Source organism: Colletotrichum jinshuiense, chromosome 2 (genome assembly GCF_051148585.1).
Source record: "Colletotrichum jinshuiense chromosome 2, complete sequence".
Lineage (NCBI taxonomy): Eukaryota > Fungi > Ascomycota > Sordariomycetes > Glomerellales > Glomerellaceae > Colletotrichum > Colletotrichum jinshuiense.
In genome coordinates, this window is record NC_139309.1 from 1653771 (window position 1) to 2197027 (window position 543257).

The following is a 543257-nucleotide window of genomic DNA, read 5'->3' on the forward strand; positions in this document are numbered from 1 at the left end:
TGATTGCCAGTTTTGCTCTGGGTTTCTTGTAGGTCATTCTCTAATCCCTTCTCATATATCCTGCATCCTGCGGCACAAAGTAGACCATAAGTTCGATCGTCAAGCTAAAACCGGTCCCATATTAGCACCTGTGCGATATCCATCATCCGAATCTCCCAGCTCCCAGCCTCTTTTGACACAATCGATCAGACCTATAAAGGTATCCCCAGCATTCTGTGGACCATGGCTGAGGTCTCTAGCGCAGTCATCTGCTGCTGCATCCCAACCCTGCGTCCCTTGATCCAGCGATCCAACTACCTGCCCGGCGGGAACTCCTTTTCTGGAAGCAACTATAGCAGCCCCCATCATCGACCTATTATGCAAAGCAACAACGATAGGCTATCTTCGTCCATAAGCTGTGCATCAGAAACCCCCACGAAGAAGCGCCACTCCAGCTTCTTTTGGAATCGTAGTCGCCAACGGAGCGAGCCCTCAACCATCGGCGGACCCGATGACATTGAAACAGTGCCGGTGTCGCCAATGTCGACGCCGAAGTCGATGCGAAAGTCGATGCGGTTGTCTATGCGTTTGTCTCTGCCGATGCGGTTGTCTTTGCCAATGTCGATGCGAACGTCGATACCGCTATCGATGGCGGAGCCGGAGCCGAAGCCAGAACCGGAACCGGAGCTAGAGCTAGAGCCGGAGACAGAGCTAGAATTGGAGCCAGAGATAGTGCTGGATCCAGCGTCGGAGTCAGAACAGGAACCGAAGCAAGAGCCGGAGCCGGAGCCGCCTTTCATGGCCACGCCGCTACCAGCTGTGGAGGTGGTCGAAAGTCGGAGGGAAAGCTCTGGTACTGTGGAGAGTGGAATTTTCCAGCGCCATAGAAACAGTTTCAGGAGCAGTGTATGCAGCAATGGAAGTCTTGGGATTGGAAGCATAGCGCTGGGTAGGAGGTTGAGTAGCCGGGGACGCATGAGCCTAGCTCTGACAGAGAGGGATTCCGACGACGATGCCTCCTACTTTGGAGTCAGCGAGGAGGTTATTGACATGGACTGTCCGACGCCGCTCAGCCCGCCGCCAAAATACCGAGAATCAATGGGGTTCTCATAGCATATTTATTTTCTATAGACACTTCCCTCCTATTGGTATAACCTACTCGGGAATAATACTAGTTGTAATGATCCACACCGTTGGCGGCCACGATATATGAAGTGCAAACACATTTTGACGTCTCGAAATCAACCTGTGGTCAATGCCATGGGCCCAGCCGAGGCAAGACTCACGAGGAAAGACTTGAATGGCATATATGAACGGCAGTGAACTCAACACAGCTACTACTTGAACGGCCTCAAGAGTCTTAGCACCAATCCTCCATAGTATTTGTTGAATCTCCGCTGTTATTCAAACGGATGCATACCCGGAGAATCTCGATCATTTTGATGAGCGGAAACCTAGGACTGTTTTGCAGTGTTGTATAGAATGATTCCGATATAGATCATGTACCCTATCAACTATATCTCAAAACGTTTTAATGTTATCCAGCTCTTACTCCACTCGGAGCCCGGCATCTTTCAACAGCGGCAGAATCTTCTGGCCAAAATATTCCAGATCCGGAGCAAAGTCATAAAAGTTGATCTGAACGCCATCAATGCCGATCTTGTGCAAGGCGTCCAGCTGCTCAACCACCTGCTCCGGCGACCCAATGATTTCAATGTTGCCGCCGAGGTTCAACCCCTTCTTCTCCTTCGCATCCTTGCGCCCGCGCCAGGCATGAGCATCACTGTCGTAGGCCCCGTTTGCTGTGCCAAACTTTTTGGTCCCCGCCTGGATCCTGCTCCCCTCTGAGATGCTCTGTGCGTATGACCAGGCCTCTTCGGGTGTGTCTCGAGAGACGATGATTGGGTTGATGATGATCTTAACCGTGCGGCCCTTGGCTCTGACGACCTCCCGGATTGTGGCGATGTGGTCTGGTAGCGTCTCCAGCGCGCTCTCAATGTTTGCTGTACCAGGTGAGGTGATGAAGATCAGATCAGAATATTGCGCCGCAAACTCGATACCGGCAGGCGAGCCAGTGGCGTTGACGAGTATGGGTCTGCCGTACTGCGGCTTGGGCGTGATCCAGGCATTCTCCAGTTGCCATGGCGACACTTTGCCCTTGTAGGAGATATTCTCAGTCTCACCCCAGAGGCTATTAACCACATCGAATAGCTCGCCGGCCATTTGATACCGCTTGTCATGCTCGATGCGCTGCCAGCCGAACATCTCGTGTTCTATGGCCCTGTGTCCTGTGACGACGTTGATGCCCCATCGGCCCTTGGCGATATGGTCCAACGTAGCGCCGTATTTTGCGATATGAAGAGGATGAAGCGGGCCGTAGAGGACATGCATTGTCGATATGAGGAGAATGGACTTGGTGACTGCGGCCATAGCACCGAGCGCGACGAAAGCATCAAGAGAGGCTTCGCCGTCGTAGCCGCCCTTTGGCAGCCATTGGGTGCGGCTGAAAGCAAGCTCGAAGCCTAGCTCCTCGGCCCTGCGGACAAGCTCAACATTGTAGTCGAACGTCCAGCTGTTTGTTGTAGGCTGAGTGGAGAAGTTGATATCCTGGAGATTGAGGAACAGGCCAAGGAGCAACGGCTGGCGTGACGCCCGGCTCAGCGGGCTGTCTTCAAAGTCAAATGGCCCCTTGAGGGTTGGACCGCCTTCACGTACAGAAGTAGCAGACATGATGAGGGAATTTGGCGCGTTTCTTCAAGTTAGAAAACGGCCTCCAAAGTGAGGTGCGGGGTTCCCATGATATTTGGATTTACATGAGATGCGCAGGTTATGTAAGTCGCAGATGACGCGCAATTGAGGAGCAATGTCGAGATCGCACCCTGCAGCTGTTGGTGTGTCTTATCAAAACCGATTATCTCCGCCATCGGCTGACATTTAGCACGCCATCGGCAGTTGTACCTGTTACAAAACTCCGAGACAACCTTCTTTGGTTTTGGAGTACAATATCAGGTAATATTGTGCCCAATTGCGTCAAATCACTATGTTATCTATTAGGCAATTCGTTTGACCTGCGACAAGTGGAAACCATGTCAACTAGCTGCGAAACAGCTAACATTGTCAATACGATGAGAGTAGTGTGTCTATCCAAACTTATCGCCTACATAGCTCTGACAATTGATGTATTTAGAAATCAAAGTCAAGTTGAATTTCTCAAAGTCAACTAGCAATGTTTACATATTCTAAAGCTCCATCTCTTTCATTCACCTTCTATCTGGGCCATAATACAACGACATCCTGTAAAGAGAATAAAAAGAAACAGGGTTTCACCAGTGACTGATATGCTCCTCGTGGTGTGTTAAAGCGATCAGACACCTCCCCAAAAGAACGTCTCTGGTAGCTCGAAGCTGGCTCTGAGAATCTCATCCTGTGGTTTGGAGCTCGAGGCAACAATGACGACATACTCTCCCGCCTCTGCTATCCATTGCGACCTTTCTTGCGACCAGTATGAGAGCGAGTACTTGTCAAGGACTAATTCCACCGTCTTGGTTTCGCCGACAGCCAGGAAGACTTTGGTAAACGCCTTCAACTCTCTAATTGGTCTTTGAAGGGTACTCTCCGGATCGTGAACATATACTTGAATGACCTCTGCACCATCATACGGGCCCTTATTCTCCAGGTTGACTGATATTTCCATCTTGTGTTCTGCGGATGATTGGAAAACTCTAGGCACCTGGAGTTGCGAATATTCGAAAGTCGAATAGGAGAGGCCTTGCCCGAAGTAAAAAAGCGGATCCCGATCCACAGACTCGTAGTACCGGTGGCCGATAAAGACTCCCTCGCCGTACACAATGTCGTAATCGGCTTTCGAGAAGTTTAGATACGCGGGTGTATGCTTGATGGACTTGGGGAACGTTTGTGACAATCTGCCAGATGGGTTTGCCTTGCCAAAGAGAACGTCCGCGAGGCCATGCCCAACTTCCTGTCCGCCAAACCAAGCGTGGACCAAAGTGGCAGCCTTTGATTCCCAAGGCATCTCGATCGGACAACCTGATTGGGTGACAATAACCTATTGAGTTGTCCCGTCAGTAATTCGGTCTCTGAACGGTGTAGCTTACGCTGGCAAAAGGGACAGAAGCACTTACGGCATTTGGATTCGCTTCGAGAACAGCTTGAATCAAGTCATCGACACGGCCGGGGAGTCTCAGATGCTTACGATCGGCTCCCTCGTATTCAAAATCCGAGGAAAGGCCGGTGACAACAATAGGAACATCGACACTCTTCGCTAGCTGTGCGGCTTCTTTGATGGCCAAGTCTTCGTCGATGATCTCAAAACCGCCCACGCGCCCGGCAAGTGTCAAAGCGGTTCCGACTCCTCCAGAAAGGTCTTCATTAACCTGGACAACTTCAAGGTTGATTGGTTGACCCTCAGTGAGCTCCGTGTCACAGAACTTCTCCATGGACAGCCTGTTGAAACATGGCGTAGGTCCTGTTTTCACCGGTTGCTCGGTCCACAAGTCGACTACTTCTTCTCCGTTAATCTTCAGTTTACCTTTTCCTGACGTGCTGAAGCCAAATCGGAAGGGGCCTGAAGTCGATGGCGTGTAGGTTGCCCGAGCTCTGGCGTAGAACTTCTTCGGTAGTGATGCATGGAAGCTCTCGGGCACGTCGATCAACTCTTTCTCGGCGTGTGCTGTGACTAAGACTTCGGTTTCGGGGTTTTCGTCTGGGTTCTCTCCAAAAATCTCAACAGACCATCCGAAGCCTTCATGTTGTGGATTCAGTGGCGCCAGGTTTTTCAGAAGCGGACTAAACCTGAAAGCTGCGATTGAGGTCAGCGGGCTGAACATAGGATAGTTCTCCAGGGTGGATAAGCTTACAATGGCATCCAAGAGCGTAAGATATGTTTTCTTTTCCAACTTCTTCAACGATAGCATCGTAGGGAGTCACCGAATAGTACGGTTCAACTTCTGCACTGCCACCGCCGCTCAATGCTGGGTTTTTGACATGATCTCCAATCAGACCGATTCGCTTCTGTTCGGTTTTCTTTATAGGGAGCGTCTTTCGATCATTCTTCAGCAACACAATACTTTCCGACACCAACCTTCGAATCAACGCCTGTTGCTCTGCAGTATTGGAAGCTGAGAAGTAGCCGGGTGACTGAGTGTCCGTGACTTTGTTCACAAGGTTCAAGACATTTCTGACAGCCTCGTCAATTGTCGTGCGCGGAACCTTTCGACTATTGACTGCCAAACTTAGGCATTTGCCTCTCCATTGTGTGGGCCCGGGCATCTCCAAGTCCAAGCCGGCGTTTATGGCTTCAGAAGTGCTGTAGGTGCCGAACCAATCGCTCATGACAAGTCCCTTGAATCCCCATTCGTCGCGTAAAACCTGTTTCAGCAGTAAAGGGTCTTCACTAACGTGTACTCCGTTGATCTTGTTGTAGGACGTCATAAAGGTCCAGGGGTCCGAGTCGCGCATGACGAGTTGAAAGGGCAGAAGATGAACTTCACGTAGAGTACGCTGCGTCATGCAGACGTTATCTTCAATGGAATTATCCGACTGATCGTGCGCGGCATAATGTTTTACGCTGGTCGCAATTCCTCGTTCCTGCACGCCATTGATGTAAGCTGCTCCAAGAATACCGCTCAGATACGGATCTTCAGCAAAAGCCTCAAATCCTCGACCGAATAGCGGCGAACGTTGAAGGCAAATCGTAGGAGCTAGCAAAACATGCACTCCTCTGGCTCTTGCCTCTTCTCCAAGCAGGTTGCCGACCTTGTGGATCAGCTCAGCGTTAAATGTTGCTCCCATGCCGGTGGCGGATGGCAGCATGGGGCTCGGGTTCTAGATCCAGCTGCTGTCAGCATCGGACCGCCGGGGAATACGAGATCTGAACAGCAACTATCGCTAGCCGGCCACTACCGCTTATGAATGCGATATCAATAGAATCTACTCACCCTCGAAAATGATCGGCGGCCGCGAATGCCATGTGGACCGTCCGAGGTCTGGATGCAAGATCAGTCGAATGCACTACTTGCCTAAGTCAAATGTCACTTACAATGAGATCGGGTATGCCTCGGTGAGGTAGACCTGTGGTACGAAAAGAGCCTTGACCGGCGAGCAGATCAATTTTCTCATCCCAGCTAAGCCGTTGAATTAACGCTTCGACGTCAAGAGGGGGGTTTCCAGTCGCCATCTTGAAGTTGGTGGATCCGAACAGCTTGCCAGGGCGGGGTGAACCTCGAGGACAAAGGAAGTTAAAATAGATAAAAATGGTTTCAATATGCAAACCCGCGATTGCCGCTCCGGTATCTTTATGCAATTGATTTCGCACTAGATCCGTCTCCCGCAAAGTCGGTCGTGATTCGGAGCGCCGGTCTGGCTGTTCCGTCGATGGACGAACGGCCCGATTCGGAGTATCATCGGTAAACGAGACGGAACTGCACATGGTGTAGTAGTCACGCGTAAGCAAAAACCTGACACGGTTTACTCTATCAGCCCGGTTTTGGGATTTAGGCTAAACTCAAAACACCCGGAACCCTGGGCGGAGGGTTCCGGAGCCCACGGGGACCCCATAAATTCCACGTCCGCTCCAGTCCGGGGACCAGTCGTTGGCTTGACACGGCAAATGCCAATGCCGCTGACTCCATTCGGTTAGACCCCCGGCGCAAAACTAAGGCCCTCTCGACGGGAATTCAAATTGCCGTGAGAGCGGGGGAAGTTGAGACTTTATCATGTTACACAACGAGTATGTTACCACAACGACGGAATTGAAATGGCTGTTTAACATGCGCGGTAAGAGTTCAGCGCCTGTTGCAACTATGCAACTGACATTGGGCCCATCTCCCCATCCAGACTTTGGCTGTTATGAAACTGACAGCCTTTCCAGACCATATCTCTTGATTGCCCTCAATAACGCCAATTTTGTTAGACACGTCGTCCTTTTATCAGCCTGGTCGCAAAGCCTTGTCTATAAAACCACTCCAAAATTCTAGTATGAGGCCGCTTTGCACGTACCAAGAAATATGAAAACGCATTGTTGCACCCTGCTCATAGGCAACTCAAGCAGTATCCTCCTTGTAAACATCATACTTGTAAGTGCTACCAAGATGCTCAGGAGCAAGCGACGCCTGGCCCTTTCCAAAAACGCGTTCTCTAGCTGTTAGTGGCTCTTCATCATCATCCGACGGTTCGGGATACAGCCCTCTTCTACGAAGCTCAGGAACAAGCAACTCAACCACATCCTCAAAGCTTTGGGGGGTCACCACGGAAACAATGTTGAATCCGTCGACGCCTGCTTCATCAATCCAGCGCTCCATCTCGTCAGCCACAGTCTTTGGACTTCCGACAGAGAATGGAGCGAGACCCCCAATTGAAGCAAATTCTGCAACGCGTCGGGCCGTCCAGCTCTCGCCTTCCGTATTGTCTGTGAAAGATTCCAAGTGGCTTCGAATCTTGGATTGGCCACTGTCCGCGGCGCTCAGCTCATGGTCCAGGGGCACTTTGGATAGGTCAATGCCTGTAACGCCGCTTACTTGTACAAGTCCGCCGATAACGCTGGCGTACTTTTTGTACTCCGTAAGCTTGTTTTGGGCCTCCTCGTCTGTTTTCCCAAGAATGGGACAGAAACTGATGAAGATTTTGAAGTTCTGCGCATCCCGCCCCTTTTCGGCCAAGGCTGCGCGGAGCTTGGTCACCTTTGAAGCAGTCTGTGCAGGTGTCGTCCCTCCGACAAAAGCAGCTTCCGCATGAGTGGAAGCGAAGTGGATACCGGCTTCTGAAGTGCCGGCCTGAAACAAGAACGGAGTTCGCTGAGGCGAGGGTGGTACAATGTGCTTGCTGTTGACCTTGTAAAACTTTCCATCATGCTTGATAGTCCGTACCCGGTCCGGATTTGCGTAAGTATCGGTTTCTATGTCTTGTACCACAGCATCATTTGCCCACGAGCCTTCCCAAAGCCTAAATCGTTTATAATTAGCCACTTTGGAATCTTTGACCTTGACCCAGAACGCCTTACTTGTAGAGTAGTCGGAGATACTCATCAGCCCTTTCATATCGCTGATCATGCTCAATTGCATCGTCTAACCCAATTGCCTGGAAAGCAGACTTTTTCCATCCAGTGACAATGTTCCATCCGAAACGACCATTAGTGATGTGATCCAGAGTTGAGAACCGTCGAGCCAAGAGAAAGGGTGTCTCGTGAGAAGTTGAGCTCGTGATAGCAAATGCAAGGTTCTTGGTGACAGATGCCATTGCTGAAATGGGCTATACGTATACAAATGGTTATCAACCGAAGGACTCACGAGTGAGTTTCGAATTGGTGCTTACAATAGTTGGATCCAACGCGGGATATTGTGTAGCTCTTCTGATAGTTTCGTCTATACTTCCGCCGTACGTGTCATACCCGCCTGGGAAGTAATTAGAATTTGTAGTCCGATACACTTTATAAACTTCAAGAGTTGAGGCTAAATACCAAGAGTATCCGCAAGGAAAAGTGCAAAAAACCCTCCTCGCTCCAGGAGCCTAGCATACTCAATCCAAAATGAGATGTCGAACTTTTGTAGTCCTTTGTCTGCAGGGTTCTAATTTCCCCCGTCGTCAGTTATCAATCACGGACGGGGCGAGTTCGTTTTCCTACCTTCCATTGACCAGGCGAGAGCATGCCTGGCCCAAAAAAGTCGAATGCATTAAGAAATATGGTTCTTTTCGGCTTGCGTAAAGGACTCGGATCAGCAGAAGCGACTTGCTCCGTATTAGTTGAGGACGAAGACATTTTTCAAGAGTTGTTGGCGGAATTTTCGAAAATCTGCCGAGTTCAAACACCAAATGATACAGATATACATAGAAATATCTAAACTACACGATGCCGGCCGGGTATAATGCATGATTCACTCAAACGATACCACCCGATGGCGTAATTGTGGACGCCCATTGTGCAAGAGTCTTCATGCGGAACATCATTCCAGCTCAATGGTCAAGACCCAATTGTGACCCAGCAAACCCATAAGTTTCTTCTTATCTACGGACTTAGGTACGGGTATATAACTCGTACTAGATCTAAAATCCTACAGCTCCCCTTACCCCCCTCTTGCACCATACCCCCGGTTTTTTTTATCTCTTTTCGCCATGCGACACATGCAAAATAGAGACTTGGGTACCAACCCAGCGATCTGACTGGCTCCCAAAGGCTCCGACTGGAAGAGGGGGACAGCATTGGGTCAACTAAATTGAGCCATAGGATTGGTATGTATGGCTTGCTCAAGTGGCCCCTCCTTCTCAGCTGCATATGCAAGGATCTGGCAATAAACCGGATCGGCGGGCGCCCGAAAGCCTAGCACAATCCTGCACAGGCAAGGAAATGCAGAATTACAGTATCGGCATTTCTCCGAACATGTGGTCGGGTCATAGACTTCGTATTGGAGATTCTGGTAGTTGGTTCCGAGGCCGGCTAGCCAAGCTTCCCGCCATATTAGAACTTGTTGACGTGATTACTGGGTAACAGTGGTGCCATTGAAAGATCGGTAAATCTACGGTTTTACCGCCCACTGCCGCCATCTATTAAAAGTCGATTCAGACGGCCGAGAGAGTACGGCTAGCTATTCTTAGTCTTGCAAACACTTTTTGTCAACGCAGTGTCGAAAATGGCTTCAGACAAAGAAATATCAGCTGCGTCGTTGGAACCAGAAGACACGCCACAAGAGAGTGAACACGGAGACCCACCAGCGGTTAAGGATAACTTATGGATTAAGTTTATGACTCTGGTGGGATGGTATCCTTCGGATATGCCAAGTTCGGAGAAACTTGTGGTGTTGAAACTTGACCTCAGTATCCTTGTCTTCGGTTGCCTGTCGTTTTTCACCAAGTATCTGGACCAGCAGTCTCTTACCAACGCCTACGTGAGGTGAGCATAGCGCAAAGGACATCTGGTAAAGTCAACAATGGATATCTAACTCTCGCTGATTTAGTGGGATGAGGGAAGAGATTGGTATGTGGGGAGACGAGCTCAACTACATCACCGCTACATTCTGGGCGTCCTACTGTGGCGCCATGATCCCGGCTTGCTATTTCTTGACCAGATACCCTGCAAACATCGTGCTTCCCTCCCTTGAGCTTGGCTGGGGTTTAGCAACATTAGGGCTTGCATTCGTCCGGAACGTCGAGGCTATTTACGCCATGCGGTTCTTCGTCGGACTCTTTGAGTGTTGTTCTTTCACCGGTACCATCTACGTTATTGGTTCTTGGTATAAGCCAACTGAAGTTGCAAGACGAGTTGCCCTCTTCTTTATTTCGAGCCCGGCAGGTACAATGTTTGCTGGCTATCTCCAGGCGGCTGCATACACTAATCTGAGTGGCGTCCATGGCATGTCCGGATGGAGGTCAGTGTACTAACTTGTTTCGCAAAGTTCAAATGACTGACACTTATCTTAGATGGCTTTTCATCATCGACGGAATCATTACGATCGGCATCGCCTTTTTGTAAGTTCACTACTCTATCACTATTAGAATGCATGACTAACCTTTAAATTAGCGGCTATACTTTCTTCCCCGATATTCCATCCCGCAAGAAGCCCTGGGCCCTTAGCGAAAACGAGCATGCTATCGCTCGGAGGCGAGTTGAAGGTTTGAGTGCACCTCCTCAACTTCAGCTATCAACAAGCATATTCAGGCGCGTGCTGGGTCGTTGGCACTTCTATGCTTTTGTTGTTCTCTGGACAATATTGGACTTGAATATTCTTCCTGGAGGCCAACCCTTTTCACTTTATCTGCGAGCAAATAGCCCCAAACTCTATTCTATCGTTCAGGTTAACACCTTACCAACAATCACCTCGGCAATCATGATTGTGAGCGCCTTGGTTGCTGGAGTGACGGCAGACAAACTAGGAGAATTCTGGATTCCGGCGTTCCTAACGACAATACCTGTTTTCATTGGTATGATCTTGCTAAATGTATGGAACGTTGGCGAAAGTGGTCGGTTGGCGGCTTTCATGCTGCAAGGATTCATGGCTCGTGAGTCTTTCTAGCGCCCCTTATCACACTGGCTTCTAACCCTGCCGACTCAGCAATGTCTCCAATGTCAATGGGCTGGGCGACCGTTATCATGGCAAATGATGCGGAAGAGCGAGCTGTCGTCACGGCAAGCATGAATGCCATCGGCCAAGGTATAATGGCAGGGGCCCAGGTCGGGCTTTTCCCTGCTACCGGTGCGCCAAGATGGATTGTCGGGTTCAAGAGCAGTCTTGCAACGACTGTTTTGCAGTTCTTCGTTATCTTCCTAATTCTCTTTCTGAGCAGAAGAGAGGCGAAAGGCCGTCATCCCAAAAGCGACACTGAAGCGGCGGGTATGGGTAGCGGAGCCACTCGACAGGTGATATGAAGCGTTTGACCTGCGGTAGAGAAATGGTCTTTGATCACTTGCATTTGATGTAGTGTTAGATCAATTTCTTTGATACGATACATGCATATTACTAGTATATGATGAGGTGGAACACAAATGGCGAAGTTTCCCGCTCTACGACATTGGAGCGTTCGTTGATCGAGCGGAGTCGGCGATATGGAATGTATGCCTTGTTGATCACCTGTTGTTCATAAAATCTAGCTTGTCCTGGGCCTGCCTTACTAGCACCACGAGCGGTCTTGATATTAAGTCACAGACGGATTTATATACTTTCATATGTACCTATAATATACAAAGAAATTTTACATAATGGCTGATTCAACCATTCCTGTCTCGTCTTAACAATTGGTCTGAATGCCACTGGAGTACATGGCGAAGGTGTCAGCGTTGTTAAGTGCCTGCGCAGTGGTGAGGCTGTCAACACATCCCTCATAACCGTAGCACACATCATCAGTGTTACCGATTCCAGTCAAGTGGCTGGACTCGTGGACCAGGACGTAGGGCTGGTCGGTTTCGTGGCAGCTGCTGGTAGAGGCGGGGAACTGGAAGAAGTAGTCGCAGACGACGATGTATTCATCACTGCCAGGCTGGGCGTATGCAACGACACCATCGCTGCAGAAGTTGCCGACGTCAGAGCAGTAAAGAGGAACTCCGCTCGTCGTGCTGCCGAAGAGAGTGGCAGCCTTGCCGAATACACCGGCGACAGTGCTCTTGGTGCTCGCCGAGGATGATTTGAAGTACTGCGAAACGCGAGTGCCAGCATTGGCGGCGGTCTGAGCAGCGGTGGCGTAGCTCTTGGCCTTGGCGAGGGCGGCGGTAACGGCGGTCTTCTTGGTTCCGGTGCAGTCGCTCTTGATGGTCGCGCGCTTCTCGGCCAGGCCCTGGTGGAAGGCAGCGTGGACGGAAGCGGCCTGGACACCGTCGATCTCGGCTTCGAGGACGCCGGAGTCAAAGACGACCTGACCGACGATCTTGTTGCTTCCCTCCTCGGCATAGCGGAGGGATCCAGTGCTGGAGATGTTGTAGTTGCCACCGCTGCTGAGGTCGTGGACCGTGGCGGCGTCCCACTGGACCTCGACAACCTCGCCGGCAGCGATGGTCTGGAAAGCGGTATCGGGAAGATTGGCATCGTGGACGTAGACGCGGACACCGGTGAAGGCGACCTTGCTGACTATTCAGTTTGTTAGATAATGTTTAGACGATATCAAAAGCGCTCCGTTTCACTTACCGCCATCTACCGAAGCCGTGGAGAACTGGGCTTTCTCAACGGGCGATCCGTCAAGAATAGAACCAGCCTTGAGCACCCTCAGCGGCGTGCTGCCAGTGTTGGTAATGCTGGCCTTCAACTCGCTGTTGCCGACCTGCTCGACCTTGACATCGAGGGGTCCAGCCCGCTTGCCAAGGTTGATGGCGGCACCGTTGGCGAGAGCCGCAAGGCAGGAGACGACGGTGGCAGCCTTCATTGTGAATACGGAATGCAAAAGAATGAATGTAGTTGGAGTGGAAAGAATGGAAGTTGATGGGTTCACGATATGAGCTATGGAAGGTTCATTCGGTGAGGGCAACCTTCGCCTATAAAAGTAGCAATATTTGCGTAACGATACGAAAATCAAGAAACCAAGTCTAGGCCAGGCCCATTTTTGCAACGGAGAATTAACTAGTTTGTCAAAATGGGGGTGTGAAGCCGAGACCGAGAATCGAGAAAGGCAGGGAACTGGAAACCATCCACCAAACAGAGACCAGATCTTCACCAAGGCGGGTCATGTTACGGATCCCAGAGCACTCTAATTGAGGCTATTACCACCTCCCTCTTTTGAAATGGAACGATTATCCCGTAGTGTTCCCCTGACTGTCGTAATTGGCACGACATATAGGGTCGGGGGTGTTAGGTTCGGAATTTAGAATAAATAGAGTAGTGGGCCGTTTCGGCTCCTGGTTCGCTGATTATTTTCACTGCCGTCTACCACCAACCACAATGCCGTGCTCCAGGCTTGGCAGGCTTAGCCGGCTTGGCAACGCCACGTTTTGATTAAGGGCGATTCTAGCCACCCCATCATCAGCATTAGCTAATCTCGGCACTACAATTCTCATACATAGCGTCCGTGTTCCCCGCCCACATCACGCCCCGTCCAGATTAATGTTCAACAAACCTTCGTTACCTAATTAGTCTGCCACCTGCCTAAACCAGCACCAAAGTTCACGATAATCAATTCAGAAGTTGCGAGCTTTTTAATAGGAATACACACGTGCGTCAAAACCCTCGTATTTCTCTTGGATACGAGCATCTCCCGTCGTTCTGCCGGCAAACACGAACACCACTACCACCACGCCATTGAAGACTTGATCGCTGCAGAGGGATTCTCATACATTTGTTGTTGCCGGCAGTCAGTCGAATTTGTTCAGATTCAATCGTCATACATGATTCCTCAGCGTCGTAACCGTGGTCCTCTCACATCCCCGGTCACCCTGATACTAGGTGCCGTCATTCTAGTCACACTCTACTTCCATTTCCCTCTTGAGGTTTTGACAATGGCCGACTCGTCGTCGTTCCTCACCAACCTGGAGTTGAGCGTGTCTCAATCCGTCTCTTCTCCACCAAGCGTGACGGTATCCGTCAAAAACACGCATCCTGACACCCCTGTAACAATTGTCAAATGGAACTCTCCTCTTGACCCAATCGTCCTCGGCCTAGGCCAGGTGTCCATCACGCCGGCTGGAGCCTCCGAGCCTATTCACATCGACGCCATCAAGGTCGGCCGCAAGATGCCGCCTGGCCCCGAGTCGCTGGTCACCCTGCAGCCTGGCGAAAGCGCCGAGAACGTCGTCGAACTGCGCGAGCCAAGGGTGCCGGAGGATGTATGGAAGGCGGGCAAGGCGAAGGTGGCGCTGAAGGGAAGATGGATGGCTGTGTGGCCAGGGCTAACTACAGAGGAGCTGTTGCAAAAGCCCGAGAAGCTGCAATCCATCGGAGCTGGTCCAGGATCATTGCAGGGAGATTGGGAAACCGAGACTATTGAAGTTGGAAATTGAAGGGTTATCTATTTGGCAATGCCTTAGTCAAGAGGTTCACGTAAGGGGGAAGTTCTGCCCAGTCTAGTGCTGTGTTACTTTAGCGTAAGGTAAAGACTTCTGGTTTCCCACCAAAATGGTGATCAATCGTTGATGCAAAATAATGGTCAGTGTTGGTGATTGCCACAGGAGGAACTTCAACTTTGCGAGGGTAGCTCAGCCCTAATCAAGGCATGTTCGCAGAATTTGTCTTCGAGATGACAATGCCACATCATCACGGAGTTGCAGAAAAATTGCATGGGGTCTGCCTTGGAAGAGCTACACGGAAGTACCCATTCTGCTGTACTTCAACTGATCCATCGTTAAAACGAGTTGCTGTTGAACATCCGATTCGGAATGAAAGAACATCGGATCGAAACCCCGTTACGGGCGTACCCCCTGTACCAGGATCCATTTATGTACCTGCAATTTCTTGGTAGCACTGGACGTTTTGTACTTTCAGGATTAAGATAAAGTACCCATATCTCATCGTCTGCTTAACGACGTCAGCACAAATACGCGTAAAGAAATGTCATTCTCTGGCTTTATCCAATATTGAAAAATCCATAAGAGCCAGATTTGGAGAGTTTGCAGGTCAATTATGTACCAACATCGTTCAGCAGGCGACGAGGTGTGTAGACAAGCACCTGGTGCCCTGCCCATAAGTCTCAATGTTCAACGTGAATCCTGAGAGTATGTATGGGTAATCAATCCATCGCTTCAATTCAACTCTTAAATCATGCACATGTTGAAAAATTACATGTTGCACAAATGTTCCCTCGAATTCCCGATGCTGCTGTCTCCGCTGCTCTCGGGGCTGTTTTGTGATACACAGGCGCTGAAACCGCAACGCTAGAAAAAGAAAAAGAAAAAGAATTTGAGCGGCTTCTCTGGCTACGAAGATCATTTTGCCGCATTAACACATCATTGGTCGTTATGACAACCTTGCTTCAGCATATGGGCGGGCTTTTGCATAATGCTGCCCTAGAAACGCTGGATGTTACATTCGCCCACAGGCTTCTTGATGGATCCCGAAAAGGCGCCATGCCTGGGAGCGTATTCTTCCCTCAGCTCGAGTGGGCCTACATACACGCTACATGAGACCAGCAACAAACCGACATTCGAAAAGAAACTGTGGAATGGTCTGCTGGTTGGGGCACTGCGCCGGGTGCCACTGCCGTTAGCTAGATCACTAACCGCTCAGAAAGGCCCACATTAACAATGCCGAGAATGGCCATGTTGTTATCAACACTCTTGTGAGAGCGCGCGTGGCCGTCAGCCACCTCACCCTGTCTACGGCCAGCACCGCTGACTTGAACCTCGCTTTTGTCAGCGGAATAAATTCTTTCCTGTCTTAAATGCTTAATGTAACAGGAAAAATTTGTGCAATTGGCGTAATGCGCGTAGCGTGGCCATGTGGTCCCTTATGAACAATGTTGACAGCATCGCCGGCATACTTATCTGCACTGGCGGATTTTTTTAGATTCTTTAACTTTAATATCGTACAAGACGATTATGTTGTGTTTACTAAGTAGACTATATATATATTGATGTTTTGAACACTACGGTAGTATCATTATATCACTTTGCTAACTACTTTCCTTCATCTCCACTAAGTAGCAAAGACTAATTGCTACCTACCGAATTTTAATCGGCTATTTCCAACAGTTGTCACAACATTTTACACATCGTCCGCAATAATTGCAAACCACAAAATGTCTTCGGCAATCATCGCAATGACTGCTCTTACAGTGAGACAGACAGAGGTTGCCACACCAAGTGGTACTGACATGTTTGTCGCAAGATTTAGCTACACAGTGAGTTTTGTTGCAGTGTGACTTGCAAACAAAGCCGCAGTGCGCCCCGACAGCCCCCTCGCAGTTACTTTTGGTGCATTTAGCCATCCTTGTAGTTCTCTATACTGATATATAAGTTTAAGGCTCAAGGGAAGCTCTAGGAAATACATACATTGGCGATAATTAGGCTAGCCTCTGATAAAGTCTCTGAAACGGGTTGGGTATAAACAGTATGTGAAATATCGAGGATTTTCTTTATGATGTTGGAAGCTGTTCCTTTTCTCTCTGAGAGCGAGTGGTTTTCAAGAAGTTATTTGAAAGCTCTTGCAAAATAGGCAGCATTAATGCGGGACAAGGGAAATGGAAATTTGTTGTCGAGGTGGCAACGGTAAAATCAGGTTCCATACCGCTTAGGTCTTAAGAGACTGCCGAGGGTGGCGTTTTTATATTCATTCACAGAGACAGAGTTTGATTTCTTGCCTGCCTAAATTAATTCATAAAAGTTACACAAGAGGGGGTGGGAAGCAAGGATTATTATGTAGAGGCAGGCTGGCAGATGACCTCTCACCTACTAGGCTGCTACGCCACGAGCCTTACATTTTGCTCCCAGCTTCATTAAGTACAGATGAGCCCGATTCTTTGCCAAAACCTGAAACAACTATTCTCACTGTAAAAACGCCGTTATACTAGCATTTAATTGAACAAATATTTTGAGGCACTCTTAGGCAATCCGTCTATTTGGCTCTACTCTGCCGTTGGCGAGAATAAGGTTCTGTTGCACTCAATAGGATAGCAATGTTTGTGGCTTGCGTTAGAGAAGGATATTCTCTTGCGAGACATATTTAGCGTTGGAACGAAATCAGGAAATGGCCTGCGTGATCTTTGATGAAGTTTCTGGCAACCAATGGCGACGGGTGAAGACAAGGTCAAGGTGTATTGAGTGTGGTGTACCGATTTGTACCTCAAAATATACCTGTCTGGTTGGCTTACAACCCCGCTTACCCCGCACTGAGGTCCAGCAGCACTCGATGGGATATACATGAGTCAATTGGTTGCGTCCTACAGCTAAGGTTGAGTCTGGGGCTCTAGTAAAAGCATTAGCCGCCGTGCCTTCTCTGCATCCTGCCTTACGTCCGCATCTGTCTCTTGGCCACCTGCAATTTCTTGAAGCTTTCCGGCCCATAGCTGCCATTTCCCCAGACCCCATCGTCGCTTTTCAGAGCCATCAGGGTGCCTACTGATGAACTCGCTGTGCAACTTCTCACCCGCCAGGAGCAGATATTGTAGTGCTGCAAGTAGAAGGTATTTCCTTCTGGGCCCTTGATCATGATTCTCTTCGAGCCCTTTGGGAATGTCAACTCCAGGGTACTTGGACCAGTTTTCAAAAGAATCATTCCGGCCAGACTGAATGCATCGAGCAAGGAACGCCGAGAGATTCAGCCATTCCTTATATGATTCCGCAGCAGCCGGATCATCAGAGGCAATGCTATCGCTTGCTATGAGATGAATAAGTAACAGCACAGCGGCATCAACGGGAGATTTCTCAGTAGCTTACGATAACGAGCGTTCCAGTTCTCTTCCATAACAGAACCAAAAATCGGCTCCTTTGTATATACTAGACACTCCTCCTATGATATTGCATCAGCAAACGATGTGTCGGCGGCAGTTAAGCAAAGAAGCACTAACATTCCATATTTTGACTTTCTTCGCCGGCAACTTCACGAGTTCGATAACGAAGTTGACCAAGAGTTGCTGCAGATCATGATTGTAAGGTACAAGACACGCCAGCTCGAACACCAGTCCGTATAACGTGTTCAGAAAGGCCTCCATGCCCTTATCGTCTTCCAACTTCAACAAAGGATCAGAGGGCAGATAGTGGTCGCAGTAGTATTCATCAACTTGTTGGGCCGCATCCGTAGCTGCCGAATCATTCGTCGACAGAACGAGACGTCGAAGAATTAGGCAAAGCCCATTCCCAAGCACATCAGGCTGTGATTGTGATAGCTCCTCATCCAGGTGTTGGATCCATGGAGCTACAGGAGCAATGGACTCCGCGGTATGGTCGGTGGTATTCGTCATGATGATGGTGCAGGGCGCAATTCTTTGCAGTTGGTATGTTTTATTTCTGGAGAATGAATCACAGGGATCTGGCTCTTTATTATTGATAAAATGAATGATGAGTGAGAAAACATCGAAATGGAGATGTGGATTCAAGGCAGAGTGGAAAAGCCGAACGAAGGCGAAGTTGGTCCTGACGAATGCAGGAGCCAGGCTGCTGACACAAGCGCTTAAAGTACATGAACAAGGCGCAAGACACTATTGGCTCTAGAATGCGACATCCTGGTTCGGACGTCTTGGCGCGCCCGCCTTCTTCCCGGACAGACACACCACCAGTCTTTACCCGACCAATACAAATGCCTACTTTTCGGTTTGCTCTGGTGCACCTTTCTGTTGGGCTTACTGTGGCGTCTTTATGTAGGTGTGAAGAAATGATATGTCAAGGAAGCAAGTGACACCATGATACAAAACAAGGCTTCATGGGTTGTCACCTGGGCCTATGCATGAGAATAGAACGGCCCAAACTGCATTTTCAGGCATAACGCTGACAGTTTTTTGACCTAATTCGATGCGATTGGCAAGCCTTGCGTCCAAAAGTATTCATTCGAATGGTAACTGATAATACTTTCTTGTCTTGGCGAGTGCATGCGTCCACGGTCACCGGCGGACGCCTTTCGTGCTCGTATTTCCTGCTACTTAAGCTATGAACCACCCATTCTGCTGCCCCAAAGTGAATCCAAGAAAAAGCTCGAAGAGTGCTCATCCTAAAGTGCGTTTTGGAGTTACCTGACAGTAAACTTTCAATATGAACTGCCTCGGCGTATTGAACCCGCTAATCGTCAAAGTCTAGATTAAAATTCGTTCGGCAGCTATACCTTAGCCACCCCGCATTACTAGGAACAATGCCGGACCAGAATTTCAGAAGGGCCAATACAGACGCTCCTGCAAGCAGCTTGGTACGTGCAAAAGAAATGCCCCTGTTTTGTCATTTCGCTGTGCCTTGAACCGTTTTTGTATCCGGAATAAAAGCTAAAAGGAATGTGTATATAGCAGTTCAACACCCCGAGAGGAAACATACCATTCACAGTAGCCCAAGCAGTAGTTCGTTCGGCGCAACCTATGGTCCCACAACCAAAGTCCCAATACCCAAGGCAATACCGAAACCAGGAGGGTAGCGCAGAAAGTCCTCGACAGAACTTCCAAGCATGGGAAACGCACAGTGGTCAATCAGGCGCTGCGAGCTATGCAGAGTACCCCGTTACCCCAAACGGGGTACAGAGTTTCGATTACAACAGGAAAACTGCTACAGCGCGTCAAATCGACCGTCCTATCCACAAGAACGATCGCGGTCGAGTCGTTCAGACACCACTTAACAATGCAGGTCCGATACGGGCGATCGCGGAACATAAAGATGGAAAGGCCGTTGGGGATCCCGTTGGAGTTCTCTACCATCCCCAAGGCAACGTTCTGGGATATCAAAGAGGTACTCTGCAAAAGCTTGATCAAGGTGGTCGGGCGACAGTACGGGAGCAAAGGGAGTACGAGCTTCGCAAAGTTCGAACTTTAAAGTAGCAGTTTATCTCGTATTATATGTGTGGAGGACTTGTTGCCATGACATTTTACTCTTTCGGCATTTGAATTATAGCAGCCAATATGGACACGTTACTGTCTCTGACTTTTATTGTCTATTGCTTCCTATTAGTTCAATGCTCTACAATCCACTGTTACAGAATGATTAAGACGGTAGAAGCGGCTGCCATAACATGTGATGGAACAGTCGGACAACTGGCGTAAGCCGCGTAATGTGGTCTATGTGGTCCGTTATAAGCAACGTTGACAGCAGCGCCGGTGTATTTACCTGCACTAGCGGATCTTTTGATTTATTATCACTGATGCTATGGCAGCTCAGAATAGACTGCCAAGGCGGCCAAGGTGCTCGAAACCATATTTAAAAGAATCAAGCGCTCCAACCCCATGTCAGAAAGTGTAGCAGGCACGAGGAATAATCTAAGGTCCAGGTTTCTGGCTTCTAGCACCTTCAGGACCTTGTCGTCAAGTTCGGATGTATCACCGAACTTCCACAAAGGCGAGTTCGATATCATCGACGCTGGATCTTCCTTCCCGGTCTTTACGAATCTTGAGGAAGACGGAGACTACTTTGCGAACTTCAACTGGGTGAGTGTATTAATGAGGTATGACTGTTGACAACTTCTCATCGCATTCTAGATTGATTTGAAACCTACACTCAGACAGAAAACTAGGGGGTTCACGACAGCTTTCAGTTGTTTCCCGGGCCACGAGATGCCGATATTTGACGGATATGGTGACTGAAGCATAAGGCAGGCACGCAATGGTCTGAGTCATTATGGGAAAATCTTCAAGGCGGAAGCCATCCGCAACCTTTCCTGCTTCAGTTCAGTACTTGTTGAATTTTATAGCACACTTTCTCTGAACATCACGCATCTTAAGGAAATAATAAGTAACTCATGTTCGGAGGAGCACCTTGGCAATTGCACAACTGCAAAGCCACTGTGTCGTTGTCGTATTCGGGTGAGTGGGGCGACAGAGAGTGACATGCAAATTGTCCGTCGTTCTCGTTCTCGTTTAACACATCTCCATCGCGCAATTGGCACTTTGCCCATAATAATGGTTGCGACCAGAAGAAGATGGCAACTCAAAAGCTATACTTAGTACTAAACTAATGGGTAGTTGACTGACACTGCCCGCCTCGGAAACTCTCGCAAATTTTAGGCTCGTACGGTTTAAATTGCTACCACGTATCTACCGAGGCGGTGCATGTCTTTAAGTCTTAGGGAATATGCTGTGCCAAGAGGAAAACCATGGACGAAGGTTAGCTAGTCATCAAGCCGGGCAATGTTACGGGAACTCGTGTCTGTGAGTGAAAACAAATTTCTTATAAAGCCGAGATGAAAACAAGTCAAGATATTCTGCTTCTCATCCACTTCATCATTAGTCCGACTTCGACATCCATATTCACCATGCGCAGCATTCATTCGAATCTAACGACCGCTGCTTTTGCAGTAGTTGTTTGCATCTCTTCCGTTCATGCAGCGCTGTGCCGAAACCTACCCGTTGATGAGGGTTGGCCTTCGAAGCTAGCGTGGAACACATTCAACGATACCGTTGGTGGGCGTCTGATTGAGACGGTTCCTCTTGGGTCCGTCTGCCACGACCCAAATTACGACGAAGCTGCTTGCCAAACTCTGCGTGAACAATGGCGGAATGGAAATACACAGTAAGATAAAATCCCATCTCCTTGTCAGGCTTAACCTGCTAATTTCCATCAGCATCGAGTCTTCTTCGTCTACATTGAATCAGTTCTTTGCGAATCGAAGCTGTGACCCGTTTACTGATAGAACGCAACCTTGCATTGTTGGCACTTACATTAGTTACGCTGTCAATGTTTCTTCTGCCACCGACATCGCTGCAACCATCAAATTTGCCGAAGAGCAAAACATTCGCTTCGTCGTTCGCAACACCGGCCATGAGTACGTTGCTCCAAAGATTCCAAAGGTGTGATCGCTGGCTTACTTCTAGCAACAACAGCCAGCTGGGTCGCTCGACTGGTCAAGGTGCACTCGCCGCATGGACTCATCACATGAAGAATGCGGAGGTCGTCGACTGGGCAGACGATGGATATACAGGCCCGGCTGTCAAATTCGGTGCCGGAATTCAAGGTGGAGAGGCCGTAAAGTTTGCGGCATCTCATGGCCTTGTCATCGTTGGCGGCGGTTGTCCGACTGTTGGATTCGCAGGCGGATATGTCCAAGGCAGCGGACACTCGCCTATTGATTCCACTTATGGCATGGCAGCCGATCAAACTCTCGAGTTCGAGGTTGTCACCGCCTCTGGAGATATCGTCATTGCCAACGCCAAGGAGAATCCCGATCTGTACTGGGCGTTGAGCGGAGGTGGCCCTGGCACCTACGGTGTTGTCACCGCCGTAACAGTCCGAGCATACCCGGATGCCAAAACCTCGGGTGCATCGTTATTCATAAACACCACCAATGTTCCTGAGAGTTCTGTCTACGGATTTGTTGAGTCATACTATGCGGCGCTGCCTATGTGGACCGATGCTCGACTGCACGGTGGCTTTGCTGTTTCCTCCTCCTTCTTCAGCTTAACAGTCACCGCTTACAACCAGACATCTGAGCAGATCAACGCAACTATGACGCCTTTTATCGAAATTCTGGACGATTACAACGTCACGTACAGCCTTGTCTTCAACCAGGAGGACAACTACCACGATCAGTGGAGATCGAGAGATTCGAATGCCATCGGAACACACTGGGGCACAGGCGGTCGTCTGATTCCTCGCGCAATCCTGGAAGAGCCCAGAAGCTTAAAAGCGTTCATGGGAGTTGTCAAGTCCCAGATCAGCGATGGAGCGATTGTTGGAGGAACCTTTCTGAATGGGACCAGTAGGACTGGCGTTTCCAACGCCGTAAATCCGGCATGGCGCCAGACCACCGTGCTCTCCTTAACCCTCACAGAGTGGGACTTCTCGGCAACAGATGAGGCTTGGGGGAAAATGTTGAATAACTCAAAGATTGCAACGGAGGTGTGGGACCCCATGTGGGATGCTGTCACCCCGGGTGGCGGTAACTATGCCAACGAGGCCGACTTTGCAAGGTCGGACTGGAAGCAGGCTTTCTATGGCTCTCACTACGAATCTCTCCTGAGTATTAAGAAGAAGTGGGATCCAAAGGGTATCTTCTACGGCAATCGCAACGTGGGCAGCGACGAATGGATGGTAAATGGAGAAGGACGACTCTGCAAAGCGGCCATCTAGCGACATAACTTCAGTGGCGCTGCCGACAGCTAAGACGGTATCCAGGCGCTGAGGGGATCATGTCATATTACACAGCTCGACTATTTTGTGTGGATTAAATTTGAAATTTGATTCATCTCAGGCAGGGACGGCAAGTCAAGTTTTGAATGTTAAGGTTCCGCGACGCTGTTGAAATTTACTATAGTCGCTTTCTCCTCACACGTGATGGAAGAAAAAACATGTCTCACCAAAACCTCTTGATGCTTTCGTTTTCATTTTTTGAGATTAATGAGTCGATTGGCCTGTCCATTTGAGCTTGGTCTCCCTCCAGACTGGCTGCCTAGTGTCTACTACCCTTTCGATCACCAGATTATTATAGGGATAGTGCGTATTGCCGTGAAACTGACTGTATGTATGTATGTTATTTAATGTAACAAATTTGTAAACAGTAGAAATTTGATACATCATCAGCTTCGTAACTTCTTGTTTATCATGTGGCATCACGCTAATATTTCTGCCCTGAGGTCACGAAATATGCACACATAACTACGTCTCTTACATATGATCTCTTTTATTTAAGAAAGTATTTTTGAGCCGAAGTTCACTCTGTAGATAGTTCCCAGAAGATAAGCCACTCTTAACCTTTTCTTAATGTTTTCTGCGCCGCCTCCACCGCACTATCATAGCTGATGCCGGCAATGAGATGAAAGGTCTTGCCTTATTTCCCACTGGGCAAGATATGAGAGTGGAGGCAAGTGATTGGTTGGCCGATGAGACAAAGAAGTGGTTGATTTCGCAAGAGCCTAGCATATTGTACTCATGATCGGTTCAAGGTTTGTAGCACAGGAGGGGAAAAGAAGTGTTCTGTTACGGGAGGCCGGGTCCCTACGTCAGTATCGAGGAGGAAGCTTTGATGAGATCCGCCTATTCGTAAGTGGTCGATTTGATCGTCAAATCCTTTTACCATCCGTAAATATTTATAATGTCACTGAATTCATACAGCCTGCCAGAGTGGTGGCGTGCCTCGAGATTTGTGGAAGTTTCCAAATGGCTGGTAACTCTTGGGCCGTAAGCAGATACGGCGCGAAACGGCCGGGCATGGCTCGGCTGACTGCAGAAGCCATATCCCGTGAAAAAACGGAGCCCACATTTCTCGGTAGTTTTGCGCGGTGCGACTTGAAAACATTCCTTCCCTATAATGGCTTATCCATGGAAGAGCGGCCGGGACCCCGAGTTTTCCAATGGGTATGATCGCATGTGAAGCTTTGTTCGGATCAAGATGTTGATGGAGGTTTGTTTTGTTGGAGGTGGTGAGACTTGACGAGTACGTAACCAAGCAGAAGACGCAACAATGGAGTCTGGCAATGTGGTAAATTTTCAGTAGGCCTTGCCGGACCCAGTTTTCTGACTCTTCCCATGAAATTTGCAAAGCCGAATAAGCCAAGAGCGTCAGAAACCCGCAGTTGATCTGCCATGAAGATGGCTGGTGTCACAAGACGACGTTCAACGTGCCGTTCCTGAACAGGTGAGACAAGCTGATCCTTGTCGCTGCAGTGCGTTGTCCCGTCGTGCCGGGCCAGCACTTGGGCTCCAACACGGATCTAAACTCGCGACTTTGCTCGGGCTGAGGCGGTTACTGCGCGGTATAAATTATGTCGCGGCTGATCGGGGGCGCAAGGAGAATTTCCTACTTGTCTTTGTCGCTTCAGACGCAGTGAAATCTCTCTCGTCTCGCGCGTCATGTCGAATGAGATCGTCCTCTCGATCGGGACTTTTTCTAGGTTGGGCCCCTAAAATCAGTCCTATTAATAGGCGCATCAACCCCTCATTCAGCTGATGGCACAGCGGCTACACCCGCACCCCCAAGGTTGTTAGTTCAGGGTCGAAGGCCACGGCCTCTCATCGCAGCCGTTTTCGTGATCAGTCCTTCAAGAAAGACAGGTTAAGCAGGTCCGCGACATTCGCACGCATGGCTGGGCCCGGAGAGATAAGGTGAAGAATAATGATTGATCAGCACCCGGAATGCCGGCGAATGTTCCGTGCCGAAATGGCGGTGACGGGTCCCCCCGACCTGCGCTGGGACTCCAAGCAAGCCCTGGGAGCCTGGGACAACTCACGTCTGGTTGGAATGGCGGCGGGTGGGGTCAGCAACCTCACCGCGGCCATTGACATCGCGGCCGACGCATGGCGGTGGAGGTTGGGCATCATACACCGCGCATGATCCATTTTAGCGACGTGGCGGAAAAAAGAGCAACTGGCTGCCAACGGGCCGCAGATTGACGAGACCGCCCTTCATTGACCCCTTGCCCTCTTGTTCGCCCTGCCTCTCCATTCAATCAGTCCAGTCAGCCCCGGGTTTTGTTTGTGGCTCTCGTGGTTGGGCTACACTACTGCATCCGACCGCTCATCACACCCCCTAGTCCGCCATGTTGCAATGATCCATCATCCTTTCTCAACTTTTCCCCGCCAGAGCTATTGAACCTTTAAACCGGCCCTTTGAATCTCTCCTTTCTTTCCTCCTCTTTCCTGTTTCTGGGATGTGTGGCAAGAGATGGTGATCGGGAACCGAGATTTTTCGACTTTCAGGAGTAAGAGTACCAAGAGCACCAAGAGTGACTCGGGGAACGGGGACGATGCGTCCATAGGCACGCACGACAGCTCGTACGAGCACCCTCTGGGTGAGTCCAAACCGACAAAACGGCGGATAGCTGGAATGAGAGACAGGCAACGTCTTTGTGCCGGCCTTCTTTTGCCCAGCTCTCACCGCGCGGCGAATGGAGCCCCTGTTTTTGCTAACATCTGAGACAATACAGCTCGCAAAGGCTACGACATTGGCCCCGCGTCGAGGTTGGAGGTGGGAGACGTCTTCGAGTTTCTCTGGGCCGACTCGCACGAGTTTGAATGGGAGTGGAAATGCCTTGGCTACACTCGCTTCATCGTGCTTCGACACAGCGACACTTTTCCGCATTACTGCGTGTGTGTGTAAGTTTTCTGTCTCTCCTGGGCTCTCCATGGCATGGAAGCTCGCTACTCTTGCATTTTTACCCCTCCTTGTCGGCAAAACGTCGCTAACCTCCGATCGTCGACACCCAGTCCCATCTCCACCCCCACCAAAAACGACTTCCAGAAGCCCGGAATCGACTCGAGCCAGCAGGGCTACGTCTTCGACGAAAATGACCGCACCCCGCCCTTCGACAAGCTCCCCTTCTCGCCGGTCGGCATGCAGCTGCGCCCGGGCAAGTTCCGCGTCAAGGAGAACTCGCGCGCAAACTACGCCGACGTGCTCGAGATCGACCACGACTCGCAGGTCATGGTCGTGGGCGACGTGACGAGGTACTTTGACCGGGTGCGGAGGAACGTCAACAAGGCCGTGATGCGCAATGTTCTGAAGAGGGCGTTGGAGCAATACCGCCAGGGGAAGCTGGTCAGCAAGAAGGGCGCGAAGCTCGAGGCGAGCGTTGTGAATGGCGGCAGCCAGGACGACGACGACCTCGAGGGCGAGAGCGAGGGCGATCACAACGAGGTCTTGCTGATGCCTGACGACTCCGTCGTCACGGACAAGCGACGAGACTCCCTTGTCAGCACGGATATGCCGCCCCCGCCGCCCCCGCCCCCGCCAGCGCCGCCGCTGCCACCCATGGACATGCCGCTGCAGCAGCCTTCGCCGCCGCGAGACGATGCGGCTTCGATCCGGTCCCACGCTTCCCACGCTTCTCGAGAGAGAAGGAGTTCCCGCAAGGAGGCGCCGCCGCCGAGGGGCGAGGACATGCCAAGAAAGATGCCCGACCATCACATCGACGGCGCGTCGAGGCCCTACAGGCAACGCATCGATCTCCCGCGGTCCCGCAGTCATCGTCAGTCCGATCACGAGCCGGGGTCCATGTACGACGTTGCTATCGCCAGGACGGATTGAGGGGAGAGCACATTAGACGGGTTGTTTTTTTTTCAGGAGGCTAAACTTCGTTGGTCTAGGGTCGGGCGCGCGTGAGGGGCGGCTCCAATGTTTCTTTATGACACCTATCATGATTGCATGCATCAAATGTTTCCACTGCGACTACAACTTCAACAAAATAACGAGAATCCGCCAGCATTCACGGAGTACAATTAGATTTGTTTCTTTGCTTTTTTTTTCATCTCTTTTTTTTTCACCCTCTTTCCCCTCCTCCGATTTCCGACGATACATTACCAAAAAAAAAAGATTCTGTACAAAAATGATAATCAGACCACACACGAATGGATTTCTCATCTCTTAATTCAAGTTTCAGTAGTGAGTCGATCGAGCCGATGCAGAATGTGAGCGATAAGCGTGCATCTGAGGACATGGTTGCTTGGGTAGCAACTTGGGCAGCAAATTTCCCGTCCCGAAGCGCTAACTGCGGCTGTCCGCATCGTCATGCAGGGTGATACGCGATCCTTCACCAACTGGCCGGGCCAAAGGTTTCATTCTCCCCCACTGTCTTAAGAATGGCGCCATACGTGGAGTCCTGATGGCGAGACACGGTCAGTTGGAACAGTTCGGAATTGGAAGGTTGACAACAGTGCAGTCATGCGCTGCTGAAGTACGTGTCCGGCGCGGGTTCACTCACCAAGGTGTTATAGACGTCGACGTTTCCCCACCATTGCGGGATCGTGACGTCGGGGAACGTGATAGCGAAGAAGATGACAATGGTGCTAATGATGAGCCCCGCGTCTAGCGCAGCGGCTGTGATGTAATTGTACGTCGTCCACCACCCGCGGAACCTCTTGCGGATGCCATGGTTGAAGATGAGCCCAACGATGGCCCAGCTGGAGAAGCTAAGAGGTGTCGCTGGCGGCAGCCAGCCCATGGCGCCCAGCATGACTGGCGCGTGGAGCGCCTTGGCAAAGTTAAGCTTGAGGACCTTGGCAAGGATGTAGAAGACGACAGGCAAGCAGGCGCCGATGAGCCAGAAGAAGTTGAAGTTTTGGTAGATGGAGCCGGCGCCGAACATGCGTTGAGGGCCGATCACACCCCAGACAATGGAGGAGGAGAAGAAGGCTCTTCCGTTAGGGCACGTGAAGTGGGCGTGTTGCGTACTGCGAAAAGGATCAGTTTTGAAGCGCTAAAGGGTGAACCTGGATGGCAACTCACAGTGCACAGGCATCCTCAATGTTGCCCAGCGTCCAGTTCATCACTGCAATCTGCACAAAGACTGCCCATATGGTGGCCACCACCTGGCACCAGAAAGTGATGCGAGGCGGGATCTTCATGTAATGGGCCATCTTGAGATCGCCAGAGTACGTCTGCGCCTGGCCCAGGGTGATCGTGCTGTACACCTTGAAGATCATGACGCCGATGGGCTTTCCGGGGATCATGAAGCCGGCCAAGAAGGGCGACAGCACATTCAACGCCAGACCCAGGTTAGATATGGCCAGAATCGTGCAGGTGGGAATGACGAAGACCATGGCCAGGAAGTTCGCGACGAAAAAGGCCCACCACGGGAGTTGGGAGTCGAACCCCTCCGCAGTCGCGAGCCCGAGCCCGATGGCAATGACGAGAAGCACAACATACCACCACTCTGGCGCATCACGGTACTTCCTCATCAGCTTGAGGTGGATGTCGGCTTCCTGGTTGCGGGCGGCCTTCAGACGATACCAGATCTCCTTGCCGTGGAAGAGCGTGCAGTGCACGATTGCCGCAGTGAGGGCAGCAAACGAGAGTCCGTAGTTGAGGGCGAACGTGGGCGCCAAGAAAAGGGGCGAGTACTCCTTGTACTTTTCGACGTCGAATGTGTATCCCGGGCCCAGGATCTTGCTGACGTTGTACTTGCTCTGCGTGTTATCATATGTCTGCGAAGTGTTGATGGGCAGGTACTCTGCGAAGATGGCACCCGAATACGCAATGCCGATCGTCGGGATGATGACGAAGGTGAAGAGTCCGATCAGGACGTTGATGTGGGTGTGCGTGGGCGAAAGCAGAGGGTCTCCGAGATACGCGGAGACGTAAGTCCAGTCGAACGTGATCGGGATCAGCGAAAGGCCGGTGAAGCCTCCGAACAGCTGGTTGAGGACGACATTGTTGGGCCGGATCCAGGTGATGAATGCAAACACCGACAGGCCCTGCCAGATCACGCCGGGGATCCAGTAGTAGCAGAACATGGCCGCGAGGACGTAGAAGAAGTATCGGTAACGGCTGATGACCCAGCCGTTGCTATGCGAGCCGTCGCTCTTGCTCTTGTCGTGGAGGGCGTAGAACAGAGACGTGTTGGCAAACTGACTAGGCCAGATCATGGCAGACGGCCACACGAGGAATCTCCGGCACAGACCGGCAAGGCCGATGCCGATGAGCTGAGAGCTTAGGGTGAAAAGCAGCTGGAAGCCCCATCCCATATTGATATCGTAGAATGGCTTGCCCTGCAGCGCGAGGAGGGCGTCTGTGCTGTAGGCGTAGCCGATGGAGACATTGGACATGAGAGTGATAACGACGTGCTCCTTGATGGTGAAAGGTCCGGTGTTGAAGGTCCATTGAAGACCGAATGTGTTGAACACCCTCATTGGCATGACTTTGGCCCAGAGACAGCCGATTGGGTAGACCAGCAACTGGACGATGATGGATGGGAAGTTGATCGCAGGGCTCCTGTAGAGGGCAAATCAGTCAGGAAATGAGTTCTCTCGACAGCTCGACCCGTCACTTGTTGCATACCTCATACTGAGAAACATGTTGAGACCACTTCCAATGGTCACGAAGATCATGCCCAGAATCCATGCACGAACGGTGTTTGCAACCTCTTCGCCGTCGGTGTTTCGCACGGCAGCACGCACTTCCTCGTAAGGCGAATCTTCCGTGAAGATGGCGTCCACGGCGATGATCTCCTCCGAGTCGCCATCTTGGAGGGCGTTCTTGACCATGTCAGCCTTTTCCTGGGAAAGGTTGGGGTCCCATTGGTGATCGAGCTGGAACTTTTTGAGGTCTGTCGTGGCCTCGGAGACGTCCACGCCATGGTGCTTGTCGTCTGCCGCGGCAGCGGCGGTCTGTGTTGGTTCTCCAGACGTCATTGTGATAGCTGCAGTAGTGGTTTCTGGGTTCAATGGGCATGCAATGGTTCACCAGGCTTGAGATCAAACAGAGCCCATTGGCTCGACTTGTTGGATTCACACAAGTCACAAGAAGATGGCGGCCGGCGGGGTGAAGAAGAGGATAAATGTACAACGGCTTTATGCGTCCCTCATATAAGCTAATTGGTCAATTGAACCCTATCCATGGAGCCCCCCAAGAGGGAAGTTGACTAGGCCACGCATTGTCCAGATAACGGTCACCCACTCAACCCACCGTAACGTGCCACGAGAGATCGCTATCAAGAGCAATCGGACCTTCTCCATCTCAAAAGGGCGGGATTGCGCTCATAGTTCGTGTTATCTTGGCCGAGGCTGGGGGCGGGGTGGCCGCCGTTTTCCCCGGAAGGAGGGGGGCGATGCGTTCCCGCTTATCGTCTTGACAAGTCTTGTCCCGGCATGGCAATGCTTGTCCAATGAACGCCAAACTTAAACTCACCGTTAGGATCCCATGACAAGGCCGGCACGTTGCAGCCGCGTGACAGCCAATTCTAACGAGTCCCCCATTACCCCGCTGGAAGATAAGGTAACATTATTTGAAGGGGAGCGACAAGCCCCCTCCCTCAATACTTTGCAGACGGAAGATATTTGGCCACGGATGATACGGATCTTCCTGATAAGTCGGGAGGGTTCCCGCGGGGTGTCTTCCGATGACAGGGATGTTCGGAGTTGAGCCCCGGGCTTTACCGGGAATATGGATTGAGTTGGGAATTCGACAACTTGTATTGTCCCAAACATAGGTATATATTGGTGTGCTGAAAGGTGTATCGGCACAATGACCAACTATTGGGGGCCTGAACACGACACGAGTCGAGGTTTCGGGGTTTCTGCCGCTGCCAAGTGGTTTGCGAGAACATTGGATTGGCTTATTCCAGACTCACAGCATCTACTCGCGAGGAATTCAATATCCGAGGACTAGTGTCAATCAGGCTGACCCCCGGCTAAATAACTCGTGCCTGAGATAGCTAATCGACGTTATCAAGCCATTTGCTAATTTCTTGCCTGGCTTCTAGGTTTCATTGATTCCGAGTGTCATAGAACATCAGCAATCTTCTTAAAAGCAATGCATTTCTTTTCTTCATGGAAAAGACAATTTTAAGAAAGGCCTGACCAAGAAGAGCGAGGATCGCAAAGATCTTGTGTCGTAGCCAGCGGGGGCTGCATATCGTAGAGACATACGAGATAACCAAGAAGAGAATCCCACGCAGCCCACCGCATCTAGATATCTCGATTCTCTCGTCAACTACTCCGAGGACTGGTTCCTTCGACATTCATTCTGCACGTCCAAAACCTTCTTCAGTGCTGCATCTCGTTCTCGGAATTGGCTAGTATTGGGCAGCCCGTACGCCTCGATTGTCTGCTTCACAACCTTGGCCTCCCAGTTTTCGTCCCCATCCTCCCCAGCACCCTGTGGCGGCTTTGCCGCCGCCTTTTCAAAACTCACGGGGTCGGAGCTGTCCCATATGCCCTGGATTGTGCCGGAGAGGTTGTTCAGGAACGCCTGGATCCCAGCAACGCCCCCGCCCATGTTGTACGACTTGAAGATGCCCTGGACCGCCCATCGGGGCCCGAGGCTTGCCTCCATTATCACATCAATGTCCTGCGCGCTAACCACGTCCTGCTCGACCAGCGAGCACGCCTCCCGGAAAACGGCAAAGGCCAGGCGGTTCCCCACAAACCCCGGCAGTTCCTTGTGGATCACCACGGGACGGTGGCCGGAGCCCAGCCGCTCGAAGAAGTCCTTGGAAAACGCGACCTCGTCAGGGCGCGTGTCGGGAGAGGGGACGATCTCTATCAGGGGCAAGATGTGCGGCGGGTTGAACGGGTGGACGACCAGCAGACGGGTCTTGTCGGCCATGTCCTGGCTCTGCAGAGAAGCGGCGATGCCCGAGGTCGAGCTCCAGAAGTGGGCGCCGGCGGGCGCGAAGCCCTCGATCTGGGGCCAGATGGAACGCTTGAAGTCCAGGTTCTCCGGGCCTTGCTCCTGGACGATGGTGGCACCGCGGCAAGCCTCTTCCAGAGAGGAGCAGATGACCAGACGCCCGGATTCGCGGAGGTGTGATATCTCCAGCAGCGGGTCGTCCGAGTCTATGTACGCGGGCAAAACGGAAGATAGATGCTCCTCCAAATCGGCGCGGGTGTCGAAGACACTGACGCAGCCCTTCGTGTGTCGGAGATAGAGAGCAGCAAATGAGATGCCGATTGCGCCCAGTCCCACCAGGGCAACCTTGTCCGTGGGATCAGTTGACATGACTCTGCGACCTTGGGCCTTACTCGGCGGCAAGTGTTGATGAAAGGGCTTTTGAAATGATACTTTAGGGAGATTGGCACGTCATTGGGCCCAAGGGAAGGGTGGTGAGGTTGGCGGAGATGTGACTAATGAGAGGCTACCGCTTCAGCCCCTACAGAGACGCTCTAGCCCCGCATGGCGCCCGTTGCAATGCAGGCACCACGGAAGCTAGAGATCTGCTCCGCAGTGTACCAATAAGCCCTGTTTCCCCCATCCCTTGCCGCTCAGAGAAAATGGAGGTACGGGCGCAGCACTGCGTGCGTGGCTTTCCGCAGCATGGGCAATTGGCGCTGGCCATTTCATGGCATGGATAGGGGTAATTTCATTCCGAAATACTACCGAGTCTGCTTGTGTACAGTGTTCAATATCCTCAGTTATAACTACTAAACAGCCTAAAATCAATGGTATCTATGCCTGTCGTGCGCCAACAAATATCCCAAATCCTGGCGTTAAATCAAACTCAAACCGCCATATCAAACAGAACGCTCAGTCCCTCCATATCACATACTCATAATGTAAGCAAACATATCCTCGCCCCTCTCGTTTGTTGAACCTCCGGTCCCCCTTAGCAAATGGTCGTTCACGGCCTTTGGCTGCGTCCAGCAGGGCTCGCCACCATTCGCGGTGTCATATTCAAACAGAGGCACCTCCGCCTCCTCCTCGATCATCTGAGATCCGAACGAAGCTGTCGTCATGTTGGAATAGCCATCGGTGAGCGATGGTATTTCCGACGAAGCAGTCGACTGGGTGACGGATCTGGAGTTTTGGAACTCGTGCACCAGGTTGAGACACGTTTGCACCTCCAGTTGGATTCGATGGCTCGTGATGTGTTGCATTCGGGACTTTAAAAAGTTGCAGAAGCCGTCTAGCGCAGAGTCTTGCTCGTCGCGGTCTGTCGAATCAGTCAGCCCAGCCCCAAGTGTCACGGTTGAGTCCCGTGGTCTCGAGGGAAAATCCAGAAACTTACATGGAGATGGAATAGCACACAAGGCGATAGGTCCGAATATCGCCTTGTAGATCTCGTTCCACTTGTAAGCGTATGACTTTCCACGCAATCTGCTTTGGCACGCGCCCCACTGCAAATCATCCATGATACCGTCGGTTTCATCGGTCCGGTTCAGACACTGGATATCATCGCGCTGATGCTGAATTAGTTCTGCCGGCGTCTCCCATCGGACAAGGCATCGGTTGCACTTGTAGCCGGGTTTGTAATGCTGGCGATGGAGATGTTCCCTAGCACCAAAATGTTGGCTCAAATTCGATAACATGCTTCTGGGGTGAAAAGGGCAGAAAGCTTACTTGAGTCTTGAGATGGTCCAGCCCGGGCCTCCGCACGAGTTCCATCTCTTGGTCCCGTACTTCTCTCGGTCGTGCTTGAAGTACGGGCATGCAAACAGTCGATCTGAAGAAGACCCGGCTACGGATTTGAGACTTCGATCCTCACCCTCGTCTGAGTCTTGTGACGTTGTGACATGTTGTGCTGTTGACGCATTCGCTTTGCGCCGCTTGCTTCTCTTTTTGAGACCGTCGTCGCTAGCTCGTTGCCGTTTGTTGGACGTAGGAGCAACAATCGCCGGTTGGTGGTAACTTGGCATTGGGATAGATTCGGAGGGAGACAAGGCATAAGTCATGTCTCCGAAAGGGTTGCTGACTTCTTCGCCTATGGTGCTGCAAGACAACTGGTAGGGAGCATTTGCTGTCCCTTGAAATGACCAAGGCATCGTCGAACTCCTTGTCTCTGCACCTACCCCCGATGCAGGGGCCGCATCGTAGTACTCGAGGGGTCCAGGCCACGTACGACTCTGCTGGGCCTGGTTCGGAAGTCGGACCATGTTAACACTAATCGATCGATAACACTGCAACGCCGCTTCCGAAGAGCCCATGGTCCGGGGGCTTGACCTCGAAGTCTTTCGGCGAGGGGCAGGCTGTGCATAGTTGGGGTCCTCGGAGCATTTTGAGTGCATCATCTCCAACTTTGACACAAGCTGAGCACTCGTGATTCTCTTTGCCCCATCGACGTCCAGCATGTCATGCTGAACCAGGTCCAGCAAGTCGTGCACGAAAGGGCTTGCGTTCGAGGCGCTATGGAGCCTGTTCATCCACTGGTATTCACCGAGTCAGCTTTGCACACTGAAAATGTCACTCGGTATGGAATGAATGCAAAACTCACATGAGAAACGGCAGACTTGAGTTTGACTCGGGTCTTCTCTCCTTGGTCTTTAGACACGTCAAAGAAGGAGTCGTCAACCCGTCCAGCTGTTTTGGTCGCGCGCTTTTCTCTGAACGCCTTGATCCCCTTGCGACCCATAGTGATCCACGTGGCCGCCACGCTCATGACGCAGCCCAGGGACCAGATATCTGCTTGCTGTCCGTTGAAGACGCCCACGTCATGTTCCGGCGCGCGATAGGTTGGCGAAAAGCCCAAAGGCCTGTCGTCCGACCGGGTGTCCTCCAGGCGGCGGACCTGGGAGAAGCCAAAGTCCGCCAGCTTCCATTGCCCGTCAACAACAAGAATGTTTTCCGGCTTGATGTCCCCGTGGTGGCCCTTCTTGAAGCTGCAAGACGGGTCCTGGTTTTCGTTGGACAGCTTCTTCAGCCTGCAATAGTGAATCGCTTTCAAGGCCTCGGCAACACCAAGCATTTGCTTCACAGTTAACTCCGCCTGGTTCTTGTTGACGGGAAACGGCCCGTGCAGCGGCTCCGGGTGTTTGGACCAAAAGGCCTGGAGGTCCGAATCGGCCCACGGGAATACGAGGTAGTAGGTGTTGCCGTGCTTGAAGGTCGCGAGAAGGTCGATGATGTGGGAATGATCTTGGCCCTGGAATCTCTTGAGGGCCTCGACTTCGCGGTCAAACGCCTTGGTGTCTGTCGAATGCAGCCGTTTGATGGCGACCCTAGACATGCTGAAGTCGTGGTGCCCATGGTGGATGTTTGCCTGGTACACGCGAGAGAATCCGCCGCTCTGGCTAAAGGGCTGTCCCGCGTTTGTTGGGGTGGACGAGACGAAGGGCAGGATCGTCTTCTCTGGGAACCCGTACGGTTCTCCGTCCATGTCCACCTGCTTGAAGGAGGGGGCGAGCAACTTCCACTGGACCTCTTCGAACTTGACTGCATCTTGATGATCCAGCCCCGCCAATGACAGGTCAAAACAGAATGGCGTTGTAAGTGATCGAACCAACGTGGTCTCCGCCCCGGACTCGGAGCTGAGTGCCAACGGCAGGTGCTTATCACTGATTGAATTCCGCATGAACTTGTGGAGAAGTTCGGTCTTGTCAATCAAGACAAGGGTCGCGAATACTTTTAGATATTTGTCTGATCCGCTGAAGATGGTGGAGGCGTAGATGCTGCACATGAAACCTGGAGAGAGTGAAGCGGACTGTCGCATGGCCCTGAGGGCCGAGTCGGAGGTGACCAGTCGATCGAGCTCGTTGTTCGGGAGGAACCACTTGGGTTCGTCCCCATTGAGGCTGATGGACTGGCACATGGCAGCCTCCAGCTGCTCTTTCAATGGCTTATCGGAGAGCATGTTGGCCGGTTCTAGGCTTGGCGTCGACACGGCAGTGGTTTCATTTTCCGAAGCGATATTGATCATGCTCAAGAAACAGATAATGTTACGGTTCGTTAAGTAGATGGATCGAAAATCAATGATAGATTAGACAGGAAATAGCGGGTGCGCAACATGAGAGCTCCAAACCCCGAGCGCAAGAACCGTCTTATACGAGCTGTGAATCGGGAGGCCTGGGGAGGCAACCAGGCAGGACATTTTGGCAATCATCACTCAAAACAAGGCAACGAGTAGCATGGCGATGATTTCGGTGAAGCAGTACTGCAGAATTGATATTGCGCAGCTGCGAGTTTGACGAAGGATGCGGAGTGTGGCTTATCGGCCCCGCGGACGGCTTTCCGGATTCCTAGATTGGCTGGTTCGACGCGGTGTTACCAGGGCGTCGATACACAGCCTCATTTACACTTCCACCGTGCATCATAATGTGCCAGACACCCCGCTCGAACTGCTCGAATCCAGTATCCAGCCCGAACTCGAACGATGTCATTGACGGTGAGAAGAGGCACAGAAGGGTGTCGTTCGTTCGTTTCGATGAAGCCCAATGTTTGGGGTGTTTGGGTGGTGGTGGTGGGCAGGGATTGGGACTCAGACCATGCATGACGAGGTGATTAAGCTTATCCGGGTTTAATCTTCGGGCGTAAACCGTGGCGCTAGTCATCCGTTCATCCAATGGCTGGTTTTTTTTGGGCGGCCAGTCCTAAACTAAACGAAGGCTTTCTGTCCATTAACCAAAAGTCGCCATTACTGTATCATAGAAAGCCGTCATTGTTGATGAAACTCTTAGATGGGACTTTTATCAGCCCGTTTTATCAACACTTTCCGCTCCTCTCCATCCTTACAGGGTCGTCTACAACAATGCCAATCTACCTCTCTACCCGTCCCACGCAGATCAACTTCACATCCTTCCGAGCACGGAGACGCAGAGGACATTAGATAAGCCAGACGACAATCGGTGAGAACGCCAAGCCCTCTGCCAAGGAAAATCAACCTGTGGTCGCCTATCATTTTGCACCACGCGACCCTCCCGCTCCCCCCGATTTCACTATTTTGCTCGTTGATGTAATCTTGCCAGTCCCCGTGTGTGTACCTGTCTCTGCCCCCGCTCTCCCAAAAATCACCATTCTTCTCGCTGGCAGAAAAAAAAAACCTCCTTCTTGGGGCCATGATGCGAGCCGCGATATTGTTGGCGAACCCTCTTCCCTAACAAGCAATCCCTTTGCTACGTCGTTATCCCCCCCCTTCCCGAGACCGTCCGTCCTATGGTTGGCTGCCCCCGGTAGAAGCCTCCAGTGAGCGCTTCCCATTCCATCCCATCCAAGCCCACACCCCGCCCGCGGCCACACGGCGCGCCGAGACCAAAAACCTCACCCGACGTTGCCGTACTTCCGGGCAAACGTCCCAACCCCAGCGCGCCGCGGCGCCGCGACCAGCGCGCCAACTGCCCTTTTTCGGCTCCCCCTTCCGGCTTCTGGCCCTTGGCCGGCTCTCTGCCCCCCCGCCGCGCGTGCCCTTGTTTTCCCTGACGTAACGCCATGAGACTCACCTCCCTGAGTCTTATGGGTTCGTCCCTTCTCACGGGGCCCGCCCTCGCTACCGTCCCCATACTCACCGAGGTCTCCCTCAAGGGCTGCGCCGACGTCTCCTGCCCGGCCGGCACCGTCGACGACCTGGTCGGCGAGTCCAACTGCACCCTCGGCGGCTCCGTCCTCCGCCGCGTCGGCATCGCCCCCGAGGTCCTCGACATCCCCATCGACGACAACAACACCACCGACATCCGCAAGCTCTCCCTCACCGTCGCCACACTGGCCAACACGCCCTCACAATCGTCCCCCAACTGGATAAAGAAGCAGCTCTACACCCAATCATATTACCTGGGCGCCCCGGCGGGCCTCAACCTGTCGTCCGAACGGTACCCCAAGGGCTGCGCCCTCATCTTCCAGCACCTGTTCCAGACCCTGCCCATCGCCCACGAGGTCCCCGACCTCGACACCACCGACTGCAGCTCGTGGCTGCAGCAGTCGTGCATGGACGAGATCACGGGCTACGTCGACGACTTCCGCGCCGACCACGCCAAGAACGAGACCCTGCCGCGCTGCCAGGAGCTGGCCATGTACCTCGAGGAGCGCACGCGCAAGGACAAGAACTTCCACTGCAACCTCATCGCCGGCGCCGTCAACATCACCGGCGCCGAGATCATCGGCCCCGACGCCCCGACGCTGGTCGCCCAGGACGCCGGCGACAACGACTGCCACCCGACGCTGCCGCAGTCGTACGACATGCTGAAGCTGGCCGACGTCGAGCTCATCCTCGACGAGGAGGGGAGCACGAGGAAGCCCACGGGCGGCCTCAACGGCTACACGCCCGTCATGAGCGTGCTGTTCGACAAGCTCCTGTATTCGCAGTGGATCTGCATGAAGACCATGAGCGAGTTCGACCAGGAGAACGCGAGTGCGAGGACGGGGTCGCCGCTGGTGGCGGGCCTGGCCATGGCGTTGGCGACCCTGCTCGCGGTCCTCATGATGTGAGGGGGTCACGGCGGAAGAAGAAGAAGACGAGAATCACTAAAAGAGGGAAAACAGGACTGGCCCGGATTATTGATGACTTTATGCGATATATACCCAAAAGAAATCACGGCGATAGATTTGACACGCCTTACCCAAAAATCATGTCCCTACTCCAAACTCCGATGCGTATGGTATGCTTGGTCTGTTGGTCTAGATAACAATGCCTCGCTGCGCCCACCCGTTCTTGCCCTTCCAAGCATATACAATCATGCCGCAAGCCACCCACACAGTGACGGCCATGGCCCAGAATGTCGGCGCGTAGCACTGCTGGCCGTAGCAAAAGACGTCGCCGCCCTCTCCTGACTGGGGCGACTTTTCGGCCCCGGACTGGTAGATTGCCGAATACACCAGCCCCCAAAAGGTGGACCCCAGGGCGGGAAACATGGCGACGATGCCCCAGTTTGTCGCAAAGTTTTCGACGCCCCAGATGACCGTGATGATGATGGGGGTGAGACTGAAGACGGCACCGTAGCCGGAGCCGATGAGGCCGGACACAATCCAGAAACGCTCGCCGTGCTCCTGGATGTAGCCAGAGGCCAGTGCGACCAGGCCCAAGGATAGAACGATGGCGAAGAAGAGAAGGAAAGCGACGCGAGAGATGGCAGGTCTGCCGCGAATGAACGGCGGTCTCGAAGAGACTTGCAGGTGCTGCGTCAGCGGCGACGGGGCCAGAAGATCCGTCAGGGTTCCGGTCGCCAGGCGCGCTATCGTGCTGGTTATGCCGACGATAGACACGTGCGTCGCAGCCGACGTCGGGGGTCCGACGTAGTGTTGCGTGGGAGGATACAGCGTCCCAATCACCGTGCCGAGGTTGTTGATGAAAGCCTCACCGGGTCCAATCATTAGCAGGAATCCCAAGGCAAAGCACCACATGGTGCGGTCCTTGAGGAAGCTTCTCGTTTCGGCGTTGAGGACAAGCTTCTTCCTGAGCTTGGCATCATCTTCCGCCTCGTCATCCTCGTCGTCGATCTGTCCGATTGCGCCATATCCTCTGCTACGGTCGAGGCTGCGAGCGCTGAATGAGGTGCTGCGCTCCAACAGACCGCTCCTTTCGAGCTCTTCCACGGCCTCCTCGAATATCTCTTCTTCGTCAACAACCTTCAGCGTGAAGGCGCCAACCAGTCCGACGACTAGCAGTAGAACGGCGAGGAAGATGAAGAAGTGGAAGACGTCCAAATCTCCAGCCGAACCATCCGGCAGCCGCTCGTAAAAGACATGGCTGCCAAGCTGGCTAAGCCACATGCCGCTCAATCCAAAAGCAGCAATAGGCACAGCGAGAGCCAGTCCGCGATGTTTTCCCTTGCCAAAGTTCTTCGCGCACGTCGCAACGGCCGCCAGGTACATGGAGCAGGTGCCGACGCCGACGCAAATGAATGCGAAGATCATCAGCGGGTAGGTCCAGTCGGTACCGCCAGCGATGCGCCTTCCAGCATAGTCGCGCAGGCCACCCAGATTTTCAGCCTCCAACTTCCGGTATGTGCCTGCGGCCAGGCCATAGCCGCCGCCGAAGAGTATAGCCGCCAAGAAGGAGAGAGGCGGGGTGCCGATGCGGTCGCAGATGTAGCCGAGGAAAGAGACGGGGAGGTAGAGGGCGACGGAGCTGCTAATGGCAAGACCATTGACCTGGAACTGGGTATAGTGTAGGCGTTCCTGGAAGATGTGGCCGTACATAGAAAAGACGGTGATCGAGCCCGCGCAGAGGGCGGAGACTAGGGCGGCGACGAAGGAGATGGCTCGCCAGGTGTTGGCCGCACGGCGGCTTTGACGCCTCCGGCTCGAAGGTCTCTGAGAGTCGAAGGAGGATCGCGAACTAAATCGGCTGATGGTAGAGGAGGCGTCGTCGTCGTGGAAGGTTTCGACGGCCGTCCGGCCATCGGACGGTGTTGACGGGGTCGGCGCCCGTGTCATGGTGACAAACTTCGGATGTGGGAGGAATGCGATTGGAAATGCGCCGGGCCGGCGGTGAGGAATCCGGGAAGAAACTAGACAGAAGAAAGAGGGGAGTCGCAGCTCATGATCCCCCAGGAAAGCAGACGACGAGTTCAATTTACAGAAGAACAAGTAGAGAACTGGACATGACGTGGACCGAGAAGGAGAAGTCTCGGGATACGGATAGACGGACTGGGGGGATGACCGAGATGGTGGGAGGAGCCGCGTCGGGGGGTCAGAGTCACGGTTTCGCACGTCAGCAGGTCACCATCTGTCACCTAATGATGTCGTGCTGCGTTCCGGTGGGCCTGTTAGGCTGTTTTAAGACGCTGGACTTTTGTCCGGCGGGAACTGACACAGCGCTGAGCACAGAACCTAGGCGGCACTGTGGAACCCGACTCAGCGGGTGGCTGGCAACTCAAAGTTGAGTCAGCCAGGCACGGGTCGGCAAACGGGGTTGTTTAGCCGACCCGGGCTCGCTTGCGAGATCGGAGCCTGGTTAAATCAAAATCGCAGGACCGTCGATTGGCTCGGTGAGTTAGCCTCGGTGAGTGCTTCTTCGGTGTAGACGCGGTGAGCCGGTCACGTGCAAATCTTACTGGCTTCACCTTTCCCCTGCCCCCTGCCGTTTTCCACTCTTCTGCCCTCCCCCTCCCCCCCGTTCATCATTCAGAACCAGAGGTGTGAAAAGTATTGAAAACTCGTGGGGAAGAAATGGCGGGCCAATCTTGTGGCGACCGCGAAAAAGAACGTCGAGGAGCTGAATACAGTATAGCCGAACGTTTCACTGAGCTAAACTACGACGATGGATCGCCCAACGTCGCTCTTCGTCAGGCGAATATGCGTGGCCTAGTTAATAGCCTCTCCCCGTGGGAACTGATCTACCTGAGGGGACTGATCCGGGAGAAGTCGCCGGTCCTTGCAAAAATGTCCAATCTTCCCGATGAGGTGGTCGTCATGATATCTCACCATCTCGACTTCAGGGACGCCATCAATTGCGCACAAGTTTCTAGAGCTTGGCGAATGATCTGGACTTCCCACATTATCGCCAAAGATGTTTCGCAAGCCCACTTTCCTGGTCTGGTTGAATTGTCACTTGGAGTATCGCCATGGCGTCTTCTTCAGCGCGCTACAAGAAAATATATTGCTCGTTCGAGGGGTGATTACATATCGTCTCTCACGGTTGCAACCGCCGGGTCCCCTCATGTCGACTCTACCACGTTCAAACTCGACGATCGCTGCATTCAACATATCAAAGCCAATCCCCGCCCAAGGGAACCAATCGCTGGAGGTCTACATGAGCGTGAGCTTGACTCTTACAGGGCCTACGCTTATTGCGATGGAAGAGTGGCCTGGCAAAAGGATGCTTACAGCATCTTCATTGATGACATACGATCCATGACTAGAAAATTTGCGTCACCACCAGATCTCGTCGTCAAGGGTGAGAGAAACTTCGTTGTGTCGGCAATGTCAGACAAGCTTCTTGTTCTCGCCAATTGCATAAGTAAAAGGGCCTTGTAAGTCATCAAAAACACATGCTTATATACCTGATCCACCCGCTTCATCTCTCTTGACTTATCACTACATACTCGATCGCGACTGCTGCTAACCGAGCCAGGATTGTATATCACATGGACAAAAGTCAATATCGACGTGTCACCCTTCCATCTCGCATGCATGAAATCCGAGTCTTTGGAGAGACCTTTGTTGTTACTTTTGAGGACTCGGTCACTGAAGCGAACCCACACGTCTGGCGCTGGGAGGGCGGTCTTATCAAATTGAAGCTTCCCGATTTTCTGGGGGAACCGAAGGAACTCGAGATGATAATGCGCCTCAGGGACAATCAAGACGGCTCGGATTACGACTCCCGTTTCATTTTTCACCCAACGGCGGCTCACCTGCTCTACTTTGTTACCGCTTATATCGGCCGCCCACGTAGGTCAACCATCTGCTCTTTCTTCTCTGAAATAAGTCTTCAAAATCGATGTCTGACATTACAACACAGCTGCCGATGCAATTGTACAGTCAGACGCTTTCCATGAGCACATTCAAGTCATTGTACAGGTTCACAAATTCGACAGTATGAAATACGTTCAGTCATTTAGTTACCAGACCAGCTTGTTCGACTCAGCATATGGTCTTCGCTTGTCTCTTCGCTGTCGCCCAATGAACTGCCACGGCCTCAATAACCTGTGCTTCATACACGAACACGACCCCGTCGAAATTGATGACACCGTGATTTCACCTGATGGGCATGTAAGGACGGCAGGCTTAAACCTTTACCAAATCAACTTCAACACAGTGACCGAGACCTTTTCGCAAGACTGCCGGAATTTGAACGGCATGCGCCGGCCACTTTGGGACGTAGCAGGAGTGGAGCCAGAGCAGTTCAGCTGTGTAGCTTGGAACGACTTGTTTTACTATACGCAAAGGTACTCTATTGTAGGGTTATACGAACAAAGTTTGCGCTGGAGAAACCGCAAGAAGCTCAGGGGCATCAGAGCAATCTGCGTTGCCGACAAGTCGTCAACCTTGGTCATCAATGAAAACGAAGGCTGGTTTTGTGAATCCGAGGGTTCTCGGACTTTAGAAGTGGACGATGATTTCGTGGTTGCCCTCTCGGGGACAGGGTATTGTGTGTATAATTTTGGGGAATTTGGTTTGACAGACGCACCGTGGGTAAGGAAGCCCGAGGTTTCTCGGTGGAGGCGCTACACGGTCGAGGACACCGACTGTCCCGTCAGTGGCTGCGGAGGAGCGGCGAGGAGTGACGACTGCGAAATCTGCGGCGGTGGTACAAACAGTTATGACCCCGACGACGAGTCGGAACTAGACGAATCGCAACGCTCGCAAGCATCGAGAGAGATGTCTCTGAATAGACACTAGGTACGAACCCGCTGAGTTAACGGGCTGCACGCTAACCCGAATGGCTTTGACTGTGGTGTGGGGTTAATGGTTATCAGTTATCAGCTATATGGGGGTTTTTTACAAGACCGCTTTTCCAAGGTTCATCAATTTTGTCAATGTCATGAGCTCTAACAATGGGCAAGTCTACCTAGGTGTGTATAAAAATCCTGACGACGGTGGTGGTTTGACAGGACTCTACAGTACGAGCATCTCATCACAGGTGCCGCCAGCTGGCCTGTCAAATTCCGAGTTCCAGTGAACTAAGAGTGTCACCATTTTTTTGGTGGTTAAAGTAGGTTACATCTCAGCCGCAGCGGTCTCTGACCGACAAACCAGCACTGCCCCGCTTGGCAACTTCCTCACGCAACGCCACAGGCCATTCTCTTGCTTCACCGACTGGGAGATGAGCGGTCCGCGATCCCAACCCGAGCCCTTCGCAGCGGAACTACATCTTGCCCTCGGTAGCGGCGATGCGCCTCATCAACACCAACACACTGGCTCTGGGCGAGTTTTTTGGTGATGACATCCCGCGCTATGCCATCGTCTCCCACACCTGGGGCCCCGAGGAGGTCACTCTCCAGGATTGGAATGACCTCGCTGTCGCCAGGGAAAGGGAGGGCTTCCAGAAGATTGAACTTGCGAGGGCGCAGGCGATCCGAGATGGGATCCCGTATTTGTGGATCGACACTTGCTGCATCAACAAGGAGAGCTCTGCCGAGCTGTCAGAGGCCATCAACTCCATGTTCGCATGGTACGAGTGCTCCGTTGTCTGCTACGCATACATCTCTGATATAGAAGGCTCGGGGGACTTGGACGGGAGCACCAACGGAGGCGACAGTTATGAGCAACTCGCTAAGAGTCGTTGGTTCACTCGCGGGTGGACCCTGCAGGAGCTCCTGGCTCCGCGACAGGTTCTCTTCTTCTCGAAAGACTGGGGCCAGCTCGGCAACCGCAAGTCGCTTGCCGATGTAATCCAAAAAATCACAAATATCGACTGCCAATACCTGCACAGGATGAACAGGAGGCCGCTAAGGGGGGCGAGCGTCGCCGAGCGCATGTCGTGGCTGTCATGCCGAAAGACCACGCGGGTTGAGGACATGGCGTATTGCATGCTTGGCATCTTCGACATCAACATGCCCCTTCTCTACGGCGAAGGGGCGAAGGCCTTCACGCGCCTCCAGGAGGAAATATTGAAAACCTCGACGGACCAGACGCTCTTCTGCTGGTCGTGGACCGAGAAGGACCCTGCCTCCTGGGTAAGCATGCTGGCGCCGTCGCCTCGTAATTTCAGGAACGCCCAGGAGTACCAGCCTGCGAACGATGCTACTAGTAGGCCGGTGCCCTACTCAATGACGAACTTTGGGCTCTCGATACAACTCACCATGATTCAGCCAGCTACCATCCGCATATCGAGCTTCGGCTATAGGCCGGCCGAGTACATTGGCGTATTGGCAGCAAGCAACAAATCGGGGTGCCTCATTGGGGTTCCCCTGGAGCGGGCTGGGGTCACGGACACTTACAGGGTCTTGTATGGCTTTCCTCGCCCTATTACGCTGCAATGGAATAGTCTCCGCGCTCTAAGGGCGGAGGATCTGAAAGTAGAAGTGCAAGACATTTTTGTTCCGTCAAAGGCCTCTGGCAGACACCTCGACGTTGTGCAAGTCAAGCCCTACAACTCGAGCTTCCACATAGGAGAATACGCCGTCATGCTTCTCATCATCAACAGCAAGGGCTCCGGGGCTGAAACCTTCACCCGTGTTGAGGCGATCCCAAGGTACACCGACTCGGTGGCGGGATTCATCACGTTGAAAAAGTTTAAACTCCCCCGGACTTCGAATGCAAGCCCCTCCACAGCGCGATCATCCTTCCTGCCCACCGAAGCGCACGGCGCCCTCGTGCGCCTCCATTCCAACTCCCTAAGCCAGAGAGACGGGGCTCTGTGCCTGCTGTTCGGGGTGTTGGTCAACGAGCAGAAGCAAACCATGTGGTTCTCCAGGTACCTGGACGGTCTCGCAGAGTCGGAGACTGCTTTCAGCGCGGCCAGCTTGGAAAAGCTGTTGAAGGGCGCGGCTAAGGACTGGCAGTCGTCGGCCGAATCGGGGTCGAGGTTTCTGCCCGCCCAAACGTCCGAAAGGAGGCGGGTGACGAAACGCGACTGTATCACGACAACCCTGGGGCCGGAATTCCGGGCCGAGGTCAATGACCGGAAGACCGTCGCGAAGGCTGCGCATGTTATCGTTTCCAACTTTTCAACTGGGCTCAAAACGGCAGAATCAATGTAAGTTGAATGTAAACCCTGGGCCTTTCGTATCAGGGTTTGCTACGGGTTTCGTTCTTTTCGAGACCCTGGTAGATTAATTGTCTATTGGCTTTGCAGCTATCAGTATGCAAAGGGATGAAAAAGGTTATGTCGAGTTGGAGGCTTGTGGATGCTCAAGAGATTTTTCAAATTGTTTTTAATACCCAGTTTCCTAAGAGATGAGAAATATAGGTGTGAATTACCATGCTTTGCAATGTCAAATTTTGATTTGACACCCTCCACCACACGGACTAGGAGTCCGCAGCTAAGGATACTTTCTCGGTGTCCAAACACGTCAGTGAGTGAGTCCCCAGGTAATCATCCTTACAACTTTGTCCACAGCATGAAAGTGCGTCAACCATATTCTTGCCGGCACATCATCCAAATGTCGAAAACGGTGCTTGATCACTTATGCAACCCGCAGTGATTCATGGGTCTCCTGGGTTGCCCGAGAAGCGGAAATACTACTGGCCATTGCGGTTGATCGTCAACACCTAATTCTTTTTCAAGGTAGTACTCGATGAATTCTGTTTTATAGCAATACGTAGTTTGTCTTTCCTTTTGCAAAGAAGATGTCTGCATAGAGCTTCTAGAGCCGTATCAGAACAGACCTCAGGGGGCCCGAAACTCGCCTGGCCCGCCCTACTCACCTGATTCGCGCGGCCCTTTGCGTGGTGCGATTTAGCTGCAGCTGAGCCAAATGCAGCGCGGCACAGCACAGCTGCGAGACTGAGATGGCACCCGCGCCCCAAGTCAGCCTGGCCTGTATATGCACAAGGTAAGCAGTGCATATTAGGGCTCGCCTCCACAAACCCCTCGAAACACCTTGCGTGCCTGCCGGCCGTCGTTCTTGCTCTTGTCTGTAACTTAAGAACTTTTCAAAAACGCCAACCATATGCCCGACCATCTCTGGGCAAGTCAGCAACTAGAGTGGTGTCAGGGGTTCGGATGAAATACGAGCTGCATCCCGGCTGCATATCTTCCGCCACTTAGCCCGTTATTGTTCCCATAAGCCGCTTGAGGGTCGCATTGCAGGCAAGCAGGCTGTAGCGAAGGATTTGTCTATTACAAGTCGAGATCTCCGGGCTGCACATGAGGGACTTGAGCGCGTATAAAGAAAACTGGTTCCCCAGAATGTAGTAACTGAGGCACAGGCAAGGCAGTCAGTCCTCAAAGGGAAAAAGGAAGAAAGCCTCCTCCACATCTCCACCATCTTCCGATCATCAAAATGTTCCCTTTGAAACCCCTTCCCTTCCTCGCCACCTTGGCTCTCGCAACCAGCGCCGCCGCAAGCTGGCCCCCGGAAGCCCCCATCAACGCAACCTGCACCGTCGAGGGCGGCATCAAGCCCGCCTACGGCTGGTACGGCGTCGGCGGGGGCATGGAAAACGCATACCAATGCTGGGAACTGTGCACCGACGCACGCAGACCGCCCCGCTGCCGGTCGTTCTCATGGCAGCCGAGCGAGCAGCGGTGTGAGCTGTTTGACGTCTCAGTGTTGGAGGGGGTCGATGAGGAAGATGGGACGGGAGTGTTCTTCTTTAATAGGGACTGTTTTGTGTATACGCCACGGCCTGGTGTAAATACCAAGGAGTGAGCAGAGGCTACTATTCACCCGTTGCCTAGCTATAGAGGGCTTGTTGGCATGTATGTCTGCCATCAGCTTGCTGTTCTAAAACTATTCGATGACTGAGCATTACGTTCTCTGTTGTATCAACCCCTCTGAACCTATATTTCATTTCTTCGGCCCTCGAAATGTGTGGTCTTGACTTGTTTCGTAAATGTTCTAACTAGCTCGGTGTGTTGTCTCCCGTAAGCTCTGGCTGGGAGAGCTGTATATGAAGAAGCCGGGCAGCAAAAACATCCTCAAGCACAGAAGACGAGCGCCCCAGCGCAATCTCACACAGGTTCTCCGCTCAGCGGTAGGTTCCTTAATGTGACCATATTCAAATAATGTGGGGAAGTCATGATAACTACCGCCTGCGAGAGCTTCGCCGCTCAGTCCTTTTCTTCACAGGCTGTCTAAAACGACAATGCTAAAGACGGTATAAATTAAAGATATAAAATGGAATTCGTTGGTCTCTAGGATCACATCCCGCATTAAGAGGTACTGAATGTCTTTCTACAAGTAGCAACCCCATCGTTCAAGTAAACAAAATACAAACAAACTTGAGCGTCTAGCTGACAACACAACCTAAAGGCTTCGACCCCGAGCAACGCAGTCGTCAAACACCTTTTGCGTAAACCTCCACACGACCTCGGGAACACCCCGCTCCCTCATATCGGCCAGCACCGCCTCATTATCCGTGCTCTCCCCCAGCGGGTTGATCAGAAAGATGCCGCCGCCCGACCTCCGCACAGGCTCCAGCCCCTCGGGCGCGGCGACGAGGCCCCCCTCCCCCCCGTCGGCGGCGTACCGGTCGCTCGTCGCCAGGAACAGCGCCCGCGCCCCGGCCTCGTCCTGGCTCATCTGGTCCGGGAACCTGAGGCCGGCCCTCTCGATCCTGGCCATGCCGGGCGTGGAGACGGGGCCGGGCAGCCAGTGGACGACGCTCAGCCGCGGGTTCGCGGCCGCGAGCCGCTCGAGCGCCAGCGTGCCCATGGTGTTGGCGTGCTCCGACGCGGGCCAGAAGGCCCAGCTGCCCGGCTCGCGGAGGTCGAGGTCGTCCTCCCTGATGGGCTTCTCCAGCCCGGCCGCCAGCACCGAGACGACACGCGGGCGCGCGGCGGCGTTGAGGAGCGGGAGCAGCCTCTGCACGGCGCGGAGGCGCGTGTAGTACCGCGTCGTCATGGACGGGTCGAGCCCCTCGACGGTGTCCACGCGGCCCTCGAAGGCGATGAAGCCGGCGGATAGGAACAAGAGGTCGAGCTTCGTCTCCTTCTGGATCACGGCGTCGACGGCCTTGTCGATGTCGGAGACTAGGGCGTGGTCGGCGGTGATGAGGGTGATGCTGGCGCCCGGGTTGGACTGGCGCAGCGGCGACAGGAAGGCCTCGTGGGAGGCTGCTGTCTGGGGGCGGGCGACGGTATAGATCCGTGGGGATCGGGCGTGCTTGACGAAATGCTCGAGGGCGCTCTGGCCGATGCCCGACGTTGCCCCGATGAAGAGTGCCACTAGGCCCTGCGGCAGGTTTGCAACGCGGGAGTTGGATTCGAGGATTGTTTTGAGCGAGACCATTTTGACGATGTCTTTGCGGAATACAGTCAAGAATTATGTGTAAGCGATACAAGTTGGGTTTGCAACGTTAGAAACGCTGAAAAATTCTGATTGACTCCATGAACTGCAAAGAGACGGTTCGCAGCTCACATATATATCCGTGCTGTCAGAGGAGACAAATTGCATCAGATGCTGTGGAACTCGACCACCAATAACCATCATCTTCACCTGTTGGGTCAAAGTCGGTGCAAGAATGGTGATCCTCCAAATCACGGGTTGGGCCATTGGTGCGCCGGCGCGGACGCCGAGCCCCTCCGTCGCTTCGTCAGCAATAATGTACAACTCGGTCCGATAGCTTCAGTTTAAAGACCGATTAGTCCGACCAGCAAGACAATACAGTCTCATCAGCAAATCTGTCCCGATTGGGATTTACTGACAAAGTCTGAAGCTTGGTAAGCCTCATAATAGAGGAATTGCTATGGGGGATGAGCTTTATCCGCATAAACCGTCACTTCATTGGAAGTGGCGCGAATATTTCCGGCATTTGGTCATGGTTTCTTCAGGGACGAGGGGATGACGTGGGATGATTTGAAATGGTGTTAGAATTAAACTTAGAATTACTCCGTACATCAACCTATCGTTACAGACAAAGGAAATCTATGGTATCGACTAAGGTCCTCCCTGGTATCATCAAAGCCATGAAACAAGAAAAGACATCGACGCCGATATGAATCAACTGCTTTAAAAGAATGTGTGCAATATCCCCTGGCCCGCTTACTTGGCGCCGTTGACCTCCTTCGACTTCTCGCCCTGCATGGCCTCCATGCCGGCATTGAGCTTGCCGAACTGCCACTCGGGGAGGGTGATGCCGGTCTGCTCGTTGATGGTGGTCATCAGGGGAGGGAGCATCTGGTAGACGTTGCGCATGGTATCGACGCCGGAGTTGGAGCCCTCGCCGCCCTGGCTGCCCGTGTTCCACACGCTGATCTTGGGCTGCAGGCCGCGGATGGCCTCGGCGTTGGCCTTGGCCAGCTCGACGTAGGTGCCCTTCTCGACCATCAGGTACTGCAGCAGGCCGGAGGGGCCGCCAAAGGCGGTGGACATCTTGCCGTAAGCGTCGGCCATGGCGGACATGCCCTCGGCCTTCTTCAGCATCAGGGTGAGGTCGGCCTCGGCGGCCAGCTGGGCCGAGTACTGGTGTGCCTCGGCGTCCTGGCGGGTCTTGTAGGCGTTACCGTCGGCCGTCTTGGTGGTGCGGTTGAACTCGGCCGCCGTGTGCGCGTCGGCGTCCTTCTGGGTCTTGTAGGCCTTGGCCTCGGTCTCGCGCTGGCTCTTCTCGAAGTTGGCCTTGGCGTCGGCCTCGATGGCGTACGCCTCGGCGTCGGCCTGCTGCTGGCGGGCCTCGCGCTCAATGGTGGCCTTGACGACATCGGTGGCACGCAGGCGCTCAATCTCGGCGGCGGCGCGCTTGAGCTCGACCTCGCGCTTCAGGTCCTCGTCCTTGGACTCAAGGGCGCGGCGGGCCTGGACGCGGGCGATCTCGACGTCCCTGCTCAGGGACGCCTGGCGGGTGTCGAGGTTCGCCTCGGCGGTGGCGCGCTCGATGTCGCGCTCCGTCTTCTGAACGGCGGTCTCGGCGTTGATCTTTGCAATCTCACGCTCCTGCTCACCCTTGCGCTTCGACTCGCCGACGTTACCGCGCAGCTGGGCCTCGGCGACGTCGATCCTGGCCTGGTTGCTGGCGCCCTCGTGGGCCTTGCGGGAGAGGGACTCGAAGTAGTTGGAGGTGGGGGCGTCCTTGAGCTCCTTGACGTTGGCGTTGTAGATCTTGAGGCCGAACTGGTCGAGCTCGGATTGGATGTTCCTGAAGATGCGGCGCTTGAAGACCTCGCGCTCGGTGAAGATCTCCTCCATGGTCATGCTCGAGACCAGGACACGGACCTCACCCTCGATGATGCCCTTGACGATGTTCTCGAGGTGGAGCATGGAGCCGCTCTTCTTGTCGGCGGACTCTGCGAGCAGCATGGCATACTTCATGAGGGAGTCGCCGCGGTCCTCGCGGCGGTTGGAGGGGACGTGGTCTTCCTCGTCATCGTGCTGGCTGGAGCCAATGGAGCGACCGGAGGCGTGAGCGGCATTGGCGCCGCGCTGGTTGACGTCCGGACCGACAGTGAAGACGACTGGGAGCAGGAACTGGAGCTTCTCCTTGGTCATGGCCTGCAGGTTCATCGCATAGTCGTGGGGCTGGACGCTGAAGCGCATGCAGCGCTGGAAAGGCCATACCCAAGCGGCCTTTGTGATTTTCACCGTCTTCACGGACATACCCGTGATGGCGAGGTATTCATCGGGGGCGGCGACTCTGTACGACATTTTGGCGGTGTTGTTGTTGTGGTGGTGAAGGTGCGAAGAGAGAGACGCTAGTAAGGAGCAAGTAGATGGCTCCTGCTTTCTTGATTATATTAAGAGGGCGAAGCTGCTCGATTAGAGAGTCGAATTGCTCAAAGCGTGTATGCTTTGTGTGATGCCTGGGGACGAGTTGAATGTGTGCGGCGTGATGCTGTGCAGGCAGCTTTGATGAGTCTGAGTCAAAGGTTGCAATGGGAAGCAGCCTTGGAGAGAGAGGGTATGCTCGGTGTGTCTCCGAATATTTACACTTGTATGACGAGAATACACACAATGTTGGGGAACCACAGTCATCTTTATAAGCGCGACACAAACGGGTGCCTCGACGTGATGCAAGACTCACACTCGTCCCGTGCGGAGAACGCCCAGCCGGTGGGCGGCATTCGCCAGGATCTTGACCAGGCATTCTTCTCGGCAGGACATGAAGGGTGGCAGCCTATCAATTGCGCCTCAAGCCATAGCTAGCATGAGAGGAAATGAGAGCCAATGTGCGGCGCGCGTGGAGAGCTGCAGTCAGAGCACCAGATTGCTGGTCCGTCTTTTGCGAGGTGGCTATGCAGCTGAGACCTGGACTGGTTTGCTTAATGCCCGGTAAGGCATGGCATGGTTCCGGTATAGTAGCACAGTTCATCCCCCACGTGATCCATCTGGCGCGCAGTTTGGCCAATCGCTGCCTGCTAGAACCCCTGGCAATTCGCCTGCCTGCATCAGATGATGAGACCTCGAGGCGCTAGAATCGTTCTCGAAAGCTTCCCTAAGCAGCTGCCTAGTGTGCACCCGCCCAGGATATTCTGTAATGTGGCTTTATTGTGGGGAAATAAAGGGTGTCGATCGTGCCTGGGCATTGACTATCTGAGGCCCGCCACAACACCCACAGCCCGATTGCATATCCCATCATGTCATAGTCAGGCCTGCATCAGCGGCGGGCGAATGCTGGTCCCGGAGTCAATATTGTCTGTTTTCGCCCTGCAAACATGCAAACAAGGAAATTTGGCGAGTACAGAGCATCCGCGGCTGCAACCTCACTCTGCTTGAACCTGGCTCCCGGCCCAGCAATCCACTATCGGGCACCGGGGATGCCGTCAAAACCGGCATAGACTGTCTTTCCGACATGGCAGGCACCGTTTAATCCCCTCACCGAAGGCCAGCCTCGTGACCGCAGGTCCCAATGTGGTCCGTCGCGATACGCGATACTCGAGGGGAACAGCCTTGTCGCCGGGCTGCTCTATGCAACTATGCAAGCGATGCCACCATTGGCCCCCCGCCCCCTTCGTCTCGAACCGGCGACCGAAGTCCCGGGCCCGAGGCCCCCCCTTGTGGAGACCGACGAACGCTGTTCAGAGCAGACGAAGGGCCTCAATTTGTCGGTCGCCTATTCCGGAATGCCGGGGCGGCAAGACGCTAAGCAAAGCTCGGCGCAGCGCAGCACAGCACAGCACTTTAGTCGGGCGCATCGTCCCCTCACCTCAAAAAACAACCTTACAAAACGCCTGCCTCCCAAGTTTCCCCTTCGTGGATTCCCCATTCCTCACTACAGAATAAATTTGATAATCGCGCCTGCTAGCGCCCAACAGCGCCTCCCCCCTGCTTCGCCCAACCAGCCGCCCGAACCGTTGCAGTGTCCTGAATCCTTCGCCCAAGAGAGTGATCAACGGAAACTCAGCCTCAGCCCATTCCCGGGTAATTTCCCTGCATCCCCGGGCTACCTGTCGAAAGGAACTCGCGCGAACGGCCCCCATAAAAAAAGGTGACCCGAGGCTGAAAAGGGCTCGTGATGTCTCATAGTCGCAGTCCGCCGCCAACCCCCAAGATGCTAAGCTTCAATTAAAAGCATTCCCACCAGGCCACCCTCCAAAATTCAGCCTTGCGCACATCTCCGTCGTCGGGCGCCGGCCGAAAGCGACACTCGTAGCCAGGCCCCAACTTGAACCTTGCAGCAGTCAGACAGTCAGTCAATCACCTGACCATCTCCGGGGGGCGAAATACGCCCCTTCCGTCACTGTCATCGTCTCGGCGCCGAGCCCCCCCCCCGTTGTCTGTTCATTCGGGATGTTCTCTGCGTGACCTGTGTTCTCGCCCCCAAACCGACCGAGACCTCGCCAAACACGTCAGTTGAGGCCATTTTCCCGCCCAAGAGGCTGGCTCTCGCTTGTTTCCACCCAGCACACCACCCGACTAAACCATCGCTCACAAACGCCGGCCAACTATCGCACCTCCCACTCTTGTTCACCATTAGCCCCCGTCAGGAACCGGGCCCGCCCTGAACAACCAGTCCCTTGCCTTCTCGCTCACAGCATCAAAAAAAACATGTCCAAGAATCCAGACTGGGACGGGGACGGCGACCTGCCCCCGTCCTACAACGAGGCAACAGCCCCTGCCCCGCCATCGTCGTCGTCCGCCTTCCACCCCGGGTCGTCGGTCTCGGCCACCCTCACGGACCTCTCCTCCCTCCTCCGCGAGACGCAGGCCCAGCAGACGGCCCGCGACACCGTCACCGTCACAACCCTCCTCCCGCTGCTCACCCCGCACCTGACCTCCCTCCTGACCCGCCTCGGCACGACGCCCCACCCGCCCGCACTGGCTGAGCTCTACCTCGTCCCCGGGGCCGCCGTCGGCCCGGAGTGGAGCATCGCCTCGGACGCGGACAGGAGGGCGGGAGAGTCCGTGCACGTCGTCCGCGTGGAGCGGGAAGCCGACCCCGAGCTGAAGGGCGCCGGCGACAGCAAACGCGCCAGTTCGGGCGCGGGGGCGGCGTCGGCGGCGGGGCCCAGCTCGTCGTACGAATTCGACGAATGGGGCCGCTGGGACGACGGCCCGGACGCGGCCTCGGCGCCCAAGGCGGGCGAGTGGTGGTGGTGGAACGACGAGCTGCTGGCCCACCGCCTCGCGAGGCGGCTGCAGCCCGAGCCCAAGCTCGACCGGACCGTCGTGCGCGCCGCGGTGGAGCAGGCGAAGGAGGAGAAGAAGGCTGGCCGCTGGGGGCTCTTCAAGTCGGGCGGCGAACCGTCGTCGTCGTCGTCGTCGTCGGCCTCCGCCCCGCCTCCCCGGCTGTTTTCAAAGTCTGCACCGGCGAGGCCGGAGGAAGACGTCAGCATGACGGTGCGCGCGGAGGAGGTCACGTTCCGCAGGGAGAACGAGATGGGTATATGGGAGAGCATGCGCGGGTACGGCATCGTCGCCAGAGTGCGGATCAGGAAACCGTAGGGTCATTATGGAGAATGGGCCATTGTTTTTTTCAACTTTTTCTTTTCTTTTTCAATCTTCCACTGATGGATGGGGCCCGTAACTGTATATATATCTATGCATCCTAGCCCCGGAGCGGCAGGCACACTGAATAACCTAACCCCCCATCCGACAAAGGTATGTCTCCCCTCGGGGAGCCGGCAACGAACACTGTGATCCGTAGTGCCTTGTTTAATCAAACGCTCGCCAGCGCAGCATCCAGAAAATTCTGTCTAGTCTCCAGCCACACGCCATACTCTAGGTGGAAACTCTGCGCGCTGAGGGAATAATGAAGCCGGCACGATAGTAACCGCGGCTGAGAATGACACGCCGTCCTTTGTATAGAGCATCCTTTCCCGCGGCTTCTGAACTGCGCCAACATGTCGAGGGCAAAGCGATTGGTGCTCTTGATGCGCTCTCGCGGCGACATGCCCGCATGCTGTCTCACTCTCTCAGTGATCTACAAACGCCAGGGGCCCATATGATCTCGTATGGTCTTCTCTTGATGTGGCACTCAAGGGCTGTTCGGATCTCGGGAATATAGCGGTGCCCCCAGCGACGTTGCTAGCAACATCAACGCAGACATTCAACGGCGATGCCGCCCCGGCCTCCCCCCCCCGTCCGCAATGCGTAGGCCACTGTCAGTAGCACACTCTGTCGCGAATTACGACGGTAGCAGCTATTTCCGAGATACTTACGTTGTCGATATTCTACTGGACGACAAAAACAGGAGTTGAAAACTCCGAGCCAGCATTCACCGAGCGTTGGTGGAAAAAGTAAAAAGAAAGTATTTCATCTTCCGCAGGTCTCTATCAAGTTCACGTGCGGTTTCGGGCTCGACAAACGACAAAAGCACGTGGCTTGAAAGACTGTTACACATTGGTTCGACTTGGTGCATTCATTCATCTCCCGTCTGCGAGTAGGCCCCAAACTCCGAGTTGGCGGTACCGCATAAACCTGGTAGGAGCTTGTAATTATTTTAAATACCTAACGCGTGCTGAGTTTTGTGGAGGAGCTATATTACATCTAGCAAGACGATAGAAACCCGCCAACGCCTAAACTGCTCGCTCATCCTTGACTAAACTCAATTCTCCTCCTGTCGCCTTTTTCTTCTAGGTGGGGGAAACCGATCCGGGTCCTAGCCAAATCGAATACCCGAGCCGGGATCCCAAGTCCCGCTCTGCGACGGCTTGTTCGCAGTACCCTGTGCTTGTTGTCCCTGCGCGCTGGCCGCCGCCGGAGCGCCAGCCGCTCCACCGAACTTGATGCCCATGTCCGGCTGCCACATACTCGAAATTGCCGGCGCGGGTCTCGGGTGTTGAGGCTCGACGGTCGAGCCCGCCCACGACTGGATGTGGGCCTGTGCGGGAGAGTGCACCTCGTGTCTCGGAGGGGGTTGCTGTTGCGGTTGCTGCTGCGGTTGCTGCTGCGCCGTGCCCGGAACGACGCTTGCATTGAAGTAGGAGTTGGAGCGCGGGTCATAGCTTGAGCCAGACGGCGATTGGACAGGCGACCGGTTGATATTGAGAGATCCAAGAGGCGGCATGAGAACCTCCCTATAATAGAGTTAGCATATGCGTCCACCGCAACCAAAGATGAAACTTACTCTTCAAGACTCTTGGCGTCTATCCGCCGCTCTGCAGCCCAAGCCTTGACCGGGTCACGGAAGTTCTGGCCAACCACCTTGCTCAGGTCGTTGTAGAACTTGCGTCCAACGTCGACATTATTGACAATCTCCTTGTACTTGTAGTAGGCGTTGTCAAGCTTCTGCAACGCTTGCTCGCGCTCTCGGCTGCCACTTGTTAGGTTTCTCTTCTGGCTTTCGAACTCGCGGTTGACTCTTTGAACTTCGGTCATGAGTCGCTCCTGCTCGTCTTCCTCCTTTGCGACAGCCTCTATCTCGGAATCGTACAGTTTGTCAAGCCGCTTCTCAAAAAAGTCCTCAAAGTGAGCAGGGACGATGGCTGTTGTTGGGTATGTCCTCTCGAGCCGTGCTGCTTCCTTCAGGATATCTGGCTTGATATCATCCGTTCTGGCTTTCTCCCGCAGCGCTTCTGCCTTCTTTCTCCTCTTGGACTCGAGGCGTAGGACATCATTGTAGGCGCCGCGAAGCCTTCCTATGACCGGCTTCAGGGGCTCTGGGATGTCCATCCGTCGGCTGGAAGGCACATAGTCCATGAGAGCCCGATCCGATCCAGACAGCATTTCAAGCAGGTCTTGGACTTCTCTGAATTTGTCCCGCACCACCGCATCGCTGCTCGTGCTGCTCGCAAAGTAACCTTCAATCTCAGCAACCTGCCCCCAGAAGCGGCCACCCTGCGGGTCGCTCCGGCTGTCCGGCCTTGACCATCTGTCGGTTCCATACTTCCGTCGCATTCGATTGTCCTCTTCCTCCTCCGCCGCGAGAATCGCCTTGCCTTCGTTGAACACCGCGAGGTCGGCAGTTCTCAGCTTGTCGATATCTGAGAACGCCCGTTGAACTCGCCCAAGAGCATCGGCTTGTCGAAGTTCTTCGGCATGGTGCACTAAGCTGTGGGGCAGGCCCAGGGGCTTTTCAAGAGCCTGCAATGAACCAGGTAAGTTGATGGAGCTCAGCATCACATGTAGCTTTTCTGTTTGCGTTTCCATCTGTCCAATGATATTTTCGTTTACGATACGATCGCGAAGCTGTTCGTAGATGGTGATGGCAGCGTGAACGGAGAACGGCACCAGTTTCGTAAAGAGCGCTGGTCCAAACTCGGCCTGGTCGCCGACGTAATCGAACGGGTTGGCCACCTGCGGAGGCACCTTGGCGACAGCCATATTGGCTCTTTCAAGAATCTTGAGCTCTGATTTAGGCGGAACGGGTTCTTACGTAGTCAGCACGAGTATCCGGTTTCTTCCTGAGCATTGCCAACTTACGGAGGTAGATTACGTCGTTGTCCTTTTCTGCTCGCTTCAGGTCTTCTTCTACCTTGCGCTTAAGGCCGTTCAGATCATCGAGCACTGCCTTGTTAAGGTAGCCGCCCCGGCTTTCCTTCAAGCCCTCGCTCACGCAGCTTACTGCATCCTGAAGGCGAGCAACCTCCTCGCCATATCTCCTCTTCTCGAGGCAGTCGCACGCAGCGCGATACTGTGCAGCACCTGCAAAGTGATGGTGCTTCGCACTCATGTGGTGAATCCAGGCTGAGCTGATTGCCTCGCTCTTCATGGCAGCCTCCCCTGCGATGTTGTACAAGTCGGACACGCGGGCGGCCAGTCGGGCGATGATGGCGTCCTTGTAGCCGTCCATAACGGCCTTTTGCCAGAAACACTCCTGAGACTGAGCCAGCAGCAGTTGTGACAAAGACTCGAGTGTGTTGGCGTCCATGTCTTCAGGCGGGTCGGACATCCGCAGCTCGGGTAGGATCTCCTTCTGCATGTGCTCCAGGACTCCAGACGCCGACGCGAAGTACCCGGCGGCAGTTTTGAGGCCTTCCGTGCCTGTTCTGGACTGCGCAACGGCGAGCTGGGAGTAGAGGGACGCGAGGTTGTAGAGGATGTTCATGAGCTCGTACTTGAGGTTGTTTCGCACCATCGGGCGTTCGGTATTGTAGCCCAGCGCAGGGTACCAGGTAAACTCGGCGCCTATCTAATATTCAACATTGTCAGCACCCCAGAAACTACATGGTGCCAGGCACGAATGCTAGGAAAAAGAGAGGAAACGTACGTCAATTGGGAACTTGCCCCCGATCCACACTAGCTGTCCAGCATACGCCTGAAGCTTCTTGATACCGCTGGGGTGCGGCTCCCTCACGTTGACCGCATCCCGTCGCAGGGCATCGATGACCTCGAGGTCTTGACGGAACATATCGGGGTGTTGGTCATATTTCGTGTTGATATACTGCCGTATCGTCGAGGAGAGGGAGAGTTGGGTAGATTTGCGGAAAGGCAGCGACAGAATGTTGGAGATGCTAGCGGTGACGAAGAAGTCAGTAAACATGCAAAATCTACGCCCAGGTGGGTGGGTGCCCAAGGCCACTCACGTCGCCATCTTGAAAGACGCCTCGCGGTGCTGAGAAGAGGACGTTGGGAGAGCTTCTAGCTATACCAGAGGCCTCATGACTTCATTTCTCCAAACATGGAAGGAGACAGCACGAGGGGGGACTGACGTTGGCGGGGCACGGCTGCAGAGTGGCTTAGACTTGCCTCGAGTGGGGGTGGGGCGTGGCTGAGACAGGCTGAGATGCATGCCTGACGAATGTTGGTCTTTCGGCCTGAATACTGAGGCGGCTTACGTTCGTCCCATCTTGCAGCATCGCCAGGCGCAACCTCGTCCTTTTTATACCACGTCCATATCAACTAGGTTTTCATGGGGCATGGAGCTTGACTTTGAACGTTTTGTAACATTGGTGTACACCTGTTCTAAACTCTAAAGGGCATATTTGAATGCCTTTCCCTGCACCTTAAATCAAACCAGGTAGGCAGGTTTGTTGACCTCCAGTTAAAAATATAAAAAAGACGCCCAACGTCCTTATCACGACTCCAAACGTCCGGCCTGTCACAGGTCTATGTACCAATTGCAAGATCCGTCCAAGCAATCCATCTATGTGCAATGCAATGCAGCAGAAAAGAAAAGAAAAAAATGGGTAGCGTTTGCCAGCATGCTGTCAATAGTAAAACACCCCGTAGGATTCTCAAACGCCGAAGCTCTGAACGAGCTGTATGCCGAAGTCGAGATGAGTTGAATGGAAGAATTTGTTTTGATGAAATGAGGGTATAGAGGTCAGCGGATTATAATTATGATCTTGTCCAGGGTTGTTGTCGTGGTGTCCGGAATGGGTGAGCCGTTTTCACCCTGGACATGGCCAATCTTTGCTTTCGCCAGATTGGCCTTTCTGCTGCCGTCTGAATCGAAACGGGCCCGTACCATATCCGCCGAAGGCCAGCTGTCGAAACAGGCCAGGATGTCCTGGGTTGGTGGCGATGCCTGATGAGCTGCAAGGGATGCTTATTTTTTGTTTATCCGTTGGCCCCTAGCAATGCCAGAATCATCCGACCCGTCATGTCATGAGGCAAGAAGCTGCGAAATGGCCTCTGCCTGTGTCGTATCGTCGTGCTCGGCAGATCCGAGGTCCCCTCATGTGGAAGGGATCCAGACAAGCTCAATGATGCCATCAATCTTACTCATCGGCTCGCCATCCTCCTCGACCCACCGCTCGTCGTCTTTCCTCCTGGTGTAAACCTGAAGGACGGAGCCGTCCTCTTGCACATGGGCCTCCTGGAGCTCCCAGGCAATCTTTCGGCCGGTTTTGTGCAAAGACCTGCGCTGAGGACCGAACATGTAGTCGAGGTTCCAGCCAATGTCATCGGGGGCGGGGGTGAAAGTCCGTTCCATCTGGTCCAGGTTGAAGTCGATGCCTTGCGGGTAGTGCGCGATGCTGAAGCCGTTGGCGATGATAAAGTCGTCGGCGGTGATGAATCGTTGGAGCGTGCAATCCTCGCCACAGGCGTGGGAGACCTTGCTTGACTGGAAAGGCTTCGCGAAGTGCCATCCGCCGCCCTTGTAGTGGTGCAAGCTCAAGGGCTTGATGCCACTCTCGTAGAAACCAGCCGGGTCGCCGTACAAGTCGAGTTGCCATAGCTCCCACAAGTTGGTAAGACGGACTTCGGTGTTTTCGTAGATACACTTGCGGAGAAGAATGTCGCCTTGAGGTCCCCAGCCCGAGTTGGCCTCCTTAACCTTTTGCTCCGTCTTGCAAGACTCGTACAACTGGTTGATGGCAGCGGCCAGGGGAACGCTCAAGAAAACACCAGCACCACCGAAAGCCTGGGATCCGTGTCTGTGAATGGCGTTGACATCCTCGGAGAGGGTTCCAACGTAGAGGGGATCAAGATGGTCGAAGGTGGCGAACTTGTCGATGAGACCGTGCATGCTGGGGAAATAGGTATCATCGTCACAGGTAACCAGCCACTTTCTCGTCTTCCGCTCGGGATGGTTGTACAGGTAGGGGACCAGAGTCAGGTAACGCACAGCCATCTCCATGGTAGGGTCGGAATGCGCGACATCGGCATCAATGCCTACCCTCTTGAGCCTGTCGCTGGCGTCCTTGAGCTCGGCGTCACTCGCGTCGAGAAGCAGAAGCAGCAGCTTGCCGCCGTTGGACTTGCCGTTGCTGTCGGTAAGCCAGTGGGACCATTCCTTGATAGGGCTGGTCTTCGGGTCGTTGAAGCGCTTGTATGTGGTGGAAACGGCGAACATGAAGTCGGACGCGTTCACAGTGGCGGGGTAGGGAGACTGCGTGACGGGAACATCCAGAGGGGCGTGGCACTCCTCGGGAGCGTAAGACTTGCCGATATCAACAGTCTTGAACTTCTTGGGAAGAAAGTCCTGATCCAGGACAGTGTAACCCTTGCGCTGGATGGCCTTGCGGGTAAACCTGACGTAGCGCTTGAAGTAGTGGATCTTGTCCCCGAGGCCGTACTTGTCCTTGAGCGTCTTGAGGTGGTCGGTGTTCACATCGCAGTTCATAACATGGGTCGATGAGGGAGCGGGCTCCGCGGGAATCTTGTCGGATAGTGATGAGGAGGCGTGGGACTTGACGGCGTCCAGGGGTTGCTGGTGGGTGATGGACGACTTTACGCCAGCACCTGTCTTCATAATACGACCACGAACATCAATGGAGTCGTTTCTGAGGGTGAGGGCCATGATGACCAGGACGACGACTGCAAAAAGCAGCGTTCTCGTGAGTGGGTTACGCATGCTGCAGACGCGATGCGGACCGGGCAGCTTAGCTCCCATTGTCCGAATAAAAACGTCTAGTTGTTTCTCGTCCAGCTTGACGGTTGTGAGCGGGGGCCGGCTTTGAAACGAGGGAGGTGAGCAATACGTAGTTGTCGGCCAGTACCGTCGGAGCCTTTTGTGTTCTTGGTGATGCTAATACAATGGTGGTTCCGGGGGAAAGCTGTACAGGAGGAAACCGTAAATGGACAAGATGCAGGTACTAAAGATAGTAGCTAGCAGTATGGTTGAGCGAGTGACACGATCATAGGACCGGCAAGTGATCGGGAAAAGGGATGGATCTCTGCCGCTAGGAAACGAAGACGCAGACAGAGACTGGCGATCCAAATTCGTCGTGAACTTGAGAGACGAAGGAGGAAAGGAGCAGGAGCGGGAGGGTGGGAGACGAGGGAAGTAGAGGTAGAAGAGGTCTGGAAGAATGAAAAAGAGGGTCTTGGCGGCTAGGTGCCATGTATGGAATGGGCGTGTGTAAAGCATACGTACGGGGAGGCTTGGACGATTCGATTAGGAGAGATAGGTCCCGGTTTGCAAGGACTTCGAAGACGGCGCGAGGAGGAGACTCCGTACGGCGTAAAGTGACGGACTGGGATTGCGACTTGGGGGGCGTTCAAGGGCAGGGGGGGTGAGGTGGGCAGAAAAACAGGGGAGTGGGGGGATATGTGGGAGCGGGAGTGGGAAGAAGAAAGAGGGAATGGACAGGGCAGGATTGAACAAGTCTTGCTCTGAAATGGACTGGACTGGAAAGACAGGCCGAGCGAGCGAGCCTGGTTGGCGTGGCCGCGAATCGATGAGCGAACGACGTGGGAGCGGGTGGGTGGGCGATTGGGATAAAATTGGACGTACAGGGGTGGCCTGCCATGCTGAAGAAATAGTCCGTCGCTCTTTCTGCCGTTTGGGAAGTTACCTAGCATAGTAGGGAAACGACTAGAAGGAGGAAATAGGGGACAGACGGTGTCAACAAACCGCCCAGGAAACAGTCTACGCCATCGCCGCCGCCGCTCGCCGCCAACCGTCCGTGGCTGACGGATACTAGCCAAGGTGACGAGTTGCACACGTACCATGGCACTAGGAAGGCAGTGCGCGAGCGAGTGAGTGACAATGGCAGACGGCGGGCCAAGGCCGTAGCCAGAGCCAGACAGAGCCAGACATAGAAACATGCCCTACAGGCTACAAAAAGAAGGAGAGAGAGATAGGGAGAGAGTGCAAGAAAGACACGCCAAGCAGAGGCGAGGTGCAGGGGAACCTGGGACGGTACCTTGGCGGGAACGGGACCTGCAGCTTGCGTCTTGCATAGAAATTGGTAACCGAGTTGGAAGTTGACAAGGCGAATGTATTGAATGTACCGTGTGGTATTGATCTTTGCCATGGTCGTGGTGCCTGACTTCAGCTCACCCACTGCACACCATACTGCCATCGTAGCACACTGCTTAGTATGCTCGAGTCCTCTCGGTCTGCAACTTGCCTCAATGCCGGGTGCACACGCGGCAAACATGGAACAGACAGAAGCAACGCGAGCTCAGTCCCATGTTGCTGCCGCAGTTGTTGCTTCTCCCCATGGCACAAGCACAAGCGGCCACGCTCGTCATCTCATCTCACGTCCGAGACTCATCTCAATCATCTCCGCCAACCCCGGGGTTTCGCAGTATTAGCGTACTGTATCCGTACGGAGACTGATAGCGATAGAAGGCGTGAGTGGGCGAGTGGGTGCATGTGTGGTGCGTACTATGTATCCGTAGTGTATTAGTGTGTGGTGTGTGGTGTGGCACTGTGAGGAGGGATGCATGTGGAAGATGGATGGATCATGGACGTGATGGATCAATGGAATGGGGATGGAATGGGATGGGATGGGATGGGAGGGGGGAAGGGGGAAGGGGGGACAGAGGTCCAGCCCGCGCGACCAGGATGGGGAAAGATTGAGCAGATTGAGTGGTCAGTACCGGGGTGCAAAGGGGCGTGGGACAATACTGGTGGGGGGCTTAAAGTGGATATGCGCCGGGATATCTGGGATGCTGCGGCAAAGGCCCCGTCCACGGATTCCCCGGTGCTTCGTCCCAGCCCTCAGTTACCGCTCAGCTTGACGGTTTTCAGCGTACGGACGACGGAGCACTCTGTAATGTACGTACGGACAGCTAGGGCCATGGGGGCCATTCACTGTGCTTCCGGGCGTTACGCGCCCGGCACGGTGATGGGAAGAGCTCATCTGTCACTGCCATGCCCTGTCTTGGTTTCGCGGGACTGGACTGGGCACGGCAGGTCGCGCGGGGTGACGACCATGGTATGCCGAGAGCGCCGGGCGCCGAGATGCATCGTGGATATGTGACGGTACGGCACGGTAAGCTGACTAGACTGAAATATCAATCGATAGATGCCCTTCCATACACAAGGCTGGCTGGCCATGGACCCGGCAGTTGCTGTCTGGACTTCTGTCCGTCTGGTCAGCCTCAAATGGGCACAGGGCAGTGGCCGGTAGCTTGAGGCGCCATCGGGCGTGCCAGAACTGGCCCATCTACGCTTTGGCTGACATTCCCGCCAGGACGGCGCGTCGACGGCTTCTGTCCCTGACTTGTGTCCTGTGTCCGGCTCGAGCCAAAAGCGCCCATCGAGTTTTGCTGGGAACCAGCGCCGAGTCCCCTGTGGATGAGCGCTAATTAATGCCCAAGACTCCAGATTACAGAGTTGGGCTAGGGCAGATTTGGTGGATTCGCCAGAAATGGGTGTTTTTGTGGTTGTTTGTATGAGGTACGTAAGTTGCGTGCTTTGGCGACATGTGCACCAAGCCGATTGCTCGATTGCAAGGTCCCGTTATCAGTGCTCATCAGACGAGATGAAGACCGTGTGAGTGTGTCAATGCATCGCATTGGCGTGGGATCTGGAGGGATGAGGGATGAAGAAGCGACCGAGTCTTCGTCCGTATCAGAGTTCGCAAATAACGGAAGAGAGGGGGGTCCATGACTATGTGTGATCCGTGTCGCCTCATTGGCCCCGCGGGACAAGCAGATGCAGTTGCCATTTCACAGTTCTGCAAACGTGCTCGAGGAAGGAGCACACCATTGGGAGGCGCACAGGTGCTTGCCCTGTAGTGTGGAATTGGCAGCGACAACAGCCCGAAGAGAAAAAAAAAGACCGAAAAAAAAAAAGGAAGGGAACCCTCCCCAACTGGGAATGACGAAAATGATTGGCTCTTGCGCACCGTTTTCCAGGGGTTCTCTGCGACTTCGCGGCCAGGGGTCGTGATAGCCGCTTCCTTGCCACACCCTCTTCCTCCTTCCTCCCTTCAGTCTGTCCGTCCCACTGGGAAGGGACCAATGTCAGGAAAGGCCAAGAAACCCCAAAGCTACCTGTCACCCGGCCGAAATTACCGCTTCTCGCCAAGTACCGCTCCCGTACCCGCGAGCCACCTGCAATCTCTCTTTTCCCCCCCATGTGCCGAGGGACCCCAATCTTACTTTTTCGGCAACCCCAAGCCCGTTCGCGCTTTCATCAATTTGCTGCTGCCATCGCATCCCCTTCCAGGACCCCTGTCTCTGTTTCTCGTTCATATGGAATCGTATCGCGAGCAGCCCGGCGCCCCAATCAGGTTGGTTGGAATTAAACTGTCCATGGCATCATCGCACGCGTCCTTTCCATACCCATCCTCCAACGGAAGCGCATCTCAATCGCATACGAACTACGCTCCATGCCATATCTCCAACTCCTTCCTAGACCCCGCTAGTTGTACGGACGACAGTGCTGTGTACTCTCTACAAGTACTCGCTCCTCAATCGATACACGAATGCTACGCCGCTGATCATTGTCTATTCGTCTCAATCCCAGACGCCCTCCGTTTCCCACTTTTCGTTAAGCGCGAGAAAACCTGCAGCCTCACTGGGGGCCTGAATCGCCATTGTAGTTCCCTGTCCAGCAGCGAGTGGTCTTCATTCTACGGATGCTCCTCCGTCCAGCTGGCCCTGCATCCCCGCCGAATCGCCGCCCTGCCATCTGCCCATGGCTCTGATTCAGTCGCCCATCGCCACCGTTTAACCTCACCCCGTCCGCCACTACAGGGCAATCTACACGAGCTACGCTGCCCTACAGGTGCTACCGACTCGCTACAGGGAACCTCGCATGCTCTCGTACCCGCTATACACAAGCACAGCCTGCCCTAGTGCCACCGTTCCTGTTGCCAGCCCTCCTATTGTCCGGATGAAACCCTCTGTTAGACAGAAACCAAGATGCATATGACAGACATGTTGCTATTTTTTGCAGCGCAAAAAAATGGGCCGAGTTACGCGTCGTCATCATCCAGATGATGCAGGTGTCTACCACGGCCTCCACCGGGTGGCCAAATCCTGCGTACCCAGCCAAACGCCAACACGATGATGCACCACGAGCGTCGAACGCAGGCCTCAAGACGGAACACGGATACGTGCCGAGCTTTTATCAGAATGCCATCGCCCCCAAGAGGCTCGGATCTTCAGCCGCCGTAGCCCCCTCCCCTCGTAACCTTCACCTCACCCAACCCCTTCTCAACCTTCAACGGCACGAACGGCCACTAGGCTATTATAACGCTGCCGGAGCCAACCAACCATATGTTCCATTGCAGCGAGATCGACACCAACGAAAGAAGAGCGGTGCTGCTGCTCACTTCCAACTAGCCGGATGCTTGTCTGCCCCTGCAACGAGACGGTCCCAAAATGGAAGAAGGGCTTGTTGCGACCAGGCCCACCGTCAATGGATGCCAAATTCACCTCTTGTGGCCGGACATCCTGGACACCCAACCGATACTGACTCTCAATTCAGGGATTGTACCGGCACCGCTTGGTTCCTTTCTCCTTGGACGAAACATGACGCGGATCCTGCTGCGAACAGCAGTCGATCGGTATTTCTCAGACAAGACACTCAACTCTCTCTACTCCCCTTTCAAGCCGAGGTGGTGAAGCTCAACTGCCCAGCCACCCTACCCAAAACAATAGCGTGTGCTTGGAGCAGCTGCTGGTCCAGCAGCCAGGGCAGGCTTTTCGGGTCGGTTCCGTGAGCTTAACCAGCGCCTGCTAAACCTTCTGCCGCGTGCCCCGGGACACGGGACACGGGAGACTCAGCGTTGACAAAGTCAATCTGTGCCAGCTCTACCCGTCAAGTCACTGCAAACGTCGGACTTGGCAATGAACTTAATCGTCCAAAATCTCAAATGATGAGATGACGTCTGCACCAGTGAACTGGCTGTCACCGTGTGCAAATCGTGCGACGAAAGACACAGTACATACATAGTACACTAAACCCCCCAGAATAGAGGGGGAAACCGGCAGCATTAACTGGACCCAGTCGATCAGCCTGCCCATCTGCCCACTGTCAGAGACCTTTTAATGGACCTGACACGACCTGGCGGGATCAGTCTCCAGTTGTTCACGGCTCCAGCAACCACTGCCAGTTCCAGTGACCGCTTCCTTGACGTTAGGATGTCAGATGAAGAAGGGGCTGTGGGCAAATGGAGTTTGGAGAGGCAAGGAAATAAGGGGAGGGGAGCCCGAGCCGCCGGTGAAAGGCCGAAGGGAGCACGGGAGCAACGTCGAGACCACCCAAGAAGGCCAATGCTTCACATCCCGGACGTCTCATCACCGTGGAGTCGATGACGTCCTCAGCACAACCTTGCACGCTGAATCCAGTCCTTAGGTCTGTCCATCCGCCCACCCACCACGGCTCTGATTGGAATTTCGATGCTCAGCTTACCCGGAAAATCAGGCCAGGGCACACGATGCCTGCCCCCTCCGGATTCCGAAGCTGGGGCATGAGCAAGACCAGTAAGGTCCAGACAATCGTCATGGATGCGACTTACCGCCTCGTTGGTCACGAATTTGCATGAGTGAATTCAGTCCAGCAATCCACTGCCGGCGGGGAAACCATAGACAATGATATACCGGTACTACAAAGCCAAGCTCATGAGCCCAGCCACCGGGCGTCTAGCCTTGTGACCGTAAATCATTGCTGTCTTGAAACCAAGACGACCGCTCGATGATCGTCATCCAAATGTTGCCCACCTCACCCTTGAACCCCTGTGGATCACCAAAAGATCCGTTTCAAAGCACTTGATAATCAGCCTGCCCTATAATACTATTCATCTCTATGGGATTTTCACCCAATGGTGGACGGCAGTCCCGGATTAATTGAGATTGATTCTAGATATTTTTACCTCTAACCACGCGGGGGAGCGGACGGCGACCGGCCGGCACTTGGATCCAGTCATGGTCCTCCAAGTTTGCGCCGCACCCCGACCCCGACTTAACCGAGTCCAAGTGGCGGATATCACGATCGGCTGGCTTCCATCCGCTTATCTTGTTCGGTCCAGTCGCCAGATGCCCGGACGCTCTAGGATGCTACCCCCAATCAATCAAATCCGCACTGTTTTGCGCGTCATTGTTGGGCGCCCTTCAGATGGTTGTTTGGTTGCACTAGAATCGGTTCTGTTGATCGGTGAGTTCGTATGACTGGGCCTGCTAGCCCCGGCAGTTTGTCCGCTTGTATGGTGTTGTGGCCACCCCGTTTGTGAAAGGGCTTGATATGAGGACTCTTGGCAGCAGGCCGTTTTTTTCTTCTTTTTCCCGCGGGCTTCTCCCCAATCTCTCCATAAACGATACGTGCATTGGAACCACTGGGCTACGGTTGAAACATGGCAGTTGAACGGGTCTGCTAGCGCGAACCACGCGAACAGCCAGATCGACGCCAATATCTGTGAAGCATGTCTGGAACAATGGCGCAGCGTGCTAGGCAAAGCCACCAGCTCACTTAGATTCCCGGGTAATTTACAAAGCCCAGTCAAAATCTTTACTCTGCCCGCCTCTATCAACTCGATACCACCACCCCGTTCGTTGCATGCTTATAGGTAGTCCACACGACACGGGATCAAGAGGCACCGACCCGTTGTCGACCACCGAAGGGGGGGGAGTCGTGATGGAGGTGTTGATTGCCTCTTATTTCCCCTTACATAGAACAGAAGCAAGAAGCAAACATAAACGCCCGATGTCCCGACGGCTACCGTCCTCCTCGAGGCTGCAGCGATCCTCCCCGTTGCCACAATCCCACCCGTTATGCGCCCGTTGTGTCTTGCGTTTGCACAACGCCGGAGGGTGTGTGGCCGAGATGTCAAGCTGCAGTGGCGCGATGTCTCGGCCACCTGCATGTCACCATGCCCTACCAAGTCGGCGCCGGCGCACTGCGCACCTCGGCCACCCGGATCTTGGATTACATGCCGCAGGAAGGAATGTGGTAAGCCTAGCCGGGTGCTAATATGATTCACATGTTGGTCACAAATGGAGGGGGGGGGTCCATGGAGTGTACAGAGGAGTGAGAGATTCATCAGGAAATTTCCTACTTGAGGCTATCTAAGCTAATTGCAACGCGCCACAACGCCACGGGATATCTTCAACCGAACACAGTTCTCATCCTAAAGTCGAATTATGATACACTCTCGATGTCTACTGGTAGTGACCCTTCTGGTCACCGACGCCGGGCCGCGCCACGCCGTCGTCGACGTATCCCGGGAGCTGTTCCTCGCGGCCCAGGGCTCCCGAGGCAACGGGGCCGGAGCTCGGTGGTGGGTGTGACCCCAACGGCCCACCCTCTGGATGGGTGTAAAAGGATTGCTGGTTGGGCGGCCCAGGAATGGCACCGCCGTATTGAGGCTGTTGAGGAGCTGCGCCAGTCGCCGGGATGGGAGCTGGCGGAGGTAGGTTGGCTTCGGGAAGGGGCTGCTGCGCCTCGGCGGTGCGGAGTGCCTCGTAGAGCGCACCCGCGCCCGCCGGCCACATGCCGCTGGGTCCTTGGGGAGGCACTTGGCCCTTGACGATCTGGTCAACGGTAACCTTCTGTCCGTAGAAGAGGGCGTTGGCATCCTTTCTCTCGGTGACGACGGTGCCGTCAACTTGCACACCGGCGTAGAAGCCGCGAGACTTGACGTACGAGAAGACGGGCTTCAGGGAGGTGCTGCTGCTTCTGCGCTTCTGCTTCTCTTCGGGCTTGAGCTTGCCGTCGTCGACGGGCTTGACGTCGGCGGGGTTGGCCGCCTGCTCGGCGGTCTTCTTGTCCTCCGCGTTCTTTCCACCGAAGGAGGCGCCGAGGTCGAGAACACCGCCGGCGCCGTAGGGGCCAGCGACAACGGCGACGTCGGGGCCCAAGCTCACACGGGTGCTCATGAAGGCAGCCAGAGCCTCACGGCTGTTGATGACGCACACGCAGTCGTAAATGTCAACGCCGATCATGAAACCGGCGCCGAGCGCGTGCACCTGAATGCCTGACGGCGGGCTCCACGACCCGTCGGGGAGACGGGCGATGAGCACGCCGGAGCCGGTGGCGCCGGAGAACTGGAAGCCCACTCTGGCGGTAGTGAAGATGGCCAGGCCCACGGCCTTGTTGATGACCTTGGAGGGGATCTTGACGATGGCCTTCTGCTCCTTGCGGACCTTCTCCTTGTTCGGCGTCACGGGGCGCGACCCGTGGCCCTCGACGGGCTTTGTGGGTTCAAGGTGCTCGGAGGGCTGGGCCTGCGGGGGCACGTCGGAAGTGATGCCCTCCTCTGTTTACGGTGTTAGCGATGATCATGCCATGGTGAGAGCGGGGGGGAAGAAGACTTACTGCAGAAGCTCTTGAGGATCTTTGCTGCCTTCTCGCACTCCTTGTCCATGGTCGTGGGCAGGAAGCTCTGCGACCCCATCTTGTTCGCGAGCGCGTTGATGGGCACGGCGGCCTTCATGCCGATCTGGGAGAGACGCTCGCCCCATCCGCGGTGCGCCTTTTGGCCTGCGGGGTCCGTCGCGACGGGAGCCGTGTAAGCGGCGTGCGCCGCCGCGGGGTCCGCGTAGGCGCCCGAAGCGTTTGGGGCGGAGCCCGGGGGGCCATCGTACTGCTGCTGGTAGTGGTGGCCCGCGCCGTACTGGGAGGGGTTGTAGTCCGGCAGAGGCTTCTCGTTGGTGTGCTGGGCGGGCGCATTCTGGCCCAGGGGGGGCTGGGCGAACTGCGGCTGCTGATATTGTTGTTGGGCGTCGCCATAGTGCTGTTGCGACTGAGGGGCGTGGGTGAACTGCGGCTGGTTCGCGGGCGGAGGGCCGGGAGGCGGCGGGGGGAAGTGCTGGTCCTGGCCCTGGAGCTCACTCTTCTCGTTGGAAGAGTACTGGGGCGGGTGTTGCTGCTGGTTGTCCCCGGTGGGAGGGGGAGGGTAGAGCTGCTGCTCCTGGGGGATGGGAGGCTTCTCCGGATTGGTGCCCGACATTATTCGAGATGTTTCCGTTGGTGGCCTGTTTCGTTGCGGGGGGCCGGGGGAGGGGGAGGGGGGTATCAAGAAAGCAAAAAGCTCGGATGATGTGAAGTTGAGATATTAGTCAGATTGAGGGTGAGATCCAAGAATGGGCCGATGCTGAGAAGAGCACCGCGGGCGTGTGTTCTTTTGTAGGATGCGGGATGTAGCTTCTGGGACTTTGGTGTCTGTCTGCGGGCAAGCCGATGAGGTGTGGTGAACTCAGTTGAGTCTGGTGTGGCGCAGAGAGTGTCGTCAACGTGGAGATCGTTAGGCTTGCGAGGCTTAGAGAAGTTTGGAAAGCTGTCGTTAAACCCTGGCAGTTTTCAGAGAGGCCTCTCGGTTACGAGACATGTCATCGCGACGCATCCACTGCAGCTGCCAGCTCAGAGCCAGAGAGGGGAAGGTGGAGGGACACCCACAACGTCATGGTGTGGCTGGCGCTGGCGAATGTGGGGGCGAATGGGGCATGTGCGTGTGGCTGAGCAGCAGAAGACACGGATTTGGAGGACCGCAATAAAATCCCCCCAACATAATTATTGCCAAGCTCTCGCCCCCTCCGCCGCCCGCTTTCACCTGAGATTCTGATAGACCTCGCTATCGCAATCACGTCTAGACCTACTCTTCGCGTCTTGTTTTACGCGCCGCCGCTCCTGGTCAACTGTCATGTGACAAACTGACAGACGGCTGGCGTCACTGCAGATTTGCTGATGAAGACGACGGGTTAAATCGACCCGAACTAGTGTCCGATCCTGACCGGACTTGGCAAAAATGAGCGACGCTGTCGGGGATCATCATTTCGGTGGTCGGAGCCCGACTCCTTGCCGCCGCTTTCCCGAATTCTGCGCTTTCTGCAGCGGCAGTCGAGCTTCCAGTCCAGACCAGACTTGAAGTTTATTCGACAAGGTTGGGCAATCAACCCCTTTTTGAACATTCGTCGCTAGTGCTATTACGTGCGTGGTGACAGCGGTGTTGGTCTCGGACCGGACTCCAGCCAAGAATAGCAAGCCCGGACGTCTCCCAAGTGTCCGCAACGAGGGCGCCTGAGACGTGCAAACTCACCGAGGTCGTACATACCACCCACCATCCTCTCGACCGGCGTTTGCGAAGGGGGGGAGGGGCGTTTCCCCCTCCAACTCCGAACCACATACCACATTCGGCAAGCCAGGCTTTGCGAGTGCTTCCCCTCGTCCCTTGTCCTTGTGCATCTGATCTTCGGTGTTGCTGCAGCAGTTTGCTCGACCGTCTCGCCGGGTCTTGTAGCGTGGTTTTATCTTGACCGAGCCTGCGATACGAACTGTCCCGTGCTGTCGCGATTGATGGGAGATGTTGAGAGTGGGTTCGGGCTCAGAGAGGGAATCGTTGCTCGGGCGGAGATGCCATCCACTCACCAAAAAACGCTCCCCGCCCTACGATCGCCCATCTGCCCCATCGTGCGCGCGGCCCTTCCCCAATGGCCTCAAGGGGAGAAAGGGGGGACGACTTGAGTCGCACCGACGAATGTGTCGCTGATGGACCCGGTCAAGCCATGCTCTGACCTCGCTGGACTTTTTTTTCTCCGTTTCGGTTGCTTCTTTTGGGTGGGGGGTCAGCAAACAAAGTGAGCGGCGCCAACCTCTGTCGGAGCTCCGGCCGGTGAGCGACGGACAATGGAATCCATCGCCCCACATTGGCGCTCAGTTTGCTGCCCTTGCGCAGCTCCCCCAGCAGCCGTGAACGAGCGAGCGCAGGGTAGCAACCAACGAACATTTTCCTTCTGATTAGGGACGAGCTGGCCATAATATTGTTCTTCTGCCGTCTTCCTCGCGTCTTCCTCGCTCTTTCCTCTCTCCTTAAGCACCCGAATATCTACTCTTCGGTCCCGAACATCTCTTGTCTTCCCCTTGCATCCGACACCAAACCAAACATCTCGCTCTCTCGCTTCATCACCGAACAAGCGACCTACATACATACTCAGACAGAATGCCAAGCGCAACATCGCTCCCACCGGGCCCTGACCCCACCCTACCGCTCCCGCGCATCCTGTGCCTCCACGGCGGCGGTGTCAACGCATCCGTCTTCAAGGTCCAGTGCCGCGCGCTCATCTCCCGCCTCAAGAACCACTTCCGCCTCGTATTTGTCGATGGGCCCTTCTTCTGCGCCCCGCACCACGACATCGTCTCCGTTTACGGAGACTACGGCCCCTTCCGCCGCTGGCTGCGCTGGCTCCCCGAGCACCAGTATGTTGACGCCGAGACGGCCTCCGCAGAGATCCATTTCCAGCTGCGCATGGCCATGGACGACGACGACGCGCTGGGCGCCACAGGCGAGTGGGTTGGCCTCATGGGCTTCAGTCAGGGTGCCAAGATCAGCGCCAGCTTGATGTACACGCAACAGATGCTCCAGCAAAAGTATGGCAAGCGGATCGCGTCGGCGGGTGGGTCGGCGAACTGGAAGTTCGGGGTGCTGCTTGCCGGTCGGGCGCCGTTGATTGTGCTCGACGACCGGTTAGAGATGCCGCAAGGCGTCGGCGACGCGGCGGAGGCGAGTGTGGAATTCCGGGACTGGCCGAACGGGTCCAGCACAGATCACGTCCTGAGGCTACCGACAATCCATGTCCACGGCCTGAAGGACCCCGGGCTGGACCATCACAGGCGGTTGCTGAAGCAGTACTGCCAGCCCGGCACAACGCGGCTGGTGGAGTGGGACGGCAACCATCGCGTCCCGATTAAGACCTGGGACGTCGAGGCGGTTGCGTCCCAGATTCTGGAGCTGGGGCAGAAACTTGGAATTGTTCAGGACATTGAATAGCGACTCATTGGCGGATTGTCTGACTACCCATTTGACTTTTTTTTTCCCGTTGGGATATTACTTTTTATTTATCACACACCCATAGACTTCAAATACCAGATCTGTAATCTTGTCTTCCACTACTGGGGGTTTTCTTTTTGGTGCAAATCGCACATGTTCACCGTGTGGTGTATACACCCGTCGACACGGCGTGATAGCCCTTCCTGCCGACCAAGTCCGTCAGCTCGCTCCTCCACGCCTCTCCCTTCCCGAGCCTCTCGACGACCTTCTCGAGCGTCCACTCGGGCCTCCACCCGAGCTCCCTGACGGCCCGTGAAGAATCGTACACGCGGTCCAGCCGCGCCAGAAATACCCATCCCAGCTTCTCAAACACGGCCTCGCACCCGGGCAGGACCTCCCGCAGGACGGCGCCCGCGTCGGCGTCCAAGCGCCGCAGAGTCTCGGCGTCGGCCCGCGGGAACGGCGGCGGGGCGGAGATGACGTACTTGCCCCATCCCAGCGCGGCGGCCCTGCCCATGGCGCACGCGACGGCGGAGACGACGTCGGCGATGTCGGCCCTGCGGTAGGCGAGCTCACAGACCTTGAGGTTGGCGTCGGACATGGCGGCGCGGCGGTCCTCGTCGTCGTCGGGCTCCGGGAAGAAGCGGCTCGTCCTGAGGACGAGCACGGGGAGGCCGGTCTGGCGGTGGACCAGGCCGCAGACGTCCTCGGCCGCGCACTTTGTCACGCCGTAGATGTTCTTGGGGATCGGGACGACGGACTCGTCGATCCACGCCGCCGGCTGCCCCGGCTTCGGGGAGAGGGCCATGCCAAAGGTCGACGTCGTGGAGATGAAGACGAAGGACCGGATCCGCGGCAGGTGGCGCGCGGCCTCCTCGAGCAGGACCAGGGTGCCGGTGATGTTGGTTTCGACGAAGGCGGACTTGGGGTGCGAGCCGACGTGGGGCTTGTGGAGGGTTGCTGCGTGGACGACGTGGGATATCGCTGGGTTGTCGGCCAGGATAGAGGCGACGAGATCGCGGTCCGTGATGGAGCCGACCGTCGTTGTCGTCTCCGAAGGGAGGATGTCGATGCCGAGAGGCGTGTGACCCAGGGAGGGGAGCGTGAGCATGAGGGCGGCCCCAAGGTGGCCGGAGGAGCCGGTGACGAGGACGGTGTAGGGTGGTGAAGCCATGGTTGTGAGAGACCGCCAAAGCGAGTGGTAAGAAATGAGTAAAATTTCTTTGAGTTTAGAGGTATTTGGAACGAGGCCGTGAATTGAGGTAGGTGGTGATGTGTAGGTTTGAGCTGTTGTTAGCCGGCGGCGTGACTCATTGGCCCCTTGCAACACTAATTGAGAAAAGGCGCACGACTAGCATCGATGTTTCTCCCCTGATTCGTCGCGTCAGATAAATCGAACCATGATTTAATTTGACATCTAAATCCCACTTGCAGCACGCTGGATGCCCGGATATTACTCAAGATGTCAAAACTTGAACATTCTTACACACACGATAGCTAGGTTAGGCGCAAAGCGTACGTATGTTGCAAAACTTCTGGTATGTCGTCCGCACGCTGGCAGCTCTCTGCACACTGTTGTCTCAACAAAGTTTTTGATGCTATAGAAATTTGATTCCTCTAGATTGACCTCAAGGTTACTATATGATCGATGTGTTTTGGCGGCTTCCTTCCGTCAATGATGCATAGGCTCTATGATAGCAACTAGCCATCCCATCTGCTCAAATGTTATTATATTCCTTTTGGAGTCTCAAGCTTGAAATGTTCCCCTTGGGTTTCAAGAGAACATTATGTGACCGAGACGTGAGAATCAATAGGAGTGAGCGCCGGGCTGGCGCCTGCGTCCGGCTCGCGCGATAACCCCAGTGAATGCCACAAGTATGTGAGAGTCTGTAATACCGTAAATCTGGACGCCAATAACTAGACTAACATTGTTCAATTGAACTTTTATATTTGTTTATACTCCTTATTCCTTTCAACATAGTCATTAATTCGGTTTCCTAGGAAGTTGTGGTCCCCCAATTCCTCTTTGCCCTTGGGACCGAGCAGCATGATTGTCTCAGATAATGACTATGTGCACTACGCTGTTGAGATTCAGTGAAGCCTAGGTTTCAGATATGATTAACAACAGTGTTTAGGCTTATCAATCGATGATTAGGCCAAGCTCTAAACTTCCGGGCCAGGTTTGTGTGAGACATAGCCAGTGTAGTCTCTGCTCGGACTCTAAGAAACCTTTCAGATTGCATATACTAAATTTTTTTAAATCAAGTCTCCCCCTGTTCAACTGCAATCTTCAAACAACAAACCCGGTTGCAGTCTTACCAAGTCCAAATTTTTTTTTTAGCAGTCGCCTGCATGACTCTGAGCATGGTCACATCGAATCTTCCGCAAATACCGCGCTGCAGTTAGAAGAGACATGCAAAACGCCGCGAACATCACTGCTTGATTTTGGGCTACGCAAGCAATGGTTGCACGAAATCAGAACCAATCAGGTGTTGTGGGCTAAGCCCAGACGCTACTGCTGCACAGACTTGCTCAAACCAAACATGTCCTACCAACCTTAGTTGCTGTTGCCGACAAGAACATGAGATGAGAATCTCACTTCTGGAAAATGCCCCGTAGAGTGAAGCCCAAGGTGGTTTTCTCGGTTTGATAGATAACTTGACTCTGTGTTGAGAAACACAAAAGGAGAGAGAAAAATAAAAAGTAGAAAAAAAAAATCTCTGTCTTTATTTCACTCATGAAACTGCGGCAAGAAGGTATTGCCCAAGTGGACCACAACGACTTGGTCGTGGGTTTGAGTGAAGACTTTTTCGAGTCATTGCTTTTGTACCTTGGGTGCCGCGTTGCCTTGGTTAACAATGAATTGCCTTGGTCCACGTTTCACAGGCCCTTCTAGAACATGGGTCACCCTATCGGGTGGGGCCTGTTGCTGGAGGTATGATGTAATTTGGTCCTTCAGAGAGGTTCGCCAAGTGTTGTTTTTTTTTCCCATCGCGTGGCTCGCCACTAATGTCCCCAGGATAGGAAAAGCTCGTAGAGAGTCCTGCCCCAAACGCACCCGAGGATCCACGAAGACCGCCCCCATCTTCTCGGGCGTCACCGTTCCCGAGAGAAAACAAGCAACAAGCCCGACTTGCGAGGTTGACGGCACACGAGCCGCTGCCGCCTTCAACACCACGCCCCGGAGCCGGGTTTTGCATAGCTCACACGTCACTCACCCTCTTACATCCCCTGTACGCGCATCCATCCGATGTCCGAAGCGCAGCGTGAGCGAGAGGTGCAGCGATATCTCCAGAGCTGGCAGGTTGCTCAGGGGTCGTCACTCAATGTCGCCCTCAATGTCGACAGCATCGCCGCGCACGACTTGCAAAACTCGGGCTACAAGCCCAAGGCGTCGTCCGATAAGGCGCTCACGGCCTTTGCCCAGCTGGCTGTCCTGCGGCTAAATGTCAAGCGTGCTATGGTGTCACTGATTGATTCCACCACCCAAACCATCCTTGCCGAGGCTACCCGTAATGTTCAACTCGCAGACCTTGATGATCTTGCAGTGGACCCCCAGAGCAGTGTCGCGCATAACGAAGCCATGTACCGCGACAAGGCTGGCAATACCAACGGTGATTTGTGGCGTATGTAGCCTCTATCCAGAACACCACACTGCCCCGGCTGCTCCAGGAGCGCCGCCGCCGCCGGGTCGACTATAGCACGTTGGCTTCGGTTCTCTCTCATGTGTAATCTCACTCTCGGAGATACAAAAGGGAGCCTTCATCTTTGGGGCTGATGTGCTGACATTGGGATTTTACTAGTGGGCGCCACCATACTTTCACGTCCGGATGCTGTCTGCGAGCACTCTCTTGTGAACACCTGCACCGGCCACGAGCTAGATGGCCAGCCGTACACGGCTACCGGCCTCATAGTTAGTGACTGTCGCCTCGACTCTCGCTTCAGCAACCGTCCCTATGTTCTGTCGGAGCCTGGGGTTCGCTTCTATGCCGGCGTGCCCATCATCTCACGCAGCGGGCACAAGATCGGCTCCTTTGCTGTCTCCGACGAGCAGCCACACGATGGGCTGACGGCGGACGAGATTCGTTTCATGCAGGGCATCGCCCAGACAGCCATGGAACACCTGGAGTGGGCGCGTGATCGCGTCGATCGGTTCAAGGGTGAGCGCATCGTGCGAGGGCTGGCGACCTTTATCGAAGGCTGTTCTGCACTGAACGAAGACCCGACGTCAACCAAGGATGAGATCCCAAGAAGCCCTTCCACAGTACGCCCGCCAGAAATGCCTCTCGCCTCGACAAGACGTCCCCTGCCACGGTCAAACTCTTATTTCCGCAATGCCGAAGTAGAGTCCCGCATATCGTCGGCCTCGCGTCAGCCAGACGAGGCGACCGGCTCCGTCCCTCAATCGTCGCCATTGACTAAGAAGTTGCCCTTATCTAAGCCCGACGGTTTATCGAAACTCTTCACACGGGCAGCCGACGTCCTTCGCCACTCGACGCTCGCCGACGGCGTTGCGCTCTTCGGTGCCACAGCAACGTCCCCCGGGCCGGCGACCCGTTCCAAGCCTGGCAGAAACCAGTCTTCAGACGAGGAGGATGCTGCCCGTCCTACAACATCGGGCTCTGAGGGTCTCGGCCTTGACAGTTCCGACTCCGATACGTCACCATCGGCGAGGCCCTGCAAAATATTGAGCTTCTCTGTTGCCGACGAACGGGCGCGCGCCCGCATCGAGCAAGGCCCCGCGCTGTCGCTTGGTATCCTTGAGAAATACTTCTCCATGTTTCCCATGGGCAAGACCTTTTCATTCACCGAGGCCGGCGTCGGGGTCTCTTCCGGAGACGACAGTGCGAGCGACAAGGAGCCCATGGGCGTTGATGGGGCCGCTCCCGTTGACAAAGCAGAAGGCAGGCGCCGAAAGGTCAGGATGGTTCACGAAGAGCTTCTGAAGAAGATACCGGGAGCAAAGACTGTCGTGTTCGTGCCCCTGTTCGATTACGGCGAAGACAAGCTCGCCGGTGGATGTTTCCTGTGGACCTCAGTCACGGGTCGTATGATGAACCTCGACCAGGACCTGTCGTATCTCCGCGCCTTCAGCAATAGCATCATGACGCAAGTCGGACGCATAAACAGCCAGAAGAACGAGGCTGCGAAGACCACCTTTATTGCGAGCATGAGCCACGAGCTGCGCAGTCCGCTGCACGGGATACTGGGCTCCGCCGAGCTTCTCCAAGACACCAGCACTGATGCCTACCAGTCGGGTCTTATCAGTTCCATAGCCACCTGCGGAAAGACACTGCTCGACACTTTGAATCATGTGCTCGATTACAGCAAGATCAACAGGCTGGGTCGAGCACAGATGAGAAAGCGTGCGAAACAGAATCTAAACAGACCCGTCGCCATCACCTCGGATTCTATGGAAAGCCTGAGTATGACGTCTGTGGTGGACCTCGCCGTCTTGGTTGAAGAAGTGGTCGACGCTATTGCGGCCGGCCATGCTTTTAAGAAGCTCGTCGGAGCAGGTCCTTTCGATACACCAAGGCCCAGTATCAGCGTCAACGAGTCAAACAATATCAGACCAGTCGCCAATTTCCAAGCTCCTGGGGCGAAGGGCCTGGTGTCAGTCTTGCTGGATATTGATCCAAAAACACCTTGGCTGGTAAAGACACAACCCGGCGCCCTCCGAAGGATTATTATGAATCTTTTCGGAAACGCGCTGAAGTATACGTCGTCAGGTTTCGTCCTCGTATCCCTTAGCGGCCAGGCAAGATCCGAGGGCTCAAAGATTGACGCTTTGATACGCGTGGCGGATTCCGGCAAGGGCATGTCGGAAGAATTCCAGCAAACCCGACTCTTCCTGCCCTTCAGCCAAGAAGATTCGTTCCAGCCTGGCACTGGACTGGGACTGAGCATTGTCAAACAAATCGTTGACTCTCTGCGAGGAAGCCTCGACGTCAGATCTGAGCAACAAAAGGGCACCGAGATTGACGTACACCTCAGCTTTTCCTCCGTTCCCGACGAAGCATCTCGTGAACCTGACGAGATAATGCGTCAGACTGTCGAAAAAACCAGAGGACTGAACGTGATGCTACTGGAGGAGGAGAACAGTTCCGAGTCGCAGCTGATGACTAGACAAGCCGCCAAGCTGAGCGAAATCCTTAGTGAGACTTGTTCACAATGGTTCCAAATGAAAGTCACGAAAGAAGACCCAAACAACCCCTCGGAAGCCGATATTTATCTGTACCCCGAACCGCCGTCTGTGGAATTGTTGGAGAAACGGTTCAAGAGGAATTCAGAGAGACCCTCAAATCGGCGAAAGACCCCCTTCGTCATCATCAGCCCGAATGCAGAAGAGGCGGTGCGTATTCTGCAGGAGCATAGTAAGCTTCTGATGGACTTTTCGGAAGTCGTGGAAGTAATTCCACAGCCGTGAGTGTAACCACAATTAAAGGGGCCAACGCCAGTGCTTTTACCAACATGCTAACACAATTCCTAGTTGCGGCCCAAGAAAACTGGCCAAAGTCTTTAGTCACTGCCTCAAACGGGCGGAGGATTTAGAGAAAGCCGATGGGAAACCGCGCATCTCACCCGGGTCCTTGGCCGCCGAGCAACCACCTGCAGACGAGGAAACTCCCGATGACAAGGTTCGGACGGTTGAAAGGGTTGGCACTCCTCTCCATCAGGACGCCAAGGCTCACCAACTGGAACCGGCCATGTCGGCCCAACCACTCATAAAGCCTCTGGGCGCTCTAGCGCTTTCGCCGGCTCTGAATGGCGGGCAACCGGTCATCGTGGAGCAGAAGAACGTTACGCTTCACGTCCTGCTCGTCGACGACAACCAAATCAATCTCAAACTTCTCGTCATGTTCATGAAGAAGTGCGGCTTCTCATACGAACAAGCCGAAAACGGGCAGGAGGCGTTGGACAAGTTCATCGCCGCCTCGAGCGCCTCGGCCGAGACGACTGCCAGCAAGCGTCGGCGGTTCGACTTTGTCCTTATGGATATCAGCATGCCTGTCATGAACGGGTTCGAGGCGACGAAGCGGATACGGGAGTATGAGCGCGAGCAGAAGCTGCAGGCGACAACCGTCGTTGCCCTGACGGGTCTCGCGAGTGCAGATGCCCGACGGGATGCCGAGACCTCGGGATTCGATGTTTTCTTGCCAAAGCCGGTGCGCTTTGCCGAGTTACAAAAGCTGCTTACGGCCTCGTAGGCTGTAGTATATGAACCTTTTTCGGCCCCTTACACATTTTTTCAGCATCATAAGCGGAAGCATACTGGTGGTAACCCTGGTTCACCAGTGCCATTGCGTTCAAACTTGGCCATCATTGCCGTCATTTGAAAACATAGATGGTATATAGCCTATACATAAACGAATTTCTTTGTTTCACCACGATTCTAGACATGTTTTTATGTCGGTGTCCCAGGAACGCTAATTATTTCGTGACAGCCAAGCAAGATGTTTCGGCTGTTCAATGTAGGTGTTCCCAACGGATTACTCCTGCTGCGACAAAATAGGAGCGGCGGCAGGGTCATATGTCGACCCAAAGCCCTTGGCAAGCACTGCGCAAGCATCGTGAACAAACTTCCTGCTAATTTGATGCACACTATAAGACGGACGTTAGAAACTCTGAAATGTACGGGGGGGCGAGAAAGATGATATAACACTGACCCAGCAAGAACAAGCACAGAGTGCGTCGCGCCCTTGTACACCTCAGTCTCGACCTCGACGCCGGCGTCCCTCAACTGCTCCGCGTACTTGAGTCCCTCGGGCGTAAGCAGATCCACCTCGGCAACGGCCAGCCACGTCTTGGGGCTGCGCTTGAGGATCTCCTTTGGCGCGAAGCACGGCGAGGCTTCCCACTCGGTCCTATCCTCGGGGCGCGAGAAGTAGAGGTTTTGGTACCACGCCATGCGGCTGGGCGTCAGCCAGGGGACGTGCTTCGAGGTGGCCCAGCCCGTCTCGGCGGTTGCGGTGCTGTCAATGACGGGGCAGACGAGGAGTTGGGAGATGGGTGCCGGTGTGATGTTGGCGAGGGAGGCTTTCATTGTGAGGATTGCGGCGAGGTTGCCACCCCTAACTTTTGTGTTAGGAACTGGGTCGGTTGGAATAGGGGGGCCAGGGGTCAACTAACGCTGAAACACCACCGATTGTGAGGAGGGCAGTGTTAATGTTGAGACGGGCAACATTCGAGGCCTCCAAAACCCATTTCAGGCCAGTGAGGCAGTCCTCGACAGCGGCAGGATAGACGTGCTCTGGGGCATGACGGTAGTTGATGGTGACCACCACGCATCTCACATCTGCACTTATTAACACCACTTCTCACTATGGATCCCGGCTGCTGCAGTCCACTGACATTTACAAACATGAGTCAAGAAGCCATTCTCGTTGTCCAGACCACCGTTTACCCAGCCGCCGCCGTGAAGCCATACCAGGCAGGGCCAACCTCCCTCCGGCGCCTGGCCTTCGGGCACGAACACGCGCACCTGGATTTCGCCGCCCAGTTCCTCGTCCCACTGCTTGCCGACGGGCGAGAGCTTCTGCGTGGTGTGAGCTAGGGGGTTGTGGTTGAAGCGCGAGGCAGGGTCCCAGGGCTGGGCCTCGGAGGGCTCCATGTACTGAATAATGGAGTCATGGAGGGCGACGTATTCCGGGTCCAGCTGGGAGCGGACGGACGGGTGGATCGGTTGGTGAACAGTCCTCTCTTCCGCCATTTTGATGATTCCGAGAGACGGGTTTGCGATGAAGCCGAGCGGCAGGTTGTGAGAGGCCAAAAAGAGAAAAGCTGGAGTTGAAGACGGCTGACGTGATTGGTATGTGGAGCTAGTGAGTGAGGCTTTTTGAGAGTTTGCGAACGGGCCCATTACGATCCGGCAAGTTTGCCCGTTCTCGGCGATCCTAGTGATGAAATCCAATAGGAGGGCCCGCTTAACCGGCATTTGATCGGACGGGAAGTCTCCTCCCCCAGTTTTGGATACAAGGAGGCCCAGTCGGTCGGATTCATATTAATGCCCTCAATGTTATGATTTCCAGCATTCAATCATGTTGTCTAATTAGTGGAGGTTTGCTATATTGGCCAATTCCCAATTTTCTCTAAACCCATGGTTGCCTCTCGAAAGTGGACGCAGGCACGATTTCTATGTCAGATGAAGTCTAAATTGTTTCCAAATAGCTAGTCAAAGCAGCCGCCTAGAACTCTTTGCCCATGGTCCAATACTGGGCATGTAGCACGCCTATTTTTTGCAGATTGAAATTTCCCGGAACTCATCTGATATTTAGGCTTGACGGCGAGTCTACGAGAATAAGCGCCGCGTATTTCTTAGCACAAGGCGAGTCTGTGACGTTCCCTGTAATGCCCGTAATTCCAGCAATCAACACATGATTTGCTGGACTGGCAATTTTAATGTTCACTTCAACACACCGAATTGGGGCAACTTCAATTACAACCACTCTTTGACAGCCGCTATTTGCTCATCTCTCCGGTTCGTACATGTTACAAAGCTTTTGTAGAGCGACACACCAACCATTGCGAGAAAAATGTCAGGCAAACTACTAAATCTTACAAAGGTCGTGTCAATGTTGGGAAGTCGTCCTCGAATAAAACCACGTATGTTTCCAGGCATCGTACTCCAGGTGGTGCAGAAAATCTTCATGCTCACTTCCGTAAGAGCACCGGAATTCAGTGCACTAGCTTGGGGCAGCATCCGTTAACTTTCGCATGTCTAGAAAACTTGTCTGACCTCAAATAGCCGATAGATCAAGCCAACTCCAAGAAGCTGCTGTAGAACAACTACATAGAAATAACATGGGACAATGCATGTACAAGAAAACAAGCGCACCCTAAGTTGGTTAAACCACCGATCAACACTTGAACACGACAAATGCTCTTAGATACCCTTCCACGCTTGCTCTAGGTGGGGCCAAAGGGAGACAAACCTAGCTGTTTCGAAGAGCCATGCGTATACACTGTCACTTAGTCTTGCTTCGTCCATTGGCCTGAGAAAAGTATGGTAGTATTGGCACATGTCTTGTCGTGAGACTTGACAAGGAACCTTGCAGCGTTCAATCCCCGGACCGGCAGCTGGACTGCCAATCGTGAGGAGATCGAAAGCAATGACATAAGCAGAAGTCGGGCCGGCTATTTCGGCAGTCCCAACAGAACGAGGGATGATTCCAGAGAGTTGTGAGGCGAGAATTAATGGACACTCCAATTTGATAGGCGCGGAAAAGATCCCAGGCAAAGGCCCGTCTTTTCGGCGGAAAAGTGAATATGCGGTTCGGCGATACCAGTCGCCCTGGATAACAGTCTTGGCAAAATGGCGATGCTACATACCTTGGTATTTAAGATGAACAGTTGTCGGGTCAATGCCAAGGATTAGATGCAGGCAGACCGGCCTAAAACGAACCGAGGGACTTTGGGTTGACTCGTTCATCATCTGAACCATGCTTTTTCTAACAAGCAGAGTTGCATTCGCTACCTTTCATTGGTGTATAAACTTCTTACAAATTTGTTATTCGTCCAGGATACGGAAGAATTGGCATTGCGGATAGCATCCTTGGAACCGGCTACATCTAGGAACGGCCAGCGGAAAGCCCGCAAGAGACGGACATAAACCCCCGGCCGATGACTGCCGTCCCGGCACCTGCAATGTCGTACAGACGTCGGTGTGCGAGAGGGTGTCGACCTAGGTTTGGTCAGATTGAGGCTCGGAGCCGCATTCTTTTGTTTCCTGGAAATTACCAGTGACCAACGGCCAGCCCGCCGAACGAGAAATGCCTTTTATCAGAAACTGGACCGTGAACCGCAGGGGATTCCCAGGGTGGAAATAAGCATAAGCGCAAACTCTTAGGGCTCCCGACGGCAGTCTCATCCCCCAATTGTTTCCCCGCAAAGCCAAGTAGACTTCATACGGCAACCCCGCAATCTTAGCCAGACCGCTTTTCCGTCTAGATCTCGGCGGCCACTAGCCACCAGCTCGGGCCGCCTCGGATTGACATCATTTTCTGTTTTTTGCCTCAGCTAAATGCCAAGCACGGTATTCCACTCGAAGCTGTTGCTTATAGGTACGCATCGGATATGCAGATATAACCGGGTGATTCAATTAATTGGCCTCTTGGCCGATCCTAGACAGGTGAGGGGAACCTGGAAAATGGCGACTTCACGAGATTTCAAATCGTCTAGTGAGCATTCATTTATGAGCATGTAATGTATAAATAGTGGTGTGTCTATATGCTGTGTGCTATTACACTCGCCAGCTTGCTCTTTATCATCCGAGTCAGTAGCAACGCCATTCAACAGGCCGTTTGATTTCATCATGAAGATCTTATCTCTCGCTGCCACTGCGCTGGCCAGCGCTACTCTTTCATCTGCAGCCATCTCCTTACCAAACGGATGGTTTGCTATCGCTCCGGAAGAGAAGATCAAACCCGGCAAGATCAATGGCGAGCCTCGGTATCTGACATGGATGGCCGAGTCTCAGATTAAGCATGGTGTTGAGCCCACATACGCTTACACCATCTCATCATTCTACTCTGGTGTCCTGCTGGCATACAAGCGAACCGGAAACCAGAAGTACCTCGACTACGTCAAGCAAGCCACAGATATTCTTCTCTACCCGGCTTGGAACGGAGAAATTCTTCTGTACAACAACAGCAACTCCATTGATGACATCCGTTTTGGCCACACCTTCCTTGACATCTACAATGCCACTGGCAACGAGATCTACAAGACGGCAGCCCAAACCTTGCGCGACCAAATCGACCGCAGTGGACGCAACCCCGACGGCGGGTTCTATCATCGTTACCCAGTTTACATCGATCAGATGTGGCTCGATGGAATTTACATGCTCGACGTTTTCTATGCCCGCTGGACCCGAGAGTTTGAGTCCGACAACTCAACTGCTTGGGATGATATCGCACTTCAATTCGACCTTGTCGATGCCGGTACTCTCTCTGAGCGCAACCGCACCAACGGCCTTCCGCTGCACGGTTTCGACTGGAGCAAGAAGGCTATCTGGGCTAACCCGGAGACCGGCGCTTCCCCGCATGTGTGGGGCCGCGCGGTGGGATGGTATATCATGGCCCTCGTTGACACACTCGAGCTATTCCCGGCGGATCACCCCGGCCGCGAGCGTCTGATCAAATACTTCCAGTCTGTCTCCGATGCCGTCGTCGCAGCCCAGGACAAGAAGACCAAGGGCTGGTGGCTCGTCATGACCCCAGGCACGGAAGGACAGTGGGGTAACTACATCGAGAGTTCCGGCTCGTCCATGTTTGTGTATGGTCTGCTCAAGGGTCTTCGTCTCGGCTACATTAAGGGAGACCAATACCTCAAGGCTGCACTGAGCGGGTACAAGCTAATGACGGATACTTTCTCGGAGACTCGCAAGAGCGACAATGCTTTGGTTTACGGATGGACTGTACAAACTGGCAGTTTGAGCTCCAACGGTAGCTTTGAGGTAAGTGCATCTTCACATTACACTGGCATTGAATGCCTTTTATGATTGGACTGCTTCTGACTATGTTCGCAGTACTACGCCAGCATGCCTCTCTTTGAGAACGACTTGAAGGGAGTTGCCCCCTTCTTGTTCTCCAGCTACGAATACGAGTTGTACCTGGAGCAGAAGAAATAAGCTCGAATGAGTAGGATGATGTTTCATGCGAGTTTGCAATGCTTGGTTTGCGCGTCGTGGCAATAAACGAGTTTACCTGCTGGATAGCAATCCTCCACATAGACCAAAATTACAAATAATGCAATAACATTTAGTCGTTAGACCACAATTATATACGGTTTTCACAAGGAGATAAAATTAGTGCTTACGCGTGATAGGCGTTTCTGCCAATTCACTGTTATCTTAACCCATTTGCAAACATATGTGCGGGTGCACACTTTGGCTTGTAAGAAACTCTCTTCCAAACTTGTGGCGGAATGTAACACGCAACCATGAAATACAAAAACGAAGTTCTTAATTAATATTAGAGGCGTCTTCTGTTCTTGGCGTTGTTTCTATTTCTCCCTCCTCCGTTGTTGCTGTTGTTGTTATTGTTACCACCCCCGGTGGCGGTACCGCTCACCCGCTCGCATCGTTCGCCGCCATCACCATTGCCGCACCGAAGGGGCAATAAGCAGCAGCCATCTGGATCGGCAAATTGCTCAAGTCCATTAGCGCCTTTGCCGAGGGATTGGCAATCAGGTCCATCGGGAAAGCCGCAGCTATGGGGTTACGGTAACGTTAACGCATGGTTCAACTCTCTACCTCACTTCTTTTTGTTATATGGGGTTTTCATGGGTCGAGGATAAGGAGGCGCTGAGAGACAAGAATAAGGTCCAAGGCGCGGATAGAGTGAAGACTTACCCATTTTGGGCAAGAACGCCTGTGGCAAAGAGAGTGAAGAAAATTGTAGGAAATTTCATTTTGGCGGTCTGAGAAAAAGTAAATACTCTGCACAGCAGATGAAATAAAACTATTTGAAAACTGAATTGGACGATAGAGCGTGATTCAAATTGGGTGTGATTTGAACTGGAATCATGCAAGCTTTATAGTTGGCAAGTTGATTATATTAGTCTTTTGTCAGAATATGATCTGCACTGTCGCAGCTTCTAAACATCTTGGCAGGTGACCATTATTGTCTTGTTGCGTATCATCTCTGACCCCGAAAGAACAAAGTAGGCCACCCAGGCTCCACCACGGTGTCCCCGCGAAACTCAGCTCAAATAAAACCAAGCTTAGCGAACTTCAAATTTGATTCATCAAGTGTGTCACAATTGAACGCAGACTAGGTATATTGTCATAAGCCCCATCTTTCGATGCTCTGCAAACATGTCGGTAAAATTAACTCAGGGGCATTATTGGGGTAATGGGGACATCAAAGTTCCTCCACGCCGTTCTACGAGCTCAACCCACACGGCAACATCCTGTCACCCCCACAAGGCGCTCACCTCCAATATTCAAAACGTACACTCCTCATAACTTGACAATAATTGGCCATCATGCGTAAGTTTCGAACGTGGGTTATAGAAATTTCATAATAAACCATTGCGCAGGTGGGGTATTTAGTTCGCATGACCCAACGACGAGAAGACATAGATGGTGAGTTGGTGTTTTAAGTCTAGAACAGAACATAGTTTATCTCTACTCGCAGAAAACGGGTCTTTTTAGTGAATGCCTTTGCAAGTTGCATTAATTACTTGATTGCTAGTCTTTGATCTAGGTACTGTCTGCAAACTGATTTCGTAAAACCCATGTTCGACTGCATGCAAATGATGGGGGCGGAATATTCTGATAATTTTACCCTAAAGTCGGCACATAACCTTAATTGGACTATGGCATGGGACAGGAGCCCTTTTTAAAGCAGATCATTGACTAAACGGTCCCATGCTACAGCAACGTTACGATGCTTTACGATTTGTTCGGACGTCAAATGCTCGAATATCAAATGGTTTCTTGCGCACTGGGAACAAATCACCAGCAATTAAGGTTGTTTTTTAACCTGTCGACCAACGGTTGTATCCGTCTCCAGGGAGAGACTTTACGTGACACTATTTGTCCCGCTTGACTTCAGCCTCAAACCTACGCTATGTACCATTTTGGACGGTCGGTCTTGCTGTCCTGTTTCCGAACTTGCCTTTCAGGAGAAACAAAATTGTCGCTTTTTCTGAAGGCTGCAGGAGAGACTAAATTGATGATAGAGGGCCTTCCCTTCCAGTTTGATTTTACTACTACCAATCCCTCTCAAAAGACACTTATTTACCTGAATCAGAGATTTTGCTAACAGCATTATAGCATCAACTGTTAATAGCATGTTGCCTATAAAACTCCAATGTATGGCATTCTTCCAGTTGACATTATATCACGGAAATCAAGTGACTGAGGAAGCGCATTGATCGATGGTGGGTAAAATAAATTGGCCGCTGATATCTCAGTTCTTACGGTCGAGCAAAGGGTTATCGTTTCATAAGCATTGAAATACCAAAGTTCCACTTGTTTCCTTAATAGGCAGCTTTTTCTGTCGCAGATGTATTGAATGTCCTGCCTGACGGACGTTTGCAGATCTCTAGTGGGGCTATGCTCCGTCGTTGGCAGGGGGGTAAATCCTTCTCAAAAGCGAAAGTTGGCAGATGGCCTGCTGCACATTACGTGATCTTTAAACGGGACAATGGGCAGGCGCCTCGTTGTCACAGCTTGCCTGTCCTGTTGCTAAAAGTTGAAACTTGCACAGGGTTAATGGCCGCTTACCCTGGATGTGCCTTAAATCTGACTGCTGTCTTTGATATGTCTGTTTAGCGCGCCGAGACACCAGGTTGCCAGAATTTCTCGCCTTCATACTGGGCGATGTTGTAGTACGTGGCAGTGCGGTCTGATTTGCCAATGCTTGGCAGCACGTAAGAAGAAATGATCTTTCCGTCTATGGCGCGACATGGCAGATGCACCTGCAAAAGCTGACGAACCAGCGCTCGTTTCACCAGCTTTGCCTCATATCGGCTGTATGCAGCCGCCCGCAGAGCTGACGCCCTTAGCCCCCAAAGTCCCATAGCTGATCCCTCCTGAATCACTCATTCCGCGCCTTCCCGTGTCCTTTTTAGTGTGCGCTTCCACTTTTTGTTTATGATTTTGAGTTTGTCCTGATATTTCCTTGCTCTTCTCCCGACTAGAATGTCAACCGATGGAAATATGGCCCACCATTGCAGAGCCATATACCCGGATGGTCGCGTATGGCGATTGAGTATTCGCGCTCTTCTAGTAACGGCATTTATAGGCGCTCAGACAGCAATTGCCCAAGAATGCAGTTACGAAGGTGGCTGGGCCCTCCGGAATGAGGGATCGTGCCCGCCGAGTGCCCCAGTCGAATGTGGCACAGGAGCACAACCTCGGTGCTGTCCTTCTGGCTTCAGTTGCACAGGAGATGGCGACTACGTTGGCAATTATTGTTGCTTAGGTTCGTAGAAATCCCGGCATTCTTGCAATTTCGCAGAGATTATTTCTGTAGAAGTTCGACCGAGGTCTAACTTATATTTGCCGCCACAGACCCTGCAGATTGTAGAGCATTAGCACTTGAACACCCCAAGGTTAGTTGTTTCGAGTATTGATCCGCTCCATGCTGTGAGCTTCCGGTTAATCATGAGCACTGTAGTGCCCAGACTCAGCATGGAAACTATGGGGCGTTAACGGCCGACTCGACAACGGCGGATGGTGCTGCATGGCCGATCAAAATGGCGTATATCGAGACAACGGGGAAGGCATCGCGCTGCTTTGCACTAAAACGACAGCCACAGTACTCCCCCAGAGTCATTTTTGGGCCAAAACCGTTGACACCGTGTCATGCTCCACGACGTCGACTTCTACAACATCTACAACAGCCGCGACTGATACGCCCACGTCTACTGGTACCTCTACCCCCGTCGAAACCACGGAGGCCGTGCAGCCTGTGACAAACGAATCGAGTTCCATGTCCACTGGTGCAATAGCTGGCATTGCCGTTGGTGGAGTTGCTGGTGGCGCTCTTCTGGTCGCCGGAATTTTCTTCCTATGGAGGAGGAAGAGAAAGCTCAACACCAATGCTCAGACAAGGCCTACAACAGGAAGAGAGGTGGAAACAGCTTGGGCATATGATGCACAAACACAAAAAACACCATTTGGACATGGGCAGGGTGGGGCCAACGAGCTTGCGACCCAAGAACTTCGTGCCGAGATGGATTCATCGACGCAGCCGACTTTTGAACTGGATGCTCAGTCGACAACTGCGCATGAGTTAGACTCGTCACATACGGTCTCGAGACCGATCCAAAGAGATGAAGGGAAGTTCCGATAGAAAAGATACCCTGGGTAACACATCGAAAGAATCAATTTAGTAAGGAAAAGAAGTGTTGGCGTTCCCGTGGTTGACTTGTCATTTATACATTCATATTACATTCACACTACGCCTTGAAGTTATGGAGTAATGCTTGAGGGCTGTGCATTTTTCAAAGTCGTAGTCAGATGCGCTTTGCGATGACCTACTTGCTGAAGACTTCACCCGCCCGTGTGTACGCCGGCTCCGGCCTGCTCTTGAAAACGACAGAATGATTGGTACCGGAATGTTCTCCGATAGGAGCTTGAAACTTCGAAGAAGAAAAGATACTCTAGCTTACTATCGGTTAGGCTTTGCCCGTGTCAGGGCAGTCACCGGCTTCACATCATTGCCGAATATACTTTTGCAACCGATCTGGTCCAAGTGGTGGGACCACTCCCGCCTATAACTTGATTTGCAAGCGTATTCATTTGTATTCTTTGTTGGATCTCCAAGACACAGAATAATTAGCTGTGAAATTAAAAACAGTATAGCTTAGTCTCCTCGATGGAAAAATCAGAAATGGTGTCGCTCGTGATCATTGATATTGTTTTTTCCAAACCCAAGATGGAACCACAAACTCCACGCCGCCGAGATCGCATTCTACTCTGCTGCTATAAGACACTAATAAAAGCCTAAGGCTTGACCATGTGCCACGTGGTTGTGGTCTTGCACTAAATCTGAACTCAGGATCCAGAGCACGGCCGGTCACCATTCACTGCTTGACTTGAGCTCAAATTAGACACATCAAACTATAATTTCTTTAGTTCTGCTTTTTATGATCTCCGAAGACATCGTATTTATGTAAGATATTTTGAAGGGATCAGCGTCACAGTAAGTTGTGCTAGTAGCGAAAACCAAAATGTACTGGCTGGTCTTAATATGCATGTCATACAGAAAACATGCTGATGCCACTCGACTTTTGAAAGATCTAAGAGACTAAATATAATTTTTATTTTTTTGCGGCAAAATAGAAGTCTGTATTCTATCACCAGATTAATTAACACAACTCAAATCCCATTCCAGAGTCAGGATTTTCATGTATGCCTTTTTGGCAGAATCTGGCTGTGCGTTGATTTCCTGGCATGGCCAGGTTAGGCAAAATTTGCAATTTCCCCAAATAAAGTCTCATCCATAAAATATGTTTGGAGCTTATATCTTGGCCTTTCGTTCTAGGTGTTGACTGACCCAAATCACTCTTGAGAGTTGAAGCTAATATAGAATTGGGCCGCATCTGGAAGAGCTGAAGTGAGACAGGAAATACGCTAACATACTCAACTACAAGTTAGCTCGTGGTTTTAGGAATCGTTAGAGGCGGCTTCTTTTTCATTATGCTCTTATTATGACGAAGTGGTTATAGCTCCAATGTTCGCATGCGGAGATGGTCGGTGGTAGGCTGCACTACTGTAGTACTACTTGTACAGAACATCAGCCTCAATGTCAGTCGGTCTATTGCTCACGTTCCGTCGTAACATCTAATCCCTCACATAAAATTACCAGTAGTTCAAGATTTTTATTTCTTCAAACCAGCATGGATGCTGACCAAGGCCAGACCGAGCCCAGAAGACGGTCGTGCACGATGCACAACCGAAATGGATCGACCAAACAAAATTTCCATGTTCAAGTGGAGGAAGTAGGTGATGGAACCAAGGAATTGAACAGCCAGAAAACTACAGCTGCGAGGAATTCAAAATTTACAACAGTGTTGGGGCGCTACGGCAGTAAAAGCGGCCATGAGAAGCTGGGCAGTAGGCAAGACGATGCCATAAACATATCAAGGACTCCAAAACCTATCATACGAAGAAATTGGTGGCGGTTCTTCAGCGGTTGGCTCATTCATGTTCCGGCTCTGTTAGCCACAACAGCCATCACAGCCAACAGCCAACGAAAACGATTTTGGTACTCCGACGATGGGGTCAAATTTGGCAAGTTCAAACTCACTGCCGACAACCTGAACAACATTCTTCAACTTCCAGCAAAGCTGCACGAGATTCTTATTGTAGCTTCGCTGTCTGCAATTGGTTTGAGCATTTTTCGACGAAGATTGATTGGGAATGGAGTCCGGCTTGGCTTTTTGACAGGCGGATATCGGGTTGGCGACTTCGAATACCTCATCAGTTCCGCTTTTTGGCGACAAGGATTCAGTATTTTGCAGCCTTGGGATATTTTTCTTGCTGCATATCTCGCCTTCGCGACTACATTGTCAGCTCTTGTTGGGCCCGCATCGGCAGTTCTTCTTATTCCCATACCCGGCTGGCATGCCCTCGATCACGGACTGGCATTCAAAAACATCACCCTACCCCTGGTCTATTACTCCAAACCCGAAAGTGTTTGGCCGGACTATTTCAGTCCTGATCAACCTGCCTGGTCCAACATAAGTGTTTACCGTAAAATAGACCCGGAAAAATGCAAGGGTATTCAGGGGATCTATCGAAGTGGGTGCCCGGCTGGAGGTTTCTCGGAAATCTGGAACTGGGCGCAGAGCTTTGGTTCGAGCAACTTGAGGGAGAACCTTACGTTTCAGTCACCCAATATCTACCGAGACCTCATTTATACCCAGACAAAAAATTCGACGACGCTGTGCACCACACCATCCAAATTCTTTACTTCTAGTGTTGGTCTTTTCCAAAAGTACATTGATGAAGAACCTGTCGGCATAATATCCAACGGAGTACGCTACAGGCTTGCCCCTAAGGGAATTCATCCCACACAATCTAACTTACAACATCCTGTCTACCAGCCCTTTGTTCAGGCCAAGTGCAAGGTTTATGACAAGGCCGAAACTTTTTCTTCGGGTCAAACATTGTATTATCCTACCGAGTTTCTTAACTGTTTCGACGACTCGGTTTGTCGGCTTTTTCAAGACCAACCTCAAAGCTTCATTCAGACCTGGATGAATCAAACGGAACGTCTTAACCGATCAGTTGTTACAACATTCCGTACACATGGAACGGGTAGTCCAATTATCAATATTGCGGGCCAAGTTCCAGATGCGACTCACAACAAACAGAACGACCTCGTTTTCGGGTGCAGCTTGCTCGCGAGCTGGGTTGCCTCCAACTATTCTCTCGATCCAACGGTCAGTCGTACCCTCAAGTCTAGCATCAGCGACCCGAACATCATGCGGGAAATATTTGAAAAAAAGAAGCTGGACGACGGATATATCATTCGATTCAATGAAACTTGGTTCCCGTTCCTAGATCCCAATATCACTGTGATCGCTCAAAATGGGCTACCACTATCCACCACAGCAATTTTACGGCTCATGGACTTATTTACCTCTATAAATGATGTAGACGGAACAACCCAGACAGTCTTGGCCCCCATCGAGGCTGGGAATCTTACCGCAGCGGAAATACTTCTGTCCAAGGTGTTTGGCGTCTATGTTGCTGACAGTCTCGCACGTACAAGCTCCCAAGAGGGCACAAATCTGAAGCTCGAAGAAAGCGAGGATCACTTGGTCATCGTTGATTTGCTCGCACAACACGGTTACTTCGGTGGCGTCAACTACTTCAACACATTTAATACGACCCACTCTACATGGAGGAGACAAGATGTTACAACTCTTTTGAACAAAACAGTCTCGCAATTATCTGATATAATGTCTTCCGGTTATACAAAGATTGATTTTGATACCGAACGTTATGGATTTGGGTCAGGTGAGCCGCGTGCAACTCTGACCTATGCGGTAGCTGTTATGTACATTTATTTGGGCACTGTGACTGTCTACGCTTTGGCAGTATTGTTTGCACACGCACTTGAGTTTCTTGGGGCAAAGTGGAATAATCAATACATTCGCGTCTGGAGTGTTTTGCTGTGGGACGACTTACAGGATTTGGTGGTTCTCGCTTTGAGATCCCAACCGCCCTACGATGACGATTTGGCAGATTCTGGCGTGGATGTGAAGTCATACAAAGTTTGGAAGAAAGTTGTTAAAGTAAGGGCCGATGGTGAACGAAATTTGCATTTGGTCTTGCATGAATCAGAGTCCTTACATAGAGTAGACAGCATAGGAGGTGGCCTGTACTTTTGAAAATACTTCAAGTTTGGGATCGTGCCTTATACTCAGTAATGTAGTAACACGCCAGTAGACTGTAGCGGCCATGGCAGTTGATGAAAACGTCTATGTTTCGGCGTTGTGCTGCTTGGTGCAGTGATCCAAGGGTTCACAGCGTGTCAGCGAAGTGATGGGTCCACAAGGGACAAAAGCTAAATCTCGCCGGTATGTTATCAATTTGCAAATGCTTAGCTATCTTATATCCTAATGCCTTTTCTTTTTTGCCGGGTGAAATTAACTTCACGTTCAGATAATAAACCCCATGCTTATGCGGGTACGCAAGCAAAGTTCGAACGACCGTAGAATCCGCACTTGTCCGTCGTCGTCTTCCAAGCGAAGCAATCACCGCACACGCGATCAACAATGACTCTGCAAAGAGAAGAGCGGTCGTTTCCGTCGGAGCCGCGCCAATCCGAAGCTGTTAAGCCGCGGTCAGCACCGGAAATTACAGCTGAGACGGTAGAGCCCAGAGAAGCAGGATTAGCGTTTACGTCGAATTTGCTGTGGGAAGATGCCCAATCAGTAAAGTGACATTTGGGGTTCAGGTTATTGGGAGGCCTACGCTGAGCACCGGCAGTTCCTGGCGTTTGTGCCGCAGTTTCCACGAGCAACCAGTTCAGAATGCTCCGCAGGTTGGGCGCCGGGGGCAGCATAGGCAGTCGAGAAGAGCGCAATTGCAACAGGAATGAGTGAGAACTTCATTATGAATGATGTATGATTTTAAAGGAGCGTATTGATAAAGGCTTTCTTCAAATGAGTGACAGGTGGTAGCGCTTGAGGACAAAGAAGTACCGGTCACAAAAAAACGGCATTGACCATGGCTTTAATACTTTTACATCGCGGCTCAAGTTCTTCAGTTCGTACAGTACGCTATACTGAGTTATATCGCGAAATTGTTGCAATATGAACTCCGGATATATAGTTCAAGGTTGATCCGACGGCTTGTTTAGATTCGTCTCATATTTCGGGACATTTTTCCTCCCGAGGTTGGTTGAGGTGAAAGATAGGCGGGCTCACGCAGAGTTAGAAAGGATAATTGATTAAATATTCCGGGTTTAACTATACGAAGGGGCCATGGAATTACATACCCCATTGTGGGTGCGAGTCAGGGAACAGCACGGCTTGGTTAAGTGCCCGTGTAATGGGGATCGGCTATGCAATCAGCACCACAAGGAGGAGTAATGGCAGAAATTGCGAGTAGGGTGAGTTCAGCTCGGTCATTTGCTCTACCTATCGAACCCGAAATGCAGTGGGCGTGAGCCCCCAGCGTTTTGACTTGTTTTACGACGAGTCAGCTTGACGAAAATATTGTGATTGGCTGTAATCGTGTATTGTGGTCGAGTAAGTTTTCTGATTGCTCCAACTCGGGTCACCTGGCAAGTACTTACGTCGACGTAAATTCGATTAGACACTGCAATCCTATTGAGTCATTGAGTAGGGCGGAAGCCGCGTGACCTTGCGATCTGGTGGGCAGAACACCAGAATAGGAGGAGCTTTCGATTCCCGTATATAAGCAGAAAACCTGAGTGCAGTTAGTCTATAATTGAACCCCTTGGGTGCAGAGCTAAACTTGGGAATTAGCTATGATGGCGGTGACGGTTGTCATGTCCGCTTGGATATGCGTGCTCTCTACGTATAGAAGAAAAACAAATTGTTGATACCTAGGTACGTCACCCCCTCCCCCCCCCCCTTGTGCTCTACCGGTTGTTCGGTATGTTTTATTGGTGATAATGCCCCTGAGCGCTCTAATGCTCTTTTTATCATTGCCTGGACCTTCTAATGCGCCACCGTTCTAAACGTAGTATAAACCTGCACTATCAAAACCGAACTAAGCCCAGTAATTTCATCGTTCTCAAAACTTCTGCAGGAGTTCGTTCGTTCATGGCCATGAAGGCGATGTTCACGCGCGACATTTATCATGCAAGCCCTTGCTATTGATCGCCAGGGAAAGATTGACGCCCTGGATATCATTCGATTAATATTAACAGACATTAGAACTTATGCGTGTACAGATATTTGAAGTCTCCTTATCTGCATGTTGCTCGAAAGAAGAACTCCATTGTCATCTGGCGACACTTTTGCATGCTAGTTGCCAAAAGTCCCCTTGGCTGCAGTTATTACGTGGCCTAGGGGTCTTCTTTAGGAACATTCTGCTTGCCAAGTCGACTTTTAATTACTTGGTGCAGCATTCATGCATGCTTTGGGCTTTGGCACGTGAGGTTCGCACATAAATGTCGCAAGATCTTAAGTCCTTTTCCACTTTTATTTCCTTCCAGTCTCCCAAACACGGGTGCCAAACCGAGTTTCTATAACCTAATGCCAAAGAGCGGTGATACTAAATAATGAACACTGGTGTACTTTACCCCAATCTCCTATATTTTGATGCCCTTCAGTATTATGGCTAGAAGGTGGAGAGGTTCTGCACCATTTATTCAGGTAGACCTGCGCCTCAATCAACCTAGCACTAAATGGGCCGCTAATACAGAAAGGAAAAGAATCCAGTACGTAGAAAAACTTGGTCAGTTTCCTGTTGGTTCAGCAATTAAAGATTTCGAGGGTTATGGCTTTTTAGTAATTGGGCTTGAAATAAACTGACTGGAAACGAGGTAGAAGGGAAAATGCAAGTTTGGTGACTTCGCTCAATTTTCTCGATGCCCTTCAATCCCTCAGTGCTGTGCCACTAACAAGCATTATTGGTATTCTTGGCATTCTTATTTGATAGGTTGAAAATTCTGCATCCTTCATATATTTGCTTACTTGCAGGGCTCTTATCGTTTTCTAGCATAACTTACCTTCCGCACCGGGCTTCAGTGAGGTCGGTCGTCTGAGAACAACACGTGATTTGCATATTTAGGTAGGTCAAGCCTGCATGATATGACTTGTTTTCTAGCCTAAGAAATGCCTCATATTGAGAGACCATCCTGGTGATGTGGAATCTGTAAATATGTACACAGGCTAGCGAGGTAACTGGCCTTTGAAATGAGGCTTTTAACCATGCATCAAGTAGTACTTTGGTTATCTGCAAATCAATTAGGTGCATTTAACAACATTCAGGCATGCAGCAGGCGTCTGGCCTTTCTCATACGATCTTCAGGTACCTCCACAGCTACCACTTCCGCACAACGCAGACACCTCTATATGACAAATTTGATATCCTTATACCATGTTGGTCGTGTGCCTGCACAAGTCTATTGTTCCAATGGAGCAGAACATCTGTACTACACTGAGTATTGGCAGCTTCGCGCATGTGCTCCAATCCCTGCTAGGCACTATTCTACGTGTATGTGGAGGCGACAAGCACATGCAAGCCTACCTGATATATTGACAAAACTACAATCCACTCTCAAGCTAAAGTATGTCCTAAAGTGTCAATTACGACCAAAATACCGATATTGGACTAGGTCCTCGATTTCATATGACCAGGACCCTGGTTTCGGGTTCCGAACTGGGCACCGAACTAGCTGCGTGATGTTGCAGTGGCACCAACCATCGGACCACCCTTATGGAAGAACCAAGCTCCCGAAAAGAAAAAAAAAGGCACAGATTCTATAAGGTCAAACGTTGTTGCACTTCCAATATGATGTGTGGTTTGTTTGATTTAGCTAACAAGGAGAATAACTTAATTCAGACGTGATGTTGTAATGGCTGATGCCTTGAGCAATACAGATAGGGTTAGTCGCAGCACTGCTGTAGTTTTGGAGAGGATTGTCGGGATGAACTCATGTGGTTATCCCAATTCCAATATAATGCACGTTCTACCTTAAACAAGAAGGTCGCCCGTCAGTACCCTACCTTTCCGGTTCAACAGGTTTGACCTGCATCGGATCACGCCCAAGGTGCGCTACAATGGACTGCACGGCCCACTAGTACCGCCCGACTTCAGAGTGGGAGTAAAGTGGTGGAGATGGACGTCAACAAGTTTGAATGAGTATCTTGGGTTCTATATGATTACGAGATGTAGCTTCGTAAACCTGGGAGTATATAAGAGATAGAAGTAGCTGGGTAAAGTAGGTGAGCTTTTATCTCATAATCGGCATCTTCAGTCTTCAGTCTTCAGTCAATTCTCGTAGCACCGACCATATCAAGTTTAATATCAATCATATTTCTCAAACATCCGTTAAATTTATTAGTGGAAGTGAGTCTAACTCCATCTTTGCCTGGGGTAGGTGATATCGAGCCTTAATCTAACATAACCTGCCAAGGCTATGCGTCCAAGTATATCATCAGTTCTTCTCGCCCTGGGCATTGCGTCCACAGCAGCTGCGGACAAGTTGATTGTCTCGCAGGTTTGCACATTGGGTGTTGCGTGCACCAATATCGCTAGGTTCTACACCGACTTTGGCGATTGGAGCGTCAACGGCAACGATGGCTGCCACGGTACCCCTGTGCCGGGCATGGTCGACTTCTGCATCGACTGGTCCAAGCTGCGAGGACACTTCCGGTTCAGCCACCAGTCTTTCAAGAGGTGCTTGGGTGTTTCCGACCCCGAATTCGACACCTGTGGTAAATTTAATAACTGCAACGTTTTTATCTTCGACGAAGTCCCATGCACCTGGCGCTTGCCTGCCGACGACAGCTACCCCGAGCCTGGTGACGAGAAATTCCCGACCCTGTCAGCCACTCTTGTTGCTGCCCACCAGACTGTTGGCGCAACCCTCCCCGGGTCCTCTGAACCTGCTGAGCCCATTCAAGAGTCGTAAACCAGTACACCGCCTTCACACAATTCTCCCAAAAATCCTTCCGAGAAGTTGAACCCGTCTGATACAAGGCCGCGTAAACGGGTGCGAACGGGTGCGAACAGGTGCTAATTGAACCCGCCCAGGAAAGGCGGCGGGCCCAGTCCCAGTCAAGTTCGTGCAACAAAAAAATTGGGGAGGATGAAATATATAGAGTTGAACACATCTGATAGCAAGACGATTGGCATACATAACGATAACCGGAATGATTCCTCGGCCATACAATATCACCCTTAAGCACAACTAAGATCGTGACATGAAATGTGTGTACCTAGCTGAGACTCTGGAAGAGTATTGCAAGGATTTCCTCAAGTGTGGCTTCTCATTTCTATAAGTTGTAATAGAGATTGGTTTCCTCATCTTCGCTATCGTGGGTATAGTTGTAAATATCTTAAATGGCCAACCTGTAGCCTGAAAGTACATCTTGAGACACGCCTGTAGATCTTTCCCTTGGTGAGTGTGCTTCCTTTTACAGGCAAAAGCCCTAGGAATTTCACTTCCGAAAGGACGTAACGCAATACAGCACACACGGATACACAAAACACATTACTCGCTTGTACCTTCTCGAGGCCATCTCAATGGGTTCTGTAAAAAGAAATCTAAGGCCTAGGGCTTACGTTGTCTTACTAGCAAGGACATCAACTTCTTTTTGACGGGGCTAAACTAGGCATAGAACGTTAATATATAGCAATATACCATGTATTTTTATCTTTGCCGGGCGGTCAGGCCGCGGGAAGCGAGAGCAAGTCAGGTCCAGAGATTCTACCTCCGGGCTGCTAACGGCGATATCTTCAACTGCTGCTTCCGCTGCCTACCTTTCTTTTCCTTTCTATACACACGCACAGAATACAGACCAGTTTTGCGCATTGCTTTTACATTGATTTACCACCCGTACGGATATCCTGTGATACCAACAATACGGTACCCTAAACCCCTACACATACAGTCACCGTGTAGTCATCTCGATGATGGTACTTGAGGAGGCAGATAACATAGTAAACTAAATAAGCAATGGCAGTTGTGCAACTCTAATTGTATAATGTATTAAATTATCCTAGCAGCTCATGTAAACCCTCTTCTTTCAAAGTCTCTCTAACAGCCTCCAAAACCCGTCCATGCACCGAAGGTGGAGCCGCAATAAATCCATAGTTGGCCACCATTTTCCGTCCAGCTGTCAAGTTCACTGGGTTTCCGTCCACATCTGTGACTTTTCCGCCTACTTCCTCGAATAATAACATCGCACCGGCGTGATCCCAAATCTTAGCAAGGCGATCCCGACGCCTGTATGCCCAGAACGTGCAGTTGGCCTGTCCAAGGCCAAGAACCGCCCAGCGTAGTACCCAACCGAGGAGGTCGTTGCCAGGGTACGAGACTCCGAGACGATTGGCAACTTTTTGGTGGATCCCGGGTGCTGCGGAGTCGGAGCCGTCAATGCAGGTCACCGAGACCAAAGCTTGCGTGTCCACATCGGCATGGCGGGGAATTTTTGTCGGCTCGAGGTCGATGGGGCCGGACAGTGGCCGGATGAATGTGCCATGAGACTTGATGGCAAACATTATGCTGCCAGTGCCTGTAGGATCGATGGAGTCGTTGTTGACAGGGGCTTTGACATCTGCCGACAATAACGGCAGGCCGACGATGCCGACAGCTTGTTTTCCATCCACCATCAGGCAGACGTTGATTGCATAGAGTTCACCCCTCACAAACGTCTTGGTTCCATCAATCGGATCAAAGACCCAGAATCGGCCAGATGGTGAAGGCTCCCCAAGACCACACCAGTCGATCATCTCGCACATCTCCTCCGGTGACGTGGGCAGTTTGCATAGCGAATCTGGCTCCCTCTCGCTCTCAACCTGTTGCAGGAGTGCCCATACGGACTCAAGAAGCTTAGGGTTTTCGCGGAGGTCGGCGGCAGATTCTTCGCCTACAAATTTGTCATCTGGGAATGCGGCGTGCAATGTGCTCGTCAACAGTGCTTGGATGGCGAAGTCGGCAACAGTGACCGGGCTAAGGTCTTCTTTGGTCACAACACCCTTGTCAGATGCAACGAGGACGCGGCGACTGAGGGTTGCGCCGTGTTGGATGGCCGCGATGGCTGTTGCCAACTCCTGAGCGTAAGGGCCGTCCATGCTGATATGAGAGATGGTGGGCGGTGAGGTGAAATGAGGTGGACGGGGAGCGGGGCTGCGGTGGTTATGATGCAGGGGATGGATTGATGCGACTGAGTCAGACGAGGAAGATGCGCTTAGACGGTTGCAACTGAGACAGATGACCTCGACGTTGAGATAAGGTGCGCCGCGATTTAGATGCTGTGCCGTGAATGGTGTCGATGATGTCAGATAGTGAGAGCCGTTCCAAATGTTGCTAGGTGCAAATTTTACCGGGGAAAATCCGGTGGCATGAGCTTAACACCGGCATCGGCGGCGGGACTCCGATCAAAAAAGCGGGTTCACCCTCTCCAGATTCGGAACCTAACAGTAGAGGCGACATGAAAGGAGGGGTCATTCAATGCAGCTGGGCAAATGGGTATCTTGTATTTGATAATAGCAGTAATTCTAATTGAGATTGAACAAGAATCGACGCCACTGCATTTGGCTCTTCGCCTTTTACCTTGGCAAATCTGATGTGTAATTCAGCATGATATTTTGGACTATAGAAACAGAGTCACGCTGTCAGCAAGATGAATTGTGTGAGTAGGAATCATGCAGCAACACTTACCATGTTTCCAGCCCCGTCGTTTGTGGAATTCTACAGCCCGGCTATTCCATAGCCGTACGCACCATGTAGCGACCAAGGCATCTCTCATTGCGCGATCCAATGCCACCAGGATAGTAAGGTTGTACATGTTGTCTTTGGATTCCTCCACTGCAATGCGCGTCTGTTTGCCATCGAGCCAGTCAAATACATGATTGTTGGTTCGGACCTCGAACAGCAGCTCCCGAGCCTCATCCTCGGTCCTGCTGTTGGCCTTGCGACCAACTCGCCAGGCTTTACACACGCTCCTGCCATTTTTGGAAAACTTGAGACCAATGCATCCTAGGCCACTACGGGAGACGGGCCTAATGTAGTATGGGAAGGATTCCTGTACGATCGCCGGCGGGCGTTCCAGGTTGAAGACGTGTCTGGGGTGGGAATGGATCTCCGGGGGCTGAGTGGAGTTTTGATTGCGGTTCCTGACACTATAGTCGATGCGGCTGAACTCCACTAATGTATCCGTCTCCCGCAGGAAGTCTATCTGATGATTGATCTCGTACAGCCCTGGCGCATCAACGTTGGGAGAGTTGGCTGAGTGGATGAAGCGACTCGCTAGACGGAGTGTGTCCGGCGGTAGGTCCTCTTGTACGTTGGATACACTGGGTGCATATTCCGGTGGTAAATCAGTGTTGCCGACGGGTTGCGTCATATTCCTCTAGGCTTCCTTCAATGGTGTATTGGTGAGTGTTGCGGCGACCACAGAGCAAGCGCGTGTTTTGAGCTGAGTATGTCTCGGCTTCAGGCCTTAAGCGTGGCTTCTTTAGATGTCTTATGTTGTGCTTTGATGGATCCGGCGCTATCAGTGTTGGTGTATGGTTGAGAGAAGGCTGAGGTATTAAGGTGACCTTTTGGTGAGTGAAGTCGTACTCGCCCGGACTGCAGGGAACAGCCAATCGGTGTCAGCTTGCAGTTGCTAAGCATTCGGGCGAAGTGGATTCTGGATCTGACCCTTGCCGCATCAGGAACGGAACAGCGGCAACAATCTCGCAACATGATTGGTGCTATGCTTCTGACCATTACCTGTGAACATGAGACATTTACAATTGCCTCAGGACTGTGATCACCTGCACTTATTAGCGTCAGGCACCATTTGACTACAATCCCAAAATATGGAGCCTACACGATTGGTTGGGGATATTTTTAATATTCCAATACTTTCTGACGCTTAGTTAATTGCCCAGTTTGTATGTATACTGCGACAACGTCGAAAAGCCCGCAACTGCAACATGAGCCAGCTGTTCAACTGCGCGACTTTAAGCCTTCTCATATAATCGGAAGACATCGGTAACGGATTCAATTTATATTAGAAACATTTTACAACGGAAGAGAATGCCAGTTAGAAAGAGGTTGGCTGTTCACTAAAATACCTAATCATCAACTGACCAGCTGTCAGGATAATGATTCGTTGCATTGATAGAATTAAGCCGCAGTCACAATGCTTGTGTTGTTGGAAAGGTATAATTATAGCAAAACTACTGGAAGAAAGAAGAGAAGATGCAGATATCACAGATAGCTCACAAGATAACCAATATCTACAACGAAGGTATCGCATGCGCCCTTCACTCTTTTATACGTACAATATTGACACCAAACGCAATCGAAGGGTATCAGATTGAGGTTACGAATGGGATTATGAACAAATACCGTCGATATAATAGGCCATGATTAATATTAATAGAAGTTATTTCTATGTCTAATACGTGTGTCCGTGAGTTTATAACTTGTCCTTGGTGGATTGTATCAACTTTATCTTGTCAAGTCCAAGTACAACCTGCATTCTCCCGTAATTTCAAGTCTAGAGATGTCTAGTTTGTAACTCAAGTGGTTGCTGGCGGTACAAAATTGACTTCAATGCCATTTGTCATTCAAGCCGCTCTTGTCATTGACAGGACCGTAAAATTGTATCCAAGTATCAGAAAACTTTTCCTGTGCCAGTAACTACTAAGGTTTGGTCGACGTCCAACCCAAAGCTAATCGCAGGCGAATCTTCTCGGGGCCAAACTTGTTCACCAATAGTCCATAGATTCTCACAACAGCGAAACGCTGGGAAATAGTTTCGATTCTGTGATATGAAAGACAGCTGGAGACGACGTTGTTCGCTTTGAATCAAAGTTTCTCGAAGTCGGCTGATGCCCTGCTCAAGTTATATCAAGTTATTGCAAGCGAGGGGGCAGGTACAGAGGTCAGCATAAGCGAGAGCACGCGATCGTTGCCGGGGTTGGGCTGTGGACAATATCTGGTTTTCCGAGGATAAGAATCAATCACGACACCGGCCATCTTGCTAGACTGTTGCAATTATGCCACCATGGGTAAAACCGGGAGGAGCCAGTAACAAGTCGAAACATTTAGCTCGTAGCCTAGAGGGACAGAGAGTTGCTTGGAGGCGACTCCCGCCGAGAGCTGCCGGTTGTTTGAGAGAGAGAAAAATCGGCAAACCTTGGATCGAACTAGAGACGGCTTAGCGATATTGGCATTAGATAAAAGCTTGCTGGCTTGATTCTTCTTGATTCGCCTCAATCTTTAGCCGAAGGCAACCGGGGCGGAAGGCGCTCGTATCTGTTTACAGGAAGAGGTCGTCTGACCCTGCTGGGAGCCCGCGCGATTATTCGTCGCCAACAGCGCATACCCTACGTCATTTCTCAAAGCCTTGCAGCTTGCAGCACGCGCCAAGCCAAACAAGGCGGGTCATCGGCAGAGATTAGAGACCGAAAGATCCACTCCCGGTTCCGCATCTGGTGGGGCCGTACGGTCTTTGTCCCTCCCGTTCCAATCAAGCGGTCGGAAGCCAGCACGCCGTAGGACTCGGCGTCGTGCTGTGCTCCACTCCCCACCCTTGCATAGCGAGACTGAGTTGGGTCTTGGCGAATGAAAGCCCGACTCGTCAAGGTTTCTCTGGATTTCCTTGGCCGCTGCGAACCCAGCGACGGCCCAGCACGCCCAGCGACTCTGCCTTATCTTCAGCAGAGACGGATGCGGCTGAACCTTCGAGGCTTATCGACGTGTTGCTGATCACCCCGAGTTCGACCCCAAAGCTGAGCTTCTTTTGACGTCCGTTTAGGTACGCAGCAGTTCTCGCTGAGGATCGCGACGCAGTCTCCGCACCGCTTTGCGACTCAGTCTGTGGGGCCACCTCATTTGCTTTACTACCGTTGGAACAGAGTGTCCACACGCTATGAATGGGCATTGACTGGCGGCTGCATATAAAGTGGAAACAAAGGGCCTTTGAGGCATGCTCGTTGGCCCTCTCAGTTTTGCCGCTTTTTTGGAACGCGACGGTACTGATTGGCCACTGTCGTGTGTTTTTAGACAAAAGTTTTCGTTATTTTTCTCTCTGACGCTGGCGGTCACGGGGTATCCTAGGATTCACCCCCCAGCCTCGCGCCATTTTTGGTTTGGTCTATGGAGCACAAAGGTACAAGGAAGTCGGCCTCTCACCGAACGAAATGCGCCAGATTGGTGGATTGGCCACCGAAGCATGCATGGCCTGAGATGATGAGTCCGTCGATCTCTCATTGGCTGCCTCCCGATGTCGCGCGACACCGCGAACTTCGAAAGTGGCTCAAAGGTTCCATAGGTCCATCTTTTCCCCCTCATGAGAGGTGAACCCTTTGGGGCCCGTTCACCTTTGGCATTGGATGAGCGATATGGGGGATATCAGACACCCCGCAAGAAGTTGCCGTCTCAGGCAATTCGTCCCTGCATCCCCTGTAGATAAGTCTGGATCGGCCAATGGGGCGAAGTTCGGACTCTGCTTTCCCTATCAATTATCTAAGGACGCACGCTGTTTATCTTGCTTGGTCAACGACACATTGATAAAAGTCCCAGGCGGCGGGAAAAAGCACATGCTGACGGGCTAATGACAGGACCCGAGTTCGACGAATGAGCTACGCATGCTGAAAAGGCGCTAACAAAAGGAATGACGACATTACGGAAATATTCTGCCTTAGCCCAGCTCGCGCCGAAGGATTGGGATGGGGCGGGTGTACGGAATCAGGGTCAGTCCTGGTCTACTCCACACAAACTCCAACGTTCCTGGATGTGAATGGGTACACGCTGTGTCCCTGAATTTCTGTTGCAACCAGGCCGAGGACGCGGCTTATTCGACCGACTGCCAAAAGGTTTGTTGTGTGCGTGTGTGTGGCATGTGGCTCGTTGACTCGCAAGGGAATTTTTCCCCCCGGCATTGTTCCCGCCTGCGAAACCTTTAAAACCAAACTTCGTCCCATCAAGGTCACTCAGCGCTTGTTCCAAGTTTTGTGCTGCATCATTCTCGCTTTGTCCCACGGTTTCCACCTCCAACCCTCCCTCCTCCACATGCACCCCGTGGTATCCTCCGGTCTCCGTCTAATTGTCTCCTCCGTGGGAAGATCCTAAGTAAACCATCACGGTGGATTAGATCTCTCACCATGTCAGGCCCCGAGCTCAAAGGCCCGGCGGACGGCGCCAGCCAGAGGGTCTCCCTCGACAGTTATGGCTCCTCCGTGCGACACAACTCCGACGGCCTCCAGCGCCGCCTGGACAACCGTCAGATCCAACTGATTGCTATCGGAGGCACCATTGGAACCGGTCTCTTCGTCACCATCGGCGAGGGCCTCGTCAAAGGAGGCCCTGGCAGTCTCCTGATCGCCTACACACTCTACGCCTGCGTCGTCGCTCTCGTCAACAACTCAATCGCAGAGATGAGCACCTACATGCCCGTCTCCGGTGGCTTCATCCGCCTGGCAGGTGTCTGGGTCGACGATGCGCTCGGCTTCATGGTCGGCTGGAACTACTTCCTCTACGAGGCGTTGCTGATCCCCTTCGAAATCACCGCGCTCAATCTCGTGCTCTCTTTCTGGAACGAAAAGATCACCGAGCCGGGCCCGACGGCGGGTTTCTGCATCGCGATCATCATTGCATACGGGTAAGTCACATTTGGGAACCGTGCGGATGGTTGACCTCTTTTCTTCTTCTTCTCCAGTGTCAAGCGGCTAGACCACCCGGACTTTCTTGAGCTCGTTGTGCGCGCAGTGATCTCTCTCTACCTCTCTACTGGCCCGTGTTGTGTATGCATACTAAACGCCAATGTGTGAATATAGTCTCATGAATGTGGCCGCCGTGGGCATCTTTGGTGAAGCAGAGTTTTGGCTCTCGGGTGGCAAGGTCCTGCTCATCTTCATCCTCTTCCTCTTCACCTTCATCACCATGGTCGGTGGAAACCCCGCCCACGATGCTTACGGATTCCGATACTGGAACAATCCCGGTGCCTTCTCGACCTACCTCACACAAGGCAATGCAGGTCGCATGGAAGGCTTCATGGGTGCTCTGGCTACTGCCACGTTCACCGTTGTCGGCCCCGATTACATTTCGATGATTGCTGCCGAAGCGAAGCACCCGAGCCTCTACATCAAGTCTGCCTTCAAGACTGTATACCTGCGATTCGGCCTCTTCTTTGTTGGCGCCGCTTTGACATGTGGCATTGTGCTCCCCCACAATGACCCGGTCCTCCAGAAGATCTACCTGGGCGGCGGAAGCGGTGGCGGTACCGCCGCCGCCTCCCCGTGGGTGATGGCTATGGAGAATCTCAAGATCCAGGGTCTTCCCCACCTGGTCAATGCTCTGCTCTTCACGACAATTTTCTCCGCCGGCAACACGTACACTTACTGCGCAACCCGGTCCCTGTACAGCTTGGCGCTGGACGGTCGCGCCCCGGCCCTGTTCCGGAAAACCACAAAGAATGGCGTCCCCATCTACTGCTTCGCCTTCACGATGATCTTCCCCATGCTCTCGTTCCTGCAGTGCGGCAGCGGCTCGGCAAAGGTCCTGAGCTGGCTGCTCGCGCTCATCACGGGAGGTGGTGTGATTAACTACATCGTCATGTCCATCACCTTCTTGAACTACCACCGCGCGTGCAAAGTGCAGGGAATCGACCGCCGCACCATGCCCTACTATGGATACTTCCAGCCCTACGGTGCCTGGATTGCCCTCATCCTCCAGACCATCGTCATCCTTACCTACGGATGGTCTGCGTTCCGACCTGAGTTCAGCGTCGCCTCGTTCTTCTCAAACTACACGATGCAGATTGTGGCACCTCTCCTGTTCATTTTCTGGAAGGTTTTGAAGCGCACCCACTACATCAAGCCGCAAGATGTGGATTTGACGTGGGACCGCCCCATCATCGAAGCTTACGAGCAGCATGCGATTGTGCACGAGCCTCCTACCACCTTCTGGAGGGAGATGCTGCAGATGATTGGAATTGGTCGCAACAAGGTGATCAAGGGCGAGAAGGCTTGAATGAATTTTTGCGATGGATGGCGAGATACCCCAGTGCGCTATATACGAACAGCATTTATGCAATGAATACAAACGTTGCCATCATTTAAGCGTCACATGTGAACATGCGTCTGGTGAAGTCGTGCCATCGCGAATGGCATACTTTGACATGATTAAACAGCGGACATGTTTCATTGTGCTAGGAGAAAGGCTTCGGGTTATGCTCATCCCATGTGGCACATTGCGTGGAACGTCCTAGTTTTCTGTTTTTCGGGGGGGGGGGGGGGGCTAGTATTGCCTTACTCATTACCTATGCACTGTCTCTACACCTCAATTATTCCAGCAACTAAGTGGTTCAAGTGTAATAATCTCACATAACTGGCCACCTCACTCTGGCTGCTTATTACCGGTACCCCCTTGGGTGGTGTTTGTGATGGGTTAGGTGAGCAGGGCCACCACGTGCATGATTAAGAGGCGTTTGTTATTGGGGTGTTACCGGTAGTGTAAGCGCCAATCGCCAACCGTAAGGCATAATATAGTACGTACACACTCCCAAGACCAGGATTTGACTTTCTGCTTATGCGGGCATTGATTTGTCTAGAGTATGTGCCCGGTTTAACTAATACTGGGTAAGTGATCGATGCGAAGGAAGGTGTCCCCAAGAGCCTGGGGAACTATGAACGTGATAAACTGTCTGAACTACAGAAAACGTTGCAACGTCACATTTGAAGCGAAGTTGAAGTCCCCTGGGCTGCTTATTGAACCCTTTTTCAGAACGTGGCGACGATGTAGGCGGTACATAGCATCTTGGGTCACGATCGAGAAAGGGACGCCCAGGCCACCATTGAGTTTGACAGGACGATAGCAAGCTTATTGGCACAAGTTTAATTGAGGATTGGTTGTATACTGCATCCTGAATATACTAGTATGAATGACGACAGTGGACTTGGAAGACAGCCACCTAAATGTTGATGAATCATGGATGCTTCCTCCGAAATGCACCAGGATCGAGTTGTGGTTTTGATGAATGGTTTAAACACGGGCTCGCGTTGAAGATTCACATGACACTTCGAGTGATTGAGGATTCATAATATAAATTAAACTTACCCATGTGTACATAGAACTTGTTGCTCTAATGCCACGAGACGCCTTAGACGTCGTTGATTCATGTGTGTTCTGATGGAAAGCAAACTAGAAGGCAAAATATATTGGCCTCTTGAGTCTCGGACAACGCTCTAATTAATGGCGGCCAACTACAATGCATAGTAAACCACAACGCCAAAAGAGACTACTGTCTGAAGACATAGATTCATTAAGAGCATGTCAAGAAGGGGGCACTGGATGCTTGGACACAAAAGTCTTTGCACCTGCAATTGTTACGTTCCTTCTAACTCTTCTATTGTTTATTAACCCGACCGCCAATAGGAAAAGAATTACGCGAGAAATTTGAAGCAATTCCTACGCAAGCAAGGTATGGCTTCAACCAGAGAGCCAAGTTATTGGGTTGAAAGAGGGATCATGGATTGGAACAGAGTCAAGGATAATACACCTTAGGGATCAGGTCAAATTATGATCAATCGGTAGTATGTATGTATTTGGGCTATAACGCCAAGTTACTATGTACATAGAAGTCATCAAGCCGTCCGAGCTGATCCCGATCCGACTGTGATGTATGAAGCAAATACACGCTAATGGGGATATTTCCCCCAAAACTCCTCGCTCAAACTGAAATGACAGAAAGCATTGTTAAGATGCCGCTTAGCAGGCAGACAGGGAGGTCTGGCCCTTGCAGTTGGCAGTGGTGGTGACCTTGCTGCTGCTGCCGCTACCCTTGCTGACACCCTTGTACTCCTGGCAGACCTTGGGGACGCTGGATCCGCAGGTGCCAGAGATGGTGGCGACATCGCCGTAGTTGGAGTTAATGCCAACGAGCTCCTTGACGTTCTTGGCCTTGACGTTCTTGACAACAACGTTGCGGGGGCCGCCGTTGTTGGTGCAGTCACCGCAGCCACGGTACAGCTTGCCAGCAGTAACGACAGTGAAACCATCGATGGTGACGGTGCCGCGGCCGTTGTGCTGAACGACCTTGTCAACGGCGTTCTGGGCACCGCCGCCCTGAATAAGGACATCGCCGTTGCCGAGGGCAGAGATAGCGTCTGGAAGTAAAGTCAGAATACGAAACGGAAAGAGAGCATGTAGAATAGGGAGCAGGCGTACCCTCGCAGACGTCACGGAACCAGACGTTCTTCAGGGTGCAGGCACCCTTGCAGTGGACACCCTCAAGCTGGTTAGCGCCAATAATGACATTGCTCAGGGTGGCGCCGTTCTCGAGGATGAAGACGGCAGAGTCGCTGCCAGTATCGGCGTCAGTGTCGCAGGAGCGGCCACGGTCGAACTCCTTGTTGGCAAAGTCCTTGGATCCTGAGATGGTGGAAGGAGCGGACAGAGAGACGATGGAACCGCTGCGGGTGGGGATGTTGAGGGTCTGAGCCGTGGCAACGGTGGCCAGCATGGCGGAAACGAAGATCTTGGTCTGCATGATGAATGATGAAACGGTGATGCTTCTAGGGAGGCTGGAGTTGAAAGATTGAAAGGTGCAAGAGAGTTGTTTGAGTGAGCGTGGTGAAGAACAAAAACAAAACACTAGATGTCGTGGGCACTTGAAGAGTATTTATGTTCTTTTGATTTCCTTTCGGATATCGTGATAATCTTGATCGGGAGGAGTCCCCCAAGATTTCCTCGCGGTAAGGGAGTTTCACATTGATCGTAAAAGTCTAGAACGTCCAACACCGGTCGCTAGCATCCATCCAATATCTCCACCTCACATTCATGAGAGCTAACGGTCAACAAATCTCCTTGGTGGAAATTCCAAAGAACAAGACCGTATTCCACAAAAGATAATCAACGTTGGCATGCTACCGTGGGTCCTTCACCCAACTCCGTGGGTGGCCCCCTAAGTATCCTTGCCGGCCAAGTACCGGTCCCATCAACCCACCAATGGGCTCTCCCCGGACCTGACAACCACCAGCCTGGACCGAACGCTCCGGTGTACTTCGTCTGGCGGAGGCAATGTGATTCTTCCTAGTTTCTAGCGCTGTCTACTCTTTCTTTCAGTCTGTAGGACACAGGGGCTGGATGAGCGCTGGACTCCTCATCGCTTTAGCGAGGCCTTATTCTAAGCCTCAAGTCCTGTGTAGACCTTGTCACTGTAGTCAAAACCATCTTTGTATAGGTGAGCCACTTGGCCAACCGTACGTGAAACTGTCATGCTGTCAGGGAGCCAAGGGGCTGGGCAGTTGAGGGCGGTTGTGGCCTCCATCTACTGACTGCCCTTGTGGATGGCGAAACCCTTGCTGAACCAGCCTGCGTCGTGCCAATAAGAGCACATGATGCCCGCACTAGTTGCTGTTGTAGGGCTTGGCAAATAATTTACCCAACACCGCCATGTAGGGGAACAACTGATGTCGAGCACAGCCCTCTTCAAAGTATGTATAGTGAAGCCAGAGCAGCCAGGGATGCATGTGCGACCTTTCGCGGGACCACCTTTGACAAGTACTTATCTCTATGCTAGGGACAGGTAGGTAGATAAAAGTGACAGAGTTGGTCGTGGACGTCTCTTCCAACACACGTGTGCTTTTGGAAAGTGGGCGAGAGGGTGTCCCGGCTTAGTTCTCCAATTCGACTGTTTAGGTCCTTCCGATTGCTGCTCCGAGGCCCCATGCCTAAAGCACCGCCAAGACAGACGAAGCTGGGGTGCATCGCGCGCTAGTCGCACAGCAGGACAGTTCGGCAGAGATACAGGAGATAACACGACCGGCTCAACGCGGCGAATCGTCCAAAAAGAACGGCCGAAATGGTGGTGTAAGCCGGCTATGTTCTCCATAGGGAAATGCGTTGAAGATGGTGTGACCAGAGATAGCCAGAATCGGCAGGTGGACGTATTGAACGCAATTGACTTAATCTGATATCAGGGGGATGGAGTGACATTCGGATCACGAGGCGAGCAGAATATCCCCAACCTGCAGACGAGATTTAAGCCTAAACAATAGCTTACTTGAGCGCATGCAGAACAAGGCCGCAGGGTTCTGGAGCCTCGGAAAAATTGACGCCACATCACTTCCTATTACGCAATTACGCGGACCTGGAACGAAGTGCCGTGACTAATCACGCATGATATGGGGAGGAGGCCAGTTTTCGGGGCTTTACTGTTTCGGTAGATCATTGCCAGCTACCGGCCTATGTGCCCCGGCACCATGGTATGGATTCAGTGCTATTCTCCGTATTATGGGGATGGAAGATTGAGGGGCGTTTGCGAGTGCGCGTGAAATTGAAGAAATTGGACGGACAATGCCAAGCGCTTCAAGACAAGCAATGTGCATCAAGGCTAACGCTCTTTTGAGATGCTTGGCACTGCAACAATCACCAAGCCTCACCGCGCCGTTGAGAGTCTTGCTAGTGGATTGGCCAGCTTGCTACGAGAATCAAGTCCCGTGTCTTGGCACTGTGCCAACCCCTGTTGGTGCGATGTTGTTGTGGAGCCATCAACTCATTGATGGAAATCTCCTTTTTCCATCGATCGGCGGCCCTTCGACTAGGACATATGTTGACCATTTTCCGAGCTTTTAGGGAAATGGTAAGATCGCGAGGGGGGGAGAGGAGATTATCTAAAAGTTGGTTCAGGACTGCATGCAAATACAATGATTGCAACACTTCATTTGCCCGCGATTGACGTATTCCCTGTACAGTTCAAATAAGCCATATAATCAATTCAATATGCATGTCTGGGTTCAACTACGTGGCAACTCTCCATCAAGGTATGGATGGCTTGGTTTGACTCCATCGTTGCCTTGCAACCAGGCACGCCAGCCCCAAGAACACGGGGAAATTTTCAATTCCTTTCATTTAGTTGCAACTCCTTAATTCCACCTCCAGTCATTAGGTAACGGACGAGGTATCACGGAATGTGGATAGGTTACGACTTCATGGCCACAAGTTGCCTAGCGGCAATATCTCTTCCGACGAGCTTGCGTAGGGCCTTGAGTGCGGAAATTTATTCTCTTGCAACTCTTACAGCCTTACGACTCTCGGGCAATAGTGAATTCGAAATTCTGCGTTCCTCCGACCAGGTATTTCCATATCAAACTCAATCGATTATGAGCCTAACTCTAAAAAGTACTTGATCGTGGCTAGGTGTCCGAGTCAGGAGGGCGGGTGTTTCGACCGCGCTTATTTCAACGTATGCAACGTGCCAAGCTTTACATATTAAAGCTTCGAATCTCAGACCACAACACCCGTGCATCTTTCTGGGCGAGGATCAGGGGACAAGATCGCAGCTCGCGATAGTTCAGGGCCGAGATGCCACAATTCATATGAGTCATGCTCGAGTCTACGCATAGCGGTAAATGAACTACCATGCCATTCTTCACCGGTATTTGAGGTATATAGTAATAGAGGACTGGAAGAGGAAGGCCTAGAACCAGCGGTAGAATGAGTTGCTAATGACCGATTCTCGGGTTTTGCGGAGAGGGTAGTATTGCCTCATGACTCGTTTCACAGGATTTCGCGACGAACGCCTTTTTTTTTCCCAGCTTCGCACGATGAAATAAATACGTATTGACCATCAACCAAGCCGATTAATAGCTCGGCCCACGTGAAGAGAAATCGTTAGATTGCCTAGCCAGCATACGGTTAGGCGGGCAGCAGCAGCCGGCAGGAGGCCGCGCCAGCGGAAGCCGGGGATCCCACCCCCAGGCTGCCAACGGCGACATCTTCACTACTGCTGCTGCCGGCCTTTCAACCTTCTTCCCTTCTAATTACACAAAACCAGATTGCAGCCTTGAGTTTACTACGTTGGTTTCCCAATTGTACGGGTTATCCTTTGATACCAACGGAGACAGCTCGATATTTTCTCTTGCTCATCACTTTTTCCATTTCTGGCGACAAACCCTTTACTCTAAAAAGGGGGCAGGAGAAAAGAAAAACAAGCAAGGAATTTCTGATTCATCGTCAGGTGCTCATTGCTCATAGGCTACGTCTGCTTGCCTAGAACTGCAATCTAATGATTCAAAGACTGGATTACCAAGAACAGGACCACGGAGTAATTTAGCCACATGGCCTCAGATCGTGCAATTTTGGGCTACACTACATATTGTTCCCAGTTGAATTTTTTTTTACCTTAACGGAGTCATCTGCTTGACCCAGGAGGGGAATGGACGTATAGACCAATGGAGAATCCGCTTCTTGACGTAGAAAATTTCTTTCCATGACATGGCTGAATGAGTGTAAGCAACTCTCTCATAAGACACATCCTAAATTCACTACACTAAATGTAGTAACTCCAGGGTTCTGGTTCAAAATTAAAAGTGTCTGTATGTTTCTATGGTCTTTCCACCAGAAAATGTTATTTCAAGGGCGTCACTCGTGCTGGCGGCGTGTAAGAAAACATTCATATGATCATTATACTAAGATGTTGAGCCCCAATATTCCTACAATTGGCAATATATACTGCAAGACGCAGGCACCAATCAACACCAATTTGTATGACTTACCAATTCTAACACATCGCCGGCAACCATTTTTCAATTAACGAAAATAAGGGCGTCTTGTATTGTACACAATGGATTATCAACGACTTCAAAAATGCAAGTGGTTTTCTTCGTGGATGTCATAGGAGGTAGAACGGTCTCGACTTCCTTTCACCTTCCACAAAACTAGTAACTTCTTCTTTCTTTCATTTTCATTCTCTTTCGTTTTGTGGTAGAGTTGGCACACCAGCTGCTTTGTTAGTCCTATCAGGCCGCTTCCAACGTCCATGCCCCGTGGGATTCAGACCTAAGGGAACGAGCTCCTAGTATGGTGCGCTGTGAATTTTCAACCTCCAAGCAAGTTGTACTTCATCCTTCGTTCGTTACCGCCGGTAAAAGGTGTGAAGCATGTCCAGCTGGGTCGAGAGTACTGCGATGATAAACTCGCTGGGATCTCCGTTACAAGCTTTGTCAATCATTCGGATGTACTCCTCGCGGTCAAGGTCTTGCATGACAACTGGCAAATAGCCTTGGCGTACCATGTAGTCGTGCATTATCATCCGACTAACCCGACCATTTCCATCTGGAAAGGGGTGGATATGGACGAAGTACGCCGTCATTTGGCATGCGAGGATGAGTGGGTGAATTTCCTTGCTGCGATGCTGTGAGTCTCGCCAGTTGAAGAATCGATTGACACAAGCAGGAATCTCGTCAGGATACGGGAAGATTTGAAGTGGGTTGCTTCTGACTGCGATCGGCAATTTGCGATATCCTCCGAGAGGGACGCTCCCGGCCCATCCCATGGCGTAGATAGCCTCAGACTCTGTACCTTTGATGGACATTGCAGCTAGCTGTCTCATTTCTGCTTCGTTCATTCCGGATGTGCCGGGTAGAGCTGCAGCAGTTTCAGCAATCCACTGAGACGTGACAATGTGATTTTTTAGCTCGTTCACAGCAGATCCGTCAGTGTCGGGGAGCAACTGCGGAAGAGCAAGCTGAGTGAGGTCCTCTGCAGCAACGGAGGCAATGTCGACTTGCGCAAAAAGCGTTTTTGTAAGTAGACCGAAAATGCCAATTGCGTCTCTCATCCTGAGAGGGTTGTTCTCGATCGAGACAGACTGGTGTGCATACTCTGTTACCAAGGTCTTGGCAAGCTCGGGAATTCGAGGCTTTATTATCTCCTTAAGCTCGTCGATCTGGGCTAGCATGGCCTCGTGCTTCTGTATTTAGCATTGTCAGCCATTAAAGACTGATCTCCAAACAGTGAACAGTGTGCTAGTAGTTAATGGTTTACATACCCGCTGAAGAGCCTTGTAGCCCATTCGTTGGCTGTCATTAGGCTGAAAGTGGCTTTCCCAGACCTTGCCAGATCTGGCAAGCTCACTATATTCAGGAGAATCCTTTTCGAGCTTAGAAAAGGGCTCGTAGATTTTGCGGAGAAGCGCAAGCCTAGCTTCCTTGTTATCGGCCGAAAACGAGCGTATGCCGTCGGAGATTTTGTCGAAGGATGGAGGTAGTATGCGACGGCGCAAGCCATATGCTTTGTTGAAAGCGATGAGCATCTTGAGCTCGACGACTGGTAGCCCGTTAATCTTACGTTTGAATTATGGCCAAGTGACCTGGGGTCATTTGGTGAGCGGGCTATCTTTTATAGGCAAAAATATTCAAAGAATCCAGCATTCAGAGGAGGCAGCCCGATACGGGGCACTATGCCCCAACCTCGACCAAGCAGCCCAGTGTAGGGGTTCCGTTGGCGTTCGCATTACCATGGGAACTGGCGTTGCGGCTTGAACTCTAACGCAGTTGGCGATGGCCTCATTCACAAAGGTTTGCCAGGTGGCTACAGGCAGCAAGTCTGTAGAGGCGTGTCTCTGTTGTCTATGGGGTGGGCAGTTACAGTAAACCCTTCCTTGCGCTCTGGCTCGTCGCACAACAATAATTTTGCTGGCCTAGTACTGCGAAACACAACAAGTAATGAGTGCAGATTAGTACCTAAACGAATAGTTTAGGAATCGCCGATGCCTTTTTATGAGGTAGTCGTCCGTTTTAACACGGGACAAGCCAGACTAACAAAGTCAAATTATATTGGACCCTCTCTTGGTAGCAGTCCATCCCAACAAGATAAATAAAGTTTTGCGATAACAGATTGCTCATAAGAAGCCATGCTTCTAACTAACCTAAGCTAGACTCAACCTTCTTTGGAATAATTTACTACTCCATGAATACTGAAAATGGGTTTCGATGAACTTATTGCAAGTGCAAGTCAGGTGTGAAAGGCTTTCTTCACATGCGGCCTTTGCAGTTGATTTATCATACTTCTTGATTCGTTAATTCTCGTTATACTTCAATAAACTAGCCCCGAATCTAGTGGCCCACCATGGACTGGTGGGTTGGGTTGTATCTGTTACCGTGGGGCTTGGCGGCGTCAATGATCCTTCTCATCTCCTTCTTCTCTTCTTCGGTCAGATCAATGTCCCTAGACACCCAGTTCTCTTCGAGTCTCTTGGCCTTGGTTGTGCCCGGAATTGGAATCATGCCTTGGGCGGCAACCCAGGCGAGAGCGATCTGGGGCAGGGTGCATCCTTTCTTGACAGCGAGCTTCTTGATCTCGTCCACGATAGCTTTGTTCTTGTAAAAGTTCTCACCTTGGAACTTGGGGCCTTAACGTCCAAGTCAGCATTGATTCAAGTCCCCTTGAACTGAGAGAACTGGCGGGATGAACTTACTTCCTCGGCGGAAATCGGTAGGGGCAAAGTCGTCTGGGCTCTTGTACTGGAAGTCGTCAACGAGCCAGCCGTGACCCAGCGGGCTGTAAGCCACGTATGCCACACCGAGCTCCTTGGCCGTGTCAATCAATCCGTCCGTCTCATGCAGGGTCTCGAAGGCCGAGTATTCAGCTTGGACAGCATCAATCTTGGCAACTAAACTCTTGTTAGCAATTGGTTTGGGTTGTTTGGCAATGTAACTAACTGGAGTTTGCCTTGCGCAGAGTTGCAGCCGAGCATTCGGAAAGGCCGATATACTTGGTTTTTCCAGCCTTTCTTATTTCATCGAGAGCTGGAATTGACTCCTCGAGGGGTGTGTCTATGGATAGAGCTTAGTAAAAGAATCTTGCACTTTCAGTTAGAGGACTTACTGGGATCAATCCGGTGGAGATAATACAGGTCGGGAGCGAAGCCAAGTCTTTCGATAGTGCCTTCGATGTACTCCTTGATGTGGGACGCAGAATTGGTGACACCCCCGGCGCTTTCTCCGAAAACGTCGAAACCACACTTGGAGGCAACTATGAGTAGGAAATATGGTTAGATATCGCAGTTTAAGAGTCCAGATCTGGTAGCTTACTAAAGACTTTGTCGCGGACGTTGTGCTTTCTAATGAAGTCGCCCAGGAGCTTTTCATTGACACCGGCTTGGTAGACAACCTAAACCCAACTCTGTCAACACTTCCGAGAACTCTCATGGGAAAAAAGACGGATAATTCAAAACGGAAACAATGCGGGTGTGTCTTTTACGACATTATTTACTTACGGCTGTGTCCCAGAAAGTGCATCCAAGTTCAATTGCCTTGAGTAGCACAGGCTCAGCTTCCTCGAGGCTAAGGTTGCTTCCGAGCCCAAAGCTCAAGCCCATCGCGCCGAAGCCGGGCGAAGCGACTTCGATGTTGCCGAAAGAAAATGTCTTGACCATGGTGTCTGTGAGGTAGGATGACTGAGTGTACAGAATTGGTTGAGTTGGTTGAGTTGGTGAGAGGAGACATGATGCATCGTTGCGAGGCCATTTAAAGCATCGAGTTTCAATGCGCTCTTCGTGACGTAGCCTACACGAAGGCGATGATTCCACAAGATCTCGACGGAGTTCCGGCAATAAGCTGCAGCCAGCTGACAGGCTGGACACGATCTAACATGATCTTCCACCCGCAAGAGTGAGTGTGTAACTCGCATCAGAGCCACCTAGCAGACCGCCGAGACCAATCATCGATTTCCCCCACAGACGGACTTAAGCTCTTTCCTCCGGCAGCCTGGACTTAAGCAGTTGGGTTTGATACATCGTAAAACTCGGACTCTGTCCGGTGGCGCTCTGGTTGTTGCCGCCAACGTCCCCATTGTCCCACTTGCTGTTCTGGGAACCCTCGAGTCCACCTAAAGTGGGTCCATAGACATCACACCGGCCGAATACTTAACCTACCCGCTTTGACTCTCTTCGGGATGTTTATACTTGCCTTAACACGCGGGTTGCACAACTCGACGGTTACTTCATGGCTCTTGGTAACTTGTAACCACCTTCCACAAGCTATAAATTAATGTTTCCATATTTCTCACAGACAATCCGAACTAAGTCTCGGCAGCAAATGCCGTCTGCGAAATGAATTGAGTCAGTTGCTACAGGTCGACTCAGTTCTTAGCTGACAGCACCGAGAATCGGCATCACCGAACTAACCTCCAAACTACCAATAGGGCAATTGAGCTTGGTTTGACACATTGATTGACATCAAGCCCACTGTCCTGTCCTTGATTTCCTGGTGCTTCTCGCCCATCCACCTTGTCAATCAGGTCCACCTCACCGTGCTTCGGCTGACAGACATCTCGGAATTAATGCTATGTCCTGTCTTCATTTTGCTTCACAAAGACCCAGACCCACAAGATGCGTTCATATATTCCGTCAAGATTCGAGCTCAAGCGTCGTTTTGAAACAGGTCCAGCTTCGTCTCTCTTTTTAATTCCCTTCGCCAAGTGCCAGCTCCAACCAGCACCATGATCGCGCGAACACTCTCTTGCCAGCTGCTGGGACTGGCCGCGTCCCTCTTGTTTCCGTCCGTTCTGTCAGCGCCCACGAGTCATTGCAACCTGCAAAACGGAACTAGCGTGACGTCGCTCCAAGTGGTCCCCGGCACGGGGACCCTCGAGAACATTGCGGTCCGGGGAAACGGCGACATTCTTGTCACGTCCGTCACTTCGCCGACGTTGTTCGCATTGTCGCCCCGACAGGACCATGCGCCAGTGCCCGTTGTCGAGGTTTCCGGGTTCAGCGGCCTCCTCGGGATTGTTGAGCTCGAGAAGGACATTTTCTACCTCGTCAGCTCAAACCTGACGTCGACCGAGGACTCCAATGGGGTGTGGAAAGCCGATCTTCGAAACTTTCGAATTGCTCCGAACGGCACAGTCACCCAACCGGCCACGCTCTCTCTGGTCCGGCGTATTCCGTCAGCTCTGCTGCTCAACGGCATGACTCGCCTGGCAGCCAACGACACCAAGCATCTACTCATCTCGGACTCCACCAGAGGGACGGTTCTGCGGTTGAATGTCGAGTCCAAGGCCATCGACACTGTCATCCAAGAGCCTGAAATGGCTGCTCTGGCTACGGGGTTGGAAATCGGCGTTAACGGTATACGGATTCGCGATGGAAACCTCTACTTCGTGAGCCTGGATCAAGGGCTCTTCGCCAGAGTGCCCATCTCCCTCGCTGACGGCACGGCAACTGGGCCGGTGGAAACCCTTGGCACCAACATTACCTTCGGTGACGACTTTGCGCTATCACGGGACGGGAAATGGGCATACGTTGCAACGAATGGCCCTCAAGAGGTCATCGGTGTTGATCTCACACGCGGGGGTACGGTTGTTGTTGCCTCTTCGCCCCTTCTCTCCTCCGCGTCATCGGTGGCTCTCGGACACTCTCACCCGAATAACATGGAAGTCCTCTATGTTACTGGTGCACTAAGCTCTGGAAACAGCACTGTTGGCCATGTTTCCAAGATAGTCCGATGCAAGAACCACGCCTAAGGAGGGGCTTCGCTACCGAATGTTGTTGAAGCACGATGGAAACAATCTATGGATAAAGAACAATAGTAGCTGATATATAGACAATAGTACTAGTACAAACGGCTTATAACCTGCGTCCCAGTAACCGCGTTTTTGTCATTGGGGTCTACGAAACTCTTGTGCCGTCTTATATCTTGTACAAATACAATTTCAGAAACGCGATACTCCCATACTATAGAACTACACTCGTGTTGCAATATTGGAAACATCAAGCAAATACCATCACTTGGTCTCGAGTAGTAGCGGTCGTAGACGTCGCCGCTGTTTTGACACCCATCGACGGCTTTTATAGTCTTTTCTCTGATCTTCCCAATGAAAAACGCTCACTCGTGTCTGCGATATTAGCCAGCTGCCAAAGCTAAGAGGGATATCTCTGTCCGACCTTGTCAGATCCAGAACCAGCTATCTCTGGCGGGGGGGCTAGCTGTTGTAGTTGGCGAGGGTGCGATCTGACAGGAAACACAAGTAAAACAATTTGTCAATGCCTTGCCTACCAGGGTCTCGGTGCTCATTCAAATACTAATGCCGAAAGGAGTATATACAGCCTTCCGAGAGGCATCCCTCGCTGGCAATACACAACTCTTGCCTTCGACAACCGGCGACTCTGCCCGCAGGGCCTCAGTAGACCCCTGGGACAATGGTCCACTTCTTCCTAATCTTCTCCTCCCCAAAGGTGTCGGCGTACCATCTCCTCCCGCTCCGGGCCCGCGGGAACATGACAAAGATCTCGTTCAGGAAGAAGGCCCTGCCGGGGACGCTCCACCCGCTCGCCATCCAGAAGCCGAACCACTCGAGCCACTCGCAAAAGTAGTGCGGGAACAGCATGTACCGGAACAGCATGGCCTCGGGGATCCGGTAGTGCTTGTCCACGCTGGGCTTCTCGGCGCCCTGTCGCTTCTGCTCCTTGGCGACCCGCTCCTGCCTCCGCTGCTCTGCGCGGCGGATCTCCCGGAGCTCCTCGTCGTGGAAGTAGTTGCCCGTCAACCCGACGTAGAAGATGGCGATGCCCGCGACGAACTGCGCCACCCCGCCGAACCCGAGCGCCTTTTCCCACTGCGCGGCCGTCGTCGGCCCGTATGCGGCGAGCCAGCTGCCCAGGCACGTCGCATTCATGAGCTGGAAGCTCAGGGCGGAGGAGGCGACGAGGACGTGGATCGGCGACATGGAGGGTTGAATAAAGGGAAAGAGGACGGCGCGGTAGGCGTAATGAATCGTCTGCGGCGCAGCATCATCCGTTAGCCCCGTGCTCCAACGCCGCCAGGGTCTGGAGGAGAAAAGGGGGGCGGAGGGTACGTACGAATAATCCAGCAAGCACCTTATTCTGCCACGGCAAGTCCTCAATTCCAACCTGCCGCGGGAGAGTGTCCATGATGTACAGCAGCGTCAACACGCCCGGGATCTCCATCAGAAACCAGGCGATGCGGCCCGGTATGTTGAAGCGGCTCACGACGGAGGTCTTGCCCATGCCGTACCAATTGATGATGTACTGAAGCGACCCGATCTGTACAAATTGAGCAAAAAAACCGTTAGAAGCAGTCAAATACGTGACCCAAGGCCAAAGGGCCGGGGGAGGGAGGGGGCGCGTTCAGTGGAAAACGTACCACAGGCCAGGAAAGCTGCCACACCGTTGTGACGAGCTCCCAGTTCTCCCGCGTCGGCGGCAGCCATCCCTCGACGAGAGACATTGCAGCCGCTGTATCGGGTCAATTGAAGAGGGAAAAGTGTATCAAGTAGAAACAAAGTGAGCTTCTTTCAGAGAATGAGGAATGGCCCCCTTCCAGCGAAGCCGAGTTGTGCTAAAGTGCTTGCTTCGCCCAGCTCCAAATTCCCCCCACCGCGAAAGCCAGGAGTCAATGACATCAAAAACAGCGGTGGATGCGGTAACCCCGGGAACATGGGACGATGCGCTGAAACCCTGCAGGTCCCGCACCCGTTTCTTCGACACCGCTTTCCCATCCGAGCAGGCCTTGCAGCTGCTCTGCAAATCGGTAGCTTCCCCTTTCCTCCTTTGCAGCTCCACCCTTGCAGCATCGATTCGCAGCTCTCCAAATGGGATACGTAAAACAACCGTCACCATCAGGGGAAATTATATAACTCTTGTTCATGCACATTTCAAGCCATCCTTCTAAAATCTCCGATTCATTCATTGTCGATGCTAACTCATAATCCTAACGCCGTCCGCTGAGGAAAAGTGTTTGTACAAAAAGGACTTGTTGCTCTTCTGCTTCGCAATAGCCGCAAGTGATATCCATGCCTGTCCGCGCGAATACAAATGACACGAAAACGCCCAATCATGGAAACGCCGCAGCGCTTCATCCTCTCACATGACGATGCAGTCCCTTTCCCGCCCTCCCTGCGAATTTCCGACCACCCCGCCTGGGCCCATGACTCGACCACGACCACTGCCCATCATCGGCCGTGAAGGCGAAAGAGGGAACGACGGCCCAGGGGCCCCATTCCCTTGACGTCCCGCTATCGGACTGCTGGTATGGTGATGCGGGTGGCCCGGAGGCGGCTCATACTTAGCTGCCGCCTGTGCCTGCTCGTAGGTCGGGGGTGCATCGTCCAACCCTTCGTCGGCCGGTCGGTTCACTCCTTGTCGGCGCACAGGGACCGTTGGTGGAACGAGCGGCCGCACCAATTGCGGCGGCTGGCCCGGTTGGCGCCCTGAAGTCGGCGGGACTGTGGCGTTGTTGTTCGGGTTCGGTCGGCTCTCCGGCGAAAGTGTAGGGTTGCTGTTACTGCGACCGCTATTTCGTGTAGTCGCCTGCCTATTAGGAGGAGGAACACGCCTGGCAGTGTTGGGTCCCTGCTGCAGACGGGCCTGTTGCTCGATGTATTGCTCGCTGAGCATGCTCTCCCGCCGACGAGCCGACTGCTCGGCGCGATGGCGCTGCTCTTCCTCCTCCTGTAGCTGGAGCGCAAGCGCAAGGTCCCGATCCTCCTGCTCGTGGTTGGGGGACATGGGCGGCTCGTTGGGCTGCGTCGGCGGCTCGAGGTTGTTTTGACGGCCACGACCTTGCACAGGTGTCCATCCCCCATCATTGCTGCCAGTGTCAATCCTAGGTAAGTTCTGGTTGTTGCCTCTTCCAGCATTTTGCCCATGCGATTTGCCCTGCTGTTGCTGGCCTCCCACGATCCGAAAGTCACCCGAGTAGTATTCAGTCCGCTCACCATTCACATCAGCGAGTGATTCCCAGACAATTTCATCGTGAGAGGCGTATCCCGCATCAGTGACGAGCACCAACAGTTCCTGCGTGGATGGGTGCCGGTACAGGGTTGAAAAGTGGTCGTTCCGGAAGAGAATGGCAAAGGACCCGGGCTTCATGGCTTTCGTGATGACACCCAAACCAGACGGCGTGAGCTGCGTTGCAGAGGTTTCCAGAAACGCCTTGATCGCCTGGATATCAGAGTAAACTTCTTCTTCTTCCTCCGTCAACGATCCTAGCTTCTCCTGCAGCTCCTCGTCCCGAAACAGAAGCGTTTGCACATCTTCGAACGAGGCAGCCTGGCGCTCGAAAGCCGCATATGCGGGGTCGGACTTGGGTGGCAGCCAACCATGAATGAGCGGAATGGCAAATGCAGCGTATAGTGCCATTTCCGGGGTGTCTTCGAAGGTTCCGGGGATCAGGTCGTCGCGTTCGGTAGGGTGTAGGTGGGTTAGGGAGGTCCGCTTGAAGGCCGTGATGATTTCTGGTGTCGGGACGAAGCGCGGATTCACATTCATGCCGGTATGAAGGCCCTTGAGGAAAGCATAGAGCTCCGACACGTCAGGTAAGGCCGAGTCTTCGTGTGTTCTTCTCATGAGTTCATCAAACACAGCATCAAGCAAATAACCGAGACTGATCTGTTCCCGCGAGCGGAGGACTTGCACCAGGGCCGTGTCTGATAATGACGCCGGGGTCGTCAGTGTAAGTGCGTTGACCAAGGCCAAGAGCGGACATGGGCCGTTGGCGTTCTGGACGAGAATGGGTGAGGTTCGTAGGTTCTTCTCAGCACTGTGGTCGTACCAGGCAATGTTTTTGATCTGGTACGTTTCAGCTTTGCCATCGACGGGGCGTGGTGGTTGTCGGGGTGGCTGCTCTTCCTCTTCCCTCGGAGGCAGGGCCGGTGCCTTTTCATCTGGAAGTTGCTCGGGTGCGTCACGGAACTGCTCGGTTGCGTTCTGCTTGGCCGACGGTGGTGGGCCAGCAGGCGGTTCGACATCAATGAGGTTCCAATCGTCCATTGGCCCGTCTTCGACAGTGGCTGGAGGAGGTATTACGAGAGCAGGAGCCTTCCCCTTGCCCTTGTTCTGTGCGCCAATTTCGTCCCACGCATTCTGATCTCCAAGAAGGTCGTTGCCAATGGGCCTTTGTGGCTCCGTTGGCTTCTTCGATTGATTCTCAGGCAGATCGTCCCACGCCGGTGAGGCGGGTTCTGAGGGCAGGGACAGCAATGCAGGGGAAGTTGATATGGGTGGCAAGTTTGGGGTCTGAGACGTAGCCCAGGCATCTCGCTCTGAATCTCCGGCGGGGTTAGCGCGGAGAGACTGCTGTGTACCGGCGGCGGCGGCGGCTTTATGGGCATGCTGGTCGAGAGCCGGCTGCCATGGATTATTACTGTATTCGCCAGTGCTCATCTGCGACAGGGGCTGCATCGGGGGTATCGACGGCGGGCTGCTGGTTGGCGGCGATGCTGGGTTGGAGTCAGTCTGCCCGGCGGACCGAGTGTCCTTCCTCTTGAAGGGGTTTGTGTCGGATCGAGTTGGCGGTGGTCCTGGGCGCAATGCCAGTGGAACATCGTGGGCGTCGCTTGTTGGCTCGCCGGTGTGTTGAAGTCGGCCGCCCTCGACGTCGTTCCAAACATGGCTATTGGTCTCGGGGTTGTGTGCCACAGCGCCGCCGGGCACCAGCAAGTCCGGAGTGCCCTGAGGTACCGTTTGCTGGTTCAGGGCGACGGCGCCTTTCTGTTGGGGAGCATCATCCCAAACGCTTTCCACATCCGAGGGGGATTCGGTGGCACCCCATAGTTCCTTCCGCATGTCTTGCACCCGCGGGGCAGAATTGGTGTCGACGAAGGTATCGTCGGGGACGGGCTTGCGGGTAACCATGTCGACGAGGGTCCCAAGGTCTCGGACTGGAAGGGTCGATTGTGCTCGTTGAAATGGCCGTCGGTCGTTGCAAGCAAGGCAGCGGGACCAAGGTATCGCCGCTGTGAGGAAGCCGTGGCAGCTTCGGGGGGGAGGAGAAGCTGCAGGCGGGGTTGAGGGCGTTCGGCAAGTGGCTGGGCGAAGGGTCAGGGTGAAGCTCCAGCGGGTGTCGTCATTCGGTGGGTTGGCAATCCAAACCTCTAGATTACTGCAAGCCAAGCAATCATGGATAAGAAGACAGTCGCCAACGAAATGCCGCGGGCGGTGGTGGGTAGTCAAGTGGTTTTTCCCGGCCTCTTCCGGGTGCTGCAAGTGACGGGCTGCAAAAAAGATGAAGCAAATGTCTGGAGGAGGTTGCAAGAGGTTGGCATAGTTTTGGGAGGAAAGAGAGTCTGAGAGTTTGAGGAACCTGGAAGCCAAAGCAAGCCAAGGCCCAGCTGCGTGCGCAGTGCAGCGGCGGGCGGCAAGAGCACCGCCAGGAGCAGCAGCCCAGTGCAGCGTAGCAGCTGTGAAGGCCCACGTAACGCCGTACACCAGGTACACCACACTAAGGTACATTGAGGTGAACCTGGGAAAGTGGCGGTGCGCCTCCCCCACCACCAATTGGAGGTGCGGGAGAGGGGGAGCTGGAAAGGTAGTTAGTGTACTGTGCACACCTCGCCGCCGGACGTACCGTCTCTGCTCTGCACACCCACCTCAGTACCTCGCCCTCACACTTCGACACTTGATCCGGGGCCACCGGGTGGCCGTTCCTCGCCCTCGCCTGGGCAGCAGGTATATTTTGCGCGATGCGGTACCTTGCTGCGGGCGGGCAGGACACTCACATGGGCGGGCACCCATCTACCTACTGAAGCTTCCCCATTGCCACACTCACACTAATTAAAATCGCCCGATCGAGTGGGCCGCCAGATTCAAGTCGGGCGGCACAAGCACCTGGAGTTACGCGGACAGGGAACCGCAGCAGCAAATACTTTTTGATTGAATGCATATTGGGTAGGGCCGCCGCGGCCAACCAGCGGTGCTGGTCAGATGACTGGTTGGGGGCTCTCCGTGGGAACATCCCTGGTACCCCGAGTTGCGGCGACGACCCGCCAGGCAACAGGATACGGCATTCGCAGCGTTGCAGGAATCATATGAGACCTGCCAAACAGGCGTGTCGAGAGAACGACGGTGTGCATGGCAGAGTGGACTAGCCGCCACCTCATCCAGCGTTTGTTGCGCCGATGGAAGATTACTTCTATATGCAGCAAGCAGAGGTTGCAAATGAGCTCTGCAGGAACTTGGACACTCGCCGTTGGCGCTTTGCATGGTGACGACGACAGTAAGCACACGGCTTACCTAGCTTGCCCCCCCGTCATACACCGTAAAGCAGGTACTCCGAGTGAGATGGGCGGACGGACGAGATGGAACAGCAACCCGTCGAAGCTTGCGCGTCCACCCATCAACACGCGCATCCAACGGCCACCCGTTGTCTGATGCTTAGCTAGAATATTCCGATAGCGAGGGCAGCACAGACAGACGTACATGACTGCCGGCTCAACAAGACGAGACCAGATTGATCAATCGTCATGGAACACCCAGTCAAAGGGTGGTGGGAAATAGACGAAGCAAGGGACGATACCGACACCTTGCGACAAGTATCCACACCGTTGAAAGAGGAGGAGGAGGAGGAGGTGTGGCGCTGTTACGCGCTCCCGCATCTCAGCCACATTCCACTGGCAGTCTGTCCCTGGATGTCCCCCGCGCAATGACGCAACGCTCCGCCGGTGCTCCGTGCCTGCGGACAAGGACGGACCCCGCCCTAGCCAGCCCGCCGTCCCCATTGCTCTAACAGCCCGTCACCGACGCCCCGATGCGCCCGCGTTAGGGTCCAGCTATGGTCGCCCAGGCATATACGCATACAGCCCTCACACATTCGCATCTACTGCATAGCAACTCTCAGCCCTGTTTTTGGCCCTTCGAGGCCCGAGCCTCCGTTTCAAGACGGGGAACACGCCGGCTCGAGCCACGAGGCCCAGCCCCCCGTGCTGCATCTTACCTTGCGAGCCTCTCATAGAGTGCAGTGAGTGCTTGGCCCGGTCTGGCATGAATTACGTGCTATGGTAAGGGAGAAGGTCAAGAACAACTTTTTCCCTTTTTTTCTTCTTTTTTTTCGCGCCTGTGGATTTTGATCGGTTCGATCTGGCCATGCAATTCTCCATTTCCGATCTCTTCATCTCCGCCCCTCGAACATGCCCCATAAGTTCCCGTTCGTGATGTGTGGGACGGTTTGACGCTAGGCATTGTCTTTTCAACTACCAACTGGGAAATTCTCTCGCTGCTTATCTGACGACTCTTTCGGGAGGTTGTCTCGCTCTCTCACTCTCTGTCTCTCCTTTGACCCGCCCCCTTTCCCTTACTCTCTCGCTATCGTGAGTAGGTCTCAACCAGAGACAGCTTCGTGACGTACGGCCTCACATAAACAGAATCATAATTTCGAGAAACTCTGAACTTGGGACCGCAGGGAGAGGGCGGCCTGATGAGGTCTCTGTCAATCCGAACTTCGAAGCATCTTTTTGCCTGTTTCAACTAAAGTCCCGACATGATGTCCTGGGCTGGCGCCCTCATACCCGACTGTCATTACCATAGTAAGATGAGCCAAAGCAACTCACAGGTTCGCTGTGCGTTTTAGAATGTGGGTCTTGAAGTAGGCCATGTACTGGGAACCCTTCTCTGTGAAAGTGGTTTCCGTACTTCCGGCGTCTAGGAGGACATGGGCTGGTGTCATTCAAGATTCGGCGGGCCCGAGAGGCTGACAGGTTGTCTGGGTCGTATCTCACTTGCCTATGCTATCCCCTGAAAAGGGACGATGTGTCCTAACGCTGGTACTATACTCGAGGGTGGGACAGCCGATGCGGCGTCTTGGACGATGAACAATAACCGGCCGTTGCTCAGGGGAGTATGCTGGGCATAGCGAAGGAAAATATCTGGAGTCAAGGATTCGGCTGGCCTCAACAGATATCCCCAGTCAGTTCGGCAGGGTGCCATTGGATTTGGTTCATCATGTGTGATATCGGCAACGAGTCCACCGGGCCCGGATGGGACCGCATCGAAAGCAATGCTTATTTCGATGACGGACCGAGCCCATGACTTTAGATGAAGCTTCTAATTCGTTCCAGATGATGGACTAGTTTACTGACGTACCAAATACTGTGCGTGTGTGTGTGTGTGTGAGTGGGGAGGGGGGCTGCTTCAGGCAGGACTTCTAAATCACAGAAACTGGAAGGCGGCCCAGCCGGGAGGTAGACCCGACGCGTCCTAGGGCTATACAGGGCCCGGGCGTGACCGGCTCCGGACGCCCAACCATGGACGACCGGCCCCGAGATGGCCAAGAATGCATGGATGTTGTGATAAAAAGACAGGTGGACTCGACCTGGATGCAGAATCCGGGCCGTTGAAACTCTTCGGACGAAGATTGGGACTTCAACGTCACCCGACTAGAGAGGGAGAAGCACCGTACAGAACCAGCCAGTTTCCGCGTTGCGTCGCTTTCGAAACATACTGTTCTCCCAGCTTCCGCTATAACTCAGAGCGTCCGCGGAGAAGTTGTTTGCAGTTGCTAGCAAATGAGGATGTCGCCAGTGACGTTGTGAATCGCGAGGAGCTGCTAGCGGTTGCGGACGGAAACCAGAAAGCACGATATCGCAGAGTGAATGACGTAGGACAAGAGGTTGGAAACCGTTGGAAACCAAGGTCAATATCACATTTGCGGAGAAAAGGGGCGTCAACAACGGAGCAGGAGCGCTTCAACAGCCATGGCTAGTGCAACGAAACCAGATACTCACAGGGCCAAACGGCAGCCGCAATAAAACTATCGGCCCCAAGGCGTTTTGGCAACCGTAGCAGAGACCGCTCAGACTCGAAGTTGAAGAGGCGAGATGGAGAAGGAATGCTTCAAGTACTACTATTCGTGAGCGGCGTGTGAATCCAACCCCCCCCCCAACCCCCCAACCCTCTACGGGAACCCATGTCGACAACTCTAATAACCATGGCAAACTACGGACCGCGCGCAACCTTTGATAGAGGGAGGGGTGGGGGAAAAGAATTTATGAATACTTGTTCCGCAAAGGAAGAAAATGGCCCGGCGCGAGTCCCACAAATGCTATGAATCTTCTCCCCAGAACGCCAAACAGACGAAACCTCTTCCACTGGCCAAACTCCCATTCGCATACACACACATACACGTGACCTCCTTTCTCTCATTCTCACATGATGATATTACCGCCCGACGCGAAACGTCTCCAGCCTCTTACACGACGGCATCTCAAGCGCGTCCGCCCTGCGCATTTTATCCGGGTCCTGGAAGAACCACCCGCTCGCCGCATCGTACATCCTCTGCCGCGTCATCATCTCGTTCTCGCACTCGAACCGCAGCGTCCTCACGAGGTTGTTCTCGGCCGTTTGGTCCAGCTGGCTGAGCTTGCCCTTGGTGAAGGACTCCACGTCCTTGGGGTTGACGAAGTACTTGACATTGAGCTTCGGCGTCTGCCGCTCCAGCGTGTTGAGGCCCTTGGGGTTGTCGTACACGATGCTGGGCGCGGCCGGCGTGCCGCCGCTGAACAGGCTTGAGATGAGCGGGAACACGAAAAGGAGCAGGATCGGAAGCAGGCCCATGAGCGTCGAGAGGCCACCGCCCTCTTGTTCCGTCGCCTCGCGCGGTCTCCTCCTCGGCCGCGCGCCGCCGAACTGGTGTACCCTGAAACCCGGTCCGCCACCAAAGTTGAACACAAATTGGGGACCTGTATCGAAACCTGCGTATTAATGTCAGCGTTGCGTTTCACTTTATATCCGTTCTTCGGGCGTTCCGGAATCTCACCTCCGCCAAACGGACCACCGCCGCCAAATCCTCCCCCACCAAAGAACCGCTGGAACATCTCCTCGGGCGTCATCTCGTCCATCCCTCCGCCCCCAAATCCGCCGCCACCGCCGCCTCCTCCGCCTCCTCCGCCGCCGGCCTGTCGTCTACCGAACCCGCTGAAGGGATTCTGCGCCTGCGCCTGCCCGAACCGCGAATCGGGATCCGTGCCGAACCGGTCAAACTTCTCACGCTTCTCCTTGTCGCCCAGCACGCCGAACGCGCGGCTGACCATCTTGAACGCCTCATCAGCGTGCTCGTGCCCGTTCTTGTCCGGGTGCGTCAGCAGCGACTGCTTGCGGTACGCCTTCTTGATCTCGCTTTCTGTGACCGTCGTCTTCACCTCCTCGAGGCCGAGAATGTCATAAAACGCCGTCGGCGAGCATTTGCGGATGCGGAGGACGGCGGCCTTCTGGTCGACCGTGTACGCGCGGCCCTGGTTTCCCTGGTTATGCTCGCGACTGCGGGCGCCGCCCGTATCGGCCCCCGAGGCTGTTGCGCTCGGCATTGTGTCGGCTTATGTGCGTGTGTATTTGGGTCTGGTGAGAGTGGTTGCCGGGTGGATCGAGGGGTGGTCGCTATCGGATCGCTTTTGAATGGAGCGGAAAGGCCGATTGAGGCAGGGCGTAGAATATGGGACCCGATTTGTTGGGACTTTGGACCCGTGGGATTCGTGGCCGTGATGCGCAGTCATACGCTGAAGCAATGTTTGACTGGATGTTTTTTGCCAATCTGTCAAGATAGGCGTGCAAGGCTAGGGCCCCCGGATGATTCCCCCGCACAAGCTGCAGCAACAGCAGACAGAAGCAACTGGCTGCGTAGGCCTGATTTCGACGAACTTAAGAAGTCGTCCTGAGGTGCAAGGCAAACACTCGTAGTCCGTTGAGTTGAGGAGGGGGGGACCGTGTTGTCTCGCAGATAAAGACAAGGTCGCAACGTCCTGCTAGAAGGGAACAAGACACTCTGCAGCCAGCCCACTCGACGTTGAAATTGAGCGACCCCCGACAACCCGGGGCCACGGACCAGTTGATTGGGTGTGGCCCAGCTTACTCATCCGAACATGGACCCTGCTTATCGATAAGTCACGTCACTACAAGGGAGCTCTTGGTTCGACTCCAAAAAATAATTGGCGATATTCAACCCCCCAGCAGTCAGCCCATCAAGTCTTGCGCCAGCGGTTCAACCCCCCTAGAGTCCACGGAAATGGCGTCCAACAACGGCATGCCCGATACAGAGGAGGCGAAGGCCTCATTATTCTCCAGGCTCCACGAGTATGGCAGTATGCACACCCTTCAATCCCCCCTCCCATTCTCCTGAGGCTCTTTCCACAAGTCTATAACATTACATTGACACCACCGCCACCACCGCACAGCGAACCCCCTTCCGCCCGCAATCCACGCCATCTTCATCGCCGCTTTGCACGGCCGTCCTCTCAAGATCCTCCCCTTTTCCTTCGCTCCGGCCCTCCTCTTCAGCAGCTACGTCAATCTCGCCGGCTTCCCCACCGACAGCGCCGGCTTCACCTGCGCCATCTCGGGACTCTACGCCCTCCTCGCCCTCCGCCGCCGCCAGCCGCTGCGCAAGAAGTTCACCGCCCAAGGCCTGGTGCGCGGCACCGCCATTGGCATGGGCTTCGCGAACGCGGCTGCGGGCGCGTGGGTATACGCCAACGGTGACCGGAAGAAGGATGAAGATGAGAGGAAGACGAGGAATCGCTGGGGAGGAGAGTCATGAGGGAGGAGTTAATAACTGATGAACGGGATCGTACAAGTAAATTGTTCGTGTCCCCGACGAGCGTCTCTCCTCTTGTTGATATCTTGGCTTGGCCCGACTTGAGAAGACCACCAGTGCCAAGCCTGGGTCATGGGTTGGCAGGGTACTGGATGCGATATGTTGTACGAATATAGGGAAATACCTGCCAGATACTGGCAGACGTTGAGTCATGAGACGAAACGTGTACATGCAAGGCGCAGACGTTCGGGTGGGTCGATGCACATGGCATTGCTCCGATAAGCTTGGAGCTGATGCTTGCGTACGGAAATAACACATCAATAGGAGTCATCTGCTATAGATATGGCTTTGTATAATACTTTGTGTAGAACAACTCCAAAACAGACCTGATAAATTACAATAGCCAAGGCCAAATGTATTCATGGAGAAGAGTCTTAGCTCTCGAGAGGATCAACTGCCTACCCTACCTACTACTTGTACAATGCAGCAGAAAAAGGTCTGTACATGACTGAATGCCAGCATCGCTGGCCCCAAAGTCTCAAGTATAACGCCAAAAGGAGACATCTCAGCTCTTGATGAGTCCCCCGTATTCTGTCTATCCATACAAAGGAAAAATGCAGTTCCCATCCCAGCCTGGGCAGTCATTGCTGAACCTCTGGGCGGATCAATGTACCAAATTTTTGTTGCCCTGTTTGTTTGTCTCCTTTTCATATACCACGACTCGTTGGTCGATCAACTCCGTCTTGCGACTGTCGCGCCTCCCCTGTCTTTGTGTTTGTGTAAGGTATCGTTGCTGGGCAATCGGCTCCAGTTTTCTTCTGTAGTTGATGTGCTGTGTGCTGCGATACGCTCCACCAAATTCAGACTTCGGTAAACATCCGCCCAACGCCAAGAATCATGCAAGGACCCAACCGACATCAGTGACATGCTCAGATGATCATCTCACATCTTTGACACGTCTGGCAGTGTTTTGCATTCTATGCCCTGACAGAAGCCAGACAAAGACGACAAAGACGCTGAACAGAGTAACCCTGACGAAGTGACGGATCCGAAATCGCATATTTGCTTCGTGAACAAACAGATTTGACAGATCTGAAAGATCAAAGTCGGCGAGATACTTAATGTCACAGTCTCTGATCTTTGGCTCGGCATATGTGCGGTACTCATCAACAATGGTGTTGAGCTCCCAGCCAGTCACTTTTCGGACCACACCAACCACACAGCCAGTGCGGTGCTATGATCATGTTAGTGTGCGAATCAAAAGGGATTGATTTAGGTGAACATACCTTGCCGTGATTGCAGTGAATGAGGAGAGGGTGGTGCTCGCGGTTCAGGACTAGCCGCAAGATCGCCTTCATTGTTCGAATAGGGATAGCCTCTTTCTTTGTGCCCTTCATGTTGAACACATGGTGCCGGATGCCATTGCTGGCCATGAAAGCTGTGTAAGGCTCATCAACGTCGTCTTTCTGGACGAGGGTGCTGAGATTGGTCAGCCACGGGTCTATCGGAAGATGAATAAGCAAACATGACTTACACAATGGACTTCAGGCCAAGATTCCGAATGAAGCCAAAATCCTCGGGTTTAGGATAGCTGCTCCGGTAAACCCCAGGTACAACCACGCCGAAGTTGATGGGTCTTCCATCAATAGGCAAAACTCGCTCAATGCCCGGAGATATCGGCGAGGCCAAGGGTGTCTGGAGATGTTCGGCTACTTTCAGCAGTCCATCCTCCCGCCGTAGCATGTCTTTCTCTCCTGCCGCGGAGGTCTTCAACAACTCGTCTTCAACCGTGAGAATGACTTGCTTCTGTACATAAACGTCCATTGTAGCTTCAAGGGGGGCAACGGACTCGCGCGATCCTTGTCGCGAAGGACCCTTGGCTTGGTACTTTTCAGCCATCTCGAGAGGAATGACGTCTTCTTGCTTGGAATTGGGCTTCGGTCGATAGGCGGGATCTTCTTCGGGGTGACCACCGGCGTCCTCAAGAAACAATCTTGTGCTCCTTTTCGAAACCATCTCACCAGCCATGTGTGTGACTTCTTTGTTGGTGTTTGGTCGTTGTAGGGGCGTAGTAGAGATAGGAGCAGTGCTCGTGTGACCGTTCAAGGTCGTCGAAGTAAATTTATCGGGGCACGGGGATAATTTGGTTCAGCGTTCGGGGAATGGTCAAGAAGGGGTAAGAGGTCGTGTGAGCAAGTCGGAATAGCGTTTGGTTAAGTTTTGTAGAGGGTTCAAAGCGTGTAAAAGGATGTTCCTCCTGGGGGACAAGAGGCAGTGTTGAAAAATGTCCCTTCTCGTGTCCTTACAGACAGGCACAGACCTGACGGACGGCAAGTTGGAAGTTGAGGTCCATCTTGTCGGAGAGTCGCTGGTAGGGTGGTCTGGTTGGTGGTGGTAGCGCAGCGCAGCCAGAGGTGGTTCTTCTTGCAGGGCCCCTCGGTGATGAATTTGGGGAAGGCCAGTCGTGAAGCGAAAGAGGACAGGGCTTATTATGTTGGTGCTCGGTATCGAATTGGTGTATGTATGCAACAGAGGGAAGGTGAAGTGGGAGGAAAGGACCCTGGGCGCGCGGGAGGAGCGGTTAGTAAATGAACATCGTAATGGGTGGGATGGATGGATGGTGCGCGGAGTGGTACGTGAGGTGGGCGGCGTGCGTGCGGCGGAGGAGTAGGGAAAGGCATTGAGTTGGATGTACAATGCGTGCAAGGCAACGGACGTACCTTTTGGCAGTACCCTAGCTTCCAGGCTGGCTCCGTAGAAGCGTGGGTGCGTGGATGCGTGGATGCTTGGATGAGATGAGGTGAAATGGGAAGATCTGCCTTGGGGGTGTCTCAGGTGCGAGGCCCAAGTAGAGTATTGGCCGAAAATTTGGAGAGGCAAGAGAAGGAGAGAGCAGTCACAGACTCGCCGTGGAGGCCAAGAAGGAATGGGACCGGTGCTGGGCGAGGGGTGGGTGGGGCAGTGGCATCACAAAATTCGGGGAAGGGACGCTGGAGAAAGACCACCAGGGAAATCTGCACAATGCACCGAGTGACAAGTGTGGGCTGGACCCGACCACTGCAGGGCCACCAGCGCACCCTAGCCTCATGCCACAGAACTGGCCAGGGAGAGGGAGAGAGAAAGAGAGAGCGAAAGAAAGGCGGTCGGGGCCAAGCCTGATTCGGTTACAGCCAAAGGGATCCGTAGTGCTGAGGGGGCAATATGACGGTCCCAAGTACACCCACAGCAGCGGGAGGTGGTAGAGTGACATCCGTCGAGTGTGGGGGACCTGCAAGGGTACATTCACTAAACCACAAACAAAACAAGGTGCGACTTTTTTAGAGGGCGCATCCACTGAAGCACACTAAGCCCGCAGTTTGTAAGCTTCGGGGGCCGTCGTCAGAGAAGAAAAGAAAAAAGGGACAGAGGAAAAAAAAAAGGAGTCCCCTAGGTAGTATACAGAAAGATACGTACCTTGCATACCATTTTATTCTTAGCACTTGATGCCGAGTTGTATATCGGTACCCCCGGGTACGTACCTCTTCCTAGCATTCATCACAAATGCAGTACAGCACAGCGCAGTACAGCACAGCACAGAGGAACATCAACATCGCCGTCACAACTCGCATGAACCTAGCAATGAGCATCTGCTGGCCGCGCAACGAGCCGCGAAAGCCCCTCAGTCCCAGCACCAGACCCGTCAACGTATGCCACGATGGCTGGGTGGTGAACTGGCTGAGATGATGCTTGGATAGGAAGCAAGTCAAGTCAAGCCAGCACATAGTAGCGCCAAGTGCTCAGGGTCAACGGAACAAGAAGCAAGACCGTCGACGATCTGAGCGTGACGCAGCCACAGATCGGCAGGCGGACACTGCCATTCATTCAGCCACGAGAGAAGGCGGCGAGGGGGACCGACCAGTCCCATCTGACGCTTGTCCCTTCCTGCCTTCCTGCCTTCCTTCCTTCCTTCCTACCCCCTATTTTTTTTCTTCTCTGTGGAAAGCCGATAGACTTACACTCGGCGGCTCGTCGAGGTGCTTCATCATGGTTGGACCTCTTTCGTCCCAAACAAAAACCTGACGATCCCTCCCTCTTCCTTACCGCCTTGCGCTCCCCGCCTTCCGCGAGTGGCGGTTCCTCGAGCCGGCCGGCAGCGATCCGCGTCCATGCCTCGCGAATGTGCAGTTAAGTGGCCATCGCCTCTCTGAAGTTGCATCTCAGGGAAACATTAGGGGCGTGCTTTTCAAGTCCGTCGGCCGAGCTACTGTATGTTACCAACTCGAGTGTCGGGGAAGCAGGGATTCTCCAATAAAACGACCAACAAGCTTCACCTCCAATTCGCAAGTCTAAACCATCCCTCGCTGCTGAATGGGTGGGTGCCTGCCCTGCGTCGCCCGGTTCGAGGCGCTGTTCCTGTTGCGTCCTGTCGTGACATGCCAGTAGAAATCCTTAGAAGAAAATAATAAATAAAAAATACAATAGCGAGCAGAGGCCAACCACACGACAGCCTCACCTTCTGCCGATCGAAAGACATGCCTTCCGCATCTGCCAAATTGCCGACCTGTCCTTGAGCCGTCAGGTGATGGAGCCTACGTACTTGTTGGAGCCCGGCATAGAGCAGGTCGTGCAGTCGTCTTCGATTGTGGGTGAAACAGCCCGATTCCGGATCCGCCACGCCTTGTCTTGCCCCCCGACTCAACTGTCACTTGTTACCTCACTCCAATTCCACCAGGAGCGATGGACTGCTCTCAGGTCTCCTCGCTCAGACGCCAACTTGTCGATGTTCCAGGGCCTTTCGATGACATGCCTGCTCATCTGCCACCGAGAGTCCCTCAAACGCTCGCCATCATGGTCATCGTACGTCATATTTGCTCGCGCAGCTTCCGCACATATTTGATGGAAAGTGTCTTTGGTACAGTACAAACGCCCGCCGCTTGAACAGGGCCGCCAGGCTGCGTAATGTGCCTGGGGTCGGTACCGCACCATTGGGTACACCGTACGCGAGAAGAAGAAACGCAAGAACCGGACCAGCCTTCCGTACCGCCATGGCAAGACATTACCTCACCAGGCCCTTGCGAACCGCCTCCATCACGGTATCAGTGACGCTGCCAACCTAACCAAATCAAGGAATCCTACCTCTCTGTGCCTGTCTTTCACTTCTACGGAATATTCCCCCAGTGGCCACCCGGATGCCGGCACAGGAAGGTGACTGGCCCTGCAAGCAGCAAACGACGCCCGGGGCAACTCGCCTTTTTCGGCACCGAACAGTACTTCCACACCACACACCTGAGGCTGACCAGGATCAACCTGTCGATAGGGTCCTTGGAAAAACCTCGCAAACCGCCTTGCCCCACCGCAGCGGACTCGTCTGTTTTTTCGGCAGTATTTTGTTGCACCTCTTGTTCTCTCCTTCACGCAATTTCGGGCCTCTGTCCCATAATGCCCAAAGAGTGATATCCCGAGAACCCACCGCACTACGGTCGGCCGTCTCACGGTCGACCAGAATCTAGTGGACACCTGTGTTATGCACCTCCACGACGCTGTGTGATGACCGAGATGCTGGCTCGCCCTGCCTCCCCGCGGCGCGTCCATTCTAATTCCTAGCGTGCCCGTAGCGTCGGTCTGCTCGGAAGCTCGAGTCGGTCGACCTGCCACTCCTGCCAGTCAAACCTCTGGAGCTCAGTCCGGCATGATCACTATGTACCTACCCAACGGCGGCCCCGGCTCGACCCCAGGAGCTCATCACACCATTCTGGCAAGCTGCACTAGACACAAGGAATAATTAGGGTTCACTTCAGCGGAGTTTAGAGCGAAGGAGGAGGGACGCGTGTGAAATGCCGGTAGCGTAAACACACGATCGGTCGATTTCTCCCAGCTGAGGCGCCCGACTAATCTTGACTAATGTGTCACCGTTCGACACCATCAGTATACCGTTCCCTATCCACCTGCTCAAAGGCACCAAGAAATAAATAAATGATAGAAACCGACAGACTCGACCACGTTGTACACCATATGGTCGCCCAGGCAATGCCTCCTCATGTGCAGCCTTATCCAAGCCCGTCAACGCCAATAAACCATGCTAATCAATGCTTCGTGTTACTCATCTAATATTCTCCACTAGTTTAACGGGCTGCTCCTCCTCCTAGCAAGCAGCGTTCCACATCTCGTGTAGTAGCATCGTGCCAATAACTGATGCGCCCTGCAGGCTGGAAGTCGGCGAGCGATTGCCCCAAATCTGAAGCGCGAAATGGCAAGACACGGCCAGTTCGCCGATCCCCAGCGACGTGTTGATGATGGTTGCCCAGCTAGGGGTTTTTTCGTGACGCAGATCCCTGATGGCATCGCCAGTAAGGTGAATGGCGATGGCCATGCTGAGGAGCATGGCGCCAAACATCACGTCCCGGCTGTACGGGTATGACGCGGATGTTGCGTGGAACCACGCGCCCAGGAGAATCGCCAAGGTAAAAACGTCGAGCAATCGGTTGTTGCGCACGCTGGCCGTTCTTGCCAGGGACCCGGAATTTGCAATCTCGGCGTTGCTCTGTCTTGTTTCGTCGTGTTCTCCATCCTCGGGTTCGTCTTGGCTTAGAGTGAAACTCGAATTGAGGAGATCTGCCAAAGAGCTGCGCGGATCGCTGGGATTCGACACGGATGGCGCAAAGAACTTGGGCTGCGCGAATGCCACCTTGCTCGCGCCCCCGTTCTCGTCGTCTGTCAGCGCATTGGGTTTGGACGCATTCGTGCTGCCAAAGGTAAAGATGGACTGCTTTTCGACCGGTTTCGTCAACTGCTTGGGGCCGTTGCGAAGCTTGTGTGCAGGCGTGACCGGCGCAGGAGGCACCTTGTACCAGAACGGGCTGGAATTTGGGCCAGGATCAGGTTGACCAAATATCTGGTTTGGCGCCTTTGGGGGACCGAAATCCTTGAAAGCTCGGTGTTTGGACTGCGTCGGTGACCAGTCCATTTCTTCCGAATATTGGACCTGTGATGGCGGTTCCGGTGCGCCGGAGCCTACTTTGCGGTTGCTGGATCGATATTGCAAATCACGTTGAAAGAGTGCCGGCGAACCGGAGCCGATGCTCGTTGGGCTCGGTGGAATCGCTGGTCTTGGACTAGATTCGGCCAAGATATCGTCGAGGAGGTTCGACATGGTTTTGTTGTCGTCCTCCTGGCGTTGCACTTGCGGCCTCGGCGGCGATGATATAGGGGTTCCGGTTGTCTGGAATAGGGGTGTCGTGTCAATACGGACAGATCGCTGTGCGAGGACGTATATCTAGATCTTTGAATCAGTGATGCTCTTTCGCAGCATGGGCTGGCACCTGCTTACCGCTGTCATGAGCAAGGCCATGAAGCTATGCATGCTAATCTGGGCGCTCTGCTCCGCCGCTCGACCGCCTTTCAATTCGGTCATTCTCATGGCCAAGAATCTCGTGAAAATGATCAGTCCCTGGAATGTGTACCAATGAGACAGTCCAAGTATATGGCGGGAAAAGCCTCGGAAAACCTGGACGAACTTGGGGTTCCACCAGATGCTCAATGCATTTGCCCATATACTCCAATGAATCAGCCTGTCAGGACTGGGCAGAAGCAATACCAAAGCAAGTGAAAGCCTCTGCGACCATGACAGTTCAACGTCGGGATCCCGCAGCGGCCCTTCATCCTGGTTCGAGAAGACCACTGCCAAAGATGCAACGTGCCACAGGTACTGGCAGGCGAGTCCACCCAGCCACAGCCAGCTTCCCATCTTCGCCGACAGGTCTAAAGCCGTAACTTGCTTGGGGGTTACTCGGTTCTTCCTGCTCCTGTCCATCATGCGTCGCAAGTGATCTGTCCGGGCCGTGTAGCCAGCTTGGTCAAGTTGAGCGTGGACCTTCGGCTCGCACTTGGCACATATCTGCGGGTACCGCTGCTCCAGTCGTCTTCGGAACTTGTACATGTTATTCTCTAATTCTGCGTATTCTGGGTGATCCGGGTCTTCGGGCAGGTATTGCGCCAGGGAGCTGGTAAACAGATGCTGGTTCTTGAGGCATGTCGGGCAAAAGATGCTCTGGGAAGGACTGGAGAAGTCGGGCGAATGTGATCGCGGTATCGCATAGGTCGTCGACGCGGATGCAGACGTTGTCTTGGCCACTGGAGGATCGGTAATGTCTCCGCGCTGGATCTCGTCAGATGAAGTCACGGGTCCCGATGCGTCGTGGGGTGACTTACCTCGTCCAAGTAGTTGGTCGCGTCGCAATGGAGACAGAGGAACTCGCGTATTAAGCCGTCGTATTTCGTCGATGAGCGCTTACCGCAGTAGAAGCAGTTCAAATACCTGCCACCTCTCAAGTTTGCCATGGCGCTTTGAGGTTGCGGGCTCCTCGGGCCAGACAAAGCATTTATGCAGGTTGTCGAGATGTCTCTTCGATATTGTTGTAGCCAGGAACTTTCTAGATTCTGCCGGGCGGTCTGGAGGTGTTTCCGTGGGAAAGCAGGGGAAAGAGCAGGGATGCCCGAGGGCGAACAGGAACATGAGGTCATCCGCTTTCTCTGTCGCGAACCCACTAGCGGGATGCACTAACAGATGGCGCTAATTGGAAGTTGCTGCTGCTTCGACGTGGCATTCTGCAGGGACTTCGAGTGCTTCTCCACAATTGCTTAGTGGCTAGTTTGGCAGCCGTGCGAGGTGCACTAACATTGACTGGAGTTGCGCCCACCATCACTATGTCATGTCACATCTGAGAACACAGATTGAGAAAAAGTACTCGACAGTCTCCCATAGAACGAAGATCCATTCTTGGAGGGCCTCTCCTCCTCCAGGCAACGTCTTATACACACCAAGATCGGGTTCCTCAGTTTACTTGCAGGACCAAGGTGGAATAACGAGGTGTTTGTTCACTTGGTTGGGTAAGACTCACAACTGGAAGCTCACAACACGTTGCTCACAATATTTTAGATGCTGAACACAAACCGCACGTTCACCCCAGGGCATGGCATTTGGGTCACACCAAGCTTATTTCAAACCCCACCATTCACACCATGGCAAACAATGGAAAGCCGGCCGCATCCACTCTAATTGGGATTGCATCTGCCTTCTGTGCCCTCGGCCTGGGACTTATTCTACGCTCCTCATGGAAGGCCTTACTTGCAACTCTACTGTTGGGAGCTATTACGATCATCATATTTGTGACGGTAGTGATGCCTTTATTGGATATGAGAAGCTACCAGAAAAACTGACATCAATTAGGTGCGTCATCTTCAAATTCAACAGTCTCGACTTAAACGCCCTGTAGTATTGTCCGAAATTGCCACCACAGACTCCATTGGTCTCGGCCTCTTAAAGGGAGCCTACTTCTTGGTCGTTCTTGGCTCGGGTGGCCATACAAAGGAGATGCTCGCCATGATGGAAATCGGCTTCCCCAATGTCTCCAAAATGCATCGACGTTATCTGATATCCAGCGGCGACTCCATGTCTCTCAAACACCTTGAGGCATTTGAGAATGACCTGAAAATGTCCAATGGCGATGAGCAGGCCGGTACGTTCGACAAGTACATTGTTGCACGAGCACGGAAGATACACCAGAGTCTGCTCACAACGCCCTTTACTGCCTTGCTATCGGTCGTCCAGGTTTTCCCCCTCCTGTTGTCCTCCCCGTTCACGGGTGTAAGAAGCCGGCAACAGTACCCCGACATAATCCTTACCAACGGGCCGGCCACGGGTTTCATTGTCGGCCTAGTAGCCTATCTTCTTAAGATGTTCTACGTTGTCCCCGAGGACAGTATGCAGGTTCTCTATATTGAGTCATGGGCGAGGGTTCGCACACTCAGCTTGACTGGGAAGCTGTTCTATCACACAGGCATCGCTGATCTGCTTTTGGTCCAGCATGAGAAAGTGGCCAACGCCTATGGGATAACCAATGCGGGCTGTATGGTTGTGAAAGGAACAAAGTGATTTGTAGTTTCCCGAATACATATTCCTGGTTGTGGCAAGGGGGTCTCCGAAGGCCGCTTCGGTAGGTTGGAGAATGAGCACATATCGGGATATAATTCACCACTCATCGTCCCATCTTGCCGCGTCTATTCGCCACACTTTAGGCCAGGTACATTGGAGTTTCCAGCCCTACGACAGAGTAGATTGCGACGCGCTTCGGCGCAGTGTACTTTATACCAGATCATCGCTCTTACTAAACACCAAACGGCAAGGGAGCTTGGGGCGTAACGTTCAACCTGTCGAGAGTCATGCCACAGCGTCAAATACGCCTAAATAAAAGGGGCGAATAGACTATAAAAGCAACATACTGTTCTTCGTTCACCTTGAGGTTGGTCATATTGTACAGAGTTTTGTAGTACATACACTTACAAGAACCGCGACGCCTATGCCTAAAGCGCAGTCGGTTCCGGGGCCGCGTCCTTCTCCGCCTCGTCGCCAAAGTTGGCGTAGCTAGCACCCCGGCTTTGCTCGATCGCCATCGCCTGCTTGCTCGCCCAGCCCTTCCAGTGCTCGAACTGCTTGTCCTCCAGGTCTTGGGCAATCTGCAATCTGTTCTTGCCAAAGTACGCTCCAACGTGCCTAGCCTCCTCCCTAGCAATGCGCTTCTCAATCTCCTCCTCCTGGCGCAGCGCATAAAATTCCTTTCTCGCGACATCGTATGCCTTTTGCCTGTTGAGTTCGGTGTTGTGCATGAGCCAAAGCTGGCGCTGAACGACACTGCAGGGAAGTTAGCTTTGTGCAAGACCGGGTCGCTGTTGTCAGCTCACCATTCACCGGTCAAGGGCAGGCCAGGCTGGCGGAGACCCTTGCTCCAGTCGCATCTTTGGCCATCCTTTCCATCTGTCTCCAGAATCATTCTCGGCCGGGCCAGTTCCCAAGGGTGGTCTCTGTAGAATGTCGATCGTAGGCCGTCCTCTTCGTGCTTTATTCTCTGAGGCTTGTAGATGTTTCGCGGCTTGCGGAGCTTAAGACTAGCGGGTTTATGCTGCACCATGATCGGTCTCGTGAGGATTTCGGAGGGAGGGATGTCCTTCATGACCTGGAACCATGGTGGCTCCTGGACGGGGTAGTTGGGGAGGATCCTCGTGCTCAACTCCTGGCTGACGGCCTGGTAGATCCGGGCAGGCCGTATTTGGCGACCCATTTTGACCTAGAGAACAGGTCAGATAAATTTTGATTGCGTCCGTACGGGATTGAGTCTTACTATTCGGATCGATGCAGCAATGGCAGGTCGAGGGTTGCTGTCTGGGTGCTGATCAAGGTAGCTTCATCAATCGCGAACAGCAGTTCAGAAATTTGGAGCGTCGGCCAATCCTAACGCCGCCCCGGCTCTGCCGTCCGGCCCCACTCTACCCATGCATTTCACCTGCGAAATAATATTGCCAGCCCAATCATCCCGGAGCTTTTGGTAAACCAGCTTGAGCTTTCCGAACTACATTACGCCAATCCTCTTTTTTCCGCCAGCGAGCTCACGCTCTTAGATGGATTGGTGACGCTTTGGCCGCAATGCCCGACAGCCCATGAAAGTACTTAGCCGGATTGACGGGTCCGTATGCGGCGCGATCCTCTCGACTAGACCCTCGGCGACTCGAGCTGCAGTTTCTTCCCGGTCAAAGGTTCGAAGCGAGAGATATTCGAGGGCGCCGGCGTCCCAATGCCGCCTACACCACACTAGATTGGCTCGCGCGCCAGTTTCTTATTGTCCCCAGACAGCCTCATGGCTGCTGTCGACTTTTCTGCCGGCGCCCTCTAGACGTCCTCGTACCTCGACATATTCAAATCCAACATGCCGCGAACGCATTCAACAATACAGCCATGCAGCCGCAGCTGCAGCTGTTGTAGATGTTCATTCGGACCATATGGTTATGCGGAAGAAAAAGGAGGACCTTCTCAAGTTCATGGACCACCAAGATGTCGGGACGGTGGACGAACACCTGGAGCTCCTCGAAGATCCCTATCTCAACAGATACGCCCGTCCCGAGCCTACCAAGTTGACGGTATCAGAAAGAAAGGAAGACCTGCAGTATCCATCAATACACGAAGCGCTCCGCGGCGATGAAGACATTGCGCAGGTCGTGGCGAAGCTAGGAACGGCCGTGAGCACCAGGCTGAGAAACCCTTTGAGAATGAGTTTCGAATCTATATACGCCATGTACATGGCACTCCCGGAACCTCGGATGATACACATACCGGCAAAGCTGCGCCACCACTTGCTCAGGGTTTTTGGCACGCCGAAGAGGAAGGAGTCACAGGTAATGCTACGGTACTTCTCCCTCATTGGCGATGCGAAGGACTGTGGGATTGCCTTGCGTCGTAACGAATGGAACCATGCGCTGGCCCTGGCAAGTAGATACGTCGGCAAGACCACCGAGACGGAGGCAGAGTCTGCTCTTCAATTATGGAGAGAAATGGAGAAGCAGTCAGGGGTCAAGGGCAACTCCGTCACCTTCAATATTCTTTTTGACGCCGCGTCCAAGTCCGGTAATTTTCCGCTTGCCGAGATGCTTTACAAAGAAATGAGGTCTCGAAATATCCGTTTCAACAGGTACCATCGCGTCAGCTTGATTCACTTTTTTGGGCTCCAGGAGGATGCCGACGGCGTGCGTGCCGCCTACAAGGAGATGGTGGAAGCCGGGGAGATGATTGATACTGTGGTTCTCAACTGTGTCATCTCGAGCTTTCTGAGGTGCGGCGAAGACGAAGCGGCTCTAAGAGTTTACGAACACATGAAGTCTAGTCATTCAATGGCTGCCACACGGCCTGAAAATGACTACTTTATGGAGAAGGTGGTTGGCAAGGTGCTCTTCATGTTCGCCGAGATCGGCAATAAGCACCCAGAGATGCGGCCCAAGCTGCAGGAACTGACAGACAACACACCTGATATTCGAACATATCGCACCCTCATCATTCACTTTGCCATACAGAAGGGCAACTTGAGCAAGGTTGCTCAGTTTCTCGATGAGATGAAGTGGTTCGAGGTACCGGTCCATGGGAGCGTATTTCTTACCCTCTTCGAAGCGTTCAACAAGCATGGCGGATCTGCCCTATCTGAATGGAACGCTGCCCGACTGGAGAATGTTTTTTCCGCGTTACTACAAGCACTTGACGGCAAGGCTCAAGATCTGTACCTCGATACCTGGCTCATGATATGGGCGCTTCGGGCGTTTATGAAATGTACAGATAAAGACAGGGTATTGGAAGTGTACGAACAGTTTAAGAATAGGTGGCGACTGGCGCCAGACAGAGCGCTGTTCATGGAGAAGTACGCCGCCAGGCTTTTGGAGGATAAGGATTCAATTGGGTCCAGAGAACATGTGCCTCGGCAAAATAAGGCCAAGGCAACCAGGAGATATCCTGTGTAAAAATACTTATACAATAGACAATGATATCAGTAATTTCAGTTGGCGGGATTATCGCAGCTAGCAACTTCACTAGGCACTAAAAATGCCAATCGATGGTCTTTTTAAATCGATCTCCAGGGCCAGGGTTGCCGTCTTTACTGCGGCGTGTCATTTACACCTTGCACACCGAAGTTAATCAAGAAAGACAACGTCATATTTGCCGGATGCAGAACTTGGCGATGCTGGCAGGTGAGGACGAAAAGTCTCTATTTCAGCTTATGTACAATGTCGCCCTCTACGCCCAACTCAATCCATGCTTTACACTCGCGATTGACCCAAGAAAACGCGTATACGACCGCTTAAACCTTGGGCTTGTAGGATTGCCAGGCTGGAAATTCGTCAGTAATTGACACGAGAGAGATCCGGAGCAGACAGGAAAAGCACGCACCAGCGATGCCGAAGGGGGCGAAGAAGCCGACGGCGGAGTAGGTCCAGAAGCCAGCGCCGAACCACTTGGACTTGGGGTTGAAAGGAATGTTGGTGTAGGGGCCCTCGGGGTAGTGGTAAGGCGAGGACATCTGGGCGCGGGTGGTCTGGAAGCCGCGGCGAGCGACGATGGTGCGAGTCTGGGGGACCGCGCGGGCAGCGGCACGGGCGAGCATCTATGGAGGGTCAGTCAGCATCAATCGGGTTGCCAATGCAATTTGGGGTGTCGTAAGTACTTTGGCGGTGTGTTCTGAGGCGATCGCGAAGCGCAATGGGGAGACGGAGTGATGTAGTTGTGGTGTTGAAGTCACCAAGAAGAGTGGTCTGAGGTGTGATCCGGCAAAGCTCCAAATCTCCAAGGCTCAAGTATTATGTAATCACACGTGACTCTCAGCCTACTTTCCGCCCATCCAGTCCTGCTGCCGGGATTTCGAAGCCATTGGGATGCCTGACCGCTTACCGTGCCTGGGCGTCGTTCGTCCACTTGCTTGGAATTTTTTTTCTGCCTTTGCCCGCCCTCGCTGGGCGCCAACATTTTCCGTCTGCGCCAGGAAATGCGACCGCTGCACCTCATCGCTGGGACCAGGCAAATTTGAGAGCTCCGTCTCTTCTCATACCACAACCCCGAGAGACGGATTACCGACCGCACTTCGGTCCTCCTCCTCCCTTGCAAGTATTTCAATACCCGGGGGAACAACTTTCATTTACTCCCGTTGCATTGTCGGCACCTCCCCTATCGCCAACCTTGCATCGACTGGTTGCCGCCACCACTTTTGTTTCCCCAGCTTGGCGCCAACCAGCTGCCCACCATGGACGAGCTTTTCGATGTTTTCGACGCTCAGCCCGACGCTCAACCCGAATCACCGAGCGAGCCTGAGCCTTCTGGGCCTCCCCAGAAGTCGCGGAAGAAGGACAAGAAGAGCAAGAAGCGTAAGGCCGACGGCGCAATCAAGAATGGCGTCAGTGCCGAGCAAGCGGACGCCGAAATGCCTGACGCCGATGACACCTCCAAAGATGGCAAGGACGCAGAGGAAGCTGACGATGCGGCTGCGACGTCAGATGAGCAACAGGAAAGCCACAAGCGGAGGAAGAAGGAGGACGAGGCCCTACCTGTCTTGACCGACACTTTCCAAACCGCCCAATCCAGAGAGGTCGCCGGCGCTGCGACCTTTACCCAGGCACAGGATGAGGCACTCGTCCTTTCCCACAACATTCAGCACCAAGTCGCCCTGCCCCCTGATCTAGACTACGAATACGTCCCGCTCTCTGAGCACAAGCCTCCCGCGGAGCCTGCGCGCAAGTACAACTTCAAGCTTGATCCTTTCCAAAGCTTGTCCGTCGCTTCGATCGAGAGAGAAGAGAGTGTCCTGGTGTCTGCCCACACGTCTGCCGGAAAGACTGTTGTCGCCGAGTACGCGATTGCTCAATGTCTGAAGCGCAACCAGAGAGTCATCTACACAAGTCCCATCAAGGCTCTTAGTAACCAAAAGTACCGAGACTTTGAAGCACTCTTTGGCGACGTCGGCCTCATGACTGGTGATGTCACGATCAATCCCACCGCTAGTTGCCTGGTCATGACAACCGAGATTTTGCGCTCTATGTTGTACCGTGGTTCTGAGATTATGCGCGAGGTAGCCTGGGTCGTTTTCGACGAGATCCACTACATGCGAGACAAGACCAGAGGTGTAGTCTGGGAAGAGACCATTATTCTTCTTCCCGATAAGGTCCGCTATGTATTCTTGTCCGCCACCATTCCGAACGCGTTTCAGTTTGCGGAATGGATTGCCAAGATTCATCACCAGGCGTGTCACGTTGTCTATACCGACTTCCGACCGACCCCCCTCCAGAATTACTTCTTCCCTGCCGGTGGTAGCGGTATCTTCTTGGTTGTGGATGAGAAGGGCGTTTTCAGAGAAGGCAACTTCCAGAAGACGATGGCCCTGATCGAGCAGGGCAAGGGACAAGATCCCAATAACGCCAGCGCCAGTTGGAAGGGCAAGGGCGCGAAGAAGAACACGCAAAAGGGTGGTCAAGCCGCGGACATGAAGGCCGACATCTCCAAGATTGTCCGAATGATCATGCAGAAGAGCTTTCACCCCGTTATCATCTTCAACTTCAGCAAAAAGGAGGTCGAGAATCTGGCTTTGAACATCTCTCACTTCCAATTCAACAACGACTCCGAGCAGGCCATGGTCAAGACCGTATTCAACAATGCAATTCAGAGTTTGGCCGAAGCCGACCGCGAGCTACCTCAGATCCAGAACTTGCTACCACTCTTGCAGAAGGGTATCGGTGTGCATCACTCCGGACTTTTGCCTATTCTGAAGGAAACGATCGAAATCCTCTTCCAAGAATCTCTCATTAAGGTGCTTGTCGCGACTGAGACCTTCTCCATTGGTCTCAACATGCCTGCCAAGACCGTAGTCTTCACCCAGGTTAACAAGTGGGACGGCACTCAGCGGAGACCTCTGACCCCGTCTGAGTACATCCAGATGTCTGGTCGTGCCGGTCGTAGAGGTTTGGATTCTCGAGGTATTGTCATCATGATGATTGATGACAAGATGGAGCCAGACACGGCGCGGGCTATCGTCGTGGGTGAACAAGATCGTCTTAACTCCGCCTTCTACCTCGGCTACAACATGATTTTGAATCTGCTTAGAATCGAAGCCATCTCCCCCGAGTTCATGCTTGAGCGTTGTTTCCACCAGTTCCAGACTGGTGCCAGCGTTCCCGCTCTTGAGCGGGAGCTTATGGCGCTCCAACAAGAGAGGGACAGTATGTCTATCGCGGACGAAGCTACCGTCAAGGACTACTACAACCTACGCAACCAGCTGGAGCAATACACGAGTGATATGCGCGCTGTTATTCAACACCCTGAGCACTGCACAGACTTTATGCAGCCCGGCCGTCTGGTTCGAATTCACGACCCCAAGAAGACCAACAACACCATCGGAGGCACGGACTTCGGTTGGGGTGTCGTGGCAAACCTGATTCGTCGTGACCGCAACTCGGCACGCAAGCCCGGTGAACCTGAATATCCTCCTCAAGAATCCTACCTCATCGATGTCATGATGGTTGTGGACCAGAAGAGCGCTCCCGTCGCTGAAGGTGCTAAACTTTCTTCGGGAGACCTACCGAACGGTCTTATTCCCTACTCGAAACCGGAACAACCCGACAGCGGAGCCCGCTTCGAGATCATTCCATGTCTGCTGACTTGCGTTAAAGCCATCAGTCAAATTAGAGTCTTCATGCCGAAGGATTGCAAATCGCAGGCCGCGCTTCAGGAAGTTGGAAACTCTCTCAGGGAAGTACACAGGCGCTTCCCTGATGGCCTGCCTATCCTTGATCCGACTGAGAACATGGGCATCAACGACGATTCCTTCAAGGCTTTGATGAGAAAGATTGAGATGCTGGAGGCGCGTCTGCTCACCAACCCTCTCCACGGATCACCGTTGCTTCCTGAGCTTTACCTCCAGTACCGAGCCAAGGAGAAGCTAGGCGAACAAATCAAGGCTAAGAAGAAGGACATTGCTAGACTTCACAGCATTGCTCAGATGGACGAGCTTAAGGCGCGCAAGCGTGTCCTGCGCCGTCTTGGTTTCCTTAACGAGTCAGAGGTTGTCGAGCTCAAGGCTCGTGTCGCCTGCGAGATATCATCTACAGAAGGGCACGAACTTGTTCTTGCCGAACTTCTGTTTGATCGCTTCTTCAACGAACTCTCACCCGAGCTCATCGCAGCGGTTCTTAGTTGTTTCGTTCTGGACGAGAAGCTTGAGACAGCGGCTCTGCGCGAGGAGTTGGCCAAGCCCTTCCGTGAGGTTCAGGCCAAGGCGAAGCAAGTTGCCAAGGTCAGCAGGGAGAGCAAGCTTGACCTCAACGAGGAGGAATATCTCGCTGGCTTCAAGTGGCAATTAATGGAGACTGTTTACTCTTGGGCGCAGGGCAAGCCTTTCGCAGAAATCTGGTAAGTTGGCAAGGAATAACTACTTGTACTCCCACTAACACAACACAGTAAAATGACGAATGCCTACGAGGGTTCCCTCATTCGTCTTTTCCGCCGCCTTGAAGAGCTTCTGCGCCAGATGGGCCAGGGCGCCAAGGTGATGGGTAGCGACGAGTTGACCCAGAAGTTCGAGGACAGTCTTGCCAAGATCCGCCGCGACATCGTTGCGGCCCAGAGTTTGTACCTCTAAAGGTTTGTTCCAGATACTTTCCGCTGGCATAATCGGATGCCCGCGGTTTACCCCCCCTTTGTTCGTTGTTTATATGTAGCCACGGGGACATCAAGGCGTTGAAGGTTAGGGAAGTTTATTCCGTGTAGAATCTTTGTGTGTGCGGATACGGAGTTGTCAGGGGCCCTCAAAAGTCCTTTCTCCATGGCCACCAATGAAGCAGATAATGGCCCTTTTTGCTGTCTCTATTTGCGTGATCACATCCTGCCTGCCCAGGATGCCTGGTATCATTGAAAATCACCACCCAAACGCCAGAATAATGCAAGCCCTCTCTACCGATCACCTGAAAAGGCCCTGATGACGCCGATAATGATGCTTAATGTTACGCCAAACCCAATGAAGTCGTGCCAGCGTCCAGACAACATGTTCTCTTCTCTCGATAGCCAGCCCAGGCATCCCAACGGCCAGAAGAACCCTACGATCAGGCCTTCAATCAGCACGTCCAGGATACCGCCCATGGCGCCAAATGCGTCGTCGCCACTCTCGCCACCTTCGCCGCCTGCCCCCGCCGCACCCGGCACGGCCCCGGCGGCGTTGGTGTCGATCCATGCATCCTCAAGCGAGCGCATCGAGTCTGGGCTGGGCATTGTATCCGGTGTATACTGCGTCCCACGGATCTCGCGGAACTGCAGGCGCAGTTGGTTCACCTCTGCAGCTGTAAAGCCGGCATTGAGCAACCTATCGAAACCCCTCGGTGTGGCACGCTGCTGCGCATATTGGTGCTGCGTCCCATGCTGATCCTGGCCCCGTGCATCCCCGGAAGACGCAGTCGTGGATGGTCCCCGCTCAGACGGCGGGCGGAGCGCTGCTTCCGCCTCGGCGGCGAGCTCGTCATCCGTGAGGCTATCGCCGATACTGCAGTTCACGTAGACGCGCGGTGGGGCCGGCTCGTGGGCTTTCGCCTTGCCTTTACCCTTGGGATCATCGGGCCCTCCAAAGACAGCGCCCGGTGTCGATGGGGTCGTGGGCGCCGAAGACGCCGGGGGAGGAGGCGGCGGAAGGGGACGAAGGACGGAGCTGAGGGCGGCCGCGTCGGGGAGGATTTTCCCCTGGTATATGAAGCGCAGGCGGCGCTGGGAGTCGGGCTGGGCGAGGCGGCCGCGGATCAGGTGCTTGAGTGCCGCTACTGTTGTCTGGGAAGGCGAGGGGATGTCGAGGTCGAGATCGGGGAGGGAGGTTGTGAAGCGGATTCGGAGTAGAAGGGGAGGGGTCCAGGGGCGCGGGGTCGTCATTTTGGCGGCATTGTCTTCGGGATTGGTGGTGGATTGGGCGAAGCAAACTTGAGCTGTTGTTGAAGCTCAAGCTGTTGCTGCTTTTGGGACCCGACCCTGGAATGGTGCGGATGACATCGGCATGGTGACGCTTATCGATATCGATGTGCCCGGCTCTATGCATATATCGATAACCAGGGTAGTTGAAAGAGTGGTTACATGCATGCCATACGTTCCTGGCGCAAGCTTTCACTCTTATTCATGTTGACAGAGCAGCAGACTTGCAGACGTTTAGTCTTTTGCTGTTATATGACTTTGAGCTTACAAAAAAACTTTCTTTTAGATTGTTGGAATCTTTTCGGCGAGGCCATTGGTTGTGGCATTTGACTGGATGCATGTCGCCGTAACCTACTCCTCCGCCCTCCCGAGTAACAACCGTAACTCGAACTTACAGACGAATTGATGTCATCAGCTTGACAGATGCCGGTCAAATAAGAACATGAATTGCATTTTTCTCGAACTGGATGCTTACACCAACGGATGAATACCTAGAAGCGTCTCATCAACCACACCAACCTGAACTTTTACGTTCCACATACCACAAAAACAGTCGGGTTCGTTCATCTCAAAGTTCCGCACGCATTGTTCGAATGAATGATTGTTGATAGAAACTCGCTTTTAATCGACAACCATTGCCAAGACGCAATATCCTGACCTGGAGCTTACCGGCCAGTTGCATGATAAACACTCGGTTCATTTGGACTCGAGGGTCCACAACCCCACTTCTTCCGGTTCTTCTCTTATCTTATCAACCCAGCCAAGCAAAAAACGCCACTGTTCACAACTCAAAACGAACTTTGACATCCAAACTATGGGAATCGCTCGAACGACAAAAAGAGATGATCAGTGGGAGGCTTGAACTCCCGGCCTTGGCATTACTCAACATATCAGATGATATATTAGTACCACGCTCTAACCAACTGAGCTAACCGACCTGTTGATTGCTGTTGGTGGCATCGCAAAATGCCGCACATATGGGGCGGGTGGACTGGGGAACCATGGTCAACCCAGTTGATGGTTCTGTGGTGCCACCAGCAGCCCCTCTCTCCTTTCCCTGCCTGGAAGTCATGGACCTGTATCAACCAGCTGGCCCACGATCTTCTTTCTCGATGGGGGGTTTTGTTATTATTATTCAGAATCAGTCCTCATGTGTAGTCCATGGAGGTTAATCGCCTCTTGGGCCTTGAGCCGCTCTCGTACCACGATGTTTTGCTGCGAACCACATTAAACTTGCTACATGCATTCCTGAGTGCTTGTGCTATCTTTCAAAACCCGCCACTAACTTTCTTAACATTTTTGTGAGCTGCCACATAACTTTAATAATTGTTAACCCCTCCACAAGGTGAGTCGCAAACAAGACGAGGACGTGGTGCCTCCACAAGTCATATTGTACAACTACAACGATGTTGAGCAGGTGGCTCAATGACTACCAACGCTGACGGGGTTGCCAACCCTCATAATTGGAATCTTGGCCTCTCATTCCAGATCACTGTCAATTTTGATAAGAAGGGAGAAGAAAGAAAGATGTTAACGAGATCACTTGAAACTTACAAGAGTTAAATTATAGCCTTTAGAATTAGGTAGGTTTGAACCCCACCACTAACTATGGTTTGGCTTTTGTCGGAGGCTAGTTAGTGATCAATCGTCCATACATAGTAGGTGGTTTTTAATTAAACGTAACTTCCTCTGGATTGTTTCCCCCCCTGAAACTTTCCATTTGTGAGTGGAACATCCTGGCAAACTTTATCTGAGAGTCCAAGTGTTGGCGATAGGTGGGAGTTGGAGTCAGGACCCCCAATCGAATTTAGTCAGCCGATACGTGCTCCATTGCACCAGACAGAACCCCTCCCCGGCTACCCCGTTCTCCCCGGAGTCCATTTCATGCCCCATCATACAACCCACTGTTCATTTCAATTCGCGTCAGGTTCTAGGCCTTGTCCAGCCTTCACTCGCCTATATCCATACATATGTTGAGCCTTCACAACACAGCCGTCTAAAAATGCCGCGCAGGAAGGATCCATCCAAGCAGGTGTCTCGACGGAGCCACCGCGGCTGTCACCGGTGCCGTTTGCACAAGATCCGATGCGACGAGACAAAACCTCACTGTGGGCCGTGTACCTCCCGTGGCTACTCCGACTGCGTCTACGCCCAAGTTCTTAAGTGGGAGACTGACTATGTCGGCCGCGCCTTTGGGAGGGCCGGCGTGTGGTCGAAGGCCGGGACGAGCGCCAGTAACAAAAAGAAACCTGCGACACCGCTGTCCACCCTGGACAACTACTGGAGCTTACCCACCCGCGTCCATTCTTTCGGGTTTTTGAACTCATTTATCACCGATTTTGAGGGAGAGGAATCCTGGTCGTCCTCTAGTGACGACACTTCTTCCAGTGAGGGTGGTAAATCGACGGCTCTTGTTCCGAGGATGAACTTTGGCTTTATTAATCAGCCAGTTACGTATATCAAACTCGATAGCCAGGCCGAGTCTCATTTACTCTCTTATTATCTCCACCGGATTTGCCCTATGACTACCCCTTGCGCGAGAAACGAATCACCCTTTTCCGCACTTATCTTCCCCTTTGCCGTCTCATCCTCCTCGCCAGCTCTCATGCACGCTTTATTAGGTCTTGCAGCTTCACATAGAGCAAGAACAGAGAGCAGCTATCAGCCTGTAGCACTGAGCTACTCGGCCAGCGTCATTCGGTCACTCCGCTTGGCGCTTGACAACAAGTCGCCTATTGATATTGCGGCAAACTCGGAGATCCTCGTTCTGATGATGCTCCTTTGCCAGCTGGAAATCATCGCAGAATGCGACAAACGCTGGGTTACACATCTAAAGGGCGCTCGAGACCTCATCAGGTTCAGACGAAATTGTATGACTTCAGATGCCGCCAAGATGGCAGCTCGGCAACAGAGTCCGTGGGAGCAAATTATAAAATTTACAGAGCGATATTTCGCTTTTTATGATGTCATGGGACGAACCGCCTGTGGCGAGGAGCCAATCTTCGGAAACGACTTTTGGTCAACGCAGGAGGACCGACTCGACCTTTGGATGGGCTGCTCACCGCATCTCGTCAGCATCATCGGCGAAATCACGGAGCTTAGTTTCAAATACCATCGTCTGTCTTCTTCCACGGCAGAAGACTGCTGGCGGGACCTGGAGATTCAAAGGATAAGATTGACAACACTTCTTCAACAGCCGCAGCTCAAGAGCGAAAGTGAAGACGAAATCATACAGAACACTGTGGAACTGAAGCGGCTTACTGTAGAGCTGTATCTCCATTCAGCTCTCAATGATTCGACCCCAACTACGCCAGTTATCCGGCAGAACGTGAAGAAGATACTGCGCACAGTCAAGATTCTGCTACAAGCGGATGTTAAGGCTGGGCTTACCTGGCCGCTGTTTATGGCTGCTTGTCAGCTCGATCCCACAGAGGAATTAGAATGGGCCGCGGAAAATCAGGGAGACGACGAAGTGCCCCGCTATGCGCGGCCGTTCGTCTTGTACGCTCTCGACAAGCTGTCAGACTCCCTCTCAAATGTCACAAGGACAAGGTCCGTCATCGAAAAAGTCTGGAAGCAAAGAGAAGCAGCATCGTTTTTACCATCGGATCGACAACTTTCGCCAAATCCCAAGGCGTTCAACGATTGGGCTCGCTTTGTTGCGCCGCTTTGTCACAACATCAGTTTAGCTTGAGACTACTCATTCAAGTAAATGACATCCAAAGTTAGGGGGTCTGCTGAAACCTTTTGTTTCTCAGTTCTGCGCTGTTCTCTCCTCAAGCCTGGTGAAAATGGGGCGTTGATTCGTACAATTTGTCAATTAATTGGGGAAATTATGAATATTTGTGGCTCATCTGCAGGTGGGAATGCTTGCTATTAGCCCAGAAAGTACAGAGGCTTTCAGCTGATATCAGATAACAAAAAAAAAAGTTATCATGACCAGATCGCAGGGCCAAAGGTGCCATTAGCGGGAATGGCTTTCAAAGGGATGCCTTGGCCGTCAATAGTCGTATTTTGGATGTTGTTACCCCACCAACTGAGCTGAACCCCGGGGAAAACAAGAGTAAAGAAGATTACGATGGCAGAAATTGCTAGGCCAGAGTCAAGGGCAGCAGATAGAACATAGTTGTACTGTTGTTACCAAGTCAGTATTTGGACTATGCACCTTGTAGCGAGACTGGATATCTTGAACACTGACCTTTGCCCACCACTGTGGGTATTTCCCTTTGAGCCATTTATTGAATATGAAAGAAACGACGAATGCTGAGGTGTAATTAATGCCCGTTGCGGGGGGCACGTTGCCAGTACCCGCAAAGAAAAGGGGCCAGTGAAGGTATCTCAGAAACTTGTTGTTTGGGAACTTTTTCTTTAAGAAGAATGTCACTACTGGCAGTAGTGCACCAATCCAGAACAAATGAAGGAGACCCGAATAGATCTTGCCAACACTGTATAGTCGAGCGGGGCCAATTGCACCCCAGACAATGCTCGATGAGAAGTTGACTCGTCCTTGCGGACAGGTATAACCATTTGGCTGACTTTCGTGGCAGATATCTTTGACGTTGTTGAGCATCCAGAGGAGGACCGCATTCTGTGTCAATGAGCCAGTGATGCAGGCGGTCAACTGAGCCACAAACAGCGTCCGCCGCGGAATCTTCATGTACAAACCAAGTTTCATGTCTGAGGAAAATATCATGGCTTGGCTGAGTCCCGTGTAGGCGTAGAACTTGAAGATGAGCATGACAATGGGTTTGCCGGGAATGGCATATCCAGAGATGATTTCGCCTAGAACCGTAAGGACATTGCTGTTGAGGTTCGCAACGGCGTAAACACTTCCAGTTGGGATAAGATAGAGAAATGCGAGGCCAAACGCCACGAAAATGCCCCAAACCGGCATTTGCGTATGATAGACCTCTTGCACAATGATTGTCAAGGCCAGAACAATAGCAGTCAGAACGCCATACCACCACCATGGCGCGTCGGGGTATCTTTCAATCAATCGGGCGTGGATATCCTTCTTGCGGCTCGGACTAAATGCTCCTATAATCTCCTTGTAGTGGTTGATGAAGATGTATGTTGGCACACAAGACATTACTGCGAAGGAGATGCCGTAGCTGAGTGCAAACGTGACAGGCATAAAAAGAGGGGAGTATTTTTCGTACTCCTCCACGATGAAGTTGCCGTCTCTGCCAACTACCCGAGTTGCGTTGTAGATCTGGCCGGTATTGTCGTAAGTGTCGGCGCCTGAGAACGGAAGGTATGCTGTGTACCACGTGTTGGTGTAGTAAAGAATTGGAGTAACGAGGGCGAACAGAATGACCCAGCCGGCAAAAACATTGGCTTGCGCCCAGAAAGGAACAACGAGAGGTGAGCCGTTGTAGGCGATCTGGGACCAGTCAAATGTAGTTGGCAAGTAGGCTAAGCCTGTGGACATGCCGAACAAGTTATTGACCACCACGTTGTCTGCCATTTGTTAATAATGCAAACGTATTTATGGCTGTTCCATAAGACTTACTTGGCGCTGCCCAGCAAATGAAGGCAAATGTGCTTAAACCGGTGAAGAGATACCCGGGCAGCCAATACCAGATGAACCCACCAACAAAGATGTATAAGAAAAATCGATATCTGGATATCCTCCAGCCGTCCGCTATCGGGTTCGCCCGTCCATGCAGAGTCTGGAACAAGGCCGCATTGGCCAGGGTTGACGGCCAGATCATGTGTGGAGGCTCGACAATGAAGCGGTAGGCCAGCCCAGCCATACCCAGGCCAAACAGTTGCATCGACAGACCTAAGAGGAACTGGTAGGGAACTGGTGTATGAAGTCCGTAGAACGCTGATGCTTTCTGCGCTTGAATGATGTCTGTAGCCCACGACGGCCCAAACGACAGGTTAGACATGATTGTAATGACGGCGTGCTCCTTGATGTTGAAGTAGTGGTCTGGGTTAATCACGAGGTCCCAACGGCCGAAGACGCGAAACTTCTTCACTGGGAGGATGCGGGCGACGGCACAGCCGACGGGGTATGCGATGAGCTGAGCCACAAGCGACGAGATAGTCACGCCAGGATAACGCATCGAGAAGAACTGGTTGATTCCAGAACCGATCATTGTGAAAAGGACTCCGAGAACCCACATGCGGAGCGTGTTGACAGGCATGGTCGGGTCGTCCGTGTTGGGCACATTCGCACGAACCTCTGGGAATGGCGAGTTGTCGGAGTCGATGTCGAAGTGTCCCTCAATTTCGCCGATGGCATAGGTCATCGCCTTGTCCAGGTCCTCAACATCGTGTGCCTCGACATCCGGCTGCTGGGGTATTTGGCGTGCCTCGGCCAACTTTTCGCCATGCTTCTCAGTCGCGGCTGACATGGTGACTAGATTAAGGCCGGACTCCTGATGTGAACGAGTAGCGGATTGAAATGACTTGATCTGTGCTGCTGAGGCAGAATATGAACCTTCAGGATTCAGTCGACTTATATACCGAGACCAGAAGAAATGCAAGCCCTATCGACGTTGTATCTGCCAGTATCGGAATTTCTCATGGTCACTCACAGGTTTCCGTCGCGATACAGTTATCATCACACCTAAATCCAAGCCCCACAGCCGACATAGATAGGCTTTGGCGGGCGTTTCCCCATGATACACTGACTGGGAACGACCGGGGAGAGGATACTGCGGAAGGTCCAAGCTATCTCGCCCCGTGTGCTGCCAATTAACCGGGGACTATTCCCCAGAGATTCAATTGCGAATCATTGGACGGAAGTGCGCGAGTAATGCCTCGCCAACAAAGCTTGTTTGCAATGCCAGGGGTGTCCCACGTCACACCTCCGAGGCCGGTGAAGAGAGGGGAAAATAGTGAGGTTAAGGGAAGGTCCAAGCCGGCATTGACCCCTGGAATCAGTGGAATCATGTGTAAAGCCGCGTGCTTTAGCGGCCAGGCGCTCCAATAACGGCCCATTAGTTACTACGTAAAAGAGGGGAAGCAGAGTGGCCAATGAGAGGATAACATTTGGGCCTAGTTCATCCTAGCTAGTCCTCCTTTGCGCAACAGCTTCAGAGTGGGAATACCGATTTGAAGACTACATATCTCACCAAGGTCGAATTAACACACATACGACCTGCCAACGCTATTGAGCCGTCTCTAACTTTTCTTATCTCTCTTGTTTATTTCAAAAAGCAAAGCAAAATAATCATAATCATTCGTCAGTCATGGCAGACAGCGACCCATCTTTGAGAAAGGACTCGAGCATCCTTATCATTGGCGGGTGAGTCCGTTTCAAAGCACCTCCAAGTTGAGCAGTTCCAATTAAGACTTTATAGTGGCACATTCGGAATTAGTACAGCATATCATCTTGCGAAGCGCGGGTACACGAACATCAGGTGTATCGACCGACACCCGCTGCCAAGTCTTGACTCCGCAGGCTATGATTTGAATAAAATCATCAGAACAGAATACGAGGAGCCGTTGTACACTAAGCTTGCACTTGAAGCACTTGAAGCTTGGAGACAGCCTGAGTGGAATGGCATCTTTCATGAGACGGTAAGGCAGATCTTGGATTAGTTACTCCTTTGATCGTGAATTGACCTCGCTCATTATTGTTCTGCAGGGTCGCATCGTCACAACCTTAGGAGATCCTTTGGCCGAGAAGCACCTGAAAGAATCTTATGAGAACCTCAAGAGGGCTGGGCAAGCTGGCAGTCTCGAGTTAGTGGAAGGTAAGGAGCAGATCGCCAAGCATGTCCCTCAACTTCGCAACGCAAATGGAATCGAGAACTGGAAGGGACTTTGGAACAGTCAAGGAGGCTGGGCCCATGCGAAAAAGTCGCTCGAAAAATGGGGTCTGGCCGCCCAGGAGATGGGCGTCAAGTTTGTATCCGGGTCTGAAGGCACGATGACTGGACTGTATTTTGACAGCACAGGCGAACTTAACGGAATCAAGGTCGCTTCAGGCGATGTTGTTCGCGCGGAAAGATACATTCTTTGCACGGGAGCAGCTTCACCCGAAGTTCTCCCCGAGCTGTCGAAGGAGATGTGGACAAAATGCTGGTCTTTGGCCCATGTGGAGCTAAATGACGAAGAGGTCGCCCAGTGGAAGGGGATTCCCGTTGTTGACAACTTCGAGTTGGGGTTTACCTTTGAGCCAGACCCAGAAACCAGTGAGTTATTCCAAATGGGATAGGAAAGGGAAAGGTTTACGTTCAAGTCAATGCTTACGGCTTTGCAGAGTGGATGAAAATCTGCGATGGTTCCCCAGGCTACCAGTACCGCGTCGGCACCTACACCGATCCTTTGGGCAAAGTGGAACACTACTCAATTCCTCGATACGCGAGCGCACACCCCGACGACGGGATTCCGGATGAAGCGGCTAAGGCCATCAACCGCTTTATCGATACTGTCATGCCGCAGTTCTCTGGACGGCCATTGCTTGGAGCAAGGGTTTGCTGGTGCACAGATTCGCCCGACGCCCACTGGCTAATTGACAACCATCCAAAGCACCCGTCTCTCCTTCTGGCAACTGGTGATTCTGGACACGCGTTTAAGATGTTCCCGATTATTGGCGACTACATCGTCGACGCTTTGGAGGGACAAGATAGGGGTTTAAGGAAGGAATGGAAATATGGCAATCGAAAGTCAAAGCCTGTTGCTACACGACCAGGCACAGAAGTGAAAGATCTTAGAGATGTACTTAACTTGAAGGGTATATAGAAAGAGCCAGTATCATGCTAGCGATACTAAAGCGGGCAGGCACTGGGCTATTAACCTAGTAAAGGGGTATATGAAGAGCCATCCATCCTCACCCCCATGATATTTCACTATCTCTGTCAACCACAACTACACAAACGGAAGACAAAATCATGACTGCTCATAAACGACGCTGGTCTCTGTTGTCACCCTGATCCCACTCATACTAGCCACCCTCTGAGGCGTCTTTGACCGGCTGCCTTCCGCAACTGGGTGTATATCATCGCCACTGCCAACAATGCTCGCATCCGTTTCCTCTCTCTTATACTCGATAATTGTCTCGCGATGGCCTGTGCAATCATTGCGAAACGCACTGCCCGACCAGAGCCTCGCAATATCTTCGTTGGACCCTGTTTTTGGCATCTCACTCGAGGACAGGGAAATTTCGTCGTGCGAATGCAGCTTGTAGGCCTCTGACTGGACGTTGCGGCGCTTTTTATTGTTTTCGATTGTCGTTGAATAAGGCATAGATAACTGGTAGTTTCGATGATTGATATTCGAGTTTTTGGATCTGGAGCCGGTGATGTGCGTGGTGACAACCATTGGAAGGTAGCGTACAAAGAATGGTTTTAGGGCCGGGACAGATGCGCAGATTATTCCTGCGTTGACTTCGACAGCCGCCCAATTCAACTGTTTGTCAATGTCGAACGTGTAATCCTCTGTCTTGAATAGCGGCGGAAGGAGGACAGTGCGTCTAATGGCACATATGCACACGCTAAGCTTCTTAGTATTGGACCAATTTTGAACATAGCAGTAAATTGACTTACAAGCCACCAGTGGCAAAGAGAAGGATCAGAGATATCTTCTGCCGCCAAGCCATCTGCAGTGGAATTATGATCTTGAGTGGAAGGACCAGACAGACGATGTCCATTATGATATTGGTCGCACTGAGAACCAGATAGACTATGTTCTTGTTGATGCATGTTGCCCCCGTTCTCGCCGAAAGATCCCACGATGCCTGAACTGGACTGCAGCTGATAATGATCAGGAACAGGTATGCCAGCGCGTAAGCTGAGGCGAAGCCAATGAGAGACTTAGTCACAGCCCTAAACCACCGATCGGGTGAGAGGCGCAAGTAAAGGATAAGGAGAGATAGCTTTGCCGCCGTAACACTGAGGGAGTAGACTGCTATTGCAACCAAGCTATGCTATACGTGATGTCAGAATGAGATGGCGACGATGCAATTTGGCTCGAATGGGAAACAAGAAGTAAGCGACAACATACAAGTAGAAATGGGGGCGAGTAATCTGCACGCTTGACCTGCCATAAATGAACTCCCACGCCAAGCTCGCACACTGGCCAAGTCAGTGAAGCACGTAACAAAATCAAAGGCGAGAAAGCCCACATTTGACGGTGAGCCCATAGAATACGATGGCTAAAGCTAGTGAAACACCAATAAGGTCTTGAAGTAGGCATCGTTAGCATCGAGAAGACTACATAAGCAACGCAAACATTAGCACTGTTCAACTCACAGTCATCTGGGCCGAGGGCTCTCCCAACTAGAGATAATCTTGTGAAGACCCTCAAGCTCACGAATATCAGGGACAAGGAGACTAGCACGCCACCTAAAGTCAGAGCTCCAGTAGTGACATTGCCATCGTCGAATCGCCCATGACCTTCCGGCGGCTCAGCCATGTACTCAGACTCGGAAGAAGCCATGTGCACATGAACGGTGAAAAAGTCGCCAAGACCAAAAAAAAAGAATATTGCGTTAAAGCGACTTAGTACTATGAAGGACGCATAAGCAAAATCGAAGTCAAAAATAGCACCCGGGGGCCTGGGTTGATTAAATCATGTGGGAAATCATGTTTGGGCCTCGGGCATCCCTTCGAATGCTGTGCCACTCCACTCGGACATCATGTAAGGCCGGGAGAGAACCCGTGCTAACAAGAGATTGACAAGTAACATCGTTGCAGCTTAGAGTGCATTCTGTCGCCATAAATTCATGTCCAGGCAATCCATGAATAGCCAGAGTGGCGGGCTTGCCATGCAACGTCCATACTGTCTTAGAGCCCCCCACTTGGAGCCCTGTAGGTAGTGTATCAGAGGAGAAGAAGCAAGATCTTGTCTTAAAACGATACCATCGGCTAGCCATTTTGGCGTAAATAACTGACAGATCTGGGTGGCTGTCTAGCTTCCTTGGGCGGTTGGCTGGGGTTGGGAGTTGGGAATCAAAAGTAAGCAAAGGCTGACGTGTTGGCGTTAAAAGAAAAAGAAAAGAGGTAAAATGATCCTGCAGTCGGCTGTAACACCTTGGTCCAATTACAGCTCTAGTAATATCTACGAATCCTGATTCCTTGTCCAAACCCCATAATTCCACAAAAGTGGCCGAATCAGAGCCACATATGCACATGAGGCAGAGGAACAGAAAAGAAACGATCGTGACGCCCTGGTCCAACAGCTACCCGCTGAGCCAACGGGGCCTAGGTCCTCCTGCAGCTCACTTACGTAACTTCAGTATGGGCTTGGGCATGCAGTTGTTGTCCGATGGGATCTGTCTCCTCATTTTTAAACAATAATCTCATTTTAGAAGATTTTTAAGTCCAAATTCATCAAACTTCCAAGTCACTTAAAGACCTCCTCTGAGCGTATCGTGCACAAATCGATATTGGCTTTAGTAAATATTGGCGCAAGTATTTTGATACTGTTTGATTCTGTCGGATCTGCCATCATGCAGCAAACAGAGACGTACAGCCGAATTAGGATAGTTATTTGGCTCGGCTTCTCGGCCGTACCGCAAGCATTCCTTCGGTAAACCATGTTGCTGAAACAAGGCCGAGGAGACAAGCAACAGACCGAGTAATGAGCTCCACCATTAAACAAAGATGCTATTCAGACACCAACAAGTGGCAGTCTCTTGAGCAATTAGGAGTGGCTGCTTCGATCTATGACCATCGAGACATCCCGTTTTCCTCTTGGCAGTTGGCGATTCTTCAGCTGACAGTTGTATGACATTGCCGGGACTCGTCTCCCAGCAATTCGCTAGCAAAAGCTTGCGTATCCTCGTGGATTCAGGGAGCAGCTCAGCTTGTGGAGTTTCTCATTCTCAAGGCTGACGAGTGACGCCGCCTGCTTGGGTGGCATGAGTCTTGCAGTTCATTTTGTAGCTTTGTTGATTTCCCTCATCGACTCTTGAAGTGATAATGCAACATCTTGGTAAAATAATAACGACCCTCTTGCGTACTAGACCGTTAAATGAATCATGCCAGGGTTGTTCTTATGTGCTTTCATAACTCCGGTTGTGTCTCCATGCGTGAAGATGGATTCGTGCTCGGAAGATCGACGCCATTGAAGCTTTTTCTAGCCTGTTGACTTGAGATATACCCTTCAATGTCTCCATTAATACTGCCTCCAATATCGGGTATATGAGCCATCTGCGGTGTTACCGGGCTTGTTGGCGAATGCTGAGGCATACTAGGCGTCAGGTCTCTTCGGCCGACCGAGTTGACGGTTGCTGCTGAAACTGAAAGTGGCCTGCGAGAGCCTTGACTAGTATATCTCGTCGTACGTGAACTTGACAACAGTGGCCGAAGAAGCGGCACACACGCGCAGATGACCGCTGATGTTGGCTCTGCAACGCTCAAGATAACTAGCGGAACGACCTCGTAGTATAAGTCGTTATTACTGGATCCCAACGGTAGGGTGACAATTCTCCAGATTGATATCACACCGGTGCTAAACTCATGTTAAGATGATCATTATTTAATCGGTTGACTGCAGTGCTATGGCGTCCACTTACAAAATACCAACCCCGAAGCTGGCTAGGAGACCAAGTTTCTGCGATGTCCCCAGAGGAATTCTAAACACAAGCGCTATAGGCAGTATGAATATGATAATATCTGTTGCAAGATTCAGGGCGCCACTGGTGTAACCGAGAGCTAAGACTTCTCCATTTGCGGAATTTGGTACGTAATTAGGTTGCAATAAAGGCCGCAGAACCATGCCTCCATGAATCGACATTGCTGTCACGATCAGAAAGACGACGACCAGAAATATGTCGCAGAGGAGTTTTATATAGGGCAGGGCGAAGGCTCGACGATATTGGAGGAGATAGGTCGCTTTAGTGCTTGCGCAAGCGATCTGGTACAATATAATCGTCGACACCATAAACTATAATACACGTCAGTGAAGGTTTGATGGCCAACATACGTGTGAGCTATTTTACACCAGCTTCATGCTCCATCTGATACATCGTCGTAGTCCAAATATGTGATCCGAGGATGCCGTAGATCCCATCTAGTGGAAGGCAACGTTAATAAACGTTCGAATCGCAGTAAAAGTGTTGACAGTACTTACCGCATATTAATACAGTAGCTTGCGCAACGACGAGAAACTTTGCTGGTTATTTTTTGTGCATACCATGCCAATGCGACTTTTGCACTTACTGAAGAAAATATAAACATTGAATCGTCTAGGCCCCATGCTCTCAAAACATAGCCTCTAACGTATATTCGAATGGCTATGAAGGCCGTGACAATGCCGAGGAACATGGATGATATTCCAAAGACGAGGGAACGCCTGCTGTCTGTTGGCCGGGACTGGAAGGGTATTGAGCCTGGCACCCCAGGTGTCATCGTCGCGTTATTCATGCTCGGCGTAAATACGAGTCCTTACGAGCTAGATAATGGACAAGGACGTTTGGTCTAATAAGAGGTCGACAAATTTTTATCTTCTGTAAAGATTTAGAAGCTTATATGATCAATAAAGCTTTCAAGCTTTTGATCTGAATGCATGTCGAGAGAACGGTTGAGATGCCGGCCTGACACTCACAAAGAGGTGTTGAGTCAGCAAGAAGGAAGGATTAGAATTAGAAAGGATCAAAAGACAGCATATTGGAAACTGCCCACAAGATGGGCAACATATAAAGCCATATTTGGGTGCATGTAGCTATTGAGTTCGCGCCATCTTTTGGGGTTGACCGGTTTAGGGAATGGGTCTGTCTTAGATTGCTGCATATGCTGCACAAAGCCACGCACATCTGCGTTGTTGGCCCGGATGCGGTATCGAATTAGTGGTCTGGAATGTTTCTTGATGAGTTCGAATCTGCAAAAAAAAGTTTCTGTGTTGTACACGAGTACTACGCCCCGACCCCCAATTCCTCATGCAGCTACATTCTGACATCCTTTGTCTTTTTGTCCTAGATTCTTGACCATCTCGGGATCCTCGATAATTTCTACTGCTGGATAAGACGCCCTGGATCGCCAGAAAACTTTTATGGAAATAAAGCCGAAATACCCTTTTGCCTCACTGTGATGCTTGGGCAAGTTGATCGATGCTGCAGATAGCGTCATGGCCATCGGAAGCCTTTAGGATCAGCAATGGTCTGGCTCACCCATTTATCACAAGCTGAGGTGGGACAAAGACGATCCATTTTACCCTGTCAAATTTCAGATGGTGTATTTGCCTCAAAGAATGCTTTGATATTGCTGCTCAATTGTGATGCGCTTGTGGATTGTATCAAGCTTCAACAGGAATGAACATATGGGACGCAGTCTCATGCCAACACGCGAGTTATGCACATCATATTCTGGCATCATCGGAGAGGAGGCGAGGGTTCAACGGGGCTTCCCAGCGCTAACTGAGTACCTCAACATTCCGGAGAAATAGAAAGCCAGACCGGTCACTAAAACGCCAAGAGCTATGCAAACTCCTGCTGTCAAGGGCTTCTCATTCCAGGGGCATAATGCAGCACTTGTTCAGCAGTCTATGATGGATGCTGTTCAGTTCGAGGTGACAGCCTCAGCTTGAACTTATCACAAGGCGTGATCCTCGGAGAGGACTCCGAGCAAGAATCACGGTTAACTGTGGGGAAACAATGTACCGGTAGTGACATCGACCAACGGGTTGGGTGGAGTACTGGGCTGTGTCCCCCGCAAAATACTGGAGAGCATGTTACCGCAGCGGAGTTATCCCCATTCGGTGTGCCGGCGACCCCAGCATTCGAATTCCGAGATATATCAGGTCCCTTTGAAAAAACAAAAAATAGGGGTAATATCTAGGCCTGCATCATAGGTGGTTCAACAGGACAGAGGCCTGAGGGGAAACGGCCAAGACAGATGTGATTTAACCGGCCAAAGTATGCTCGATTCTTTGGGAAGGTCGATATGCTGTCTATACCAACGTTTTCCACCCACCGCGAAAATCCAGACGTTGCACGAATCAATTGACGTTCTTATGCATAAATAATCCGGGAATGCCTCAAATGTTGCTGTTGTTGCATGTCATCCGTATTCCCAGTCACAAACACCCACAGCACTACGCAGTTCGAAGTGTATCGTTTTTAACCACCATGCGTAGGAACAGCATGCACGAGTTCATGAGCCTAGTAGCCGCCCTTGTTACACAGTCGGTTGCAGATGAATCAAGTCCCTGCAACCAAGTCATTTCTCGAGACGTTATCGTGGTTGGCGGTGGTGCGGCGGGAGCTCATGCCGCCGTATGGCTGCGCGACCACAATCAGAGTGTGATTGTCGTGGAAAAGGCTGACCAACTTGTGAATCACCTTTCCCCTCATTTGTTTCAGTCTTCGTGCCAAATAATCTCGGATGACCGTTGTGGCTGTGGCTGCTGCTGTTGCTGACTATGATACCCATTCCCAGGGTGGCCACACCGCATTCTACAATGACCCGGATACGGGCAAGACAATCAATGTTGGCGTTCAAGCCTGGATGGAGTACAAGGGATCGTTTGATTTAGCAAAACGCATGAATGTGTCGACGAATGGGTCGATGCAGTTCTCCACGCTTGAGTACAAGTATGTCGATTTCAAGACAGGCCAGCCAGTCGCCGACTTTACCACGCCTGCGCCTGAGGATATGTATTCCGCCCTGCAGAGATATCTCGCTGTCCTCGAAAAGTACGAGGACATGGTTCTGCTAGGCTTTTTCAACTTCCCCAAACCAGAGTCCATACCAGAGGACCTGCTCATGCCGTTCGGCCAATTTGTCAAAAAGTACGACATTGCGGCTGCTGTCCCCCAGATTTGGGATTCCACTGCCCAAGGGCTTGGCGACACCATGAACGTGCCCACCTTGTTTGTGGTTCAGGCTTCCGGAATTCCCATGGTCCGCGCGTTGCTCGGCACCGCCTCCGCGGCCGTCCCGCCGTCTGGCCGGTTGTTTGACCTGTACGAGCGTATCGCCGAGTTCTTGGGCAACGACGTACTATACTCGAGCACCGTCATCTCTGCAACCCGACACAGCGAGAAGGGTGTCTCATTGAAAGTGAAGGTCGACGACGGTGAGCTGATATGCATAGACGCAAGGCGACTTCTTATTGCCTTTGAGCCCACCACTGAGAATATGATGCCATTTCGTCTCGACGAGACAGAGAAGGAGGTCTTCGAAAGGTTCAATTACACCACTGTATACGCTGGTATTCTCCGGCACTCGTCGCTGCAACTTAGCACTGCATACTCAAATAGATCGCCGGCCCCTGGATCCAGCAACTACACCGTCTTCCCTACCGCCTCGCAGTTCGGCCGCATCGACTACATCGATGGCACCAAAAACCTGTTCCAGTTCACGGCCGTCGGCACCGCAGATGACACCTCAGAGAGCATGCAGAAACTCGTTGGCCGGTCCACCGGGGCCATGATCGATGCCGGCACTATCCACCCATCCAACGGCAACCTCAGCTTTGCCGCCTTCGCGAACCACGGCAAGTTGCACCCGCGTTTGACGGCCGATGACCTTCGTGCCGATTTTGTCCAGAAACAACTTGGACTCCAGGGCCACCGTTCCATGTGGTACACGGGCGCTGCCTTCTCTGCGGGATTCACAACTGCCTTGTGGGAGTACAACAATGTGCTGCTACCCAGCATGGTTGAGGGGATGTAATGATGCTCGAGTCTCGTCCCGTCGTGTTGTCCATATTTGAAGGCTCTAGATTGAAAACATTGGAGAAATACTTAGGAGCTGAAAGATATTTGTCACAGGTTTGTAATCTGTCATATATGAAGAGTATGTTCGTGGTCAATTGTGACAACAAAGAAGTATGCATACAATGTTTAAATTACAAGTCATAAGGGTTGGGCTACTGCCACTGTTCTCCGCACCTCTAATGCAGATTATACTCTATCCCCTATGCCGAACGCCATTTTTGATGCCATCAAAGTGCTAAACCTGAACGCCGAATGCAATGACAGAACCGCGATACAGTTGGTAGCTCACAAAACCTTCTGAAACCTCCCGCGAATGCGCTCACCGAACAGGTAGAAAACAAGTGGGATAGGGACCAGACCAACAGAAATGAAGCCCAGCAAGCTGTTGCCCCATCCGAGGCCGAGGGCGTTGTACATCTCCAAGCCTCCAAGAGGAAGAAGAGCACCAGCCAGGGATCGGAGAACAGCCAACGCGGCGGTGACAGAGGCTGCGTAGCGAGGGTAGGTATCAAGGAGGTAGTTCTGGACGCACATCTGTTGCAAGAGTTAGTAAAGTCATCGGGTTACAGTCTGAATTGTTCGACATACCATGACACCCATGAGACCAGTGCTGAAGATTACAACGCCAAGCATGGGAACAATGAAGTGGACGCCCTTCTCAGTAGTCCAGCCATAGATGAAGAGACCGATGGGCAGAACGATACCGCAGGGGATGGTAAGGACCGGAGTGAGGCGAGCCTCGGGCTTGTGCGTGAGGCCTTTGGCCTTGTTTCTTATGACAATGGCGTCAGTGAGCATGCCGAAAGACACAACACCAATCATCATGCCGATACCGGCAGGAAGGAAGGTGAGGCCGATGGTTCCTTCGTCAAAGCCGTACTGATCCCTGTAGACGAAAGAGAAAGTCGTGATGAGTAGGTAAAGAATGCCGTAGGTGATGGCGACGTAGAGAGCCATCAAGGTGACGATGGGTGTGAGGAAGAGAAGCTTAAGGGGGCGGATGATGGCCAGTTTGAACTTTTCCGCCGTGTTGGACTCGGTCTGGAGCTTGCTTCTAAGGTTTTCGTTGCCGGTCTCCTTGCGCAGTCTCGCTACCTTCCGTTCCAGAAGGACGGGGGCATATGTTTCCTTCATAAACAAGAAAGAGATGGGAATGAAGATGCCACCCTGCAAACCGTGTCAGTAAGGGTTTGCAGCCATGAGCCGGCGATGTGAGGAACAACTTACAACAATGGTAACTAGCCAATACACCCATCTCCAGCCAGCAGCCTTGATGAGATAACCGCCAGCCACAGGTCCAATACAAGGGCCAAGCAGGGGTCCTAGAGCCCACGCAGACATGGCCCGTCCTCTCAACTCAATCGGCATAAGGTCCGCAATACTGCCACTGCCGATGGTAATAGGCACCGAACCGGCCAGACCCATGAGAAAGCGGAAAGCCATGAGCATGGGCATGTTCTTGGCCAGGGCTGATCCGACGGTAAAGCCTGTGAAAAGAACGTTGCCCCAGTTGTAGAGCAGTGAGCGACCAAGAACCTCGCTCATGGGGGCGACGAGGAGGGGACCGAAGGCGAAGCCAAGAACATAGACGGAGACAACAAAGGTGGCTGTTGTGGCGGAGGTCTCGTTGAATTCGACCATAATCTTTGGGATTCCGGGCGCAAACATGGACGAGCCCTACGGAGAAGGATGTCAGTACTCGGGGACGAATGGGAATAATTGTTTTGCGGCGGCTTACGAGTGGTCTGCGAACCGTTAGCGAGCGAAAAGGTTATGTTGGTAAAATGGATTTAGCTTACGTTACGAATGTCAACATCGAAATGAGGCCGACATTGATCCATTTCATCTTCATGGGCCAGTTTTGAGGATTTTGGGGGTCATCAGGACCGTCCCAGTCGACGATGTTAGGATCTTGTTCCTCTTCCTTGTCGGCATTTTCTCTGTTTCCCGCTTCGGCACCAGAACCAGACTCCGGCCGGATGGTTGCGCCTTCGAGGTCGGAGGCGCTGGTGCTATTAATTCCTTTCTCGACGTCCACATCCCTCGGGGTAGAATCTGAGGACCTCGGGTCCGCCATTCTGTGCTGACTTGAGGATGCTGAGACCCGGAGTGATGTGTGTGTGCGTGCGTATGTGCGTATGCGCGTGTGAAGGTCGATCGATATTGGGTAGATTTTCAAGGTGCTCCAGTCTTCGTCGTTAAAAAGATCTTCTTCGCGTGAGCCTCAAGAAAGATTCTGGAACTTCAGGCAAGGGGAAAACAAACATTATATTTATCGTGGGAGAGCTACAAGCAATGGGACGTCCCCCCGGCTATCGAGCGAGAAGGGGGGATGGACTTCTCCGAGAATGCACAATATTATGCACTTCTGGCCCTTGCGCTGCCCGTTCGCCTGGTATTGCGCTCCGTTGCCTCTGGGCAGGACTCCGCACGCCATCGTAATAGAAACCGAAAGCGAGAAACCCTGTCAATGCGAGCGCGAGCCACCCAACCGATTGGACGACATTGATGGGCGCAGGGATGCTTCCCTCAAAAACTAGACGGGCTGGAACTTTTTGATGAAAAGGCGGCAATGACATGGCGGAACACGGGATGTTTGGTGGTTCTTGGACAGGGCCTCTGCTCGCTTTCTCATTCCATCCGTTCTCCATTCAGCATGTCATTCGAATTTTTGGTGCGCCTGGGTTGGGCTTTCAAAATCTGATCATTGCCAAGCAGGCAAGGACAGATGCCAAACCTTCGGATGAGCCACCCTGAGCTTGCGCCAATCTCCGGCGATTATTCTGCTTGTTAAATCCGGGAACTCAGAGTCTCCCTCGATCGTTTCTCCGTATGTTTGCTTGCCAGTCCCACGATATTGAAAGATGTCCTGACTATCTTTGCCAACTGACTGCGACGGACACGTGTTGCCACGAATCAGTACCGAGAGCTACCGGGAGACGAGTACGACACACTAAAATCGGGCAGTCTCACAGACACGTCAAGCTTTGCTGGGCAGCCTTTGTAGCTTAGAAACTGGCGTAAGCTAAGCGGCGTCGCGTGGTCGTGATTGACTATCCCGAAAGCGTCCCTTGGCTTTTCGTCCCCTCGTGCAGCGCTGGGGTCATCTGGGCCCGGGGCTTGCATAACTGCGCCGGAGGTTGCATAATTCGCTCCGGAACCAAACGCTCCCGCCGACGGCCCCCCCCTGCGGGGAAATAAAGACTTAAAATTGGCTGCCCGCCAGCCAACGATGCGGACCCTGCTGCAGCAACGGGCTCTTGCAAGAACCCGCTGGCTGATATGAACCCCGTACCCCTTGAATGCAAAGAATCCGACAACGAGGGAATCGGGGTTGGTTGCTGCCAAGACTAGCTGAGCGGGATTGGGGTTACAATGCAGCTAGGCAAAGCAAAGATCTCGCCAGCATGCAGTAATTAGTAGGTGATGGCTATGTCTGGTCAGGGGCGTCGCCCAGTACTTCCAATTCCCGCATCTTTCAAATACGCGTATCGGTATTCAAGATACAACAAGATGTTGCTGTGCCCTTGAACTTTACGTTGCATGTGGTGTGGTTTTCTAACTGTTTCTGTGTGGTGCACATAAAGCCTACTTTTCATCCCTAATTACGGAGCAACCACCCATTGTCACAATTAGCGTAATCTGGAGGGACGATGTTGAATCTTAGCGGATCAAGAAGCGGAGCATCCTGGGTCATCCCGGGCCCGTCCAACACTGCCTCCTCGTATGCCCTCGGTTTCGGGACTCCAGCTTGTGATTTTTTGGGTGACTAAACTGATGTGCGACAACGTGGGGGCTCGGTGCCGGGCCGGTCATGGTCGATTCAAACCCGTTAAGCTTCTGTTGAGAGTGGCTGTCAACGACGGACCCTGGGAATTTCGACAATGAGGGCGATGATCTTCAATGTAACGCAGATCTTCCGATGTTACGCAAAAAATAAGCAAATGTTGTGGATCTGACAGTGTCGGTTTCGCTTAGGATCTTGCATCAAAGGGAACATCGCCTCCTTTGATACCTTTTTCAGTCTTCAGTCAACTGTTCCTGCTTTCCAACAGACCTTCATGAAACCTGCTCCTGCGTGTGCAGTTAACCAAAAACGACCGAATCTTGGTGCTTGGTTTTGAGTGGGTTCTTGTGCACACTCGGGGCAGGCAGGGGTGCAGTCCAAGATCTTGGCTCTTCTCAAACTCAAGTTAGTTCACTAGGAGCCGCCAACTACGGATGACGTTCAACGCCTCAGCTCCCAAAACAGCAACTGGCCTAATTACCGGGGGAAAAAATTCGATAAGACATCATCCATATTTCCGGTTCATATTTTTTCTCGAGCCAATCGGTTTACCTGTAACCTTAACCATGAAACTCATCAATATCACTCGTCAATCTCGCCACGCCTCGATATGACAGGTACAATCCCAGAACCGAGTATTATACAATATGCTATTACATCTCATACGTTTTAATACCTTCAATCAAAAGCTATCATCCAAGGGTGCCTCACATGGCCTAATTTCATCACTAGCGGTTGACACTTACGTCAAACTACGACGTGCTTCAGAGTAGGCGATAGTCGTCCCCCTGAATCAAGTCTAGACCTACGACGTTCTAAGTGAACTGAAACCGGATATATGGCTTCTTATTCACTTGGAGTGTTAACACGCCTCGCTCCATGCCGCGTCAAGGCCGGAGTTACGACATCTTAGAGGGAAGTGAACCCTTCTGCGGTTTTGTCGAATAACATTTTATCGCAGAAAACATGTCTGATGAAAATTATTACAGAGAGATTCATTTTCAAAAAAAAATCAAGAGAGCTTGATAAGACAACCAAAGAATAGATGGAAGATCAAGTCTCCCCCTGGTTTGCGAGACAATTTGCGAAGAACATGCTAGTGTTGGTTACGGCCAGGCTCTCCGGCCTGTTGATGTCCTCAGGAAATGAAACCGAAACCGTAGGTGTACAGTTGAAATTGATAATTGACCCAATAAATCTTTAAATGAATACGGCCTTGGAGCAAACATCCAACACGAGTGACGTGATACAGTAGGTGAACATGATATGGTGGTGAAAAACGAAGAGGCAGCTATTGCGGTGGTCCGTGCTGTCAGACCCGGCCCGGGGTAGTCCCTGGCGTTCGCATAGAGCCGACGTAATTGCTTGCATTAGCGAGTCTTCAGCGAGCAGGCCCCTAGTTTACAGCCCTGTCAGTGACCTTCTGCCTAACCTCTCGACCTGCCAGAAACATCACCACTTCGTGCGGTCGCGGTCACCTGGCGTCCCACGAAACGATGAACGCGTCCACATGTCCCCTAACGCGCCCGACATATCGACGGCCTCAGCCGAGGTAGCTTTCGCCCATCACGACGAGCCCTTCACGCCAAAACCCTTGATCAATGACCTCCTACGGACGCGCTATTGCATCCCTGGCTCCATCTTTCTAGTCGAGGACATCGAATCGTTACGCGTGGCACGATCGAAGCGATGGAGAGCCGTAAGGCTAATGCTTGGAGATGGCGAACTCTGCATACAAGCACTTCTTCGGGGAGAGATGCATCGTTTCTTTGACATGGGAGCTGTGAGGGTCGGATGCTATGTACGCTTGGGAGAGTTCACCGTTCGCTTCCAAGACGTCGCCAGCGATGATGGTCGTTACATAGGAACACGGCAGATGGTGCACTTAATTGTCCACGACCTGGTCACCGTGGGTTGGCACAGGGCGCTGACAGAACCCGATGCGGTGCCCCAAGTCCTCACGACCGAAGATGACTTCGTTTCCGACAGCGATTTGGAGATCGACGATGCAGACCAGGTAGATCATCCTCACAACACCCAGGGGCTGAAACCAAAGGCCGGCATGAAGACAAACCCAGAAAAAAGACCCCCGCTGGTTGAGGAAGAGGAAGCTGAAGCTGAAGACGATGCCGAGGAGGGTTTCGAGATCATGGAGGTGTCGGAAACAAAAGCATCGCAACGGAGAGCACAGGCGAAGAGCCTTGGAGCACCTGTGGCTTTGCCACGCGACTGGACGGACTCGAGCATTCCGCTGAAGTTGACAACTCTGAGATCCATACCGAACTTGCCCTATAAGCAGAATTGGTCCGTCAATGTCCTCGCTGTCGTGGCCGCTCTCTCCGACATCGAGCCTTCTCACATGCCCCCGCACACTCAAAGGACAGCGCGCCTTGCTGACCCGAGCACCGGCAAACAAGTCATTCTGACCGTCTTCCTTGATGCAGAAGAATTCAACCCAAAGATCGGCAGTGTGGTGCTGCTCGTCGGAGTCAAGAACCACCGCTTCGATGGCGGCTGCTTGAAGAAATATGTCAGCGACCGGCCCAAGCCTGGAAATCGGTGGTGGTTCGAGGAGCCTCGACAGTTCGAGTGGTGCGATGTGGACGGCCTGAAGAAGTGGTGGGAACAGTCGCAACAGGGGTTGGTCTTCGATGTCACATGAGTCGAGGAGAACACATTTGTTGTACACAGGCGATGACGAATAGATAACACATGTAGAAACGTCAAAAACATCACAGTCTTCGCATTGCTTTCAGCAACTGCAACTAGCTTTATTGGATTGCTCTCGTGTCGCATGCCCGAGGTTACTCGTACTACGCGGCAGAATAGTGTGAAATAGACGGCTTGTCTTATTAACTATGGATCGGGGGCGAAGGTCTATTTGTACTTCGCCTGGGACCATCGCCGTGGGGCGAATTGGTCGGCCCGGATAAGTGGGTCTCTACGGCAGGCTGCGCAAGGCTGCCCGGAAGGGTTGCGGCATCACGATATCTCGTGAATCCAACCTTTCTGGAAGCTGGAGCGCTTGTGGCAGCTTCAGGGGGGAAAACCTAGCCTGACGACTTCTCGCCAAGTAGCCTGCCTCAACCCATCTAGTTCACACCCCACGCGCCGAGAACGTTCCGTCCGCTGACACCAACGCCGTTGCCGCTCTGCATCTCCAGCCGCTTAATCCGTTTCACCAGCAGGCCGACGCACACTGGGCCCACAATGGTACAGAGGGTAATGGCCCATGTTACGATCAAGAACATTTCGGAGGGTTCGCTGGGCTCGCCTGACCCGGCGCTGAAGATGCCTGTGCTTTCAGCCAAGGCAGATATCAAATAGCCAATCTCGCCACGGGCAACCATCGCGAAACCTAGAATGCCGGCCGGGTACACAGAAACGGGCATCTCCGGCCGCGGCGAGGCATTCTTCGGGGTGGGTTCCGCGGGCCATGTGTTGAGGTGTTGAAGGCGTACCTCCTCGGCTTGGCCCTCCTGCTCGCCCTGCCGTTGCTGTTGTCGAGTTTCCTTGCTATAGGCCCGCGAGTCCGATCCGGTTCCTGCGCACTGCGCCCCGGGGGCCAGTTTTTTCTGCTGCCGTTTCCGTGTACCAGAAATCTTCTTGGCAACACGCTGCACGATTTTGAGTGGGCTTGCAAAGGACAGCAGCCAAACGCCGCACAGCATCTTACCCACCATCATCAGGATGGTGTAGACAACTCCACGCCATACGGTGGGACCGGCGAACATCTTGGTGATTGGTACAGAGAAGCCGATTGATGCCTAGGATGGTTAGCATACATGACGTAAATAAAGGCATTAACTGATGGGTCATCCTACGAAAAAGAAGGGCTTGAGAATATGCTCCACAGCCTTGCTATAATAGTGTTCGTAGATCTCAGCCCCAGAGTTGTAAGTGTCGGGCTTGCTGAGAACAGGAGAAGCGGAATCAGTTGCAGCAGAAGCGGTCGCCTGAGCGGAGGAACCGGCCTTGATCACCCTCTGATCATCTGTAAGTGACGTGTATTGAGGTGTGACGGTCTTCATCTTGTCATTCAACCGGGCCGCAACATGTGGCACCTCACTATCCCACCAGCTGATAGTGGAACCCGCAACGTATGCGGCGAGCAGGCTCGAAGTCCCAGCGAATGTACCTCCAACAACCAGCCCAAACAGCCACCCGGTTTGTATAACGAGAGCTGTCTGTCGTAGTCGCAAAATGTAATTCAGTTTCGAACTGGGGTTCTTTTCGCGCAGCGCGTTCAACCAAACTGTGATCGGTTGCACGATAAACTTGCACGCTGCCGGCACGAGGATCGCGAAGCCCAACGAGACGAGAACTGGCCGGAGTATGGTGATGGCGTTGAAGTCACCGCTATTGCCGCCAAGGTTTGCAATTACTTGAACCATGATAAGGCCAATGACGTCGTCCATCATGGCGGCACTGGTCAAAACGACGCCCATACGCGTCGTCGAAAGGCCGCTCGCCCCGAGAACCGTGAAGGTTGTCCCCAGGCTGGTAGAACAGAGAGCGGCACCAGCAGCAAAGGCTTGCAATGGCGAGGCGCCTACCATGGAGCGAAGGATGAATGATAGGCCGATGGGGACTGCAATACCCGTAACGGCGACACCGATTGATAGCAGCAGATTTGCCTTGAGAGACTTGAATGAGGTGGATATACCCCCTACATACCACGTCGTTAATTCGAGATCACTTCGGGCGATATTGATTTAGTCTTACCTTCATATACGATAAGAATGAGGCCAAGATAGCCGAGTTGTACGATCGAATGCTCCATGTCTTTGGACAGCCATTTGGCGCCTGGTGTTCCCCAAGCGATGCCGAGGAAGACTTGGCCCACTAAACCACAGTATATAAGCTTATCCATGCCATAATTGACGCTATTGAGCAGCAATATGAAACCAGAGAGGACGATAATTGTGGTGATCGAGGGTTCGTGGTAAGCCAGCGAGGATTCCATGGTGGCCGTAGAAACCTATGGAAGTGAACATTCAAAGACGCGTTCATTACACTTTAAAAAAAAATTGATCGAGGCTTTAGTGATTATTTTGGGCCTCTTATCCGTAAATTGCACGCATCTTGGGGCATAGGCCAAGTAAACTGGAGCTGATTCCAATTGCAGTTGAAGCCAGGTGAATATTGAAAATTGTTACAACTCTCGAAAGTTAATCCTGCGTACGTAAGCAAATCTTGGCATATGACATCATACGAGTCACTATGGGGGCATCTGGCCTGCGAAGGCGCCAAATGAGTTCAGGATGTTCCCAGTTAAACATTGTAAGATTTAAGTAACAAGAAGACTGTTCCAGCCAGGTATATGAAAACGATAGAATAACGAAAGAAAAAAAAGCCCACTAAACCATCCCCAACATCTCAATGCCAAAATAAAAGGCCGCCTAGACCTGCCGCCAAGTTTCGTGTTATCCAGCCACGGTATGTATCCGAACCACGCTTCTACAGGAGTCATCGAATCGCTGCGATGCCTCGCCTAGCTTCCTGTCTCAAAGTCTTTCAACAGAGCTCAAGGTGACCGCTGTCCATGGTGCGAAGAAAGGTTAACGCTCCGTCTCCTTCTGGTCTTCTTGCCGCCTTCTCCACCGCCGGGGGCCGGCGCAGTGGAGTTCTGCTGGGGAGGGATGGCGCCGCCCCGTTTGAGGCACGAGTCGTTGTCCGGGTTCGCGACGTTGACAGGCACCTGCAGGACCTGGCCGATCTCGATGAAGTCGGGATTCGCGATATTGTTGAGCTTGGCGATGTCGCAGATACCTGAGTTGAAGAGACGTGCGATCTGGCCCAGCGTGTCACCTTGGGCGACAGTAAGAGTGACGGTGCGGTTGGCATTGTTAACCGCGCCACCGCCTTCACCACCGGCGGGGCTGCTCGTCAAGGGCGCAGGCGGTGTAGCCGCCTGTCTCTTTGTCGGTGGCGGCTCGGAGCGAGTTGCTTCCTCGCGGGAGAAGAGCATGTAAGAAAGGCCGCGAGTGATGAGGCCCCGAGGATCGGTTTGGACAGGCGGGTTGGATATAGAGTTGGCAATGGGGTTGGCCTGGGCGATGCCCATGAGACCGGTCAAGGCCAGACAGAGGATTGAGGAACGCATAGTTAGTTTGGGTCGTTCGTAGTGTCGATGGAGCTTGGACGGATTGTTCGTGAATGACAGAACCGGAGAATGAGAGAGAGTTTTTGAACTCAAAGTGTAAGATGCCCTGGAGATATAGGACTAAAAGAGTGTTAAGACAGGGAGACTGGTCAGAATGAATGGCGCGGCCCTGGGAGAAGTGAGACGATCTCCTCGTCTGTCAAGTGAACTTTATATCAACCATATATTACACTCCTCTCCTCCTAAAAGTCACCGGATGGTCTGGAGCTAGGCCCCGTAGTTCGCATACTTGAATGCGATTGGCCAGATGTTGGGGGTTCGGGGTTGAAGTGGTTATCCCGGCAGCTTGCCGGATCCACCTCATTGTAACCTGCTTAACAGACACTAAGCCCTGTCGCCCTAAGAACCTCCGCGCCGGTAAAGGCGGCGGCGCCTGCAACACCTCCAAAATCACGGCGAAAATGTGCCAATAAGACCGACCGCGAACGCCGAAATCGTTAGGGGGAAAGAAGAAAAGCTAAAAATATGGGGTTGGGATGTAGCAAAGACTGAAACAGCAGCGGAACGTGGGGTTGCCCGACAGGCCGCCCCGTCGAGTCAGGCGTCGTTGGTTACGCTGTGCTGCTCCAGCGTCAACAAGGGAAAGATGTCGAGGATGGGACAGAGGGACCCAGCAACTTGAGACGGAATCCACCTGTTCCCAAGCGATTTTTCGCAAGACTTCAAAACTCTATACCCAGATACTCAGAACGCCCGCGATGAAAACGTGCTCTTGAGTCAGGTTTTCTGTCTTGAAAGGAAGCCCAACCCTTTACACGGCCCAACTTGGCGCACGGAAGGCCAGATTTCTAGACAGCACACCACCTTTCCTGTCATGGTATCGGTAAGAGGTGAGGCCTGCTTCCAAATGACGGCAACATGAAACAGCCGACGGGTCTCTCAGCATGTCAACTCCCCCCATCGCATCCAACAGCCAAAGAGATGACTTCTTCATTTCTCGAAGATTACCACATCTGTTGACGCACAGCACTGCCACCCAATGATTTGCAAAATGAACAGACGAACTAGTGTGTTTTGGAGGCTACACCAGAAGCGGGTATGATCTACGCAGGGAACCCCCCTTACAACGTTAAACCTCTAAGCCACTTCACGTGGTTGCCGAATGCGATGTGCACCTGGTCACTGGTTGAACTGTCATCGCCGAACTGTTTGGTGGTTTCTTCCCTTTCAAGTCTCCATCCTGTTGAAACCAAGAGCAAGAAGCATCAAGAACCATGCCGAACCAAGGGTTTGGGGCAAAAGCTGCGCCTGTCGGTACCTCGGCATCAATATGGAGATGCTGGGCCCTACAATTTTGCGGAAAGAAGTTCGCGATGCAAGGGAATCGGCACACCTTCTTCCGTTTTGACAAATTACGATGAAAGCATGGTCCGTTAGAATTGCCTTAGGACTAGGTTGTGCGATTCGCAATTTGGATCGGCTTACTGGTCAGAAAAAAGAGGAAGAAGGGACGGCCAAGTTTCATTGCGAGTGCCAAATGATCTAAAAATCAACAATATTTTTACGAAGTGTCCTCTGAATCATTCTTATCCAGCAGCAATGTGCATTTCCCGTCGGGAACTATGTGCCCGTCCTCACTGCCTCTCGGTGCGGCGGACTTCATTGCAAACCCTATTTAAATGAAGTACCAAGTTGGGCCTACTTGATTCATGAGGACAATTTCTGGCAGCAGTGCAGAAAGCTGGTAAATTGGTTCTTGATGAAGCAACAGTGGATACAAGAATGATACGCCAAGCTCGCTTCTGATTCTCTTGGCTTAAGCTATTGTGTACATTCCTAGAAACGTGCCACGTTTGATGAACACAACCTTGATATGAGAGACAGAGAGACAAACTCACCTTCATTTACGGGGTTGGTTTCACGGGTATAAATGCGAAAAGAAAAGAAAAAAAAAAGATCCAGCCACAATGATTGCTTGATCTACTGTGAGGATTTATCACATTCTTAGAGCTATAGAAATATTGGCATATATTGGCCGACGGCGGTCTGCTAAAACAATGGTTATAAAGAAATAACACTTGGGTGCATGCCAAAGACCAGGGTTTTGAGAGTAAAACATGGACAGAGAGACTTTTGCTGCGACAAGATACCACCCCATCTGATGGTGTCAATAGGTTACCGAAATGACTCTTGTAACTACGAAATAGTTGATGCCATACATTTCTTAGGCCTTGCCAACTATGTAGTACTTAATTGAGATGATAAGTCGGCTTGATACTGTCCTAGCTTCAAGCCACTTGCAAATTCCTAGAAGCCTGCACTCGGAAACACGCAGGAAGGACTCAGGCTTCATCGTCTTCGTGCTCTTTCAAAAACTCGGTCATGCCTTTCTCCACCATAGGTTCCTTGCGAAATTCGTCTCCAATACTTCGCAGCTTGGTCGCCAGCTCCTGACTCGGCTCCCAGTCTAGTAATGACGTTACCAGCTGGCGAGTCACACCTCGGTTGCATTTTGGGCACAGGAGCCTTGGCGGATGCTTTTGTGCGCTCTGGCAGGGTGCGAAGTAGGCGACACAGAACCAGCTCGGATCCTCTTCGCGTTCATCCTCGAGCTGGAAATTGAGTGCAGCTGAGGTTAGCATAGGCATCGCCGAGAGGGCATCAGCGTAGGCATCTATTAGCGGCACGAGGGTCTCCTCCAAGACATTCCCGCGGAAGACGCGAATAGGTCTAAGTTGTGCATATTCGGCCTCCTCGACGAAACTAAACTCTTCGTTGTGTAGATCTGAATGACTGCTTACACGGAAGTGTGGCCGTGGTACATAAGGCATATGGAGATCTCGATCGAATCGGTTTGTGAAATACCAGCCTCCTGATGGAGTTGTTGCGTGAAGGTTGAAGTCTAGAAACCTGAGCTTCGGCCAGGGTGTTCTGCTTATATCTTCGAGGGGACTGAGGAGGGATGTGTCAAAAGCGCCCGTGATGCTAAGTTCCACCAGATCTTTGAGGTTCTGAGAGAACTCGCAGATTGCCGAGCTGAGCGGGTCTGGTACGCCTGGGGTGTGTAATACCGGTGGCGAAGCGCTTTCATTTCGGTATCTTCGCAGGAAGAAGTCAAACGCAACCCGCTTCAAGGATGGCAAAGATAATTCTCGGAGAGCGTGTGCGGCTTCATCCCGGTTGCGTGTTCTTATTTCCGGGAACCTCTTCTCTTCATCATCCATGCTGAGGCTGATCCTCTCGAGATTGGGCATTTTCGAGGCAATCATAAAAGGCACCTTGGGATAAACGTTCCGAAAGCCGTATCTATCCTCCGGTCGATGCATAACCAGCTGCTTGACCCTTTGGAGTTCCGGTAGTTTCTCGGGATGCAGGAGATCGATGAATGAGTGCAAATAACGACCCTCGTAAATACCACTCGACTGGGACACGAAGTCTCCCCATGGGGCGTACTTTGATGGCCATGGACTGTCGCTAGGTGACTCCGGATGATTTATGAATAATGAAAAACGACAGGGAATAGTTTTTGGATCATCCTCCTCCCAGCTCTGGAGAGTTTGGAATAAGGAACGTATAGCCTTTGTGTAACTTCCATCATTGACAGCCCGTTCGACCGGCGACTCTGCCCGCGCGGCGGCCAGTGTATCGTATGATGGCAGAATAACAGTGAATGTCAGATCGGACAGATAGTATCGCCTTACAGGTGTAAGAAGCTCATTGAATTTTTCTAGCTCGCTACTGGAGACTCTGAGAGACTTGAACGTCAACCTCTCTACCGCGGCATGAAGACGACGTGAGACAGTAGCTAGCGGGGCCAGAGGCAGAGAAGGTTTATCGAGCTTGTCGTATGGTTCTCTGGGTTTCAAGTCTTTCGGTAATAAATATGAGACAATTTCGTCGACTAAATCTTGAGGGAGCGTCTCCATGGCCTTTCGATTGAGAGTGATGAATATTGATAGACGAAAGAATGAAATACAAGAGGTGGTTCGCTCAGCCCCTCTCCGATGATGATCCGATGTTCTTAGGCAGCAGCTGTTTTGGCTTCTGTGGCCAATGAAGCGACCAGATCAAGACTCCAAAGGAGACTAGGCTGTTTCAGGCTAGCTCGTATGGAGACATTCACATGAAGACAAAATATTGTTCACGAACATATCGCGCAGCTGCGTTTAACATGGCTTTGTGTTGCTGATTTGAAGAAACAGCACAAATATGTTGCTATGTGAGTTATTATTACTCGTAGAAAATTAACAGTCTACTTATTCTTCATTGCTCCTCTGCAGAGCGTACAATAGTTCATGCCTAGGCTTACAGCTACATCACGATTAGATCGTTTATGGTTGGCATCAAAAAACTCATAGATGCTATAAATGCGGCGCAAGAATGTGGCAGTTTTTCCAATATATCTAATTTTTATTATTTTATTCAAAGTTATACACGTGGGGGATACATTGGTTTGTGGGCGCCCCAATCCATACTCCCTGTGCTTGGATAGTAAAGTAGTGCGATAAACAGACTGCTTTACAATGAAAGCTGCAAATATGACAATCGTTGGTCACAAAGGCAGAAATATGTCCTTAGTTGGCTATGTATCTAGATGATTCTCTAAGGACACGCCGTGTGGCACCTCTGCGGTTGAGGCTATTCAGTGGTATTCCATTCGGAGCTTCTTCAGCTCGTTGTCATATAGCCAATAGGGTGAACTGGGTGACTTTTGTCACCTAATGTTCGTCTTCCATGGCAAGCTCGGTAGCCTCTCGTCCCATTCAATACCCCCTTTAGACAGTGGTGATTTAGAGATTTGTCTCTTTGGAAACCTCGCCAAACAAGAAGACGGGCTCTTTGTTGCTGTAATTGGGAACATCGTCCATGAAGGCTGCTGTTTCAGGAAAAGCAAGCGCTTTGTGGATGCCCTCAATACTGTCAAAGGTGAAGATACCGGCGAAGGCATATTTGGGCTGCTTGTCGTTGGAACCTGTTACATATTTGGTGACGTTCCAGGAGGTCGCGCCAGCTGACTTCCACTGGGCACCGACGGAGGGCATGTGACTGTTCTGGTAGTAGTCAATGTCGTACTTCGCGTCGGCCTCGTTGGGGTAAAGAATGCTAAGGGTGGCAGGCATTTTGGTGGATTTTCTGTTTAGATTCTTGGAGAAGCGGTTTGGAGCGGGTGATAATTCGTCGATTCGGTGAGTTTCGCGTTGATCTTTGAGGCCAGTTGATTTTATGATGACAGTATACCACCGAAATTTGAGTAGCTTAAATATCTTCACCTCATCCATTGTCCCCTCACCAATGTAACATCACGCGACTATTATCACTGAGCGATGACATGCTTACTCATTCTCAGTATTTTCATCTAAGCTACTTCTCCGTGTGGCTAATGACGGGAGATAGCGTACCAGGTGGAGCTGATTATGGTGTTCCGTGCTCCATATTATCGTCGTTCTCGTTCCCGTTTTCGTCACCGGACGCACTACTCCCCTGCCAAACGCTGTGAACCGATTCCTAAAGCCAGATATGTCAGCGGTGCCATCTTTGCGCGCCATCCCTTACTGACCTTACAATCACAGAACCACAAATCTGCATTTGTATTACGCATACCTAATGTAGTCCTCGGCTCCCGACCGGCCTACCCGGCGCCTGCGGGGCGAGCAATCCGGTGGTGTTGCAAGACCCCGCCCTTTGCAATAAAATCTTCTTATTGGTTTATGGGTACAATTTTCTTCTTTGGGGCTCTCCGGATCCCTGATATCTTGTATTGTGTGATAATCACAGCTTGGCCGGTTTTTTTTTCTGTATAGGCGCCTGGTCCTAGAAGGCGACGGACAGCTATTTCAGCCCAAGGAGACGCATGATAACACAATAGCTATGGCACAATATTCTACATAATCTGAATTCAAAGCTTTGGCGAGCGAGGCCTCGCCTAGTGGCGCTGCTTTAAGAGTGAGGATGAGGGTGAGCTAGAGTGAAAGTGGGCCTGGTGTCTTACCTGTTGGCGGGAAACATCACTCTCGGGTATTAAATCGTAATGAAAACCTTTTGATTAGAATATGAATTATCTTTGTTAGAATCAAAACGGCACTGCTCAAATGGTTAAGTTCAAGTCAGACACTTATTAAGGTGGACTGACTCAACATCTACACCAACCCCGAAGACTTTAGCCCAACCAAGAGGGATCATTATGACCAATTTGACAGATCTAAGCAAAAAACCTGATTATTAGAACTGACTAACATGGCCTGATTCCATCTAATATAGAAACTTCATTAATCAGCGCTCCTCCACTGTGATGAGGTGGCTCTAGAAACGCCGGTCCTAGCTTCCGCGGCTTGAAAGGCTTACAAATTCTTGTACTGAAACGAGCCGATATGCGCTTTATTTTGTGTATTTATGAATGATAACATCGCATCACCAATTCAATCCATCTGACTTTATCAATCCAACTTTCTCATTCACCTACGTTATATTTCTATCGACTTTGTTGTACAATGGCTTCCAAAGGCTCGGTGTTCCTAATTGGCCCCGGCTTCATCGGCCTCCAGATTATCACGGAACTTCTGGCTGAAGGATACCAGGTAACGACGATGGTCCGTCGCCCAGAGGCAGCCGGACGTCTCGAAGGTCTAGGATGCAGAACTGTTTTGGGTTCGCTAGACAGACACGACATCATTTGCAAGACTGTTGCCGACAGCGAGATCGTCATACACACCGCATCAGCCGACCACCTTCCGTCTGTTAATTCTGTCCTGGATGGAATCGCCGAACGAAAAAGCTCTGGAAAGGACACCATCTATATTCATACTAGTGGCTGCGGCGTGATTACCGACGATTCGAACGGCCAATATGCCGCAGAGAAGATTTATGAAGACGACAAACCGGATATGATAGATGCGCTTGCCCCGGATGCGCCTCATCGCCGCATCGATCTTGCCATCCTGAAGGGGCGGGCAGAGTTGGGTGCCACCGCAAAGATCGCGATTGTCATCCCCCCCGTCATCTATGGTGTCGGACAAGAAAACCGCCTTTCTATTCAGCTTACGACCATGGCCCGATTCGCTCTGAAACACGGTTTTGCTGGATACGTTGGAGGCGGCAAAGCAGTTTGGGGTCAGATCCATGTTGCGGATCTTGCACGGGGATATGTTGCCATCCTACACCACATGGAATCCTTGCCCGCAGACAAGGGTCTTGACAACCCGTATTTCTTCGTCGAGAACGGCGAGGAGTACTCCTGGGGAAAGTGCGCGGAGGCGATTGGCAGGGCGCTTTGCGACGCTGGGGAATTGCATGATCCAGTCCCAAGACAGATTCCTGAGAGCATGTATGGTGACCTCTTTGGAGAGTGGTCGGTGACGGTTGTTGGTCGAAACGCTAGGAATCGTGCGAACAGACTTCGCGCCCTTGGATGGAACCCTCGGGAGAAATCGACGTTCGACTCTCTTGTATCGGATGAGCTACCAATTATCCTCACTGAAGACAGAGACTTCAAAGGTTATAGCGCCCCAGTGGCATCTTAGATAGTAAGGAGGAGTGGCTTGTAGATGAATTTCTTCATAACGATACAGGGAGATTTTCTCCCATCAATAGTATTAACATTCTTCAATGCCACAGTATTGCTCAAGTGCGGCTAGATCGCCTACCCCCTTGAAGTTGGCCGAGCGGGGTGACCAGGGTGAGTCAGGCACCACTGCAGGAAGTTGGTAGCGGAAGAGTGTAGTTATTAACGTGGAAGTACCATCTACTGCGAATGGGACTTAGGTATATGCCAAGAGCGTGGCTTTAATTCCTAGGATTTAGGCTACATTAGTGCTTACGGTTCCTAGAAATTACTAGGGGTGGTGCATACTATGCCCAGAAATTCAGGGGCAGGATGAGCTCTCAGAACTGCTCCTAGAAACACAAGGGGTGGAGGGCGCAAACCTTTCCAGTATTGCACACGAGGGTCTAGATCTTTCTCAGGAGCCAGGCTGTAATGACCTAACTGCTCCTAGGAATATAGGGAGGGGGTCACAGTGCATTCACAGGATTTCACGGAGTTGTATGAGGCGGAAAGACACCAAATTTCAAGGGAGAACCAAAGTAGATGTATTGAATGTGCTCACAAGTCCTTACAAAACCCCTTTCGCTAATCGAAAACTATGCTTTAGGAGCCCGCATCGACAGAAAGAGTAACACAAGCAGTCCAATGCCTCCACTGTTTCACTTCATGCAATTCGGCCTGGTTCCGAAGGTGCCGGCTGAGCCAGGAACCCACTCACGCCGTTGGATGAGTGGGGAAAACTGCATGAGGTCGAAGATTCCTTGCCGGTGGAGGCTGATGCTCAATGAATTTTAAAGCTGAAATGCAAACGTCTCAAATACTTGGAAGATGTACCTCCGCTCAGGTGGTACGACGGCCGTGGTAGCTGGCTGATTAAGCCCGGACCAGAGTGAGGCCGTAGGTCGAGAGGATCTCGTTGACCGGCTGGAAGTAGGTGGTGCCGCCGGAAGCGCAGTTGCCGGAGCCTCCCGAGGTGACACCCTGGGCCTGGGCGCCGGAGTAGAAGGAACCGCCAGAGTCACCGGGCTCGGCGCAGACACTGGTACGGGTGAGACCAGTGACACGTCCTTGGGAGTAGGTGACGGTCGCGCCGAGGGCGCCGACTGTGCCGCAGTAGACACCGGTGGTGGAGCCGGAGCGGCAGATGCTGGCTCCGACGGCGGCAGCGGTGCTGCCAGAGACAGGGAGGCTGCCGCGGCCGTAGCCGTTGATGTAGCCGCTGAGGGTGGTTCCACTGACAGTGCGAATGTAGCTCATGTCAGCGCTGCCGGGGAAGACGGATCCCGAGAAGGTTCCGAGCGACCCACCGCTGCTGGTGGTAGCAGTGCTACCGACGGTACCGCAGTGGCCGGCGGAAACGAAGCCAGTGGTGACCGAGAAGCCGACGGAGCATCGGGAGGCACGGTTGATGAGGTAGGCGTCGCCGCCGAGGATGAAGGTGGTGGGCATCTCCTCAACAGTTCGGACCTCGAACTCGGACGCGGTGAGGCCGACCTGGGTGGCCAGCGACTCGGCATGAGCGACACTGCCGGCGAGGGCCTCCAGGATGAGCTTGTTGGAGGCGACATCGACGTAGTACGAGGCGATGCCAGTCTCGGCCGAGCTGGTGTCGCGGGCCTCGGACTGGGCGATGTCCAGGTTGTCAATGGCCAGCTTGGCCTCTTGAAGCTTGGTCAAGCTGTTGGCGACGACCGCGGGCGTGGCGCCAGCAGCGGTCACCTCAGAAGCCAGGGCCTCGTCAGTGACGCCGACGTGGAGCGTGGTGCCGTCCTCGGAGATCCAAGCGCCGGCGAACGAGTCACCAGCGGTGGTGCGAAGCTGCTCGATGACATCGGTGGCTCCGTGCTCGAAGGCGACACGAGCAGTGGCCGCCTCGGCGTCCAGACCAAGGTCGCGCTTCATGGCGGCAAGGATCTCGGGGTGAAGGCTGGTTGCGGCCTGCGTGGGAGCACCGTAGACAACGGGCAGGACCACTGCGAGGAGTGCAAGATACTTGGAGAGCTCCATGGCTAGTGTTCTGAAGACGACACGTGAGAGAAGGAGGTCTTGATGTTGTGGGAGAGAGATGGAAGTGAGATGAGTCTGGGATGCTGCTGAAAAATATCAGACTGGTGAGAATATTCATACTTATTTATACTCATCACGGCTTCAGTATCGTGAGTAGCATCACGCTCGTGTTGACGCAGTCCAAAACAGAGCCACACATTGCATCGACTGTCTCCAGATTCCTCCTTCCCAATACGCCCCAATCCGCTTCGTGATGTTACCGTAGGTTTCCGTAGTATCAACAGGGCCTTCCTTAAAAGGCACTTCACAAGACATCCGCCGTGTGATGTTACAGTAGGATCAATAAGGCAGTCCTTAAAAGGCACCTTCGAAGACTGCCTACCCCGCGATGTGATGGCATATAGCGAAGTAGGAAGGAGTAAAAGAAGAGATAGAGATCGGATAGGAGCTTTTCACAGATAAGGTGCTGCAACTCCCGGCCGGCATGTCTTGGCGAACAACACACGCTTTTTTTGCACTCCTTTGTGTTTGGAAGTATGCTAAGTCTGGCCAAGAACATTGGCTTCACGCCGGCTGTATCTACAATTCCGGCAAGTCAACGGTAATACGCTGGCCCGTGTCGTTTCCGGTCTATGGACCGGGCAATCGACACGTTCGGCTCACAAAACTTCAGGTCGCTGACAGCTGACACTAGCAGAAAACATCACGTAGACTTCAGCCATCGGTCATATAAGCTTCTAGCTTTGCAGAGAAACTTGCAATTGCCTGGCTGTCGGCAATTATCCTATGTAGCACGTACTTTGTAAGCGGCCGGTAGTGGCATGCATGACGGCGCTTATACTAGGCCAGGAACTGTGAAACGGAAGGGAACTAGGATTAACTAATACTGAGATGCAAAACACCGAACCGTCAGGCGACTGTGATTCGCCGTGGGCTCACTTGGCGCTCTTTTCAGGAAGGTAAGCATGGGCGTTGACGGGCCGAGCGTATTAGGAAGGCATGATCGCTGACAGGCAGGCAAAGCGTAATAGGAAGGCAGAGCTAGGCCGTGGAAAATACCGAAGTGCGAGCCCCATATAGAAGGTCGCGAAACGGTGGGAGCATTGAGAAAGAGGTTGCTCGGTATTTAATTTCTCCACCTCTTATCCGATCGTGACGCCATCTTTGCCAAGGTGCGGAGAACGCTGATCAATAACTAGTAAGGTAACTAGAAAGCTACACTAAATTCTTGTGAAGGCCGGTTAAAGACCTCGTTGACTAGGAATTCAGAGAAAAAGCGGGCTCCCTATTTTTTAGCGTCAACTCGCACTCGATGGGATAGGTTGGACGCCCCAGCCAACCTATCAACCGCTGCAACCCTACTATCTCTTGGCGGCGGCTGGCGAGCAACTTGCTTGATGGGATGATGCTGTTCTGGCCAGGCGACTGCTACCTAGAAACTTGAATCTTGGAGGCTAGCAGTAAAGGGAGTTACTCAGGATATTATAGACGGATTCAGCCGGTCAGAGAATCTCCCTATCGACGTCGAAATTTCAGTTGTAGTATGATGCATTTCAAAACGGGTTGAAGTTGACGATCGAAACGTTACGGCAATTGAATCGGGGTGATTGGTGACGCTTGATACATATATAGATAGTTCGCAACTTAAAAGTCTCTTCAACTGTCTTCAGGGGGCAGTCGTCGAAATTAGCGCAGGTTTCGATGTCAGACTCTCATGCGCCGTCTCCAAAGGCGCGTTGTCGTCTTCGTTACAGCCTTGGTCGCCCTTAAGGCCGCCGTGGAAGCGCTCACGGCACGCAGCATCCAGCTGTCGCTGAAAGTTGTCACCAATAAAATTGATCTCGGTCTTTTCGGACTTCACTTCGGACAGCGACTGCTGGGTGTTGTCCTGGAGGGACTGCCAGCCAACGAGGGTTCGCTCGAATACCTTGTCCAGGTCGTCGTCGCCAAAGGGCGAGATATCGTTATCTTGTATCTGCATCCTAGGGTGCATCAGCATGTCGACGCCTACTGTGGATGATCTGAAGGAAATATCGCCAGCGCCCGCCGTATCCCAATTCAAGTGGTCGGACATGAAGGAGATGTCGATCGGCCAGGTAGGGGTTGCAGCCCCCAAAGATTGGGGTTGAATCGGAGTTTAATAAGCTGCCCTTTTAATCCTAGTAAGGCGTTTAAACAAGACAAATAACCTTATTGTGGACCCCTACCCCCTCGACGCCCCATTTTTTCGCCATCAAGGTGGTGTGTTTAGGTACTAAGGGACGCCACTTTCGAAGCTGTATAGGTCCACCCAAGCCGAAGCGCAGTAAGGACGATGTTGCAGCCTACAAGAAGTAGACATCATAATAAAGTTTACCGGGGATCGGCAGACAAGCCGCCTGTTGAAGGCCTTCTTTCAGGAAAGTCCTTTGACCATGCTGGTAGGATAAGTCGGTTATTTGCTGCGACCTAACAAGATAACAGGCACGACGACCCACCCGGCGGAAGGAACGCGGGCGGCACCGCCCTTGTATGCGCAAGAATGGGCATCAGGCTCGGCCCAATCGGGACGGAAAGACCATGGAAAGTCACGTGATGACGAAAAGGACCGACTAACGATAAGCCGTCCTACAGGGGAGGACTGATAGGCGGGAATCGGTCCTCCTACGTGCAAAGGTGGACCGACATGTTATGGGCGGTCCTAACATCACAACCGACCTTAAGGCGTCAGTCCTGGCACACCATAAAAATCACGTATAAGTATAAGACTCGGTGAACAGACTAGATAGATTACTTCACAGCCCATCGAGTACGGGAACGGCCCGTTTTCGCCAAGGGCGGGGTAGAGCCAATTGGATCTCTTCTCCATGAGCACCCAGAAATATTTCCCTAATTAAAATGCTTATACCTATCGCCTTTTTGGAGTAAAAATGGGTATTTCTCGTCTTGGCAAAAATGGGGCCTTCTCGCATTCGATGGGATAGCTCTTTAGCAATCAACTTGTGATTCATTCACATAACTCTCAAAAACCTTCACTAGTGATATTACTCGCATACGATCTTGTCAAACGTCTAACTACTCACTATACCTTCTGAAGCCTGGATCTTGCACAACGACACGTACGACCACTATTGCGAGAACCAACCTCGGCACTCTGTTGCAGAACCCTTACCGTCGAGCATCTTACCGTAACACTAGTCTTGTCTTGTATCTGCTTTGACCCGGAGTAGATAGTGGCCTACAGTACTGCATAGTGGAATGGGGTGGAGCGACAGGCGCCCACCTAGATCAGGGACGGCTTTCTCTATATTCTCATGTCATCTAGTCTGGAGCTCGTGCGAGCGTAGATATAACTCTGATCAAAGCTTAGTCTTGGACGAGTTCAGCATGGAATTTCCGACAGCAGATCAGAGATCCAGGTATAATCACTTTCAAGCACTTAATCAGACACATGGCGAGAGAAATTCCAGCATCTGTCACTATCTCCAGCGCTATAGTGAGCCTGATCAGGGCCAGACTTCTATTATCACAACCCCTGATCAGCCATCCTGCCGATCACCCTTGATCAGGACGACTTGCGGCACCCTGATTAAGCTCGCGTCAAAGGAGCAGCAGTCTTGAGCGGTCTTGGTAGACCAGGCGACTCACGAGGAAAGTGACCATGAGAAATAGGGAATTTCTTGTCTGATCAAGGCGAGCTTGTACCAGTAGACGCCCCTGATCAGAAACTCATGTTCTGCTTTGAGGGGTGTTGTGATGTTTTACCTGTGCATCGCGACTCCTTCGGTCATCAACTAGCGCCCTAACACCTTTCCAATATTGTAGGAGGGTTTCCACAAAAAAAAAAAGTGCCCTCGGGATTGAAACGCGCCATCTAAATACGTCTCATGGAGAATCCTAACCGATAACGAAAGACATATCGCCACAACCAAAGTGTGCCTAGATGGCGTAGCAATAGACTACTACCTTGCGAAAATTGTCGGGTTTGAATTTCCTCTCATTAATATCACTCGCAACTACGCTATTGCTAAATAGATCGTTGAACCCGCCAGCTATTGCCGACTCTGTTGTGGTTGAAGCCGCAATACCAATCCTAGTGGTACTGGGGCCCTTCAGTGAAATCCCGATATATGTGTTACTGGGTTGCTTCCTTTGAATGGTGTTTTCCCCCGACACATTTTTCTTGTGAAAGAAAGCCGGTGCATTATCCAGCCAGAATACGTGCAGGCGGTCAGCACCAGCCGGCAGCCGGCAGTGGAACCTGGAGATTCCACCTCCGGGTTGCCAGTGGCGATATATTCCCTGCTGCTGTTGCCAGCCTTCCTACTTTCCTTTCCTTCTTTTACGGACAGAAAGAACCATATCACAGCTTTAGATTTCCTGCATTTGATCGTCCAACTGGTACAGATATTTTGTGATGCTAGCAAAAGCTAATAAAAAAGCACCCTGCTTTTTTCTATCGTATCCCGGTTTGAGTTGAGCCTGTCTCTTCTTTTTGCGCCATTCGAAATTTTACGATTTTGAGTGGTCACCCAGCATCCTTAAAATTGTAAAAGAAAAATAGCACTTGAATGGCATGAACAATCGTAGGTTCAACAAGAAAACAAACGTAGCCCACACTCCCGAATCGCTTCGGTCACCACCTTAAGACAAAGATAATCGGTAACGACCTTTTATTGTATGATGTCACTTTAAGAGTGAGATTCAAAAGCTCATTAACATTTAGTCGGAGTCCTCGCCGAGCTGCTCGTCCTCGCCACCAGTGGCGCCGGCAAAGGCAGCGGTGGCCTTGTTGAAAGCGGCCTCGCGCCTCTTCTCCAGAGTCTCGGCCTCAGTCTTGATGCTTGCAGGGGTCTTGGCAATCATGACGTGGGACAGCTCCTTGCCAGCAGCCTCGGTCTTGATGACGTTCTTCTTGACCAGACCGCCGACCTTCAAGGAATCGAACCGGGCCTGGTTGGCAACCATGGAGTTCAGCTGGGTCTCGGTCAGGTCGACAATGGTGGTCATCTGGCCGAGGAGCTTCTTCGCCTCATCGTCGGTGGGGTTGTAGTTCTAGAAGGGGGGACGGCGTTAGTCGGGTAATCGGGCAAAGATGTAGCTAGACCGGCCAGGCACTCACTCCGTAATCCTTGATTCCCTTGTTGATCGTGCTCACGATGGAGTTGGACTTTGTGCCGAGCTTGATGGCGTCCTTGTAGTTCATGTCATTTCCCTTGGAGATGATCTTGATGCACTTGCTGACCTTGCGCTCGATGTCGCTGAGGGTCTTTGAGAGGTCGGCGAAAGACATTATGAAGATTGGTTATGGTAATAAATTATTGAAGATTTTGGAGTTGGAGTTTGTACTGATGTGGAATGCTGATGTTCTTGTTGGTTCTGATAGAATTGAGATGGTGATGAGATTCAAGCCCCTTTTATCGTCCTTCAAGTCGACACAATCGTGATTCACATGCTGTTTGTTACCTCGGACCACACTCACTTCAGACTGTCCCAAGTGTAGCTGGACTTTGGAGCATGAACCAGCCACGGCTGGGGCCCTGAGCTATGACGTGTTCCGAAAACCTCAGCTTCAAGCGCTCGGCGATTCTGGAGCTGGGGCCAAGGGTCTGGCCTCGAAACGTGAAACGATGCGGAGGCCGCCCTGCGGTCCTCCGCATTCGATTGCCCCAGAAAACCTCACTGAGGGGTAATTTCTCGCAAGTCTTCTCGAAAACAAAAGGCCCAGGTAACAACAGGGTTTCCTCACGACGATTATGCAAAGGAGCGTGATGCGCAGGGAATGTATTGGGTAAGGATTGGCCGATAATTCTGTCAGTGGTCAACATGCATCGAAGCCAGTGCTCAAGATCGTATAATTAGCCTTTTGCTGCTACTGGTGCAAGTTACACTATGCCCTACTCCACCATAGCTGAGGAGCTGACAATTAGTCCGGCGTGTTTTGCACTGTTTGCGTTGGCATGATTAACTAGGCGTATGCCTCCTTGGCTTGGGCGGGGGGCGGAGACATATCTGTCTGTACCCACACGTTCACTGCCTCGGTCTCGGAGTGGTAATTCACGTGGTTTCAAAGTGCCATCAGGAAAGCCTTGTAGAAAGTTCCACATGTTAGCCGACGGTGGCGGTCTTTAATGTTTGGCCAAAACAAGTAGGACAAGGTATGGACGATTGCATTTATGGCAGTGAACCTCTAAACAATGCCGCAACTCCACTTCTGACTTGACTAGAATAATGCCAAAAGGACACTGTACACTTGGGTCCGAGTCCGAGTCCCAATTATGTGATGTGTCTAGTTGAGCACAACTCACAAACCTATTTTTAATCAACGATGCATCTAGATAGAATTTCCGCATAGTCAAAGTAAGATTTTAGGAAATTATCATCACGATTGACTGACAAAGGGGGCAGTTACTTTGAAGACATAACATAAAGTAGTGGGTAGTGGTTTCGACAAGACCAAGTGGGAATTAACTGTATCTTGAGACAAGGTCTCTTTGGCAACTAACTTTATACTTGTGCTTTGAACTACAGCTACAGTAGTTGGGATTATGTCACGTGTACGGTGAACTACGGCCAATTCATAAAGTTGTGGATGGATTTGTACAGAGTACCATTTAGCTCAATTGCTGTCGACCAATACAAAGTTAGGATAGCCTTTTGATTCTCCAAATGCAACCCTTAGAGACATGTAGTGAACATTCTATATTATGTGGGGTTGCTTCCTTGTATGTTCAATACAACGCGGAAGTAGTTAATACGTTCTTTGAGGGGTACGCCAATTGCTCAGCAAAGGCTCCATCTCAGGCCATTTGTGCAGCAACAGACTACAATGAACGGTAGTACTTCATGTAACTTTAGCACTTGCGAGGAAAATGTATCGTCAAATCTAGTAATTCTCCTTCGATTACTTTATAAGGGCTTCCTCACGGTCTGAGAGAGACTTTCTACTCAAATGTCTCTAGTTCCAACTCACATCGGTTCACACACGAACCATACTTATCATGGGGAAACATCAATTACGGCCGACCAAACTCATGATCAAAAGGCTGGTTGCTAATCGCATTTGTCACTCACCGAGGTGTATTCAGTACGACAAGAGAGATTCCTCGAAATGTTGCACTAGATTCAAGGTTGAACCGAATCCGGCGCCCTTCGGCAATCACATGAAACAGATTTTATATTCACCGTGTCAAATATTCGAGCGACAAAGTCCATCAAAATCAACTTATCTCGGTCCGTATACGCTTGATGTTATTCAGATTTGCATGTTTACTGCCGATCGGCGTTTTATGGAGATCGGGTTTTCATGCCTTCAGTAGACTAAATTAGGTAACGGGCCTGCGGTGCCTTCCGTTTCCGTACTTGTGATGCGAACACCTTCGGTGGGGCGATGGCCGGCATCCTCCTGTCGGGTCCCGGATATCGGAACATGTGCATGCGACAGCAGGGTAACAATCGCCGCCCTAGTCGCCGAGGTGTTCGGCAGGAATATCACATCAGACAAGAGGCCCGTGAAGCCTTTTCCTTCCCGTCCCAAAAATGTTCGGATCTCTTGGATGCTTTGCTTGCAGGAGTCGACATTAATCGTGATGGCAAAGACGGACGATGGGATCTGGGCCATTGTTACACTTACTAATTAATGGCGCACGAGCCTATTTTCCACTAGAGCGAGGCTTCTTACATTGCAGTAATTTCTTTCCTCTCAGCAACCAGTAATTGCTTTCTATACCTATTTAAATATCAATTGACAGGGTGTCTAACGTTCCCCAAGGACAGCAAATTAGCGCAAGAAATTGCCCATTTAACCGTTTAAGAACCTCAACACTATACCAAAGCACCAACTAAGGAAATGGAAGCGCTGCGCACGCGTGCATGTATCAGTCATGCCAGCCTTATTTGAAGTCTAACCTCTCCGACTATATCGTGATGGTAAAATGAGGTATCCCGTATGATTCGCCTTCATCATTGTGCCATGACGTTCAATGGAAAGAAAACCGAGGATAGTAAGTTATCCTGCTTTGGGGTTAAAAGAAGATAAGCAGCCATACTGAGGAATAATGGCATGACATGTCAATCCCGTCTTAGGACTATACATTGTTAAGCAGACATCAAGTCACCAATCGCTTCGAAAAAAAAAACACACGACTACAACCAGCGCCTTCGACGATACTTATTCGAGTTGTGTGTGTCTGCTGACCGTCAGTCCTCACTGCGAATACCCTCGGCTTTAAATCGGTGATCTATTGCCGTCATGATCAGCATGATCGGCCTCGACCCTGTTGATCAAAGAAATATTGATGTCAGCTTAATGACCAACTCGAAGAATGCTTGTTGAACAACGTCAAGATCAATATTACGGAGGTCACAAAGGAGGAAGGAGCTTGAGGGACAAGACAACCATCAATGATGTGATGCCTTATGTGAAGAAGGATGCGTTTGGGACCCCATTAAAGGATTGGCTCTATGCCCACCGAATCCTTCGAGGTTTGTAAACTCCATCATGACAGCACTTTTGGTCCACTTTAGGCAAGTAAAGTCGATCGGGTGTATTGCCGGACAAGTGAAATGGGCGTGATCTTACAGCCACCCGCGCGTGATTGACGGCTCGACCTAGCCGGGTGGCGGGCTTCCAGAAGCAGATATATGTCATTGACTAGCCAAGCGTCAGGCTCAAGCGTCTATTCGTCCGAACTTAGTCCCGCCGGCCAACGCCACTGCTCTCTTCTTCAGCCAATCTTGCCACCCCGCAATTCGCTATTGGAGGCTTTCTGTATTGATACGACTACGCGCCGAGACAGGGTTTCGCCTGCATTGTGCATTAACCCTATCAAGACACCCAAGATTGCGGACACGGTTCGGGTACCGGGGTGGCCATATGTGTGAAGAACAGCCAACGGCAGGCCAATTGGGAGGCCGAAATTATCTACTGTGGTAGGAAATCAGCGCATACCCATGATCGTGCTGATAATCTTCTGCAGTTGGTCTGTAAGGGCTGGCCCGCATGCCCGCAAGGAATGTCACTCTTTGGGCGATGCTGCACGATGCTGGGTTCGTGATGCCTGCTCCCCGCGGACGAAGCGACGATGCCTGGGAACCAGCCTTCGGGTGCCGGATATCACGGATGGGGCATCGCGAACTGTTATCCATTTCGTGTTCATCTTCGCCAACGGCCATTGGACGATGCGGTTGACCGCCACGCGAGCACCCACCCCATGGCTGTCATATCTGCAGTGTAACTTCTTCGCAGGCCTGAGAGGGTTACATCTCCAGGCGTGCGGATTGTCGCCTGAACAAGCTCATTTGGCCCGGTTTTTGTTATTATCATCGGTTATCGCGGGCGTGGCGTGGGTGGACATGACACGGTGCCACGGCCGTCACAAGCACCCAGCGGGCGGCGGTGGGTGAGCTGGGGAAATGACATGAGTTGTACGTACAAGAAACCACATCTCAAATGTCGTCGATAACCTTAAATCGCAACCGAGGCGACGGTGCAGCAGTTGCCAGCATGCCGGGCGAAAGGCGTCTGTTGCTCGTTTCTCGGATTCGCACCACAGACGTGTTTTGCGCGATGGTGAGACGATGAAGGATGAGAGATGCCGAGGTAGCCCCCCCGGAGACGCCGGTGCTTGGTGCTGTGATTCGCCGCGCCGATAAGTGTGCTGAATGAATTACATGTTCCATATCATCAACCACACACAATCAATATGGCCATAGCCTCTGGGAACTTTTGGCTCGGGCGATTGCGCGGGGATGCACCCAACAGGAAGCCCAGATTGTCTACATAGTAGGTGTGCCGGACGAACCATCCTTCTCCAGCAACTCGGGCCCAAGCAGCAGGCATCTGTTTACCAAAAGGGCGCGTTTGCGGAGCACCGAGGGACGTTTGTCGGGCCTCTGATGGAACCCTTTGCGGAGGAAGAGAGGGTCCAAGGAACTTTTTGTTCATCTATTTGTCCCATTTGTGTCATTAACCTGACAGTGTCGATGTCAACGCAGCGGCATGATTGGCCTCGCTCGCCGCTGGCTTGATTCGGGTGGCGCCATTTGCCGACTTTGCCGGCTTCCTTCCCGAACGGTAGCAATGAGGCCCTGTTTCTCAGCTGGTGAGTGGCCGAAAATGGTTCTCCAGCTCGCGTGCGCTTGCAGGGATTCACTCGGATGATTAAGTGCAAAGGTCTTGGTCTCGCGGAGACTGCCGCGCTAGACAGGGACCAGGACCGGATTCCAAGGTCCCTTTGCAATCGGTAGACCCACCGGGGTGCCTTTGCATGACTTTTTGTCCAACAAGTGGCGGGCGGCCGGGTTGGCTACCAAGCAGTGTAGTCTCTTTCGCGCCTAATGCTCCTTTTTTGGCTCTCTGGCCCTGGGAGGGCCTCCCAGGGCCTGGCGCATTTCCCACGCTTCCCTGGCCTTGGTGTGCTTGGCCACCCGTCTTGGACATTGCTTGTGTTGCTTGGCTGCCATCCCGTCCGACGACCTGCTCTTCTCGTGCTTGGCGCCCAGCCTCCCTTGGCGATCGATCTATTACTATGTGGTAAGCGGCTCTTTTCGAGCCTGAGAATCGACTGTCGCTTGCTAGCTAGCCTCATTCTCCATATCCGACGTCGCCTTCCCCATGCCTTTCTCTCATATTTTCGGCCGTGACCGGCGGCGGCGGCGGCGACAACGGCGGGGGAGATGATGGGTCGTTTGCTGCCATTTCCCACCCACCCCAACGTCGTCCAGCGTTTCCAATGGGGTGGGTGTGAGAGGCCTCGTTGCTGAGTCGCTCCGCAACCAACCTTTGACGGCAATTAGTGAGCTCCAGTCAGTATCCTATCAGTGAGTGGAGAAGCGAGCCCACCCCCAGAACGCCCGCGCCCACCCTCCTCCTACGTTGCCCTGCATCTCGAGCCCGTTTTTATCGATCTCGCTGGTGGTTGCGACGTGGGTTAGCGGGCGGCGGCGTGGCGGGCTGGTCTGCCGCCTCTGTGCCGTAGTATCCTATCAATCGCCGCCATCCGGTCTCTTTCGGATAGCCAGATGTACCCATTCCCGCTCTTCTAGATGGTGGCGACGAAGAACTAGTGCAAGGGGCCCTTTGCAACGGTCATTGGTTCATGTTAGGGGCGATTTCGTTAATCCGTCACGTCAGTCGTCAGTGCGCCTGTCAAGCCATCGGAGATACACGCATGGGCCAGCCAAACCAACTTTCCGCGTCTATCTGGTGTTAATATCTAGCCATTTCGTATTGGTCGATACTCTGCCAGGGGTTGGCCCGCTCCGCGAACGACTCCATTAGGCAGGTCATTATCTCGGCCCACTGGCCGCCGATATGGGTTCCGACTATGGATGCGCTGCGCATCCAAATACTACAAGACGCGCTCGCCCTCGACCATTATTTGCGGTTTTCGGTTCCTCAGTTGTCACGGCCAGCATCCCTTTGAGTTCCATTTCGTCTTGAGAACTCGGGGCGAAACCAACATTCCCCAACAACCCAAGCCGGCACAACTGAACCAAACACACAATGGCCTTCAGCAAGTGGAGAGGCAAGACGGAGGAGGAGCCCGTCGTGGACGTCGCCACCGTCGCCACCGGCGTCAGTCCTGGTCTCGACGGTGGTGTCAACCCCGACGCGGAGCTGAAGAAGTTCAAGAAGCTTCACAAGTGGGATCCCTTCTTGGACCTCGACAAGCTCGATGCCGCCGACGATGCCGTCAACTCTGGCGACTACGAGAAGGAGGCCGCCGTTGAGGCTGCCCTGCACGAGGACTCCCCTTACGCGGAGGTCCGGGCTTCGGTATGTTCATTATCCTTCCTTTGGCGGCACAATGCAGGCGCGAATGAGATAGAACATCATGTCTGACGTGCCAAGGTTCAACCATTCGACGACCCTGATATGCCCATCAACACGATTCGCGCCTGGACTCTCGGTGTTGTCATGTGCACCATTATCGCAGCCTGCAACATCCTCCTCGGACTGCGTCGTTCGCCCATCACCATCACCTCCACCGTCGTCCAATTGGTGTCCTACCCCATGGGCGTTGCGTGGGAGAAGTTTGTCCCCGCGTACAAGTTCAGCCTCTTCGGGTTTGAGCACAACACCAACCCCGGTCCCTTCAACGTCAAGGAGCACACCATCATCACCATGATGACCGCCGCTGGAGCCGCCGCCAGTTACGCCATCGACATTCTCCTCGCACAGGAGCTGTTCTACAAGCAATTCTTTGGCTGGGGTTTCCAGATCCTGCTCATCATCTCGACCCAAGCCATGGGTCTCGGTATCGCTGGAATCCTGCGTCGCTACCTCGTCTGGCCTGCTGCCATGGTGTGGCCCGCGACCTTGATTACCACCACCGTCATGCACTCCCTCCACGATCACTCGTCCTCGGACCCAGCCCTTACCAACGGCTGGAGGATCGGTCGCTACAAGTTCTTCCTCATTGTGGCTGCCGCTACCTTCGTCTACGAGTGGATCCCCGAGGTGTTTGCCCAGTTCCTGCAGATCTTCACCTTCGTCTGCTGGATCGCCCCCCAGAACGTCGTTGTAAACCAGATTTTCGGCGGCCAGACTGGTCTCGGTCTTCTCCCCATCTCCTTCGACTGGAGCGTCATTTCCGGTTACCTTCTCTCCCCCCTGCAGACCCCCGCCTTCGCCATCGCCAACGTCGGTGCTGGTATCCTCATCATGCTGATCGGCTGCGTCGGTCTCGCCTGGGGCGGCCCTGAGTTCTACCGCTACCTTCCCATCAGCGCCAACTCCAACTTCGATCACTTTGCGAACCCTTACAACACCAGCCGCATCTTGACGGCCGACTTCACCTTCAACGAGACCGCCTACAAGGAGTACTCCCCCCTCATCCTGGGCCCCGCCTTCTCTCTCAGCTACGGAATGGGTTTCGCCGGCCTGATCTCCACCCTTGTGCACGTCGGTCTCTTCTACGGCAGCGACATTATCGCCCGCACTCGTTCTGCTTCGAACGAGGAGGCCGACGTCCACCTCAAGCTCATGCGCAAGTACAAGGAGGCCCCTGAGTGGTGGTTTCTGATCATGTTCGTCATCAGCTTCGTTTTCGGCATCGTTGCTTCTCAGGTCTGGAACACCCACCTGACCTGGTGGGCGTACATCCTCTGCATTCTGATTGGTTCTTTCTTCATCCTGCCCGTTGGTATCATCCAGGCCGTCACCAACCAGCAGACCGGTCTCAACATCGTCACCGAGATGATTGTCGGTTACATGACCCCCGGTCGCCCCGTGGCCATGATGCTGTTCAAGTCTTGGGGTTACATGCTCTGCTACAACGGTCTGCAGTACGTGTCCGACATGAAGGTTGGCCACTACATGAAGATCCCCCCCCGCACCATGTTCGCCGCCCAGACCTTCGCCGTCTTGTGGCTTTCCGTGGTCCAGATCGCGACTTACAACTTCCTCCGTGGCAACATTGAGGGCATTTGCACCACCACCCAGGCCCAGGGTCTCACCTGCCCCCAGGCCCGTACCTTCTACAACGCCAGTGTCATTTGGGGTGTCATTGGCCCCCTCCGCATGTTCGGTGCCGGTCAGCTGTACTCCTGGGTCAACTACTTCTGGCTCATCGGCGCCGCCTGCCCCGTCATCCAGTACTTCCTCGCTCGCCGCTACCCGCGCAGCATGCTCCGCTACGTCTTCTTCCCCGCCATCTTCGGAGCTGCCGGTATGATCCCCCCCGCGACCATCTGGTGGTTGGGCCAGTGGGTCATTGTCGGTCTCATCTTCAACTGGTGGATTCGTGCCCGCTACACCGGCTGGTGGAGTAAGTTTAACCTCCGTCTCTCACATGTCCATCTCGAAGCTAATGATTTTTTCCAGCTCGCTACAACTACGTCCTTTCCGGCGCTCTCGACATTGGCACCGCTCTTTGCATCGTCGTCTCCGGCCTTGCTCTGGGTCTGTCCAACACCGACTTCCCCGACTGGTGGGGCAACAGCGTCCCCTTCAACAACCTGGACTCCGACGGCGCTGCTGTCACGAAGATCTTGCCTGACGATGGCTCCTTCATCGGACCCGCGTCCTGGTAGACGGTTCCAGCGGCAATGCGTATGCGCGTTTGGAATAAGGAGTACGTAATGTAGAGTACGTAATGTATGATGGTAATAGGGACAGAGTGCAAGGCACTTCCTGTGAATAGCGTTCCAGTTTAGAGTATGATCCTATCTTTTATCACAATGGCAAGATATCCCTTCTTTGGAGTAATCCTTAACACCGCTTCTCATGAGTGTTCCGATGAGTGTCCCGATTAAATGAGCAACCTATTTTGGAGCAATTCTTGTAGTAACAGGGAATTTGAAACTTCCAAATTTAATGTAGTATTGTCCCTTGGTAGAGATTCCGGCTGGTCACAACAAGCAATTGGTGCTGTTCTTTTCTTGTCTTGGAGAAGGAGTTAAATGTTGGGTTAACCAGCCAGAATACGGGCAGGCGGTCAGGCGGCGAGAAACGGCGTCAGTCGGGGCCGGAGATTCTACCTCCAGGCTGCCAACAGCGATATCTTCACAACTGCTGCTTGCGCTGCCTACCTCTCGTTTCTTCCTTAGACACACCTGAATACAGTACCAGTTTAACTCTTTCGTTACGTTGATTAACCACCCGTACGGGTATCCTGTGACACCAACAGTTGGAGAAGAAGAACTCCAGACCGGGCGATTCGGACTCAATGCCAATGAGCTAGCAAAGATCGCACAAAGCTTCGTGCTATTCATAATGAGATACCCTGCCACTTGTGTGACGAAAACGGCCCGCCCCTTTTTCAGCTGGACGCAGGGGGGAGTTGACGTTGCATCTTGAAATGCCTGACAATGTTGGGGCGGGTTGGTTTGACCCGGCAGCACTGCCATTACGTTTAGTGCAAGAACCAAATATCACATCCCTCCGTTCATGTTGTTCCCAAGGTTAGATATAATACCACTAAGCTCTTCCAACTGACCCCCAGCCTGTCCAGCTGAGCTGCAGCTGAAACCAACAAAGCCGACTCTGTTGGTTGGCAGCGTTGGACATTGGCCTTCATGCCGCCTCCACCTCCAAGCTTGGGGGCCAGCAACCCCCAAAGTTGTCTGAGCACGATAAAAGCAGCATCAAATCCTGCCCTCACTGTCTATTGATGTAATGACATCGCGACCAAGCATTTTAATTCTTCCCAATACAATCAATCTCTTCGCAGACATGAAGCCATTCGCATTCGTTACTCCATTCGTCGCATGCATCAATGCCCACGCCATCTTCCAGAAACTGGCCGTCAACGGCGCCGACAAAGGAGAGTTGACTGGCATCCGCGCCCCAGAGAGTACAGATCCCATCCAGGACGTCGCCGATCCAAACTTTGCATGCAACAACAACATCGTATACCGGGACAATACCATCATTGCCGTCCCTGCAGGCGCCAGTGTAGGTGCATGGTGGGGCCACACCATTGGCGGTCCTTTGGATGATGATCCGTATGACCCAGACCACCCCATTGCCGAAAGCCACAAAGGTACCATGCCTCCCCAATGTTCGGGTTGATTTTCGCACCTGACATGACATGATAACGCTAGGTCCAATTATGGTCTACCTCGCCAAAGTCAACGACGCCGCCAACGCCGATTCCAAGAATTTGGAATGGTTCAAGATCGCAGAGAATGGTCTGAACGACGGCGTATGGGCGGTAGACGATCTGATAGCGGATGGAGGATGGTACAACTTCACCATGCCTTCTTGCGTGCCGCATGGCGAATACCTTATGAGAGTCGAGCTCCTCGCACTTCACGGTGCATACGCCTATGGCGAAGCTCAGTTCTATATGGAATGCGCTCAGTAAGAGTTGCCTGCCTTCACAATCGGGCTTTGAGGTTTCCCTGACACTTTACAGAATTCGTGTAGAAGGATACGGGACAGGCGAGCCCTCGGATCTTGTCGCATTCCCAGGCACTTACAGTCCTAACGACCCTGGGATCCTCATCAACATCTACGATGACTACGGGAGTCCCAACAACAGGGGCCAGCCGTACCAAATTCCCGGCCCACGAGTTATTTCATGCTCTGAATAACGCCCTTGTCAAAGCTTTTAAGAAATTTTCAAAGCAATGATACCAACGATAAGAAATATGTCGTGAGCTTCCGAGTGGGAGAAGACGCAGCGCACAATCCCAAAATAAAGTCTGCTGACATCAGATCACTGGAGCTCTGGTTATAATTTGTTATCAAACAATGAAGCTGATTGGACCTGAATCTCTGCTATCGCCATACGTTCTCATTGGGTATCCGTATTGGCTTACACCACTCCCTACCTTGGCCTCCAACACTTCTCTGTACGAGTCAAAATTATCTTATCCATACAGCCAGGCCTTATGGAGTTTACATTCAAATCGTATATTCCTTTGCAACCGCTTTCAAGACAAACTTCTTACTTCCTTACTGTTTCGAAGCCAACTTGATGTTGTATTCTAGTTCCTTGGCTGCTTTGGGGTCATCGCTCCTGTCGGTGAACCTTACTGTAAGGCCGTCCTTTACGGCAAATACAGAATCGTCGTCTAGATACTTGGAGTCTTCGTCGAAGATTTGCGTCGTGACTGATTTGAACCCTTCGGATTGAACCTAGATAATTATTCGTTAGAAAATGGGTTCAGTAAGAGCACACAGCCGGGGAATCCTTACGATGAGGTGGATATGTGCTGGTCTGAATGGATGGCGGTGGAGAAGTCCGAGAAGCTTCCCAGCTGGGCCGTCACTAGGCACCTTTGGTCATTGTCAGCGAGTAACTCCGACGTCTTATTGTACTGGGGAGTCTTACAGGGTAAGGTGTAGGCCGCAGGCAGTAGAATCCGTAGCGGCCCTCTTCATCGGTGATGAACTTCCCGCGTAGGTTGTGTTCGGGCTGATCCGCATCTTGCTGCTCGTATAAACCTATCTGGTATCAGAACCATGGTCCAATGCAACATTTCATAGGCTACTGACCGTTGGTGGAGGCTTGCCATACATCAACGGAAGCGTTGGCCAATGGCTTCCCGGTGTTAGAGCATGTTACTTGCCCGTACATGAAAGCCAATTCGCCATCATCCGGGCACTTGAGAGCGATAGTGCTGCCATTGGCACGGACGGGTGTGTCGGCCCGCCAGAAGGGGCCCAAGATTGCCGTCGCTGTGCCGGGGGCGCCGTTCTTCAAGGCCACCCTGTTGGTAATGTCATCCACTAGCCTGTTCGTCCTGTTAGATGCAACTAAGCCGAGCGAGCTGGGCATGTCCGGACTCACGATTCCAATCCAATTACGTCGCACAGAAGTTGTCCCTCATTGCGTCGATCATTGCTCATCTGGCCAGCCCAGTTGATCATTTCCACGCCCGCCATCCATTCGTCTGTTGTTAGATCAACTTCGCGCGCAAAGTCGTGGATGTGCTGGATAAAAGAGCCTAGAATCTGGCGGAGTCTGGGGTTCGTGTCATTCCCCATGGAGGCGATAACCTGTTTCGTGAAGTCCTGGCCGAGGCCCTGGTACTGCGCTTCCTCTACCTGCAATGAACCCATGGCGAAGATTCTCTGGTGTGGATATTATTGTCTTTGTAAAGTATGACGTTCTGCTTGATGGTTTCCAGAGGAATTGACGTGATCTCATGAAATAAGCTAGCTTGATGCCCCGACCAACAGAGTGATCCAGCAGTCGAGGAAGGATACTTATCCCCATCACCACGGGTGTGTTCATTACTCGGCTATTGCTTTGTCATAGTATGTGTTAAGCGGCTGGGTTGTACGCTTGCGTGCCGGAAGTGCCCCGGGTCCGGGGATAGTCTCATTTCGGATACGGGGAAGGGGATCCGACGCAGGGGCCTCCGCTGAGATATCACGCTCTAGTATCACATCTGAGCGTTCGGGTCCCATTGAACTGGGGACCCCGCACCTATCTCGCATTTTTGTGGAGTCACGCGCGCGAGAGATGGTGGCAATTGGCAGCTGGTTGTGATTACTTGTTTCTGACTTCCGTGCTGGCTCAGACCAGTGAAACAGTGGAATAGGACGCGTCAAGGGACACCGATGTGATGCCAAAGCCAAATAAAGAGAAGTTTGACCAAACTTCGCTAAGCCAAAAGTCAACGGTGGCGTCGAATCAGGCCGCGGAACCCTCAGAATGTTTAGGTTCTCGTTACCGCACCAATATGGCGATCAATTGGGCAGATCTCATCCGAACAGCGCGGCGCATAGGAATTATTCTAGTATGATGCTGATTACTCTCTAAGAACAATGTTCACTCCTTCAAAACGCCGTTTCTGTGCTCAAATATGCGACGATCTTCCTCCGGTCCAAAGGACCAGCTTGCTTCATCCGTGCCGTTGGGCCTGCTGGCCCTCTTAAATCCGATCTCGATGCCTTCTATTTCTACCACGGGTCGTACAACCTCAATGTCCGCTTTGTAACCCTTCGAATACCATTTCTCGCGTATGTTTGGCGACCTGAAAAAAGCCGATGCATAGCGCTTCATCGCTTGCAATGCTGTGCCGGAAATCTGATCGACGCTGTGGCTGTGCCTTAGCGCAAGAAAGTTGTCGCCTGCTAGATTCAGTAGTTCTCGCTTTACGTCTTCAGGATATTGTCCGGCTTTAAAGAGCAGAAGGTCGTATTGTAGGAGCGAGGCTTTTCCATGCCATGAGCCTCCCGTTGTCGCCCTGTTGTAAAGCCCGGTCAACGCAGCAATGGCACCCATGCAACCGGTTCCGTAGTCAGATATGGGGAAAGGAGGAACAACAGGCTCATCGAGCCCCATGAACCGGCCCTGCTCCCATGCCACTCCACTTACCTATGTCAAAGTCAGCATTTAGTTGTGATTTGCAAGAGGATTTAGACTTACGCAGTCGGCAATTTGCTGCCATCCTGGGCGTTGACTCCATTCTCCTTGATAGCCAAAGCAGTTCTCATTCACATAGACGATGCCCTTTCCCCGGTCCTTGGCTAGTTTTGTCAAAGCGATTGGACCATAGCCAAGCTTTTCCAACGCCCCAGGTCGGTAACCATCGAGAACAACATCAGCTTCGGCCAGAAGAATCTCAAACTGGCGTCTTCCTTGCTCAGTCTTTAAGTCGAGATCTGCTGCGTGCTTTCCCATGTTACCATCAACCTGGAAGAACGGAACGTCACTCAGGTTCGGACTTGTAATCTTCAAGACGTCCGCTCCATACTCCGCCAAGATACGCCCTATTACCGGGCCTGCTATGATGCGGCATAGCTCAAGAACTTTGATACCTGATAGTACTCGCTTGTCTGACGTGCTCGAAAGAGGGACTGGAGGCGTCGAATTCTCAAGATTATCAACGCTCCAAGGTGGTAGGTTGATATTTGTCTTGCCCTATCTAAAAGTTAGCGCCATTCACAAATATCCCGCAGAATTTTGTCCGTCTACTCACGTGAGGCATTCTAATGAAATCCTCATGTTTAAGAACAGGGACACCGGCCTGGCGGTTTTCCGCGTTCATTTTCTCCAGCTCATCGACTGTATAATTCTTCACATGAGACTCTATAACTCCGACAATTGCTCCATGGTCTTTCAAGTCTGGCCTGAACGGATCAAGTCCTATCATGCGGAGCGTGGTTGACGCCTCCAGTGATCCGTGGATATGGTAATATTCATGCGGCTGTTTGGTCGCATACAAGTTTGCAGACATACGGCGATAAGGATCTGACTGGGCTTGGAGGAGATCCGTGTCTGCATGAAGTTAGGTTGATTTCTTCGAGTCACCGTGGTACCGTATCGCCAGTCAATGTCTTACCTTTCATGAAATGCTTTACCTCTTGATCCAACTTGCCAAAGCCTGCAACAGTTGCTAGGTAGGCCTGAATCAGGAACGCTGTGCTCTTCTCCAAGCTCACCGAAACATTATTTGCGCTATTTTTTCCATACTTTGTGGCAGCAAGTGCACCGGCCACACTGCCCTCAATTGCTTTCAGCGCCGAGGCCAACTCCGTCTCCTTGAAAGGGATTGGGAAATACGGCAAATCGCGAGATGCCGAGAACTGAACGTTGCTTGATATCTTCTCAGCTTCAGGTGGGATTTGGACAAGGCCGAGAACAAGATCCAAAATGCGTTTCGTCTCGGCGACGGATGAATATGCTTCGTCCGGCATGATGGTAGTGAGGTGCTAGCGGCGGGATATTATTGAGCTTGGTGGAAGGGCATTGAGCAAGTTCTGGAGGATAAATTGTTGGCTGCTCAAGTATTTCGTGCAATCATACCCTCCAACTTGCTTCCATCGTCACTTACAAGAAAGGATTATCATTTCTTCCGCCTTTCGGCTTTGAGGATAGTCGTTCCAATGATCCGGCATGCCCTCGCCGTAGTAAATCCCCCCCCGTCTGATTCGCGCGCTGCTGTGTCACCAGCGACGGGCATCGAAACGTCGGACCCGCATCGGGAATCAGGCGGAGTGAGGGTGCCAAATAATAGAACTAGGGCCTCGTCAAAGCAACCCGGTTTCCGATGGCTTTCGGAATTGGGGTCGTTGAGCTACTGCGGGTCTAGCACTAACTAGTTAGGGGGCTGGTTGGCGCGGCGTGGTGCGGACAGCTCAAGCATAGACGGCTGTTTCTCGGTTCTTGAAATTTTCGGATAGGGACCTCAGCCAAATGATGTCACGTCGGGTAAGGGACTGGCCGATAATCCCCTCATTGGTTGGTGAGAAGACATTTGCCGTTGCCATTTGTATGAAGTGGTGTGCTCGTGGGGTGGAATCCATTCTGCATTTTGCTAGTTTCTGTCAGATGTTTCCCCCTGAGTTTTAGGCGGCCTTATTTCCGTATCGACCGCCTTATGCAGTGCGACCTCGAGAGAGCTGTCCATTGGATGGTTGAGAGAATGGAGATGAACGAATCCTACGACTAGCATACCATTGAAACAATGATAAAAGAGCATTCATCTACTTCACTGAAAGCCCGTCCAAGATCTGAAATGGCATTTTTGTGTAAAGATTGATTGATTTCTTCGTGGCAGGTGGTGTTGTTGACAGAGAATGCAGGATATGGATGACTGCCGAGCCAAGCGGCCCAAGATCGTCTAACCCAGCAACCTATTTCTTCGAGCAATCACATAGCCAATACCCTCAATGCAGAACAAAGACGGTCCATTCCATTGGCCCTATAACAGCCCGCTAATAAGACAGCTGTGCTGTTCTTATTCGTGATTGTCCTTTCATGGCTCCAATCCTCGGCTCGTTACGCCGTTGAGGGGCGCAAAATCTGGGGAAACTAGTCCGCTGGGGTCACCCTGGAAAAGTGTTCCCCCGCAGAAGCGCGCAGCAAGAGGCCAAGAGCTCGCCCCGGATTTCCACGGATAGTGCTGCTGCCGCCTCTGACCCAAAGCTCATGCACTCTTGCAACGCGTACAATTGTCAGGTTGTAACATCCCGCACATTGTGTCTCGCAAGTCCTTGGGCAGAAGCCAGAGACGATGCCCACGAAAAGGGTCCGCCAGAGCGAGAGGCGCAGATGCGTAAAGGCTTGCGGAAACTGCAAACGGCGCAAGGAACGCTGTGATGGCCAGCAACCTTGCAGGAGATGCGTGATCCGCAGAGTTGAGGGTGACTGTGCCTTCGCTGTCCCGCCAATCAACTTTGCCTCCACAGGCTCCTCGTCTGCGAGAAGTCCCGTCCGTATCGATCCTCACGACAGCCCGTCCGCTCGAGATCTCTTTCATACGTACGGATCAGCCTCCTTCGATGAAACTGGCATTTCGCCAAGTCACAACAGACGCGCCTCGTCGCAAATCAGCCACCTCTCCCAGAGCACTGTGGTGCCACAGGTTTCGAGACTCATCGCCGATGGCAAAGGTCGATTTATGTTCATTGGCGATGCCGCAAACCTGGCTTTTCTGAAGGTGATCCGGCGTCTGGTTCGCGGCCGCGTGGGGTCATGCCCCTTCACTGATGACCCCCTGCGCCACATCATGGTCGAGGCCACTCCCGAAGGGCGTCCTCAATGGATCATCACCAACCCGGCGGACATCCCCGCCAAACCCAGTTCTGAACAAGCGCGATATTTGCTGCGATGGTACTTACGGGCTACCAATTGCATTCTCGATATGTTCAATGAGCTTGAACTTCTGAAGGATCTGGAAAGGTGGTTGGGTGGACTGTCGACAAGTCAGGACGAAGAAGCAATGAATTGCATCTTCTTCCTAATATTCGGCATCGGAGCCCAACGGTGCCCGGATGATCGAGATGCTGATGCCGAGAAGTATTTCAACTATGGACGATTCCTGGCGGTCTCATATGCCATGGAGAACCCAACAAACAATACCGTGCGCAGCTACGTTCTAATCTGCGTTTACCTCCTTGGCGCATCGCGACGCAACTCGGCCTTTATGCACCTGGGCGTCGCTGTCCGCGCTGCGTACGCCTTAGGAATTCACCGGAGAGACAACCCTGCCATGTTCTCAGTGGAGGAGCAAGATAACCGGGAGAGGCTGTGGAAGGCCCTCCGAATCTTGGACCTGTTTTTGAGTGCTTCTCTAGGCCGCCCTCTGGCCACTTCTGAGACCAGAGATACTGCGGCAAACGAAAACTACTCGGCGTCGTTGGACCTGTGTGCCATTTTTGAGTCCATTCTAAATGATGTTTATGCCAAGCGCATGGTTTCCACGGATACACTGGAGCGTATCAGCGAACAGCATCGTCGCTGGGCCGCGAAATTCAGCGACGGTCTCGCGGCGGATGGAGTGAGGCCTGGCAAGTACGTAAAGGCAGACGACGGTGAAAAGTATCCCAACGTTGGGCTCTATCACATGAAAGAAGCCTACTATTGGAGCATCATGCTTCTATCCAGGCCTTTTCTCATCGAATTTGTCTCAAGAAACATTACCCGGTCTCAGACATTGCCAATGTGGGGTGATGAGTCACCGTTGACATCGGCTTCCGACCAACTATTAGTGCACGCATGCGTGGACTCGGCAATCCGTACCATCGATCTCTTATCAAGCCTCCTATCGGATAAGAACGTTTCCAAACGACATCCATTCGTCATCAATTCTGTGTTCGTGTCGGCTTTAGTCCTTGGCCTGGCAGCCTTTGGCGATCTTGACAACACATTTCCCCTGGACAAGGGTTTGGTTGACGCTCAATCGCTTCTACGAAAGTTCAGCAAACACGACCCAGTTGCAAACAGGGAGCTCTCGATTGTTGAACATCTTCAGGGTGCTTGCATTCTGTACAAGGACAGAAGAGCACGGCACAAGATGGAATGCCAAGGCATGCTCATTGGTGAGCTCTTCGGGAGTGTCCATGAGGGAGCTTCATCGTCAACGGACGCAGTTAGAATGGCATCGAGTAACTACCACCAAGAGAGGCGAATCATTGGAGGTCAAGGTTCTCTGGGACCATCAGATGCGGACGAAGCCAGCAGCATGCGCCAAAGCGTCTCTTTGACGACAGCAAGTTCTGAAAGACAGATGGTCGAAGGTGATGCTACTCGGGGCTCCAATGCGACCCAGGAACTCACACCTTCAACGGACATCTTGCTTCCAATGTCACCAAGAACACTGCTATTTGACTCTTATGGACAAGACATGCCATTCTTCCCCACCATGGATGCGAGCATGGCGCATTTAGGCTATACGGATGAGATGTTGCTTTCTGATGCTGGGGCTTTGCTTGAACCCCCGTGCTAAGCTTGCGACGGCAATTTCCATGGCGCCGTTATTCATGATGTCAAAGCGATAGATTAACAACACAATACCAATTTAGCAGTTATTTACAGAGTTGTCATTGGTGTATGAATGGGGAGTTCCACGCATACACCATAGAAAAAGAGAAAGCGTCATCAAGAAACAATTCGGACATGTTAGGTGTCCGGTTGATGATACTCAAGTGCACACAAGTACAGAAGTTTGCATGTAAATCTCTTAGAATATTAATTTCTCGCTTACTGAACTGACACCTATGCTGGTTACAACAGCGGCTCATTTCAAATCACCTGTAAAAACGGATCAAACTACAAAACTTCTAAAAGCTCTCACCCGCGGACCGCCTCAAAGCTGCTGTAACAAGATCCGGCTTGTTTAAGAAAGGAGAGTGTCCCGTATCCATGCATTCAACCACCACATCCACTTTAGAAATGTCGATCATTTGTTGCTGGGCCGCTGACGGGATTGCCTGATCCTGCTCGCACTTTATGTAGGTGACCGGAATATCTTTCCAGGCGGCGTACGTGAGCTTGCTATAGAAGGTCTGATAGCTATGATGTTTAAACCCCAAGACCGCCTTCTTGGTAGTTTCGTCGTCGAGGTCGTTATAGAATATTTTCTCGGGCTGGTCAGGATCAACCCGCAGGTTATCATCGGACACAATGAACCAAGGAAGTGGTTTGCCCTGAAGCATATCGACCAGCGAAACCCCTTGCAGTATCGTCAGCTTTTATGGGTCTGAGACTCTTCTTGGGACTTTACCTTCTGGAACAAGGAATGCGGCGCAGAAGACCAGGCGTACTATGCCTCCGGGCTTGCCTTGCTTCTGGCGGGTTGTCTTATCAAGGCCACACGATGCTTCGCAGCCTACAATGCCACCATAGCTGTGCATGAACAACACGATATCTTGGCCGTCATCGGCTGCCTTCTCGATCTCATGTCGAATAGTTGCTACATCGGGCTGAAAGTCTGACAAGGGTGGCTCCGCGCCGAAACAGGGGAGCTGGACGGATTTGGTATTGTAGCCGAGACTTTCGAGCTGAGATGTCACTGGCTCAAAGCTAGTTGCACAGTGCCACGCGCCTGGAACAAAGATGACGGTGGGTTTGGTTGCCATTTTTTGGTATATATCTCTTGGACTCAGTAAATCGTTGATTATTTTGCTACGGCCATGAATCGATGGATGACAGTCGGCTCTTTTTAAGACTCCACCTCCACATACAGCTACACAAATGAAGCCGAGCTAGATATCCGAATTCAACACATGACATCTTCGGACCGAAATCTGGGGTAAAAGCGGCATGGCCCGTCTATCTGGGGGACGCCAAGACAAGATCGCATTTTTGGCGTCTGGGGTAATTAGTGCTCAATGGGCAGTGATCATCTGACACCAAAAGGAGACTAAGAACGGCTATGGAGTCTCCTAAAGTTTCGGAGAGACGGATGCTAGTGATGGTTAGTTAATGTAGTTACCCATTGTTCCCCTCAATCCCAAATCGGCCTGCTGCGGTCAATGCACGTTTTGCCGTCACCCGATGCTGTTTCGGCAATTGGGCAGCGTTCTAAAGCCCAATCCCGAAATACAAACCCGCGACCCGAGAGGCTGCGACATGCTTCGAAAAGTGGCTATACGTGGGAAATCTTGGCCAATAATGGTCTTTCCTGTATCCCATGACGTTCGAGCCTATCGGCAACAGCTATGTGCGGGTGGGAGTCGGGTGGGCAGCAATTTTCATCATCCAGACCATCATATGTCTCATCCGAATAGCCGGCTGGGATGTAAGGGGTTGCTAGATACGTAGATTCTCCCTTGTTTTGCTGAACCTATTAAACATCTCGTTCTTACCTTCGTAACATTCTTCGTAGGTGTTTGAAAGTTTAAAAAAGTCACCAGCTTGAAGAAGCCGGGTTGTTCCGTTTCACAACAGCTACTAGAGCCCCTACCACTCGACCCCCAACCAACTCCTACGGTTACGGTTTGGCATTTCTACTGATTTAACGGTCGCCCTTTCATCTTCTCAACTATTACAATATGGCGCCGCCACCAGAATTTTGCCAACCCCCAAATAAAAGTTTCAACGTGGCAGTAGTCGGGGGCGGAATCGCCGGCTTAACTTTAACCCTACAACTGCTCCAGCACCGGATACCAACAACGCTGTATGAGCAGGCACCAAAGTTTGGGGAGATTGGCGCCGGCGTGTCTTTCGGGCCAAATGCATTGCGAGCGATGTCCCTGATCTCGCCGCATGTGCGACAGGCCTTCGAAAACCAGGCGACCAACAACCAGTCAGATGACCACAAGGGCGTCTGGTTCGACTTCAGGTACGGCGAATCCTGCGGCGGCAAATACGAGGAGGGCGAGTTGATTCATCGGCTCGAGTGCGAGACCGGACAAACGAGTATCCATCGCGCTCATTTTTTGGACGAGTTGGTCAAGTTGCTGCCTGACGGAATCGCGACATTTGGAAAGCGGGCCGTGGACTACGAAGATGACGGGAAGAGCGTGTTGCTCAAGTTCCAAGACGGCACGACGGCTCGGCACGACGCCGTGATTGCCTGTGATGGAATCAAGTCTAAGTTGCGGACTGTGTTGCTCGGAGAGAACAACCCAGCATCCAAGGCGGTGTTCTCTGGCAAGTATGCATACCGAGGCCTCATTCCCATGGAGGAAGCCGAAGAGCTGCTGGGCAATGATTTGGCCAAGAACAGTCAAATGTACTTTGGAAGGCACGGACATATTCTTACGTTCTCCGTTGCCAAGGGCAAGATGATGAATGGTGAGTAGCATGGCTAACCCCCCATTTCGGCTTTGAGCGGTATCTAACGAGACAATAGTGGTTGCTTTTCGCAGTGCTGATGAGTGGAAGTCGGACGATTGGGTCGTTTCTGTGGAGAAAGAGGATATGCTGGCCGACTTCGAGGGCTGGAGTGAGCAAGCCCGTAAGATCATCCAGATGATGCAGAAGCCTGACGTGTGGGCACTATTCGACCATCCGCCAAGCCACACTTACTATCAAGGGCGAGTCTGCCTTCTGGGCGACGCTGCCCATGCCTCAACGCCCCATAAAGGGTCCGGCGCGGGCATGGCGATAGAAGATGCTTATGTCCTTGGCAATTTGCTGGGTCTCATTTCCAGCCCTGAAGAGATTGAGTCTGCTTTAGCCACCTACAACAAGACTAGGAAGGAGAGATCGCAGCGGCTAGTCGTGGACAGTCGCGAGCAGGGTCAGCTGTACGAATTGGAGCTGCAGGAGGATCCCAAGTGGATCGCCAACAACTTGTCAACCCGAATGGACTGGGTATGGAAGTATGACCTAACTCAAGAGTTGGAGAAAGGCCGGCGGATGTTGGAAACCAAAGCACAGCTATAATTTGTGCGCGTATGGAAATTTTGTAAAGGAAGCATAGTGGATCAAATACGAAGTAGCGAATGTTTGTATGGTACTGAGGCAGTGTTAAACTGAAAACGACAGCAAGTTGGAAAATATTATTGCGAAGATTACTTTCACTCTGCTCAGGCTGTTGAGTTCGTCACTAATTCATTCTGCTTGATCACTATCTCGTTTCTGTTCAACCGTTTTAGCTGCCTTGGCTTCCAATAGTAAAACAATATCACATACATCCACAGCGATCGTCGTGTCTGCAAAGCGCATTGGTCAATCTTCTCCGACATGGAGGGAATCTGTCAAAACACAACGCCTAGGTCCTGTCGGGAAGTCTGAAGTATGATAATCAAATTGTTCAACTCGCTAAAGGCTCAAATGTATCTATACTAAGAGGGAATAAAAGAAGAGGGAATCCTAACACAACACCGGAAATGCAACTTCTATAGCCTTTTCTATGTGAATCAAAACAAGTTTCAACCAGCAAGGCCCTGCACATTCAGTCAAAGTGGATGCGCCACATTTCTCTAGGGGAGCCAGCCGTGAAGTCACTGCGCGTGTGCATGGCCAGAATGTTATCGCTGACGAGTAGATCACCCTCTTCCCAGGCAAAGTAGAGGGTGTTCCTGCGGTCATGAAGGAGAGAGTCGATGGTGTTGCAGATTTCGGTGCTTTCGCTCTCGCTGGCGCCATCGATAGTCACAGTGGTCGCATCAAAAGCGGTCTTGGACTGCGGCCAAGGCTCGTGGTAGCGGATGCACGGCTCTCCAGTCTTCGGGTGAGGGATGACGAGAGGAAGCCCGCTCATCTTCGTCGAGTTAAAGGAGCTGGTGGAGACGCTCCAGGTAAGTTCGGAAAGTTTGGAGAGAGGTAGGTGGGGAGGCAGGTTCTGGAAGATGGTCCTCGAAGGGGTAAAGAGGGTGAAGCCGGTGTCTTTCGGTGAGGGACTGATGGAAGTGAAAAACTGGAACCTGTGTCTGTGTGTTAGAGTAGATGTAAAGTCTTACGATGGCAGGGGGGGACATACCTGGGGGGGTTCGGGAGAAGTTTCTCAGTTCCATCCTCTTGGGCCACCGTGTGGGTCTTGAACAGGCCATCGAAGTGGAACGGCATCCACTCTGCTGAAAGAACGTTGTTCAGACCACGGCTGTCGGCGCCCTGGTCCTTAACTTCCAAGACCAGGCCGAACTTCCAAGGCAGGGGGGTGCCGAACTCCTCCGACTTCTTCACAAAGAGGTCCCGGTCTTTGGTCTTGGAAAAGCCCCTCATGATCACAGGGGAGTTCACCTCTGCCAGGGCGCGAACCTTCTGGGTGTCGACGTCGTGGATCGAGAGCTTCTTGGGACCAGCCGCCGGGCGGATAATGACACCACAGGGATACAAAGGCTCGAAGGTGACGTCAGCCTCCCACTTCCAAATGTCGCTCTTCTCGCGGAAATAGCTGGGCCTGCCGTTCTCGTAGGCGAGCTCGTATTTGGGGTCATTCTCAAAATCGGCCCTCGGGCCGGTGGTGACAGCGCCACTTAGGCTAAATGCAATAGAACAGTGCCAAGGGGTGCTGTAGTAGGACGAGGTTGGAAGGGGGCTGATGGAGATCTTGGTCTCGCCAGTAGACGGGTGAATGGAAAGACGGATGTGATCGCGGAAATTCTCACGCACAGCACGGGCGAAGGCCTTGATATTCCTGTTAGCACATGACCTTGAGCTAATCCATACATACGGAGACATCACTTACATCACCACGTTGAAGCATCTGCTTCGAGATGTACTCAATGCCGGACTTGAACTTGGTCTTGGACCGGTCTTGGCCCACCGGGTAGACATGGCGCAAGTCGGTCTCAAGGAACTTGATATATCCACGGTATGTCAGGCAAGTATCCTCGTTCTTGGAGATTTCAGCTGAGGGGTCGTAGTCGGATCGTCCGAAGGTGTTGAGGAGTGCTCGGCGAAAGTTGGTCGCGTTTGCGACGTAGGTAATCTCTTCGAGTTTATTGGGAAGGTTGGGGAGGTGGACAAGGTCCTGAAGACGAGAAAACTCAATGTTGGACAGGAGTTGTTGGGCAGCGATTTCGCGCAATGTCTCGCCATAAGCCCAGACTTCGTTATCAGGGACACCAAGGAGGTCTGTATTCAACAAGGTTAGCCAAGTGTTCGCGTACGTTCCCTACCACGAAGACTTACCATTATACACGAGTCCATCCGAGATGATGGTGAGCTTTGCGCCAGGCTTGTAAATGTCGTTAATGGCAGAGCAAAGGCCGTTTAGGTTTGCGAGAGCAAACTCGTCCGCCTTGTCGGGCAGACGGCCGAGGACCTTGTCTTTTGCGTTGGGTGACTTGAAAGGGAATGCGGGCAGGCACAAGCGAATCTGGCTCTGTGTCTTGACTTTCCTGTAAATCTGGGACAGGAAGCCCAATCTACCTTCAAGCTCTGCGGGACATGTCTCGTGTGGCCGTTTCAGACGATAGCGGCAGATGACGTCCAAGATGGCGGCAGCGGTGGACAGTGCATCATCGTCCATGGTGTGGGGTGCCACCTTGGAGATGAGCTTGACCTCTGGCGAGGGTTGGCGAGCTGGTGTTTCAATGGCGGACGGCATGCTGTTGGCTGCAATTGCAAGAAGTGGAGGTAGGGTAAAGAAAATGACTGGCAATCAGAGAGAGTTTAAGGCTGGCAGATGCAGCTTGAACTTAACTCAATTCGAACCTGGTCTACGGAGTCGAGGGATATTAAATCCAACGGCTTGGGAGAGACAACCGGCTTATATCGAGCTTCCTTTCTCGGAACAAGTGCCCAGTGCCGTAGTTGCATGTAGACATACCTCGGAGATGATCGTCAGATGGAAGGAATTGCAACAGGGAGTTGCGGAACTGGCCGTTGGAGTTCCATCAGGTCTCCTCTGTTCATCCTCCATCTCTGGCCCATAACGGCCATATTCCGATCGTGGATTTCCACTATTTCCGTGGTCATTCAACATGGGCGAGGGATAGCAAGACGTGCAGGAAAATCATCAACGGGTTCAAAATGCACCCGGTACCCAGCCATGTCGCCCCATGTACTGGGCGTTCCTGTTCCAATTTGCAGGCGCCGTCATCTACGGGCGATCGAGTCAGGGTCGCCACCCCACCGGGGACCAGCTCCATTTGGATTAGGAAACTCATGCACAGCGATGCATCGGGAGCTGATTCGACTTTGACAGGCTTAACACCTGATGATCCATGTCCAGGTGGGCACGCAGCATAGCCTACCCAAAGCAGAATCATTGTGCGTTCCACAAGTTAGCGTGCTGTATAAGCTGCAGCCGCGCGGGAGTCGCCAAGGGAAGGTGCATAAATCCTTGTTCGCAAGCGTGCAAGTGTGGGGAGCGCCACTTGACGAAAAAGAATCGAGCCACCAACGTTCTTTAAGCCGGGTGTCCTACCTACACTATACCTGCTTGAATGCCGCGGCAGCTGGACTAGATTCCTTTGCGGCAGGATCCTCCCGCGTCTGTGGAGACAGGGGGCCCCGAGGTTCTGAACGGCGCTTTACCTAGTTGATTGTCTTAACCGGGTTGTCCTGGCCGAAATGCCAGGGCTCATGGTGGGAGGGCCCCGGCGATGATTCCTTGACTGGGCAGGTCTTTCCAGTCGACCGGGCTGCATTGCTCCTTTGGCATTCTATGGCATGTTACATTGAGATCGTCGAAAGAGCGTACAGGTTTGTACGTTTGTAAAATCTGTAGTTTGTTTGCGGAGCGCATCCACAAGCGTAGCATTCGATTCCGCGTCAGGAATACACCCGGCCCGCACCGATATCAGACGAGTATCACGATATCCCTTTCACATCGGTCTCGCCGACTCGGCACTTATACGGGGCTTTCTTGGGCGTAGTCGAAAGTACGCGGGTCTGCTGTTCTTATCCCCGTATCAGATATCAAGTAAGCCGCCAATCGGGCATATCTGCGACCGAGTAATACGACAGCGTTGCCCTTGATCTGATCTACTGTGCAGTTCGTCGTCATTCGATTCAAAAGGCTTCAGAAATATTACCTTGATCTCGGCCTCGGGTACTTTTGCCGACAGCCATATCTTGAAGCACGTACCTGCTTGCACCAAATCGACGTGTCCGATACCCTTACCAATCTTCATTATCATTCATTTTCTGTCTCGACATCACATTTGCTCGGCAACAATGGGCTCCATTCCTCGTGACGAGACTCAGGTCGACTTGGCCATCATCGGTGGTAAGCTTTTGTTCTAACAGAACGAGAGAGAAGTCCACTAATCATGCTGAACTAGGTGGTCCGACTGGTCTTCTTACCGGTTTTCTTGCAGAGCAGCTGGGTGCTTCGGTATGCATCGTCGGTGAGTTGTGGAAGATCTGCCGAATCAGAGCACGATATTGACGTGCAGACAGATAGCAAAGAGGGCCCCCTAGAGTTGGGCAGGGCCGATGCGCTCAATGCTCGCACCCAACAGTACCTTGAAGTAGTCGGCGTCCTTGACGAGCTCATTGCTCAGGGCATCACTTGCAACAGTAGGTTTCGGTCTCACCAAACAGAGTAGCGACAAAGGTCTGACAACTTTGACAGCAAGCTCAACATTTGCAGAGGGCGATTTCAAGTCGCGCCAAAGCCACTGGTGGACTGGCCTGGAGCACACTTTCCGCAAGAATTTCTTGATGATTGGTCAGCCGGCCATCGAGAAGGCCCTCGCAGAAAGACTAGAGTCGCGCATTTCGTACGGTGAGACCGTCTCAACGATCTCAGAAGACGAGACCAGCGTCGTTGTGACGACGAACAAGGGTCGCGTCATCCGCAGCAAGTATGCGGTGGGAGCCGACGGCGCGCGCTCCACCGTCCGGAACACCCTTGGCATCAGCTTCTCCGGTACTAAACCCGAGATGATCTGGGCCGTGTTGGATACCTTCATCGACACGAGCTTCCCCGTCTGTTCCGAGATCATCACCTTCCAGCTCAATGGCCAAAGCCGAGTCTCATGGATTCCCAGGGAGCGTGGCATGGCGAGGTTCTACATCTTGTTGGACGGTGAGATCACTCAGGAGAAGGCCGAGGACTCGATCCGGGAGCACATGGCGCCCCATCGGGTGGACTTCAAGAAGACAGAGTGGTTCAGCACTTTTGATGGTAAGCAAGAATGCAACCCTACATTCCGACAACTCGTTTTGCAGCACCGGAGTCACTGATACCGATTTTAGTGAAGGAGCGCATTGCAGGAACCTTCGTTTCCCAAAATGGCGGCGGCCGCATCATTTTGGCGGGCGATGCAGCGCACGTTCACTCTGTCAACGGCGGCCAGGGCCTCAACACCGGCGTGGCCGATGCTTTCGCCCTGGCATGGAGACTGGCAAATGTCGTTACAAACGATAAGCTCAGCCCAGCTGCGGCTGACAAGTTGATCAGAAGCTACGACATCGAGAGACGCACCGTTGCACAGGGTGTCATTGATGTGGCAGCTGCCCTAGTTAGAGACACCGTCCACACAGCCAAGCAGTACGTCTCCACAATTGAGAAGAATGCCGGGTACATTACAGGTAAGCTTGTCCTCAATCTTTAATCACAATATTCCCCTAGCTCCCCTAGCCTCCCTGGGGCCACGCTTGCGTTTCACTTGTCATCACCCTGAAGAGGGTAACTTGTCGAGACGGGGATGCACCTACGGAACACCCGTTTGGACGACAGCCCTACTCCGCATCTCCGCGCCCCCCCGAAAACCTACTATACAAGACATTCCAGAACCAAGTGGGAATGAATACCAGGCTAATTATCTGTGTCAAGGTATGGGCGTGTCTTACGACGGCGCTGGGTCCCCTCTAATCAAAGAATCCACTCGTGGCATCTGGACCGCCGGGCGGCGCTGTCCGGACGTCTGGCTAAAGACTTCTACCGAAGAGGAGCCGAAGCGTCTGTACGACCTTGTGGCAGGCAAGTACGGCAAGCACCTGGTGCTGAAGATTGGACAACAATCAAATGGCTCCGCCCTACCGGATGGTCTCCAGGATGTGGCCAGACTCTTTGGGGTAGCCCCCCACAAAGCGGAGACTCGTACGACGATACCTGAAGATTCTTCATCCACGGAGGAGTCCTTCACGGCTGAGTGGGTGGGCGACGATGACGACTTCACCGTTGTTGTCAGACCAGACATGTACATTGGATACGTCGATCAGGGCGACGGGTGGAAGGAATATCTGGCTTACCTGACTCAGTAATCAGGAGGTGGTGGCCTGTTAATGCGGCATTGTCATTGTTTTAGACGGATTTACTAGAGCGCATCCAAAAGTTGAGCAACTTTTCTTCAGAGAGCCACATACCGGTACAACCCTAAACCTTTACTCTCTTGACGCAATACTATATCGGGCAGTGAAAACTGCTCGTCCGATCGATCAACAGCCAATTGAGACGCTCCCCTTGATCTAAGCTCACCTGGCCTAGGTGCGCACTGCACGTGGGGTGCCAATATACAACAAACCTACGGCGCGATTTATCAATCTGCAGCCCCCAATTGGGGGGTCGCCGTCTAATTTTCAGGGCAGTCAACGCCGAAACCGAGCAGTCCGAGCACCACATCTCGGGGCACGATAACGCGATGAAGTGAAATAATGGGCCTGTTGACACTTTCAGCAGAAAATCGGCAACTCAGTCTCAAAACCTGCTGCGACCTCTTACATAAATGGCCCCCTTCACTCTTTGGTTGGCCTTATTCCCATTGCCCCATTCGCGTTCCGTTGCTGCAGATTTGACAACGGGAATGTGGGATGAAGCGGGTGAGACAGCCAGGATTGTACGTCATCGTGGACAGAGTCTGCCACGGTTGCGCTCCTTTATGCTATAGAAAGGACAGAGGTCTCCTTGCCATCGAGTTGCTGCAAGTCCCCTGTCGGCAACTCATACGAAAATATCAGGCCCCAGTTTTCCATCACGTTGCCAAGGGAGGCCTATGGAGGGGTCTCGGTATCTTGTTTTCTTCAGAGGAAACTGACAAAGAAACTCGGCATCGGAGCACGGCATAAAAATTTAGTGACCCCGCCAGCAGACGACGGACAGTGCCCGAACATTTCAAAAGGGCATTTCCTCATTCACCGCCCGGTGCAACCCTAACCAGAAACGATTGAAATGGTCAATTCGCACTCCACCACTCCGAGGTTTCGACGAAGTTCAAATGCCTCACGCCGATGGCTTTCCAGAGAAGCCCGAGATGCCATGAAGGATTTTGAAATGTGGCCTGTCCTCCACGAGTTCATCAACCCAAGGGCAGCCCGCCCGAAAATACGAGTGAAGTTATTGAGAATGCGAGTGATTAAATCTACCACCTTCTGCATTTTGCGACCTGCGCCGGTGATCCTCTAACCGCCTTGGCAAACCACCCTTCTTCTTTCGTGTTTAGCCTGTATTTCCTCGAGATACGTACAGGTCTCCCGCCCAATCCAATCAAGACCGCACGACGACGACATACCATCCCAGCCTTTGCATGACCGCGTACAGCGCTAGCAAGTCGCATGATTACAGGCAACCCTACCGCTGCTAAAGAATGTTATTTTCGTCGGAAAAAGAAAAATGGTCGGAGCAGGATACGGACCAGGAGGCCCCGACCTTCCCACCGATAATCGACGATGAAAATGGGATCGACGAGCTGTCGCCGCCGCGGACCCCCCCTGGAAAGCCAGCGGGCCCCCCGAACGGTGGCTTGAAGGCGTGGCTACAGGTACTCGGCTCCTTTTTCATCTACTTCAACACATGGGGTAAGTCAACTCCATCATGCAGTCATACAATGCATTTTGATTGAATGCACCCTCCATCCGTAAACGACGCCGCGCACAAGAGTCGGGATGCTCCGAGCACAGAATTGAGTTAGTCTGGGATTAACACGCGATTCCAGGTCTTGTCGCGAGTTTTGGGAGCTTCCAGGCCTACTATGAAGCCGATCTTCTAAGGGATTACAGCCCTTTTGCTATTTCCACAATTGGCTCTCTGCAGAGCTTTCTAATGGTGTTTCTGGGTTGCTTGGCAGGCCCAATCTTCGACTTGGGTTATGCACGCCAACTCCTCTGGGTGGGGTCTATGCTGATTGTCGTCGGAACCATCACCCAGAGTCTCAGCGACAACCTCTGGCAACTGCTCTTATCACAGGGCCTGTGTATAGGGTTTGGAATGGGTAGTCTGGCCGTCTTGGGTGTTGCTGTATTATCCCCCTGGTTTTCCACAAGACTACCCGTGGCTAATGGCATCGCCGCGGCAGGCAGCGGTGTCGGTGGGTACGTCTTGGCATTAATATCCCAAAGAGTTCTTTTTTTGGTTCGGGCGGCTTCTAACATTTATCCATAGTCTGGTACTGCCTGTAATGTTTCGATCACTCCAGCCAGCCATTGGATTTTCTTGGACAGTACGCACCATGGCACTCATTGCGTTGACAACCCTGTGCGTATCTATCGTATGCATGCATACACCCAAGGCTTCACCGCAAAGGCGGGCATGGATCGATAAGTCGGCCTTCCGAGATGCCCCTTACCTCCTCTTTGTGGGCGCCTGCTGCTTGGTGTTCTTGGGCATGTACACCCCGTTTGTCTACATTCAGGGTTACGCGCTGGATAAGAATGCGGCGAGCTCGCATATTGCTACATACCTCCTTGCTATACTAAACGGGGCATCTATCCTTGGCCGCATTATCCCGAATCTGTTCGCGCAACGCTTCGGCGGGATGAACATGCTTGTGGTTGCCGTGCTTATTATGTCAATCTCGGCATTCTGTCTCATGGCAATCGAGAACACACCCGGCCTGATTGTTGTCGTTGTGTTCTACGGATTTAGCAGCGGGAGCTTTTTCTCTCTGCAGCCGGCAACTTTTGCTCATCTGACAGCAGACCGAAACTACATTGGGACTAGACTTGGCATGGCCTATGCCGTCATGTCGATTGCCCTGTTGCTTGGCTCGCCGGTTGGAGGTGCATTCGTGCGCTCCATCGGGTACTCGAGTGCTTGGATTTGGGCTGGAGTGTGTCTTGCGTTGGGCAGTGTCACAATTGGCTGCTCAAGAGGGATGGCAAGCGGGTGGGTTTTGGCACGAACTATATGATACCATGGACTTAGATTATAGACCGCCTCATGGCAATGATACCCGATAGACTAGATTAGATTAGAGTACTCACCACTTAATGTTTAACGATGTTTACGAGTAAAGCTGTGGATCATGCGTGCATTACGAGAGATTGGAAGAGGAAGTTGCACTGATCACAATGCCGACCCTTTCACATATTATTCATTGAGGCACCTTATACAGTGATACATCGTTCATAAGGAAGCTCGAGAAATAGATTATGATTGCCGGTTCTTACTCGAAGCGGCATGGATCAGAACGAATGTTCATAATCAAGCCTGCAAGCCGTGGGTCAGATAGAGGATTGCGTTACAGACAATTGTATAACAACATTTCCCGCGTAAAATTTGCTGCAATATTTGAAATTTGACGAGCCTAAGAAACTCAACATTATATGACGGGGTTAGTTCATGCTGCTTTTACATCTGGGCACCTTGCCACGTCTGATCAGCTCCGGCTTCTTGACACAGCCGTGACTAGAAGCGGATCTGTGAGTGTTGCTGCAACCCACTCCTTTCTTCTAGGGAGTTGTACCGGCTCCCAATCCGAGCTAATCATTCCAGCTGCTTGGAAAATCTTGGCATCTTCGTCCGAACGAACAAGCTCGAAATTCTCAACCATCTTGGCCAAACCAAGGTACAACTCAAAGTAGGAGAAGCTTGAAAAGTGAAAGGTCAGAAGCCATCCCACCAGAAAGAGCCATGTGTACGTACTGATTTCCAATGCAAACATTGGCTCCCTTGGAGAAGGGTATGTAGAATTTGTCCCGAAGAGCGTCCTCTGTAACGGCTGTGCCACTTTCGTTGATCCAGCGATATGGGTTGAAGAGCTCAGGATTTGGGTAGGCGTATTGGTCTCTCAGATACCATATAGGCGACGAGGTTATGACGGTCTGGATTTCAGCAGTTAGAAACGGATAAGAAGCGGAAGATTGCCGAAATGACTCACCCCCTCAGGAATAAACTGTCCGCATAACTCAACGCCGCCTTTCGGCACAACACGAGGCAACATAGCTGCTGCTGCGCCAGCCCATCGAATTCCCTCTTTCACGCAAGCTCTCAGACGAGGAACATTTTCCAACGTGTTCATGTCGGTGGGGAATCCGAGCTGAGCGAGGTCTTGATACAACTTTTGCTGGTAGACCGGATTCTTTGAAAGAGCATAGAGAATGTGTGCCAGCGACGCAGAAGTGGTGTCCGTTCCTGGGCCAAGGTTCTCCTTGGCTTCGGATAGGGCGGTTTGCGTCGGCACGCCGGCCGATACCATGACATTGATCAGATTTGGGTACGGAGATTTCCTATCCGGGTCTTTGTTTCTGACCCAGGCCCTGTGAGTCCACTGGGTTGTTGTTAGCTCACGGAGCCTTGTACCAACATCAACGACAGACCTGATCGTATTGTTGAAGCCCTTTCCTATAAGAGACTTTCGACCCTTCGATATAGCACAAAATGTCTTCGACACGAGTCCAAAGCTCATAGACGGCCGGAAAACTCATTAGCTGCAGCTAGTTAGCTCGAGCCCTTGTAGAATCGGCTCAACTAACCAGAGGCATGAATGTCGACTTTTTGTCGTTTTTGGACACAATTGCCAGCTCCTCCCCTCCTGACCAAGCAGAAATGGCGTGCAGGGCTTCCCCGAACGAGAACTCCGCTATTTTCGTCAACAAACAATCGAAAAGTCTGCGCCTAATAAGCGCCTCAGACAGCCTTACAGATGATATCAGCCTCAAGAGCGCGGCAAGCTGGGCCGACATCAAAAGAGCCGTTTTGTCGACGAACTGCCTGAACAAACTCATTCACGTGATGAAGCATTAGCCCTTCCAGATGCACTATCTTACTGCGACTGTACAATTGGCCAAGGATTCTTCGCCGCTTGGTATGCTCTTCCGCGTCTCTGTGTCACATTAGCTACTACTGAGATACTCCAGGACTGTGTTGCATACGTAATCGAGAAGAGCGCAGGGTGGCCATCTTGGACAAACTCTCCGTAATTTCGAGGGTCTTTGGCGAAACCACTATGGACTTTGTGCACTGTGTCGTAGATGTCGATTGAGTAGAAGGAGACCTCATTTGGCCCTATACGAACAAGGGGACCTATCATAGTCCGGGTTAGACTACAGACCAATCACTTCTTTGCGAATATAAAGACCTAATAGTTGATGAATTCTAGGGAGCTTGAGGGTAATATTGCCGCGATATTCTTCACGAAAAGCCCATATTAGTCGAGAATAACCCGCGCCCCAGCCGGCATTAGGTATTTGAGACAACGGCGATGCATGTGCCCGAGTTACAGCCTCCGTGAAATCAGTACTCGAGTAATTAACGGTGGTTTCAGAAAACGAATTACCTTGAAGACTGCCACTGCTACCACGCAAAACAGAGCCAGGAAAGTAAAGGACAAAAGTGTCATCGTGTAAACGAAAGGGCCAGACGACCATACGGAAAACAAGAGGTGCGCGTCTCTAGTCCGTAGCAACTTGATCGGCGAGAATCAAATCTCCAACATAGAATAACGCAACGTGATAATTCAAATTGCCCATCTCGGCGGTTTGGTTCTTTTAGGGTTGGTGCAATTGTGTCTTCTCTCAGCCCCTCAGAAGCCGCGGCTGGTGCCATTGCGTTTTGTCTCTGCCGATTGCGTGATGGAGTTCTCGCCCTCGTAGTCTATCGGGGCTGTCCGCAACTGGCACTCATTCCGGCCTGCTTACGTCGGCATCGATAGATGCGTAGCATACAGGAAACAACCTTGTGAATAGGTTCGACATTACGAGTTGATGAAAAGCCAAAGTTATAGACAGAAATCATTTGCCATCAACTAAAGATGCGCTTGTATAATTAACTTCTGCAACAACGAGGCCACGAGTTCCAACTCTGCAGTTATGCATGATGTGGTGGTGTCAAATTTCAGTGGAACACCTTGCTCAACGGGCCGGTACTGGGGTCCTGGTTGGGCTTCAGACCTCTAGTTTTCGATCAATCAGTAAGCGCCCACGGCATCATTTCGTTTACTTATAGCTGCTTGCTGCTAAAGCCATTTTCTGCCCACTGCCGATGCCGTCATCTAGTCCCACATCACGCGACTAAGACATTTTATCATTGGAAGCACTGCTAATTGAGACTCCCAAAGCCGAGTATATCCGTGCCACTAAAAGAGTTTTCAACAGCTCCCTAGCGGCCCGGTAGCCTACCATAATTAAGACGGTCGTCGTCTCCTCCATTTCTGCATTCTCTCGTTAGAACGTCGCTAATTCGCCCAGCTCGGACCACACCAAGACCACCAAGATGACTACAGATCGCCAAGACGGGAGCACCGCCAAGGATGCAACAGTATCCAAAGGCGACGTAGAACAAGAATCAACAGAAGACTCACGAGTCTTGGTAAGCCATTCGAGGCCGATAAGGTGCTGTGATGTATGGGCTGATCGCAAATCCCGCAGGAGAACCTAGGCTACAAGCCGGTGAGCGAATTTTGATGAATGGCAATGGGGTCCACCAAACTCACTCCCGCAGGTCTTGCACCGCACATTCAACGTGTTCCACAACTTTGCGACGACATTCGGTAAACAAACCTGCCGCAAGCGCTGCCATCGCTCAGACGTCTGACTCGCTTTAGCTGCTCTCTACTTCATCGGTGGTGTTCGCGTGACATTCTCCACGGGCATAGCAGCAGGAGGCAATCTTGCTTACTGGTATCCCCTCCGCATCACCCTTAGTAATAAGTCCAAATCGGGCACTTTCTAATTAGTGTATAGGACGAGTTTCCTCGTGACCTGCGTCTTCACTTTCATCACTGCTGCTGTCATTGCAGAGATTTGCTCCTCACTCCCGCTCGCCGGGTCCATCTACCTATGGGCGGCTGAAGCTGGCGGTCCCCGTTATGGACGGCTTTTCGGCTTTGTCGTTGCATGGTGGAGCACGACAGCATGGACAACCTTCTGCGCAAGTAGGTCATGACTCGTTGTTTTGTCGTAACGTTCACGAACTCGCATTGACACGACTACAGGCAACACGCAATCCGCTGTCAACTACCTGCTCTCTGTAGGAACCCTTGGCCGCTTGCGCCGTCTCCCTTGTCTAGTCCTTCTAACAGTTGAGTAGGAAATTGTTGTTTTCAACCTAGACTTTCCGTCCGATGCATCAAGTATCAAGTTCCGAGCTGTCCAATGGATTGCGACGGAGGTTATGCTGGCCTTGGCCGCCATCTGGAACCTCTTGCCGCGTAAGTACTCATCGTCCAGGCGCTAGCAGTTGGATTTTGACTCAAGTGGCCTTTAGCACGTTATTTCAAGTGGATCTTCTACTTGTCAACGTCTTTTGTCTTGCTCGACTTCGTGCTGAACATGATTTGGCTGCCTGTTGCGGCGAGCAAGAGCGTTTACGGCTTCCGATCGGCCCATGACGCCTTCTTGACGACTTACAACGGAACGGGCGCCCCAGCGGGATGGAACTGGTGCTTGTCGTACCTCGCCACGGCCGGCATCCTGATCGGGTTCGACGCATCGGGACATGTTGCCGAGGAGACCAAAAACGCCAGTACTGCGGCTGCCCAAGGCATTTTCTGGAGCACTGTCACCAGCGGTGTCGGTGGCTTTATTGTTGTGATCCTGTTCCTGTTCTGCGTTGTAAGTCAGCCCGCGAATAACACCTCACAGACATGCTGATGTTGAAGCGCTTTAGCCTGACGCGGATACACTCTTCTCCTTTGGTGGCGCCCAGCCATTCGTGCCTTTATACGCAGCTATTCTCGGCGAAGGGGGGCACATATTCATGAACATCATTTGCATTGTTGCGCTTTGGTTTGTAAGTGCTATCTGCCTCTATTATACTCATCTTTTGTTCACAGACACTGACAATGAGGATACTAGAACACCGCTATTGCCGTTCTGGCTGCATCTCGCTTGGTCTTCGCGGTGGCGCGCGACGGCGTTCTGCCATGGTCGCCTTGGGTCGCCAAAGTCGTCGACGGCCAGCCCCGGAACGCCGTACTCGTTGTCTGGGGCGTGTCTTCCGTCATCACCTGCACGATTCTGCCGTCGTCCGTAGCCTTCACCTCCCTCGTCTCGGCCGCGGGAGTCCCCTCGGCCGCTGCCTATGGCCTCATTTGTCTCGGCCGTCTCTTCCTGACGCCGGACCAGTTCCCGAAGCCCGCGTGGAGCCTGGGCCGGTGGAGCAAGCCTTTTCAGGCCATTGCCGTCTTGTGGAACGGATGGGTCGTGGCTGTGCTGTTCTCGCCCTACGTCTTCCCGGTCGAGGCGTCGACGCTCAACTACGCCCCCGTCATCATGGGGATCGTGACGATATTCGCCCTCATTTCCTGGTGGGTTATTCCTGCTGAGAAGTGGCTGCCATCTCAGCGGATCCAGGAAACCCTACTCGCTGGGGAGAGGCCGGCTGAGGAATAAAGTAGGCAAGGACCACTTGACAAGTTGGCTCGTCGTTTAGTCGTCCATCAAATTGTCTGGTAATAGTGCAACATATTCCAATGCATTTTAGTTAAACCCAGATAGTTATACTACAGAACTAGTGGACCCAATACAGTCTATAATAATCCGTTTTTCGTCACTTGCTCTGGCATCTTTATATCGTCGTCAATTTCAGCGCTGTGCGTTTTTTTCCTATAAGCACACAAAACTGCTTTCTCCGATCCAATTCAACTGTATGATACGACCAATTCATAGAAGCTTTCAAGCATATAACTGAAATTCGACTTGAGCTTACGGCGCGTCCTAGCTGACGTGGACATTAGCCCAGCTCTAGAGACGAGCCTAGGATCACACCGAGGTATGTACCTGATAGTAAAACCACTCGCAGGTTTACATGCTCTGGCAGCAAGTATGATGCTATTTTTGTGCCTGTTTGATTTGATTTGTCTCAGCTATCGAAGCAAAAAAGGCTCGATCCTCAAATTTGGGATATTGTCATACACCTGGTTGGGAATCCAGGCAGGGTAGATTTGAACACAAGGTTGGATACAAACCCAAATTTGGAATCCGCAAATTGAATAAACGGTCTTCGTTCCTTCCTTTAGCCATGGAGTTCCTTCCTCGTGAATTATTTGTGACCTCTAGGGATTCTTTTTTTAAATCGTTAACATCGCCATAACCAACCGCTTTCATTACAACCGTCTCATATCTTTTTAAATCCTCAAAGACTTCACCTTGAATTCAGGGATGGCATGGGTATGTTAAATGCAGCGACATGATCTCGTGGGTATAGGGGATAACTGGATTTTGGGACTGACCAACCAAGATGGTGTGGGCTAGATACAAGCGAAGGCAGATCCCAAATATGTTCATCTTAAACTTCACGTGCCTGGCATCAATATAACGAAGACATGGTTTGAATAAGGCAGGCGTCATATACCTTTAAAATCCTGCCAAAGACTGATATAAACATCCTGAACCCATGCCTCTTGTGAATATGCTAGGTATGGATCGAAGAGCGGATATCTCGTGGCATTCGCCATCAACTTAGGCAGCTGCAACCGCTCTCCAGAATCGTGTGTTGAAAGAAGGAGCGGGTGAAGGTGGAAATGGTCTTTTCTAGAAAAGTCTGGTAGTATTCACAGTTAGGCTATGCAATAAATATCCTTCGCGGCATTTACAAAATATCTTCTTCGTCAACAAAGCTCGACCTGCAAGTGATTATCAGAACCAGTTCCTTCCTTCCGTGAAATACAGCCTGCGTCTGACTGTTGCCCTGAAACAAAAGGTCGTCTTGTTGCTCGCAGTATTCCTTTCAGATTCCACCCCTCCCTCTCACACAAACCATCTCGACGTGTGACACACGCGACGTCAAGAAGACAACAACGGCCTTCATTTATTCACTCTCACCCGAACCTTCCCAAGTTCCCGTCTCATCTGAAAATCTTCTCGCACAAATCTGAATTTTCATCTTCTTAGTAGAAAATTCCCCTACCTTCCTCATCCCGCCCACACCTGGGAAATCACTTCATCTATTGCTCTTCCCACCTCCCACCTCCTACCTCCAACCTTTCATCTTCATCCCTTCTTATACACTTGCAACCACCGACAACCACTGAACAGCCTATTCCCTTCAGACATCATCAAGACTCAGTCATCATGTCTTCCAATGGAAAGTCCCCCGCCGAGGCGGCTCCTGCCAAGGCCGCCCTCACCGACCGTGAGCTTGAGATCCTCAAGTTTGCTTGGGGCAGCATGAAGACCGCTCCCGAGGTAAGACCCCCATCATCCACCATCACCCAGACCCAAATGTCACGCTCAGATTACACTAACACGCTGTTCTTTTTCTTCGCCCTTGCAGATCGACTACCACAAGCTCGCCGAGGCCTGCGGCATGAGCAACCACCGCTCCGCCAGCAACGCCTGGAGCAACATCAAGAAGAAGCTCTTCTCCGACCTCCCCGCCGCCGTCGACGAGGACGGCAACCCCGTCGCCACCCCCAAGCGCAAGCGCGCCACCCCCGCCAAGCCCAAGAAGGCCGCCGCCGCCGCCTCCAACGAGGGCGACGAGCTCGCCGAGAACCCCGAGCTCAACTCGGACGGCGAGGAGATGCTGGAGGTCCAGACCCCCGTCAAGAAGAAGCGCGCCGCCCCGAAGCGCACCCCCGCCAAGCGCAACACCCCCGCCAAGGCCAAGAAGGCCGCCAACGCCGGCAATGACGACGAGGCCGAGGCCGCTCCCGCCGCCGACATCGCCAAGCTCGACGTCAATGATGAGGTTGAGGATGATGCCAACGAGCAGTTGGACGAGGACAAGGGCGACATCTAAGATGGTTCTCTGTAACGGTCTCGTCATCAACATACGAAGTTACGTTTTTTCCTGGCAACGACGAGTATTGGGGGCCCGTCCGGGCTTGGCTGGCATTGGGCGGACACGCGAGGTTTTCGAGTTTGGGGAAACGGTTCTGGGCACGGTTTTTCGTATAGCCCTTGACGATGAACTTTTTTGGGCCTCACTATTAGCTCGGCACACCCGCATACATGGGTCAGGGATTGCATCAAGCTCTATGCATATTTCAAGTCTTGCCTTCCTCATCGTGACTTTGTTCTGGCCTGTGTCGTGTGGCTGCCTTTTTTCCAGAGCCCAGAATGTCCTCAACTGTCGATGGCCACCATCTGGACCTCGTCCACCACACTTCGTTCGCGCTGTGACCAGGAAGAAGGCTCGCCCAGGAATGCGACAAGTTGCATTTCATTGCTGCAAGAGGAAGTTTGCTCAGCACCATCCAAAGTACGGGTAAGTGACTCTCACTAGAGGCCACCGCCTTGGGCCTATTCAGCTTCGCTTCCAGAAAACATGAACCCAGTCTTGCCTAGTAGGACGTGAGGGGAAGCATCGCACCGGACCATCATGGAGGAGACACGGGACAGTTAGAATCTCCGAAACACGGAGGAAGAGCGTCTGTGAACGGATCTTTTGGCTTCAGAAAACAAACCCCCAAGCTTAAGCGCGATATCGCTCTCATTTCCATTGCCGGACGACTTTCCCTTGATCCAAGGAGGCGCTACCCTCCCTACGGACAACATCTCAACTGACGACTCCACGAAAGTCGCGTTCGCGTCGAGACCCAAAACAACCCAGCATGATGCAGTATAACCCCTCAAGCATTTTAACCTCAAAAAGATCAACCCAGAAAGGAAAAGAGGAAAGAAACATGTCTCGTTGCGCCCTCGCCGCAGCCGCAACCGCCGTGGTGTGCACCCCGACGCAGACCTACTACTGCGGCTCCCGCCTCCTCACAGCCGGTACGTATCGCGTCCATTTCCGAGTGAGACGTCGCCCCCTCAAAATCGGTCATGAAGCTGATCCGTCTTGAGAAAACAAACAGACGCAGGCAATCGCAAGGCCGTCGAAGGTGCCCTGGCTTCGGGCAAGCATCTGCCTCGAGGGCAGAGCGCTTGGGGACGTCGGCGACTCATGCGCGCCGTCGTCTGGTGGCACCGTTATCCGCCGAGATCTTCGGGGGGCATGGGTGCGCACCGCTTGATGTGACGCGCTCATACCGTAGTACATATGCGCGGATGGGGGTGGTTACAAACGGGGTTCGGCATCGTGAGAAATCAAAGCACGGAATATACATAAGCTCCATTTTTTGTCTAGTCACTCTTTCTGAAATATGGATATTCAAATCGCATGATGTGCCCGGCGCTGGTCTCTTCTCTCTAAAAAAAACGCCGCGTCTATTCCTTGATGTACTTCTTGAGCCCGCGAAGACGCTCCTTTGCGGTCTCGAGCACCTCGTCCTCCTTGCAGACGGCGAAGCGAATGTAGTCCTCGGCGATGTGGGCGTTGGGGTCCGTGTAGAACTCGGTGGGCGGGATGGCGGCGACTCCGACCTCCTGGATGAGGAACCACGCGAGCTTGAAGTCGCGCGGGCGGCTGGCGACGTGGGGAGGGAAGGGGTAGTCCTCGGGGAGCTTGACCTTGGCCATGTTGACGAGGACGAAGTAGCCACCCTCGGGCTCCGAGTAGGGCATTCCGAGCTCCTTCCAGACCTCGTTGAAGCGGTCCATCTTGCCCTTCATGTCCTTGATCGTCTCGTCCCAGAAGCCCTCCTTCTCGGCCTGCTCAAAACCTGGTGGGGGTCAACTTCATGTATCCAACGGAGTATGCATGCAGCGGGGTAGGGCGAACATACCAGCGGCGCATGCTTCTTGCAGAGGCGACACGGAGGAGTAGCAGATACGGGTGTGGGCGGCGGAAACGTGTTGGATGAGCTCGGCGGGGCCCATGAGCCAGCCGACACGCCAGCCAGTGGCGTAGAAGTTCTTGCCCGCGGAGCCGACGGTGATGGTGAGGCGCTCGACCTCGGGGGAAAGAGTGGCGATTCTTGTGAAGGGGACGTAGTAGAGACGGTCGTAGACCTCATCGGAGAGAATGATGATCTCGTTCTTCACGCACAGGTCACCGATCTTCTGGAGCTCCTCCTTGGAGAAGACCTTGCCGACGGGGTTGTCTTTCTCTATCTGTCAGCAACCTGCGAGGATAATAAGAGGAAAGAGTCAAAGACGAACGCGGTGTGTTGAGAACAATCATCTTGGTCTTGGGTGTGATGGCGCGCTCGAGCTCGTCAAAGTCAATGGTCCAGTTGGCGGCGGACGAGGTCACCGTGGCACCGTCCGTGGGAGGATGCAGGGGGACGTAAGTGATCTTGCCGCCCGGCATCTCAATGTTGCTGATGTACCTGGTCGAGAGGTCAGTATGTCTAGCTCTAATCACAAAGGCGCATCGAACTCTGCCTTACTGGTCGAAAAAGGGCTCAAAGACAATGACCTCATCGCCGGGCTCAATGAAGGCCATGAAGGCGCTGAGCATGCCTGATGCACCGTCAGTCTGTCGTCGCCAAGTCGTCTCACTCGCCCATGGGCCATGGCTTACCCTCGTTTGCGCCAGTGGTGATGGTGACCTCGGTCTCGGGGTCGAGCTTGCGACCCCAGTGGGGAGAGTAGGCGTCGGCAATGGCCTTCCTCAAACGCGGGCGGCCCTTGGTAGGGCTGTACTGGTTGCACTCGACACGGTCCAGCGCCTGCTTGGCGGCGTTCAAGATGAAGTCGGGGGGGTTGTAGCCGAAGAAACCTTGGCCCATGTTCACGATGGGCTGCTTGGGCGAAGCGGCAGCGGCCTCGTTGATGATGGACCTGTGCTTATGGTGAGCAAATTGTTCCTGCAATTGGCCCGCGAGGAGTCACAGCCATAGCCGCACTACATCTCACTCAAGGGGGGGAAGCGGCAACACACCAAACATCCTGTCGCCGACCGGCAACACGGGCCGCGGGCTTGATCTTGCTGCTCAGCGTCATGGTGGTCGAGTGAAAGCTTCTTCTGACGGTACTGCTAGGGATGCGCGACCGGAAGAGAGGGAGGATGAGGGAGGTCATGGAAATTTGGAAGGGCACCGGTGATGAGAAATCGGAGCGGCACGGAGGTTGAGTCGACCACCCTTTCTCGATTAGACCAGACGAAGCTCCGAAAATTGGAAGACGCTGATTGCTTCAATGCAGCTCGAGCCCCATTCCCGTCTGGAGCGTTTGGATGGCGTAATCGGGAGTCCCGATGTTCGGTCTCTGCTCTGCAGCGGGGTGAGCCGGCCCAATGCGCTTTTTGGCGGGGTAAAAAGCACGGTCCCTGAGCATTACATAATGGCGCCGGCCGACCGACGATTAGCCGCCGAGATTGGAGCTCGACCCCATGGCTCTCGCCAATTACCCCAACTTGCTCTAGACGTTGGGGTAAAAGCTTCAACTTTTTGTTTGTGTCAAATGTGCAGAAAGCTTGACACGATTTGAATTGGGAAACGCCAGCTTTCTTTTCAGAGTCTTCTCAGGCGCTTTTCTTTCCCGATGACGACGAGATCGACCCCGGTGCCACTGACAATGGCTCAATCACAGATGTCTTGCCTGCCTCAATGTCAGTTTGGGTCCATGACGGAGCTCAGGTGAAGTCGGCGTTCAATCACGAGGGGCTGCGATCAATAAGAAATAGAATTACGTCGTATTTTCCTTGAATAAAGTTGCAAGGGGTACATGTGGAAAAGGCTGTCCAAACCAATGCGGGGATGCGCTGCAAGGAACCCGAGTGCCTAAGGTCGGTCCCCTTCCTGTCAGCGCCAACCCTTGCCACCGCAGCCTTGGAGCGATGCAGGAACGATCAGCATCGGATGATTGACACTTTCATACATGGAGTCATCTAGTTGATCAACTCAAATCGACATGTCTCTGCTGCCTTGTAATGGTCAATCTCGCCTGGCATTCGGCACTTGACCAGTCAGCTCTTGAAGACATGAGTCGAAAGCTTCACATCGCCGTCATTCGAGCATCAGGAGTTGTCTACTGTATTTTGTAGTATCGGCATCCCAGCACCGTTGATCTTGGGGCACAGTATACCGGTACAGCTAGGGGCGATTATGACGTTCTGCTGCGGAAAACTCTGTCATACCGACTGAGACAACGGCTGTCACCAGCGTCAGCATGATTCCTTTACAAGCCATTTTGAGTGATGTTCCGGTATTTCTCGATACATCCTCACTCAAGGCTATACCATTGAGCTCCCTTGGCTCAGTTGTGATGACAGCTACTGGCTTCAGTTCATCCGTTTGGCCTGTAGGCAGCATTCGCATAGCCATAATTTGTGCCTTCTGCTTAGTCAATACACCCTAAAGAAATACTTCCCGCAGTATAAAGACGGGTTGGTATTCCTTTTTCAATGAAATTTAATCGATACCGATAATTGAAGCCTTCAAGACACTCCATTATTCTACAACGCAATATTCAGTCTATGACATTGGCTCCCAAACAAAATGTTTTTTTCCACCATTACCATCGCCTCTGCCTTCATCTCCATGGCTATTTCCAGCCCAGTTCAGATTGAAGCCAGAGACGACTGGGCCAAAGTCGTCTCTTTCAGTGGCGATCTCTGCACAGGAGAACAAGACACCATTGAGCTTGTGGGCGGCGGCGCCTACCGCTGCGTCCCGGTCACCAACAGACGGTCGATTAAGGCCATTGAGAAGAGGTATCCCTTCTCGTTGATTACTGAAAAAAATGGAACCTGTAACTAACACCGTCAAGGGGCTGTACCATCAAGACCTGGAGTGGATCTGACTGTGGCGGCAGTGATTGGACCATCCCTGATGGCGACCTTGACTGTCATTCCGTCTTGCACGCGTCTATCGAAATTTCTTGCTGAAATGGTTGCATTGACACTATGTGATTGGTACGAAACTTCAAAGGCTCTAAGCAGAAAATGAGTTGAAAAATAGGGAATGGACATGTAGTGACAAGATAGTGTAATGTACGCAAGTGAATCAGGTGTCTTTCTTTTAGTATTTCAGGTGGTTTATACATATTACTATCAGCACTCGACAAAATGAATCTTGTGACATATATATATATAAAAGCACTTACATGACGATATGTGGCATTGGGATGCATTCTAGGTGAGTTCGCGACCACCAACGCCAAGATTTAAATCATCTTTTTTTATTTAAATAAGAAATAAAAAAGGACAGTATGCTTAGTTACAACAAATACTCGATTGATATGGCATTTGCACAATAACAACCGCAGACGAATACCACTTTGTCTCGTGCGTTACTCGGCACTCAACGACATGGGAATCCAGTCCACCCTGATAAATGCACACTGCGACGTTTTGGCCGTAACGCTGGTAAAAGCCGTCTCGTTTGGATACCCTTCACCAAATGCGTGGCCGGCGTAGAGCTCCTCCATTGCCACCACCGCCGTTCAGCTCGCATCCCCCTTAGAACCGCCTACGCACTTCAACCATGGGCACGATGATGTTCGTAGTAAGCTCCTCTCCCGAGACCCCGGCATCCCTGAACCCCCCCATTATAAGCGTCGAGAACCCGCCCAGCCCCGGCCGCGTTCCGAACGTGACGGGGACGAGGCAATTTGATTGGAATGGCCTGATTGGACGCGCTAACAAATAGGGCGACAGAGAGTGCCCCGTTTGACGTTGTGGCCGGGCGCCGCACAGCGAGCTAGGCCCCTTTGGCTGTAGTTTTCCGAGCTCGTTCGTACTCAAAGCTTCCAGCTCGGCTGCTCCCTCTGGTCTGGCTCCAAATTTCCCATCCACACCCAGTCGGAAACATGCAGGGAAGCTGCATGGCCCTCCCTGTGTTCGCCTGCTGCCTGCACATCGCCTCGTTGGAAGGAGAAAAAAACGGCCAGCCAGCCGGACCCCAGTACGGGATGTTGCCGTAAGACACACACACACACACACACCTCTTGACACGGGACGATAATGTCGAGTCCTGCCGCCGTCTTCCTCCCTCCTCCCACAATGTCTCCCGCGAACCTCATCGAGGTCGATCCCAGCCGGAACCGCGCCCACCGCCTTCCAATGCGTTGATCAAAGTCTCGAAACAAGTCGACAACACCGTCCCCCCTCGTCTGCCTACCCCATCATGGCCATCAATTCCCGCCTGCGGATCGTGGTCCCCCTAGTCGCGCTAGTCGCCCTCGCCCTCGTCCTCGTCCGCTTCCACGAAAGCATCATCAACATCGACTCCCTCTTCAGCGGCATCCCGCATGCGAAACCCCCTCCCTCTGCCGGCTCCGGCGGCGGCGGCGGCGGCACCGAGCCCCCCAAGAAGCAGAGCCCGCCCGCCGAGAAGCCCATCTACAAGCCGGCGCCGGCATACACCCCGCCGCCCGTCATCGACCCGTTCCCCCTCCTCGCCAACACCAACGCCTCGCTGCCCGCGATCCCCGCCCACAACGTCCCGCGCAGGGACATCCACAAAGAGTACGGCCTCGACGCCCCGCCGCCCCTCTTCATCGGGTTCACGCGGCAGTGGCCGATCCTGCTGCAGTGCGTCGTGAGCTACATCACGGCGGGCTGGCCCGCCGGCAGCATCTACGTCGTCGAGAACACGGGCGTGCAGGTCGCCAACGCGCGCGGCGAGCTCACGCTCCAGAACCAGTTCTACCTGAACCACACGACGCTGCGGCGCCTCGGCGTCAACGTGCTGCGCGCCCCGGCGCTGCTCTCCTTCTCGCAGATGCAGAACATGTTCCTGCACGAGGCGCACGCGCGCGGCTGGCCCTACTACTTCTACAGCCACCAGGACGTGCTCGTCTTCTCGTTCGAGGACGGGGCCGACGGCGCGCACCGCCCCGGCGACCGCGCCTGGGAGTTCTACGACGACGACGACGAGCGCGAGGGCCTCAACCCGCCCGCCGCCGGCGAGCGCGGCTACCGCACCATCTACGAGAACTGCCTGCGCGACCTCGACGCCGCCGTGCGCCGCCGCGAGCGCTGGGGGTTCCGCTGGTACCAGTACGACCACCTGACGCTCGTGAACCGCGCCGCCATGGACGCCATCGGCGGCTGGGACTCGCTGATCCCCTACTACGCCACCGACTGCGACATGAACGCGCGCCTGGCCATGGACGGCTGGACGATGAAGCACCGCCGCGCCGGCCTCATCAACGACGTCTCGTCCCACCTCGAGGACCTGGCCGTGCTGTACCGCGTGCCGGGCGTCGAGCCCAAGTTCGTCGACCCGAACCCGCCGCCGCCCAAGGCCGAGAGGCGGTCGGAGAAGGAGCCCGCGGGCGGGAAGGAAGAAAAGAAGGAGGAGGCGGCCGACGGCCGGGAGGGCGGCGCCGCGCCCTCGAACGGCACCGACGACGCCGCCGCCGCCTACTTCCGCTCGGTGGTCAAGGTCGGGCTCGACATGACCAACTACAAGTACCGGGACAGCGACCACAACCGCAACTCGTGGCAGAAGAGCCAGCACGGCGGCGAGGGCGAGCCGTACTACTACGACGCCGACGGCTTCGCCGAGGCGTTTGACGTCCTCGTCGCGGCCGGGCGCAAGATCTTCGAGCTCAAATGGGGCCGCGGGGGCTGCGACATCGCCGAGGGGTACGGGCTCAAGATCGGCGACCAGTGGCGCGTCAAGCCTTCCGAAGGGTGATTGATGGGCGAAAGAGCCGCGGTTCGCGAGGGAATCTCCCCGAGGCAAACGCCTACCCTACACACCCACTTTATCTTGTTTGGTCAGTTGGTACGGCGAACGCTGGAAGGGGAATTCTGCGTCGAATGACGCGGGGGGATTCCCAGTTCGTTTTGTTTTTGCGGGAGGCCGTCCTTTGGACTGTCTGATGATGAACAGAGCGATGATTTGTTTCTTTTTTGTCCCACGTACACCTAGAGAGAGCATCAAAACCAGCGATGCCCCACGCCCTCGGAGGCGGCGTATGTATAGAAAACTGTATAATGATTATCTACAAGTGTAAAAAAAAACTCCCAAAAACAAAATAAATAATACTTGCCGGTCCTGGCAAAAGGCTCACTCGCATAAACCCAATCGTACAAACCACCCACCATACCACATTCAAGAAAGGCGAGAGATGTCACATTTGAACGGGGCATATTGTTAACAGGTTTCTTCTTGTTTGAATTCCAATGGTCGAGGCCATTCTATGCTGATCTGATATGATCTGATGATGCACAAAGTCTATTCTCTCTCTCCGTCGTCGGAGAAAAAAAAAGGGGGAGGGGGGACCTTCTGCCAAGTACCGATGCTCCCATGCAACGCAATGCATGTTGCACGTATAAAAGGAAAAAGAACACAAGAGGAAAAAAAAAGGAAAAAGTTCGTACAGGTGGTTGCTCTCAAAAAATGCCACCGCCTCCCAAAGACGCCATACCCGTCTATCTAGGGGTATTTCTCCCAGCCCGCGCGTGATTTTCAATATCATTTCCAAATAAAAAAAACACACATGAAAGCTCTCTCGGCTCTCTCACACACACGGCAGTATCGTATACTGCCTTCTTTCTTTTTTGTTTGGGGGCCGAAGATGCTTCCTCTCTCTCTCTCTTTCTCAATCACACACCATCGTTAAAAACACACATTAGGGACATCGAAACACACGTAGTCTCCCGGCGAGAGGAGTTTATGCCTGCGAGGTGACGTTCCTCGCCAGGGCGCCGCCGGCCTGGAGCTCGCCGAGGCCGACCTTGATACCGCCCGAGGAGGCGGCGACGTGGGGCTTCTGGGCGGCGGGGGCCTTGGAGGCGCTGCTGAGGACCTCGGCGCGGGTGACGCCGAGCCTGTCGGCGGCCAGGCCCATGGACTGGAGGAAGCGCACCGTCTCGGTCCACTCGGCGTCCTTGCGGGCGTCGTTCCAGCCGAGCTCCTCGGCCATGACGTCGATGACGCGGGGCAGGGCGCGGAGGGCGGACTCGGCGTCCAGGAAGGCGAGGCGGGTGCGGCGGGAGATGAGGTCGGTGGCGGTCAGGGCGGCCTCGGAGCGGGCGCCGTGGCGGATCTCGCCCTCGACGAAGGGGAAGCCGGGGATGATGCGGGCGGAGGAGGCGGCGGCGACGGACCAGGCGCGGTCGCCGTAGTTGTGGGCCAGGTGGTCGGCGACGTCAGGGTCGAGGGAGAAGTGGGAGATGAGGTGGCCGGGCAGCTGCTTGGAGAAGCCGTGGGCGCCGAGGAGGGGCACCTGGGTGGTGATGCACTTGCCGGTGGCGGCGGGGGCGGAGACGCCGGCGCCGGAGATGTCGGGGAGGGAGACGGCCTGGGGCTTGAGGTTGAAGGTCTTGATGGCCTCGTCGACGGCGTCCTCGGCCATCTGGCGGTATGTGGTCCACTTGCCGCCGGCGCAGGTGAGGAGGCCGGAGTCGGAGACGGTGACGAGGTGAGAGCGGACGAGGGATTCGGTGTTCTTGGCGTTGGGGTCCTTGACCAGGGGGCGGATTCCTGGAACAATTTTGTTAGCGGGGTTTTTTTCTTTTTGTATTTATTTGTTTATTTCCGTTTTTCTCTCTCCCAGTGGGAGCGAGATCGGAGAGGGGATATAAAGACTTACCAGACCAGGCGGCGAGCACATCAGAACGGGACAGGGCGGATTCGGGCGTGATCAGCTGGTTGACCTCCTTCAGGATGAAGGCAATGTCGGTCTCCTGGGCAATGGGCTCGCGCTCGACGGGGGCGGCGTTGTCGGTGGTTCCGGCCAGGGTGAATCCTTGCCAAGGCAGCACGAAGATGACGCGACCGTCAGAGGTGGCGGCATGCAGAAGACCGATTCCGTTGGGGCAGATGCTGCCGGGCAGCATGATGTGGGCGCCAGAGGCAGGGGCGACGATGGGCTTGCGGTCGGGGTTGTCCATGCGCTCGACGGCATCGGCGAAGGGGCCGGTGGCGTTGATGACGCCCTTGGCGCGGACGGTGAAGGAGTCGCTGCCGGGGTTCATGACATCGCGGACCTTGGCGCCGGTGATCTTGCCGTTGGCGTTCTTTTCCAGGGAGGTGACTTCGACGTGGTTGACAACGGTGGCGCCGTAGAGCGCGGCGGTGAGGGCGAGGGAGACGTTCATGCGGGAGTCGTTGTGCTGGCCGTCGTAGTAGACGAGGGCGCCGACCATGTTGTCGCTGCGGAGCATGGGGAAGGACTCGAGGGCCTTGTTCTTGGAGACGTAGTAGGAGCTTTCCAGGCCCTGGGAGCCGGCGAGGATGTCGTAGGCCTTGGTGCCGGCCCAAAAGTAGGGGGCCTGCCACCAGCGCTGGATGGGCAGAATGATGGGCAGAGACGAGGACAGGTGGGGGGCGACATTGAGGAAGGTCTTGCGCTCGTGGAGGGCCTCCATGACGAGCTCGAGCTGGGAGTAGTCGAGGTTCCAGACGGCCTTCTCGAGGTAGCGAACACCGCCGTGGACGAGCTTGGTGCTCTTGGACGAGGTGCCGGCGGAGAAGTCGTCGCGCTCGACGAGGGCGACCTTGAGGCCGCGGGTGACGGCGTCAAGCGCGATACCGGTGCCGGTGGCACCGCCGCCAATGACGAGCAGGTCGTACTCCTCCGTGTCAGAGGAGTGCGCGCGCAGGTCGGCGAGCTGGGAGGCGCGATCCTTGGCGGCGGGGAAGGCCGGCGGGACGATGCGGCCCTGGTTGTCGCGCTTGAGCTCAACGCGCGGCGTATCGAAGCTGTGCAGCCCGCGGCCGCCGCCGAAGGTCGAGTAGGCAACGACACCACCGGTCGCGGCGGCGGCAGCCACGGCCAGGGGCCTTCTCAGGCTCGAGAAACGAGACGCCATGCTGGAGACGATGGGCCTCTCCTCTCCTCTCGGGTGAGTATTATGCCGAGTCCGAACAGGACGGGATGCGGCGTGGGGGGAGTACTGATGTGGTGGACGGTCCCAGGCGTGAGTGGGAGTCTTAGAGTTCGTTCCTGCCCGTAGTGTATGTGTTGGGCTGTATGGGTGCGATGATGCTGGGGAGTAGAGGAAGGGGGGGAAAGGAAGATTAAAAAGGAAGTCAGAGAAGAAGAGAAGAGCCGAAGACTTAAGAGGGTCGAGGCGAGGATGTTGATCGGCGGATATCAGGTTCCGCTGGCAAAAGGTCGCCGGGCTGGGCCGCCGTCACCCGCAACTTTGCTTTTCGATTCGTGGAATGACACCCCGAGCTCAAGCAGGAATGGTCCCGTTTGGCGCCAGCAAAAATCTTCCGTTGGGCTGGGCCGGGCAGGGTACAGAGAGAGAGAGAAGAAAAAAGCACGGCAGAGGCTAAAAGTAGATCGGGGAAGGGGGGCGTGTGTGTGTGTGTGGTAGGGGAACAAGGAAACGAACGGAGATGCCACTTGGTCGGGTGGGTGGGCATGGAGATCGGGGGCAGAGAGAGAGAGCTTCGGCTGGCCGCGACGACGCGCAGGACAGCACAGCACAGCATCATCGCACCCTCGACCCCCACGTGGCATGGCATACACGACATACCATAGCATAACGTGCTATGCTAAGCTACAGAACACACATGGGTGCTGTTGCTGCTGCTGCTCTGCTCTGTTCTGTCTGCCAGCTCCCCCAGCTGGGCGTGGCCCAAGCTGCTACCTCTGTCGCAAATGTCGCAGCACGCACAGCATCGGGGTCTGACATCATGGGGGGAATGGGACAGAAGCCGCCGAGCTCCGTCCGAGCTAGCCCGGGATGCTCGTGGGTGGCCATGGAGAGAGTCAGAGGGAGGCCCAGGGAGGTCCGCTTCTTGTTCGTCACGTCGGTAACGGCGCAGGATGCAGCATGGAGAAATGAATGGGGAAAGCACGAAATCTCGAGGGGCCCCGGGGTGAGCGGCCGTGGGACAGTGGGACAGACGTCGGTGCCATCCCATCCGCGTGGTGTTTCCAGTCAGAGCCTCAAAAGTCAATCAGGGGACGGTGATGCACCTCGGTGTTTCTATACCGAGAAATGAGTGTGTTCGGGGTCAGGTCGGTATTACTAAGGTGGAGACCCCTGTCTCGGCCCCATCGGCTGTCATTACCGAACATTGAAGAATGAACATTGTCTAAAACAAGAGAAAAAAAAAGAAAAAAAAAGAGGGAATTCCCCTCACACAAAAGAATTGGAGCAAAAATTGGAGATGGTGAACCATGATCGGCGCAATCCTCCGAGACCACACCACACACCACAGCACCACAGAAGGACGGGCAAGTGGGATCCAGCGACGGCGCCCTCGTGTCCCTGTCGCCGGCCCCATTGGCTCCAGCGCAATCCCGTCAGCTGCGATTCCCACTCAGTCCCCTGCATTTGCATCTCGACCCTTTTTTCTTCCTTCTCCCGGTCTCCTCTTTTTTCCCTTTTTTCTCACTCTCACCCTGCAGATACAGAGACACACACGCTCCTCCTCACGCACAGCACAGCTCACACGCTCACGCTGTCAGCGGAACTAACTGCGCGCTCTCTCCAACTCGCTCGCTCGCTATGCCTCGGTATTCCATCTCCGTGACCACCATCGCACCGCGTCCGCACGTACACCAACCGTGGCACACTCGCACACTCGGTACTGCAGAATCAGCTCGCCAAAGCGCCATCCATCTCCCACCTGCTGGATCTCGACACACGCGCATGCTGTGCTGCACCCTAAGCTCCCCCTGAGTGCGCTCCTAAGCTGCTGCCAGCAATCGGCCCGCCCAATGGCCCGAATGTGATTGCTCCTCCTGGGCTCCTCCCAAGTCCCCATCGTGGCATGTTTGCCCACCCAGCGCCACGCCATGTTGGCACTAACTGCTCTTATCGCTGGCAAATCCTCTCCCGCCGGCCCTCTCGCCAGCCCTGATTTCTCTGGGCCCGCCTCACTCTCGAGGTTGAGGCCCGACATGAGCCTTGCTCAAGGGGTCCTCGAGGGGTCTCGAGGCGAGCCTCTGCTTCACCTTAAGAACCAGATGCCGTCCTCCTAATGCGGACCGTTTTTGGCTCCCGGGACGGATGGCCGTACCAGAGCCGCCACGCCTTTCTCTCTTGGTCCGATTTGTCGGGGTTGCAACCGGTCAAAACGCCGCCTCTTACAACGCTCTGGCACACAGCACATACAACATACACAACATACACACACACATACACACACATACGCACACGCACACTACTAATACGCCCATCACACCGACGCCATGCTACCCGCCATAATGCCGTCAAGCCAGGAAAACCTGCCATCGGCCGCCCTACCGACTCTCTCCTCCCGACCCAGCTATTCCCGCACCCTTTGTCCACTCCCAGCTGCCGACATCCGCGCACGAGTCACTCTACCTTCGCCATGTACCGTGACCCGATCTTGTACGGGTACGTACTGACAGCATGGCCCGGACATCCCCCTCTTAGGATGCAACTGCGGTAGGGGCACCGTTGCTGCACCCGCCAGAACACATACCTACACGCACACGCCGGGCGTCCGTCGTCCGTCGCCGCCGCCACCATTTCCCACCGCATCCCACAGCAGTGACGGCCACCCGCCGCAGTGCCACGCCGAACATCCCGCGCCGCCATGCAATAAGTGGGAAGACGAAGGATAGCGTGACGCCAAGGTGGAACTGCTGCCAATCCACAATCTGGCTCCCTTTGTGCCTGCAGAATGGTCACGATGCAGTCATTGTTTTTCAGACTGCAAAAATTGGTTCCCGGTTTGTCCCAATCCCGTTCGCCGTCCCCTGCGCGCGACGCCCGGGCCTGCTGCCTCGAAATACCCTCCACTCCCTCGTCGACTTACACCCGCCGGCGCACCCAGGCACTATGCAATCAATCAACCACGAGGCCAGTCGCTGGGTGGGGCTTTAATGGTTGTTCCTGGTGTCGAATCTCGGGTTGCGGTCGAGCTCCGCGGGTTACATTCTGCCAATCTAGACTTTCCCGCAGATCCCCCTCCCAGTGTCAATCAATCTTCGCTGCCGAGATTTGCAGCCAATCTGAGCAATCCGGGCCGGGTCCAAGGGTGCTTCTAGACTGCGACGTTTCCTCGACGTCTGCTGGCTCTTGGCTGTTTGGTATTGGGTTTCCCCACGCCTTCAGATGCAGCGCTAAACGCAACTCTATCTTGCCGTGTTCGACATTCGTCGGCGTCTGAACAAAAAGCTTGCGAGTCAGCTTTCTTCCAAGGTTTGGAGGAGCTTGGGGCCATCGTCGATTCGAGGTCACTGTACATGATGCCGGCTACTGCTCGAGGAGAGAGAACCCTGGGAACTTAGACACACAGCTAACCCGGCTCCGCCCCGACCCCATCGCAACCTTCAATCATCAAGCTTATGCCCATTGCCGGCTTTCAGAACCTCGCAGAGGGTGGCCATCCGACGTCTCCAAAAGGCGGTTGACTCGGTCACGACACCACCCCGTTCAATCCGGCTCTTGTTTTTGGACGGAAGTTCAGGCGACAGCACCCAGGCACAACTCTGCCCGTCTCCTCCCCGCGCCAGTGCGCCCAGCTCTCGGACCGGCAACCTTTCACTAAAGCTTGACAGTCCACCAAGACCATCCGAAGCCCTTGCGATGCACACAATGCGCGCACAATGCGCGAAATGACACGGGCATGGTATTGGTTGAGCTGTCAGTACGGTCGTACGGCGTAGTTGGAGCTTGGAGTTTGGACTATGTAGTGTGCTTGGCTTGCCCGAGCTTCTGTCCCTGTACCTATCCGTCTGCCAATTTGAGCAGCGACGATCCCGCCGGCAAGGTAAGCAAATCAATCAAACAGACAACCAAATGTCGAGGGCCGGTCGGCTGCAGATGGCACGGGGGGGGGATATTTCCAGCTTGGGAATGTCTACATGGGGCCCGCTGTGCCTCATTGCGACGATGCTGCTGGGTCTGCGAGACTATTGGATTCTAGGCGTTCCCAAAGGGATGCGCGGCCACTATTTCAGGGTCCTTCCGGCCTCTCAGGGTCCAAAGACTGAAGAACCCCAGTCCCAAGAAGCTGCAAGCCCACGGTGTTATTGACTGCATCGAATGCATCCCAAAGCCTTGGGGAGCGATTCCGGCACCGTGGGCGCGCCGGGCCCTCCACACCCCGTAATTTGTTGGCAAAAATCGCCGACACGACGGAAGAATTCCCACGGCGCCAGGTCTGACCCGCCCTCGGGCGTTCGTGACAATCTTCCAGCGAAGGCTTTCAAGGGGTCCTCGCCAGCAATACTAATTCACGGGCGCCCTCGCAGCTGTTTGCTTTACCACGTAGAAGGGGAAAAGCTTTCGCCTGTGATGGCTTATTTTTTCCCTCATCTCTTTTCACACACGTAGTAGTCTACGGCATTCGAAGCTTGAACATATTTTTTGTTTCTGTGATTTCTGGCGCTTTATTCTTTTTGCTACCAAAACGAGAGCTACGGCAGCAACAAAAAAGAGATAACACAACACCAGCAAGGCTCTGCTTGACCCCGCGAGAGAGGTAAAAAAATAAAAAATAAAAGACACCGCTAATCCCACCCATCAGCACCAAGCACCAAGCACCAGCAGCAGAAAAAAAAACCCCCCAATTCGCAGCAGTCGCTTGGAAACCCCCAACCCAACCAACATACAGACAACAAACAGTGAACTGGACTTTGACCACCAATCAAAGGCAGAAAAACAACGACTCGAGAAAGACCTCGATGTTTTCACCAACCGCTTTTTCCTTTTTTCTTCACCGTAAGGTATCAATCTCCCGTTTTTGTTTTTGTTTTTTTCTTTCCGGTTTGGGTCGGGTCGGTTTTGATCAGACCCACGGGCGCGCGCGACGACAGACTCATTTCAGAATGAGCGGCGGCCGCCCGTTGCTCTCTCTCCCTCTCTCTCTCTCTTTTTGAAAAGCTTTGGTATCATCGTTTGGCAGTTTTCTTGTTTCCTTCACTCATCATCGGGACCAATGAGGCCCGTGGCTTCTTCATCGCAAATACGATGAAAGGCATCTCACACGCGCGCGCACACACATCATCATCTTACACCTTGTTTTCCAAGCGGGACTTGTAGGTGTTGGACCACACGTCTCGGCGGGGCCGGAAGAGGCGCGTGAGCCCCATGAAAGGGGTGTTGATCGGGCTCTCGCCCGTGTACAGGAACACGTCGTACAGGAAGCCGCCGAGGAGGCAGCCGAAGAAGGGGGCAACCATGGGGATCTATCAACCCGGGATTGTTAGTCGACTTATTTCATTCGCCACACACGACACGATAGGAAAAACAACTCCATCAGAAAAAAGGGGGCAGGGGCGAAGGATTCTCCTTACCCAGAAGTAGTATCCACCGGCGGACCACACCTCAGATCCGTATCCGAGGATGTACGACACCAGGCGGGGGCCAAAGTCACGGGCCAGGTTGATGGCGTAGCCAGTCTCCCAACCCCAGCAGGCACCAATGCCAAAGATGAGGAAGAAGAGACACAGGGGCAGGAGGGGGCCGGCGGCTCCGTTGGCAGGGTCGGCGAGCGCGAAGATGACGAACTGAAGGATGGTGGACGCAATGATCTCGGAGAAGAACATGCCCGTCCGGGTCATGAAGGCAGCGGGGTATGTGCAGAAGATGCCGGCGGTGGAGTTGGCGCCCGAGACGGTGCGGATGCCCACGCCGCCCTCGAACTGGTCGATGGCGGCGATGTAGTTGCCGTACACGATGAAGGCGCCGGCCATGGCGCCCAGGAGCTGACCGATGAAGTAGATGGGGAACTTGCGCCACGGGTGGCCGCGGTACACGCAGTTGGCGAGTGTCACTGCCGGGTTGAGGTGACCGCCCGACTTCTTGCTGCAGTAGACACCGAGCATGACGCCCAAGCTGGAAAGCGTCAAAAGTCAGCCAAACCGTCTTGACATGCTACACGCGATGAAGTCACGCTGAAGCGATGTGTGTGGGTGAGATGAGAGAGATATGAGGAATATCTCTCTCGAGGGATTTTCTTTTCTTTCACTTACCCCCAGCCCCAGGAGATACTCTGGTAGTCACCCTTGGTGCTGTTACTGAGGACGACCTGAGCAACGACACCGTCGCCAAAGAGAATGAGGACCATGGTCCCGAAGAACTCGGAGAAGCCATCCGAGAGGTTCTCGCGGATGCGCGACCAAGCCAGCTGCTCCTCCTCGTGATGAGGGGGAGTCATGGAGCCGGAGGCGTGCTCCTCGTGGGTCTCTTCGCCTCCCATTTCGTGTTTGTAGGTTGGAATATGCTGCTTGCCAACGGACGACGACTCAGACACCGATTCCGCTGTGACGACGATGGACATTAGAACCAACCAACGGTTTCAAGACAACAGCGCAGACGGGGAGTTGAGTGAGAGAGACAGAGTGAGTGAGAGCGATGGTGAGAGCCGAGTAAGAGAAGCAAGAGTGAGAAAGAGAGGGAAGGAAGAACGCGGGGTGATGAAGATGGGACGAAGGAACGGGTGATGGTCTGGCCAAATATCATCCCACGTCTCCCATGGGGAAGAAGCATCTTCTTATGGTCCCCACAGACTCTTGGTGTTCCCACGGGGCTGGACACCCGTTGCATCCAATCCACCGGGTTGACAATCTTTGGGGAAAGAGGAGATTGAGGGGGGGGGTAGGGGAGGGGAGGGGGGATGGAACGAGCTGCACAAGGAAATCTTGACGCTTACCCATCTTCGTCGGCTTCGTGCGTACTCGGGTCTGTGGATCTCGGCCGATGAGGGTGTATCAATATGGTCTCGTCCACCCCGTCGGATCCAACGGTCTTGTGCGAGCGAGGTTTGAGAGAGGAGATTGGCTTTTTCCCAAATCCGGATCTCTGGGAACACCAACGAGTCGGGATTGGACTGGCGTCGAAAAAGATACGAGTCCAACGGGATCGTACGGGGAGCGGTGGGGGGGAGGGCAAAGAGACGGAGAGGGCGAGGAAGAAAAAAAGTCGAACGATGTGGGCGGGAGAGTAAAGTCGCTCAGGTGGTGCGCGCGTGCCTTCCTTCGGTCTGGTGAGAAGGGAAGAAAAAGGGAATGAGGATGGACTTGGTGGGACAAGGGGGCAGATGCGATGCAGTTCGGTGGCTCACACCGAAGTTGAAGCGGTCGACAACCCGAGACGCGGACGGGTGCTGTTGCGGACGACGGCCGAGGCTTTGAAGGAATTCTGGACCTGTCGTCGTCCAAGGGCCTTCCCTTTCCCCCCTCCTCCTCCTTGAAAGTGGCACTGGCAACTGGAACCGGCACCCCTTCACCCTATCCGGGGTTTCGTTCGCCAAGGTGGTCGAGTGCGACGGCGGGCCGCGCAGGTTGCGCGATGTAGAGGTACAGCAACGACGAAACCCACCCGCGCCACTAATAGGCTTCACTTCCCAGTCCGGTTTTTTTGCAGGGAGGCCAGGCCTATCTGTGCCTTGCCCGGGCAAGGGAGGATGTGGTTTCTTCGAGGTAAGCTTCTGGGGCCAGTTCCCACGTGTGGGGAGGGGCCACGGAGGATGAGAGCGGAGCCCAAATGAGCGCGTGAGATGGGGACCTTGGGATCTTGTGGCTCTTCCGAGGGAGGCTGGATTCCGCGGGCGGCTCTTTGAGAGTTTTCGGTGCGTCTTCCGGGGGGGGACCCGTTCTGATCGGGGTCGAGTCGTCGTCGTCGTCGTCGAAAAGAGCTGGTTGATTTTGCGGGCGGTCGTATGCAACACGACTCTGTTTTCTTTCCCTGCCCTAGCTTGTTTCTTTATTTTTGGTCTTTTAGGCTCTCCCCGAATGGTCGTAGTCCGTCCTATCACGAACTGACTAGAGGTAAGATGGGGGAGTATATTCGAGGTTCCGTCTTTTTCTTCTTCTATGTTCCTTGTAAGTCTCATGACCTGGCAGAGGATTCCCCAATTCCGCATTTAAAGCCGATTTTTTGACTGATGAGATCAGAAGATTGCCTCTTCCAAGATGCATACATACTCCTCCCACCCCTGGTTTATCTGGGGCCGGGCGATGGCGCCAAGGGCCCACGAAGTGGAGTCTCTCAAATCTGACAGTGACGGAGCCACACCACACCCGAGCGAGCCATGTAACCACCGCGGCAAACGTCATACCACACGCAGGGTACGCCTATCATCAAGGGAAGAGACGGAACTAGAATTGTTCTCGACACCGGTTCGTTCGCAGCTAATTTTTTTGATAACTTCCTTTTTACGGTCAAGGCTCTCTCTCTCCAACGACGTTAGTCCGGTTACGATGCACGCCGGAGAAGACTAATGGAAGAGAGAAAAAATTCAAAGGGGACGGGGAGACAAGCTATCCGGGGGGGCCGCGGCTCATTCGACAACGTTAGCCCCGGAGTGAGCTCGAGTGAGCTCGACCTCGAGTGAGCCCGAAAGGCAAACCCCTCTCCCCCAGTTCTCGGCCATTACAAACACAATCCATTTCCGGCAGGTTTGGAATGGTATCCTTGTTTGCCTCGTTCGTCATGGAACTTTCGCCTTCTTCCCCGCAGTTTGTTGCACGGGATTAGACGAATGGGAGGCGAGTGCAACGTAGTGCATGAGGGGGAAAGCAACCAGGTAGGTAGGTCAGCGGCAATTCGAAGAGTCGACTTCGTCTTGCCCGTTTCCTTCCATCTTTCGATTTCCCTCTCGACGCGGGGGGGAACGGACGCAAAGTCATCGGCAAATGGCTAGTCTATGCATATGCAGGTTGGAGTTGAAGAGGGGGGAGGTTTGTTGCCGTTGTTGGTTCGTTTGGAATCGCGTTCCACGGACCTCTGTGGTGTTTTTGGGGGAGGGGGTGGAGAGAGAGGGGGGGCGGAGGGATGCTGGCTGATGTTGGTTGGCCCGGTTCGTCCACCGGCGACGGCCCATGTCTCGATGCTCGTTCCCGGTTCCCTTTTCTAGTCTGCATGTCCGCGCCGCCCTCCCCTCACTCTCTCGCTCGCTCGTATGCGCAGCCTACCACAGTATGCGCAACGGCGACGACAAAGAGAGAGAGAGAGAGTGAGTGAGAAAGAGGGAAAAAACGGGCAGCGGTAGAAGGGAGAGGCGCAGCTCGGCGCATGGCGGACGTGCCGGTTCGTCCATCATTGAGGCTCTAACCTGTGTAGGCAAGACTACCAGCCCATCATGATCCTCCTCTTTTTTTTTTGTGTGTGTCGTCCTTCGGATGTCTTCCTGGACAAGGCCGACCCCGCTTTCCCTGGAGAACGAGCCTCGGGCCACCGGTGGCCCTCGAGAGAGAGAGAGAGAAAAATAATGGCCGGCATTAGGCCGGACCCACCGGACCGTGGAGTTCGCCGACGCAGCCCGAAACTCGTGCTGTGGCACTGCGACTGGAAATGACATCAGCCCCATATCACGAGGGGACGCTCCGGGCCACCCCCGCTCCACCTGTGTCTTTTGCTCGCTGGCCACGGCCGACGTTGCCTGCCTCGCGAACCACCTACCGACGTAACTCGGTGTGCCCACCCCGAAACGAGTATCCTTTTTTTTATCCTTATTTTTTTTTTTTTGGCATATGGCTTCGTTATTCTTCGTCCGGTCTACTTCTCGTGAGACGACAGGATCCGGCTGCCTGTCAAGATGAAATGAAGTGACCATCCACCGCAAACCGCACACCCCCCCCCTCTCCCCCCCCGTTCGAGGCCCCCTTCGACCCGTTCGCATTCAACCCCAGTGGGGAGGAGGAGGAGGATGAGGTAGGTAATCCTGCATTTCCGGGGTCCCCCCCTTTTTTGTCTATACGGAGCTGCGGTTCTACAGTCCCCCCCAGCCCCGGTGCCTTGGTTGCCTTTTTCTTCATCTCGTGACATCTCCACACGATCTGGGGATGGGGTAGTGTAGGCGAAGGAAGCTGGGAATGAGGGGTAGCTCTTCGAGAAAGCTGTCAAATTCCCCGTGGAGGGAGCTAACCCGACACGCGGGCACACACACACACACGCACACGCACGCACGCACACATAACCCGGGAGACTGGAAGACTTACCTGGCCGACTGGGGGAAAAGCTAGAGTCTCCCACATGCGCGGGCACCTACAAATATTTTGTCAGCCCGTGGGATAAAACCCAAAAACCTCTCTCTCTTCCTCTCTCTCTCTCTCCATTACCTTGTCCCTTCTCTTCTCTTCACCCCGTTCCGCAAAGATACCCCCTCCCCCTCCCCAATTGACCCCTCCATCTTCGTTGCGCCCGCACGACAGCACCGTACCGTCCTTGCCGCCTTCGTCTTTGTGAATGCTCTCGTCCCTCCTCCCCGGCCGATTCAAGCACAGCAGCAGCAACACCAACATGTCTTCCTCCGCAGTCAACGGGGGCTCCGGCTCCAACATCTCCTTCGTCGGTGCCATTGACCAGGGCACCACGAGCACCCGCTTCCTCATCTTCAACCCCCACGGCGAGGTCATTGCCACTCACCAGCTCGAGTTCAAGCAGATCTACCCCCAGCCAGGGTAAGTTTGTCGCGCCTGATGTATAAGCTTGCGCGCGTCGTTGCGGGCAAGGAAGAAAGAAGGAGAAGAAGAAGAAAAAAGCTAACGCGACCTTCTTCCCCCAACAGCTGGCACGAGCACGACCCCGAGGAGCTCGTCTCCTCGGTCGAGACGTGCATCGACGGCGCCGTCCAGACCTTTGAGAAGCAGGGCCACTCCCGCGAGCAGATCAAGGCCGTCGGCATCACCAACCAGCGCGAGACCACGGTCGTCTGGGACCGCACCACGGGCAAGGCGCTGTACAACGCCATCGTGTGGACCGACACGCGCACCAAGGACCTCGTGCGCCGGCTCAAGCAGCGCCTCGGCGCCAGCGAGCTCACGCAGCGCTGCGGCCTGCCCCTCTCCACATACCCGTCGGTCGGCAAGCTGCTCTGGCTCATCGAGAACGTGCCCGAGGTCAAGGACGCGTACGAGCGCGGCGTGCTGGCCTTCGGCACCGTCGACACGTGGCTCGTCTACAAGCTCAACGGCGGCGTGGCGCGCGACGTCTACGTGTCGGACCCGTCCAACGCCTCGCGCACCATGTTCATGAACCTCCACACGCTCAAGTACGACGAGGACCTCATCGACTGGTTCCGCATCGACACCAACAAGGTCAAGCTCGCCAAGATCGTGCGCTCGTCGGACCGCGACGCCTACGGCACGCTGTACAACACGGCGCTCAGCGGCACCCGCATCACGGGCTGCCTGGGCGACCAGTCGGCGGCCCTGGTCGGGCAGAAGGGCTTCACGGCCGGCCTGGCCAAGAACACGTACGGCACGGGCTGCTTCCTGCTGTACAACATCGGGCCCAAGCCCGTCATCTCGTCGCACGGCCTGCTGACGACCGTGGCCTTCGACTTTGGCGAGGGCAAGACCATGTACGCGCTCGAGGGCAGCATCGCCGTCGCCGGGTCCAGCGTCAAGTTCCTCGTCGACAACTTCGGCTTCATCGAGTCGTCGTCCAAGCTCAGCGCCCTCGCCGAGACGGTCGAGGACAACGGCGGCTGCACCTTCGTCACGGCCTTCAGCGGCCTCTTCGCCCCCTACTGGATCGACGACGCCCGCGGCACCATCTTCGGCATCACCGCCTACACCAACCGCGGCCACATCGCCCGCGCCACCCTCGAGGCCACCTGCTTCCAGACGAAGGCCATCCTCGACTCCATGGAGAAGGACAGCGGCGCCGCCCTGACCGAGCTGGCCGTCGACGGCGGCATGTGCAACTCGGATCTCATCATGCAGGTAAGAAGAATTATGACGCGCCCCCCTGCCTCTCACCCCATTGAACACCCCGCCCTGTCACCCCTGCCCCCTGTCCCCTGCCACCAACCCCTCTCCCCCACCCCTACCCTACCACTGCAACCCCCCACCGGGGAGAACAGAGGGGAGGGAAACGAAAAGAGTGAAGAATTCAAAAAAAGAAAAAGAAAAAAAGAAAATATGCTGACACCCCCACGCGACAGACCCAGTCCGACATCATCGGCATCCCCGTCAACCGGCCCGGCATGCGCGAGACGACGGCGCTCGGCGCGGCCATCGCGGCGGGCTTCGCCGTGGGCGTGTGGAAGAGCTTCGACGAGCTCAAGGACGTCAACCTCGAGGGCCGCACCATCTTCAAGCCGCAGATCTCGGACGAGGAGGCGGCCCAGCGCTTCGGCCGGTGGGAGAAGGCCGTCCAGATGAGCAAGGGCTGGTCGAGCTGAGTCTCCCCCCGAGTATGAATAATACTACGTAAAAACCGGGGTGGGGGGTGGAGGGGGGGTTTTTTGATGCGGGGTGGGCTTGGTGTGTCGTCTTTTTTTCTGCACGTTCTTCTCTTCTTCTGTTTCTTATGATGGTCCTTTTTTTTTTCTTCGATATACCACTTGTCTGTTGTTTGAACAAGGCCCCCCCACCACCACCAATTGGAGAAAGCCCGAAATGTAACAAAGTTACCCGTTGACTCTCTGGACCTTGTGACGCATCTCTGCCTCTCTCTCAACCCGATTAAATCCCGCGCATGTGAGTGAGAGTGTGTGTGGTTGTACGGTCTGTAGCATACGCGTGTTCGTGTGCCTCCCGAAAGCTGGGATCGGCCGAGAGAGTGTGTTGCTTCGCTTGCCGCCGATGCGAACCCGTAAATTAAAAAAAAGGATCTGCCAAGCAAAACCGTTTCAGGGAATATCGCAGGGCAGGCCCATCCTCGTTCCGTCCCCATCTCCACGTGTGCGCGGCAAGTTCCCCTTGCAAAAACACAGGCGAGAAAGAAAGAAAGAAAAGTCCGGATGATCGGAGGCGCAAATCTCGGGGCGGGTAGGGCTCCACGTCGCTCGTTCGTACATGGTACACTGCCTTCGTTTTTGCTTGCTTGCTTGCTTTACTCGCTCCATCCGTCCCGTTTTTCTGCTGGACATGAGTCGTGAACCCGAGCGGAACGCAGCCTGCAATGACTTCATTCAACGTCGAGCCCTCCCGCCCCGCCACCCGCCCCTCCAGTGCGGCTTTCTTCCGAAGGAAGAGGGAGGTAGTATACATGGACGGCGCTGGTGGTGGAATGGCGTACATGCAGCCCGTCCGATGGACCCTGCGGGAAGAAGGCCATCGTCGAAAGCCACTGCCGCGGCTCACACACACCCCCCCGCCCGCCTTTGACGGCGTCAGGCGCTCCATGGATGATCCCCGCACCGGCTGGCCAGGCAGGGAAACGTCGAGGAGCGGGAGGGGGAGAGACAGCCCGGAGTGGCCGGGGTCGCGGCGTTGTATGCCCAATGGAGTGTCGTCGGTAGTAGTGTTTAAAAAAAAAAGTAGGACTTGGAGACTGACGGAAAATGGAGGGGAAACTCGACACAACGGCGCGGTTCCTGCATCTCGTCCCCCCGGGTGGTGGCCTGTAAGATACGGGCAGGTCTGGCTGATGGCTTCGGAGATGGCTCTCGTTATCGTAATCGCCCCCCAAGAAGGGAACCCCAAGAGGAACCCTAGGGGGAGAAGGGCGGGCTCATCATTGGGCGTGAGACATGGCTCTCCCTCTCCCCTTCATCCGTGTCGTCTCATGCCATGCCGTGCCATGCTGTGCCATGCCAGGCCGCGGGGTGGACGGGTGTTCTTTTCGTGTGCCGGACGGGTGGGCGGGTGGTCGGAAAAGCGAGCGTCTCTGGCTCGAGTGGTTGGTGCACGACGGCGGCGCGGCGGAGTCTTTAGTACTGGCGTTCCGTTGTCTCCCGCAGCCTCTTTTTTCTCACAATTTTTTCTTCATTTTTTCTTCTTTCTGGTGTAAGACGGCTGCTATGTAAGTAAGATCGACCCAGGCCTTATTGTGGACGCGCGGGTGGGCCGACAACTGGATCTGATCCTGCGATATCCCTTTTTATTTTTTGTAAGTGTGTGCGTGTGTGTGTGGCGTGTGGTGTGTCGGGGGAGAACCCCGAGCGGCCCCCGTGGCTCTCAGCAGACCAAAGTGCTCGCTGACAAAACCGCCCTCGGCCGCGGCATTGTCTCGGTGACTCTCTTTTCCCACCAAGACTCCTCCTCCTAGCTTCCCTTTTATTTTTATTTTATTTTATTTTTTAGCCTCTGCTCGCTGAAGACTCGGTGCTCGAATCCCTTTCCCCCCCTCTCCACATCCACACCCGCTGCTTCGCAACTTGCAGGCTGCAGGTTCGCGCGCACATACGCACTGCACTGCACGGCGCTGCGCTGCGCTGCACCGCACTCACTCACTCACCCAATCACTCACTCACTCGCTCACTCACTCGCCCACTCACTCATCCACTCACCTTCTGTGACCAGCTGACATCGCTGAGCCCCCTTCCTCCCCCCCGGGCGCACCTCGGCACCCCCCCGGGCGGCCCAACCATCGCGGCCAACGTCGGATATGCCCCCATGCGCCCCGAGTGCTGCGGCGCATCCTTCTTCAGCATCCCCCAACCGGCTGGGGTAACTCGCTAGCCCGTCTTCATCCTGCCAACCTGCTGCTTTTGCTTTGCTGCTCGCCGCGCGCCCGCCCGCCAGTGAAATGACCACTTTCTGACATCAAACTAACTCGGCCAGGCTCACGCACCCCTCCCCGTTTACCCTCCCCCCCCCCCCCAGTCCAGTAAGCAGCAGCAGCAGCAGCAACAGCAGCAGCAAAGAGGCTCCATCCGTCCTAAAGGAAGGGCCCTGATAAGAGCAAAGTCCCGTCGTCGCGCCCGTCCCTCCGAGTGAGTGGGAAAAGGACAGAAAATAAAAAGGGGAAATGTGGAGTTCCCACGAGAATGGGACAGACATGCTAGACACGAATGCACGCCCGCATCAAATGGCCGAGGAGGAAGCGAACTCGGTGTTTAGCCACGACGACGCATCCAGCGGCGACGACACGACCAACAACGGCTCGGCCGGCGCCCCGAGGAAGCGCAAGAGGGAGAAGCACCAAAAGACATCGTAGGTTTTTTTCCTTTTTTTTTAAATTCTTTTTTTATTAGTTTCTTGGCGATTTTTTTGGTTGGGGGTTCTTTTTTGGGGAGGTATTTTGTTTGGGTTTCTCGGTTTGGCCATGCCGATGATGCTGCCGCTGCTGTTGGTGATGATGACGACGACGATGACAATCCCCGCGAGAGAATCGTGGCCCCCATCCCGCTCCCGCTGACCCGGACTGCAGATGCGAGCTCTGCAAGGCAAGGAAGGTGAAGTGTGACCGCGCAGAGCCCGCCTGCTCGTGGTGCGCCCGCCACAACCGCACCTGCGTCTACCTGGAGAGGCAGAAGCCCGGCAGCCGCATCGGCTTCAGCCTCGAGCTCGAGGCCAAGGTCAACCGCCTCGATGCCCTGCTGCAGGCCCTCGGCCGCCGCGTCGAGGACCACATCTCCAACGACCACATCGCCAACACCCGCGCCCTCTCCCCGGCCGTCGCCGGCCAGCCCGGCACCACCGCCGCCTCCGCCGCCTCCGCGCCCTCCCAGGTCGACGGCTTCCACCACGACGGCGGCAACGGCCTCAGCCCGGCCACCGCCGCCGGGCTGCCGAGGACCGCCGCCGCCGTCTCCGCCTCCAACGGCAGGACGCCGGCCTTCTCGAGCCCCTTCTGGCAGGGCGGCGACGCCCACGACGCCCTCCAGGCCGCCGACCGCACCTCGGTCCAGGCCCTCCTGAACCTCTCGGCCGGCGACTCCTTCAGCCAGGCCGGCGGCGGCTCGCCCAGCGTCGCCGGGCCCCGGAAGGACGCGCCGCCGCCCCTCCCCAACAACAACGTCTCCGAGTTCCCGCCCCACGACATGCTCTACACGCTCGTCGACCTGTACTTCAAGCACTGCAACACGTGGTGCCCGATCCTCGACCGCAAGACCACCTTCGGCGCCTTCTTCGGCTCCACGTCGCAGAGCGAGGCCGACCGCGTGCTGCTGCACGCCATCGTCGCCACGACGCTGCGCTTCCTCAAGGACCCGCGCCTGTCGCCCGAGATGCGCGCGCACCACCACGCCGTGTCGCGCCGCCGCGTGCAGGCCTACGCCATGGAGAACGTCAGCATCGCCGCCCTGCGCGCCCTCGTCATCCTCTGCCTCGACGAGCTGGGCACCTCCAACGGCCCGCGCGGCTGGAACATGCTCGCCCTGCTCGCCCAGAACGTGCGCCAGCTCGACCTCTGCGAGGAGAGCAGCGTCTACCTGTCGGCCGGCGCCGACGACGACGTCCCCCACACGGGCTCCGTGCGCCGCGTCGCCACCGGCCGCCCCGAGTCGTGGATCGAGGACGAGGGCCGCCGCCGCCTGTGCTGGATGGTCTACCTCCTCGACCGCTACGCCACCATTGCCACGACCACGTTCGAGTTCATGCTCGACGACAAGAAGATGCGCCGCGGCCTGCCGTGCTCGTACGACCTCTTTTCGCGCAACGTCCCCGTCGAGACGAGGTCGTGGTGGACCTCCGCCGCCGCCAGCGCCCCGGGGGCCCCCGAGCAGCAGCAGCAGCAGCAGCAGCAACAGGGCGGCGGCGTCGGTGGAGCCGCGGCGGCCGCCAACAAGACGGAGAACCTCGGCAGCTTCTCGTACCACTGCGAGATCCTGCGGATCCTCAGCCGGGTGCACGACTTCCTCAAGACGCCCATCGACGTGGCGTCGTCGGCCGAGATGGCCGTCTGGCGCAACACGTACCGCACGCTCGACGGCGCGCTCGACGGCTGGCTGCAGAGCCTGCCGAGCGAGTACAGCCGCATCTCGGCGCTGTGCCACTCGGACCCGGCGAGCCGCGTGGCCAACTGGTTCATGCTGCACAGCGCCTACGTCACGTCCGTCGTGCGCCTGCACTCGTCGGCCGCCTACCCGACGGTGCGCTCCCACATCTTCGTGCCCTCACACTACGCCATGCAGCGCTGCCTGTCGGCCGTCCAGAGCCTCGGCGACATCGCCCAGGACGTCTTCGAGGCCAACGGGCTCGACCTGCTCGGCCCGCCCTTCGCCTTCTCGCTGTGGGTCGCCGCCCGCCTGCTGCTCGTCCACGCCGCCACCGTCGGCTGCCCCGTCGACCCCAAGATCGACTTCTTCATCGAGACCCTGCGCCACGTCGGCCAGTACTGGGAGGTGGCCAACAACTACGCAAAGATCCTCGTCCGCGTCGTCCAGCGCGGCCGCCAGGGCGACCTGAGCTTCACCGCCATGAGAAAGTGAGTTGCTCTGTTGCCGTCGTTGTAGCGTCGGGGACTCTCTCCCCCCACCCTTCTTCTTATTTCTTTTGCTAACAAGGACTTCTTTTTCCAGGAGCGCCCACGACTTGGTGACGCTGACGTCGTCCACGCGGCGGTCCGGCTTGGAGCCGACGTCGACGCAGGTCACGTCGCTCAGCGAGCTCGACAACATCGACGTCTTCGACTTCTTCAACTACCCCAAGATGTCGGAGCCGAGCGCGCGCGGCGGCCAGCAGAACATGCCGCAGCCGCAGGTCATGAGCGGGCTGGGCGGCGACTCCATGAGGAGCACCGGGGTGCCGGACCCCGAGTCGGACTGGCTCGGCTTCAGCACCCCCTTCAACTGAGGCCGATTCCGGGCCGAAAACGCCTGTTTATTATCATGGATATTTTTTCCTTTGCTTCTTCTCTTTCTCTCTTTCTCTCTTTATTTTCCGACGGGTTGGGCCTCTTGTTTGTCCTATTCCCTTCCCCCCCTTTCCTTCGCTTTTAGACGCAAAACATTTCACGAATCCTGGGCTGGCGCTGGCGGTACTTTTGACGGGGGTGACGGGCCATTTTTATTTTCATTTTTAGGGGGGCGTTCGTGGGGCGTTTGCACCTCAATTGATGGATCTCGTGTGGCTTCGAGATGCAGCGGCAGAAGAGCATGGTATAGCACAGCATACATAGCATAGCATAGGAAGGGCCGCCGCTGTCGAGATTGGCCCAATTGAAATCGCCGATCCCCGCACGAGAGCTGCTGACGAGCGAGCGACGCTCCACCGCGTGCCGCCGCCGTAATTAGTGCATGCGTGTCGTTGTGTTGCGTTCGTGTGTCTTGGTCGAGCCGCTCCGTCCAAAACGTCCGTGTCCCGCCAAATGACGTCGGGGAACGTTTCTCCTGTTTACATCTTCTCATCATTCCAACTTACTTTTTTCCCGAACCTCATCATTCCTGCGACAATCTGTGTGCGTGAGCAGACGTAGTAAGAACACTGCCGCGGACTCGGACCAAGAAAAGAATCCGGAAGCACTCATTTCTCTCAAACGGGAGAAAAAACGAAACAAAGAAAGAAAAGAAACAAGAAGAAGAAAAGAATAAGAGCATATACCTACCTACACCATGGCGCCGAACCACGGTCTCGTGCATCTCAAGGAGTACGACATCAAGGACAGCAACGTCGAGCTCATCGGCACCGACATCGACCACCAGGTCAAGTACAACTCGGCCGCCACCGAGCCGGCGTGGAACGACGGCGAGGTCGGCGAGGCGGCGGGCCTGCGCGTCTGGCGCATCGAGGAGTTCGAGGTCAAGGCGTGGCCCCGGGAGAAGTACGGCCAGTTCATGGACGGCGACAGCTACATCGTCCTCAACTCGTACAAGGTCGGCACCAAGGAGGGGACCGAGCGGCTGGGCCACGACGTCTTCTTCTGGCTGGGCGCGCACACGTCGCAGGACGAGGCGGGCGCCGCGGCGTACAAGGCCGTCGAGCTCGACGAGTTCCTGCGCGGCGCCGCGACGCAGCACCGCGAGCTGCAGGCGGCGCCGTCGGACGAGTTCCTCGAACTGTTCCCGCGCATCTCGATCCGCTCCGGCGGCGTGCGGTCCGGGTTCCGCCACGTCGACGAGGACGCGCCCAAGGCCGAGGTGCTCACGCTGCTGCGCATCTTCAAGAACCCGGCCGTCGGCAGCGGCGGCGGCGGCGGCGTCGTCGTGCACGAGGTCGAGCCGACGTGGCGCAGCCTCGACGAGGACGACGTCTTCGTGCTCGACACGGGCGACAAGATCTGGCAGTGGCAGGGCACGAGCTGCAGCCCCATGGAGAAGGCCAAGGCCGCGCAGGTCGTCAACGACATGACGCTGGCCAAGCACGTCGACGTCGAGGTGCTGACGCAGGACGAGCCGCGGTCCCGCGTCGTCGTCGGCCTGCTGGGCGGCGGCGGCGACGACGCGCCGCTGGCCGGGTTCCACTGCCCGCGGCCCGTGCGGTCGGCGTCCCGCGCCCACGCCGGCGAGCGCCCGCAGAAGCTGTTCCGCCTCAGCGACGCCTCGGGCGAGCTGCGCTTCGACGTCGTCAAGGACGGCAGCAAGGCCGCCCTCTCCGACTTTGACGGCGACGACGTCTTCCTGCTGGACGACGCCGGCCGCGCCGTCTGGGTGTGGGAGGGCCGCGGCGCCAGCCGCGGCGAGAAGGCCAACTGGCTGCGCGTCGCGCAGGCCTACGTCCGCCAGCTGCAGGGCGGGCCCGACGCCGACGAGGCCTACCTGACGCCCGTGGCCAAGGTGACGCAGGGCAACGAGAGCCGCGCCTTCTTGAAGGCCGTGCAGGTGTAGAAAGGGCAGGGCCGGGACGTGGGGGAAGAATAGAAGACGACAGCGTCCGAATCTTCAAACGTTCAAAAGAGTCTTGTCGAGCCCGCGTGAAGCCTTTTTGATTGAAAATGCCGTAGCCGTGTGACTGGTTGTGTCTGTCCGTGTGTGATGTCCGGAAGGTCGTGATGATCCCCGCCGTGTTATAAGAGGCGTTTCCATGGTGCTGCCAAATAAGACTAAAGATCACCGCGGGTGGGAGAACAGGCGGCTGGTAATTGTCTCTACGAGAATTCAGCTTCACAGGAGTCGATGCGGTCACGTCAACGGAACGGAACGGGGGAGGCGCGGTTAATATGCAGAGGCAGACCCGAGCGGACGGAGGTCATGCCTCGCCCTCGCCGACAGCTGCCTCCAAGCATTGCGTGACATGTGCTCGACAACGAATGCCCCGGCCATTTGGCGGTGGGACGCCAGTGCCATGCAGCATCGCCAGAACACGGCATGAGCTAACGCGAGCAGCGCTGCAAGATGTCAACGTGATCCCCCAACCCAGCCCCAGGTCCTCTCCCCGGGCGCCAATCCGGGGCTAGCGCGTGGGATGCAGCTGGGGGCTGTCACACCACCGGCACTCGTTCGTTCCATCATTCGCTGCCGTGGCCCGGGTAGATGCCGAGGGCTAGAGGCGGCAGCGTGCATGCATGTGTGGGCCGGCTGCCAGCGTCGGTTTAATTGATTAACCAACCGCATGTCAGAATGGGCATTGCTATCCGCGATGGTATTTCCATTTCAAGAAGCGTATCGATTTAGCAGCACCGGAGATGGAGGACTCGAGTTATAGGGAATGATTTCAGTTGGAGATGTGTGTAAATCAGCCAGCACCGATGAATAGTTGACAAGCCCACGCAACATAAGGTGTGCGGAAAACGAGAGGCAAAACCCGTGCTATCCGACCCGTCCTCGGCCCCTCGATTCCCGTAATTAATGAAAAGCCAATCCCTCGACCCGGCTCAAGTCTAAACCTGCCACCGACGCCGCCTTATGTGGTTTCCTCTCCCACCCTCTCGGCACATTGAGCCCGAGACAGCAGGCTCCATATGTGAGCAGCCGCCAGACAGGCGCCTTTCCAATTCGTTGAATTCGTTACGTTCGTTATATCCGTTCAGTTAGTTATGTTCGTTATGTTCGTTGAGTTCGTTATGTTCGTCAAGTTCGTTACAGAGTTCGTTAAATTCGCTCGTCGCCCCTTGGGCTCGGGTACCCCAGATAACGGCCTCACGAACTTCGTCCCCCGGACTGGGCCGCGATCCTCGCCATCTCCGCCGCGACCCGCGCCTGGTGCCGCGCCACGCTCGAGGCGACGTCCGTCCCCTGGTACGAGACGCGGTAGGCGCTGCTGTCTTGCGACACCGGCTGGTTCTGGTATGCGGAGATGCGTCGCTGCGCAGCCACGTCTTGCGGTACCGCCGACGAATACACGTGTCGAGGGTTCGGCGTGGGTTGGCTGAGGGAGAGAGCCATCTAGTCAGTAAAATTGAGTCATAATGACACGCGCCGTGCCTCCTCTGCAACCCCTTGACATGAAACCACTCAGGAACGGCGGCGGTACCCGTTGTAGGCTGACTGCGCAGACCAAGAATTCATGATCGTAGTAGTGTTCCGTGGGGGTCTCGGGTGGCCACCGCGACGAGGGTTGGGTTCTCTGGCAGATTCGGGCAGGGTTTCCGCAAGTCTGAAACGGCGGCTATCGCAGGTAGGAAAGCTTCAGGAAACGGTGAGGTCGGCGGTAGAAGGAGTTCGCTGCCCAACTTCTCAGGGTTCGGCCTCTCCATCGCCCCCGACTTTATATACAGACGGGAGTCGGAGGAGGAGGTAGAGAGTCGGCGGCGCGTGCGAGGGCGAACCACTGTCGGAGAAGTCTCCGCTCGTCGAAGTCGAAAAACCCATCTTGATAGCGTACACGTTTGACGGCCGCAGACATTGCTTTTTGGTTGACGTGATGGGTGTTCGGGTCGACCAATACACCCACTTAGCCCTGCCCCCGCATCGTCTCCAAAGGGAGAAACGACGACTATCGTTCGCCGCCCCGAGTAGTGTGGCAGAGCACCGGCTGTCGAGTGATGGGCGGTCGACTTTGCTCGGCCGCCCGACCTGGCGGGGGAGGGGAGGGTGGGGTCTGGGCCCGTATGTCGGGATACCGCTTGCTATCTAGTCAGCATATGGAAGGTATGCGGCACAGAGACAGACACACACACCCGGGCGCGTGTGCATCTACAAAGCTTACAAACCGATGGTAATGGCGCAAGAAGAGCAGCGACATGTGAGTTATCAGAAAGCTGGGCTGGCCAGGGACAATGGTCAACACCGTGGGTTCCTGGCAAAGTTTCGGCGCGGGAGTTGGCAAAGCAAGACCAAGATGATATTGAATATAATTTGTTCTTTCTTTGCCCAGATCTTCCCACTTGGTAAATCGAGCAGGTTGTAAAACTGCAAAACCCAAAGGAGAACTAGCTCATCGTCTCGTGGCGCCAAAGCACCACACGTTGGACAGAGGGAACAAGGGCACAGCTGCCGCGACCACCGTCAAACCTAGTCAACATTACCGCGGCAGCGAGAAGGGAGTAGCTGGAAGAAGTTCCTCAGCCAACAGAGTCGACAATGTAACTGCAAAGTCCCTTCCCATGCCCGCCACAGCCAATGTTGACTTCTGTCACAGCATCCGTTCCTCGTGCAATGTGACAAGCCCCAACGATGAAATGACCCGTCATAATAAGCCGCCCGTAGAGCGGCGACAATCCGGACCTGCTGCCTCTGTCTTCTGTTCAAGTGTGCTCACACCCTGGCGTCCACGGCGACGTGAACTGTGACAAATGCCAGAGGTCGTTTGCCTTTTTCCTTTTCAGGGCAGGCAGAAATGCTCGCTGGCGCCGCCGCTCAGCTAGGTGGTAGCCTACGCTATGAAAAACGACAGGAAGTGATACCGCCGCCATCCGACCAACTTTGATCCGGCGTAGAAGAGCAGAGTGGGAGGGAGGCTTGGGTAAGTCGGGGTGGCCCAGCATGCGATGGTGACGGTGGGCGAGAACACCACCGCCGGGAGAGCGAGCGGCGACCGCCATGAAACTGCCCGAGGGCGGGCGCTGGCGCCGGCGCTGTTTCCTCTGTCCAATCGATGTCGGATGCTGTAGCTGTGAAGGGATGATGGGGGCGCTTCTGCCTGACGCCCGAGTGATGCGACATGATGCCTCGCGCCTCAATGCCTCGCTTCACTATATCGCCTCGCGGCCGCCTCGCGGCTGCCTCGGTGCGCCTGGTTTTGCCTTGCGTTGCCTTCTTCTTAGGCATCGCCGGTCGGAAAGCCTCTTGGGAAGCCTGGTGAGGCGTCTGTGATTGCCTCGACGTGGTGGCATGGTCCGCAGACGCATGGCCAAGCTTCCTCAACCAGCTGCTGACGGATGCTGGCCAGGTGTTGGGTGCCGTGGGCGTTGATGCGGGAAGGCCCGAAAGAGAACTGACGGATGGAAAGTGTTGGCGAGGTTGAAAAAGGATACAGGTGATAGATCCAAGACAAATGGTAATGAGTGAAGAGGCAATGTTGGCCCCCCTCCCATGCATGGCACATGGCCCTGGTGTCTCCGTGAGGAAGACACCAAATCGACCGCAAAACGATCGAGAGCCAGGGCAAAGAGGGCAAAAGGCGAGGTCTCGCAGAGCCTCACAACCCGGCGGAGGCTCTGCTAGAGGGCGAAAAAGGTACCGAAAGAGGAGTCCGGGGAGTGCTCCAATGACCCCTTAAGTCTCCAGTCGAAAAGGGAGCAGAGCCGCATCCTCTTCTGAGCGCAGAGCCGCAAAGTCGCCCGCGCAGTTGCGCGCACTTGGGCGAGCGTGCGCGCCGCTGCGCCTCATGCGGGAGGCCGGTCGGGTGCCTGCACTTTGTCCGTGATCGCATAAGGTCGGGTCTCAGTGCCATGCATCATTCCCGCATTCGCCAATCACAGCCGCTGCCCCCCCAATACTCCAGCCCGAGTTTCTGGGCCGTCATCGTCACGGATGCAAATGTGTAAGTGCATGACCGGAAACTTGGCACTTTAAAGATCCATCAAGCAGTGCGCATTCGGTGTGCTTGTTCGCGATTGTGCTTGACAGCTGCTGTAGCCGAGCCTTATACTCTTGAACCCAGTCATGCGCGTTTGCTATTATCAAGGCAACACATCATCTAGGATGGGAGGAGTGGTCCGTCTTGCCCTGGCCAACCAAGCACTGCCTCAAAGGACGAGGTGCGACTAACAGGTCTGGTTTTGAGACATTGGGCTCTGGGTTCGACGATCGCGAGGGACAGATGAGGCGCAGTCAGGTATGCAATAAGGAATAGTGATTATTTAATTACTCAGAGGCCTCGTCATATGCTCGCCGCTCCGTACTACATACAGAAAATATCTTCTCACAAATTATATGCTCTATAATGGATGCATGTCGTCAAGTCGTGATGTAAGCAACCAAAATATAACCCCTCCCGCCGGAAGAACCCCGTGTTTTTCGAAATCAGTCTCATGCCTGGGGCGCCGCGGTGCGCTTGGGAATCTCCATGTCGACCCCGCGGAAGCGCATGCCGCGCTTCTTCTTGGTCGAAGTGGTGCTGGTGCTGGTGCTGGAGGTGGAGGTGGAGGTGGAGGAAGTCTTCTTGTCGTCCGACTTGGTCGAAGTTGTGGCCTTGGAGGTAATGGTTGTCGAGGCAGAAGTAGTCGTAGTCGTGCTGACAGCCAGAGTCGAAGTGGACGAAGGAGTGGCAGCAGCAACGACAGTCTTGGTGGCCCAGTAGGCGTCCAGTCGGCTCTCGACCTCCTTGACGTTGTTGTAGGGCTGGAACTTGGCCATGAACTCGATGCGAGACTTGATGGCGGCGTACGTGTAGGCGGCAGGGTCCTCCTTCTTGGCACGCCACTCGCCCTCCATGGGGTCGGCGAACTGGGTCTCCTCGTACCCGAGGTCCTCGAGGATGGACACGTTGAAGGCGGCCATCATCTCGTGGTCCTCGTGGATCAGGTTGTGGCAGTGGAACATGTAGACGCCGGGCCAGGGGGCGTAGTGGGCCTCGACGGTGACGGTCTCGCCGGGGCCGAGCCAGACGACGTCCTTCAGGCCCTGGGACTCGTACGGGTAGACGACGTTGTTGCGGCCGTTGACGCGCTTGATGACGCGGAAGTCGACGAGATGGATGTGGATCGGGTGGCTCCAGCCGCCAGCGCCGTTCTCGAGCTCCCACACCTCGATGGTGCCCCGCTTGGGCCTGGCGAGCACGCGGTTGTTGACGTCGGCGAAGATGACTCCGTTGATGCGCCAGTCGCTGCCGGAACGGTGGAAGAGGAAGTGCTGGTCGATGCCCGTCTTGTCCTTGGGGAAGGGCACGGTGCGGAGGGCGGTGGGGACCTGGGAGCTGTCGGTGGCGTCTGCGCCGCCCACGACGAAGCGCATGACCTTGTCGGTGTGCAGGTAGTCGGTGTCCGGGACGAAATTCTTGGTGTTGCGCATGGTGATATTCTGGCCCTTGAACTGGGAGAAGTCGATGACGATCTCGTAACGTTCTGCCATGGAGATGTAGAGTTCCTTGACCTTCTGAGGGCCCGTCAGGAGACCGGCATCAGAAGAAATAACGTCAAAGTCGACTCTGGCACCCTTGAGATCCTCGAGGTAGAGCAGGAATGTGCGGGAAATGGCAGCGTCGAGCAGGCGGAAACGGTACTTGCGCGGCTCGACCTTCAGGTACGGCCAAGGCTGTCCGTTGACGTGGATGACGTCTCCGTACAGGCTGGTGGTCTCGTTGGCGGGGGAGAACAGGGAGCCGTCCTTGTTGTATTGCTTCGCAGACAAGATCAGGGGAATGTCGTAGACGCCGTACCCGCTGGGCAGGCCAAGGGCATCTTCAGCGCCATCATGAAGGATGTAGGCACCGGCCTGGCCAAAGTAGGCGTTCTCGGCGGTGTGGTCAATCGCGTGGTCGTGGTACCAGAGCGTTCGCGCGTTCTGGCTGTTGGGGTAGTAGTAGTCCTTGTATTGGCCGGGAGCCGTGGTGTCCTCGGCCCAACCGTCCCAAGGTGTGCGCTGTGCGACCTTGTTAGCGATTGGCTTTACTTCCAGCAGACTTGCGCAGCACTTACCGAGTAGGAGCCGTGGAGATGGACGGAGTTGGCCATCTTGGCGTGGTTGGTAAAACGGACGACCGCTTCCTCGCCACGTTCCATCATGAACGTCGGGCCAGGCGAGATGCCGTCGTAGCCGACCAGTGTGGCAGGCCCGAGATTAGGGTACACCTGCTGGGTGAATTCCTTGATCTCGATCTCATAGTATCTGATCTTCTTGCCAGTGACCGGGTTGGCGATGGGTTGATCGGGGCTTGAGCCGGTTAGTCGTCAAGGTGTCTTTGTCGGGTTCGATGGGAGTTGCTAGACTTACAACCGCTCCGTCTTGACGGCAGGAATCGGCAGAGGGAACTCGTAAAGCCACGTGTAGGCGGGGCTCTCCCAATCCTTGGCCAGTGTGTCCGAGGCAAGAGCCAGGACGACGGCCAGAGACTGGCGAAGAGGGAGGGAGAACATGATCAAGAAGGAGGAAGAACGCAGTGACCAAAGCCAAGAGACACTATGTAGTGACAAGTGCTAGCCAAGACGGGTGGCGAAGCCTCTACCTGTTGGCAAGTCTTGGAAGAGGATAAGACTGATGAGATTGTTTGAGCAAGTTTCCAGATGCAGCGGACATGGCATGGGTATTTAACGACCTTTGCGACGCGTCTTGATCACAGATAGAGATGTAAATGCCGGTCGACTAATGGGACCGAGATGCTGCGATACAGTCCAACTCGACATGGCCCATGCAGAGACCCCCCACATGGCGAGCCAAAACAACAGCGTTGGCAATGGAGTTGTCTAAACAGAGGGCCTCAGCTAGCCTGTTGGGGCAAGACCATGACTAGCTTGACAATCCCTCTCAATCTCATGGAAAGCCTAGCGAGATAAAAAGGGCTGTCGGGCACTTGGTGTGATCCATGCCGGGCTGGCCCTCAGTCTCGCAGCCTGGACCGCGAGGTTCGACGGTGGCGGGGCCCCAACATTGTCCTCGTGTGGAGCGAAGAAAAGTGAACATGTTGCTGGTGAAGAGAGGCAACACTTTGCGAAAGACGCGATAGACGCAAGTGTCGTTGGCCGGGGATGCGGAGACGAGGTCTAGAACATGGATACTCTGGGATCTTGGTTCAGCAGCCTTGTACCAGGCCAACGGGGTGGTCGGGCTTGTTTCCCACACTTGCGGGTCAGCATATGCCTCCGAGCGGGCCCAAGGACAAGGTCGTGGGCGAAGAAAGGGCGAGAAGAAGTTAGCCTGCGGGCCACACAGGCTGTCCACGCCTAACATCTGTAGGGTTGACCACAATCTTTTCTTGGGGCGATGGGTCGACAGTCGACAATGGCGCCACTCTCGCGCAAGCGTAATGTCCCATGTAAGAGCTTGCAAGAGGTGTTTGCCGGCCGGGTATGGTGGGTAGTCCTGGCGCGGAAAAAAGAAAATGGATGGGGTGGGGGGTACACGGGTAGGTCGGGGATTGACGCTAGGAGGAGACAGGAGAAAGGAGCGCGCGCATTAGTGCGGCTGCTCGTCGAGTCTGGATCCCTTATTCTCCAAGAGGTTGCGGTGATCTCAGCCTCTGACTCTGGACAACGCAATGTCCCAATAGCGCGGGCCTAAGGTGCTGAAACGGGCCGCTGAAGGAGTGGCAATCTATGTCTCATGATGCTATTCTAGGACATCACAGTGCAGGTTGGAGTGCCATCACGAGCAGCCGCCGACTGCGTGGGCATCGATGGGTATCGACGGGTATGGATGGGTATCGAAAGAGGATAGAGTTGCGGGTTGGGGCTGAGATGCAAGGTTTCCAGGGATCTGGTTCGATAGATGATGGGGGTCTTCTCTCGGTGTGGTCGTTGACGAATGAGGGGTTGAGTTCGCCAGATGATGAGAGCAGGGGGGGTGCTGGGCCGAGCCAATGGATCCGATGCCGTGTAAAAGCTTCAGCTGCATCGTATCCAAAGCATCTGCGATAACGTGGATTCGAGGCGGCGAGGCAGGGATTCAACTGCGGCCCTCCGATTCAAGCTCAGCTTGGCCCCGCCGATGACACCTCGGCCAGCCCTCACTCCGGCGCAGCCCGGGATTCCTCCGCGAGCGGTGGGGTGTAGGCCCAGCTTGGTGCACGCCAGGCCCTTGTCGATCATGATATGTGCGTAGTAGCACAGAAACGGATCTCGACACTACCCGAGCCATGTAATACATGCATTCGGGCCCACATGGGATCGGCAAAAACTGCTCCAAAGGGCCAGATGCGGTCCCGCGATGCGCGATGCGCGATGTATGTGGCAGGTGGCCAGGTCGACTCGTTTCGAGAGCAAAGCTAAGACGACAAGACTATCGTGTGCCACATTGACGCAGCATTGTGCCCTGCTGCATCCTTACTGCGCGGGCCGGGACTGGGGTGATGATTCGACGACATGTCGGCTCGGTGAGCTTCGTCAGGCATTACGCTGGTGCCGGTGATATCGGATGAACAATGGAAGTTCGGACAACGCACCTCATCCCAAGTGCCAACCCCAAGAGTCAAGTTCAAAGTACAAAACCTGTAGTCGCCTGTAACAGTCTGATCTCAGCGGTTGGAGGGGAGACGCAGAGACAGTATTGGAGTTCTGGGCCGAAAATGGAAAAGAAAAAGATAAAAAGACGAGGGACCAATGCGTGTGTGTTGAAGAGCCGAAGATGGCTACGGGGAAAGAGGGGGGGGGACTGAGGGCACGCCGCGCTGGTTCCCCAAGGGGTTTCTGGTACCTGGAGACCCCAGACGCCGGGGCTAAGCGTGCTAGACTTGTTAAGCTTATTCTTGGCATCTAAGCCCGGTTTGGCCATCGATCACCCTTCACTGAGAAAGGGTGCGGGAGGGAGCTCAAATGCCCCCTGGCTGATTGGCTCGTTTCCTCGTTTACTCTTCGTCAGGGATCCAGGGGTGCTCATTGGTCCGGTCATCCATCCGCTTCTCGGGTGGTTTATCGACACTACACACCACTTGGCCGCCGCTAAAACGTTGAAAACCTCCGAGCATCTCGACCGCGCCGGTCCGTGGCCCTCGGCGCTTCGCCTTTGCCTTGTATTTACCAACCGGAGCCTTTATTCCCCGGCAATTCACCAGATCTCCAGTGCCTTGTCAACCAAACTGCCGGGGTGCCCAGAGCAGAGTCGAATCCTCATGTTAAAGACCATGGACGTGTGTCCCTACGCGCCCAACGCTCCTCGTTTCACGCCAAAGCTTTGTGTACGCGATGGAAGAACTCCCTGGGTGGATCTCAAAGGAACCCTGACGCGCTTTTGTCTCTCCGCCTGCCTGTCTTTGCCGAGTTGATCGCACGCTTGAACGGCTCCCCCTTGCTATCTTCCCAATGCGGCGGTGCTCCAAGGTCACCGCCCGCACCAAGAAAATCCCGCTCGACGACGTTGACACATCATTGCAACATTACGTAGGGGTGAACTGTCGATTCGTCGTGTCATACTGCTAATCCCCCTCCCTCAGCCCCGGCAAATCCTTGTCGCCCCAGCTCGTGACCTTATCAGCTCCTCAGCCGCGCTGCCTGGGACCCAGGGCCCTTCGCCCATCACCAGCAAGTATTGATGTGACAATTGTGGACATTGTGCATACGACCACAGCCCTGGAATGGTGTCCTTAGTTTGCCGCCGCATTGACCAACGTATGGCCAGCCTTTCTGCAGCGTCGGCCGCTTCGCCGGCGCCGCCCATCCCGGCCATCCCGGCCATCCCCCCAATTTCATACTGCGCTGCTGCACACGCTTGCCACACACATGCACAAGCACTTTCTACTAGTTCCAATTCCCGGGTTATGCTTTCGCTTAACAACAGACCATCCGAAGTCTTACTGGTCGCCACCCTCGCTCACCCCTGTCCCCCTCGTGAAGTGATCGAAGGATCATGACTTGAGGCTGACCTTTCCATGCAGCCAAGTTCTAGACTTCTTGTACGAAGGTTCGCCAAGCCTCTCGGTCCCCGCTGTTGGGATTCAGGTATCCTGGGATCTGCGTTGTGGGAGACGCCGCGCTCGAGTGCCTTGTTTACTGACCGTCCAGAGAGTATTCATAAGACTCAAGTTGGAGTACGATATTCAGACATCCAAGGAGGCGTTCACCCCATAGTCCTCCACATCTTCTGTCATCCGTATTCATCTGGTTCAAGTTGACACACGTTCACAATGCTCTCATCAAAGTCTCTCCTCTGCACGGCGCTCAGTGCGACTCTCTCCTTCAGTGGAGTTCGTGCACAAGTGGCAGACTATCCCTTCGACATTAACGGCGTCTTTGGAGGGTAAGTCTCTCGCCATGTTCCCCGGGCATGAATCATGATGGGGCTCCTGCTGACAAGACACTACCAGCGCTTCTGCCACGACGACCGAGTTCAACTCGGGCGGCACCATTACCTGCAATGGCTACTCAATCACGGTGCCAAAGAACCTCCAGGTCACCTTTCCTGCCGCCTTCATTCCCTTCAAGGACTTCGCCCGCAGCGGTTCCTATGGTGGATATAACTGCGAGGTCGTCGGGAACGTCGTCAACGGGGTCCGCATCGCCGCCCAGGTCTCCATTGCGCAGTCGCTGCTGGATGGTGCCACGGGCTACGTCGATAGCGTGAGCTTCGACGGCAGCATCAAGTTGAGGAACGGGCCGACAATCCGCATCAACGACCCTCGAGCCATCTACTCTGTCGGGTACACCGCTCACCCTTTCTTCACCGCCGATGACGCCAACCCCAGCATCACCTCCTTCTCCGGCTTCCCCATGTGCGTCCCGCGCAATGCCACCGACCCCCTCTGCCCTATGTCCAACAGGCCCGACGTCACTGCCGGCGTCAAACAGGGAGCCTTGTGAGTCCTCTTCAGCGCCTTCCCTCGTGTATCCCCTCCTAATGTGACCTGCAGCAAAGCTCCCAACGCCCTCGTCATGGCCCCTCTAGTTGCCGGTGACTTTGTCGAGTACTCTGGTATCCAGGCCAACGGCGAGGTCATCGTCTACAACCTTGTCGTAAGCAACGTCCAAATCACCACCGTGGGCCTCCCGACCTACATCCGCATGGAAGACGCAAACATCGGCGTCTGGACCGCCGACACGGCGAACCAGGAAATCGCCCAGACAAGAGTCGGTCCCCCATTCTCCCCGTTCTCGCTCATCATTGTGGAAACCCCCGGTTTTTGGATTTTTTGCTAACTCCACATAGTTCGTCGGTTACACCTCCGACTCCGCTGCCAACGTCAACCCCATCAAGATCTACGTGATCGAGTACGACCCGTGCACCGGCGTCGGCGTGGACCGCGAGATCGCGGGCGTGAACGTGCCCAACACCGAGGTCCGCAACAAGTTCGAGTACCGCATCAAGGCGACCCAGAACGACCAGTACGGCCGCGAGTACCGCATCGTCGCCGGCACCGGCACCGTGACCACCAAGAACGGCATCCTGGCCGGCCAGTACATCATGCCCGTGTCCGAGTGGATCCAGCCAGAGGACTCCACACCCGGCCGCCCCCCCAGCCCGCACGACTTCCGCAGCTACTCGTTCCTGACAAAGGGCCTCGGCCGCGACGCCGACGGGAACCTCTGGGGCCCGCTCAGCCCGTTCCCCCAGACGGGCGCCACCCTCTACGACAACTCCAAGTGCCCGCCCGTCACCCCCGGCACGCCCACGACCAGCGCCGCGCCCGCGGCCACGACGTCCGCCGCTCCCAAGTACAACGACGTCGTGACCATGCCGACCTACAACTGGATCTCGTCCCAGAGCGGCACCCTCACCGTCGCCTGCCAGTCCAACAGCACCGACGACGCCGCCGTCGCGATGAAGCTCGGCTACACCAACAAGGACGGCATCACGACCGGCCTCACCATGACGTCCGGCGGCAAGGGCCTCTGGAACTTCAACAGCAACAAGATCAAGCAGCCCACGGCGGGCACGGTCATCTGCAAGAGCGGGCTCGGCGGTTCGGTGAGCCGCTGAGCCCGTTCTCGAGCTCGGCTGGCTGGTTGGCGATTCTTTTCGGCATGGATGCGGGATACCCTTAGTATTATATTATTTTACGATTTAATGACAGCGATTACCAGAATTGTTCTTGCCTTGCCCCAGAACCGTGCCGTGACGCGTACGTACCCAACACGAAGCACGTGTGTGGGTATCTTTAACACATCCAACTGAGTAAGCCACCGTCGTCCGAGAGTGGGTTAGATTGCCAACCGCCACGCTTGGTTGCCGCTTAAGCATACAGTCTTCGTGTTCACGTTTTGAAACGTCTTATGGCCCAAACGTTAGGACGTCATGTTCTCGACAAAGAAGTCAGACCATGGGCAAAGCCAATCGTTTTTGGGACTAGCATAGCTCCCTTACTAGCGTCGTAATCTAACATCGGCTTGGCAATGTTCTCTCCGAGTAGCGGCTACAGGTAGGTTTCTCGAATATACGATGCAACTAGGACGCTGGATTCCGAGTGTTTGCCCTCTTAGGCTCCCTGCATCGTGGCTTCGGGGTGCACTTCCCGGCTTCTTTCCACCTTTAGGACGCAACAAATAATAGCAGAAGCGCCGCATCTAAACATATCAAGCCCCGCTGCAGATGGTGCTTGTAAATCTGACAGCCACACGCCTGCCGCGTCGCTAGCCCCTGGTTGGTTCACAATGTCAGAATCAGGCGCAACAAAAAAGTTTACATCTTTGAGGGACTTTCTGCCCGGATATTTTCATTATTAAGGTGGGCTTTTTGATCTGTTTACTTAAAGTACTGGCCCTTGAAGCCCGGGACGATCTCCTGCCCGTCCTCGGACTGGAAGCTGGTGCCCTTCCTCTGCTGCCAGGTCTGCTTGAGGGTGGTGAACTCGCCCATGGTCGGCACGGGGTGGCCGCCGGCCTCGAACTCGTTCTGCGTGAAGCCCTCGCGCTTGAGGAGCGGCGAGTCGACCGTCTTGAGCACGAGGTCGTTCTGGGGGCGGGCGAAGTACAGCAGGCCCAGGCGGTCGACGTGGCGCTGGTCCTTGGGCGGCACGGCGACCTGTTGCGGTGGTCAGTAACGGTTTGGCGAGCAGAAAGCTCCAACAGTTTGGTGCCGGAGAGGGAAGGGGGAAGGGACTCACCCGGTGGATAGTCGACTTGACGTATCCTCCAGTCAGGAAGCTGAGGGCGTCGCACGTGTTGACGGTCAGGCTGCCGTCGAGCGGCTTGGCCCACTTCCAGTTGCCGGTCTCGTGGTCCCGGATCTGCAGCGCGGCCACCGGCTGGCGGAAGAGGAGGGTGATGGTGCCGAGATCGGTGTGGCCGTGGGACCACAGGCCGTCGTCGAGCTTTGCGATTTCCTCGGGGGTGAACTTGGAGTACTTCATGTAGCGCAGGTGGGACTCGTCGTGCGTCTCCCACTTGTGCACGCTGGTGAAGAAGTCCTCGGGCAGCTCCAGCGCCAGCGCGATGAGGTGGTTCAGGGGGTCCAGCACCTTGTCATGCAGGTCCTGAGATTGCGGTGTTAGTGAGGGGTTTCCGGGCAAGCTCCGGACACTGATGATGAGAGGGTCGAATTACCTTGGCGAATCCCTCAATCTCCTCCTTCCGGTCCTCCAGCAGCTTGGGAAGGGGTTGGGTAATGTGCCCAGCCTTGGCTGGTGACCGCGTACGTCAGCCATGGGCGCTTGCATATGCCAATTCTTCGATGTGCACTCACTCGCCATGTTCCAGACCTCCGTCTTATCTTTGAGGCCCCCGCTCAGAAACCGCCTCCCGGCGGGCCGGTAGCCGTTGTAGTCTCCAGAGTCCAGGTCCGGCTCGTACTTGAGCTTCTCGTCCAGAGGGAGCTCGTAAAACTTTTGGCCGAGCGCAAACTGCGTGTCGACGGCACCCTGCGAGATGCCGTAGTTGATGACATAGAAGAACCCCTTGGTGCGGATAGCCTCGATCAGAGTCTGGGCGAGCTCCTTGTTGCCCTCGGGCGTGCCATACTTGGCAAGGTCAATGGTAGGGACTTTCAAGGCTCAGTCAGCTCAGCAAACTCCAACACGCTTTTTGTTTTCTTTTTCTCTTTCTACATAGTCCGATAACCTCCCATGCGGTCAGAACTTACGGTCGGCCCATTCGAGGTTCTCCTCCGTCTCAGGGACGTGGGAGTACTGGTACAATTCGGATACAGCGGACGGCATTTTGGGCGGTGAGGGCGGAGGAGGGAGGGGGGTATCTCTTTTGGAAGGCTGGTTGGTCTCAGTCAAGAAGTTCAGAGTGTGCGGCTGCTCCTAGGTCCCATGCTCGCCATTTTAACTATTAACCTTGATTGCGACTCCGGGCGGCACAATGACCGGATCTCGCAACGGCCATCTGCCGCTAGCCCAGCAGGAGTTTCTGCAACACCAAACACGAAGCCATCGACCACCGGGGGGGAGGGCCAGGGCCCAATGACGACGCGGTGATTTTTTCCCGTCCCCTCTGAATGATCACACACTTGCAGCCTACCCCGCGAAGATTACTACGCAGCAATACGGCTCTGTTTGGTCGAGGGCGCTTGGAAATGCGAGATCGCCGCATGTCATCATTTGATAACGGATGGCGCAATCCCCACAGCGTCGTCTGTCGTTCCCCCCCTCGGCGGCACCTCCGCCATAAGCGAGTCCCAACGGGTACCCAGAACCCCCCAGCCGGAGTCCCTCTGCCTCCCCCCTCCCCCGGACGACACGTCCCTGCCGAAAAATTCACCGAGTTCGGCGGGACGTGGAGGTTGGTTCGTCCGGGCTCGCGATGTCGTTTGCCGCGATCGGGTATTTTCTGCATTGGCGATACCCGCTATCCCGCGTCGCCCCCCGGCACGACTGGCCACTCGTCATTCCGGCCACGATGACGAATAGTGGGCGAGGCTCTTGGACGCTGCAGGTGGTCGGGTCTCGGCGGATGAGAAGGAGGGCATATCGCGCGCGGACAACATGCCGCTGGGGCCCGGCACTTGCAGAAAGAGCCAGGGAGTGGCAAGCAGTCATTTTAACCCGTCGAATCAACACCGAGGGAGAAAGGGGGGGAAAGAAGAATCAAGGAGAAAATCGGGACATTTCCTCTTTAAGGCAGACGTATATAACGCCGCCGGAGCTGAAAGTGCCGGGCGTGGCTTGACCTTGTGGATGTCAGCTTCGTAGAAACTAGTATCGACAATGGGGGCTGTTAGCCAAGCGTTGAAGAAGAACAAGGTGGGAGCGGTGGTGCTTTCAGTCTTTGACTGGTACCGTAAGTTGTCGGCCTCGCCGCCCGCACATTGGCGGTATTGCTTACCAGTTATGCAGCCTCCCACTACCCGGCCGCAGAGCGGAAGCTCCTCAGGAAGCTCGATCTTGCAATTTTATGCTTTGGAAGCCTTTCGGTTTGACTCCCCTTCCCCTATCAATCTCTTTTGTAGGAATGCATGCTGACTTTACGTTGAAAAGTGTTAGTCAAAACTCTTTTGATCCTACAGCTGTCGTAATGTAGCTAATGCAGTTGTCAAACTAGTCTTTTGCAGAGTTAGTAAAAACTCTATTGGTTGGATATTGGGAGTAGGAACTAAGCTGACCTTCAATAGTTCCTCGGACAACAAAATGTCACCAACGCATACGTCTCGGGAATGCGCGAGGATCTCAACGCGTGGGGCAACCAGCTGAACTACTATGTCGTGGCTTGTGAGTTCATCTCGAGAACGAGTGAGCCCTTTTTAAGAGCATGGCTAATAAATGCTTAGATAACACGGCATACGTTGTTGGACAGATTCCTCTGATGACTCTCCAGACCAAAGCCAAGATGTGTGTCTATACCCGAAGCGACCCGATAATCGGACGAATATGATGCTAATAGAATGCAGCGCCCCCTTTCTGCTTCCCTCGCTGCAAATTATCTGGGCAGTCATTGCCTTTTGCCAATCCGAAATCAAGCACAGCTGGCATCTCTACATTCTGCGCGCCATTACGGGCTTTCTTGAAGCCTCCTCTTTTGGAGGCACTCATCTTATTCGTAAGCACCGACCTGCGCGCCGCTCATGCCTTGCACCAGATTCGCTAAACCTGCAACAGTTGGCAGTTGGTTCAAGAACGAGGAGCTCTTCAAGCGCGCTGGTGTCTGGTTCATGGGCAACTCGCTCGGCTCCATGTTCTCGGGTTACCTCCAAGCCGCGGCCTACCGCAACTTGAACGGTGTCTATGGGCGCGCCGGATGGCGTTGGCTCTTTATTGTGCAAGGCATCATTACCCTGCCGATTTCCTTCCTGGGCTTCGCATTCTGGCCGGGACTGCCAACCTCGCCGAGGAGATGGTACTTCACCGCGGACGAGCACGCTCTTGCTGTGAAGCGGATGCCGACGGTTGAGCAAGAGGGCATCACCTGGAAGACGTTCAAGTACACGCTCTCCCGTCCCATGTGGTGGATTTGCGTCCCTTGCTACATGTCAGTCGATCACCCCCACCATCCCGAATCGGGACCGGTACTTGATGCTAATGTACCGCAGCTTTTTGTGCCAAGCGCATTACTGGACAGGTTACATGGCCTTATGGCTGCGCGATTCCGAGTACTCGATTGAGCTGGTGAACATCTTGCCAACCTTTATCGATCTACTGCGGGCGTTGTCGTCGTGGCTCGGAACCACCCTAGCGGGTTGTCTGAGTCTTCGAGGGCTGTGGTCTTTTCAAGCGGTAAGAGCCGATTGGGGCGTAGGATGATATGAACATTGTAACTGATATTTCTGCCACAGTCTTTCGTTCTATTCGCCTGCATCGTCCTTTCAGTTTGGAATGTCCCTGATATCCTAAAGTTCTGCGCCTTCTACTTTGGAGGGTTCTCCGGAATGGCCTCGCCAATTCTGGTGCGTTGATGCATTCACTTCCATGATTGTCTGAATCCCTTACTGACCGAGTCTCAATCAGTATTCCTGGCTAAACTCCACCCTGAAAGAGAACTACGGAGAGAGAGGTCTCATCATTTCCTCGATGATGACTCTGGGTTTCTGCGGCCAGATCTGGATTCCTCTATTCACCTTTCCAACCGTGGAAGCTCCGCGGTACCCGCATGGATATCCCGCGGCCACTGTGTTTGAGGTTGCGATGTGGGCTTTCCTCATGTTTGGCACATGGTACATGAAGAGATGGAAGCACAAGAATCCGGATCTCGAGATGAGACTTGCAAATGAGGCAGTTTCCCAAGAGGGCTCCTCGGCTCTGGCATCAGACTCCGACGGGCTCGAAAGAGACGGCATCCCCGATCAAAGTGCTGACAAGGGGCAAGAAACGGTTACAGCTCAACCTCTGCCTACAAAGAATTAATATGGAGCAACAACTGAAATAGCCCTCAAGAGTTCACGTTACTGCCCAGGGACAAGATCATTAAACGAAATTAAATCCTCATAGAATGCGAAAGTACCTTAAAAAAATTGGAGCATGATGCTTAAGTAGTGATTGCGTGGCGGTGCGATTTTGCACGGGTTGTACCTGTAACGGTGGACTTGGACATCTCTCGAGACGGTGCTGGAATCCTTCCGCCGCTCGCTCTAGCCTAAAGCGGAAGGTCTTAAACCGTCATACGGGCGGACGTAATACCGATCAGCCTGGAAGGCCTGAAAACCAAAGACCCTGCATCATTTCCCCTGCCGAGACTATTCATCAGCGCTTCGTGCCTAGACACAAATACGCCTTAAAAGGCTGCATCGGTCGCCAGCAGTCAAGACAACTCAATCCATCTACAGGCGGCACGCGCACACATTAGCTACAAGCCCTCTCACTCACCGTCAACATGGCGCCAGACCGAAGGCTGCTGGGGAACATTGGGGCCGCCGTGTCCAGCAGCACCGACGCGACGGAGGCGACTCCACTGCTGATCAACAGCGACATCGCGCCGGCCGCAGACCCGGAAATCTCACAGGCGACGACGCTCAACGACCCAAGCCAACAAGATGACGACCCGGAGGACAAGCCGTTGCCAGGGTGGCAGATCTTTTTCCTGTGCTACGCTCGGCTGGTGGAGCCGATGGCCTTCTTCTCCGTCTTCCCGTACATCAACAAGATGACCCAGGAGAACGGCAACCTCCCCACGGCAGACGTCGGCTTCTACAGCGGCCTCATCGAGTCGCTGTTCTCGCTTACCATGGCGATCTTCATGATGTTCTGGGGCAGGCTTTCGGACCGGATCGGCCGCAAGCCTGTTCTCGTCTTCTCGCTCGTCGGCGTCACACTGGCCACTTCCATCTTCGGTATGGCCAAGAGCATTGGCCAGATGATTCTATTCAGATGCCTGGCAGGTGTCTTTGGGGGCACCATCGTCACAATGCGTACCATGATTGCCGAGCACAGCACCCAGAAAACGCAGGCCAAGGCCTTCAGCTGGTTCGCCTTCAGCGGCAATCTAGGCCTTTTCCTCGGTTCGTTCCTCGGCGGCGCGCTTGCCGATCCCGCGCATCAGTATCCGAGGGTCTTCACAAACCAGTTCTTTATCGACTACCCTTATGCTCTGTCTAGCTTCGTGGTTGGATTCATTGGGTTGACAGCGTCCATCAATTGCTTTCTCTTCGTCGACGAGACGCTCAAGAAAGAGAATCATGGCGAGGGCAATGGAGCGGCGCGGAAGAAGGACACACATTCCGTCAAGACAATTGTCAAGTCTCCAGGCGTCGGTATCGTCCTTTACGTCTACGGACATGTCACGCTACTCGCAATAGCCTACACGGCCATTGTTCCTCTCTTTTGGTACACTCCCGTCGACCTTGGCGGTTTCGGCTTCACTACACTGCAGATATCGCTGATGCTGGCCCTCAATGGCATCGCACAGGCCCTGTGGCTCTTGATTATATTCCCGCCTTTGCAACATCGCGTTGGTACCAATGGTGTCATGCGTCTCTGCGCCTATGCGTACCCTTTCTTCTTCCTCGTCTGTCCACTAGGCAGCCTCGTCCTCAAAGCAGGCGTCCACAACCCAACCGCAATCACTTACTTCTGGATATTTACCCCTATAGTATTGGCCATAGGCTGCGGAGTAAGCATGACCTTCACCGGCATTCAATTGGCTTTGAACGACGTTTCGCCCAGCCCTCAGGTTCTGGGGACCCTCAACGCCCTAGCTCTGACTGGTACCAGCGTCATCAGGTCGTTCACCCCGGCCGTGTCTACAAGTCTTTTTGCCATTGGGGCCCGGACACAGTATGTCTGGGGCTATGCCATCTGGGTCCTGATGGTCTTGCTTGGAGCCGTGCTCATCGTCGCTGTGAGGTATCTTCCCGAGAGGGAGGATCTGAAGAAAATCAGGGAGCAACAGGAGCACGAACAGGCCGAACAAAATTAACAGACTTATTGCCACGAGCTGTTCATAGAGTTAAAGCAAAGTTTCAGGAATATACCGGAATTGCCCATGAACAACTCATTAAGTTAAATGCTAGGTGGTTCCGGTTAAAACTGTCTGTTGAAGACGATAAAACATACCTCAATGCCTTCAAATTTCTCTTGATTGACTGGGTTGTAAGGTGTCAGCCGACCAACAGCCACCAAGCATTACAACAGTGCCAGCCAGAGAGCTGGGGTTGCATTCATTAGTTAACAAATACTTTTTGATCAAATCACTTGCGTCCGTCTAATTCGGAGGGAACAAAAGTACATTTTTGAAAATGAACGAGCGAAACACTCAGCATCTGGAGCTTCCCACCTCCATGCTCAAAGGAATCGCTCGTGGTGTTCTAAACTCCTTATAGTGGAAGAAGATATAGGCACAGCGATGTTCAGCCAATCATCATATGTGACCAAGCGAAGTACTATTCCGGATGCCGGCTAAAACTGCCAAGATGTGGCCGAAATGCCGAACGGGATTTGCGAAAGCTGCCACACCAAGTGCATGGGTAGAAATTCTGCCACATGGGGGTTTATGTAACGTTGTTATACCCTAATGGTACATTGATGCCGCGGACTAGTGCATGGCTACCGATATCTTTCCCCTTTTCTCCCTCGGCATCCTGACCACCCCAGAAGTCGTTCTGCATCCAGCCAACTATGCATCTGCATTCCCGTCGCCCCAATTCCTTCGCGACTTTTTCGCCTTCGTTACAGAACCCGTGAAACGTCTATTCGGGTCGACCCAGTTGCCCTTAGGGGGGGGGGGGGGGGGGGGGGGGGGGGGGGGCGGCCCGCAAATATGCATGCATGCGTTGAGACTTTCCCTATTGAGGTTGCTAGAGCAACTTTGCCCGATGGAACGTTGGATCTCGAGAGGAACATTCTGCAGTCATGATGGCCTCGTAGAAAAGATGTGGGATCCGTCTCATATAGAACACCTAGTTGTGACAAACGACTAGCTCCAAGGACAAACACCATATATGTCTTAAAGCAACACGATTTTTCATGGCGCATCAGTAAACGGAAACAACACAACATGCGTATTTTCGCAGCATGCAAACACAGTTGTCTAGCGTGAATATCTCTATGAACGCAGTGCGGGAAACTACCGTGTATTGAAACAAAATATTTCTCTTTATGTTTGATTTGTTTCATAGATTAGTGTAATTACTGTTCGCTAATAATACAACGCTATATACAAAGGATTCATTAGGCAACGCCCCAGGCGCCCATCTCATCGAATTCCTGACTTTCTCTTATGGCTCGGCTCGGACAACATTGATTCCGGCTCGACTGGCTCCGTCGTCACCTCAACCTCGCGGTGCTGCCAAATCTTGTTATTTGAATGGGGATACCCATTGGCGTTTTGCTTCGTCAGCTTCTTTCCGTGGTAGTGGTCCCTCGCTGTCAAGCTCTCGTCCTCCGGGAAGTTGGCCCTGCCCGGACTTCTGACAGTTACGCTCACGGTACTCTGCGGCACAAGCTCGATGTCGTTTGAGCTCCGCGAGCTGCGGTCGTCGTCGCCTTGCATCATGGTGTTGAGGCCGATGCCATACTTGGCCTCCTCGCGGTACGCCGCTTTGTCGTTCGCATTAGAAAGCTTCGACCAGTCTTTAGAGCCACTTTTGGCGTGAGATGCGGTTCCTGACCGTCCGCCACCGATGGTCATAGTCGCCGACCTTCCTGCAGACTTCTTGTTCGACGATGAAAAGCCATACTTGTCCATACCACTCCGCTGGGCCGAGTCGAGGAGTCCCTTCCACAGAATACGAACAATGGGGCCCTGTAGATTCATGTCAGTGCTAGTAGTGGATAATTCTTAGTGTTCCGACTCACCAGAGTTGGCAAACAAGCCGACACGATGCCACTGCTAATCTCAATGATATTCCACGCCAGGCCTTGCGCCAGTGTATCTTGAGAGCACGTCAGTCAGTACAAGCGCTTACAAAGTCCAGCATAAAAACCTACAAGGACTATCGTCTTTCGTGAAGTACAAAAAGATCCGGAACCGGTATATACTGCAGAAAACGACATAGCTCCCGAGCAAAAACGTGAACAAGACCAGGATTCGCTGAGCCCGGTTCATTTGCAGTCGCAAAACGTGAGGAATTGGCAGATAGAGAATTCCAATGTCGACAATGATGCTCGGAATGGCAATACACAGCTGCGTCAAGAACAGGTTGATGCATGTGCCCGGTTTCCAGGGCTCCCACAAGGTGTTCAGGGGAAGACATTGGATGGACGCAGCGATGACGCATGCAAACGTCCATAGGGACGTCAAGCCACCACAAATCCAGGCCCCTTTTCGGACTTCGGGCATCGGAAAGATGCGCAGATAGAGGAACAGCAGCGCAATCTTGTACATGTTGACGCCATTGACGTATAGAATCTCGGCACCGATCATTGTCTAAGCACCGTTCGTTAGTTTCAAATGTAAGATAGCCACCGATGGCTAGGATGATTGCGATGCGCACCCTATCGAGAAACTGTAGCTGTTCCAGTTCGAGCCGGCCAGAGTGTAGTCCTATGCCACGATCCACCACTGGAGTATTCAATGTCAGAATGGTCTGTATTATGGATATACCGGGCATAATTCTTGCATCACTTACAAAGCAGATTCATGGCCATGTTTCCAATCAACAACACCAACGCAGACAGCATCAAATAATCGTCGATGAGATATCTTGCACCCTGTAAATGACGCGCCAAAAACCGCAGGCCGACCACAAAGGCGGCAAATACGGTGAAGGCGATCGTGATGGCTCGTACATAGGACCGCAGGTCCTCGGATAGGTTCTGGTCCTCGGCGAAATCGGCCAGCTTCTTCAGGTATTCCCTCTGGGCTTGATCGATACTGAGATCATCGTACGGGTACGTTGCCATGGTGGATGCCATGACTGGTGGCTAAGTGGCCACGCGGGCTCTTCTCGTACAACGATGTTGGGAACGGGTCGTCGATGCTTCGCGGGGGTTACGGAGCAAGCATTCACAAGGGACTCCGCGTCTGGCACACCACGTGGGGATGGAGAATCATTTTATTCTGGATGGCCTTGGGGCATGCTAGACACAACACTCGATGGCACGTTTTCTGCAAAACTCTTAGAGTAACACGTGCAACGGCCATTATCCGTCACTGACGCGGGCTTCGGGTCCTTTGGTCCGTTCGTTCTAGGTGATCCACTGTTGAATCCCCAAGGTGGCAATCTTTTCTCCTTTGGCTTGTCATGTTTGACAAGTTTATCAACCCCATAGTAACTACCACCTTGGCTAGGGGTCATGCAGAAAACGCGTGGAAACAATACCCCAAAGGATAAAGAATAAGGGGGAGCGTGGGAGCGAAAACCGGCCAAGTCCCGAAGAGTTGCTGGTTTTGTCAATCTTTGTCCATTTTGGAATAGCACCCTCAAGGTTCACCAGACATCTGTGGATTTTGTCCAGGGAAATGTCGTAAGAAGGTTAGGAGCTCCGAGAATGTATGTTTTGATCTTAGTTTCGTCCACCCAAGCCCACGCAGGGACTGCCCAATGTTCTCGAAAGGGGAAGAGTTATCCAGTGCACGGCTCTCTATCCGGCGGCGTTGTGAAAGCCGTTGGGGCTAGTTGTGCGCTAGTCTGGACCTCCTCCCGAAGACCCGCCTCTAGTTGCTAGGGCCCGCCTGTCATACTCCTTGACTCCTTGAAGAATCAGGGGTACCCAGGGATGTGCAGGGATAATATCGTCAGATCATCACCAAAATACGGCATTGGTGGCCTCTGCGCTGCTTGCCGGAAGAGAGCAGTCGAAAACGCGGATGGGGGCCACTTCGAGTCAACAACCCTGCAATCTGATGCTCAGTGGATCGTGAATCTTTCCTGTGCGTCATTAACGTCGTACGACGAGGGGGATGTAAAGATGCAAAGAAATCTTTTCTTCAGCAAATGGGCCAAAGTCGAAAGAGACAACTCTAAGCGTCGTCGACTGCCGAGCTAACATGGGAAAGTCGGTTGGTGGTTGCAAGAGGATTCGGAGACTAAAGCAAGCTACTTAGCGAGATGCTTAAGCGCGAACAATTTCAGACGGAATGCCGAAGCAAACATTGTGACTTGCCTCAGAGGGTTCGTCTATACCACTACACGTAAGATACCTGGCCACTACTGGCGTCGTACTTTGACTCCGCCCGATCGTGTCGGACATCCACTTGGGCCATAACCCAGTCCATCGTGACACCCTCGCCCCCTTTTCACAACTGGAGTATGTAATAACCCACCACCAATGTTGGGCCGTTTGTGGGGATCATCTGCGGACCGCGGAACGCTCACTAGCGGATGCGAACCTCGTGGCAATATCCGGCGGTCAGTCCGGTGCACATCCCGCAGCGATGCGTGGTTTGAGTCGGCTGTCATTTCGGGGATATTGCTTGCTGAGGACGCCTATTCATGCGTTGATAACTAAAGTAGCCAGAGTAGTAAGTACTTTAGGAAAGCCTCCTGCCTCTTTGCCCATCACTTGCCCCTCTGGTTGTTAATAGGCAGGCTATCCATCCCTTCATTTCAGAATCCCTCGTAAAACCCGCTTCCCACCCTTCTCTACCTATCTTCCCATCTCGTCAATCTTTGACAAGACCCAAGATCGTACCTCCCGTGGTTCTCCAATCATCACGTCATATTCTAAAATGAAGCCTTCCGTCCTCATCGTCCCCGGCGCTTGGCAGCTGCCCTCCGCCTTCCAGTCCTTCACTAACGAGCTGGCCGGTGCTGACTTCAACGCCTCCGTTGTGGCTCTCCCCACTGTTGGTGGCACTACCACCCCGCTGGCCTCTCTCTCCGACGACGTGGCCGCTGTCCGCACCGAGCTTGATAAGCTTGTCAGCGACGGAAAGGAGGTTGTCATCTACTCTCACTCCTACGGCGGTGTTGTCGCCAGCAACGCTGTTGAGGGCTACGACGTCGCCACCCGCTCTGCTGCGGGTAGCACCGGTGGTGTCGTGAGCATCGTCTACTCCAGTGCTTTCATGCTTCCCAAGGGCTCCAGCCTGCTGGATCTTCTTGGCGGCCAGCCTCTTCCGTGGATGGTTCTTGAGGTATGTAACCTTCATTTACCATCGGTCCCAAAGCCTAGCATTACTAACTCGCATTACAGGGCGACCGTGTCGTCGGTAACCTTACCATGGTTCCCGAGGTCGCATTCAACGACCTGCCCGCTTCCGAGCAGGAGAAGTGGGCGGCCGAGCTGACGTGGACCTCCCTGAACGCCTTCATCACAGCATCCAGCTACGAGCCGTGGAACAACGGTATCGACTGCGCTTACCTCTACGCCAGTATTGACAACGCCCTCCCCCTCAGCTACCAGCAGGGCATGTCTGCTGTTCTTCCCGAGGGCTCCAAGACGGCGAGTGAGCCCAGCGGTCACTGCGCCCATCTTAGCCGGCCGGCGAATGTGACGTCAATCCTCAGCGAGTGGTACCCGGGCAACTAAGTGCCGCACGTGGGCAGCTGGATACGACGGATTATAATGTAGAAAATAGATATACGATAAAGTAATATAATATTCACACAATGGAACACTGCCAGTGGGTCAGTGGAGTTGTTTACTTGTGATGTGACAATGGCGGCAGGCAAGACGTTGCACGTCTGTGCTCGGCGACGAAGTGATGTTTAAGCAACTCACCAACCTTGTTAGCAATGTTCAATCAAGGGAATGCTGGTTTTGTCTACACCAGAAGAGGGCTCTGTATTCCACTGGCCAGCTGTTGATGAATCATCGTGGAACGGATTTGGTCTTCAAATTATGGATATTCATGAACTCCAGCTTGGCGGCACAGCCTCCCCCCACATTACACATCCGCCTGTCAGGGGAAAACGTCGGAAACATCCAGGTGTGATTCAGGTGGGCATTCTTCACTCTACCTAGATCCATGCCGGATCCAACCCACGAGTAGATTTTCTATCGCTTACCAACAAAGATCCCTGCAATGATAGCGTAGCATCGTACATATTACATCTAGATCCTTTCGGCCAAAAGATTGAGAATTTATCCGATATGCCGATTCGATCCGTACTGATCGCAACAACTCTTACTTTAATTCTATGGGTTGATTTTGGTTCTCGCAGTTCAGGCGCACTGAGGTTTCGTTAACTATAGCTAAGCGGCCGACCTTGACGATGATAAAATACTATAATGCAAGAAGCCTCCAGAAAGTCTTAGGAACCTCATTCAATGTCTCGAATACTGGAAGGACGAGCCCCAACAATCACCCAACAGCATGCACGCAGTCGCGATTTTATCCTTCGTCAGTTTTCTAGGTATACCTTAGGTAACAGTCAAAAGAGGGTGTTGCCATGTCACCAAGAAGCTGCCGAAATCAGCCATTCCAAGTTTGTCAGAATGATTTTCCAGCGTGGCGCAGATTCAAACGCGCTTCTCGGCAAAGAGTTCCAGCCCATTAATAAAGATAGTCGATCCTGGATAATCTATCCAAGCTTTGCACAACACTGAAAGCAAGTCACTCCTTCCACCTCTCGCTCCCTTGCAAGTCCCTTGCGGCCATATTTTCAATTATCCCCCTACAATACCATGCCGGTGAGAATGATCACTAATTAGATGATGAATCATAGGACAGTAAATGACACAACAAGGGTGCAGCCGTTGAATGGAGCTTATGCGACGAAGACGTACCTGGGCTTCAGGATACAGTTGTACTGATGGTTCAATGGGCAGAAACAGTAGTCTATTCGGCCAAGACACGGGGAAAAAACGATAATCCGTTACGGCTATAATAATAAAGGTGTCAAGCTTAATAAATCAATCAAAGCCAATAGAAAAACCCAATACGCAAGCTGAAGTCACATCGTTCAGACTTCATTGCTAGACGAATCGTCGACAACTTCGCCGTCAGGGGATAGCGATCGCTTGCGCTTTCGTGGAAGTCCGAAACCCCTGTTTTCCGAGCAGACAATATTGAATTGCCGCGATTGAACCTCTAATTCCCCTATATGCTCAAATGGCAGGTCGAGGTCAGCATAGAAGTCTAATTTCTTCGCCCAATCCCAGTTGCCATCATAGCCACCTCTCCCGCCAAATGGCCCGGGAAGTACTGTCTCCCTCAAGACCGGATAGTTGGCCCTCACAGTATACAACCTTTCCCTAAGTTCTTCCCCGTCGAGTGCCTTGATCTGGAACGGCTGCTTGCCTTCCAAACAGTTCCTGTACCACTCGTACCGGTTTGGGTGTTGGAAGACGTCCTCGCAATCTTCGCAGATAACATCTTCTCCTAGCTTTGCACAAAACTGACAACAAGAAACTCCTTCCGCCTCTCGCTCCCTTGCAATTGCTCTCCAGAAGGATATTTCTCGGGTGAATAGCTTGTGCAAGATAAACATGCGCTCCTGGCTGTTTATATATATGTATCGATTGTCAGTCCACGGAGAAAGGTTTCTTTTGTGTAGTTGAGACCCAGATTCGGTAGGATTCCTTGAAGAGCCTTGAGTGATAGGGTAGTCGCATTTGAGCCACTCAAGTAGGCGAAGAAATCCGAATCCATCGCTGCAAACACCGTATGCTCCCTGGATGTTCCATAAATGCCTGTCTGGACCTGAACCCTGAGTTAAATTCGCGATCCTTGAGCTTCCATGATTTCGGGTAGTGTGATAGACATCGCGGGTTTCAAAACACCTCCGTACTATGGGGCCTAGAACTTCTGGACTAGGCAGGTCTGGGCCACCCTGGGTCAAATAAGCGCAGCAGTCATTCCCTCGCCTCTCTGGATCTTTAGGAGCACAGGTTGCTGTTACCAATACACAGCCATCGATAGACGTCTGGAGACGCCCCTCGTCGACGGGAAACGGCTCGACTTCTGATTGGATTAAATGCTGTTGATCGAATCTCTTCGACACCCTTAAGAATGCCTCTTGAGGCTCCAGAGCGCCCTTCTTGAAAGATGTGTAAACGAAATGGACTATGCCACGGAATGACCCGTCGGCTACTTCACAGCCAAGGGAGTGGAATATATCCAATTGCTCAACCAATCTGACAGCCCTTCGGGAAATGGCCGTGAGAAGAACATGTTGTGGTGACCCGACTCGAAGTCGCCTCACTGCTGTTAAAACCGAGTCTGTATCGTAGCTGTCGAACATCCTGGGTCCCGTTTTGATCGCTTTACTTTTTAGCCCAGAGGCTGCACCGACCGCCGCCCAGGCATTTTTATCGATGGCAATAACGAACAATTCACGCACCTGATGCCATTGTGGGGTCAAATATGCTGTGCTTGATATGACTGTGTAGAACTCCGTCTGAAGGTAAGGAGACGGCCCTGCCACCCGCGTCGTACCCGTCCACTCCTCCTCCATGCTGACCAAGGTTTGATGTGTTAGTAAAATTGCTTGAGACATATGGGCCAAAACAAGCCGGCAAAAATGGCTGACTCGTTTCTGATCGGTTGATCGTAGAAGGGTTTGCACATTGTCTCCGGTAACGAAGACGCAGCAGTACCTTGATTCAACGAAGGTTGCATGTCGAATAACTCCAGCAGGGGAGTCTAGGTCGATGTAAGGAGCTTGAGCCGAGTTAAAACTCCCGAATTCATCTTCATCACTCGGTTCAACGGATCGACCCATAAAGTCTGGTTGACGGGTCGAAAAGATGTCGGAATCAGTGTATACAACACTAGCAGCGTCGTTATCACCGGAAGCAAGGACTCTAAGTTCTCGGATTATATCCTCTCGGTAAATATCACGCGCCCAGTCGAATATGTAATCAACCAGCAACAACAACTGCAAGGCTTTATCTTGAAAAAGAATGCAACCTTGCCATAGGTCGACAATACGCTGAGTTGTGTCAATTTCCGAGATAAAGAAAACTTTGCTATGTCTTACTTACATAGTCAACGTTCCCGATAGTATTGGGTTTCGCCAGGCCTGCTTCCACGTAGGCAGCACTGAGACGCCAGTCTTCGCCTCTATTCGAAAAGAACCAGACCAGAGGGCCTGATTGCCATTTTGACAGGCTGCCAGCTGCTGCACGGAGCCTATTTTGTGTTTCAAGTAAGGTTCTGATCGAGAATGCCGTCTGCATTTGGATGCTATGCCAATCATCGCTAGTTGATCCCGATTTTGCTTCAAGGACGAGGAAAGGAAACAACTGACGGTCGCCGGTCTGACTCGTAGGCTGATCTAATGGCGAAAACCCTAATATTTCTTGAACTTGGTCCGGCCCGGTAGTAGTTGTGCCATCATTCTGCCGCTTGGCTGTGTCGTACATAAGGTTCTCAATGTTTCTGGTCTGCCGCAGTCCATACACTCTGTCGGGTCGTTCTGTCTTTTTCAGCTTTTTGGTAATCTCTGGGTCGTGATTCACTTGCTCGTCAACTCGAAAATTGAAAATTCGATTGAGCCCAGCTGCTTCAAGGCTAAGGACAAGTAAGGTCACTATATAGTGATGTGGAAGAGTGGCTCACTTACTGGTCCTGTGAACGTCGTTCTCGGGGACAACGGCATGGCTGTCGAGATTGTTGTCGATCTCGCAATCCGACCGCCGCGCCTGTTTCGCCGTCCCGGGTTACTTCAACATCAGAGCGCCACAATCGACCCCTGCACTCGCGGCTACACGACATTAGTAATGGACACTTCAAGCAAATACTATGTTATCACAGCCATGGCTTACCAGCAGACTTCGGAGGACAGTCTACCCAATATGACGGGCTCGCATGCATGTCTCCAGCTGCTTTCGTTTCGATGACGGCATCGCTCTGCTATCTGGACTAAGTCATTCGCAAGAGATCTTCTTTCAGCCTTCCAAGGCTCGTGCTCAGTATGTGTGGAGGAAACATCTTGGACATCAAACTTTTTGTCTCCAAGCTCTTTGGCCTTTGCTAGCACGTCTCTGTGGCACTGTGGCCATTCTTGTCGGCTAAGCTCGCCGGCAAAATCGATACGATACTCCTTCGCCAGTATCTCCCGTCGGCCTAGTTCTTCTGATGAGAAAGTTGGCATTTTGAGCTATAAAGGCTTGGTTAGTTGGTATGAAGAATATGCGACAAAAGCTGAGGGTCGCTCGGCGCCGCTCGTATTTAACCGTAAGTTTGAGAGGCAGCCAAGGGGACCCCTGTATTGTTGTCTGTTGGTTTCAGACCAGGAATCAGCTCCACTCACTGGTTGGTGCCTGGGGCTGAGGTGTGTTGTTTTTAGCTACACATGGCGCAGCAGACGGGGCCTAGAAGGGTGAGGTTTATCTCCCGATAGCAGGGTAGAGACATAAGCGCTGAGTTTGAGCTGCTCCAGGACTTCCACCAGGCGCAAACCGGCATCAACAATGACATCGTCAGTGCTTGGCGTGATGTTATTCGCGGTTTGCTTCAGGAGACACATACTGCGCGAAATTGGGTGCAAGGCTGAGGCTTCAAGGCTAGAAATGAATATATAGACGAAAATGGCGAGAGTGCGACACATCTTTTAGCAAGATTGATTACACGTGTTGAGGTACGCGTTTGAGGAGGAGCTGCTTCAAGAACAAGCTCTCTTCAGGTCGTTTATTGTCAATGTAGAACCATCGGCCAATTTTCGTCTATAGAGTCTTTAATTCAGTGACAGGTAGAGAAAACCCGACTGATGGGAGCTAACCTGCTTGTAATAAAACAAGATAGTAACACTCTGTTTCTACTGGCAAAAGCCCGCTTCGATTTCGCTATGCTTCTCAATATCATGACGCGGCTTGAATACAAGGCTTCAAACACTTTGCGGCAGGGTTAGCTGTGTTACTTCTAAGCTATGAAGCCATATCGACGTGAAATGACGGTCATTTTTCCTCCCCTGAAATCCTTTTTATTTCCTTTGAATATCTTAGACTTCTTACTAAAGCGGCGCCAAACCTATCGTATAACGCTATTCTAATCGTTATCTCTGCTCAATCTCTAACCGTTTAACATAAATAAACCCTAAAAACCGTACCGCTACTGTAAAAGCTAACTGGTATCAGTGTTCCAGCACTGTCTTTACAGTTAGTGTAAGTCGCGGAGCGCAGCCCGTGTGGTCCTTGATGAGCAGCGTTGACAACAGCGCAGGTATCAAGAAGAACATACAGTGAAGAACCAACAAGCTGTAGGATTTTCCTCGCACAAATACCGATACTAGTCCTAAAATTTCTTTCTACTGGTGCTTGTCGGCTACTAGGAGATAATTCAACCCTCTACGCTTGCCACAATAGAACGCGGCGATGTACCAGGATGGTTTAGGACAACAGGGTTCGGCGGCTTTGTCTTACTATATTTGATTTGTCAAACAACGGTATAACTGAGGCTGTCGATATTTAGGAAAGTTGATGTTCTGTTATGGGGTTTCAGCTGCAGTGCCATACGAGTGGCTTAATTCCAGTTAATCCGGTCGTTTATTAGTTCCACATCCCTCAATTGAACAGAAGCCATTATCAATTTCCTATAATGTGTTCAAATTGTGCTAGATGCATGGTTGGAGGTGGCATTGATCTTCTGTGCCATTCACTGGGATGACATCTTAAATCTTAACGTTATTTATAGCAATCTTCGGATAGGTTTAACATTCATAGTAATAAGACATAATACACGATTATCTCATCCAATTGCGCATTAAATATGCTCAAAGGTAAGGCTTCTGAGGAAGACGGAGAGAACGAAACCATCAACTTCCGAGTAGACACATAATTTATCATGATTTTATTGATATTGAAGCTAATGTACTGGGCTGGAGACCATCATATCTGAAACATTACAATTATACCGGCCTCCATCTTCTTGAAGATACGGTTTCTAGGGTTTAGTCCTGCTCCTAATACGAAACAGTAACAACGTCAGTTCGTATGATTGTTCCTTCTGTTAGGTGAGCTGAGTCGCTGTTTGTCGACCTAGACGTTGATGCAGGAACTGATGCCTGATTGTTTGTGGTTAGTATGTTCTCCTGGCTATCGCCCTAGACAATAGTAAAACCAAGGTCATCTTTGGGCTTTGACTTTGGCTTGCGTTGACCCAGCTTAATCCCACCGCCTCCTCTAGACTTGCTTTGTGATCCATAGAACTCGTATTAGTTGGGTGTAGGCTTTGAGTCTTTGGCTGAACTAAAGGGGTTGTGTCGTAGGATCAACTCGAGAAGAGGTTACATGACAGGGATTGAGGTTGCAATAATGATGGAGCCCAGCAGTTACAAGGAGTATCAACTAACACCATGTTCCAAGCCACCAGAGAAAGATTTTGTAGAACCTTCCTGGATTCATCAGAAGAGTGAGCAGGGACACCGCAGCCAATTTTGGAAGGCCAAACGACATGATGCCTGGGCAGAAAGCAGCAGTTGTCCAAAGAATTGCACCCTCTTGCTGTTCTGTTGTAAGTAGGATCATGTGCTTGTCATTGCCAGAAGCTACGGCGAGGGTCGAGAGGGCTGTCGAGACGTAGCCGCAAATCTGGATGCATGCCAAGTATCAGATCACAGTGAAAGAAGTGCGAATTAACTCTGGGAATAGTGGGAATTAACATACCCGACTCAAAATGAGGAACTAATCATCGCTATGGAACTTGCCCATCATCTTTCCTCTCACGTAAACTCGAGCAAAGACGAATATTGTGCTAATAGTGGTGATGACCCAGCAGATAATCAAGATACTTGGCCTTTTGTCCTGTGCTCTCCAGGCATCGGAGCCAACCGATGGACTAGACATTTTCAAATTTTGGAGAATATCTTCGGAAAATTGCAGGTTCTCGAGGAACAAAAATGCGGACGCGTGTAGGATATCGAAGGCTAATGTATACGTGCGTCTGAAGTGCCTCACATCAAGTCAATTCAATTCATCCAACAAGATCAAAGATACGACGCGAAATATGGGGTGAGTCACAAAGGCACAATGCCGGGTTACGGGGTTATGTGATACCCTTCAATACCTCCCGTCTCCGTATTATTCATTAACATTATTACCTGCCGAGGAATCTTGTTCAAGGCTGGGGAAAATGGATTGCAAATATGCCAAAGTAAGCTGGTTCAGCCCTCAGCATCCTCCCAGATCTTCAGCATACGTGATGCCATAACATCTCTCCAGAATGTGTCATAGGTACGAAGCTGATGCCTGCGGGACTCCCCATGATAGGGGATGGATACATTGCAATGTAAGCAAATGAATCTTGCCATGCATCTTTGTATATGCTTCCTTCATACCACGATTGTTGTCATCGCCGGATTTTCCCTTGATAATGTGTGGCATCACTGACTGACAGCTGGATAATGCTAGGACTTCCGGCACCGGTGCTGGCCCTTTGGGATTCCACAAATACTCCCGTCAGCGGGGCTTTAAGAACCCAACTGACGCCAATGATACATCCATGATGTATTTTTATAATACTGACATGGACATGTTTGCATGGCAACAGTCGCTCGGCTGTGAGTATCTCCAGGTGAATTTTGACAACAACAAATTGCTAATGAATCCAGATGGTACACATTTCAATCAATCACCACATGTCCGGCTACCGTCAAGGTCGCGTCCCGTGGATGGCACCTAGTTTCTTCCCTGTGGAGGAGAGGCTGATTGCCGGTGCGGATCAAAACCCTGAGGCCCCATTCCTGGTGAATATCGGCGGTAGTATTGGTCATGATATTATGGAGTTCCACCGCCACCACCCCAATGTGCCTCGTAAGCTTATCCTGCAGGATCTTCCGGTTGTCATTGGACAGATCAACGAACTTGACGCGGCGATTACTCCGATGGAGCACGACTTCCTCACCGAGCAGCCGGTTAAGGAAGCTCGTATCTATTACATGCATTCTTGCTTGCACGACTGGCCTGATGATGTTTGCGCAACTATCTTGGCACAGATTAAGGCAGCTATGAAGCCCGGCTACAGCAAGCTACTCATCAATGAGAATGTCGTCCCTTCCACAGGCGCATACTGGGAGACTTCCGCGCTTGACATGGTCATGTTGACGCTGTTTTGTTCCAAGGAGCGGACGGAAAGAGATTGGTATCATTTGCTTGAAAAGATTGCTGAGTTGAAGATTGTTAAGATCTGGAGTGGCGGTAAGGGCGTTGAGAGTTTGATAGAAGTCGAGCTCCCATGAAGTACAAGTATCAGCTGAGCATTAAATCGAAAAAACATTACGAGTTCTCGATTTGTCTGCATAGTCAATACACTCACTCTTCAGGAGTTCATCACACATGTGGTAAACCAGCACCTTATTGTATACGACTGATCACCATATCCTCCAAAGACCCAATCTATCAAAACCAGCTTCTTGCCTCGGCTTCTGTTAGCAGAAACCCCTAATGTTGGATAGTTGACCGTAACAACTGGTGGATGGTTCCAAAACCGAATCTTCCGGGGTACTGGTCTACGGGAATGGATCATACTCTCCAAACCCCTTACACACACCATCCACCTCGATCCCATCGATCCGCTGCACCACTTTCCCGCCTGATCCGAAACGAAGTACATACCCTCCACTTGCCTCACTAACAACCTGTGGCTCCCATCCGAATCTATTCTGCGGCCCCTGATACGGATCCTCCGCAAACGCCATGATATAATCCTGCATCGCCCTGCTAACCTCAACCTGGAATTCCGTCGTCGGCGCTATATGATCCAACAGCCCGTACGTCCCAAATACCAAAGGCGTCTCGCTGTTATGATATGCGCCCAGCCAACTGTACACATTCAAATTGGGAAATTCGGCTGCATATTGAAACCGGAAAACGGGGGCTTCGGACGTGCTCAGCTGGTTTCGAGCGACAGTGGCGTTGAAGGCTGCGCACGCCCATGCAATGTCCAGATCCGTGACTAGCGGCTGCCATGGGCCTTTGGTCAGGTTCTCTTTTGGCCACGGGACCAGCGAGGAGAATTCGTTGGCTGTCAAGGAGATGAGGGACGGGCGGCGCGCGATTTTGCCCGCTGCGGCGCGCGCGTCGTAGTCACGGAAGATGATGTGATCATCGGGGACCAAGTTGAATGATAGAGCGGGTGTTTCGCCCCGGTCGCCGTACTTTCCGACGAAGTTCGTGATCTGTGCAAACGATACTCGGCGCATGCAGTCGAGTTCTGCCGTGCCGTTGTAGTCCTTGCAGTTGGCGCCGCAGGGAGACTCGCAGCCTACGTGCTGTGCTACAAAGCTAAAGTTGGAGTGCGTTGGATCCTCCGCAATGCCGGAAGATACGACTCCCGACTCCATATAGTAGGATTGGGCAATCGGATCGTCGTGGTAAGCATAGGTGTGGATGTCCGCGCTGATGGAGCCCGCAGACCGGCCCCAGTGCATGATGCGAGTTGGGTCACCGCCAAAGGCTGCGACGTTGTCACGAACCCATTCGAGAGCGGCTCGCTGGTCGAGGATGCCGAGGTTTTGCTCCCCTTCGGCCAGCCCGCGCGCATTGGGAAAGCCGAAGATGTTGACACGGTAGTTGATGGTGACGATGATTGCTGATTGCGACCGCTCGACCCACGATGTTGGAATTTGCCAGGGAAGATCAATGCCACCCATCACGAAGCCGCCGCCTGTCATAAAAAAGAGAACTGGGAACCCCCGTTCAGGCGGCGAACTCGTAGGCGTCCAGATCGCCAGGTAAAGGCAGTCTTCTGACGTCGCTTCGCCTACCAGACCCGACAAATCGCTCTGGCCGCCATTGTAGATCAGATTGCCCTGAGTCAGAGGCGTGTTCCACATAGATTCGATTGCCGTCACGAACTGGGGGCACGAAGGCGGGAACTTCGTTGCATATTGATGTTTGTTCGAGGGTGGAAGCTTCTCAGGAGGTAGCCAGCGACGCGACCCGACAGGAGGTTCTGCGAAAGGAATGGAGCGCCATTGCCGAGTATTGGGGGATCCTGAATCGATCAGTCCTGTAAAGACGCCGGTCGAGGTTCGCACAGTGAGACTGTCGGAGTATGAAACATTGCTGGCTGCTGAGCGTACGCCAGTCACCGATGCAAGGAGCGAGAAGATGGCGAGTTTCATGTTGATGTTGGGCAGCTAGTTAACTGGATTCAAAGCACCTGGAGCAGAGCTCTTGAGGTATTAATACATCATCTCCTTATCAGCCCATGGCTTTGGCCGCCCGCCCCGATCCGGTCATCCTGACCTTTTTCTAGAAGGTGGCATTGCAAAACCATGTGGTCAGCAATCCTTTGAAGGGAGAGACGGTAAACTATGCTACCCAAGTGAAATCCCTGTACCAAACTGCTCGCCCAGGTTTTGCTGCTTTTCGCCCTTCGAGTGATGCCAAGGTGAGTGGCGAGTGAGCAGCGGGCAAGTGGGTGGAGTGAAGCTTGTAGGGTTTGGTTCTGCGTCAAGTCTACGAAAATCAGGAAACAGGAACTAAGATTGAATAAGCGCCGAAATTTCCATGAAAGAGCCCTCATCATCCCCTTCATTCAATTTTCCTCGTTTTTCTTCCGATCAAGTACCTCTTCCAATAGCAGTTCATCTGAGCTTTCTTATTCACGTGATTACCGAATTATCGACTTCTACACGAAAATATGAAATCTGAACAGGAATTATATGGCTAACTCTTGAAGAGCTGACCGCTAGATACTGCCCCTTCTGTTCTTGGGAACTGTTCTTGGAATGCCTTTGATTCCTAGGAAATACTGGGGTAGTGCATACTGTTCCCAAAAATCAAGCCGCACCAACCAATAGTTCCTAGGGAAAAACCAGGGTAGGTGCAGACTATTCCCAGGAATAGCTAACTGGGCCACTACTGCGGTTTAGGTGTGGCCGAATCATCCGCCGCTTTAAGTCGCGCGATTTGGGGTGAGCAGGGTGAGCCAGGTATTTCTACACAGTGCCAGAGCTCTGTTAGCGGTATTCGAAATCAGAGTGAGATAGCCGTACGTACCATGTTATTAGTGTAAACTTAGCATATATCGTCGATAAGTCAGCCTATCATGCGTAACTGGCGTAACACTTATGTCGAGCATACGGCTCCTGTGCTGTTTGCGTACGGAACTTATCTACTATCAAACGATCACGTGACCTACACTATAGTTCTTCTGTTCTGTTGGAGTCTTTCTTTGCTCCCGTGATCCTGCATACAAATGCCCTGTAGCCGCCAGGTGCGCTTCGGAGCGCCGCTGGTCCTGTTATTCTTATCAGGTCGTAACGACAACGAGTGGGTGAAGGATGCTGTAGTTCAGTGAGTTAGCTAGACGAGATCTTTGAAAGTCAGGATGATATCTTTGCAAATTGCAAGGGCATGTCAATCAGGTACAAAAAGTTTTCCCAACTTAGATTTAAATGTCTGGTGGCACTTGGTACCCTCTTCCAACGTTTTCCTTCAGTGTGTTCACACCTATTTGGGACAGGAAAAAAATTAAGCGAAATACGCCCCCTTTTCCAGAAATACTGCGTGATAAGTTCCTATTGGACACAGAACTGCGAGCCCCGATAAATGTCTAACGATTTCTCTTGGCTGCGTAGCGACTGCGCCTCATGCCAACAGAATTCATTTCGCAGCCTTATGAGACCAGCATCGTCAGTGAACTTTGTCTTCCCAATTCCAACCATATTGGAGTGAAAAGTCGAGTCGCTTTAGACGTTTGCCGGATCCGCCACTTACTGCATCAACAACATTATCGTCACTAGCCGTAACTGCTTGCGCAGAATATGCATGCCGGCAGGCTATGAAATCAAGATGTCCTCCGGCCAATCTGGATTAGACACCCACCAGAAGAGAGCGTTGAGCCCCGATGACAATGGAACCGACAACACAACCGAAGGGGTAAAGCACCAGAGAACACTGCACGGAAGGTATCGATGCTTGCAGAGTCGAGGGAAAGGACAAACAATCAGACTCCAGCATTCAGCCTACACTGTGGGATGGATTTGCGCGCTTCACATCGAGATGGCTGCAAGCCTTGCTATGCTCGATCAAATTCACGAAGACTTACCGACAGCCAACGATTCGAACTCGTATATATTGGGAAGCATTGGCGAGCACAATGTAGTCATGGCGTGCCTGCCCGCTGGCCAATACGGTACTAACAATGCGGCAACCGTGGCCGGCAATATGATGAGGAGTTTTCCTAAGCTTGAACTCAGGTTCATGGTTGGAATCGGAGGCGGCGCCCCTGATGATGTCGATATACGGCTGGGCGACATCGTAGTTGGCAAACATGTCATTCAACACGACATGGTGAAGGTCTTTCCTGACCAAGTCCAACGGACCGCAATACCGAGGCTGCCGCCCCCAGTTCTGCTCAACGCCGTTTCAAAGCTGCGCGCACTTCACGAGACAACAGCCAGCCAAGTTCCTTCTTTTCTCGAGCGCATGCACGAGCGCCATCCCAACATGGCTGACTATGGCTACCCCGCTTCATGTGACGACCGCTTGTTCAAGGCCACGTATCATCATGTTATTGCTCCAAATTGCACTCGATGCAGTTTGTCCGAGCTACAACATCGACCTCACCGCCCATCCCCTGAGCCGAAAATCCACTACGGTGGCGTTGCTTCCGGCAACCAACTGATGAAAAGTGGAATCACTCGAAACACACTTGCCCAGAGCCTCGATGTCATCTGCTTCGAAATGGAGGCAGCTGGTCTAATCGATAGCTTTCCATGTTTAGTTATTCGCGGAATCTGTGATTACGCAGACTCGCACAAGGACGCACGGTGGCAGAAATACGCGGCAGCGACTGCAGCGGCCTATGCGAAAGAACTCCTGGATGTCATCACTCCGAGAGCTGCCACTAGCCCATCGCCTCCCTGTTCTCTGAAATGCCCTGTAGAGAATGGTACGGGTGTATCTCATCTTACATACTGAGGCCTGGCTAACATGCACGCAGTTCAAGAGAAGCTGCAAGCTCGTCGAAAAGACTTGTTGGAGTCACTTCGCTTTGATCAACTCGATGCTCGCCATGCTACCATAAAAAGAGCGCATTCCCAGACTTGTGAATGGCTTCTCCAAGAACCTATATATAAAGATTGGCTCGATCCTGCCAAAGCTGCCCAGCGCTACGGATTTCTTTGGATCAGTGGAAAACCTGGTGCCGGAAAATCGACGCTCATGAAGTTTTTATTCAATCGTGCAAGGAGAGCATCTAAGGCAGGCACTGCAACCCTTTCGTTCTTCTTTAACGCACGAGGAAACAGCTTAGAGAAATCGACATTGGGATTATACCGATCTATCTTACTTCAGCTACTTGAGACCTTCTGCGATGTGCAAGCTGTTCTGGACGATTTGGTTCTCATCCCGCTCAATCAGACAGAATGTCCTCCGGTCGAGACGCTACAAGAGCTTTTCTGTAACGCCGTCATGTTACTAGGCGAACGCCGCTTAACTTGTTTTGTCGATGCTCTAGATGAGTGCGATGAAGAACAAGTTCAAGAGATGGTAGCATTCTTCGAAGAGCTAGGTATGATAAATGGTGTTCAGTTAAAGACTTGTTTTTCCAGCCGTCACTATCCTCATATCGATATCCGGAACGGTCTGAGATTGGTTATTGAGGACCAGCCTGGACATTCCCGAGATTTAGAGAGGTTCGTTCAAAGTCAACTAGGAATAGTCAAAGATCCCCTCGCCAAAAAAATCCGGGCCAGCATACTGGATAAGGCTGGCGGTGTCTTCATGTGGGTTGTGGTGGTGGTTGACCTTTTGAACAAGGAAATCCGCCGGGGCCGGATGTTCGCGATCGAAAAGACGCTACGAGAAATCCCCAACGAACTAAGTGACCTATTCAAGGAGATCTTAAAACGGGACAACGAGAATATGGATGATTTGCTGCTCTGTATTCAGTGGATACTATTTGCTGAACGACCTCTTAGCCGACAAGAATTCTATTTCGCCATGTCATCTGGTCTCCCGGGATATAACGAGGTTCCGGTTTCTAATGACTCTGATCTAGTCACAAACGAGGCCATTGACCTGTTTGTCACTAGCTCTTCCAAAGGCCTAGCCGAGATCACCAAGTCCAAGTCCAAAACAGTTCAATTCATCCACGAATCTGTAAAAGACTTCCTTATCAAAGACAAGGGATTCCAGGAACTATGGCCGGACCTCGGCGATGCCTTCCAAAGCTTGAGCCACGAGAAGCTGAAACATTGCTGTCTGTCATATATAGCGCCCGCTGTATTCAGCCAGATAGCCTCAACAAACTGCGATCCGCCTCCGAAGGCAAACTCAGAACAGGCAAAAGGAATTCGCCAAAAGGCCTCAGAAAAGTTTCCGTTTCTTGGGTACGCCACCACTTACGTGCTTCACCACGCCAACCTTGCTACAGAGGCACTGTCCCAACTTGCCTTCCTGCATCAGTTTCCACTGGAGGACTGGGTCCGCCTCAACAACATCCTTGAAAAACACGAAATTCGACGATACAATCCTACGGTGATATTTCCGTATATCTTAGCAGAAAAAAACTACGTTGGGCTCCTGGAAGAATATGTGCAACATTACACAAATATCCACGTCCAAGGGGAAAGATACGGGTTCCCGCTCTTTGCTGCTTTAGCCAACAATCATCGGCTTGCGGCCAGAGCGCTACTTGGGCGGGTATCAATGTCATTATCAAACAAAGATATTTTCCCGTTTCTTGACTACAAAGGCTGGTTTGACTCCCGGGTGGATGCCAAGTTAGACCCCCTTCGCTGGGCTCTCGAGAATCGTCATACTTCTCTCACCAAGTTGTTGGCCATGTCAGGCCACTTTGATCTGAAGCGGATAGATCATCGCAGGCGCTCCATAATTCATTCGGCTGCGATTGGCGGCGACGCGGATGCCCTGGCTTTCTTAACTGAAACTGCCGCCGATGGACGCTCGCAAGTCTTTGACGAGACGAATGAGCCATCCGTAGCTACAGATTCATCTCTCGTAGTAACAAGAATTGATCGTTTGTGGCTGAGAAGACAAATCAACTTGAAAGACAAAGAGGGGAAAACACCTCTTATGCATGCTGTCAAGAGGGGCTGCGAGGATGTTACACGAATTCTCCTGCACTTAGGGGCGGATGTAAGAGCTAAGACATCTTATTCCGAGTTAGGGGGCATGGAGCAAACCTCTCTATCCATGGCTGCAGAAGAAGGCCATGAACACATTGTTCGCCTACTTCTGGAAAGCGGCTCGGACATTGAGGCGAAAGATTATTTCGGAGGAACGCCCATCTTTCATGCCGTCCGAAATGGCCACTTAAGCACAATCAAAATACTCATCTCAAGAGGGTCCGCTATCGACTCGAGATGCAATCTAGGGCAGAGTCTATTACACGTTGCCCCTAACATGGAAATAGCCAAGGTCCTCGTCGAAAGTGGTGCAGACGTCAACAAAAAAGACGATTCGGGCAGTTCACCATTGCACAGAGCTGCCATTTTAGGTGAGGATGTTATCTTGAAGTATCTCGTGGAGAATGGAGCATATATCAATGCTAGAGATGCAAGCGGTGCCACGGCCCTTCATGTAGCCCTGCGGAAGAGCACCATCAAGCTTTTGATAGAAAGTGGGGTATCTATCGAAGCCAAAGATTCTGATGGCAATACAGCCCTTCATCGTGCAGTCACTGGCTTCAACTCCGAGGCCATCAAGCTGCTCATTGAAAGTGGAGCAGATGCTAAATGTGTAAATCGGAATGGTCAGACGCCGTTCGATATAGCAGTTGCAGGTGGCGGTCTAGCCATGATCAAAGCTTTTGGAGACTTGCAAACTAAAGTTTAATGGCATCTTCTTTGTTATAAGCTGCACAAGGAGCAACCGGGTACAATTTCCTGTACATGCAATATAGAGATAGGCAGCTGAAGATTGTAAATTTTATGTATATACCTCTGATATAGACTTGATGCACATGCGTGTTTCCGCTGTTGAGTCAGAAGCTGTCCACTGGCAAAGGTTCGGCATGTCGTGTTGATCCTCTCAGTCTGCTACAGAATTAAAAGGGCGTGAACCTAACGCTACCAGATGGTTCCTTTGTCTTTTGTGTAGCCCAAGATCTTTGCGCAGTAAAACATGTGGCACATCTGGAACGAACATGACTTTAATAGAGTCTGAAAGTCGCTATCTAACATGCTATGAACAGCGCGGATTTCATACTAACCCTAACTACCAACTTCCTCAGCCAACCAACCAACTTTTAGAGTTTTAAATATCAACCCAACCAACTTTCTATTCTTCTGCAATTATATTAGCCAACCAAGTGTAAGGCTAGAATTAAGTTGGTTAGTTGTCTCGGAATATCTCTATAAGCTTGAAGACCCTATACTAACCTTGCTTGTAATGGAAATCTTGGTGTTTTTGTGAGCTCAATACCAAGCGTAATGGTCCCCTACACTTTGCTCCCCACCTATCTTGTTGTTCACTTATATCTTATCCTTATATCTACTTCATCCCTTCAGTCATCTCCTGCTTCCAAAGCATTCAGAACGGCTTACCCCCTCACAAACAATGCCCTAGCACAGTAAGGGTCACAGGAGTCTAAACACACCCAGGCCAGGAATGCCTCTCTGGTTAACCTTCCACCTTCTGTTGAAAATTTCCCTATCATTAACTGGCGTAATAAGTAGTACGTCCTTAAGTATCAGCTGGCTAAGAAGAAGAGTAGAGGACGATCCTCTTGCATTAGGATATTATGGAATTCTTTTTGGACTTTGTGGTCCTACTAATAAAACTGGATTGTCCTTCTAGTGCTGCAGGATCTGCGATCAGAAATGGTACCTAGAGATCTTCACCATTACCATAATAACTCCAGTGTTAGAGCATTCAATAAAACTGCACAAGATCACAAAGAATATGTCTATTCCTGTTGATCCTTAGGATAACCCTAGCTCTACACACCAGCATACACATAAGAGGATTAAGACCAGTAACAGAAATATCCCTGCTGCTTGGATTTAAAGCTATTTATGTTAGGAGTCGAGCCCGGTGTTGGTCATCAGTAGGGGTGCCACAATAGATTGAATCTAAGCTGGGGAATCTATGGTGACTGCCTACGCTGAGGGGTAGATAATGGCAGACATGTGGGGCAGGCGGGACGGAAGAGCGTATTCAAGAAGTCTGAAGGCTTCTTTCTTGAAGGGGGGATTCGGGTTAACTCAATCTTTGGTGTTTAATAGGGTCAACTCATGGCGGACTTCTTTGACGAACGGTTTGAAATTTTGTATTCCTAGCCTGGAAAGAAAAACACGAAACAGATGTTGTCAGTGAGATAGTCAAGTTTGATTGATCTCGCAAATCTCGATAAGACTTTAGCTCAAAGCCCACTTAAAAAATGGATGAAGTACATCGGGGTTCCCTGACTCAACTAACCCGCGCCCTACACCTCATCTCCTGGGCTCCTTTGTCTATGCCCCGGCCTTCCATTAAACCCTCTGAGAGTGTTTATAGCTAAAGCTTGCGCCCCTCCATCGGTTAAGTTAAAGCTCTTGGCGCAATCATTCCGCCCATCTACTGGTTTGTCCCCAAACTGCTGGCTCTTACTCTGACCGTTCAACTTGTTTTCTCTAGCCTGCTTCTTATCGCGAGCGAGACGGCGGTTCTTCCTAACGTCACTCTTCATCTTTTCAACCTTCTCTTCTAGTCGTTTCAGCATCTCATCGCTTGTTATATCTTTCTTCCACTCGGTCGCCTTCAGCCAAAGTCTATAGACTCCCGTGTTCACAAGCAACCATGTCTCGGAGATCTTGTAAGCAGACCAGAAGACAGTGCGTGGGTAGGCCCAAAATGCGAATACAATGGAGACGAAAATGACGCTGGCGGATATCGGGACTGAAATCATGTCGTCAGTGACTTCTGTGAATGAATCATGGCAGTGGTTACTCACACATGTAGTTGGCTTGGTCACGGAATGTCATGTTGGTGTTGCCAATGTCACTGTTATTCATACCGAAGACGCTCGACATGAATGACAGAGGAAGCTAAAACGCATCAGACAAAGATGAAAATAAGGTATGGGAGTCAAGCTTACAAAGATAATGGTCACCATTGTGAAAACCATGATAGACCTCCCCTGACGAACGCTCTCATCCGCTTGCTTTACCGACTGCCAAGCCTGCAAGATGCTGGCCTGCTGTTGCTTAAGATCTAAAAGATCTTTAATCTAATGGATAAATAGGTCAGTACAAACAGCAATATCACCCAACCCTCGCATACACTTACCCCCTGAGAAGTGCTCTCTGCACTCTTTCGAAGTCCTTCAAGCTCCGCGATCCTATCGCCAACATCCGAGATCAATTCGTAAGCCTGTTTACGGAACCAGGTGAACTCCTCTTTTTCCCTCTCTATTCTCCGAGCCTCTTCTTCATTTTTCGCCTGCTCCTCTTCTCCTGTAATGGATCGAGAGCGCATGTAGTCTCTGTCACCATCGGGACTGAATGTTTCGTCCCGCCACTTTCCGCTTGGGTCGTAGATATTTTCGACGTTCTTTACGAACCTCTTGATGATTTCCTTCTGCTTGTTGTTGACGTGAATCATGATATCCAGCTCGTCAATGATATCTTTGATCTCTCGTTGCAGTTTGCCTTCGGGATTGATGTTGAGCAGCGGGACATGCAGATGGGATGCGTCCTCGTACTTGGACTTGGAGTTGTACACCTTGGAGGCCCTCTCGGTCCAATGCCACAGGTGCTGAAATGACACTGTCTGTTTATTTTGCTGCAGAGAAGAGGTCAGTGTTATTATTTTTCATCCAACGCAATATCCAAGGGAACTCACCAGACAGCCAATCGACTCTGCAAAGATGTCTATGACCTGGGGATGTCGATCCTGCCAACTTCTCAGAATACTCGTTTTTCCAGAGCTGTCTCTCAATTGCTTACCGGAGTTTTTGTGCGGTCAAAGAATGTGTTTGAACATTCATCCAGGATAATCAGTGCTACATCAAAAACAGAGCGGATCTGATTCTTGCGGGCGTTCTTGATTCTTGTCCGAATCGATTTGTGGACCCCCGTCGGGTCCGACTTGTTGGATCCGTATCTCTTTGGGAAGCTGGTGATGATGGTCTGCTTATCCAGAATCCACATCCACAGTTGATCAACCATGACAACCCGAGACACTTTTCGGATCTCGCCTCTGCAGTGGTCGCATCCGTTCTTGTCCGTCTTTTCCCAGTGACCGTCCCATCTGTAGAAACCCAGGTTGCTGTCGTTCGGGTCGGAGCCATTCCCTGACAGATCGGAGCCCTGACGGTTGTTCAAGCGCCAGGTGGGCTTCTTATTCTTGTGGCTGGTCTCTCGTTGCTCGCGGAATCTGTGGATGTTTCTTTCGTCCATCTTTGTACCGCGGTACACAACCTGGTCTCTGTCTCGAGCCTTTGTTGTTTTCAACGTCCAATAGTACGACTGGTCGAGAGTCCGCCGGGGGTGCAATGGGGGTTCGTGGTGAAGGTACTTCTCCACAAGCTGCTGGTCTCGGTATATCGACATTGCTTCATACAGCCTTGCAGCGTCAAGCAAAAACTGGCCCAGCTTGTTCGCAGTCCGTATTCTCCCATGTTCATCGCAGTCCAACTTCGCAACGTACCAGAGATTGGGGCCGTCCTCGTCGCGCTCGCCGTGGATGGGCCCTCCCGTAACGAGACCATCGGCAAGCCCGGTAAAGGTACGCTCATGCTTGCCATTTGGTTTGCCGAAGGAGTTGGTCTTCCAGGCCTTCTCAATACTCTGCTTGTGAACCGGGTCGACCTTGTCGGGATGTGTTATGGGTGTCCTGTCACACTTGAACACATTGGACCCATCTCCGTTGCTGCCAGTCAGAATATGTGTGCGCTCTGCGATTCTGCGATTCTTAATCTCGGCTTCTCTTCTCTCGCGGCGTTCTCGGTCTCGCTCCGTTTCTTCCTCGATGATTCGGGCCATTTTGTCACGTTTCCGGTCTTCTTCCCAATGGAGAAATGGCATCTTGCATGTAAGCGCGGTTAGCATCTTCTCATGTGGCGATTTCGAGACTCTTAAACGCGGGCCGACTCACAAAAAGTACCATGTTGTTGGGATTATCTTCCGACTCCCATATTTCTGAATCATACGGGTTAGTAAGAGAGTATGATGTTTTCCCATTCTGTCTTGGAAACCCGTTGCCCATCAGCCGTCGTTACGCAGCTTCTAATGTTGAAGCCTAGGAATCGCCTTCATGATACTTGATATCGCCATTTAACGAAAACACAAAAAGATGAAAAAATTCAACTCACTCGTTGATATCCGCTCGCAGATTGCTCTCATATGCCGAGCATGCACCATCGTCCGCGTTCCGCCATGCTGCTGGCCCCTCCAGTATTCGGGCCGCAAAAGCATGTGGCTATGCGTCCTCACTTGAGGGTTTCGGTAAATCCCATCGTATTTCGGACGCTCTTCGTCAAAGTAACGCGCAATGGCATGCTATGGTCGAATTCAGTATTCAGGCCGGCCTCTTAAGCTGTGCGGTCACTCACCTCGACCCACTGTCAAACTCAACATTAGCCTAGCCTTCAAAGTTGTGACCAGTTCAACTCACCTCCATGTTATTGTGAGGTATATGGAAATAGCGCACTCTATCTGCAGAGCGCTCTCGAGATAGAATAACATCTCCCGGTTCTGGCTTGAGTGGATATTTGTCCAAAAGATTTTGCAGAGTCAGTCTCTGGTCTGGGAACTGGCCTTTGAAGCGATAGTCCGAGGTTCTTTCGCTAAACGGTTCCAGGTATTTCTCCTGCTCCGAAGTGGCCTCGAACCAAGACTTTGAGTGCTCTGTTCCGTAACTCACCACCCTCTGGTGGGTGAAACTGGGACGCCTGTCCGGGTGCGAGTCCGCGGCGTCGGAGTGGCTGTTGCCCTCGGCCCCGATGGCCGTTCTGGGGCTCTTCGGGCTCTCGGGCCGGATGTACGACTGCCTCGGCGGGTTGACTAAGGACGTCGTGGTTTGATGGGTCAGTTTCTGGTCAGTTTTCCTCGACTTTTTGGGCTTCAGTATCTTCCACTGAATGACATAGCCGTTGAAGTCCCTCTCGAGTTCGTATTCTGGCGCGTTGTAGTCTTCTTCAAAGGCATATGCTATATCCTCGTGGTCTATCGCAATGATCTTCCGAGCCTCCGATCGTTCCGCGCCTATATCCTGGGTTTCGTTCGGCTTCTGCGTGTATGTGCTGCCGTTGTCGTTGCCGTCGTCTTTGTTGTTGATGTTCATTTCTCGTATCAGCTTCCTTTTCCTCCAGGCCCGGACAATGTTCATCCCTTTCTTATACTCGTCTGACCTCCTCCACTCTCTGTGGCTGTAGGCTACGTAATGTACCAAGTTGCAAGGCGGTCCGCTGGAGGGGCCCTTGCCTTCATGCGCGCTCCTCTTTTCTTCCCCCTGGCACCCAGGGCACTTTACCCCGGCCAAGGCCTTGCGCAAGATGTCTATTCGTTTGTATTGCGCCTCGATGCTCACCGCGAGGCTTTTGATTCTCTCCTCCACCCTGTCACTCGCGGTCTCGGTCCGTTCCCGGTCGCTCATGTTTGGCTTTTGCTGCGCAAGCCTCTCAATCTCGACGTAAAGCTCATGGTCCCAGAGCTTCTTGTTTTTCGCCGTGTTCAAAAAGTCGGCACGTTCCGATATCGGGATGCATCCAAAGTAATGCATGGCCAGATCTCGGATTGCCCCTGGGCCGTGGGGTTGTGCAGACAGACATGTTGGGGAACCGTCGTAGCCCGCCATTTTGCCGTTCCTTGGACAAGTAGGCTCTCAAGAGAGATGGGTGGAAATTCAAAGCACCTGCTTAAGGCTTCGAAACCTGAGATGGCGCTGGAGTTTCAAATGCCGGTTCATCAGTCGATCAAGCGACATTTACTTGTCGGAAGCATGGATTTAACTGAAAGGCTTCACTACTTAACCATGGGGGTTGGGGCAAGGCTTAGAGGCATCTTCGTAGCTTTATCCTTTACTCATGTCTATACTAGTCAATGGGGCGGTCAGGTCGAAGATACGGAGTCTGAGAATTGAATGTGGCACATGGCGACTATAGCGCCCTTGTGGCTCTTCAGGTGCAGCGGGCTACTCTTCAACGCCCTCACAACAGCGCGAAGGAGTCGCATAAGCGGTGAACGGTGTGTGTGTGGTGAGAGGCTGGGTGCGTCGTTAGTAGCAACCGCAGACTTGTGGTTGGGTGGCTTACACAAGCCAGGCGAGTTCTGTACCCAAGCCTTCAGCCTCACGACACTAATATCTCCCGGCCACCCTTAGCTCCAGATCTTTCTTTGCTAGAACCCTTACAAACGGTTATTCGGCCCCAGCTAGTGGTCGCCTTCGGGGAATTTGTATCCTCAAGACTGTCGCAGATGGCGCCATGTGAGCTCAATACGCACTGGTTTTTGGCTGTTGCCCATGAGTTACATCTCGTCGAGAACGACCGGCTCCAGCCCCTTGTGCGAATATCGACTAGCTATTTACAAGAGATGTAAAAATAACCGGCGGGTACTAGCTGGTGTTCTGCAGATGCAGCGCTCCCATCGAAAGTGGCTGGACCATGGGCCCGGCGCGCTTAGATGAGACCGCATTTCAGCCCAAGGAAGGGGATGTGCACAAGATCGACCGCACCGAACTAGAAGGCCAAACACTCGGGACATTAGTGTCATCAATCATTTTCCATTGGTCAATCGAAAGAGAAAGTAATGGTCCAATCGCAACCTTTGGAACCCATGCTGTGTGACGCCTGGGACCAGCTTTCAACCGCGCTCTCGAATATCATACATATGTGAACCGAAAGAATGGTGCTTGCGGCAATCCAGACTGACGCAACGACTTTGGCTCTGGCGTCATACCTCTCGTGGGTAGCAAGTTGGCCTCGCGTCGGGTCTGCTTACGGTCTTAGGACCTGTAGGAGGTCTCAGCACCAACATCCAATGATGGATCTAATCCAATCATGGCCGGTTGGCCCAATGGCAAGGCGTCTGACTACGATTCGTATTGAAATCAGGAGATTCTGGGTTCGACCCCCAGGCTGGTCAAGTTTTTTGTTTTTTGCTGCTATTTACCGTTGGTGCGTCCTGCTAAGGTGCGGGTCCGGATGGAATGGGGGAATGGGGAGGGTTCCCGGGGCAGGGCTTCTCATCCCGACCCCGGGATTGGTTGTCGATCCAACGATCATACCGGCTCCGCCCGCGGGGCGCCAGCGACGTTTTTCGGCTGGGAAAGGTTCCGGCTTCGCAGCCCGGCCGGGGACTTTCTGCAGATTCGCGATTCCACGTGGACGTAATCTTATCGGGCAGAGCAGAATTCACGTTGTTCGGAAGCATTTTTTGGTCCCCATAAATACGGTACCACTTTGGCGGCTGAGCAATCAGTTTGGATATCGATTTCCAACCACAACCTTGATAAGGGTTATCCGGCCAATCTGGAGTCTCTCAGACGCTCGACCAGGGGAAATGGAGCATTAGGATTCGACTCGGCACATTGGGGCCCGGCTTGAGATCGAGGGAGGATGCTGCTTCCGAAAAGGGCAGTTATTGCCAGGCGAATGCGCTTGTGCAAGACGTTGAATATTGGCCTCCTTGCCCCGCCGCCATTGGTTGCTTGACAGATCCTCGGCCGCTCAAATGGAGCGGGGTGCCATGGAGCTGCTTAGACCTGAAGCTATTCTGAACTATAACGGGCGGGGCGGGACGCTCGGGAGACCTTGTTCCTCCCTGTCGGCCCTTCGAGCCTGGTTTTGCACCGTGGGCCTCTCGTCGTCTCGAACCCCCGACCCAGTCTGCAATCCCACCCTCGGCAGGAAAGTCAAATAGAGGCAATTTCAAATGGAGCAGCAACAGCGGGCACAGGATTGACCCCAAAAAGCGCATAGGTAACGACTCATGGAATTCAGACTCCGCAACTTTGTCCCCTGTGCGATGGCGCAGTCGGGCCTACTCCTGGAACGCATGCCCTGCGCGGAGGGGTATAAAGGCCTCGTAGGCCTCGTGCTGATGGGCAAAGCTGCACCCGGGGATCAAATCACGTATTGTAGTTGAAGTTTGCCAGTGACTGCCAGAACGAGCCAAAATGCCTCAACGCGTCCTTCTCACCGGCGCAAACGGCTTCATCGCCCAGCACATCCTCGGCCAGTTCCTCTCCGAAGGCTCCTCCGTCCGCGCCGTGGTCCGCACGCAGTCCTCCGCCGACCAGCTCCGCTCCGTCTTCCCCTCCTACCCCGCGTCCAAGCTCGACTTCGCCCTGGTCCCGGACATCACGTCCCCGGGCGCCTTCGACGACGTCCTCGTCTCGGACCCGCCGTTCGACGTCGTCCTGCACACGGCCTCGCCCTTCAACTTCCGCAAGGGGAGCTCGAACCTCGACTTCCTGGACCCGGCCGTCAAGGGCACCACCGAGATCCTGCGCGGCGTCGCCCGCAAGGCGCCGTCGGTGAGGCGCGTCGTCGTCACGAGCTCCATGGCGGCCGTCATCGACGTCGCGCGGCCGGCCGTCTCGAGCCCGCCCAAGGTCTACACCGAGAAGGACTGGTGCGAGATCTCGCGGCGCGACGCCGAGACGACGGAGCACCCGCAGCTGCCGTACGTCGCCAGCAAGACCTTTGCCGAGAGGGCGGCGTGGGAGCTCGTGGCCGAGGAGACGCCGGGCTTCGACCTGGTCACGATCAACCCGCCCATGGTCTACGGCCCGGTGTACGACGCGTCCGTCTTCGCCAGCCCCGAGGGCCTGAACCAGAGCAACTTCAACCTGTACAGCGGGTTCCTCGGCCCGGAGCTGACGCCCGAGTCGCCGGTGCCGCCCGAGGGCCTGCACCTGTACGTCGACGTGAGGGACGTCGCGCGCGCGCACCTGCTGGCGGCGACGAGGCCCGCCGCCGGCGGGAACCGGTTCGTCGTGAGCCCCGGCGGCGTCTCGAGCCAGAAGATTGCGAGCATCCTCCGAGAGAGGCTGCCGGGGCTGCAGGGGCGGATCCCCAGGGGCGACCCGGAGAAGACGGCGCTGCCGGAGGGCATCTTCGGTGTGGACTCGTCGCTGTCGCGGGAGGTCTTGGGGCTGGAGTACACCAAGCTGGAAGACACGTTTCTGGATGCCGCGGCGCAGTTTATTGGGATCGAGGAGCGTGCTGCGAGGGCGGCGTGAGACGGATTCGAGAATACGTTTTTTGTTAGGCGAATGTGTTCCAGAACCGACAGACTATGTTAGATATGATCAAATGACAAGCGTTGCCACCTTTTATTTATTATCCTTTAGGAATTCAACTCGACTTAAACCAGATTCTTATTCGTGTTCCATGCCATATTAAACCTTGGCGAACTGAAGACTCTGGGTGTAACAATATGACAGCAGGCCCTGCTTGCCCATCTCGCCGCCGTGGCCGCTGTCCTTCATCCCTGAAAAGAAGCCGCCAGGGTTCGGCAACTCGGGCATGTTGATCCAGACCGTCCCTGCTTCGAGCTTTCTGGCTATATTCTCGGCCCGGTCAACATCACTACAGTAGACTGAAGCGCCCAGCCCGGCGTTGCTGAGATTCGCGCGTTGAACGACGTCCTCTTCGTTGGACCAGGATAGGATGGGTATTATTGGGCCTGGAGTGCGGGCTTCAGTGCTCCGTTCCCAGTCACGATGAAATGGATTCGAGCATCACAGTTCGATAGATTCGGGAAAAGGCTTACCAAACTGTTCTTCCCTGACCAGGATCGAGTCTTCTGGCGGATTCGTTACGATCGTGGGCGGTACCCAGAAGCCCTTGGAGCCCAGAGCTTGGTCTGGCGCGATTACGTCGTAGCCGCTTCTCTTGCAGTCCGCGACGATACCCTTGACGGCGTCGTACTGCATCTTGTTCGAGACCGGGCCGAACAAGCTTGGCGAGCTGGCGTTGTCGTTGACGGCGAAGGAATTCTTGACCTCGCTCGCGAAAGCCTCGAGGAACGGGTCAAATATCGATTCGTGCACATAAACGCGTTTGGTGGCCACGCACATCTGGCCGGCGTTGAAAAAGCTCCCCGTCGCCACCTGCCCCGCGACCTTTGCGACGTCGACATTGTCGGTTACGATGGCGGCATCATTGCCGGCCAGCTCCAGCGTCAAGCGCTTGAGCGTCCTTGCGCAGTTCGCCATGACGGCCTTGCCAGTAGCGATGGTGCCCGTGAAGCTGATTTTTGCGATGCCCGGATGCAGGGTCATGGCCACGCCGAGGTCCGCTCCGCCGTTGACCACTTGGATGACGCCGCGGGGGAAGATGTCGATGCAGAGCTCGATGGACTTCATGACGGAGTACGGGGTGAATGGCGAGGGCTTAACGATTATGCAGTTGCCTGTGACGAGAGACGAGACCACTTTGATGTTGGACAAAATCAGGGGGAAGTTCCACGGGCAGATGGCGCCGACGACGCCCAGGGGGAGGTGCGTAGCCACGATCTTGAGCTTGTCGTCCTCAAAAGCAACCTCGTCCTCGAGGTGAACCTTTGCTGCAACAGTTCAGCCCATCAAACATACCCAGGCCAAGCAAGACATACGTACTATAGTACATGGTCTGGCCGCACGTGTTTCCAATCTCGATTTCGGCCATGAGGCTCTGCTCCACGATCAGCCCCTTGATCATAAGCTTCGAAATGAACTGCCGATGAGTCTACCGATTTGCCGGTTTCCTTCATGACGATCTCCATCAGTTCCCCCTTGTGAGTGGTGTAGACGGCCACCATCTTGCGCAGGTAGTTGGAGCGCTCTTCGATCGAGGTCTGGGACCAAGTCTTGAGGGCCCTTTGCGCTGCAGCAACCGCATCCTCAAGATCCTTCGAGGTGGCAATGGGGGCGTCCCAGAGCAGCTCCTCCGTACGGGGATCCGGGCATCGGTGGTGCTTGTCGCTGTCGCGCCGCTGGCCGTCGATAATGTTGAAGAACTCCATTGCAAACCTCTGTAGATTTTGCACGTAGGACGATAGACAATTGGCCGGGGGGCAGTGTCATATATGGCGCTCTTGAGAAGACATGTTGCTCTTTCCTCCATCACCATCAGGCACTCTCGAAAGTCAATACACCCAACCCCATCCTCCCACCTTTTAGGCGCCGGCGGGAAGCATGCGAATCCCACGTTGCTACCATGTCTCTGCGGAGAATGAGGGGTTCTACCCAGTCGGCGATGTCAACCCACATAAGACGAACCGGAACTGATGCCGGCAAAATGGAGTGGGATGCATTAGGTTTAACGGCAGTTGAGATGGACATCTACTTTGGACGGTCAGGACACCGGTATATATGCATCGAGCAACTTTGCTCTTGTTCCGATCTTGCAGGTATTGGGAAGAGAAAGCTGGCAGCCAGGCAGTGGCTGTGCCATGACAGGGCCATTGCTGCGAGGCGATGATTGACGGGCGAGGAACGGGGCCCTTCCGGGTTAAGAAAGCGACAATTGAATCTCCAGCTCAGGTGTCATCCCACCTGCGGTGAGTATCTACGGTGAGTCTCGGTGAGCGACCGGTGCTTGCGGGAGGCGGGCGCCCTTGCGTCTGCAATAGCCGGGGCACGTAAAATCAAAGAGATGCATTCGAAACGAAGGTTTCAGTCAAGACCCATGGGATGGGCCAAAGGCTCAAACCAGACCGTCAAGCAGATGTGGCGTATGATCTCAGTTGTATTGTAGCATCCGTCATTGTGAATAGACAGCCGGTGCACACAAAGCGTGCTGGATATGACACCGGCGGAGGTGGTCGTTGGGAAACCGTCGGAAACCGAAGCCTGCTCAATTCCTCGTCTACCTGCCTCTCAGCAAGAGGTAATTGGCTAATTGGGCCAACCAAGCACAGGGTGTAATTGCAACTGCCAGCAGAGTGGAAGATGCCGACCTTATGGAAACGGAGCCGGCCGACAGAGGGGCCGCTGGCGGGCGGCACAGGGCGTTGCGACAGAGCACAGGGCGCCGGGCGCTCCTGGCAGCCCACTGACGGTGGCGGCGGGGTAGCGCTGGAGGGAAGGGCAGGGGGAGGGGAGGGGAGGGGATGGGAGGGGCCGATGGCCGATAATGCACCCCACCAAAGGCTGAGATGCAGATTGGCAAATGGCCCGCTGATAAGCTCAAACATGGCCCATGTGATTCGCGGGCGCCTGTCGCAACACAGATGCGTCTGTCACCGTCCGGCGCCTTTGGCTGCTATCCAAGTCACACCTGGTGCATTTCGCCGCCTTGCAAACAGCGCCGGCGACGAATAGGGATGTCTGGAACGTGCTGCAGAAATAGACCAACACGCCTATGTACCGCCCACCACGGCGCCGCCCCTGGTCCACAATGATAAGAGGGGTCGTACAGAGCTACCCCTACCTGACCGCAGGAAACCTCCAGCACGGTGCCTTGCCTCGCCTCTGCCTCTGCCTTAGTTAGCATCTTCCTTTTCCCAATAAAGCTGCGGGGTTGTCTCGATTTCGCTCCCAAACCCTCCTTGCATTCCCTTCCTCTCCCCTTTTCACTGTCCGGGACGTGTCGAACTGTTTGGGACCTCTTGTTTCGATAATCGCACATTCGAGCCAGAGAGCTCTCCCATCGCCCCCCATGGCACCGATCGCCATCTCCCCCGAACCGGATGTCCGGCCCTTGAACACGCTGACCACCGACTTCGACGACACCATCCGCTTCTACCTCAACGGAACCCGCGTCGTGCTGGACGAGATCGACCCCGAGGTCACCCTGCTGGAATACCTGCGAGGTATTGGCTTGACCGGAACCAAGCTGTACGCCCGCCCGTCCCTTCTTCCCGACACGAGGGCACATTTTTGTATTTCTGTGTCATGCGTACTGAACGAACTGACACTCTCCTAGCGGATGTGGCGAGGGCGGATGCGGTGCCTGCACCGTCGTCATATCGCAGTTCAACCCGACAACGAAGCAAATCTACCACGCGAGCGTCAATGCCTGCCTCGCCCCGCTGGCCAGCGTCGACGGCAAACATGTCATCACAATCGAGGGCATCGGAAACACCAAGGCGCCCCATCCCGCCCAGGAGAGAGTGGCAAAGAGCAACGGCAGCCAGTGCGGTTTCTGCACGCCGGGAATCGTCATGAGCTTGTACGCGCTGCTGCGCAACAACCAGGCGCCGTCGGAAGAGGACATAGAGGAGGCCTTTGACGGCAACCTGTGCAGATGTACGGGCTACAAGCCCATCCTCGAAGCCGCCCAGACCTTCAGCGTCGAGAGGGGCTGTGGCAAGGCCAGGACGAACGGGGGCTCGGGCTGCTGCATGGACAGCAACGGCGACGGCGAGAAGAAGGGCGGGTGCTGCATGGACAAGAAGTCTCTCGACGACGGTCAGCCGATCAAGAGGTTTACGCCGCCCGGCTTCATCGAGTACAACCCCGACACCGAGTTGATCTTCCCCCCTACACTAAAGAAGCACGAAATGAAGCCGCTGGCCTTTGGCAACAAGCGAAAGAAGTGGTACAGGCCAGTCACCCTCGACCAACTGCTGGATATCAAGAGCGTATACCCATCGGCGAAGATCATCGGCGGCAGCACCGAGACTCAAATCGAAATCAAGTTCAAAGCACAACAATACCCCGTCTCCGTGTTTGTGGGAGACATCCCCGAGTTGCGACAATACGAATTCAAGGAAGACCACTTGGAAATCGGCGGCAACGTGGTGCTCACCGATCTGGAACACATCAGCAAAGAGGCCATCCGCCACTACGGCGATACCCGTGGCCAAGTCTTTGAGGGCATCTACAAGCAGTTGAAATACTTTGCTGGGAGGCAAATCCGCAACGTTGGTACACCTGCGGGTAACCTAGTTACGGCGTCACCGATCTCAGATTTGAACCCTGTTCTCTGGGCAGCCAACGCTGTTTTGGTGGCCAAGTCTCGGGATCAGGAGACAGAAATCCCCATGTCACAGTTCTTTACGGGGTACCGTAGGACAGCACTCGCGCAAGACGCCATCATCGCCTCCATTAGGATACCCGTGACGGCTGCCAAGGGCGAGTTTTTCAGAGCCTACAAGCAAGCCAAGCGGAAAGATGACGATATCGCCATTGTCACCGGAGCCTTGAGAATCAAGGTCGACGACGATGGTATTGTCACGGAGAGCAATCTCATTTACGGCGGCATGGCCGCCATGACGGTGGCTGCGAAGAACACCATGGAGTACCTGGTGGGCAAGCGTCTCGCCGAGCTGGAGACGCTCGAAGGGGCGATGAACGCCCTCGGAACGGACTTTGACTTGGAATTCAGTGTTCCGGGAGGCATGGCGTCGTACCGGAAGTCTCTGGCGTTCAGCTTCTTCTACCGCTTCTACCATGATGTGCTGAAGATCCTCGACGGCCAGAGCCAACACATCGACAAGGAGGCGATTGACGAGCTCGAGCGAGGCATCTCTGGCGGAACCGAAGACGCGGGCGCGGCTGCCGCGTACGAGCAAGAAACCGTGGGCAAGTCCAAGAGCCACGTTGCGGCGTTGAAGCAAGTCACTGGCGAGGCGCAGTACATTGACGACATACCCGCGCTGAAGAACGAGCTGCACGGCTGCTTTGTTCTGTCCACCAAGGCCCACGCAAAGATCAAGTCGATCGACTACTCTGCGGCGCTTGACATGCCGGGCGTCGTCGACTACATTGACAGAGACGACGTCGACACGCCCGAGCAGAACCGCTGGGGCGCGCCCCATTTCGACGAGCTCTTCTTCGCCGAGGGCGAGGTTCTCACTGCCGGCCAGCCGATCGCCATGATGCTTGCCACTTCGGCGTCCAAGGCTGCCGAGGCCGCGCGCGCTGTCAAGGTCGAGTACGAGGTGCTGCCGTCTATCCTTACAATCGAAGAAGCCATCGAGAAGGACAGCTTCCACAATTACTACCGAGAGATCAAGAAGGGAGATACCGAGGAGGCGTTCAAGAACTGCGACCACATCTTCACCGGCACGGCGCGAATGGGTGGTCAGGAGCACTTCTACCTCGAGACCCAGGCGTCCTTGGTTGTCCCGAAGCTTGAAGATGGAGAGATGGAGGTGTTCGCCAGCACCCAGAACGCCAACGAGACGTAAGATTGCCATTCACTCCTCACCCCAGACCCATACTAACTATCCGCAGGCAGGTGTTCGTCGCTCGCATGTGCGGCGTTCAGGCCAACAAGGTCGTCGTCCGCGTCAAGAGGCTCGGAGGTGGCTTCGGCGGCAAGGAGACGAGATCGGTCCAGCTCAGCGCTCCGTTGGCACTTGCGGCGAGGAAGACGAAGAGGCCATGCCGGTACATGCTGACGCGAGAAGAAGACATGGTCACCTCGGGCCAGCGGCATCCGTTCCTGGGCAGATGGAAGGTCGGCGTGAACAAGGACGGCAAGATCCAAGCGCTGGATCTCGACGTCTTCAACAACGCCGGCTGGAGCTTCGACCTCAGCGCCGCGGTCTGCGAGCGGGCCATGTCGCACTCGGACGGCTGCTACAAGATCCCCAACGTCTTCATCCGCGGGCGCCTGTGCAAGACCAACACGATGTCGAACACGGCGTTCCGAGGCTTCGGAGGGCCCCAGGGCATGTTCATTGCCGAGACGTACATGGAGGAGGTGGCGGATCGGCTGGGCATGCCGGTGGAGAGGTTCCGCGAGATCAACTTCTACAAGCCGCTCGAGGAGACGCACTTCAACCAGCCTCTGACGGACTGGCACGTGCCGCTGATGTACGAGCAGGTTCTGAAGGAATCGGACTACGAGTCGCGGAGGGAGCGCATCACGCAATTCAACGACGAGAACAAGTGGCGCAAGCGCGGCCTCGCCATCATCCCGACAAAGTTTGGCATCTCCTTCACGGCACTGTTCCTCAACCAGGCGGGCGCTCTCGTGCACATCTACCACGACGGATCCGTGCTGGTGGCCCACGGCGGCACCGAGATGGGCCAGGGGCTGCACACCAAGATGACGCAGATCGCCGCACAAGCTCTCCAGGTGCCGCTGGACAACGTCTTCATCTCCGAGACGGCGACCAACACGGTGGCCAACGCCTCGGCGACGGCGGCGTCGGCCTCGTCAGACCTCAACGGCTACGCCATCTTCAACGCATGTGCGCAGCTCAACGAGCGCCTGGCGCCGTACCGCGAGAAGCTCGGACCCGGTGCGACGATGAAGGACCTGGCACATGCCGCATACTTTGACCGCGTGAACCTATCGGCACAGGGCTTCTACAAGACACCCGAGATCGGGTACTCTTGGGACACCAACCGAGGCAAGATGTTCTTCTACTTCACGCAGGGCGTCACGGCGGCGGAGATCGAGATGGACACGCTGACGGGGACGTGGACGTGCATCCGGGCAGACATCAAGATGGACGTGGGGCAGTCCATCAACCCGGCGCTCGACTACGGGCAGATCCAGGGGGCGTTCGTGCAAGGCCTCGGCCTCTTCACGATGGAGGAGTCCCTGTGGCTCCGCAACGGGCCGATGGCGGGCAACCTCTTCACGCGCGGCCCCGGCGCGTACAAGATCCCCGGGTTCCGCGACATCCCGCAGGAGTTCAACGTGACGCTGCTCAAGGACGTGGAGTGGAAGGACCTGCGGACGATCCAGCGGTCGCGCGGGGTGGGCGAGCCGCCGCTGTTCATGGGCAGCGCCGTCTTCTTCGCGATCCGCGACGCGCTCAAGGCGGCCAGGGCACAGTACGGGGTCCAGGCGGCGGTCGGGGAGGACCGGGTGGGCGACGGCCTGCTCAGGCTGGAGAGCCCGGCCACGCCCGAGAGGATCCGGCTAAGCTGCGAGGATCCCATCATGAGGATGGCGAGGGTACTGCCGAAGGAGGGGGAGAAGAGCTTTTTTGTGGCCATTTAGAGGCGGGCGCCAAGCCTCGGGGGTGGCTTTGTTTCCCCTCTTTGGGGGCGGAGGGGTTCTGGAGTTTTTTCGGGAGGCAGGGAGCGAGGGCATTTGGCACAGGTAACAGGCGTGTGTATGTATGTATTTGATATGATATACAATCACCTTTTTTTTTCTCACTTTCCCACCGTCTCACTTGATGCGCGGTCAATCGGAGTGAGAATCGCCGAAGGAGTGAAGAATATAGGCTTTTATTTAAAGGCTTTAAGGCACAAGGAATGGGTCCCGAGGAGAGCTGCGGCTGGAAACAGAAAGGCATCACACGATCTCGGAATGGCCCACCCTCCCCTCCCTTCGTCTCCAAATTTTTGCCAAGTCGGCCATGAGCGAAAAGATGGGATGACGAAGGGGAGGGGTTGGTGTTTGGCGGGGCGATGGAAGCTTGGGGGCGTGTTCTTTCAGACCACGGGCTAACCAACTGGCAGCTGAGTCCGGGGCCTTACCCGAGGGAATGGGTGAGTGGACGGAGAAGAAGAAACAGAAGGGACAGGAAAGTAAATACAGAGTTCCTTCGAAATAGAATCTTGGGCCGAATAGCGGGCTGTGGTTTCATGCTTACATTGCATTGCAGCGATGCTGCGAGGGTGGGCAAGGCGAGCTGGGGAGGGATGGGGGGTTGTTTGTTTTTGCTCGAGAGCTGCAACGGCCAATTGGAGAGAAGCCTTTCGGGAGCACTTGGGACGAGGACCACTCTGGCGCTGCAGACACACAGCAGCTTAGTGTGTACTTCGTACATGGTACTAGTTGGTGTGTCGAGAGCCAAGAGAAGCTGTCAGGGCATGAGTTCTTTTCTTGTCGACGACCCTGGCCAGCTGGGGGGGGGGGGGGGGGGGGCTTGTTGTGGGTGCGCACAGCTACACTACACTACACTACACTACGTAAGGTACTTTGTACTGGCCCTTTCTGCATGCGACGGTGGCAGTTTCTCCAGCGGCGAGCGTAGGGCAGAAGGGAACCTGCATTTGGCCCGACAGGGCATGGGGAGTGGGCGAGGTGGTGCCGTGTCTGTGCTGTGCGTGCTCGGAAGAGGGAGGGAGGGGTATATATCATGGCCGAGGTGCGAATGTGATGCGACGGAGCGTGTGTGTGTGTGCACGGTGAAGAGACGCAGGTGAAGCATGCGCTCACCGAGGCCGAGTGATTGATTGATTGATTGATTGATAACCCCCCCAAAGTGTCGAAAGCGGGGAGTGGGTGGTAGTTTGACAGAAACGGGGCGTCCAATACATTGGCGACGACGACAATTACGTGAAAAATTAGTCGTCAAATCCATCAAATATCACATACATGAGGGAATCAGTCAGGCAACACAGCCATTAGTGGAGACCAACCCCAAGGTTTTCTCAGCGCCTACCTACGGTCAGCTTCCCTCGCAAACTCCAAGGTCAAGCAAGTCAAGTGTGTTCTTCCTTGTCTGGCTGCCCGCTCGCCCGCACCGGAGGGCCAAGTGGCGGGAGATCAAGGTCAGCGAGCCTGCACTACACTAGCAGCACCAAGAGCCGGCCACCCACCCCCGCAGCGTACTACTACTACACACACGCACACACTAATAACACAGCGATATGCCTGTATGCAATGACTACTGACCCGGCGCTGACCTTAGACTCGGGTAGCCGATCTGCCTGACGGTACCGTCGTCGAGACGGAGTGTTTCCGTGGTTCCTTGCCCGTGTCCCAGCCAGGTGCCAGCCCACTTCCCATTGCAAGTCGCCATCCGTTCTATTTTTCCCTTTTTTTTTCCTACGAAGCTTTCCACAAAGTCTCTCTCGCCTTGTTCAGCTCCCATCCTCTCGGGACCGATCAACATCACAGCAGCCCCCTCCCTCGCGACGACCCCAACTCAAGACTGCCACGCGCCTCCAAAGCCACCGCACGCCGTTTCGAACGCCCACCCACCTCGCGGCCCCTTGACCGAGCCAACGAAGTTGCAATTACGAACCCGAAGGCCGTCTACCCTTTTTTCTACCGCCCCCCCTGGTAACCTGCGGCCTGTTGCGTCCACCAACAACACCACGGTCCGAGAAAGAAGGGGAGAAGGGGACAAAAAAAAAACACGAAAGAAGGCATAGCCGAGCCCAGCCCACCGGCTGCCCGCACGCGACAACGCCGCCTCCTCTCCCGCATTGCCTGCAAAAACCCGCAAGCCGCAGAAGTTGCGCAGACGGCAAGAAAACACCACTCAACAGCCCCTCCCCTCGTCAAATGATCTGCGAACCCTCGTCCTCTGCGTAACCTCGAGGTCCAATGGGAGCCGGAGACCCATTGAACTGATTCCGAACCGCCGCAACCCCCCCATCCCACCTACCTAGCTAGCCATGGAGACGAACGGCAAGGACCTCAAGTCGGAGGCGCCAGATGACAAGGAGAAGCGCGAGAGGCTGGAGAGCAACGGCGGCCATGCTCACCAGGCCAAGAGCCCCAAGAAGCGCCGCAAGGTCAATCACGGTACGTCCAGCGCCGTGTTCCGGCATTGCTGCACCCTGCGGGCTGTTGCCGGCGCCCTCGCGCCGGATGTCATGGCAGCTCGCAGCTCGCAGATTGTCCCTGCCGTGGGAAAAGCTCCCCTTTTTGCTAATGTTCTGCTTCTTTCCCAGCTTGCGTCTACTGCCGGCGATCTGTAAGTCAGACGACCCTCACCCGACGGACACAATTGGCATTGGTACCCTGGAATTGCGCATGGCGTTGACACTATTGTCCGCCTGCTATGCTGCTGTGCGATGCTCCGCTAGCCGGCGGACCCTTTGCCTGCATACATGCGCAGCTTCTCCTCCTGGAATGGCTGCAGAGAAACCCCGAAAAGAGAGAAACATGGCTGACGGGTAGTGTCTTGCCTGCTACATAGCATATGACATGCGATCTCGTATGTAAGATCCATTTCTTCACACCTTGACAGACGGGGCAGCCGCGTGTCTTGCGGCTCTTCCCTGGTCCCTCGCCGCCCGGCCCCTTTTTTGGCGTTCCCGGGAGCGCAATATTCTTGGGTTCGCAACGCCCGCTGACCTGTCGTGTCCAGGAACGACCGTGTACGAGATGCATCAAGCGCAATATTGGCCACCTCTGCCACGACGAGCCCCGCGACCCCGACTCCAAGAAGACCAAGGGTACGCACGCCACCTCCACGGCCGACGATTCCGAGACGACGCAATCCGAGATCGCGCGGGCTTCAATCGACCAAACCGCTGCCGGCTCCATGGGCCCTCCGCCTCCCTTCGACAGGAAGGCGTCTGCTTTTGGCGCCGCCGTCCTGGGCCAAGGAAATCCGCTGCACCTCGTGTCACCGGGGTCGGTATCTGGCATGCCGGGCAACGGCAGCAACATGAATCAATGTAGGTCCGCCCCCTCTGCTCGTGGTTTACCCCTCTCGTTAGTACCGCCACGCCCGGGGTTCCTTGCCCCCGTCGCACACGACCGTGGCTCCACGGGAGGGGGAGGGGAGGAACACGACTTCCCCAAAGAAGCGGAGGCTAATGCGATGCGCCCCGGTCTAATAGTCGCTGGATTCTCCGACGCCTGGTTGACAGCCCAGAACCACTACCACGACATGCAAAACTACCACCCCAACTACATGATCGCCCCCGAGGTCACCCACGAGTTCAACCTGCTGAACGATTTCCTGCAGACGAGCCTGCTCGATGACGGCGGCATCCTCTCGGACGAGTCCCAGAACAGCCCGGCCTTCAGCAGGACAGCGGGCGCCAACGACATGCTGCCGACGTTCGGGAACCACAACAACAGGGCCGCGCCCAACAGCAGCGCGCTCTCGCAGATGCTGCCGCCGCAGAACCTCGAGCAGGGCAAGGCGTTATCGCGGCCCGGCAGCGTCGTCCAGGCCGACAAGGACAAGGCGCGCGAGTACTACCTCCAGGCGGCCGACCCGTCGGGCAACGACACGCCCGAGGAGCGCATGGATCGCGTGCTGAAGGCCAAGTACGAGGCCGGGCTGCTGAAGCCGTTCAACTACGTCAAGGGCTACGCGCGGCTCGGCACGTACCTGGATGGCCACATTGCGGCGTCGTCGAAGCAGAAGATCCTGCGCACCATTGACCGATTCCGACCCAAGTTCCGCGAAAAGGCGCAGGCCCTGACCGACATCGAGCTTCTCTACGTCGAGATGTGGTTCGAGAAGCAGCTCATGGAGTACGACCGCGTGTTTGCGAGTATGGCGGTCCCGGCGTGCTGCTGGAGGAGAACCGGAGAGATTTTCAGGGGCAACAATGAGATGGCGGAGCTGCTGCACGTCCCAGTCGAGAACCTGCGAGATGTACGTACAGCTCGTTTCGTCGCCAAGGGCCGCAGTGGAAGCTAACCAGACGATAGGGCAAGGTCTCTCTGCACGAGATCCTGACGGAGGAGTCGCTCGTCCGCTACTGGGAGGAGTTCGGCACCATCGCCTTCGACCACGCCCACGATACGTTACTCACGGCCTGCACGCTCAAGAACCCGGACGACAAGGCGACAGACCCGGTGATTCATTGCTGCTTCTCATTCATGATTCAACGAGATAACCACAAGATGTGAGTTTCGCTGTGCCCCCCTCCCCCCGGCCCCAGGCAGGCAGTCGGTCAGTCCTTGGAGCCGTCGATGCTGACCAGTGACGCGCAGCCCCACACTAATTATCGGCAACTTCTTGCCCAACGATCCTGTCCGGCCGTGATTTTTATTGCATTTCAGGCTCTTCTCGGGGTACTTAGGCTTGGGATTTGGTGAATCAAAAATGGGGGGCAGGCGTCATGGATACCAGGGTCTTGGTTTTCTTTTTTCTTTCTTTCTTTCCGGTCTGGCTGCATCATCATCTTCTACCAATTGACGCCTTCGGGGCGGTGGACCATCAAAGTCATCCTTCGCGCATCTCCTGATGAGAGGGCCCAGTATATACGGATTACGTATTCATTGTATTTGGGGCGCCGGCGGATGAGCACCGGAGCGGATGCGTGTGCGGGCCGGCCGGGCCTTCGCGTCAGCTTTTTCGGGACCGGAGGTCGGTCGTCGAATCGGCCCCACATCCGGCTGCCGGTGCTCGTGAGGAAGGAGCAGATGCTAGCCTCCCGCCGTGGACAGTTTGGCAATTGCCAGTTGCAAATTTTATATATTCGTCTTCTAACTGGCCCTCTCTCTCTCTCTTCCGAACTTGTCCTGCGTGCTCCATCTTCATTGCTCACGCCCATTCATGTCTGCCTCGTCGCCGCAATCAGCACGTCCTCTGCAACAACCCCTGATCAACCTTGCGCCTTCCTAATCACGGCATAATTGGCCCCTCTTCGCATAATGCCTGCCCTACCTCCTCAGAGCTCGATCAAGAACGACCGGGTTGAGAGGATATCCTCCTTCACCAGTCCGTTCCGCCGCACTGGTTACTGTGAGCATCCTCTGGCTGACGACACGATGACATATAGCCTTCGCGCAGAGCCTCCTCAGGCGCCTTCCCTCTGCCAACGACCCTCCCTCGATCGACTCGCTGCTCTCCGAGCTGAAGCAGCACCTCCGGACGATCATCGAGTTTCCCGCAACGTCGAGGGGCAGGTCCCAGAGGTCCGAGCTGGACAAAAGGGGGACGGAGCTGTGGAACCTGTGCACCAGGCTGCGCCGCGACGATGCTCCGGGGGCGCCTTCGACGAGGAAGAAGCTCCTGCTTCGGAGCAGAGCCTATGCCTTCTTCATGATTGGCATCGCGAGGGGCGGCGGCCCGGGTGCCAAGATGCACTTGCCGGACGTGGCGCATCTGATGAAGCTGATGCTCAAGGCTGGGAAGATGTGTCTCGGTGGGCCGCTCGACGGGTATCCTCTTTCCGATGGCCAGGCGGGCTGACTGCGGCGCAGATGACGGCAGCACAAAGCTTGCTCACCTTGTGTTTCAGACGGGATCGAATTATAGCACCGCTTTGGGCGAGCTGCAGAAGACGATGCTGGGCCCCGACGACTTGGCCGAATGCAAGCGCCTGGACGCCGAGTTCTACACACTGCGGACGGCTCTGGTATGTGTCTTCCCGCGACACGTCTGATGGCTGCTGACCGCGCAGGCGTGGAAAGAGGGCCAGCTTGAGGTCGCGGAGTTCATCTACGGCAAAGGGCACTTCCAGCACGGCTCGTTGGACCCGAGCTCGGCCGAGAAGATTGCAGGGGTGCTGTTCGAGATCGGAAAGGACCTCGCCAAGAAAAGCGACTTCCCCCTGGCGGTGCGGTGGCTCGAGCGAGCGTACGACGGCATCAACGCCCAGGACCTGGAGCTCCTCTCTCGCGAGGCCATCGAGCTGCGGCTGGCCATCTGCCAGGCCCTGGTCCACGCGCTTCTGGGCATGGACACGCGGGAGTCTTCCCAAAAGGCGCGGGACTTGGTCAACTACGTCGAGTCGGAGATCGGCGACAAGCCCGTCGTGCTGCTCCTCCGCCTCGAGCTCCTCCAGAAGGCACCGGCCGAGGTGTTCGACGTCGACGCCTACGCCGAGATCCTGCGGCGGATGGTGCGGGCCTTCAACTTCTCCGAGGCGCATTTCAGGCTCCTCGTGCACCACGCGCGGAAGCTGCACGACAAGAGCCCGACGCTGGCGACGGGCGTCGTTGATGGGATGCTCCAGGGCGCCATCGTCTCGTCAGGGCGCGACGAGTGGATCGAGAGGCTGGTGCTCTTGAGGATATGGATGGAGACGAATCAGAGGGAGAGCATGAAAGCCATTGAGGACCTGGCAGCCGTTCTTGCCGACCTGCAGGACAACCTAGGCAAGCCTTTCGGGGCGACTGCGGCGGTAGGGGCCTTGACTGTGAGTTGTCTGGGACGTAAACCCCGACTCTGACTAACGGCCGGCTAGCTCATGTGGAAGAAGATTGAGGTCAGCTATAACCAAGGGCACTTTGAACTCGCAGACGGGTGGTGTCAGCTAGCCCTGCAGCCCCTTTTCCAAAATGGCGGGCCTGCGAACATGTCCAGGCTGGGCAGGTGTGTATACCCCCCCCGACCCCGACACAACCGCGCTGACAGTTTTCAGGAAGCTGATCCTCTGCGCCCTGGGAAGAAACGACACGGAAAGGGCACGGCAAGCCTTTCACAACTTGGCGGCGGCAGCACAGGACGAGCCGATGACGAGGTATCTGATGTACAGGGTCGCGCTCCGTTCAGCAGACCGCGAGCTTGCGGCAGAGTGTCTGGAACGGATCGCCATCGCAGCAGGTCAAGACCACAACTTCCTGTATGCCTGCATCCTCGAAGCGCAGCATGCTGGGGATAGGTTGTGCGCGATGCGTGCCATGAAACAGCTGGTTGAGAGGTTCGAGTTCAGCGAGGAGTCTCCTGTGCATCTACCGGCGCTTCTCCGATGTAACATCCGGCTTGCTGTATCTGTCATGGAAAGCGAGAAGGGAGTGACGGAACAAACTTCCGTCGTAGAGGAGATAATCGTGTTATTCGAAGGAGGTGGGCTGAGTTCAGCATGTTCTCACCGACTGTGACTAACAAGAACACGCAGCCGCCAAAGCAATCCAGCGGGACCCCAAAGACAAGGACGGCGACCGCTTCTTCACGGTCAAGGAGCTCGACTGGTTCTGCCAGAACGCATACAACCTCGGCCTCAAACACTCAGACAGCTGGGACCTCAAGCACCTGGTCCGACTCTACAACAGCTGCCTTTCTATCGCAAAGCACTACCCGGCCGACCTCCCCGCCGAGTCAGCGAGCGACCTGGCCTTGAGGACCATGTTTTGCAACTTCGTCGTGGCGGCCGCCCTGGTCTCCCTCGCCCGCGCGGAGGACGACGTGGAGCAGCAGCTGCAGCATTACCTCGTCATGCGGAGACACGTCGAGGCCTACGACAACGCGCTCCAGGCAAGGCTCGCCGGCCTCGACGAGCGGCTGGCAAGCGACCTGACGGCCAAGCTCGCGACGCTGTTGGTGTTTGACTTTGAAGCGGCGATGGCGTTGAAGAAGCACGAGGCGCTGGGGTACATCATCCGCACGGCCAAGACGTGCGGGGACGTGAATGCGCTCAAGGCCATGGGGGATATCGCGTTAAGAGGGAAGTTATCCGGCCAAGGTGAGAGGGTCTTCACCCGCCGTCATTAGGAACCCGACTTGGATACGTTTGTGCTGACGTTGGTTTCGGCCCCTGGCGACAGAGCTCTATTCCACGCTGGGGGTCATCGTCAACGAGATCTAGGAGCTCGAGAAGATGAAGGGCGACAAGCTGGCAAAGTACATCCGATGCATGTTCCACGCCGTCCTGCCGCTCGATGCCGCGCTGGGGCAGAGGTTGATGAGGCAGGCGGTCCAAGTGGCGAGGGATTCCCACAAGGTGCGTCGTCCTCCTCTCACTTTTATTTTCATTCTAGTGCTATTCTACGTGCCCCTTTTCCCCAACATTGCCCCCCCAAAGAGACGTGGTTTTGACGCCCCCGCGCCGCAGGGCCAGCACCCGTTCCCGCCCGAGGAGCTCGAGTGGCTGGTGACCGTGTCCTTCAACCAGGCCGTGGACGCGTACAACGCCAGGCAGGACGACGAGTGCAACACGTGGGCGGACCTCGCGACGAACCTGGCGCACTACGCCGACGACGGCGGGGGGCTGGAGAAGAGGGTGCAGGAGAGCCGGATGAAGTTGAGGTTTGAGCTGCCGTGAGGGATCGGTTCCGCGAGGTTGCCGTGGCTCTTTGTCGCTGGGGGTTCGCGGTTCGCAATTGCACTGGATGCCTGGGAAAGGGGGTTTGCGGACTGCCCACAATAATACTAGATCAGTCTGTCTCTCATGTCTCTTGGTAAGAAGGGAACTATAAAGCAAATCGGATGTATACGGTTTCTACCAGCCGAACCCACCCTTCTCTCGTCTTCCTCGAGCTGGGCCCAAGACCGCGTCGCAATAACTTTGGGTGCTGTAGCATAATACACTTTGAGAAGGACATGAAAAAAAAAAACCCCCCGAAAGAATCCACCGACGTGTTTACCCATCCCACCCAACCCTCTCTGCCCCTCTTTACCAACCGAGCCAGAGTCCTGAACCCCCGGCGCCATTTGCCGCCGCCGCCGCCGCCGCCGCCACCCCACCGTCGTGTGCGTCGTGTCAGTCATTTATTTCGTACTGCAGGTTACCGCCCTTGTGGCAGCAGGCCGTGAACTGCTTAGCAGATGGCATGCGTTTTGCCAGTCTTACCCTGTAGGGAATGTTTTTCCTTCTGCTCGGGGCGCGGGTGGTTAGCGAAATCTCTCCCGGGGGGGCGCGCGGCAGGCGCCTGGGGGGTTGGGGACAAACTCTGAACTTTGGGTGGTTGTGGGAGGCCTTTGTGCTGGTGAGGTGGTGCTTGTGGATGAAGTCCTGCTGCCGGCGGATGCTCTCCTGGTCCATCTGCTCGAGCAGGCCCATGCACAGCTTGATGTCGGTGATGAGGGCGTCGCAGCGCGACTTGCTAAAGTCCTCGCGGACGACGACGCGGAGCATCTTGAGGTCGTCCGTCTTGGGGGCCATGGTGTAAGCGGGCACGACCCAGCCGCGGACGCGGAGCTGGTGGGCGAGGGCGAACTCGTCGTAGTTGCGCTCCTCGGCCTCCTTGCCGCCGGGGAGGCGGAAGGCGACTAGCGGGAGGCCCTCGCCGGAGCGCTGGGACATGATGACGAAGCCGAGGACCTCGAGCGACTCGGAGAGGTAGTCGGCCGTGCGCGTCAGGTTGGACATGATGGCGCGGTAGCCCTTCTTGCCAAGGCGGATGAGCTGGTAGTACTGGCCGATGACCTGCGAGGCGCCCTTTGAGAAGTTGAGGGTGAAGGAGGCCTGGTCGGCGCCGAGGTAGTTGATGTTGAAGACGAGCTCCTGGGGGAGGAACTCGGCCGAGCGCCAGACGACCCAGCCGACGCCGGGGTAGACGAGGCCGTACTGCGGGGTTTGTGAGTATTTCTTTTCTTCAACGTTGACGTTGCAGTCATCTCTTCAATAGGGAAGGAAAGAGGATGGGGGATACGGTACCTTGTGGCCCGAGACGTTGATGGAGACGACGTTCTTCAGGCGGAAATCCCACTCGAGGTCGGGGACGACGAAGGGGGCGACGAAGCCTCCGCTCGCGGCGTCGACGTGGATGGGGACGTCGAGGTTCTTCTCCAGGAGCAGGTCGTTGACGGCCTTGACGTCCTCGTACTCGCCCGTGTAAGTGGTGCCCAGGATGGCGCAGATGCCGATGGTGTTCTCGTCGACGAGGTTGACCGTCTCGACGGGGTCGATGACGTAGCGGTCGGCGGAGCAGTAGACGAGCTTCTCCTCGATCTCGAAGTAGCGGGTGGCCTTCTCCCAGCAGACCTGGACGGCGCTGGACATGACGATGTTGGGGCGGTCGACGGGCTTACCCTCGGCCTGGCGCTTGTTCTTCCAGCGCTTCTTCATGGCGAGGACGGCGAGCATGATGGCCTCGGAGCTGCCGACGCACGAGGTGCCGACGGCGCCGAGCCCCTCGCCCGCGCCGACGGGCGCGTGGAAAAGCTTGCCGATCATGCTGACGCAACGGTTCTGGATGTCGGCGGACTGCGGGTACTCCTCATAGTCGATGAAGTTTTTGCTGAAGCTCTCGGTCTGAGGGGGTGCAAGCAAGTCAGGAACGACTCATTTCCGATAATAATAGAGACTCAGTCATGAGTTGTTGTGAGACTTACCATGAGCTTCTCGGCTTCCTCTTCCTGGGGTGGGGGTTAGCGCGGGTTGGCATTGCGGGGTGCATGAAGGAGGGGAGGGGGGACGTATGATACTCACCATGTAGGTTGTCACGAAGGAGGCGAGGCTGAACAGCGGCAAGACACACCAAACGTCAGAAGCAGATTCACAAGCACGGCCGGGTTTGCGGCGAGATATTTAAAGCAGATGTATACACGGTGCCAGGGCTTACTTGAGCATGGGGTTGCCGTCGAGGCTGAGGTCGTCCTTGATCATGCGGTAGGCAACCTCCTTGGGCATCTCGTCCTCGGGCATCTCGCTCTTGGGCAGGTCCTGGTTGGCGAAGCGGGAGCCGTAGACGCTGGTGGTGTAGCAGTCGTCGTGGTCGGCGAGCTGGAGCTGGACGTTCTTGAGGCGCTGCTGGACCTTCTCCAGGGCGGCGTTGTCATCGGAGCCGGAGCCCGAGTCTGGCGGCGTCGACACAGTGGCGAGGTGGACCATTTTGATAGATGGCGATGGGGGTGGTAAGGCACAGGATTTGTGTCGAATAGAGGGGAGTGAACAGAAGCGTGTGAGAGGGAGAGCTTCGGAAGGACGAGGTCGAGCGGATGAGGGACGGTGTTTATATGAGCAGAGGAAGCTGAGGGAGGGAGGGCTGGCAGGAGCTGAGCTGGGGCGAGTTGAGGCGAGGTTTGAAGAAGCAGACGGGACGGGGGGGTTCTAGCGGTGCGAGTGGGAGTGAGTGAGGGAAAGGAGAGAGGAGAGAGGAAGCATAAGCAACCAGCGGTATCAGCGGAGCCAGCAAGGCAAGACGACGTGGGAGACGTGTGGCACTGCAGTGCAACCGGGAGGGCAGCACGGGGTGTGCACGGCAGGGCAAGGCAAAAGGTGGAGGAAACATGACAGCTACACAAGGTACCTCCGGCCCTGCACCATGCATTGGCATCCAATTGCGCGGGAAAGGGGGACACGGGGAGAGAGCTCTGGGTCAAGACAAGAAAAGTGCCCAAATGGCCGACGCAAGTGGGGTGACGGGACCGAGCGACCTGAAGCCGGAAGGCGGGAGGGGTGCAAGAGAAGGTGCGGTGTAGCGAGTACGTACTTTAACAGCGACAGCTACATCATTAACATGGAGCCGTTCAGAGGTGCCGGCAGGTACAGCATCCAGTCCCCTGGTACATTTAAAAAATAAATTTGAAATTAAAAAGTAAAGGAGGTGCGGTACGTCCCGTCGAGCCAAGTTGCCTGCCTGCCTAGTCGAGGCTCTTCCCTGACCGAGAACAGTCGACATGGGAATGGGGAGAGGGAAGACACGGCGGGTTCGTGTGGTGCAGCTCCGGGGCCACGTCCCATTCGAGAAGAATCAATCGAGGATGACGGGAACGGAGTCGAGCCAGCGAACCCAGGGGATCCAGAGAAAGCGAGGAAGGGAACAGAAAAAAGGAGGCGGGATGGAAATATCCGCAAATCAGAGAAGAATGGCTCAACGGAAACGAGATGACTTTTGCCTTGTCCTATATCTGGTCTGTCCCAGAAAGACGAGAAAAGCGCGTGTTTTGCGGACCAACATGCCAAACATGTCTGGCGAGAGCAGCAGGAACAGCAACAGCAGTACCAGCGCCAAGCACCGGAGGCGGCGGCCTCTCGCTGTCCACGGAAACGGGCTTCCCCCATTGCCATTCGGGAACACGGCCAATTCAACAAGGTCGGTCGTCCACAATTCCTCTTGTCTCGAGGTGGGTGCCTTGCATTGCATAGAGTGCTTCACCTAGTATGCGTACGACTTGAGATTTCACTTGCCCCCCCTCCCCTCCCCCCAAAACCAACCAACCAAACGAATCCCACCTTGCCCTCGACGAGGTGCCTGGGTCACGACAGCTGTTTTTTCCCCGGGTCCCAAGCCAACGCCAGCAAAGCCCCAAGACACGCTACGTCCAAAGCTTGGCACGGGTGACAGTTCGGGTGGCCCACAACAGCAACCACCCCACCCACAGTTTGGGCCGGCCGCACCTGGGACGCGGCGAGAGCCGTCCAATCACCGGCCGTGCCGGTCTTCCGCTACAGCGGCCCTGGCCCTGGGCCCTTGGACGGACCTGGACCTGGACCTGGGCGTGGGCCAGGTCCATGAGCGCATCAACCCCTCCCTCCTTCACCTTTGCGCTGCCGCATCAAACGTCTGACTGATCCAAGGCGAAAAAGAACCACTTACTGGGCGTCTCAATGAATAAGCGACGCGATTGGGGAGCGGGGTGAGCGGGGGGAGGTGCCTCTGGGATGATCGACTCGGATATCGATGCCTAGTACCAAACGCACAGCCCAAACTTACACACACACACACACGCATACGCGCGCACACTCATCCACATACTCAGCCCAATGGACCCAAATCATATCAAACAAAAGGGGAGGAGGGGAGAGAAGGGGGGGCCAAGTGTGGGAAGCGCCCTACACGAGGTGACGACGTGGTATTATTCCCATGCCGTCCAGGGCAACTATTTCCCTCAACTTAATGTAGCCTCGCCCGCCATGCTCCCCCAATGACATCATGACCGCCTGTTAATCCACGCGTCTGGTCCCCAGAATCACCTCAGCACCCATCGCACCCCCCATCCCCCCCATGCCAAATTTCCGAAGAGGAAAGGAAAATGGCATGCCGATTTTCTTCACCGAGAACTTTCCCGCCCTCCCAACCTCGAACCGAACAATCCTTTTTCGTCCCCAGGCAATAGCCAAATGAAGAAAACCATGCTTCGAAACGCCCCCCCACGCATCAAGTCGCCCGCCGCCTCACTATTTCCAACGTGGCTCGCTTGCTTGCGCACTTCCCGGCCCTCCCAGGCCCTGTGGCTTAGCTCCAGAAAGGCCGCCGACTTGTGGTTCGACTACTCTCATTTTCTTCATTTATTTGTCTTCCCCCCCGGTCAGAGTAATTACACCCCTTTGGCGCCACCCACCTTCCACCGTAAACCACCCTCGCACAGCCCAACGGGACCACCAGCATCAGCACCACCACCACCACCACCACCACCACCACCAACTACACCTTGCCTCCTCCTCGGTCAACGACCATCCGACCCGGTCAGCAAGCAAAACACATCATCATCACCCTCGTCCCGCCACCCCGGGCAACTGCCACCTTTAGCTGTAAGTGCCCCCTTACAAAACCGCGTCCTGCTGTCTCGGCCCGTCTCGCCCAGCCTACAGGGCGTCGATTCTTCCAGCCGCGTGCTAGTCCTCGCAGCAACAAAAGTCCACGAGCCTCACTTTTGGCCCCTTTGTAGAGTATCTAATCCCGGCTTGCCCGGGCTTACGTCCTTCTCTGCGAGGCCATCATCTCATGTTTTTCGGCGCAATGTCCAGCGAAGTAATCCCGTTGCTTTGGGCCTAAGCTTTCTGTCCGACTGCTTGGGCGAATGGTCCTGCAACGATGCCACAAACCCAAACGTCCTGCCTGTCACAAATAGGAGCCATCTCGCCTCGACCCGTTCGTTCATCACTGCATTGTCTCTCGCATGTCCCGCTTTCTTTCGACTGGCCGTCGCGTTCAATGTAATCTTGGTCTATTCCAGGGTCATCATCTGCCTGGTATTGCCTGGTCCCAAGTCTCGAGGGACTCCTGAATGTCTAATCCTAACACAAGATGCGAATGCCTAGTCGCCCGTGAAGCCTCTCAAGTCCAAGTCGTGATACCCCTTACCCAGTCGTCAATCAGCCCTCCGTCGTGTCCATCGCCTCGCTCTGCGCCCTGGCCTTGGCCGCCGCGATCTTCTCGTCCTTCCACTTTTGAATCTTCTCCCTCAGCTCCGTGTGCGGGATCGCGTCGTCCACCGTCATCGGCTGCCGCGTGAACGGATCCTTGGGGTCCGACAACAGGTGCTGCACAATGGTCGACCGGTCGACAATGTGCTTTGACGGCAGGATCACCGGGTCCTTCATCAGGTCTCCCATGATCGGGTCCTCGAATTCCGCCGGGATGTCACCGAGATCGAGCTCCGCCTGGTCCGTGATCTTCTTGGACACCTTGAACTTGGCCTTCAGCGTGTCGAACTGCTCAAGCTCGATGGCCTCCTTCATACTTCGCTTCGACAGAATATAGCTGGCCTTGTCGAAAATCTCCGGCTTATATGAGCGTCCATCCGAGGCAACTGCGTCGATGAACGCCTGGGACGAGCCCAGGTTGAGGTAGATATCCACAAAGTCCGAGAGCAAGACTCGTGGTTGGAAGTGGTACTTTTGTGGGTTGTTCACCTTGAGCTGGCCCATCTTGGGGCCGGCCAGCGTCTCGAGGTTGTAGTTAAGCATGCTCGCCAGACGCTGCACAATCTCGGGCATGGTAAAGGCCGTACCAAGCGCCGACGTGAAGAGCTTCATCATGGCCAGCGTCTCATTGGCGAGCTGCATGTACGATCCTGCCTGGCCCTCCAGGGCCTGCAGCTCCTCCTGCTTCTTCTCTCGGTCCTGCGCCGAAAGGTTGTTTCCGAATTCCAGCTCCTGCTGGAGAGTGTGGATTTTCGGGAATTTGGTCAGGGCCTCGTCAAGCACGTAGGTGGCGTCGTTGAGCAGCAAGTTGACAAACTGCACAAAGAACTGCCGGTTGACCCTAGTAAATGTCAGTTGACTATTCACTCTGACGCTCCCGATGTGCGTTTCGAGCAGTATACGATGGAGGAGAATTTATGAATTACAGGCGTAGTCGTTAGGTCGAAAGGGAAATCATGAGGTCGAAAAGAAAAATCAAACGATAAAGGGTAGAAGACAAAAGAAAGCAGTGTGTAGGGGGAGGTGGGATAACGAAATGCATGGATGAAAGACGAGAGTACCAAAGCAGTGGATGATGGAGATGGAGCAATGATGAGAAAAAGGGGCGGTTGGAGAAATGGTTCACTTACTTGCTCTCTCTTGTCAATTGCTGCTTGTAGATGTCGTTGCCCCATACGCACTTGATGACTTGAAAGATCTCATAGCGGATGTTGAACTTGTCGTAGAACTGGGTGTGTGCACCAGTCGATTCAGCCTCGATATAGAACTTCATGAGCGCGTGCAAAAGGTTTTCATTGGCGAACTTTGATCCGTAGAGCTGGTCGCCCAAGACTCCCTTTTTGAAATGCATGAATGGCCACGTGCCCGAGAATAAGAGCGTGACCAAGGAAGACTTGAGGTAGGGGTTCTTAATGTACTCGGACGAGCGCAAGAAGGCAATGCACAGCGCAATCATCTCGCTTCCAACGGCCGACGGCATGATCTGAGGGAGGTACCTGGGACATGTCAGATGATGCTTTGGACGTCTGAAATATGCAACGCCTAAACTTACCGATACACAAACTTGAAGTTGTCCACTACGTCTTGGAGCGCGTATTCCGGAAGACAGGCAAACGCTTCAGGCGACTGGGCCGGGAGGGGAAGCTGAAGGTCTTTGTCGGGCGTGTAGTTGGACTGGCTAGCCAGACGAAGCATCCAGACAGCAACGTATCGCATGAAGCGAAGGGACAGTTCCTGCATCTTTTCGTCCAGGAACACTCCCTCGATGGCGTATTTCATTGCAATAGCCTTCTCCAGGACACCGGTGTGCCGTTTCAGAGTCACCTCAAACAGGGCAAGCTGAGTGGGTTGCTACTCGGAGCCGTCAGCAAATATTACAACGTAAGATAACCGAAGAACAAACGAATAGTCTCGTCCAAGACGCGACAAGGAGATATGGGGTCTGGTGTACTCACATTCGCAAGCTTGGGTCGTTCGGCTTCCATAGCTGCTAGGTGTTTCTCATACCACTTAATGTCCCGCTCCAGGCTCTTGAGCTTCGAGTTTGTCGCCTCGCTACCGTAGTGGTGAGCGGCAAGGGTCAGGAAAAAGATCTCGGAAATGAAGTTCGAAGAGCCATCGGCCTTCTTGGCATAAAAGGCATCTGATGCAGACTGGTCGGCATTGAGTTTTGTCTCCTCCTTGATGTCCACGCGAGGGTTACGCCGAAAGTAGTCCACCTCAATCCTGTCGACCTTTGAGAAGGTCGTGTCCATGAAGGGTGCGCAAAAACGGTCCAGGATGACAGTCAGATTCATCATGAAGCCGTCCGAGGACACCTCCTTGGGATCAACCTGAAGAGCCCTACGCTTGTGGTTACCGTTGATTGCCGAGGCGAACCAGTCGAGCACACGGCTCCGCGTGTCGGTATCCGCCCGAATGAAGGCGTTGGCGATCGTAAAAAGTTCGTCCTGATGAACTCGCAGAATGGACCGCAGGGCATCCTGGGACGGTGCGGCTCTACTTCTGTCCAAACCGCGAGGGTTTGGAAAGTATGTGAGAGTAACTTCAGACTGCAGGGGCGATATCCGGAAGAAGGGACCCAGAATGGTGTTCTTTTCGACGAAGACGCCAGACTTTTGTGTAGACATGAAATTGGGGTGCTGCGCCAAGGCGCTCAGCAAAACAGGGAATTTGGTATAAGTCATTAAAGCCTGTGGTTTCGTCTTAGCTCTGCCTTATAAACAGAAAACGCCGTAAAAGCAACGTTGAGAGGGCGGTAGGAGCCTTAAGACTTGAGAGGCGGACTGGCGTGGGAGACTTACATTGAGGTATGGCTTGTAGTCGTCTTCCATGGTCAGTTCAGACAGCTTTGTGCTGATCGCAAACATAGCATCGGCAAAAACGACGGGGAACTGCTCGTCCTCGGGAAACCGCTTAACTGCCTCACGGAGAAAGTCCAAGCAGACACTGTCCTCCTGATCGTGTCCCCGTAGGAGGCATGATACCAGGCTCTCAGGGCGCGAGCGTCTAAAAAAAGAATGCATGTCAGAGTGCGTTTTCCTGGGTGCATTGAATACTGTAACTTACCCAAAGAGATCAGGTATCGTGAGGGCAAATAAGCAGTTGCTAACACACAATCTTTTAGCCTCCTCCAGGATTTCTCTCTTCTCGCTCGTTTCCTTCAATATATTCGACCGGATGATGCGCTTGAAGCTGGGCAGAAGGTAGCCGAGGAGAGATTTGTCGGCGGGTATGGCCGTGACGGCCTCGAGCAGGGCACTGTCGAGGATAGCAGCGGAAAGCTTCAACGGCGATCCGTTCTCCAGCAGCTCCTGGCTTGCTTGTGGCAAGAATGTAAGTCTGTGTCCGTGGATGTCGGTGACGCGCTTCGGGTCAACAGTGATGCGGAATATCTGGCTGAGTATTCTATCCGAGAAATCGTCCACCGACTCCTCCATGGTGGGCTTCTTTGCGGGTGCGGGCGCGCGGTCGTCGATCTTAGAGGCGCCTCGCTTCTGGGAGCCGCCCTCGACGGCAGCGCTGCTATTCGCAGGCGTAGCACCGCTTGCGGATCTGACGCCAAGCTGACTAAAAGGGTTTGACGCGGCGGGCTTCGGCGTAGAGGACGGTGTTCTTTCGGCCGGGGTCTTGCCCTTGCCTTCGTTCGGTGTCGCGGGGCTCGAATTATCGGTCTCTGGGTTTGGCGACGAAGTGCTTTCTTCGGGCTTTGGGGATCTGGTCGACGAGCCAAGTTTGGCGAGTCGTCGAAGTCGGATCTGGGTAGCAGGCAGCAGTTAGTATGGCTACTTCTGAGGCACACGGGCGATTGGAGGATCTCGCAGTATCCGAAGGTCGTGGTCCACTGCTGTCGACATGCCATTGTCATCGTGGACTATCATCGACTACATGCTTGCCGTTCTAGCCAGTTTGCCCTCTCCCGTCGAGCTCTCCTCTCGGTTGCCGTTGCCGGCATGAGTACCAAGATAAGTGACGAGGAGACCGACAGCAGGTTCGAACCACAAGCAGGATATCGGCGACGGGATATGGAGTGCGGAAGCTCGGCTAGAGTGCAACAAAGAAGGAGGACGACGACAACAGATCAAGAAGCTCTTACCTCGTTCATCTTGTTGCTGTCAGGCGCGTCGGGCGCCTGGTTGTCCTGGTTGGGATCCATCGTGGGCTTGTCGTAAAGGTCGACGGATGCGCGACGAGGGGATGGGTGAGGCAAGTTGAGCGGCAGCCTACCTACCTAGTACAAGGCTGAAAGACGAGGGTCCAAAGTGCGTAGTGGGTTGGACGGGTTGACGTTTGACGTTCAGGGCCTCGCAGGTCAGTGTAAGGTAAGGTAAGGTAGTGGGGAGCAGTGACGGCGGGCGGTGAATGTGGGGCGTGGGCGGAACTTGAAGCCACGCCCCCTGTTAAGTCCGACATCTTGCGTGGGGCTTCTCCGGTTAGCGGGCTGCCCACTGCAATTCCACGCCCCAAAGTCCGCTGCAGTGTACCGTGGGAGAAGTGAGGTGCGATTCGATTATTAAGCAGCTGATGGTCCCTAGCCACCTCACATTTCCATGTTCCAAGAGATTCTGCTCGCAGAAGGCATCAACAAAGCAATATCTCGTACCATTATGTACTTTACGCTTTATAGTTCTTCCTCTCCGCTGCCATGTTTCCAATTCTCTTTTATTAGTGCACTGCAGATCCTTTCGAATGGGTTGAAGAAATGAGGGCTGTTATTTTATAATACTTCTTGCTGCTTATTACATTGGGAGACCTGCCGCGAAGAGACCCCTACTCAAAACATTTAATTATTTCACTAGAGCATCGCCGCAGCATCCTCAGACGAACCATATAAATGAACCTACGTCACTAGAGGGGCCATTGAACCCCGCGAACCAAAGAGTGGATGCGTCACAACTAAGTTTTCCGTCAAACTCAGTGCATCCATGGCAGCTTCTCCTGGGGCCGAGCTTTCTGTTGGCCCAAACCCTTGGCAACAAAGGATCGAACAAGACGCAAGAAACATCATGGGCTAAGTCTGCTAAATCGCACACGTGGTGGTTTCTTCCTCAAGCTGAAGGACTTTTCATTGCCATAGATCTTGGTAGTTATGGGGAAATAGTGCGGGAGTGCCTCTTCATGTCGATTGTTGTGCGAAAGAACCAATTTTGTTTTAATGGGCGTCCGTCCTGCCATGTGGCAGACTCCCTCGAGGGTATTTCCGTGCCATTCCGTTTCGTTCAATTCCCTTCCGGTGTCCCCGTATCCCAAACGCCAGAAATTTCACCAGGTATTACTCATACATGCAGACCAGAGTATCGAAGGATAATAGGCAATGAAATGCCCTCCTATTATGCTTTTGTCTCCAGCCTACGTCCCTCAGGCAACACCAAGGTCATGAAGCAAATATGTGAGCCTGAGAAACATGTTAAATAAATCATTACCGAGTGGACATATGTGCAAAATCGCCCGGTAGCGGATTCGTAAATGTTCGAACCTAAGGGACTGGATCGTTATAGGCGAGGAATGCCGTTTGATCCATCGCTGAGACGCCGCGATGTAGTTGAAGCCTCGCCATCGCTGTCGGAGCTACCGCGAGTCCGACTGGTACTGCTGACACTGCGGTTGGCCATCCGGCTGCGCTCGACTTCCTCTCGGCTCTTATTCATGAGCCAGGCCATGTGCATTTTCAGGATCCCCAGGTTGCTCCTGATCTCGGTGATCTGGTCCTTGATCGGCATGACCTGGTTGAGCACCATGACCGTCTGGCGGCCCTCGAGATCTGTGAACTCCTTCTTGAGCTCCTCCATACGGCGCTCCATGTCTTCATATATGGTCATGACGGCTTCAGTTGGCTTAAATCTCGGTCCGCCTTGGACGTTGTTCAAGTTGAAGACATCGTCCCAGGATATACAGTCTCGTCGCTCGTCCTTCATCTCCCGAATCTGACGCTCCTGGTTTTCCGTTTGCTTGGTGAGCTTTACGATTTGCTTCTCCTGTGCCTTGACCTTCTCGCCAACAATGGCAACCACCTTGTAGATGCACTCGTCTTCGTGAGACTTGAGTGACTTGCGAAGAGCCTCGCGAGTACAGCCGTAGTCGGCGTACTTGCAAAGCACCGACGCTTCCGGACAGCTGTTTTCATAGTGCTGCCTTATCTCGGAAACCTTGATCGTCTCACTGCAGTCTGTGCAGGATGTGATGTTTTTGAGGCACTTTTTGGCGATGTGGTCCGCCATCGACGCAGCCTCCATCGTCTCTTCGCAGTATTCGCATTTCTGCTGAAAGTGCCAGCACTTTCCCGAGACTGCCATCCACTTCTCCACCCTCTTCTCGCATGTTTTCTCGGGGCAGTCCTGCAGCGTGTACCGACAGCCGATTACGTGCTTGACGACTTCCTCGCGCTTGATCTTTTCCTCGCATCCTCGCTCGGTATTGGGGCATTCAACGACCAGACCATCGAGGATGTTGGTCAAGAGTCTCGACGTCTTGCAGTCCCTGGCACGAAATCTTGCACGGTCGATGGGGCACGTGTCGGATGTGTGGAAATGGCGCTTGAGGCATTCAAGGCAGAAGGTATGGTCGCAGGGAGTGACGATCGGAGCGAGGACTGGAAGCTTGCAGATAGGGCAGAGTAGATTGTCGTCGGCCTCTTCTGTGTATTGGAGGGCAGAGAAGTCGAGCAGTTGCTTGACTCTGTTGAGGCTAATGGAGTACCGCGATGCTTCTCTCGCCGCTAGTTCTTCGACAGGCCACTGGGTGGGGGTTCGTGCTGGCGTGGGAAGTTAGCTTCCTGGACTCGGAGGTTGTCGCTTTTGGTTCTATCCACTCACGTGTCAGAGGGATTGCTACTTCCTCAACAGAGCGTGCGGCATCCTCAACCAGGTTGTGGACGAGATGCATCATGGCAGGCTCGTCTCTGGGAGGGAAGACTGGCTGTTGCGACATGGTGGGCACGCTGGGGGTCGGCTACTTGGGGGCGATGAGGAGGATCACAAGTTGCACAGGGAGACCATGGCTGTAGTAGCGACGATGGGAACAAGGGGTGGTTCCTTTGAGCAGGCCGGAGGTTGTGGCAGACGAGGTTGTTTTCTTGTGAAATTGCAGGTGGCGCCGAGGGCGAAGCTCGGAGAGTGTGGAGGTTCACAGACAGTTGGGGTCCAATACAAAGGTAAGACATTCGGCAACCAGTGACGTGACCTTCAGCCGAGGGTCCGATAAAGTCGATAACAAACACTAGGGAAGCTGCAGCTAATGCACGGTAATTGTGTCTAGTGCGCACTGTCTCTGAGCACCGTCCCCGCACATGGCAATGTCTGCCAAATTGCATGTGTTTGCTGGCCGTCTTCTGACAAGAGGACGCCGCAAAGTACAAATGTGCATGTTTAATATTGTCTTTGGGCTTGTGGCCGGCTGACTTAACCACTTTAATCTGGAAAGACGGTTTCAAATCATTTGATTTCACAGAACTGCGATCTGGTCCAGCATTAGCGTGCGCTATGAACCGTCATTCAGACAAACTGTAGCAGAATGGCATGGCTCTTTGTCCAATTCCTCTACCATTGGCACTTGGATAGATCCTGTGCAGAGAGGAGGCATGATGCTTTTATGCCACGAATAAAATAATCTATGGCTTGGAATATCATCTAGAAAATTTGACTACATTTTTTTCGCCGCCAAACAGCCAGTTAATCTGCCTGGCTATCGATCCACAGCTTCTTCGCAGGATGACAACATGACCTCTTTTCATCTTACATTTTGACGAAACCGGCCTGGACGCTGCCGTGTCGGGTCGGTTCCGGGCTGCGCAAAATCATAAGCTCCGGTCATTGTCCACAACCAATTGTATCCTGTTAATATCAAACTTCATCGGTGCATATAATGATGTAACCTTGAGAAGACTTGTCAATCAGGAACTGATGTTAGGCTTTGCTGGGGAAGACATGGAAACGCCGTGGAGTAAAGCGCCAATCAACTAGTCGTGAGCGAATAACACATCCCTGAACGAGAAACACGGACACATCATCAGTCCTACCTGCTGATGATGCGAAAAGCTATGGTACTGCAGCGTGCTACTCCGGCAAGAGGCCGTCTTCAAACAAGACTGATAGCCCGACCTACGTGCGCATTTGCAAGACTGAGTACTCAGGCCAATGGCTGGCACCAGACAGAGAATCATCCGACAGATCAGCGGGCATGGGCATGTCCAGGCAGCCAATTCGGCCTTATTCAACGTGCATCACAAACCCTCAGCTGTATCCCCCAGACGGCTCCGTGACCCTTGTTAGTCCTCCCCCACAGTCCCAAAACAGGCCAGTCGTAAACGCTTGGGGACGGCTATCTGCATCGCCTGCAGGTCTGGCTTCAGGTATTACGTGAGATTCGCCAATACATCGCGCGGTGCCCCCTCCCGCATCAAACTATGAGACACACCAAGGCCACTGTATTCTCCGATATGTTTGGCCCAACACCTGGGTCGGCCGTGGCCGCTGCATGTCTTGCCATTACCAGCCTCACGGCGCTAATCCCATGCCGCCATGATACCACTCGCGACCGGACTGGACCCCGAACCCCGGCAGCAGGAATGGCGGTACGAGCTTCCAATCTGCAATGCTCACACAGCGCTGGATCCAGAAATAGGATCCTGGAGAATAACCCTAGCAGCTACCGTCTCTCCTCAAGCAAGCCGCGCGGTGCCGTGTATCCAGCGCCCAGGCTGGCTACTCCCCTCATTCGTCGCCTTGCGAGGCAACTGTGTCGCCCAGATAACTCAAAGCCAGCCACGCCAGTCCTGGCACCCAACCACCTGTTCCGTGTGGTGGTACACGGGAGCTCTCGCAGAAGAAAAATGTCAGCCCTAGCTACCTCATTGGGGTCAGCTTCGAGCTAAAGAAGCTGCAGCTTGGGGAGCTGCCTGACTGAGATGTTGCTGCTTGGCTCGTGACGCAACTATTTAAGACCAGGTATGGGCCCTTTGAAAGCTCGTGTGAATGCAATGTCGACCCAGTCAGCCACTACTTGGTTGTGAAGTCGTCTTCAACCAAGCTCACTCACAAGTTGACCATATTCGGCTCTACTAGGCCATCGCATATTAGCCCGCTCAGTATGGCGACCTACGGTGACCCCGTACCACCAGTGCCGGCTGTTGGTACACCCGGCAAAAACCTAAAGAAGGCTCCTCAGGAGATACTCTCCGACTTTTGGAGCAAGTTCCACTCCAAGCACCCCGGAAAGGTCACTTCTGTCTTTCCCCGGGTCCTCTACGCCTCCCTCCTCCCCGCCTTCCAGGCAAGGGGCGCCTCGTCCACTCGCAACGCCCAGGAGTCCTACGAAGCCGCCGCCCGCGAGTGCCGGGAGAGGGTCAAGCGCATCGTCCGCGAGTGCGATAGGACGAATGAGAAATTTACCGACGCCGACTTCGACATCGAGCGTGACCCGGAAAATAACTGCCTGAACGGCCTCGTCCGCGACGGGGACTTCGGCGGCGGCGGCGGCGGAGCGGCCGACGAGGGGCCCAGTGTCAGCAGCTGGGATGTCAAGAACAGTCTCGACACCCTGACCGCCGCCCAGGTCTTGGGCCCCAACTCCACTATCCCCATTGACCCGGCCGCCGTGAGCCGCTTCCTCGGAGGCGACGGCGGCTGGAGTCCTTTCGCCAACGCTGGTGCGGGATCCGGCTCCGGCTCCGGCTCAGGCAAAGTCGCAAAGCGCCAGGGCGTCCGCGGGAGCGAATGGTACAACCCGGGCTCCATCCATCGCGTCGACTGGATCTTCGAGTCGCCCCAATTCACCCTCAACGGGTACTCTTCCTCGGACATAAAGCAGGGCGCCAACGGCGACTGCTGGTGGCTCGCCGCCGTGGCGACGATCGCTCACCGCAAGGACCTCATGCACAAGGTCTGCGTTGCGCGAGACGAGGAGTGCGGCGTGTATGGCTTCGTCTTCCAGCGCGACGGCGAGTGGATCTCGACCGTTGTTGACGACAACCTCTATCTTCGGGATTCCGACTTTGACTACTACGGCGACGTCTACGATGCCAGCGGCAAGAAGGCCCGCCTGCACCGCAAGCGCAACCAGACTGGCTCCGACGCCCTGTACTTTGCCCGCTGCGAAGATCAGAACGAGACCTGGCTGCCCTTGCTGGAGAAGGCGTATGCCAAGGCCCACGGCGACTACGAAGCCATCTCGGGCGGGTGGCCCGGTGAAGCCGTCGAGGACATGACCGGCGGCGTCACCTCGACTATTGCCACGAACCGGGTGCTGAGGAAGGACAGGCTCTGGAAGGAGCTCGTCAACTCGGACGGCGAGTTTGTTTTCGCGCTGGCCGCTATGGGCACCGGCTGGGACTGGCAGAAGAGCGGTCTTGCGTTGGGGCATGCATACTCCATCCTTCAATCGCGAGAAGAAGTCGACGAAGACGGAAAGAAGATCCGTTTAGTACTGGTCCGGTAAGCCAGCCCCCTGAAAAGCAGCTTCTAAAGTCACTTCTAACGTATAATCCACCAGAAACCCCTGGGGCGAACGATCCGACGGCGGCGTCGGCGAGTGGAACGGCCCATGGTCCGACGGCTCCAAGGAGTGGACTCCATACTGGCTCAAGCGCCTCAACCACACCTTTGGCGACGACGGCGTGTTCTGGATGACATACGAGGACATGCTTTCGACCTTTATGTACATCCACCGCACCCGTCTGTTCGACGAGAAGTGGACCGTCGTGCAGCAGTGGACATCGGCCAATATCTCTTGGGTCACGGGGTACCTCCAGACCAAGTTCGTTGTCGAGGTCAAGAAGTCGGGCATGGTCGTCATCGTCCTGACGCAGCTCGACGACCGGTACTTCCACGGGTTCGAGGGCCAGTATTATTTCGAGCTGCACTTTGTCCTGCAGAAGGCCGTCCCAGCCGCTGCGAGCGGCGAGTCCAAGGACGGCGAGAAGACCAGCGACGCCCCTGAGCCGGAGCAGATATGCCGCGTCCGCCCCGTGCACAAGTGGGAAAACCGCTCCGTGAGCTGCGAAGTCGAGCTCGAGCCGGGCGTCTACGAGGTCCTCCCCAAGGTCACGGCGGCGCGCCACCACGCCGGTGACGCTGCAAAGGCCGTCGAGGACGTCGTCAAGGAGTACGCGGAGCGGAACCCGCAGAAGCTGCGACAGGTCGGCCTGCAGTACGACATCGCGCACGCCAAAGGCGGCGTGCGGGACGAAGACGAGCTGGTTGAGAAGAAGAAGGCCGAAGCCAAGAAGAAGAAGGAGAGCAAAAAGGCCAAGAAGAAGAGAAAGGAGAAGAAAGCTCTTGTTGTTGCGGCCAAGGCGCTCGAGGACACTGCCAAGGTTGTCTCTGAAATTGCGAATGATGGCAAGAAGACCGAGGACAGCAAGAAGACTGAGGATACCAAGGTTGCGAGCAACACGGAAGCAAAGAAGACCGATGTCAAGGAGAAGGATAGCGACTGGACCGAGGTCAAGGACTCCGACAAGGAGTCTACCGGTAGCAGCCAGAAGTCTTCCACCGATGTGGCTAAACCAGCCGGCTTGACTGGGTCCAAACCTGGCGATGGACCTGTGCCAGAGCCTAAGAAGGATGAAGAGAAGAAGGCTGAGGAGAAGAAGGAGGAAGAGAAGAAGGAAGCCGTTCCCCCTACCGAGGAGGCTAAGCCAGCTGATGAGCCTGCCAAAGAGGTCGTTGCCGAAGACGTGGAAGCTCCCGCAGAGGCGCCAGTCGTAGACGAAGCGGAAGAGGAAGAGCCTGATTCGGACTCCGATACCGAGTCTACCGTCTCGGACGGCGAGGAGCTGACGGGCACGCCGTGGAACGCCGTCTGCGTTCTCGGTCTGCGTGTGTACGCACAGGACTCCGAGGTGTCCATCAAGCTTGTCAAGCCCAGTGACGACGAGGAGGCTTCGAGCTTGACTGTTGAGGGTGAGCCCGCTGGAGCTACCTCGTAGCCTGTTGGCTTAGAAATGATGATTTTATGACTGGAATGAATTGGATGTAAGCGACCTCTCATCTCTTTTTGAACTACAATTATATAGCTCGTCAATAAATTGAGATATCGAACCCTTAGGACATCTCAGATGGGTCCTCCAGTTTTGTACAGATTTCCCCTCAATCAAACTCGTCCTAGGAAAGGCACGCTCGGTATCATCTTTGACATCTCACTAATCTGCAGTTGCTCCGTTTAGTTTCTGAGAATAGTGGTAGATAATGAAGCCATCCGCTACTCTTGTTATACCCATATGTTGAGTATCTGTGCCGTAAAACCAAAAAAACCAAACCTCGGATCTAATGCGCCGACTTTCAAGCGACCAAGCTTTCTACACATCAAGAATAGCTCGGTAGAGGGTATGGGAAAGAGGGTTCCAGTATGTCGAATAGCGCAAGTATATTTGCGCATTCCATCTTTCTACATGACTGAATTACTTCGCAACATATTTGGACATAGCGACTAGAGAACAATACCCGGGACGTGAATAGATTAATAGAAGCCGTCTTCGGCATTTGAAAGGGCATTCACGGAAGACTTTGTGACGTCGACGGGTGCGCTGACCGCATTATCAAGACAACGAAGCAGATATACAAGCTCTATAGCGGGAAAAGAAGACGTTCCAGGGCCGTGTTAGTCATTTTCGATGTAACAATCATGATCATTATATACAAGCTGATAGAGGGATTGCCAAAATACAGTCGACAGATTCAGTACCAACTATGTGGCTCCAAAACTTCGTACAACATAACCCGTGCCGCGCACACACCAAGAAACGTACATGGCAACCGCACCGTCAAACTATGAGTGCGTCCAACGGGAGACAAACCAGATAGAGGAGACCATGTGCCGCTCTCGCCTCTGAAAACCACAATGGCTCTGAAGATACCAGCAGCTCAATTTGGTTGGGTTGCCTCGTTCTCCCACCCCTATCGGCCAACCGTTAAGCCTCACCATGAATTCAGGGTTTTGGTCATCAAGTGGAACCCATCTTTGGGATGTAAACCTGCTTGCGGCAGGATGGCGACACGGGCATACAGAAACAAGCTATTCAAGAGGCTAATCCCTCCTTAGGTAGGTTTCTGGGTAGTTTATTCGTATCTTGATCCCGCCTGCGTTGCATCATCCCTAACATTGTTACATTCTGGTATCTCCTCCCGTCCATTCCCTACCGACCAACTGGAAACAGGACTCAATCAAAAAAACAAAAACAAGCTTTTCTTTGGGCCTTCGTGTCACATTCTTTCCCGTTACAGCAGGGGAAAAAACACTAGCCCATTGTCAGTCAGCAATGACAAAAGCTCGTCATGACCTGCCTCGTCGTGCTCAGCCTCTCCCCCCACCACCCCCTGAGCAAACAATCCATGTTGAAACAACATCCAATCATCAACCTTCGGCAATCCTCCGCAGAACCTGTCTACCAGGTTCCCGTCGATGTGCTGCGCGGGGGGCCCGGCAGGAAAACCTACACTCAGGCCTCGATACCCTGGTACTTGGTAACAACGCCCTCAATCTCCCTCTTCAACTCCTCCTTCCTCGCCTCGGAGCACCAGCTGCCCTCCACGGACCCCGTGGCGATGCTCTTCCACTCGGCAATGCTCAGGCCAAACGCCTCCTCCACGGCGCAGTAGTTCTCCAAGATGTACCCGCCAAAGTACGCCGGGTCATCGCTGTTGATGCTAAACCGCACGCCGCGGTCCAGGAACGTCCGGATGGGCATCTCCTTCATCTCCTTGACGCCCCGCAGCACGACGTTGGACACCGGGCACAGGCTCAGCATCGTCTTGGTCTCCGCCAGCCTCGTCAGGAGGGCATCGTCCTCCGCTGACCGCCTGCCGTGGTCGATGCGCTGCACGTCCAAGTCGTCCAGCGCCGAAACCACGAACCCCGCCGGGCCTTCCTCCCCCACGTGCGCCGTGCGCCGGATCCCCGCTTCCCGGACCGCGTCGTAGATGGGCTTGAACATTTGCGGGGGGTATGGCGCCTCGCTGCTCGACATGCCCACGCCCGCGATCGTCCCATCCTGGAAGTGACCCTTGTCCCTGGCCTCGAGGAACATGCGCAGGCCGTCCTCGACGGGGCAGTGCCGCAGGAAGCAGACGATGTACTCGACCGTCATGGCAAAGTCCTTCTCGGCGCGGCGGCGGGCGCGCTGGAGGCCTTCGACTACGGTCTCGTAGGCCACGCCACGGCTCGTGTGGGCCTGCGGGTCGAAGAAGACCTCAGCATGGCGAACGTTTTGCGAGTGCGCCTTTGCGAAGTAGGCATAGCCCAGCTCCTCAAAGTCGGTCACCGTCAGGAGCACAGAGAAGCCGATGAAGTAGTAGTGCAGGAAGTCGTCAAGCGAGGTGAAGTTGCGGTACCGCTCGTACAGCGCATCGACGCTGGCAAAGGCCGGATCCTTGTCCACGGGCAGGGAGATGTTGTTCTGTGCGGCGAGTCGGAACAGGAGCTCGGGCCCCAGGGAGCCCTCGATGTGGATGTGGTGCTCGCATTTTGGCAGCTCGACCAAGAAATCGTGAAGGGCGCCTTTGCACATTTTGGACGGCGTCAGAGATGGGGCGGGCGGGCGTTCGGCGTAGTAGAGGAGAGAGTATGGATGTAGTGTGCGGGAGATTCGCCCACAAGGTTGCAAAGTGGTGGTGTGAAGAGCGAGATGTTTCACCTGAAAAAAAGCTTGCCCAACTTCTTGTCGTCGTCGTTTCTACCTTTGGCGTCGACGACAAAAATAGATGTTGTAGGGATTCTAGAAGTCTTGAAGACGAACGCACGGCTTGGTATCTGTCACTGAAGGTTTCCTCACATCCTTGAGTGTCGGGTCATTGACTTTTATTCCCTCCCTTTCTTTTCAACCGTCAGCGCCGTCCCCATATCGTTTTACGTGATCGGCTCCCCGTCGCGTCGTACGGCGAGCGCCGCGTCTGTTTGAGCGGCGGAAGACGGCGAAGTGTCAGCCATTGTGCCCGCCACTTAGCTCTGTCCGGAATCCGGCCGTTTTTGTGGCCCCTAACGCACATTAGCTGGATATACTCAGTGGCCTCCTCCGCAACCGTCTTAACGGAATGCTAGTGGTCCCTTGACGGGCCCGGAAAAAAAAAGGCATTTCAAATTTTCTCAACGTCCAGCACTGGCCAAGGGCAGCAGATCACGAAAACGAGGCTTCAGATGAGGCTCGCTTGGCTGGGAAACCTCCTCCCGTGCCACGGGTCTGGAGGCGAGCCTTGCCAAAACACCTCCAGGATTTCAGCCGTTGCAACTGGCCCGGTTTTCTTTTCTCCCCCGGGCCCGTGGCCTTGCGGCATTAAACGCAACACCAGCGAAGCCGCTGAACGACAGGACGGTTTGAAATGTTCATTTGAAGCGAGCTAAGAGTAGCATCAACATTGGATGAAATGTGACCTATGACGAAACAAGCTTCGCGAGATCAAGCTCTCAGCCCACATGTCAAAGTGGTGATGTCGCAGTGAATCGAATTGGGCTAGCAGTGTCTTGGTGATAGGCATGTCATAGATTCCATCCTTTCTCCAACGTTGATGTCGGGAAGAGGCGAGCCGGCATGGTTGTCGCAAGAGAGAACAGATTCGTTCCAGATAGACAACCAGAGATGGTGAGACGCAAGGCTATGGCTAGCCCAAGGAGCCTCTTGGTGAATGATACTAACCTTATCGTATGGACCAACTCAAGATGGCCGGTTGAGGGGCGTGGAGTCAAGTCCGTCCAGACTTGACAACAGTACTAGCAGGTTGAAACTAACAGGTTCAGACGGTTGCCTCAGTCTCATCGTTCGGCCGTCTTTCTTCAGCAGTCTCACAACGGTCAGAGTCATTGGTGCCCTAGAGCCTGTCCAACTGGATCCACGTCCAGCTGCCTACGTAAGAGGTCGGCTGCTCGAGAGGCCTGCCCTTTCACGATGCGCTTTTTCTGGTTCTCAGACTTTGGGGCTCCAGAAGCATGCCGATTTTCCCGACCATTTGTCGCTGGGAGCTGACGCGTTGGCAAGAGGTGGCATCGGTGCTCTCAAGACCAATGACGGGGCTACCGTAGGGATCATCCCAGAGCTGAGTTTCAACGTCAACTGGGCGTCTCGAGGGCCGATCAGAGATCCCAGTGTTTGACTACAGGGGGGCGCCGTGGGCCTTGCGGGACAGGGGAGAATGGAGGACGAACATAAAATAAAAAACCGCATACGACCGGGGCCAGTTGTGAGATCCGTAGCTGGTGGACCAGGCAAGTGGCAAGGCAGTCGACGGGTGGCTGACTTTGGGGATTGAGTTGCTTGCAATGTTGAGACCCCCAATAGATGATATTTTCAAGCCCCAAAGTTCTTTTAGATGACGGCCAGTCGCGCCTCCTCGGGCTCCTGCTCCGACCCGTCCAGCCAAGGAATGTTCCTGGTCTGATCCCCCCAAAAGGGTCTCTTGGCCCATGATATGCTTGATTGACAGCCCCATCCATGTTGGCACAGGCAGCCCGTGGCATCTGTGACGTGAGCCGTCGCGACCACCGACCTCCAGCCAGAAAACGATGCCTCCGCCAGGGCACGAAAGCTTATCGACAGAAATAGCCCCAGAGACTGTATCTGATGGCCGGATGGATGGGCCATGCCGTCCTTCGTCCCTTCGTCCCTATTGTCTTTTTAAGCTTGTCATAGTCGTTTCCACGCGGGCGCCTGATGCTTGTGCGCAGCCGGTTACCAGCCGTTCAGCTGGATGGCAAGCATTTCGTCCACATGTCCAACCCTGTGCAATTTGAAGCCGGTAATCAAGCTTTTGTCAGATCTCTCTGCATCCCCCTCCCTTATCTAGAGATTTCGGAGGTGACTGTAAACTTTTCATTTTAATATCGACTGTCTCGGGCCACAGGGGATTCAAGCTTCACACTGACGCACCCGTACGTATTGGTCCCGTCCCGGCGTCCTCCCACTGCGCCTGGACCTGAACCGTGTGCTAGGTAGCTCCTGTTCGTTCGTTCGACTGCTACCCATGCATTTTCCCCACTGTCAGGAATGTGGGAATAGTCAATACAATCAGGTCCATATTCATGCAAGCTAGCAAGGGCGTCTTTGGCTGTGCCGTTTCATTCGGCCTGTTGACCGCCTGTTAGGAATAACTACCGCCGTGGGTCCAACTCTCTCCGCACCTCTCGTCGGGTTCAGTTGCCTGTAATCGACCTTCGTCATTATCGCGGGTAGTATCCGTATATCGACACTCGACTGATCGACTGTTTCCGAACTTTACTTCCGGCAGCCGTAGTGAACCAGGCCGCCTTCCGATATTAAGCCAATCGAGGGGTGGTAGCGTCGCAAATGCACCTGGTTCATCGCGCCGGGCTGGAGTCAAGATCAAGCGTCACTGCCACCGTAGCAAGCTGCGGCGAAGGGTACTAACCCGGACGCAGAGTCTTTTGTCACACGGGGTGTCGCCGCCCACCTACTGCGTCCTGTAATGAATTTAAGCTATGCGATGCGATATTGCGAGCAGCCGTTCTTGCGTCCTTGGCTGATACAGCTGTGCCACATGACGTGCCAACTCTGAGCTGGCCCCCGTGTTCCTCGCTCTTGAATCATGAATGACGGTACAATTCCCGCAAAAAAAGATTCAGGTCGATCGAATCTGCCTGGATTGGCGGAAAGCGCGTGCGGGCAGGTTGCCAACCTGATGGGAGAGCCCAGTCGTGGTTTTACCAGCCGAAGTGCCCAGTTCGCTCTGTTTTATGCGGGGTTGCACACCACTTCCAACCTGTCTGGTTGGTTGCTGATCACGCTACCCAAAAGCTGTTCCCTCCCGGCGGAGATACCGAATGGCACCTCGAGTCCCATGTACGGTCAATGGCGTCTCCAAGGGGCGCCGTGACTGACAGGCGAGTCTGGGCTTGTCTGCAACTCGGGTTGCTGCAATGATGCTTGCAGTGTAACCCACGCTGTACATTGTCCGTTTCGGTGCTTCGAGAGGGTGTAGCTGGGGGTAACGGAGGAGTTGCCCATTTCGACGCAACTCCGCCGTGACCGCGCGCCGGCGACGGGTGCTAGACTTCTCGGTTATCACCCAGCGTCTCCAGATAGACAGGTCTTCAGATTTGCTTTGAGGATTGAGGGGGGGGCCTGGCGACCTGCTCCTCCGGCCTGTCATGTTTCAAATGGGCCGACAAGCCTTGGAGCTCGAGCCAGCCGGCCAGGTACGCCTATCGCGCCGACAGAGCTCACTCTGCGGTTCATTATGGATGTGGGTGACAATAGCACGATTTGCTTGGGTTTCTCGGTCCTTTGGTACGGTCAAGTTTACGAAACCGAGCTTGGAATTCGAGCCGTCTGGCATGTAGCCTGCCTCGGTGGTAGGCCGTTCCATGCATGGTAAGATTGGTTATCAACACAAGAAAGTGCGGAGCCGATCTCACCCATCCATAGATTCGGCATTCGGTTGTGATCAGATGTGTCGGCTCCACAGCTCCTTTGGGACAGGTATCCTGCCTATAGTTTATGCTGTTAATCTGCGGCACGAAGAGCTATTGTCGGCCAAGGGGGGCGGGGAAGAAATGGCGTTGTTGAGGGCCATCGCGCAACGATTCCGAGCCAAATTGGCCGTCGCCGGTCTCGTGCACAAATGCGGGACATGCGGCAACGTCAGCAACTCCATTTATCTCCATTCCCCATGGCACTTTTCGGGCCAGAAATGATTGCCATCCCCCGTTGCAACCTCCCCAGCATCGTCGTTTGGTGTTCCCGGTGGGTTCGTTGCCGCCATAGCCCCAATCAAGCCCTCTTGCTTGCGCTGGCAACGAAATGAACCGCAGCGATCTGTTGGAAAGGTCGTGTACGACTCGGGGCTCGCGTTGCATTGCTACGAGCTCGCTGTGCAGGCCGGAACGTAGTGTACTGAGTCGTGAAATGGGTCCATTCAGCTCATTTACAGCCGCACCATGTACGCGAGCGCCTGTCGTGCTACAACCTGTCATTGATCTGCGCTTTCGTCACGCATTCCCTCTACCGTGGTCTGGGAAGCTAGTCAGGTTGTGAGTTTCCAGACCAGATGCCTTGGCCGGGCAGCTGGGTCGAACAGAAAACAGCGAGTCACCGAGCTTGTTCGCCACTTCTCACCATAATCTGTCCACACCTGTCTCTTGAGTCGCTCTGGGGTTTGTTCATCCGTTTGCACAGGTCACCCAGTCAGGAGTATTCTTGGCATATTCGAGCGATACCTCTCGTCCCGAGCTGATCCGATCTGGGTAAAACACACATAGCATTACGTCAAGACGCAGCGTTGCGATGCTTCTTGCTGCTCCCTATCTTTCTTCTTCTTCCTTTCTTCTTCTCCTTACCTGGTTCAGGGCGATGCATTGGCGTCAGTTCGGTCAGTGGGCATGACTGTTTGAGCGAAAGAACGATGCCTGCAAGAATTATCTTTGATATGCAATGGTTGATGCGGACCTGTGGAGTACCAAGCCCGACAATACCACTATGGCATCCGAACCAAGTATCCGTACTCCGGAACTATCATGCGAAAAACGTCCCAACCCCATGGCGGACGGGCCCTGTTGAGAGAAGGGTGTGAACCCCTCCGAACTTGACAAGGGACATCTCCATTTCGGAGGATTCCACCGACGATGGCCGTGCCACTCGCAATAGCTAGTGAGGATATAGGTACGTAAGTAGCTTGGTAGCGCAGCCAAGCAAGCCAAGGGGTCGGAAACCATCCTTGCGCCCAGTGCTTGCTTGTCCTAGATGTGATGGGGTGTGGTTGGCCGTTGCATGCCGTGGTACGCAGTGGAAACCGTACGCGCAACCATGTCGGACGCATGGCTTCGGGAAGTGGGATGCTGCGTGACGATGGATGCATCCCCAGCTCGCAGGCGAATGACGACTCTCTTAAGAAGGCCATGATATGGAGGGATCGTCTCGTGCGGCTGGACTTTTTCCAGGAAATGGAAGCCAACGCTAGTCCCTTCCTCCTCCTAGGCCTGTGCAATAGCGCACTGCGTGCTGCAGGAGCGCAGGCCGACAAGGACAGGGCTCCGTGAGACCCCGGGGCAGTTGACCCGTTGTCGACACACGACAGCGGATACGGAGCGTCCCAGGGCGGGAAGACGCGGCTGGCGAGCTCAAATCTCGCACAACCAAGACACAATCGCCTGCCGCTGAGAGAATTGAGCCCACGCGATTGGCCGCTTCGGCTTGCTTGCCCTCGGCTGAGCGACCGAGCAAGTGCGCATGTGTTACGGTGCATTGGAATGACAGCAGATCGGGGCAAGTAGACAGGAGACAAGGAGAGAATCAGCCACAGCGTCGTGGTTTGGCGCTGCGAGATTGTTTAGCCGTGACGGGGGGACGATCTAGTGTACGCCGAAGGCGTGGCAGTCTGGCAGATATTCCGGATGGAAACGATGAGCGTGGGATACCCGGTGACCATGTCGGAGCAAATTTCGGGCCATCGGCAGCGGTTCCAATGTCGTTTGCTGGGGCGGCCTGTTCATGCAAAGGCCACCCACAAACACCCAAACCAATCCCCCCCCCTCAGGGCTCGAGCCGGACGGATGGTTTTTTTATTTTATTTTGTTTTTGTTTTATAGTATTGACCAAAGGTAGTCAGCCAGTCCACCTAACTGCTACTGCTATCCAGAAGTAGATATTGGTCCGCAGTGCAGCTTTCGTGGCGTAATGTACACTACATAGATGCTTGGTTTGGTTTCGCTCAAAGGTGGGAACTCCGCCGTTGCAGTTGGATGTGTATCCCCGGACTTCTAACCGAAGGCGTTGAGGGTTGAGCCATCCCGGGTGCCAGGCAAGATGACAAGTTCGAGCCACGCCGTTCGCACGTTCGCTGTCAACGGTTCAAGGCCAGGCCTGGCCATCTGGCTGCCCTGTCATTCCAGGCGCTAGTAAGGCAAACCCCCGGTGTTGTTTCCCCTGCCGGGTGACATCCGTGCATGTTCTCCGTCAAGAACGGAGCTTGTGGGACATGATTCGGGGAAATTGCACCGTTGTGACACGGCGAGGATGTGATTTTCGATGGGACCACTTTATGGGCTTTTGGGGGTGTCCGGATGATGCCGACTGATCAGAAGCTATGGGGACAGAGTCCTCTAAGCGGGCATGGACCTGCGGGCTCGGCAGCACTGCCACTAGCCCAGAAGGCCGTCGTCATCAAATTCCCCGGCTGGCGGAACCTCTTTTGCCGATATTTGACGTTGTTACGAGTGCTCTATCGACTCTGCACACGCAATGTAACGTGGACTTGAGCACCGAGTACCAATACTATGGTCTTTGGATACGCCGCCCAAACATTCCCACCAAACATGTCGAGGAGGCGGACGGGACGCTTGTAGAACATGATCCAAAGCACCGAGGTAAAGGGACTTAGGGAACGAAGATTGGTCGGCGGAGTGGGGCCGACGGCTCCTGGATCGGCAGACACGGGGGCGAGAGGGTGGTGCAGAATGCAGAGCAAGGAGCAAGGAGCCGTGGCGTGGCACTACTGAGTGCGGATGGATCCCTTGACTGATGTCGAGTCGTTGGTAAGTGTGTGTCGGGATTAAGGCGGCATTCGGGGCTAGAGCTGTCCGTTGACGATCTCCAGCTAGGTGTGTGGGCTGGGGATTGAGGCTATCCGAATGCAGTGTTGGCGTGCAAGAGCGATGGGCCATTAGCAACTCTGAGGACCCAGAGATGGGGAAAAACCACCTGGGTCCGGTTGAGGCCGTTGAAAGTTGTGGCTTGCCTAGGCAGCGGCATGTGTTGGAGACGCGGGATGTAGTGCACGTTCGATGGTTGTCGGCAGCATTCAAGCCGCCCTGCCGTGTACAGATGCCGCGCTGTTTGTCAGGGTTTTGCGAATGAAGGATCCGTCGACGATTAGAGACGGAGAGGGCACGGAGGCTAGTCTACATGGTGGACGAGCTATGCAAGTCTCTGAATCGTCGGCGCAGAAACCGGGCCCAAATGCGAAAGCTTGCCCGGGCAACACGAGATGGTGGGAGGAGATTGTGGTATCAGATCAAGCAAGCCACCGTGCGGGAGCTGCTGGTTCTAGGCTCGCCGTTCATACTTCGTACATAGCTAAAGTTGCAGCTCAACAGCTCAACAGCTCAGGGCTCAGGGCTCAGGGCTCAGGGCGGGCTGGTTCATGGTTCGGCTGGGTTGCCGGCATGCGCGTAGCAAATTGATTGCTCTGGGGCAATGCCGAGGACGACGAGCCATGGCCACAACATGGTTGGTGGACTGCCGGGTTCCAACTTCCTGGTCCTGGCTGTCTGTGCAGTATATCCGCAAGAGAACGGAGAATGTTTACTTGCTACACTATTTCGGTATTGTAGACAGGACAAAAAGCAGTCCGCACGAAAGAGGGAGACACGAACTTGGCACGAGGTGGGTAAAGAAAGATGGTAATGCCTCATCGAGTCTCCGGTCGAGATTGCAGCTCCAGTCCTAGCTCCGGGGTGTTAGGCCGAAGTTGATGCTGATGAAGGAAAGGATGAGTCCGAGTCTGTCGGCAAGACACGGAAATGTGGAGGTACGGAGGTACATCGGAGGACCTCCCTGTGGTTTCTACCTCCTTGTGCGTGGGCGTGGTTGTGTGTGGTTGATTCGCTAATCTATTTCCAGTCTAGCTCATTATGTGCCCTCCTGGAGATACTACATACTTCATGGCAAGGAGGGAGATACCTTCAGTCTTGAACCATCCAACAAAGGTAGGGTACATCGTGTACATGGTACTGAGTATCCGTAGAGCCCAGAAGATTGAGCCCCCTCCCCAGCACGATTTTCTTGGAAAACATGGTAAGATAACAGGGCCTGGAAAAGTACCACTCCAAGTTTACTGCATAAGGCTCAGGAAATTAGCTCGCAGCGCTATGGTATCCATCCGTTCTCCGTAGTGTAGGTAAATGCCGTCTGCCGAGTTCCATTGGCTCCAACCGCCGATCTCACAGGTTAATCGGATCTATGTCCCTTACTGTGTAGAATAGGGTGCCCTACGGACACCACAGCAGCTTGCATGCAAGGTCCCTTACTACAGTTCACCACAGGCACATGGTTACAGCGTCGCTCCTGTTAATGCCAGGTCAGTGAGGAGAGCTGTGTGAGGAGGGCCACAGTCTATCTGGATGGTGATAGTCGGAAAGGACGAGGATGAAAGACAAACATCCTCAACGCTTTGAATCGATCTAGCACTAATGGGCGTCAGGATAAAAGAAGGGGTTCCTCCTGAATGTATCCGTATCCGTACCTGTCCTACTCCCAGTGCGCAAAAGTCCCCATATTTCAGCGAGTGATGCCTCAGCTCAGAGCTGAATTTCTTCTCTGGCCTGCCAGGGACCCAAGGGTATCCGTACGGATACATGCTATGTATCCGTACTATGTATTAATCGGCAGGGCGCGGCCTGGCTACTAATCCACCGCCCGCACATCTCTGCCTCTGGACGTTCTCTGGCCCGGCCGTTGAGGGGGCGATCATGTCCATCTTCATCATACTTGCAGCAGTCCTCCCTGGTTTCCAAGCAACCCAATGCCGACTTGTCTCTGCGGCAGATGCAAGGCAATGGAAAATTTTCCCATTCAGATTGTAACGTCAAGTCTCCAGGGACCAACACCGACATCACTGCCGGAACTTTCCATGCCGTGACATGCTGTGCCATGCCTACCCCCACCACGCCGCCGCCGCCATCATAAATTATCACCATCAATAACTCTTCGCCTGAAGCGGACGATGCAAGGCTCTTTTTGGCCAGCGTGAATCATCAAGCATGGGTACCTCATCTTTCTCCCTGTTGCTATTCTTGACACGCCTGCAACAGACATGGACTCGGTCTTGGGGATTAAACCTTCGTCGACGACTGTCAGACAAGATTGGCTTTCGCTCTAGTCTGCACATGCGGGACATTCAGACTCAGACTTTCAAATTCATGTCACTCAGATGAACACTGATGAGCACACGTGCCTTTCTTGCCGTCTTATCCTGGATCGTCGTTCTCCAAGGCTGGCAGGCCACACAGTAAGAGGTTTGCCGGAGACGCTCTTGAAACTACCATGGATGAACCAAATAATTTCTCCAGAAGGAGGGTCTTTGGTCATTGGGGGGCGCATGCATCTTGTCTACTGAGACGCCCTCTCACACCGAGAGACGGAACATTCCATCTGCATGCTGTAGTAGTCATGTACCAACCCATGGCATGACGCTGTACTTGCAGCCACTTCGCTCATCACTCTCGTCAACGGCGGCGCACAATCCATCGAAACATTAACAATAGCTTCAAAGAAAAGCACCCTATGTTACGTCTCTGGGGGGCGGAAACGTGGTCTCGATTGCACGAGCTCCGGCTTCGGTTCACCTCGTTACAATTCACCTTTTTTTCTTCCCTGAGCCCGCCCACACACACCCTAGTGTTTTCTCCACACGCCTACGGGCGGAACTCAACGAACCCGCTGTGGAGGTCCGTTTGGTTTGCCGCCCTCTCCCCCGGCCGACACCGCCGGCAGAACGGCTGAGCTTCCCCTCCCGTCACGGATTGCTGCCGCTTAGCCTTTTGCTCAAAGATGAATCGAGAATGTCTCACGGCCCGAGGTATGGTACACTGGGCTGGGAGCTGTCACACCAATTCCAAACCCAACGACGGCATTGACTAGCGCGCCATGTGGAAACTAGCATTTTGCCATTTCAGACATCAACCGCGAAGGCCGCACATCACCATGTGCTCAGCTTTAGCTAGTTAACAGCATACTGCATGCGATACGAAAACCTAGCCATCGACAAGCCAGCGGGATGAGGGCCGGTCCAGTCGCATCATATCATCACATCCCCCTTTCCCTCGCCTCACATCCGCCCCCCTCAATCGTCATTAGTCAGTTACACAGGGCCAGGGATGCGACACTACTGCAATTCAGAGAGAGAGTGAGAGAGGGAGAGAGAGGGCGAGAGGGAGAAGGTGAGAGAGACTTCAGCACAGGCATGGCCATCATTCAAACACATTTGTCCAAGCCTCAGGCCTTAATAGTAAGCCCAAGGCTGCAGAAGCTACACACCCCTGCATAGGATCCTGGCTGTCCCGATTCCCCGCTGCTGTTTTTCCTTTGGGAACAGACGGACCGTCCAAGGACCAGGACCCTGGACGATGCAGTTCCAATCTTGACTCAAGTCCATCTCCTCAAACTCCTGTACTAGCAATGCCCTGCTCCACGGCCCCAACATCCAAAGCATGTAGACCGGGCCACCACGCAGCGGGTGGGTTAACCTGCCAATTCTGGTCTCTTGGAATCGTCGAGGCCGTTACCAAGGTACCTACCATCAAGTGTCCGCCGCACGCCAAACCACAATTTCGCTCACGTACCATTGGCCTATAGTGCCGGGTCGCTCAACGAAAACACACATGCACACTCACCCAGGCCAGCCACTGCCCCCGCATGCCTGTGCTTCATTCTATGGGCATGGAACCGGCCATGCTACCCCCCTCGCTGTGCTTTCGGGCAGACTGGACGGCGTTTGCCCCGTCGAGAGGCCCTGGGCGCGTGCCGCTCGTTACTGCACCTGGCGTTGGTTCTGAAATATGGATCCGACACTTGACTCTGTGCCAAATCGTTCAGTCCAAGTACACTAGAGCTTGCGGGGTTGTCACTAACACTGGCCTCTATCCGCCACTTGTCACTAGTAGCAGGATGAATGTTGTGCCAACTCACCCTACCAGCGTCCCCCCGCCAGCCGTGGCTTATTCTTAGCACCACCGCCTCTAACTTTCCCTTTCCGACCCATTTTGTGCGTTTGATCGGCTCCTTGATAGGAGGAAGACAGGACGACAAACCATGGCGGAGCGCATCTCAAGCTCGCCCGCACACCGTTACAAGGGTGCCTTTACTCAAGGAACATTGATCCGTCCCGCTCCGGCATACTGGTGTGTGGGATCGCTGGCGTGTCGACTCTTACATCCTCACTGCGTCCAAGTCCCTTACCTGGCTTACCCCACGGTGCTACAGCAGAGAGGTGCAGGGTTCGCTCGTCAGATTTTGACCCTTCGCCTTAGTATCACGGAGGTGCTGCTTTCTGATCTACCAGTTTGGACCCCGAGGCACACAGCGTCGCGTATTTTTGCAAAACACCACAGCCACCTTTTTGCCGTTAGTTTGATAACTTCTAGTAGTACGGCCCGATCAGAATCGTTAGACATTGTGTGTCAGGGATTATTTCCAGTCTGCTCTAGAGACTTACTTGCGCATAGTCGGCATTTTCCACCTCAGTTCAGGACTCACAGTTGCTGCTACCCACCCACCTTAGTACGGCCATCATATCACACCCATCTTCATATTCCTCGTCCGCCCCTACTCCACTAGCCTGCTATCTGTACACGGGCGGCCTTAATCCCTCCCCTCCCCCTTTTCCTCCCTTTTTCATTTTCATTTAAAGAGGTGTCGGTATTGCCAAGGTATATCCACGTATCTAGCTCCAGCAGGTTGGGTAGGCCAATGCCACTGTCTCGGGGACTTCAGCCGTGGCTAGTAGTTGCTGGCGTTCTCTTTTAGGAGTCCCTCCTTGTGCCCCCATTGCCAAGCGTCTTCCTGGTTGACAATATCGTGGTTTTAAAGGATTTAATGACATTTGAGGCCGACAACCGAGCCGACTCAAGGCTATTGATGCCCCTCTTGGAAACACCCGATGACGACAAGCAAACCCAGGGTTTCGAACCGTGATTGCGCCTCAATTCTGGGTCCTGTGTCTTGCCCAAGACCAGCGACTGCAGCAAGTTTCCTGTGCAGCCCACACTATACACTGTACCATCGCCGGCCAATCCCACCCCGGTTAAGGGACGTGGGTAGTGGTCTTTGGAAGGAAGCCCATTTGTTGCCATTCTGCAGTTCCGTCGGCTTTGGGCCTGTCAAACTCGTCACATTTCACGCCTTCACTAGCAGCGGCGGGCTCGTCGGACCCCTGCAATATCACGTCTCTTGCGTGGCCAGTGGACCAGCTGGCCGTGTTCATTTGCGGCAACGTGCAGATTCCCGCTCCTGCAAAGACACCCCCGCCAGCCTCAGCCCCTAGCCAACAGCTCGGAGAGGAGTCTCGAATCGGTCAATAGGTGCTGGACAAGCCCAACAGACACTGCGAGTGCCCCAGTCTGGTTGCCAACCCTCTCCCTCGACACAGCCCTTCGACGACACCATACCACGCCACGCGTTTGAGAAAGCTACCAGCAACGGCCGCTTGTCCCTTGCTGCCGCCCTGTCTGGTACCAGTCCATCGACAGCTCTCGGAGAGATAAAACGTCAATCGGGTATTCGGTTCTGTCACCGAAATATGCTTATTGCCTGTGGCCTTAGCAATAAACGCGGCACGTGCTTGGCCGTTGCAGAAACCCGAGGACAAGCTGCTACATCAACGCGGAACACAACCGTACGGGCAAGATCCGGTCGTCACAGTCTGGACCCCCTTTCTTTTGACACCACGAAGTGAAGAACAACACGAGAGCATTACCGAGTTTACCCTTGAATCGGGTGCAGTAGTCACATGTTTCATTTCAGTTAATCTGTTCTTTGAATATTGAATATGCCGACCTGATAAACTCAACATCGCCCGGCCCGAACACCAGCCAAGTGCTTCCGCTCGCTAGCATTGCCACAGACATTAGCTTATGCCAGATTTTATGACAAGATCGGGACACGGCTGTGTGGTCAGGGCCATGCCTGTTAAAACCGCCCCTCTCCCAATCAACTCGTCGCGGCCAGTGGGCAGCGAACTCCCCCGAAGATCATCCATCGATAGCTCCCGGCGAACGGCTTAGCGGCCCCTTCTCATCAAGCGCACGTCCACCGCCCGGATGGGCTGTGGACTGCTGTCGGCTCATCTGTCGGCTGTTTTAATCGCCGCTCAGCCTGCTCAGGCAGGGCGAGACAAGGAACAATGCAAAGAGGAAAATGGAAGCGACCTCGGCCAAGTTGGCCCATCTGCACACTGCTGCAAAAGAATGCTGGAAGGATTCCGGATGCACATCATGTCCTAAAATAGTCCCTCAGCCCACAGCGCCAGAAGTCAGTGGCACACAGCCCAAGAGAATGCCGGCCGACTCTCAACAGCTCCAACAAGTCTCCTGCAACCAAGTGCAGAAGCGGAAGAGCTTCATGTGCGGAGGCTGCAGGTTTTCACTTAGCAGGGCAGTCGAACCAACGACATGCACACTGCACCCATACACCACCACACACTCCGCACACACAACACATAGCGCATGTTCCCTCAAAGCCCTCTTTCCCCAAGTCTGCATGAGGACATTCCCACAATCCCCAGGCACATAATTCCCTCCATCCCAAGCCAGAACGTCTAGGGGGGTGGCATTTGTAGCCAAGCTCCTGCTTTTTGTTCCGTCCCACCGCTCTCGAATTCCCCGATGAAAAGGGAGCTTGACGCGTGGTACCCCGTGATCATACAAGTCAGGTCAGGTCAAGTCGTCGTCGGCCCCCTTAAAGGCAGCCCCTGCTTGAGCAGCAGTAGCATCCATCCCCCCTGCTTCCTGTACAGGAAGTTGAGAAAAGGCACCCCAGCCGAGTCAAAGTGGGCGTGTCGACGGGAATTGTCAGTGAGTCGCGGCACAGCGACCTTATTTTCGAAGCTGTTGCCGATTCGCCATTAACAATCCTGGTTGTCGACGCTCTGCGGCAGGGATCATGGGGTTTCCTGGTGACTTGTCCGAGGTTCCTGGGTCCCCTCGCTCTCTTGAACCAGGGCCCTGGCATCCCAGCAGCGCCCACTCTCCGGTCGAAACACGTTAGTTACTTTGGTTGATGAGCATCTTCCACAGCCCTGTCCGTCCTCCTTGCTTCCTGGGCTAGTGGCAGGGATGTCGTCTAGCCCTCCACCACTCTCCAGAGATAATATTTCCGATTCTGCTTTCACGCGCGGAGTGCCCCGGATCCAGACCTAATGCCTCGACGGCACCGCAAACCATCGTCACTAAAACCCCCGGGCGGCATTGTACCCGTGGAGTGACATGACAGCCCAAGACCACCTTACCTTGCCTTAGCCTCCCTTGTCGGTCTACCTTACCCGCTTTCTCTTTGCTCCGACTAGACGCCGCCTGTTAATCCTTTGCATTTCTGCCACCATCCCAAGGAGCTACGGCCTATTATTCTTTTACATCTACCAGCCCTCCGCACAATTTGGTCTTGGTGCTTGTTTCCCTCGCCATCCAGCTGCTCGCACCGTTTTGTTTCTGCTTGACTTGGTTTTGGAGCAATACCCCCATCAACGGCTACCTTGACGAATTCCAAGGAGCCTCTCGATAATTCAAGGTGCTGGGAAACAGATGTCGTTTGGCAACAGCAGCATCGACAGCGGTATCAGGCAGTACAGCAGCCGTGCTTCTTCTTCGTCTTGGCCGCTCTGCAACCAAACGGCCGAGGTCAGACAAGCAAGCCATTGGGCATCGTGGATCTAGGCAGCTTGAAGTTACACAGAGCTGCAACACAACGGGTTCGCGCCAACACCGCCGAAGAGAACCTCGGTGGACTCATTGCCCGGACGCGAAAAGGAACGCACTCTGATTGGATCTGAGTTGCTCAACATTCAGCATTCTTACTCCGGCGGCCAGCTTACCCCGTACCTAAGAGATTGCCATTGCAGAATCTGGTCCCGAGTTTCCAAGCCAAGGATCGGGATCAGTCCAGCCCCCTACCCATTCCAAGAACTTGTACATCAGTCTGTATGTTCGTGGAGCGGCGTCTTCCCACTGTTCACCATCTCGGGGGGCCCGTGGACACTCCTCTGAACCAGACACGCGAGTACTGGTCTCTCGAACAGCGCTCCACCATGGCTGCTTCGTCACACAATCCCTATCCACGATCTCCCAATCCCTCAACAAGGTCGTACGATTCATCGTCAGTCTCTTCTGCGACCTCTCCCAAGCAGCCTGCTCAGTATCTGCCACGAGGTCTGATGAACACTGGAGCGAGGACAACAGGGGCACCGCCGCCCCAGCCCATAGGCATCCCTCCTTTGCCGCCAATCAACCAGAACGCCTTCACGCCATACACGCCCGTGACTGCGGGCTCGATGATGGGCCGCGACTCGTTGCCCTCTGTTGATTCAGTGGCGAGCACGCCTGGTCCGTCGAATGCGTCGTTGCCGCCAATCTCCCAGGCCCAGAAAAGAGCGTACAGGCAGAGGAGAAAAGATCCGAGTTGCGACGCATGTCGGGAAAGAAAGGTAAAATGCGACGCCACGGAGACGACCAGTTGCTCCGAATGCTCGAGCCGCAATGTCAAGTGTCAGTTCACAAAGGAGACCAACCGCAGGATGTCGTCGATCAAGCAGGTGCAGGACCTCGAGAAGCAGATGGAGCGTTTGAGACGAGACAACAGCAATTTGAGGCGAATGCTTCAGGAGAAGGACGGAGCGATGGATGTCGACGCCGATGGCCTCGAGCAGCTGCCCCTTCTGTTACCGGAGATTGGCACCGACCCTAAGCGGAGGAAGCGGCCAGCCCCTATTCACGACCTGGCACGGGCGCGGTCGAACATGCGCATCTTTTCTCGGGGCATCTGGAAACCACCAGCCCAGTATCGCCAGGCACCTTCTACGCCGTTGTTCGACCCTCAGAGACCTGATTTGCCGTCGAAGCAAACGACTGACCAACTCCTACACACCTACTATGCCTCTGCGCATACGATGTTTCCCATCCTTCACTGGCCGACTTTCCAGACGGGAGTCGATGACCTTTACAGGCTTGGCAACATCAAGTCGGTGCAACCAGCATGGCTTTCGACCTTTTTCGCGGCTTTGGCACTAGGAAGCCTCTTCAGCCAGGATCCCCATCGCACTTACCGGGCAGCAGAGCTGCTGGAAGCCGCCAGAGGCCTGATCGACCCATGGAACAACGACTACGTGCTCGATAACGTACGCGGGTTGGTTCTCGTTACGTTGTGTCTCAACGAAATGAACCAGAAATCGGCTGCTTGGACATGGCTGGGCACGGCAGTACGGGCTGGTCAGGACCTTGGCCTCTACTCGGAATCAGGGCCCTGGCCTGTCATCGAGGGCGAGATGCGCCGGCGAGTGTGGTGGACGATATACATCCTGGACAGAAGCCTGTCACTCGATCTTGGACGCCCCGTATTGATCGACGACTCCGACTGCGACGTCTCGCTTCCTGCAGGTGTGGACGACCACTATATCCACGAAGGCGGCATCATGGTGCCTCCGGGCCGGGAGCCCCTGAACCACTCCCTCTTGGCTCTGATCAATGTCATCAGATCATACTCGTCTTTGATCAAAACCTTGGCCGCCCCGGTTGTGGCGCCGACCAGCCTCTCAACCTTTGACCAGCACTTCGTCTCCTGTCTTCGGGCCTTTCCCCCGGTTTGCGACACGTCCAGCACGGGGCAGATATCTCCTCACCTACTGACACCGTTCACCTACCTCTTGCACGCTCGTCTCGTATTACACCGCCACAACCTTGCTCCGACCTGTCCGCCAGATGTGCGCCTTGCTGCTATGGAGCAATGTACCCACACAGCCCTTGAAACAGCTTCCATCCTCTCACGCGCCACCCTAACCCTTGCGGACGGTGCGACGGCCCTCCTCACCACCCACATCTTCCGGTGTGTGCTCTTCCTCCTACTGGCAGGGTACTGGGATCACGCAACGACATGTCTGCGAGCGCTTGCCTCCATCGATTCGAAACGCGATGTCGCCATCCCCTGCGGTCGATTCCTGGCGTTTTTCGTGTCTGCACTTGGCACCAAGCGCGCTGAGTATGCGGCGTATGTGGCTCGCACGACGCCCCCGAAGCCGTTCGCTCCCCCTCCTCCCCCTCAAGGTCGACCGGGCCCCACCCCGCTGCAGGAGGCGCTCATGCAAGATGAGGAGCTTCTGGCATATGTCAGCTCCGATCTGCAGGCAGCGTCGGATTCTGCTTGGATCTGGGCCGGTGGTGAGCGGGAGGCCATCTTGTCCCCTACTTCGCCGGGGTCCATCACTGCCACTGGCGGTGCCAGCAGCGGGCTGTTCAGCGCCGAGCAACGAACCGGCCTGAGCGAGGAGGAAATGAAGGAATGGGGTGGTTGGGAACGCCTCGAAGCAGGCGTTCGGGGGCTGGCCTCGGGTAACACGACGCCTACGCCGACTTCTGCGACTTGGTCGTCCGCCCTTCCGGCCGGGATCAAGACAGAGGGAACGCCAACGCTACCGAGTATATTACCTGGGGGCGAAGGCAGCAACAACAACAGCCCAACCGCAAGCAACAAGGGCCGGCCCCAGGACAGGTTGAGCATCGCAAATATCATCTAGAGAGTGGCTTGGAGTATTGAAGAGTCCGTAGCGCTCTTAGTCGACTCGATCTACGTCAACAAAGGAAATGGCCCGCACCTGCGGGGCGGGGTCCCCTTGGACGGGGGAGAGCCCACGTACACAATTTCGATGATAATTCATCCAATACCCCCTTAGCAACAAAATGATGCCCGTTAACGAACGTCACGGAAATGGAACCATGCAGACCACGTCGAAAAATTACGATGGCTACCATGATGGTCCATGACTATCACAACAGCAGGAGTTGAGAAGAGAGGAAAAAACTCCGTTGTACAATAATGCGTTGGCAAAAGGCCACAAACCACCACACTGGCTTTTGCCACTTGACTTTCTCTACCATCTTCTTTTACAAACTTTTCTTTCTTTCCCATCTTTCTTATCCTTTTTTTGCCGGTTTTCTCACCTCCGAGCGGGTGTAGCCATACAGGCCCCCTCAAACCATTCGTTAACATCTTAATGTCTGCACTGTCTAAATCACCGAGGCTGTTTGGGAGGTGGGGAAGGCGAAGACGCAGAGAGTGGGCCCCGAGGCGTCCTACTGATGGGTTTGTTTCTTTCTTTTCTTTGTTCACGGCCCGGTTCGCTGGAAGACCGCGCCTGGATAACAGAAGTTGCAAACACATCGAAAATTCCTGGATGCCGGGGAGGGGTGTTGGGCCGGGTTAGTGATGGACATGACAAGGAGTGACTTTTGGGCCGGGGAAAGCGAGGAGTTGTCACTGCCTTCTTTCGGGCTTTTCGTTTGGGTTTCTAATGAGTGCGGAAGAGGGCTGAAGAAGTTGGGAAGGGCGAAGGGGAGGCGGGGCCTTTCTTTTGCTCCTCTCCCTCGGGGCAACAACCGGCATAGAGGATGGATAGGCTGGGTTCGGTCGAAAAGGCTGTGGGGGAAATCTTTACTATTGGGGGGGTTAAGACTTCTTCGTTGTCTATATGGGGTGGCTCAAAAAGAAAGCTCTTCCTCTCCCTTCGTTTTCCTATTTCCATGTTGCCCTTGATCACTCTCTGGGGGGTTTTGTGTGGAATCGAAGAGAAAATGAAAAGCAGAAAAAACCGGCATAGCCTACAATTTTGCACATAGGCTATGTACAAACGAAGCAGGATGATTCTGGATCCGCCCGAGGCATGGAACTCGGCGGGCTGTATCAGACCATGACGATGATTTTTTTTCTTCTTCTTTTCGAGGTGACGGGGAGGAACTCTCGAGGATTAATGAGTATCCGAGTTATGGCTTCCAAACGACGGTAATGACTTTAATAGACTGAACGACAACTAGCAAAGGAAAATTCCTGCTTATCTGGTGAGGATTGCGGCACTTTCCCTCCTGTGAAGTTTACACAAATCGAACGATCGCTAGCTACGTAAGGAAATATCGCTAGCAGTAACTGGGTTCTGCTGTGGATGGCACAAATATCAAGAGCACAGGAGGTGGTTAAGTTGCCGAGTCACTTTTAGTTGGGAATGGTGTCTCTGGAGATGCCACAGACAACTTAACACTCACTCGGGACATACTCTCTTGGGACCGGAAATCATCATTATCAACATATCATAGCAAAACGTAGTCTAAGCAACAGCCGGTAGATTGGGTCCCACCAAATAGTTTCCGGTACCCAAAGCCGGGTGGTTCATCCAGCATAGCCGGCGATCATTATGCAGAGAGGTCTCTCTGTGCCCTCGGCAGGCATGTTGGTGTCCGTGATTTGAGTTGTCCGAATATCGACGTGATGTTGATACAGAGCCCATCGCACCAGTCCTTCAGCACCTTGACACCGACCCCACGTAGCTTCACTGAGTGTTTCTCGTCATTTGGCGGGGGGCTGAGTCGGTTCCCTCTCGGTGTGACAGCGCGAGTTAGGTAGACCCTACCACGAAAGTTTACCAGGGAGGGGGGCGGAAGGGGCAGGAACAGGCCCGAGGGGGAGGATGATATTACACCGTGGCAAGCACCGCAGTCGATGGCCCGCAAGTTGCAAGTAATGCGCAGTAGCCGGCGATATACCTTGTACTCGGCAGTAGGCATCCCACCCTCCCCCTCACCCCCGCCAAACTGACTAGTGGTGAATCTCATGGTTGGGCGGAACGGACAGAGCCAGAAAGGTGTCACACATTCTACAAGGTTAGGTAGCAAACCTTTTCCGGAGCCAAGTTTTTAGCGCACAGCCATCAAGGCCGCACAGTCCAGCAGCAACAGTGTTTGATCCTAGGTTCGTGGAATAGCATCTTGGCTGATAGCATGGCCCCCTCAACACCCCTTTTCCTATCAGCTGCGGCTGCACGGCGGCCTAATAGCTGCCCTTGCGCCCACTTGCTCCCTAACATGACATGTGTTGGTTGGCGAGGTTGTTTTAGAAAATGAAATAACACAGGCCCTGTCCCGGTTCTCCGCTTCGGCGGAGACTGGCCGATAAACGAGAACGAGCCTCACGGCCGCTGGAGCCCCGCAACTTTAAGTCAGCGAGATCGCCGGAACCCAGACCCGGAAGATCTGGATCGAATACAGGGCTCCCGATGTAGTGTGCGGTCGGTCTGGAAATGTGTGACTGTCAACAACCTGGTCGGGAGTCTCTTTGGGATTGGAGCACATGTTTTACCTGTTCGTCGTTAACATTCAACTGCGGGTCAGGGCCCAGGTGAGACATGGGGCGACACTCTCTTCAACCCCAACCCCCTAACTCTGTGGAGAATCGAGGGTCGCAGGTGAATTTCGCCGCGGGTTAAACTTCCTCCGGATTGTCGTGACTTGGAGATGTTAGTTGGTCCAGGCTTTTCTTTGCGGCTTGAAAGGGGGGCGGGCGGGCGCCGGTTTTCCATTGCTTGGGTGTGCGGCTTAGACGTTTGTGTGACGTCGGTGTAACGTCGTGAAGCGAGTCGCTATGATTCTCCATCTGGAGTAAAATTGCTAATACAATCCTTACACGCAGTCGTTCAGAGTTCTGCAACCCGGGTTATGGTAGCGTCTGGGAGCCATCCCTGCTCAATCGCCCAGCCTAAGTCACAACCAGACAGATGCAAGCACAGTCACTGTTTGGAAGTACAATGTTACCTAAGAATACTAGCACTTATCGGTCGACAGCGACTGGTGGGCGAGCAATAAGGGTAAAATGGAAGTCAATGGTTCAAATAACAAAAGCCAAAAAGATTTTAACCCGAAGAATGGCTCTGCCAATCGCGGTGAGGATTTGAGCCTCACGCGGGGGTCGAACCCGCAACCTTGAGATTAAGAGTCTCACGCTCTACCGATTGAGCTAGCAAGGCGGGTTATGATTGGTTGATGGCACAGACCAAAAATCTCTACTCAAGTACCTAATGCTTAGTCATCCGATTCAGTCAATTCAATAACATTGCAGCAACCCCGAGTAACTGCTGACTTAAACCATCAAGCAATACCGGTATGGCTGTCATTTTATATGTCAAGGTCAAAAATATTGATTCAGTTACAATCATTGACGTGAACACCTGCAGGCAAATAGCGTCCAAGCTGCACCGGGTTTGTACATTGCTCTTTGAATATATTACGGTACAACGCTCAAGGACAGTTCATAGTGCGAAACACTAAAGGAGCCTCACAAAATAATACACCGTGGGTTATCGTGATTATAGTCATATGTGATTAGGGAGCGGTCTCGTTCTCATCGATTATACAGCGTGTAATGAAGGAATTACCGACACCTTGATCTCAGATCTTGTTTCACATCATGTAGCCGCAGTTTGCCACAAACCATATGAACAAGACTAGCCATTGAACATTGGTATACCCAATTTTACAGGACGGATTGAAATTTTCGGAACGGAGAAATGCTGTAGCCACTTCTATGGAGCAAGAATTATGCCCGCATATGATTTGAAGACATGAACTAAATAATAAACAAACACGTGCTGGGCGGCATCGGATACGGTGTTTGGAGGCCTGTCGACCTTAATGAACGACATACACGAGCTAAATGTATAAATAATAAATCTTTTCGACAACTCGGGTATAAATTAACTCCGCAGTAGGACGGGGAATAGGAAGGGAATCACTAAAGCTGACACCCTGGAGGGTGATGTTTGGTCAGCCTTGAGAGGATGGGTACACTCTTTTCTCCACCTCCAAGAACTATACCTCGCTCGGTCTCAGCCTATTGGAGTGTGAAATCACAACTGCGTTACCGCAGTTCCCTATACAACACGGCATCTCTCATGAGCCAAATAGTACCTCTAGAGTATCAGCATATACAACTAGGTCTCCAGAGCTCTTTTATCCAAACACACCAACTCATGGGCATAAATCGGTGTACCGAAACATGTAGCGGTTTTCAAGCACTATCCTTCACAGCAGGTATCTTCAACCTAGCGCTCCCCTCATTCTCCTCGACCCACTTACCCAATAACCGCGCGGGCGAATGTGGCAACTATGAAGCTTCTCACAGACCTCGGCATCTCATGCGGTCTTATCAGATGACTTTATGTCAACACACTTAGGAGAGGCCAGTTAAGAACTTAAGATAAGTATAGTGCCGAAGCCAAATTCTTTATGGCGTGGGGTGGTCATTGGGCCCCGGGGCGGTTGTTCAGCAGGTTTTTGGACTTGTGACCGTACGAGGACGCAGACAACTTCCGCTTGCGGTAAGCAACCGAAACCGAATTTCAGATTGCAGGAACTTCCATAGTGGCTTCGTGGGGACTGACGTGCATTTTATCATATTAATCATGGTTCTTGTCCCTTGGCAGGGCGGAGCGTTCCGCTGCAGCTCGTGTTCACCCCATGCTTAAACTCAACGCCGCCAGCACGCCGGAGCGACCCGCGATAGCGGAGTTGGTTACCACCTGCCGCAAAAAAACGGTCTCCCCGATGTAACTAAACTCGACTTGCCTGCTGCAAACCGATATAAATATGGAAAGGCCATTCCAGGAGAGGGCTCAGAAGGTGGTTGTTCTCTCCACGGCCGTCCAGCAACTCAACTCTGGCCTACTGTACAATACCCGGTCCCTACAACCTACAGCAAACGGATATCCAACATGAAGTTCTCTATTGCCGCCGTCTTCGGCGTCTTTGTCGCCGCCGCCGCCGCCCAGAACTGCTGGGAACCTAAATTCGCCTGGAGTTCCGACTGCGGCCGCGGCCAGTGCGCCATCGAGGGCACCAGTTGTGTCTGCGATGGCTGCGATTCTCGGTTCGCCAGCTCCAACATTGCCTGCTGCGCCGGTTAAAGACGTCAAAGATGAGAGCATGGGTATTTGGCCCCGTGGTGGTACATGGGGTATGTTGCACTCCATTTCATCCCGAATGATCGACACAGAACCTTGAACTGACAAGTCTTCTTCTTCAAAGTCCGAATGGGCTTGACTTTTCAATCGACACAACGAGTGGTGGCTCGGTACTGATGCCTCACGATTCCGATGAGATGCCATAGGGCCAATAGACGGGCCGGAGGGTTGAAACCACAACTGCCCCTTTCTGCCTCACTTGTATCCAATTGCCGTGCATATTAGTATAGCAGTCAAAGAATACAATCGGAAAGGATATGACTATGCAGAAACGCTCTTGACTATGTGTAAAATTTAATCCGTGGACTTTTACCCGATTGAAACATCCCTATGTTGGCACACTATCCATCACTTGCTTGAATAAGATTCAATGTCGCAAGACCTCGCGGATTAAGAAAGTGTTCGAAATGGTGGCTGGAAGCGGGACGACTTGACGGAGTGAGAACCCCAGAGAAATAGTCCTAGAACGAATGGCTTGACCCTTTGGCCATTCGATATACATCCCTCGGCGACTCCTGCTAGAATAATAAATGCGCCAATACGACAAACTCGCATGCCTTGTACGCCGAGTCGGGGCTGGTTAAAGCTTCAGGAGCAGATACTTGGGCAAAGTCAATATCTCGGGACGATGGGAAGTTGTTCCCAAGGCTAACACTTTTACCGCCGGGTGCAACTCAAGCCCAAACCTGCAAATTCAACGGCTGAACGACCCGTGGCGAGCAAGATTTTAGTCGCTTGGAATCCGATATGATCCTATAAACTGGTCTCGTCAGGAATCCACCCGCCCAGACATGCAGCATTTTCTTACCACAAAAAATAAAGCGTCAAGAGGACTACAGAAGACAAGCGGGTGAAGCTAGGAGGTGAAACCGGTCATGTGCAAAACGTATTGTGTCTATAAAACTTGGTGCCGCTCCTCGTGTACAGTTTGCTTGAAGAATCCAATCTACAGACAATCTATAGCTTCCCGGGAAGTCTCCCATATAAAGGATAGCTCCACCAACTGACCGTATTCAACTCCTAGGTACTGTGCACCTCCAGCGTCGTACAAGCACAACCACCGGGCCCTTAATCATGTTCTCCAACGCCCGTCAAACCACCAGCCAGGCCCTGCATTCTCCGGCCCAACAGATCATCCGTACTCTTGAGCTTGACCAAGCTTGCGCCCGCACTCTTGCTGGCCCCCCTCGCCCGGCCATTCTTCCTCTTAACGCTACCCTCAGCCTTGTCCACTATTGACTCGCTCTCATTCATAATCTGGGGTTCCTTGGTCAGCGTTTTGCTGCGGTTGGCCCTCGTCATGCTGATCTCCAGAGGCCGGTCCTCATCGCCACTGGACTCGGTGCGGAGGTGATGTCGTCCTTCGGTGTTGCCGTTGGTTGCGGGCCCGCCAGCGCGGCGGCGACCGCGGCCTTCGCGCTCGCGGACAGCGTCGGCGTGAGCGAATATCTCTGAGATCCATTCCGCAGACCTCTCGAAGTGCTTCCAGGCGGGCGGGTAGACAGTGGGAAACTGTAGGAAGCCATGGGAGATGCCGGGAATGAGTATCACCTCGGCGACGTCCTTGGGGTTGAAGACAGGTTCGAGGCCGTCGCCATAGTCTGAGCGCTCGGAGCGGGCTTGGTCAAACATGGATTCCTTGACCTTGCGCAGGCGGGCTGAAAAGATGACCGTGTCGTCAACTAGAGGGTCTCGCTCGCCAGTGAGGAAATAGACCTTGGGAAAGCGCGCAAGGAGGGAGTCGGGGGTTAGCACGGGGGAGAGGAGGTAGTCCTTGCTGAAGTCGGGACGGTTGTGAGGGCCGATATAGAGAATAATCATGGCGCGCATCATCTCAGGGGTGAGCACACGATCATTGAAGTAGGATATCATGGAGGACATGGCAAGGCGAGTCCGAAGGGGCTCTGAATGGTGGGAAGTGCTCTGCTGCCGCTTGGCTTCCATACTCGGTGCCTCGGTGTTGGTAAATGCCTGCGGGCCGCCATGCGAGTATTCGGGATGGGGGCTGGCGAGTGCTTGTGCCGAAGCAATCTCTACTTCCTTGGCCATCAACTCGGCCGCTTGCCTGGCGGAGCTTTCCTCCTCGTCCTCGGAATGGTGCGGTGTGCCGACCAGGTCATTATATTGCATGCTCTTCTTCCTGATGATTGACTGGTTCGTGCTTCTCAGCCTCCTATCCTTCATCAGAGACATCTGCTCATCCGACATCCAGTTTCCGATGTTCATATCGAGCGCCGGGTAGAAGAGAACCAATCCGTCTGGAAGTGGCAGATCACCAGTGCTTGAGTAACGGCGCATAGGAACAGATGTCCGTTCAACGATCATGAGGGTCGCCGCGGTTGCCAAGTTGCCACCGGCACTGTCGCCTGTCAGGACGACTCTGGGCGTCTCCCTTCCTGACATGCCAATGCATCTCCCCTTGCTGCGGATGATGGTGGTGTACACGTCAAAACACTCGTTCAGGGCATACGGGTAAGGGAACTCGGGAGCCTTTTTGTAATCCAGACTCAGAACCGGCATTCCCGTCTTGGCGGCCCAAGCAAATAGTTTGTCGTCGTTGCACCGAGGATCCATAGCCACGAATCCTCCACCGGGGATATCTAGCACAATCCTATTATGCTGCGCTAGATCCGTCAGAGGGCCATCATAGTAGAGCCAGGCTGACACGGGCTCTTTATAGTCGCTGCCGGCGGGCCGTGGAATGCGGATCGCACGCGGCGGCCAGCGGGAGAAGCGAGGACGCATGAGACCTTGGAAGAAGCGCAGGTATGGCGTCGTTCCTTTATCCCAGGACACTCGCAAGTGCTCGACGGTCAACATGCCGCGCACCTTGCGCACCTTCTCGTCGGCCTTCTCGGCGGCGAACATGTAAAAGACGGAGAAGACGATGCTGGCAAGGTCGCGCAGCCACTTGGCGCGGATCTTCATGGCTGTCCAGAAGCCGGCATCCAACGCAGTCAAGATCCATGTTGCGCGGAAGTAGGTGGCATCGTACATGTTGGACATGGGTTCGGGGCTGGCGAGGCCGACGAGGGTGCTGAAGTGGCGGGCGGCATACAGGTAGATCATGGTGACGACGACCGTCTGCCATGTTGTGAGGCGCTTTGTTGTGAGCTTGGAGAGGAAGCGAATGACGGGAGGGCCATGGGCGTGGCCTCTGCAAACAACTTGATCAGCACGGTGTCGCGACGGGAGTCGATGTCATTCTGGATATCGCATCTCGTTCTCGTACCTGAAAATGTACGCCGACCAAAAAGCCAGGACAGCCAGCACCTGAAGGCGGCGTGACTTGACCGACGGCCGTCCAAGGACGTGGTCTATCATGGCGACGGGTGTATGCTATGTATCAACACCAGAGATGCAGTACGCGTAAGGGAGGAATTCGGTGTTTGTAGAATCCGTCGCGAGCTCATGGGCGAAAATACTTGGGGCAGCCGAGGGGCTGACCAAGCAACAGGGCAACCCACGACGTTGTGGCTGGGGCAGGGCCGGCGTAGGTCGAGTCAACGGGACGACGCAACACGAGTAATGTGATTGAGCGGACTAAAAGGCCATGGCAAGATGGCCGGGCTCGGGAGGGTGCCTGGCGAGGACGGTAGCAACAGACGGCTTGATGCCACGGACCGCCACCCGGTATTGGACCGACTCGAAATTAATGCCGGCGGTGCTTGGGTTGTTTTGGGGTCTCAGGCGGGAGAGAGGCTAGAAATGTTGCTAGGAATGAATGGATGACGATGGCCACAACGGATCTGGCGGAGCGGGGAGAAGCGAAGTCAAGGAGGTTTGCTATGGGAGGAAGAGCGATGGCAACGGACGAGCTTCAAGCTCATGAAAGAGGGTCCCGAGCCAGGGTGATGGCGGCACATGTTTCAATGTGAAAGGGTCGATCTGCTGGTGCTCGGTTCAATTGCTGGACTGGAGCGAGACGGTGACGTCCGTTTGGTCGCGGCGCAGCTGACATGTGAAGAGGGCCCAAGGCACCCACGCGCTTTTGCACGGGGTAGAGGGGCACGCGGGCACTGCTGACCCCCGGCGCTAGGCCTCTTTAGTGTCCACCCCGGATCCGATGCCGAGGATAGCCAATCAGGGGCCGCCGGTTGTCAGTGCTTGCGCTGTTCGGATGTCGGTTCACTGCTGGCGGTCCAGTTTCCCCGCTGTCGAACTTGATGGACGACTGCTGATGCAGGGCCCTAGAACCCGGATTGGATGAGTATCTCCAGGAACACGTCCACCCCACGAGTCACGAGCGGCATCAACCCCGGTGCCATCCGGCATCGTGGACAATGCCGGGCCCCGGAGATAACCGGTGGGAGTTTTGCTCAGTAGCACCAGCAGCCATAGTTGGGGGAAGAGGGTCAAGGGACACACGACTATCCGGCATGACCGGTGAGTGGTTGTTGTCTGTCTTTGTCTGTCCTGCAACGGCGACGAAAATGATCTAATCTGGTTAGCAACCTCCAGATTCAAATCATACCCTGGGTTAGGCTGGGGACCAAGCCGCCCGCAACCCAAATCTGCATCTCGTATGTGCTGGGGTTTGCGCGCGGTTGGACTCTTCTGTTGCCTCTGAACCCCAGTTGCCAGAGAGAGCCATGAAAAAGGCGTGCCCCTAGCTTAGTCTTGATGCACAACAACAATAACACCAACCACCTCACTTTACCATGTGGCCTTTCTCCATTTCAACCTCACGATGTCACTTATCCTTCAACTTGTCCCCGCTGCAAATCGTGCCGTCAAAAATGTACAAATCAGAGACTAGTGTTCTGGATTTCTCGCTTGTCACTTGTCGCTACCAATTGGCTCGCTTACATAGCGTAGGGATTGCAGCCTGACGCTCCGCCACACAGCAATCGTCGACTGCGGTAATGGACCGATCATCTAGGCAAAATAATTGGTTGGCTTGCACAAGGCACAGCAATGGCATGCAGCTGCCCGAGCCACAGAGAAGGCTTGACTGCCTAGATAAAACTGCGCAGCTCTCGCCCCGCCCATCTGCAACATCCCGCCTGGTCTGGAGGCTGACAACCCTTCAAGGCCTCAACTAGAAGCCGAGCTGCTATTTCTAATATTGAAGCGTTATCCCATGTGAAGAAACTAGGTCATGCTCGCTTCGTTGTCGCATTATTTCTTAGTCAACCGTCCGCAGGACTCCTTCAGCTAGGTTTGACTTGTCTGACATACAAAATTGGCGTGAGAGGCCCAAGACTCACAATGGAATTCTTCGAGTATGAGCCACTGGATCTCGAAGGACATTCTTTCCGTCTTCTTATGCTACACCAAGCCGAAGCTGGAGAAATAACATGCGACATCTTCCACGCAAACCTAGAGCCGGGCAGCGTCATCCCGTACGAGGCCTTATCATATGCCTGGGGGGGCATTGACCTGTCTGAATCCATCACAGTGAATGGAAAGACACTGCAAGTCACTAAGAACCTGTACTCTGCTCTTGAATATCTTCGGCATTCGGAAAACAGAATACTGTGGATCGACGCTATCTGCATAGACCAGAACAACCTCAGGGAGCGGGGCCACCAAGTTGGCCAAATGGGAGACATTTACAGACAGGCCGAACAAGTTGTCGTCTGGCTGGGTCCCTCCACGTATGAAACAAAAATTCTGATGGAATCTCTCAACAAGCTTCAGAGAGAGTGGTCACGCCAAGCAAAGAACGAACAAGAAGACATGGCCTGGATGGAAGTGAGGTGGTTGTCCATACAACAGAGCAAAGACTACGACTATGCTGCGCTCCTCGACATCCAGCGCAGAGGACTTGCCTCCCTGCTGAACCAGGCTTGGTTCACCAGAGTCTGGATCGTGCAAGAAGTCGCCAATGCCCGAGCAGCCGTGATCTGCTGCGGTAAATGGTCTCTTCGAGCCCGCATCTTTGTCGCGGCCCCTGAGCTACTCGGCGTCGAGCCGAACCCACAATGCCAGGCTGTTTTGGACTTGATGCCTACGCCGTCGCGAAAGGGAGACGCATTGAAGAAGGACCTGCATACGCTCCTGACAGACTTTCGTGGTAGCAGAGCAACTGACCCGCGAGACATGGTCTATGCCTTGCTTGGGATTGCCTCAGATGTACAGCAAAGCGGAGCATTGGTCCCTGACTACACTAAGAGCGAGGAGCAACTCATCCGCGATGTCGTTGCGTTGGTCTTCTTTGGGAAAGAATTATCACATACTCTCGGCGAATACAGCAAAATGCAGCAATTCCTTGCTGCGATGCCAGAATTGAAAGATACCGCCGTCAAATATCTCCAAAGTAAGATCGATGATCGGATTAAACAGGTTGAAGAGATGGTGAGAAGAATGCCATATACCTCCCAAACTCAGAGAGCCCTTATTACCATCGGATATTATCAGCGAGATGTACGCGACATTTATCATTGTTTTCTGCGTTTAGAAGATCCCGATCTCGCCACTACCAAGGGTTGCTTCGACCAAATATCTTCATGGTGCGATATGTCAATGGCCCTTTTATCGGCGGAACTCGATCAAACCGATCTGAAGCTCACGACGAAGATATCTCACCTTTTGCACGGAGGCAAGTCGTTTAATGACCCAGATGTCAGAAATATGCTGCTAGAATGGGCAGGCGACCGTACTATTCCAGTTACCCAGGCCGGTTTCGAAGACATAGTTCTGAAATACGACACAGCCGTGGTCACGGCAATTGTGGACCGGAGGGATGAACATTTCTGGATCACACCAGACCTGATAAACGCGGCGGAAGGCAACAGGCAACATGGGTGGCAGATCATGGCCTTCTTGCTCACGTGGAAAGAGGGCAATGTCAGAGTTGAGCCGGCTGGAGTCATATGGCTGCTCGCCTCAGCAGAAGCCGAACTCGTGACTTTGTTACAGAATCGCCTCTCGGATAGGCTAGTGATCAAACCAGATGTGGTAACATCCACAATGTCGAGGATCATGTTCGACCGTAAGTGGGATGGGCAGAATAGGAGACAAATTGAGAGGAGAACTAAATCGGCACTTCGCAAATGGCACATGGAAGGTCTCATCAAGTGCCCGCGGAGAAAGGGCAACCAGACGCCGTCGTCGTAGCTAAAGTAAAGCAACAGGTGGCAACTTAAAATTATCCAAGAAGGCATTTCGATGCGCAGGGAAAATGCTTAAATATTCTGCTGGCTTGGCCAGTATCATTGTGAAATCGGCGGGAGGTTGACGCAGGCGCGAAGAATATGTCGATCAATCATTTTCCTGCTATTAGTGAAAACTTGCCATATTGAAGAACTGATGAAATTGCTTTGGATACAGCCGAGAGAGGCACGATTGAAGACAGTGTCTACTTTCTACATAATTTGACGTCTGCCTTTGCGGTAGCAAGGTGTAGTTCAACCGGTTTGTAAACCTAACATAGGTAAGTAGGCATGCACAGTCAAAATGTCCCTTTGACATGATTTGGGAACTGTCGATCCATTCTGTCTGTAGCATGGCCTTAATTCCATGTATGCAGACGGAATGAGACATGAAATAATAAATTGAAATTGAAAATCTTACTGGAAACGACTTCACTAGTTTCCGAGGGCCAAATAGCGTATGCTAAAGGGAGGACTCGTCTACTAAAGACAAGCTGGCCGAGGTCGGAGCGATGTTCCTGGGGTACACAGTACGTACTCTGGGAAGAATGGGTCTGCCCCTCCAACGTCGGAGAAGGCGCGCCTTATCGATAACAGAATTGTCGAGTCACCTACCGTCCATCCATGTGCGAACGGCCCAAATTTTATCAGCGACTTCCCTCTTCGACACCACATTCCCTTACCACGAAGCCTTGTTTTTGCCCTCTACGATACCATGATGGCGTTCCGTGCTCCTTTGCGACTTCAATTGGCCAAGTGCCAGCCGCGACTGGCCGTTGCCTCGCGCATCAATACCCGTGCGCTCTCGTCTACGCCCGCGGCCGCCTCCGGTCTCAAGAGCAACACCAACGTAGGTGTTCCTAGCACCCGATCTCTGAGTCACCGTGACACTGACCTGAACGTCCCATAGGATGCAGCCTCTGTTCCCAACCCCGACCCGACCGAAGACTCTGCCAGCGCTGCTCTGGTCCGTGAGCATGCGCCGTACATGGTGGCCACGTACGCCCGGCCGCCGCCCGTTTTCGTGAAAGGCCAGGGATCTCTGTTGTGGGATGTCGAGAACAGGAAATATCTGGACTTTACTGCCGGTATCGCCGTCAATGCTCTGGGTCACTGTGATCCCGAGATCACCAAGATCTTGGCCGAGCAGGTGGGTAACTCCGAGGTACCTTGAGTCATTTATCATACTGACTGGGCGTGGTTAATTACAGGGTAGCACACTCATGCACGCTTCGAACCTGTACTTTAACCCCTGGACTGGCGCTCTTTCCAAGCTGCTGGTCGAGAAGACCCTTGAGTCGGGTGCCATGCACGATGCCAACTCGGTTTTCGTCTGCAACTCGGGCTCCGAGGCCAACGAGGCCGCCATCAAGTTCGCCCGGAAGGCTGCGAAGGTCACCGACTCCTCGGGTGACAAGTACGAGATCGTCTCGTTCAACAACGCTTTCCACGGCCGGACCATGGGCAGCTTGTCAGCCACACACAACCCCAAGTACCAGGACCCCTTTGCGCCGATGCTGCCCGGCTTTAAGCTCGGCACCTACAATGATGTTGCCGCCATCAACGATGTCGTCACCGAGAAGACCTGTGGTGTTATTATCGAGCCCATCCAGGGCGAGGGCGGTGTCACGCCTGCCACTGACGAGTTCCTGATCGCTTTGGCCAAGCGCTGCCGTGAAGTTGGCGCCGTCCTGATCTACGACGAGATCCAGTGCGGTCTGTCTCGCACCGGTACCTTCTGGGCGCACACCCACCTGCCCAAGGAGGCCCACCCCGACATTATCACCACCGCAAAGGCGTTGGGCAACGGTTTCCCTATCGGTGCCACCGTCGTCAACAAAAACGTCTCGGAGAAGATCAAGGTCGGTGACCACGGCACCACCTTCGGCGGCAACCCCCTCGCTTCCCGCGTGGCCCACCACATCGTCTCCCGTCTTGCCGACCCTGCTCTGCAAAAGGCCGTCGCCGCCAAGGCCGACATCTTCAAGACCCGGTTTGACTCTCTGCGTGAGCGGTTCCCTGACTTGATCAAGGAGGTCCGCGGCCGTGGCCTTATTCTCGGCCTGCAGCTCACCCAGGACCCCACACCCATTGTCAAGGCTGCCCGCGAGCGTGGTCTGCTGATCATTACCGCCGGTACCAACACTCTGCGTTTCGTGCCCCCATTGACCATCACGGAGCAGGAGATCCAGCAGGGCTTGGATATTCTCGAGCAGGCCATCTCCGCCACCCGTTCATGAAACCCCCCTCATGTGACCAAGATTTGATCCATGTACATAATAATTTGGCGCCGGCGTTCAAAACATGACGAAACCTAGACTTAGATTCCATGAACGCAAGCAGCGAAGCGTTCCGATTCAGAGATAGAGACCAGCAGCGATTGGGGGGGTTGTCATGTCTTACTCCACGTATCTAGCATAACGCGACCTTTTGGTAGAAACTCACCATGGCTACTCTCGGGCAGGTTGTCTTACTATCTCGATGGATGAATGAAAAAGCTCCCTTTTCTCGTAACTCTTGAACGTGTAGCCCACCTTCTCAAAGTCAAGCAGCTGGCAAGCACCACAACTCTTCAGGCTACTGCCCAGGGCTGCTACCAAGTGATCCACGATTAGAACATACCCCGGACAGTGGCTTCGGTTTGCCTCCTCGGGGAGGTTGCAAAAGGCAGAAAACCCCGGAACAAGTAGCTTTATCAATATGGAGAAACAATTCTCTCCCTGGCTTCCCTCTGATCAGTGCCAGGGCAAGCTAGTCTACACCGCCCTCCACGAAAACTGTGCACCATGTAATCCAACCAAGGCTTCAGGCATCCTTGATTATGTTAATAAGGAATGAAGGACATCCAGTCGTGTGGTATCACTTTTGAATATTACTTATGGTCCGCGTGAACAACCCTGGGTGCGAGGTGCGTAGCTTCCTCCTCTACCTACACAAGTGCTGTAAAAAGAACCAGCATTTTCACACTGAACTTCTACCAGATCACTTGTATATTACAGGAAAGTTTGGGTAGTGATTTTCGTCTTGAGACTTGGCGATGTCGCGTCAAATTCCTCCTAGGGGCGACCCCCGGGCATGAACAATCCTGTGACGGTTCTGCAGATGCTTGATGGCAATGGTTTCCAAGAGAGCGAAAGGGTAATTAGGCCACTGCAACAGTTTGGGCCAAATTCTGCGAGCACGGTCCACTTGCGGCTTCAAATTCGGGACTTAACTGCCGTGTACAGACAATGAAGAAGGCGTTTACAGTGACGCTTGTTTGAACAACCCCGACATGAAAGTCCAGGGCAGCCCGGCACCTAAATCTCCAAAAAGTGGATGTCGGCTAAATTCCCCTAGCGCGACTACCCACTGTGGGGGTCGACCCTCGCATCCCCCACGTTTCTGTTTCTCCTCACACTGACAGTCAGTCAACGTCGGCACGGTCTTCGGTTATGGTGACACGAAACGGAATTCGGTGACCTCACCCAATACAGCAATTCCTGGGCTTTCCGCTTTGTACTTCGGAGCATCCGAGATGTCGAGACGATACCGTTCCGGACCAAGCAGCGAGTGGCCGTGATGACCGCTATAATCTCGAACCCGGACCTCGACTAACCTCAGTTCACATTATCATTGACAGCTGTTCCTGATGACTGACATTACTGATTATCAGGGATCCCGTTGAAATGATGCTGCTGATGGCTTCCCGTAGCTTTTGGCCAGTACAAAAATGATGTCACGTCTTCATCCGTCCACCGCATCTCCCCCAAGTAGAAGTCCATCGGTCGAAAGTATGACCCGGAAAAGTCGAGATGATCATGGCAGACGGGCAATCGGAAGACTATCGAAATCCGACGGTCCAAATGTCCCCCATGTCGGCAGCCAGGCGCGTCAATGGTTAGCCTCCCCTTCAGGCGTGACGAGCCATCCATCCCTCGATCCATCCATACCTCAGGACGGAATTCCTTCCTGCTGGGTCGAGACGAGAGAAAAGAAGAAACATCAGGCCAGAACCAAACTTCGTCAGAAAACTGCCATTCCCCGCGGCCACGCACATTAAAAACTTCCAATTCGGTCCACCAGCGCGAATTTTCCATCCCGCCATTCGCCCCATCCAACCTACCAAAACATATCAAACGTCAGTCGGCACACTCTGAAAAAGCTTGGAAAACTCGGTGGCCTCCCATCCGTCCTTGCGCACAGCCCTCACACCGTTTCGAATCCCCTCCCTATGCCCCAGATCAGACCGGCCTGATCCATGATACGGCCTCGCCCAATCGCATCCCGTCTCCATCGTTAATCCGTCCCGATGTAGTCGCCCTCTTCCCTACTGACAGACCATCATCTCCGCCGACACCTCGACCAAGCGCCACAGGGCCCACCTCTGGGTTCAGCTAAGCTTGCGGCTATCACCATCGGCCACTTGTGCGCTAAGGGTTCAGCAAAGTCCATCCCTGCCCCGTCCAGTGGCGGAATCAGCCTAGTCCTCTCATCCCACGTGAGGTCCCTGTCACCAAACCGCCCTCTTTACCCTTTCGGGATGAGGTTGCGGTTCCTGAAGCCGTTGTGCTGCGTAAAAATCTAACACCCTAAACGATACAAACAAGCTTCATGACCCGCCCTATCGCGGACAGCCGGGATTTCAGGCAGCTGTCAAGCTCGAGATATCCGCTATAAGAGTGGAACGTTATCCCCTTTCTTACCCGCATGTTTATCAAGCACATTGAAGTTTGTTGATCCAACTTCCACCTAGAGTTCAGACTACCTGTATTTCATTTTAATAATCTACCACTAAACCAACTCACTAAATCAAAATGCACGGCGCCACAGCAGCTTTCCTTCTCACCCTGGTGGGCACCGCGGCCTCTTCCCCGGTCACGATCCAGCCCCGCCAAACGGACTTCTCGAGCAGCACGCAAAACGGCCTCAACGGCGACTGCAAGGCCATGATCATCGTTTTCGCCCGCGGAACCACGGAGGGTGGTAATGTCGGCACCATTTCCGGCCCGCCCTTCTTCCAATCCCTGGCAGGCATGGTTGGCGAGACCAACCTCGCCGTCCAGGGTGTCGAGTACCCGGCCGACATCCCGGGCTTCCTGGCCGGAGGCGACGCCAACGGCTCCCAGGAGATGGCCACCCTCACCCAGCAGGCCATCACCAACTGTCCCAACTCCGCCGTCATCATCTCTGGCTACTCCCAGGGTGGTCAGCTCGTCCACAACGCTGCTGCGATGTTGCCGGCCGACATGGTGGCCAAGGTTTCCGGTGCCGTCATCTTCGGTGACCCGCGTAAGTTCCCACCCCCGACATCCCGACCGCAAGAAGGTCGGGGATACATCGCTTGTAAGAACCAACACTGACATTTCCGCTCGTTAGTCAACGGCCAGCCCGTCCAGGGCGTCGACGCCGCCAAGACCAAGGTCATCTGCCACGACGGCGACAACATCTGCGAGGGCGGCAACCAGATCAAGCGCGCCCACCTGACGTACGGCCAGAACGCCGACGAGGCCGCGCAGTTCGCCATGGGCCTGATGAAGCCGGCGGCTGCTGCTTAAGGGCTGGAAGCTTCCTCAGAGTTGAACTCGGAGGCTTTCCTTGCTGTACATACTTCCGCGCGTCAATATTCCGTGCAGATGCCAGCTGTTGGGTCACTGCCAAATTACTCTCTTTTATTCTTCTCTTCTTATTCTTATTCTTTCCCTTTTACCCCTCTTCTGGACTCTTAATGTGTAGACAACTTTACCTCTGGCGTAGGGTGGGTCGTGTAATGCGTCTTGTTTTTTTTTTTTTTTGAATATCACTAGCATAGCTTAGCATTTACGCAGCCATAACTATATAAAGCCTAAATTCGATACTCGAGACTGAACCCCCGCCTTGAAGGCTCCATGTGGGACATGTGTTGCTCCATAACGTGATAACTGAGGGGGAAGTCTTCTACCGCGCCTCCTGCAAGGACTCAACACGTGAAGCATTTGGAAGCGCCAACAACTATCCCAGTTTGATCGCTCCTATTTGCGGACATCACTCAAGTGTCACACCTATTTGTCGGCTGGCGAAGTGCCTCCAACCCCCCCTATGGATACCATGGTATCCAGTTGGGACGGAACCCGCCTGCCGCAAGCGCCCAGTACCCAAAGGACCGGACGGAGGTAAAGGTCCGGGTCTACGACGAAGCAGTGATGCTCATTTCGCAAAGGAGCAGGAATGATGTATCAAAAAAAAGGAAAAGAAAGAAAAAGAAAATAAACCATGGGGTTTAGGGAAAGGGGGTTTCGGCCGGAATCGCGATCCCGGCAAAGTCGGAGAAATGCATGTCGGTTGTGTCCAACCAAGGTTACAGCGGACCGCAGATTTGAGTGACGCGATGGAAACCGAAGATGGGCGAGTTGAGTATAGGGTATAGAGGTGAAAAAGAGCAACGTTTCCCCGTTTCCGCCCAGTCATCGAGGTTCCGCGAGTTAGCTGAGCGGCACCGCGCCGGAATGCCGGGTAGGCCCACGCCAGTGCGACGAACCCCCCGGTCGTCTCTGCCGAGCCCGTGGAATCGCATCCGATTTGCCAGTTAAACCCCCCTCCTCCCCCGGGGAGGGGGCCGGGCTCCGCTACTTCCTCGGCCGTATGACCGCCACGCACTCCCAGGCCCTGCCCCCGACCTCCTCCATCCTCTCCTCGCTCCAGACCTCGACGTCGCGGGCGAACGGCTCAAACGCGCCCCTGAAGTCGTCCCAGTCCATCCGCGGCCCGACGTACACCACCGTCGCCACGCTCCCCACCGCGGCGTACGCCGCCATGTACTCCCTCACCAGGCCCACCTGCTTGGGGTACACGAACAGCCACGCCGCCGCCTCCCGCGCGAGGCCGTCGAGCGCCCACGTCCCCGGGACGGTGCGGTGCGCGGCGTGGTACTTGTTCGGGCTGGGCGCGACCTCGACGCTGGCGAGCCGCAGCGCGTGCGGCCCGGCCAGCGAGTCCAGGAGCGCCTCGACGAGGCCGGTCCCGCTGCCGATCGAGAGGGAGAGGCCCGGCGCCGGGGGCAGGCAGGCGTGGATCGCCCCGAGGAGGGGCAGCGAGAGGCTCAGGCACGAGTCCGGGATGGTTTGGGGGTCGCCGGTGAGCTGCGGGAGCGGCGGGGCCTCGAACGCCCCGGGCGGTGCTGCCTCGTCGTCCAGCGGGAATTCCTCCTCGGCGGCCTTTGGGTCTTGGTTCCGCTCCGTCATTGGACGCGCCGCGTCGCCGGCATGCGCCTGGTCGGAAGAGCGGCCGTGGCCGGCCATGTCGTCCATGTTTTGCGAGGGCCGGGGTGGAGGTAACCCGGGGGTAAGCGAGAAGATTTCACCGTGTGTCGTTACGGCCCCACCACTTGCACTTAGGTTATCCACCGCTCGCAGCCGGTCCCGTTCGAAAGCCGCCCCCCCTTCCGAGGAAAGAGATCTGAGAATGACAGCGAGATAGTTCCGCGTAACATGCCACACATTACCAGGAATCAAGGATGATTTGAGTTGTTTCAATCATGTGTATTCTTAGACGAACCAGCAGCTAATGTGACAAGCTCCCAGGACCAAACCAGACAAAACCAGTCCAACTCCAAGTCGCGACTGAATTCGCGGAACCATGCCCTCAAAAAGACTATGCACCCAGAACCATGGTCAACAAACCAGTGTGAAAACCTAAATATACACTTTCTCCGGGCGGTCATGACAGCCCAAGTCTAAACGGCCCGGGTCTAAACGGCGCTGTAGCCGCCCCGGCCACCGCTGCCATTGACTGTGCTGAGCACGCTGCGAGTCCAGTCCTTGACCAGGTAGGGGATGTCGCGAATCGTATCTCCGTGCGGCAAAAGATCCCAGCCCCTAGCGCCGTATCGGTTGTAGTTCAGCCAGGAGCCGAAGATGAGGTATGCAGCAATACCGAGGAAGGCCCTTTGGTGATAAAACGATTAGCTGGCGCCATAAAACTTGACTTGCAGTGGTTCGACTTACAAAACGATGAACCATGTGAAGAAACCCCAGTGGCTGCTGCCATCACCGCTGCCGCCTTCGCTAGGTGGCTTGTCGAAGGCATCCTCACAGGCGTACTTGGTGTGCCAAGTCATTCTCAGAACGTCCTCATCGCCCTTTTCAGCCGCACCATAGCTGTTCCAGATCAGGGCGGTTTTAGGCACCATGATCTGCTTTTCGTCGGGGGAGGGCTCGCTGCCGTCTTTGTTGTCGCCGTCCTTGTTGTCGCCGTCCTTGTTGTCGCCATCCTTGCCATCCTTGCCATCCTTGCCGTCCTTGTCGTCCTTGTTGTCCTCGCGTCTCTCGAACTGGTTGCCTTGGTATTGGTCCTCGGGCGAGGTCTCTCCTTCAAGACCCGTTTTCTCGCGATCGCAAATGAATTCGATTACAGCCTTTTGCTTTCTGCCGCTGTAGATGCCTCCGGTAAGGATGAGCCGAATGCCTTCCTTCTTTGCGTCCGAGTTGGAGTCGCTCGACTTGAGTCGTTCAGCCTTTGCCTCCAAGGGCCGTCCGCCGTGGTCACCAAGCTCGCCGGCAATCGGTATAACTCGCTCGATTTCGTCCTTGACATCTTTCCCGGGGTGGATGTTTCGCGCAATGGCACAGACTATCCGGCAATGTTAGCTACGCGCAGCTGGGGGTCAGCTAGCCCCTGATGGGGCAAAGCATCCATACCTCTTGTTCCTTTGGGGCACTCCTCGTCTTTCTTGACATCTCCCTTGCGCTTCAACGGAGCGCAGATGTCGACAGTGTAGGATGTGTTCGTGAACGTGGGAGCGTGCCACTGGCTGGTCACAACGCTGTGCGGTCCGCCGAGCTTCTCGAGGTTAAAAGAAACATCGTCGACTCTAACATGCTTGCAGTCGAGCGTGGCGGCTGACGCCAAAGGGGCCAAGAGCAGCGCCAGCAGCAAAGCTGCTTCTGTCCGTGGTAGTCGAGGGAAATGCATCACGGGGGAGTCGGCCAGGTGTCGAGATGGATGGATGTCCGATGTTCGATGGGGTTTGGGGGGTGTGGAACGGTCGGGGCACGGGTCGGTGGATCGGATCTGCTGGGAGGCACCTCGCGAGTTCAGCAACCTGTAGCAGAGTGAAGAAATGTCGGAAAAAAGGCAGGGAAGAAAACAAGCAGTTTAGTAATGAGTGTGGTCCTAGATGCTGGATAGGCAACAGAATGGGTAGGTCACGGCGTGGTTCATGTGGCTTGGTGGCCGGATAGTGGCAGTGGGATGGATGACCTGCTGCGTCTGGGACCTGACCGACCGTTTAACCAGCGGCATTAGCTCGTTGCATCATCGTCATGCCGAAGATCTAGCGAATCACGTGCATCACTGCGAGCAGGGAATGGCGTGGAGCACAGGCTGCCCATCCCCGAGACGAATATTGCTGACCTAATCAGCGTAGCTGATTCACAATCAACACTTTGCGGTCGAATCGAACGAAAGCTTGAAGCTCATATCATCTGTTCCTTCAGCCGGCCAATATAATTGAATCTTGCAATGAATTTTTAGTTGATACATCAAGTGATACATTAACTCGCTTCTCCAGAGCCCTGAGCTGCTCTGATGGGTATGCACTATCCATCCCAGTCCCCCATAAGCCGTCAAAAGCAATTGCCGTCCATCCCTAACCGCACCTTAAAGGATAAGGTAGATGCGCCTTTGTAGGGGTATATAAGATCATGCAAAGTAAAACCCAGCCCATCCGTCACTGGAATTCCCAGACGCCAAAATAAAAAGACGCTCACTACTCCACCTGACCCACGCCGCCGCCCGTTTGTCATCTTCCTCGTCGTCTTTCCCGTCGTCTACCCGTTCGTCTTTCCGCAATTTGAACGCAGTTCGATAATGAACTCGTCTGTTTTCGAAGACAGTTTCTGGTCACCACATTCCGCCTCATTGAGCAAAGGTCTAGGGATCACCCTACATTCCGTGGGGCCCCATCATACCGCCCATGCCTTGCATGGACGCCTGCTGCTGCTGCTGCTGCTGTTGCTGCTGCATCATGACCTGCTGAGCTCTCCGCTGAGCGAGAACGCTCTGGATCTGGTTCTTGGCTTCCATCATGCAGTTCCTCTTAAATGCTTCCATCTGCTCCGGTGGGATGTTCTCAACTGCTCCTCCCCACTTGGCAGCGAGATTGGCAATCTGCTTGTTATAAATAACATTGCCTTGAAGCTTAACTTGGTTCGTGAGCGCATTGTTGTTGTTCATCGCCTGTTGCTGCTGCATTTGCATCATGGCCTGCATGTTCATGTTTTGGCCATTCATCATATTCTGGCCTCCGGCCATTTGACGCTGCATGGGGTTGCCCATCTGTGCCTGGAGTTGGGCTTGAAGCTGGGCCTGCATTTGCGGCGTCATTTGGCCGCCATTCATCTGGTTAGCGCCCATCTGGCTGAGCTGCTGAGCGTACCGCTGAGCCAGTTGTTGGTTCATCATGGTACCCATGTTACCCATGTTCCCGCGCTGCTGTTGCTGTTGCATCATCATCCTATGCTGCATTTGTTGCTGCATGAACTGCTGCTGTTGCTGCGGTGTCAACTGTTGAGGGTTCATCTGCCCGTTCATCATGTTACCCATGCCGGTCTGCATGGCAACTGCCATTTGCTGTTGTTGAATGGCTCGCTGCTGCTGGGCAACCTGCGCGGCAATCAAGTTGGGGTTGTTGTGCATTTGCTGCTGCATAGATCCGGGAGTACCCATCATCATTGGTGGCTGACCCATTTGGGAGTTTGATGCCATCATATTAGGAGGTGGACTGGCCTGGCCCATGCGAGGTGTCGCGACAACCGCTGGACGTGACACAGGCGTTGCTTGCAGGTTTGGTGTCCCGTTTAGCATACGAGGAGTGCTAGCAGGGTGACTCTGCTGGCTTGCGCGTGCAGACATGCTGTGTGTCATGGAAACACTGCCAATATTGGTAGGGTGGCCAGGAACTGCCGATGGAGGTCTTTGAGGGCTGGCAGCCATGTTGGAGTTGGATTGCTGCATTGGTACGCTGCCAGGCATAGGAGAAGCTATGCTGTGAGGCGTTCCCTGTCGAATGACTGGCGAAGACACAGGGGGCTGCGAGACTTGAGAAAAGCGATTTTGCGCCTGAGCTGAAATGCCGCTTGCAACCACACCAGATGTGCCGTTTGGCATGGTGCCATTCGGCTGTTGTGGCTGTGCCATATTCGCCGCAGCATTTTGGTTGTTCTGGGCGGCCTGGTTCGCAGCGGCTTGCGCGGCCATGACCCTTCTCTGCTGTTCTCTCTGCTGCTGCTGTTGTTCTTGGCGCGCCTTGAGTTCTTGGGCCATTTGATGTTCGCGCCGCATCTTCTCTGCTTCAGCCTGTCGTTGAGCTGCAATAACTGCTTGCTGCTCTTGCATCTGCTTCTGCTTCTCCTGTGCGAGCTTGCGCTCGTTCTCAGCTGCCTTAGCCTTTTCTTGCTCCTTTCTTTCATCGTGTTCTCTCTTAATATCGGCGATGACCTTGAACCGCTCAAATCTAGGCTCAAATGTGGAAACGGCAGCTGGGCCTTCTTTGTCGGCTCCACTGGCACCGCCCTGTGCGCCGTTGGCATTTGAAGAAAGCCGCTCGTCCAAAACGAGCATGTATCTCTCTTGGTCTGCTGCAGCTGCTTCGTCGGCCGCCATCTCTGCCACAGTCCTCTTTCTTGTTTTGGGCTGAGGGGGCGAATCCGAATGTTTCGGATGCGCCAGCGCATCGAGAAGAGTGATCGTCTCTTCTGCATCCCTTGTTGGCTCCAAGAAGAGAGGAGCATTGGTTGCGAGAAGTATCTGTGACTCTGCTATATAGATATTGCTGCCGTCGAGTTCCATGCGCTCGCGTTTCTGCTTCTTGGCGGGAGGAGGCATGCTACTTGCCGTAGGCGTTGGCGGCACCATTGTGATTGGCGTCGACGGGGGCACAACACCACTGGCATCTGCGTTGCCACGAGTATCAGCCGAACCGCGCGGTGTCGCAGCTTTGATTAGCAAGTCCGCGTGGAGGCTTTCTGGCGTTGGGTGAAGGACGACCGTAAAGGTTTTGGGCTGCTGGGGCGTTTTGCTTTTCAGGCCGTCACTGGGTAAGCTTGGCGCCGGCATGCTCTCCTTGTCTTTATCCCCTGCTGTTTTGGGCTTCGTATCCTCCTTTGTGGCACCTGCGGCCTCTGGCTGGGTCCCGAGCGTCTCTTTCGGATATGGAACGTAGGGCGAAGGCACGATATATGGGTTGTGGTTGTGAATGGAAGAGGGCACAACTTTGTTTGATGCTGATGTCGGTCGGGCGACTTCTTTTGACTGGGCCACAGACTTGTGATCGTGTACCTGTACAATCAAGCAGCCCTCATAGAAAGGGACACCGGCTTGTGTAAAGTATTCGAGCAGGTCGTGGGGGACAGTCCGCATGCGCAGGTGCTCCAGGAAAAGCCGCATCGGTGATTTGTAGGGGAAGATGCCATCTTGCTGGTCGAATCGAAAGTGCGTCGCATGCATGTGCACCACCAGAGATGGAGGGTTGCCAGAGTACCTCTTCAGGATATATTCGTCGGTAACAACTATTCCATGTCAGCACTAACGCCATTCTCTTGGGTCTTGTTGGATTTCAGGAGCGACTTACTGTACGGTGGTGGCTCCACGGACTGCGTGGTAGCCAGGTCGGCCGCGAGCGACGCTGAGCGAAGCCCCACACTGTTCCTGGAGTTGCGAGCACCCTGGGCCGACGGCTCGCGGCGCGCGCGATTGGCAGTTCGCGCTGATTGTACATTGGCGCCATTCGTTGTCGCGGAGTTTGGAGGCTTCTTGTTCGACATCGATGGCGATGGCGACGATCGAATGGAACTCGCTCCATTGGTCTGGATGCCCGGGGGCACAGGACGCTTGATCTTTGACGCGACAGAAGGCGGCTGGACCGCTGTCACGACCGGCGCCATATTCGCCGGATGGGGCGGCTACCGGTCCGCAACAGGGCAGAAAGGTATTGCGACTACTATCTCCCGATGTTGAATGATGCCCAGAACCGTGTCACAGAGCAATCATTTGAAGCAGATATTCACCTCGTCGATCGCGATGGGGTACGGGGATAGACGAGTGGATGATTCGCGTTGACAAATAGGGTGACGTCGGCGTGGGGAAGGGTAATTTCGCTCGAAACGCGGTCGCAGGTGGCGGTATATCGAGGCGGGAGGTTGCGATAAGAAGTAAACTTTCAAAGGACGACGTGGAAAAGATGCAGGTCAGCCCTGATGGATGGAATCCAAGTTTGTGGGGTTGAGATGTAGTCAGGCTTCCGCGAGAGAGGCTCCAAGGAGGAACCGCCGCATCTCCGAGACGGGGTCCCGCGGGTGTGGAGGAACAGCCTCAGGCAAAACCCCGGATGCACGAGCCACGGTATTCGCACAGTGCATATACGGTATGGATGGCTTCAAGAGAGGCATTGAACAGAACCTCAAAGCCGTTTTGTTTATTTGGCGCGGCTGCGTTGTAATTTTTGGTGAAAGACGATGATATGCACCAAGGCACACGAGGTAAGCTCATTCCAGCCAATCTGTAATTCCACAGATCACATTGTTGACAAAACATATCGGGATCGAGGCATTGCATCTTGTCATAGTTCCGTAGTCCAGTCCACTTCGCGTCGCAACATCAATTACCCATCTGCTCATGAAAACGTCACATGATATCTCGTGGTATATACCAAGTCAAACAAAACACAAAGCCCAATCCTTCTCTGGCTATCGTCACAGAAAAGCCCATCATCTTCAAGTCTTCGTTTATACAGCGGAGCCAGTATTTTACTCCTTTCCCTGAACACGTCGAGTCCAGTCGTCGTGGACCCGCATGCCGTCGACAACCACAACGCCGCGACCCCGGCCGACCCGGTCCGTTCGCTGCCACCACTTCTCTTCCTTTTCAGGCTTTTCCGCTTCCGACTCACTGTCGGCGAGACCTCCATGGCCACTCTCAGCACCTACAACAAGAATGATGTCGTGTCGCAGCCAGGTCTGGAGGCTGGAAACCAGCCCGCCGTTCTCGCCCGCCAGAGACTCTTGAAGATAGACGATCTCAGGCTGCAGATGGCGCAGAATGTGAGTGTGACCGTTGGGTGTGGTGAAGGGCAAGACCATGGTCTCTTTCTCAACCAGAGCCAAAGCCTGAGAATAAACGGCATTGAAGGCAGGGTTTGCCGATGACGCATGCATCAAAGGGCTCTTTGCCGGCTCGTCTCCAGGGGTTTGGGCTTGATGGTGCTCAATGTTAGAGAAGGACGAGCTCAGCGAAGGTGGCGGAAGGTTACTCGTAGATTCGCCAACAGTCTCCTTCAGGCCCGGCGCGTAGATCAAGACGAACAGCTTGATACTAGAAAAGTCGTTGTAGCGCGGGATGTGTGATAGAATGGACTGTACGGCGGTTAGCAGGAATTTAGACACTGAGAAGCAGAAAGCGGTAAGAAACTTACGGCGTGCTCATGAAATCCGTCTTCGTCAAAGTCATCACCGTGGCTGTCGGCAGATACAATGATGGCAACTGTCCTTCGTCGTTTGCCTGGCTCTCTTGGGGCAGACGGTCGTTCCTTCCTGGCATCTGCTTCCTCGGACCACGTCTCATGATCGGCGTAGGCGTTCTTGTCCTCCTCCCGGATAGCTGCCAGTGCACGGCCTGCCACAGCACCAGCGGCCGCGACGCCTGCGGTCACGGTCTTGCCGGCCGATTCGAAGAACTGTTGCGGGCTAGGCGTGCGCCTTAGCGCACCTGACATGCGCGCGCCCCATCCATCCCCGCGCACATCTCGATGAACGTCGGCGGTGCCATAGGTCTCAGTTCCTACATTGCTTGGCGGAGGCTTCGGTTCTCTGGAAGATCCGTATGCGGGATTGTCGCCGTACTCGGCGTTGTTGTAGTCGAGATCGGGGTATTGCTCGCTCTCGGGCGCATCGTCCTCATCCTTGCGCTGACTCCATACCCAAGCCGCGAGACCGACCGTCGCAACAGTCACAGTGACTGCGAGCGGCACCCAATGGCTCCATACCCCGCGCCTCCGAGAATGTTGATCATTGGGCCACGACATTTAGTTGGACGTGACCATTGCAACAGGGCACGTAGCCTTGGTGTGGATGTGTTGCTCTGGCGTGCCGAGGCTAGTTACGTGCTCTCTAGAGCTTTACGAAGCAATTCGAGCGATTGCGAAAGTTGGGTATATTGCAAAGTATCGCAGAACAGCTAAAAGTATGGAAATCGATCGATGTCGCGTCAATATCGGTATCGAGGTTGTTGAAAGACAGAAATGCGCAATGGGGTGGTGGGCTGGAGTTCACCCACTTGTCGCGAGCTCGGGTGGCTGGTCTTGGGGGGAACATCAACATGGGGATGACGAGGACCAGGGGGATCCCGAGGTTGGCCATGGTTGCCATTGGTTGCCCGGCCAAACACCTCACCTCACCTGCCGTTCTGTCAGCCAGGTGGACGACCGGGCCGAGGATATACCGTCAGTCACGTGCAAACCCCCACCATGACGCGCGATGCATAGTGTGGGTCCGGGGGTCCCTCCAGTGTCGCATTTTTGGTCGATGACTCCCTCAGCGGGCAATATCAAAAAAAAGGTCACGAATTCGGCCTTGGGATGCACGGCGCAGACAGAACAGACCTACCCCGCGACACTCTGAGAATCTATTCTTGCTAGCACATATTTGATTGTGACACGCACTTCGACTCCACAGCCTGGCAGCTCTTCCAACTGGCCCTCGGCGCAGACAAGACACCCCACCAAAGCATCTCAAAATGCCCCACGCTGTGTCGATGCCCTCACCAGGGCTTCAAGCCTTGGTTCTTTGCGGCCCGGGATCTTCATTCCCGACCTTCACTTCTAACCCCGATGAGAATCCAAAGGCTCTGTTGCCGATTGCCAACCGGCCAATGGTCTGGTACCCAATCGACTTCTGCTACCGGATGGGTATTACAAGTAAGTGCTAAAGCCGGCCTTGCTCTACATTATCGGCTTCGCCTTAGTCTTGTAGCCCTGCTATTGGATCTGAACCTGCAGGACTGACCAAATCAGACATTACTCTCATCTGCCCGGCCTCTGCAGAGACGGCAATCACTACCGCCCTGAACACCAACCCGTTCCTGACGGGACTTCCCCTTCCCAGACCAGATATTCTTGCCCCCAAGGACCTGGACCAGACCACAGGCACTGCCGAGATTCTTCGTCTGCCAGAGGTCAAGGAGTTGGTGACCTCTGACTTTGTCATTCTTCCATGCGACCTCATCTGCGAGATTGCTGGCGAGAAGCTGTTGCAAGCATGGATGGTCAAAGGCGCCAGCATGCCGGACTTGCTTGGTGCACCAAAGTTCTCAGTCGGCAACTCGAGTCCCTTCAGCGGCGGCCTCGGAGTGTGGTATGAGACGAAGACGGCAACTCCAGTTAAAGGAGAGGAGACCGACTTTATCGCCATCACGCCACCTGCCCCATCATTTGTCGCGCCGCCCAAGGGGTCATTGCTGCCGCAACTCTCCAACCTCGTTTACTCCATGCCTACAGACTCTTTGAAGGATCTCGCGGAAGAAAGAAAAGGCCTTCCTGTCCGACACGGCTTAATGCGGAGCCACCCTCGGATAAGAATGCTCACAACTCATAGAGACGCCCACCTTTACATCCTTCCAAGGTGGATCATGGACTTTATTGACAAGAACGAGCGGTTGGAAAACATTGGCGAGGACGTGATTGGCTGGTGGGCCAAGGCTGGTTGGCAGAAGGGTTTGGCAGAGAAACTGCATTTAGATGAGGTTTTGCGCAAGGAGGATGAGGAGGAGGACGACGACGATTCCCTCCATGAGAGCACAGCATCGCCTCAAGACGACGACCCGGAAGAACTGCGACCCAGCAACGGTGCCGAGGACAACAAAAAGGCCGACAGCAAGGATTCTGACGACACGAACACCCACGGAGCGGAACTCACGGTACCGCCCGTTCTGGCCTACGTGCACCCCTCTCAAGCGGATGCGCCAATGGTACGGCGCGTGGATACAGCTCAGCTGCTCCTGAATGTATCATTGCAGCTTGCCAAGCTTCCGTCAGTGGAGGAGACTGGCAGCGATGCGGCGTCTCCCTTTGCACACGCAAAGAAGGTGGCATATCCAGAGGGCGTCAAGTCTCGAACAACGATTACAAAGGCTGACAGTCTTGTTGCCGAGAATGTAACGGTGGAAGAAAAGGTTTCAATCAAAGAGTCCGTCGTCGGTGCCGGTTGCCAACTTAACGAGGGCGCCAAGCTGTTGCAGTGCTTGCTGATGGAAGGAGCTGTCGTGGGCAAGAACTGCAAGCTCACAAGATGCATTCTTGGAAAGAGATGTGTCATCGGAGATGGCTCAGTCCTGACAAACGTCGAGGTTCAGGAGAACTTGCTTGTAGAAGCCAAGAGTAAGTCTAAACTTCCTTGCCGACACGCGTTACTTGCTGACCCTGCTTTAGCCGAGGAGAAGGACACAAAGCTGATGAGCTCTGATGGCTTGGAGGCCACCGAGGAGGAAATGCAGGGAGTGCTGGAAGACATGGACAACGAGATCATGGCTCAGAACGAAGAAGCAGTCGAATAAGACTCAGTTTCTATTTGAGAAGAAGGATTGCCTCTTGTTTTGCAACAGGGAGCATTGGCTGCATCTTGTTTCGTGACATTATATCCTGTGCTGACCTTGACCCATTCTAGAATATCATAAATGTGACCTGGTCCGATATGAAAGCATATTGGCCGAAGGTCGAACAACATGGTTGGATTGGACATCAGCTGAGATGAATATCTGCTTATTAGATCAAACCCAAGTGGGTGTTCTGTCGAGGCAAGTATTTACGGATAGACGAGGAGTCCGTGAAATCTGTATCCGAGTTGATGAACAGGACCATCCGCGGCAATGGACACGCTGGCTGGTCTCTACTGATTGCCCGATGGCATGGATCCACCAGAGGAGGCACCCGGGGAAGCTGGACAGCATCCGGCAGGCATTTGCAAGAATCGCCGCGGCGGGCTGGATTACACGGAAAGAACGGCAGCCAAACCCTCTCTCTCTCTTAGGAAGTGGAGCTCGCGCAGCCCACGACATTCCTCCCGCCCATCTAGACCTAGATCTGGATAACTCCTCAGGGGCAGCATTGGTTGTTCTGGCCCAGAGGGATTGAAGGCCGCTAGGTCCAACGAAAGGGCTCCCCTGAGATGCGACTACGATGGCATGTGTAAGCCAGGGTTCTGGTAAGTATCCGCTCAGAAGGGGTCCTTGGGACATCACCCGGAAGACTGCCAGAAACTGCGGACAGCGGCAGGACGCGGAAACTCCTCTCAACCGAAACTTCTGAATCATGACAACCCCGGAGGTTTCTCTCCAAACCTGCAGGATGGGAATCTAGAGGAATCCCTTGACCCCCTGACGCTGGGCGCCGTGGACGTGCTATTTGCCAAACCTCTGCGATGCACGCCAGGGGGCAAGAGAGACTTGGGATCTTTGCAGAAACAGCCAATCTGCCAGGGGCAAGCTTATCCTACAATATTGGGCCATTGAGTGGCCCGAAGAGAGACATTCAGCAGATGATGCTATGGTCCAAGCGGGTCTAGCGTGCACCTCCGACGACGATATCGGGAATTTGCTTGCAGGTGACAGAAGTGAGCTGTCACAAACCTTGAGCATTGTGTCCACGTCCATCCCAGGCTGGCGGGGTAAGTAAATAGATTGAGGCTGTAGTTATTTGCCCTCTCGGGAGGCTCAAGGGGACCCAGTCCATCCTTTTGGGGACATATGACGAGCCTCCCGTATTGGATCTGAATCGCGAGCACTGTCGTACATAGATCGGTTGTATCGAGCCTAACAGGGTTAAACGGGAACAAACGATGAATGGAAAGTGGCGTACAGGGGACAGAAGACACCCAGCTCTGACTAGAAACGCGAATTTTGCGGGCACAATGGTGAGACCAAAGTGCGTCGCTCGCGCGAGAGTTGTGCGTTCCTCGTGGGAGGTCGTGGCAAAGCAAAGAAAGGCTATGGGATGGTGAGGCTCCCCACGCGTCATGTTGGTGGCGGGCGCTCTCACAGACAAAGACAAGGAAAAAAAAAAAAAAAAAAAAGGAGGCGCACCCATCTAGCATTCCTCGTGCGAGTGACAAGTGCAAGAAAAGTAAGAAAACCTTCGTACTGCGTGGGCGAGCCTCGCACATACAAAAAAAAGGTCTCGCTCAGCATGCGTCCGGGAGGGCCTACTGAAGCAGACCATTGGCGGCGAACGCCGGAGAATCGTGGGGGAGCCATGTACTGGTGGCGCTGCAATACTTCGGCGGTGGGCTAACGGCCGAAGGTCCTTGGCCTTGCTTGGGTGCTCCGTCCAAGGGGCAGAAAATGGACACTAACGTTGAGGCGTGATGGGGTTGAATCATGGATTTGAGAAATGTGTGGTGGCACATCGAGCGGAGGTGATGTGACCGCTCACGCTCAGAAACATAAGTGCCAAGCGAGTGCGTGGAAGCCATGTACAACCTGGCAGCAACGTCAGACGTTCTGGGGAGGGGGATGAAGGCGAAGAGACAGGCGGTGGTGGTGATCGTCGACCGTTGGGACTCCGGCGGCGACGTTGCGTGGGATCAACAAAGAACTGGGACGAGTCCATCCAAAATAGGTGCATTTGTTTCCGCTCTGGACGTTGAACTGGCGATCGAGCCATCAGAGAAGCTGTACCTTGCGAGTGCAGGGAGCATGAGCCGGCACCAGGCACGAACGCCGCCGACCCGCTGGTCTATGGAGTAGAGGCAGCCGAGGAGTCTATTCGGGGGGCTATTCACAATGGTTTCCTGCTTTGGAGTGCCCTTTCAACCCCTTCTCCAGGGCCTGTGCAAGTCCCAGGCCGGGTCAAGTACATGGCATTACGCAGCTGGAAGCATGGGGCTGCTCGTGAGCCGTGACGATGTGAGGTGGGACCGGGACATGGGCAGCCCTGCTCGACGGAGAGGAGTCTCGGCTTCGGCAGCTTGTCGTCGATCATGGATGAGCTGGGAACAACCTGCATGTCGACAGGGGGTGTAAATGGAACCACTCTTTGCTTGGTGATGTGCTCCAACAAGTATTTGTCCATTCTGCCGGCAACTGGAACTGACATGAGGAGTCCACCGGCGGGATACGTGCATCGAGAGACACACAGACGAGACTGCAATGCACGGATACTCGTGTGCCTGAGTTCACCTTGGGGAGGAGGCTTTTGGCGGAGGACCCCTCAGAAAGGCGCGCCAAGTAGCGCGAGATAGACGCGACCTGGATGACGGGGGTGACGCTAGCATCGCCCTGTCATGTCAGTTTCTGTCTTTCTGTATCTGTCTGGGTGTTCGGAGCCTGGGATCTGTGCATGCAGCCAACCGTCAGAGGCTGAGAAGGGCCAGCAGATAGCCCGTCCCAGCAGTCAGTCGACCTGCAGCAGAGCGTAGCAACGCAACAAGCAGTAACAGCAACGCTGGAGGAGGGGGTGTATACACGCGTGCGGGCGTGGGCAATGTGAGATTGATGCTCGACATGGGTGACGGCGGCGATGATGCCACTGATGCGCGTCCCTGTCAATGATCCTGGGGCGTGTCTAAACATGGTATGACAGTGTTCGGATTGTCCCCGCTTTTCCTTTCAGGCGTCGTCTTGCTTGAGCCTTTTCCCGTACCTTTCTGAACCTTTTGGACGGGTTAGCTGCCAGGGTCTTTCTCATTGTGTCGAGGATCTGAATGGGCAAAGGATCACCCAGAAAGCGTGAGATGCACATGAGTTGGAAACCAATGAGGTGGCGGATCAGCAGCAAGCATCATCGGCAAGTCTTGCCAATTGGCCGTTTTGGTTGGCCGGGAGGCCTTCTGTGCCCGTTCTTTTCTGCGACCCTCGCACTCCCACTCTTTGCTCGCAATCCATCTTGTCTTTCAAACTCGCCAATTCTCTCGCTCGGCTCATCGTCGTCTTCTTGCTGTGTGGCCCTGACTCAAGTTTTCCGACTCGACCGGAAAACCCGTCACTCCTTCTCTTGTCCTTTCTCCCTGGCTATCTTTGCCGATGGCCTGGAGCTCTTACACATTCCGGTCTCTTACTCGTTCCGTCTTCCCGCAGTTCTAGTCCCGTCCGGCCTCGAGTCCGTCTCCTCAGAGTTTGCTCAACCTTTGCTTTTTGCACATCTCTCGTGCATCGTCCCTGTCTCAGCGCCTCTTTCGTGAGAGAGTGAGAGTGAGAGAGAGTGAGAAAGATTGTGTGTGTGTGTGGGCAAGTGTGTGCAAGAGAGATTCAGCCGCTAGCTGGCCATGGCGTCCGGGTGAGATGTGCATGCCTTACGTCAGTTCAGTCGACCTACTTCCCAGACCACCGTGCGAGCTCCGTCGGTGTTGGTGTACGGACTTGACCGGGGTTCACAGCGCCGGACTGCTGGGTTTTGCTTTTCCCTTTTGCCTGGTCTTCAGGCTCTCGTCAGTTATCACATTTTGCACCGTGTCTCAAATGCATCATTCATCCGCGTCGAGGTAATAGCCGATTGTGCCCAGAGGCAATCAAGCTTGCATCAGGGGGGGGCCTGTGCCCATGTCTTACACTATACTTTGCCAAGTTTTCAACCATTGAGCTCCGTACGTATCAGTTATCGGCCTCCATTCCTTGACAAGCGTGTCTCCATTCCATGGTACACACATTCACACGGGCACACAGATACTCTGGCAGCCATACGTAGAGACACACACGAGCAGCCCAGCACCCGCGGACGCCTTCACACTCTCTCTGGTGCCTCCCGTCCACCTCCTCCAGGTCTCTCTCTGCCCGAACCCCACCACCACCACCACTGCCACTGCAGTTGTCTATTCCGACACATGTCTGTTTTGGCGCGCTACCGTGTATCTCTCGGATTACTCAATGGAGACGCGTCTTTCCTCCCATATCTGACGATGGAGCCTTCCCGCCTCCCTGCTTCTTGGGGCTCGCCAGTAGGAGTCTGATGTCTGTCTTATTAAATCTGAAATCCAAATCTGGAGATGGAGAGGAGGGCATCGAAGTGGATGCTGTTGACCCTTGTCGTCAGTCACCCTCACCCTTCACCAACCTACGATCCACGACAGACCAAAGCGGTTCATGCAGGTACTCTTTCTTCTTCGTTCCCCCGGCTCCAAGTCTCCAGTGGCCTGGAAGTCCCTCGGCCGTGGTCGACCCTGGTTGGAGTTGACTCGATCACCTCGAATCACCCCGGACATGGGTAGCCAACCCAAGCTGCAACCCAAGATAGAGTAGGAACTGGCAGTCTGGCTTGACGAATGGTTCCGGGACCACCACCCACCCCGGCACACCAAACTCGAGCTCGGCTGTGCACCCTGTCTGTACCTCCAGATTTGGAGTTTGATTTCTCAACCAAGGGCCTTGCATACAAGCATGGCCTGCATGCCTATTCCCTGGCTTACATGACCCCCCCAGACCGGCAGCCGACGCCTGCCTGGCTCGAGCGTTGGAACCAGCTAAAGCAGCCCAGAGCACCGTACCTGGTTCAGCTCATCCTTTCATCTGACACCTATATGTACTGGGTCGCGTTCATGGACCGGGCGATCGTCTCATTGTTTCTCAGGGACAACGAAACACACCCGACTGAACTGGCCTGGACCCTTTCGCTACCCCCCATATTTGCCCACCCATCCATCCTTCGGTGGATCCCGTAGGAGATTGGTGCCTCTTTGCCTCCCTCCTCTACTCCCATTCTCTCCATCCACGCCCCCCCGCCCTTCCTCTCCCTCCCACACTCCACTCCACCTCCACTATCACGTACTCAGACCTCGATACATTCCTATCTGGGGCTCTCTGTCTCTCCAGCTAGCGTATTGACGACACTATTTCCCCATTCTATGTGAATAGGGCCTGTCCATATCTCTTTAGGGGCGTCATCTTCATCTCCGTTCCCCTCCATTGATCGATATATCTTTGCTCGAGCCGCTCATCCTGTGGAACGTTTCCATTATCCCATCATTCTTCATATAAGTTTCCACCGGCCAACTCGCTCCCTCTTCAGACCACAACGGCCTCTTACCTCGGCGAGTAAGCAACAACAATCAACAACACAATGATGTCGCACCTCTGGCAACAAGAACAGGAGCACTCCATTAATGGGATGATGGAGTCTTTTGCTCCAGAGACCGGCTTTGCCTTTGACGGCTCCATGAGCTGCGGGACTACAACCCCGAGCTTCTCGGCAGCCTCTTCAGTCTACGATCCTAACGGCCCCTTCACACCTCGGTCTGGTCGGTCAACACCTCACGACCACAGTCAATCCAGCATTGACTTTGATTCCTCGTTCTCTTCCCACAGCTCCTTCACCTTCGACAATGGATCACAACAAGACCACAAGGGCTACTTCCCCAAGCCGGAGAAGGCCGCAATCCAGATGCCCATGCACTATGCCTCATCACTTCCCCTCACCCCATCAAGGAGACAGAGCAATGGATTTGGCGGCATGGAGCAGCTCGACTACAACACGATGCTTCATGTGACGCTCAACTCTCACTGCATGCCGGGCATGTCCTCCCCTCACCACCACCACCACACAGAGCAATACTCCATCCAGCAGGACCTTGGCTCATCACCGTTTGTGATGCCTACGCCTCACCGCACTCTGCCTAACGCTACGCCCAGCAATGCCCATATCTGGTCCTGCAGCAGCGAGAGCCCAATCATGATGTTTGCCAACGATACGACGCCCTCAACATCACCTCTCCAGTCCATGACCGTTAAGCGCGAGACTACCCACTCCCCGGCCCCCCTGCACTCCTCGCCTGCGGCGGCCGCATATCGCCATGATCCTAGGCGCAAGCTCTTCGCTGAAGTCCAGCGCAAGACCCTCGCCCTTCAGAAGAACCAAAACGATATGGAGGCATTGAGGCAACTTAGGTCGATTCAAGTCAACCAGGATGGGTCCGTCCTCGACTGCGGCTCGGTGAAGGTGCGCCATGTTGCGCCTAGACGGGAGAGGTGCACATACCCCGACTGCACCAAGACGTTCAAGCGAAAGGAGCATCTCAAGCGCCACTTCAAGGCGTATGTTGTCCCCCAACTACACTACATTGACTAGCACACGGTATTCTGACACCCCATCTAGGACCCACGAGAAGGAAGTCGAGCTCTACACTTGCCCTGCCACCAACTGCAACCACGTGTTTAAGGAGCGCCGTGACAACTTTGTCTCCCATCTCCTCCTCCACAAGCAGGGCAAGAGCAGCAGGACACCCTACAACGAGAAGGCCGCCAAGCTGTACGACGAGATGTGCCTCCAGAGCAAGAGCCGCAAGCGTGTCAAGACGGGCAGCAGCTCGAGCCCCAGCAGCTGCAAGAACTGAGTGTTGTCTGCCATGTCTGCACCCACCGGGTCTAAGACAAACACACAGATGGTGTTCAAATTAGACGCACAAAGTCCTTGGACTTTCCGGCCGAGAAAGAGGGGCGACGTTCAAGCCGGGGAGGGGGAAACCCAGGCCCTCCCCAGCGCAACAGCGATAGGTTACCTCACCTTGTTTTTCCAAGACACACAAACCTACGCACGCCACTTTGGATGGCAAGAAAAAAAAATGGGGAGGGGGGGGAGTCATTGCTCATCCTTGTGTGTGCGCACCCTGGTCGCTGGTTTCTCTTGCAAACTCGCAACAAACCATTTCCAAAAAAGTCCAAACCTGTAATAATTCTGTTGCACGAATAATGGGCGTACATTTGGCAAACTGTTTGTATGTTTCTACACGGTCGTTTTTGGTTTTTGTTCTTATTTCTTCTTCTACTGGGCTACTGGGAAAGGGAGGGGTGGTGGTATGCTTTTGTTCACCAAAGACAATACTTCTTGAGGCTGGGGGTGAGGTGGAGGTGGCACGAGTCCCTGCGGATACAGACGTTACATGCATTTCTTACGATTGCGCGGGAAAATCACACAAAAACGAAGGTTACATATTCTTAACGATTGAAAGTCGAAAACGAGTATGAGTGGGCGGGAGAGGAGGAGGGGATCACTGGAATACCCAACGGAGGGCAACAGGCGTGAAACTCGGGAAAGGCGGCCAACTGTCAAAACGGCGAAAATTGGGTTTGGGGGTGGTGGTGGCCACGGGCCAAATTTGCATTTTTGTCTCTCTTGTACTGGGGAACCCTTTTGTGTGTTAGGATCGAGAAACTTGTTTTGGAGATACGATAGATTGCAACCACTGCTACGAGGAGAGCCAACACCAACCAACAGAAACAAAAAATATTGAGAATCAAAAGATAGGCATGGCGGGTTTCGTCCAATGCAATCAACTGTTCATACGCTGCGGAATCTTTTGCCTCCCATCACATCTCTCTTGCATCGCCTGACAGGTTGTTGAGGAATAACACTCGGTCTTACTTCAGCTGCATCTTGCAGCTCCGTCTAGGCCTGAACGGGCATCCTGGCCGCCAATCTCGAAGGCGTATATATTTGCAATCAGATCCGGGATTCCTTTCGCGTACCATGGCCGCGTTGCATTCTTGGCGGGTCTTGGAGAATCGGCCGACAATGGGGTCCCGGCTGGAGAGTTTGATTATTTGTCGCTGCCTCATCTTGATGGCCAATCTCGTCAATCGACCCGGCATCGTTGGCGAGCCTGGGATTCCACTTCACGCCCGTAAGTTACATAGCCAGGGCCCAGTAATTATGCTTGTTCCAGATTCGGCGTAGTCATTTGCCAGACCCCGTGGCCGAGGCACGTCAGAACTAGGGGTTTCGCGAGTGTGTAACTACAGCCTGAAAACCCCCCTTATCTCTATACCTCTCTCTGTATCTCTCTCTATCTCTGTCCCGCAACTAGAGCTGGGAGGGCATGAGCTGGGGAGAAGGACGCGGGGAGAGGGGGGCAAACGGCTTCGGTTCAGGCCGTCGGGGTTTGCTATTCAAGTCACACTAGAGGCAAGCTTCCGTCATCGGGATACTTTCCGCGCGAATCGGGAAGATTGGCGGACCTTGAGACGGGTGGGAGCAACAGGGGCGGTATCTCAGGAATCTAGGGGCCTTTGACAGGTCAGTGGCGACGGTGGTGGCATGGCAGGGGTTCAGGATCAGGGGCAGGGGGGCACGGGTGGAGGAAGAGAAGCCGATAGGCAAATGCTGGCCACGGCGAGCGAGCGCGCGTATGTGAGTGCTTGTGCAAGAGGAAAATTCTCCATCTGACATGTCTTGGATATCTGGTGGCCGGGAAAGGCGGCGGCCATATGCTGTGTAACTGAAAGTTGGGGGGTGCTCCGCGGCGGCTTTGCTTGATTGGCGGCGAGCGGGTGATACGGGTCGGAGGCGCCTGCATGACATGAAAGACAGCAGCAGCAGTTTTGATTCAAGAAGGGCTGCAGTGCATGGAAAATCTCTCGAGTGAGACGATACGCTGAGTGTTACGGGCGCAAGTGTGTGCGACGGACAAGATTTGACTCACCTGCACCGGGAGTTGCCAGCCCGGCAACCGTCCGATGAAAACTGTCGTGTCGGGTGGCGGAACTGGGATTATGGTAGGTTAGAGAGAGAGAGAGAGAGAGAGAGGTAGGGTGGTATTGCAGCTCAGGTCGGATAGCATGGGCGCCGGCATTAGGAGCTTCATGTTCCCCTGTCAACCAACCGTCGATCTTGACCACGTCCTCGGGACCGGACATGATCTTCGTCGGGGGCCATCTCTCCGCGCGAGTACACTGAAGATGGTAAATGTCCGCTGTGGGCGGCAGCCTGCAGCCTGCAGGAGAATGCAAGAATTTGTCAGGCAATGTGTATTCGAGGCGAGAGGTAGGGTGATGCAGGACAAGATGCAGCTGATCGGATCCGGGCAGCAGCGCCATCTAGCGTGCTGCAGCTGCCCATCATGCAGTGCATCACAATCGGCGGCGGCTTGGGGGATTCGGGGAATATGAGATAACATGGGATTCCATCGCCGAGGTAACGAACGCCTCGAGCTGCTCTCGTCCAAACATTGCAAGTAATTGTTGCCCATTAGAGTCTGCATGGAATAAGCCCGCGCACCGCGTAGGACATGCCACCTCCGCAAACACGCCATATTGTGGCAAAACCAGAGCCATGGGCAGGACGACCACGGTAACATTGAGTTGCATGGCTAGTGCTTTGTGAATTACTTGTTTGTTCTTGACGGCCGAAACGCAATAAATAATAGTGGGCCCGACGTGTAACACTGTCGCTTCCGTGGAAGCAGCGATTGTCCTCCCCGTAACGATATCTTGCTTTTTTGGGGGCTGATGGAAGGTGGGCGAATTAAGCTGTTGGAGGCACAAATTTGTGGTGGAGTTGGTGGTGGTTGTGGTGGAAGGAAACATGGCGGAACCAGGGTGTGCGAAGCCGTTGGGTGCGCCGTGCGATGCTCCGTGCGATGCCATGGGGGCGGGCCCGGTAGTCGGCCGGGGTCAATTCCTCTTCGGGCGCGCGGGGAGCGGAGCGGGATTGGCTGATCTAAGCGAGCGACCGGGTGGCTGTGGAGCCCCGAGGCTGAGCTTAGCGCCGAAAATGGCTTCAGGACCCTGGCCGTTGTCGTTTTCCAGCCATCCGCACCTCGTGAGCGTCAGCTGTGATACGAATGAAATACTCTACCCGAGCTGCTGGACTGACTATCGAAGCCAACGTTAGCCTCAGCTCAGCCGAGTTTGCCCATGCAAAAGGTTAGAGCATGTATTGGTGTCGTCTTTGCTTATCCACTCTGTCACTTTAGCAAAGCGGGAAGAGGGGCACTAGCCGGAGACCCTCGACGGTACGTACCGGTTTTCGCTGAGATATTCCAGGCCAAGACGGGAAACCCCAATCGTCATTTTGCCAGCTCGAGCTAAAGCGAAACGGCAATCCTTTCCGGCCCCCCGCGAATTCCAATCATTTCGCGCTGCTCCTCCCCTCATTCTTTGTTGCCGTCCGATACGTACGGACGCACGCGTTGGCATGCATATGCATGCCCAGGCCAATTGGGAGGCTAGCTGACGTCAAGCAGCAGTCAGGTCAGCCGAGCCAAGAGTCGAACCTGAGGCCACCGAGGCACAATCGGGCAGCCTGGAGCGCCCGGTTCGTGATTGCGCAACAATCTCGACTGGAAATCGGCTTCTTGTTCGTGCCGTTGCTTGCCACTGCAGTCGGGCAATTGCATGTCGTCCACGTGCCGCCCCGCCTGACCCGATCGTCCGCTTCTGCCCGAACTGAGCCTGGTCCGGGATCTGGAGATCTGCTGAAGCTCAATCTCGGCGGCCTTGATAGAGCAGCAGCCTTTACAAGTCCTCAACGACATTTGATTAGGACTGCGCGCCATTGTTCGCTGGAACGAGATTCGCATCATTCTCATTTTCTTTCAACGCGTCCGTCCACAACTCGTACGCCACTTGCTTTTTTCCCCCTCGATCCCGTCGACGCCCAGTCCTGTATACCGGTACCTCTTCGCTTTGCGCCTGCGGCACTTGCCGCCAGTGATGCGACACCGCAAGATTTGCTTGATCGACTACTGTAACGTATCGTTTGATCATCTGGCTAGTGCGATATTCTGGGAACAAACGCACCTCCTTTTTCCTGCCTGCCTCGGCGTCTGTTCGGTGTCGACAGGGTCTACGACAAGGGGACAAACAGTTCTATTGCAATAGCCGTCTAGTATTAACCCATGATCCCTGTGTGGGATCTTCAGGCAATTCACGCCGGGGGGAGCAAACATACCGGTAGGTATTTGCTGCGGACATGGCCGAACTACCCTCATATCAGGATGCTGTCAGCAGGCTCGACTGGCTGGGGCTGGTCGCGCCATACGTCGAGGACAAGGACGTCGCCCAGCTTTGTTCTGTGAATAGACGTTTCTACGCCGTCTTCGCACCCCGCCTCTGGAACGACCCATTGGTCGCCATTCGCCGGCTAGGACTAGATCCTAGCGACGGTACGTTTGTCTCAGCCCACACCCGTCAACCTATCCTTATCGTCGCTGACCCATGGCTACTATTGTTGTGAGGGAAAAGACTTGGAATGGTACCTGGCATTTATCTTCGACCGCATGCAGCGTGTGCGGCAGTCAACCCTGGCTCTGATCACCACACTCGACTTCCGTGACTTCGCTAAGGATACTGCCCATTTCTCATCCGACAATAGCTCCAGAACAATCCCAGAGTCTTTGCGCAGGTTGCCCGAATCACTACCGAGTCTTCGGTGCATCCTTTTGGACGGACACATTGAAGCAGATCCAGCCTTTCTAACAACCACCCCGCCGTCCGAGGCAGAAAATGTGCCCCCCAACCCCCGTCAAGGATTGACGGTGCTTAGTATCGCCCACTGCCAAACACAGCTGCCGACAGGTTTCTTCATGTCGGACAAGTTCCAGCACCTAGTCTACCTCGACGTCTCTGGCTTGCCAGGTTCCCTGCAGCCTCTGATAGCGGCTGCCCACGGACGTCGCAACCTGACCCAACTGAAGGTTCTGAAGGCGAGGCGGCGGGAGCTCAACGACGCCCTTTCGCTGATGCTCTTTCAAGCCTTCAGAGGTTCGCTGTGGAGTTTGGATATTAGCGAAAACAACGTCACCGATGGTGTCCTCGGCCAGCTTGCCGTACTGGGTTTCAATAGTCCGTCCTTGAGGTCTCAGTCCCGATTCATGACTGAGGGCAAACTGGTCTCCGATGGCCATGGGAATGACACCCATGGGCGGATCACGTACATCCAGGAATCCGAATGGAGCGGGACTTTTAGCCATCCGGAGCGGCACTTTGTGGATGCCCCCGCCTATTCTGCCGATGAAAGTCGGGGGCTACAGGAGGACGAAGCAGTCCGAACCAATGGCAGAACCCCGCTGAGGCGAGACAGTGTGGATTATGTTAAGGCCGCAATTGCGGGAAGCATGGATCAGCCGGTACCTGACTGGTCCGATGTGCCGCATCTCGACGTTTGCACTGCACCTGCTGGGATCACGCATCTGCATATCTCAGACACCCATATCACTTCCTCGGGCGTTGAAAGACTTATACGAGACTCTCAAGGTCAGCTAGAAGAGCTGTCTTGCGATGCTCCGTTATTCCAACCGGTCCAGGGCTCTGCACTCAAGCAACCGCTCCCATGGGCCAAGGGCGTTAAGTTGCGTGGTGCGCTGGGATGCACACATGCATTCAGGCCGGTCTTCTCTTCCAACCTTCGGGTGCTACGAATCCACCATTCACTCGTAACACAAATACCGACCCTTGAGGTCGCGGGCCTCTCGACCATGGCACGCCTCTGGCTAGCCGAGACAGTCATCGGGAAACGCTCAGACATTGCCTTCCCGCAGGCCTTTGAACCAGATATGAATCCTCGACTGACGTCTTTGACATTGACCAAAGTTCCTCGTCGCTCCAATGGTACCTTGATTGGCAAACTTGTGCATTTTCTAAAGTTGGTTGGTATGCAGGAGAGGGCGATAAAGGAAGCGTCTCGGTCGTCATCTCGGCGTAGCCCTGTGCTACTTCGTGGCCTGCGTCATCTTCGCTTAGAATTCGAAGCCGATTCCATTGAGGGCCCTGTTGGTTCCTCGATCGCGGATGGCCTAGACGCTGAGGGCCTCATGGATTTGGACCAAGGGGAGGCGTTTAGCTTCTTTGGCAACGAGCGGCCTCAGCCCCGCTCCCACATCTCCACGAAAAAGCAAGCACCAGAAGGTGACGGGCCTCATGCGTACCTGTCACAGCCCACAACGGCCCGCCTGAGTGGCTTTCCATACAACCAGGTCGAGGACGAGTATATGACCTACCGCGACGCCTGGAACGGGCAGCATTTCGACCGGAAGGTTTGGGTCGGTCCCGGCGTCTTGGGGGCCAAACCTGCCGTTAACGAATACATGAAACTCCTGACAAACCCGATGCTAAGAACCAGAGTCGGACCAGCGACTCCAGCGCATGTAAAAGCTGGAGCTGTAGAGGGAGCGCTCTTGTTCCACGCAGCGTGGGACGCTATTGTCATGCCGCTGGAGTTAAAACCGCCTACAACGGCGGAACTGCATGGAATGCGGGACGTTCTAGAGGATGTCAAGAAGTTCCGCCTTGAGACCAGGGCAGACTACGAGGCTGCGAGGGAGGCGGCCGTTGGGGGCATGGCGGAGCTCACTAGACCGCAGCATTGCTTCTGGTCTGGGAGGCTTGAGGTTTCTGTCCAGCAGAGCATGTCACACTATCGAGCGCCCGGCTATTGGCGATAAAGTTTTTTTTCCAATAGTCTCTTCAACGACTTTACGTCGTCTTACTCCTATTTACAGACCACCCTTTTGGTCATTTGTGATGTACACTTGTTTTGAAATAAGTATGAACAGAGAAGGGAAAAGGGGGGTTGGGAGTTGAGACAGCTGCCCATATTCCCACACGTCTGTCTCAGTGCCACAGCCTACAACCGCCACCAGCCTATAAACCCAGAGCCGACTTTTTTTTTTAAGAAAGTGAGGCTGTGTATGCGGTCGTGGTGAACTTGGCGTTGGAGCCAACGAAGGGCTCGGTGCCGGCACCAATGCTTTGGAGGATCTGCGACGAGGGGAGGCCCTGGCTGTTGATGAGGTAGGTGATGAAGGCCTTCAGGTCGCCGCTGAAGCTCTGGACGTTGCTGGGGGCGACGAAGCTGAAGACGGTCATCTGGCCGTTGACGCCCTTGTATAGGTTCCAGGTGCGGCCCGCAACGGTCGGCGTTGCGATGGTGCTGCCGGTGGCGCTGATGGGGCCGGCGCCGCCGAGAGAGCCCAGCCAGATCATGATCTCGTACTGAGGGGAGCCAGAGGCGGTGGAGGAGGTGAAGAGGTCGTAGGCGACGTTGGCGACGAGGCCGCTGCCGGAGTAGCTTTGCATGTAAATGTCAGAGACCATGTACAACAGAGTATAAATAACGCCGGGTTTCATATGGACGAGGACAAGACACATACCTCCAGTTCCAGGTCGAGGGGATGCTACCGATGGCGCTCAAGGCCTTCTTGGTGATGCTGACGACGGCGTTGGCGTATGACTTGACGTTGTACTGGCCGCCGGACCAGGACCAGGTGGTGGACCACTGCAGGTTGCTGCCGGACAGGCCCGTGAGCGTGGTACACTGGCTTCCCGTGCCGGACGAGGCGCCCCAGAGGTTGTTGTAGACCGTGTACGTGCCCGTGGTCGCGGAGCCCCACTGGTCGCAGTAGGTCGTCGCGCGCTTCTCGACGGTGGGCGTCGGCGTGGCGAGGGCCAGGGGCAGGACGGCGAGGATGGTGGAGAACTTCATTCTGGCGGAGCGCTCGGACGGCTGCGGGATGAGGCGAGAGTTGGGCGGAGGGGCGGCTGGATGGGATGAACGGGTTACCAGGGCTTTTTCGGACGGAGAGAGAAGTCTGAGTGATCAACTGTGATCTGCTTTGATACGCAACTCGGCTCAGGCTCGAAAGAGAGTTAAATATATAGCAATTAAGGCCCCGTTGGTTCTTTTTTGGGTTTGTTTACCCCGTCCGTCTGTGTTGCGTCTGTCCCCGTCGTTCATCTATTCATTCGCGGGGCCCCATGTCAAGGCAGGGAGTTGCTGGCAGCATCGTGGACCTCATGTGAACGTCGATATATCCGCGCGAATAGTCTGCACAACTCATCGGCCTCTTTGGGCCTACCTTCCTATAACCTGCTCGGAAGGGAGGTCACGAGAGTATTGCACCCTGGCGGGCTTCGTGATTTAGTTACCATTTCCGACGATGATCATACCCTCTCCCAGTATGTGGCCCCAGGGGCGATATTGAGCTAGGCCCGGGTGTCGTCTCTCTATTGGCGGTGTCCCAAAGTGTGTTGTCTACCCCAGCAATATCCGTTTCTGTACGGGAGTTTCGGGAACCACGAATCATGAGAGCCCGGCTAATGGAACTGGGACCGGGGCCATGGACGGGGCGACAACTTTGAAGTAAGGTTTCCCGGGATGCTCGATGCGGATGCTCAATACAGATTCTCAATGCAAAAAAACTCGGCCGAGTTGCCAATTTCATTTGCAACAGAACCTTGAGAGCTCACTAGTTCATATCTTCACCTTGGCGCAACAGCGCATATTGTCGTGGGTTACAGAATCCTCTTCCAAGCCCAGTTGCCATTCTCTCTTCCCATTCCCCATCCAAAATGTGCAAGAGGTTATGCGCTGCGGGAAAGTGCCGACGTCACCCGGCAGACTCAGTGCCGTTGCATGGCTTTGCGCGCACGGGATTCGAGGAGATTTTTTCTCTTCGTGGCCCAGGGCATGGGACTGCCGGAAAACGCGGGGTCGACTGCCGCATCCGCTGCCCGGGGGAGCCATAATGCAACCGCGAGGGCGGGGATGCAGGCGGGATCTGACGGCGGCGATTGGCGGGATTCAATCGGGTGTTAATTTACTGGAAACCGGCCGGAGGTTCTCATATTGAGCCTCCGCTGGGATTCGCTCCGCCCAGGTCTTCTTGCCATTGGCCTCGTTCGTTTTTGTCCCTATAGCTGTCACGGACGTTTACACGGTTCAACCTCTTTCGGCCATTAGAGTCCCCAGGGGTATTCAGGACTAGGTATTCGGCAATGGTGATGACGGTCGGTTAAGTGATTCTGGGTCGCACTACTCCGCGCTCCTTTCTGAGCAAGTATTACGTGCGATTACTCCGTACACTCGCGAGCACTCTGTATCCATCTGAGTGCACGTTATCCCGGCTATCTCCCTCTTCTTCTTCTTCATTCTGCTTCAATCTTTTTCCTTTCGCGACATGATTCAGACGTAAGGTATATCACATTAGCCCGGTAGTACGTGGAGCAAAATGTTATAACTGGCTACCAGACTTGGTACAAAGCTGATTGAAAACCCCCGCCATGCATTGGAGAGTGTCTCTTTAAGTTGTCCCTGTACTCATAATTGCGAGCCAGCTGAGGATACATTTATCTCGTATGTGCTCAAAATAAAATTTGGAGCGCAAAGTTGGGAGGACCTAGCCTGTCCTCCCTTGGCGTCGCATGCGATTAGCTAGAAGGGTATCAGGGCTGTCGGCCTGCTCCCGAGGTACTGTCAGATGTCATTCGCCACCAGTTGTGACAAAATGTAATTGCTGCCGAATCGATCATCCTTCAGAATTGACAGTTCAACTATACCGTACGCGCTTCAGTGTAGTGCATCTCCTGTCTGTCTGCGCTGCAATGCAACTACACTCGACGTTGTGCGACAGAAGGCTGCGATGCCGTTACTGCAACCCGGTGGCGAGCATAACGCTGTGGCGGCGCCTCTAAACCTCGGCTGCTTCTTCCTCTGGACGTGGGGAAGAGGGTCCCGGATGGGGGCCATGCAAAGTCTTTGGTGGCTTCGTGCGAGGAAAACCCTCCGGCCCCCCCCTCGGACGGGAGAGGAGGGGAGGGGGGAAAAAACAAAAAGGTTGAAGGCAGGAAATTGTTTTGCGACAAGTGATAGAGTCTCCTGTGCAAACACAACGAGATTTGGTTTTTCCTCTCGCTTGTCCGTTCAGCCAGGCTCGGGACAGCAAGCCTCTCCGGGGGAGTTGGGATTTTGCAGCCTGCAGTTTTTCATTTTTGTTGCGCTCTTCGTATCTGCGGGCCTGCCTCGCGTGCTCAGCGGCTGTAACGGATATGAGATGTGAGAGTAAAAATAAAAAAAGAATAAAAAACAAAAACCTGTCAGGTTAGATTGCGCCATCTGCCGAACAACGCCTCTCTGGGGCTCGGAGACGCGCTCTAGTTCGGACGAGACAGACTGCAGAGCAAAGGTTGGAGATGGGCTGGCCAGTGCACTTTCCCACATCCCACAATCTGGAAAGATCTGCGTCGGGCCCAGGCATGTCTTGATTGTCTACCTGGCCTTTCCTTGCCTTTTGACCGGACGTGCGTCGTGCCTGGCCCGGTGGAGACGCGTCGCGACAAGATGGCAAAAGTAGCGACGGTAATGATGGTCAGATTGGGGGGGGGGGGGGGGGGGGTGCTAGTATTTAGCGGCGGGTTTACCTGAATAGCGCAGCCGCAAAACCGGGCTTAACTCTAATCTGAGAACATTGTTTTTTGCTGCTGCTCTGGGGGTGTGTGAGATTGTTTGATTCCTCTGTCCTTGATATCGTCACTGGAGGAGGGTTGGTCTAGAGATCAGGGGTGCCAGCTCCGACTCCGAGGAATGGGATTTGAGTTATTTGAATCCCTGAGGGCAACTCAACACCGCGCTGTCTCATCTGTCCTGCGTTCCCGATCCGAGGGGAGCAGGGGAGGCCGAGAGGTCGAGGAATGGTTCCACGTGTTCGGGAACACGACTACTGGTGCAAAAGTATGTATCATGGTGTGTAAAAGAAGCTCTGGGAGAGGAAAGGAAAGGGTGGTGTAGGCGAACTCGCACTGTGACATGGGTTGTGAGAAGACGGCCTGAGACATATAGCGCGAGCCGATCGGGACGGCTTTCGCGGCTTGTCTTGGCCAGAGCTTAGTGTAGGGCAAATTTCGAAGAACGGCACCCTTAGGGGGGGAACGGGGAATGGGTAAATCGCGCGGGCGGGGGGGCGAGAAAGATACAAGTGAGCAGAGGCAGAGAAGGGTGCTTCTTGGTGGCTTGGCTTTCCAAATGGGCTACTCCGCTCTGGCAGCAACTATCATCGGCTTGGGTTGGGTTCAAGACACGAACAGGCAGGTATGTGTCGGATGAGGCACTTTGAGGTTCGACTAGAGCGAGCCGTTTGGCTTGTTTCCATTGTCTTCCACGGGGGCTAGGCGTGGGCTCTTGGGGGCGCCCACGCGTCAATCTTGTGGGAGGAAGACACAGTTGGGGGGAAGAAATTTGAACCTGCTTCTACGAAAAGGCAGAAAATGACCACAACGAGTCTGTTGGTTGTGGAACACAGATGTAAGATATGGGTTCAGAGATGCATGGCCAACCTGCGTGCATCGGTACGACCGGGTAGCAACTCGACTCGTCAAAGACATCACTTCCCCATGCAAGGCTCTGACAGGTAATGGGATGAGGCTTGATACCTGTCTCTTGTGGCGTCCTCCTCTTTGGCTGCCATACCGGTAATGCCCATCTCTGTACAGGGTCCGTTTTGAATGTGGGCTGGCCGACGGGCGTCCAGGCAGGATTCTTGCCAGATGTATGTCTCTGCCACATCTGCAGCCTGACGAATTGGGACAGGAACAATTACGTCTGGTGGTTAGGCTCTACTCCCAGAATTTGGCGCTAGGGTATGCAGGAAGTTGGGATCCGGGGAATGCGGCGCCCCCCCCTGGTAGCCTGTCCTCTTTGGGGAAACGATGGTTCTGCTAGAGAAGGTAATTTTTTTCCCCTCAACTCGGTCTTTGGGTCTTGGAATCTGCGACAGCTCGGTTTCCATCGATGGCTACTGGTTCAGCACCCCGCCGGCTTGAATCTGAGATCTTTTTTTTTTTTCGTGGCCTAAGGTTGACATGCAGCTTGCAAGAGAATGAGGGAAGATGTCTCTGAGTATTTGCGTTTGTTGCATTAGCGCCCCAGAGCTGAAAGCTGCAGGAGCTGCACGACTCACCAAAGGGGCAAGGCGATCGAGATCTCGATGGCGAGGAAAAGTTGTTCCGACGTCAAGCGGGCACCCGGAGTTTTGGAGAGCGGCTGAACTCCTAAAGGGCCTGCTTGATGCCGCCATCCCGTCACCTATTTTGGACTGAAGGGAACAGTATTGATATGAAAATGGACTGAACTAGACCGTCCCTTAGTTACATATCGAATTCCTTCTAGGTGGAGAGCTTGATTGAAAGCGAAGGTTGGGTTCACGCATTTGGAATACTTCCTTTTTAGTGACCCGCCAAATTCTGGCCCATGGGTGATAAAAAACTACAAGAAGTTGCTCAACTTGGTTGACTTGAGTCAAGCAAACACTGAGCGCATGCCATGAGTGCGCTGAGAAATCAGAACACTTCTGGCAGGTCTCAGTAGCCAGCCTCTGGCAGCAGTGAAGAGCCTTAGACCATGCGTTTGCCTCTTGCGTCATGTCCATTGCTTGCAATATCTACCTGTAGGTATGACGCCAAGCTACCTCAGTGGAAGAAAAACTGATCGCGAGCTCAATCGCTCAAGGCTGCATTAGCTGTGTCGGACATACAAAGCTCATTTTTACAACAGTGAATTAGGACTCTATAAACGTGGAGAGCTAAGTTCATATCCGGCCAAAGACCAAATTAGAGCTTTTAGTGGTATAGCTTGCGCAAGAACAGCTTGGCGGATGCCTTGCACAATCATACCTACATTTATTTAGTTAACAATTGGTAATTCATTTTCTTTTGATTTCAGTATTGATTCAGTCTTGATGTTAAGCAGGAGAGGAATTTCAACGACTAGATTGTACCATTAACCAAGTTTGCACCTTGCATTATGTTGCTGTGGGTGTCATATTTAGACTCTTTATCGACAACAGGTCGTAGGTGGTTCATTTTCAAACACTCAAAATCATTCCTTTCTGTCCTTCACTCAAAGTAGAAGATGAATATATCAAACCTGGGTGTATCTATGGGATTATTGTTATCATTATCAACATATAACGACTTTTTGTGGAACTGGCATTTTCTTGCGTTGTCAGAATTACTACGTGCTTTTGTATAATCGGACGGTCATATCCTTCAAAGACCTGATCTATAAACACCGTGTTGTACAAAGACCTTACTTGCCTGGTACTCTCATACAGTGCTTTTGTTGGTGGAGGAAAAGACCCAGGTTCGAGGGGGAATAAGAGATGATAAAAACTTCATACGTCTACTTGACCTCGTGGCTCTCAGCTCAAAATCTATGCTCATCACCCCGAGATGTTTAACATCTCGAAATGAAGTAAACAAAAGGGACCTGCGGCAAGGACCAGTATACGCATTTGGAAAGAAAATCGACGCGTTAGCGATGACTTATCTGCGTCCAGGATGCTTTCCGCCTGACATTTGCCTCGTCCAGAGTTTATGGGAGTTGCCCCACTGTTATTTATTAATAATAAGGGGGCTTTATGCTGCATAATACCGGGACTCTTGCCAAGAGAAAATAGGGTGTTTTAGGTGGTATGAGTGGATGACTGGTAAAACAAAGATATGTATCAGAGGGAAGGAGGCAAATGTCGGGAGTTACGGACGAGTAAACCTTTCACAAGCTTGAAACCATTCGAAGCTGCGTGATATTGATAGTCTACATGCACAGAAGAAAGTTCACTGAACAATGAGTATTGTCTATTATTATATACCATCACAACTATACTAGCCATTTGAATCCCATATTAGGATCGAATGCGTTCATCCTCGTTCCGGATTTACGCAATTGGGCCATAGAAGCTGAACTTGCCATTAGGATCGTACTTGGTCTTCAGGGACTTGAGGCGGTCTTGTCTCCATTGCTCGCTACCGTACCACTCCTTGGGTGACTCGTCGCCGAAGGCATAGTTCAGGTAGACGTGCTGCTCGCTGCGTCCACTTCCCTCGTGGATAATGTCACGAAGCTGGTTACCAAGGGTAGCAGCCTGTTCATCGAGCGCGGCATCAACGGGAGTGTAGGTGATCAGAGGCGCAAAGAGGAGGTTATCACCACGGTAGGCGAAAGCCGTCGAGTCACTCTCAATCGCTCGCACACCCTGAACAGAGTAGCCCTCAAACATGAACAGTGAGTTGTAGAAGGGCGAGTCTGTCTTGACGGAGGATGCGAAAAGGTCATACGCCTTGCGCTGGGCTTCAATGTTGTATGACTCGACGTAGATGGGGAACCGGGGGTTGTTCAGGCCAACCTTTTGGCATGGGATGGAGTCCAGGGCAATACCAGTCCAGGCCGCGAGGTCAAGATAGGTTCCTGACTCGGGCGTTGAAACGATGGGTCCAATGTCGCGGAAGGGCTGGGTGTAGACCGGGTCGACGACGGTGACACCCTCCTGGATGATCCAGAACAGGATGATGGGCTGGGAGGTTGTTAGACTTTCCGAAAACTGCAGTTGTGAATGAGCTAAACTTACGTTTTCAGCATCAGCGTCGGGGTTGTTGAGCCAGTAAGACCAGTTGATAACGTCAACTGCCTGGGTGCCGTTCTTGAGAAGGTGTTCGTTGGCAGCTTGGTAGACTTCCTCAACCTTATCGCCGGAGAAGATGAGAGTCTCAACGGCCCAGTCACGATGCTCAATGTCGTAAATCTTGACATCGACAGAGGTTACAATACCAAAGTTGTGGCCAGCGCCCTTGACAGCCCACCACAGATCGGATGTCTCGTTGATGGTCTGCAGGGTTCCATCTGCCAATACGATGTTCATGGACAGGAACTGGTCCGCAACGAGGCCGTGGTGTCCCTGAAGCCATCCATGACCACCTCCGAGAGCAGGTCCGAGCGTGCTTACACACTCGCAAGTTCCAGTCACTACGACCCATAACTATCAATCTCATGCCTCAAGCTAGGTTACTTGAACGAGGCTGGAACTCACCCGTCTGTTTTCCAGCCTCCCAGAGCGTGTCAGTGACAAGCTTGGACCCGGTGCCACCAGAAATCTTGGCGGACTTTCCATCTGCAGCAACCTCGACACCGCTAAGCTGGCTGAGATAAATCTCAATGCCGTTGGTCATTCTACCGAGTGTGGTGATGGCTCCGTGAACGCCATTGTACGCAAGGAAAGGCAAATCCTTCTCGTTTGCGTATTTGACCTAAGCCATGGACCATCAGTACTTAGGAAAACCAAGACTTGGATATGGCTGAGGGTTTGGGAACTTACAGCTTCGGCCACATCATTCTCGGTGGCAGGAACCACAACGAGGTTTACTGTGGGTGCCTTGAGGTTAGACCAACGAATTGAAGCCGCGTCAAACTCGGCCGAGCCCGGCTGGTAGATCTTGGCATTGGCCGAGAGTCTGTTGCCGAGTTCGGCTGTGTCTCTTTGGCAAATACCTCCGAGCAATTGACGGGCGACAGGAACGCTCAGACATGCCGAAGTGATCGCCCATGCAGCAACAGCTGTAAGGACCTCCATCTTGAACCGATGCATTGCGGCAGGGAAAAGAGTCAGATAGACGGCCGGATTGGCAGAAGATAAAGCCTCGATACCCAAAGGATGCGACTGTGCCTCACCAACGAGTCAAGTGTAACCTTGATCGCAAGGCAATTGAACGAATGTGGCAAAGAACGGAAAGGCCCGAGCACGTCTGGTTTCATACAATCCGTCAATGAGCAGCGCATCGGCCATTATTTATTACACATGGTAAGTGTACCGTGGTTGTGACCCAAGCATACTGGTCGCAACGCTGCGTGCATTCTTAATTTCGGAACCCAGGCCTGGAGGCCCCTGACCTGGTATTGGCGTGCATACAACCCTGTCTATTCGCAATCGAACCACCAACGAAGTTGGACCAATACGGTAAGATGTCCTCATAACCCTCGTCGGTATATGCAACTCCTGTCGGCATATCCTACGATGGTTAGCAAGCCAAGTTTATGCGCCTGCCGAAGGAGGGCATTATCTGCATATATCCTCCCCACTGCGACACTTCTTTCCGACATACGAATACATAGTACAAACCCCTCATGATATTCCAGAAACCAGCCCACGTGTCCCTCGCTAGCGTCAATTTGCAAGTGATTTACCTCATTTACCATGCTTCCAATCAGCACGGACATCGCGGCGGGGCCCAACGTGGAAGGTTACCCGCGGGGAGGGAATATCGTCCCATCGAGCCCAAGCGTCACGAGTAGGTTTGGCTGACGGTTGCAAATCTTGCGGCCCGTACCATGGCAGACCTGTGCACGGAGTACTCCAACGGCTGTCAGCATGTGAGCGCCAAGAGGCCAGGCCATGGACAAAACTCCGAATGCTACGTCTACCACACTTGGGGGTTGCTGAAGAATCCGCGCCCCGCTCATGCATCCTGCTTCTGCAACCTCCCATCAACCGATTTACCCCTCAAATGCAGCACACAGGATCCTGTGATTTTCGGTTACGCGGCATTTGGCAAGGCGAAGCCGCAAATTCCGCGGGTGCAACAGCAGCCGAAGGGTTGCCTTAACTGTGGAGTGCCTTGGGTCAAAGTGGCGTGTCGACAAAACCTTGCCCAATTGAAATATGTACATTTTCTGTACCTTGGTAGGAAACGAAATAATGAGTTATTCCCAAGATATTGGTTTCGGTATTTTCGAGGCGTAAGTCGGCTACCTCCGAGTCTGCGCCGCCCAACTGCAGAGTCTGGAAGCTCTGCGATGCGGGCCGCTTTGACCTGTCGTACATTCTCTGGGACCCAATTAGCGTTGTTCGTCTTGCATTTTTCGGCTCCATTTTGGCGGAATTCTCGGCAACAAGTGCCTGGTGACAGGGACAGTGGCCGAAGGATTCCAGAACTTGATCGCTAGGGCGACAAAAGAACAGTTTTCGACCCTGTCTGACAAGCCTTCAGTTTTGTCGTCAGCCCCCTTTGGCCCCCGCCGTCCGATTTCCCAAGTTGTCTGTATTACCTTATCGCAGGTAGAAGTAAACTATTGGGTGGTGGGGTGTGCTCGACGTCGGGGAAGCAGACCCGTGTCCGCTTGGGCCTCCTACAGGGATCGGGGGGCTTCTGTGTTTGGTACACTGGCTCGAGTCAGAGGCAGACATGGGCCAGTTCTCATCATCCTGATCTAGTAGCTTGGCAGTGGGGGTGATCCCCGTCTGACTGAGTATTGAACTCGTGCAAAGTGGATAGAGGTCTTGATGGGCTGAAGATAATTCGCAAGGGTGTGTTTATCCAAGAAGACTTGCCCGGCGAGGCTGGGAGGGGTTAAGTTGAAAGAGAAGAGTGTGTGCTCCGTAAGAGTGCAGAAACTCTTTCCTAGTTCGAACGGCTCGCGCTGGATATGTAAAACTTGAGCCGAGGAAGGAAACCGAGTTGCCAAGAGGTTATGGAGACAACTAGGAGAAAGAGGATGGCCGAGTGTAACATGTTCCAACGCCATTTGGCCATCACCGTTGGGGTAGCGTCACGTATAACACGCCAGAACTGGTTCTGGCCCGAGGAACATGTTCATGGATCTGTAGACCCTTGTAGCTGAAATATGTCTTGTTACGGTGCGTCCCTGACACAGAGCTCCTTTGTTCGCGTGTCGGGTCTCGGAAATGGAGTCATGCAACAGTCAAAGTAGCATGGGTCCCTGTCAACACGCTGAAGCCGACTTGCAAATAGCAGGGAGAATTACTCCTCCTCGGGCTTTGACCGCGTTGCAATTATGGTCACTCTGCCCTCCGAATTGCCACTTCCAATCCGGCCACGAGGTTCCAGTTGATGAATAGATTGGCAATCGTAGTATCGGGTTCAGGACCCTGATTCAAACATCCAGAAAACGTCTTGCTCATTTCAGTTTGTTTCGTTCATGGATTTGGTTATTTTACCAATGCGATCCCCCCAACTTCCCGTCCCACAGTCTGATCATTCTCGCTTTCGTCAATCCCCCACCTTGCTTCTCCGTCTGACAAAGCCAAGTAAATGTCGACTAGCGATCCGACGGACCCGGCGGCTCTGGCCGCCGCTCAAGCTGCTGCCGAGGCAGGTCGCCAGTTCACAATCGAGGCATGGACACTGTATGGGATTGGAGTCATCGTAACGGTACTCAGAACATATGCCCGGGCAAAGGCTGTGGGCTTCCGAAATTTCCGGGCCGACGACTACCTTGTGTGGATTGCGATCGTGAGTGACCCTACCTATCTTACGGCACCAAAAGCTTAACGTTGATCTCAATTCATTCAGCTCTTCTACACTGTTCAATCAACATTAGCGTACAGCGTCGGCAACTTCGCTCAGGGCCTCGCCAACAACGGCATGACGGACGACGAGCGAGCAGCACTTTCTCCTGACGACCCCGAATATCAGTTGAGGTGGGCTCTTACTAATCCATAACGAAAACGTCCATTGGCTGAAGTAAGGTGCAGAATACTCGGTTCCAAGATTCAGGTCGCCGGGTGGACGACCTATTCGGCATTGGTCTGGCTGCTAAAGTTGGCTATGCTAGTGTTCTATCTTCGGCTGACGGTAAGCACCTTACCACGCAGCATCATATTACTCTACTTATCATGTCTGACGGATTCATAGGAAGGTCTTGGCCGCAGATACCGCATCCGCATCTGGATCGGATTTGGCCTCGTCCTTGGAACATTTATTGCCTCTATCGGTGCAGTCTTTTTTTCGTGCATACCGTTCCAAAAGTATTGGCAAATTAGTCCAGATCCTGGAAGTAAGATTTCTATGCCGTAAGAGCGAATTGCTATCATTACTGACTGACATTGTAGATTCCTGCCAGGCCGCTGTCTCCTTGCCGATTATCTGGACTTCATTCGCTGCAAACGTCTCGACCGACATCTACTTGATTTTGATACCCATTCCTTTGCTTTGGGAATCTACTCTGAGGCTGGTTAAGAAGATAGCGTCAACTATTGTGCTTGGTGCCGGTATTTTCGTTTTGGTTTGTGCAACATTGAAAAGTATCTTCGTGCTGGTGGTAAGTTTGGGCACAATCTTTGTTTAAAGCTCTGTTTATCTAACATACTACTCGCGTAGGATCCGGTAAATGGCGCACAACTGGCCGGTACATGGGGCACTCGTGAGACATTTGTCGCTGTTGTCACAACCAACCTCCCCATGATATTCCCCTTGCTCAGGACGTGGTTCAAGCCTCTCTGGCCAAGCGCCTTGCGCTCTTCTCGGAAGGCCTATAAGACACCAAGCGGATTCCGCACCATTGGGGGTGGCTACGGAGGCTCTCACAGTCGAGATCGGCGGACTGGTGGCCCCCCTAGCGCGAATCCCATTACCGCCAACATGACGTTTACTGAAAGTGAGGAGCGAATTATGAAGGACGTTAAATTGCAGAGCATTAAAGGCTCATCGAAGTCTAGCTCTAGCCAACATCATTCGACTGGCATTGTGGTATCGAATGAAATCGAGGTAACCATGGAAGATAGACACAGTCAAGCCGGGGCGCAGGGCCCTCAACGTGCACATGAAGCTTGGTAGTAGTGGGTTTCATGTGATATTCAGTTCAATAAAACATTAATTCTATTTTTCCACAAATAATGTTTCATGTTTAAACATTGTCTTCTTACATCCCTACCTAGAGCCATCGCTATGGGCGGCGTCTCTAACCACGCACGAACACCTACATGTGCACCCTACGACATTGTTTTCCCGCCTCACCCATATGATATGGGCAATCCATTCTCCTGGGACAATCATTGGCTCAAACTTACTTTCATTCTAAGACAAAACCTTAAAGGGATCATCTCCGAGATTCCTGGGACTGAAAGCCAAATGCATCAACTCCGTTTCTTTTTTGGTACAGAAGCTATTCAGACTCCTCGGCAATAGTAAGATCAGCCTGGCTGACCGTTGTACATTTAAGTACCCCATTCAACCTCTGGTATCGGTCCAAAGAATTTAATCAAGTTGAAGAGGCATACTGAAGAGAGAGAGAGAAGGGAATTCTGGCGGAGGGCCGAGCAGAAGGCGGAGCGGGTGGAAACGTATCAAAGAGGTGACGGTGACGGAACGAAGAGAGAAAGGAACAGAGGAAGAAAGTATTCGATTCGAGGGAGCCGCGGAGGCTGAGTGTAATGAAGGTAGCGATAAAGCAAAAGTGGAGGTGAAAAATTGCTGGAGGCTTGATACGGCGGGATCTAAACAGCTTTGTGGGAGGGGGAAGGGAGGAGGAATAGTTAACGATGCCAGACTATGGACATCCTAACAGAACGGGAGACAGGCATCGAGATTAAGGGAGGTGGGTTGTTGGTATCACAGGACACCCATACGGGTGGTAAATCAAGCTAACGAAAAGAGCAAAACTGGTACTGTATTCTGGTATGTCTGCGTAAAATAGAAAAAAGGAACAGCAGAAGCAGTGGTTGAAGATATAGCCGTTGGCAGCCCGGAGGTAGAATCTCCGGACCCGGCTGCCGCTGCGGCTTCCCGCCGCCTGACCGCCTGCCCCTATTCTGACTGGGTAATCCAACATGGGTTGAATATTGGATAGAAAGAAATTTGAATGCTAGCAGACACAGTTTTAACCAAAGAAATAGGAGAGCTGACTACAATCGCCACATTGTTTACGAATCGGACTATCACACATTTTTGCAGCGATTTAAATGACACGTCGTGGGAAACGAATTAAGCGGTTGTGAAGAAGATCTCTTTTCAGGAAGACACCAGTCATTAGAAAGACCTGCCTTCTATGTTTAATAGCACAACAGAGTCTCCACCACTATAATCTCTATCTTATACAATGATGGTTAAATCTTGTGTTCCAGACTGCAAAGGAACATATAAATCAAAGACTCCGGTAGTGATCTTATACGAGAGGCCCAAATTTATTCCCGGTACACCAGGCTTCATACGAGGATCCAGCTTGGCAACGACCACACTCTCTGGAATCTGTGTAATGCCTGCTAGAAGTACTTGCGCTGCATCGTGCTGGAACCTTCGTCCATTTTCGCCATGATTAGTAAGGGAAACCAGCATTTTATTATAGATGATCGAGCGTTTACTCACTCGTCAGCAAAGGTAGTTGATCCGAAGGCGACGAACCTGGGGCGGGGCAGAGATGTACATACGGAATATGGAATACTTCAAGGAAAGCGCCACGGGGCAGGGGATCATCCGATCTTAGCGCCAGCTCCATGAGCCATCTAGTTTGATTTCAGGAGTTGCCGACACCGCTTGTCCGATAGTAAAAATGATACCGGTTTCTAATCCAACGGGACCGTTTGTGAAGGTGCCTAAGCCGACCAAACTGATATTGGGTCAGCTCCCCTACGCTTGGTAGGAGCCACAAGCGATGAATTAGTTGCAACAAGCCGACTATCTCTTATTGCAGCAGCGGTAATTGCGTTCTTAATGACCGCATAGTCAATTTCGCCGGGAGTGACAATGATACTGAAGGCTACTGAGGGGAAGAAAAGAAGTCGAGTGACGAATAATCTCTTTGTGTTATTTGGTTTTTTAGGTAATGGTTCTCGATGCAAGAATGATTAGAGGAACTCAAATCTTATATAACCCTCCCTTTGTGTGTCAATCCTTACCTATTTCCCCAAAATTGGGACTGGAGGGTAAAGATCGTCAACTGGAATTGATATGTCCTGATCGTGAGACAATTTTCTCAAGGATACGGTTGGGAAGTCGATAAAATCGGTTACCCACTTCAAAAACACTCTTGAGTTTTGTGTACATGACAAAGCGATATATTCTCAGTCATAACTCTAGCTCAATATAGCGGCAATTTAGGCCTATAAAATTGGTTCAAACGATCGATCCTTCCGTAATATAGCAAGACAACTTAACCGCTCCTTACATACTGTGAGACTGATCAGATAGATAATTGCCATTCAAAAGCCCGCCAAGGAGGAACTCGTAAGCCACAACGGTAACGCCAAGGTGTCGATGTCTTATCAGCGCCCGTCAGATGAACTCCTCTTTACGTCACAATTACTTAGCAGAACGGCCCTATCTCTGATCACCCTTAAGAGTAAGAGAAACTCCTTTACGGCGCCTTATTCCCCACCTCAGTAGTCAACCCCTGTGCTTCTTTGTTTGCCAAAGATGATGTTTGTGATTCTGGTTGTAAGAAATAGATCTGCTTGCCGCCAAAGTGCTTCTAGAAGTACGAGAGTCGCTCATATTGATTAAAATCCTAAGTATACAGGCATGATGACTTACATGATTGATATCCTTGGGGAACATTGGTCCAACCAAGCTTCAGAGCTCTGTTCACCATTCATGACTACCGAACGAACTCTGAAAAGGATACACCGTGTGAACGCAATATGCGCCCATGACCAGCACGTCGTTTCAGTTAACTGGCCGGAGTGTTCTCTTCGTAACCCGATCCCCAACTCTAGTCCACAGAATTTACGAATGTCTGGTTCAATCCGACGTTGACATAGAAGTCGCAAACATAAGCATGTGGGTCATCGCTAGCGCCTAGAGTGGGATGCATTACCGAACTGAGGAAGACCAGGCTCGATGACCAATATCAGTTGTCATTTTCGGAACCGATATAAACATCTCCATAACGAATAGGTGATTGATAACATTTTTTCTCGGCCTTTAGCGTTTCGGGCGACGCCATTCCGTATTAGGCTCGACGAGTGCTGACAAAATATTGAGGAGGATCGGAATACATGCAAACCCGATCCTTCGGCCCCGCTTTGCACGGCTTAGCCGTTCTGCTAGTACGTGACAAATGATCCCGGTTGTAAGTTCTCGGCGCCGAAGACTATACGCCCATCTATTCGACAAACCAGTTTGAATATATTAAACAAAGACCAACAGTGTGCCAGGACACTTAGAGTATACCAATCCATCATCGGTCTTTACAATCTTGCCTCAATTACTCAATAGTTCAAACCTTTCGACCATTATCGTCACTCAAAATGTCCGATATTACTGCTCGCCGACGTATCGTCTTGTCGAATCTGCCACTCGACTCGACTGAGGTATCAGCTAAAACTGAGCCTGCGGTTGAAGTTCTTACCGATGCCTTGATAACCGAAAGCCTTTTTGGGGGCTCTGTTAAAAAGACACCAGTTGGGACCGTTTCAAGCATCCCTGCAAGCAATGAAGGATGGTAAGTGCCCTTAGAATCTCATAAATGGCTGAAGTTGACTCTTTTTAGGGGTCTTCCACCTTTTGCTGATGTTCCTGGAAGTGGCGTCGTTCTACCTGGTGGAATCAATGTGTACTTTATGGATTTGGCCCCAGGAGCTGTGTCACCCATGGTGCGTGCATACTCTTTCAGTTACTGGGCTTTTAAACCAAGCAGATTCACACTCAGTTCGACATTTGGGATCTGAATCTATTGCAAATGAGAGTATTTTACTAAGACTGCAGCAGCATCGAACCACCTCAGTGGACTACGTCGCTATCAATCAGGGGACGCCAACACTTATCACCCCGAAAACATCTTTCAACGTCGAGAACGAGAAAGGTACTTTTGAGGAGGTTAACGAGACCCTTCTTAACCCTGGAGACGTTGCTGTTCAGCGTGGAGCTATGCATGCGTATGCTACCCCTTCAATAGATATGCGACGATTCGGAAGCTAACCAATTGAAATTATACTGCAGATGGGCAAACAGAACAGAAGAATGGGTACATATGATTGGGGTTGTTGTATCTGCAGAGCCATCAAAGATTACGGTTGGTGAAGATGTGAAGGAACTGGGCGAGAAGTGGCTTCAATGAAGTCTCACAAACTCTTGGTATGTTTGAAGGGACCGAGGAAGCAAACTTAATAGCAATCCCTCAGAGGCTTGACAATTAGAGAATTGAATATCAGAAAGAAAAAAGACGGTCTATTCCAGCCTCGCCAACCTCACTCCAACCTGGATATATGGAGGTGTTTCTCTGACTCAGGAAAAAGGGTGTTATTGTGCCATATTGCCCATCTCACAGTAACAGGTTTTTTTTACGCGGTCTTTGATAACTGTTTTGGTTTCCAGATTGTCAGTTGATGACGGGGGAAAAAATCCAAGAGGGAAACGTACTTTGCTGACCGTACCGTCGAATCATGTCTTCCTCGGTTTTAAATTCGACTCCGCAACATTCCAGGTGTTTCATAGCAAGTCCCTGCTTTAATGGATGCCGAAAGAAGACAGGACTCCCGCAATCCGCCGGGCATCGCAACACATAAAGTGCAAGATGGTGATCAAGAATGAAGGGAAATACCCATAGCTTTTCCTTCCTGACTTTGTCTTTCTTGATGGCATCTTTTAGGACGAGTCCAAGATTTAGGGACCAGGCCGCTTCCGTCTTGGGAGACACTGCGTAACCAAAAACGACTGTATTAGACTCGCTAGGCGGAAGGGCAGAGGTATTCGTGTTGGCTATAGAGGTAACTTGAATCGCCGGGGGCGGTTGTTGGGGGCAATCACGATGTCGTTGGCGTTGTTTCTTCGAATACGTTTTGATGCCACGAGAGCGTCGGATGGCAGTCTCTTGGCTATGCTGAACTTCTTGTCCTGTCAAGGTCTTAAAAGTTTGCGTCAATGAACCGCGGATTTATATGAATGAATATGGAATCGAAAAATCCTACCGTAGCTGTGTTGTATCTCCCAGTGTCAACTTGAGTGCCGAAATCAAGGGGCTGACTGCCTGCTGCACACACGTCGACTCCTTGATTGATCGCCTCGTGTCTGTTTTTGGACATGCCAGTGTTTTTTGGCATGTACGATATGATCTTATCAGTTGTGATGAACATGTATCGATCAACGGGCGGGATCATATAGCGCTCGTAGTCTCCAAGGACATGCGGGGCGAGAGATCTAGAGTAAGCATCTTGAATAATGGCAGATTGACGCGCCCTCAAATCGCCACAAAATGTTTGATATTGATCAATGTGATCCAGAAGTTCTCTTTTGAAATCCGACGAAACAGCTTTCCAGGCTTCAAAATTGGTAATCAGCAGCGTCTTGAGTTGTTCCAGTCCAGGATCGGCGAGATGGAGTGAGGGGAGGTCTGAAATGGGCGGTCTGTCTCGAACCATCGTATTTGTGGTTTGCAGATTGCGAAGAAAGTCCCAAGGTAGTCCTAGGATAGGCAAACTCGCACATCAGGAACGGGTGACTGTTGCGCCTGGTAGGCTATCTTCGTCGGGTGGTGTTGGGCAGCGTGATAGTAGTGGTTTGATGGTGTTTTTGCGCAATGAAAGCTGACATCTATCTATAAACATCCGAGAAGAACGCAACAGAGTGTAGTTGTCGCGTTAGATGAGTCATAGGAGGAGGGAAATGAGCAGGCTCGCTTTCCAGGCGGCGCAAGTTGGACAGTCAAAATTTGTACGGGCTTCCTAGTACGCTTTCTTATTCATCCCCCTATGCCTATCTGCCCCCCCTGCCCGGACTGATTCCCGGTCACAAATGTCACCACCTCCGTGAACTGCATGCTCATCCATATTGCAAGGCTATAATTAAATCAGAGAGGTCACATATCAACGTGAGATACATTTGCTACCGATATCCGTGTTTAAAGCCGAGAGAGTGATGATATCCCCAGAAAATATGATAATTAGTTGCTCTGCATACCCTAGGTAATCGTAGAGGCCAGATGGATTCTCGCTGGTGGTGAGATGTCAGTCTCAGCCAGATCAGGCTAGATCTCACAGGATTGACCAACTGACTTTTTGTATGTCAGGAGAACTGAATCCATTTTACAGCCATGCAAGCTATCAGTTCTAAAGAAAAGGTTGCGCAAAATGGACACTGCTGTACTGCACTGAAATATGACACGTGCAATAAAGATCCATGGCATTTGTTGAAAACGGTAATTGACAGGGATGAATTAGAAAAAAAGTATAGCAGCCTAGCAGTTTTGTTTTTAGGTTATATTTTTGGGAGTGCTCCAGTCCGGGCGTGGGTTTTAGATGCGAGGTGCTCCCGGCGCGCAAGTGTTTGGTCATTTGGCGACACCGAGATTCACCGAAGCTTACCGGAGTGTGTAGTCAACTGTGCTAGACTTTACCGAGTCCTAAGGTGCAGTGATCGATACAGATGCCTGATCCCTAGTCGCATGCCATTGCAACAGATATGATTGAGACTTTGGATCTTGAAACAGTTGATATCAAGCCATCATGGGGGTTTTGAGGCAGAATCCAGTAAGACATAAGCTTGGAAAGGGTCTCCTCTTGCAAGAATATTTGTCCATCACGGTCACCGAGCTTTACCAAGGTGTGTAGTCAGCAGTTCCTGCGCCGACTCCTCCTGCCTGGGACCTGGGGATGGGCTAGGACAGTCTAGGCCTTCCACACCTAGCAGCAAAGGCCGAGCTAGTGCGGCTTACATTTCCCAGCCATCTGCGGCATGACGTCAAAGTTCCCTGTCAACCTCCAAATTCAAGGCATTGCGAGCTTGTTCAGCGCCAGTCCCAACAGACTGACGGCCGGCCAGCCATGGAATCCTGTTAGCGTCGCGCCATTTCCAGATTCGGGGCATTTTTGTTGCAGATACGCAGGTGTTTTCCGGCCCAAAGTCAAAATCGCGCGACATCGTGCGAGCGCCGGAATTCTCGCCCTGCGACGATTTGATTTGCTCTTTGTCGCCGCGTCAACCTCTGGCTGCATTGATAACGGCAATTGACAGCAACCAACGACGCCTCGTAGAATGTGGTGACGGATTGGCAGGAAGGACGTGCGTCTCCCATGGCAGCACGCGCATAAGCTTTAAGAAGGCTCCTCCTTTCTCAAACAGAACCCAACCTGTCTGTCCCGTCTTACTCTTCATTCCGACTCCACAAACTCTTGATTGTCGACACGTCCATCTACCCCCCTGTTCGACCCCCTCACTCACCATTCGCTCATCGTTTGTCGGCCGCGACGACAACACCGCCCAACATGGGAGAACAGGAACCAACCCCCGAGAACCACACCATGATGCAGGGATTCGAGTGGTATGTGCCGGCGGATCAGAAGCATTGGGTTCGTCTGGAGAAGCATGTGCCCCAGATCAAAGCTTTTGGAATCGACAACATTTGGGTCCCGCCAGGGTGAGGCCTCTTCCACTTGGATGATATAATCTGGATCACTGGCTAACCCTCAATCCAGGTGCAAGGGATCATCAAAGACCGGAAACGGATATGATATCTACGATCTGTAGGTTCCGGACGACACCGCATGGGCAAAACTGTGATGCTGACTGTAAAAGCTACGACCTGGGCGAGTTCGATCAAAAGGGCTCCGTTGGGACCAAATGGGGAACCAAGGAAGAGCTACTCAAACTGGCACATACCGCCAAAGACAACGGAGTCGGTCTGTACTGGGACGCCGTCCTGAACCACAAGTTCGCGGCCGACCGGAGGGAGAAATGTTTCGCTGCCGAGGTGGACCCCGAAGATCGGACCAAGTTTGTTAGCGACAAGTACGAAATTGATGCCTGGGTTGGCTATGATTTCCCCGGTCGCAAGGGCAAGTATAGCGATTTGAAGTATCACTGGTACCATTTCAGTGGCGTCGACTATAACGCTAGGAATGAGAAGACTGCTATTTACAAGATCTTGGGCGACAAAGGGGACCAGCAATGGGCAGACAGTGTCGATGATGAGAAGGGCAACTAGTAAGATCGATGGCCTTGGGACCGCTGCATCTCCATGAAACTGACAAATCATTTTAGCGACTTCTTGATGGGTTCTGACCTCGACTATGACCACCCCGAAGTGGCAAAAGACGTGTTGAACTGGGGCAAGTGGTTGGCCAAGGAGATCCCACTGAAGGGAATCCGTTTCGACGCAATCAAGCACTATAGTGAGGACTTTTTGCGTCAATTCATCACCGAGCTGGACAACGAATACGGAAAGGGATGGTTCTTTGTGGGCGAGTTTTGGAAAGACAGTCTCGACGACATGTCGGAGTACTTGGCTCGCATGGGCAGGCGATTCACACTCTTCGACGCACCACTGGTCTACAATTTCAGTGAGATCAGCAAGGGAAATGGCGCCGATATGAGAAAGGTTTTCGACGGCACCCTGGTCCAGAAAGAACCCATCAACGCTGTGGTATGTTTGGCCCTTCCCTCGCCTATGGCTCTGATCTAACATAGGTAGACTCTGGTCATGAACCATGACACCCAGCCATACCAGGCTCTCGAAGCTCCCATCGAGGGCTGGTTCAAACCCATTGCCTACGCTCTCATTCTTCTCCGTAGCGAAGGCTACCCTTGCGTTTGGTACGGTGATCTCTACGGCATCAAGGGAGAGCACCCGTTCCCGCCTTCGTGCGGCGGTGCTCTGCCCAAAATGACGCTTGCGAGAAAGCTCTACGCCTACGGTGAGCAGGCCGACTATTTCGACTACGCGACATGCCTTGGCTGGGTCAAGTACGGAACGTGGGATCGTCCGTTTGGCTGTGCTGTTGTGGTCAGCAATGCCGGGCCTGGATCCAAGCGCATGCACGTCGGCGAGATGCATGCTGGCGAAGTATGGACCGATGTTCTTGGTTGGAACGACCGTGAGGTTACCATTGGCGACGACGGATTCGGCGAATTTGTTTGCTCCGGTACATCAGTGAGCATCTTCGTCAACCGTGATGCGGAGGGCAGAGACAAGTTCGATAAGGAATTGTGAGTACCACTGGTCTACGAGATAGTACCGGTCAACTAACTTTTAATAGCGACTCCAACATCTATGAGGAATAAGCAGAGGTATTCGATAGAGCCAGATGCCATGGAACCCCGAGAGAGTTCACTTTCGGGGAGAGGATGGTTCTCTTAGACCCTAATAAAGCGTAGCATTGTTTAGAGACATGCTATACAGATAGATAAATTCTCGCTAAATACTTTTAATCAATATCCTATTTCCTAACCTGAGTCGAGGCGATGACCATCGACCTTGCAGGTGGTCCCTTCAGCAGAAAGATGGCGAACGAAATACTATTCACTCGACGAGGACAGCATAAACTCGTATCGGAGGGCCGCACTCAGTGGATGTCGCCATGGGCGGATCAGATACCCTCCGGACCGTTGTCAATTGGCCGCTTGTCTGGGGCGGGGACACGTGCACGGCCGGAATGGCATCGCCGGTCTCGCCAGCGTGCCCCTGTCTCCGAACCTCTTGCGGCACGCTGGGTGAGTGCTTTTTGTCCACCGGCCCGGTCAACACTCCACCTTTGATTGTTCATATCCGGTAAAAAAATGGCATGCATTGCAGCTTCGATTGCGTATCGCAAGCCGCCCTAGCCATTATTGGGTTGATGTGGGTGACACATGAATGCGAGTGATTGATTGACGAGTAATAATCTAGTGTACAAATTGACAAACCACCAATAGCTGTTGACATGGCTTTCTTGTGCCTACGACCGCACCTAGTTGCTCTTTGCGTCTAGGACCGCAACCACTTGCCCTTTACGCCTAGGACCGCAGCGACTTGCTCTTTTGAGGCCAAGACCAGTAACCCTACCTCCCACCCAGTAGGGTGAATAACATTCTAGATGCTCTGCAACTTGGTTAGTTGATTGAATAGATAGTTGTAGTGGATTTCTATACTTCCTTCCAAACCTTGCTCAATAATTCCCCATTCACTTCAGATACTGGTCCTTGTTTTCGCGTCAAGAAAGTCAAAAATTTGGATATGCACTCGGCGAAAGGCATTTAGTTGCGGTCTTTCGTTGACAAGCTCGTGCATCCCCGACCGTGTAGCACACAAACCCCGCATCGTGACAACTCCAGTCGTCTTATCGCCGATTGTGCATGGCCCACACGTCATATCCCCGCCATGGCCGAATCTATCAGCTAATGCGGAGTAGCTACCCGATGTTTCATTGGAAGCTCCGTTGTTGCTATCGCCAGCTTCGAGGCAGTAGAAAATGCTCGCCCTTCCTTCAATCTCTCCCAATTCACGAACCCTCCTGCAAGATTCTTACCACTGACTGTCCCTTTTCCTTGGTCTCTATTCTGTGATACCCCTCCCTCCAACCCTCAAGCTCAACAAATCCAACCCGGTGGGACCATTGTCTTACCATCACATTGAAATCTATCACCCCAACACACTTCATCCCAGCTTATTTTCAACATGTCCGACCTTTCAGTCGAGCTGACGGCTCCTAACGGGGTCAAATACACCCAGCCGACCGGCCTCTTCATCAACAATGAGTTTGTCAAGTCCGCCAAGGGCGAGACGATCGATTCGATAGACCCTGCGTGCGTAGCCCCCGCATCGACCAAGTAGTCAATACATAAGCTGACATCCGTGTGCTAGTACTGAGGAGAAGATTGCCTCCGTTCAGGCAGCCGAGGTGGAGGACATCGACAAGGCCGTCAATGCCGCACACGCAGCTCTGAGACACGAGTCCTGGAAGCTGCTCTCCGCGACAGACCGTGGTGCGCTCATGTACAAGCTCGCCGATCTCATTGAGAAGAACAAGGAGGTTCTTGCCACCATCGAGGCGTGGGACAATGGTATGAGATCCAGCTCATTTCCATGAGTTTTGGGGCATGGAACTGACACCCTGTACAGGCAAGACTTACGCCGATGCCCTTGACGGCGACCTTTCAGAGTGCGTCACTGTCATCCGTTACTATGCCGGCTGGGCCGACAAGACCTACGGCCAGACCATCAACACCACCCCCCAGAAGTTCGCCTACACGATCCGCCAGCCCATCGGCGTGGTTGCCCAGGTCATCCCTTGGAACTACCCCCTCTCGATGGCGACCTGGAAGCTCGGCCCCGCGCTTGCTTGCGGAAACACCGTCGTGCTCAAGGCCGCGGAGCAGACCCCTCTCAGTATCCTTGTCCTGGGCACCCTGATCAAGGAGGCGGGATTCCCTCCCGGCGTGGTCAACTTCGTCAACGGTTGGGGCCGTGTTGCTGGCAGTGCATTGGTGAGCCACCCCCTGGTCGACAAGGTTGCCTTCACTGGCAGCACGGCGACCGCCAGGGCCATCATGGGCGAGGCGGCCAAGACGCTCAAGAACGTCACGCTCGAGACCGGCGGCAAGTCGCCCCTGCTGGTGTTCAAGGATGCGGACATTGAGCAGGCCGTCAAGTGGTCGCACATGGGAATCATGTCGAACCAGGGCCAGATCTGCACGGCAACGTCGAGAATCCTAGTCCAGGAGTCCATCTACGACGACTTCATCCCCCGTTTCCTCGACACGCTCAAGACCGTCAGCAAGGTCGGCAGCCAGTGGGACAAGGACACGTACCAGGGACCCCAGGTGTCCAAGGTCCAGTACGAGCGCGTGCTGGAGTACATCGACATCGGAAAGAAGGAGGGCGCCAGCCTCGCCGCCGGAGGAGAGCCCCTGAAGATTGGCGACAAGGGCAAGGGCTTCTTCGTCGCCCCGACGGTCTTCACCAACGTGACAACGTCGATGAGGGTGTGGGGCGAGGAGATCTTTGGCCCCGTCGTCGTCATCGCCAGCTTCAAGGACGAGGAGGACGCCATTGCCCTCGCCAACAACAGCCAGTACGGTCTCGGCGCTGCCGTCTTCACCACGAACGTCGAACGGGCCCACCGCGTGGCCTCTGAGATTGAGGCCGGTATGGTGTGGATTAACAGCACTCAGGACAGCGATCCCCGCGTGCCTTTTGGAGGAGTCAAGCAGAGCGGTATTGGCAGAGAATTGGGCGAGGCTGGTTTGGAGGCGTACAGTCAGATCAAGGCTATCCATGTCAACATGGGAACCAGGTTGTAATTTCTGTGCGGGTGCCTATGGCTTCTTGGGGAAGACTGCAATTGGATTGACCAAAAGATTGTCAACAGTGTCAGGAGCGGGCCTATGATGAACCTATATCAGATGAGAAAATGAACAAAACAGCATGTGCTATGAACACAAAACAGTTATTAAAAAACTGAAATTTACATCTTTCCTGAGATTGCTGGAACAAGGTACTGCCGAGGTGCTTATAGGTGACCCGGCGACTAGTCCTTCCTCCTGGTGGGGGATTGTCTACTTATGAAGGTCATTTAGTCAACTTATGGACTGAGTACTAGGTCATATCGGCCTGGCAACAATTTGACTTTCTTTCCAGACACCTTCCTGACTCCTTCAGTGCCTTCGCGGCTTACTTCAACCGCGCTGTCGTCCTTCGGCATCAGAAGTGTTGCCGTCGTGCTTGTCGGCACTAACACCTTCATTCGCACATCCTCGCCTTCCCGTTTGAAGGTAACTTCGATCTTGCCATACGGGCAATCAAAAGTCCCCTCAACAAAGTTAAACTCTGACTTCAATGGGGGCTTGAGTGTCCACGTCCTGTAGGCGTCTTCCTCAACCTTAATTCCCAGCACTGCTTCGTAGAACCACTCGTAAATTGTCCCAAGCATATCGTGGCACTTGCTCCGGCAGGCATCCTGCCAGAACTCGTTCAGAGTTGTCTCGCCGCGCCTGAGAAAGCGCATATAGGACGGGTGCTCTTCCTGCCTTGCCATTGCCATGACAATGTCGGGTCTGTCAACGTCCGTGAAAGTGTTCCAAAGCCATTTGAGACCAATCTCGCCAGCCCGGATCTTACAGTCCGCCACGTCGTCCAGGAACGCCTGTTGAACGTCGCTGATGTGCTCTTCCGGAACGAGACCGAATTGAAGAGCCATGGCTTGGGCAATCATTGTTCTGTCATGGACGCCAGGATTGTCGAGGGAAGTGTAGAACGCGTAGGGATGTTCTGATTTGTCGGTGACGAGGAGGTGGCGGTTGTATGTCTCGTAAATCCGATCGGCCCATTCATGCCAGCGCTTTTCGTCTTCTGCGTAACCCAACTCCCGAGCCATCAGCTCCACGTTGCGAAGACACTTGTAGTATATGGCGGTCTCGATGTTGGCCTGATGGTTTCCGAACGCAATGTCCCTACCCCAGTCGCCGAGCCCGTGTTCAATCAAGCCGCCCTGACGCTCCTTGGTTCTCAGGTACTCCATGTACTGAACACACGGCTGGTACAGTTTCTCAAAGACATGGGTCGAGCCGTAGTAGCGCTTGATGATTTCTGGGATCAAGGCGACAGCACCTCCCCATGTGATGGTGTCATGGAGAGGACCGCACATATACCTGATCTCGGGAGCCATTGTAGGAACGAGGCCGTTGGGCTCCTGGGCATCAGCGATGTCGTCGAGGATCTTGGAATGTAACGACTCAATGTCGCGGATGTACTGTGTTGCTGGTGCAAGAAGATGCGTAACCTCGAGCCATCCAAACTTCTCTATTTGGGGACAGTCGGTGTGGTAGCTGAAGAGGTTGCTGACGAAGGACCAGTAGCACATGTTGATCAGAGCGTTCGCGTCGTCCTTGTCCGTCTTCAGAGTCCCCAACCGGCGGGCAGCGGATGACACATGACGGCCGACAACAGAGTGAATGACAGGGAGACCTTCTCCAGAGTTCAGGGATACGCCCTCGATTTGGATATACCGAGCGCTCGTAAAGCTGAAGTCAGGCTCCCATACCTCAACCTTCCCTGTCCCTGCTAGGGTGATCTTGGAGTAGACCTTTGTGGCAAACTCGCCAAAGAGAGGGTCAGGCATTAGGACTTTTCCCAATTCATCGATGCTTTCAGAGTATCGAACGATGATCTCGGCGCCAGCTTCTCCGCTGACTTCGACCTTGACCATGGTGGAGGCATTTTGGCCCAGGTCGAACGCAACGATGCCCGGCTCCAGAGTCTTCTTCGACACCGGTTCGAACGTCTCGTGGAGTGTCACGGGCGGTTGGCTTTGGTACCTGAGTTTCCCACGAGGACCGGTCACGGGAGTTGCAGCCTTCCACTGGGAATCGTCGAATCCTGGAGCGTCCCAACCGAGCGGGTAACTTCGCAGATCCTTGTTCTCAGAAGCATAGATGTTGGCCAGCGTTGTGGCGCTCTTCCTTACTTTCCAGTCCGGTCCAGAGATGATGGTCTCTCGGCTTCCATCCTCATAAAACAGGTGAAGCTCGGCGAAGAAACAGAGCTCGTTGCCGTAACGAACATAGGTGTTGTCCTCGTACATTGGCCAGAAGAATCGATCGCCCTGGTCTCCGGCGTAGAAGCCATTGCCTACGTGTGCCCCGAAAACGTTCTCACCCTCTATGAACGCATTGCTCAGGTCATAGGCAACGAACTGCACCGTTCGGTGGTAGTTGGTCCAACCTGGGTCAAGAACGTGTTCTGAAGCCGAGTTTCCATTGCACGAAAGGTTGAAGTGGCCCAGACCTGAGGCAAAAACAATAGCTCGGGTAGGTTTTCGGTCGAGACGTACAGATTTACGGAGGTAAAATGGCTTATCCCCGCTGTCACCGATCCAGACTCCCTTCCAGCGGTTTGGCTCGTCCTCGAACCACGTGCGGAAGATCAAGCTAGTATGGGGCATCTGTTGATGATTTAAGCTTAATGTGACCGGAGCAGGGGGGCCTAAAGCGTGCTCACGTAGGTTTGGTTCATGCTGTAAGGCGGCAGCAGTTTGCTTGATCTCGGATATGCGGTGAAAAACTCATTGACGCTACTGGACGCAGTTTGTCCGTCCTGGTCCCAGACGGTGACTTTCCAAAAGTGGAAAGACGCAGACTTGAATCCACCGTCTGGCTGGCAAAGAATGTTTCTCTGGGCATTGCTTTCGACTCTCCCGGAATCCCAGATGACGGCAGATTGAGGGTCCCCGTCAAGCGCCTCCACGCTCGATGTTACAACAATTTGATAGGCGATCTGTTCGGCATGCTCGAGTTCGGACTGAAGAGTCCAATGGAAGCGGATATTGTCGACGTCAATACCTAAAACCTCATGAAAGGCATGAATACCACAGCGTGTAACCAGCATTTTGACGCTACCCGGGGTGTGGCTTTCTATGCGGTACTTTCTTGCTGCAATGGCAGTGTCTGCCAGTAACGGGATGAGACTTGAGAAGCCTGGAACTTGCTCAGGTAGTAGCCTGTAAATCTTTATGAGCAAGTTGTGAAACCTCCCAATAGCTCCATTTGCCGTACCTAAGGTGTTTTAGCAGCTGACAGGGGTAAGAATATCTCAATCAACCGAAATGGCCGATATTCGTTCCCTGATCGGCCGAAAAGAGTACTCTAAAACAGCGCAATTTGGGAGGGTGTAAAGATCATCGTCAAATAATATCACCGTGTTGCTCCGGCGTTTGATACCTTCGGCTAGTGATTCCCCGTCCGGGTTTTCCGACTGGTTCGAGGTCTGCACAACGAGTTATCCCACCGGCCGAAGTACATGTCCCAGCCGTGCGGGGGAGGGGTGGCGGGGAGTGCATCCCCCCACTTTCCGCCCACTTTCCGCCCACATCAACAGCTGTGAGGTTTATGTATGACTTGGTGGCAGTCGAAATCGGCAAAGAGCTGCGACGCCCCTCGGCAATATCGGTGTAAACATGCAGACTATAACCTGGGGTGTTTGTGGGGTATCGCGGGTACCCCAGAATAAAGCTGCCGCAAATATGGGTCAGCCAAGGATAAAAGCTTTTGAGGTACACCTCAATAAACCTTGATGTGCTCATTGACAGGACGAACAGGTAGCCTGGCGACAGAGACCAGTGTTCTCACATACCGGGTTTATATCTTTTTCGAGCACTCTAGTTTGCTCGCATCTGTTTTAGTTGCTCAAAGCACCTCTGAAATAAACTCTGCTTGCACCAGCAGTCATGGGACGCCTCACCACGGTGTTTTCCGCCGTCTTTCTGGCCATAGGAGGTTTCCTCTTTGGCTACGACTCCGGTATCATCACGTCTACTATCGCTCTTGATACATTTAAAGATTACTTCAATGATCCGTCGGACACCACCGCCGGTGGTATCGTCTCGGCATTCCAAGGTGGTGCGATTCTTGGAACCATCATTAATATGATGTTCGCCAACTCTATCGGCCGCCGTAACACCATCTTCGTCGGATCTGTGATTTCATGTATTGGCTCTGCCTTACAGGCCGGTGCAGTCAACATGGCCATGTTGATCGTTGGCCGCTTCATTGGAGGCGCGGCTGTTGGTATGGTCACCTCGACGATCCCTATGTATGCTTCTGAGTTGTCGGAGGCGAAATACCGTGGGGTACTGTCAGGTCTGTTGCAATGGATGCTTAGCTGGGGTTTCTTGGTTGCTCAATGGCTGGGTTATGGGTGCTCATTCTCTGACACTCAGTTTTCTTGTAAGTACCTACAACCACCAGCACTCTTTTTGCAAGCCCAAGTCCCTTGAAATTGTTTTCCTGACTGGATTATAGGGCGGTTCCCTCTCGCATTCCAGGCTGTCCCGGGTGTCATCCTCGTCGCGGGTGTATACTTCCTCCAAGAGTCCCCTCGATGGTTGATGGAGCGAGACCGGCACGAAGATGCTCGCAATTCCTTGAACAAGCTCCGAAGCGGCCTCGACGAAGAAACAATCGACCTAGAATTCCGAGAAATTCGCGACGTCATCTTGGCGGACCGTGCCCTTGGAGACATCTCGTGGAAGTCCATCATCACCAAGCCGTCCTGGCGTAGACGTCTTATCCTAGGATGTGGCGTCCAGGCCTTTGGGCCTCTGTCGGGCATTAATGTGATCAACTACTACGGACCCCGAATCTACGAGATCCTTGGTATCGACACGCGAACCTCCCTCATGATTATTGGCATCAGCGGTGCGCTTTCTATTGTATACTGTACAATTGGCCTCTGGCTCCTTGACCGCGTCGGCAGAGTCAAGCCCCTGATTGTTTCTGCTGGAGGCCTGGCTGCGGCTCTTCTTGTCAACGCTGTTCAAGCTCAATACCTCAACGAGAATAATGCGGCCCAGCTACGCAGCATGGTTGCCATGAACTTCGTCTTCAGCCTCTTTTACACACCTCTTGGCATCATCAGCTGGGTGTACCCTGCCGAGATTTTCCCCGTCGAGGTTAGAGCCCTCGGAAACGCCATCACGACTTTTACCAACTGGACAGTCAACCTCATCTTCGCTCAGTTCTCCCCGCAGGCCCTTTCTTCTCTCGGCTTCCGCTACTTCTATGTCTTCTTCGTTTTCAACCTGATTGCTATGATCTGCTACATTTTCTTCTATCCCGAGACCAAGGGAAGGACACTTGAGCAGATGGATGAGCTCTTTGGTGACCAACTCGTCCCACATGCCATGCAGGATTCTGTTGGAGCCGCGGCGGCCATCTCCAAGGATGAAAAGCTTGTGGAACAACTCGACCGTGTCATCTAAATCGGTAATTGACGCTACGAAGGAAGGGATGGAGCATAGAGGCTTCTTGATTTGGCTTTTTATTCATGATATAACCTCTAATTGCGACGACCAATTTGTTAAGTACGATAATATCTCAATAGACAAGAAGTCTGCCAAGCTCTATTCCATTGAACTCTAAAATAGCGCTTTCTGCTGTCATTTACAGGCCCCACCATACTTCCCTAGGCTCTTTTGCCGTCTTCTTGAAACGACCTATTTGGTACCTGTTTTATCTGTTGTGTGGTGGGTTTTGAGAAGATACACCCCTTTTCGAAACGAACTCAGTTGTGTTTTCATCATTAATGAAGAACGCCCTGGCAATATCACTGCCCTCGGGCTGTCGCATTATATTCTATTTGTCCTTTCATGAAAACGCCTAAGAGATGAAAGGCTTTTGTGGAGTAATGTGAGACATTATTTACATATCAGAGGAAATAGCTGCAATAGATATGTTTACTAGGAGACTGGGTGATTATTTGAGGTTGTCGAGATATAAGTATGCTTCATCAAGCTCAAAGGGACGAAGCTGTTAGCTAACAAAGAACCAGCAGCTCTGGCGAATTCCTTGCGTTCTGCTCAACTACCGCTGTAACTAGGAAGTGTTTGTGCCGGTTTCACGGTGATACACGTACAGGTCGTATGTTGACGAATATCTCAATATATTCGTAAGCTGGTGAAATTTCGATATTTCAAAGTGAAAGGGTAGAAAGGCTAGCAGTGACAGTGCATTTGACCCAAAAAAAAAAAAAAAAAACCAAGCCCCTTGTAATGTATTCAAAAACAAATTAAAAACTGAGCCAGCTCATCCAGCAACAGGAAAGAGTATGCCTAGTGAAAAGATCCATTCATGCAACGGTAATGTGGAGGGCGTCCAATTTTGAGGAGCATACCGATAACCGCTTTATTAGCTCTCCATGAAGCCCACGTGAATTAGGTGAGCCCACCATTGTCCTAAAAACTTTATTCCCAGTTTGTTTGTTGACAAACCAAGACACCGTGTTAGATCCTTCCATGGCGGCCGGCCAAGATCGTGGTTCCCGGCTGGTACTATCGCTGTAGTTGATTTTAGCACCTTGTATATGAAGAAACATCTGAACCACATGTTCGCTTCCATTACCCGTCGCTAACAATGGCGATTTCTAATCATTGTCATCTCTTGTGTTGGTAGTAATCTTGGTGGTATCGCGAATAGTCCTGACGATAACCTAACTTTCCACGTCTAGTTGCATAAGCTAGCGGGGCATATCTTTGTCGAATTCTGGGACAACGGCGGCTCTATCTGCTCTTATCACGAAGCAAATTGGCGACCTCGAGATGTCCTTTTCTTACGGCCCAGTAAAGTGGCGGTGATCCGTCTTTATCTGTGGCTCTCCTGTTTGCTCCCTTGTTGAGAAGCAGCTTAACAACTTCAAAACGGCCGTTGCTTGAGGCCCAGTGGAGCGCTGTACATCGATTCTTATCTGTGGCTTCGATATTTGCCCCACTTTTCAGAAGTAGCTTGACTACTTCTAAATGGCCTTTGGCTGATGCTGGGTGTAGCGGTGTCAATTTGCGGTGAGTAGTGGCTGCGATATCTGCCCCCATATCAAGAAGTAGCTTGACCACTTCAAGATTACCGCACCGTGCAGCTAAGTATAGCGGCGTCGATCCACTCTTATTGGTGACTTCAATGCCTGCTCCCACATCAAGAAGTAGTTTGACCACTTCAAGGTGGCCGCTCCATGCAGCTAAGTATAGCGGCGTTTCTCCGTTTCCAGCTGTGACTTCAATCTCTGCTCCCTTATCAAGAAGTAGCTGAACTACTTGGAGATGACCGTTACTTGAGGCCAAGTGGAGCGGCGTCCTTCTACCCTTATCTTTAGCTGCAATATCTGCCCCCTTGTTTAGAAGTAGCTTGACCACTTCGAGATGGCCCTCGTTTGAGGCCCAGTAGAGCGGCGTCGCTCCATCGTTATTAGTGGCTGCTATGTCTGCTCCCATGTTGAGAAGTAGGTTGACAACTTCAAAATGGCCGTTGCTTGAAGCCCAGTGGAGTGGCGTCCATCCGTCTTCATCTGTAGCTGCAATATCTGCTCTCTTGTGAAGAAGTAGTCTAACCACTTCAACATGGCCATTTCTTGAGGCTGAGTGGAGCGGTGTCCATCTGATGCTAGTAGTAGCTGCGATATCTGCTCCTTTGTCGAGAAGTAGGTTGACAACTTCAAAATGGCCGTTGCTTGAAGCCCAGTGGAGTGGCGTCCATCCATCTTTATCTGTAGCTTCAATATCTGCTCTCTTGTAAAGAAGTAGTCTAACCACTTCAACATGGCCATTTCTTGAGGCTGAGTGGAGCGGTGTCCATCTGATGCTAGTAGTAGCTGCGATATCTGCTCCTTTGTCGAGAAGTAGGTTGACAACTTCAAAATGGCCGTTGCTTGAAGCCCAGTGGAGTGGCGTCCATCCATCTTTATCTGTAGCTTCAATATCTGCTCTCTTGTAAAGAAGTAGTCTAACCACTTCAACATGGCCATTGCTTGAGGCTGAGTGGAGCGGTGTCCATCTGATGCTAGTAGTAGCTGTGATATCTGCGCCCTCACTTAGAAGTAGCTTGACAACTTCAAGATGACCGTTCCGTGCAGCCAAATAAAGTGGCATCCACTCGTGCTTATTTGTGGCTGCAATGTCTGCTCCCTTGTCGAGAAGTAACATGACTACTTTGACATGGCCATTACTCGAGGCTCCATGAAGCGACGTCCATCCGTCATCGCAGGCTACTGCAATGTTTGCTCCCATTTCGAGAAGCAATTGAACGTCTTCTAAATGGCCGTTGTTTGAGGCCCAGTTTAGCAGCGTCCATCCAGTTCTATTTTCAACTGCAACCTCTGTCTTTTTGTCAATGAAGGCCCGCTGAATGGTGTTTTCTGCTCCTTGGAGTACATAATTAAATGCGTCGCGGTCATAATCGCCTTGCAGGCCCACTCCGGGGGGATTTTCCACTTGTGCATTGTAGTTCGAGATAAATCCAGGTGATGGCGGTGATTCGGGGCACGGTTTAATCGCGCTTTTGTCGTCGACAATGGCTGGTCCATTGTTTCTCTCTGACGTGTTGGTACCTTCAGCTAGTGATATCGTACATGTTTTAGCCAAATCATCACCCAGTCCTTCTGTCAGAACGACCTTTGAAAGGCTTTCAGTTTTTTCCATTGGGGGAATCGATTTTTCTGGCATCGCATCAGTAGTCCAGGCCGCCGAGGGCATTTCGCTTGTTCCCGACGTGTAGTTTAGGTCCTTGTGTTTGAAATTCTGAGCATATGTCTGGTGTTCATCTGCGGCTTTTTTCTCCTTGACTGATGCAGTCTCTAACGTCTGGCACTTGGATTCATCTTTAAGCCAGTCGTGGTTCAAAATTTCTGCGGTGGATGGTCGCTTCTTCGGTGACGGCGCGAGAAGTTGATCTAATAGATGCTTAAGACACACCGTGGTACCGTAAGAGTTAAGTTCCTCTGTCGGCAATGAGATTTCGCCTAGCAGGTACTTTTGAAGTAGTGATAAGTCTGCGAGGAAGATTTTCTTCGTTAAAATTCGAAACAATACAGCGCCAAGAGACCAGATGTCGACAGCATGGGGATATCCTCCGTCTTCAACGAAGCCAAGCAGTTCTGGTGCAATAAAACCTAGTGTCCCCCTACGCAATGTACCAAGCGTGGATTGGTCGGGGCGCAGCCGCCTACTAATGCCAAAGTCGGATATTTGGACAAGCCAGTCGGGACTATGACAAACAACGAGTATGTTCTAGCTGGTTGGTCAGTTTCACATTTTAGAAAAAAACGAAAGAGAACTTTACTCCTGGCTTTAGGTCTCTGTGTGTAAAACCGTTTATATGCATGTGCTGCAGGCCTTCAACTAGCTGAAAAGCGATCGTCTTTGCCTCCTGCTCCACGATGGGATGTGTGAGATAATTTTCCAGGTCTCCGTTAACAATATACTCCATTGTGATGTAAACAGCTTTAGGGCCTTCGAACCAGCCGTAGGACTGCACAAAGGATGGTGTATACTTTACATCATCACAATGATTAGAAAAAATCTCTCTCAGGCTAGTTGACAATGCGTCCTTACCCGTGCATGAGAGAATTTAATGATCGCCTCCAGCTCTCGGTGGTAGTCAACCTCGCTTAGCTTTGTCGATTGGGTCGGTATCTCTTTGACAGCTCTAACTGCTGGCATATTCTGCCTCGCTGGCCGGTCACATGTCTCCAGCCAAACAGTGCCGTAGCTGCCATGGCCAAGAAGTCTCTGACGCTTCCATTGCTCTACTGTTTTGAGTCTCCGCTCTTTACCGGATGTTCCGCGTTGATAAAAGCTATGTTGTGTGTAGTGTGGGAAGAAAGATGTCTCGAGCTTTGACTCTTGTACGAGGTCCGATTGGAGAGGCATTTCGAGCCCTTTCGCTGCGTGCGGGGTTGTCTGCGAATCGCGGCAGTAGTAGCTCCTTCATGCCCGATGCTAGGCGTGTGATTGAGTCAACAAAGCCAAACTACGGTAGCCAGCAGTGGACAAAAGGCTCACAAGCTCGGCAAAGTGGAAGATGAAATGCTCTGTGACCTGTTTTTGTGAAAGATAAGGTTCTCATGTCGTTTTCAAGAGGTCGCTCTCCTGTCAGCACAGCCGCTTTGGCGAGGTGCGCCTTTGGCTTGATTGGGCCGATTGAGCTGATTGCTGTTGGTGATTGCACCACATACATTAGCGAGCACAGCCCATCCGTCTTACACCATGTGACCAGATTCTACAGGGTTCTGGCAAGGACAGACATTTTATCACGATCAACCATACATACCCGTCTTATGGAAATAAAGGTACTCATTACTTATACACTCTCTCAGCTCGGATGGATTTCAAGCCGCAACACCTGTTTCCATGGCACTGTGAATGTCACCGAAATCCCTTCATCGGACTGCTGGCACGAACTTGGGGCATAATGTCTATATTACTAGAACCATGTACACCGTATTGGGTTGCTTCCTTTGAATGCTAGATTCTATTGATTTCTCTTGCAAGTGAAGCAAGCCTCTCTCGTTAAATACACCAAAATGCAACTAAGGGTTTTATAATTGCAGTGTTACGCGAGTGTTAGGCTGTCTGCAGTCCTAACCAAACGATACGGGACTGAGCCTGAGCTGGGCCTGCTGAACTTTCCTGGCAAAACTGGTGTTTGTTATATAAGCAATAAAAATAATTATGTGGTGTTCGGACTGGGGGGGGGTCACGATACAATGAACATTATGATTGGGTGAGTAGTCGTTCCGCTAAGTGGCTCGGCGCTAGTTACTTGAGGCTTGCATCCTTCAACATTAACCACAATGAATGCCCCTTTGGGAATAGCTTCGTTCTAATCCCTCGCCGACTGTAGTCCATACTCAAATAGGTAAATAAACTGGGCAGTCTGAGATAGCCACACGGCATAGTCTTCGTAAGCATATATCTTCAGCATTCCGTTTCATCAAGCTATTGGGGTAGATCCTGGCTATAAGTATGTCCTCGATTCGCGCTCCTTTCTAAGAATAAGTTTCCTTGTCTTCAAGCCAAACTCCAAGTTACCACCAGACGCCAATTTCAATTTCTTTGCTCCAAAGGAAAAGGATTTTATCAAAAAAAAAATCAAGTTTTTCACAATGACTTCGTCAAAGGAACTTGCACCATCGACTTTATCATTCCCCAGCATCTTCTACAACAACCAATTCTGTGCCAAGCCACAATGGCCATCCCCGACCACAAGTCTCTTAGGCAAGACGGCCATCATTACGGGAGGCAATACCGGATTAGGTTATGAAGCTGCCGTTCAACTTCTGGATCTCAAACTGTCCCATCTTATCTTGGCCGTGCGCTCACCTGAAAGGGGCATAATTGCTGCCGCCAAACTCCGCCAGCAACATCCGACTGCAATCATCGATGTCTGGGAGCTAGACATGAGCTCATACGAATCCATTCAGACATTTGTTCGCCGCATTAGTAGTGGCTTGGATCAAATCGACATCGTCCTCCTCAACGCTGGCGTGATCAGGATGGATTTCCATACGATTCCAAGCACTGGCCACGAGGAGACCATCCAAGTCAACTACCTCTCAACAGTGCTGCTCGCTGTACTCCTTCTTCCGGTCCTGAAAACCAAACGATCGGCAGGCAAAGAGCCTGCGCGTCTCACAATCGTCAGCGCAGCGTTGACCTTGGCAGCCAGATTTCCTAATAGGGATGCTAATCCACTGCTGCCATCCTTTGATGACCCTCAAAAGTTTGACAGCAGAGAAGCATACAACTCATCTAAGCTCCTAATGCACATGTTCCTTTGGAAGCTCGTCAACTGCGTCTCCGCTGATGACGTTATTGTGAACCTGGCTGACCCAGCCTGGTGTAAAGGCACAAACCTGTCGCGTGACGCTCAGGGACTCGTTAAATTGGCTGTTAGTGTCTTTGGGGCAACTACCGGGAGGACTCCGCGAGTAGGTGCTTCATGTTTCGTTGACGCCATCGTCAACAAGGGCAAGGAGTCACACGGATGCTTCCTCATGAGTTGGCAGATCCACCCGTAAGTGCCGTATGTGTTAATAGCACTCTTAAATGTTGCTAACTTCCTCCTAGATTCGCTGCTTTCCTGTATACACCTGATGGTCATGTCGTTATCGATCGACTCTGGGATGAAACGCTGGCCGAATTGGAGTTCTCGGGTGCTCGTGCTGTCTTGAAATCATTGTAGTCAACTAGACTCCAAAAATGACAGCATTTAGGGTACTAGGTTTGATAAAATGAGCGTTACTTGTAACGTGTTATTGTGATACTTAGTTTTATCCGTTCATATACAACAAGAATTCAATACTTATTTTCTGCCAATAGCATCACTTGCGGTAACGTTTCAAGGGAAAGTCGCTTGTTGGAGCTTGTCAAAGATCCGCAAAATGGAAATATATTCGTACATTTTTCCTTCTGGGAAGCGGTGGCCAGCTGAGCACATCGCGGCGTGTAATCTGAGCGAGCTCTATACTTCGAGACGGATCTTTGAATTTATTTAACAAGTTCTGTGGTTTTTATTCTCCTGGTTGATTATTTATTTGCATGCTCGTTGACTGTGGGGTCTACTAGTAAGGGAGTGACTGTGACAATCGCGGTTCTTTACCTTTAACAATCGTAAAGGTCCATATATGAGCGGCCCCATGATAGTGGTAGTTAGGCATTACAGTGAACTTATATACTTCTTCGAAACATCGCATCGCAGAGCGGTCTCATCATTGTGCGTTGGAACATTGAAACCCCATAAAATAAGAGGGAGCGGCGGCAGCAGCGAGGCCTGCCCTCATTGTGCCGGCCGGCGTCGTTAAGCGCAGCATCTGGACCAGCAATGCTGGAAGATTCGTCCTTCACATCTTAAATGCATATAACCAATATTTAAGATACCGCCTCTTGCTATATTAAACACAAATGCAATTTCTCCCTTCTCGGGCCCGTCAGGTCATTGTTGAGGCTCCTAGGTCACCAACGCTTACACTATCTTGAAGATGGCTTCCTCGTCACTGGCTTCCGAGCGGCTCTTCCCCTGTTCGAGTGTAGTGACCAGGTCCTCCTCATTGGTATCAGCTTTCCACCTTGTCTCGGAGCTGTAAGGTCTGTCACCGTGCTCGAGTTCGTCAATGGTGTTAAACCGCCTGCGCTTGGGCTGTGAGCTGCCAAAGGTCTTCAGAGCGTACCGCATGCGACCTGGGCCGGTAACCTTGATGTCGTTGTCACCGCGACCGCTCGTTTCGCCGAGAATCTTGGGCGCGACGTGGTTGAGGAAGATACGGAAGGTCGGCAACGAACCGCAGATGATAATTAGGTTGGCCTCAATGATTAGCCATAGAGTGCTTTGGGCCAACACGAACGTGGTATCAGCGTTTTGCAAACTTGGGATCAGGATGACCAGACGAGCTACCGCGGCGCCCAGCGTGAGGAGACCGGTGCAGAACCATGCAATCAGCGCCGCCTTCTGTTTCCACGACATCTGGAGACGCAAAATAAATGGCAGCGGGAGGACAATGAGCATGAAGTCTGTCACACCACCCATGATAGCTTGTATCATATAGACAGGAGGACGGTCAATGCAGTTGGTCCCGGTGAAAAGGCGGAGGTTCCACGCCGCCTCGATCGGAGTGCATGCAAACTGAACAGCGAACCATACAGCGGTGAAGGCGGCGACGGTGATGAATGACGTGCAAATTAAGGCGTAGTGATACCAGGTGATTGGCGACAGGCGGTGGCAGAAAATGCACAGAACAAGCTTCGCAAGGACGGTGCCCGGAATGACGGTCAGGTTGGTGGCATGGATGAGCTGTGAAAATAAAAAGAGGAAAAAAGGTCAGTAAACGTACATTTTTGTCAATGTCTCGATCCTATGGAAATCTTACCGTTGTCTCCCAGATGGCGTTATCAAGTGACATCTCCCAGATGTGCACTCCCAAGACACCTTGTGTTAGACAGTGAAGAATCAAGCATTGAGCAGCAGTAGTCAGCACCCATGCCATAATGATCATGTCTTTTGTCTTGAGTTAGCGATCTACTGAAAGACATTCATTGGGAAGTTTACTTGCAATCATCGCTGCGCCATTTGCGCAGGATGAATGACGCTGTGTAGACACGTTGTGCCAAGAACAGAAAGGCAACGAAAAACTCGATACCGAAAGCCCAGTAGCTCGCGTTTATTGTAGCCATATCCTTGAATGGGTGCACAAAGTCGACTTGATAATTCTCCGGCGGGGCTGTCAACACCTCGACGCCGTCGACAACAGGAAAGGACATCTTATGTCAGGGGGACAGGCTGCTACGAGTCAAGTCAGGTCTGCATAAGCATGTGTGAAAATATTCCGGCGTGAAACAGTACATGCGGCTCCTCGGAGAATAGTTTGCCACAGGTGTAACCGCAGAGATGGGTGGAAGACTGACGCAATGCCGTATTGTACAGTAGGCTAGAGATGGGAAAGTCAAGTCTATATCTTGCAGCCAGATGCCTGTCGCCGAATCTCATATTGCTTAAAGTTTGCTGTTGTCCGTCCACATTTGGTCAACGGAAGCCTTTTAGGTGGGCAGAACGACCAGGTTTGCTCTGTTCGTATCCGTGTCAATGGTTTTCTCCTCTTTTTCCCCAGTAAAAAGTGCAACGGCTCGAGATTGAGGTAGTGGGCTTCCAGGGCTCTGGGACAGGACAAGGGGAGAGACGGACATGTCATGATCAACCCCAGTCCATTCCTATCGGGTGTTTTTTTTTTTTTTTCAATTTTTTTTCTTTTTCAAATACAAGATGGCAGACTTATCAATTATTTGTGCGCTGCCCCCTATAATTACTGTGACAAGCCGTCGACAGGCTTCATTCTGCCCACGGAACTTGAACGCCAATCATATTTCTTACTGATTTGTCGCAAAACTGATTATGATTTGACGGAAACCTTTTTAAGAACCATTTACTAAGCTCGTTGTAAACGGCCATAGAAATATATATTATCTGGGTTCTTCAACGTTCATGTCCTGGCTGTGTGAGACAATTTACAATTCTCCTACAAACTCGTTGGAGAAACCCCCCGGAAGTTTATTCCGGACGTTCCTGAAAACTACGCTTTACAGTTCCTACATAATTATGCAAGCTGTCTATGAGAACTATCTAATTGGCGACGAAAATTCGGTGATACCGGAGCTTGGCAAAGTGGACCAAGCATCTTATTACGGTATTGTGCCGGTGACTCCCGAGATTTACATCGAGTCAAACAGCTTCTACATGGTAGGGTCTGCGTCGATCAATGCACGGATTCAGTAACCAGCCCATGCACAGGAAGCCACCCAGAATTCATACACTACTTTGCAAAAACAAGGGTAGCAACAGGCACCAGAACTCACGGTGAGAGAGTATCGGTAGTCATCCGAGACTTTCAGGAGGTTACCCAACCAAAATCTGCATCAAATCCCTGCCTAGAAAAGCAAATACACGAGTAAGTACTAGGACTAGTACACTAAATGCCTGTCTCTGGGCAGGTACAATTCATATTTGTTTCCTTGCTCCGATTTGAGTGTAAAGCCCGAACAAGTGATCCCGTGCACACATGTGGATTTTCAATCCTGCAAAAGATGCTGTATGTAATCATGAACCAACATACCTAAGTGAGCGGAAAGGCAGCTACTACTGGGACACTGTGGGGCGCAGACAGCACATTGTGAAATTGCAAAGTCCCAATTAAGACAGGAGTAGATGAGAGCCGATGTGCAAGTTTAGGGGGAACCGACTACCAAATCACATAACCTACACTTGATTTCTGCCGGCTTGTTTTTAACGGTAAAATGGAAAGGGAGGCCTAGGATGACGATGTGCATGCATATTGAAACATTAAAGAAATCATCAAAAGAGCACACGCAGTACCCTTATCCCACACAAGTAGTTTTGTAACGGGGTCTTATTTGATATTTATTGTTCGTTTTAACGCATTGGGCAAACTGACTTGCTGCGCAAAGACTCAGGACTAGATTAATAACGAGGCACACTTACACGTATAGCCCAGGGGATTTTAGGTACACAATACGGTGACAGTTTCTACTCAGCACTGGTAGCCTTCAATGAGGCTTGGCTGAACTCATCTATGCTGACATACATAGATAGTTATTGTGTAATATGGCACATGCGGAACAAGAGGAAAACTCCACAGGTTCCATTTTTGTTCACACGCTGTAATATAATATCTTGTGCATCGGTGCCCGGTGGTGGAGCTGGCGCAATCCTGGGCACCAACCAGACCAAGAACGGCACTGCAAGTGGTCGCCCCGTGTGCATCCGCAACTCCCGCGTTTGCATGGTCACGTATGTCCTATTACAACGGTCGTCCCCTCTATTTGTTTCACTAGTCACACGCCAGTATGCTTATCTTACCTGCAAAGCAGCAGCACGGTAATCATGAGATCTTTGGCGCAGGTCTTTAGCACGATAGCTACTTTAACCTCCCTATTCAAGTCTGCCTGCTCCAATACCATGACGAACTCTTGTGTAAGGCTGAACGTTGCGTTTTCTTCTCTGCAGGCTAATAGTGTTCAAATGACAGTGTGATGTTCTCGAAACTGCAGGGCTCAAGGTCCTCCGCCCGAGTACCGAGACATATGAGACGCTGGTTGAATCGTACTTCTCCGTCTCGGCTCAGCTGAGCCCATACTGCATTGTGCAGCCCACCTCAGCCGCGGAGGTCGTACTTGCCGTGACATGCAACAGACTGCAACTGGGCTGTCCGTGGTGGAGGCCACATGACGTGGGCCGGCGCCTCCAATAGTAAGTTGAACACTGCTCAGGAGACTCATCAGTACTATGTATATATGCTGACGGGAGCACATCTGTAGTCGATGAAGGTGTTACCATCGATATGGGCTTGATTAACCAGGTTGACTACTCACCTCTTACCAAGATCGCCAGCATAGGCGCCGGTGCTCTCTGGCGCGATGTTTACTCGACGCTCGAACCATTCGGTGTGACTGCTCCCGGTGGCCGCACCTCAACGGTTGGCGTCGCCGGTTTTCTGACTGGCGGCGGCAATAACTTCTTCAGTGCCGAGGTTGGTTTGGGTTGCGATAATGTTGTCAATTTCGAGGTTGTCCTGTCCAGTGGCGAGATTGTAAATGCCAACAGAGTCACCCACCCCAACCTGCACAAGGCACTCAAGGGCGGCTCGAGCAACTTCGGCATTGTGACCCGCGTTGACTTGCAGACCGTGGACATCGTCGAGATTTGGGGCGGCCAGGTCGTATATCCCCTCAATACCACAGAGCAACACATCGCCGCCTACGTTAAATGGGTTGACAGCATCCCCAACTACACCAAAGGCTCGGCCGTCACATTTTGGGCATACTCACCTGGTGTCGGCACCGTTGTCTCGGCTGCTTTGCATGACACCTCCAATACTGAGTGGGCCCCTGCATACGACGACTTCCGGATCATCGAACCTCAGACGATGAACACGCTGCGTCACGACAGCCACCTAAACATGATCGTGGAACTCGAGGAGCCCACCGACTACCGCCAGATCTGGATCACTCTGACAGGCAAGAATGACGCCCGATTCATCCGCCGCGCCGTCCAGGCTCAGGCCAAGTTTATTGAGGGCTGGAAGGCCACTCAGGACGCCGACTTTCTCAACTACATTACCTTCCAAGCGATGCCAAAGCTTCTTTTCGAGCACTCAGTTGAGAAGGGAGGAAATATTATCGGCATGGAACGCGAGGATGGCAATGCTATCCTGTTCCAGATGCAACACATGGTTCGCTCTGCCGGCGCCGAGAGGCAGGCCCGCGACCAGCTCGTCACCATGCGTCAAGAACTCAAGGATTATTACATCTCTGAAGGTATTGATGTCGAGTGGGAGTACCTGGGATATGCCGACGGCACTCAAGACCCCCTCAGCACCTACGGCCCTGAGAATCTCCAGCTTCTTAGGGATGTCGCTGCCAAGTACGACCCCGAGCAAGTTTTCCAGAAGAGAGTCCCGGGTGGCTTCAAAATTTCGAACGTCGTTTAGGGTCTTGAAAAGATAATTACCATTCACAGCACTTATGCTATTGAATATTAAATGCAACACTCTTCGCGGCTTGCGCTTCCTTTTAAATCATAGGCTGCTGATAATAATTAGAAGTTCCACTCATCGAGTCAATACTTGATGTAGACTAACAGACTTTCCAACCAATGTAGGAATTATTTTAGCGGGAAGATGGTTTCCCTATAGTAACTATGTAAGAGTGACTCATCATACAAGCTCCGCCTCAAGCTTAGCTTGAAGGCAGCGATAGGGGGAACTCGATTGCGGGAAGGAAGTGAATTGTAACTAAACACCCCATCACATACATGCGAATGACAGACGAAACAATTGCGTATGAAGCAGTAGGATATCAATTCAAGTTGAACTCGCGTCCAAATAGCAGAGACTTGTGCTGAAAACGTCTTCGGGAGTCGCAGTATTATCTCACAAACAGGTTGCGTGTGTTAAGCCTGGGTTTTGGCCTCAGGTTGTCCATAGAAGATGTGCTACATGTCAGAAACAGACATACACAAACAACAAGGTTGTGAAATTTATGGAAATTAAAAGAAAATTGGCTGGAATTGGTGATTGTTGAAGGTGAAGAGGTAGAGTTTCGTAATTGATGCAACCAAACCCAAATCAACAGCCAAGGCCTGCAAGAATCCAAGTGACATAATCACGCTCTTTTACTTTTATGTGTCAGTCAATACTGGTCGACATTCAAAGGCCATGCGTGATTTTCCCTAACCCTGCATGGTCAAAAGCTGGTACTTTTCAGCAAACAGAGTGAAATACGCTTCCATCTTGGAATTGGGAACAGGACAAGTCGACTTAGTCGTCTTCAATAGGCAATGAGAAATCTCAGGTACATGATCTGGAACAAAGAACCGCATACTGTGCCAGATAAAGCCTTGAAGTTAGAGTTAAACCCCAGGCCCAGAATTTGATGTTGTAACCTTACAAAGAATGGTGAATGAAATCAAGTATTACGAATCTTGAATACTCGTGCGTGCTCTAGAAGTAATAATCAGGACAGAGACAGGACGAAAAATCTCAAAAGTGGATAAGAAGTCCGCTTGCAAATCACTTCACCTTTTCCCGTCCTTTCCACAAATCTCATGGGCCATCGTCGTGCCTGAAGCATCTTCTAGTTTCGTTCACCTCGTGAGTTCCAAAGCTGGCGAGCATTCCTACCGATAAACTTATAACGATTTTTTGCCAACTGAAAGCCAGAGTTAACTTGATCATCTCGCAGGCAGGCATCTCGATATCACCTGGTTGACCACAGCTTCACCTTTCAACAATGGACACCGATGAAACATCGTTATTTGGCTCACCGCCGCCATCACCCAAGTCACAGGCGACTCAAGATATTTTCGCCCGCAAAGACGAGACTCCTCTCTTTCTTCCTGGCGTGGGCTTCGATTTAAATGCATCATCGGTCGTCCCTATCGCCGAGCCTGTGCAGGCGCAGAGCTCCTCTTCAATTCCACTCCAACGCCCTACCTCATCTTGGCTGCCTTCAAAGGCACCTATCAAGCATAATCAACATTCACAAATCCGATTTCAACCGCAAATCTCTACTCCTGTACTGGGAGCAGGACACGACTTCTTCCTCACGAGTTTCACCGAGCCTTCACAAGAAACACTACATCCAGGTCGGCACGTTGTATCGGCATCAAGTCCATATTCTCCTTCGACGTGCTTTCCTCAGACACCCCAATTCACCGGCATCCCTGAAGCAAGTCTCCATGAGAACTCAACTTCGTCGATGACGACGACTTCACGACATATGAATCCTTTCACTCTGTCATTCCCATCCGCCCCTGGGATCAACTCATCAAGCCAGCATCTATCTCCATCCAACCATGTTGATTTCCCGCCCGAATCTACACTCAATAGCGACAGTCATTCCGTTTTGATACCGCGAGGTCACAAGAAGTGTTCCAAGTGCAACAAAGTTCAGCCGCCCTCTGAGTTCGACCACATGGATGCAATGGGCCGGCCGAAGCCTCGCAGTCAATGCGCTACCTGTCGAGAGAAAAGGAGGGTTTCATCGGCTCGGAGCAAACTCCAAAAGGCTCAGGTAAAGGCGGCACAAGAACAGGAACTGCAACAGCATCCCACCGAGATTTCACATGGCGTCTTTGCGCAACCCAACGGTCTTTCATATGGCTACATGCCGATTCGAAATATTCCCCAGCCTCCACCGACCCAGGGTTTTGCCGACTCAGTGCCTGATGTCATGGAAACTCCACCTCCACCTCCCACAGCAGTTTCCTGTCCAGATGGTGTAAGCCCCCCATTCTCTCTCTTCTTTCGTTACACTAGAGATACTGACAGACTACAAATAGCTACCCTCGGTGGCTACGCAGTCCAACATTTCGCCCTCCGCCGATGCTTCACTCAACCTCTGGAGCTTTGGGACTGTACGTTTTGTTGGCCCTCCCATACTATTAGCCCTCGTTATTCTAATAACTCTATACAGGAAGCTGAAGGCCTTGATTCATACATGGCCTACTATGAAAATTCTCCATTGTCGCCTTTGCAGTCGCCCAGCTCCATTCTACCGCCCGAGAACAATTTGGAGGACTCGCAGAAACAATCAGAGCATGGCTTCAATGTCATCAGTGTCAAAATACTGCCATTCCCCTTGTCAGAGGAGGCAACGAGCTCGTTTCTGGACCAGGAGCGGGAAAAGTTCGGCGAGGCTCGGAACAAATGTCCATGGATGAAGGGTCAAGACGAGGCGACTGTGGAGCGACATTGGAGAAGACGGGAAGCATCCATAATACTGGGACTAGTTGAGGTTCCCCCACCTGAGCCGCAGCCTTACATTGGTTTCACGCATGAGGAGGGCTCGCACGAGAAGGTTCTGGATGTCTACAGTGACTCTCAAGGACAGCTTTGACTGGGCTCTGTTTGTTAAAGACAGTGCTTGTGGTATTGAAGGGTTTTGGGAGTTGGCCTCGGTAAATTGAATTTGGAATGGAGTTAGGAAGCTTTGATTTGGTTTTGGTGTCGTCGAGGCTGGGAAGTGGCGACTTTGGGGACTGTCCCTAGCAAACAAGTTGCTTGCCCCAAACCGCACAATAGCTTAAGAAATAGATTTTGATTTCTATCACTCTTCCAACCTACATACGTGTGTGGTGATGGAAAAGGGGACCGTGAAGTCTATACGGATTCATTCTCTTTCCCCCAATGGTTGCCTATCTGGAGAACCTTGGCCTCCGGCGTTCGATGTTCCCCATGACATATGAAGTGAGACCTCGGCCGCATAAATTTGCACAGTTTTGTCAATGTTGAAGGCACTAAGAAGTTTTCGGGGTGATGTGTGTCAGAGGTTTTTCTTATACTGCAATCTCTCATTTTCAGGCACATTCTACTCCCTCCTTTTCCTTCCCAGGCATTCCTATGCCATTAAAACTCTCATGGACCTTGGTTCGGATCTTTTCACAGTTTTACCACATTTTTGATGCGAAAGAAACTCAGATTAGATGCCTGATAACTGAAGAAGGTATATTTAGGAATCAAAACCCACGCGTACCTAACTCATGTCCGAATTAACAGAAGAGCAACGTTAAGTTTCAGGATGATGAGTTCACAAGCGGACATCACAAATAGAGTTGGGTGGACGATCCGGATCAACCAGCTGCATTTTAGATTCAAGTTCAAGGGGCCTGGCCCTTCGGCTAGATTAGTGACTTGCTTCTCGAACTTATCTGGGCAGTTTGGCGGCGGTAAGTATAACATCGTGACATTGATGCATGAAGTGAAACATGACGAAATTTTTTTTTTTGACAGCATTAATTTTGTTTATAGCGGCCATCAATTGACGTTCTCTTTCTGAATTGGTTGATTTAATCATCATGGTCAGGGCCAACATCGGGGCTGTTGTCTTAGAGCCGGGCCCTTCGGCTGAATGCAGACGTTTGCGGTGGTGCGCTATGAAGAACCGACCTAATCGAGCGATGAATCATCTCAGCACCGTCCCCTCGATTCTTTCCATGTGTTCTAAAACGATGGTGGTTGGTTGCACTTCATGATGTCATCATTATTCGGCGTACATACAACGTCATTCCGACTGCGTCGAGGATGACGCGCACCATCAGCAACGACAGGTCTATAAAGAGCCCATCCAAAATATTCAAAGCATCTTTCTTCGTTACCATTCACCAACCATGAACAACTTTATCCTCAAACGCACTGCAAGAACTTTTGTCGCATCAGCACCCAGATTCCGCACCATGTCTTCCAACAACCCCATCCACGACACCGCTAAGGCCGCCGGCCAAAAGAAGGACACAAACCCCGCTAATCCGAGTGTGATTTCTTCTGAGGGAGCAATTGGCAAGCAATTCAACCCTGAGGGAGCCGTCGGGCAAATTGGTACGAAATATATGAGAAGAGTCCTCAAATCGGGTATTCTGATTAATCGCTGACACGTGTGCGACAGGTGAGAAGGTTGGTGGACCATTCTCGAAAGACGGGGCTATTGGTAGTCAATTTGATGCGAGCAAGGATGGCATCGCAGGCACCGTTGAAAAGGCGGTAGATGGGCCCAGAAATCCTGCAAAGAAATAGAGATATGCTGGAAAGTAATATTGGCATTCTGTTAACCTTGCACGTTGAGGATCTTAAGCAGTTTTCAAAAACTCTTATTTTAACATAATTTAATTCTACGTTTGCAAAAATGGCACATGCGCTGTCAGTTTATATCGGAGTGCTTCACATGATTCAGCAGTTAAACATTGATAAAGAAAATGATAATGGGCTGATATCCATTACCAACATATAAACCTGATGCTGCGGATATAAATCCTGCGACTCGATGCTCTTCGTTGGCAAAGGGACATGATCTCACCATAGTTCCCGGAACCTTCATCCCTCAGAACTTAAAATAGATAGGTACGAATCTTTCCTGTGGAACAGGAAATTTACGTCACCCAAACGAATATCTAAGGTTCACCCTTTCAACTGAAGGGATGGTCGACCGTAGCAGAGACCCAAGCTAATGATAATGAAGCTTGTGCAGGAGCCTGGACTAGTCACATATGGTACGAAGCCAAAAGATTATCATGTTAGTAGAGATCCTATCTAAGAACCATGATCGACTATACGTTGTGGCTTGCGGCGCTAATCGTGTATGTGTTGTGTCAGCCATTCGTGGACTCTTCTGCGGGTCGTTGTCGTCTCATCGGTGGTCCAGTGGAGGACCGCCCCGAATCGCGGGTCTTAATCCAGTGTTCGGGTCTCGACTCCGCGTGTTCTCAGCGATCTTGGCTCACTTCACACCTGGATCCAGTTGCAGACAGCTGCCCACTCTCTTGCAATTAGGCTCGTTTAAGAGAACGACAGGCTTAAAATCCACTGCCAAAATCCTACCTCAGATCTCACACTCACTTCGCTCCCTGCAGTATCAATTAGGATCAAACCTGACCTTCTAGTACTCATGGCTCCCGGAGAAAAAGAGTAAGTACATTCCGATATCTAATATGGGAGTCAACGTTCGCTCACAATGGATCCGCGCCGTGTACTCCAAAGCTAAGAAATACTGCCATCAGCTTCCCCGCGATTCGCGCTTGCATTTTTGACATGGATGGGCTTCTCATTAACTCCGAGGACATCATCACCGTATGCACGAACCAGCTTCTTGCGAAATACGGAAGGCCGCCCTTTACTCGAACGATTCGAGCCCAGCTCATGGGTGTCCCAGGCTCGACAAACAGCGACCAATTCCACAACTGGGCAAAATTACCCGTCCCCCGTGAGCATTTTGCCCGAGACTTAAAAGAGCAAATGCGACTGCATTTCCCGAACTGCGAACCTCTGCCTGGCGCGGAGGAGCTCCTGTCCAGCCTCAGCCGTGCACGCAGTACTTCATCCGGGGACAGAATTGAGTTGGCATTGGCATCCAGTACAAAGAGCGACACCTACGAGTTGAAAACTTCGAGGCCAGAGACCAAACGGCTGCTTAGCTTCTTCCAATCTGCTAGGCAGGTCCTGGGCGATGACCCGCGAATGCAACGGGGCCGAGGGAAACCAGCCCCCGACATATATCTGCTTGCGCTAGAGTCGCTGAACTCAGAAATAGAGTCTAACGAGAAGACGATCAAACCCAACGAATGTTTGGTCTTTGAGGACAGCGTAGCTGGTGTAGAAGCCGGACGGCGGGCTGGGATGAGGGTTGTTTGGGTACCGCATCAAGACGTGGCGGTTGAATATCAAGCCAGGGAGAAAGATGTGCTGGCCGCGAGGTCCGGATTGTTTGATGTGGGAGAGGATTGGCAGCTAGAAAATATTGATGATGGCTGGGCTGAAAGTATATCAAGTCTGGAACACTTCGACTTCCAGAAGTACGGCATTGACGTGCTGTCATAAGCGTTTTTGTTGAAGTGGACATAGAGGAAGGCTAAAATCACACTGTCGTTGCATAGGAAGAAGGCGCCGGTAGATTCACATCTTAGTCACACCTAGCATCTAAAACAAAACACGTTGTCGGTCTCACATCAAGGAGTTTTCTGGTGTGGTAAAACACCTCGGCATTCTCAACAAGCTCCAAAACCATACGAAACTTTTGTTCCAGGTAACTATAGATAGTCTATCCCAATCTAATAACTTCTAGGATTTTCTATCTTGGGGCTTCTAGGATCCCGCGCGATGATCACTTCGAGAAACTACGGACAGCATCTGCTGTTCGTAGCTAGACTACCGAATACCAAAGTTTCAAAGCCTTCATCGAGCCCATCTAGATTATGGGGTTGTGACCTTCCATCTATACTTTCAGCATACGTTTAAAGGACTAAGCCAAGCTTCCCTTACTGTTGCCGCACTTAACTTGACGGTTTAGCTTTTCGGAATATGGTGAACATGAATGTTACGTGAGCCCCTAGCGCCGGGAAAGCAGCTTTAACGACATGTAATTGCCGCTTCTGGACAAAGAAGTTCAACAATCAGCATATGGTGGTTGCATAGCCCAGGCATTCGAGACATCAATGTCTTTATTGCTGGGTACCCCGGTCTTTCCTGGCTATCATCAAAAAACGCAGAGCAGGATTATGTGAGACACTTCCTCCAGTGGAAAATCGATTCGCCCAAGGCGGAATAGTTGCCGATCAACAAAGGCGCCGCAGCCCGCAGCACCAAGAGCGCATAAATATCCCGTTGGTACCGGGCAAATCCCCTTGTTTAGTCGGGTCAGACTCGGGTCCCGAAATACGCGGGACAGGGCACATGCATCCCAAGAAACATTGATAAACAATCAGCTCAAGTCAGCCCCGTCACAAACGATCGGATCGAATCAAACCAAACCCCCCACCCCAGCGCCGGCTCCCGTGACAACACCCTAATCTCACACCGATCATTGTGCAATTCGGAGAGGGGGGCTCGGCGCCGGCAGACGGGATGGTCTTTTTTGCGCCACGATGGACGTACGTCGGCCGGATCCTTCCAGCGTGCATAGGTGCGTCTTGGCCCTGCTTCGCTGCTTTGGCTCTGCCCGGCTTTCCCTCTCCCCCCGTGCAGAGGTCACACATGATATCGCGCCCAGCTTGAGAGGAGAAGAAGATCATTTAACATAGGCAGGCCATGCTCCCCGCATTTTGGATGACGAACTACCGTCTGCTAGGCTTCGTGGCGCCAACCCCCCCGGCACCGCTGGCGCGCGGCGCTAGTGCTAACCCCAGTCGACGGAATGTCTTGACATACGTCGGTTTGGATCCTTTGCGAGCGACATGTGGCACGGTGCCTGTCTCTCACCCACCTCGATTGTTGTCTGCCCTCTTCTAAATGCAAGCATTCAATTCAAGATTTTCGGGCGGAACTGAATGATCTGCAGAGAAAGGTGCCTAGCTCCTCTCTTCGGGTCCTTGTTTGCCTAGCCATCTCGGCCTCTCCCGCGAAACCGGGAAGCTCTGCAGCTCTACCTTACCCCGGCTCCCCCTCCCCTCTCAGGCGCCCCTCCCCTCTCAGGCGCCCCTCCCCCAGGTTTTTCTCTGTTGCTTGCCGCCCCAGAGAAACAACACCGCGAATAGCCCCATCCATTCCCTCGTCGCCAAGCACGCCTGCGGCACGCCTTGCCTTCGCCCGGGCTGACACCCGCGGTGCGATGACGCATGATGATGCGTAACTGCGATGTGGAGGACGGGTAGCTTGCTGATTGCGCCGGGGTCGGGCAATCTGGGCTCTGCTTCTGCTCGCAAGAGTGGTTGCGTCGACCGAGTATATGAGGTCCTCGAGCTCCCCGCAGCCCGGGTCTCCAGACGGTCATGAGAATTGAGCTGGTCAGATTCATCCATTGCAGCTCGGGTCTTGTCTGGCTTGTATTCAGATATTGAGCTCGTCGACCATTCGCTTTGACACTACCGCCCGTAACAGAGGTCCATCAGCCCACGATGCAGCTCACACTCGCTCTCCTGACGCTCCTCGTCGGAGCCTCGGCCGCGCCAATCAAGGGCATCGACCGTGCGACCATTGAGGACGAGTACGACTTCATCATTGCAGGAGGTAGGTCCCGCCGTTGCCGTCCTTCTATCCAGCTTTCTTTCGTGGTATTCTGGCAAGGGCCTTTGAGAGATTGTTAGTCTAACGTTTCCCCCCAGGCGGCACCGCAGGCCTCGTACTCGCAAACAGGCTCTCCGAGTCGGGCAAGCAGCGGGTCCTCGTCCTCGAAGCGGGGCCGGCGCCCGACGTCGTCTCGGCCTACAAGGCCCCCGGCGGCAACCAGCTCCTCGGCGGCACCGCCATCGACTGGTCCTTCTACACCACGCCCCAGGAGCACCTCAACGACCGCATCCTCCGCTACCACCGCGGGCGGTGTCTGGGAGGCAGCAGCGTGACAAACGGCTTCTTCTACGGCCGCGGCAGCGCCTCGGTGTACGACGACTGGGTCAGACTCGGCAACCCCGGTTGGGGGTGGGAGGATGTCTACCCGCTCTTCATCAAGGTAAAAACAACACTCGCAACGAGACTTCCTTAACCCCCCTAGAGGCAAAACACGATTGCTGACCCAAGACAGAGCACGCACTTCAACCCGCCTCACGACCACGAAGTCAGGGGCTTCGACGTGAGCTACAAGACCCACGACCCCTCGGCCTACGCCGACGGACCCCTCGAGCTCGGGTTCCAGGGCTATGTGCCGGCGTCGGGCATCGGCTTCATCGAGGCCGCGAGCGAGGCCCTGCAGGTCCCCATCGTTGAGGACTACAACACGGGCAACAGCACCGGCGTCAAGCAGGGGACGGGCCACCTCGACGCCAACTTCAGGCGCAGCTCCAGCTACGACAGCTTCCTCAAGAAGGCGCTCGGGCGCAAGAACCTCGACGTGCTGTACTACGCCCCCGTGTGGAAGATCAACTTTGACGAGTCCGGCGACAAGCCCCGGGCCGAGGGCGTTGCCTTCATGGACCACCCCACTGGGTTCGTGCACGAGGTGAAGGCGAGGAAGGAGGTCATTGTCAGCGCGGGCGCCTTCAACTCGCCCCAGCTTCTGATGGTTTCTGTGAGTCGCGCTCGCTCGAGCCCGTAAACATGTCTTGTGAAACTCGGCTGACCGTTACAGGGCATCGGTCCCTCTTCTCAACTCGAAGAATTCGGCATCGACCCCGTCGTCATCAACGAGAACGTCGGCCAGCAGTACGATCACCCCTCTCTCCTTCCCCTTTACCCTCTACTCTTCTTTGGCCTCATCCCGGCGCGATCCTCAGCTAACAACGTTCACGCTCCAGCCTAAACGACCACTCCGTCTTCAGCATCATGGCGACGTCGACCCCCGAGTTCTCGACCTCGGACATGGCCGCGACCTACGCCTCCCTCCGCGAGGCCCAGGACGAGTTCTACACCAACCTCACGGGCCAGTACACGGCGCCGTCGGGCATCACAAACGCCTTCCAGAAGCTGTCGGAGGAGGAGCTCAACGCCATCGGCGCGGGCGAGATCGTCACCGCGGGGCTCGCGAACCAGTCGCACATCGAGTACCTGTTCGAGAGCGTCTTCTACCCCAGCGGGCCGACGCCGTTCTACACGCCGCGCGGCAACGAGTCGTACATCTCTCTGACGGCGTCGAGCATGGTGGCGCTGTCCAGGGGGAACGTGACGCTGAGGTCGAGTTCCATGGCCGAGTTCCCCAAGATTAACCCCAACGTAAGCCCCTCCCCTTTCTCCTTTCCCCTGAGTCTCCTACCCATCATATGTACACTTCCATCACAGGACAATTATCAGTGAACTAAAAGACGTGCCGCAGTACTACGCACACCCCGTCGACCGCATAATCGCGCTCGCCTCCTTCAGGTATCTCCGCAAGATCCTCGCCCACCCGCGCATGTCCGAGTACACCGTCGGCCCGGACCACGGCGAGGTCTCCCCCGGGTCGGCCGTGGCCGAGGACGACGAGGACGCCATCCTCGCCTACGTGCGCGCCAACACGATCCCCAACTGGCACGCCTCGGGGACGAACCAGATGCTGCCCCTCGAGGACGGTGGCGTGGTGGACCCCCGGCTCCGCGTGTACGGCGTCGACGGGCTGCGCGTGGTGGACTGCAGCATCATCCCCGTGCTGCCCGACGTCAACATCGTCGCGTCCGTCTTCATGATTGGCGAGAAGGGCGCCGAGCTGATCCGCGAGGACTGGGACGACTTGTGAATGCGGCGTTTGGCATGACATGACATGGAGGCCGGAGTCTTTGATCTGTTTAAGCATCTGGGTTCGGAGTAAGATAATAGTAGTGGCTTTTGTAAATGTGGTGGTTGTTCATAATAGTTCATCATTTTCAATGTTCACCCAAGAGGACTTCATGTCTTGCTCGTTCTCTGGTCACTCACTCTACACTGATGACACTGCCGTGCTCCTAAAGTTGTTTTGGGTGGGGGCCTAGATCGCCTCAACACCTACATGAGCCGCATATGATCACGATGCCCACCTTTCATCCAACAATCCACCGCTGCGAAACGCGATATGCCGATCCTCTCCATGCTGCCATCTCAACTTTCCACATCTTGTGGGCGATACCCACCGAGAAGAATAGTCAAGAACGCCCCTCCAAGGAACGGCAGAAGGCATTGAAACGGGCATCACCCGCATCCCGTCGCGGTAAATGGGGGGACGAGCGGGAGGGTGTCCCTGCACCGGATAACCCGAAAAGAAAACGAAGAGTGTGAGAGAGAGAAAGAGAGAGAGAAGGAAAAAGCAAGCACGGAGGCCTCCCGGCCCCTTGACGGCCCCTCCTTCTTAATCCTCGCTGCCGTCCGGGAAGCCAGCAACAGCAGCGGGCATGAACCACAACGGACGACAGGGGGTGCAGGGCACTCATGCTGTATGGCGGCCCGTCCATACCTGACATCAACAACAGCAAGGGCGGCGCGTCGGGGAAAGGTGGGAAATGCCACGAGATATCAGGATCCAGGAAGGGGGGCTGGAAAAAGAAAAGAAAAAAAGAAGAAAAAGGTCCACAGCAAACAGGGCTGGGCAAAGCGTTTCGCAAAATGAGACGGTGACAGATGGCCAGCTGCCGGACTCTTGGGAAGTCAGGAGTGGATGAAGGGAGGGATCTCCGGAGGATGGATACAGACATCGGGTGGTCAGATCAGAGATGGTACATTCTATGAGCAAATTCTTGAGAGGCACGCGACGTTTCATGCCTCACCTTGGCTGTGGGACCCATAGAAATCAACGTGAGACAAGTAACAGAGTAGGGTTATCACAGCACCAACGGAAGCAGCAGTCACAAGCAGTGAGGGGGAAACAAATTAGAGAATTCTTTGTATTCTTCAGACTGAGTTGCGGGAGCGCCCAATCTATCTAGTACACGATGGCCATGGCCAACCGTTATCCCATCTCTTGCTCGCCAGTGTTAACTATCATCAATCATACCGAACCTGCTTGGTTCCTATAGAATTCTTTTCGTCCGCCACAAACACATATTGTAAGAAAAAATAAAAATAGATGCCTTCCCGGTGCGGGTGTAGTTGATTCCCATGTCCATCCCAACGCCGTTTCCCCAGATGTCAAGCTAGTATGCACAGGAAATGGTGTAACGACACAATGCCCGTAATAATGGTGCTAAAAAGAAAGTGGAGTAATGAATGTGAAGCCAAATTAGAGAACAAGAGACTCTAATCTTGCGAGGACGGGTTCCAAGCTGGCAGCAATGCGTTGCACCTTAGCCATGGCGACACAGGCATTCTGCTCCTCTTCCGTAGCGTCGATCAGTTCGTAGCGAGCAAGAACCTTCTCGGCCTCGACACCACCAAAGATGGGAGCTTGGAAGGCCTCGACGTCAAGCTCGATAGGGCCTTCCGTGGCAGGCGCAGGGGCAGAGTGGTAGAGGGCAAACTCAGGGTCGTTTTCGAACTCGTCGTCAAAGGTCTCCTCCTCGGCGGCGGTCTGAACGGGAGCCTCGGGAGCGAGCACCTTAGGAGCCTCAAGAGCGGGGATCTCGATCTTCTCATCGTCCGACTCGAAGTGCTCGCCGACGAAGTTGGAAGACTTGCCAGAGAGGACGTTGGTGTCAATGGTGACAGGGATGTCAGGGGTGCGGAGAACAGCGAAAACCTGGGGCTGGAAGTTGTAGGCATCGTTGTCGATGTTGAGCATGGAGAAGTCCATGTTCTGCTCGGGGACCATGGCCATACCAATCTGCTGCTGCTGGCCCTGGTTGTTGTAAGGGTTGACGTCCTTGGGGATCTGGCGCTGCTCGGGTTGTCTCTCGAGCTTGACTGCGGGAGCGGCCTGCTGTTGAGGGACAGGCTGGGGGTTGGTGCTGAGGTGGTCAAGGAAGTTGGAGAAGGAGGGCGAGGCAAGAAGCATGCGGGTGAGATCCTGCAGGCGCTTGTTCTCGTCGGCCAGGGCGCGGTTGTGGGCGCGGAGGTCGCCGTTCTCGGTAACCTTGTTGGCAATTTCAGCCTCAAGCTGGGTGATGTATTCTGTGCAGGGTTAGCAAGCGTGTACATGGGAGATAGGGGGCTGTTGGGTGATAATGTGACTTACCCTTTCTGCGGGAACGGAATGCACGAGCGGAAACCTTGTTGCGGAGCTGGCGACGCTCCTTGCTGCTGAGCTTCTTGCCCTCCTCGCTGGCGAGAAGTCTCTCGTCCTCGTCCATGTCCTCCTCGTCCTTCTTGGTGCGGGGCAGGTTCATGAGAGGAGTGGGGCTGTCGCCCTCTTGAGCGGACTTGGCACGCATAGAGTTGAGGAGCTGAGTAATCTTCTGCTCGACAATGGGGTCAGTGGGCTGCTGGCTCTTGGTGCGCTGCTTGCCCATCTGTTGGCGCTGCTGCTGCTGCTGGATGATCTGCTGCTGCTGCCTCTGCTGGGCCTGGGCCTTGGCGAGGGCGGCCTGGGAGTGCATACCAGGCCAGAGTCTGCCGACGTTGCTCTGCTGAGATGGCACAACGGGCGACTCCTGTCCGCCGATGGCAGTGGGGTTGACAGTGGAGTTGGGGAAGAAGAACTGGGAGTCGGGCGGCGAGTCAAACTCCATGTCCATGTCGAGACCAGTAGAGTTCTGGGAGGGAGAGGTGTTGAAGTCGAACAGGTCGTTCTCGGGGCTCAGTCCGCCGCCGAGGTATTCCATGCCAAAGCCACTGTTGTAGCCCGAGATGTGAGAGTTGGCCTCGTTGACAGCGAGTGTGCTAGCGAGGGCACCGGGTACGATGCCAGTCTGCTGCTTGTAGAGGTCGTACTGGTGGCTAGGGCCGGTAAGAGGTTGCGAGGCCGACGGCAGAGTCGGTGTCGCGACGGTGCTGACTGAAGGGCGCGTGAATGTGTTCTTGGCGGTAGCGGCGGGAGAGAGCGAGGGGGACTGGTAGGACATGTTGTCGTACTCGCTGAAGTCGAGGAGAGCGTCGATGTTATCGACGTTGTGATTCGAGGTCGTCATATCGTCGACTGTGGTTGAGGAGTTATTGGATCCTCAGGTACCAAGCAAGATGTAGGTTGTTGGTGGATGCAGGTCCGCACCAGATCTGTGGCGAACCTTGTTGCTGTTGTTGTTCGTGGACCGGGATGGGATCGAGCGGATCGATTGGGATCGTAGCTATTCGATGATGAGGCTAGGTGACGATGGTTGCCAGTGCCTCGAGTGAAGGTTTCGATTGTTGGTTTTGATTGACAAAAGTCGGGAAGGTGTGGTGTAGATGAATGGTGAAGGGAGGAAAAAGAGAACAAGAGCAAGAGCTGGAGTGTAGCGGGAGTCGGGGGGGGTCTAGGCAGTGGATGTATGGGAAAGCGTAGCAAAGGGGAGCGCAGCACGGGGACTCCGTTTCTTGAATGATTTGGGTGCCTGGTCCTCGGAGGAACAGGGACACAAAGGCGGGCCAAGCGGACTCTGGGCGGGCTGAACAGGGATGGCGCTCGCTGGGCGAGGGGCGGCCGGGGCGCTGATGGGAGGGAACGAAGGACGCGTAAGCCGATGGACGACGTATCCCAATTGGGCCTAGTGCGGGAGATGTGGGGGACTGGGAGCCGAGCCCAAGCCAATCCTCACCGGGCGTGCTTGGCTGACGGGTGTGCTTAGGGGGGGAAGACCGGACGGATCTCTGTGCTTGGTGCGTCGAGCCTGCCCTCTCTCTCGCTCTTCCTCTCTCACTCTCTGTCTGTCTGGGTGGGTGGTGTGCGCGTATGCTACTGCTCTATGTGGTGTGCAGTGCCTTCCTTCTCAGTCATCTCATGCTATTGCAGCGTGTGCCAGGCAGGTGCACCGGGGGGGGTGAGGATTCGGCAGGAGGGAAGTACTTTGGGAGATGGAAGGAACACTCAGATACGAATAATGCAGGACTGTATCCATCCGTATTGCACTGCAAATGCAGACAGAGCGCAGCGCAATTACTACCGTGTGCACAGAGAGTACACGTCTGCGGCCTGAGGATGACGACGCCAACTGCCCTTTTCGGCCACTTCTCGTTAACTTTCGCGGCCTAGTAGGGGTTCTTTTGGTGAGCCCCGGTGCGGTGGAATTGAACAATTCGACCAGGCCTCGTCACTCGCCAAACAACGACCGCTTGTTTTGATATCAATTAGAGGAGCTGCCGCCTGCGATGGGCATGGCGCGATGTCGCTGTCTCGAAAATGCTGCTGCTGCTGACGACGACGCTTATCGAAGTTTTTTTTTCCCTCGCGTTTTTTTGTCCCGTCCTCTGGTTTTCCCCTCTCAACATACGAATTCGACAACCCATGGTGATGAATCAATATGTCATTCACTGTCGAGTCTCTCGAGCCTGGCGCGTCCCCTCTCAAACGAACTATTCCGAAAAGAAACCGAAAGAAGGAATCAAATTTCTTCCAGGCCGAACCCGAGTCCGGCCATGTTGAGTTTGCTGACGCTGTTATTTCCTGCGTCGGGCGCGAGGTGGAATCCGACGGGAGCGAATCGCTCGCCAATACCAACAGCACTGGCCGGCCGAACAAATTCACTGCCCGACAGGCGGGCGCGGAGAGAACTGATTATGCGTGTCCCCTGCTCGTTTCCGCATTCGTCCATGAGCCTTTCCGTACTGAGTACTCGTAAAAGCACCAGCAACCCCCCTTGATCCCAAGTACCCTGGTACACCATCTATGCCAGTGGTGTGGTGTGGCTGTTCCAGTTGGCGCCGCTCCGGCTTACGCTTTTTTGGCGTGGGTTGATGCGCCTTTCAGCGCTCACTCTTCCCACCGTCAACGAATGAGAATCGTTGCTTCGAGGAAAAAATAGTGGTTGGTTATGCTCAGCCTCGATTGCAGAACTCAAGTGGTTGAAGATCGCCAAATTATTCACAACTTCCAGCTGCTCAAAGTCGGCTTGGAAGCACTTGGGATGCTGTCGCAAACCTTCCGCCCCAGTACCATTTCGACACACTTCGACACAGCTTTCCCCCCCAAGTTGCATGCTTCTCCTACAGCCTCACGTCCCTTTCGGCCAGTCTCCTTGAGCCGGACGCTCTGGGGTTCGGCTCGGCACACGGTATGGGCTTTCACTTGCCGCTCCCGATGGCCGATGCCCACATCACGAAATGTTCCTCCGAAAGAAGGTCACTAACTCCAGAAGGGGCCGTGTTTTGGCGTGCGCTGACACAAGACCCGTCCCATTCCCGCGGCTCCAAGTTCCTTCAGCCGTCTGTCCCCAAACCCCGAAGCGGAAGTTGTGCGCCGTCTGTTCTCTACATGCTATGAGCAATACTATGTAGCGCATAAACGACAAAAGAGTTTGTACTAGGGAGCGTCGCCGTCTCGTCCCTGCCGAACTTCCTGACTGGGCTCGCCCGCGGCCTCGATAGCACGGTCCTGGGAATGGTCAAATTCCCTTCAGGGGATTGCCCCGTTCGTTCTGGAAATGCCGCCCTTTCATTCCTGCGGGACACTCACCCAAGGCGTGATTTCCGTCCCCTGACCCTACCGAGATAATTCATGCACTGCCACCACGGTTGTTATCGCTATCGAATCCAATCACCAAAGCACCCACCGTCGCGGAACAGCACTTTCGGTGGCGGTCCATTTTGATTTGCTCTACTACTCTGCTCTGCTCTGCTCTGGCCTGGGCTGTGCTGTCGACACACCTGAGCCGTTGAGAAACACGGCACACGGGGCGTCCTGCATGGGTCTCGCTATTGTTTACCCAACTACCAACCAGTTCGCTAGGTGCTAGATGGCTCGTGGTCGATGCCGACAATCTAAATAACATCGAAGAGAAACGACAAGCAAGGCAGCTTGGCCTTATTTCTCCTCTCCCTCGGCACGCTGTCACTCTTGGCCCTGCGACTTTGTACTCACGACGCCGCGGTGGTGCGGAAAGATTCCAGTTGCGGGGCCGACATTCGATGGAAATTGGTCATGTTACGGCCCCGGGGCTTGAGGCGAATATCATGTTCCTCGCCATCTCGCCTACCCTTGATGAGTCTGGACCATCTGTCCACCGTCCACCTTTGCTCCAGTGCTCCAACCGTCCACGGTCCAGTCTCCAGACGACGTTCAGACTGCGAACCTTGGCCGAACACTCAACACATTGAAAGCTACCCCCGGCACCGTTTCGGCAGTCTCCAGACTCTTAATTCTGCCCCATAATAAACGTCTCGGCCATCTCGCACTCGACCCACCGGTCCCGACGTCCTCCCACATTCCCGAAGGCTTTGGCCTCGCACTCGCGCCGCAATGGGAGAGAAAGCCACCGGTAGCAGCCACTCAACGACCGCCGTTCAGCTCTCCGAGGCACCGGGAACTAGTCTAAGGGTAGGACCGCTGACATAAGGACACAAGCCCACCAATTTCATGCCGAGATCAACATTAGCCAAACGCCCCCAAGCCTACCATGACGTTGAGTTCAAAAATAGAACGTGCGCCTTGTTTCACCTGCGGCACTTCACCACGAGTCCCAGAGATCCAGAACGCCTTGCCCATTCCCCATTCTTGCTATTCCCCGGCGCTCCTCACTGGCCCATCGCATGAAGCGACAGACGGGGCACCAATAACGACAAGGCTTTCAGGGAAAAGGGGCCTGCACCATCATGAAGCAACATTCGACTTCTCGAGGCTCAAAGTGAAAAGCGCCTGGCTTGATGGCCTGTCATCCCATGTCGAGTTGCCCCCTTCCCCCTACTGGTTGAGGCACTCGGGAATGGCGTCGGTATGATCGCCAACATCGGCGCATTACCAGGGAATCTACACTACGGATGGTAAGCTAGGTAGATCCGGTAGAGCAGCTGCTACTCTCACATCCAACCAGGCGTTCTAGAACGCCAACGCGGTATCCATTCCCCCAGCTCTTTGAACCCCTTACTTTTCTCCCCCTCATGGCGAGGTTTGACTCCTGGGCCCAATCCCAAGCCTTAACAAACAATGGTATTCCAGCTCATGGCCAGACCAAAAAGTTCACTCGCCCATAGAGGGTATGTTTCCATATGTTTATCCTCTGGAGGCTATGCTTACAACATTGCCCAATACAACCTCGAGTCAGCCACGGCATCCCACATTCCAACCTTTTCAATTCCCCACTTGACAATTTCAACTCATCCGGGCTGGGCAGGGTTTTTCCGGTAAGGCAAGGCAGGGCAGGGCATGGTAAGGTAAGGTTAATAGCAGCATTCCGTTATCAGGCTGTTCCCCATCGCGGAGGGGGCTGAGTCTGACGAGGAAACATTCTTCGCGACTCAGTCAAAGTCGGGAACCAGTGCCCAGTTCATTTCAGGATTAGCGCCTTTTGGCCAAGCCTTCGATAGCGTCGAAACGGGACCCTTCCCGCCTGTCAATAGCGGGCTGATAAAGCATGAGCCACAGCAGTAGAAAAGCGAAGATTGATTCTTGCGATAATTTGAGGCCCGGTTTCAATCAGAAAAAAAAATGTGCCAATAGCATGCGTGCCATGGCCCGACACTTTCATACTGTTTGTCCCGTAGTGTGGAATCTCATCTGGCCCTAGCCCCACTACGACAGCGCACCCATCTTCGCCGATTGGATCCAGTTTACATTCACTGGTCGGTGGTAACGCCAATTTGACCCAAAGAGGCTCCTCCACGGAGTAAAGCCGCGAGAAAATAGACCAGTTGACTTCACGTCACATCGGCATAGCAGAGGCACGATCTGGCGCATGATGACTCGGGGGATTTTCTGATCATCGCTACCATCCTTACAATGTGTCGCCACATTGAGTCTGATTGACTCCCAGCAGTCCTGGAAACCCTAACTACACAGGCGACAAACCACAGGTTTGGTGCTGGTTGGTTGGCACTACATTAAGATAGAGGAGCCCAAGAAAATAAACAAGAAGCCGGGCCAATCAATCATCGAGGTCCCTGGAGATCGAATAAACAACCGAAGAACTTGGAGATCAGGTTTTATTTCTTAGGTCGCAATTGGGCGGTAGCGAAACCAGCGAGCGACACGGCACAAGGAGGTCATGGTGACGAGACGGTGTGGCGGTGCTCAGCCACACAGCCCCTCACATGTGGCGTTGTGTCTCGCGAGGTGGCGCCACACTCCACTCTTCTGCTCCCAACGTCCCTCCGTCCCGTCGGGGTTGGAGAAATTCCCTACATCCCGTCGGGGTTTGAGGAAAGGGGGAACCTCAACAGGCGCGCCCCGTTGGAAATAGCTAACGGTCCGGAGGATGACCCCGCTGTCCCGGAGGGGGGAGGACATCGCCTCCCGTGCTGAGGCCTCCGGCCAAGCGGATCCCACTTCCCGTTGTGCCCTCACGGACACACTCGACTTCATTGACGTCAAGGGGGGATGGATACCCCTTTATCCCGGAGCCGCATGTAGAGTGCACCTAGATATACATAGTACGGGAAAGAGGCCTGTGCAGCAGCAACGACAAAAAAGCAAGCTGCTCGGCTCGGCTCTTGTGCAGCCTCTACCTGTCTCTCCCGCCCTCTGCCAATAGACTTCCCGACAAGCCAGCCAGAACGCATTAATGCCGCGGGGAGGGGAACCCCCAAAAATGTCGCCACCCGGCCTGAGCTGAGAGAGACCCGTCCTCTCCTCCGATGGGGGCCAGTCCAGGCCACGAAACGTCCTGCGCTCTCCCGTCTGAACCTGAGGCAGGTGCTGAAGTCTATCTCGCGTTTTGGGGGGAGGGGGAGGGGGATCGTCCTCGGATTGGTCCAGCAGTGCCGGCCAGTTGGGCGGGCAGGGTTTTTGATTACTGTTTTCTACACAGTATTCGTCTTTTTGGCTTTTGAAAGTTCTCTAGGGGCTTTGGGGGCAATGCGGCACGAGGGTGGGTGGCTTGGATAAATCAGAACCGTATTCTGCCGATGTTGGGGGTAACTTAACTGACGCGGGAGGGGAGGGAGGGGGGGTGAGAGGCGTCTATCATTCCGCGCTGGAGGCCTCGGTTCAGCTTAAGGCAGCTGACACGCTGGTCATTTATTCATAATGATGAAGCGTCAGGAAACCGAGAGAGGCCAGCGCGCTGGGGTAAGCCGGATGGTTGTTTCCCGGCGAGGCTGAGAATGTAGGGCTGGAGCCTCGTCAGAAACCTTTTTGTCGTGAAGAGCACGCCACTCTGATTGGGATAGCCTGGGACAATAGCATTTCGGCTGTTGCTCGAAGGAGAAATTATTTATCGCCAAAATAATTGCTCATATGCCCTTTTTTTCTCGAGAGACACTTGGGTTCTTGTGTGAGGCCATTGGTAGAGTGGGAATAAATCCGGACTCGGGGTTTTCCTTCACTTCGGCGACGACCAGAAGAGCCACATTAACCTTGTCCTTTTTGGATTCGGTTTTGGAACGTCCTGGTATCTGCTTTTCTTTTCTTGCTTGTTCTAACTGTCCCACTGGGAACAGATGTTAGGATCGGTGTTTAACAAGACATGCCTCATTTGAAATGAGATCAGATATTTCATAGCCGGTTTCTCATGAACATTCAACTTTACAAACTCAATTGCATATAAATATAGAACATAAAGCCAGTGGTATTTTAAAAATCTTCATTTGCTCCCTTTTCAAGTAGATAGCCAATAATATGTATTTATATATTTGTATATATATATAAACACATAAAACATACGTGCAAAATATCACTCGGTGTCTCCCTGTATTACGAGCACATCGATATTCATATTTTCAACTATTTTGCTGCAAGATCTCTCAAGGGAATACATACCAATCAGGCAAATATAGACGGTTAACTCTATTCATCGACTGAGCGTTGCAGCATGCTCTATCCTCTCATCTCATTTCCTCCTCCTGTAACCTTGAGTTCTTCAGTCACATCGTACTCTCTGTGCAAGCCCGAGGTACTGGGGAATCCCAACAAGATATTTGAGCTGCCCTCTTCTTTCCCGAGACTTTGATGCTGAAGCACCATAACGACTGGTTCTTACTGAATAATGCCTCTTCGTCATGGTCATGAGGGGGGCTCTTACAATATTCCTCGACTGACTGCCGCAGCTCAATGCACCGGAAATTATCTTTGCAGAGCTTATCCATGGACTCCTCTACGAACTCGACCTGAAGTTTGATAAATGGTGATGCGTTAGTCCATGCTGTGGGGGCTAGTTCCGGAAGTCATGTTATGAATACTTGCGAAGTATTTCACAAGGGGATGGATGAATTAAGCCCATTTAGTAAGCCATATATCATATGTATTGTGCGGCACCCCCAAACCATCAGGCTGAAGAGTGCCCGCATGACCTCCTTTCGTCCCCCTTTCATCTCAATCTACACCCGCTGCACAGATTTACATCCTTCAAGATTCAGTGTCGTTGTCATATCCCTTTGCGAGCACAACAGTGCTGTGTTTCCCAATCTTTTCATCCTTGTCACCTGGGTGTCCAACAACCAAAAACTTTGCAATTGAAGAATTGAAAAGACTGGAGGCAAAAGTTTTAATTCGCAAAGTGATACCTTTGCGGCCATTGGTGATATCAAGAAGTATTTACCGGAAGAAGCAGGAAGACGTAGGGATTTGTGAACGCCAGAAACCCCCCTCAACAAGCAAACAATGAGAAATGCTGCCTTGGCTGTCCATTCCCGCAGTCTAGGAAAACATGTCAAGCACAATGTATGGCATTATAGTGTGGTAACATTCACGTCATCAGTCACCATATAGCACCAGCATGAAGAATTATCTTTTGACGAAACATACTGTATTTGTAAAACTCACAAGACGAGACGAAGGGTCAAAACTTTTGATATATTTGGATGGGCTCTAGTATGCTTTCCTGTCGCAACCGAATACTGTTCGAAGCAAATAACAGCACCTGATTATCATGATTCATCCGGCGTAAAACTAGCCAATTCTGGAAGGCTCGCGTACATGGAAGTAGCGGTGAACTTTTTGTGTCAAAGACAGCCCCAAAGGCAACCTCAGATGGGAGTAACTCTCTCCGAGCCAGCGTTCTTATGCTGTTCGTTCTGGTCTGGTCTTTTCCCAGCAGGCTGCGTCTCGCTGTTTGTCTCTGCAGCTGCGGCTGAGGCCTCGAAGTCTTGCACAGTCATTTGCCCATACTTTTGCAGAGACTCCCTATCAATCTGGAATTGTACTTGTTAGCTCGTCACTGTCCTAAGAGGTGAAGGGGTTATACCACCCACCTTGATGACAAGCCACATGAAGGCCAGTACGATAACGCAGCATACAATCATGACAATGGCGCCCTTCTTCCAATACGGCGCTTCCTCGGCAGAGTAGAAGACTATGCCCCAGAACGTGTACAAAGTCGTGGCGCCAATGTTCATGGCGTAGACGGTTACGCTGCGCATCGCCTCGTCACCGCTACGCTGGAGAATGATGCTCGCCCAGCCGAAAACCAAGGGGTTGACCATGTATGAGGAGCCAGAGAGGTAGAAGGCAAACATCGTGCCGGCGAAGGGCAGCGTGGGAACAAGAAGCATAGCGGCGCACAGGACTTGTATGAGGCACACAAGCACAACCATGGGAACGCGGGTTCCGGTGGCGTCCATGTGCCAGGCTGCGAGAACGTTTGTTACTATGCCGACGGCTTGCACTCCCAGAGGGTACGTGTTGATTTGGCTCTGCGTGAAGTGGTCAGAGTGGTACTTGAGCCACAAGATGTAGTTGCCTTGTACGACCCAGGCTTCGAGCGTAGCACAGATCGGAGACCACAACACCAAAACCCAACTATTATTTGGTTAGTCATGTTACCGAGGGAGAACGATGAAAGCAACAAATGACTTACAAGGTTGGCATAAGCACGAGACGCTTCAACAATGTGAAGGGATTCACGCCGTGTCCGCTTTTAGTCACCGGGGGCAAGCGTCCAACTGCTAGTTTCTTCTCAGATTCGCTGAGGTAACTTGCCCTGGTGTTCTCAGGGATATCAGGGAAGAAGAAAAACCCAAAGATGGCAATGGGGAGAGTAATGATGCCGTCTGGAGGTGTGTCAGTGCCTCCATACAATCAACGATATGCCAGAGTGAGAATCCCATACCAATCACAAAAACCCACTGCCAACCCCCGAGACCAGCCACCCCGCCGAGGCTTTTGTAAATAGCAGCCATCATAACGCCGGCGAACATGGTGCCGACTTGGCCGGAGGCGGTGAAAATGGCGGTACGCTTTGAGATTTCCTGAGGTTTGTACCACGATCCCATGATGTAGATGGCCCCTGAATACGTGCTGGCCTCCACCAAGCCGAGGAAAAACCGGATGACGCAAAGCTGAGCAGTCGTCTTGACAGCCGCGCTAACCATCTGTGCAGTGTCAGCTTATCTGGCCGAAGCAAACTGTATTCTGGTGTGCTGAGGTACCGTCAAGAATGCCCAAACCAAAACCATGGAGGGCAGCCATATTTTGGGCCGAACTATTTGGAGACCGATAACGATTCCATGAGGAATTTGGCCGACGACCATTCTATGACCCGTGTCAGAGAGGGGCACGCGGGCGATGTGGTAATCAGCCCATGGCTTACCCAGCAGTGGTCACCGACAAAACTGTGTTGTAGTCATGACCTTTCATGTGCAAGGCCTCTCGCAGGCCAGCAACCTTGACGCGGAGGCCGTTAGCGTCTGTTCCACGGCCAGGTATAAAGGCCACTCACATAAGCATTGGCAAAAGCTGCACGGTCTATAAGGAGGAGAAGGCAGCCTGTCAGCAAGCGTAACCACCAGGGACTTTGCGGAGTTCCCACCCAAGTAGTTGAAGAAGTAACTTAGACAACAGTAAGTCTGCAACGTTCAGTTAGTGGAGCTTAGAGCATGCGGCCGTCCGTCGCGCACCAAGATGAAGAAATCTGGAAAGGCCGTCAGTCGAAGAGAAAGTGGGCACAGTGACAAACAGTGACAAACCTATCTTCTGCACAAGTCGCTTCTCCTCTTTCGATTTTGCCTCATTGCCAAGGAAAAAGACTGCACACAACTCCCGGTCAGCCAAGGGCCCTTGTTCGGCGGTACGGCTCAACTACCTCTTATCCTTTCGCCGACTGAACGATTTGCGGTATCCATGATGGCAAAGTCTGCGGGAGTCTGGAGAGGACGCAAGAGGACGCAAAGGTGCAGCAGACGGGACCGTTTTCGACAAAACAAATATCGGGCAAAAACTCACATCGTATGCGGGGTTATCCTTGAAAATCCCCGTGCTGGTGGGATTGATTACAACTGAGCATTGTTGATTGGAGCTCGCGGGGGGCCTTGAATCGCAGCAATCGACGCCTAGCCTAACTGGTGTTACTAAACTAGATTGCCCTTCAAATTTTTAGCGAGAGACAGTGCGTTCAGCGCTTCTAAAGAGAACCTTGATGCCCTCTTTGCTAATCATTTCGCCGGCGGCCATGCGTATTTTGTGGTTCTGTCTGCTAGCGAACTCCACTGCGTGGCATGGACATGGTGTCTTGTCAAATGAAGTTGGCCGGGGGAGTCTTGGCGCGCCAGATAAAACCGCAATCCTCTCGAAACGAGTTTTAAGCCTGCTGCCGGAGGCGAGACGTTCAGCCGCACGAGTTGCCGTTGGTTCATTAGTCAACGCACTACAGAGGGTAAATCTTGTCGCTACTGGCTGTGGTTGTGATCTAGTTTAGTCTAACAGGACGTTAGACTACAGTTTGTTAAGACTGTACGTAACTTTTAAACCAACGCAATGAGCCAGAGTTAATGGGGCATTCTCACAAGACTAACGACTTTTCAACTTGGGCATACTGTTAAATCCTTTCAATATAAATGAGCTATCCAGTTGCTTATAAATAGTGAGTTTAGATTTGTATGGTATAGTACGCCTACGTATTTCATACGTCTCCGATTCTTCATGATAATATACACTTCATGTGGTAACTAACCTTGCAAGTGCAGAAGGCCCCAGCATGTGGCGTCCATCAAATGGCTTCATCTGCCAATGGGAAAGTGTGGCTTACGGAGATCGAATTTTAAACTAAATTGAGGTCAATTGTTGGGTAGGATGCAAAAAAGTCTTTGCTCAGTGAATATAAGCCCCTTGGATATAAAACATCGTGCATTATTTCCGGGCTGGCCAAGTGGTAGACGTAGTTCCGGACTTGCGCCTCGCTAGATATAATCCAGCTTCAGGGGTCTTCTTATAAGATGCCTGTTCCATGCGTGTTGCTGTTTTGATGGGACCAATATTCTGAAATGAGAATGAAAGTATCGGCTTCTTCTTCTTCTTCTTCTTCTTCTTCTTCTTCTTCTCAATCTACCACTGAATGTAATCTTGATCTAGATCAAGCCTAATAAGATACTAAGGACACATTTGTTGTAACAGTACGTAACATTTTTGAACTTGGGTTGGTGCTGAAACACGTGAAGGGGCCTTTCAGTTGTTTGTAAATGGCGGGTGTCATGACTATAGATCCCTCTACGTGGCCTAATAGTGAGCCTGAGCGTGCTGTGAGATCATTACTTTGAACTACAGTTCTAGTTCTCCGCAGACTTTTGCCCAGCAGCAGCAATAGCCTCCCTTCTCTTTTTCTGATAGATTGGCGTCAACTTGCCCTCCAATGCTTCTTCGCAGAAGGACTGGAACGAGTTCGCTGTAAAGTCTGGATACAGATCCTTGCCGATCTGATAACCAAGATAGCGCGCATACTCGGGGGTGTTGTCTCCTCGGAGGCCCCACGACTTGCGGTACTGCAGCACAGACATCCTGTGCGGGTTGGTAGTGTCGTCCTTGGCCTTGGCTATCTCGGTCTCGATATCCTCCCCCGACAGCTGTAGATTTCGAATTTAGCCACCTGAATATTCGAAAGACTTCTTTGCTTGGGGGTGTTGGTGAACCGCTTACATATTTCCTCTCGATCTTCTCCCCGCTCAGTTTCTCGATCAATTCGTAGACACTGTTTTGGGACAGAAGTTCGGTGTACGCAAAGACCTTTTGGTTCAAGGTGCGAGGGTCTGCGACGATGCGCGCGACGTATTTGCCGATATCTCTCAGATCGGTCATGCCGGAAAGCACTGTTCCATCCCCCGCAATCCAGTTATCGAACGGGCTTGAAACGTTGTCGACGCGGCCCGACGGCAGACGCGGCAAGCTGATCTGGTACCACCAGCCGACATCGATAATGGTGTACGGCAAGTATAGTGTCTGGATGTGGTTGAGTACATCTTCTTTCTGCATCGCAATAGTCAGCTCCTTCAGGCGTCCCGGTCTGCGAATCGATAAATGGGCCGCCAAAGGCTAACCTGATCGCGGAACCACAACATCCCCCTGGCCGGCATCACCGTGCCGAAGAAGCACGGCACAAATCGCTTCACCCCGGCCTTCTTGGCGGCATTCGCAAGGGGGATCTGGTCCAGCAGCTTCGCAGCGTCAATGGCCGAGATAGCCACATCGATTCCTTCGAGCTGTTTTGCGATGTCGTCCTCAGGACCGCTGAGATCGACCGTGGCGATTTTGACGCCCCTCTTTTCCAAATCCTGCACCTCTGGCTTCTGGAGCGAGCTTGGTCGGATGAGAGCTGTGATTTCCTTTCGAGCTCCTTGTCAGTTCCGCGTCTCCCGGTGCCATTTGCACGAGTTCCGGTGAACGAGTCTCACATATTTTGGCTCAGTTGCTGCGAGCAGCCCATTTACGATGGAGGTACCCGTCTCTCCGGTTCCGCCGACGATTGCCACCTTCATATTTGATGTGTTTGATGCTAGTGATTTTGAAATTCTTCTATAGGCTTGGTACAAGAAAATTACTAAACAATGTTGATAGCTTTGGCAAACGAGATTCCATCCTCGGCACACCTTGTGCTGGAGGTGTGGTTTACTTATACTTCCAACGTTCGTCACAACGTCCGATGCGTGGGTCGCACGCCAATCGCTCCCGCGCAAGAGATGAGAACGAGTCATGGCCGCCACCATCTTTCACAAACCGAACACCAAAGTCCCTAAAAAGCGGAGAAACACACGGACTGGCCCAGGTTGCCCCAAAGTGTTCGCGGGGTGACTTCACCGTGGGCGCGCCCGCCTCAATGCTGTTCGCTCGCATTCGGGTTCAGGAGGCGGCCTGAAAACGGCCAAACCGAGAGCCAGCTTGTATGTCTACTTTGAGCCCCGCATCACCTCCCTACTGACGACCACAACTACGCCTCTTAGCTAACCGCTAGTACGGATATAATACCATAAATCCGTTACGCCCGAGCCAGCCAATTTCGCGCTAAAAGGTGTGTTGTGGTCGTCAAAGGGATATGGTTGCCTGAATCTTCATGTATGGTTGTATTAAACTTGTAGTCATCAGCACGTTTCATCCTACAACGTATAGGCATTATTAGGATAGGCTTTCGATTATCCTCGGTCGTAATGCTAAAGCCTTACTGCTAACCTACAAACTCGGACTGCAAACCTGTCATCCTCGTTTCCCTCGTTCACCCTCTCCCTCAGTCTTAGTTTCTAATACCCCTCTTGCCTTTTGCTCTTGGATATTACTTGTCTCTCCTCTCCTTTTCCCTCATATATGTAATCTCCAGGTCTTCATCCTCCAGTGCCCCTCCCTCTGTTTGTTTATCTCTTGCTGTGCAGTCTGCCTTATTTGCCACCGAGAGCAACCTTCTCAGGTCGCTCTCTTATGCTTGTCTCATGTGCCTGGCCTTTATCGTCATTCCACTAGGTTCCAGTTGAAGAGGAGGTGGCTGGCCCATGTTGGTAATGGACCAACAGAGGTCGAAAATCTGGCCCCATTCCAAGCGTGTATTCTGCATTTCTGTGGCGTACAGAGCGGAGCGATCCCTTTGTTTTGCCTCGGCTTCCTCCTGTGGTGACATATTCAAAAGTACACGAGTTTGCTGGAGGGCCTGACGAATAGTCGGAGCATGCGAAGGGTTTCTTGGACGACGCGCATCGAGCGCAAGATCGTAGGCCGACCGAACAGCCGCGTGGGACACGTACGCAAACTGCAATATGGGCCGAGGGTTGAGGTGGTCGAACAGACCCTCGAGTATGCGATGGATGGTCATCACCTGATTGTAACCAACGGGGAGTGTAGAGTCCTCATCAGCTAGATGCTCCCATTGCCAAACGTTGAATACGACGTCGTCAATGAGTTGCTTGCAAGATGTTCCGATGATGATCCGTAGTGTGGGGCCGTGAACTCCTTGTAGGAGGAGCCTAGGAACAATCCACTCGATCCTGCGAATGGCTCGTATTATCCCCTCGAGCTCGACAACGTACTCGTTGGTGGGACAGAGGTCCGGTCTGACCTGACCTTCGCCATTGAAACGCGAGTCTCGAGCGACGTAAAATCCCCACGTTCCTTGTCGGTCAACGCGTATCCCAGGAGGAAACACACCGCGAGGATGAAGCGATGATGCGACGCGAAAGACGAGGGTGGTTCTGTCAGGAGCGTCGAGGTCCGTCTGGCAATCGAAGTCGGCGCACTTTCGACGAAGGTATGTGAGCCCCCCGCATCGCATAACAACGTCTTGGAGTCTGAAAGTCGGCATTGCATACGAACCCACCGAATAAACGACAGGAATATGGGTCCGGGGAGGGAGATAAAGCCGCGGCCAAGTGTTCCCGTCTTGATCCACGACAACGTCGTGTGTGTCCGGGTGCGGGCGAAGGCGGAGGCGGAGGTTTTTGGCCATTGCACATAACTGACACTGTAAGAAACCTTCGGTAGCTTCAAATGCGGCAATGATGGGATGGTATGATGTGGGTGTATATTTAAATCGGGGTGCTTGATGCGTGGGAATGTTGATAGTTATTGTGGACGAGGAGATGATCGAGGGGCAACAGAAATCAGCACACTGCATTTCCCACCAAGGGGTGTTGCACCTGTAAGCCGGGATATTGTTCACAGGAAATGGCAGGTACGTCAGGAAAGCAGAACGGGATTGCATTTTGCTTTTGGAAGGTATATCGTTGTGTTGAGCAATGGTAGGCCCGCCCCGGAAGTAGGCCAACGCGGCAGGAAGATGAGAAAAAGACCACTCCTTCCAATATTACATGTACGAACAATTAAAATGAAGTTGTCCTTCCTATCATCAACTCCACGTTTCATTCTTCCAATATGTGGTTCTCGCCAATCGGCACACACAATATGAGATAGACGACTGAGTTGGTGCGCAAGAAATTGAAAAAAACTACCACCCTCTGCACATTCCATGCGCAAAGCCCGTCTTGCCTAATCATGTTGCACGAAGCAAGTTTCCATACCTTGTTGGACGTCACAATAGAAGGTTGTGGCTGTCTGCTTTCTTGACTCCAGGCCTAACCCGCTTTCTCTCCATCTTTCGTGTCTTCTTATTCTCCTCCTCGGACTTCTTTTGCAACTTTGCAACTGCCCTCTCGCGCTTCTTCCGCCTTTCCTCAAAACTGGGCCAAGTTCCAGCATAGCCCGGGTCAGCGACATCGTATCTGTGAGTTCTCGAAGAAGCCGCGGCCTTTCGTGATTGATTCTCCCTCCTGATGACCCTTTTGTATTGGCGAGACCTTTTGCTTGCCTCATTCTGGGCTACAGTCAAGCCGTTTATGGCCCTCTGCTTCTCGTCCTCGGCCCGCTTGGCACTCGCGGCGAGCAGCGCTGTTTTCCTGCTCACGGGCAGACCGTAGAACTCCACATTGACGCTTCGCCCATCATCCAAAACGAGCGTGCACCGGGTGTGGTCCTCGTCAAGGCCGTCCGGGATATGGTAAGAGTCCATCCCGTTTCCCATATCCGAGTCGTCCATGCCGAAAAAGTCAAGCTTGAGGTGATCTTCGACATCATATCCGAGCCGGACTGATTTGAGTCCTTCCTCACTCCATATATTCTCAATGGGATGCTTCTTTAGGTGAGCGACATGGTCGATGGGTATGACAACCTTGGCGTAGACAGTGGCGTGATGCTCTGGAAGATGCTCCCGGTCAGCCACCCAGGGGCCGTTGAAGCCAAGCTCCCGTTCAAATTTGCAGAATGCGACGAAGACAACGAATTCAATGCTGACATTGGGCAGCATCGACACGGCGCTTTGAACGATCCAGTAGTTTAGGCCGGCCACGGAACCGGGTATTTGAAGCTTCGCAAGTCCACTGCATTCTGCAATCACGTCCCAGAATGCGGATATATCGTATTCGTAGTCATGCTTGATGACAACATGGTCGGAGAAAGCAAAAACACATGGGCTCATGAGGCTGAGCTCCCGTACCATGCCACGGTACTTTGGGCGAAGCATGTACCTGAGCACTGTAACCACTTCAGGCCAACTCAAAAAGCAGAAGGCGTTGCAGGACCAAAACAGAGGCGCTGCCTCGTCGTGGATAAGCCGATTTGCCGCAAGCAGTCCGAGGCATTTCCGCTTGCCACAGTTGCAAAGGCACTTGGTGACTATGCGGACAGGGTCGTTGAAAATCTCGACATTCATGAGCATGAACGGCGGCGGGTCAGCGTCGGTGGCCTTGTGTGTTCTGACAAAACAGCAGAGTTCGTGCTTCTTCTCCCAACGCGCGGGCTCGACGAGGGCAAATTCGTAAATTTTGTGTCGTGTCTCGGAAGGAAGGCGCATGAACCCAATCTTGTGAGGCCGCTCAGGTGTCCAGCCCGCTGTGGTCCTGGGCTTGACTTTCAATATCAGAGCCGACATGCTTGTTGATATGTTTTCCATCTCCGGATGTTGGATCTGGTGGGACCCCAAGCTGCGAACCAGCCGTTCCATTCGGCCATGATGAAGCTTTTGAATGCGAAGTAGAAGGCTTCATAGGGGGACGGTATTGGCTTGCCTTGGGAAGCCGCTAGACTTTGCTCCAAGTTTCATCACGCTCTGTGCTGGGCATCGATATGACTTCTTCGTGACTCTGCAGCACTTTTGCGTCTCGGCTGCAAAGTTCTTAATGGAGCTTTCAGACCTGTCTGAGCCGGAACATCAAGTTTTCTTTTGCCTAACGGATCTCACCTTTCTTCAACCAAAAAATAAATAAAACAAAATAAAAAATCCGTTGTTTGCTGTGCCCATAGTCTGTCTCGATGGAATATTTTCAAAGAATAATGCATTCCTTTTTTTTTTTTTTTTTAACACCTCACGTAGCCTAGTGGAACCAGAGGGTGACGAGCTCTTGGATGGTAGAGTTTTGTGGCACCCTTGTGTCGGCTTCGGACACCGAATATCACTTTGTGAAGCATACTTGACTAATTGAGAGAATAGAAAGGTTCTTTTCTCGCGAGAAGAGAAAAAAAAAAGAAGATTGAAAGACAAGGGAAGAAGGTGGAAAATACGATAGGGCGGTTCTGACAAAAGGAGAAAGTCAGGAGTCTCTGGTGAGAAAGATGACGGCGCCTGTTGTTGTCTTGTCTTTCTCATGTACCATTGGAGCCCTGTAAAGGTGTAACTGTCTGATACGGCATCCAATGCTACAATAGCACTGTGTGTTGTCTGGTACAGATTTCAGCTTGTCTTATTCGGTGTGATGTGCATGCTGTGATGTCACTGCAGAAATAGGCTTCAAGTCAGGGGGAGGGGGGTCTGAGTAGACCAGGTACCGGGGTAAGCGGAATTTCAAAGGCACCCCGTGGGCCTGCGCCAGCAAGGCAACATTGAGACAAAGGAAAAGGAAAGCTGTCCGATTTGACTCAGGCATTACTTTGGTTTTGTAGACACACTCTTTTCGGCAACCAGAACCAGACGAGAGAAATCTTTTGACAAGTTTTCCGACCATGGCCTGGGCCTCAAGGTGTTCTCCAGGGTTGCCCCCTACTGCCGCAACAGTTTCCATGTCCTCTGTCTGACTCAGCATCTGGCCACGCCACGACAGCTCACACTGCGCGCCGTACTATGGCATTCCATCACCCGCGCCGCGCTCCCGCGACCGTCCGATTTGAAGCGCGAAATATCGAAACATCGAACGATGCAATCAAGGGCAGAGGGGCCCGGCAGAATCCAAAACCGACGCCGCCTGAAGGGTGCATGCCAATCACGAAGAATGGATCCGTCAGCGACGGGTGAGCACCATCCCAGCCATCTGGCATTGGCCGGCCCCCACTCCGTATTTTCCTAGCATCCGGCCATTCACGGCGGCGGGCAACCAAGGGCGCGCGCCATGTTCCCCCCTTAGAGTCCCCCCCCCGCATCATCCCCCGCATTTCGGCTCCCAGGCATGGGAATTACACTTACCCACACCCATTATTGCTCTCGTGCTTCCGGGTCTTTGTTTCTCCTGGAAGCCACCAAAAGATGGTGGGGGTGGTGCACCGCGGGGCAGTGGCGCAAAGCACGAGGCGCGAAAGTTTACCCCAAGAGCTAGACCCCTAGTCAAATTGCCGAATTCTGTTGCCGCACCTCGTTGCCGTTCTCGATGCCGTCCTCGATGCCGCACTTTGTTGCCGTCCACGAGCGAGTGTCATACGATTCATGCCCGCTATTCGTGGCCACTGCTCCTAAATCCGGGGCTCCAAATTCATACTTAACATCGGCGTCCTGCTGTTCGTCCCCGACGTAGTTGCAATTGAACTCTTCATCCACAAGTGCTCTCTCTCTCTCACACACACTTAGTCTTCATCTCCATTGAAGCGTGCTCCTGTCCAACCCCCTCGATACCCTGACCAGAAACCCCCTCCATCATCCACAACATCACAATGGCGACGAACGGAACGAACGGCACCAATGGCACCAACGGTGTCAACGGCAAGTCCAGCAAATTCGACCCCAACTTCACACAACATGTCATCAACCTCATGAGCCCCGAGACGAAGCCCAGACACAGAGTGGTCCTCGGCTCTCTGATCAAGCACCTGCACGACTTCTGCAGAGACGTCGAGCTCACACAAGAGGAGTGGGTTCTTGGCGTCAACTACATCAACTCCATCGGCCAGGCCTACCAGAAGAACAGAAACGAGGCGTGGAGAGTGTGCGACATTCTGGGCATTGAGTCGTGAGTACATCCCTAGCGCGCCCACAGACACACACACACACGCACACACCCCGACAATCATTACCCCGCGCGGGCTCTGCCGCATGCATCCTTCACCATGATCCAAAACGTCCGGCCATTGGCTAACAAAGTCGCCGTGCAGTCTCGTCGACGAAATCAACCACACGATCACCACCGACGATGGCAAGGCCCCCACATCCTCGGCCATCCTGGGCCCTTTCTGGTCCCCCGAAACACCATTCCGCGACCTCGGCGCCAGCGTCGTCCAGAACATGCCCAAGGACGGCCAGCTCACATTCTTCCACGGTGTCATCAAGGATGTCGATACCGGCAAGGGCATCCCCGGCGCCGTCTTCGACATGTGGCAGGCTAGCACCAACGGCAAGTACGATGTCTTCGACCTGGAGAACCAGACGCGCCACAACCTCCGCGGCAAGTTCAAGACGGACGAGGACGGAAAGTTCTGGTTCTACTGCCTGAAGCCCACCGAGTACGCCATCGACACTTCCGGCCCCTCGGCCGAGCTGCTCAGACTCATGGGCCGCCACCCGTACCGCCCCGCCCACATCCACATCATGGTCACGCATCCCGACTTTGTCGGCGTCACGGCCCAGCTCTACCCCAACGACGACCCCTACCTCGAGACCGACACGGCCTGCGCCGTCAAGCCCGATCTGGTCCTGGACTTCAAGCCCGTCGAGAACGAGCCCAACGGCGCCACCCTCGACGTCGAGTACAACGTCCGCCTGGTCAACAAGAAGTACAAGCCGGACTCCAAGATGCTGATGGAGAACGCGAACCAGGAGAAGTTTTGAGTCAAAAAGCAGCAGCATGTCATTAAAGGGCGACGAAGCGTGTATACACAAACAGACACGGTTGGATAATTTGTTTTTTTGGGGGGGCACTGCATGAGCGCTCTCTCTCTCTCTCTCACGCACTCCGAACTCCGGAGTTCTTTTTTTCCTCTTCGTGTATCCCCCACCCCCTCCATAGGCGCAGCGAGATGGCGTCAGTGTGCACTCTGGTCCGCAAAAGGCCCAGTTTTCTCCGCACGAATTAGAAATTGATATCCTTTCAAGTTGATTCGGCAGAAGATGACGGTACTTTTTCGTGATTGGCGCAACCCCGCGCGCAGGCGTCCCGACCCCAATTCACAGGGCACTTTGAGCCATGCCATCTAAAGTGAGAGAAACTAACCAAGCAGGCCAAATTCAAGCGACTTCAACGTCTACGCCATGCGATTCTCCGGATCCCACCAGCCCTGATTCGCAATGATTCTTAATTCCAAGCGGCGTCTTTGTCTTGAAATCGGAGCATTTGGGGTAAAGTTCGAAAATCTGCGACTCTCTTCGTCCGAGTCCTTCCTCCTCCCCCACTCTCCCGGGTCCCTACGGAAAGCCTCGGCTAGGGGGTTGCAGCTACACGCTGGGGGACAATGCTTTTCCCGAGTTAAATGCCGTCGAGGGCGGGGCGTGCGCTAGCGGGGACATGCCCGGAATTGGGGAGCGGCTTTTGGGAGTGCCTTTTTCGCTCTCCCTTGGCATTTGCAGACGCAGTGGTTAAAAAAGGAGAAGAAAAAAATAAAAAAATAAACAACCCCTGACTGTTCGTTCTTGAATGGAGTATCCGTACCTGCAGACCGGATCGGATGACCTTGCAGCCACCTTTTTTAAAGATGACATCCCTGTGCATAACCCAGCAGTTTTCCCCAGACTACAACTTCACGGGGCGGCAACCACATCCGTGAGGATACTAGCGAGGGCTGCCGAAACTATACCCGAACGACTGATCAGGCATTGGTGACTGGGTTGAGTCGTAAATGCTGAGCGCAGGTTTGAATAGTTCACTCAATAACAATACGTTCGGCGAGCTTCGATGGTCCTTTGACCCGGTTTATCATTTCCTCCCTTCTGTCTCAATCCAAAGCTTCAAAAGAGTAGGCATCTTGAATCCCAGTCATCGAGCCCACCGTGTTCGCACAATGCGTTCTGTGTATGCCTTCGTAACGGTCTAGACATGGTGGTAACAAGTTCGCTATGAGACATCCCCACTGCGTGGGGTGTTGTTCAGGTACGGACGGGGACGCCCGCCTCGTAATTAAGCTCTAGGGCTACCAGCTGCAGTGACGCCTCGTATGACGTGAAAGCTAGGACCTGCTCCGCCTATTGGTCGATTGCAGATCATCCCTGTGCTACTTCATCGCCGTTGGCGATGTCAATGTCGTCCTCCTCAGTGGCCAAGTAAGCGGTGATTGTTCCGGACACTGTTGTAGGTAGCAGACCAACAAGGAAATGAGGAATTTCATGTCTCTCTCATCGCCAGAGCTGTATAACGACGTAGCGAATGAAGGAGTCCATAGGTCTCGGCAATGGTTATCTGGACATGGGAATGCTTGGCAATTTCAGCAGACATATTGCTTCTAGCAAATGGGAGCCTTTGAGCTTGCCGTAACCGACTAAGCGGAATATTCTTGCGTATCATTACAATTTGAATCACACAGCGTGTGATGATAGAGAAAAAACTTCCAAGTTCGAAATCTGGATTAGATTTGGCAGGCTCTACAGGGTGCGGGCGAGCACGCCAGGTACATCCGTGGTTGAATTGAGTCTGTCGGTTAACAACTCGCGCAATCTGACCCAGCACAAAAGATCACGGTTAATCGCTTGGTTGAACTTGAATATTTACACAGATTTAAGAGGTGTTATTTTCTATTACTGTACGGTATGAACTGCTCTTCAACAGCGCTGCTAGAAGTATTCCCAGAGTGTTGTGCCGCAAAACTCTGATCAAATTGGCAACGACCCGCATTTGAGTTGAAACGTGGGTAGGTTAACCAAAGCAATGACTCAACCGGCGAGACTACACTACTATTATTGTATGCAATCGAAACTGGGTATAGTGTACAATACGCAGGACACGCATGCACCACTTTTAGTGTCCACATGTGTGCGATATGGTACAGTCCAATCAACGCAGTTTCCGCCGACAAACCCTGCAACGCGGAATGTTACATTTATAAGCTAAAATGTAGAACAAGCAACATTTTAACACGGGAAACGGTCAGACTGTTGCTATTGTGGATAGATCAAGCTATACTGTACGTGTTTAGTGTAATCTTCCCCCTCTCCGAGCGGGGTCAGTATGTAGAGCTCTGGCAATTATGAGGCAGTGACGTAGGAGACATTTGTAATCAAAGTGGCTAGATCTTCATCTAGCATAGGCATCACACACGACAGTGGCTTAAATATAATGGCCTCTGTGCTCCTTGAAACATGGTTCTGAAAAATTTAGGTTAACTTCCTTTATCAACCGATCACTCATTCACGATACAACCGTATTCCACCGAACAAGGCTGAAACAACAAATTTTCGACAGAAAATGGGTCTCCAAGGAAAGAATGTCCTTCTGGTTTGTTCTCAATAAAACACCGAAATAAATCTACTCACTTCTGACAATCTCCAGACTGGCGCCTCTATGGGGATTGGCGAGGCGATCGCCAACTCTTTAGCCAGTGAAGGGGCAAACCTGGTGCTTTTGTCTCGGTCGGAGGTAAGCCAACCCGCACGGTGGAGGCTTTACTCAATTCGCCTCGAAACTGACATATTTCCCAGGATAAACTGAGCGCAGTGGCCAAGAAGCTGCTGGCCACATACCCAGATGTCAAGGTCATCTACCGTCCAGCCGACATTGGTAATTTCGACCAGGTGGACAAGGCCATTGCTTCAGCTGTCGAGGAAATCGGCAACATTGATATTCTCATCAACAACGTAGGTGGTGCTCATTCTATCCGTCGGATTTGCAATTCGAAAGTTTCTGGAGCGAGAACAGCAATGGCTGACGAGGTTTGATCTTCAGGCTGGTCTTGCTCTCGGAGCCCCTGCGCGGTTCCCGGAACTTAAGATTGAAGACGTTGTAACCATGTCTAACACGAACGTCAACGGCACAATGTTCGTGACGCACTCAGTGCTCAACAGGTCCATGTTGACCCAAAAGCCGGGAAAGGGGACAATCCTGAACATCACCTCCACCACTGCGTTGGAAGCCCCGCCATTCCCAGGCGAGGCCGTATACCACGCAAGCAAGGCCTTCCAGGAAGGGTTCACCAACTCTCTGCGCAATGAATTGGTCGAGACAGATATCAAGGTGCTGGCGTTGAGGCCGGGTGTTGTCGCGACTCACTTTCATACCCAGCGTGTGGGCTTTGACAAGGACCAGTACGACTCCTTCGTGGAAGGCTATGAGTGGGTATAACGCATTCTTAAAGTCTCTAGTCCGTCGACTAACCATGTCTAGCCCGCTTGTTTCAGAAGACGTAGCTCAGGCCGCTGTTTATATGCTGAACCAACCTGAAAAGGTTTCTATCAAGGCTTTAGACGTAGTCCCGACAGGTTCGCATACTCCTCATTCCTGTCTCTGTGACTACCGGTGGACTAATTGATTTATAGCTCAACGATCACTTAATGTGTTCGACCGGACGTGGGCTAACCGCAGCCACTGAAAACAGGTGCGATTCAGCGGTACCAAACGCTCACATGGTATATCCCAGGTGTAAAATACACCAATGCTTGATTGAATAAATAAATAAATGATATAAAAACAGGTGACTGTTCATCAGATGAAGAGTGTTTACTCGATCGCTGTGACATTATGCGGAGTATGTTCCAAGTAACGCATTGTTTTTCTTGCTTCATGGTTTGCCACAGCCCGGGGTTATCATGGACTGGCATTGAGTACTATAGCTGATCCAACGACCTCTTATTCACTTATAAACTGTTCGTAGGCCAAGATTCACATTCACAAGAATTCAGGTTTGGCTCGTAATTAACTCGGCAAGCAGTACGTCGCAAGTACTGGGCAGATTATGTTGCCAGGTGCTTGTCTTTACTTACATTCTGGAACAAGATGTCCAGAAGAGCCTTATGTTACTTAGAAACCGTGCCCTGACAATTTCCAAGCTGTAGACTCAGTTTACCTCAAAGCATGGGAGCATGCAGGTGATGGCAAGCGGGAACCAGAGTTGGTATACGCCTTTGCGTCAAATTTCAAGAGCCCTTTTAACTGGAATCAAACCAAATACTAAATGCCGCGCCATCACCTGAAGCGCTTTAGCATGGTAGAAAGAAATATTTCAAGAGTCAGCTGATATCATGGGAGTTTGGGTGTGGGAATTTCTCCAAGCTTACCAATCAACATTTGGCAGTATTTAAAAATCGTCGAAATGGCAAGAGGCGGGGTTCAAGAGGGCCAGGGCTGCATTTAGTCGACTGCCTCGTCGGTCAGTCGTGGGTAGCCTAGGCTAACCTGTGGGGTGAGTGCGCGGCTATTGGAACTGTTTCCAGGTTCGCGAATTCCGGCGAATTCCACAAGGGGTTTCCGCGGCATACAGATCAGTATAACGTAGGGGCAATTATTTCAAAACAAGACCGAAAAACATCTATATTGCTTACAATGGGCTGGTTGCGAATGTTTGCAGACTATCCACCTCGACAAACCTACAGTATTGTGCATACTGAATTAACTGAAAACTGACAAGATTCTGGTCAAAATGGTCAGGATTGTTATAGCCTAAATGAAGCACGATCCTTATTGGACTAAAACAAAGTCCTTGTCAGCATCGTGACGCACCTATGCATATTCGTTGCCCCGGGCTGACGCGGACATTCTCGGATAGCATTTGTTGCTTGACTGAAACCCCTGGTTCGCATCACAGCGAGCTATTTGGACAACATCGCGCCGGAGATTATCTAAAGGCCGGACTTATCTACACTCTTTATATTCGCGGGAAACACCTCACATTACTCACCTTCCAATCTTAAACATCTTGTTCGAAGCAAATCCACTACAGAGCTGCTTGTGCTTGATTGTTCTATTTAACCTCAAAATGGAGATTGCTCCATGTTGCTTGAAGGCCTTTGAGTGGGATGGCAAGCCCACTGGCCGAGCTGACAAATTTGCCGGAACAGACGTCTACATCACCGGCGACAATCCCAACGCGGCCGTTTTGCTTATACATGATCTTCTTGGCTGGACGTTCCCAAACACACGCCTCCTTGCGGACCACTACGCTCGTGAAGCCAATGCTACAGTCTACATGCCCGACTTCTTCGACGGCTTCATTGTGGATTTCGAACCAGTCTGCCAGGGTCGATTTGAAGAGATTGACCTTGCGGGCTTCTCCAAGGATAATTCCCGCGAAATCCGAGAGCCCGAGATCTTTGATTTCGCACGGAAACTGCGCGAAAAACACAAAAAGGTCGGCGCTGTTGGATTCTGCTTTGGAGGGTGGGCGGTCTTCCGACTTGGGGCGGAGGAGCATCAACCTCCGTTGGTAGACTGCATCACGGCTGGGCATCCCACTTGGTTGACCAAGAAGGATATTGATGAGGTCGGGGTTCCTGTCCAGGTTCTAGCACCGGAGATTGATCCGGTGTTCACTGCTGAATTGAAATCACACTGTTTTGAGACGGTGATGAAGAAAGGTGTGCCATTTGAGTATCATCATTTCCCCGGAGTTGAGCATTCTTGCTTGACTAGAGGAGACCCAGAGAAGACTGGAGAGCGAGAGGCTATGACACGAGGAAAGTCGGTGGCAGTCAACTGGTTCAATCAGTTCTTGCATGAAACCTAACGTTTCCATCCAAATCACTTCGCCAGACTTCAGCTAGACAAATAGGCGTGGGAATTGTTCGGACCGGGGCTCGAACAACACAATCTCGAAAGCAAGTTTTGGCTGATAATGAAATCCACAACGACCTTCCTACCATGTACAAGTGACATGCAATCAATGCTGTTTCTAACGTACAAAAGTTTCCAAAGATGCACATATATGGCCTGATAGAAGCAAGTTGGGCAATAGCGGGCAGGAACTAGTGGCATTTTGCAGCGATCCACTACCAGAACTGTCAAACCACTGGCTCGCTTCGCTACGTTACATCCGTAGCTGTCAGACGGACATATTATTGCGGCGAGCTTTGAATTTTGTATTCAAAAAAACAAAGCCAGTTGATTCAAAAGGATGTCAACGACATATAAAATGGCGGTGATATATGCTTCCCTCGTGCTTCTCTCCTAAGGAAAATTCTTTCTGCGTAATCCATCATTGGAAATCACTCACTCACGATAACGGTAGGCATCGCATTATCGGCCTTCATAAGAAAGAAGAAGTGATCCTGCCTATATGAAACTTGGAATACATCGAGGATGCTAACGTTCTACCAGAATCCCTTCATACCATATCAAACAATGCAGCTTAAGAGCATCGTTACACTGGTGTCGGTTGTTCTTGCGACAGCGCATGGCCTATCTGTGCAGGCCCCCGCACCTCTTTCCGCCGAGCTTTCGAAGCGTGCTTGCACTTCTAATGGCTGCAAGTGTGTAAGCGGTCTCACTCAAGGCGTGTACTGTGGCAATTGTGTCGTCGGAGCAGGGACATATGCTATCAAGACCAAACGCGTTTTGACCCATGCTTTCGAGTGCAATCCCAGCGGCGGCTGCTGCTCGTATGGAGCTGCAAGCGACTGCGGAACAAGCAAGGCCAGATGTCGGGAGGGTTCACCAAACTGAAATCTCACGAAGCCACGGTTAATTAGGTGTGTCAGGATGATTGGATGCCTGTGAGGCCACTAGAAAACCAGAATATACGTTTATTCACAAGGAAGAAATTCACACGCTGCTACGACATCCACTACTGGAATAATATTCCCTGCTGTCTAAATACACCTTGAGACAATAGCTCGTGCATCCGACCCTGAAATAAGATTCAAGGGTTGATCTGAATCGAAGGCCATCCCAAAGTTCAACGTCGACCATTCCCATTGTAGGCAAGCAAGTTGGGACTACCAGTCCCAACGTTGACGATGACGTCCTTCGTGGCAAGCGCCTTGATGCGGGCTCCGATAGCCGCTGGCGAATCCAGTGCAGACCCTTCCAAAGCCTTCAGATACAAAGCAAGCCCAGAGATATGCGGCGTGGACATTGACGTCCCCGACAGCAGTTCTGTACCATCCTGGTAAAGAGAAGTTGATCTGACATCGACTCCTGCTGCGAAGATGTCTACCAGGGGACCAAAGTTGCTCCAAGTTGGCTTGGAGTTGTCAATGGCGACAGCACCGACGGTGAAAGCAGTTGGGGCGCTCGCTGGCGACTTGCTGGAAGCGTCTGCTCCGTCGTTGCCAGCGCCGACAACCACGAAAACCCCAAGAGCCGTTGCTGCGTCGACGGCATTATTCAAAGCGGTTGACACGGCAGTGGCTACTTGGTCAGCTCTGCTCTTCGATGCACACGGTAGTAAACTCACCCAAGCTCATGCTAATAACGGATTTGCCTGCCCGCCCAGGAGTGTTGGTAATATTCTGGACAGACCACTCCAGTGCCTCAATAATTTTGGCAGTTGTAGTGTAAACGCTTCGAGTAGTCTTCACATCGACGATTGTGGCGTTCTTGGCGACGCCAAATCTCAAAGACCCGATAGTGCCCGCAACATGCGTGCCGTGGCCGAAATCATCGTCGAATGCGATTTCAGGCCATACATTGTGGCCTTTGATCGCACGCCCTTGAAAGTCTGGATGCGAGACACGGATGCCCGAGTCAAGAACATATGCAAACGTCCCTGTACCTGCGCTCGAGTCGTAGACATAGGTCTGATGGTCCAGATCGGCGCTGGAAAGTTTGGTGCGCGATGAGATACTGGCCAACCCCCAAGGCTGGTCGCCGACTTCAGTGAGCGCCGTAAGCGAGGCTTCATAATCGGGTTCAATAGAAATGACCTTTAGTGTCATATCAGCTCCACTAATCAGGCGCATTGCCAAAAAATTCATCAGCATACCTCATTCTTGGCTTCAATTTCAGCAACCACCTCGTCGTCGAATTCTCCGGTATACGCATGGAAACTGCCTATTCCAAATGTCCTCTCGATGCCAGCTGTTTGGCGACGTGACAAGCTCCGCTTGTATGCCGTATCAACCCAGCTGATATGTTCGTCGATGTCTCTTTTGTCAAGGCCAGGCTTCAGCGTGACGATCCATTTTCCAGGAACAGCCGCCCTGCTCTCTAGTTTGTGAGGATAAGGTACAGCAGCACCAGGCACCGCAAAAGCCGCAATGGCGATGCCCAGGGCACATGCTAACTTGGTTGTAAACACCATTGTGACAAATCGTTGAATGATGCCTGGTTCAGGATGCGATTCACAGGAAAAGGCGATTGGGAATCTTTATGTAGTGTTGGATCATTCTTCGTGCTATATTTTGTCATTTTTGTTAGCCATTGCATCAGTTGAAACATAACATGCAATACGAGGTGCCCAGATTGATGCGTCAAGTGAGCTGCTTTTAAGGGAAATCAGCCCGGGGGGAGGGTTACTATGTATGGTTCAATGAACGGGGGTAAGTTCTTTGCCAAGATCACCTACTGGGCTTGAAATGGAAGGTGTCTGCACCACTCTGGGATATGGCTATCGATGTAACATCGTGCCAAACAATCACACCCGGGCTCTCGAAAGATTAATTAGCTTACATAGGTTGGCATCATGAATTATGATTCACTGGAATATTTTTCTTCGGGCAGAAACTGCAAACACCACTCCAGAGACATACTTTATTAGTACGTAAGATTGTGCTCTCTTTTGAACGAAACTTCAGACTATCCCCAAGGCGAACTTCCTACTTCCATATCGCTAATCTTTTGAATGAAAGGGTATATCCCGTGCCTCTGAGAAAGACGTTAGTCGGTTTTATCTGTCGCAGAAGCCGCACAACAACGACACATCTAGACCCTGTTAGATCCGGCAGCCCGAAGCACACCATGAGCAGGAATTGATCTTTGCTAAAAGCCTAAATTTAATTATAGAAAGAGCTTCTCCTGAGTTGATGTTGTTGTGGAACACTTCCTAGGCTGAAAGTTTTGAACTGGTCTATTTTGCGTGACGAGGCCATACAGCCAGGCCCCTTGTCGTGTACTATAGTGGGTTTGTTGAAGCCACCAGGCCATCACCAGGCAAACACTTATTCTACTTCTCTATAGTCAACATGACCAACGGAATCATGAATGAATACGAAATTTTGGGCGGAAACCTCTCCACAGCAGGTGATCGCCGATCTCCCACCAATAGCAGATTGCTGATAAGTCTAAGATGGTGAATATGTCAACCACCTGCACAGATTTTTGAGAGAATTGAAGTGGAAGATAGATGTTGCAATGAGACACTGCGGTTTTTCTCTCGATAGAGTGACGGCGCTCACCGCCGATGCCAGCAGGGCGAGAATGACGGAAAATGAAGAGGCAAACATCTTGTACTAGTGCTTGCGAATTGGATGTGTCGGGTTATTATGATTAGTCTTTTGGTGGGTGGGGGGTAGTTTGGGGGTGTGAAAGATGGGAGAATGTCTAAAGTGTGTGTTGTTGGTTTGTTGGTTACTGATGTCCTAGGTGATTGACCAAAGAGGACGAGAGCAGCAACTTCATACATGCGTTATTTTTCCTGGTGTCTTGGGCATTGTTAGGTCCTATTCATAGATATCGTCAGATTTCATTTGATTCTACAAGGACAACAACAAGAAATCCAATTCGGCGACATCTCTTTTCGAGACCAAAACTACATATCCTCCTTCAGAAACATGACAGAAGCGAACGTAACATCCCCACCATGACTTTTTTCGCCGTGATACTTGGCTCTGTCTGCCTAGAGAGCCAAGTTACAGACAACAGCTATCCCGTGCTTTCATACAGCTTCCCGTGATAACTGGTAGAGGCTCTATACACTTGGGGACAAGTTACCATAGCCTCTCCAGAATGCCTCATGTCGCCGTGGTCCTTGGCACTAACCACTTGGGGACTGAAACCAGTAAGGCTCCCCCGCTTCAGGCTCAAACAGGATTATTTTCGCCATGATTGGCCGTTCCCACCAGGGGATGGCAGTGCAGTTTAACCTGGCCGTCCTCTAATATGATTCATTGAACCCGTAGACGCTCTGTTGGGTTGCAAAGTAAGTCAAGAATGGTTGGCTGGTTTGTTGGTTGGTTGTTTGTCTCCGAACGCAGTCATGGGGGTCGTAAGCGCCTGCCTACAGCAAGGTGTATCTATCGTGGTGTTTTTGTTTTCAAACCTCCTAGGCACCAAGCGACCTGATTACGTCACGGTCAGGCATCGGAGAGCTCACCGCTATCGATGTCAACTATAAGCATACTCGGATTTCTCAACTTCAACTGAACATGCTACGGATAACCAAGTACAACGCGACCACGAAAATTAACATACGACGTGCCCTCTATTCTTCCCAGTTTCAATCAAGTTCTACGAGAGCCTGTCCCCACAACAATCGGAGGTGCGTGCCAAACATCAGAAACCCAGCCGGGGTGACCTGGTGCTCACGCGCAAAACAAAGCATTAAAATACAGACAACAATGTACCGTATCCCAATCATGCCGGCGTCCGCCACCGCCCTGTGGGGTCTTAGTATCAGCGACGCCGACTTTGCGAAGCTTAAGGCCGGCCTCGAGCCTATGGACCAAGATGACAAATGGCGCTACGCGGCCACGGATGACAGCGAGAGCGGCACCGTCACCATACGGATAACAACTAACTGTCAAGATGGTCTGTTTGGTATCAAGATACTAGAGAGGCCTCAAATCTACTTTCTTGTGTAATTGACGGAGCGTCTGGTGTGTTTTGCTAAGTGCAGCTTGCTAGGAATCCTCATTGCAATTACTAGACTCAACCTTAAGCTCCGTACCGCTTCCTTTTGCTTTACTTGTCTCTGTGGCAGCTGGCCCCACCTATTCAGCCACCTTGCCTAAGCTTTGGCACAGTATGAAGCTGATACCTCCCATCGATACTCCTAGAGAGATTCAGTTGTTGTATTACTCAGCCAGAATACAGGGAGCCGGCTAGCAGCAGCAGCAGTCGGCCACGGCAACGGCCGCGGCAGCGGAACCCGGAGATCCAACCTCCGGGCTGCCAACAGCGATATCTTCACTAATGCTGCTGCCGCCAACCTGTCTACTTACACACACATACACCCACCAGAATGTAGTACCAGTTTTGACCTTTCGTTGCTTACGCTTGAATTACCACCCGTCCGGGTGTCCAGTGATACCAACACTAGTGTTTTTAAAATGAAGCGTCGGCGTTTATCACCTATTGTTTAGTACCCTTCTGATACCAAAACTTAGAACTTTATTGTTTTCACTGGTAGTGTCTTGATAATCATTAAAATTAACTAAATAAAAGATATAATGTATCCACCTTCTGCAATAAAACACTACTCAATCTGACTACTGCTTTCATAGATTACCCCGAATGTCATGGTCGATAAGCATTCGGAGATATTGGACAAGTTTGTGGCGGAAGATAAGATCGGGAGTGTTCCGTGCTGGTCCTCGGCCCAATAGCCGGGGTTGCCTAACAGCATGATCTTTAATGACTAAGCACCGCATCGGCCTTTATCTCCGTGATACTCGGGCTTGGCCTCCGAAGTACTCCATTCCGGGACCTTAAAAAAGGCTCCGAGCACACAGCCGAAAATCCTTATCAAGTGTACGTCGGGTTTCGGTCCGTAATCGCTACAGCTTCGACAGTCGAATGGAAATGATAGGCACCTTCAAAAGGTGAAAGCTAGTCGATATGGCGTCTTATCTTAATCAAGACCCATGTCATCAAACGGTGATGAGCCATTATTGTGTTTGCGCAGTTTGTGATAAAATGCGACATCGGATGGCATGCCGACGGCGGCACTGTCATTACTTGAAGTGTTGGTAAATAAGACCTCGCCGCTCGAATAAGACAACATCAGCAAAGTGTGCAATTCAAATCATTGATTATACACAATCAGTCAATATGCAGAAAATCAACCCAGTCGGTTGGGTAAGTAGAGAAGTGCGACGACCACGATAGTAATGCATCACTAAAACAAGATACAGTATGGCCTCGGTTCCATGGGACTGCCAATGGCCCTAAATCTGCATAAAAAGCTTCAGTCGCATGGGAGTAATCTGATCTTCTCGAACCGTACTGTGTCCAAGGGAGCTGCTTTGGTGGAAGCTGGGGCAGTCGCGAGGAACAACATAGTGGAGGTGGCACAGCAATGCGATGATATTTTTACCATGGTCAGTCTAAACGCACCTTATTTTTGGCAGTTATATGGAAGAAACTTCAATCTAACGTTTGAGCCAGGTATCTGCGGATGCTGTCCTCCAGTCTCTGATTGATGAACTGCTGGCGAGTAGCGTTGACCTCAATGGCAAAACCTTTATCGACTGCTCCACAATTCATCCTGACACGGCAGCATCTCTGTCAGAGACGGTGAAAAAAGCTGGCGCTACATTTATCGCCGCGCCTGTCTTCGGCGCGAGCCCTGTTGCCCAAGCCGGAAGATTGATCTTCGCCATGTCTGGCCCACGAACCACGATCGAACGCCTCGAGCCACTGGTCCTCGATGTGATGGGACGGAAAATCATTAACATGGGCGAAGATGTCACAAAGTCTCCCATGCTGAAAGTCACAGGGTATGTAGGCTACATGAAAAAGCAACCGCAATTATGATCACTAATGTGCAAATATAGCAACGTGCTGCTTGTTGTTTTCCTCGAAGCAATTGCGGAAACCCAAGTGTTGGCCGAACAAAACGGCATTGGCACCAATGTTATGGAAGAATTAATTTTCGAAAACTTTGGACCAGTTTTGGGGAGCTATTCGCGCAGACTCACCAGTGGTTCTTGGGCTCCTAAGGAGGGTTGGGCAGGATTTGCCGTATCGAATACGATCAAAGATGCGAAACATGCGCTGCGAGTGGCCAGCGACCTCGGAGTCAGGATGCCGGCGTTAGACATTGCTACCAACAACATGCTCAGCGCCAAGGCCTATGGAGGAGAGAATTTAGATGGTGCAGCACTTTACGGAACGCTCAGATCGCAAGCTGGACTTCCTTTTTGGTCTGGTGAAAGTCGTCAGGAGTAATATTGAGCGATAATGATAATCCATATTCAAAAGCGGAACATACTGCATAAGGGGTTGAAGCGGATTCTTGAGTAGAATTCATACGTTGAGCGCTATAAGACGATGAATGTCGAAACGAAACATGAATTTCGAGAACCGGACGTAGTAGGCTCTCTCATAGTCGACCTGTGACGTTTCTCTCTTTGAACTCATGTGGTGTTTACTATGAAAATCTGGGTGCTCAACTCACCTCTTGAATTTCGACCGTATGTTATGTCAGCCGCTGAATATCAATTTCATTTGTGGCGGAGGCATGCGATTACTAAAATTGCTCGACATATTCCTCCGATCAGCGAAAGAATATGAGTGCTGACTTGCTTCGGTTTGGCCCTCCACTCTAAATGCTCCAGGGATTGTGTAGATATGCATGCAATTGGGAAGGCCCTGAAGCCTAGATCACGGGATAAAACAATCAACTTCGCCAATAAATCAGGCAATCTAATAGTCACATGAGCCCGAAGTAGAGCTCTTAAGTACTAAAACGTAAAGGACCATTGAACGGTAATCAATTGGCATGACGGTTCTACAAAGGGCATCTGAGCTACCTTGTAGCACTACAATTTGGTGACGAAGCTAAGGCGTGAAAGATATGCCTACCAATTGGCTGAAACCGCGTGCGTTGTGGGCTGGGGAACCATCAGCCAGGAACGCCATGCCCAATGCATCAAAATATCACGGTATGAGTTTTCTGCAACCTGATGATTTCGTGCCAAGAAATTGAATTCCACTGTTTCACTTGGCTGTTCTGCACCATCCAGCTACCAAGCAAGACTCCTCCAGTGCAGGCTCGGGTAATCAAGTCCCGAGGACTACTGTGGTTTTGGCTTCTATCATCAGGCCCCGCCCTAATTAGGATACTTGTCAGAGGCGTTCCAATCGTATGGTCCCCAATGAGATGACGAAGGAAAGTAAATTGATAGCGACAAGTAGAAAGCTTTCGTCAAGCAGTTGATCTCAATCCAATCTTTTCCTAATATTCGTCATTCTGCGGGCTGGTTGCGGCATCGGGAGGCAGACGTGTATAAGTACATGGCTTATCTCCCAAACAAAGTTGCCAAGAAGACATACCAAGAATACCAAGCAACCGCCAACCGTCGCTTTTGGTCTTGTCATTGCAAATTAACCATCGAGCCGATCACGTCTTTCTCTTGGTATATCGCATCATCATCCTAGTTTCTTGTATACTTGCCTGTTTTCTTACGGTTTCGACCACGCTTCTCACAGTCAATCGGCTGATTCGTGAATGGCCAGGACGGAGCACTGCCACAGCCAAGGAGTTACCAAGGACCTAATCTATACACAGTCGATGGTGAAATAGGCTTGGAAAAGGGTCCCGCGAGTACGATGCGCAGTAGGACGACTGGAGCTCAGTGAAGAAACTTCAGATGGCCAATCCTGCGGTGCCTTGGCCATGTCTTCCCCTGAGTATAGAGCATATGCTCTTGAGCTGCTCGGTAAAAAAGGGAGAATATCGCGCAGTGATGGTATCGACCCTGGAGCTCGGCGTGCATGGAGTTCAAGCTATTGCGTGAGGCTGGGCACGAAAAAGTCACTCTGTCAATTCGCTCAAGGTGCTACTCTGCCGAAATGGTTTCTTTAAATCCGTCCGGGTCCTCTCAGACTCTGTTGAATGGACCCCTTGAAAATCAAACTCTTGCTGAGAAGCGCTTTTCCAGTGGAACCAGCAAAAATGTCGGAAAAGCAGGTCCTCGAGCGGTCATCTTCGCCGCCATCGGACCCGGAGAGCAAGAAAGAGGCTGGCGATATTGTCAAATTCGAGCCGACGGACGAAGAGCTTGAGCAAACGAAGAACCGAATCCTCCGCGAGCAGACTGAACTTCGCAAGCAAGATGCCCCAATCATTCCGATTTTGTCTTTCTTCAAGAAGAAAGACGGTTATGACCCGAACGCCATTGCGACCCAGCCTTCCGTTTACGACCATCCCTCGACCGCCAAATACTTCCAGCCGCATCCACGCTATGAGAATCTTCATCGCTTCGACCCATCATTCAGATGGACTTGGGGAGAAGAGCTTCCACTTATAACGAAAATGGACTGGAGAATCACGCTGTGGGCTTGTGTGGCTTTCTTCGCTCTCGACCTTCCCCGTGGAAACTTGAGCCAGGCAAACTCTGCATCGTTTCTCGAGAACTTAGGCATGAACACGAACGATTACAACTTGGGAAACACAGTCTTCCAGATTTCATTCTTGTGCGCCGAGCTACCGTCGCAAATGGTCAGTAAGAAGATTGGCCCCGACCGCTGGATTCCGTTTATCATGTGTTCTTGGAGCATCGTTTCCGGATGCCAGTTCTGGCTCAGCGGCAGAACATCCTTTCTGGTTTGCCGTGCTCTCTTAGGTGTACTTCAGGGTGGTTTCATCCCGGATATAGTACTATACCTCACGTACTTCTTTAAGTCAACCGAGCTGCCTTTCCGACTGGCCATGTTTTGGACTGTACGTCGAATCACGGACATCGTTGCGCCTCTTCTGGCCCTCGGCGTTCTTCGCATGGATGGAATCAATGGCAACGAGGGCTGGAGATGGCTTTTCTTAATAGAGGGCATCATCACTCTATCGATCAGTATATGGTCCTGGTTTGCCATGGCTGCCTCGCCAACTCAGACGCGCGCTTGGTGGCGACCCCAGGGTTGGTTTGACGAGCGCGAGGAGAAAATTCTAGTCAATCGAATTCTTCGCGACGATCCCTCCAAGTGCGACATGCATAACCGCCAGGCAATTACGCCCAAACTTCTCCTCAAGTCCCTAGCTGACTGGGAACTCTGGCCAATCTACATCTTTGGTCTACTTTGGGAGATTCCAGCCGGACCCCCTGACCAATACCTCACTTTGAGCCTTCGAAATTTGGGGTTCAACACAAACGATACCAACTTGCTTAGCATCCCCCCACAGTTCCTTGGCGCCATCTTCATGCTCATCATGACTTATCTGTCCGAGATCTGGGACTCCAGGGCCTTGTTCGGCGCGTTTACCCAGTTATGGTACTTGCCCAACTTGATTGCAATGGCTCTTCTGCCAAGCGACGCCAGTCCTTGGGCTCAATATGCTGTCGTTACAGTTCTCTTGTCGTATCCTTCACGTAAGTTACCTATGATTTAATCTTGTCTAAGACTTCTGGATCTAACAAACATGATTAGCGCATGCAATGCACGTTTCTTGGGCCTCTCGAAATTCCCACTCGGTTCGCACAAGAGCTGTTTCGGCAGCTTTGTACAAGTAAAACCACCCCTCTTAGCAGATCGTAACACAACATGTCACTAACTGTGTAACAGCATGATGGTTCAGCTTGCCCGTGTTATCTACTCTAACATCTATCGAGAAGATGATAAGCCAGAGTGTGAGTCTAATCAAGACCTTAGTACGGTGTTCGATATTAACTGACCCGGTCTTGGTGAACAGATCGACGTGGTAACCGGGTTCTCATCGGAATCTGCTGTATGAACATCTTCGTCTACCTCATTGCGAAGTTATTTTACATGTGGTGCAACAAGAAGAGGGAGAAGGAGTGGAGCGCCATGACAGAAGAGGCAAGTCACAATGCATAGATCATTGTTTTCATGACTAACAATGCTTCCTCTAGGAGAGAACTCATTACCTCGATACCACGAAAGACGAAGGTAGCAACAGGAAAGACATCCGTTTCAAGCACTAGGTTAATTGTAAAATCTTCCTTTATCTTGCCTCATGCTATGGAGCGGCGAAAACGAAGTTATCCTTACTTACATTCTCGATATTCTTGGTGGGTCAATGACTGGCTGTAACTTAGTTCCAATTAACGGTATCCGTTCCTCATGTCGGCTATTTTGTGCAATGTTGCATCGTCGATGTGAGTTGCTTGATTTCCTCACTCGTAGTAACAGCATATCCAAGGGAACAAGCTTTAGGAACACTAGTGGTTATCATAACATACATCATAAATGGTCTATGACATGCTACGTAAGCATCAGTGTATCCCCAGTTTGATCAATTACGGACCGCCATAAGCTGGTATTCCGGCCATCGGAAGATGGGCCCCTTTCCCAAACTCGATATACTACCTGCGACCCTGTCCTCACCGCTTTTATGCCGTACACTGCAACCTTCTCGTACCATTGCCGAAATCTGTCTTGAAGATGTCCGTCAAATGCTTCTGTCGCCGCAATGAAAGCTGGCCAGAAGAGTGGCGCAGCTAGAAGCTTTGTCTCAGACTTGATTGCCTCAATTGCTTCGATACTACCCAGTACCGATTCCACATATGGCCGGAGATAACGGTAGCTGAGAAGTCTTATGTTCTGTGAAAAGTATATTATGAGAGCATTGTGAAATGATGACGTTTGGTGATGGATGATTTGAAAACTGGTTCCGATACTGGTCCGGCGGTATCGAGCCAGTTTTTTCTCTAAAGGCCAGTCAAATATGTCTTTCTCTATGCTGTCACATAACCTTCCCAAGTCTTCCGGGATAGATGTGGACCCACTTGCATTCCTTGCATCTTCCACTTGATTTATGAGGTTGGTAGTGTCTCTCAGAAGGACTAGAAGACTCTGAGGTATGCCGTAGATACACTCGTATGTAGCCATTTCACTTACTGCCTGCATGGCACCAGAGGGAGCGGGGAAATCCTCTTCTTCAATAAAATCACACTGTTGGATATCCGAAGGCATTGACTGAGACATTCCAAGAGTGTTTGGAGTTGGGGAATGACCAGAGTCAATGTTTCTGCGCATTGCTGTGCTTTCGAAAATGACTCGAAGATAGAAGTAAATCCGATGAAGGGCTCGGGCCTTCCCCGAAAGCCTAGGCTTTCCCTGGCCCATATGGCTGATTAACTGTTTAGCGCCATCTAAGTGGACTCCACAAGTGCTTGTATCTCCAGACATGACCTGATACAGATATAAGTATACAAAGATGAGACGTAATAGTGAAGGAAACTTGCATTGATCGTTATCATTGACAACATAGTTGCAAGATATTCCTTGTACTTCGGCTTTTCTGGTGAATATAGATCGGCTTCTACTGCTTTCTTAAGCAGCCCGATTGCGTTGTAGCGGTATCGGGTGGCTGCCTCGACCCATTCATCCGCCCCATCCTGGTGAGGATGCGAGCCCTGAACGTTGGAAAAGTAATAAGCACTGATTGAGAGCAGAGCGTTTCTTAACGCGCTCCGAATTCTAGATGTTGTCCCCATAATACTCAGCTCACCGGCACCTTGGATGGCCCGGGGAAGGTGGATTGTCTTCCAAGGACTTTTGGCGTTGTCAATAACACAAAAGATATTGACAACTCTGTGCATGTAGTGATGCATGAGAAAACGTTCCTGGCTAGGTAGTAGAGAGGCTAACGGGCAAGTAGGCGACGAGGATGTCTCATCATTGGGACCTTGACTTCTGGATGAAGATATTGTAACGATGGCAGACGCTTCGGAACTGTCAAACTCGCTGGATGGCACGGCGGCGCTGAGATCATTCAAGGAGACTTCTGATGGTGAAAGGTGCCCATGCAAATTGCATAACTCCCACGCAGCTGCCTCTTCGGAGAATGACGGCGATGAAAATAGTGACGAGAGTTCGGATGTCAATACATCTGGGGAATGAGAATGGTGTACTGGCTCAGGCCTGGCTGTTTGGTCCTGCGGCACTATTTCGGGTCGATCATTCAGAATGGTGGTCCGAGGTGCTATCCAGTTCAGAAAAGAAGTCTCTGGTGTCTGACTGGCATTGAATACCCCGAAGTTTTGAATATTGAAACATACATCTTCGCATTGGGAAGATTCAAACTCGAGAAGTCTCAGTATATCTTCAACTTGGCCCCACGTGAGGACAGTTTGAGGAGGTGCTGAGATATTGTTAGTCTCTTCTCATGCTGTGTACGTCAAGGATTGTGACCCACAGATAGAAACCTGTCGTCTTAAAGACCCACCGACAGTTGGTTCGGGTCGTGATAGACACGTGTTTGGAAGAAATCCAGTATCGGGAGGCAGCCACTGTAGCCGAGCATCGTAGCCCTCGCATTGCAGGCCCTTTCTACGGCATTGGTGACAGTGGGGTCTAGTCTCATCGCATTTAACTTTCCGCGCCCGGCACGTCCAACACCCGGTGAAAGTTTTGGTGCGTTTGCGTCTTGGGTTGATGGAACGAGTCGAGAAGGCCATCGAGTCGCTGGCTAGTATTCGTTGCAGTGGTTGAGGGAAGTTGAGTTTTCCTATCAAAAACAGCAATGGGAAGTTCAGAGCGAGAAGACCATGGCCACAGTCCACCGGAAACCCGTAGTATCCCTGTTTTCTTTCCAGTAACCTTGACCTGCTGGGGATAGACGCGGGGAAAAACTGGGTTACGATACGCTTATCAGCTGCTTGTCCCAAGCCGGAAAAGTTTATGATAGCTAAAGCGGGGCATGAGACAACGGAGATAACAAGAGGGAAGCCGACAGCGAAGCTCAGTTTCGATGAAGCTGACTATTGTGGAGATTGATAGTAGGGGTTTCACCACAAGCTGGAGGGGACTTTGCTCGGCGACTGATGAAATAACAATCCACACCAGAGTTAGAAGTCGAGTAGTGCACTATTTGATAAGATACGTCCCCTGCAATGAGAGAATGGCATAGTTCATATCAATGAGGTCCTAGACACGACAACGAATGATCCAGCCATCAACAGATTCTGACACATACCTTCAACATGTCGACTACTACTACCATCACTCAGGACATTGTGTCTGTTACGCCGACAACATCCTTGCCTGTGAAATCTGATGCTGAAAAGTCCACGGAAACGGCCGGTGTAGCAGCACTGGCAACAGGTGGCTATGAGTTTCCTGGCATTCCGAACATTACGGACCTCTTGAAAAAGCGACAATGGCAGCTTGAACACATGGCGGGCGCCTTCAGAGTGTTTGCCCGTAAGGGCTTCACTGAGGGAGCCAGTGGTCATATAAGTGTCCGTGATCCGGTAGACACTAACACGTTCTGGATCAACCCGTAAGTTACTACTTTGCCTGGCGATTTCTTATTCTTTTCTAACCTTCAAGAAGACTTGGAAAACACTTCGGTATGCTCAAGGCAAGCGACATGGTCCAAATCGATGAGGACGGTCAGGTTATTGGAGGGAACAAAGTTGCTGTGAACGCAGCAGGCTTCATGATCCATAGCGCCATTCACAAAGCTCGTCCAGATATCCATGCGGCATGCCATACGCATTCACCAGCCGGAAAGGCATGGTCTACATTTGGAAGGCCACTGGACATTATCAGCCAGGATACCTGCAACTTTTGGGGTACACAAGCCGTTTACAAATCGTTTGGCGGTGTGGTGTTGGGGGCGGACGAGAGCGACAAGATTGCGCAGGCGCTTGGCGAGAAAAGTCGAGTACTTATCCTGCAGAATCATGGACTTTTAACGACTGGAAGTACGGTTGACGAAGCAGCCTATCTATTTACGCTGATGGAGAAGTCATGTGAGGTGCAAATCATGGTTGAAAGTACCGGGTTGCCAAAAATTCTTATTGGCGAGAAAGAGGCGGAGTTTACAGCGAAGGTAAACGCTGATCCGGTATGTTCTTATAATTCAAATTTAATCGTATTTTGCTAAGTATGTTGCCCTAGGAAGCCCTTTACACCGAGTTTCAACCCGACTTCGAGTATGAAATCTGGAAGTCGCGGGGCGAATTGCAGAAGGGAGAGTGATTTAAACTGACATTACATTAACGGGCAGAAAATTACGATAGTTTCTATGGTATCCAGATGTCTCTTTAGTGACCAGATCATCGATAATTTTAAGGCTCATGTACGAAACGTGCATGGATACAATTTGGCCTTGAAAGACAAGGATGAAATATAAGAGACTATGCTGATCTCAAACCAAAATTAAACAAGTAGTATTGTCTCACAAGTCTTTGGGTATTATATTGTAGTCGTAATCGCAGTTAAGACCAACGGGACTTTGATTTCGGTTAATCGATATGACCAAAACCCTTGTCTACCCAGGCAAACAGGCAGTTAGACGCTGAATTGAGACTTTCAATGTATCTCACCGGTATAAGACGTTCAACTAGAGTGATTGAGAAGTATTTCAATTGTTACTTGAACTTATAATGTGAGTTCACAATTATTCATGGGTGTTTCTATCTAAAGTCGCGAAACAATGCCAGTATTCAAACCCTTTACCACCTCGGCTCCTGCTCGTTCACCACTGCGTACGGCACCTTCCATATAACCCTTCCACTCACCTGCTGTTTCCGTCCCAGCAAAGTGCAGACTCTTAAAAGGCTCCCTCAAGGCGTCTCCTCCAAGTGTATCAAGGACGCCAGGTGGAAGTGATGTGCAAGGGCATCCCCATCCGGAATACTCATCGTTAACCCACTCGTAGAAAACCATCTGCAAGAATTGCTGGCGAATGTTGCCTACCCCAAACAACTCACTTAGTTGGGCCAATAGAGAATTCTCGCGTTCCGTGGTTGTCGATGATGCCCAGAACTTTCCTGGCTCTCCGGCCATAAAACATGTCAAGACAAACTTGCCATCGACGGGGCTGCTCGTGTCCCGAACAACAGAGGCGGGACCAATGAAAGACTGTGCCAAACCACAAAATCCCCCTTTGGCCCAGAAAGGTGAGCTAAACTCCATCATAGCTTTTGTGTAGTAACCGTAGGTGAGAGAGTCGACCCAAGCCAACTTTGCGGGCGGCAGGCTCGGGGTGAAGGATATCGTCTTGAGTACCGGACCGGGCACTGTAGTGATAACCTTCTTGGCGGCATAGACCACACCGTTGGCTTCTACCTTTACAGAGCCGCTATCACTTTGCATAACTGCCTGAACTGGACTCGACAGGCGAACAGTTCCATCGGGTAAGGAAGCAGCCATTTCCTTGGAGAATACCTGTGTTCCATGGCGAACCCGCAGATATTGCCCACCGTCTTTGCGATCTGATCGCATTTGTAGTAGACCTCCGCCCGATTTGCAATAGTTAAGGAAGTAGAGTGCCGAGATGTCTCGCGGCTCCTGGCCTAACATGGCGCGTGTCCAGACGGTAGCTGTAGCCAATGCAGTATCGTCAGCGCCGCGCGACTTTAGATAAGCTTCGAAAGTCAGGGAGTCTAGGGTCGTGTTCTTCGGTCTGAACACATCCAGGACTTGGCAATCAGCCTCAACCATGTCCCGAATCTGAGCCAGGTGTTCGCGTGTCGAGTCGCTGAACTTTAACAACGTTAGTAAATTTGTTTCAATAGTTTCATGACTCTTGGGATATTTGAATACCTTAGGCAACTCTCCGTATGGAAATGGGGTGCATGTGCCATCAAAGTCTTGTAGGACACAATTCCCATTGGTGTTTTGTTCGATTAATTCCACTCCATACTTCTTAACAAGTTCGTACATTTTCGTCTGATTTGTGTCGTTAATCCAGGCTGCTCCAAGATCGAAATATCCTTTGCCCCCTTCGGGTTCGATCGATTGGCTCCATGTTTTGCCTCCTACGCGATCGCGCGCCTCCAACACCACGCACTCAAGGCCGGTACGGCGTACTTCATGAGCTGCAGCGAGGCCTGCAAGTCCAGCACCGATTATGACGACATCGACGGCTTGCGGAATAGAAGAGAGTCTTGGTGGTACAGGCACTGCCTCCGGGCGAGCGATTACTGCATTGATCTCGAACAGCCAACCGGGAGCTGCAAGCTTCTGGACTGGAACAAGTGTAATCGCGGGCCGATGTCTACCCAAGAAACGTTGAATATGACGAGCATGTTGACGGGTAGTCGCGTCGTAGTCGACGATGAAGAGTGTCAGACTCGCAATGTTTGAGATTCTCGTGCCGGCAGTAATGATTATCTTTCGCAGATTAAGTAGTGCAAGATGGATCTGCGACTCATAGTCTGCAGGAACTTGACCATCTTTGGTGCTGCCGGGCATGCCGGATACGTGCACGAGCGAACCGGCTCGAGTGATCGTTGCCGGGGCATAGTATGCAGTCGTTGTGTTGGACAGGTCTACTGTCTCAACAAGGCGATTCATCTTGGCAAGCAAATAAGTAAGGAACAGCCAAAAGCCAATATCAGTATTCAATGTTCAAGATTTGAAAAATTGAATTGATCGTTATTGCGGCGACTGGTAGTGCTGAAGACGCCGTGAGTTGATGGGAAAACCGGGCATGATTAACTGTTCAGGTTGCTTGTTGGCCGCGACCGCCGTTATTCCAACGCGATACTAGTAAATGTGGTGGTAAATTGTAGGCAAGTCCACTCGTCTGAAAAAGGCATTTGACAGCGATGAAAACACCCTGCTCGGATGCTCACGCAAGCTCGTCTCGAACTTCCCCGTCAATCCGGGCCACCCCGTGCATAGATCGTCTCGACTTTCCATGCCAGCCGGTTACCCCACAGGACCACCTTAACCATCTTCTTGGTTCTGATAAAGAATTTTGAGCGGACGAATAGGATCAGATACAAGTTTTGCGGATAACAGTGCTATCGGCTGTCGGTGACTGGATGGCACAGTTGGATCCCCGCGGCCATGTTATCTACTCAGCCACCGCCGATTCAAGCAGACAGTGATAAGATGGTAGTTATCATACGTCACCGTACTATCAGGTGCAGTGATCAAGTCCATGCCTATCCCTTTGTTGCTGTCATCCTTTTGTGTAATTAGTCCGTCATGCAGCCTTTCGTAATTTGATCTAACTCGCAAATACATCAATTCATTGGCATTCTGTTGTCTTTAATGAATTGATATAAATGGTGATTTGATTCGAAGGAATTCCATTGACATCAAATATCAATCCAAAGCGTTCAGAGTTGGTTTGGTATGGGTAAAACTCACACCAAAATGGTCTTTGCGTGTACATGCCGTAAGGAACTAAAGTTTCAAAGTGGCGCGGCACTATATAATGGCAATAAAAGATTCTTTATCAAATCTGGTAGCTACATAAAGTTTTCTTCTCACAAAATTGACTAAACTGGCACTCTTTTCTCAAGCGCATCCATCAGTCTTAGTTGCAGTTCTTTAAGATTTGGTCTACCAATTTAGCGGCTTGTAGCACTTCCTCATCTTGGAAATGCTTTCCAACAAGTTGTAGACAAATGGGTATCCCATCAAAAAGTTCTGCATCATCTTGAAGTAGGTGTCAGCTAAATTGGCAAACTCACCAGTAGGATAGCTGGAGGGGTTGAAAATTGCTTACAAGCTTCCCATTCCTCCTCATCTTTCTTGTTCCTTGGCTTATAGTCCAATTTAGGCTGGTCAACAACTTTATCAACGTTAATACCGCTCGGGAGAACCACTGCTGGCTGGTCTAGAATATTCCAGATAGCAGTGTAATTCCAATACTTGGCACCGCCTTGCAAAACTCCAGCGCCGACGTACGCAGGGCATAGGATGAAATCTACGCCTTTTTCCTTCATTAGAGCATGATATTGTCTTCTGTAAGTTTCTCTCTCGTAATTCCAGTTCCAGTTCTGGGCGACGGTGAGTGGTTCAGTATTCGAGAAGCTAAAGGCATGGTTAGTGAGAGGTAGTGTTGGCTCGCCACTCTCAGCAAATGTGTCGAGATATGGTTTTGGTCCTTGAGGAAAATACAAAGCGGACTTTTTGATTTGTTAGCCAGACCATCATACACTGTGGACTTCTGCGTGTTGAAATTGCGCTGGTGAATACTTACAACAATGTCCCAGCCACGACCGTGGTCATATGCCTCCCAATCGACCACTCTGATTCCTGAAGCTTTCAATTTTTCTTCTGCGGTTTTGAGTGCTCTTAAAACTGGTGGGTGAGGTTTCACATAACTAAATAAGTCAGTACCGCAACATTCTTTTGCAGTGACCCTTTGTTTTCGGCAGAATGGTGTAGCTGAACTTACCCATCATCAAGCATTATGCCCACCGTAATCTCTTTTTTAAGACTAACTTGTCTCCAAGGAACTGGTACCAACATTGTTTCAGTATCCCAGGGCTCCGCTGAAAGCACCGCCCCCATGAAAAGGTTCAAGTCATCGATGCTTTGGCCTAACGGCCCAACAACTCCTCGAATGCTTTCCTGGCCAGAAGTGATCCCAAAGTTTCCCAGGTTAGGAACACGCAATGCAGTGGGTCGAAGACCATAGCAACCGTTGAAAGCTGCGGGAATGCGTATGCTACCTCCAATATCGGTGCCAACACCAATAACAGAGCATTTTGCCCCAACAGAAACACCCTCGCCTCCTGAAGACCCTCCTGGTGAGAGGAGAAGATTGTGCGGATTCAGCGTTAGACCAGTTATATTGTTATTGCAGTCTAAGTGCTATTAATTGCCACATATGTTAGCGCACTGAATTCACGGCATTACCTAGTGTTTGTCCTGGCTCGGCAAGCTGCTTGAGACGGAGCCTTAGGTTTACATACCATGAGTGACTGGGGTTGATTTGTCCTCACGTGGATAACGGCTCCCGCCTTCTTCAGAATCTGGATCGAAAGAGCATCCTCAAGCGGGACATTCACAATCTTTGAGACAAAACCGGCGTGAGTAATGTGACCTCCCATGCCGATATGCTCCTAATAACTACAGTTTTAGCACATGCATAGTAAACGGTTGTTGCACGCCGGATACACAAACCTTAACAGAAATCGGAATTCCATGGAGCGGGCCAGCCAGCTGTCCAGTGTTGTGAAAGTGCGCATCGAGTTCATCGGCCTTTGCCAAGGCCGCTTCGGCGAGAATCTCGGTTACAAAGTTGGTCTTTCTCAAGGAATCCGATTAGTATTCAGGTCGTTAAACCATTTCAATTTAGAAAAAGGTTTACCATCTGCTGTATGATCGTTGTCCTCTTGAGAAATGCTGTGACGACTTGTCTAACCGACCATTGTCCATTTCTGTATCTTTCCAGTAGGCCAGATGCATCTTGCTCTGTCATTAAAAGCTCCTCGGGTGTCAGGATCCCCGCCTCATATGGGATCCTTTGGACATTTCGACGGGTTTTGGATGGGATTTTGTCTTTGGGGAGTAAATACTGTTTCGGTATAGACTTTTGTTGGATGTCAATGCATATCTGCGCGAGTTCCTTCCAATCCTTCGAAGTTTTTGTGACGGTCATTCTGTAAATACGATTAAAAGCGACTAAGGATAGTAGCAGTGAATCTAAAATTTCCTCACAAGCAATGCGCTGCTCAGAGAGCCTTCACGCTATGTACTCTGTGTATGATCCCCTGTTGCCCGTTTACGGCTCGCTATCAGCTGTAGCTGCCGAGGGACCGAATGGTAGTCTGTTTCCCTATCGCTGTCAACTGCCAAATTGGTTCAAAGGCGGGCCAAGCGGGCCCATCTCTGATACAAGGCTCGTCATCTTTGCATGCTTGTAGGCATCAAAGCTCCGCAATCCGCGGGCTGATGGAGCATATGGAGCTGGATGGAGACCGGGAATCTACCTAGGTTATCCATACATTTGATTGCGGAACCAGGCATGTTCTTCCTTATCTCCACCCCCGGCCTGGCGGACATGAAGCTGCAATTCTCTATTGATGCTTGAGCCTGTTATCAGCGCATTTGGTTTGGTTTCGTCGATGTCCAACGAAAGCGAGGACGATGTCCCAGGTCCATAATTCTTATCTGCGCACCCCTGACGCTCAGCTGCAGCTTATCTGCACACCTAGAAAGGCGCATTTAATTGGCATCGACACTTCGTCTCGGTGAATTGGTCCGCGTATGGTGACACTGCAACTCTTTGACGACGAGTCCAATAAGTAGGAGCCCAAGTCGCACTCTTCAAACCTGAACTTTCAAGTTCCCCATTCTTGTGCGCATCGCTGTTGAATTTGAACGGGACTACCTTCCGAGAATTCAAAATATTCTTCTCTTTGTTTACTAGAATTTACTTAAAACCCCAAAGTTAAGATCGAAAGCATGGTACATCCAAACCATGGCAGTGAAGAAGGAAACAGCCTGCCTCCGGGAACTGTAAGGCTTATTGATGTGGATGGCTCCATTGTCGGGAAGCATGCAGCAGGTGCAGATGAGCAGGATATCGTCCTTGTCCCTCGCCCATCCGATGACCCAGAAGACCCGTTAAACTGGACAATGAAGCGGAAACTTCTGGCAACATCGTGTGTTCTTATGTACACAATCATGATTGCAATTCCTAGCAGTGCAGTATACTCCGTTGTAACTCCAATCAGAGCGGCAACCGGGCTGTCCCTCGCCGATATCAACAATGGCACAGGAATCATGGTGAGTTTGGACTTCTCAAGAGACCGAATTAGTCGCTGACAAACTGAAATGATAGTTTCTGTTCTACGGCTGGGGTTGTCTGATCTGGCAGCCGCTTGCTCTTCAGTACGGCAAAAGACCTGCTTACCTTGCGTCATTGATTGCGAACATCGTATGTGTGAAGAGTCCGTCAAGTTCGAATGGCTCTTAACTTTATCCATCCTAGGTGATTCTTGCCACAGCGCCGATGTGCACAACGAAGCATACGTACCTGGCAAGCCGTATCTTGCTTGGCCTCTTTGGGGCACCAGTTGAATCTCTCTGCGAAATATCAATAACTGATATTGTAAGGTTACCTTGAATTCTAGGCTGCTTCTCTGTCGCTTTAGATTATGCTGAGCTAACTGAAAATAGTGGTTTGCGCACCAACGGCCTAAGTATCTTGCCTTGTATGGCTGGGGTCTATCGATGACGGGCAAGCTTGCACCAATGCTTTCCGGCTTTATCAACGTTGGCATGGGTTGGAAATGGACTTTGGTGAGTGTTTTCAGCAGCTCTTCCGCCTGTAGGTTGCAGATTCTGACCCGAATATTACAGTGGTGGTGTTCTATCTTCAACGGCATTGCCCTTGTGTACTGCTTCCTATTCATGGAAGAAACCAACTATGATCGAGCTGCTAGACCAGCTGAGGAGGCCTCTACTGCGACTTCTGAATCTGCAACAGCAGAACTGCCCAATGGCAGTGAAGTCGATGAAAAATTTTCACAGAAGACTGGCGAACAGAAAGAACCAAGCACTACGCCTGTTGACAGTGAAACAGGGCAGGTTCTGTATCCCCGAAAGACTTACATCCAAAAACTTGGCATCAAGGATAAATCTAGACCCAACCGGATGCTTGATATTGCACTAGGTGGCCTCAGGGGATTCACATACCCCTCAGTTCTTTATGCTGGGTAGGAAGCGTGCAAACTTTACAATCGGTACGACCGCTAATTAAATTTTAGCTTGATGTATGGCGCCAACAACTTGGTATGGTCGGGTGTCCAAAATGCCACAGCTGGCACCGTCTATACTACGATGTACGGTTTCTCCACAGCTGGCGTGGCTGCCGCATATGCTGGTGGACTACTGGGCACTCTTGTCGGGTATGTTTTCTTACAATCAAAAGACTGAAACCTTGGTTATGTGTTAGCTGACCACCATCTTCTGATTAGGGGTTACTACTGTGGCAAGGTCGGCCGAATTCTGACAATTCGGCTTGCGCGCCGCAATAACGGCATCTCCGAGGCAGAACATTCATTGTGGCTATTCGCAGCTTCAATGTTTCTGGTACCATTCAGCATGATTCTTTATGGCTTAGGTGTAACCTACCATATCCATTGGATTGGTCTGGTTATCTCCCAATTCACACTTGCCATCAACAACGCACTTGCTGTTGCCGGGTCCCTTGGGTATGCCATCGCTTCATACCCGCAGCTCAGCGGTGACATGATCACCACATGCGTGATAATCCGTAATACGATGAGTTTTGCGATCAACTACGGCATTACACCATGGTTGAATCACATGGGGTATCGTGATACCTATATCATTGTGGGAGTGATTGGGTTCGTGTGGAATGCAAGCATATTTCTAGCGACTAGATATGGAAGACGGCTCAGAGAGAGAAGCGCGCAAAGATACTGGGGGCATGTGGCGAAAGCCCATGCGAAGGGATTGAGCCACTGAGCCTTTACGTAGTTAAGAGCGAAATTTGTCGGCGTGAGTAAAGAGTGCAGACTCTGGACTACGACATGTTTTATAGAATTAATCACTTTCGTATTTATCACGCCCAGGTTATTGTGAACTGCATGCCAAGTATAACAGCAATGGTATAACACAATACCTAAATTCCCGTATGGATTTACGAGCAGGTCCATGGCACAACACCATTAGACTAATGGTCCCCACATCCATTTGGTTGGATAAAACTCGAAGACGTCAAGTGAATAAGACACGTAAGGATCTAATGTGATTAAATGACTATTAGCATCATTCAAGTCAAAGTAGGAACAACCCCAATTACATATTTTCGAGACTTTTCCCGTTACGTCTGAGGTCATAGCTATCACGACTTTCGACTTGACTACCTTGAAGACGCAAGTCACAGCAGGCTAGATGTGTTCTTGATTCATTAGAAGCTCGTGATGGTCCCAATCAAATGTAGCCAACGAAGAACACTTGACCCACTTCTGGCGCCAGATTATTGTCGAAAGTCTATTTCCTTCCGGTAGTAGGAGGGCCTAATAGTTCGTCCCTCCCGTGGTCCAGACGGATTATGGATTAAAAATTTGGCTATTTTGGGACTTGTTCTTGAGGAAACAGGACTGGAAAAGGGCCAATACAGCCGTATTGGTTTCTTTTATTTTGACTTTGATGGAGACGAGGGAGACAACTACCATCCATTCATGGAGCTCTTGGAGGCTTCTGGAGCGCAAGTTGCTGAGACATCTTGCGCAGAGGTACTAGCCGATGAGGAGTACTCGGACCAGAGGTTTCTTGTTCATATAATCTAGACGCGGCCGACACTCTTTAATATTTAATCCGCGGCGACAACTAAGACAGTCAATGATACAACAATGGCTGGGACATGTTCCTAAAGCGGTAAGATTGCCCGGCGGTAGTGCGCGGCTTTTCCGTTGGAGCTACAGCCCGGACGTCATGGGGGCGACGAATGGCCCTGGCACCCGCCCCACCCCCACGGGGTGACGAGACCAGCCACCGCACCTGAAACGACCTATAATCAACCACATTCAACTCCATCACGTCCTCTGCAAAAGCATCTATCGTCCTTTCTTAGCATTGCATCCACTACCGAGTTTCATGGTTATCAAGATCGACTATCTTGTGCTACATCATTAAATGCCGTCCCCCTCCCCACCGTCTGCATCTCTCGATGTCACGGAGACAGAGCCTTTACTGAATCCAGCAGTTGGAGAAAATGAAGGCGACAGCATTGTATCATTTCGCAATGCAGCAACCGACGATACCGGGCCCTGTGCAGCTTTGAATGACAATGGAGAAACTCAGGACGAGATAGCGTTCAGAATGGCAGCAGCCGCCTGTTCATTCGTTGTTTTGGGGCTTTTCGTATCTACCATCGGTGTGACGATGCCGCACCTCCAAAAATACTACCAGCTGACCGACATACACGTGTCGGCAATCTTTCTTGTTGGGCCAGTGGGATATTGTCTTGCATCGCTACTTAGCAACCGCGTTCATACAAATTTCGGTCAAAGAGGAATTGCCCTCATCGGTCCAGCATGCCACCTTCTTTGCGCCATCACAGGTGCCTTTCATCCACCTTTCCCATTATTTCTCGTCGCGGTCGCTGTAGGTTCTTTCGGTATGGGCCTTTTGGATGGATCGTGGTGTGCCTGGGTCGCTGGTCAGAAGAACGCGAATACCTTGTCAGGCTTGTTGCACGGCTCGTTCTCGACAGGTGCAGCTATCTGCCCATATCTTGCTGGCATATTGTTCTCCGCAAATAGTGGGCTATGGTATCAGTGGTACTACGCGCTGGTACGTCTGGAGCATACCATATACAAGGAAGTTGGCTGGCTGACCATATTTTGCTGCAGGCTGCTGCATCGGCTTTGGAAGTTGTAGTTTTGTTTCTGGCGTTTCGGCATCAGGATTCGGCAAAGTACCACGCAAGCAAGGCAAAGCAACGCAATCCAGATGAACAAGTAAACCAACAAGCTATCTTTCGATATGGCGCAACTTGGGTCTACGCCGCTTATCTCTTGGTGGATGTCGGTGCTGAGTCCACAATATCGGGCTGGGTCGTAGCATATATGTTGCGTGTCCGCCATGGCAGTACCTACGCCTCCAGCATTTGCTCCTCAGGATTCTGGGCAGGCATGGCAGTCGGACGGTTAGCATTGGGTTTTGTGACAGACAGGCTTGGAGTGAGATATGCAGTAGTCATTTACCTCCTCCTTGGGCCTGTTCTTGTCTTGCTATTCATGCTCGTTCGAGTCTTGTGGGTTTCGATGCTTTCCATGACCTTACTCGGGTTCATCATGGGGCCTCTTTTCCCATCGTCTATTGTTCAACTCGTTCATTTCTTACCAAAGGAGCTTCACGTTGGCGCGGTCTCATTCGTGGCCTCGATTGGTCAAGTTGGTGGTGCCATACTCCCTTATCTGTTGGGGGCCATAACTCAAGTGGCAGGTCTTTGGGTATTTCCCTATATGCTTCTGTCGCAGTTTGTTGCTATGCTTCTTATTTGGGGGGTTTCGCTGAGATTATCAGTGAAGACTGACTGAAAATTCTGTTAGCATGCACCTTGATAGATAACAAGTTTTCACCACCGTTTGCCTACCATTAATCATTAGAAAATAGGCGGGGAGATGCTCAAGCCATAAGATGAAAAAGACAGAATAAATTGACTTTAGGAAAAACTATCGCTTAAATAGCACGCAACCTTTTGTACACTCTATATGCCGAAAGAGTTAGAAGCATACAAATAACCGGAGCAAACAAGTCTGGCAGAACCGCCCATTGCACTCAATCATCACCAGATGAATTCGGCATCCTATATCAGCCTGGGCCCGTGTCCTGCACGTCATGACTAGCTCACTAGTCCCTGTTGTCGCCTACAGCGACCTCCCAGGCTCTGGCACCTTTCCTCGATCGGGTTCGTCCTCCGAGTCGAAACCTTCCGGTCTGGGATGAGTTGTCCTAGGGGCTCTGTCGTCAGTTTCCTGACCATTTTTTCGCTGCGCAATGCAATGGAAATATATCGCGGAAAGCCCCAAAGAAAAGAACGACGGAGCGTTTTAGACCAAGCCCAGCTTCGATCTGGCGATGTCGTCCCTGCTCCAGTCCCGAGACAAAGGAATGTTGTCGCTCACAGAATTGTTGTTGCCTTCGATATCGGAAGGGGAAAGTTCTACCTGAACTGTCTTGGGAAGATCGGCACTCATACCGAGCCAGCCGCCTCCGAGCATGGCAATGGTGACGCCAAGTTGCGTGCCAAAGAGCAGAACAAGCTTCGTTGCGAAAGTGCCCATTACGGGATCCAGGCTGGGAATTCGGTTGAAGGAGTATGTTGTGGTGTAGGCCAGGTGGATCAGGTGGAACGGCATTCCGATAACGGTAGCTCTGAGCATGAGCATGGCAGGGCGGCAGTTGGGGCTGGATGCGGATTGAATGCGCTTGAATGTGGGCCACATCCAGAAGCAGACAGCAAACATAACGAAGAGTTGCAGGCAGTTTCCGATCTGGTTCAAGTTTTCGTTTATAACGCCGCCAGAGTGGCTTGGTGCTCCTCCGTATGTGGACATGCCGATGCCCGCAGTGTTGCAAAGATGAGTAGCTCCCAAGATAATCTTTTCGGTCCAACGCTTCGGGGGTGCTGGGAGAATGATGTTGCTGCACAATTAAACTGATTAGTCTCTGCATCTCTCAACCATTAAGTTGATATCTTACGCTTCGTAAACGATGCCAATCAGTGTAAGTGATAAGCATGCCAAGCTTCCAGCACTCGTCATAATGTTGAACTGGTTCGGAAGTAAAGGTTCATCTTTCTTGATGACGATGTAGATGTCGGCAATGAATCTCATGAAGAAGTGAGAGACAAATATCGGCCAGCAAACCATGCCCTTCTTCCCATGTTTCCATGTGATCCACACCGCTAGTGGAAACAGAAGACCGTAAATCGCTATTTCGGCAATGGCAAGATTAACCACTTCGCTGGAGACCGGCGGAAAGCTGACGGGGGATTGTTCAGCCATGTTGGAAAATATATATTGTTGTCGAGTTTCGAAAAAAGCGAATTCGTGTTTCGAGATCTTGAACTTGGTGTTGCGCTAGTTTTTATATTGTAGCATCGACTGATGGAGTCACACGTTAGGGGTATTTCGATCGCTGCGGATGGAATTGAGAGTGTCGTCGACTTGATGTGATGTTGACTGCTGTAAATGCAATTATTTGATGCGTCGATAGAGGACTATTAAAGAAAACATCGATGTCCTGATCGAGTCATTTGTCATGACGACGTTTGAGCTTAAAACAAGATCTGCCCGCACAAGTCGAGCATATCACTGTGATGGCAATACATTCGTTCGTATTTGGTGTATTGCACTGCCTAGGGACGGCCCTCTGAACCACGCCCCGTACCGCGAGACCGAGACCGAGACCGATACCCAAATTAACGTCCTTGCGCCGTTACGCAGCACGGGAAACCCCGAGTGGGGCGTCTGGCATTGACACCGCTGGAGATCCAATGAACGGCTGCCGGCAGCCTCTATCCGGATCGTTGTGCCGGGGTCGCCCTAGCAAATGGCAATTGATCTACCGTCTCTCGAGTGTGAATAGTGAGACTAGGCGTTTCACGACCAGTTGTCTTTCAGTCTGCCTTGCCTTACGACGATCTGCCCTACAGCAAACTAGCGGAGAATTTTATCTGAAGCCAAGCCACTCGTCCAATCTACGTGAACCGGCCTACCCAGTCAATGCCACCCATTCCGACAAGTGTGGGGGATCTTTGAGGCTTCAGATCGACACTAGGATAGCAAATACCGATGTGGGCCACTAATTAAGGAGCTTTTGAGCGACTCGAAAAGCTGGCAGAGTTTACATCAAAACAGATCGGAGGCTCGGTTTCGAAAACTGGATCAAGCTGGCATACTCAGCTAGTTCTGAGCTCCTACCAATGCTTCGCCCTCGTTCAGATGGGGCGCAACCAACTGCGGATACGATTGTGTTTATTTGGCCCGTAATACTATTTCTACCCATATACACACCTATAGCTAAATAATTTGATTGTGAAATCTCTTTCACGGCACTTTTTTGCCGCTGAAATTAACTTACGTTCATCGGAGGCATCACTTGTGTACAATCCTCATCAATTGTCTTAACATCACAAAACAGCACCCAAGGTAGGGTGCCGATTCTAAATAAATAAAAGGTATTACAGAACGTGCGTCCTGGACAGTGCGCAATAGTCCAGCTGTTTGTTAAAGCCTTGAGGCTCGCTCTCGCCGTCCCATTTGATGATACTTGAAGCAGCACAGACCCTTCATCCCGTGTTTTGTCGTTGAACTATATGTAGACAGCTGCATTTGAAGCACGTCTGACAAGAGGTGAATTTGGCAGGCCGCCTCGCTTTCGCTGTTGCCGTGGGGAACCAGGATGTATCTTGCGCTGCCACGCTGGGACCACATATGCAGAGTAAAACCGCGCTGGCCACGATTCTAGCCTGTTTTATCTCCTTTGAGTGGCTGTGTTGACAAAACACCAAAACTCTGGGTGCCGTTTATCCAGTTTTGTGATTGAACCTGACATGACTGGCATTCAATTGCTTGGTCTCGATTAGATGTTTCTCACGATACCGATCAAAAACAGCGAGAGCGAATTTCTGGGGACAATGGACAACGCTTTGGGGGTGGCGCATCGTATTTTTGCCAATAAGTCGCGACTGGAACCGTTACATTTCGGCCAATTCACATGAATCAGCATAGCTTACACAGATACATGACCCCTGGCCGAACTCAAATTGATGCCAAGACGTAACAGCAGTCTGCAAGTGACTCTGGGAAGCTCAGGCGGCCAATTATGATTATGAAAAGCACACACAATTTTACCCAAAACAAGCAAATACTGCTCAACGTGAATTTCTTGGTTTCTGTGTTCTTGTAATCTTTCTACGTACCTAACTATGATAGCTTCGCAGCAAGAAGCCCCTGGCTGAACAGGAGATCTCGAGAGGGGGCAAACGATCATTGCCGTCCATAAGTCCAGCTCTGGATGGGTCACTCACTGGCCTATCAAATATTTTTCAAATATGTGGATTGAGATCGACCTGCTAATAGCCAACTTTTCATTGTCGATCATTCAAGTGGAAAGCGGCTCAAGGTGGCGAGATCAGATGATAGGGTGGGAATCCTAAGAATCGGTGTGCGCCCACAACTATACTCAGCACCTTCGTTCCCGCCCATCTAGGCATCGAACGTATTTATTGCATCTTCAAAGACTGCATCATAAAATATTTGAGCTTTACTCCTGAATTGTTCTAATGTTTTTCAATCCACTCCATTAACTGATGAAGCATGTTCTGCCGCAACAAAGAACAAGAATATGAAGCGGCATAGCGACAAGAGCGGCCTAGATTAATGATGCCTATACAGCAACCCATCGGCAAAGTCTTACAGCCACTGCTGTCGAGCCACTGTTAGGCTTAGAAACATAACGTGTGGCAAAACATGCCGTTACATTAGGGTATCGAATGGCTCGTCCCAGCAAAAGATATCAATCGACTGACGAACCTTTGTCTGTTTGTTAACAGAACCCCATGACTACCTCTTAGGCTATGATATTGTAACCGATCTGTCTTGTTATTAGCCAGCGTAGTCAGCCTCCTTTTGCCGAGCCTGAATAGCTAGTGTTCGATTTTGATTAAACAAAGCTAAATTAATTGAAATAAGAATAGATTTTCTCCTTATCATGAAGCTGCGGTGTGATTTATGCATCAAAATCAACCTAGCGCATATAAGAGTTTCTCTGCTAGTGTGCGAAAAGTGTTCAATACTTCTATATCCCAGCGTATACTGGGCCAAAGGCTTGGGAATCTTCCATGTCTGTACTCTTGAATTAGGGGGTTACCGTAAATTTCAGGCAATATTATCGTACAACATCTTTTGTTGCAGTCTAAGTCCCATTTGCAGGTTGCCTTTATCTCTCATGCTGCCAAGTCGACTTCAACCCGACCCAGAATCGGCCATCCAACCTGCAAATTTCGGCATCGAAGTCAAAAACCTGTCAGCTTATGATCACGATGCAATGTGCGCAGAAAATCAACCCAAAAATCAGTCTGGATTTGATTTCCTGATGCTGCCAGTGCAGCATGCATTGCTTCATCAGCGTGCATCTGCATATCTACAGTTATCAGGCCTAATAAAAGGTTTTCGGATCCCCCAGATACCACGTCACCCATAGGTCGCAATCAGTTTACGAATCAACCTGCTGTAAAAATGGAGTCTAACGAGCCTAACCAAGTCTAATGTGATCGGTGCCGAGCCTTGGAGGTCAAGCTACTTGCCGATGCTGCCGAGTCCATCCACGTCATCACTGCCAATTTCCAGTGCTTGGAACGCGCCGCCTCCGCTAACTGTGGACTCTGCAGTCTAATTCGTCAACGTTTGATTTATGGTACCCATTCAGACGTCAATGACCTGCAAAAGAGCATCCTCGAAGTCAAACTGACTGCAACCCTGGAGTCACTGATGGTGAACTGGCCACTTCCAGCTGACGACGCTATCATACTATGGCCCAGGCTCGCGTCATATCTTTCCGGCCGCACAGAATACGATGGCGACGAGTCAGAGGCGACCATTGCCAAGAATACCGAGGCTGTTAGAGAGGTGTCCATTCACACCATTCAATCCAAATAAGGTATCGGTGCGTTTGCAGCGATAGCAAGATAGTGGATCTCGGATTGTCTAGGAACTCATGCAACTTGCTGACTCCCTTTGGGGCTGCAATACCCCCACCCTGTCACAAACGCGATGCCCCTGTTCTTCCAACTCGGGTCATCGACGTTGGCGAGGGTCCAGGGCCAGCCCCCCTCCCCCCCCCCCCCCCCCCCCCCCCGTTTTCGTCCGCGGAACCGAGGCGCCTCGAGCAGAGTACTTCGCCCATAAATTACTGCTGAGGCTCTGGTTCGTACCCCACACGGATGGCCAAACACACCCTTGAGGACATACAGACGTCAATAGACATACACTGTCTCCCCAGGGCTGGCTACACGAGATGCTATCATCTTTACGAAGACAGCAGAGCTCACTCGATACCTGTAGTTTGATGCCCTCTGTATTATTCAAACAGATGGTGGCATGGGAGGCGTCAAAGCATCGAGGATGATCAGCAACACAAAGCAGACTGGCAAAGAATTGTAGCATTAGGTGAATACTACCATAATTCTCTTTGCACCTTGGCAGCGCCCGGCGCCCCTGTTCAACAGAAGCTCTCTTCTCCTCTCGATCAGAGCTTGACTCCCCAGTGAATTCGTATAGAGCCAAGCACTTCAACCCTTCCGGAATATCGCGCGACTTAACCATTGAGCCTAACCCTCCATCTTGATATGATCTTGTTGCATACGCCCCGCTTTTGTTGCGAGGTTAGACACTGCATGAGCGCGCTATGTCAATGAGGGTCCCTCATCGTACCAGAGGCTGCGTGCTGTGGGAGTGTTGCGAGCTATAGGCTTCAGAATATTGCTCGAGGGTCTTCAAGATGATGACCAGACCCATGATAAATACGAAGAATACATCATGAATATTCGAACGTTGATACAGAGTGATGACATAAATATCACTGGAACTTGATGGTTTCATCTAGTTAGCTCGTACTCCCGTTCGCGCTTCACTTTCTACTCTGATAAGCTTGCCGCACTCTCGGGCTTGGCTCGGCGCATCCAGGATTATTCTGAGCGACGTTACATAGACAGACTGTGGGAAGGGACAGTCCAAAATGGAATCTTACGGTACGGTCAACTTTAATGAACAATAGAGAATCAGGTATTCAACAAGACGTGTGCTGCACTGTCCTGGTCTTGGGTTCCTGTGGGTCGACCCATTGGCCGCTCAAGAAACCAATCAATTTCACTGGAACATTCCGCTTGAAGCCATCAAGTTGGCAATTGATGGGGTTGGGCCGGACCTCACAGGCCCAGTTACTCAATGGAGGCTACGGATAAGAGGCTAACTTGCCAAGCTGCATATGTCGGTTGATTGGTGGCAAAATTGGTATGATAAGCGGGCGTTGAACCTCTTTGGGCTCTACCCCAAAGATAGCGATTCTGTACAACCAACCATACGGCTTTATTCTGTCGATTTATCGCAGGTCGACAGGGCAAACTTGGCATCATTCGACACTTTTTGTTGTTTGTTGCTTTTGAGCCCGGCCCAAGCGGCAAGGAAAGTTATTTTTACGGGGCAATTCCATTACTAGCAATTTGAAAGTCTCGAGATAGAGTCAGTGGGTAAACCAGGCTCGGGTTTGTGATCAAATTCCAGTGATATATGAGTTCCGCCAGCGAAGCTATGGTTGACATTATATAACAAATCCAGTCGTTGAAGAAACGTTGCTACAGCTCTTGCTGCTATTTATTCACTACAAACCACGGCTGAAATTATTTGTCAAATTACAATATCCATACTAATAGCAGCAATCGAGTCAGCCCTATGCTATTGGTTGTCAAAAGAGCGCTGAGCAAAGAAGTCGACTTAGACCCAACTCATCTCATGAACGCTGCTGTTGCTACCACTGTCACAGCCGATAAGACAAGGAATATGTTTCACGGAGCCAGAGATTCTACGCCCGTCACTAGTTACTTGACCTTACTTGACTTGGGAACGCGATGAATGACCTGATGGATGGATGCAAAACATCACAACACACCCAACAACTATTACTCACCGTAAGTTCTGCCTTTTATAAAGTGACCTCCTATCTACAGAGCAACAAACATATCAGTCATTTGTTAGAAAGAAGCCTGATCAAGCCTATTCTGAACAAAAAATCATACTTTCCTGAGCAGTACGGACAGAATCGAGTGTTTGACTCGTTACTCAGTGGTCACCTCCGCTTCAGATGTACGTAGGAACAAGTGAATCGGTAGAAAGTCTCAGTGTTACGCAAAGAAAGTAGTGTTAGTGGTGTGTTTGTTTGACAATTTCTGAAAGGCGTAATCTGCTCTGACTAGACCTAAATGCATGCTAATTACTGAGAAGATATCAGAACGATTAATGTAGTCAGGGGTAAAATGGCCCTTCTGCTTACAGTGCTCACTGCTAAATGGTTGAGCCCCGTTCTATTGCAACACTTGAATAGATCAGCTACCAGGTAAATCTCAGGCTGGCTTTTTCTTTGGTCAGCACATGCAAACAATCCTTCAAAGGTGGTACTGCACAGACCCACACGCAGATCGCAAACCCGCCAGTATTCCAAAAGGGCATTCATCAGATCCTCCTCTCTGGTTGTCATGGCCTCAAGCTCGCGCCTCGGCGCCTTGGAGTCTGTTCGTGGGTCATTCTGTTGCATATACTTCTTTAAGAAGTCATGAAATTTCTGAAAACAGCTACTCGCGCGCCACATTGCGTCATATCGCCTCGGTGTGATCGTGACATACATTAATCGTACAACTCTAAGGCGGTCTGGCTGTCTTGTCTCGGTTGGTTTGCAACTATCTTATGTAAATTTGAGATGAGTATCTTTAATCTGCTGAAAACAGAATATGTCCGACTCATAGCTATCCGGTAGAATCCCCTTGTCTTTCTTGCCCTGTGTTGCTCGGGGAAGCTGACTATATTATAAATAGTAGGCCAGTCCTTCATTCCAACTTTGTCCTACCTGATATGAGATACCTCTATGCTATATAAAGATATTCGCCAGTTGAATAAAGCAACGTAACAAACTTTTTTCCGTCGATTACCCTTTAACAAATTTTCAAATCTCAGTTACCAGGTCTCCAAGCGTGCCTCCATTCCATTCTATATCCAACCAGGATGCAATTCAACCGACCAATATCTAGTCGACATATAGCATGACGTGATCACCCACAATTCCACAATGCTCAGAAATCGTTAGTATCACCTGCGGCGTTGTGGGAGGTTCCGGATCACCTATGTCAAGACCCTTCAGCCGCTCCCCTAGTGCAAATCGGCGAAATTGCAAAAGAGCATCTTTCGTCTGCTAGCTTGCTCATTCGTTGGGTGCATTGCCAACGATGCTCAATTATCTGACTGCATAAATCCAGCCATTCTGCGGAGCAAGAACCGAACGTGGACACGCCATTACGGCTAGGGGACTTCGGGGGAGGGTCGCCAGTGCAGAAGCCTTACCACATATGATACGACGTACCCAGTACAGCATTTTTCTGCAGCTCAAACACGTTTTAAATCAATTTCTCGTCAAAAAATTTCGCGTGGTGGCTGACGTGAGCACCTCATGACTTCGTTGACACGTCTGTTAGTACGTCAGAATTGGGAGGATTTTGCAATCATGAAATCTAGCCGAACGAATATCTCAACGCACCCAATCATTATCCCGAGGCTTCTTCCCGCTTATCTTGTTGCTCCATCCTTGGCTGCAGAAATGAAAATGAGGCACAATGCTGAGATTCGATCTTGGAGCACATCATTTTCCACATTGTTGTTAGCAAATCGCTCTCCCTACCAGTTTCGGGCATATTATTTGTGTCTCCTACGACGAGCTCATGTTGTAAGTGGTCAATGCCCAAAATGTATCTAAAACAGTTTGCTGATTTTGGGGTGTGACTGGGGTTATTTTATACGAGGAGCAAACAAACTGCGCCGCACAGGAGTCCGATGATGGCCGAATGCCCACCCCTTTCTTAAGCGTGACATAGGACTGATCAGGCTCCAGCTCACTAGTCTGATTGAAGAATATCAGCTCAGCCGCTCACTATGAGGATAAATCTTTACAGTGAATCTCTTTATATCTTGGTCTTGCCGCATTTTGCTTTGTCTCCAGAAGCTTCTGTTTTCAACGTCTGTTTCCCAATAGAGATCGCAGCGAAGCGAATTCTCAATAAGCAATGGAGCCAGAACCGAAGTACAATCTTGCAAGCGACTTTGAGCAAAATAGCTCACGTACGGGCAGCATTCTTCCGGAAAACCGAGAAGAAAACGATGCCGTCTCCCAACACAAGCATCCGAGAGAAGGCTGGGCAGCTTGGAGGTGGCCGTGTGTTCAATTGGCCTTCATTCTTGGCGGAATACTCCTGGGTAATTAGCCGGCTCTGAGCGACTTTCAACCGACCATCCCTGAACTAACAATACTACCTACTTTTAGGCTACGACATCAGCAACGTCGCGAACATTCAACCTCCGATTTATAAAGCTTTCGGGCAGGTTCACCTTCTACCGTGGGTTGCCACAGGTTATGCCGCCGCGCAGGTGTGCATGGTCCCGCTTGTTCGAAAGCTTGCTGCTCTTGGCAACGTAAAGCTGCAGATAGTTCTGTACATTTTGATCTTTATCATCGGTGCCGCAGTTTCTGGGTCGGCGAGCGGTATTAACTCTCTCATCATCGGCCGGGCCGTTTCAGGCATCGGGGGGTCTGGAATCTACCAATTGTATGTAACTGGTCAAAAGTTTGCCGATGTCTCTCCTCACCTTTCTAACAACGCACAACAGATGCATATTCATCAATGTCCTCTTTACAACTCCAAACGAGCTCCCTCGTCTTCAAGGTCTTATAGCAGCAGCTTGGGCAGTTGGGCTTACGTTAGGTCCAGTCGTGGGAGGAGCTTTCGCTGAAAATCCTCATGCTACTTGGAGATGGGTATGTAACAACGTGACTGTATCGAAACTTGCTCAATGCTAACTAGTGAACTAACTCCCAGGCCATGTACCTCAATCTCCCAATCCTTGCTGTCGTCGTCATACTCCTCTCGGTCGCCTTACCCAACATCCGCTTAGCGGATGAAGCTCCCATCATTGCCGGCTTACTCGCCATTGACTGGACAGGTGTTGTCTTACACATTGTTGGGTTCATTCTGCTGTGCTCCTCGCTTATCTTCAGTGGCTCTACGTGGGCATGGTCCTCAAATTCGGCCATAGTGGCATGGGTGTTCGTGGGCGTCATCTATGCCGTTTACGTTTTACAGCAATATTTCTGTCTGTTTACCAACGAAGAGCACCGTAATATCCCTGCAGATCTTCTCAAGAGCCGAACTATTGCTCTCGTCGGCATGGCGACATGCGCCGCCGGAAGTTGCTACGGCGTTGCTCTATATTACACCCCATTGTTCTTTGCATTCACCAAAGGGCTAGAGCCTGTTGCTGCGGCTGTGCGGCTTTTGCCATTTATTTTCACTTTTATCGTATTTACGATCGTCACGGCGGGCCTCATTCCTGTCATTGGAAGATACGCCCCATTTTATGTTTCCGGTGGTGCATTAGCTATCATCGGTGCCGGACTTCAGGCACAACTCACAGCTCAGACATCAGAGGCTAGGATAATGGGCGTCAGCACCCTTATGGGAGCGGGAACTGGTTGCATGTGGCAGACTGGGGTTGCCGTCATGGCACAAAGTGTGCCTGCGAATCGGCGCTTCGATGCCACTGCTCTCTTCATCATGTTGCAACTCAGTGGCATCTCTATAACTCTGTCGTTGGCCGGTTGCATTTTTCAAAACCTTGGGTTCAACCGCCTCCAAGGATCACTTGCGGGGCTGGGCTATAGCGAACATGACATTCGGGAAGCACTGGCTGGACTTGACTCCAAGATCTGGGCTGACGCTGATCCTCGAGTAGTCGCGATTGCGGTCCAAGATGTCGCAAGTGTTATCGCAGATATGCACTATGTGGTCATAGCATCGGGAGCTGTATCATTCGCCTGTGGTTGCCTCATGAAGTGGGAAAAGTTGACTTTTGGGAAAGTCAAGGCAGCCAATTGAAACGTAATCTACAAGGTTTCAGATGGAATAGAATTTGTATGTGTGGTACTAGCCAGGGAAAAGTGCTGTAGGAATATTGTAAAGTTATATTGGTCGGGCCTATAAACCGGTGTCACTGGGGAGAGAACTTTTTTTGCCTGAGACGGAAGACGTTTGAGAAAATGACGGAAATAGATAACACTAGGTAAGCGGGTAGACTATGCGTATAGATATAACAAGTAAAGACTGTATTCGTGGGTTTATGAGATCAAGTATTCTTGATCGAAACAAAAATGAAAGCAGATGACTCCGGAACGCCAAACCAGGCCCTAAGGGAATAGCTACGCTCTTTTCTCCGCAATTTCATAAGCTTTTACTCTTTCAAGAGTCCCAAATAGCGCCATAAGCTGGAATGCCTCGAGTCTCAAGACCGTAGACCACCTTCTTCGTTATCTTCTCGTTGGCAATAATAATGATAGCCTCGGCTTCAAAGCTCTTGGCCAAGTTGTACCCCATCTTGACCAGATCGGGGCGGCCCGAGACTTTGGTATCGTGAATAATGGCTTTTGGGATCTTTTCCTTGATCTTGTCGAGCAGCGGTTTGCCAAAAGTGAGCTCGGGTCTTGGGGTGGACCAGATTAACTGCGTCGGACAGCTCTGATTCTGGATGTGGCCGAGAACAGGCCCGATGCCAGAACCGGTGGCAATGAGGACGACCCTATTGAAGCATGTCGCGATGCGCATGACACCACAAGTCGGAACACCACGCACCCAAATATGAGTGGGCGGCTTCTGGATGCAATTCTTGGTCCAATCGCCGGCGTTTGAGACAACCAGAGAGAACCCCTTGGAACGGTGTTCCACGTCCTCAGGTGCCGGGATCGTTGCAAAAGAGTGCCACTCGATGAGGGGTCGCTGAGATAGTCTGACGAAGCTGCCGTTGACGGGAACAGTGTAGTCGAAGTGCAACCTCACAGCGTGGTTGGAGAGAACTTCAGCCTCGACAGGAACTTTTCTGAGGAACAACCAGGAAGTGGCAATGCTCATGGTTGCCACAGTAAGCATCCAAAAGCCGGGAGTAAGGATGCAAGCTTTGCCCAAGGACATGCTGCTGGCTTTCCCGTCATTTGCAGCGAGCACTATCTGCACCCAGAACAGACCCAGCATGGTCCAGCCAACAAACCGATGAGTCTTTTCAAACAGGTCATGGTTCTGCTTCCGGAATGAAGGCCAAGCGAGACCAATCGTGATGGTGAACAGACCGGTAAGAATCCACGAGATGACTTTCGAGGCCAAAGATTGGTAACCCCAGTTAGAACACTCGGTCAGTTGACAGACCTCATCGCTAACATTCGACGCAAGAAGCCAGGCACCTGCGCAGGTGGCCGCGCCTGAATGAACGCCTCCGAAGTGGAAAATCTTTGCGCAACGCTTCCTGATGGCAAGAGGCCAGGACTTTGGCACAGAGCAAGTCACTTTGTAAAGGGCGTTAATGACGAAGTCCTGGCGGGCAAGAACCGCCAAAAGCAGGTTGGTCGCCGTAAGGGTGCCCAGCCGGTCTCGCTTGAAGCCGGCGAAAAGAAGAGCGACGACGGCAGCGATGTTGAAGAGACCAACAATTGTGAACAGACGACGGTAGACGATGGCGATGCGATGAATAAACCCGCGGCTGGGTCGGGAGAGGCTCTTGTCGGGAATATCTTTGTCAAGGTCAAGCTTCTCGTCAATTTCGGTGAAACTAGACGAAGAAGAGCCAGCCTTGAGGTCAGTAGTTGTGGAGCTGCTGTCTGCGGAAAGTGACTCCTTAGAGCCAGTATCCCTGATGGTAATGGTCGGCTCCTTCTTTTCAGTGTCGACTACCATCTCCTTCAAGGCCCGTTTGTCCACTTTCCCATTAGAGGTAAGAGGCAAAGCGTCTAAGAAGTGGAACTTGCTCGGAATGGCATAATATGGCTGTCTAGCTCTGATGTGAACCTGAATTGCATCAAGGTCACAATCACTAGGAGCAACAAAACCGTGGATTTCGTTGCCAATGAACAAGGCAGTTGCCCTGGATACCACAGGGCATGAGTTGATAGACGCTGTAACTCCATCAAGTTCAACTCGGAAGCCCTAATCAAGCCATGTTAGGAAAAATTGTTGAAAATAATGTGGATAGCTCAACCTACTTTGATCTTGATCTGGTCATCAACTCTTCCGAGGATGTCAATGGAACCATCCTGTTTCCAACAGCCAAGATCGCCGGTGTTGTACATCATAGAACTACCATACCGTTAGCGGGGCTCATCGAGCATGTATATGGAGACTCACCCATCGTTGGCAAAAGGGTCCAATTTGTACCTCTCTGCAGTCTTTTCAGGCAGAGAAACATAGCCTCGAGAAATGCCATGGCCGCCAGCCCACATCACTCCGGCTTCGCCAATACCAAGTGGCTTGCCATCAGAGTCTATAATATAGACAGTGTTGTTAGGAGTGGGCTTTCCAATTGTCAAAGCGTGCCCTGGTTGGTGCAGATGCATGGTGTTAACGATGGTAGTCTCTGTGGGGCCGCAGCAGTTATAGTAGGTTGCATGCGTGGCCCACAAGTCGGCAAGTCTGAATGATGCGGTTGTTAGTTGGGTCGGGTAAAAGTGATCGCATATAAGAGACTTTACCTCTGAGAGCTGGGCTCACCGGCGGTGGCGGCAACTCTAATGTTGGAATATTCTTGGGGGTCATATTTGGCCAAAATACTTGGAGTGCAAATCAAAACTTGAGCCTATTGTCGTTTATTAGTATTATACTCATGCACAGGGGTGCCCAACAACAATACTAACCTCTCGGAGACAGGGCTCCCACTTTGATCCTCTCAAGATTAGAGTGCCTCCGTTACAGAGACATCCCAGCATCTCCCATGCAGCTACATATGACTTAGCAATTGCAAACAAAGGCTGAGCCTCGAGAACCTACCCATATCGAAACTAATGTTCAACACCTGACCCACCCGGGTTCCGGTCGAGATGCCCAGATTTCCGGGTGAAAGGCATACAAGATTGGTTACATTTTTGTGGGTGACATCCACTCCCTTGGGGGTGCCAGTAGTTCCTAGAGACACAATCGGTTAGCTTGATCGGCCGGCCCTGATCTATCAGGATGCTTGCTACGTTACCTGATGTATAGATGACATAGCAGCCATGATCTGGCTCCGCCAAGTCTTGGAAGGACAGAGCTTGTGAAGTCTCTTTCCCCTTTTCTTGCTCCTCGTCAATGACGAGAATCTCGCAAGAGCCGCTATCGAGTGTCTCAAATCGGTGTTTTGTCGACTTTAGGCACAATACATGCTTGCCGCCCGCCTGCTCGAGAACGAAGCGCAACGTAGAGTCGGGCACCACGCCGCCGTCAAGTGGCACATACTGAGCTCCGCATGAGAGAATTGCAACAAGGCCGACCAGCATATCAATACCTCGCTTTACGACAAGCGGGACTCGGTCTCCAGGCTTGACGCCGAGGGTGGTCAGTTTCCTGGACAGCTGGTTGGCTCGACGAGCAAGATCTCCGTAGGTGATATCTGTTGGCTGCGCTGATAGGTCGCGAGCTGCAGTGACATCTGGCCGGCTCACTGCATGATGATAGAAGGCTGCGGTGACAGTGGAAAAGTCGGCTTTGATTCGGTCGCCTTGTGTGAAGGAGATGGGGACTGGTCCAACCAGAGCCGGTGCTGAGTCTGTGGCCGCCTGGTTATGCATGGCCGCGGGACTAAAATAGAACAAAGGAGGATAGGCAGGGGTAAATTCCAAATGAGGTCCAAATTAAGACCAGACTATTCCAAATGTCGATGGGTTTGAGTGACTAGAATCTGCTGAGGTCTCTAGAGTCATCACCTGGCATGCGAGCCCTCCAGAGTTTAAATACCCTTAGAGACCTCCTTGGGCCACCTTAGCCCAACCTCTTCCATTAGGAAGCTCCTCGTCCTCCTTCCTCAACTGGATGCAAGATGAAAATCTCTCAGTATCACGCACTGCCGTCTTGAGTTGCATCACTCGCAAGGGTTGTTGCGAGAACCCCTCGCGGCCAGCAGGTAACGAGCTCCACACGACTACACCAAAGCCTTTAAGCTGACACCTCGAAACGCTCCTTCCGCGTTCAGAAATTCCAGCAGTTGCGTCTCTACAGAGACCATGTCCTTGTCAGGCCGCGGTTGGCCGTGGCCGCAGGCTTCTCAAACAGGAAAGATGTCGGGCAGACTTGCGCAACCTACTCGATAATGCTTTCAGCGTTTCCGTCAACGAACTTGGCAGAGTTCTGCAACATTCTGCACCATGCTGCATCATCCTGCAAGTCCCGCACCGAACGTCGCGGGACCTACTTGTGTGCTTCATGCAAGCATGCCGAACTACTTGCAAATTGCCGTCACACCTTATACGACGTCCACAAATGACATCGGTTCAACGCCCACGGCCCGGTCGACGGAGTGGGTCTCGCGTGCCGGTGGGCGGAGCTGGAACAGGTGGTCGCAATTAACCACCTCCTCGGCCGAGCTTGGGGAAGTTGTGGTGCGCGAGCCCGTAAACGACGCAGCGCAGCGTTTCATCGTTTGCTGGCTGCCGGCACAATTCACTGATCAACCAGACGATCACAACAACGGGACCTGGCTATCTTTCATGGCTCGGCGGGGATGTCGGGATCGACCCAGAGGATCGCCAAAGCTCAGGTGCGACTTTCTTGGAATGGAACCGCCAGTACAGCTGCAGGGTCGCCCTGCTACGGTCCTGTGGCCGACGACTTGCCTTTTGAGAATGGTTGCGGCCATGCAGCAGACCCTGGTCTGGGATGACCCCCCAGGTGGTCCAGATCAAGATGGATGGCTGCAACACAATCTAATCAATCTAGGCCAGTGGATTCAAGTGGTGTGATTTCCCGCCCCCGCGATCCGTGGGCGGCACTGCGCAAGCTTGAGGGAGCTATCCCTCGATGCCGGGCTCCGGTGTAACCTATGGGGCCGACTGACCGTGAGGGGACGGTTTAGACGCGGACATGTCAATTCCGGTTGCACTACGACACACGGAAACTAATCCTTGTTCAGAAGTTATCTGTGCCGCTGCAACCTCACGTCATCCCTCCGAACCAGACAGCGGCCTGCCTAAACACTCAAGAAACGGCCAAGAAAGACAGCACACCATTCAAACACAGGAAGGCGCGGTTCCTTTCGCGCCTAAATCCGGGTGGTCACATGTGAGAGAAACGTTAGGTCAACCTGGGCAGGATTCGGAAAATTTCTCAGGGATGACAGATGCTGATGTAAAACCACACGGCTGCCTCCTTTTCCTGCTCCCATCCGGAATATGCGACCTTGGAGCTCTCTGCTTGCACCAACTCAAACGGGTGCCATGGACAAAAAGAGCGCAATACGGATGATCTGGTTGCAGTTGCCGCAACGAGCCATCTTGTCCGAGTCGCTGCCGCCGTCTGCATCGGAGTCCCGACCGCTGTGGGTCACGGAGCTGGGGTAGCTCGAGAACGTCGAGTCTCTCAGGGTACCAATATGTCAAGATGCACGAGTCAAATTGGACATCACAGGCTTCGGACCTGGCCTGCAGGATTGTCCCGCATTTTGTCAAGTTTGCGTCAGCATCACCGGCTCGTTTGCCGCGGATCAAGTTGCGATCCTAGTCTTCGGAGACGTCGTGCATTCTCCGAGTCATTTTCGATCACCGGGATCTCGCGACGCCGCACATCTTGTTTCCTGGTCTCGACAGCAACCGATGTCGGACAGCCCTGGGTGGCTGGGATACCTCGACTTGCACGTACACCGCCGCACGACTGGTGAATGTCTGAGCAGTTGGACAGAACCAAGCCGGTCGCTTTTCCGAGCCCATGAGTAAAATACACTTCCTGAGGACTGGATGAGGAACCTCGGAGCTAGCTCCGCTCGGAGAAATCCTAGTCGCTATCAGGTTCCAAATTCGGGTGATGGTCACTGATTGCCCAGACGACTTTGGATGCCACTCACGCTTTCACCACCCATCAAGTAAAGCAACACCGTTTGTGGAATGTGATATCCATACTATGGGTTCCTATCTGAAGAACAATTAGAGATTTCGCTCTCGTGGAGTTGGTTGCTCCTTCTTTGGTGCAAGCAAACAAGTCATCGTATGCTGCAACTTTCATTAAATGGTTTGAATTCCATTGCAACTTGTTTCAGCACGCCTTCATTCAAACCCTGTTTCTTTGAGCAGCAAAGAGCCCCTGGGTTCACTGAAGGGGAAGGTTTCTTAGAAGTGCTCGAAACGTATAATCCTCATGAACTGAAACGTCGGGCTTTATGGGGAGGATTAGACCAGTTAGGGTCGACTGTACTCAACGTTTTTCACTTGTAGCGATTTTAATATCAACTAGTTTTATGGGTATTTCCATGCTCTTGTATGTCGTGATTTGTCTTAGCCAACGAACGTACAACATTGAGGAATAACTCGTTAAGGCTGAACACGGTTCCTCCAGTAAATGAGTTCAATATTACAAAAGAGGACCTTTTAAACGTACACGGATACCAATGGCGGCTTGAGTCAGTTTTGGGGTAACATAATATCTTAGACCATGTTGGCCTTTTAACTATTGCTCCACGTTGCATTATTCGTAGTCTTGGATTTTAAACAACGAAATATGGTTGGCGGCTTATAGTCTAGGCGCTGCCTCTCTAGGCGCATGTGTCGTTTTGAATGTTGTTTTTGAATCACCAAGCAACATGATAGTGATAACAAAGTAGCACTTGAATAATCGACATGGTTCGGATGAAATCACCAAGCAGAACTTTAAACAGTGAATTTGTTCTGACTTGTTCTGTTAAACCAACACCATTGTTCAAAATTACCACTGAAGTTCAGAATCACTTACACCGTGTTCCACTACCGTAGTGAGAAGATGCCATCTACATCTAGAACGACCTGAACATTCAACCTCTCGTTGTACTTGAATAAAGTGACCAAGTCTCCGCCGATTCTGTTGCTGCTCCTTCCATCTCATCACAGCTCCATCGTCACTTCAGTCTGGAGTCTCGGATATTGAGAGAGCATCCTTCTCAGGGACGTCAACCCGCGACAACCAAATTGGGACAATAATACTGCCCGACGGCGAATCAGCAGGCTGGAAAAGAACATGTCTTCCAGACCTTCCAGCTCGGGCAAGGGTAGCGCTCCTGCTTCCCAGCAGAATCTGAACCCATTGGCTCGAGCTTTCTCTCCTACGAATCCTGCACCTTCCACTTCGGCTGCTCCTGAATACGGTATGTATCATCAATACCCTCAAAATCCACCTTGCCAGGATGGGTTCGTTCCCCCACAATATCACTACCCAGCTCCAGCCCCACCCGCAGGCGTCGCTGAGGACGACAACCCATCGGCATCCTCCCATGGTGCCATCCCACCATCTTCATCGCGACATGACGCTAATCTTCAAGATCATGCAGGTGAAACGCTGTCCTACCACCTGGCCAAAGGCGCCCAGGCCGCGAACATGGCCATCAAAGGTAGGTCTCACCCCAGCTCCGATCCCACCCACACTCAGCCTCTCTTTCCGCCTCGTCAAGGCTTCGGTCCTTTCCCTCAGGGCCCCTTTCATGCGGCTCCTGCATCCCCAATCCCTCCTTCTCGTCCCGGCATCTTCGTCCGTCCTCACCATGCCCTAGTTCCCCCGCTTACGGGCCGCGGCCTCACCCGCCAGCCTCAGTCCGAGCCAGCTGGCCATCCGATCTACACTGCATATGCCAGCCCGCTCAAGCAGTCGCCTCCGCAATCGACATTCTCCGCGCCAAGCTCGGCCGGTTCTTCTGCTCGCCACAACGGCCCCCAAACCCCGCCGAACAAGTACAGCATGCCCAAGAACACCACCCCCACGCCGCCCGCGTACACTTTTGGCGACGACGATGAGTTCTACCCCGGCACCGACCCGCGTGTCAAGAAGAATTCTCGCCAGCAGGGTCCTTAGGCAGCAGTTGAGGATTGTCTTTGGCGCAGGGAACTTGTGTTATTTTTGCCACGGTGGTACTAAAGCAAACAGTCAAAACAGGTAGGTGTGCTCGGTGGACAGCTGCATAGATGCTTCTGCTGCAACATTGGAGATTCTAGAAAGCCCTGTCTGATCGTCATTCTCTCTGCAGATTTCGAGTTTCTCCTTGTAACCGGTTAGCTGTACAATCCAAACAATGAAGCAGCACTGAGACCAGCTAAATAGTAAGGTGCCATCGTGGCGATTAGTAATGCCAATGATGAGTCCGAATAAAGCAAAACTGAGATAATTTGTCATGCACATTGTGTTTGTGAAAACATGGGACTTTGGGAGTTCTCCGGCCAGGAATGCAGAGAGCAGATCCCATTTTGTGTAGATGCCTTGAGGGTTCGCAGTGTCTTCCATCCGTGGTAAGAAACCCGATTCGGGACCACCGTTCAGGCATTTAGCAGGACGCTGACTTACTAGTAACCGTTCATTGGAGAAACAGGCCTTTGTTTGCATAATTTTCTCAACTCAAAGGTGCTCAAAAACTTTGGTATAAAAGCAGCCCAACGGCACGGCAACACAGCCCCACCCACCAAGCTTTTACCATGTCGAGTCGAGTTGACTCTTGCAAAGTCATGTTTCGGGTGCCGGGCGAGCAAATACAGCGTGTGGGCCTAGAACCGTAATCATCATGCACTTGATTGCTCGACAAGCTGCAGCCGCTGAATGCAATCAGTGCTGAATGAACGATGACACAAGGCCACATCCATGCGTCTTTGGGAAGGTGACATTCGGCATGCGTTCTGCACGTGTCACGAAACCCATCCACGTCACTCTCTGCCTGCCGTAGAATCAACTGTCATTTCAGACCAGTCGGTCTAAAGGGAAGGTGTGACTCTACACACGATGACTGCCGATCGCATATGCATATCGTTTCTTCCAGGGGTTTTGACAAATTCTGGCGCAGCACGGCGGCACATGTCGAAACTTTGACCGCACCTTAATTGATTACACGGACTTTTACGCGCCCCACTTCGACGAGGCGCTTCCCGACTGCATTTCTTCGTTCGGCGCGCGCCGCCAGCTCTTTAAAACTAGCATAATCCACACTCGAAGAATCGGGCGTCCTCTGAGTTGGCTTCAAAAAAGCAAAAGTTATCTCTTGCGAGATGTTTGTTGTGCCCAGAGGCGGATTCGAACCGCCGTCAACACGGATCGCTGTATAGAAGAACCACAACGTATCATCCTAACCAACTAGACGATCTGGGCTACTAGGGTGAGAACCCCTGCTTGCCGTGATCCGCCTCGTAGCATCTAATGACGGCCAGCCCCCACATTGCACTCCGTTTCCCACCACAACTACGTCCAGTATCCGTGACAACATTATGCCTAGGCCGTAATCACTTGGAGCATGTTTCTTTGGCAGTGTCTGATCGAGTTCAAAACACTTCGGAGCAGTGAAGCAAGCTGGTTGCACCGTTCTCTCGCACGCTGATGAAGTCCCCTCTCCATATAGCCGTGAAGATATTACCGCAATCTGAGCCATTCCTGGCATGGGCAAGTGTTGATTTATAGGACTAAATAAGTGAAATTAGAGTATCAGGTTATTTTGAACTCGCTGTTATAACTTGAGAGTTTTCCTTCCGGATGCTTGACAACGAAACAATTTTCTATCACCCACAAGATTGAAATGAAAGAGAAAGAAAAAAAAAATAAGAATGTGACCAGATCGTAATGAAAATATTTAGGATGTTGTCAATTCGGCTCCTCTCTGTGTCTGATATTTTTAAATTTTGACGCTGTATGATAGCTGCCACATCATCCGTTGTGGTTATAAATGACAATGGTGGCTTCTACGTTCGTGATTGTTTTCGACCCCGTCCTTGCTTGGAACATTGAACAGAGCCCCTCGAAGAATGACTGTTCAATAAATACTCCTACTTGAGGGTTATTGTACGATACGACAGATCAAAGTATCTGGAAGGACAGGCTTTGTGGGGTGGAAGTCAACTACAAAGCAATAGTTCTCGGGCAAACAATGCCTCCCAGAACAGCTCTTTTGTCCACAACAAAGTCGAGGCACTGAACAATGCACTTTCAATTGTTGAACAAGTCCAAAAGGCCACCATATGGAACGAACCCATGATGTTATATAGATACAGATTCTGCCTTTCTCGACCCAACCAACCACAACAATACTAACAGCCCATTCAGAGCCCGCCAACGCTCAACTTCAACTTCAACTTTAACAACACCTCGCACAAGCCCTTGTAAGTACGACGCACTTCCCATCACAGCTAACATCTGGTCCTCAAGGATTAAACGCCCACACAATGTGCGACGACCCCAACGAACGCTCCTCCAAGAGACAGCGTGTCAACTCAAACGCGGCCAATGTCGGCACCCTTCCGCATCACAACCTCCACCAGCCGGGCCAGCACCGCCCGGTTCTACCACCTCCATGGGGTCAGCCTCATGCCGCGTCGGCTCCGGCGTTCCTCGAGCCTCGCATCGCTCTCGAGCCAGCTCTACCCTTGCGGCAGCACAGCCCGGCACAGCCGCCCCCGGGAACCCAGCATCACCCCGTGCCGGCCCCGCCGTCCCTTCATTCTCGTCTTCCGTTCCGACCGAGACTCGCCCCTCTGAGAATCCCTGAATCCCACCAGGCCCCAAACAGCAGCGGATCCCCCCTCCCCGCTTCGGCCAGCAGCAGTGTCGCCGCGTTGGACAACCTGCTGAGTCTCGCGGGCGCGGCCAGGGTATGTCCGCAGTGCAACATGGCCCCCCTGGGCCCCGCCCCCGTCGGCTCAGGCGGCCGGCCCGTCGTCAGCTCCGTCTGCGAGGACTGCCGGCAACGTAACATCTTTGAACAGGTCTACCGCGCCAACTTCGCCCATACGCCGCTGATGCCCAGCAACGGCGGTTTCGCCGCAGTCGGCAACGTCAACGGGCAAGGTAATTTCAGCGGGCAGAATCTCAGCCAGCAGCATGTCCATCAGCAGAACACTCATCGGCATAATATTGACCAGGGCGGTATCGGACAGGGCGGCAACGATCGGCCCAGCTACATCCCCGATGCTCGGGGAGGCGTCTGCTGTAACTGCCGCAGGCCAGGGAAGACCCCGGCGCCCGGCCGGACGCGCTGCTTGGAATGCATCGCCATCGCGAACGACTACGGCGGGAACGCTAACAACATCCCAGGTAACACCGCCCAGGCCTTAGGCAGACCCAAAGAGCCGCGGTCGCAGCCGCGAAGTCATCCGCAGCGATGGGCCCAGCAGCAGCAGCAGCAACAACAACAACGACACCAGTTCCAGCCCCAGCCGCAAGGTCAACAGCAGCAGCAGCAGGGCGTCTGCGACGTCTGCCGCAGCAGGCCGGTGCCCGCGGGCCAGTGGCGGTGCGCGGGCTGCATCGCCCTAGACACCCCCGTGGCACCGACGACGTCCTTCTTCGGCTCGCAGGGCATCTGCGTCGTCTGCGAGCGCAACCTCGCGGCGCCCGGCCGGACGCACTGCGACCGCTGCGCCTTCGAGGGCACGCGCACCGCAGCGCCGCTGCCGTCGGGCCAGACCATGTGGTGCGGCGGCGGCGGCGACCCCGCGGGGGGCGCGCCGATCAACACCATCTCGAACCCCGAAAACGGCCGGCCCCTGCCGCAGCAGGACCTTCGCGACAAGATGTGCGGGTGCCTGAAGAACAACGTCCGGGACGGCAGCGCCTTCTGCGAGGAGTGCTATGCGGCGTTCCGGACCGTGGGCGCGCAGAACTGGGGCGCGTGGAAGAGGGCCAATTGGCCCGGCAAGCGCAAGAGGGCGGCTTACAACAAAGGTGAGTAAGGGGGCGGCTTACAACAAAGGTGAGTAAGGAAGCGGTGGTGTTTTTATTTTGTTGATCCCCGGGGACAGGCAAGTGAGGAACTTTCCCGGTACGAATAGACATCAGAGCGAGGCTTGAGTTGCGTAGATGCAACCCCCGCTTGTAGAACGCGAAAGTAGCAGACGGACGTATCGTTAGACTTTGCCCGCCTTGGGTACATAGGAAGAAAATCCAGTTTGCTTTTGTTTGCTTTTTACATCATGCTGAGAACCAGTTGCGTTTGATTACATATGCCATTGTTCCCCCCATGAAGTGCCCAACAGAAGAAAGACTCTAATACTGACGACGCTAAACACCCCCTTCTTTCTACTACATGCCGTTGGCACGTCTTCCGCCGCGCTTATTCCTGTCAATGTGGCCCTGCAGCACCTTCTTCGTCTGCACCAAACTCCTCTTGTTCTTGTACTTGGCCTTGTTCAGGGTCATCAGGAAGTTCTTCTGGCGCGCCTTCTCCTTGTTCGTCGTGCTCTTGCCCTCGGCGTCCTTCTTGGACCGGCGGATCGCCTGCGTCGACTTGTGCTCGTCGCGGCCCGGCTTGCCCTCCTTGGCCATGGCCACCCTCTCCTCCTTGGTGGTCTTGCGCAGCTTGGCCGGCGCCTCGATCTGCTCGGCCGTCAGGCCGTCGTCGGCGTGGCGGGCGAGCGCCTTCTCAATCTCCTTCTGGCGCTTCGAGGAGCGGTTGGCCATCGTCTTGGTGATGCCGGCCTCCACGCGCAGCTCCTGGAGCTTGAGCAGGTCGGCGGGCGTGAGGATGGTCGTGGTGGCGAGCTTTTGTATCCTCTCGAGCTCGGCCGCATTCTCCTCGTCGTTGTCCTCCTCGGAATCGGACTCGCCGTCCTCCGTCCTCCGCTTCTTCGGCGCGGGCTCGTCGTCCTCGTCCTCCGAGTGGTCGACGTTGATCCAGCCGCCCGAGTCGTCGCTGTCGACCGAGTCGAGCTCCCAGTCGTCGGACTTGTAGCCCTCCTCGTCCTCGTCCTCCTTGTCGGAACCGTCCTCCGGGAGACCCTTGGCCGCCCGTCTGAGCTTGCGCTGCTCCTCCTTGTACTTGGCCAGCAGCTCGATGCCCTCGATGCCCCCGACGTCCTCCTCTCCGAATTTCCGCGTCTTGATCTCGCCGCTCCTCAGACCCATCGCCGCGTTCTTGCCTCTGTCCCTCTTCTTGAGCAGGTCCGCGCCGACCTCTCTGTACAGGGACAACAGACCCTTGGCGGCCATCATGACACCCTTGTCTTTGCTCCTCCGGTACTGGACGAGATCTTGCAGCAGCGTGTCGCTCATCGCCAGGGGCTGTCTCACGCAGATCTCACGGATGGCGTTGAGACCGGCGGCGGCAACCTCGGAGGCGGAGGCTTCCGACACGAACTCGTTGGCAATCTTCTGGATCAGCGGCTCGACGGCATCTGGGGGCACCAGGTTGTGCGTTCCCTGGGCCAGCGAGGCCAGGTACGAGGTGACGGACTCTTGCCGGGGGGTCAGGAACTTGATGAACCACGAGTACAGGCTGATGATGGTCAGCTTGTGCAGGCCGACCAGCCTCGTCACCAGCTGCAGGACCAGGAGCTTGTTCTCGTGCAGCATCCTCGTCTTTGTGTTCTGCAGGTGCTTCTCGAAGACGTTCTCGGCGAAGCCCTGGGGGTCGTGCAGGAGGTGGAAGGCCGAGAAGTTGAGCGGGTGGGGCTTGTTCTTGCCGCGCTCCTGCTTGTGAATCTTGGACACGGCCTTCCTGTACGCGTTGGCCTGCTTCTTGGACTTCTTGTTGATGCCGATCTGGTGCTTCATCTTGTTCAGGTCAATGGCCTCCTCGTCACTGCTGTCGTCCTCCAACTCCTCGCGCTCCTTGTCGCCGCCGAGGAAGAACCGCACGGCACCGACGGCGACCTTCTCGTTGTCCGACAGGCACGCCTCCTTCATGACGTCGACCGTCTTGGCGTCGCTCCAGATCTGGCGCTTCCACAGCTCGCGCGTCAGCTTCACGGCCCAGACGGCCTTGGGCGACGAGCGGTCTGCTGTGACGAGGTTGTAGAGGACGGTCTGGATCGTGCGGTTGAGGGGGTGGTTCGTGGCCTTGGAGTTCGAGTTGCGCATCTCGCTGAGGATCCTCTGGAACAGCGTGGTCCGCAGCGTCTTGCTCGGCGACGAGACGAGGATCGGGAACAGCGTCGTCAGCAGGCTCGTGGAGTCGATGACCTCCTTCTTGCGCAGGAGCGCCAGGCTGCCGACAATCTTCTCGCGCAGCTCCGGGTGCAGCACCTCGTGGTGCTGCAGCAGGATCGCCTTCAGATCGTCGGGGAACGCGGCGGCGTGCTTCGGGTACAGGTCGGCAGTGTGGGCGATGAGGTCGACGAGGTTATGGAACGACTCGGTGTAGTCCTTCGTCGCCGTCGTCGGCGACACGAGGAAGACCTCGCGCTGACTCTCGTACTGGCCCCATTGCTGCAGGAAGTTCTCCTCGTAGGACCTGGGGTCGCGGCGGATCTTGTACTGCAGACTCGCGCTGCGGAAACGGTTAGCAATTGACGGTCGTGGGTGTGTGCGCTCGGCTTACAAGTCGGCGTCGACCTTCTCGAGGGCGGTGACCTTGCGCTTTCCCAT

The 543257-nt window shown here is 52.9% G+C and overlaps 151 protein-coding genes across 151 annotated transcripts; 74 read left to right on the forward strand and 77 right to left on the reverse strand.

Annotated features, from left to right (window-relative positions):
• Positions 1 to 344: 344 nt before the first annotated feature.
• EsH8_II_000450 (LLM class flavin-dependent oxidoreductase) lies at positions 345 to 2709 on the reverse strand (the record flags this gene model as incomplete). The annotated part of the gene is made up of 2 exons (XM_083263748.1): positions 345 to 789; positions 1532 to 2709. 2 exons carry the CDS (start codon positions 2707 to 2709, stop codon positions 345 to 347), a joined length of 1623 nt encoding a protein of 540 aa, XP_083121070.1.
• Positions 2710 to 3343: 634 nt separating this feature from the next.
• Positions 3344 to 6175, reverse strand: EsH8_II_000451 (uncharacterized protein; the record flags this gene model as incomplete). Its single annotated transcript, XM_083263749.1, has 5 exons — positions 3344 to 4045; positions 4122 to 4798; positions 4857 to 5823; positions 5937 to 5984; positions 6038 to 6175. 5 exons carry the CDS (start codon positions 6173 to 6175, stop codon positions 3344 to 3346), a joined length of 2532 nt encoding a protein of 843 aa, XP_083121071.1.
• An 865-nt stretch (positions 6176 to 7040) lies between these two features.
• EsH8_II_000452 (uncharacterized protein) lies at positions 7041 to 8232 on the reverse strand (the record flags this gene model as incomplete). Its single annotated transcript, XM_083263750.1, has 2 exons — positions 7041 to 7938; positions 7997 to 8232. 2 exons carry the CDS (start codon positions 8230 to 8232, stop codon positions 7041 to 7043), a joined length of 1134 nt encoding a protein of 377 aa, XP_083121072.1.
• A 1388-nt stretch (positions 8233 to 9620) lies between these two features.
• On the forward strand, positions 9621 to 11353 carry EsH8_II_000453 (uncharacterized protein; the record flags this gene model as incomplete). Its single annotated transcript, XM_083263751.1, has 5 exons — positions 9621 to 9880; positions 9945 to 10355; positions 10408 to 10455; positions 10508 to 10599; positions 11040 to 11353. The coding sequence occupies 5 exons, from the start codon at positions 9621 to 9623 to the stop codon at positions 11351 to 11353; spliced, it is 1125 nt and encodes a 374-aa protein (XP_083121073.1).
• A 359-nt stretch (positions 11354 to 11712) lies between these two features.
• On the reverse strand, positions 11713 to 12837 carry EsH8_II_000454 (uncharacterized protein; the record flags this gene model as incomplete). The annotated part of the gene is made up of 2 exons (XM_083263752.1): positions 11713 to 12545; positions 12603 to 12837. 2 exons carry the CDS (start codon positions 12835 to 12837, stop codon positions 11713 to 11715), a joined length of 1068 nt encoding a protein of 355 aa, XP_083121074.1.
• Positions 12838 to 13792: 955 nt separating this feature from the next.
• On the forward strand, positions 13793 to 14404 carry EsH8_II_000455 (uncharacterized protein; the record flags this gene model as incomplete). The annotated part of the gene is made up of 1 exon (XM_083263753.1): positions 13793 to 14404. The coding sequence occupies one exon, from the start codon at positions 13793 to 13795 to the stop codon at positions 14402 to 14404; it is 612 nt and encodes a 203-aa protein (XP_083121075.1).
• Positions 14405 to 17283: 2879 nt separating this feature from the next.
• On the reverse strand, positions 17284 to 18297 carry EsH8_II_000456 (uncharacterized protein; the record flags this gene model as incomplete). The annotated part of the gene is made up of 3 exons (XM_083263754.1): positions 17284 to 17714; positions 17774 to 17846; positions 17905 to 18297. The coding sequence occupies 3 exons, from the start codon at positions 18295 to 18297 to the stop codon at positions 17284 to 17286; spliced, it is 897 nt and encodes a 298-aa protein (XP_083121076.1).
• An 881-nt stretch (positions 18298 to 19178) lies between these two features.
• EsH8_II_000457 (uncharacterized protein) lies at positions 19179 to 19848 on the forward strand (the record flags this gene model as incomplete). The annotated part of the gene is made up of 2 exons (XM_083263755.1): positions 19179 to 19232; positions 19327 to 19848. The coding sequence occupies 2 exons, from the start codon at positions 19179 to 19181 to the stop codon at positions 19846 to 19848; spliced, it is 576 nt and encodes a 191-aa protein (XP_083121077.1).
• A 1663-nt stretch (positions 19849 to 21511) lies between these two features.
• EsH8_II_000458 (FAD-binding oxidoreductase) lies at positions 21512 to 23089 on the forward strand (the record flags this gene model as incomplete). Its single annotated transcript, XM_083263756.1, has 4 exons — positions 21512 to 21532; positions 21585 to 21634; positions 21687 to 21785; positions 21844 to 23089. The coding sequence occupies 4 exons, from the start codon at positions 21512 to 21514 to the stop codon at positions 23087 to 23089; spliced, it is 1416 nt and encodes a 471-aa protein (XP_083121078.1).
• A 2026-nt stretch (positions 23090 to 25115) lies between these two features.
• On the forward strand, positions 25116 to 26981 carry EsH8_II_000459 (uncharacterized protein; the record flags this gene model as incomplete). The annotated part of the gene is made up of 4 exons (XM_083263757.1): positions 25116 to 25264; positions 25655 to 25746; positions 25882 to 26050; positions 26162 to 26981. 4 exons carry the CDS (start codon positions 25116 to 25118, stop codon positions 26979 to 26981), a joined length of 1230 nt encoding a protein of 409 aa, XP_083121079.1.
• Positions 26982 to 27483: 502 nt separating this feature from the next.
• EsH8_II_000460 (uncharacterized protein) lies at positions 27484 to 30082 on the reverse strand (the record flags this gene model as incomplete). Its single annotated transcript, XM_083263758.1, has 4 exons — positions 27484 to 27552; positions 27655 to 28123; positions 28179 to 29663; positions 29730 to 30082. 4 exons carry the CDS (start codon positions 30080 to 30082, stop codon positions 27484 to 27486), a joined length of 2376 nt encoding a protein of 791 aa, XP_083121080.1.
• A 1300-nt stretch (positions 30083 to 31382) lies between these two features.
• Positions 31383 to 35955, reverse strand: EsH8_II_000461 (uncharacterized protein; the record flags this gene model as incomplete). Its single annotated transcript, XM_083263759.1, has 5 exons — positions 31383 to 32401; positions 32938 to 33321; positions 33397 to 33643; positions 34178 to 34531; positions 34600 to 35955. The coding sequence occupies 5 exons, from the start codon at positions 35953 to 35955 to the stop codon at positions 31383 to 31385; spliced, it is 3360 nt and encodes a 1119-aa protein (XP_083121081.1).
• Positions 35956 to 37526: 1571 nt separating this feature from the next.
• EsH8_II_000462 (uncharacterized protein) lies at positions 37527 to 38519 on the forward strand (the record flags this gene model as incomplete). The annotated part of the gene is made up of 1 exon (XM_083263760.1): positions 37527 to 38519. One exon carries the CDS (start codon positions 37527 to 37529, stop codon positions 38517 to 38519), a length of 993 nt encoding a protein of 330 aa, XP_083121082.1.
• A 189-nt stretch (positions 38520 to 38708) lies between these two features.
• EsH8_II_000463 (major facilitator superfamily domain-containing protein) lies at positions 38709 to 40466 on the reverse strand (the record flags this gene model as incomplete). Its single annotated transcript, XM_083263761.1, has 1 exon — positions 38709 to 40466. The coding sequence occupies one exon, from the start codon at positions 40464 to 40466 to the stop codon at positions 38709 to 38711; it is 1758 nt and encodes a 585-aa protein (XP_083121083.1).
• Positions 40467 to 43864: 3398 nt separating this feature from the next.
• On the forward strand, positions 43865 to 45676 carry EsH8_II_000464 (uncharacterized protein; the record flags this gene model as incomplete). Its single annotated transcript, XM_083263762.1, has 1 exon — positions 43865 to 45676. One exon carries the CDS (start codon positions 43865 to 43867, stop codon positions 45674 to 45676), a length of 1812 nt encoding a protein of 603 aa, XP_083121084.1.
• Positions 45677 to 46921: 1245 nt separating this feature from the next.
• Positions 46922 to 47276, forward strand: EsH8_II_000465 (uncharacterized protein; the record flags this gene model as incomplete). Its single annotated transcript, XM_083263763.1, has 2 exons — positions 46922 to 47168; positions 47242 to 47276. The coding sequence occupies 2 exons, from the start codon at positions 46922 to 46924 to the stop codon at positions 47274 to 47276; spliced, it is 282 nt and encodes a 93-aa protein (XP_083121085.1).
• A 611-nt stretch (positions 47277 to 47887) lies between these two features.
• On the reverse strand, positions 47888 to 48871 carry EsH8_II_000466 (uncharacterized protein; the record flags this gene model as incomplete). The annotated part of the gene is made up of 1 exon (XM_083263764.1): positions 47888 to 48871. One exon carries the CDS (start codon positions 48869 to 48871, stop codon positions 47888 to 47890), a length of 984 nt encoding a protein of 327 aa, XP_083121086.1.
• Positions 48872 to 49624: 753 nt separating this feature from the next.
• Positions 49625 to 51220, reverse strand: EsH8_II_000467 (uncharacterized protein; the record flags this gene model as incomplete). The annotated part of the gene is made up of 1 exon (XM_083263765.1): positions 49625 to 51220. One exon carries the CDS (start codon positions 51218 to 51220, stop codon positions 49625 to 49627), a length of 1596 nt encoding a protein of 531 aa, XP_083121087.1.
• A 2340-nt stretch (positions 51221 to 53560) lies between these two features.
• EsH8_II_000468 (uncharacterized protein) lies at positions 53561 to 54457 on the forward strand (the record flags this gene model as incomplete). Its single annotated transcript, XM_083263766.1, has 1 exon — positions 53561 to 54457. One exon carries the CDS (start codon positions 53561 to 53563, stop codon positions 54455 to 54457), a length of 897 nt encoding a protein of 298 aa, XP_083121088.1.
• A 1156-nt stretch (positions 54458 to 55613) lies between these two features.
• EsH8_II_000469 (BRO1-like domain-containing protein) lies at positions 55614 to 58487 on the reverse strand (the record flags this gene model as incomplete). The annotated part of the gene is made up of 5 exons (XM_083263767.1): positions 55614 to 56031; positions 56082 to 57324; positions 57377 to 58085; positions 58164 to 58407; positions 58480 to 58487. 5 exons carry the CDS (start codon positions 58485 to 58487, stop codon positions 55614 to 55616), a joined length of 2622 nt encoding a protein of 873 aa, XP_083121089.1.
• Positions 58488 to 59573: 1086 nt separating this feature from the next.
• EsH8_II_000470 (uncharacterized protein) lies at positions 59574 to 61235 on the reverse strand (the record flags this gene model as incomplete). The annotated part of the gene is made up of 1 exon (XM_083263768.1): positions 59574 to 61235. The coding sequence occupies one exon, from the start codon at positions 61233 to 61235 to the stop codon at positions 59574 to 59576; it is 1662 nt and encodes a 553-aa protein (XP_083121090.1).
• Positions 61236 to 61370: 135 nt separating this feature from the next.
• On the reverse strand, positions 61371 to 61712 carry EsH8_II_000471 (uncharacterized protein; the record flags this gene model as incomplete). Its single annotated transcript, XM_083263769.1, has 1 exon — positions 61371 to 61712. The coding sequence occupies one exon, from the start codon at positions 61710 to 61712 to the stop codon at positions 61371 to 61373; it is 342 nt and encodes a 113-aa protein (XP_083121091.1).
• A 6971-nt stretch (positions 61713 to 68683) lies between these two features.
• On the reverse strand, positions 68684 to 70473 carry EsH8_II_000472 (uncharacterized protein; the record flags this gene model as incomplete). Its single annotated transcript, XM_083263770.1, has 2 exons — positions 68684 to 69780; positions 69840 to 70473. The coding sequence occupies 2 exons, from the start codon at positions 70471 to 70473 to the stop codon at positions 68684 to 68686; spliced, it is 1731 nt and encodes a 576-aa protein (XP_083121092.1).
• Positions 70474 to 72459: 1986 nt separating this feature from the next.
• On the forward strand, positions 72460 to 73287 carry EsH8_II_000473 (serine hydrolase-domain-containing protein; the record flags this gene model as incomplete). The annotated part of the gene is made up of 1 exon (XM_083263771.1): positions 72460 to 73287. The coding sequence occupies one exon, from the start codon at positions 72460 to 72462 to the stop codon at positions 73285 to 73287; it is 828 nt and encodes a 275-aa protein (XP_083121093.1).
• A 157-nt stretch (positions 73288 to 73444) lies between these two features.
• On the reverse strand, positions 73445 to 74461 carry EsH8_II_000474 (NAD-dependent epimerase/dehydratase family protein; the record flags this gene model as incomplete). The annotated part of the gene is made up of 1 exon (XM_083263772.1): positions 73445 to 74461. One exon carries the CDS (start codon positions 74459 to 74461, stop codon positions 73445 to 73447), a length of 1017 nt encoding a protein of 338 aa, XP_083121094.1.
• Positions 74462 to 76537: 2076 nt separating this feature from the next.
• EsH8_II_000475 (GAF domain-containing hybrid sensor histidine kinase/response regulator) lies at positions 76538 to 80498 on the forward strand (the record flags this gene model as incomplete). The annotated part of the gene is made up of 3 exons (XM_083263773.1): positions 76538 to 76913; positions 77091 to 79713; positions 79781 to 80498. 3 exons carry the CDS (start codon positions 76538 to 76540, stop codon positions 80496 to 80498), a joined length of 3717 nt encoding a protein of 1238 aa, XP_083121095.1.
• A 282-nt stretch (positions 80499 to 80780) lies between these two features.
• On the reverse strand, positions 80781 to 82150 carry EsH8_II_000476 (alpha/beta hydrolase; the record flags this gene model as incomplete). Its single annotated transcript, XM_083263774.1, has 4 exons — positions 80781 to 80892; positions 80958 to 81362; positions 81421 to 81586; positions 81643 to 82150. The coding sequence occupies 4 exons, from the start codon at positions 82148 to 82150 to the stop codon at positions 80781 to 80783; spliced, it is 1191 nt and encodes a 396-aa protein (XP_083121096.1).
• Positions 82151 to 84601: 2451 nt separating this feature from the next.
• Positions 84602 to 85918, forward strand: EsH8_II_000477 (glycosyl hydrolase; the record flags this gene model as incomplete). The annotated part of the gene is made up of 2 exons (XM_083263775.1): positions 84602 to 85744; positions 85817 to 85918. The coding sequence occupies 2 exons, from the start codon at positions 84602 to 84604 to the stop codon at positions 85916 to 85918; spliced, it is 1245 nt and encodes a 414-aa protein (XP_083121097.1).
• Positions 85919 to 89483: 3565 nt separating this feature from the next.
• Positions 89484 to 90095, forward strand: EsH8_II_000478 (uncharacterized protein; the record flags this gene model as incomplete). The annotated part of the gene is made up of 1 exon (XM_083263776.1): positions 89484 to 90095. One exon carries the CDS (start codon positions 89484 to 89486, stop codon positions 90093 to 90095), a length of 612 nt encoding a protein of 203 aa, XP_083121098.1.
• Positions 90096 to 98375: 8280 nt separating this feature from the next.
• Positions 98376 to 98870, forward strand: EsH8_II_000479 (uncharacterized protein; the record flags this gene model as incomplete). The annotated part of the gene is made up of 1 exon (XM_083263777.1): positions 98376 to 98870. One exon carries the CDS (start codon positions 98376 to 98378, stop codon positions 98868 to 98870), a length of 495 nt encoding a protein of 164 aa, XP_083121099.1.
• Positions 98871 to 99955: 1085 nt separating this feature from the next.
• Positions 99956 to 101035, reverse strand: EsH8_II_000480 (inositol monophosphatase family protein; the record flags this gene model as incomplete). Its single annotated transcript, XM_083263778.1, has 1 exon — positions 99956 to 101035. One exon carries the CDS (start codon positions 101033 to 101035, stop codon positions 99956 to 99958), a length of 1080 nt encoding a protein of 359 aa, XP_083121100.1.
• Positions 101036 to 101512: 477 nt separating this feature from the next.
• Positions 101513 to 102309, reverse strand: EsH8_II_000481 (uncharacterized protein; the record flags this gene model as incomplete). The annotated part of the gene is made up of 2 exons (XM_083263779.1): positions 101513 to 101556; positions 101625 to 102309. 2 exons carry the CDS (start codon positions 102307 to 102309, stop codon positions 101513 to 101515), a joined length of 729 nt encoding a protein of 242 aa, XP_083121101.1.
• Positions 102310 to 106066: 3757 nt separating this feature from the next.
• EsH8_II_000482 (uncharacterized protein) lies at positions 106067 to 107933 on the forward strand (the record flags this gene model as incomplete). The annotated part of the gene is made up of 2 exons (XM_083263780.1): positions 106067 to 106563; positions 106739 to 107933. 2 exons carry the CDS (start codon positions 106067 to 106069, stop codon positions 107931 to 107933), a joined length of 1692 nt encoding a protein of 563 aa, XP_083121102.1.
• A 1737-nt stretch (positions 107934 to 109670) lies between these two features.
• Positions 109671 to 110451, reverse strand: EsH8_II_000483 (pectate lyase; the record flags this gene model as incomplete). Its single annotated transcript, XM_083263781.1, has 2 exons — positions 109671 to 110068; positions 110130 to 110451. The coding sequence occupies 2 exons, from the start codon at positions 110449 to 110451 to the stop codon at positions 109671 to 109673; spliced, it is 720 nt and encodes a 239-aa protein (XP_083121103.1).
• A 4368-nt stretch (positions 110452 to 114819) lies between these two features.
• Positions 114820 to 115998, reverse strand: EsH8_II_000484 (Fic family protein; the record flags this gene model as incomplete). The annotated part of the gene is made up of 2 exons (XM_083263782.1): positions 114820 to 115656; positions 115735 to 115998. The coding sequence occupies 2 exons, from the start codon at positions 115996 to 115998 to the stop codon at positions 114820 to 114822; spliced, it is 1101 nt and encodes a 366-aa protein (XP_083121104.1).
• An 802-nt stretch (positions 115999 to 116800) lies between these two features.
• Positions 116801 to 118122, reverse strand: EsH8_II_000485 (uncharacterized protein; the record flags this gene model as incomplete). Its single annotated transcript, XM_083263783.1, has 6 exons — positions 116801 to 117096; positions 117163 to 117357; positions 117407 to 117520; positions 117573 to 117719; positions 117779 to 117857; positions 117964 to 118122. The coding sequence occupies 6 exons, from the start codon at positions 118120 to 118122 to the stop codon at positions 116801 to 116803; spliced, it is 990 nt and encodes a 329-aa protein (XP_083121105.1).
• A 1064-nt stretch (positions 118123 to 119186) lies between these two features.
• Positions 119187 to 120212, forward strand: EsH8_II_000486 (uncharacterized protein; the record flags this gene model as incomplete). Its single annotated transcript, XM_083263784.1, has 1 exon — positions 119187 to 120212. One exon carries the CDS (start codon positions 119187 to 119189, stop codon positions 120210 to 120212), a length of 1026 nt encoding a protein of 341 aa, XP_083121106.1.
• A 657-nt stretch (positions 120213 to 120869) lies between these two features.
• EsH8_II_000487 (uncharacterized protein) lies at positions 120870 to 121936 on the reverse strand (the record flags this gene model as incomplete). Its single annotated transcript, XM_083263785.1, has 3 exons — positions 120870 to 121466; positions 121549 to 121752; positions 121853 to 121936. 3 exons carry the CDS (start codon positions 121934 to 121936, stop codon positions 120870 to 120872), a joined length of 885 nt encoding a protein of 294 aa, XP_083121107.1.
• A 7703-nt stretch (positions 121937 to 129639) lies between these two features.
• EsH8_II_000488 (uncharacterized protein) lies at positions 129640 to 130784 on the reverse strand (the record flags this gene model as incomplete). Its single annotated transcript, XM_083263786.1, has 2 exons — positions 129640 to 130172; positions 130238 to 130784. The coding sequence occupies 2 exons, from the start codon at positions 130782 to 130784 to the stop codon at positions 129640 to 129642; spliced, it is 1080 nt and encodes a 359-aa protein (XP_083121108.1).
• Positions 130785 to 131479: 695 nt separating this feature from the next.
• EsH8_II_000489 (uncharacterized protein) lies at positions 131480 to 132010 on the forward strand (the record flags this gene model as incomplete). Its single annotated transcript, XM_083263787.1, has 2 exons — positions 131480 to 131555; positions 131649 to 132010. 2 exons carry the CDS (start codon positions 131480 to 131482, stop codon positions 132008 to 132010), a joined length of 438 nt encoding a protein of 145 aa, XP_083121109.1.
• A 934-nt stretch (positions 132011 to 132944) lies between these two features.
• Positions 132945 to 134035, reverse strand: EsH8_II_000490 (tyrosine phosphatase family-domain-containing protein; the record flags this gene model as incomplete). Its single annotated transcript, XM_083263788.1, has 3 exons — positions 132945 to 133241; positions 133294 to 133486; positions 133542 to 134035. The coding sequence occupies 3 exons, from the start codon at positions 134033 to 134035 to the stop codon at positions 132945 to 132947; spliced, it is 984 nt and encodes a 327-aa protein (XP_083121110.1).
• A 4093-nt stretch (positions 134036 to 138128) lies between these two features.
• Positions 138129 to 140323, reverse strand: EsH8_II_000491 (Ima1 N-terminal domain-containing protein; the record flags this gene model as incomplete). Its single annotated transcript, XM_083263789.1, has 3 exons — positions 138129 to 139259; positions 139314 to 140141; positions 140195 to 140323. 3 exons carry the CDS (start codon positions 140321 to 140323, stop codon positions 138129 to 138131), a joined length of 2088 nt encoding a protein of 695 aa, XP_083121111.1.
• Positions 140324 to 141004: 681 nt separating this feature from the next.
• On the forward strand, positions 141005 to 141917 carry EsH8_II_000492 (N-acetylglucosaminyldiphosphodolichol N-acetylglucosaminyltransferase anchoring subunit ALG14; the record flags this gene model as incomplete). The annotated part of the gene is made up of 2 exons (XM_083263790.1): positions 141005 to 141157; positions 141213 to 141917. The coding sequence occupies 2 exons, from the start codon at positions 141005 to 141007 to the stop codon at positions 141915 to 141917; spliced, it is 858 nt and encodes a 285-aa protein (XP_083121112.1).
• A 428-nt stretch (positions 141918 to 142345) lies between these two features.
• Positions 142346 to 143100, reverse strand: EsH8_II_000493 (mitochondrial 37S ribosomal protein mS23; the record flags this gene model as incomplete). Its single annotated transcript, XM_083263791.1, has 2 exons — positions 142346 to 142673; positions 142724 to 143100. The coding sequence occupies 2 exons, from the start codon at positions 143098 to 143100 to the stop codon at positions 142346 to 142348; spliced, it is 705 nt and encodes a 234-aa protein (XP_083121113.1).
• A 715-nt stretch (positions 143101 to 143815) lies between these two features.
• On the forward strand, positions 143816 to 145318 carry EsH8_II_000494 (uncharacterized protein; the record flags this gene model as incomplete). Its single annotated transcript, XM_083263792.1, has 1 exon — positions 143816 to 145318. One exon carries the CDS (start codon positions 143816 to 143818, stop codon positions 145316 to 145318), a length of 1503 nt encoding a protein of 500 aa, XP_083121114.1.
• Positions 145319 to 145656: 338 nt separating this feature from the next.
• On the reverse strand, positions 145657 to 146487 carry EsH8_II_000495 (cytochrome c oxidase subunit VIII; the record flags this gene model as incomplete). The annotated part of the gene is made up of 3 exons (XM_083263793.1): positions 145657 to 145685; positions 145746 to 145959; positions 146428 to 146487. 3 exons carry the CDS (start codon positions 146485 to 146487, stop codon positions 145657 to 145659), a joined length of 303 nt encoding a protein of 100 aa, XP_083121115.1.
• Positions 146488 to 146592: 105 nt separating this feature from the next.
• On the forward strand, positions 146593 to 149976 carry EsH8_II_000496 (ATP-dependent RNA helicase MTR4; the record flags this gene model as incomplete). The annotated part of the gene is made up of 2 exons (XM_083263794.1): positions 146593 to 149747; positions 149796 to 149976. 2 exons carry the CDS (start codon positions 146593 to 146595, stop codon positions 149974 to 149976), a joined length of 3336 nt encoding a protein of 1111 aa, XP_083121116.1.
• A 311-nt stretch (positions 149977 to 150287) lies between these two features.
• EsH8_II_000497 (DUF2407 C-terminal domain-containing protein) lies at positions 150288 to 151247 on the reverse strand (the record flags this gene model as incomplete). Its single annotated transcript, XM_083263795.1, has 1 exon — positions 150288 to 151247. One exon carries the CDS (start codon positions 151245 to 151247, stop codon positions 150288 to 150290), a length of 960 nt encoding a protein of 319 aa, XP_083121117.1.
• Positions 151248 to 153285: 2038 nt separating this feature from the next.
• EsH8_II_000498 (Zn(II)2Cys6 transcription factor) lies at positions 153286 to 154977 on the forward strand (the record flags this gene model as incomplete). The annotated part of the gene is made up of 2 exons (XM_083263796.1): positions 153286 to 153679; positions 153956 to 154977. The coding sequence occupies 2 exons, from the start codon at positions 153286 to 153288 to the stop codon at positions 154975 to 154977; spliced, it is 1416 nt and encodes a 471-aa protein (XP_083121118.1).
• Positions 154978 to 155216: 239 nt separating this feature from the next.
• Positions 155217 to 157645, reverse strand: EsH8_II_000499 (OPT oligopeptide transporter protein-domain-containing protein; the record flags this gene model as incomplete). The annotated part of the gene is made up of 3 exons (XM_083263797.1): positions 155217 to 155414; positions 155482 to 156743; positions 156796 to 157645. 3 exons carry the CDS (start codon positions 157643 to 157645, stop codon positions 155217 to 155219), a joined length of 2310 nt encoding a protein of 769 aa, XP_083121119.1.
• An 840-nt stretch (positions 157646 to 158485) lies between these two features.
• EsH8_II_000500 (FAD dependent oxidoreductase) lies at positions 158486 to 159983 on the forward strand (the record flags this gene model as incomplete). Its single annotated transcript, XM_083263798.1, has 4 exons — positions 158486 to 158541; positions 158597 to 158816; positions 158884 to 159433; positions 159502 to 159983. The coding sequence occupies 4 exons, from the start codon at positions 158486 to 158488 to the stop codon at positions 159981 to 159983; spliced, it is 1308 nt and encodes a 435-aa protein (XP_083121120.1).
• Positions 159984 to 166564: 6581 nt separating this feature from the next.
• Positions 166565 to 167857, forward strand: EsH8_II_000501 (uncharacterized protein; the record flags this gene model as incomplete). Its single annotated transcript, XM_083263799.1, has 1 exon — positions 166565 to 167857. The coding sequence occupies one exon, from the start codon at positions 166565 to 166567 to the stop codon at positions 167855 to 167857; it is 1293 nt and encodes a 430-aa protein (XP_083121121.1).
• Positions 167858 to 168186: 329 nt separating this feature from the next.
• Positions 168187 to 169978, reverse strand: EsH8_II_000502 (polyamine transporter 3; the record flags this gene model as incomplete). The annotated part of the gene is made up of 4 exons (XM_083263800.1): positions 168187 to 168435; positions 168490 to 169068; positions 169129 to 169578; positions 169706 to 169978. 4 exons carry the CDS (start codon positions 169976 to 169978, stop codon positions 168187 to 168189), a joined length of 1551 nt encoding a protein of 516 aa, XP_083121122.1.
• A 3220-nt stretch (positions 169979 to 173198) lies between these two features.
• Positions 173199 to 174350, forward strand: EsH8_II_000503 (uncharacterized protein; the record flags this gene model as incomplete). Its single annotated transcript, XM_083263801.1, has 1 exon — positions 173199 to 174350. The coding sequence occupies one exon, from the start codon at positions 173199 to 173201 to the stop codon at positions 174348 to 174350; it is 1152 nt and encodes a 383-aa protein (XP_083121123.1).
• Positions 174351 to 174780: 430 nt separating this feature from the next.
• On the reverse strand, positions 174781 to 176654 carry EsH8_II_000504 (cation:proton antiporter; the record flags this gene model as incomplete). The annotated part of the gene is made up of 3 exons (XM_083263802.1): positions 174781 to 175455; positions 175513 to 176357; positions 176414 to 176654. 3 exons carry the CDS (start codon positions 176652 to 176654, stop codon positions 174781 to 174783), a joined length of 1761 nt encoding a protein of 586 aa, XP_083121124.1.
• Positions 176655 to 177215: 561 nt separating this feature from the next.
• Positions 177216 to 177794, reverse strand: EsH8_II_000505 (LysM peptidoglycan-binding domain-containing protein; the record flags this gene model as incomplete). Its single annotated transcript, XM_083263803.1, has 1 exon — positions 177216 to 177794. The coding sequence occupies one exon, from the start codon at positions 177792 to 177794 to the stop codon at positions 177216 to 177218; it is 579 nt and encodes a 192-aa protein (XP_083121125.1).
• A 2342-nt stretch (positions 177795 to 180136) lies between these two features.
• On the reverse strand, positions 180137 to 181048 carry EsH8_II_000506 (uncharacterized protein; the record flags this gene model as incomplete). The annotated part of the gene is made up of 1 exon (XM_083263804.1): positions 180137 to 181048. One exon carries the CDS (start codon positions 181046 to 181048, stop codon positions 180137 to 180139), a length of 912 nt encoding a protein of 303 aa, XP_083121126.1.
• A 1536-nt stretch (positions 181049 to 182584) lies between these two features.
• Positions 182585 to 182914, reverse strand: EsH8_II_000507 (uncharacterized protein; the record flags this gene model as incomplete). Its single annotated transcript, XM_083263805.1, has 1 exon — positions 182585 to 182914. One exon carries the CDS (start codon positions 182912 to 182914, stop codon positions 182585 to 182587), a length of 330 nt encoding a protein of 109 aa, XP_083121127.1.
• Positions 182915 to 184282: 1368 nt separating this feature from the next.
• EsH8_II_000508 (uncharacterized protein) lies at positions 184283 to 185311 on the forward strand (the record flags this gene model as incomplete). The annotated part of the gene is made up of 1 exon (XM_083263806.1): positions 184283 to 185311. The coding sequence occupies one exon, from the start codon at positions 184283 to 184285 to the stop codon at positions 185309 to 185311; it is 1029 nt and encodes a 342-aa protein (XP_083121128.1).
• An 896-nt stretch (positions 185312 to 186207) lies between these two features.
• Positions 186208 to 187341, reverse strand: EsH8_II_000509 (S1 family peptidase; the record flags this gene model as incomplete). Its single annotated transcript, XM_083263807.1, has 1 exon — positions 186208 to 187341. One exon carries the CDS (start codon positions 187339 to 187341, stop codon positions 186208 to 186210), a length of 1134 nt encoding a protein of 377 aa, XP_083121129.1.
• Positions 187342 to 189007: 1666 nt separating this feature from the next.
• Positions 189008 to 189415, reverse strand: EsH8_II_000510 (uncharacterized protein; the record flags this gene model as incomplete). Its single annotated transcript, XM_083263808.1, has 1 exon — positions 189008 to 189415. One exon carries the CDS (start codon positions 189413 to 189415, stop codon positions 189008 to 189010), a length of 408 nt encoding a protein of 135 aa, XP_083121130.1.
• Positions 189416 to 192042: 2627 nt separating this feature from the next.
• EsH8_II_000511 (cell wall mannoprotein 1 family protein) lies at positions 192043 to 192613 on the reverse strand (the record flags this gene model as incomplete). The annotated part of the gene is made up of 2 exons (XM_083263809.1): positions 192043 to 192375; positions 192443 to 192613. 2 exons carry the CDS (start codon positions 192611 to 192613, stop codon positions 192043 to 192045), a joined length of 504 nt encoding a protein of 167 aa, XP_083121131.1.
• A 6213-nt stretch (positions 192614 to 198826) lies between these two features.
• EsH8_II_000512 (uncharacterized protein) lies at positions 198827 to 201357 on the forward strand (the record flags this gene model as incomplete). Its single annotated transcript, XM_083263810.1, has 3 exons — positions 198827 to 199099; positions 199175 to 201092; positions 201149 to 201357. The coding sequence occupies 3 exons, from the start codon at positions 198827 to 198829 to the stop codon at positions 201355 to 201357; spliced, it is 2400 nt and encodes a 799-aa protein (XP_083121132.1).
• A 1141-nt stretch (positions 201358 to 202498) lies between these two features.
• EsH8_II_000513 (lytic polysaccharide monooxygenase auxiliary activity family 9 protein) lies at positions 202499 to 203361 on the forward strand (the record flags this gene model as incomplete). Its single annotated transcript, XM_083263811.1, has 3 exons — positions 202499 to 202808; positions 202870 to 203128; positions 203184 to 203361. The coding sequence occupies 3 exons, from the start codon at positions 202499 to 202501 to the stop codon at positions 203359 to 203361; spliced, it is 747 nt and encodes a 248-aa protein (XP_083121133.1).
• Positions 203362 to 203725: 364 nt separating this feature from the next.
• Positions 203726 to 204835, reverse strand: EsH8_II_000514 (Intradiol ring-cleavage dioxygenase; the record flags this gene model as incomplete). Its single annotated transcript, XM_083263812.1, has 5 exons — positions 203726 to 203908; positions 203969 to 204049; positions 204105 to 204217; positions 204269 to 204507; positions 204564 to 204835. The coding sequence occupies 5 exons, from the start codon at positions 204833 to 204835 to the stop codon at positions 203726 to 203728; spliced, it is 888 nt and encodes a 295-aa protein (XP_083121134.1).
• A 715-nt stretch (positions 204836 to 205550) lies between these two features.
• On the reverse strand, positions 205551 to 207421 carry EsH8_II_000515 (CoA-transferase family III domain-containing protein; the record flags this gene model as incomplete). The annotated part of the gene is made up of 4 exons (XM_083263813.1): positions 205551 to 206099; positions 206151 to 206645; positions 206704 to 207002; positions 207067 to 207421. 4 exons carry the CDS (start codon positions 207419 to 207421, stop codon positions 205551 to 205553), a joined length of 1698 nt encoding a protein of 565 aa, XP_083121135.1.
• Positions 207422 to 208740: 1319 nt separating this feature from the next.
• EsH8_II_000516 (uncharacterized protein) lies at positions 208741 to 210836 on the forward strand (the record flags this gene model as incomplete). Its single annotated transcript, XM_083263814.1, has 2 exons — positions 208741 to 210547; positions 210778 to 210836. 2 exons carry the CDS (start codon positions 208741 to 208743, stop codon positions 210834 to 210836), a joined length of 1866 nt encoding a protein of 621 aa, XP_083121136.1.
• Positions 210837 to 211288: 452 nt separating this feature from the next.
• Positions 211289 to 212086, reverse strand: EsH8_II_000517 (alpha/beta hydrolase; the record flags this gene model as incomplete). The annotated part of the gene is made up of 2 exons (XM_083263815.1): positions 211289 to 211680; positions 211732 to 212086. The coding sequence occupies 2 exons, from the start codon at positions 212084 to 212086 to the stop codon at positions 211289 to 211291; spliced, it is 747 nt and encodes a 248-aa protein (XP_083121137.1).
• A 915-nt stretch (positions 212087 to 213001) lies between these two features.
• On the forward strand, positions 213002 to 214340 carry EsH8_II_000518 (uncharacterized protein; the record flags this gene model as incomplete). Its single annotated transcript, XM_083263816.1, has 2 exons — positions 213002 to 213746; positions 213805 to 214340. 2 exons carry the CDS (start codon positions 213002 to 213004, stop codon positions 214338 to 214340), a joined length of 1281 nt encoding a protein of 426 aa, XP_083121138.1.
• A 511-nt stretch (positions 214341 to 214851) lies between these two features.
• Positions 214852 to 216951, reverse strand: EsH8_II_000519 (Pyoverdine/dityrosine biosynthesis protein-domain-containing protein; the record flags this gene model as incomplete). Its single annotated transcript, XM_083263817.1, has 4 exons — positions 214852 to 215323; positions 215380 to 216026; positions 216088 to 216476; positions 216534 to 216951. The coding sequence occupies 4 exons, from the start codon at positions 216949 to 216951 to the stop codon at positions 214852 to 214854; spliced, it is 1926 nt and encodes a 641-aa protein (XP_083121139.1).
• Positions 216952 to 218525: 1574 nt separating this feature from the next.
• On the forward strand, positions 218526 to 220562 carry EsH8_II_000520 (FAD binding domain-containing protein; the record flags this gene model as incomplete). Its single annotated transcript, XM_083263818.1, has 6 exons — positions 218526 to 218577; positions 218633 to 218698; positions 218751 to 218870; positions 218926 to 219480; positions 219552 to 219887; positions 220132 to 220562. The coding sequence occupies 6 exons, from the start codon at positions 218526 to 218528 to the stop codon at positions 220560 to 220562; spliced, it is 1560 nt and encodes a 519-aa protein (XP_083121140.1).
• A 3301-nt stretch (positions 220563 to 223863) lies between these two features.
• On the reverse strand, positions 223864 to 224996 carry EsH8_II_000521 (uncharacterized protein; the record flags this gene model as incomplete). The annotated part of the gene is made up of 5 exons (XM_083263819.1): positions 223864 to 223887; positions 223979 to 224102; positions 224158 to 224336; positions 224393 to 224782; positions 224988 to 224996. 5 exons carry the CDS (start codon positions 224994 to 224996, stop codon positions 223864 to 223866), a joined length of 726 nt encoding a protein of 241 aa, XP_083121141.1.
• A 1729-nt stretch (positions 224997 to 226725) lies between these two features.
• On the forward strand, positions 226726 to 228845 carry EsH8_II_000522 (uncharacterized protein; the record flags this gene model as incomplete). Its single annotated transcript, XM_083263820.1, has 10 exons — positions 226726 to 226821; positions 226881 to 226901; positions 226954 to 227002; positions 227057 to 227132; positions 227196 to 227386; positions 227447 to 227481; positions 227542 to 227662; positions 227719 to 228065; positions 228121 to 228243; positions 228309 to 228845. The coding sequence occupies 10 exons, from the start codon at positions 226726 to 226728 to the stop codon at positions 228843 to 228845; spliced, it is 1596 nt and encodes a 531-aa protein (XP_083121142.1).
• Positions 228846 to 230525: 1680 nt separating this feature from the next.
• On the forward strand, positions 230526 to 231195 carry EsH8_II_000523 (uncharacterized protein; the record flags this gene model as incomplete). Its single annotated transcript, XM_083263821.1, has 2 exons — positions 230526 to 230639; positions 230728 to 231195. The coding sequence occupies 2 exons, from the start codon at positions 230526 to 230528 to the stop codon at positions 231193 to 231195; spliced, it is 582 nt and encodes a 193-aa protein (XP_083121143.1).
• Positions 231196 to 232607: 1412 nt separating this feature from the next.
• Positions 232608 to 234227, reverse strand: EsH8_II_000524 (kynurenine--oxoglutarate transaminase; the record flags this gene model as incomplete). Its single annotated transcript, XM_083263822.1, has 6 exons — positions 232608 to 233002; positions 233066 to 233383; positions 233442 to 233611; positions 233672 to 233744; positions 233806 to 234065; positions 234166 to 234227. 6 exons carry the CDS (start codon positions 234225 to 234227, stop codon positions 232608 to 232610), a joined length of 1278 nt encoding a protein of 425 aa, XP_083121144.1.
• Positions 234228 to 237352: 3125 nt separating this feature from the next.
• EsH8_II_000525 (uncharacterized protein) lies at positions 237353 to 238870 on the forward strand (the record flags this gene model as incomplete). The annotated part of the gene is made up of 1 exon (XM_083263823.1): positions 237353 to 238870. The coding sequence occupies one exon, from the start codon at positions 237353 to 237355 to the stop codon at positions 238868 to 238870; it is 1518 nt and encodes a 505-aa protein (XP_083121145.1).
• A 982-nt stretch (positions 238871 to 239852) lies between these two features.
• On the reverse strand, positions 239853 to 241995 carry EsH8_II_000526 (FAD dependent oxidoreductase-domain-containing protein; the record flags this gene model as incomplete). Its single annotated transcript, XM_083263824.1, has 2 exons — positions 239853 to 240664; positions 240774 to 241995. 2 exons carry the CDS (start codon positions 241993 to 241995, stop codon positions 239853 to 239855), a joined length of 2034 nt encoding a protein of 677 aa, XP_083121146.1.
• Positions 241996 to 247130: 5135 nt separating this feature from the next.
• EsH8_II_000527 (aquaporin-like protein) lies at positions 247131 to 248777 on the reverse strand (the record flags this gene model as incomplete). Its single annotated transcript, XM_083263825.1, has 4 exons — positions 247131 to 247307; positions 247416 to 247956; positions 248094 to 248382; positions 248774 to 248777. 4 exons carry the CDS (start codon positions 248775 to 248777, stop codon positions 247131 to 247133), a joined length of 1011 nt encoding a protein of 336 aa, XP_083121147.1.
• A 3586-nt stretch (positions 248778 to 252363) lies between these two features.
• On the forward strand, positions 252364 to 254251 carry EsH8_II_000528 (glycerol kinase; the record flags this gene model as incomplete). The annotated part of the gene is made up of 3 exons (XM_083263826.1): positions 252364 to 252524; positions 252632 to 253790; positions 254012 to 254251. 3 exons carry the CDS (start codon positions 252364 to 252366, stop codon positions 254249 to 254251), a joined length of 1560 nt encoding a protein of 519 aa, XP_083121148.1.
• A 2573-nt stretch (positions 254252 to 256824) lies between these two features.
• EsH8_II_000529 (transcription factor domain-containing protein) lies at positions 256825 to 259532 on the forward strand (the record flags this gene model as incomplete). The annotated part of the gene is made up of 3 exons (XM_083263827.1): positions 256825 to 256949; positions 257167 to 259164; positions 259259 to 259532. The coding sequence occupies 3 exons, from the start codon at positions 256825 to 256827 to the stop codon at positions 259530 to 259532; spliced, it is 2397 nt and encodes a 798-aa protein (XP_083121149.1).
• Positions 259533 to 260290: 758 nt separating this feature from the next.
• On the forward strand, positions 260291 to 261502 carry EsH8_II_000530 (gelsolin family protein; the record flags this gene model as incomplete). The annotated part of the gene is made up of 1 exon (XM_083263828.1): positions 260291 to 261502. One exon carries the CDS (start codon positions 260291 to 260293, stop codon positions 261500 to 261502), a length of 1212 nt encoding a protein of 403 aa, XP_083121150.1.
• A 4524-nt stretch (positions 261503 to 266026) lies between these two features.
• Positions 266027 to 268071, reverse strand: EsH8_II_000531 (multicopper oxidase family protein; the record flags this gene model as incomplete). The annotated part of the gene is made up of 3 exons (XM_083263829.1): positions 266027 to 267577; positions 267634 to 267868; positions 267929 to 268071. The coding sequence occupies 3 exons, from the start codon at positions 268069 to 268071 to the stop codon at positions 266027 to 266029; spliced, it is 1929 nt and encodes a 642-aa protein (XP_083121151.1).
• Positions 268072 to 271769: 3698 nt separating this feature from the next.
• On the forward strand, positions 271770 to 273559 carry EsH8_II_000532 (uncharacterized protein; the record flags this gene model as incomplete). Its single annotated transcript, XM_083263830.1, has 4 exons — positions 271770 to 271882; positions 271950 to 272438; positions 272493 to 272709; positions 272789 to 273559. 4 exons carry the CDS (start codon positions 271770 to 271772, stop codon positions 273557 to 273559), a joined length of 1590 nt encoding a protein of 529 aa, XP_083121152.1.
• A 762-nt stretch (positions 273560 to 274321) lies between these two features.
• Positions 274322 to 275732, reverse strand: EsH8_II_000533 (uncharacterized protein; the record flags this gene model as incomplete). Its single annotated transcript, XM_083263831.1, has 5 exons — positions 274322 to 274600; positions 274683 to 275051; positions 275122 to 275198; positions 275261 to 275557; positions 275657 to 275732. 5 exons carry the CDS (start codon positions 275730 to 275732, stop codon positions 274322 to 274324), a joined length of 1098 nt encoding a protein of 365 aa, XP_083121153.1.
• Positions 275733 to 276725: 993 nt separating this feature from the next.
• Positions 276726 to 278855, forward strand: EsH8_II_000534 (uncharacterized protein; the record flags this gene model as incomplete). Its single annotated transcript, XM_083263832.1, has 9 exons — positions 276726 to 276798; positions 276855 to 276931; positions 277130 to 277226; positions 277286 to 277346; positions 277406 to 277554; positions 277614 to 277983; positions 278045 to 278228; positions 278288 to 278398; positions 278460 to 278855. The coding sequence occupies 9 exons, from the start codon at positions 276726 to 276728 to the stop codon at positions 278853 to 278855; spliced, it is 1518 nt and encodes a 505-aa protein (XP_083121154.1).
• Positions 278856 to 279321: 466 nt separating this feature from the next.
• EsH8_II_000535 (major facilitator superfamily domain-containing protein) lies at positions 279322 to 280863 on the forward strand (the record flags this gene model as incomplete). Its single annotated transcript, XM_083263833.1, has 1 exon — positions 279322 to 280863. The coding sequence occupies one exon, from the start codon at positions 279322 to 279324 to the stop codon at positions 280861 to 280863; it is 1542 nt and encodes a 513-aa protein (XP_083121155.1).
• Positions 280864 to 282138: 1275 nt separating this feature from the next.
• EsH8_II_000536 (uncharacterized protein) lies at positions 282139 to 283799 on the reverse strand (the record flags this gene model as incomplete). Its single annotated transcript, XM_083263834.1, has 5 exons — positions 282139 to 282687; positions 282741 to 282817; positions 282873 to 283311; positions 283379 to 283446; positions 283514 to 283799. The coding sequence occupies 5 exons, from the start codon at positions 283797 to 283799 to the stop codon at positions 282139 to 282141; spliced, it is 1419 nt and encodes a 472-aa protein (XP_083121156.1).
• A 1756-nt stretch (positions 283800 to 285555) lies between these two features.
• On the forward strand, positions 285556 to 286358 carry EsH8_II_000537 (alpha/beta hydrolase; the record flags this gene model as incomplete). The annotated part of the gene is made up of 2 exons (XM_083263835.1): positions 285556 to 285963; positions 286023 to 286358. 2 exons carry the CDS (start codon positions 285556 to 285558, stop codon positions 286356 to 286358), a joined length of 744 nt encoding a protein of 247 aa, XP_083121157.1.
• Positions 286359 to 287734: 1376 nt separating this feature from the next.
• Positions 287735 to 290869, reverse strand: EsH8_II_000538 (uncharacterized protein; the record flags this gene model as incomplete). The annotated part of the gene is made up of 4 exons (XM_083263836.1): positions 287735 to 289705; positions 289758 to 290286; positions 290339 to 290479; positions 290541 to 290869. The coding sequence occupies 4 exons, from the start codon at positions 290867 to 290869 to the stop codon at positions 287735 to 287737; spliced, it is 2970 nt and encodes a 989-aa protein (XP_083121158.1).
• A 3480-nt stretch (positions 290870 to 294349) lies between these two features.
• On the forward strand, positions 294350 to 294949 carry EsH8_II_000539 (uncharacterized protein; the record flags this gene model as incomplete). The annotated part of the gene is made up of 1 exon (XM_083263837.1): positions 294350 to 294949. The coding sequence occupies one exon, from the start codon at positions 294350 to 294352 to the stop codon at positions 294947 to 294949; it is 600 nt and encodes a 199-aa protein (XP_083121159.1).
• Positions 294950 to 295081: 132 nt separating this feature from the next.
• Positions 295082 to 296836, reverse strand: EsH8_II_000540 (uncharacterized protein; the record flags this gene model as incomplete). The annotated part of the gene is made up of 2 exons (XM_083263838.1): positions 295082 to 295106; positions 295326 to 296836. 2 exons carry the CDS (start codon positions 296834 to 296836, stop codon positions 295082 to 295084), a joined length of 1536 nt encoding a protein of 511 aa, XP_083121160.1.
• Positions 296837 to 303963: 7127 nt separating this feature from the next.
• EsH8_II_000541 (uncharacterized protein) lies at positions 303964 to 308465 on the reverse strand (the record flags this gene model as incomplete). Its single annotated transcript, XM_083263839.1, has 11 exons — positions 303964 to 303968; positions 304278 to 304565; positions 304621 to 304714; positions 304765 to 304896; positions 304956 to 305450; positions 305511 to 305561; positions 305615 to 306694; positions 306765 to 306808; positions 306982 to 307168; positions 307222 to 307230; positions 307284 to 308465. The coding sequence occupies 11 exons, from the start codon at positions 308463 to 308465 to the stop codon at positions 303964 to 303966; spliced, it is 3567 nt and encodes a 1188-aa protein (XP_083121161.1).
• Positions 308466 to 310787: 2322 nt separating this feature from the next.
• On the forward strand, positions 310788 to 311855 carry EsH8_II_000542 (SDR family oxidoreductase; the record flags this gene model as incomplete). The annotated part of the gene is made up of 1 exon (XM_083263840.1): positions 310788 to 311855. The coding sequence occupies one exon, from the start codon at positions 310788 to 310790 to the stop codon at positions 311853 to 311855; it is 1068 nt and encodes a 355-aa protein (XP_083121162.1).
• A 159-nt stretch (positions 311856 to 312014) lies between these two features.
• EsH8_II_000543 (aldehyde dehydrogenase family protein) lies at positions 312015 to 313621 on the reverse strand (the record flags this gene model as incomplete). Its single annotated transcript, XM_083263841.1, has 4 exons — positions 312015 to 312301; positions 312389 to 313183; positions 313236 to 313290; positions 313349 to 313621. The coding sequence occupies 4 exons, from the start codon at positions 313619 to 313621 to the stop codon at positions 312015 to 312017; spliced, it is 1410 nt and encodes a 469-aa protein (XP_083121163.1).
• A 1637-nt stretch (positions 313622 to 315258) lies between these two features.
• EsH8_II_000544 (molybdopterin binding aldehyde oxidase/xanthine dehydrogenase) lies at positions 315259 to 319506 on the forward strand (the record flags this gene model as incomplete). Its single annotated transcript, XM_083263842.1, has 3 exons — positions 315259 to 315437; positions 315526 to 317730; positions 317781 to 319506. 3 exons carry the CDS (start codon positions 315259 to 315261, stop codon positions 319504 to 319506), a joined length of 4110 nt encoding a protein of 1369 aa, XP_083121164.1.
• A 2357-nt stretch (positions 319507 to 321863) lies between these two features.
• Positions 321864 to 324202, forward strand: EsH8_II_000545 (meiosis protein SPO22/ZIP4 like-domain-containing protein; the record flags this gene model as incomplete). The annotated part of the gene is made up of 7 exons (XM_083263843.1): positions 321864 to 321993; positions 322143 to 322165; positions 322391 to 322408; positions 322562 to 322874; positions 323040 to 323809; positions 323866 to 324062; positions 324151 to 324202. 7 exons carry the CDS (start codon positions 321864 to 321866, stop codon positions 324200 to 324202), a joined length of 1503 nt encoding a protein of 500 aa, XP_083121165.1.
• Positions 324203 to 324813: 611 nt separating this feature from the next.
• EsH8_II_000546 (SPO22/ZIP4 family meiosis protein) lies at positions 324814 to 328148 on the forward strand (the record flags this gene model as incomplete). Its single annotated transcript, XM_083263844.1, has 8 exons — positions 324814 to 324880; positions 324942 to 325323; positions 325421 to 325520; positions 325566 to 326303; positions 326352 to 326479; positions 326529 to 326953; positions 327006 to 327569; positions 327865 to 328148. 8 exons carry the CDS (start codon positions 324814 to 324816, stop codon positions 328146 to 328148), a joined length of 2688 nt encoding a protein of 895 aa, XP_083121166.1.
• A 438-nt stretch (positions 328149 to 328586) lies between these two features.
• Positions 328587 to 330659, reverse strand: EsH8_II_000547 (glutamate decarboxylase; the record flags this gene model as incomplete). The annotated part of the gene is made up of 6 exons (XM_083263845.1): positions 328587 to 328698; positions 328783 to 329393; positions 329484 to 330080; positions 330161 to 330184; positions 330258 to 330285; positions 330391 to 330659. The coding sequence occupies 6 exons, from the start codon at positions 330657 to 330659 to the stop codon at positions 328587 to 328589; spliced, it is 1641 nt and encodes a 546-aa protein (XP_083121167.1).
• A 3207-nt stretch (positions 330660 to 333866) lies between these two features.
• Positions 333867 to 338073, reverse strand: EsH8_II_000548 (ubiquitin elongating factor core-domain-containing protein; the record flags this gene model as incomplete). Its single annotated transcript, XM_083263846.1, has 7 exons — positions 333867 to 334758; positions 335048 to 335413; positions 335470 to 335768; positions 335873 to 336610; positions 336722 to 336926; positions 336987 to 337675; positions 338014 to 338073. The coding sequence occupies 7 exons, from the start codon at positions 338071 to 338073 to the stop codon at positions 333867 to 333869; spliced, it is 3249 nt and encodes a 1082-aa protein (XP_083121168.1).
• A 1336-nt stretch (positions 338074 to 339409) lies between these two features.
• Positions 339410 to 340844, reverse strand: EsH8_II_000549 (uncharacterized protein; the record flags this gene model as incomplete). Its single annotated transcript, XM_083263847.1, has 2 exons — positions 339410 to 340668; positions 340730 to 340844. 2 exons carry the CDS (start codon positions 340842 to 340844, stop codon positions 339410 to 339412), a joined length of 1374 nt encoding a protein of 457 aa, XP_083121169.1.
• Positions 340845 to 343001: 2157 nt separating this feature from the next.
• Positions 343002 to 345840, forward strand: EsH8_II_000550 (uncharacterized protein; the record flags this gene model as incomplete). The annotated part of the gene is made up of 2 exons (XM_083263848.1): positions 343002 to 344344; positions 344403 to 345840. The coding sequence occupies 2 exons, from the start codon at positions 343002 to 343004 to the stop codon at positions 345838 to 345840; spliced, it is 2781 nt and encodes a 926-aa protein (XP_083121170.1).
• A 1509-nt stretch (positions 345841 to 347349) lies between these two features.
• Positions 347350 to 348417, reverse strand: EsH8_II_000551 (adenosine deaminase; the record flags this gene model as incomplete). Its single annotated transcript, XM_083263849.1, has 1 exon — positions 347350 to 348417. One exon carries the CDS (start codon positions 348415 to 348417, stop codon positions 347350 to 347352), a length of 1068 nt encoding a protein of 355 aa, XP_083121171.1.
• Positions 348418 to 363649: 15232 nt separating this feature from the next.
• On the forward strand, positions 363650 to 366127 carry EsH8_II_000552 (transcription factor domain-containing protein; the record flags this gene model as incomplete). The annotated part of the gene is made up of 1 exon (XM_083263850.1): positions 363650 to 366127. The coding sequence occupies one exon, from the start codon at positions 363650 to 363652 to the stop codon at positions 366125 to 366127; it is 2478 nt and encodes an 825-aa protein (XP_083121172.1).
• A 5016-nt stretch (positions 366128 to 371143) lies between these two features.
• EsH8_II_000553 (uncharacterized protein) lies at positions 371144 to 371335 on the forward strand (the record flags this gene model as incomplete). The annotated part of the gene is made up of 1 exon (XM_083263851.1): positions 371144 to 371335. One exon carries the CDS (start codon positions 371144 to 371146, stop codon positions 371333 to 371335), a length of 192 nt encoding a protein of 63 aa, XP_083121173.1.
• Positions 371336 to 372460: 1125 nt separating this feature from the next.
• EsH8_II_000554 (Alpha/Beta hydrolase protein) lies at positions 372461 to 374716 on the reverse strand (the record flags this gene model as incomplete). Its single annotated transcript, XM_083263852.1, has 2 exons — positions 372461 to 374549; positions 374625 to 374716. 2 exons carry the CDS (start codon positions 374714 to 374716, stop codon positions 372461 to 372463), a joined length of 2181 nt encoding a protein of 726 aa, XP_083121174.1.
• A 1887-nt stretch (positions 374717 to 376603) lies between these two features.
• On the forward strand, positions 376604 to 378454 carry EsH8_II_000555 (HET domain-containing protein; the record flags this gene model as incomplete). Its single annotated transcript, XM_083263853.1, has 1 exon — positions 376604 to 378454. One exon carries the CDS (start codon positions 376604 to 376606, stop codon positions 378452 to 378454), a length of 1851 nt encoding a protein of 616 aa, XP_083121175.1.
• Positions 378455 to 379207: 753 nt separating this feature from the next.
• Positions 379208 to 380729, forward strand: EsH8_II_000556 (acetylornithine transaminase; the record flags this gene model as incomplete). The annotated part of the gene is made up of 3 exons (XM_083263854.1): positions 379208 to 379339; positions 379400 to 379639; positions 379701 to 380729. The coding sequence occupies 3 exons, from the start codon at positions 379208 to 379210 to the stop codon at positions 380727 to 380729; spliced, it is 1401 nt and encodes a 466-aa protein (XP_083121176.1).
• Positions 380730 to 383285: 2556 nt separating this feature from the next.
• On the forward strand, positions 383286 to 384026 carry EsH8_II_000557 (cutinase-domain-containing protein; the record flags this gene model as incomplete). Its single annotated transcript, XM_083263855.1, has 2 exons — positions 383286 to 383760; positions 383848 to 384026. The coding sequence occupies 2 exons, from the start codon at positions 383286 to 383288 to the stop codon at positions 384024 to 384026; spliced, it is 654 nt and encodes a 217-aa protein (XP_083121177.1).
• Positions 384027 to 385073: 1047 nt separating this feature from the next.
• EsH8_II_000558 (uncharacterized protein) lies at positions 385074 to 385754 on the reverse strand (the record flags this gene model as incomplete). The annotated part of the gene is made up of 1 exon (XM_083263856.1): positions 385074 to 385754. One exon carries the CDS (start codon positions 385752 to 385754, stop codon positions 385074 to 385076), a length of 681 nt encoding a protein of 226 aa, XP_083121178.1.
• A 440-nt stretch (positions 385755 to 386194) lies between these two features.
• EsH8_II_000559 (autophagy-related protein 27) lies at positions 386195 to 387417 on the reverse strand (the record flags this gene model as incomplete). Its single annotated transcript, XM_083263857.1, has 3 exons — positions 386195 to 386390; positions 386451 to 387075; positions 387144 to 387417. 3 exons carry the CDS (start codon positions 387415 to 387417, stop codon positions 386195 to 386197), a joined length of 1095 nt encoding a protein of 364 aa, XP_083121179.1.
• Positions 387418 to 388389: 972 nt separating this feature from the next.
• Positions 388390 to 391388, reverse strand: EsH8_II_000560 (Spt20 family-domain-containing protein; the record flags this gene model as incomplete). The annotated part of the gene is made up of 2 exons (XM_083263858.1): positions 388390 to 391013; positions 391076 to 391388. 2 exons carry the CDS (start codon positions 391386 to 391388, stop codon positions 388390 to 388392), a joined length of 2937 nt encoding a protein of 978 aa, XP_083121180.1.
• Positions 391389 to 392249: 861 nt separating this feature from the next.
• EsH8_II_000561 (uncharacterized protein) lies at positions 392250 to 393523 on the reverse strand (the record flags this gene model as incomplete). Its single annotated transcript, XM_083263859.1, has 2 exons — positions 392250 to 392855; positions 392915 to 393523. The coding sequence occupies 2 exons, from the start codon at positions 393521 to 393523 to the stop codon at positions 392250 to 392252; spliced, it is 1215 nt and encodes a 404-aa protein (XP_083121181.1).
• A 710-nt stretch (positions 393524 to 394233) lies between these two features.
• EsH8_II_000562 (translation initiation factor eIF2B subunit gamma) lies at positions 394234 to 396048 on the forward strand (the record flags this gene model as incomplete). Its single annotated transcript, XM_083263860.1, has 3 exons — positions 394234 to 394414; positions 394511 to 395872; positions 395924 to 396048. 3 exons carry the CDS (start codon positions 394234 to 394236, stop codon positions 396046 to 396048), a joined length of 1668 nt encoding a protein of 555 aa, XP_083121182.1.
• A 5491-nt stretch (positions 396049 to 401539) lies between these two features.
• Positions 401540 to 402809, forward strand: EsH8_II_000563 (uncharacterized protein; the record flags this gene model as incomplete). Its single annotated transcript, XM_083263861.1, has 2 exons — positions 401540 to 402510; positions 402572 to 402809. The coding sequence occupies 2 exons, from the start codon at positions 401540 to 401542 to the stop codon at positions 402807 to 402809; spliced, it is 1209 nt and encodes a 402-aa protein (XP_083121183.1).
• A 4355-nt stretch (positions 402810 to 407164) lies between these two features.
• EsH8_II_000564 (uncharacterized protein) lies at positions 407165 to 409634 on the forward strand (the record flags this gene model as incomplete). The annotated part of the gene is made up of 2 exons (XM_083263862.1): positions 407165 to 407357; positions 407437 to 409634. The coding sequence occupies 2 exons, from the start codon at positions 407165 to 407167 to the stop codon at positions 409632 to 409634; spliced, it is 2391 nt and encodes a 796-aa protein (XP_083121184.1).
• A 226-nt stretch (positions 409635 to 409860) lies between these two features.
• On the reverse strand, positions 409861 to 410674 carry EsH8_II_000565 (uncharacterized protein; the record flags this gene model as incomplete). Its single annotated transcript, XM_083263863.1, has 2 exons — positions 409861 to 410260; positions 410343 to 410674. 2 exons carry the CDS (start codon positions 410672 to 410674, stop codon positions 409861 to 409863), a joined length of 732 nt encoding a protein of 243 aa, XP_083121185.1.
• Positions 410675 to 416678: 6004 nt separating this feature from the next.
• On the reverse strand, positions 416679 to 418382 carry EsH8_II_000566 (FAD-binding oxidoreductase; the record flags this gene model as incomplete). Its single annotated transcript, XM_083263864.1, has 4 exons — positions 416679 to 417314; positions 417369 to 417763; positions 417828 to 418044; positions 418113 to 418382. 4 exons carry the CDS (start codon positions 418380 to 418382, stop codon positions 416679 to 416681), a joined length of 1518 nt encoding a protein of 505 aa, XP_083121186.1.
• A 2461-nt stretch (positions 418383 to 420843) lies between these two features.
• On the forward strand, positions 420844 to 422069 carry EsH8_II_000567 (uncharacterized protein; the record flags this gene model as incomplete). The annotated part of the gene is made up of 7 exons (XM_083263865.1): positions 420844 to 421044; positions 421105 to 421232; positions 421287 to 421386; positions 421447 to 421588; positions 421644 to 421852; positions 421912 to 421917; positions 422013 to 422069. 7 exons carry the CDS (start codon positions 420844 to 420846, stop codon positions 422067 to 422069), a joined length of 843 nt encoding a protein of 280 aa, XP_083121187.1.
• Positions 422070 to 429725: 7656 nt separating this feature from the next.
• On the forward strand, positions 429726 to 431520 carry EsH8_II_000568 (alpha-amylase; the record flags this gene model as incomplete). The annotated part of the gene is made up of 6 exons (XM_083263866.1): positions 429726 to 429877; positions 429936 to 429983; positions 430036 to 430443; positions 430501 to 430882; positions 430931 to 431445; positions 431496 to 431520. 6 exons carry the CDS (start codon positions 429726 to 429728, stop codon positions 431518 to 431520), a joined length of 1530 nt encoding a protein of 509 aa, XP_083121188.1.
• A 1372-nt stretch (positions 431521 to 432892) lies between these two features.
• Positions 432893 to 434517, forward strand: EsH8_II_000569 (uncharacterized protein; the record flags this gene model as incomplete). The annotated part of the gene is made up of 3 exons (XM_083263867.1): positions 432893 to 433020; positions 433079 to 433278; positions 433337 to 434517. The coding sequence occupies 3 exons, from the start codon at positions 432893 to 432895 to the stop codon at positions 434515 to 434517; spliced, it is 1509 nt and encodes a 502-aa protein (XP_083121189.1).
• A 281-nt stretch (positions 434518 to 434798) lies between these two features.
• EsH8_II_000570 (uncharacterized protein) lies at positions 434799 to 437156 on the reverse strand (the record flags this gene model as incomplete). Its single annotated transcript, XM_083263868.1, has 1 exon — positions 434799 to 437156. One exon carries the CDS (start codon positions 437154 to 437156, stop codon positions 434799 to 434801), a length of 2358 nt encoding a protein of 785 aa, XP_083121190.1.
• Positions 437157 to 437197: 41 nt separating this feature from the next.
• On the reverse strand, positions 437198 to 437599 carry EsH8_II_000571 (uncharacterized protein; the record flags this gene model as incomplete). The annotated part of the gene is made up of 1 exon (XM_083263869.1): positions 437198 to 437599. The coding sequence occupies one exon, from the start codon at positions 437597 to 437599 to the stop codon at positions 437198 to 437200; it is 402 nt and encodes a 133-aa protein (XP_083121191.1).
• An 838-nt stretch (positions 437600 to 438437) lies between these two features.
• On the forward strand, positions 438438 to 439970 carry EsH8_II_000572 (sugar porter family MFS transporter; the record flags this gene model as incomplete). Its single annotated transcript, XM_083263870.1, has 2 exons — positions 438438 to 438936; positions 439012 to 439970. 2 exons carry the CDS (start codon positions 438438 to 438440, stop codon positions 439968 to 439970), a joined length of 1458 nt encoding a protein of 485 aa, XP_083121192.1.
• A 1296-nt stretch (positions 439971 to 441266) lies between these two features.
• EsH8_II_000573 (uncharacterized protein) lies at positions 441267 to 444404 on the reverse strand (the record flags this gene model as incomplete). The annotated part of the gene is made up of 3 exons (XM_083263871.1): positions 441267 to 443762; positions 443815 to 444024; positions 444087 to 444404. 3 exons carry the CDS (start codon positions 444402 to 444404, stop codon positions 441267 to 441269), a joined length of 3024 nt encoding a protein of 1007 aa, XP_083121193.1.
• A 1235-nt stretch (positions 444405 to 445639) lies between these two features.
• On the forward strand, positions 445640 to 446718 carry EsH8_II_000574 (uncharacterized protein; the record flags this gene model as incomplete). Its single annotated transcript, XM_083263872.1, has 2 exons — positions 445640 to 446550; positions 446604 to 446718. 2 exons carry the CDS (start codon positions 445640 to 445642, stop codon positions 446716 to 446718), a joined length of 1026 nt encoding a protein of 341 aa, XP_083121194.1.
• Positions 446719 to 447498: 780 nt separating this feature from the next.
• Positions 447499 to 448525, reverse strand: EsH8_II_000575 (uncharacterized protein; the record flags this gene model as incomplete). Its single annotated transcript, XM_083263873.1, has 2 exons — positions 447499 to 448323; positions 448400 to 448525. The coding sequence occupies 2 exons, from the start codon at positions 448523 to 448525 to the stop codon at positions 447499 to 447501; spliced, it is 951 nt and encodes a 316-aa protein (XP_083121195.1).
• A 2599-nt stretch (positions 448526 to 451124) lies between these two features.
• On the forward strand, positions 451125 to 452530 carry EsH8_II_000576 (FAD-binding oxidoreductase; the record flags this gene model as incomplete). Its single annotated transcript, XM_083263874.1, has 3 exons — positions 451125 to 451143; positions 451234 to 451290; positions 451359 to 452530. The coding sequence occupies 3 exons, from the start codon at positions 451125 to 451127 to the stop codon at positions 452528 to 452530; spliced, it is 1248 nt and encodes a 415-aa protein (XP_083121196.1).
• Positions 452531 to 456708: 4178 nt separating this feature from the next.
• EsH8_II_000577 (uncharacterized protein) lies at positions 456709 to 457111 on the forward strand (the record flags this gene model as incomplete). Its single annotated transcript, XM_083263875.1, has 2 exons — positions 456709 to 456916; positions 456984 to 457111. 2 exons carry the CDS (start codon positions 456709 to 456711, stop codon positions 457109 to 457111), a joined length of 336 nt encoding a protein of 111 aa, XP_083121197.1.
• An 868-nt stretch (positions 457112 to 457979) lies between these two features.
• Positions 457980 to 458908, forward strand: EsH8_II_000578 (uncharacterized protein; the record flags this gene model as incomplete). The annotated part of the gene is made up of 2 exons (XM_083263876.1): positions 457980 to 457999; positions 458092 to 458908. The coding sequence occupies 2 exons, from the start codon at positions 457980 to 457982 to the stop codon at positions 458906 to 458908; spliced, it is 837 nt and encodes a 278-aa protein (XP_083121198.1).
• A 2012-nt stretch (positions 458909 to 460920) lies between these two features.
• EsH8_II_000579 (glucose-methanol-choline oxidoreductase) lies at positions 460921 to 463166 on the forward strand (the record flags this gene model as incomplete). The annotated part of the gene is made up of 6 exons (XM_083263877.1): positions 460921 to 461032; positions 461128 to 461471; positions 461544 to 462026; positions 462087 to 462160; positions 462253 to 462667; positions 462768 to 463166. 6 exons carry the CDS (start codon positions 460921 to 460923, stop codon positions 463164 to 463166), a joined length of 1827 nt encoding a protein of 608 aa, XP_083121199.1.
• A 1452-nt stretch (positions 463167 to 464618) lies between these two features.
• On the reverse strand, positions 464619 to 466401 carry EsH8_II_000580 (bZIP transcription factor; the record flags this gene model as incomplete). The annotated part of the gene is made up of 2 exons (XM_083263878.1): positions 464619 to 465445; positions 465510 to 466401. 2 exons carry the CDS (start codon positions 466399 to 466401, stop codon positions 464619 to 464621), a joined length of 1719 nt encoding a protein of 572 aa, XP_083121200.1.
• Positions 466402 to 474301: 7900 nt separating this feature from the next.
• EsH8_II_000581 (major facilitator superfamily domain-containing protein) lies at positions 474302 to 476395 on the reverse strand (the record flags this gene model as incomplete). Its single annotated transcript, XM_083263879.1, has 11 exons — positions 474302 to 474466; positions 474527 to 475073; positions 475132 to 475324; positions 475384 to 475645; positions 475703 to 475805; positions 475864 to 475937; positions 475993 to 476018; positions 476083 to 476119; positions 476171 to 476184; positions 476240 to 476299; positions 476356 to 476395. The coding sequence occupies 11 exons, from the start codon at positions 476393 to 476395 to the stop codon at positions 474302 to 474304; spliced, it is 1521 nt and encodes a 506-aa protein (XP_083121201.1).
• Positions 476396 to 477814: 1419 nt separating this feature from the next.
• On the reverse strand, positions 477815 to 479017 carry EsH8_II_000582 (aromatic alcohol reductase; the record flags this gene model as incomplete). The annotated part of the gene is made up of 4 exons (XM_083263880.1): positions 477815 to 478108; positions 478182 to 478508; positions 478580 to 478864; positions 478934 to 479017. The coding sequence occupies 4 exons, from the start codon at positions 479015 to 479017 to the stop codon at positions 477815 to 477817; spliced, it is 990 nt and encodes a 329-aa protein (XP_083121202.1).
• A 2531-nt stretch (positions 479018 to 481548) lies between these two features.
• EsH8_II_000583 (uncharacterized protein) lies at positions 481549 to 482943 on the reverse strand (the record flags this gene model as incomplete). The annotated part of the gene is made up of 1 exon (XM_083263881.1): positions 481549 to 482943. The coding sequence occupies one exon, from the start codon at positions 482941 to 482943 to the stop codon at positions 481549 to 481551; it is 1395 nt and encodes a 464-aa protein (XP_083121203.1).
• A 1985-nt stretch (positions 482944 to 484928) lies between these two features.
• EsH8_II_000584 (Intradiol ring-cleavage dioxygenase) lies at positions 484929 to 486039 on the forward strand (the record flags this gene model as incomplete). Its single annotated transcript, XM_083263882.1, has 2 exons — positions 484929 to 485224; positions 485367 to 486039. 2 exons carry the CDS (start codon positions 484929 to 484931, stop codon positions 486037 to 486039), a joined length of 969 nt encoding a protein of 322 aa, XP_083121204.1.
• Positions 486040 to 488698: 2659 nt separating this feature from the next.
• Positions 488699 to 489475, forward strand: EsH8_II_000585 (SDR family oxidoreductase; the record flags this gene model as incomplete). The annotated part of the gene is made up of 3 exons (XM_083263883.1): positions 488699 to 488773; positions 488836 to 488991; positions 489080 to 489475. The coding sequence occupies 3 exons, from the start codon at positions 488699 to 488701 to the stop codon at positions 489473 to 489475; spliced, it is 627 nt and encodes a 208-aa protein (XP_083121205.1).
• Positions 489476 to 491105: 1630 nt separating this feature from the next.
• On the forward strand, positions 491106 to 491852 carry EsH8_II_000586 (putative endo-1,3-1,4-beta-D-glucanase; the record flags this gene model as incomplete). Its single annotated transcript, XM_083263884.1, has 1 exon — positions 491106 to 491852. One exon carries the CDS (start codon positions 491106 to 491108, stop codon positions 491850 to 491852), a length of 747 nt encoding a protein of 248 aa, XP_083121206.1.
• A 1167-nt stretch (positions 491853 to 493019) lies between these two features.
• Positions 493020 to 494366, reverse strand: EsH8_II_000587 (S8 family peptidase; the record flags this gene model as incomplete). The annotated part of the gene is made up of 3 exons (XM_083263885.1): positions 493020 to 493474; positions 493521 to 493989; positions 494049 to 494366. The coding sequence occupies 3 exons, from the start codon at positions 494364 to 494366 to the stop codon at positions 493020 to 493022; spliced, it is 1242 nt and encodes a 413-aa protein (XP_083121207.1).
• Positions 494367 to 496620: 2254 nt separating this feature from the next.
• Positions 496621 to 496863, forward strand: EsH8_II_000588 (uncharacterized protein; the record flags this gene model as incomplete). The annotated part of the gene is made up of 1 exon (XM_083263886.1): positions 496621 to 496863. The coding sequence occupies one exon, from the start codon at positions 496621 to 496623 to the stop codon at positions 496861 to 496863; it is 243 nt and encodes an 80-aa protein (XP_083121208.1).
• Positions 496864 to 498052: 1189 nt separating this feature from the next.
• Positions 498053 to 499171, forward strand: EsH8_II_000589 (NAD(P)-dependent oxidoreductase; the record flags this gene model as incomplete). Its single annotated transcript, XM_083263887.1, has 4 exons — positions 498053 to 498079; positions 498136 to 498321; positions 498389 to 498720; positions 498778 to 499171. 4 exons carry the CDS (start codon positions 498053 to 498055, stop codon positions 499169 to 499171), a joined length of 939 nt encoding a protein of 312 aa, XP_083121209.1.
• A 1729-nt stretch (positions 499172 to 500900) lies between these two features.
• Positions 500901 to 502777, forward strand: EsH8_II_000590 (uncharacterized protein; the record flags this gene model as incomplete). Its single annotated transcript, XM_083263888.1, has 2 exons — positions 500901 to 502311; positions 502632 to 502777. 2 exons carry the CDS (start codon positions 500901 to 500903, stop codon positions 502775 to 502777), a joined length of 1557 nt encoding a protein of 518 aa, XP_083121210.1.
• Positions 502778 to 505887: 3110 nt separating this feature from the next.
• On the forward strand, positions 505888 to 506890 carry EsH8_II_000591 (uncharacterized protein; the record flags this gene model as incomplete). The annotated part of the gene is made up of 3 exons (XM_083263889.1): positions 505888 to 506186; positions 506240 to 506756; positions 506810 to 506890. 3 exons carry the CDS (start codon positions 505888 to 505890, stop codon positions 506888 to 506890), a joined length of 897 nt encoding a protein of 298 aa, XP_083121211.1.
• Positions 506891 to 507331: 441 nt separating this feature from the next.
• EsH8_II_000592 (uncharacterized protein) lies at positions 507332 to 509212 on the reverse strand (the record flags this gene model as incomplete). Its single annotated transcript, XM_083263890.1, has 2 exons — positions 507332 to 508399; positions 508460 to 509212. 2 exons carry the CDS (start codon positions 509210 to 509212, stop codon positions 507332 to 507334), a joined length of 1821 nt encoding a protein of 606 aa, XP_083121212.1.
• Positions 509213 to 510185: 973 nt separating this feature from the next.
• EsH8_II_000593 (uncharacterized protein) lies at positions 510186 to 512261 on the reverse strand (the record flags this gene model as incomplete). The annotated part of the gene is made up of 7 exons (XM_083263891.1): positions 510186 to 510307; positions 510378 to 510780; positions 510855 to 510978; positions 511053 to 511471; positions 511573 to 511722; positions 511784 to 511906; positions 511971 to 512261. 7 exons carry the CDS (start codon positions 512259 to 512261, stop codon positions 510186 to 510188), a joined length of 1632 nt encoding a protein of 543 aa, XP_083121213.1.
• An 806-nt stretch (positions 512262 to 513067) lies between these two features.
• EsH8_II_000594 (uncharacterized protein) lies at positions 513068 to 515098 on the forward strand (the record flags this gene model as incomplete). Its single annotated transcript, XM_083263892.1, has 7 exons — positions 513068 to 513391; positions 513447 to 513542; positions 513597 to 513716; positions 513785 to 513907; positions 513968 to 514323; positions 514375 to 514515; positions 514585 to 515098. 7 exons carry the CDS (start codon positions 513068 to 513070, stop codon positions 515096 to 515098), a joined length of 1674 nt encoding a protein of 557 aa, XP_083121214.1.
• A 3095-nt stretch (positions 515099 to 518193) lies between these two features.
• On the reverse strand, positions 518194 to 519150 carry EsH8_II_000595 (uncharacterized protein; the record flags this gene model as incomplete). The annotated part of the gene is made up of 2 exons (XM_083263893.1): positions 518194 to 518788; positions 518846 to 519150. 2 exons carry the CDS (start codon positions 519148 to 519150, stop codon positions 518194 to 518196), a joined length of 900 nt encoding a protein of 299 aa, XP_083121215.1.
• A 7823-nt stretch (positions 519151 to 526973) lies between these two features.
• EsH8_II_000596 (uncharacterized protein) lies at positions 526974 to 528839 on the forward strand (the record flags this gene model as incomplete). Its single annotated transcript, XM_083263894.1, has 4 exons — positions 526974 to 527028; positions 527231 to 527513; positions 527575 to 527722; positions 527784 to 528839. 4 exons carry the CDS (start codon positions 526974 to 526976, stop codon positions 528837 to 528839), a joined length of 1542 nt encoding a protein of 513 aa, XP_083121216.1.
• Positions 528840 to 529199: 360 nt separating this feature from the next.
• Positions 529200 to 532543, reverse strand: EsH8_II_000597 (uncharacterized protein; the record flags this gene model as incomplete). The annotated part of the gene is made up of 7 exons (XM_083263895.1): positions 529200 to 530930; positions 530987 to 531080; positions 531129 to 531413; positions 531473 to 531576; positions 531635 to 531717; positions 531768 to 531902; positions 531967 to 532543. The coding sequence occupies 7 exons, from the start codon at positions 532541 to 532543 to the stop codon at positions 529200 to 529202; spliced, it is 3009 nt and encodes a 1002-aa protein (XP_083121217.1).
• A 3406-nt stretch (positions 532544 to 535949) lies between these two features.
• EsH8_II_000598 (uncharacterized protein) lies at positions 535950 to 536777 on the forward strand (the record flags this gene model as incomplete). Its single annotated transcript, XM_083263896.1, has 2 exons — positions 535950 to 536076; positions 536260 to 536777. 2 exons carry the CDS (start codon positions 535950 to 535952, stop codon positions 536775 to 536777), a joined length of 645 nt encoding a protein of 214 aa, XP_083121218.1.
• Positions 536778 to 539119: 2342 nt separating this feature from the next.
• On the forward strand, positions 539120 to 540625 carry EsH8_II_000599 (uncharacterized protein; the record flags this gene model as incomplete). The annotated part of the gene is made up of 1 exon (XM_083263897.1): positions 539120 to 540625. The coding sequence occupies one exon, from the start codon at positions 539120 to 539122 to the stop codon at positions 540623 to 540625; it is 1506 nt and encodes a 501-aa protein (XP_083121219.1).
• Positions 540626 to 540974: 349 nt separating this feature from the next.
• On the reverse strand, positions 540975 to 543257 carry EsH8_II_000600 (SDA1-domain-containing protein; the record flags this gene model as incomplete). Its single annotated transcript, XM_083263898.1, has 2 exons — positions 540975 to 543159; positions 543211 to 543257. The coding sequence occupies 2 exons, from the start codon at positions 543255 to 543257 to the stop codon at positions 540975 to 540977; spliced, it is 2232 nt and encodes a 743-aa protein (XP_083121220.1).